The sequence below is a fragment of the Acinonyx jubatus genome, chromosome B4 (genome assembly GCF_027475565.1).
Source record: "Acinonyx jubatus isolate Ajub_Pintada_27869175 chromosome B4, VMU_Ajub_asm_v1.0, whole genome shotgun sequence".
Lineage (NCBI taxonomy): Eukaryota > Metazoa > Chordata > Mammalia > Carnivora > Felidae > Acinonyx > Acinonyx jubatus.
In genome coordinates this window covers 136,997,362-137,571,321 of record NC_069387.1, presented here as the reverse complement: position 1 = coordinate 137,571,321, position 573,960 = coordinate 136,997,362, and the positions used below count along the sequence as shown (strand labels likewise).

General features: G+C 53.0%; 3 long non-coding RNA genes across 3 annotated transcripts; all 3 read right to left on the bottom strand.

Annotated features, from left to right (window-relative positions):
• Positions 1-20,162: 20,162 nt before the first annotated feature.
• LOC128310996 (uncharacterized) lies at positions 20,163-23,141 on the bottom strand. The gene is made up of 3 exons (XR_008288917.1): positions 21,835-23,141; positions 20,512-21,491; positions 20,163-20,356 (listed from the first exon to the last, which is right to left on the bottom strand). It is a non-coding gene; the product is annotated as an uncharacterized LOC128310996 (long non-coding RNA).
• Positions 23,142-26,018: 2,877 nt separating this feature from the next.
• On the bottom strand, positions 26,019-37,322 carry LOC128310997 (uncharacterized). Its single transcript, XR_008288918.1, has 3 exons — positions 37,207-37,322; positions 26,890-27,080; positions 26,019-26,381 (listed from the first exon to the last, which is right to left on the bottom strand). It is a non-coding gene; the product is annotated as an uncharacterized LOC128310997 (long non-coding RNA).
• Positions 37,323-359,684: 322,362 nt separating this feature from the next.
• On the bottom strand, positions 359,685-366,714 carry LOC113602865 (uncharacterized). Its single transcript, XR_003424394.2, has 3 exons — positions 366,503-366,714; positions 360,166-360,316; positions 359,685-359,942 (listed from the first exon to the last, which is right to left on the bottom strand). It is a non-coding gene; the product is annotated as an uncharacterized LOC113602865 (long non-coding RNA).
• Positions 366,715-573,960: the final 207,246 nt, after the last annotated feature.

The window sequence follows — 573,960 nt, the reverse complement described above, 5'->3', positions numbered from 1 at the left end:
ACAGGATACCTGACATTATGAGAGAAAGGATAAAAACGATATGATCGTCTCAACAGATGCAGAGAAAGTGTTTGACAAAGTACAACATCCATTCATGACGAAAGCCCTCCACAAGGCAGGTGTAGAGGGAATCACCTCCACGTCAGAAGAGCCGTGTGTGGAAAACCCGTGGCTAATGGAACAAGTTGTGTCTTAGGAGACGGCCCGGATTCTGGGGTCAGCTACAAGCGGGAGTGGGTGGGTCCCGAACCGACCCTGTGATTTTGGGCAGGTTGCTTAGTTGGAAGTGCGAGTGATCTCGTCTGCACAAAGGAGACAGTAATGCCTGTCCACAGCCTTAGCACAAAAAGTCAACATGAAATCCCGGTGCTCCCGGACACTGGTAGGAACTCACAGACCAATGATCTCTGTTACCATCGCCTCCAGGACACGGTTGCACTGAATCCTTGCAATCCAGGGAGGCAGCTCTTGCCCCGGAGAGGAGGCTGTGGCCCCCTGACGCGAGGTCATGTGCTCGGGGCCAAGCCTCGGGAGCACCAGCGCGGGGACCCGCCCCCCTCCATTTGGCCCCTAGAATCAGACGCTTACGCTCACTTTTGTTGGTCAGATACTGGCCTCAGCAACCCAGTGTCCACACTGCCTTTGAGCAAGCCCCAGGAGGGTAACATAGGAACGCGGGTGTGGAATAAGCTGGAAGGGACGTTTGTTCGTCGAACGAGGCTTGAACCTTGTCGGAAAGAAACTCAATTTGTCAGGGCAGAGAGTGATAACCTTGCTTGTCCCTGAGAACGGATAACTTCTTCGTTCTGATGTCCTTTCAAAGGGTTTGTGTCTTGTCATGTGAGGGTGCTCCCCAGATGAAGGCTAAGACTGTTGATCCTGGGTTTGGGGTGACTGGAAGCCTGCTCTTGGCACTCCCGGTGGGTTTAGGTGGCCCCAGTGTCTGTGTCCCCTCTGTCTGTCCTGCTGGAGGCTGGGCTCTGGGGGGCACAGGACCTTGCCCTTGGGTATTCCCAGCCCCTGGCTTGGCAAATGGAGAGCACTGCATAATTTTTTTTAAAAAATTTTTTAGGTGTATTCATTTTTGGATTTTTTTTGAAAAAAATTTAATGTTTATTTATTTTTGAAAGAGAGAGACACAGAGTGTGAGCGGGGGAGGTCAGAGAGAGAGGGAGACACAGAATCTGAAGCAGGCTCCAGGCTCTGAGCTGTCAGCACAGAGCCTGACATGGGGCTCGAACTCACGGACTGCGAGATCGTGACCTGAGCCGAAGTTGGACACTTACCCAACTGAGCCTCCAGGCGCCCCAAGTTTATTCATTTTTGAGAGACAGAGAGAGACAGAGCATGAACGGGGGAGGGGCAGAGAGAGAGGGAGACACAGAATCTGAAGCAGGCTCCAGGCTCAGAGCCATCAGCACAGAGCCCGACGCGGGGCTCGAACCCACAATCCGTGAGATCATGACTTGAGCCGAAGTCGGGCGCTTACCAGACTGAGCCACCTGGGTGCCCCTGAATAATTTTTATCTGGGAACTTGGACGTTTTATGAGTGAAGTGTGACAGGGCAGCAGAGCAGAGCGAGGCAGTGAAGAAAAACAAGGTGGCGGTGTGCACACGCATGCCGAGGCCTCTGGGCGCTGCAGGCGGGTGCCGGGCAGCGGGCTGGGTACCTGCCATGCGTATGCAGGCTTCTGGGGAGCCTGCGTTCCCCGGGTCCCCGAGGCAGCTGTGATGGGGGCAACATGAAGAGCGGCGGTGGACCAGCCAGGGCCCCCGGGAAGGTGAAGGGGTCTGCGTGGGGGCAGCCCCGGGCCCCCTGGGGAAGGCCAGCTCGCCGGCGCGTCCCAGGAGCCTGCCTGCACGGATGTGGGCCCCTGCCTGAGCGCCTGCCTGGGAATTACTGTTCTGCCAGTCATTTGTTGCAAAAGAAAAGCATTCGCATGCATGCTGCGATAAAGCAGTATTTGGATCCTTCGAATAATTTAGAATCTCCCATTTTGGAAACAGCTGTGACACGGCAGAGCAAATATCCACAATCTTAACAAATAGACAGCAAGCTTAACAATCGTCGCACTGGATGGCAAAAATACTATTTTCATGTGAAGCTTCAGATAATCCAATTAGGAGTGAGAAAGGCCATTTTAAAATTAATTTTTTTCCTCGGAATTGAAGATAAAGCTGTGGAACGCATCTGAGTTACACGCGAGTCATGAGACCCCTCTGAGTTCCTTGTTGTAATGCCACAAATCAAACATGAGTGAGAGAGAGGGAAAAGTAGAATGCCATGACATAATTTTGTGTCTGAAATTAACAGACGCAAATTTGTGAGCAAGGGACACCACACTGGGCATTCAGAATTACACAACACGGATTTGTACGGAAAGCTGAATCGTTTGAGGAAAATTGCCCTTCGACAACTGTTGGCTATAGATGCCACATTTGTATTTCAGCCTAACGTACCAGAAATGTATCCCGGGGCACCTGGGGTGGGGGTGCTCAGTCGGTTGAGCGTCCGACTTCGGCTCAGGTCACGATCTCGCGGCTCGTGGGTTCGAGCCCCGCGTCGGGCTCTGTGCCAACGGCTCGGATCCTGGAGCCTGCTTCGGATTCTGTGTCTCCCTGTCTCTCAGCCCCTCCTCTGCTCATGCTGTCTCTCTCTCTCTCTCTCTCTCTCCCTCTCTCAAAAATAAGTAAACATTAAAAAAAAAAAAAAAAGGAAATGTATCCCAGTGTTATCCCGGGATACGAGTGTTATAAACACTCGAAGAAGCCCCAGGAACTGTTGGGTTAGCAGAGACCCTTCCCCAAAGTAAAAAGGATCAAAAGTTACTTGTAATGTTGCGTTTGCCATCACACTGGTGGAAAATGATGAAGGGCCAGATGTTAGTGACCCGATAAATACATTTGTAGTCCGAAAACTTATTTTATGACCGGTCAAGACATTGTATCAGTAAAATATTATCATTTATCATGTTACGATAAATGGCGACTCGGAAAATATTATCACTTTGCAATTTGTGCGTTTCTGCTGTCCCTTGTGTTACTTGCCCCCATTACGCCTTGGAGGTAATAAAACATCTCAAAGGAAAAAAGCTTTATATTTTAGCATCATTATCGACACCTGTTTTGTGAGCAAGGGTCACCGCGTTGGGCATTTTCCCCTGGCCTGGAAGGTTACGTAGCTGGCCTTGATCATAAGCTCACCCTAGAGGTAAGAGTCCTGGAGGCTGAGGATACAAACAGACAAATGAGAAGAGAGCAGGGTGCGATCTGGAGGCACCCCTGCCTCCTGTTCCGGGTGCTTTGCTCACAAGCACCGTCATCCTGGGGCCCCAGGCCCGGGGACCCACCCAGCCTGAACGTCCTTTGTCCCTGGTCCAGGATGCTCCCTCGTTTGGGGCCTGGATGGGGGGAGCGGGTGCAGGTGTGCTGGACAGAACGGCTGTGCTAGTGGGGGTTCCGTGAGGTTCCGTAGTGAGCTGCCTCCGTGTGACATGGGTAAAGTGCGCCCACACTCCTGCCCCCACAACTGCTTGGCAAGCATCTCACCCCATCCCAGTGTCTGACCCAGGCTCCACCCTGCTCCCCTCGCTGGTTCTGCTCACAGAGCTCGCTCACCCTCCTGGTCTCCCCAGACCCCCCGAGCACTCCTGGTGGGGGTTGGGGGCTGAGGTGTCCTTTCCCCATTCTGCAGGGAAGGACACCTCAAGACTTCAGAGGGGCTCGAAGACAGGCCCAGGACCTCGGGGTGCTTTGGCTGGGTTCTGCCCCTCCAGCCTCAGAGAGGGGCCTCATTCACGCGGATCCCACCCGCCAGAGCAGGTGGGGGTGTGGTCCCCGTGGACCTGCCCAGCCAGTGAGATTGATGGGGGAGGTGGGGGGCACAGACACCCGGATCAGGGGGCCCGGCTCCCAGCTGGCTTGGCTGCCCTCCGGCTGTATGGTCTGGGCAAGCCACTGCCCGCCCTGGGCCTCAGTTTCCTGCCCAGGAAAGGGGGCATTTTCATCCTCAGTCGGCTGGTCTTGAGAGATGTGCTGAGATCCAGTGTGAATTGAAATACGAGTGGGCTTGGGGGATGTGAACGCCGTTCTCATATGAGAGGGATTCTCTCAAGGCCTTCTCACCCCAGTGAGCTGGGATTCCAGAGGCTCCAGCCTATCTTAGCAAAGAAAGAAAAAGCAGAGTGAGGAGAAGGCCCATCTAAGAATTTGTTCAGCTTACAGGACGGCAAAAAAAATCTGCGTGTGTGTCTGAACTGCTGATGAATATTGTCTATTTCCACCCCTTATGTAAGTCTCACGGATGGGGTACAATCTGCTGAGTGTATCAAGACCCATTTTTAATTCATGGTGGGCTGGAGACATCAAACTTCCTTTTTTGAGAAAGAAGTCTACGAGGAGATTTTGGAAGCCGACCAGTTTAATAAACACAGGCTCTAAGTAAATAGCCTAAAGAATTTATGAACATCGCTTTCTGCATTTATGTATAGCTTGCTGTGTGGGGTCCAGAAAAAGAACAAATCGCGTCTTCGCAGGGCTTGTAGTCTGTGTTGCAAACCCCGAGTGGCCCCAAGTGGCTCAGCCGGGTGTGGCCTTGTGGGGAGCGGTGTTGGGGTCATCTGGACTGTGGTGGCACCAAACTGTCTCTGTAGGCTGAGCCCCCAGGGGGAGGAGAGAAGGCACCGTGTCTCCAGGACGGGGTCTTTCAAACGCGTCCCGGGCGCGTTCACAGAGCCGAGCGTGGGGCTCTGGACGAGTGGGAGCTGTGGACACCTGCTCGGGGCTTTGCAGTTCTCTGGGGTCCCACACCCCCCCGGGGCCCACAGCCTCGCCCGACGCGGGCGGCCCCCACCGTCGGCCCTCCCCACGCCTTCCTGGCCCCTGGGTTTGGGGAACAGCAGCTCCCTGTTCTGGGGGACAGGAGATGGCCCCAGGCACTGTTAATCTGTCCCTTTCTTTGCTGGACCCAGGTAGGGACCAGGCAAGAGCGCAGGTGGATCCTGACCCCGGGCCCCCGGGCCCCTCCCGGGCCCCCCGCGGTCATTCCTGGTCTGGCTGGTCTCCCAGTTTGGGCTGGGAGTCGAGAAGAGCTGGCTCCGGGAGGTGACATAAGGACCGGCCTTAGGAGGACGGCGGAGCGCCCCCAGCTAGAGGGGGAGCGGGCATCCCCCAGGCCTGGCCAGTGCTGAGGCCTGGACTCCCCCTTGGGCAGCAGGCGCGGCCAGGGCGCCAGGATGGCAATGGGTTTCTTTTTTAAAACGTTTTTAAGAATTGTGGTAAAATATACATAACATAAAATGTGTCGTTTCTGCCGTTTTTAAGTAGATGGGCACATTCAGGTTGTCTGCCCCCGGGACTCTCTCATCTTCCTTGACGGAAACCGTGTCCCCGTTGAACACCAACCGCCCGTCCCTCCCCAGCAGCGGTGCCGAGGGCCTGAGCCGCCCTGGCCGGGCGGGGGGCGGGGGGCTGGTGCTGGAGGAGTGCACAGGTCTCGGCTCCCCTGCCCCCGTCCCCGGGCGGCCAGCACCATGGATGGTGCCCAGGAACCAAAAAGCAAAATGAATAACAAGCTGTGTTCATTTCAAGCCCCATTACAGGCACATTAAAAACAAATCCACAGTGGCCTTGTCACTTGGAGAGGAGCAAGCTGGGCCCACAAGTCAGGCTCATCATGGGGCTTCCAGTGTCCAATAAACACTGGGGCTGCCGCTCAGCCCCCCTCTGCTTCCTGTGCCCTGGGCACCCACTGCCAGCGCCCCCCGACACACCCAGGGGGCCCTGCGGGAGGAGCACTCACTGGAGACGGGGCCAGGGCCGGCCGTGCGGCCCTACGGAGGCAGGACGCCCAGCCCGGTCCCAAGGGAAAGTCCATGCAGACCCTCAGACAAAGGCCCTGCCTCCCACACCCCCCACCAGCCCCCTACAGCTTTCTAGGTTCCAGAAAGGGCCCTGGGTCACGGTGGGGGCAGCCCTGTGGGAGCCGGGTGCCGGAGTGGGGGTAACCTGATGTCCTGGTTCCACGGCCTGGGCTCCTCCCAGACCTCCTGGCCCCTGCCCTGCCTGGCTCACTGGTGTCGGGGGAGAGGAACCAGGTGCCCTCCAGCCTCCACGCCTCGTCACGTCCCCCTCTGTTGGGTGGGTGTGCTGGTCTCCCTCAAAGGAAACAGTGGTCCTAAGGCCTTGGTGTGGACGAGGCACCACCTCACATCCCCACTCCTGTGACGGCCACTCACGGCCACAGGCTGGGGAGAAAAGGAGCCAGGTGCGGAGGCCTCCTGGATGCTCACGGAGCCCGTGGCCAGGCTGGACCTGAGAGGTCAGACGGGTGAGCCGTGTCAGACATTCCCTTGACCTTGACCCTGAGCTGAGTCCTGGCCCTCACCAAGCCCTCCGTCTCCTGCCGGGAGCACGGGGCAAACCACGGGGAGAAGGACCTCCTGTCAGGGTCCGGGGTGAGCTGTTCTCAGCCGCCTTGGGGCAACAGCTGTTAAGTGAGCGGGGGCACCCCGGCATACAGCCTCAGGGGTCCCGCTGAAATGAAACCCAGTGGGGTGTCAGGTGGGGAGGGGGATCCCCAAGGGATTCCTTGGGCAGAAGATGTGATGCTAATGGTCCTGCCCTCTCTCCATCCGGCACCCCTCCCTCCAGGGGGAATGGGGGTGCAGAGAGAGCTGGGGTACCCTGAGGGTAGCCTGGAGCCCACCAATCCTGGGCTGTGAGCATTCCCTGCTCTGCCTGGGCCCCAGGAGAAGGCCTGTGGGTCCTCTGGGTGCTCAGGTCCCAGAGTCCAGGGCCCGGAGCCAAGCAGGAGCCTGCCAGTGTCGGCTGGGCTGAACCAAGGTGAGCTGCCCATCACCATGCGTCCTTCTCTGCTCCCTGGACCGGTTCCAGCACCTGCGAGGAAGCACGCAGTGCCGTGTACCGGCCCCCCGGTGAGGCGTCCGTGCTGACCTGGGGGTTGGAGGGTGCCTCAGGGCGGGGGTGCAGGGCGGGTATGGTGGCTGGGCCAAACGATGGAGCCAAGCCACCCAAGCGGCCCAGCCCCCTCCCCCCGGGTGGATTCCCAGAGGCGCTGAAACGGCTCATTGCACATTCCAGCACCCACGTCCCCGGCAGCGTGATTCACAACAGCCAGACGTGGAAACAGCCCGAGTGCCCGTCAGCGGGTTGCTGGATAAGCAAGACGCGGTCCACTTGCGCGGGGGAATACGATTCAGCCTTGGCTGGGGCGGGACTTCAGACACCCGCTGCAGTGCGGACGGCCCTCGAGGACATTGTGCTCGGTGAAGTAGGCCAGTCACAAAGGGACAAAGGGCCGTATGATCCACTCGTGTGAGGCCGTCAGAGGAGTCAGGTTCACGGAGACGGATTAGATGGGGGCGCTGGGGGCTGGGGAGGGGGTGGGGGGTCGGCGTTTGATGGGGACGGAGTCTCCGTTGGAGGACATGAAAACGTCCTGGAGGCAGACTGGGGTGACGACCGCACAGCGGTGTGAACGTGCTTGATGTGACTGGGCCGGGTGGGCAAAGAATGGTCACGACGGTGAGTGTTATGCGATGTGCTATTTTATCACAATTTACAAAAGGAGACCCAAGTGACCCAAACTCATTGTGGGACCGTCTAGTGTGAAATGAATGAGTGAGGGGTGAATGAATGAATGAATGAATGGGGAAAAGCACAGGGGAAGTTTGGGGGCCTGTGAACTGGCTTCACTGACCCGGGCTCAAGCATGTCCTGTGAGAGGCGGGACCCAGATGACTGCCGATGCAGGGGTGTTTCCAGACCCCTCCAGACTCTGTAGCCGCAAGCAGGGTGGGGCTCCTGCACCACAGAGGCTCACGTGGGATCCAGGGTGCTCCCCGCAGGGACACCTGCCTGGGCAGGGGCTTAGCTCGGGTCGCTGGCGGGTCCCCTCTCGCCCTGGGATGTTCTGTGATGCTGTAGAACTCCCTCGTCTGTTGGGGAAACCAGAGGGGCTCAGGAAAGACAGCCACGTCCAGGAGCCTGGCGTCATCACCCCGGTCAGTGCTGGGCCCCCGTGGAGCCCGGAGGGGAGGGACACAGGGGGGCCAGGCGTCCAGCATCTTCTACAAGCTGCTGCCTTCCACCCTCGGGCATTTGTCCGTCCTCCACAAAGTCCCTCTGCAGGCACGCGGATGCCGTCCGGGGAGGAGGGAGGAGGGGGGCGGGGGCGGCCCTGGCAGCCAGTGCCAGCGGCACCAAGATCAAGGCCAGGATGCATTCCGTTAAACCAAAGGGAGAAAAAAAGTCAATTTTCCAATACTTCTTCTTGAAGTGGTCTCTTGAAGCTGATTCAAAAATAATATTGTCTGACATTCAGCGGGGACAGCTCACAGGTTCCCAAGCACGGCTGTGCGATCGCTTTCAGGCCTCGGGACAACCTTGCTGCCGGCAGCCTCCCTCGACACGCAGAGGAAGGAAGGCGAGGAGGGTTCGGGGGCTCAATGGGGCGCAGGACTCGGGGGGCGGAGCTTGAGCCCCGGGGAGCTTCTGTGTCCCTGCCCACGTGGCCGGCCCACAGCCGCCAGCGCGGCGCCAGCCTCCCGCCTGCCTTCGTCCCTGTGCTGGGGACGGACGGGCCCTGTGCCCCCCCAGGGTCCTGTCATGCACACACACAGCGCACTATATGCACACACCCAGGCACACACACGTACACCCACGCACACACACATACACATACACACGCAGAGAAATATTTATTTTAAGCGATGGCTGGTGAGATATGGAGGCTGGGAGGTTCAAAATCTGCAGGCTGTGTGGGCACAGCGGGGGTGGTCCCAAGGAAGAGCTCAGGTTGGCCTTCACCTGATGAGAGGGAGCCCACCCGTATTAGGGAGGCCAATTTGCTGTATGCAAATCCACTGATTTAAATGTTAACTGCGTCCAAACAAACACCTTCCAGAAAGACCCCAAATTAGATTTGACCAAACATCCGGGCACCGTGGCCCAGCCAGGCTGACACATAAGGTGGACCGTGACTCCGTCACCTGACCTGGGCGCCTCTCGCCCTGCCCCCTCCAGGCGCCAGCCCTGTCGGGATTTTGATCCACCGAGAGGCCCTGGCACAAGGTCACGGCGGCAAAGAGGCTTCCCTGGTTCAACTCCCGTTGGCTCTGGGGGTGCCCGCTGGCGTGTCAGGGGCCCTCACACCCGCACCCTGGTGGGCCTGGCGGGGTGCAGGCGTGTGCACCCCACACTTGCCAACATGGGCTGGAAGCCGGGTGCCCCCAGCAGGGAGCGCCCGGTCATGAGCTGTGCGCGGTTTTGAGCCCTGCTCTCAACAGACCCGCCCGCGTGGCTCCACCGTCTCCTCCGCAGACCATGGCCCCTGTTCCCGCTGCCCTCCCTGAATCACCCTCGCTGGCCATCGAGGCCTGACGTGGGGAGGCCCGACATGGGGAGGCCCACGGGGCCTTCTCAAGGCCGCTCTGATCGGCCCTGAGCCAGGGGCACCTGGTCACCGCTGTGCCCTCCGCGCTTCGAGGCTGCAGGCCAGGGCCAGGCTGTGCAGCCTTCCTGGCCCGCCATCAGGGCACCGGGCTGCGTCGTCCTGTCTCGTCCTGTGTCGCTGACACAAGGTGGGCGCGGATCCTCTTGTCCTGCCTAATTGACTGGTGGTCGAAACCCACTCGGATCATCAATAACCTCTGATTAGAGCTGGATCCAGACTCCCGACAGAGGGCGGGCCCGCTTCCAGCCCTGGGCCCTCTCCTTTCCCGCCGCCCGGGTGAGCAGGACCGTGCCCGCCGCGGGAACTCAGTGGCTGGCCGAACGCTGGCCGCCCCTGCTGCGCACGATGGGGGAGGGGCACGGGACTGCTCCCAGGACCACCTCCCTGGTCCACCCGCGGTCCCGGCCACCTGCTCTGCTTCCCCTTCCAAGGGCAGCGTGCCCACCACGTGCCCCCGCATGTGTTGCAGGGGAAGCTGTCTGCTCGGCCATGTGGACCAGGAGCTCAGACAATATGGAATCTGCCAGAAGAGGGGCTCCGCAGGGCTTGGCGGAGGGAGCAGGAGGTGATGCTATTGGAGGCCGGACCGGTCTCTGGCTTCCGGCCGTCCCGGTCTCCGGCCCCGTGTGCTCCTGCCAATGAGTCAGTGACGTGCAACCTGCAGGATGCTGGCCGCCGCTGGCTGTGGGCACAGGGCAGGGACGTGCCAGCCAAGAGGACAAATCCCAGTCAGCCGGGCGGGCATCAGTTCTGCTCCAAGCAGGCAGACCCTGTGGAGACACACGTGCGTGATTCCCATGCCAGGTGTCGCGTTAGCAGACCCGCAGGGCAAGGTGTGGCCTGCTGGGCAGCCTGTGGGGTTTGCGCTTGGCCGCTGGCTGAGCTGGGGTGACCAGTGGGCACAGGTGGCGGGAGGCTCCGCATCCCCAGCCGGGCTCTGGGGCAGTGGCCGGGGCACAGAAAAGGGGAGCAAGTCCTGGTGTTAGGCCTGGTCTGTGCAGGGAGGGCGGAGACATGGGAGCCCGGGAGGAGCGAGAGAGCCCAGGGCTGTGCGCCCCGCGGGCAGGGCGCCGTTTGATGGGGAGGCCCCTCTCAGCACCACTTAGCTGGTGCTCTGGGCTCCACACCGCCTCGTGGGGAGGAGGGTCCCTGCTGTGCTCCTGGGCTTTGGTCCCCCGAGTCCCAACGTAACACATCCCAGAGAAACTGGGAGCCTTGTGCGTCGCTGACGGAACGACAGCCGAGCAACGGCCACGGCAAACGGCACGGCGGCTCCTCGGAGAACCACCTCAGGATCCAGACGTGGCACCCCCGGGCACATGCTCAAGAGCCGAGCACAAGGACTCAGGGATATTTGCACACCCACGTTCACAGCAGAACCAGCCACAACAGCCGAGAGGTGGAAGCAGCCAGGTGTCCCGTCGATGCGTGAAGGGGTGAGCAAAGTGAGGTCCACCCAGACAGCGGGAGACGATTGGCCCTCAAAAGGGAGAAAACTGTGCCACGGGTCACACCACGGGTGAACCCTCAGGACAGCCGCCAGGGGGAGTCGGCCAGACACAGAAGGACCAGTACCGCGCAAGTGCGCTTACGTGGGCAGTGCAGAGCCCTCGGACTCCCGCGGACAGAGAGCGGATGGTGGTCGTGGGGCTGGGGGACCATGGCTCCTGCGGACGGGGTCTCAGGTCAGGAGGACGCCCAGGTCCTGGGCTCAGATGGTGGTGAGGGTCGCACGACAAAATGTAAGTTTTATATCTTACCACGATGAAAACCAAAAAGCAAGAACAACGCCTATGAAACGCACCCAGGATGCCAGCCCCGAGTTCGGCCGTGGTTGACGTGGACACTTCCTCTGGCCAGTCCTTTCAGCAGCGCTGGCTTCTGTGTGGAGCCACCCTGGAGGGGTAGCAATTAGGGAAATAAATGCATCCTTTATTTTTAAGTAGTTTTCTTAAGAAGAACACAGTCCCCTCCTCTTTCACGGGAGCCCAGGGTTGACGGCCTGGGGAGCCTTGCCTTCTCCTCCTTTGTGACACATGCTCCTGTGTTTCTGAAGTTCCCCACCCCACCCCACCCCCGCCGGAAGTGGTCAGTCGAGACCAGAACACAATTTATGTCATTGCCCAAGTGCGGTCTGAGCCCAAAAGGGGAAGGGAGAGCTCGATCAGTCAGTCACGAGCAGAGAGCGGATGGGCCAGAGAGGCCTCGGGAACACAGCTGAGGAGGCCAGAGGATGCTGCTGAATTACGGGTCCCCGGACAGAGCCCACTGGCATGTCTGAGGGTCTCCGTGTCGGGCCCAGAAATGGCGCGTGGAGATAAATAACACGTCTTTAATGATGCTAGAAAACCAATGCTAACCCGCTGTCAGATGGGCCATCAGTTGTGACCAGATGCTGGTTGCGATCCACAAATACTTCATTGTTCCATCTGCTTCCACGGAGAGCAGCCGCTCTGATGGATACCGGGAAGGTGCGTTTGCCTCCGGATTTTGTCATTTGCTTCACGTTGAGTTGCTTAGTTGACTTCACGGGGCATTGCCGGGCAGCAGGCTGGGGATGGCTGTGCTTCTCGGGCGGGGCACGGCTGGAGGGGCGCAGAGCAAGGGCACTCCGGGCCGCTCCTTGGGCCCAGCTGCCTCTTCCCGGTGACCCACGGGCCCTGGCGCCTGGGACGCCCTGTTGCTCTGCACCTGCTTGGAGAGGCTCCTCTGCCTTGTGCCACTTGCTGTCTTCCTTCTAGGACAGCGGGACAGACCAGGATGGACCAGGACAAAGTCCCTCCCTCCCTGTCTCCCTCCCTCCCTCCTTCCTCCCCTCCCTCCCTCCCTCCCTTCTTCCTTCCCTCCCTCCTTCCTTCCTTCCTTCCTTCCTTCCTTCCTTCCTTCCTCCTTCCCTCCCTCCCTCCTTCCTCCCCTCCATCCCTCCCTCCCTTCTTCCTTCCCTCCCTCCTTCCTTCCTTCCTTCCTTCCTTCCTTCCTTCCTTCCCTCCTCCCTCCCTCCTTCCTTCCTTCCTCCCTCCCTCCCTCCCTCCTTCCTCCCCTCCTTCCTTCCTTCCTTCCTTCCTTCCTTCCTTCCTTCCAGCAGCTGTAATTGGCTGCTGAACAAGCTAATTTTCTCTTGTTTTATCTGCAGAGGAAACCAGTTCATTCATTCATTCACTCATTCACTCATTCATGCTCAACTGTTCACAGTTCATTCATCCATCTGTCCAATAAGTCACAGAGCCCACACGCTGCTGTGGACCCTGTGAGCCACAGACTGCCGATGCAGCATGGAACTTTGGAAGACCCCTGCTCACACTTGCCACAAGTTACATCATGTTTGTCTAATTGTCTCACTAAAACAGCCGGCTCCTGTTGTGTGCAAGTCAGGGACTATGGACATGTGGAGGGGGAGGCAGCCCAAGGCGGACGCCCACAGAATAACCCGGAAGGAGCTCGCAGGGGATGGGACTGTGTTCCGTGAAGCAGGGAAGTCCTCAGGGATTTCCTCTGAGTCCCAGAAACTGGGAGCCCAGGGTCCAGGGAAGGCCAGCGTCCTCCCCAGGTTGTGGGTAATGGCCAGTGGAGCTGGGACTGAGACCCAGCTCTTCAGGGGCTCCCTCCTTCCAATGGGGGCAGGGTCAGGGCTGCAGGGGTCTGGAAGGAGGTGTCCCAGGTGGAGACCACATGACCACAATCCAGGTGGAGGCATGGCCCAGAATTAGGGGGCCCGGGAGGGGTGCTGCGGGAGGGGCAGGTGGCTGGCGGGAGGTCAGGGCAGTCCTACAGTCCTCCTCTGCTGTGACCACACCCCCTACCAGGCACACTGACCTTCTGGAGCCCTTGGGGCCCTGGGCAGCAAAGCTTTTGGGGCTGAGCATTTAGCTGCTCCCTGCATGAGCACAGGCCAGTCTGTAGCACACAATTTCATTTACACTGTTATCTCTGGAAAATTCTTGGGGTCAGCGGGGCACCGTGGGGCAGGGGCAGGCGGGCATGCTCCAGTGTCCCTGTGACGCACCTTCCTGACCCCATTTCACAAAGATGTGATTCACAAGCCCAGGCCCCTCCACACCCCCTGCTCAGGGGACCCCCACCCGCCACCAGGACCAGAGCCGGGAGCTCCTCCCTCTACCCCCTGGGCAGACCCACTGCACAGGTCCCTTCTGCCTGAGAGGGAAGTGAGTCGGGAGCTGGGCATAGACTTGGTGCGGAGGGCCTGTGCTGGGGATGCCACAGGACGGCTGGACGGCCCACCCCCACCCCCATGGCCTGCCCATCAAATCCAGCTTCCGCTTCTGCCCCTGGAGGGCAGGGTCTGGTTTCCGTGCCCAGAAGCAGCACTGGGGCTCACGGCCAGTTTGCCAAAGTCCCTCTGGGGGTCTGGGGAGGAAAGTGCTTGTGCGGACGGGTGGAGGCAGGACGCAGGGTGGAGACCGAGGTCCTGCTCATCTGTCCCCACTGCCCTGGGTGTCTCCTCTCCCGTCCGGAGCTCTGGGATCTTGGTGCAATACATTCATGTTTTATTTAAGTGGGGAGGCGCTGATTGACATCTCTGCGTCTCCGACTCCACGGAGGTCTTTGCACCTTCGGGTCCTCTCCTTCCCCGCCTGCTCTTCTCCAATCTCAGGGCTGCTGCTCCTTGTGCAGAATTTATTAGCTGCCTCGGGGACGATAACGAAATCGGTTTATTACACCGTCTTATCTAAGACAAACCTGACCTTGGCACGGGGTGGGGGCAAGGGGAGGGGGACCGGTCACCGCCTCCCGGCCACTGCTAACTCACCCCGGGAGAGGTGTCTTTGTTGTCTGGGACACCTATTCCCTTCCCAGGGGGACATGACTGGGGGCCATCACAAGACCCTGAGCCTGGAAAGTCCCTCACCGCACATCAGAATGGAGGTTCAGGCTCTGTGTGGCTGGTTAGGTGACAAAAGCCGGGGTCCAAATCCCCGTGCTTTCAGCTCCCTTGGTAAAGGGTCCGGGGGAATCTCGGAGGACTGGGGTCCACAGCTTACCAGACAGCACGCCAGGGGCGTATCAGACCCCCAGGGGCCACCAGCAGCCAGTGGCTGGGTCTGCCCGCCCTGGCTTGCCCTCTTGGTGCCCGCTGGCTTCAAGGGGCAGTTTCCGGGTCAGCTGAAAAACACACGGACCAGCGTGCAGCCTGGGGCTGGGCTCCTGAGCTGGCCTGGAGGTCCCGGAGGTGCTGCCTGTTTGCGGGCATTCTGTCCCCAGCCTGGTCCCTGGGGAGACACCTGAGCGGACATTCTCAGCAGGGGGGCAGCGAGGGGCAGCTGCGGACGCGCACCACTCGGAGCCGCTTCTGGAAGGGCTTTCTGTGTGTCCCCAGGGAGGGAGGTCTGCTTCCAGTGTCCTGTGGCAGCTTTGTCGGGATCTGCCTCAGCCTGGAGCTGGGCTGCGCTCGGCCAGTGCCCAGCACGGGGGCCAGAGCCTGGCCTTCTACTCAGGGTGAACCCCCAGGGCGGCCCTTCCCTGCCCCCCACCCCCCGGGGGTGACCCGGGTCTGCCAGATCTGTGTCTGAGCCCCAGGACTCTCGCCCTCAGATCTGTTTCCCGCAGCTCTTGTCTCACCGCCACCAGCCCCCCTCCACCTGTGGCACTGCCCACTCTGCCTCAGTGTCCCCTCTTCGGAGCCCTGCCAGCCATGGCGCCTCGGGCAGAGTCCAGGGTCCCCACCTCACCCGACACAGGAAGTGGTGCTTGAGAGGAGACCCCGGCGGAGATGTCCCCACTCGGTGGCTCTGATGTCTGCCTGCCCAGTGGGCACAGAGTAGCCAACAGAGACAAAAGCTGCAGCCTCAGGGGTGCAGCCGGAGGGGGGGAAACCATAACTGACCAAATCCAAATGCAGGATGTCGGGTGGCATGAATACGCATGCAGAAAAGTGCATGTGGTGAAGAGCCGAAGGAGGAGGCTGGGGGGGGGGGGGTCCTCCTGCTGTGTGGGGGGTAGTGGGGAGGGGTTCTCGGTGGATCGTCGGAGCGACTAGTTTTGTCTTAATGCTTTGTTCACCCAATGCTGGTGGGAAGGGAATGTCAGGATCTTGATTGTCTGGGTGGAGAGAGTGACCTGAGCCTGAGGACAGCCCCAGGCCAGAGGGGACGCAGTGCCCGTGTGACAGGGCCATTAAGAGCACAGACCAGCCCAGAGGAAGTTTGGGCCGAGCTGGCCTGGCAGCCACAGGCCAAAGAGAGAATTCAAGGGAAGACAGTTTCCCTAGAGGTGGGCAGGGGAATGGAGAGGCATCCCTCCCTGCCTGAGGAGGAGGGGGGAGGAGGAGGGAGGAAGAGGAGGAGGGAGGAGGAGGAAGGAGGAGGAAGAAGAAGGAGGGAGGAGGGAGGAGGAGGAGGAGGGAGGAGGAGGAAGGAGGAGGAGGAAGAAAGAGGGAGGAAGAGGAAGAATGAGGGAGGAGGGAGGAGGAGGGGGGAGGAGGAAGGAGGAGGAGGGAGGAGGAGGAAGAGGGAGGAGGAGGGGGAGGAGGAAGGAGGAGGAAGAGGGAGGAGGGGGGAGGAGGAGGGAAGAGGAGGGAGGAGGAGGAGGAGGTGTGGAGGAGCGTGTGGGGTCCCTGCAGAGGACCTGGATCGGCAGCCCCGTGGACCCGGAGGGCCAAGGACGGTCCTTCAGATCTGCCCCATAGAAGGCCTTCGTGAGGTGCGTGTTTAATGGTGTCTCGGGAAAACACACCCAGGAACAAAATGAGCAAGCGGTGGAGGGTCTGTCCGGGAGGGAAGGCTGAGGGCGTGGAGGAAAACGAGCCGTGCAGAGACCCGGCAGATAAATGAGAAGTGACAAGGCTGCGGTGAATCTGGCTTCGCTGGAATTAGCGGCATAAGGAGGGAGCTCGGGAGCATCGCAGCAACACACAGGGAAGATGCAGACGGGATAATGAGGCGGTCGGTGATGCCCGCGGAGGACACACGGTGAATCGTCGCCCCTGTAATAGAAGCCAAGGCGGGTGGGCGGGGCGCTTGAAGGCGGCACCAGGGAGGGCAAAACCTCCCAGCACTGAATGAGCTGAAGATGTTATCCGAAAATCTGACACAGAAATAGCTGCAGATGAATCTTGATTAGGTTATTGGACTTCAGAGATAACAAAATAATTCTCTGGACGTGGAGGCAGAAACGGAAAACCACAGTCACTCATGAGACACATGCATCAGGCCGCCCGGCTTCCTGGAATCCCAGCACGCGGTGCATGAAGCCCGGAGCTCAGGCACAGAATTCACGGTGGCAGATGTCGGGGGGATCCGTGTCCCGCCCGAGCCCAAGCAGGAAGACCGTGTCTGCAGCGTTTTCAGGGGACTCACTGTGACCTGAGAGTTTTATCATTTAAATATGGAATTTTGTATTTATTTTTTTGTTGTTGAGATATAAAAATGAGAGCCAGACATTCTCAAGCAGGAAAGAACATACAGAACAGGTCAGCAGGGAGGGCTTCTTGAGAAAAACACAGGATCTGGGCAAATTAAAATACAAAAAACAAAGGCGCCCAATTCAGCACAGTATCAATTCAGAAGAATAAATATCGGTTACATGACGTAAAATGAACAAACCTTTCAGAATTCCTGAAAAAAGGGGAGAGTTTTAGTTGAGGCCAAGGCAGGACAGCCGCCTGGATGCACAATCTTCAGAAAGAAGAGTGTTCTCCGGGAAGGGAACGTTTGGTGTAGATTATACACAGTTTTTACGTAAAAAGTTGTAGATTATTAGACAGGAAGTTTCACACCTTATTTTAAGTGTCTAGGATATGCAGGGCTGTGTGGCTTTAATCTCATAAGAACTAAGGTAGTAGTTCCTTTTACATATCCTGTGACCAGAATGCTTCCTTGCGGTTACTTTCTTTGACAAGGCAGATGCGCATGTGTGCCAGGGGCAGAAATGGTGACCATGCCTGATGGCTTGGAGCCTGGAGCTGCTTTGGACTCTGTGTCCCCCTCTCTCTCTGCCCCTCCCCTGCTTGTGCTGTCTCTCTCTCTCTCTCTCTCTCTCTCAAAAATAAATAAAACCTTAAAAAATTAAAAAAAAAGAAAGAAATAGTGCCTATGCTTTGAGGTTTCACTGAGTCGTTTTGACCTTGGTAAAAGTTAAAGTGTAGCTTCCCTGAGAGCCCAGGAGCAGGGCCCACAAACATTAAAAGTTGAAAATTTCCTTTATCCATTATATTCGGGGAAAGGTGCATCCAGCAGAAATTTTATATCCAGCTAAATTGCCTCTCAGTGTCCAATCAACCTACAGACCTTCCCCAGCACAGGAGCCTGAGGTCACAGCCCTGGAACAAGCCACACAGACAAAACACCTGCTAGGCAATCAAGACAAATAACTTGGTTATGGAGGTGCGGGGGGCAGGGGCAGGCAGTGAACATGGAGCCTTTTAAAAACTAAGACACCATGAAAGACACTACATGAACCATTGTCTTAGAACAAGCTTGACCTCTGTAAACTTTGACAGCGTTAAGAATGACAGACAGGATTGAAAACACACCAGGGAAGCTGGAGGTGAGGACAGGGCGGCAAGGACCATCTCCCCTTCCCCTGTGAGCGGCCATGGGTCCAACATAAAATGGGAGTGTGCTGAGGGAAAAGTAATGATGTCAACCTGAGGGTTTAATGCAATTATGTTCCTTCTTCTTGGAGGTAACGGAGAATAATAATGCCAGTGGTGGAGGGACAGCTAAGTACAGAATTCTTCCCGTGTCTCTTCCCTCCCTTTTTGTCCTTTTAACGGGGGTTAAATTAGATCGAAATCTCACTGCAAATACGACCATCACCATTATCTCACTTTGTACGGTTGTTTCTATCCTTCATCTGCCTGTCTACTCACCTCTGTGTCTGCCCGTCTCTGTATCTTTCTGTCTCTCTAGTGAAAGCCATCTGGAATCCTTTTCCCATCCTGCTGTCGTTTCTGGGCGGTGGGATTGGGGGTCATTGGTTGTTTTCTTCTTTGTGCTTTTGGAATTGCTTTTTTTCTTCACGAGAAAGGAGCATTACGTTTGCAAAACCGGGGTCGTCACTCTAAGTAGAAACAGAAGACCTGGACTTGCTCCCCCACAGCGCGTCTGGGGCAGGGGGGCTGGTGGCCGGTGTGGGGCCCACTGGACACGTGGTACGTGCCTGATGAGTCGCCGTGCTCCATGTCCAGGATGCTGGGACTCGGGGTGAAAGGCAACCTCTGTCTTCATCTCGGAGCGTTGCAGGGATGAGGGGGACCGCGTCCCAGCCAGGTCCTCTGCCCCCCATGCACCTGTGCACACCTGGGGGGGGGAGGCGGGCCAGAGGACCTCCAGCTGAGCGTGAGAGAGGGGCAGAGTGCCGGGGCGTCCCCGTCCCCACTGTGGCACCTTGCACACCCCTTTATGCGGTGTTTACCCCCCAGCCACTGCCGCCCTGGACCGTCATCGCCCTGAGGCTGGGAGCCGCCCCTGCCCCTCCGCGTGGGACAGCCTTGCGCGGAGCGGGCGTTCGGCGTGCGGCCCGGCAGGAACCGATGGATTAAATTTGGCTGCGCTCACCAGGTGCAGGGCCCCCACTTCTCATCTCCAAAACGCAATCCTCCCGAGTCCAGGGCTCCTGCGGAAACCTCAGCCCCTCGCAATTAAATTGCTTTCATATCCCTTTATGAACTGACGCGTGTTTGAATGACCTGAATTTCCATGTGCTCTGAAGGCGGCTCTTGTGGGGGGCCACCTTCCCCCCCCCCCGGGGGCCACCTTCTCCCCCACCCCCACCCCGCCTCTTCCGGGTTAAAGGAAACATCAGGACAAGCAGAAGGGTATTTACTACTTGGAAGAGCTCGGTTTGCTCCTGGAAAAAGGCGGGGGGGGGACAGGAGCTCCTAGAGCTTTTGCTCCCAATAAAACCGCTGAAGCAAGGTCAAACATTCCCACGAGGAGATAAAATGTTAATAAATGACGGCCATTGTCCCACATCTCTGAATTTATGCAGTGCATCTATATGGCACCGCTCTCTCCTTGGTTAAATCCAGCGAGTAATTTCTGACTGTATTCATTGCCGGAGGATATATTTCTTTGGAGTTAAATATCACTAGCAGTGCATTTTGATACGAGGAATGCAGGCTGCAATTTATAACCGACAAGGCCGTCAGTGGATCCGGGCTGCGCAGGGAAGCAGGGCACACCAAGTGTTCACAGGCCCCAGTGTTTATTTTAGAATTCATTGGTGAGGAAACATCATTTCAAATTCCACTGTCAAGTTCTCATCCGGGATTGCTCATTCCTTCAGCAGACGCCCAGGGGCGGGCAGATGTCCGGCACCGGGGTCTCTGACGCCCTGTCACCCGCCTCCGCTCTCCCGCGGGCTCACTGGGCCCCAGGGGCGGCGGCACAGCGTCCCGGCCAGGGTGAGGCAGGACGCCCGAAACCCCCACAGAGCGGACAGGTGAGGAAAGACGCGACGCCGGGCTGGGGGTGCCCGCACCTTCCTGCTGGGGGCTCGGGGGGCCCTGGGCCTGCCTGGAGAGGCAGGGGCTGAGGACCAGGGCTCCAGGAGGGGCGTGGGGACCTAGACCCACAGGCTTTGCTCCTCTGCAACCAGCCTTCCCCTCCTCCCCTCCCTTCTCCCTCCTCCCCTCCTCCCCCTGCCTCCCTCCTCCCCTCCCTTCTCCCTCCTCCCCTCCTCCTCCCCTCCCTCCCTACTCCTCCCTTCCTTTCCCTCCCTCCTCCCACTCTCCTCCCCCCTCCCCCCTCCCCCCTCCTCTTCCTCTCCAGGCCTCCTCCTGGACTGGGGGAGGGGGACACAGCAACCCCTGTTGTCTGGTCACAGTCCTTGGGAACCCAGTAACACACTGGGTGGCCTTCTTCTGTCCTGCGTCCCTCTGCTGAGCATCTGTGCCCGTGAGTGCTACGCTCTGTAGAAGCCTGTGAGATACAAGCCTGCCCTGTTAGGAGGCAGGAGCATGCAGGCCAGCAGGGAATCCAGCAGGCCGGGCAATCAGGCTGGCCTGCTGGCATGTGGAGGCTTTAGAACCACACTGCCACCTGCCTGCTGTGTGACCCCGGGCAGGTGTCCCAACCTTTCTGAGCTCCTCAGATCGCACGCAGCATGGGGATGATATTCCCAAGCTCAGAGGTTTGCTGTGGGAGTCAGGCTGATGGTCTGGGGCAGAACAGGCAACCAGTCCGCACCCTCTCTGTGCATCACTCCACCGATCGAGGGAGGCACAGATGTGGTGATGGTGGGAAGCCGCCCGGGGCTCCAGTGACCTCCGCCCGGGGCTCCGGCGACCTCCGGCAGCGGTCCAGCCTGGGTCCGTCCCCTGACTGTGGGGGACACTCCCAGCTGCTGCCGCCCTCACGGGGTTTGTCCAGCCAGAAAGTTCATGAGACGCACCTGTTGCCCGAACCAGTGCTGGGCACGTATTTAACAGTCAGGGCGTGATATCGCGTTATTTAATTTTCCCTGTCATTGCGAGCAGTGGGTCGCCACCCCAGGCACACCGGACTGGGCGGTCAACAACTGACCGTCAGTCCCTCTCAGGTGGCGCTCGCCCGGCCGAGGGAGGGGCTGTGGGCTGCCCGCCGTCCCGGCCCTCAGATACCATATGGCTCCAAGCACGCCCCAATGTGTACTCTTTGAAAATAGCACAATTCTTAAGCCTCCTGACAAATTTTATGGGTTTTTCTCTTGTGCTAATTTATGGAAAACTAGCTCTTAACCATTTATCCACAAAAGGGCTGCTTGAGCCTTGGCTGTAAAAAATCCATCCGCAGGACCGTCTCTGTTTCTTGGGAAATGACTGTCCGTTAGTTGCAGATGGCCCGGGAAGAGGGTTTTTCTCTACGGAAATGCACCTGGGAGCCCCCATCTCTCTTCTGGTGCCATCTTGGAACACGTGGGCAAAGACCACACTGTGCACGGGTCAGAGGGTTCCCGACTCTGGCTCACCTAGGGCAGGCAATGGCTGCGGTCTGTCTGTCTGTGACATCTCCCCACTGGCCTCCATCAAAGGGCCCCCACCAGGCACCGGGAGACACGGGGAGAACATGCGGGCGGCTGCACGGAGGACGAAGAGGGAGGGGCTCAGGGAGCGAGCTGGCCCCGCCATGGGCTCAGCCTCTCCCTTCCATGCAGCTCTGTTCAGTGTCTCTAGGGGACCCATGGCTAACAGGACAGGTCCCGCTCCTTGCCAAGGGGACGGCCTGGCTGGGGTAAGAGCACAGGGAATTGGGATTCCTGGGAGTCTGCGACAGGATCGGACAGCTCCCACTGTGTTCTGGGCCCTTCTGTGTTTTCTTGGGACAGAAGGCCGATTGGATTGTGCTGCCTAATTTCCTCATCTTACAGGAGGGCGCCCGGAGCCCAGAGCGACCAACTGGCCGGTGGAGGCAGGGCCTACCTGTGTCCTACGCTGGCCCTTCTTCCTTCTTCTGGAGCCAAACTGGCTGAGCTATCTGTGCACGGGGAGAAAGAGCCGGGGAAGCTCTGCCTCTCCAGGCCTCTGCTTCCCCCCCTGCAGCCGGGATGCAGCTAGGATGACAGGGGTGAGGTCCCAGACACGGGCCCCACTCGGGGCTCCCAGATGCAGCTGAGGACATCAGCCCTTCCCCCCGTGCCAGCCCCAGGTGGGTGCCGACCAGCTGGCAGGTTTCTGTAGACAGACAGCGGGGCTGACCTAGGGGGCTCCTCCCCTTGCCACTCGTCCTTCACACCCCTCAAACGCTGCACCCCCATGCTTCCTTCTGACCCACGACACGGCATCCTGGACAGACCACTCAGGAGGGAAGAAAAACTCAGAAGCCCCCCAAGGACAATTCTGCCCACTCCGGTCTCCTCCAGGTCCTTTCTGGACCCTGACATCTGTCCCTTCTCCCTGCCACCTGCAGCCAGCTCCTTGTTCCGGCTTTTCCAGGCCAGGCGCGTGGCCTCCCCAAAGAGGGCTGTCGGGCCAGCACGTGCCCAGGACCCTCTCTGGTCCTCCAGGCGAGGAGGACGTGGCAGGGCCCAGAGGCGCTGAGAGCGTGGGGCATGAGCCTGCCTGATGAGGGTGCGGGCGCGGCGGGGCAAGGTCACAGGGACAGAGCACCTGGGTCTCTGCCTCGCTCCCTGGCCGGCCCCCCCGACCCCCCGTCCCTCTGCCACACCGGCTGCTGGACAGCTGGTCAGGGATGTCCTGCTCCCACGTCCTGGGTGGGCAGGTCAGGCCAGGGGTCCCTGGGCACACATGGCCCCTTTCTTCCTCTCCCTCTGACACCTGCCTCCCCTCCCCCGCTGCGGAGCCACACGCACTGGGACTGTCAGAGCCGTGGGCCAGGAGAGACGCCGGCCGAGAGCCAGCACCTTCCCCGTGAGGCAGCTGTGCCTCGTGAGAAGGCCCCACAGTCCCAGACACGTACCCGTCTGCCGCCTGAGGCCACCTTCCTCGCCGTCCAGCCCCCGCGTCGCAGAATTTAGGCTCACCTGCTCTGTCCTCTGCGCCCGCCCCGCCCACGCCCGGCCCGTGTGCCCTGCCTTGGGGTCCCGGGAGCCTCAAGAAACAGCCTTCCGGACCTTTCTCGTTAGGGGCTTAAAAAATGCACAGTGGTGATTATGAAGCCACCTGGCGTCACTCGGGGCGCTTAACGTACGTGTGCTTTTTGCTGTTCCTGCTTCAGATCCTTGTTCTGAAAAACATAAGCACACAGTTACCACCGGGGAATCTGGGCCCGGGCCCTGCACTGCCCTCCCCCCGCCCCAGGCGCTGGGCGAGGGGTGGTCTGCAGCTCAGCCCATATACAGGCACGGCCCCACCGGGTCCCAGGTCCTATGCGTCATTCTCTGCCGACCTCTGACTTAATACTACACCTGGGCCGTGAGCCCCCCACCCGATGGCGCTCCTCCCCCTCTGCTGACCCCTCTTCTGAGCTCAGCAGGGCCCCACGGGTGGCGGCGGGGGTATGCGCTCGGCTGCGGGTCTGGGGGCATCCAGGCGTGGAGGGGTGATGGCAGGGGCTCCGCTGGTTCTCAGGTGAGTCTGCTCCAAGACTCCGGGACCTGTCGCCTCCAGAAGTCCCTCCCTGAATCCAGGGGGGACAAAGGAATGGCCTGTGGGCTCGGGGCAGGGGGGCGGCAGGGGATTGGAGGAGGCCAGCCCTGCTGGTGCTGTAACCACCCACCTCCCGGGATGCCCTCCCCGCCTTGTCCAGCCTGCTACGCTCCTGCCCCCCTCTCCGAAGCCCGAGCTAAGTCCCACCTCTGCTCTGACCCCCTGCTTGCTGGCTGGCGGCCCTCCCCCCATCTCTGGAGCAGACAGAGAAAGTGGTTCACGTCAGGGCCCCCCAGTCCCTAACTCTGGGGCCTCACGGGGTGATGGGCCGAACGCTCAGCTGGCAGGGCGGGGATCCCCGTAACCTGCCATGCACGGAGTGTCGCCGCGGACGAGCACCGAGCGAGTGCTCCCAGGCCGAGCGGTGGGGTCTGGCTCCAGGCCTCCCGGACCTCGAGGGCGGAGGAACCTCTGGGGGCCCGTGGGGCTCTCGTCGTATCGGGCGAGGACGCCTTGCCGCACTCACGCTCGGCACTGATGACCACCAGCAGCTCCTCGAAGGAAGGGCCCCGTCTTGCACATTAAAAATAGCCCACGGTGTCTTTCTCTGAGGCTGGCACCTAGGAGTGGCGCCGGACCGTGTGTGACTCCGTCCCAGTTGCACCCGAAGGCACGGGCACTGCAAACACCTGCTCAGCGGGCCGCCCTTGTCCAGGATGCCCCGGGCGCACCTGCAGCCGTGCCCGGGCCTCCCCGTCGCCCCTTCCTCAGACCGGAGAGGCCGGCAGGGTCCCAATGGCGCGTCCCAAGGCCGCAGGCCGCGGCGGGGGGAGGTGCCGGGCGGACACCTGTGACCCTGATGAGGAAATCACTGGCTGGGCGCGGGTCTCAAGGAGCGCGATCAGAACACCGTCCGGGGAAGGCGCTCTTTCTTGGCTTAAGCTACCAGAGGAATGCAGAGCGTGTGAGGCTGCGAACCAGCCGCTTCCCCGTGGTCCCCAGGCTGCCGAACGGGCGGCGTGTTCCGGAAAGGTGTTGGAGAATCTGGCGAGGCTGGTGTCGGCTGCAACCCGCTCTAGACGGGGAGGAAGTGGCTCCAAGTGGGTCGATCCGGAGAGGAGGGATGTGGGCTCTCCTGGCCGCCAGCCCACCCGTCTGTCCGCGCTCCCGGAGCAATCTGGGCCTGGCCGCCAGCTCTGGGGCACTTCACTTCCACTTGAAGAGGGATTCGTGCCTCCGAGAGCATCTCGTGCACACGCTATAGGAAAGAGAGAAGAGTTAAAAGAAAAGAATCCTAATCCGGTCACTCGAACTAAAACTATTATTACCTTTTACTTTTCTTTTTTTTCAGTATTTTTTTTTCCTGTGTGATTCCTTCCGGACCTTTCCTTCGTGCCTGAAAACATAGCAGGAAGAGCCGACCGGGCCGTGGGCCAGGCCTATCCCGAGCGCCGCAAAGACCGCGTGCCCCCCGCTGCCACCGCAGGGCAGACACGGAGGGCGGAGGGGCTGCCCCACGGAGGGAGGGCTGAGCGGGACCAGAGCGCGGGCTGCGGAGACGGACCCTCCTCGCCCAGCACTGCTGTCCCATGATGGAAACACAAGCACCTGTCGGTCCGGTGCCACGGCTCATGCAGCCTCTGTCTTGTTTCCTCCGGACCAGACGTGGGCTCCACTCCTCTTGAACGTGTTTACAACACGCACAAACCACCACGTAGCTACCCGTCCCTCCGTGGGGGGCACTCAGGGCCTTGGCAAACGCTCACGGTCACGGACACAGAGTCTCTGCCGTGAGGCCTCGGGGCTTACTTGCTCCCGCCATGTCAGGTGACTTGCCAGAGGAATTCTTTCAGCAGGTGGTGACGTGTGCCTGTGGGCTGGACAGAGGGGGCCGGCCCACCGTGGCGGGGTCCGCGGGGTGGTGAGATGGGCAGGCGTCTCCCCCCCACCCCGCCCTGCACACCGATGTCAGATCGCGGTATCGTCCCTGTCAGGGCGGCTGCTAAGTCATGGAGCCAGGATTGGTCCCAGGTCCAGCTTCCACCTGACAGGGGTGACCCCCCCCTCACGCACACACTCACAGAGTCATTCACCCGTGCCCGCCCAGGGCCACCTTTGTCCTGGGCTGAGCTCTGCACGGAGTGAGCAGCTCTACGTCAGCGTGCAACGTGAGCAAAAGTCCCCGCATGCATGAGCTTACACTCATGAGGGTGGGGTGTGTCTGCAGTAGGTGGGGTGTGTGGTATGGGGTGTGCACGTGTGCTGTATGTAGTGGGGTGTGTGAGTGAGTGTGTGTGTGTGTGTGTGTGTGTCTGTGTCTAACCACAGACAAGCTGGTAGGTAAGTGTATACACAGGACCAGCCCTCAGTGTGGGGCCTACAGAGGAAGCACAGAAGTGGGCCCCTGTGGGGGCCGGAGGGGAACGCAGCGGGGGACTGTGCTGGGCGCCCAGGAAGACCCCTCCCAGTAGGTGCCATTGGAGCTGAAGACCTTTCGTTCTAGGGAATGTGCAAATGGTGTAGACACTTTGGAGGCCGCTGGCTGCACATCCCAGGTGTGGGCAGGTGCACGGGGATGACGGGGACAGGCCACCCGGGGCTCTGCTGACTCTGGCCTGAGCTGAGCAGGTTGCAGAGGGCCCTGTGTGGGCCCCAGTGAGGCCTGGGCACTTCCGGGGAGCCCCTCCATGCAGGGGTGCAGACGCTCCTGCCGACACCTGCGGTGATCGCCAGAGCCAGGCCTGTCCTTGGCGACGCGTCCCCCAGGCTGCTGCTCCAACAGGGTCCCCGGTGAACCCACGCGGGGCGGGCTGTCCGCTGCTGCGTCAGTCGGGCTGCAGAGGGAGGCCTGGAGGGCAGACCTACTTGTGCTGTGCGCTGAGGGCGTCCTGGCTGGAGCAGGGCCTCGCTGGGTCCTTGTCCTGGGAGAGGAGGGGAGGGAGGGGACAGACACCCCTTGAGGCACAACCTGTTCCCCGCAGGTTCCTCCCTGAGAGTCAGCGTGAGCTTCCGCGACACAGTGTTGGCCTCTGTGATGGCGGGTCCCCGAGGGGAGAGTGCCCCACCCCCAGACGTGCGTGCCCAGCGTGCTGAGTGACCAGCCGGGGGCTCTGGGGCAAGTATGTCCTCAACCCCCAACCACACTGTCGCCTCCACACAAAGGCCACGTGCAGGCCTGCCACGTGAGCCTCCACGGTGCCCCATTAGGGCCACTGTCTTTTCCCAGTGGGGACCCCGGTCAGGTGCTTCTTTGGCTCTTCCTGGCTGTCCCCTCAGCCGCTCCCGTGGAGCTCAGGCCTGGTGCTGCCCGGGCCCCCAGTCCGGCTCCCCACCAACCAGATGGGGGCTCTCACGGCACCACCAGGCCGTCCCCCCACCGTCGTCTTGTCTCATTGAGACCGCCACGCCCCAGACCTGCAGCTCGCTTACCGTGTCCTGAGTTCCCGCTGTCCCAGCCGTGAATCTCAGTGGTTCTCTTGACACGTCCCTCTCTCGCCTGCTCCCCAGGATCCAGGGGACATCCACAGCCTGCTGATTTCCCAAATGGACCTAAAATCCTCCAATTCTCTTCATCCTCTCGTTGACCGCTCCAGTCAAGATGCTGCGTCTGTCTGGCACCCCTGTGGATGAAAACTGAACATGTTTTGTTGTTGATCGATTTCCTTCCTTTCCTTCTCCCTTCTGGCAGCCTGTTGGGCCACTGGAAGGAAGACCACAGACTGGGAAGCTAGCTGACATCATTTCTCACAGTTCTGGGGCTGAGGTCCCAGGGCCCCCCTCCACTTTCCAGCCTCTCTGACCTTCCTTCACTTCTGAAGCACTGTGCTCTGGTCTGCCCCAGGGCCTTGGCACAAGCTGCTTCCTCTGAAACCTCCTACTATGCATCTCCTGTCCAATGTGCAGACCTTGAGGTAACTTAATGCTCCCTCCCAAGGGACCCTCTTTGATGTCTCCTCAATTCCCTCTAATCTAAATGCAGTCAACTCAAATCAATTCACTTGACTCAAAAACATGCAGTTAGGGTAACACGAATTCAAGCCTTTCTCAAGCAGACTCGCTTCCATGGAGCTCCATCCCAACCATCTCAACTTGGGACAAAACGTGTGGCTCAGCACCAGCTAGATGGAATTGGAAGGACAATGACCCACATTTCAGAAGTTCGTGGACAAGAGCTCTGAAAGATCCACAAGATAGCGAGGAGTTTCTGGAAAGGAACAGAATTCATTCCTGGACTCGGTCCCACTTGGTCTTATGCGTTGTTGAACTCCATCTGCTCATGTTTTGTTGAGGAAATTTGTGTCTATACTCATGGACGCTGGTCCGTACCTTTCTTTTTCTTACAACGTCCTGCTGACCTCACGGAATGGGTTAGGAAGTATTTCCTCGGCTTCCTGTTTCCGGCAGGAATGTGAAGAATTGGTATAGCTTCTTTCCTAAAAGTCTGATAGAATTTACCAGTGAAACATCTGAACCTGGTGGGTTTTTTTTTGGGGGGGGGGTAACATTAATCAACTACTGATTCAATGTTCTTAAGGGATACAAGCCATTCAGGTGATCTATTTCTCCTAATACATGTTTTGGTAGTTTGTGTCTTTCAAGGAATTGGCCCACTGAATTTAAGTTATCAGATTTGTGGGCATAAAGCTGTTCATGGGAATTCCTTTGTTTTCCTTTTAATGCCCATGAGATCAAGTATGATGGACCTGCTTTCATTTCTGATACTGGTAATTTACATCTTCTCCCTTATTTTCTTGGTTAGACTAGCTAGAGGTTTTCAATTCTATTGATTTTTTTTTTAAAAGAAACTATTTTTGGTTTTATTGATTTTCTCTGTTGGTTTCTACTTCTCAACTTAATTGATCTGCTCTACTACTTTTTTCCTGTTTAATTTTCAATTGGCTCTTCCTTCTCTAGTTTCCTAAGGTTGAAAGTAGATTATTGATTTTAGATATTTCTTCTTTTCTAATACATACATTAAATACTATAAATTTTCCTCTAAACACTGTATTCACTGCATCCCACAAATTTAGATGTTATATTTGTATTAAATAAGCTTTTAAAATCTTAGAGAAGTTTTACATTTACAGGAAAGTCACAAAGATACAAAGAGTTCCCATATATCCCATACCCCATTTCCTTTCTTTTTAACATACATAAATGTCACCCATTTATTAGTATTAACGAACCAATGTTGATACATTATTGTTACCAAAAATCCACACTTTATTCAGATTATCTTAGTTGTTAACCAATGTCCTTTTTCTGTTCTAGGATCCCACATTAGAGTCATCATTATGTCCCCTTAAGCATCTCTAGGCTGTGATGGTTTTTCAGACATTCCTTGTTTTTGATGCTGTTGGCAGCTTTGGAGAATACTGGTCAGGCCTTTTACACAATGTCCTTTAATTTGTCGCATTATCATTTTCACTTAAATTGCTTTAACTTTTCTTGAGTCTTCTTCTTTAAACCACGTGTTATTTAGAAGTGTGCTATTGAATCTGAAAATAATTTGGGATTTTCCAGCTACTTTTCTGCTTTTTATTTTCATTTTATTGTGGTCTGGAAACATACTCTGTCTGATTTGTTACAGTGGGTTTAATGGTCCAAAATGTGGTCTCACTAGGTGAATGTCCTGTGAAAACTTGAGGGGAATGTGTATCGGGCTATCATTGGATGAAATATTCTAGAAGTATCAATTAAATCAAGTTGTTCATTGGTGCTGCTCAGTTCAACTATGTCCTCACCAATATGCTGGGTCTGTTAGTAGCAGAAGAATGCTGAAGTCTCCAAAAATCACAGTGGATTTGTCTATTTCTCCTTGTGGTTCTAACAGTTTTTGCCTTGTTTATTTTGACGTTCTATTGGTAGGTGCATGCATGTTTAGGATTGTTATGTATTTGTGGAGAATTGGCTCTTTATCATTATGTAATTCTGTACTTTATCCGTGATGATTTCCTTTGTTCTGAAGTTGTCTCTGTCTGAAATTACATAGTTATTCCAGCTTTTTATTAAAGTTAGTTTGAGATATCTTTCTTTATCCCTTTAATTTTAACCCCTTTGTGTCTTTATATTTAAAATGGGTTTCTAGCAGACTACTTGCAGACTTCTCTTTGAATCGGTGTATTTAGACCATTCCCATTAAAAGTGATTACCGATATAGTTGGATTACCATGTATCTACCACATTTGTAATTATTTTCTCCTTGTTGCATTTCTTCTTATTTTTTCTCCCTCTTTTTATCCTCCTTTTTGTGGTTTTAACTAGGCATTTTATGTGATTGAATTCTATCTCATTTCTTAGCAAAGCAATTATATTCTTTCCAGTGGTTGTCTTGGAGCTTTTAATATAAAGTTAAATATTTGAAGTCCATCTATGTACTACTTTTCATGCAGTCTGCTTATAATCCCACTTTCTCCTTCCCATCACTACAGCATGGCTGTCACTTACTTTAACTCTCCGTATGCTATTGTCATCCAATATATTGTTATGATTTCAAGCCACTCTCTTTTAGATCTACTAAGAAAAAGAAGACTTTTACTTTCACTTAATTCTTCTCTGATACTCTTCCTTTTTTTGGCAGATCCAAGTTTATGACCTATATCATTTACCTTCTCCTTGAAAAACATTTTTTTAAACCTTTCCTGCGGAGCAGGCCTGCTGGTGATGAATTCCCTCAGTTTTGTTTGCCCGAGAAAGTAAATGAAATACCATAAGAATAATAACAACCACCATAATAATCACAGATTTATATTTTTATAGCACTTTATAGCTTGCAGAAGTCTTTCACTGACCTCCTTTCCCCCACTGAGCTAATTGTTTTATCCTTGGTACCCCCACCTCCTATACTTCCTGTTTTGCATCTGTCCACACTCCATAATTGCTGACTTATGTTGCTGTCTCTTCCACCAGACAGTGAGTCGTTAAAGGCAGTGGCTGTGTCTGCTTAATTGTTTCATCTTCATAAACCTGACAGTTTCTCAGTATACACATTTTTTAATTAATAGACTTAATTTTTAGAACAGTCTTAGATTTACAGAAAAATGGAACAGGTAGCACACAGAGTTCCCATATGGCTCCATCCCAATACACTTTCCTCTGTTATTAACATCTTGCATGAGTGTGGAACATTTGTTACAACTAATGAACCAATATTGATATATTATTATTAACCAAAGCCCATAGTTTACATTTCGGTGCACTCTTCGGGGTGAAAAGTTCTCGGAGTTTTAGCAAACGCGTAATGTCGTGCACCCACCATTCCACTTTTCATCAGAATGCTTTCTCCACCCCGCAAATCCCGTGTGCCTCGCCGAGACAACACTCCCTCTACCCCTGCAACGTTAGGCAACTACTAAACTTTTACTGCCTCCATAGCTTTGCCTTTCCCAGAATGCCGTGCAACTGAAGCCGTGTGTATGGAGAGCTTCTTTTACTTAGCAATGCACACTTTTAGTTCTCCCCTGTCTCTTCGTGGCATGATTGCTCATTTGTTTCTAACTGCCGAATAGTATTCCAACGTACGGCTGTATTACAGTTTGTTTCTCCCTTCGCCTATCGAAGAAAGCCTTAGTTGCTTCCATTGTTTGGCAATTGGAAATTGTGAATATGCTACTGTATACTACTACTGTGTACTGTGAGTTTTGTTGTTGTTGTTGTTATGGACACAGGTTTTTGACTCTGTTGGGTATCACTAACATCTAGTGTCAATGTTCTGGATTGTGGCCATTCTAATAGGCGTCTGGTGGTACCTTGTGCTAGCTTGTAATTTTCTGACATGCAATGTGGAAAACACTGTTAAATGCTTTTCTGCCATCTGTACCCCTTCTTTGGTGACAATTCTGTTCAGATCTTTTGCCTATATTTAAAAATCGGGTTGTTTATTTTCTTGTCGTTTTAATAAGTTTGAGAACTTGAGCGTTAACAACTTCTTTGTGTATTTTAGATACAAGTTATGTTGGCTCTTCTGGGTCTTTGCTTTCCCCTACAAAATTAGAATCAGTTTGTCCATATCTGCAAAATAACATGCTAGAATTTTTATTGGGATTGCCTTGATTTTATAGATCAACTTGAAAGGAATTGACATCTTAACAATATTGGGTCCTCCTGTCTCTGAAGATGAAATATGTCTCCATTTATTGATCTTTGATTCTTCTTTTCATCATTATTGTTGGTATCCTCATGTAAATCCTGTACAGATTTTGTTAGGTTTGTACATAAGTACTTAATTTTTTGTTATTAATGGAAATGATATTGTGTTTTTAATTTCAAATTTTTAAATTTTTTAAAAAGCTTACTTATTTTGAGAGAGAGAGAGAGAGAGAGAGAGAGAGAGAGAGAGAGAGAATCTGAAGTAGGTTCCCTGCTGTCAGCACAGAGCCCTATGTAGGGTTAGAACTCACAAACTGGGAAATCATGACCCGAGCTGAAATCCAGAGGCAGACACTTAACCAATTAAGCCACCCAGGAGTCCCTTTAATTTCAAGTTCTTATTGCTCATAGGTAGGAAAGCAATTGACTTTTGTACACTGACATTGTATCCTGCAACCTTGTTTTATGACTTGTTAGTTCCAAGAAGTGGTGTGTGTGTGTGTGTGTGTGTGTGTATCTATTTAGGATTTTCTGCATAGACAAATATATTATCTGTAAACAAGTACAATTTTACTTCTTCTTTCCCTAACAGCTTTCTTTTTCTTGTCTTATTGCATTAGCTAGGACTTCCAGGATAATGTTGAATAGAAGTGGTGAACAGATTAGATCTGATAACTAGTGGTGGGTAGAATTGTTCACAAGTCCTTTTATTATCTTTTTAATACCCATGGAACTAGTAGTGATCATGTTTTGATTTCTGATATCAGTAATTCATGTCTACACTTATGTCTTTCTTAGCCATCCTAGAAGTTTATCACATTCATTGATCTTTTCAAAGAACCAGCTTTTAGTGTCATTGATCTCTATTGATTTCCTATTTTCACTTCTGCTCTAATTTTTATTATTTATCCCCTCCTTATTTAATTTGATTTCTTTTTTTCTTAAGAGATTTTCCACCTTTCTTCTTTTCTAATAGGTGCACTCAGTGCTATAAATTTCCCCTCTAAGAATTGTTCTTGATAATCCCACAAATTTTGATAGATTGGGCTTTCATTTTCATTTAGTTAAATGTATTTTAAAAGTTCTCTTGAGACTTTTTTGGACCCATGTATTATTTAGCAGTGTGTCAGTTACTCCAAATAGCTTGAGATTTCCCAACTAGCCTTCTATTATTGATTTTTCATTTAATTCCATTGTAGTATGCAAGAATACTTTCTATGATTTATATTCTTTTAAATTTATTAAGGTGTGTTTTATGGCCGAGAATGTCTGTTTTGGTTAATGTCCCCTGTGAGCTTGAGAAGAATATGTATTCTGCTGTTGTTGAATGAAGTATTCTATAAATGTCAATTATATCCAGTTGATGGATAGTGCTGTTCCGTTCAACTATGTCCTTAATGATCTTGTGTCTGCTGGATCCGTCAGTTACTGATGGGGGGTGTTGACATCTTCAACCCCTATAGTAGATTTGTCTGTTTCTCCTTGTGGTTCCCTCAGTTTTTTTTTCCCCACATAGTTTGACACTTTTATTATGTGCGAGCATGCACATTAAAGATTCCCATATATTTGTGGATAACTGATCCCTTTATCATGATGTAATGCTTCCCTTTATTCCTGATAATTTCCCCTATTCTGAAATCTGCTTTGTCTGAAACTAATAAAACTGCTAAGCTTTCTTTTGATCAGTAGTGCATGGTTTATTTTTCTCCATCCCTTGACTCAATATATCTGTATCTTTGTCTTGAAAATGGGTTTCTTATATATAATACACAGTTGGGTCCAGTTTCTTTCTTATCCCCTCTAATGGGAACCGCCTTTCATTTGCTGTATTCGGACTATTCACCTTTAAAGTAATTATAGGTATAGCTGGCTTACTATTAACCATATTTGTAAGTGTCTTCTATTCATTGCACTTGCCAGTTATTTCCATTAAAAAATATTCTTCTTCTGCCTTCTCCAGTTTTTTTTTAATGTTTTCTTTATTTTTGAGAGAGATAGCATGAGTAGGGAAGGGGCAAAGAGAGAGAGGGGGGCAGAGGACCTAAAGTGGACTCCACGCCGACAGCAATGAGCCTGATGTCAAGCTCAAACTCATGAACTGTGAGATTACAACCCAAGCTAAAGTGGGACACTCAACCAGCTGAGCCACCCAGACTCCCCTGCCTTCTCTGGTTTTAACTGAGCATCTTATTGTCACATTTTCTGTCCTCTATTAGCATTTCAATTTTAGATGTAGTGGTTTCTCTAGACTTTGCAAGATGCAAAGTCCACCTTCAAACAACACTATGTAATCAGGTCGCAGGTGGTGTAATTACAGAATATTATTCTGGATCTCTTCCTCCCATTCCTTATAACATTGCAGCCATTCTGTTCATATATTCATATGTTATGGGGCATCTGGGTGGCTCAGTCAGTTAAGCTTCCCACTCTTGATTTTGGCTCAGGTCGTGATCGCATGACTGGTGAGGTCAAGCCCCATGCTTGGGATTCTTTCTTTCGCTCTCTCTGTACCCCTCTCCTGCTCACACATTCTCTCTCTCTCTCTCTCTCTCTCAAAATAAGTAAAAAAAAAAACTTAAAAAAATCCACGTTATAACTACCTGATACGTTATTGTTATTGTTACTTTGAACAGTTATCTATTACACAAATTAAGAATAAGGAAAATAAAAGATTTTATTTAACCTTTGTTCTTTCTCTGATACTCTTCATTTCCTTCTGTAGATCTGAAATTTTGATCTATTTAATTTTCCTTCTCTCTTAAGAATGTCTTTTATCATTTCTTGAAGGGCAGATCTTCTGTTGGAAAATTCCTGTTTTTTGGTGTTGTTGTTGTTGTTGTTGTTTGCTTGTTTGTTTTTTGTCTGAAAAAGTATTTCTCCTTCACTTTTAAAGAATAACTATGCTGAACACAGACATCTAGATTGGTGCATTTTGCTTCCAATACTTTAAATATTTGACTGCAATCTCTTATTTTCCTGGTTTCTGGTGAGGAGTCTAATGTAATTCTTATTCTAGTTTCTTGAAGGATAATTTAGGTTTTTGCTCTGGTTTCTTTCAAGGTTTTCTCTTTGTCTTTGGTTTCCTGCAGTTTGAACATAGTAAGTCTATTTGTAGATTTTTGGTACTTATGCTTGTTGTCCTTTGAGCCTCCCAGAGCTGTAGTTGGGTTTCTGTGATTAATTTTGGGAAATCTTAGTCATAATTACCTCAAATACTGCAAATTCTCTAACCTTTCTATCTCTTATCTCTCTGGTATACCATTACATACATGCAATCCTTCTGTAATGATTCTGCAGTTCTTGGATATTCTGTTCCATGCTTTTCATACTGTTTTTTCCTCTTTTTATCTCTTTTTGCAAGTTTTTAGTGAATGCATCAAGATCGCCAATTCTTTCTTCGGCCATGTCTGGTCTCCTTTCATAGCCTATCAAAGGCATCTCTTTGTTTCTGTTCACTTTGATTTCTGTAATTTCCCCTTGATCCTTTCTTAGAGTTTTCATCCCTGTCATTAAACTACCCATCTGTTCTAGAACGTTGTCTTCTTTCCCGTTGAGCCCTCAGCATACCCATCGTGGATGTATCACATTCCCAGGCGGACAGCTCCAGCATGTGTAGCACGTCTGGGTCTGCTTTGTCTTTTCAGACCGCGGTTCTGTTGCCTGTTGGCATGCCTTCTAGTAGTTTTCTTGGAAGCTGGAAATGATACATCTGGTAACAGGGACTGAGGAAATCCAGCTTTTCGTGTGAGTGTTACGTGGCTCTGCCTGGAGTTGGGCTGCGTTCAGTGGCTGCCCCCGCGCCTGGGGTCCGGTTCCCTTGTTGGTTTGCTGTTTCCCTTCCGGACGTCTTTGGGTTCCCTACACCCTCCTTCTTAAATAGAGTCTGCATTTTTCAGCTCTTTCATTTGTAACCTTCTGCCATCACACCAGAGCCTGGTTGGCGCTGAGGTGTTGGGGAGGGCAAGGGTTTCAGGGCCTTATGACTACATTTAATTTTTTTTAGCTGGCCTGAGTTCTGGAGCTGTGACTTTCAGAAGTGGCTTTGACCTTTTTATCCCCCCTCACTGAGACAAGAGGGCTGGAGGCCGGGAAGGCAGTGGGAACACAGCTTCCTTGGAGGGTGGGCTTTCTTACTGAGAACAGAAGCCTCGGGGATATCTGATTATTCCCCTGCCCCCTGTCCTTCCCTGATGTATCATTTCCCTCCCAGTCTCGGCCTCCGATCTTCATCCTGAGACCCAGCTGGGAGAAAGGCTACAAAAGCCTGGGCCCCCCAGGGAGATGTTTCATCTCTGAAATCAGCCCCCAGAAGGCCACCTGCTGCCATGTGGGTCCCACCAGCTCCTGGCCCGCAGCCCCCGCTCCCCTGGTCTGATCCCAGCTGTGATTCTCTGCACCTCCCGTCGTCTCCCCAGTCGTCAGGGTGGCCGTTTGCCTCGGGACCTTGATTCTCCACTAGACCCAAGTTGTTGATGTTCAGTTTGCTCATTTTATTTTCATACGGTGAGGACTGGAGTGATGACCTTCAAGCTCTTTCTGTGCTGGAGAAGGTGAAGCTGGGAGTCTCAGCGTATTCTGATACCTGGTGCCACGCCAGCCTGGCAGGTGCTTCCCCTGTGGGAGGAGAGGGATCCTCACCACTGGCCCCAGTTCCTTGCTGGTGACGTGCCTTGCGCCACCCTTCCTTTCTGTCCTGACCGAGCGGTGGTCTTGCACAGGCTGGTTACCGCGTGGCCTTGCCGTAAAACCTTCTGTAGGCATAACTCCACCTCTGTGCGTCCCCAGCTGAGCCAAGCGCCAGCCCTAATCCAAAGGCCGTGGGATCTGTCCTGGCTGTGTCTGTGTGTGACCCGAGGTGTGTGACATGAAGTGCGAGAGTCAGGATGGTCACCAAGGTCAAGCAGCTGGTTCGGTGGGCAGGCTGCGCTTGGGTGTGAGTGGAGGACGCGGAGTGGCTGAGAGTTGTGACTTTGATCTGAATGTCGACTGTGCCATCAGGGGGACCTCACGCAGGCTCCTGTCCCCAGCTTCTCGTGGCTCCTGCTTGGTGCCCACACGTCCTGGGCAGTACAGTCCCCAAGCTACAGGGCCTGAGGGCATCCGCCCAGCTCCCTGCCCCCACCCCAGCCCCCTCCCAACAGCGTCCTGCCCTGTGGCCTGCGAGATCTGTGAAAGAAAAGACCAGCTGGTGCCGTTCACCCTGCTCCACACCTCCGAGCTTCCCCTAAACTAAAACCGAGGCGCCGGCCCCTAGTGGACGAGGCCTGGGCCGCTGTGGTACTTCCTCCTGGGCCCCCGGGCGCTCACCTGCTGGGTGGCCCTGTTCCGGCCGTGTGGTCTTCCTGCTTCTCAGCCTGTGCAAGCTCTTCCTGGGTGCTCCTAGGCCTACCCTCTCCCCGGGCCGGCGGCTCCTCGCACGACCCCCTTCAGCACCGCCTCCCCCCACCCCCCCATGGCCTGGCCCTGTCCTGGCCAGCCCGCACTCTCTCGCCACCCCCCCCCCCCCCACATGCTCTTCCCCCTGCCAGGCCTCATGCAAGCGGAGAGCACGCTCCCACTCGTCAGTCGTCTCGGGAGGGCCCATGGATCAGGAAGCCCAGCTCAGGGCCCTTGGGAGCCACACCTGCTCGCTGTGTAGGCATTTGCTCCTTTTCTTACTGTCCCTAGTTTCCTGCAGGAAATCAAGGTCTGCTTTGCTCCCGTCTGTGTGCTGAGCACGTGGCCTTCAAAGCGCCTTCATCTGTGGAGGAAAGAATGAAGCTGGAAGAAGCCGGTGTCACGGGGGGGGGGCCAGAGTCACGGAGGGGGAGGGGCCAGAGTCACGGGGAGGGGGGCCGACGCCACCAGCGGGTGGTGTCAGGAGTGTCCGGAGTCACGGGGAGGGGGGTGGTGTCACGGGGAGGGGGCGGTGTCACAGGGGGGGGGCGGCGTCATGCGGGGCCGGTGTCACGTGGGGGGGCGGCATCACAGGGGGGGTGGCACGGAGGAAGGACAGGACCACAGGGGCCCGGGCGCGAGTCCTGGAGTGGCCCCCCCCACTCCCTGCAGGTGAAGTTTCCACGCGTCCCGGGGGGCCCAGCGGCAGCTGTCTGAAGACCCCCCACTCGTGGGAGGCAGGAGACAAAAGGCGAGGTTCCGGGTGGGGGCAGGAGAGGAGGGGAGAACGTTAAGCCAGTAAAAACCCCTTTTACATGTGCGGCTGTGAAACTTTTATATAGAGATTTCTCAACACAAGACATGAATAGTAACCGTGCTTTCTTTTCAGTAACTGCCAAAGCCTCAGCCCCCGTGACGCCCTCTGCAAGCTGGGCGATCCCCGGGCGCCCGGCCCCGGGCAGGAGGCCCCCGGGGAAGGAGGTCGGTGTCCAGGCCGGCCTGGGACTCCGGCAGCTGCTTCAGAGGGCGCCATCCGGGGTCTGCCCACCCGTCTCTCCCCGGCCAGGGGCGAGGCCGCCTCCCGGCCGCAGAACCTGGTCCACAGCAACCTCCAGCGGCCTGTTCCAGAACCTCTCCCCTCCCAGGACCGACCTCGGGGTGGATCCCAGATGATCTCATGCTCCATTTGGGGCTCGATTCTGCCACCCTTTGGCCGTGGGACGTTGGCGATCCCCCCCTACCCCATGCTGGGCCTCAGCTATCCAAGGGGACAGAGGCCCGGTCAGTCAGCCCCTGTGACTCTGGCTGCGCTGATGGAGCGTGAGCCCAGCCGGGAGGGACGCAGGCCCTGGCTGAGCAGGACCCTGGGGTCCCGGGGTCCAGGTGGGGGGCCGGGGAGGTGGGTGGAGGCCAGAACCAGGGGAAAAGATGCACCCCTCCTTCTCTTCCTCCTCCCCCAGCTCACCCTTCCCTCTCATCCCACGAATAAGACGACTTCCTTAGCGGTTCTGGGAGGTCGGGCTCACTGTTAAAAGCGAGCAAGCTGTAGTGTCTGCTTCCACTCCTGCACCCGCTGGCATTTTGAGCCCTCGATGTCACAGGCTGGCTGTACCCCAGCAGCCCATCACACAGGTAATGATGTATGCGGGGATACTCAGGTGCGGGCTCTTGAGCCCTGACTGCGGGCCTCAGGGCGGGCACACCTGTCCCTCCCCTGCATGGATCCCTCCATCCCCACCACCGCTCCCTGAGGGCATGGTCTTCAACCACAGCTGACGAAGCAGGGCGCCAGGGACGGGACAGATGTGTGCAGGGTTCACGGGCCTCCTGACTCCAGGCCCCGGGCTGCTTCTCCTTGACGGCCTGCGGATCAGTGTGTGCATGTGTGTGCAAGTATACATAAGTGCTTGTGTATGAGAGTGCCCGTGTGCATATTTTTGAGTGTGTGTGAAGGTACACGTGTGAGCACACACGCAGTATACATGTATGTGTGCGCACCCACGTTAGAGCAGACGTGTGCACGTGCACACATGTGTTTGTGCATACGTGCGTTTGTGAGGCTGTGTGTGTTTGTATATGTGTGCACACATGTGGACTCGTGTGTGCAGGTGTGTGCGTGTGACCGTATGTGTACATTTGTGCGTTCATGTGGGTGTATACATACACACGAGTGCATGGGTGTGTGTGTGTCTACGTGTTGGCATGTGTGTGCCCGTGTGCATGTTGGAGTGTTTACATATGTATGTGAGTGTGTGCACGTGTGTGCATGTTGGAGTGTGTAAATACAGATGGGAGTGTGTGCCCATGTGCATGTTGGAGTGTGTAAATACAGATGGGAGTGTGTGCCCATGTGCATGTTGGAGTGTGTACATATGTGTGCGCACACGTGTGTGCATGTTGGAGTGTGTACACATATGTGTGTGCATGTTTGAGTGTGTAAATATAGATGGGAGTGTGTGCACGTGTGTTCATGTTGGAGAGTGTACACATGTGTGTGTGAGTGCAAGCCCACATCTCGCTGCACATCTCAGTGGAGAAATGGAGGTAGTTTCCTCACATGCAGGCCTCCCTCACTGAGGACCTGCCCCCCTAACACGACCCTGTCCGTGTCCTCAGGCGCCTCCCCCACCCCTGCACGGCGTCCTCCAGCGCCAGGGAACTGTGACCTCCCTCCCCAGGGCAGGCCCTCCTTCCTAGGTCCTCCAAGCGGGCCCTTCACGCACCTGCATCATCTCTCTGCTGATGAAAGTCTCTTGAAATTGCAAGTCAGGTGGCGTTTCTCCGAGGTCTCCCTGGAGGGGCCCCGCCCGAGTCCACAGCACGGGGGTCTGCGCTCGTCAACACAGAGGGGCAGGCTTGGCCGCCGTCATCCTCCCCATCTTAATTAGGCTGTAAGTCTGGTGGTGACAGGGGCCTGTCTCTTGATCCTCAGAGTCCCCAGCCCCGCCCCAGCCATGGAAAAGGCTCTCCGGAGACAAGGAATGGTCAGCTCAGCTGAAGAACCAGAGCTGAAGGCACATCCTCTCTCCCTTGCTTCACTGTATTTCTATTCCACGCAGCCCCCAATTGCAGCAGGGTTGTCTGTGCAGGCCCCTGGGGAGCAGCAGCACTGGGTGCGTGGAGACTCATCAGCTCCATGGCTGGTCTTTCCAGAACACACGGCCCTCTCAGCAGACAGGACCCTGAGCGGGACCGGTCCATTAGGAAGACACTGAGGGCTACAGAGCAGGAGCCTTGAATGATCTGCACCTTCCTATCAGTCTTCCCTACCTCACGCAGCAGACCTGGGCCTGCACGGAGCCCCAGCCCAGCCCCAGCCGTTACCTGGTGAGTTTGCAAATGGCGGCCGGTCCCCATGTGCTCTGACCAATTGGGTTATCTTTGGGGAAAACCTGAGCTCTGCTCCGGCTCAAGAAGCTACTCCGTGCCCAGGTTTCCTCAGCATCTTCAAGATGCCGACTGTGTGAGGCTGCTCCTGGCCCCTGAACGTGGGCATGGGCCCCCTGCCCTCCGGACTTGGTCTCACTTGCTGGCGTCCAGTGTAAAGGACCCCCAGCTCCTTCCACAAGCAGATGCACACCTCACGCAGCCGCCTACTGCTCACACTCAGTTTGGGAACTTACGTTTGCATTCAGTGTCAGGTGAAAAGCACTTTTGTTTTCTTACACAGAACTTTTCACGGCGATTTTAAATGATGAATAATGGCCCATCAAGTGGATCTTCCATAGTTTCCTTACTTGCTGCTCTCCCCGCTGCCCCCACAAAAACACCATTGATGTGCTCTTGCCTGTTGGCTCATGTTCTGCAAAGAACCTCGTGGACCCTCCACTGGACAGGACGGTTCGGGAGGGCCCAAGTGAAGTCAGGGAGGCCAGTGGGAGGCTGCTGCAACGCCCATGGTCTTGGGCAGAGCATGCCTACATGCCTTCACTGTACGTTACGTTGAAGACCTTTTTCCCCCTGCTGAGAATCCGAACAACTCAAAATCTAGTTCTTGGTCTCACTCAGCTTCGTACAGTGAACACTTCACACAGAGTCTGGTCCCAGGAAGTATCCAGTGAACTTGGACTGAACACACTGAGCGAGTGGTGAGCCTTCAGGAGAAGCAGAGGCCGTGAACCTCATGCAGGTCAGAGAAGGCTCATCGAGGACCTGATTGGACTCTGGGATGCCTGGCACGGGGGAGAGGAGCATCTCAGAGAGCAAAGTTAGCACCAAGGGGCAAAGCTAGAGGATGTCGATTGAGGTTCCAATAAGGAAGACTTTCAGTGAAGAGGGGTTTCCATTGGGAATGGCTGATCAAAAGGGGGAGTTACCTCATCACTTTCTGGTTCCTACCAGTGCTTAGTTTTCTTCACAGTCTGGATACCTTTAACATATTACACAAGTGCTTGTTTATTTTTACCTGTCTTTCCTCGTAGAAGGAAAGAATTTTTTTCACTACTAGAGCCCCAATTACTCTAACTGTGTAGCATACATTGTAGACCCTCAAATAGCATGTTCTGAATGAACAGAGGATAAGTGGGTAGATGGATGCATGTATGGGTGGACCACTGTATGGGTGGATGGGTGGATGGATGGATGGATAAGTAAGTGGGTGGATGGATGGAGGGATGGATGGAGGGATGGATGGATGGATGGACGGATGGACAGATGATAGATGGATGGATGATAAATGGATGGATGGATGGATGGATGGACGGATGGACAGATGATAGATGGATGGATGATAAATGGATGGATGGACAGACAGATGGAAGAATAAGTGGATGGATGGATGAACGAGTGGGGGGGTGGGTGGATGGATGAGTGGATGGATATGGTTGGACTAGACAATCTCCAAAGTGCCATCCAATTATGGAATTTACCTGCTAAGATCTGCCTCCTTTACTGCATTATCTCCCCAGCTTTTTGACCTTGAATAACTTGAAGTGGCTCCCTGGGTGTGCTTTGTCTGCATCTTCTCCACATCCACCTCCTAGTTGAATGCCTGCTCCTTTCTACTTGTTGTCACCTTGGACTGGAAGTCTGTCCTCTCCTACCACAGTGCAGTTGAGCAAAAAGGTAACTGAGCCCAGTGTTTGCCAAGTTCCTATCACGTGGTAACAGGTGGCCCGAAAAACAACATTACTTTTATGAATGCGTTTGGGAAAACAGAGCCTTAGGTCCTTCCCTTGGAGATTCAAAATGCTCAGTCCCGTTTCTAAGGCTCTAAAATGCCCTGTCCACCAGGTTAACCTGTGTAATGAAAGGTTCTCCAAATTAGTTCACCGCGAAGCCCTTCCATTGTGAGGAATGAACGACATCACTGAGTGAGTAGCACTGTGGACCTGGGCTTGCGCAGAACTAGGCTAGAATCTGGGGTCCGTGTTCCACCAGCGACAGCGTCACCTCCTCGTGTCTTTCCTTATGAAACAGGATCTCAGCAGGGGACATAAAAAGTAAGAGAAAACATGAGATCATTTTGCTCGGCACCTGGTGTGTATAAACTCAAAAATGCCATATGTTTATTAGTTATCATTCTTATTATTTATTTTTATCGAGGTGCAATTCACATTGAACGTTATATTAGTTTCAGGTGCACGATGTGATGATTCCATATTTGCACACACCACGAAGTGAGCACCACAATAAATGTGACGAACACCTGTGATCATACGTACTTCCAAGTTTTATCACGTGCTGAGAACTCTTAAGGTCTGTCCTCTTAGCACCTTTCAAATACGCAACCCAGTGTTGTTGATGATCGCCCCCCCCGCCGCACATCACGTCTCTGTGAGTTTGTTATTTTATAGCTGGAAGTTGGTCCCTTGGCAACCCCTCACGCATTTTACCCACCCCCGTCCCAGCTCCAGTAACGCCAGTCTGCTCTGTGTGTGCAAGCTGGGGTCATACAGGGTCATCCTTCCCTGTGTGACTTACTTCACGTAGCACGATGACCTCAAGGTCCATCCGTGTTGTAAGTGGTAAGATCTCATTCTGTTTCACGCTGACCAACATCCCACTGTATATATACACCACCTCTTTATCCATCCATCCATCCATGGACACGGAGGCAGAGTTATCGTTTTCGTTGTGCTAAAACACACACCACTGGACACGTACAAGCAGTGACACGAAAGACATTCGCAGTGTGACACAGCTGTCACCATCATCTGCTTCCACACTTCATCACCCCAGATGGACACCCATACGAACGTGTTAGCAATCATTCTCTGCTCCTCCAGCCTCTGGTGGACATGAGCCCACTTTCTGTGTCTGTGGGTTTGCCCACCGTGAACACCGCGCGTCCGTGGAATCATATGATATGTGGTCTTTGGTGACTGGTCCTTTCGCTGAGCGCCACGTTTTCAAGGTTAAGCCCGTGGCAGCCCGTGTGGGTGCTGTGGCGTTCGGCGCCCGAGGAACACACAGGCTGCTTTCCCATTCGTCATCTGATGGCCTTCTGGGTGGATGTTGAGAAGAGGGCGCCAGGAACACGCACGTGCGTGTTCTTGTTTGGTTATCACTGTAACAAGGATCATGAGAGTTCACGGGCCTAGGGAAGAGTGCTTGGGTTCTCACGGGCCCCTCGCTCTGTCCTCTGCAGCTGGAGATCCGCGAAATCTGGCACTGTGTCCACGACTTCCCACACACACTGTGGACGAGGACCCCGACCCCAGAGCTGCAGCCCGGGGTTGCCGCTGGGATGGACCCGCCCGCACCGCCTGTCCCCCGCGCTGTCACTTCTGTTCGTATTTGTTTTTGCCTCGCGCTGTGACAGACTGGGGTTCAAAGCCGCCCGATGGGGGACTTCCCAGAGACTGGGAGAGGCTCTCCGTCATCAGCCCGTGGCAGGTGGGACCAGCTCATTTCCTGCCCGGCTCTGATACCGTTGCCCTGCTCACGGCGTCTCCTGCTCGTCAGAGGGGAACAATGAGGCTGAGGGTCACCCCCTTCCCTCGGATCTGGTCCACGTCGTCAGAGTCCGTGAGGGCCTCGTTTTCGCGACCCACACACACGTCCCGGTAGAATGCCCATGCGGCACGACCGCCCCGGCTGGTGTGGAGCACAGGAGGGGCACTGCCAGATGCACGCCCGCCCGCAGTTACGGCGTAAACAGGGAACCACCGAGACGCAGAAAAGCAAGACCCGGGTTTGTCCTTCACTCTGCCGGAAGGCACAAGCCTCCAACCCATCTCGGAAAAGGCTACGCACCAGCCGTCTCAGCGAGCAAGGCGGACGGCCGGTGCTCTGGGGAGCCGGGAGGAGAGCCACGCTGACACGCGGCCTCAGGCACACGGGGCTGATTCCTCCCGGACAGAGGTCCCGAGGGGTAATGAGGCCGTTGGCTCGGGGATCTGGAGGGCCCCCCAAATGTCCCTTCCTTCCTTGTTCCACCGCCCCGGAGGGACTCTGGGGCGAGCCTCCATCCGGTTGGAGCCTTGTCACTCTGTCTGTTCCTCTGTCCTCTGTCCGTGGCGGGCCTCACTAATTGGTCTCTGCACTCAGTGCCTCTGAGCCCAGACTTTTCCCCGCCACGCTTTGCGAGGCGGTGCGCCAAGCAGGCCCCTTCATTGAACAGGTGGTGAGCGGTCGTGCGTGTCTCCTTGGCTTGGAGTGTATTCTCTGTAGAGGTGTTTGTGAGATCGGAGGACCACACATTCTTTCACAAGAGCACCTGGGCCCCTGCCGTGGGGAAGGCACTGGGCTTGGCACCCTGGGAACCTGACCACAACCAGACATCGTCCTGATGGTGGAGGAGTGAGTGGTCGGGAGGGAGGGCATCCGCTGTGCTCGGCATATAATGGGGGATGTGAGAACAGGAAGGCAAGACTCATAAGCTCTGCCGAGAGGAAAAAGGATGCCTCTGCAACGAGGCCGTGTCAACTGGGTTTTGAGGGATGAATAGGAGTTCATCAGGTAGACGCTGTAACATCTTCAGAGGCTCTGGCCCAGAGCGGGATAGGGAGTTCGGGGTTCCACAGGTGCTGCAGGGTGGCTGGAGGGCAGGTGTGTCTAAGGGAGCGAGTAAGAGAGAGGAGATGTGAGAGGCAGGCAGAGTGCTGAAAACCGAGGTTTTGTGGGTGATGGCAAATCACTTTAAGTTTCTAAACAGGAAGTGACACAGTCCTATTTATGTGTAGAAGTGTTAAATTCAGTAGAGGCCTTGGGGCTCTTCCAGGGCCATGCGTTCATATGGAATCTCAGAGACCGCAGAGAGAGGGTGTGACGCAGAATCAGACTCCTCCCGGGCCTCCAAGGCCAGGCTCAGGGCCTCGGCTGTGCTCAGATCCCACACCTGGTCACAGGCTCGCCCTGCAGACGCTTCGGCCTCCAGAGATGGTCGGGAAGGTGCCACCTGCGGGGGGACTCCCCGCCAGTGCATTTGGTGGGTGGCCCGCTAAGGCCCCTCTGTCCCCACACGTGGTCCCTTATAGTTCTGGTGCCTCTACGTGTCAGCGTTCCTTCAGGGGCAGAGAAAACAACAGGAGCCCTACAGACAGACAAGTGGACGCACAGCCTCACAACTCTCCTTCCCTCTGCCGCCCTCCCTCCCCACCCCTGCTCCCAGGGAGGCGGGCCTTCTCCGGGCTGGAGACTGAGGCAGGGAGCAGGTGTGAGCTCTCATTTCACAGCTTTGCGACCAGAGACAGAAGTCCCCAGGGATCTCCGGCAGGCCGGTCATCGGGCCCCAGAGGCCGGGAAGTGGGTGCTAAACGGACCTGAGGGGACAATTGTCAGAGGGCGGGCGGAGTGCGGGAGTCTCTTGTCGTGTGTGCTAAAGGTGAGCACCTCGAGGGGATGTGAGGGAACCACAGGGCTCTGGGCTTTTACAGCGAGTTCACAGGCTTCCCCAACACGGCCTCCTTACGCTTGCCTTCCCCTAGTGTGGGGGTGGGGGAGGGAGAGAACAGAAAGACCTTTCCTTTATTTTGTTTTATTTTATTTTACTTTTTCTCCAATTTGTAAAATCACGCCCTCTGAGAGCACAGTGCCTCCGGGCTCGAGTACAAAATTTGAAAACATTCAATTAAAAACCTGGGAGCAGCCTTTGGGGGGCTGGGGTTAGCGCGGCCCAGCAGAGGCCGTCCGGGGCGTGCAGAGACCAGAGCAGGAGGAGCTGGCGGGCCTGCCTGGCCGGGTTCCAGGCCCTGGGCCCCATCTGCAGGTGCGGTGGGCAGGGCCGCGAGGCTCAGGCTGGCGAGACGGCCGCGATGGGTCGGCGTTAATTGGAGGCTGGGGACGGCCGGGCCTGCACAGTCACGTCTCACGAGCAGACAGGCAGGTTTGCCGTGAGTGGGGGTGATGGTTCCAGGCGTGTCCCCCGTCCAGCGGGGCCTCCGTGCAGCCTCCTGGCTTTGGTGTCTCAGTTCCTTACCAGAGACGTCTCTCTCAAAACTGAGGGTCCCCCTTCATTCTGGGCCGGTCCTTGTCATGGGTCCCCTGTGTCCCCCCAGGTTCATCTTATCTTTAACCTGACCTTATTTGGAAATGGGATTTGTTAAGAGGAGGTCACTGGGAGGGCCCAAATCCCCTACCACTGGGATCCTCATAAAAAGTGGAAATTTGGGCACGAAGACACATACAGGGAGAAGTTTTTAGGTGAGCAGCGCCCCCCCCCCCACCTCGCCCCACAGAATTCAGGGAGTGCCATGAGGGTCACCAGCCTCTATGGCAGCTTTTCCAAGCACATCGCGAGCCCTGGAACTCAGTACTTGAGGGCCGTGTGGTGGGTCACCGTTCGTGAGAGCAGGTGCTTAGCTGGGGACACGGGGGAGAGAAACGTGTCCTTTCAGCCTCGGCAGGTACACGTCGGTGGGTCCAGGTGTGCAGTCTGAGGCGCTAGAATAAATCTTCCTGCAGGAAGGTGGCTGTGACATCACAGTTATCACTTTGTCTGGGGTGGGGGGGAGAGTGCATTTGGGTAAAAATCCGCAACATGACCCCTTCTCGGTCGCCCACAGAATTACAACCTACAGCTGCTGTTTCTCTGTCCTGCCCAGCCTGCAAATCAGGCCTGCTTGTCCCCCGCTCGCTGGGCTGCAGGGCCCAGACAGCAGAGGTTCAGACCCCGATTCAGACCCACAGTCACCCCGCCCGACCTGGAGCTGGTGGTGGATGGCAGGGCTCCCCTCTGATGGGCTCCTCCCTGCTCCCCGTCCCCCTGCCCCCCCGTGCGTGAGCATTCTGATGAGTCCCCGCCCACTCCCTCCCACCCCCCCCCCCCCCCGTGCACGTGGGTCGAGCAGGTGCAGAGAACAGCTGTCACCACAAGCCCCTTCCACCGTCGGGGACCCTCACGCCATTGTCTCTATTGTCCCAACGTCTGAAGGTGGCTCTCCTGTGCCCCTGCTTGGGGACCATCTATCTCCTGGGTGCCGTTCTCGTTAAGGTTCTGCCCTCTTTCTCCATTTCTTGCAACAGAGGAAGAGTATTTCAGTCCTACCTGCGACGAGAGTACGGTCACTTTCCTGCCCCAGCTTTAAGAGGAGTTGAGTGGGTGTTGGTTCCTGGAACTTTCCCGTAGGATCACAAGTGCAGAGCCTCCCCGGGTGGGGTTGGGGCAGCCGAGCTGTGCCCCTCCCCGCTGGCCTTCAAGGTCTAGGGCTATTCTCCTAACGCAGGTCCATGGCTGGTCCACACTGAGGGTGCAGACGGGGCCGTCTGGGGTGAGTCTTTGCCAGAACCACAGCGGGACAGGCTCACCTGCTCCTCCGACCTCTGACACCGAGCTCCCGGAATGTGGCTGCGGACACGGTGTGGGTGACGAGCAGAGCTGGGGCCTGGAGAGCCGGCGTCCCGCGCAGACCCCAGCCAGCGCCACGTGCCTTCCCTGCACCCTGGCGACGCCACGGGTCGTGCGGCCCCTTGTGACTTTGGTTTCTAAATGCCAGTCTATTTGTCACAAGTCCTGACCGAGGAAATGCACAAGCGCGCTGGACTTTGGGGGTTGATAACCTGGCTGCACCACTTTCTCTCGGTGAATTCGAAACCAACGTGGAATCGCTGAGGGACGCTTTGCAGCCCCCGCCCCCCTCCCCCGGTGTGGGGAGAGCCCTGCCACGGGGGGCAGAGCGCTCGCCTGGAAAGACGGAGAAACCCCTGCCCGCCGCAGACTCTGGATGGCATGGAGGGCTCGCCCCGCACAGCACAGGTCGTGGCCTCACCCCTTGGAGGGCACAGCCCCACGGGGGCCGCGGATGCTGCGTGCAGACTCCCCCACCCGCCATCCCTGGGGGAGGACTGCGAGGCAGGCTTCCTCGTGGAAACAAGGGTCCGCACAACATGGACGTGACCCCCCCCACCGCCCCGAACCCGCCCTCTCGACTGTTCCTGAAGCTCTGAGAAGCTCCTTCTACCCCAAGACCCCTGGAGTCTAGGAAGAGGACGAGGTCAACGGCTGCCTCGGGCCCTTTCTCTTTCTCTCTCCCTTCGCCCTCCCCTTTCTCCCAGCCCCTCCCACCAGAGCCTGCTCAGGATGGGAGAGGACGGAGGCGCTTGGTGCGGTCAGTGGGGTGGGCCCGGGGTTGAGGGGCTCTGGAGCATCAGCGGCTGTGTGCAGGGGCTCTGTGAGGTGGGGCAGGCGGGCCGGCGGCCCTCGGGTGTCTGCAGGGGCTCTGTGTGGACTCTACTCCCGTCCAGCAAGCGTGCGGGAAAAGCAGCAGTGCGTGTTCTGAGAGGCGCCCCTGATGTGCTGACGTCAGAGCGTTTTCAGCAGAAAGTCTGGGCTGGGCGTGACGAAGCGACGGGCTGGCTACTCGCTCTCGGAGCAAAACTTAACTGAGAGTAACAGGGCCGCCAGGACGGTGACAACGGTGACTGTGTCACATTCCGGGCACGAGGCTCCTTCAGTTCCTTTGCCCTGAAGACCAGGCTACCACACGTGCAGAAGCACCAGGGGACGCTGCCTGGCCCGGCCGTGCAGGGCGGCCTTGGGACACGGCTCCGTGCTGTCCTTTTGTTTATCTGTGAGAGAGAGACAGAGCGTCAGTAGAGGAGGGGCAGAGAGAGAGGGAGACACAGAATCTCAAGCGGGCTCCAGGCTCCGAGCGGTCAGCACAGAGCCCAACGAGGGGCCTGAACCCACGAACCGCGAAATCGTGACCTGAGCCGAAGTCGCACACTCTCCCGACTGAGCCGCCCTGGGGCCCCTCCACGCCGTCCTCACAGACGGGATCCCCCAGCTGGGATCCCTGAGACCCGGAAGGTGGTCGGGGCTCCTCCCCGAGTCCCATCCAGCACTTGCCCCTTTGCCTGTCTGTGAATCATTTATAACTGAGCAGTGGGGGGCCTGGTCACAAACACACCCGCCGCGTTTGGCTCTGCCCAGGGCTGCAGATGCCCCCTCCCGAGGTGCCTCAACAAACAATTATCGCGGTCTTTACGGATACTGCGCGCGGAACTGCTTGTCAGACTTGGGACTATCACCTCTCTCGCGTGCGAACAGGTCGTTACAGTTTGTGCGGCAGTCGGATTCTGCTCTGGTTTTGTGGCATCACGGAGATGTGACGAGCTTAGCAACGATTGCGGGAAACACGTGCCGTTGAGTCTTTGGAAAGAAGGACTGCATTTGGGGGACGGAAACGGGATGAAAGGCACGTCACAGGTTTGTGCTTGGCGTCGGCTGAGGACTGGGGGCTGTGTGGCGGAACCCGCCAGACCCAGGGCACCGGGAGCTTCCCCTCCTCACCCCGGGGGAACGTTCACCCCCTCCTGGCGGAACGTCTCTGTTCCCCAGGGAGCCCGGCCTGGGAGTCGGGGGGCTGAGGAGAGTGCACGCTTACACAAATCGCACCTCCTCTACTTGCTGAATGTGTGAGCTTGTGCCTCAGTTTCTTGGAATAGGGGCCTGAAACGTGACCCTGGGGTTACTGCAAACGTTTGCCGACAGAGCAGACATGGAATACGAGACGTCCCAGCTGTTAAGATGGGGATCCCCTTGTCCGGCTGAGCCGCAGACCCCGCCAGCAGCTGGGCCACCTTGGCACCTGTGTCCTCATCTGGAACAGGCCCCGTGAATCCCAGGCCTGCCGCCCTGGAGGGGTCATCGGGGTCCCAGCAACATGATGTGTCCAAACGACTCTAAGGTCTAATGGAGGGAGGAAAAAAAAATCCCCATCCCTCCCAAAAAGATGAATGATTTACTCATCGGGAATGACTTCGTATTCAGAAGACCGAAAGCCTGAATCTTGGCTCCACAACTTTCTCGTCGGCCTGAGGCTACGAGGTGTTTGTGCACGTCCCAGAGCAGCCAAGGATGGGTAAATTCCCATGGTTCGGTGCACCAGCGTGTGGCGTTTGCTAAACCTCCTACCTTCCCTGGGGCCGAGGGCTTTGGGCCTCTCAGGAGATACCTGCGTGGGCGCCCTGGTGCCTGTGGAGCCGGCTCCCCAACCGACTTGTGACAGGTGCATTCCTGTTGAATCTGAACCTCACGGTACCACGTGGCCGTGCGTGGGTTTGGCCGCGGTGAAAGGGGTTTTGCACCATGTGCAGGAGTGACTGCATCATCCTGCATTATCCCCCTGGCTGGAAGCGGAAGCAAAAAGGCGCTGAGTGTGGCTCCCCCGCGAGATGCCAGCAGGCTGCTTGCTTTCTCTCTGGTCACTTTACGCGGAAACGGACGTAAGGCCGCAGCGCGGCATCGAAGGAGAACTTGGTCCTCCTTTGGGAGGAGGAGCATGGCAGACTTTGCCCTCGAAGGCAGCAGAAAGATCCTTTCTGGGAGTGGAGTTTCCTTCAGCCGGGCTGTCCTGGCAAACAAGGAGAGACCCCTGTGTTCTCTGACCCACAGCCATGCAGACAGACCCCACGCTTACCTCCAGGCCCCTGTTGTGTGGGCGCGTGTCTATGTGCGCGCGTACGTATGTGTGCATGTGCGTGCACGTGTGCACAAATGTGTGTGTGCACGTGCGTGTAATACACACGTGTGCACGTGGCCAGACTGCTGGTTCCTTTGCACCTACAGTCACTGATGCGACCTGAGCCACTGACACCAGGGCCGCTGAAAGAAGTGATTCCCGTCCCCCGCAGGCAACTTCTAGTCGTGTTCAGATTCAAGCTTCGACTTTTCGTCCATCCTGTTGACCGTCGGCTTTTGCAAGCCGGCCCCCGGCTGCGGCTCGCTGAGGTCGCCGGGGGTCCTCACCCGGTCATCCTGTGACACCCGTCCACTCCCCTTCCTGCGCGTCGGACTGTCGTGCTTCACGAGTCACCCTCTGCACCAGCCGTTGGCTCGCTGTCCGTTTAATTCTCTGCTCGTGCAAGAAAACATTCATCAAGCAAAACCTCCGACAGTATTACTAAGGATCTTTATATGGTAGGTTTGGGCTCAACTTGGACATCTATGCTTTTGGATACGATTTGCTTAATTGGGTCAGATTCACCCAATTGCCCACTTTCCTCATTTCCACATAGAAAATATTTGTTGGTTGGGTGGTTGATTTTATTTGCCCTAAAATTACTTGTCCCAGAGTGAGAACATTCTAGGATTTAATGAAGAATCAAGCGTTCCTTTATTTTCCTGCATTTTATGACAAGACTCAAACATACTTCAGCGCTCGGCAGGTCTGAAGGTCTGTTGCTGTTGAGGGCATTTACCCGGCCCGCTCACCGCACGCCAGTTGGCAGGCTGCCTGCATTTCTGGCGCCCCTGGTGGGTCCCAGATCCGAGATCCCTCTGCGCTGTGTGTGTGAACCCCTGGCTGCCACTTGTCCTCAGCTCCCCAAGTCTCCCTTCTGTTTGAGTCTTGCTCCCGTTTTGAGAGAAGAGCATGACAGATTCTGGTTTCTGTCTGAAAGGCCACATCGGGGCGTCCTTGGGGGAAGGGTACCTTGGCGCTGGGGCCCCGAGCCCTTCCGCGCAGAGGTTCAGCATGGGACTTCCCTTCCTCCCTGAGGGCTCACCTTCTCCAGGATTCCCTCTCCCCACCGCCGCTGCCCCCTCAGGCTCGCGCCTCTGCAGGCGCTCGAGGGGGACGTTACCTGCTGTCCAGTACGGAAGCGCTCCCCTCTGACGGAGATGGGACTGCCTTGCCGCTCAAAAAGCCCCATTCCCGAGATCTTTTCCAAGGGATAAGAGGCAGTGGTACCGTCCTTGTTCTCCGTGTCGAACGTGCAGCTCAGCACCGGCCGTCGTTTTCTGTGTGAACAGAGGTGAGTGGGTCCGGGCCCCCGCAGCGGTCGCGGGGGGGGGGGGCACAGCACACGCAGGACGTGCTGTCTGGTTCCCGCGAGGACACAGTGTGACAGCAGGAAGTCAGGAGGCTGTCCTGGGAAAGGGTGGCCGACCGGGACGTGAGAGCCAGGCGCAGGTGCAACCCATGCCCACGAAGACAAGTAAATGTGGAATGAACCCGAGAAAGAGAAAGGAGCCCAGACGCAGGAAAGGTCAAAGGGGAAAGGTCAAATGGTGGCGGTATGGGGAGAGGCCAGGGCCTGACGAGTGGCCCACACCTCTTGTCTGCCATCTCTGTGGCTCAGTCTATGTCTGTGGTTCTCTTGAGTCACACGGCTGTGCCCCGGGTCCCCAGCGTCTGGAGAGCACGAGGCCACCGCGTGTCCTGGGGACGTGTCCGAGCTCTGGCTGAGCTGCCCTGACAAGAAGGCAGGGGTGTCCCGCTGGCCTGAAGCAGGCCTGCCCCAGATGGTGCAGGAGGGCCCCAGACGGCGCGGGAGGGTTACTCCGGCTTGTCAACACCGGCCCTGAGGCCCTGGGGTTATGGCCTTGGCGAGAGAAGCAGAACTGAGGACAACAGTCCCATCCTGGTGGCCGTTGAGTGCACCACGCAGGATGTCACCTGTTCCCTGCAATCAGGTGTGCTATGTGTCCGTCCCTGCTCGGGAAATCCATGTCTGTGTGGGACGCACAGAAAGCAGAGGCAGGATGGACATAGCCGTGTCCCAGCCGCCCCCATCCATCGGTCCCACGGTCCATTGTACTGAGCGCCACTCAGGACGACCATCGTGCAGCTGGGTTTGCAGGGCATGTCCATCCACACTTTCCTCGCCGAACCCTCACCAAAGCCACTTCAGCCTGAGGCCCTGAGCGCCTCCATCCTGGAGGGGGGAACCTGAGGTCTGGGACGTGTAAGTGACCAGGGGCGGGGGGTGAGGGGATAGCACTGGGCCCAGGTCTCGCCGTGCCCGTCCACGCACCGGGTGACTGAGGACAGCACCCCATCAGGACCTCCAGCCTCTCCGGACAGGGCTCCTGCACGGGTGTGGCCAGTGACAGACTGGGGAGCAGCACCATGGTCTGGAAGCTCCCCTTGGGCGGCTGACGGGCACAGCACGTGGGGCTGGGTGTCTGGGCTTCTCCAGGTCAGGGCGGCGGGGGGCGGCTCCCAGAGACCCGGGTGCTCGCTGGGCAGAGATTCTGATGGAAACCTTGGGGTCCCTAGGTCACTTCCTCTGCATTTGATCCCTCAGCTGTCATTATGGCAAGCCCGGGGCCAAAGAAGGTCAGATTGTACCTCTTGATGGGACCAGGAGCCAGTCAGCAGGGGAGGACCTGAGGGTAGCCAGCATTGGAACCTACCTGCTGCACCTGAGGAGGAAGGGGAGGAGGGGAGAGAGTGGGAAGGAGAAGGAGGAGGGGGAGGAGGGGGAAAGGGAGAAAGGGGAGTGGAGTGGAGAGGGAAGAGGGGGAGTGGAGGGGAGGGGGAAGAGGGGGAGTGGAGGGGAGGGGGAGGAGGAGGAAAGGAAGGAAGGGGAGGGGAAGGAAAGGGAGGAGGGGTAGTGGAGGGGAGGGGAGGAGGGCAAAGGGAGGAGGAAGAGGAGAGGGAAAGGGAGGAGGGGTAGTGGAGGGGATGGGAGGAGGGCAAAGGAAGGAGGGGGAAGAGAGGGAAAGGGAGGAGGGGTAGTGGGGGGAAGGGGAGGAGGGGAAGCGGAAGGGAGGGAGGAGGGCAAAGGAAGGAGGGGGAGGAGAGGGAAAGGGAGGAGGGGTAGTGGAGGGGAGGGGAGGAGGGCAAAGGGAGAGGAAGAGGAGAAGGAAAGGAGGAGGGGAAGTGGAAGGGAGGGAGGAGGGCAAAGAAGGAGGGGAGGAGAGGAAAGGGAGGAGGGGAAGTGGGGGAAAGGGGAGGAGGGGAAGTGGAAGGGAGGGGAGGAGGGCAAAGGAAGGAGGGGGAGAGGGAAAGGGAGGAGAGGGAGTCAGGGGAAGGGGAGGAGGGATAGTGGAGGGGAGGGGAGGAGGGGAAAGGGAGGAGGGGGAGGAGAGGGAGGCAGGCACACAGTAGGGTCCATTCCTGTCGAGCAGATGACACTGGAGAACACCCCCCGCTTCCCGGAGCCAGCCTTCCCGAAAGGGAGCAGGTGCAGAGGGATGCTTCTTGGAATTGAACATAGAATTAGCAACATGTTACTCCTGCTTAATGACAAAGGCAGGCAACTCGACCGAGCGATAATTAGCGCTGACTGTTGTGCGCTTGGTAATAGTATCTTAGCCTTGGAAGGATAAGTGAGATGCGGGAGTTGCCCACGTGCATTAAACATGCTTTGGTGGGTCTGGATCCCGTCTTGGAATTTGGTGACAAAAACATCTCAACGTGTTGGTGGCCAGTAAGTACGCGGGGCTCTTTTCTTGCCACGGTGCTCGTGGCGCACGAGCTGGCAGCGGCTCCCCCGCGGCAGATGGTCTACGGTCGCCCCTGAACATTCGCCCAATGCGTTCGCCCTGATGGAGCACTTTGGATTGTCACGAATGCACTTCCCCCAATCATTTTGAGCTGCCATTTGGCTCCTGAATACTTTGCACAACCCCAAATGGTTGTTTTTCAAGAAACATGCAAATGGGTATGTTGTCTCTCAGTCGGAGTCTTCCCGGTACTTTGGGGGGAAGATGTCCCAGAGGCAGGCTCCCCTGGAGAGGGTCCCGCTCTGACAGCAAACCAAGCAACAGACCGGGGCGCTGCTGGGGCACCCCTCCGCTCCCTCCGTCGGGTTCTGATCTCAGCTCCTCCCCTACTGCCTTTGACCTTGACAGGCTTCCTCCTTTCCGAGCCTCTGTGTCTTAATCTTTTCAATAGGATAATGCCATCTGCCTTGCAGGGTGGTTGGAGAGATCAGACGAGATTACAGATCCGAAACGTCTGGTGCCCTCGGTATTCGGAACAGCAAAAATCGCTGATACGGGGGCCAAGCCGTCCATCTGAGTGTCACTAAGAGGCAGCGGCCCACGGGAGCAGACCCTGGCCGTTTGCCCGCTTTCTCGCCCGCAGCGTGGCTCACTTCCGTGGGAAGACGCAAGATGTGATGGAGAGCAGAGTGTGGGTGTGAGCTGTGTGTGTAATTCCCGCGTGCGACGTGAGGACGGCACCACGGGGGTGTCTCCGGTCCCGCGAGCACGCCGGTTCTGCGTGTGGAAGGTAAGCCCTCCAAAGAAGGTTAACTGTCTTTCATCTAGAAACGCCTTTCCTGCGTCGAGTGCCGTTCGCGAAGTGCCTGTGATGACCCCACGTGCCAGGGCACCGCGAGGACGGGAGCCCGTCACACACGCGCCCTGAGGCCGGAGCACAGAGCGGCACCTCCGTTGTCACCGACAGACCTTCCTTCTGCACACACCCAATGCGTGCCGACAGCCAGAGCTGTCCCTTCTCACTCAACACACAGGAGTTCGTGTGTGTGCACAAGCGTTCACTTTGCTACTTCGTGGGTTCGCGAGCACTGTTTGGGAGTCAAGTGGGAGACCAGAACAGCCTGTACAAAAGGATCTGGAGCATCGTTCTTAAATTCCACCTGTGGTCCATTTGCACTCAGTGATCAGACCAGAGAAAGGGTGGGGGGGGGGCGGGGGTGACTGAGAACCCCGAGTCACCGGGCCCAGGTAGGGCCTGCCTTGCAGGACCCCCTTGTCAGCCGTGTGGGGATGGAGACAGGAGCGGCCCTGTGCACAGATCTTCAGATCTGAACCCCACGGGGTTGCATGAAGACCGTGCTCCCTCTCACCTGGATACCATTCAACGCCCCGCTTTAAAAAGCAAGGCTATCAGGGTTTCTTTGCTTCCTACTTCCACGCAACAAACACCATGTAACGTTTCACTGTCGGACAGCGTAGCAGAGTCAGCTTCTGTTGCACAAAACACCCCAGACCTCAAAGTCAAAAGAACAGTCATCTATGCAGCTCATTGTCTTGTGGGTTGGGCTCAGCCAGGCCGTTCTCTTGGCCCTGGCTGGTTGATCCCGGGGTCTGTTGTGGGCTGACCGGGCGGCCGCCCCCGGGTACCTCCCCTCCCCGTAGGTTAGCGGGAGCTTCCGCTCCTGGCAGTGAGGGTCGAAGGTTTCCCAAAGTAAGAACTGGAGCATGTGTGGCTCGTGAGACTGGCTCAAGATGTGCGCGATTTGCACGTCTGTCCCGCTCTGTTCATTGGCCAGAGCACGTCCTAAGGCCCACTTGCCTCTCAGGGCCAAAGGCCGGAAGGAGCCGCAGCCTTTGGGCGTCTTACCACACACGGAGGCAGAAAGCGAGTTATACAAGCAGAACAGAACCTCACTTAAAAAACAACAACAGCAACAAAAAAAACCCCAAACTAATTTTTCCCCTCAGAGATGTCTTAGCACACATGTTAATGAAATACCAAAAACTAAAGCTAAATCAAGCATAATTTGACATTGAAGAAAGTGTCTGATGGGGCTCTACCCCCCCATCTCAGTTTTCTCCCACATTCCGTAACATTATCGGATTTTATTCGTTTCGTGCGCTATGGATTCAAACATAGCTTCTACACCAATTTAATCCAATCTCTATATTTAAATCTGAAAGTGCCTGCCAGCTGAATTGCATGTTTTTACAGAATTAAGCTTAAAACCAGGGAGTGGCAGCGACGGCAGGGTGGGGGAGAAGGTTTCCATGGAAACAGCACACAACATCTCCGATGCGAGTCGGATTTGTGCAACATTGGGTTTGGAACGTGTGGGCGTTAATGGGAGAACCCTAACCAAGCACACGCAGCCCCAAGCCGGTTACTCACATGTTTAATGCAACAATACGTTCAAGGATCCCCACGTTCTATAAGAAGAGAGAAGCGGGGTGCTAAGTGCTGTTGGTAATTATCTCCTCCAGGTCAGTTCTGAAGAAGGAACAGGAGGGTCTGAAATGCAGTAATTTTGCGTGAGAAGTGGGGGCGCTGCAGAGGCCAGGAGGAGGAGGGGCCAGGAAGAGGAGGAGGGGCTAGGGGAGGAGGAGGGGCCAGCGGGAGGAGGGGCCATGAGGAGGAGGAGGGGCCAGGAAGAAGAGGAGGACCACGAGGAGGAGAGGCCAGGAGGAGGAGGAGGGGTGAAGAGGAGGGGCCATGAGGAGGAGGAGGGGCCATAAGTAGGAAAGGCCAGGAGGAGGAGGGGCCATAAGTAGGAGGGGCCATGAGGAGGAGGAGGGGCCGTGAGGAGGAGGAGGGGCCATAAGTAGGAAGGGCCAGGAGGAGGAGGGGCCATAAGTAGGAGGGGCCATGAGGAGGAGGAGGGGCCATAAGTAGGAGGGGCCAGGAGGAGGAGGAGGGGCCATGAGGAGGAGGGGCCACGAGGAGTAGGACGGGCCATGAGGAGTAGGAGGGGCCAGGAGGAGGAGGAGGGGCCAGGAGGAGGAGGAGGGGCCAGGAGGAGGTGGGGCTCCCCATTTCCACTTCTCTCCAGAGAGAGAACCATCTGTGAGTGCCCAGCTGGGATGCTGGTGGTCAGCGGTGCCGGGACTTCCCACTCAGCCGCTCCCCACGAGTGTTCAGCGACACCTGCGTTGATCCTCACTGGCCACAGGACCCTATTCTTCCCTGGAAAATAGTTTGCAAAGTTCACAGCCCCACGGTGTGCATTTGCCCCACCGTGCTAATGACTTACCCAAGTCTTGCTGTGCCCTCCAGAGGCCGGCGCCCGTGCTCCTGGGGGCTTCCCTACTCCTGAGTCCGTCCACTCGAGAACTTTCTGCCCGAGCGTCCCTGGGGGCCTCTGCACGGGAAGGCCCTTGCTCCGGGGTCCCCTCTGACCCCCCTGCCGTCTCGGACCCGACCTCCACAGCGGCCCCTTCTGCTGAGAGTGCTCTAGCTTTACCTTTGACCCTGGTGGGTCCCCCGAAAGGAAACAACGGGGACTTGCTGAGGGCGCCGGAGGGCCCTCCCTCAGTGACGAGGGCAGCAGCATCTCCAGCCGGCTCCCCAAGGTCCTTACGCGGCGCGTGTTTAGGGCCACGCTGTAGGGGTGATTGCGGACGCGGCTGGGCGCTCAGCGTCCTCCCCAGGCCCTGGCGCAGAGCCGGGAAGGACTCTTGAGTTTGGGTGAAACCCGCCTCTTCTCCCTGCGTGGACGTCGTGGACTCTGCAGCCGGCAGCGCCTGGGCTCCCCAGGCAGTGACACGCACGGATTCCCAGGGGCGGCCCATGGCAGAGCCACGCCAGGGAGGCCCCGTCCCCCGGGTGGAGAAGGAGCTGGAAGGCCTGTGTGCCGCGACAGAGCGCAGCGTCAGCGCCTGGGGTCCCCAGTCCGCTGCCCTGGGGCCGCCAGGTGGAGGAGCCCGGCCTTTGTTGACCCAGGCCGGGGACAAGGCGCCGGGGCCCCCACGGTCACGGGAAGACACCGCGGGGCCCTCAGGCTCCCAAGGGAAACCACCGCAGGTGTGCGGCCGGGGAGAAAAAGAGCAGAGCCACGCGGCGAAGTCTGGGGGGACGCTTCCTCGCAAAGGCAACTTGTCTGGTGTGAGAGTTTCCTCGAGCAAAGCGACCGACCGGCGCGGCTGAGGTCCAAGCGCGTCGCCTTTCGGGGCAGAGGGGCCCAGACCTTTGGGCCCTGATTCCGGAGGTCGTGGCCCCGGGCCGGCCGCCCGCAGAGCCCCAGAGGCTTGTCCCCGACCGCGAAGGTGGTGGACGCCCTTCCGGGGACACCCACCTCCCCACCTGCTCCGTGCGTGCGTCTGCCCCGAGCGCGCGCGGGAACACGGGCGGGGACAACGGCCTGCGGCTGCGGACCAGCCTCTGCCTCTGAATTCCCGGGACCAGGTCGGAGCCTCACGGGCGCGTGCACCCCACGGGCCTGCTGCCGCCCCCGCCGCAGGAGCAGCAAGTCCGCGGTTCCGAACCGCCAGCCCAGCTGCACTGCGGGGACGGCGGCCGCTCGCGGGGCGCCCAGGCCGAGGGACGCACAGATTTCCGAAGCCGGTGCCCGACAGGAGTTCAAGTGCGGTGACTTCGGGGCGGTGTCTTCAGGTCACCGGCCAAGAGCGTGAGCTTTTCCAAAGGGAGAGAAGTCGCAGACGTTGAAATACACGCCTGCCCAGGACCACGTCCCAGGAAAGGGGCCACGCCTCCGGTTAGATGTGTAGACAGACTTCCAGTGGTGGTCCACTGTGTGCAGTCAGGAGAGTGTGAGGACCCTTGGCAATAGAAGGGACCCTCCCTCCCCCCCGCCCTTTCTCCCCCCTTCCTCCCTCCCCCGTCCTCCCTCCCCCTTTACCCCTTCCTTCTCCCATCCCCTCCTCCCTGCCTTCCTTCCTCTTTAGCCCCTCCCTTCTCTTTCCTTCCCTCCCCACTTCCCCCACCACCTCTACCTCCTTCTCCCCTTCCTTTCCCCTCTCTTCCTCCCCCCCTCCCCCCCTCCCTCCTCCTCCCTTTACCCTTTGCCCTGCCATCCCCTCCCCTCTGCCTTCCTCCCTCCTTCCCTCCCCCTTCTTTTCTCTCTCCCTCCCTTCCCCCTCCCCCATTGCCTCCACCTCCTTCTCCCCTTCCCTTACCCTGCCATCCCCTCCTCCTGCTTTCTTCCCCCCACCGCCCCTTCTCTCTCCCTCCCTTCCCCTCTTTCCTCCCCTACTTCCTCCCTCAACTGCCTCCTTACCCCTCCCCCTTTCCCTTCTCCCTCTCTCTTCCTCCCTCCCCCCCTTTCCCCTCCCCTGTCCCTTCCCCCTCCCCTCCCTCTTCCCTCCATCCTTCTCCTTTCCCCCTCCTATCCCTCCCCCTCCAGTTCTCCCTTTGCCCCCTCTCCCTCCCTTCGTCCTCCCTCCCCCTCCCCTGTTCTCAGTCCACATCCTCATGACAAGCACCAGGTACATCCTGCTTGCTAACCACCTGCTGAGGTGCAGGGAGCACAGGGGGAAGGAGACAGTCCCGTTGCTGTCCCCACACTGTCCACATTCTCCTGGGAGCAAATTCTCCGTCACTCCCCACATCTAGCCCCTGTATTTGAGCCTCCCCACACCCTTCCCTTCAGACTGTGCACGCGGGTCTCCCTGAAACATCTGTGCAACACGTCCCACGGGCCTTCACTCATTCATTCAACAAACATCTAGTGAGCGACGTGTGGTGGAAGACGAGGCCTGAGTGTTGGGGGGTCACGAAATCACGCATGGCATTCTGGGTCCTGGTCAGCACATGTTCCGGGAGCACTCTTCCACACGCGGGGACACAGCTGCAGGGTGGGGGTGGGGGGCGGAGGGGACTGGCCTCAGCCACCATGTGGCTCACATTCCTGGAGGGGGTCACCTATTATCGTCACAAGAACCAAGATTCCAGGCACATTCTTGAAGGGACCCTGCTCTGGCCTGTGTGGCCCTCCCCCAATGTGGAAGCCCCCGGATGGCGTGGTCTCAGGCCCTGGGCCTTTGGGAGGTCATGAGGTCAGACCACTGGGTCCCACCAACTTCGGCCCAAAAAACTGAAAGAACTTCTAATTTGCAGAAGGGGGAGGCCTGCGAGAGGCGGGCTTTGAGGAGAAGTCAAGAGCACAGAGTCACAGGCAGGGCTGCAGATGTAGGGTGTCGGGGTGTAACTTCGGGGGGATGGGAGGGAAGGAGGGGGCAGGGAAGACGCCTGCAGATGAATCTGGGGTCCGGGATGGGGATGGCTGCAGGGAGACTGTCCTGAAACTCAAGCCCAGTGAGGACGCGAGGCTGGAGGTCAAGCTGGCGGGGAGCAGGGTGAGGAGGTAGGAGACAAGGAGACAGCAGGGTGGAGGCTGGGAGGAAGGACATTTTCAGAAGGAGCTGGACGGACCCCGCTGTCTGCTGGGAGCTCTGGGAACAAGGTGGCCGTGGGACCCCGTGCTGATGGGACCTCGTGTTGATGGGACCCCGTGCTGGAGGGACCCCATGCTGGTGGGGACCCCGTGCTGGAGGGACCCCATGCTGTTGGGGACCCTGTGCTGGAGGGACCCTATGCTAGTGGGGACCCTGTGCAGGCGGGACCCATGCCGATGGGACCCCGTGCTGGAGGGACTCCATGCTGGTGGGGACCCCATGCTGGAGGGACCCCATGCTGTTGGGGACCCCGTGCTGGAGTGACCCCATGCTGGTGGAGACCCTGTGCAGGCGGGACCCCATGCTGGTGGGGACCCCATGCTGGAGGGACCCCATGCTGGTGGGGACCCTGTGCAGGCAGGACCCATGCTGATGGGACCCCGTGCTGGAGGGATCCCATGCTGGTGGGGACCCCGTGCAGGTGGGATCCCATGCTGATGGGACCCCGTGCTGGAGGGACCCCATGCTGTTGGGGACCCCGTGCTGGAGGGACCCCATGCTGGTGGGGACCCCGTGCTGGAGGGACCCCATGCTGGTGGGGACCCCGTGCTGGAGGGACCCCATGCTGGTGGGGACCCCGTGCTGGAGGGACCCCATGCTGGTGGGGACCCTGTGCAGGCGGGACCCCATGCTGGTGGGGACCCTATGCTGGAGGGACCCCATGCTGGTGGGGACCCTGTGTAGGCGGGACCCCGTGATGATGGGACCTTGTGCTGATGGGATCCCGTGCTGGAGGGACCCCGTGCTGGTGGGACCCCGTGCTGGCAGGGACCACTTGCTTGTGGGAGAGCCTCCCGCCCTCACCCCAGTCCAGGGAGGTGGCAGGGACTGCGCCCGATGCATCCTGCCTCTTTTTATTCTTATTCTTTTTAATTTTTTAATATATTTTCTAATTTTTATTTTTGAGAGAGAGAGAGAGAGGAGTGAGGGCAAGCAGGGAGGGACAGAGAGAGAGGAGGACAGAGGGTCTGAAGCGGGCTGTGCACTGAAAACACAGAGCCCCGTGTGGGGCTGGAACCCACAAATGGCGAGATCACGACCTGAATTGCATTGGGACGCCCAACTGACTGGGCCTCCAGGCGCCCCGTGCCCCGCGTCCCGCCTCTTTCCAATGTGGGGTGACGTCAGGCAGGGAACGCACGGCAGAAGCACCTGTCAGCTCCAGAGGTGAACGCATTTGGCAGGGGTGTGGAACTGCCCCCTGTGGTGTGGTGGGCGGGCCCTCACTCTGGCGCCCCAGAGAACGGCAAGCAGCCACGGGTGGCAGGATGGGGAGGCCACCTGTGGGCAGAGGCGCTGGCCACGCTGCGCAAGGCGCTTGCTGCTGTTACCCTGTGGCTCTGAACTTGCACCGAGGTCTCTCCCGGGAGCAGTTAAATGCTTGCTCTGGAAACAGTGAACAAACACATTTCCTCAGCCAGCGTCCAAGGTGGGCGCTTTGCGTGGTCGGTTGGCTCAGCGCGCGCACGGCCCCCGGCCCAACGCAAGTCCTAAATGCGCAGCTGCCTGCACAGCCCGGCCCCAGTTCGGCGGCCCGACGCGTCTCATCTGTTGCCGGCTCCGAGAGGGACAGCGGCTCGAGGAACCTGCACCTCTTTGCGCCTCGGGAGCCAGGCTGAGGGAGAGCAAAGGAAGAGGCTGTTGAATTGGGGATCTTTGCTGTAGGCATTTTCTCCCTTTGAAAATTATTCTAAGAGCAGGACTGTGCAAAGTGACTCCAAAATGTAACTCCAGACTCTCAGACTGCAAACTGAAATCCATTTGCTTAAGTCAGAAGCAAGCTTTTGAGTCTCGCTTGTTTAGATGGTTTTATTCTATTTGATGCACGTTGCGAAAAGAAGCACATTTCCCGGAAGGGTTGGTGTTGCTGAAAGTCTTGGAGAAGCCAGCTGCCTCCTGCCCCGCAGGGAGCCTCTGTCCTGCGTCCCTCCCCTCACCCTCCGCCAAAGTCACAGTGAGCCTCCTTGCTGGGGTGTCGGCCTCTGAGGATGTGGCCCTGACCTGCAGGGGGGTGACAGCTGCTGGGTCGGGGTCACCGGTGTGTCCCCGCACGTGCCCCAGCCAGCCTGGTGGCTGGGATGTGTCAGCTGCCTCATGTGACTCAGGAGCAGACGGGCGTCGGTCACCCCAAGACCGCTCGCTCGCTGAGAGCCCCGTGCCAGCTTCACCCCGGTTCTGACCACCCACCTCCTCGCTGAGTAGAGAGAAGGGTTGGGAGGACATACTTGTTCCGTCTTCTTCAGGATTATTGTGACTTCGTTACCTGTTCAGGAAGGGCTTGTAGAAATCCCAGGGGCGCCTGGGTGGCTCAGTCGTTTGGCTTAGGTCATGATCTCAGGGTCATGAGTTCGAGTCCCGAATCTGAGTGTGGAGCCTGCTTGAGACTTTCTCTCCCTCTCTCTTTCTGTCTCTGCCCCTCCTCTGAGCTTGCTCTCTCTCTTCCTCTAAAATAAAGTAAAACAAATACCCCCCCAGCCCTCCTACCTGCCTGGCCCTCCAGTGTGAGCCCCCCACCTGCCCCGCACAGCATCTCCCTGCTTGTGGTCCTGGGGGACAGATGTCACCCCTGGGCTTGCTGAGGGCTCCAGTGGGCAGAGCCCACGAGGCCGTGATGACTACAGCAGGTGAACTCTTATTTTCAGTGTCTCTCTCTTTTTGTAAGTATTTATCTTGAGATAATTTCACTCAAAAATACCGAAAAGACAGCGTAGAAACCCCTCTTGTCCCTTTTTATGAAGATTCACCGTTTGCAATATTTTGCTGGACGTGCTGTGTGCTCTTTTCATTCCTTACTCCCGTTACTGCTGCTGTGTGAGTGCCTTGAGGGCGCCACTCGGGCCAGGACTCTTACTCCTCCTTCCCTGAGTGTGTTTGCCAAGACTGGGGACATTCTCTTAAATAATCACGGGACTTTGTCAGCAGTTAAGTAATCTCACCTAATGATGTCTCAGCAATGTCTTTCAGGGCCTTGTTTTCTGGATCAGAACCCAACCCGGGGTCCAGTAGCTGTCACACTTCCTCACCCTCCTTGGGTCCGGAACAGTGCTCAGCTCTTACGTTTCATGTCACGGACACGCCTTCCTAAAAGGCCCCAGGGCTCCACGGAGGAGCGCAGACTCCGGTGTGAGCCAGAAGCTCGCGGTGCACTCACAGACCCCACACGGCAGGCGGGAAGGTGGCCGTGCCAGCCGTGTGGGCCCCCACGGCCAGATCTGGGCACCAAATAGGTACAAGTGATGGGTTAAAGCCCAGTAAACAAACAAGTGTCTGCGAGTGCACACTTCCAGTGAATACATAATACGTACAAACAAGCCTGTGCGTAAGCTTATAAAGGGGTGGGTGCGGGGGGTGGGAAGCGTGGAATGCCCGCTGATGGGCCTCAGAGGAACCAGGGACTTGGGAAGCAATCATCCGCAAGAAGAGAAGCAGGGGGTTCTGCTGTGCGTCCTCAGTGGTTTGCTCTGGGAAATGTGGCCAGGATGGTCAGGGGACAGGACATTTGCTCATCTCGGGGCCACCCTAGAGATTACTTGCTAATTTCAAAATGGAAACTAGGAGCCATGTGAGTGGGTAACCAAGTTAACCGGGAATAAACGCCACCGATTTGGGGCCAACTAGACGCATACCTCTGGGGTGGTTCCCTAAAAGGGCTAAATAAGCATCATTTATGCCGTAATTCAGTGAAAAACACGTGTAAGCCAAGTATAATCACTAGGAACTATCAAGGAACGCAAAACGGAGGGACATCTTAGGAAGTAAGTGATGGGCACCCCTCCAAAGTACGCGTGAAAGCGTCGCTGAGTCCCGGGATTCACAAACCGGTGTTTTCCACCCAGACCACCTAAGACGGCGGTGCCTTGTGTCCCTCCGAAGGCAGCCCAGACTCCTTATCCAAGGACGTTTCTACAAGTGGCTTCGCCCAATTCCGCATCTCTCTAAGGACAACGTCTCAGCACTCAAATTAAGAATGAGCCAGCCTCACAAGACCGCCGTCCCCAATTCCGCTGTACCCTGCAGGCGGCAAGAGCTGGCGGGGGGGTTCCCGTTTAGTGGGTGTAGGTGGAGAGTCCTGAGGGATGTATCAGCCAGGATCAGTCACGTCTGTTGTTTGTCTTAATGCATCACCGTAGAATAACCGCTGTCTTGCACACGCACACGCACCCATGCATGCACACAGATGCCTGTTCTGCAGAATGTCACAGGGGCTTTGCTCCACAGCGTCTCTCGGGGCCCCAGGTGGATGGAAGCCCCATCTTTCTGAGGCCGGACCACGTAGAGTGTAGCCTTCCTGGCCAGCAGGGTGGGAGGGGAATTTAGGGAACGGTGTCTTTGAGGTAAGTGCACCTGTTACCTCCACGTGCAGCCCGTCAGTCAAGGGCAGACCCTTTGTGCACTGCACTGCCCGGGGGCTGGCCCTCCTGGGTCCGCACAGGGAAACAGACGTGGACATTGTTGGGTGCTGTCACGCCTGCCCCAGGGTTGGGGGAAGGAGGTGAGGAAGTTACTCGTGGCCACGGGGCTTCGGGATCTTGTCTTCGGAAAGACCCTCAGCATCAGTCCACAGTTCAGCAGCTCTGGGCTCCGTGTGGAAAACGAAGTGCGCTGAGAAGAATTAGCTGTGCATGCTGGGATGACCCCCAAGCGAGGAGGAATGCTGCCTTCCCTCAAGACAGGGACTTTGAACGCCAGCGGTCACTTACACGTGTCTGCCCTGGCTGCCGGCCTCACCAAATACACTCATTGCATGCTTCCAGTGCATTTTCTTGGTTTTGCGAATATCTTCCTCACCGCCCGAGGCTGCTGGGGCTCATGGCAGGGGCATGAAACGGCCAGCGGGCCTTGAACTGCATCCCTCATGGTGGGCGGCTCCGTAGCCATCCAGGAGGAAGCCGTAACTGATATTTTGTTGTGTTTGCACACGGCTCTTGTCGAGTTTAGAAAAGGAAACATGCTGCAGGCAAAGGTTTTTTTTCCCCCCATATTTTAAAAAGAAAAAAAATGCATCTTCTTCTAATTCCCCTGAAATGTTGTTCCTGGCTTCTGAGACGCCCGCGGGTCTTTATCTTACGCGGGGCAGACATGGCCCCACCGGGCGTCTGGGGACGGGTCTTGTTGACTTAGAATTGTTCACTCGTTTCCTCCATCACGTTTGCGTTTGGTGGGTTTTCCAGCAGCAGCAGCAACAACAACAAAACACAAGGATGCGGGAAGCGTGACGCGGCCCCAAACCATCGTGTCTGCTCCGCTGGCCCGCTGGGCAGGTTAGAGTCACCGTCAGAGTGCAGCCAGGTTAGCGGGTGGACGACACGACGTTCCCCAGCTCCAGCCCTGGTTAGTGAACGTGCTCCCCCCGGGGTAACTGGGAGGATGTCCAGTCCCCACCACGGCCCCGAGGCTTTGGTGGAGGACAGAAGTTCAGCACCACAGGGATCCCCGGGCCCGGGGTTGCCCAGCACTGGGTGCATGGCGGGGTCTGGAGACGGTAGGGAGCCCCGAAGGCTGGCGTTTTCCTCTTCGCCAAAGTGCCGCTGTGGATGTCGCTCAGGAGCAGAGAACACCCAACAGTAAGAACCTGGCTCCCTCTCCCTCCCGGGGGGCTGCCTCAGGGGCCTCTTGTCCCCAGCTCCCCCCCATCTCCCCTATTTCCATGTCCGGTCTCATCAGTGAGCATCTTCCGGGCGTGTGGGAGCTGTTTCGTCATGAGATCGTGCCTCACTCAACACTGGCAGGCGGCAGACCTCCCTCCACCATCGTTGGGGTGTAGACCGACCTGGTCGTGTTCTCCAGAGGAGGGAGGCGTCCCCTCCCTGCGCCCCACGGCCACGGGAGGGAGGTAGAGCCATGTGCCCTTCGGAGGGGGGAGGTTTGGGGGACACACGATGTTTGCAGGCAAACAAGAGTGCCTGTGCAAAGTTACCGAGTGCAGGCCGTGCTCCTGGGTCGGAAACCACCGCATCTCAAACAAAATTGCATTTCCCTCCTTGTCCACAGCAGATGGTATGAGCTGTTGTCTCCACCGGGAGTCTGACCACCAGCCACATAGGAGGATAACCCGTGCGGGAGAAGAGGCGGGCCTGGGTTCAGAGGCCATCCCCCCTCCGGCTAGAGATAGTGGGGTGACGCGCTGACCAGGTTGGGATTCATTCTGCCGGCAAGGGGGCACCTTGGACTTCGCCGACCAGGCTGGACTTTGCTCGTGTTTACATTTCAGGGGGTAGATTCGGTGAGCACCAGCGTGCCCCTGGACAGCGTCCCGGTGAGGGAGGCGGGGCTGGCCCGGGGTTCTGTTGCCTCAGTGACTAAGTACTCAGTACCTGCAGTGCCACGGTCCTTGCCTGTTCTCTGACACCCGCTCGAGGACAACTTGTGGAGAAGGGCAGTCTGAAGGATGCACAGAGGAGGCACCTAATATGGCCTGGGGGCGGGTTCCAGCTACTGACGTGGGACAGGTGACCTGAGGACCAAATACAGGCCGTCCGGGCAGAGAGGGCAGGGAGGCAGTGACAGCAAGGACAGCCCCACGGAGGCCCAAGACACGGTCAGGGCCCCGTGTTGAAGGAATTGCTGGTGTGTGGGGAGGGCAGGTGCGGACCCTGCACATCCGGGGGCTTCGCCATTTCTCGGGACAGAGGGGGCTGGAGGGTGAGCTGAGCCCATCGGCCCAACTGCAGCCCGTTCGCCTCCCACCTGGCGGACGTCACCTGGGGGACGGGGGACCACAACACGCGTGGAGGAGGAGGCATCTGGATGCTCACAGCCAGGACATGGCATCAGCCTCCCAGAACACCGGAGGCCACGACTGAGCGACATCAAAAAGGAGAGAGGGCCCACGTTATGTGTGACCAGAGCCAAGGCCACTGGACGCAGCCCGGGACGCAGGTGCCCTTCTCCCCGCCCCCGGAGCGCTGGGTGAGATCTACAGGTTCCGGCGTTGCCGCCCCTCCTGAGCCTCGGTGAAAAGAAGACACCCGTCGTAGCTGTGGACTTACCATGCGAGGCAACGATACCTCTCCCTGGGATACGCCGGAGAAGTGAGCACGTACGTTCACACGGAACTGGTCCACGAGCTCACAGCCACACGGCCAGGTGACGCGGTGCTAGCCCAGGCTGACGGTGCCCTTCGTCGCGGATGCCCGCGGGAGTTTCCGTGTCTCGGCAACCCCCCACAGCCCCTTGCTCACATGGCACACGTTTCCGGAAAGGGGCGGGTTTCAGCAAAGGGCCGTAGCATGCGGGGGGCGCGCTCATGGAATTCTGCCGCCTGGCTTGTGGTGTTACCTCGGCAGTGGTCCGAGACGGCAGATGCCATGGTGTGGCCTCCAAAGCCACACACAACTCGTCCACGCCATTGCGCCCCCACCCCCCGCCCTCTGGTGCCCGTGGTTCGCCACCGGCTTCCGCCCCGGGCACCGCGGAGACACGGGGTCCCATCCCCCTCTTTCCAGTCGAAGCTGAAAAGTTAAAACCAGCATTTCCGTCATTTGGTTCCCTCGCCGGGAATTCAAAAAGCAGAGGCATCTTTCTTCCTCTCCCGGGTCAGGCAAGCAAAGCCGCGTGACGCAAACGTTGGAGACAGCGTCCCGTCCAGCCTCATGGGTGTGGTGGGGACATAGGGGTCTCGGTGGTGGCCTCTCAGGGAGCCGTGTTGGAGCATCCTCACTGTGTCACACAGCAACCCCCCCCCCCCCACCAGCTTCTGCTCCTCCATCCCAGCCAGCAGACCCTGGATTCAATCCCTCTGTGCCTGGATCCACTGGAAGGCGCCTGTGTGTGTCACTCAGCACAGCACCTGGACACAGACACAGGTCTGCATTCTGACCGAGAACCCCAGAGCCTCCCTGGAGGGCCGCCTGGGGGCTCAGTCGGTTAAGTGTCTGACTCTTGATTTCAGCTCAGGTCGTGATCTCACGGTCCGTGAGTTCGAGCCCCGTGTCGGGCTCTGCGCTGACAGCTCGGAGCCTGGAGCTGCTTCGGATTCTGTGTCTCCCTCTCTCTCTGCCCCTTGCCTGCTCAGGCTCTGTCTCTATATCTCAAGAAGTGAGTAAATATTAAAAATACATATATTAAAAAAAAAGAAATCTTAGTTGAATTCGATAACTGACCATTTAGGTCGCTTGTTTTGTCTTGTTTTGTTTCTCCCTAGCTTTCTATTCACCAATAAAGAGTGAGCCCGTGGGGCACCTGGGTGGCTCAGTTGGTTGAGTGTTCGACTCTTGATTTCAGCTCAGGTCGTGATCTCACAGTTCGTGAGTTCAAGCCCCGCGTCGGGCTCTACACTGACAGCCCGGGGCCTGCTTGGGATTCTCTCTCTCCCTCCCTCTCTCTCTCTCTGTCTGCCCTTCCCCCCAAAATAAATAAACAAACCATAAAGAAAAGAGCCTCCCTGGAAAGCAGTATTTGCCCTTAAGGAAAAGTGTCCACCCGTGGCAGAGGGCTGACCCCCTCCCCACGGCCCGAAGCACCGAGCTGACACCAGTGGGCCCGGGTCATACGGACCTGGCTAACCATCAGGTATTCTGGGGCCTGCAGACGTACAGGAAGTGGGGGGAGTGTGCCCCATGAACCATTCAGTTAGGACACATCGGACGAGGTTTGGGTGGCTCTTCAGCCTCGCCTGTCAAGCTGCCCACGGGTGAGGCCCACCCCCCGAGCTCAGAGCAGCACGGGCAGACGCTGCTGTCCTGCACTCAGCCGGGAACTGGCCGTCTGCGGGGGTGGGGGTGCGGGGAGGCCTCCATTACGGACGGTTATTCTGGAAACCAGGGGGCTCGTCCCCTCGGAGCGCACGCTCCACCGGCAGTGAAACGCCAGCGTGCCACCAGGAGGCCTGCAGGGCCCCTGCCTGGCAGAGAAGAGTGTTCTGTGATGGGTCCTGACAGTCTTTGTTCTAGAAAATGACTCGAAGGCCTTGTTTCTCAGTCAGGGAGCTCTCCTCCTTGAGGTCCTCTGCCCACGGCCGCTCAGCGGCTTTGAAGCCTCCCTTCCCCTCCCGCGCAGGGGGCACACGGCACCAGGTGTGTCCACGTTATCGCCCGCCTGGAATCACACAGGCTCAAATGAACACAGTTCGGAGGCACGGCGCCTTCACCCCACAGGCCCTTGGCTTGATTACAGATGTGCTGGGCACACATCTCTGGGAACTGTGAACCCATGAAGATCGCCCGAGGGCTGACGGAATATTCTGGGTGAAAGGACTGAGTGGGTTTGGCCAGCAATGGCATGTAGGAGTGTGGGTGAATAATCAATCCGCGATCAGGGCGCGAGGACGTGGCAGGGGCAGCTCCCTCCGGGGGTGGGTGGTAGGTGGGGGTGCGGGTTGTGTATTTCCTGCGAATGTCAGCAGGTGCACAGGGCCTGTTGGTGGCCCGGCGGGGCCCCCCGTCCCCAGTGCCCGTGCCAGCCCCCCGGATGACGGGGACGCGGCGAGTGCCTCAGGGCCACGGGTGCACACAGGCTGGGTCTCCCTCCCTGCTGCCCAGGGAGCCTCGTTCTTGACGGAGGAGCTGTCTTCCCGCAGAGAGTCCGCTAAGCCTCCAGACACATCAGGGCTCCAAACACGTAATAGCATCCGAATCAGGGAGCAGGCCAGTGACCTCGCAGGGCGATGGCCCACACCAGGACGCGGAGAGGCCGTGGCCCCCGGCCACACGCTGCCTGTAGGAGTGCCACTTTACCCCTCGGTTGATGGCCAGCTGGAGTCCAGGGTGCAGGGCCCTGCCTTTCCAACCAGGCGCTGACAAACAAAAAGGCCCCCCGGGGACCCCTCTGGGGAACGGGTTTTATATTCTAGGAGCAGAACAGTAGAGAAGGGAAGAAGAAGAAAGCACTTAGCAGCCCTCGGAGAGGCTGTCCATGGAAACGACGAGTCACGGCCGCAGGCGCTCAGCAGCCGCCCACGCTTGCCCTGCCCGCGGGGGGAGCTGCCCATCTCAGAGACCAGCTTCCTGGCACAGCAGCCTCTCCGCCCACACACCCCTCCGCTGTCCATTGCTCTCTGCCTCACTGCCAAGGCTAGGGGTGCCCAGACCCGCTGGGCCTGAGGCCCGTGGGACGCTTATTCAATACAGATTCACAGGTTCTGTTACCAGGAGGGCTTACGTCCTCCCAAAATTCATGTCCTAATCCCCAGGACCTCAAAACATGACCTCACTGCTGATTTAATTAGTTAAGACGGGTCATACTGGACTAGGGTGGGCTCCTGACCCAGTTAGACTTGTATTTTTGTAAAAAGGAAGAATGTGGACAGAGAGATGCCTGGAAAGAAGGTCATGGGAAGAGGCACAGGTCACAGGTACAAGCCCGCCAGGGAGACAGGCCTGTGGCAAATGCTCCCTCCCAGTCCTCAAAGGACCCAACTCTGCCGGTATCTTGATCTTGGATTGCAGCCCCCAGAACCGTGAGAGGGTTCACTTTCGTTATTTCAGCCCCCGCGACCGCGGCACTTTGTGGGCAGCCACAGGACACTGACACAGGCCCCTTCCCAGAACCAGAAGCACCACGAAGGCTCGTCTATTCGCCAAGCCCTGGAGTGATTCTTATGGGCTTCTGGGCACAGTCCCAGGGACAGGGTGCGGAGCTCGGGGAGCCGATGGGCGGCCCGGGGATGTTGTCAACATGCAGCTCCTGGTTCGGCAGGTCTGGAGCCTGAGACGTCGCACGACTACGTGCTTTCACACGGTGCTGCCTCCGCGGGTCCACAGGCCTCACCGTGGATAGCAAGGCACCAGTGCAGCGGGATTCTCGCACAGAGAGTCGCGACCCCGAGGCTTTTCCTTCCGGAAGGCAACTTTCTTCCTGCCGGCCCTGAACGCCTCGTGGCGTAGTTTTTTTTTTATAAATTTTTTACTTCTTTGTCTCCGTATAGGGTAACACACAAACATGCAGTCTGATTAAGTGATCTCACGTTACAAGGTCATGAGGGACAATGCTGTCACGTACGTGTGTGGCCAGGTTGCCTTGGGTTTTTTTTTTTTTTCTTTCTTTCCTTAGGGAGGGGACCCTACCACACCAGTGTTTGTTAGAGACTGCTTCAACAGATATGTGGTCCCCCCGGATGCGCGGTCCCCCCAGTTGTGCGGTCTCCAAGGATGCACGGTCCCCCAGATGCGCAGTCCCCCCAGTTGCGTGGTCCCCCCGGATGCGCAGTCCCCCCGGATGCCTGGTCCCCCCGGATGCGCAGTCCCCCCAGATGCGTGGTCTGCCCAGAGTCGTGATGCATCCAGATGTGTGGTTCTTCATTTTGGAGCTGAGGGAGTCCTGCTGGGTTGTATGCCCACCGCAACCCCTCCACTTTGCAGACCCCAGAAGTGAGGCATAGAAAAGCCTGGGGCTTTCCAGAATCACACCTCCAGCTAGTGGGGGGGCTCAGATCTGGAAATCTTCTCTCCATTTCTGGTTTTCTTGTCTTTAGGTGTACCTGGGGTGCCTGCCTCTGGGCTAAAGGAAACCTGGAGTGAAAAAGGGAACTACAACTCTCTCCAGAAGATTCATGATCCAATTAGGAAGACTCATGAACTGCCTAAGGTGAAATGACAGAGGCAATTAAGCACGACACGAAAGCCAGTTATCGTGAAGGTCGTTCATTGGGTCAGCCTTCCCCGGTCTGGCCGTGGGCCTCCTTGACTCCCCATGGAGGGACCTACCGTGTAGCAGCCGGACCGTCGTCCGGGATGGTGGCCCAGGAGGGCGTCTGGCACCAGATGGACACCGGGTCATGAGGAGGTTACACAGTGAGGGGGGAGGGGGCAGTTTGTCGGGGGAACGTTTCAGGTGACCCACACCAGCATGTGAGTGAGGCTTCGGGCTCCTGGACCCTGTGTGTTTAGAAGGAAAGGTCGTGTTGGCCTTGCACCCGTGCCTCACGGCGCCCGGGAGTGAGGCTGCCTGCATTTCACGCTCACGCCCCTCCTCTGGCCGGGCGGCCACTGCTTCTGCCTTTCTCTGGGGGCCTCACCTCCCCACACCCCACCCTGTCCGCAGCCCTAGAACAAAGAAAGGAATGAGCTACCCCAGGGAGGAAGGAGGTCTCATTTTGCACACGTCCCTGCCGCACGCTCCCAAGCGTCCGTGACGGGTCACGTGAGCTCCCTCTGCGGTGACGGCAGAGTCCTGCTCTCCCCAAGAGGTCCCCGTTCTGCCACCGCAGAGGCCCCTGGAAGGGAGGAGGTTGACTGAGAGGCACACCCCTCGGGTTCCGAACTGGGAGAAAGATCTTCAGGGCGGTGCTGCTTCCCTGGTGGGAGGCGGAGTGAGGACCATGCCCCCTCCAGCCGGGGATGCGGGTGCCTAGGATGCTGGAGAAGTCGAGGGGACAGACCCGCCCTCCTGGGGGCCCACAGGAGCACTGCTCTGTCCAAACCTGGACTTTAGCCCAGTGAGACCATGTCAGGTCTCTGAGGGCAGACTTGGGGTTTCCACCTGCCTGGTTTTTCCCGAGGCACCCCTGGTTTTGCAGGGAGGGAAGGGCTCGCACAGGGCTGGGGGTTTCGCTGCCTGCAGGAGCTGGTCCATCGCCTCTGCCGGTCTCAGCACCATCCAGGCTCCTTCTGGACAGACACAGCAGTGTAGACGTCAAGGCCGTGGCTCTGCAGCGAGCCTCCGTGGTCTCTCCTCATCTGTGAAATGGGAAGAGAGCGCTCCTTTCCTCCTCGTGAAGCTTGTGACGGTAAGAGCAGACCCAACACAGAGAAGGTGGTCGTAAACGTCAGCTATTAAGGAGTGTCTCTTTCCTTCGTTCTGAGTTTGTCCTTTTTTTTTTTTTTTTTTACAGCAGGCTCCACACCCAGCATGGGGCCCAACGTGGGGCTCGAGCTCATGACCCTGAGATCATGACCTGAGCCGACACCGAGAGTCGGACGCTTAACCGACTGAGCCACCCAGGCGCCCTAAGCTTCTGAATCTTGACTCCGCCTCAGGTCGTCTCACAGTTTGTGGGATCGAGCACAGAGCCTGCTTGGGAGTCTCTCTCTCTGCCCCTCCCCCACTCTCAAGACACATAAATAAACATTTGGAAAAAAGCAAACCAAACCCCAACGTGACTACCACCAAGATGAAGACACTGAGCATCACTGTACGACCCTCCTGGTTTGTGTCCCTCTGGACACCTGTCACAGAAACACCACAGGGGGGCGGTTTTCATTAAACTTTGTTCCCTTTGGGGTTATTCCCGAAGGACATGTTGTAAAGTCCTTAGCTGGGGGCTTATTTACGTGCTGTTTGTGTCTATGTTGTCCCATTACTTCTCTTTTTTTTAAAATTTTTTTAATGTTTATTTATTTTTGAGACAGAGAGAGACAGAGCATGAATGGGGGAGGGTCAGAGAGAAGGAGACACAGAATCCAAAGTAGCTCCAGGTTTCGAGCTGTCAGCACAGAGCCCAACGCGGGGCTCAAACTCACGGACCGCGAGATCATGACCTGAGCCGAAGTCGGCCGCTTAACCGACTGAGCCACCCAGGCGCCCCCCATTACTTCTCTCTTCACCCAGTTCCAGTTTTGAGACTCATTCACAGCTTTGCTCTTTCTTCCTTTCCACCAGGGTGACCACCACCTTTTGGGGGCTGCGCACCGTGTGGTGATGCAGGGTCAGTCCCCAGCCTGCCCACACCCAGCCCCGTGTCCGCAGACAAGCACGTGTCTCGGGGCTATGCCAAGGGCGGACCACGTCCAGGATCTCAGGGAACACGCATCTGCAGCATAGCTTCCGGTGAAGGGACGTTCTGTTTCCCGCTGTGACTTTGTTAAGTTACGGCGTGCTCATTTTCCCCGTCCTCACGAGTACTTGGTCTTGTCTCCTTCTTAATTTTTATCGGTCTGGTGGGTAAACCCAACCTTGATAGAGTTTTAATCTGCATCCCCTCTTTGATAGTGAGTTGGACCATCATTTAAAGTATTTGTTAGCTATTAAGGTGTCCGGTTTTATGAAACATGCTTTTATGTACTGTCTCCATGTTTCGTTGGTCGGCACGACTTTGCTTACGGATTTACGGGACATCACTATTCTGGACACACGTCTTCCCTACATTAGACGGATTAGAAACGTATTCTCACATTTTGTGGCCTTTCTCTTACTTTTTAAATGGTGTTATTTCATAAACAAAAGTTTCTGCTTCTAAGATGCTTTATGGTTAGTGCTTTCCTGTCTGGTGTGGGCAATCCACTGATTCTTATAACACTTTCTTCCCAAATATGTATAGCTGTGACTGTTACTTTTAATTTTTTAAACAATCTGTGATGGATGCCTTCTACGTTGTGAAGTAGGGATGCATTTTCTTTTCTTTGCTTTCCCCTCTTTCTCCTTCATTGTTATCCACGTGTAGAAATACTGTCTGGTCCCACATCCTGAATCGTTCTTCCCTCCGCGCTGGCTGCAGTCTCTCCCTGCACCACAGCCTTCTGTGGCCTCTGCTCTGTTCCAAAGTCTTGTACCCGGGCAGCGTGCCGCACGGACCATGAGTGTGGACCCACAAGTCTGGACATTGGTATCAGGAGCGTCTCGGTTGCCCCTGGTTGTCTGCTCGTTCATGAATGTTAGAATTTCCACAGAAATCGGCCCCAAGATTTCTACTGAATCTCTGACTCAGTGTGGGGAAATTTGACATCTTGAAGTAGTGAAGCTTCTTCACTATAAACGTGGAATACCTTCTGGTATGTCTGTTTTTTGTTGTTGTTGTTGTTGTTGTTTCTGAACATATGCTATTTTTCTCATTTGAGATTTTGCACATATTTGTTGATTTCTTCCCGTGTATCTTACACTGGGGTCCCAGTATGTGCCTTATGTTTATCTGCCCAACTTCCTTCATCAGGGCTCCCTGTGAGTGTGTTTTCCTGTTTCCATCATGTTTCTAGTTTAAAACATGTAATGAGATCATTTGTCATACATTTTTAGCAATGTTCATATTCAACACATTTTTAATTTTCTCCATTTACATTTATTGGGATAACTGATGTGCAGAGACCCATTACTACCAGCTTGTTTTGTGTTTCCTAGTTACCACATTTTCTGTTTCTTACTTTCTCTTTTTTCTTATTTTCTCTTAGTTTTCCTCCTTCTGTGATTTCCCATTTACACTGCTGGAATTACACTTAAAATTCTGCCTTGTCTAATAATCATTGTAAGTGTTTAAGGTAATTAATAACTGGATGCTCTCTGAATAATGAAAGCATTCGATAGCCCCAACTGTAGCCCCGTCTAAGCGATGTTTTTTTCCAGGTTTTGAGGAGGCCGTGTATTAATATTTTTAATCTCATAAATGATACACTCTTATTAAATCTCACAAATCTCATGTTGTTATTTGTTCCCGTTCCTCTCTGTTACACCAGGGTGATCGGCATTTCTGTTTGCGTCTCGTGTTTTTATTCTGGGATCACTTCCCTTCTTTATAAAGCACATCTTTGGGGAGTTCTCCTGGTGAGGATTGGTTGACGTTTTTCGTCTCAAAGCTTTTCATTTCCCCCTTGTACTTTTCCTGGTCACGGAATTATAGGCTAACCATGATTTTTTTTTTCCTTAGCACTTTGAAGATATTATTACCCAAGTTTTCTGGCTTCTACTGTTGCTATTTAGGGGTCTGCTGTTTACAAGAATGCAGGGTAATTTGCCAAATTAGGCTGAGTGACTAATAGGCACTCAATAAATGTCTGCTGATGCGGCGTGTACATTAGGGGAGTCACCAGACAAGACGAGAGCGGCTCCCGTGCTGAGGACGCCAATGGGATGTGCTGTTCACCGCTCACTCGCCCCCCTCCTGTTCCCTCGCCCCTCTGTTCAGCTGCAGGTGGCTGGTCAGGGGTCCCGTCTGGGCTGTGGCCACGCTGGACTTCTGGTCTAAGGTAAGAAGAGTCCTCGTCTATCCCCAGGGGATGTCACCTCGATAAGGTGGGTGTCGGCTGTCTGCTCCCTCAAGATTTGAACTCTGACCTCAGGCTACAGGTATCAAAGATAATCCCATTCAGGAAGAGACACAACCGTGCTGTCTGTACTGACTTTTTCATCGTCTTCAGTGCAGGCTGTATTAATGTGGAGCTTACAGAAAACGGGTGGATACTAAAGAGCGATCCTGGGGTAATAATTGCCTTAATTTATTTTTCGGGAACCAGAATTAGAGACAGATTTGCCCCTCATCTCTCTCTGGAGGCAGAGTCTCCTCAAACCACCTATGTTTAATGTTGATTAAAAGCCATCATGGCTCCCAGGTCCTTGGAGGTTCCTTACGCACCTGAAGTCCTGTGACTTTGATTTATATCTCCTCGGAGTTCACTTGGATGCTGGAGACACCTTGCTTTTAAAGTTGGTTTCTGCATAGTGCTTTGTTCACGTAATTTCGACAAAACCCTTTGGGGCAGCCAGGGAGGGGTTGGCGTGGGGTCACATGCCCAGATGGCACCGGGCCAGCCCGAGGTGTCCAGGAGCCCACCCTAGGGGAGGACCCGTAAGCAGGCCACTGACGAAGGTCCACTGTGACTTGCAAATTTCAGAGAGCTATGGGAGCACAGAAAGAGTCGCAGGTAGGACTCACCTGGATGGGCTCCTTCAAGGAAGTAGTGTCACAATTAAGTCACGAGGACGGACAAGAGCGAGCCGTATGAGAGCAGAGGGAGGGGGAGCCCAGGTAGAAGAACTGTCCCGAGAAACTCGCAGGGGTGACAAGATGAACAGTGAAGAGAAAATTCATCCTCCAAACCCAGACGTGTTGAAGATGGAAAGAGACGCCGTGAATCGTGACTGGACCGTGAGTGGGAGTCATGTGGCCTGGGCGCGCTGGGTGTTTGGCCATGGTATGTGGAGGGCGCGCAAGCTGTCCGGTCCCGGCGTCTCACCGATGGCCTTCCACACGGCCCGGCCGGGTCTCCACACCAACTGGGTAACCGCTGCCGTGCTCTGGGGCCACGGCTCCCCTTGCCTCTGCCAGCGAGCTCTGTTGGGGCCAGCAGAAGGGCTCCTCAGACCTGCTCTGGGACAACACATGCCGGGCAAAGGCAACTTCGCGTGTTTTCACTGCCCTTCCTACTCTTGTCCCCCTCCTGTTGCCGGTTCCTTGACGCATGGCACTAATTCTCATGAGGTTTTAACAGGCACGCTTGAGCGTGTCCATTGCCTACAATTTCTTTGAACGAGAAACTCATCTAATCCCTGGAGTAGCAGTGGCCATGTGGCTGGAAGCACAGGTGGTCAGAATGGAGCAGGGGACCTGGCGGAGAGCAAGCGGGAACCAACCCTCTTGGAATTCCCCACACGGTCTGTAGGGGGCAGCTCTCTGGTCTTCTAAAGAGGCTTCTGCTTCACTTTCCAATTTATTTTCACTCTGTGGCAAGGAGAGTGAAGACCAGGCCATCAGAGGGACTTAGCGGGAATGCCAGGTGGGATGGAATGATAAAACCACTCCTGTATCTCAATCTCTTGAAGCTTTAAAATTGCTTTTTCTACTTACGCCCAAGGGATTTCAGGCAACTAACCTCCCTGTAATGTGGGCCAGAACCCGGTCCAAGTACCTCAACCTTCAAAGCGTCTTTTTATTACATTTTACCGATACAAAGGATGTACGGTACACGATTTGCACATAGTAAGAAACAACACCATGTCCTTAATTACACATTCCACACAGGCGATTGATTCTCAAGGAAGCCTTTCATTGATTTTTGCTGAAGTCTTGAATATGCAGCCAGCCTATAGCTGCAATTGATGAATGAGGGCAGCTCCAACAGGGACGTTGGCTGACGGTCCGCTCACACTCGTGAGTAACACATAAGGTAAAGGCGGATCAACAGCCCGCATGCTGTTGGCTCACTCTTGGCCGACGGCTCCAGCGCCTCCGTTCTGAGTGGGGTAACGGTTTCCAAGCCCTCAATGACTCCGTCTCCGTCCTTGGGTGCCGTACAGCGTGCCCCAGTGATTGCCACATCACCACACCCCTGCACGTTCAGTCAGTGTCTCGATCGCTTCGCCTCCAGACAACCAGCCACGCATCGAGCGCTGCCCTGTTGCCCTGGTGCCACCAAGCTCCAAACATGACCTCGCTGAACGTGGGGTGTGGCAGAGCAGCACCCTGAACGCCCCTGAATGGCGTTTCCACTGCGCAGGACGAGAGGCCTACATAAAATAACAGGTGTAGTAAAGCAGTTGGAAAGTGCTGAGCTTTAAGTATGATCGTTCTTATTTTTATTTATTTAATTGTAAAGGTACATAGTATAATTTTTTAATAACGTCTACGGTATTAGTTTCCTGGGGCTGCCACAAATAAAAGACTACAAACTCAGGGCTTACGACAACAGAATTTTGTTCTCCTGCAGCCTGGAGCCCGACGTCTGAAATCAAGGTGTGGGCAAGGCTGCCCACCGTCCCCCCTCTCCCGCCCCCGTCCCCCGGGCTCCTGGGGAGGTTCCTTCCTGCCTTTGCCGGCTCCCGGCAGCTCAGGCTGTTTGTGTCTTGTGGCCGCGTCATCCGGTCTCTGCCTGTCTCCCCGCAGCCTCCATCCTTGCGCGTGTGGGTCTCCCGTCTCCCTCTGTCCATCTCTCGTAAAGACACCTGTCGATGGACATAGGCCTCCATGCAGGATGCGCTCATCTCCGGAGACCTAATGACAAGACTCCGTTTCCGCCCTGGTGCACCCACACCCACAGCTTCGGGGGAGACGTGTCTATTGGGGAAAGGGGTCCACAGCTGACCCCGCTTCACCGACATTTAAACAACCACCTCACAATATTCCTGAAGAACTAACAGTCTTCCCTCAGCAGCTGGGAAGCAGCCGCACCCCTGGGAAGGTTCCCCATTTCATCACGCTTGTGGTGGGGGTCTGGAAGCAGACCCCACGCGTTCATTTCTCCCATCACATGGTAGCTACAGCACCAGGTGTAAGGTGTGGACATCCTTGCTTCTCCGGGCCCATCAGACCCACACCGAGAGGCACAGCCCCAGCCCTGCTCGGGGTCGGCCCAGTGGGGTCAGGGTGGGAGCGTGTGGCAGGCTCTGTCCTGCAGGGACGGGCCAGGGAGGACAGGGGCTGTGGCAACTGCTCAGTGCAGGGCCCAATGGGCGCTCTGTGCTCCCAGCCTGGGAAGGGAGGCACATTCCGCCTGCAAACCTGCAAAGCCTCTGTCCCCGGGTGCGTCACTGCCCTGTGATCCCGAGGCCACGTCCCCTAGATGTCCCAGCTGCCAGGCAGCGGCCGAACTGGGTGACGTGGGAGCCGCAAGGCAGCCCCACTTCCCAGATGCACATTGTGATGATGATAATGGGCTCCATCGCGAGACCATTGGTGGTAAGAAGTTGTGGGGAAATCAGGGAAATTGTCCAACCTGGTGACATGTTTCCTCAAGAGGGAGAGCAGTGACCTCGGCGCTTCTGTTGTGTCTGAGCGAGGAAAGCTGGCGGAGAGCCGGAGGGAAGTTGGGGGCCCATGTGGTGCCCCCAAGGCCTCCTGATGGTGAGTGGAGGCGAGGGGCTGAGGAGTCCCACAAGTACAGGGTCAGGGAAATGGGGACCCGCAGGGACAGCAGAGCGAGCGGGGCGGGTTGGGCAGCGCTGGTCCCGGGAGGGCACCTGCTCTCTGGTCAAGACGGCGAGGCTGCAGGGAGGATGTTCAAGGACCAGGCTGAGCGAAAATCGTCCCAGCTGGGACGGCCCTGGAAGGCGTTTTCGATGGGAGGGAGGAGCAGAGATGTGCATGGGGGTCCCGCGGGGAGGAGGCAGTCCAGCTGGCTCTTCGGTCCATGTCTGGGGCCCACGGGTCCCCTGCCCCCGACACACACAGCGGGGACCCTGCCCTGACCTCTCCCCCTCATCCAAGCTGTGTCCTCCTTTTGGGGTCTGAGGGTGCAGCCTGGACGACCAGTATCTGGGCCCCTGGGCCTCCCGTCTACACCCACTAGACCTACTTATATGCCCCACGTTCCCTGTTTCACAGAATCTCCACATTTTGAGGGACTCCCTCCCACCTCTCTTCCTGGGAAAGCTCTCAGCCCCAATTCTTAATGGAGAGGATGCTGTGGGCACAGGGGAACCCAGGACAGTGAGGGTCCTTCCCCAAACACTTCCAGGGAGGGGGGCAGGGCATCGCAGCCACAAAGAACACTGCTCTCCTCGGGGCTGCTTTCTCCCTAGGTGACCCTGCACCCCGGCGACCTTTCCGAGCCCACCCTTCTCTCCAAGTCAGACCAGATGCCTTGTGTTCTGCCGTCATTTTGGGGTGCGATCAGCGCTCATCAATCACGCTGTTTCCTGAACCCCGCATTTGCAGCTAACTGGCAGGAGTGAGCGCCTGTGACAGCAGCAGGCAGGTCAGGCCACTGAGACTCACCGATGGCGAGGAGACACTCTCTGAAGGACCCGCGGAGCTGGTGGGCGGCCGGCAGGTGCAGCGGTTGCTCTGGAATCCCCAGAGTTGCATGCAGATGGCTTCTCTGGGCTTCTAGAAGGCTCACACCCCAGAGGCTTGGTGACCCAAGGCAAGAGAAAGGGACATGAGTGCCCTTCTCCTCAGGAAGCGTGAGCGGTGGTCCCGGTGTAACTTTTGCTCAACACGAGATGGAAGCACAGAGTGACAAATCGGAATATCCAAGTCCTGGGAGGAAAGAATATGGCCGAGATAGTCACCTGTTGCACAGGGGCAGGGAGCATCCAGCCCCAAGGTGTTCTCCCTTGGCTGAGAGAGACCCAGGAGGATGCACGCATGTGCCAAGGGGTCGGAGACCCAATGTGAGGGCCCCGGCCTGCAGGGCTGAGGCGGTGCGTCCCCGCTCTGAGCTCCAGGTTTGCTATTCCCGAGGCGAACTGTGAGTCTGCGTGGGAAGAACAAAGGAAAGGACTCCTGCCTGTTTTCCACCCTAGAAAGACTCAGGCTGAGTAAGATGTGCAGCGTGGAGAGGCCAGTGGCTTTCCTGGAGCTGGACAGTCGTCCGGGGCAGTGACACCCACGAGCCACTCTGCAGGGCTGGGACGGCGTAGCACCCAGGTGCCAGAGTGGTTTCCCCGCGAGTGAATCAGTCAACACTTCTGGCTCCGTGGGCTTACAAGTGAACCATTCCTTCTGTGTTCCCTGTAGGACTTAGCTATTGTCACATCAGCACTGCCTAGCAAACCCCGCCCCCAAACCCAGAGGCTTGAAGCAGTGGTGTTCAGTCAGGAGTGTTTGCCCCCAGCAAGACTACGAGGAAATGTCCAGAGACATTTTTATTGTCGTGACTCGGGCTGGGCACTATTGGCATTTGCCGGGTGAGGCCAGGAATGGTGTTAAGCATCTTGCAATGCACGGGGCAGCCACCCCCTACCAAGACTTGTCCTGTAGAAAGGCAGAGATGGAGAAACACTGTCTTTTTTTTTTAAGTTTATTTATTTATTTGGCGCGAGAGAGAGGCAGAGAGAGGGAGAGACAGAATCCCAAGCAGGCTCCACACTGTCAATGCAGAGCCTGACACGGGCCTTGAAGCCACGAACTGTCAGAACATAACCTGAGCTGAGATCAAGAGTCAGATGCTCAACCCACTGAGCCACACAGACGCTCCAGAAACACCATCTTAAAGAAACCGTGTCTGATGTTTCTCAGGTTGTCCGTGTTGGCCACGAGGTTGTGCTAGTCTGGGCCTCTTTGGGCTGATGCTGGACCTAAACTTGGGTCGTCTTGTGGCCGGGCAGATGGCTGGGTGTTCCAGGATGCCTCAGTGGGGCCACAGGGCTCCGCTCCATGCATCTGTCACCCCAGCCGGTGGCCAGGCTCTTGGTGCTGACAGGACTCTGAGAGAAAATGGGAAGAGAGCACATCCTTCCCAGCCCCACTTTACCTTTGCTGACACCCACTGGATGTGTGAGTCACATGGGTGATTTCAGAGTCGGGGTGGGAGGAGCTGAGAAGTTTATAAGCCGGGCCCATGGTGCAGGGGCCACGTGAGCCACCAACCCCACCCGGTCTCCGCACCAGGCAAGAAGGATAATGGGATCACCCGTTCCTAAGATCGTTGCTGGAGGATAAAGACGTTAACACCCACCATTTCCCAGCAAGCACGGTTGACTTTCCAGCTCCATGGTGGGAGCTCCAGCCACGGTCTCCCACCTCCAAATTCTCTATCCTTTCCACCGAGGGAAAAAAAAAAATTGTTCAGACAAAAATGCATTGTGCTGCTACCTGGTGTTGATCTGGAAAACCCAAGAGGCTGAACTTGGAGCCCAGAGCTGCCCACACCGGGTCTCATCCCACACCCAAGATGTGGGCTGCCCAGCTGGGTTCTGGTGGGGTCTCAGGTCTGGAGATACTGATACAGCAATTTCTCGATATGAGTATACATTTCCTGTCTGCTGCTGGTTTTGGATTGAGAATCGCTGAACCATGATCTCTTGTCTCTCAGCTTTTGAGGGGCTGAACTGCCCCTACTTTGAAGCGCTAAGGGTGTTCCTCCCTAATTCCCATGTACCTGCTTACAATTGACCAAACAGGGGCACCTGGGTGGCTCAGTCGGTTGAGGGTCCGACTTTGGCTCAGGTCATGATCTCACAGTTCATGGGTTTGAGCCCCGAGTCAGACTCCGTGCCATCAGCTCAGAGCCTGGAGCCTGCTTCGGATTCTGTGTCTCCCTCTTTCTCTCTGCCCCTCCCCTGCTCATGCTCCGTCTCTCTCTGTCTCTCAAAAATAAAAATGTTAAAAAAATTAAAAAAAATAATTGACAAAACAAAGTGAGGTTACTTCTCAGTGTGATTCCTTGGCATCTTGTGTTTGTCTGATTGGCTACTGTGTGTGTGTGTGTGTGTGTGTGTGTGTGTGTGTGTGAGGAATTGACAGCTTTTTGCTAGATTACCTTCCTGGAAGTCATTAATTAATATACATCCCTTAAAGATCTGCTGTGAGCATCTGGAGAATGAGGCCCCAAACAGAGCCGGAGAGGGCCTGCACCTGTCCTCCCTGAGCCCACGGCTCATGCGTGCCGTGGGGGAGCCTGGTACCCGTGAACCCCACTCTGGCTTACAAAGGCAGCCCCATTAGCTCTGTGGGAACTTGGAATGAACTCAGGACGGTGTTCTCCCAAGACCCCTCTCCTTCCATGACGCAGAGCCGTCTTGTGAAAGTGAAGTCAGCAAGAGGGACGTCCGAAGAGGCCACCTGAGCCAGTTTGCTGAGGGCTTTAGAGGCTGGGCCACTGCGTGTGGGCCACTCACGTCATGGGAAACGGCGGGGGAGGGATTTGAGCCACAGGCAGGACTGACTCTGCTCCTGGACGCCTCACATGGAAGTCTTCTGGGGTCACGGCGATCCATCAGGACTGTGCCTGACCTACGGGCCAGGGGACGCAAGTCCGGAGCTCTGAGCGTTTGCTTCTGCCAACGTGGCCACCGCTGTGAGCTGACAGCACAGTCACGCCTCTGCAAGGCCAGTCCCGGTCCTGGTCACCCGTCTCCTCCGAGAATCCACAGGATCTGACCCAGCGCCGAGGCTGAGGGCTGTCCTCGGTGGGCAGGGCTTCCTGGTCTGATTTCGGGCTGCCTCCTCACATCCTCCTTAAAGAGGCAAAATACAAATGAATGGACGGTAAAAGTGAAGTGGGACTAAGGTCTGCACTTCACAGGGTAACAGCTTTAATTCAAGGTCTGTTTCAAGAGCTGCTCCGTGTGTTTTCCATGATTTATCTTTTGATGTTCTGAAAGAAATCACCCACAACAGCGTTAGCGCTTTATAAAAGCCACGGATACAAAAATGCAATCTTTATTATAATACATAACAATTTTATTTCCCACCGCATGAGAAAGATTCCAGGAGGAAATTGCTATTGTCTAGTTATCTTTACATTCCGATAAATTGCACATTAGTCTGTCAGGACAACGTGTCCCGTCTTGGAGTATCTAACTCATTCCTCCAGGAGCAAGCCAGCCAGATGTACTTGGGGGCACTTGCAATTGCTCTGTGTCATGTGGGTGCAGGACAGCTTCCCAGGAGATTTCCACCAGTTGCCTCTTACCGGGCCGGCCCCGGGACCAGGAAGCTGGCAGCCAAGGCTGGGATGCTGGGATGGGACAGAAACCCCGAGAGAACTCCTCAGCTCTCCCTCCTTCCCCCACTGCTAGCTCAGGCTTCTCGCCATGAGGGACCATGGAGACCAAGGTCAGGGTGCTTGGGGAGCTCCCTAGACAAACCCGGGTGGGAGGAGCCATCTGGACGCCCTGGAGAGCCTGTGCTTCACCATGGCTTGCAGAAGACTGAGAGACGACTTGGGAGGGGAGGAGGGGGTCAACTGACTGAGCGCATTGTAACAGCAACACCATCTACCACCCACCACACGCTGGACACAGTCCAAGTCTACACTGTCCAAGTCACCGAGTCCCGACACCAACACCAGGCTGGCACGACTGTTGTCCTGGTTTACTGAAGGGGAACAGGGGCAGCCACGGAATGGCCCAGCACGGTCCCCAGCTGCTAGGAGCAGATCAGGGGCTGGAGACCACGTGGTCTGGCTCCCTACGGTTCCCTACCATAGAGGGGACAGTGGGAACTGGGTAACTTAGCAAAGAGCCCAGCCTCCAATCTCGGGAATGCTCTCCATCGCCATCGACGGGATCACACCAACACAGATCTCCAAATTGAAAATGTAGGAAACATTCTGGGATCTTCTTCCTCACCGAGCCCCTCCCTTCCCAACCCAAGTAATTACCAGGCTCTGCTGGAAGTACCTAAAGTCCACCTCACATCCCCTGCATCCCCCTTGCCCCATCTCGGCCGCATCCTTGGTGGGATTTGCATTACGATGAAATGGGGTGACGGGGGCAGTGGGGGCCTTCCATCTCTTGTGAGGACAGCACAGACTAGTGCACCAGCAGAGCCTGGCACGGGGCAAGGCCTCACTCAGCATCCGGGGTCATGATGGGCGACGCCACGTGCTGACTGTGTCCTTTCCTGTCGTCCTGTCCCGTGGTTAGCCTGCAGTCCCAGCCTTTCTTGGGATCAAGGATCACGTGGCTGAGTTGTGGCCAACGGAATGGAGGCAGAGGCATCCATGCTGTTTTTAGCCCTGACCCTGAGAACACTCTAGGACCCTCTGCTACCTTCTTAGCTCCCCTTTGGCCAGCCAGATGAAGAGAATCGAGCAGACAGCCTCCAGGCCCTGGGATGGAAAGGAGCCTGGACCCTGAATGGCTCCATGGAGCAGACTTCTCTCCACCACACCCTTGCCAACCCGCAGGGGCTGCAGCACAAAGACATGGCATGGGTCAGCCTCACCAGCACACGTGATGCTGTTGCCACCATGCTGTTTATATTTTAAGTGTAAAGATGTATTTAATTAGAAAAAGTAATACATTGACATTAAATACACTTTTGGGAAAATGTTGGGTTTTGTATTAGGTGCCCTGGGATCATATACTCCTCTATACACACCAAAATTAATTCCAGTTATGTTAGAATTAGTGATTAATATGAAAGTTTACAATACCGCCTTTGCCGAGATCCAGATGATGGAATACATGTGTGTCTGTGCCCACTCTCTGTTCTGTTCCATTGGTCTGTTGGCCTCTACTTGAGATTGTGTCACATGATCTTGATATTGTAGCTTTACGTTACACTTTGCAACAAGGTGGTATAAATCCTTCAAATTTGTTCTTTTCCAAAATTAACACAGGCTAAACTTACTGCATCTTTACACTTTTACATTTATTATGGTTTTAATCTGTCAATTTCTATAAACAAATCCTGAGATTTTGGTTAACTTATAGATCAATTAGAAGAAGTTTTCATCTCAATCATATTTGCTAATTCTGCTAGATAAGTGATCATTACAGACTTGAAGTCAGTTTTCATCAGATAAATGCTCTGTATGATTTGTTTATATTCATGTTCATTGTGGCTTGTTTTATGCTCTGCATAAGCTTATCTTGGTGACTGTACCGTGTGCACTTGAAAAGCAAGTTCTGCAGTTATATGTTCTATATATATAGAACATATATATTTTTTCTATATATAGAAAGAAAGAGATCTTTCTCCCTTTAATCCCATCTATCTTTGCTTCATTTGTTTTGAAATTCTGTCATTAGATGAAGCACCTTAGGTTTTGGTTTGTGTTTTTTTAAGGTCTAGATGAATTTTTCCTGTTTTCGCTATGAAATGAGCTCCTTCATCTCTCTGAAGTCTGCAGTGTCTGATATTAATGTAGCCACACACATGTCTCATGCTTATTCCTGGCATGTCACCCCTTCCTCCACCCTTTATTTTCACCCTGTGTCTTTCTATCTAGAATGTTCTTCTGTGAACAGTGTAGAGCTGAGGCTTCGGGTTTTTTCCAGTCCGACAACTGTGGTCCAAGATCTCAGTGTTTTATCCATTTACATTTAGTGTAATGATGGGTGTGGGTGGGTTCAGAGACCATCAGGCTATCTGTTCTCTACATTTTTTCATTTCTTCTGGCTCTTTATTTCCTGTTTTATTTTGGTGTAGTTGAGTGCGTTTTAGCATTCCATTCTAGTTCCCCAATATACCTCTTTCTGTTTCTTTTTAGAACTTGTCTGGTGATTGCAATACTCATCCTTCATTTATGATGGATTATCTTGAATTAAAAATATGCAGGACCCTTCCATTCACCCTTCCTGCTTATTGTGTTCTTATTGTTATATATTTTCTTGCCTATATGGTCTAAACACCAAAATAGGTTATTATGTTTGCTTTAAATGTTCACTTCTGTAAATAATTTATGAGAAAAAAATCTTTCATATTTATCCTTAAATGTAGATATCACCCTTTTCTTTCCCTTTTTGTCTGGCATTGACTGTGTCCAACTTCTACCTGCTTTTGGTCGCACTCTCCAGTCTTAAACAGTTGTGTTTATAATTATCTAGTTATTTGCCTTCACAATTGATCCAGAGTTTATAATTTTGTAGATGCAAAGATTAGTCTAGTATAGGCTATTTCACCATTACCAAGAGCCAGAAGTCATACACTCTATTCCAGTATGAATTACATTAACATATCTATATATTTTTATGGGGGTCTTTTAATTGCTGTGCATATTTACATTTCTGCTCCTGACAGGCACCTGAGCTTGCTTGAATGATTTAGCCACAGATCTTTTTACACCAGCTTCATGGAGATGTAATTCACATAGCAAAAAAAACAACAACAACAACAACCCTGTTTTATAGTGTACAATTCAGTGGATTTTAGTATATTCAGAGTCATGTAACCATCCCCATTAGAACATGTTCATGGGGGCGCCTGGGTGGCTCAGTCAGTTAAGCAACTGGCTTCGGCTCAGGTCATGATCTTGTGGTTCATGGGTTTGAGCCCCACGTCGGGCTCTGTGCTGACAGCTCAGAACCTGGAGCCTGCTTCAGATTCTGTGTCTCCCTCTTTTTCTGGTCCTCCCCTGCTCGTTCTCTGTCTCTCTGTGTCTCTCAAAAATAAATAAACGTTAAAAAAATTAAAAAAAAAGAACATGTTAATGACCTCAGAAAGAAACCTTGTACACTAACTATCACTCTGCCTCCAGACCCCTGGCAACAATTGTCTGCGTGTGTGTGTGTGTGTGTGTCTGTCTAGGTTTGCACATTCTGGACATTTCACTAACTGGAATCAAATGATATGTGGTCTTTTGGGACTGACTTCTTGCACTTAGTACAATGTGTTCAAGATTCATCCATGTTGTAACAGGTATCAGTATTCTGTTCATTTTTATGACCAAGGGACAGTCCATGGTTTGCATATGCCATAACTGGTCCAGGTGACATTAGCAAACCCAGGCATGTGGTCACCTACTATAGCGATGTCCCCCAGTCCTGATTTTACCCTCATGAAAGCTGCCACTTTGGTTCCAGCCATCTGAATCCCAAGTCTCTCCCTAACTCGAATCACAGGGACGGTGGGGATAAAGAAGTGTCCTGGTCAGGACCCTCCTCCCCAACAGGAAGTGACAATGGACAAATGATAGCATCACTTAAATCTGAAAGGTGTTCTATTATTTACAAGACTTTTCTTTATTATGGAGACATTTGTTTATTGAAATTATTTTAGGGGACTTGAATGTGTAAAGAAAAACCTAGAAATACACCAAGGAACATCCCATTTAGTTATTTTAATATAATCAAAATTTTCTGTTAATGGATATATAGCTCCCTGAAAGGTGAGAGCAGTAAGGAAGCATATGAAGCTGGACAAGGTATATTTATTCTACAGAATATTCTTGGCTCTCTTCCATCAGAAACCCAAAGCGAAGGTCATATCGATGTGCTTGGGCACTGCGTGGTAAGTGTCCTTTATCAAAGTACATGTCACAAAACTGAGACAATTTGGTGCTGATCAACACAATCCAGAAAGGAAAAGATATTGATGTGTAGAACTGTCAATATTTTCTCCCTGAAAAGGAAGAAGAATTGAACTGATTACAAATACACCCTCACACTTTCAAAGAAGCCACGGGAAGATGAGTCCACAGAGCCATTGGTCGTGAGGGAGAAGGAAGGGTGGCGGGGGAGGGGGAGCCCCATGCTTTCCCTTTTCTGCATGGAAAAGGAAGAGGCCTGCTTACGGACGTCTTTATCGCTGGGAGCTCTTGACCTGTCAGTGCTTCCCCAGGACCGAGTTCTGAGCGTAGCACTTGGCCAGGAACAAACAGAAACACATCCCAACAGCCCAAGAGAGAACAGGGCGGGCTGAACATGCAGCTTCCTCTCCCTGGCGGTCATCAGCACAGAGCTCCCCCACTATTTGAAAGTTGAACATTCTTATGAAAACTTCCGTAAACAGAAATAGCATCAAGCAAAGAAGCCATTATCATTATTTACATGCAAAAACTCTGAATGTTTCCAGACCGAACAAATCACCTCCCTTAGACTTTCTGATACTCTTAGGATGCGTCTTGCTCATGGATGCGCAAAATAACTCACGATGATCACAGACACGGTTCAGAGCTGTGGTGGCTGGACGCTGAGATGCTGAGTGTGGTCCCGGAGAAGGAGCTGGGCGAGGCCTCTGGCCGATGGTGAACCCAACCAATGCTGGACTGGAACATTCCAAAAGCAAGATATACCTGTACCCAGCTGCGGTTGATGGGGTCCCAGGACCCAGTGCTAGTGGGGAGGAGGTGATGCTAGCCACCAAGCCTTCTGCACTCCGAGGGACAGAGTTCCAGGCTTATAAGAACACTTCATCTCCGGCCTGGGGGCACAAGGATGCAGCCTGGGGAGACAGGTGTACCTCCTTTTTATCATCTGCTGGTACAACAGACAGATGGGTCCCCGTTCTCCCTGATTCTGCCTGCAGCGGGATTCTCTTTGTTCTTACTGTTGGGGTTTTTAGGGGGGGTGAGAGAAGGGGAAGGAGGCATCAGCCAAAATTAATTTATGAGTGTATCTGTAACACTAAAGATGTATAAAGGCACCTCCCAAAATTTTATTCTAAGAATGTCTTCCTTTTCGTTTTAATGTATTTTTGTGTGTGGTGCAAAGTGATGGCTCAGCTTTATTTCCTTCTATTGGGATGATAAACCATCGTTTTCCCACTGAGTTAAAAGTCCTATTGGGGCGCCTGGGTGGCTCAGTCAGTTGAGCGTCTGACTTCGGCTCAGGTCATGATTTCACGGTCCGTAAGTTCGAGCCTCGCGTCGGGCTCTGTGCTGACAGCTCAGAGCCTGGAGCCTGTTTCTGTGTCTCCCTCTCTCTGACCCTCCCCTGTTCATGCTTTGTCTCTCCCTGTCTCAAAAATAGATAAAACGTTAAAAAAATTTTAAAAATAAAAAAGTCCTACTTGGCTTGATACTAAATTCCTCGATTTATTACGTTCTATTTCTGAAAGGCTCATCTCTCCCTGTGTCTAGTTTTTAAGCCACTTCGGGTTGTTGATGATGACAACGGCTGTATTATTTTTCGTCAGACGTCCCCTTAGCTAATTGAGGACGCTTACTGTGCCGTGTGACTTTGCGATCATGGCATTCTAATTTCAGAAAGAGGGACTTGAAGCATGTATCTGTTCACGCATTTTAGTTTTCACTCCACAAACGTTTACGGAGCTCTCCGCAAATGGCAGGCGCTGTTTCAGACAGTGGGGATCAGGTAGGGACGGGACAGGCAATCCTTGCCCTCGTGGCTCTTCCCTCTCAGCAGAGGACACAGGTGTGCAAGCAAAATTCTCAGAACACTCCCAGCGATGAGCAGTTCGGTGGAAATAAGGCAGTGCGTGTGTGTGTGTGGGGGGGGGGCGGGTGCGTGGGGATGACTTTGCCCTTCAGGTGAGGCCGATGGGTCAAAACAGCAAAAAGGAGAAGCCTTCTGGGGGGCGGCCCAGCCAGCTCTGCACACTCAGGCCCAGCAAGGCAAGGGGGGTGTGAGAGTAGTTCGCCATCACTGGGTGGTTAGAACAACAAAACGTCCTGGAGGCTGCAAGTCCAGAATCCTGGCGTCGGCAGGCTGGGCTCCCTCGGAACCTTCTAGGGGCAGAGTACCTCTCCCGGCTTCTGCTGTGGCTGGCAGCCCGGGGCCTCCTCATCACGGACACGGGGCTCCCATGCGGCACACCCCTCACGCCTCTCCTGGGCGCCCGCCTCTGCGACTCCAGTGCTCCCTCTTATGAGGAGACGTACTGGATTAGGGCCCAGCCTAATGACTTCCTTTTAATTTGATTTCCTCTGTAAAGACCCTGTTTCCAGAAAGGTCACATTTAGCAGTATTTGGAATCAAGACTTCAACGTATTTTTTGCGGGGGGGAGACAAAATCCAGTCCTCGACGGGAGGGTTTTGCAGGCTGCACAGAATTCAGCTGCATCTCAAATTTAGACTCTTGGCCCGTTTAAAACCACAGAAAGTGGCCCATCGTTATACCTGAAGGTCAACACACCCCAGAGTGCCTTCTACCCCGCGGGGATGCAGCGTCCCGGGTCTGAAGAGGCCCGTGCCTGCGGACTCTGGTGGCTCCTGGCTGTGCCCGCCCCGAGTATCCCTGGGGCCCGTTTTCCACTCACATCTATGTGTTTACTCAAATTATTCTCCCTTTCTACCTTTGGATTTATCTTGTTATTTCTCTAATTTTTTGGAGTAGGACATTTCCGTCGTTAAGTTTTACACTTTCCTCTTGTCGAGCTGTCATGGGGAGGCACGCGATTCCTTTCGAGTGCCTCTTGGACAGCACCCCACAAGCTTTGCAGAGAAGCATTTTCATGACTCATGACGTCCTAGTTTCAAATACCCGCTCTGTTCCATTCGCATATCTCCTTTTATCCACAAATCATTTAGAACTGCATTTTCATCGAATTGCAGCCAGAGAACTTGATTTGTAGGATATTGATTTTCTAGTAGTTCCGAGACTTCCTTGTGACTTGGAAAGGGGTCAGGTTTTGTAATTGTTCCGTGTGTTCTCGGGAAGAGGGTGTGTTACTCACAGTGCTGGGTAGAGTCGGACTTATGCTTGTTTGAGCAGACGTGCTCATTACTCTCTTGGAATCTTCTGAGTCACAGGATGGCAAACTCTTTCTGCAAAGGGCCAGACAGTGAACGTTTCCAGCTTTGAGGGCCGTATAGCCTCTGCTACAAGTGCATGGTGTGTGTCCCTCTTTCCTTGTAGCTTGAGAGCAGTCATAGGCAGCAACATGTAAATGAGCATGGCTGTGTGCCAATAAAACTTTATTTATAAAGGCAGATGGGGGGCCGACTCCTCTTCTGTGTCCTTGTGTCTTTTCAGATCTGCTTGATGTCTTGCTTAGTACGTCTGTTCAAATCTGCTGTGAGGGGGTATGTGTTTGTGTTTCAGAATTTTCCATGACTCTGGGCACATCTGTGGTCTCTGTGTCAAGGAGGTAATATTACTAAGCTACTAAGCTCATGGGATTCAGGATTGTTCTCTCAGCCTCATGCATCGGCGGTTCAATTGTAAAGTAGCCCTCTTTGTTCACCATGATGATTTTTGCCTCAGGGTCCATTTCATACGATATTAATATGCTTACTGTAGCTTATTCTGAGCTTTATTTCCAATTTTTGGCCTGGTGTGTGTTATTTCTCTCCCCACACCTCAGCCTCTCAAGTGCTTGTGAACTGCACTCAGTAGATGCCTGTTTGGGGGTGTTTCTTTTTTTAATTTAGGAATTTCTATTGTATTTAATTTTTTTAATTTTTAATGTTTATTTATTAGTTTTGAGAGAGAGAGAGCATGAACAGGAGAGGGGCAGAGAGAGGGAGACACAGGATCTGAAGCAGGCTCCAGGCTCTAAGCCATCAGCACAGAGCCCAATGCGGGGCTCGAACTCACAAACCACGAGATCATGACCTGCGCCGAAGTCAGATGCTTAACCAACTGAGCCACCCAGGTGCCCCAGGAATTTCTATGTTAGCTCGTGAGCTCGGTGCTTGCACGGATTTAAATTTTTGAATGATTGGGTTTCCTTTCTTCCTTTCTAGTCTATGCCATGAGTTGGCCATGGTTTTTGTTTGTTTTATTTTCTCTATTCCTTATGTTGGTTTTATTGAATTGTCTTTACTTCCGCCCTTTTTGTTGATGATTTAAAAGTTATACATTCTATTAAAGAATTTTTTGGGGTGGTGATCCTTAATGTTTCATCATTTTTAGGCGTAGTCAAGCCTGAGGTTAAGTAGCATTTCTTCCTTCCCGCAGAAGCACGGGGATGTTGGACGTCCTCAGCTTGGGCCCCTCCATCTTTCACCTTATCTCTGCTTTTTTAAGTTTACGTATTTATTTTGAGAGAGAGAGTGAGACAGTGTGCACGCGCACAAGTGGGGGAGGGGCAGAGAGGGAGGGAGAGAGAGAGAGGATCCCAAGCAGGCTCACCACGGTCAGTGCAGAGTCCCACTCGGGGCTCAAACCCACAAACCGTGAGAACATGACCTGAGCTGAAGACAAGAGCTGGACGCTTAACCGCCTGAGCCCCCCAGGCGCCCCCCCTCACTGCGTTTGCTTTGAAAGGTCTCTGAGCCTGACCCAGCCGCACTCCAGTGTCTGCACTAATCCTGGTTTCTCCGGGAGGGTCGGGTTCCTCTTCAGGAACCCGTCCTTCAGAGGCGGTCCTGGCCTGGGTCACACAGGTGAGGGGAAGCATGGGGGAGGGGCCGAGCACGGGCGGGTGGGACACTCAGAAGCCCTCTGGACCCTCCGCACCGGCCCCTCGGGTCTGGTCCTGCACACACTGACGTCACCGTGTTCTCGTCTTGTGGCCATTTGCCATGGAAACATGATCTACGTTTTCATCTTTTTCTTTTAATAGATTATATTCAGAAGTATAATCTCAGTCCCTTTCTTTGAGCAAATGTCCTCTCTCCCTTTGCTTTGCAGATGTGTGTCCCTAGGCGGAGGCCCCAGTTCACCGCTACTTAAGGATGACCTCTAAGAAGACGCTGTTTGCTCTCAAGGCTGATTCTTACTCGAGTTCTGGGGACAACATCTGGTGGCCGGCGTGCATCACTCACTTAGTGACCCTTTCTGCACTGAAAGGCCCCAAATCCAACCCCTGGTCCTCAGCCCCCATCCGGCCTGCCCTTCCTGCAGTGACATCGCCTGAAGAATTCAGGAAATGGCCTCTCCAACACCTTGCACGTTGGGCACGGGGTCTCCGCCAGTGAGCTCTAACTGCCCGCTATATTGGGGTCAGCCCTGATCCTCTGGCCCCCATGAGTTGGAAGCAGAGCCAAGGGTCCTGTGGCACCAGCCATCCACATTCTGATGAGGTGGGCGGAGAACATTCACAGGCCCCTCTTGTGTCTGGGATGACGGGACGACCCCCCGGAAGGACGGACACGCAGCTCATCTCTGACCCAGTGGCGTCTCCGTCTTCAGATGGTTTCTCCTCTCAGGCCACCGTTGACTTGTCTGCGCAAAGGGATTGATCAAGCCAGACTTTAGGGTATTTGTCGGAGTGAAGTCTTCCCTCTCCAATAGACGTGGGTACCCAGAGGTCCACAAGTGGCCCATCCACTTTCCTGCCCTCCCCCGGGAGGGAGTGTGGCCCGGCTGAGATCTGCATGGAGCTGGCATGACCTTGGGCATTGGCCCCTGGCCCCAGCCCTGAGGACACAGCACACAGGCCGCCCTTCTTCTGAAAGCTGTGGAAAGGCAGCCACCTCCCCAGGTCTCCTCTCGAGCCCTGATGAGCTGACACTGATGGGCAGGTTCCTGGAGCTCTGGCAACATTTTGCTGAAATTCTCTCTTGCCTTTGAATTTGCTGGAAGGTGCCCCTGGGCCGTGCACCCCCAGGAGCCAGCGGGAGGGGCGGATGCCTGTTTGCTTTCGGGCCAGGTAACCCGCACATCCCGGCCGTAAGGAGATGTGAAGGAAAGCCGCGGTCTGACATTTTCCATTTGAACCTCAGAGCAGAGACGGCGCACCGGGAACTTTGATGTCCGGGATGAAACACAGTGTAGACATGCATATTAAGAAGGTGTGTGATGTGTAAGAGGAGACCCATTTTCCTGGATGTGCTCAGTCTCCTGGGTCACTGGGGGGGGGGGGGGTTCTGTGCAGCTCCAAGCTTCCCCCGTGAGCCCTCGGCCCCGCACCTGTCGCCATGCCTCTCCCTGCGGGGTGTGATGGGACTTGCTCTGTCCAGCGAGGCTGGACCCCCGCACCCTGGCCGTCACCACCCACCCACGTGTCCAAGTCTCCCTTTGCGCCACGGCCTGCCCTGTCCTCCCCTGCCCTTGGCGGTGGCCTCCCCTGTGAGCAGACCTGCCCCCGCCTGCTGTGGCCGTGGGGACTCCTTCGGGCAGTGGGATTTCGGCAGCGGCGACCCCCAGGTCTTGGAGGGTGCCCCCCCACTCTCTCTCCCCGGCCTCCTCCATGGGAAGCTGTCCCGGAGGACAGGGGAGCCAATCCACCCCCGGAAAGCCCAGCTGAGACCCACTGACTCTGGGTTTGCGGGAAGCGGTCGGCGTGTGTTGTTCTGGGGGCGCTGGGCTTCGGGGGGCTCCGTTACCAGACTTAAACGGACTGCCCACGTGGTGGGCGACAGAATCCGCAGGGCATTTTTGCGGGTCCACGGCCCGTCCTTTCCACTTGCCCGCCTCGGGTCCGGAATGCGGATGTTTTCAGTGTGAGGTTCGTGCACCCCGGGGCGGGGAGGGCTGATGTGCAGCGGGGAGGTCTGCTGTGTTCCCTGTCGGTCGTCTGTGCCCTGCTCCCTGTTAGAGCTGACAGGTGTTCGTGTTCAGGCCGGGAGGTGAGGCCGCAGGAGGGCCAGACCAGGAGGGGCTCGTAGCTCGAGAATGAAGGTCAGGGTGGCTCTGGAGCTTTGGAGCTCACGGGGAGCACTGTCTGAGAGCACGTGGCACAGCTGGGAAAACCACTGTGGACACCTCTGCGGGCGTGGACTGAAGCGGAGCCTGCGCGCCCAGGGACCCGGCGGCTTCGCCTCCTGCGGATACTCCTTCCAGAAGCGCCCTCAGACCTCCCCCGTGAAACACGCACCTGCATATTCTGCACGACCACAGGAGCCTGCAAAGCCCTCACCTTCTCATCCTCCGAGGAGCAGGTAAATGCACGAAGTGCGTCAAACAGCGGGAGGCGGGACGATGGCACATCTGAGATACTGGTCACCCAGCAAATTCAAGGACACAGGCGACCCCCTGACATGCGGCCTTGGAGGAGGTGAGCCAGACTGATGAAACACGCCCGGGGAAAGCTCAAACACAGGACGTGCAGGGCGTTAACGATCAGGACGGCGATGCCCGGGTGACGGTAACACCCAGCAAGTGCCCAGCAAGCTGCCGTGCCTGCTGGTGGGCGCGGGTGGCTTTTGCTGCGGCTCCTGCTTATAGGACTTGCGTCTAGGGAGCACACCCCTGCAAGGCTGTAGAGAGAGGGAGGAAGAGAGAGAATCCCAAGTAGGGTCTGCACTCCCAGCGCAGAGCCCAACTCGGGGCTCGAACCCATGAACCGTGAGATCACCGACCTGAGCTGAAATCGAGAGTCAGATGCTCAACCGACCGAGCCCCCAGGCACCCCACGAAGCAGTCATTTCAAAGCATCTCCTGAGGCGTTCACCACCCAGAGTGACAGGGCGGATTGATTTAGAGCAAACTATAACTGTCAGAGGATGGGGAGTCCGCGACCTTGAGAGGCTGGTGCCAGCCTCCCGGGGAGTCTGTGATCGGGCTCTCGGGGCCCCGGCATCAGCCTGTGGTCAAGGCAGGCCCTGAGCAGCCACAGCGATCGGGGTTCCCCAATCATAAAATGTCTCTTTCCTGTAGCTGCTTAATCTAAGGGGTCACTGAACTTGGACCCGGCAGGGAGGCATCTTTATGGCTGAGTTACACGGTGCAGCTGTGCGTGGGGACGGTGCCGCGGCTTGGCGATGAGTCAAGGTGTCCGTGCCGGAGAAGAGACGTCTAACGTGAGCGGGCCGCAGGCATCTATCACAGCCCACGAGTCAGAAAGGGCCACGGCGGCCAGGCCCATAAATTAGCCATAAAGACCAAAGCGAGCTCTCAACTTTTAATTTAATCTCGTATTTATCTGGCTTTATGGCAGAACACGGTGCTTCCTCACGAATATGGTTATTCCTGCCATAACATTTCAAGCTGCAGGGATGAAAAGTGGGCGGCTGGGGTGGGGTTACCAAGGAGGGTGTCGTGGCATCGGGGCTGTGGCACAGCGGCCCCAAGGAGGCCCCAGGCCAGCAGGCGGCCTCGGGGCGGGCGCTCTGGGGACACGTTACCTCGCAGACCCGGGGTGGCACTGGAGGGCGAGATAGCCCAGCACGCTCCGTGTGTGGGCATGTCGGGCATCATCTTGTTTGGTTTGTTTTCGGTAAGAGAATTAATTCTGGGGGCAAAGACAATGATGTCGGTCTTGCCGTCCTGTTGTTGGTTTGCAATGAAGACAGAGTGAATAAAAAATCACCTTCCAAAATCCAGGAAAACATCCCTTCAACATGATTTGCCAAAAATGAATGCCCAGGGTCCCTGCTGTCCCCTGCTGGGTGTTCCCTGCCCTGAGACACTTCGGAAGGCCTTTAGGACACAAGGCAAGTTTCTCCTCCCCTCGGTGATTTGCTGACACTTTAGCTGGCATCAGTGTCTTTCTGCTTTGCAATCCAAGCGATTGATTGACAAAGTCTCAGTGACCCCTCTTCTCGGCACCTGGCCCCGTGTTGACGTCTGCGAAACTTCATTCACGATATGACAACGCCCACATCCCACGGACTGCCCCGCTTCCTGGTTTCCCTCTTGTGGGCTTACTGTGACCCCGAGCCCACAAATGTTCATTCTGGAAACCCTTCTTTCTCATGTAGCTGCCTTGTCCCTTCACGCGACCCTGCACATCCCTCCTCCGGTTTTCTTGGCTCTGCCCCTTCCCCCTGCCCACGCCCGAGGCCAGTTGCTGCCTTTGTCACCAGGAGCACTGCCAGCACTTGCTATGTGGCCCCTCTGCCCCAGGTTGTCCCCAGTGAAGACAGGGAGGTCTGACCTCATGGGTTCTCCATGTGAGATGCTGTGGCTCGCCCTGGCCTCGGGGGCACTGAGCATCCTGGGCGCAAAATCAGGGTCCTGCCACCTTCTGTGCTTCCCTCCCCAGCCTGTGGTCCACCCACGAATGCCTGCTGTTCCCACACTTTGCTGATAACCCCCCGATTGCCCTATAAGTCCAGATCTCCATCCTTTCCCACATGCTTCCTGTGTCATGAAATACCCCCTCACAGGACTCGTGGAACTCCTCCGTATCTGTGCAGATCTGACTAGGACAGCCCCTGGCCCACTGGGTGGAGGCGACCCCTCCTTCCTCTCCTAGTTGTGTGTAATTTCTGCTCGATAGCCTCCCGGGCTGGCCTCTGAGCGCCTTCCTGGGGAGGAGGAATGTGCTTGTCTAGCTCTGTCTTCCTAACACTGAGCCCAGCTCCACTCAGCAGCCAATAAGTGGATGAATGAAGGTAAAATTTTGTTTTCCCTCTCTGTTTGTCCATTGTCCCTCCACCAACTGGACGGTGAGCGTCTTGGGAAACCATTGTGCGTTTCCTCGAACATGCTGGACTCATCGGGTGGGTGAGGACACGTACGTGGCCCACTGACCTCCCCGCGTGGGCGAGGACGGGCGTATAACATGCTGACCTCATCGTGCGGACGAGAGCGCCCACGGCTTCTACTTCTGCCACTGTAGCCGCACCTTTGGTGACCTCTTAGGCTCATGCACACACCCGGGGATGGGGCTCCCACTCAGGACTCTGTGTTCCCAGCCTCTAGGATCATGACTGGCCCACCGTGTACCTGGAATGAATGAGAAATGAATAAACGCATAGATGAGTAGGTAAATAAGTTAAGGGGGTTTACGGGGAGGCTGGGGTTCTCAGAGGAGGGTGTGAATTTACAAGAGGGAAGCAAATGGAACTAGACTTGAGCAGCTACAGGAAGAAGTGCTTTCATCAAATGTCGACAGAATTGATGGGGAAGTGAAGTTAATGGGAAGACAGGACGTCATCAGTGAGGCAACCGAATCGAGTGCTCTGGGTGGTTCAGACGTGAGGTGCCAATTACGGAGTCATTAAAAAACAAAGCCAGAGAGAAAAACACAGATTAAGAACGTAGAATGTGCTGTCACACACAGTTGTTGATTGTGTTGCTTCTCCCTGAAGCCGGAAAGACTCCCGTGAACTGACAAGGAGCCTGATTCCCAGCGCAGGAGGGTTCCTAACCGTCCCCAGACGGAAGCCCGTTGAGGCGAAGGGTCGTGTCTTTGCAGAATGGTTGTGACGCGGTGTACTCAAGACTGGCATCAGGCCTCCAGACGCCTGGCTTCTGAGTGAGCCGCTGTGTCAGTGGTCCCCACGCGTGGTCAGCAGAGCCAAGGAAGGGGTCATTTGGGAGAGACCTGGAGCATCGGACTCTCAGTTCAGGTTCTGAGTCAGGGAATCTGTGTGTGGGTCAGAATTCAGCTGTCTCTGTTCTCACCCTCCTGCCTCCCTGTCTGTCTGTCTATTGTCACTGTCATCATCTACCTGTCTATATACATAGTTTATCCATCTATCAATCGATTATGTATCATATCTATCTCTCTCTATTATCTATATCTCTCTATTGTATCTATCTATCATCTATTATGTGTCTGTCTCTATTATCTAACTTTCTATTATTTCTATCTATCTATCTATCTATCTATCATCAGTATCTATTATTGGTATCTATCTATTATCTGTATCTCTCTATTATCTCTCTTTATTATCTGTATATCACTATTATCTATTTCTCTATTATCTGTATATCTCTATTAACTCTCTATTATCATATCTATTTATCTATTATCTTTATCTCTCTATCTCTCCATCTATTATCTATCCATCATTGGTATCTGTCTATTACCTGTATCTCTATATTTACCTATCTATATATTATCTGTATGTCTCTATTATCTATGTGTCCATCTTTCCATTGGTCTTTTCTTTTTAAGAGAACAACGGTTTTTATTTTTTGTAAAACGACATAGGTTTATTATAAGGCAGTCAAGTGACTCAGAGCTGACAGAGAAAAAAGCATAGATTCCACAATTCTCAGAACCAGAAATAACCACAGATAATATTTGGAGAAAGCTATTCTAGACTTATCTCTATGGATATATACAGATTGAAGGATCCGTCGACAGACTGGCGGATAAGTGCGTAAGTCAGAGAGAATGGGGTCATGAAATGAAATGGGCCTCAACCCACCTGGTTTTTAATAAAAGAGGTTTTCTTGGAGAAGCAATATTGAGTAGGGCTAGGAGTACAGACATGGGGTCACACAGCTCGTGCTCTCGTCCTGGTGGAGTATAGACGTGGGCTCAGATGGCTCGTGCTCTTATCCTGGCATTGTCGCTGACCAGCCATACAGCCCTGTTCTTCTAGGAACAGCCCTCCCAGGCTCAGTAGCCCGCTCTGTAAAATGGGGACAATAAGAGCGGTATGTTCTTGATAGTTGTGGGAGGTAAGAGAATTAATATGAACATGTGTAGACACCCTCAGTGGTGAGCATATGGCAAACAGCGTATTTATCAGATATGAGTTAATGTATGAGAAGTTCAGTTAATGAAATTAAAGAATTTTGAACAAAGATTTATTCACAGGAGTTTTTAGTTAAAAAAAATGTGTGCACATTTTAGTATAAGAGGGCCACAAAATGCATTAAGATATTGAACTTACTGTGTACTTTTTGACAGCATTAAATGAGATATAATCGACACACCATAAAATCACTCATTTAAAGTATACAATTAGACAGTTTTACTATGTCCACAAAGTAGTGAAGAGGGGCGCCTGGGTGGCTCAGTCGATTGAGCGTCCGACTTCGGCTCAGGTAAGGATCTCGCAGTTCGTGGGTTCGAACCCTGCATCGGGCTCTGTGCTGACAGCTGGAGCCTGCTTCGCATTCTGTGTCTCACTCTCTCTCTCTGCCCCTCCCCCACTCACACTTTGTCTCTCTGTCTCTCAAAAATAAATAAATGTAAAAAAAAAAAGTAGTGAAGATGTCACCACAATCTAACTTTAGAACATTCTTAGCACCTCAAATACGAGTCCCGTCCCTATGAACTCTCCATTCATTCTCCGTTTCTTCCAACCCCCAAATCCTGATAACCGCAAACACATTTTCCATCTCTACAGATTTGCCTGTCCTGGAGATTTCGTGTCAATGAAATCGTAAACATTTGCGGTCTTTTGCGACCGGCTTCTTTTCACTTTGCGTCGTATTTCAAGTTTAATCAGAGTGTAGCATATATCATCACTTCGTTACTTTAAAAAAATTTTTTTTGAATATTTTATTTATTTTTGAGAGACAGAAAGAGACAGAAAGTGAGCGGGAGAAAGGCAGAGAGGGAGGCACAGAGTCCGAAGCAGGATCCAGGCTCTGAGCTGTCAGCACAGACCTGACGTGGGGCTCGAACCCACGAACCTCGAGATCGTGACCTGAGCCGAAGTTGGACGCTCGACCCACTGAGCCCCCCGGGTGCCCCTCTTTGCCATTTTTTAAATAGGATGATTTATCTCTTTATTACTGGGTTGTCAGGGTTCTTTATATATTCTGGATACAAGTTCTTTATCAGATATGTGATGTGCAAATATTTCCTTCAATTTTGAGGATCTTTTTGTGCTCTTGGTGGTAGTGTTAGAAACATAAAACTTTTTAGTTTTGATAAAGTACAACTTATCTACTATTTGTTTCATTGCTTGTGCCTTTGGTGACGTATCTAAGAAATCATTGCCTGAGCAAAGGTCTCAAAAATCTGTCCCTATTTTTCTTCTAACTTTGTTATAGTTTTAGCTCTTACATTCAGATCTTTGATCCATTTTCAGCTAATATTTGGATATAGTGTGAATGTGAGCTTTGACTTCATTCTTTTGCATGTGGCCATCTCGACTGAACCAGCAAAAGACAAATTTTCCCCGTTGAGTAGTCTGACACCCTTGTTGAAAAACAACCATTGTGTGTTTTTAAGTGTTTGTTTGAAATTTATAGGGTAGTAATTGGCTCTCTCCCATCAAAGTGAAGAATTAGCACAATTATACTTCACCCATATTTCTATTATGCAATTATTTTTATTTTGTTTGTATTGCGAGCCATGCCTCCTGGTTGGGATCCAACCACAGCCTCCACAGTGCTTTGACTCTGGTCTCTCCCTTTCTGCTTATTTACATTAATGTTTTTGCAGGCTGCCTTTTTCTTCCCAAAGAATGGTTGATGGCGTTGTCCTTTCTGGATTTTTGCATGTGGAAGTGTCTGTCTCTGATCTCTATCCTGGAAGGGCAGTTTGCCGTCTTTCCTTCCGAACTTTACAGACCTTGTTCTACTGTTTAGAAACGTGTTCGTCTCGGTCGTTGCTGTGCGGAAACCCGAGTCCAGCCCGGATCTCCCCACCTACCTGAAGCAGCCTCAGACCACATCTGAGATATGCACGTCTCTTCGGGGTATGTGTGCTGTTGACCTTTCCCTGTTATCTCCTCTTGGGCTGTGTTGCTCTGTGGATTCAAGTATTCCATTACTTTGGGCAAGTGTCTTTTGTTATATATTTATGTGTTTTCTTTTCTGTGTTATTCTTCAAAAAAACCGATCATGTATTGCCTTCCCCTGGTCTTTGGTCTGTGTGATCGAACCACTGTCTGATGGCAGTCAGTTCCCTAAAATGTTACAGCTTCTAGCACAGCCGTTATTTCCAGAAGGCGTTTGATCCTGGTTTTCCATTGTTTTCTCTTGTCTCATAATATCGCTTCTGAATAGTTTGTCCCACGGTTGTTTTTAGAGACAGATGGGGTCATCCCTGGTGTCTGTGGGACACGAGTGACTTCTGAGGAGTTTCAGTCTCCACAAGGAGCCGCGCCCTTCACCTGCCTTTGGTGTATGTCTCTTCATTCTCTTATTTTTATCCCCAGAACTCCAGTGGCAGACGAAGCCCTGTGCTCTGAGGGACGAGGGAGGCGTCCTGGAGCTCAGCCCGCCTGAGAGGCAGGTAGCTGACTTGTCCCATCAGCAAAATGGCGCCTGTGCACCAGCAAGTTCCCATTGCAGAGTCTCCAGCTCACCGATAATGGTTAAGTTTAGTTATAGACATCTCTTTTTGGGGGGTGCCTGGGTGGCTCAGTAGGTTTAGGATCCAACTTTGGCTCAGGTCATGATCTCACGGTTCGTGGGTTCGAGCCCCACTTCGGGCTGTGTGCTGACAGCTCGGAGCCTGGAGCCTGCTTCAGATTCTGTGTCTCCCTCTCTCTCTGCCCCCCTCCACTCTCTCTCATGCGCACAGGCACTCTCTCTCTCTCTCTCAAAAATAAATAAACATTAAACAATTTTTTTGAAAAAAATCTCTTTTTTCTCAAAATCATGTTTTTAAAATTCTAGTTTTTGTACTGAAACAGTACAAGTCCGTCTTTGCTGACAAGGTCTGACCATTGGAAGGGAGCAGATACCAGGGACAAATCACCCATGTCCAGGGAAGGACCACACAGCAACAGGACAGGGCATCCTTCATGGGATGGGACATCTCTCTCCCCCAACCCAGTCCAGCTGCGTTGCCCAGGATTTTAGTTCTCTGGGCTTGAGTTAACACGGAATGCGGTTTAATTTTGACCCTGTTTCTTTTTCAGGTTGAGGGTCACCTGCTGCATTGACTCCTGTCCCCAGAGACCCACACAGGAGACCAGACCGCCCCCCACCCCACTCATCCTCCTCCGTCCCAGCCTGCTGACTCCTCTAACTCTCCTGCCCTTGGCCAGTCCCTCTGCCACCGTCCACCCAACCTCCTACCCATCACCCAGGCAGCTGCATAGTACTCACCTTGTCCAGGTTCTCAGGAAATCCCGAGAGCCTCTGGCCCTTGTCCTGGTGTGTCCCCTCTGCAGTCCATGCATGCCTTCAGGACTCTATGACTTTTCATTGTTTCTGTGGCAGCACGTCTGTAGCCAAGCTGTGGACCATGTGGGAAAATCAATGTCTGCTCTTTCTGGGCATGTTATTCCTGGCTTCCTCGCGATCAGGGCTAGCCCTGGGGCAGGGTCCCACCCAACGGATGACCAGTGCAGGTGACCTGTGCCACTGCATGGCCTGACCCACAATTCCCCCAGCCCCACCCTGTGCCCTTTCTTGGTCTTCTGTCCCCCAGCAAAGGCAGGGCAACCTTGAAGGCCGCATGATCAAAAGGCAGAGTGGAGTCTGCCTGGATCCCGTGGGGTGACTTGGAAGACAGGTGAATTGTTATCCTGGGCACCAGTCCATGTGTTGTCAACTGAGAAAGAAGGAGATAGTTGTCCTGTATTTTTTAAGGCATCAAAATGTGGGGACCTACTTCTTGTGTCTTCCCAGCACCTCCTAATTGTTACAGAAATGGGTGTGTTGAAGAGGGGGGTTTCCCTAGCCTCAAACATTAAATGGCATTGGCTTAGCCTCAGGACAGCCAGGAGAGAGAAGCAGGCACGGTGCGTTGGGAAGGTGAGGCGACCCGAACCTGCGTGGGGGGCGGCCACATGCCAGCACGTGTCCCTTTCAGGAAGGGTTCCTAAGAAAGGGGTAAATTCGGGCAATAATTATTTAGTCTGCAGATGGAAATTAGAAAGAATAGGGGGAATCCAGAAGTCGGGTTGGAAAGGTGCTCCTGGATCCCAAACAGTAGGAAATAAGATTGAAAGGCACTGAGCTTCGAAATCCCATTATGACTTCTCAATTAAATGGAGGAATTTAACCAGGCAGCAAGGAACAGATTAAGGATACTGTCTGTTTACCAGACCCTCCTTTTCCCTCCAACAGCCTCAAGGAAGCTGCCATTAAATTGGCAGAAAAAGGCTTGGGGACAGAGAAACTAAGAAATAATGGAGATTTATACACTGTTACAAAAACAAAAACAAAAACAAAAACAAAAACAAAAACAAAACACCTTTTGGTGTGGCTCCAGGCACAGAGAAATGATATTTCTCAATCCCACTAAGCGTACTCAGTGTCATTGGTGGAAAAGCTACATGTCTGAGCTACAAAAGGCTCTTACTGCATGAAAATTAAAATAACACTGGAGCCCTGAACTTGGACCACCAGAAAGGGACCAGAAAGACTTCACAGTCCCCCCAGGGAGATGCACTTCCTATGCCCACGCTGGACGTGGCCGTCGATGGTGGTGCTTATAGGCGCCATTTGGGGGTGTGATGGAGGATGTGGGGAACAATGGACAGAGGAGATCCCCAAGGGGCAGACCTAGAATCCAACTATGTAGCTTCCCACTGGGGACAGGGGACCTCAGTCCTTCAGTCCCGGCAGCGCGTCATTGCTCTGGACAAAGACGACAGAGCACGAACCCCCCTTCTCTGCTCCATCATTTTAGATTGGGTGTGTGTGTCAGAGGGGAAGTAAGGCAGGTCCCCTCTCTTTTTACTTTCTATACCATGGAAGCAAGAAGCGCTACCTCTGGGGGTGCCTGGGGGGCTCAGTGGGTTCAGCGTCTGACTCAGTTTCGGCTCAGGTCACCATCTCATAATCCGTGAGTTCTAGCCCCACATTGGTCTCTGCACTGACAGCACAGAGCTTCCTTAGGACTTTCTCTCTCTCTCTCTCTCTCTCTCACCCACTCACTCTCTCAAAATTAATAAATAAACATTAAAAAAAAAGGCCATGTCTAGACAGAGCATCCTTGAACTGGGGACTTGGAGTTATACAAAGTAACTAACTGGGACTGTAGGGGTCTCCCTTGTAGGGAGGGGTCATGGATTCTGAATGTGGTGACAGTGACAAACAGGTGTTTGGTGACAGAATTCAAACCCCAGCAGTGATGTCCACCAACATCCACTTGCTTCCTTCCCGGATATGCAGTGGCCCGAGGTCTCCAAGTCCCTGTGCGTTAGGAGGGACATGACTGGGGTTATACATGGTTTTTCCAGTTCTGGCCACAAACCTTCCCACGTGAGCTCACCACGCTTGGTCCCTTTGCTCACTAACGGTGTTTTCGGGACAAACTTGGAAGCTTGTGTGTCCCTGACTTGTCTTGAAATGCTTATCAATGAGCTTTTATTCTTAGCATTTCTTTTCTTTTTTTTTTTTAAGAAAAAGAGAGGCTCTTCAACCACTAAAACTATTGCTTTAGAAGTTGATTTTATGCTGAAGCAGAGAGTCTAATATTTGACTTTTTTTCCCCCACAGTAAGCTTTTGAAGTATATATCAGAGATATCATTCTTTTTTAGAACAGTGCTTCATTAAGGTATGATGGACATATGAAAGCCATACATATTTAATTATGTAACTTCATGAGGTGGCAGATAAGTATACACCCATTAACTCATTAGCACAATCGAGGCCATGACGTTATCTGTCCCCTCCAAACGTTCTCTTGCCCCTTAATTTTTTAAAAAAATGTTTGTGTCGATCGAAGAGTAGGAAGTTTAAGTTACTCAAGATGAATCAGTTCTGGAGTTCTACTTGAACATAAGGCCTACGGTTCACGATACTGCATTGCATACTTAAAATTTTGCTAAGAGGGTCAATCTTACGTTACGTGCTCTTATTACAAAAGAGATATATCAATCTTGATAGCCAACATCACAAGCAAGAACGCGATGAGTTTTGAAATTAAGGAACGGGGAAAAAACTTACGGAAGGTATCTCGGGCACCTAAGTCTAAGAGCTTGAACACAAACCATGCGTCGGGAACTACACCTGGCAAGAACCATGTGCTTGAGGCAGAAGTGTAGAACGAGAGAGTGAACCACGCGTGTGGGGCCAGAGGGGCCAGGAGGGGCCAGAGGGGCTGGGACGAGCTGAGGCAGAGAGGCCTCCTTTTTTTAATGATTATTTATTTTTATTTTTTATTTGCATCCAAGTTAGTCAGCATCTAGTGCTGTAATGATTTCAGGAGTAGACTCCAGAGGTTCATCCCCTACGTATAACACCCAGTGCTCAGAGATGCCTCCTTCTGTGTCTGGAGTAAAGCCTGACACAGAGGAACTACTGTTTAAGGTGTGGAGGCAGCTGACACAGGTAAGTGAGGGCCAGAGGGTTCAGGCAGAGAGGGCCTTGTCTCCTTCCGAGCCAGCTGGAACAGGTCACACTGAAGCATTGTTGTCATGATGTGATGTGGGAAGAGAGAGGAGCATGCTGTCCTGGTTGAGGGGAGGCTGGCAGGCGCACCTGTAGACCACGGGGGCTGCTGTCGCCATTGGCTCAAGCAGGAGGAAGAGGCTGTTCAGTATAGGTTAGCAACTTGACTTATTACCCATGGAATGCCAGCCTCCAAAGACTACCAAGAATTGGAGTCTGATATCCCCCTCCACCCCTAATTGTGACAGCAGATGGTCCCTCCCCAGTCCTGAGTTGAGACACCACCATCGGGGAGGTGGAAGGGGAGGAGGAGGAGGAGGGCATGGGTCCCAACCCTGAGTAGGATTTGTTTCCAACTGGTAGTAATAAAGAGTCCCCCTGGGAGACAGCGTACTTTAAAGGGGCAAAGCAAAGCTAAGATTTCCATCTCAGTGTGGGGCAAGGTTGGGGGGGGGCTCAACAGACAAATTCCGCGATTTGCGTAACAAGGGAGGGACACCAGCTGAGTTGTGGTCTACGAAAACCCTCACCTCCTCTGTGCCGACCCCGGAGCCTGGCGGAGACGTGGGGCCACTTATGTGCTCACTTAATACGTGACAGACACACGAATAAACAGATCCTCACTCATCATTCATCTTCTTTCTCCTATTTAGCCTTTACTGACAAATGAGAACCTCAAATTATTCCCTTGGTAAACACAGCCCATTCATCCGAAGAAGTGTCTACGGCATTACAACTGTGTTGCTTCTCTGTGTGTGAGAACACAGCCGCGAAAAGAGCGGAGGGCACACCTGACCTGGTAGGAGTCATTGAAATTTAATTGGAAAACTTGTCATGTCACCCGAACATGATGTAAACTGATTTGAAGAAAATCCAGATTTCACTTGACGGGCGCTTTTAACTTGCTACATTGCACCAAGGTAGAGCGGTGTCCTGGAAACAGAGCGTGGGCACCGGAGAGGAGCAAAGGAGACTTTGATTGGACACGGCTTCAAAGTGCGCTCTGCGGAGAGGGTGTCCCGTGCCCTTCTCTTCTCTCTGTCCTCACATTTAAACACTGAATGTTTGGGTGGCCCCTCTCAACTCAGCTGTGCCTTGACATGCGGGAAGTTGGCATTTCAAAGTTAGCTGGTCAAAAGCATCCAACGCGAGGTGCGTCTGACAGTGCTTTTTGATTCTGTACAGTTTTGGTGAGTTGGATGGAAAAGAAAGGAAAGAACACCCAGGGAATTGGATCTAACCAAGCTGTGCCTTGCAGAACCAACGTTCTGGTTAATTCATCACTGTCCTGTATGTCCTAGCGTGCCTGGGTTCCAACCACAGGCAACACGACCAGGGGATTTTACACTCAACATTTTAACTCTGGCAGTAAAACGACTTCGTTATTGGATGCCTCAGTATTTCACATGAGCTGTCTAAAAGAATGTAGTCTTCCATCTTGATCCTTCTTTGTTTATCATTCCTACTGGATGTTAATATCTTTATCGGACTTCACTGAAACTTTGAAGTGGTCACACTAGTCACATTGTCACACGGTAACATCAGCAAATATAATGACACCAAACCCTAGTGCTCTGGTCCCACACTACCCTGTCCTCCCGTGGAGGAAACTGAAAAACCTGGCTGCACTGCCTGGAGTGGCCATTCAAGGATTCGGAAGAATACGTAGCAGTGGGAAGACTGGGGAGAAGGAGATCAGAATTCTAAGACCACCTACGGGCAGTGAGAGCCCCCACCACATGCTGGATTCCTGCAACCTGAACTGAGTATAGCCCAGAACCCAGAACCAACACACGCAGAGAGGTCCAGACACTCCCCAGTCTTAGCTTGAGAAATAAGCAAGAAATCAGCAAGTAAGGCTCAGAGACGGTGGGAGGAGTGGCTCATTTACTGTTCTTGTCTCTGGTCCTTCAGGTCCAGTCCCCAGCAATCCCATAGTGACAGGATGGCACTGCAGTGGGAGCCCACAGGAGGGAGCTTTCCTGTTCCACCAAAGAGGGCGTGGTCTCAAGACGGAGGGACAAAAGTCCTCTCCTTTTCTTTTTCCACACTCTCCTGACCGGCTCACTTTGCAGGTATATTTGCAGGGATGTTTGGCAGAGTTGGGTGACTGGCCAGAGGAGCAAGACAGGAATTGGAGAACCCCAAGGAGGAGGTGGAGAGGGAGGAACTTGGGATGTGACCTCTCAAAGCTGTGTATGAACTCTTGGGCACATCCCTGAGATGTGTGTGTGTGTGTGTGTGTGTGTGTGTGTGTGTGTGTGTATGATTGTAAAGAATGTATAGAGATGTTAGGAACTGAACTAGAGCATAGACTCCTCCCCAAATGCCACACTTACCACTGGGCATCACACACACAGGCTAGATGAAATAGCTCTGCACATTTTTTGAAACTGGTATGATCCTCAACGTCCAAGCCACTAAACGCTTGTTGGAAGCTGAAACTAGAGACTCGAACTCAGCTGGGCCAAGCGTTTTTGCTAGAACACAAGCACATTCTTTATAGGATTTAAACAAGACCCAGGGGATCATAATGAAATATGTACAACTTCCAGGACACAATCCAAATTCCTTGGGAGTAAACCACAGAGGGAGACAGCCGTGCGGACTGGATATTGGAAATATCTAACAGGGACAATAGAGCAGCTATTATAAATATGCTCCAACAAATAAAGGTAAGCATCATGAAACAAATTGAAAGTTAGACAAATATAGACAATTTCAGCAAAGACATAGGAGACATAAAGAAGAATCTAGTAATAATTTTACAAATGAGAAATAGAATAACCCAGATCAAATACTCACTCAATTTTCTCAGTAGCACACTGGAGATGACCAAGAAAAGAGTTGATAGAAATTATTCAGTGTGAAAAAGAGAAAAAAAAAAGATTTAAAACAGGAAATCTATAACCAACAGCATCATAACGAAACTGTAGAAATGTAAAGACAAGAACAAACTATCGAGGGCATCCAGAGAAAATGCGTGCATTACTTGCAGGGTAACAACAATTTGTCTCACTGAAGATTTCTTGTAAAATAAGGAGGCCAGAGGGAAGTGAAACATTTGTGAAGTGCCGGCAGAAAAGACCTGCCAATCCAAAATTTTAACCACAGTGAGAATATTCTTCAAGCATAAGGTCAGGTAGAGCCATTCTCAGATGAAGGAAGACTGAAAATTCATTTTCAATACACCTGCTCTAAAGGAATTTATCTAGGAATTTCTTCAGACAGAAGGGAAATAATACCAGAAGGAAACTTGAAGGATCAGGAATGAAGAGACAACAACAGAAAAGGTAAATAATTGGGAAGATATAATACAATAAGCTATTTTTCTATTGAGTTCTTTGAAGTATATTTGATTGTTGAAAACAAAATGGTACCATCCACTGTCTGGTAAGATCTTCTATGTATGCGGATACAATAATAAGATGATTACAGTGCCAAGGCATGAAATGAAGGGACCTGTGTACTATTAGGTGCCAACATCCCATGTTGAGTGGCTATTTCCATATCAGATAAGCTAGACGTTACAACAAAGAAAATAATGAGGAATACAGAGGAACATCACATGAGGATAAAGTATCAACTCACTAAAAAGATACAGTATCATAAAGGCATATGCACCTAACAACTGTCCTTAAAAATGCAAGAAGCAAAAACTGATGGGATAGAAAGGAGAAACAGACAAACCACACTGACAGTGAGAGACTTCAGCTCCTATCTCAGTGGATGGGGTTAGTGAGAAGAAAGTGAGTGAGGGTATGGGAGAATGGAAAAGCATCACCACTGGACTGCATTTCACTGACATTTCTGGAATACTTCACCACCAGTAGCAGAATGCACATTCTTTACAAGGGCACATGGTGCAAAATAAGCCATACTTTGGGGGCATAAAAGAATCTGAGTTTAAAATGATTGAAACTTCACGAAGTGTGTCCTGTAACCAAATTGGAATTCAAATAGAAATGAATAACAGAAAAATATCAAGAAATGTGCAACATTTGAAAGTTAAACCATGTACTTCTGAATGGGTCACAAAGAAAGATTCAAGGGAAATTCAAAAATACTGTAAGTCGAATGTAAATGAAAATGCAACATATCAAAAGTGGTTGGAAACAGCAAAAGCAGTGCTTGGGGGGAAATTTGTAGCATTAAAAACTTATATTTTAAAAGAAGAAAAGTCTACAGGTGCCTGAGTTGCTCAGTCAATTAAGCAGCCAAGTCGACTCAGGTCATGATCTTGCAGTTTGTGAGTTCGAGTCCTGACTCGGGCTCTGTGCTGATGGCTCAGAGCCTGGATCCTGCTTCAGATTCCATGTCTCCCTCTCTCTCTGCCCCTTCCCAGCTCGCACTCTGTTTCTGTCTCTCTCCAAAATAAATAAATGTTAAAAAAAAAAAGAAAAGAAGAAAAGTGTAAAACCAATGTTCTAGATTTTCATACTAATTAACTAGAAAAAGAGATACAAAATAAATGCAAAGTAAATAGAAGGAAGGAAATATAACAATGATCAGAAATTTACAACATTGAGAACACTAACATAACAGATAAAATGCATGAAGATATGTTTTTAATTTGTAAAGAGCAATAAAATTGATAAACCTACAGTGGGGCACCTGGGTAGCTTAGTTGGTTAGATGTCTGACTCTTGATTTTGGCTCTGGTCAAGATCTCTAGGTTTGTGAGTTTGGGCCCAACAGTAGGCTCTGTGCTGACAGTGTGGAGCCTGCTTGGGATTCTCTCTCTCTCTCTCTCTCTCTCTCTCTCTCTCTCTTCTCTCTTTTTCTCTCTATGCCTCTCTTTCTCTCTCTCAAAAACAAATAAATAAACTTGAAAAAAATTAATGCCATTGAAAACACTAAAGTAATACATAAAATCCATGAAGATATATTTTTTTTTAATTTGTAAAGAACAATAAAACTGATAAACTTACACTAGGGCACCTGGGTGGCTCAGTCCATTAAGCATCCACCCGAATCTTGATTTTGGCTCAGGTCATGATCTCACAGTTCATGAGATGAAGCCCATGACAGACTCCATGCTGAATGTGGAGCCTGCTTGGAATTCTCGCTCTCCCTGTCTCTCTGCTCCACTTCTACTTTCTCTCTCTGTCTCTCTCTTAAAATTAACATGAAAAAAATTTTTTTAAATTGAGTAACGTAAAGCAACAAAAGAAAAGAAAATAAGGAAGAAGATGCAAATTAGCAGCATCAGGAATGAAGGGGAAACCACAACAGACCCCACAGATGTGAACAGGCTAACAAGGGGACACTGGTAACAACTTCACATTCGACAACTTAGGGTAAATATATCGCTTCCTTAAAAACCACAAACCACCAGAACACCCTCAATATAAATAGATAAACAAATGCATGTTGCAAGTACTAAAGCAATTAAATTCCCACTTAAATTCCTTTAGAAGTTAATTCTCCACATGAAATAGTTTTCGTGGGGAATTCCCCAAGACATTTAAAGCAGAATCTCTCCTAGAGACCAGAAAAGAAAGCACTGAACTCCTACGCACTCCGCATTTCCACATCCCCCAAACTGGACAAAACAGTGTAAGGAAACAAACCACAACAACACGACAGACAAATCCTTCAGGAACTCTACATTTTCAACAGAATGCTAATAAGTAAACCCAGAAAAACAGAAAAAGAATAATACACGTCAAAGTCAAGTGGGGTTTACCCGGGAATGCAAAGGTGTTTAGTATTTGGAGATCAATGGATGTAGTCCACTATATTATCAGTCTAAGGAAGAAAATCATTAGATTACATCACTTGGAACGAAAGAGCATTTGACAGAATTTAATGTAGAAGCTATCAGCAAGGGAACATACACACGTACACACAGGCACGTGCACACTTGCACACATGCACACACATGCATGCACACATATATGCACATTTGCATGTACACATGCACACACACACACACACACACCCTGCAGTTTCTGTGGGGCCGACAGAGAGCTTGTTTTTTGCCCCACTCCATCCACAACTCCCATCAGGGGAACCAAGTGGTCCCCTGTCTCCCCTGCGGGGATGGTGTCAGCGGGGCTGAGCTGAGAGCCCCAGCCTGCCTCAGTGAGTGCATGAGCTGTGCAGGAAGCACTCCAGGCCCTCCCCCCACCCCGTGAGGGCCAGGCCCAACCCCAGTAGAACAGTGTGAGTCTGCTCTCCACTTCCCCCTCTCTGGTGCCCACTTGGTGCCCATGGCAATGGCATAATGGTGGGTAGGACGGTGGCCGGTGAGGCAGCAGGGGCCAGTGCCCACGTCCGCTGGGTTGGGTCGGGGGCTTGTAGACGAGGAACATGTACGAGTTCCCACCCTCCTGCCAGCTCCCCACGGGGTCTTCCTGCAGAGCTGCATTCTGGATGCTAGTCCTTTGTCAGGGGTGTGGTTTGCAAACACGTTCCCCTCGGGCTTTGCCTCGTCTTGTATCTTCATAACATGCTTGGCCACAGAGCAGCAGTTTCTGAATTTGGGGATGCTTGGGGGGCTCGGTCGGTAAAGCGTCCAAGCCTTGATTCCGGCTGAGCTCATGATCTCACGGTCCGTGGGCTCGAGCCCCGTGTCCAGCTTTGAGCTGACAGTGCAGAGCCCGCTTGGGATTCTCTCTCTCTCTGCCCCTCCCCCACTCTCTCTAAATGAATAAACATGAAAAAGATTTTTTAAATTTCTAAATTTAACGAGGTCCAATTAATCCTTTTTCCTATCACAGCCTGTGATTTGGAGCCAATCCTTTGAGTAGCCCAAGGTCCCGGAGACGTTCTCTTATGTGGTTTTCGACATATTTTATGGTTTCAGGTTCTGCTTTTTGAGCCGGCCGAGGGAGGTGGGCATTTTGCAGTCCCCTTGACATGGGGGCTCAGGTCTAAGGCCACGGTGCCCCAAGTCCTGAGAGATGCCTGTCACTTGTGCTTCTGTGGGCCATGCTCAGAGGTCAGGACTGCACCGAGGTCCCATTAGAGGGAGTCCTGAGGCAGGTGCTGAATGGAGAAGTCAGTGAGCAGAGATCTCAGACACAGGTGTCCCTCAGCCTGAAAGCAGGACCTGGGGAGTGAGCCGGCAGCGGGGGGTGGGGGACCCCCGTGGGCTAGGGTGGGCACCCCCAGGGCTCCTGTGCTGGCCTCCTGGTGCATGATGGGGGACTGAAACAGCGCTGGCAGGGACACAGGCATCTGGCAGGTGGTTGGGACGCAGAAGGAGACACTGAGACACTGAGCCTTGGAGGGAAGAGCAGGCTTTACGGCCTTTCTGTCTCCAAGCCCACATCTCCCCTCCTTCCGCCTCCTCCCAAGGTCCAAGGTGGCCGCCCCCAGCACCACAGCCGTGCCACCTCCCCAGGAAGGACGTGCACAGACACACCCGCGGATGCTTCAAGCCAATGTTTCCTAAAGGGGATCCGGTCCGTGGTTGGGGCACACGCCAGGTTTACCTGGGGATAGAACTTAGCAGGCACTTTGATGTGGTTCTTAGCCACAGGCTGTCATCGTCATCAGATTCCGGGGAGAAGGGGGCCATTGCCGGGGGTGGGGGGAGGGGGTGTCCGAGCTAAATAAAGCACGTGAAGGTAAGTGGCAGAGACGACACGTCACAGAGCAGAGGACGGCATGTTTCCAACACGAAGGCTCCTTCCCGTCAGTTCCGGGGAAACTTGGAAGCCCGGCCTCTGAAGCCTCCAGGATGGCTCTCCTCCCGAGAGGACTGTTTGATGTCCAAATACGCGAGTCAGTTCCCCTGCCTTTGCGATGGCAGCTCTGATCCCTCCGTTTTAAGTCAACCTTATAATCAGTGATGCTGCACATCTCCCAAATAATTAGGGAGAGGTCCGGGAATCACCGGTTAGGAGACGGGACCGGGGTTCCATGAGGCTCTTAATTTGCGAAGTTATAAATAATGTCGAATGCCCAGGAGTTTCAATTAAGGGATGTTTACTTGTATAAAATGAGAAACGTGAGGCAGGGAGCCCGGCTCCTTGTTAGCAGGGACTTGAAAAGGGAGGACGGAGCGGGGGCCCCAGCCGTGAGCCGCCAGGCGCAGGAGGTGCGAGTCTTTCCCTCTCCGGAAATCTTCAAAGCCGAGGAGGAGGGTTTTAAATATTTCTGAGCCAAAAACTGGGACAGACGCTCCAGTAGCTAAATTGATCTTCCATTGCTGCCTCACCTTCGTCTGGAATTCGGAAGCACCTGTATCTTGTTCTCTCGGCCCCAAACCCGGATGCTGTGGCCAGAGACGGGTCAGCCGGCTTCAGGTTGGGTCCGGCTGTTCTCGGCCTTGTCGGCTTCTGTGTCCCCTCTTTCCCAGCCAAGCGTGTCGTCCTTCCCGGGATCCCGCACCTCCCCGCCTTGGGCCCGGTGGGCAGCCGGCCGGACCGTCTGTTGGAAACTCAGCATTGGCCCTGCCGGGCTCCGCACTGTTGGGGCCCTTCCTGGGCTGCGGGACGCTGCCACCCTCGTGCCACGGTGGGTCCAAGGGGGCTGACAAACTGTGGTCCCCGGCCACCCCAACCGTAAGAAGGAGATCCGACCCAGTGGGTGCCGACTTTTGTTTTTGGAGGCAGTGTGTACCAGCAAATGGGGCTCTGGTCCATGTGCTGAGCAGCTCACAGGACCCCTGTTTCGAGTGGGGTCCAGAGTAAGAGAAGCCTCGGGGCCCGGGCTGCCGTGCACAGTCCTCCGCCACTCGGACAATAGGAGCCTGGAGACGGACGGTGCCCGTTGCTTCTGGGCCCGGATGGTGGATCCCAGCACAGGACCTCGGATTTCAGAGCGGTCCACACCCACTACTGTTCTCTGTTCTTCTCTGACCCGGCTTGGGGCGCTGTGAACCCTGGGGCGACTGATGGTTTGACTCTGTGTCACTGGCCTGTTGCCTCTGCAGCAACTCAGCACCAATTCAGTGGCTTAGGAAACAACAGTTTTATCCCCTCTGTTCTGGAAGTCAGGTGTCCAGGGCAGGCTCCCTGGGGCACAAAGCACGGCGTGGTACTGGATCCTTCCGGAGGCTCCGGGGGAGAATCATTTCCTTGCGTTTTCCACAGTCCGGGTCATCTGTGGTCCTTGGCTCGTGGCCCCACACCTCTCAGAGGTCTCTGCCCCCATAGTCGGGTCACTTCTCTCTTTTTTTTTATTTTAGAGAGACACAGAACACAGAGGGGGAGGGGGAGCGAGGCAGATACAGAATTGAAGCAGGCTCCAGGCTGTGAGCTGTCAGCACAGAGCCTGACGTGGAGCTTGAACCCATGAGCCGTGAGATCATGACCTGAGTTGAAGTGGGACACTTAACCGACTGAGCCACCCAGGCGCCCCAAGATGTGCCCACGGGACATGCCCTAAAAGAGCTGGGCCCTGTCGTGAGTTCTGTGGCTTGGGGGGGGTGTCCCCAAGGGGAGGGCAAGACGTCGTCATGGGGCCCAGCTTAGGCGCCATGCATGTGAGGGCTCTGCTGAGGGTCTTGGAAAATCCACAGAGGGCTTTGTAGGAGGGAAGGCCTCAGTGGGATTTAAATTCCAGAAACACCTCAGGGACTTAGGCCAACAAGCTGAGAGGCAGGGAGACCCTTGGGAGGCTGGCCCTGGCCCTGCGGGTCCTGGAGGGTGGGATTGGGGTAGGATGGAGAGGAGGGTGGGCGGGGGTGACGCTCCCTCCTGGATCCCCCCGCTCTCTGTTTGGTCGGCTGCCTCTATCTCTATCTCTCCACAAGCTCATCACACACAAGAGGGCTGTCCCCTGCCCCGTGGGGCTCTTTCCTTCACTAAGGCAGCGCGGGCTCGCGGGGGACAGCCATGATGATGCATCAGAGACTCGGAGGTGCTTGTGCAGAAGGAGTGAAGACGTGGACACCACAGTCAGCGGCTCGCTGGCCACCAGGTGGGAAACCCAGCAGGTGAGATGCTGGGAGGGGGGCACTGGGGTGACATAAGCGCATCAGCTCGAGTCCACGGGCTAGACTGGCAGTGCCTCCAATGCCCATTGGCTTCCTCCCCCCCACAGGCAACCCAGCCTGTCCTGCCCTGTCCTGCCCTGTCCAGCCCTGCCCTGTCTTGTCCTGTCCTGCCCTGTCCTATCCTGTCCTGTTCTGCCCTGCCCTGTCTTGTCCTGCCCTATCCTGTCCTATCTTGTCCTGTCCTGCTCTGTCCTACCCTGTTCTGCCCTGTTCTGCCCTGTCCTGCCCTGTCCTGCCTGCTGAGCCCAGAGTGATCCTTTGAACCATGTGTAGGAGAAACTGTGAGTTACCCAGAGCTTCCAGTTTGAGGACGGTGGCATTTGAAATCTTAGAGGAGCTAAGGCCCAGATGATACATGATAATTTTTTTTTCACGTTTTATTTATTATTGAGAGACAGAGAGAGACAGAGCATGAGCAGGGGAGGGGCAGAGAGAGGAGGAGACACAGAATCCGAAGCAGCTCCAGACTCTGAGCCGTCAGCACAGAGCCCAACACAGGGCTCGAACTCACAGACCGCGAGATCATGACCTGAGCCGCAGTCAGACGCTCAACCGACTAAGCCACCCAGGCGCCCCGCGATGATACCTTATAAACTAGCTACTCTGAGCTGTTTATTTCACAGAGAGGGAGACTGAGGCTCAAAGGAGGAAATGTCTCCTCCCAAATCACACATTCCGTGTGCACGTGTCCTGACTTTGCTGCTTAGTAGATTCCCATAGGAGCTTAAAAACACCCGGGTGCCTAGCGCTCGCCCCAGGCCGGGCGGGTCTGGAGCTCCAGGGCAGCACCGAGGCATCGATACTTTTTAAAGCTTCCCGATGACGGTGCCCGAGGACGAGCCGGGGCACTGACCCGTTCCAGCTCAGCGCTGGGTCCTGCACCTGTGGCTGCCGGAGTGCCCGGAGCCATCGTGGCTGCAGAGTGAGGCACCAGCTGGCTTCCCGTCCAGCAACCTCAGGCGCCTGTTGTGCACGCGGACCATTCTTCCCCCCAAAGGACACATCGAGGCCGCGCACACCTCTTACCAAACGGCTTTGTTTTGTGTCCCCTGTTTCTGGGTGGCAAGAAGCCCCAGGCTACAAGTGGGCATGACGCTGGGACGTCTGCGGCTCTCGGAGGCTGTCAGAACCAGTCTTGTCAAAGCCCTCGTGTCGACAGCCTGAATCTGGCTCCCCTCACCACCCGCTGCTCACGGCAGCCCCAGGGAGGAGGGACTGCCAGGGAGGGGCCCTCCCTCCCCCCCCCGGCCTGAGCCTGGAATGTCCCCGGCTTCCCTCGATGCCAGGCCAGTCTTCCCTGACCTCTGACTCACACTGGGTGCCTAGGGTGCTGCCCCTGCCCGTTGTCCTTGGCTAATCCCCAGTCTGTCCCCAAGACCTGCTGGGCTGTTCCCATGGGGGCTTCCGTGTGTTGTGATCAATGTTCTCTGTCCACATGGGGCTCGGAAAACGACAAAGTGTGACCGTGCGTCAGAGCTCAGGGTCTGGCGGCTCTGGCACCAGACGAAAGGGGTCTCTCCTCACCACAGTCCTGTGGCACGTGCATCGGCTTAACCTGGATGCCCCATGGCACCGTCAGTGCGGCCGACATCGGAGCGGGGTGGCGGGGTGGGGGCGGGGGGGCTCTTGCTTGCTGTGTGACCCTAGGCAGCGAACTAAAGCCTCCCAGGACCTCAGGTTCCACAGCTATGGGGTGGGGGGCAGGGTAAGAAGAAACCTCCTATACCACCCCGAGTGTTCATGTGCTGATTGTGCAAAGCCTGCATCACAATGTTTGGAAGACAGTGGCTGCTCTGTGTGTGTGCTGAGTAAGAAATAAATAAATCCAGTCTGCACGTGAGCCTTTGCAAGAACTCTCCCACCCACGAGGCCAGATTCTCCTTACCACCCTGGCCGTTACCCCCACGGCAGCGTGCCGCCCTCCTCGGTGGGGGAGGGGGTGATTCCTTTCCCATCTCTGCCCCACGGGGTCCCCGGTGCAGCAGACTGTTCAGGTGTGGACCGATGGCTTGGCCGGGGACCTCCATGTCCATTGCACAGGGACTGTGAGCTGTTGACACTCACCTGGTCTGATCTGGAAGCCGGAACCCCCAGGTCAGAAGCCTTAATCCATCACTGAGGCTGGGAAAATCACTCCCTAACTCCTGTGCTCCTGTTTTGTCACATGTATCATGAAGGAGGGGGACGACGTTGGTCCCGAGTATTGGGGATCCCCAGGGTCCCGGAATTAGTGTGGCCTCCCTGCTGGGATCGGACCAGCACATTGTTTTCAGATCCTGCCACGAATTCGATGCGTGACATTAGGCAAGTCTGCAAACTCCCCAAGACGCAGAAGCCTCATCCGGAAGACGACAAATAACTCTCTGGGTGCCACATGGCTATGGGGCGGATTCCACACCTGGACAAATCCCCGGTACACTGTGGAACCTACGTTAGAAGGTGGGGACGTCCATCGGCAGAAGGTCCGACCAACACAGAGCAGGTGCTGTAGCGAGACCGAATTCTAGAATCCTTCAAGGAGACCTTGGGATTTCGCCGGCTCGTGCCCAGAGGACCGCAGCCTGCTGTCTCCGGTACAACAGCTTCGGTTGCAGGTCTGATAAATGATGTTTCCTTCAGTGCTCGGCCATGGACTAGCCCGTCCCCCAGGAGAATCCTAGCACACTGTTTCCCTCCTGCTACCCAGCACCACAGTCTCATTGAGGAGATCCACCTCTGAAATCTTGAGTAAGAAGGTTATCCCAGGAAGAACGCTTTAGAAATTCGGCAGCTCTAGAGAATCTGAGGCTCAAAATAAATTAGAAAAAAATGATTCCCTTTTAGGGATGCAAAGACATTTGTCGGGATAATGGATCCCGAGGAGGATGGGGGCAGAGGTCTGCTCCAAGCCAGTCGGGACGTGGACAACGAGGGCTCCTGGCCTTGATGGGGGCCCCGCGACAGCCCCAGGCGCCTGACGGGGCCTCCTGCAGGGATGCCGCTGACGTGGGGAGGGCTCTGTGTGGGAGGAAAGCGGGGGTTTGGACGAAGACAATTCCTGTCCTGAGGCGTCTCTGACGGGCTGTCATGTGGGAGAGAGCAAGCGGGTTCTGTGTGGCCGTGGAGATTGGAACTACAGGGTAACGGATGCAGATTCCGAAAGGAAAAATTATCCGAGCTGCCCATCCGTGGCGAGGATGCCGTTATCTGACATTTGTTGAGCAAGTGCATCGTGCCAGGCACCAGGCTGAGGATTCTGCGTGCCTCGTGCAATCTGTTCTCTAGAACACCTCGTAATGAGGGAGGGTAACTAATACCATCATTATGAGCACCGAGGAAACAGGCGCGGAACTTCCGCAGCTCGTGTGACGTCTCAGAGGAGAATCCAGGATCTGAGCTCTGGCCGACTGACGCCGGGTCATGTTCCTGGGGACCTTCCCAGTCACTGTGCCTCGGGGCGGGGGAGGGAGGACTTCTGGCTGGAGCACGATGAAATCCCACTTGTCCCCTGCCCTGCATGGTCCGGTGGTCTGCGTGGCCTCTCAGATTTGATGCTCTAGAAGGACATGACACGTTCAGGGGCTCAGAATTAGCGATGAGGGTATCAGCAGACAGTTTTATTGCAGACACACGAGTGGGGTGTGCAAACAGCGGATTGTGCAGAAGGAGAAGAAATGACCAGGTAAGGAGGTGTGCAGAATGGTGGGGCCGGGCCAGATCGGCTCAGCTCTGGGAAGCAGGGAACATGGAAGGGCGGAAGGTTCTGGAGACTCCACCCCATCTTGCTTTTGTTCCCTGTGGGCTCATCTGTTCCACAAGCATTTACCGAGTCCCTGCTGCCTGGAGGGCACTAAGCAAGAGAAGAAATGTGGAGGCTGGTGTGGAGTCTGACGCCCGAGCGCTCCTGTTACACTGGCCGGTTGTGAAACACACGGAAAGCCAGGCTGCCCCAGGTCAGACGTGGCGCACTGAGGGTGCGCGGTAGAGAGGCGTGGCTGTGTGGGTGCAGAGAAGGCCATCGTGGAGGGGTGCTCACCGACACCTGCAAGATTCATGGGGACAGTGAGGGGGTGGAAGAGGGTAAGGCTGAGGGGGCTCATTTCCGGGGAAGGGAACAGTGTGTGAGACCTCCAGGGGAGTGTGACCCCAGAGGACCTGGGGGGAGGTCGGGGCTGGGGCGTCCCTGTGGGATGTCCCAAGGGAATGTCCAGTCGGGTCACGGATCTGAAGCTCAGAGGAGGGTCCTGGGGAAGAAGGGATCTTCTCACTGGCCGGTGGCTCCTCCTGTCCTCAGGCGCCCTCCCTGCAGGTGCTTCTGTTCAGGGGCATTTTCCACGGAGCTGCCCGTGTCACTTGGCCATGACTGCTCTTTTCACATCTCCTGGGCCTTTCAAAGTCCTGACACCCGCTTTCCCGGTCTTCTAAATCTTATAACTTTGCCTTCAGAGTTTGAAAGTTGTGCGTTTACCATTTACTTGTTTTTCTTCCTTACTCTGGTCTGGTCTCCCGTGCTCTCTTCTGGGGTTTGGGGGTCCCCCTTGAAGTCAGTGTTCAGGGGTCCTCGGGGCCAGTGCAGGACATGGAGGGGGCTCCACTGGCAGAGAAAGGAAGGAAAGGGGTACAGCTTCCCCCAGATATGATCCCCATGGCCACCTCATGGTCCCTTACCGACCCCTGCATCCTGGCCCACAGGTCGTGGGGCGGTGTGACCCTCCTGCAAACCCTCGCAGATTGTCTCTGGCCCTGCTTTCCCAAGGGCTGGTCCATAAGGAGGCAGCCACCTGTTGGAGGGGTGGCCCTGCTCTCATGGCTTAATTCTCTCTTAAAAAAAATTTTTTTTTAATCTTTATTTCTTTTTGAGAGAGTGAGAGACAGAGCATGAGTGGGGGAGGGGCAGAGAGAGAGGGAGACACAGAGTCCGAAGCAGGTTCCAGGCTCCGAGCTGTCAGCACAGAGCCCGACACGGAGCTTAAACTCAAGGACCGTGAGATCAAGACCTGAGCCAAAGTCGGACGCTTAACCCACTGAGCCACCCAGCCGCCCCTCGTGGCTCAATTCTCTTTTAATGCCTCTTCACTGCAGGTGTGTCCCGTCCTCGGTTTTAGGAGCTGCCAGGCCACACGTGGAGGACTCACACAGTAGTCGCCACGGACTCCCATTGTCTCCGAGCAATCGGGCTCTGCCTTGCGAAGAAGCCGACACATGGAGGCTACAAGGTGCTCTCCGCACGACACGGCCCCTCCCCTGCAAGACCTCTCTCCAGGAGGCCACTCGTGCCTGCTGGGGACCCCGTCTGCCCCTCTGAGCATCGGACAACAATGACGAGGCCTCTCCAGGAAGCACGGGCCCAGACACCTGCAGCTTGCACAACGTGCGGGGCTCTTGCGACCCAGGCTCATGTAGGGACCCCAGGGGGATAACTTCTTGGGCACAAAACACAGAATAAAAGACCCAAGACACTTCCTCAGGGCTCTTTGTGGCTGCTCAAGGGGCAGCGATCATTTCTGGCTGAGCCTGTGGATTAATGTCTGTGGGAAGCATGTCCAGGACGCCTCCCGAATGCAGAACCCTCGCTTTGGGAAGTACCTGGCACGGCTCTCTCTCTCTGTTGTTCTTTGCCTGTATTATTAGAGATGGAAAAATCCACAACCCTGGCCAACACTAAGAGCAGGTCTGGAGGCTTTGTCGTCTCTTTCTATCCTGACCTGGGAGCCCCCTGCCATCCTCCGTCCAACACGCTCACCCATGAGTGTGACCTGCCTCTTGTTGTGCCCTCCAGCTGACCCTCGCCCCTTAATTCTTGCTGCACAGAGTGAGGAGCCCACGGTTCGCCTCCCTGGGGGATGTGGCCCCAGAGGACTCTGACTGGGTCGTACCTCCTCCGACAATTTCCAGCAGCCTCAGGGGCTTGCCTGCAGGCTTGACGGATGAGGTAACCAAGACCTAAGGTGCCCCCTCCCAGCTTTACTAAGCCATCGTCCGGCTCCGGGCCAGCTCCCAGAATCCTCGCCCCGAGCTCTGCATGAACGGGAGGCCCCTCATCCTGCCGGTTTCACCAAATCATGTGGGCCATGCGTCCTTTGACTGAATGATAATCCAGATGGTGGCACGAAGTCTCTTTGGCCCCCAGAATCTCCCCGAGCTGACAGCCCAGACCACAGCCCCCGCGGAGGGGACTGGTGGGTCAGGTGAGCCAGGCGTGCAGACAGAAGTCTGAGCTGCAGGCCTGCCCCCACCCCAACGCTGACCAGGGCTGGGGTGTCATCTGGGCAGGGCCCGGCTCGGCACGTCACATCCCCCTGGCTCGGACCGGCACGCGCTTCTGGAAAAGACATCCCCGGCCGCCATCCCTCACGCTGAGGATGTGGGAACCCTGATGTGCCCTATTTATTATTTATTCAACTTTGACACTACATTAAGCAGCCTCCTGAGGGAAGTGCGATTGGATTCACATGAATTAAAGCACACACAGGGCTGAAACACAACAGGAACAATTTAATTTAAAGCGATAGAGTGACGTCGCATTGTAAGCAGAGGCCGGTTTCCAAACAAAACAAAAAATACATCTTCTGTGGAAAGTGAGACTCCGCAAAACCCCAGCCCCTCGGACCCAGAGGCCCTCTGCAGACACGTAGCACGTTTGGGTTTTCAGATGGGTCCTGCCCACGAAAGTACCCACGGTTCCGACATCGAATGTAAACAGCTGAGCCTGGCGTTCAAGGCTCTGAAAATCCGGGCTCCCAGTTACCCCCGCAGCGGGACTTACCACCCACCCTCCGGCTTGGGTCTGAACCTGAAGACAGGCCTCTCTTCCCCGATGGCCTCCTCCCTCCTTCCCGCATCGCTTAGCACTGAGACGGGAGCAGTGGACCTCTCAGCGGACCTCACAAGTTCTGGGGAGCGCCCCGTCTTTAGCTGCTGCTCCGGAAGCTATCTCCGGCTTCTGCACATTTGTAAACTTGCCCTGTGGCACTATTGATTTTTGTCTGCTTCGGTTGCTTGTTTGGTTTTTAACATAAGGAGTCTGGGACTCATGTACAGGGAATGTGATTTACAGCCCAGATGATCACAGATGCTTCCGGCCCATATCGGTATTGAAGGTCAGGCCTCAGGGCCTCTCACAGCCTCCCCCACCCCTGCCAGCTGCAGGTGTCACATTCAGACACTGAGCGTGGCCCCCAGGCACACATGCCCACCACGTAGTTTTGTCCTGTTGTTCGATCCTGACCCCCCTGACCCCTCAGCTTCCATGCTCTGAGTGCCTGAGATTTATAACCCAGGGCCACATTTTGACCAGTCCTACCTTTTCTTTTGGCACTTAACAGAAGGGCGGGGTCTGTGTTCAGAGATTAACATTTGGAGAATCTAGGCTTAGAAATCGTATCAATCGAAGGGGCCTTGCTGCTTGCAGGGTGGGCTGGCAGCAGAGGGTTTTGAAGGCTGGAGGAGAGGAAGTGTAGCCATACGACGCTCGTGCCCTAGGCTGGCTGGGCTGAAGTTCTGATAAGAACCTGCTCATGTTCTGGTGGAATGGAGATCAGGTCAGGGCTGCTCAAAGCACCGATCCACAGCCCAGAAGAGCAGGAAGCTCTGGCCTCAGAAGGAAGTGGGGCTAGGGCTGTGGCAGACACCAGGTCAAGGACTGGGGGCTCAGACTGAATGAGCCAAACGTTTAGCCCCCACTGCTAGCGTTTGTGGGGGATAAAATCAATGTAGAGGTATTAATCACAGCCTAATGGAGATTGATATTTGGATAAGACGTTTATATATTAAATAATAAAAGTTATTAGAGAAGCTCAGAAAGCAGAGAGAGCATTATCTCCACACTGTGAAGACAGAGGATCTGTCCCAAACAGTCCCTAAAGCCCAGAAAGATGTTCTAATCGACTCCCTCATTCGGTATTGATTTAGTTTGGAGTAATTAGAATGAGTGAAATTAATTGAAGGTTGTAGTGGTCAGGGAAGAACCTTTGTAGGCTGAAAAGGAAGAAAACCATTAACAAAGAAGAGAATTCTAGAATTCCCAACAAGCACACAGGAGACACGGCAAGGCCAATGCCCGGCTGACTCTGCCAGTGAAGTCATAGCAAAGACACCTTGAGATCCAGGGGGTCAGTTCTGGGCCCATGGAGCAACAGAAGAGTATTTCCAGATGCAGGTCACGGGAGCCCTTTCCCAGTCCCAGAAAGGGCCACATGGAAACCACAGGGGCTGGGGACTGACTGTCCCCAGGATCTTGTGTGGCCAAAGAACTGAATCTATGCAGCACTCGGTGGGGCCACAGCGTGTGGCTCTGCCCTCAGGAAGGCATGGCAGGAAGCCCCATCCATGCCCACCAGAACCAGTAGGTGAAGAGAGACCATCTCATGCCAGTTTCGCAGGGGAGGTGAGAGGTGAGGGAGTGATACCTAGAGACAGCCGCTCACAAACCTGCATCATTGCACCTTCCAGGGACTCACCAGATGCTCGGACAGGACTCAGGTTAGCCGCGGTGAAGCTTTGTCTTGTGTGGCCCATCTGGACATGTGCAGAGCCAGCAGGGTGCCAGGCTGGGCTATCCCTCTACAAGGCTAGGCAGGGAGGGAGCTGGAGGGAGCTGGAGGGAGCTGGAGGGAGCCAGATGGAGCAGGGTGCCTGTTCAGCATGAAGACAACACTGGCTAGTTCCTACCAGCACCCTGCAGAAGCAGTAGGGCGTCCTCCAGGATTTGAGGGTAACTTTGGGCTGCTGTAGCCATCTTGACTGGTCACCCAAGTTGACACTGCTTCTAGACCTTGACACGAACCACTGAGTCAGACTCCTGTGCTCCTGCACCATGTACTTTGGCTGAGAAGCAACATGTATCAGGCCTGATCTGATACTGGTTTCCATCATACTTGTCTTCCAGATGAGCTTCCGTCTATAAAGGAGAAAACCAGGATGCACACTCTTCATTCCATACCCACCCCTACCTACCCAAGTGGAGGCATATGTGAGCTTGGTGTGCCTGGCTTAGTGGTAAAGAAAGGAATGGAGAGAAAGAGGGAGGAGGAAGGGATGGATGGAGGGAAGGAGGGATGGAGGGATGGATGGTGGGTAGATGGAGGGGTGGATGAGGGGATGGGGGATGGATGGATGGTTGGAAGGTTGGATGGAAGGATGGATGGTTGGATGGATGGATGGTGGGTGGATGGATGGATGGATGAGTGTGTGGATGGATGGATGGATGGATGGATGGATGGATATGTGGATGGATGGATGGATGGATGGATGGATATGTGGATGGATGGATGGATGGATGGTTGGATGAGTGTGTGGATGGATGGATGGATGGTTGCGTGGATGGATGGTTGGATGGATGGATGGTGGGTGGATGGATGGATGGATGGATGGTGTGTGGATGGATGGAGGGATTGAAGGATGGATGAATGGATGGTTGGATGGAAGGATAGATGGGAAGATGGTGGATGGAAGGATGGATGGATGGATGGTTGGATGGTCGGATGGAAGGAGGGATGAATGGATGGTTGGATGGGTGGATGGAGGGATGGATGGAGGGGTGGGGATGGAGAGATGAAGGGATGTGGGATGGAGGGAGGGATGGAAGGAAGGAAGGAGGGATGGAGGGAGGGATGGGTCGTTGGATGGAGGGATAGAGCAAGGGATGGGTGAAAGGGGGGTTGGAGAGGGAGGGATGGATAAGTTTCATTAGTTCTCTCACTCAGAGAACTAATATCCCCTCATTCAGGCCAACCTCTGTGTGCATTTTAGTCCAGAATGAAATGTAGGGTGAGGGAGCAGAGAAACGGATACTCCACTGCCTGCAGGGAAACGCTTTATTCCTGACAGGGGGTTTCCCAGATCCCCTGGAAGATGTAGATTTGGGGCATTGTTTTACCCACGATGGTAATGCCAAGGAACAACGTCTGGGTAAGCAGTGGACGTCACACAAGGGCACTGACTGACTGACTGAGCTAACAAGGCCCTTCACAAGCCGGCCGGTTCTCTCCGGCTGTGCTCCTCCCCACACCCCTGCAGGCTGCTCCGTGCACTGACCGCCACTTCTCAGAGGCGTCAGGCTTTGGGACAGCGCTAGAAGCGACGAGGCAGCAGGCAGGTAGAGGGACAGTGGGCAGCCGGCCCGCTCTGTAAGTTGCCTCCAAAATGCACTCCAGCTCATCTCCTCAGTGACCCAGCAGGGGGAAGGAAGCACTTTCTGCTGAGGCTCTTGGAAGACAGCCGTGCCCTGAGCACCGGGAGGGCGTCCAGCTGCAGGGGCCCAGCGAGGGAAGGCAGTCATGGGGACCGGTGCTGCCCAGGCTGCCAGACTGCACCTCCCTCTGCACCCCCTTCCTTCTTTCCTTCCTTCCTTCCTTCCTTCCTTCCTTCCTTCCTTCCTTCCTTCCTTCCTCCTTTCCTCCATCTCTCCTTCTCTCCTCCCTTCCTTCCTTCTTTCCTTCCTTCCTTCCTTCCTTCCTTCCTTCCTTCCTTCCTCCTTTCCTCCATCCCTCCTTCTCTCCTCCCCCCCCCTTCCTTCCTTCCTTCTTTCCTGCCTGATCCCTCATCCACCTCCTGTCCGTCTCCTCTCCTTGAGGGGCTGCTCTCTTCAGCAGCCCTGGGATGAATCCTTGGCATTGTAAACATGGTTGTAAACAACACAAGTCATTTGACCTGTATGCGTGCATGCCTGGGGGTAGCAATGTGGACGTTCAGCATGCAGACTCAGGAGCGGGCGTGTGTATGCACACACACACACACGGTGTTGCATGCCATTCCTGCACACTGATCAATGAAAACACAATATGGGGCTACCTTGGGCCACAGTCTGCAGAGCATAAAATGTCTGTTTTCCCGCCTGGCAGGAGGGAGACACCTTCTCAGTCTTCCACCTTCTCTCTGGTCTCTGCCCTCGTTTTAGTCCACTTTTTGCATTCTTCAAACTTGCGGGGAGACCTGGGGGACCACCTTCCATCCGGGCTCTGCCCGGAACGAGTGTTTGACCCAGAGTTCCCCAACTTCTAAAGGTCTCTGGAGCCAGCTGACGTCGTGATCCTGGGATTCCAGGACAGGATGCCCTCTGCCTCCCCCAAACGCATATTTCCTGGACTTTGCTTTGCCATGGTTTCCAGAAATGTGATTTCCGTGAATAAAGCATCCCCCGTGAATGCCTGTGATGGACCCACGAGGCACAGGAGAGGGGGGGTTGGGGGGAGAAACCAGCCAAGAGAGGTGATCCTGTTAGCGCTCAGAAAATCATATGTGTTTAATAAGAGAATGCCTGAACCCACCCACTTTCTCCTCTACGTCTGCAGATTGATCTGGGCTTATCCATCGTCCCTCTGGCTTAGGCGGCTTCTCCTGGGCTGGAACACCTTCCCTCTAGACCTCTGACTCAACTGGGAGGCACACTTTCCTGTCCCTCCTCACTGACCTCCCATACGTGCCCCTGATAGCACAGCCCTGAGACAGCTAGACTCACTCTCTGCCTGCCCAAAATCGCCGAGTCCTTCCTGGGCTCTGGGGGGCGGGGCAGGTTGTGTGGAGAAGAGTGGTTGGTTCCCCCAAAGTCGCGGCTCCTGGACACGTGCTTCCAAACTGGGTTCTCCCTGGTGGGCAGGAGGAGGAGGGGGAGAGCACCCCTCTCTTAGGTGTTTCTGGACGTCTCAGAGAAGACGTGTACCTCCTCAGGAAACAGCGGGGTCTGCAAGGCCACCATCCGTGCGGCTCACTGAAATGGAAGTTTGCCCCTCAAGAGTCCACCCCAGCAACCTGATGTGCTGGGACGTGCGCACGGGGAGTGGAGTTTCAGCTCCACGAGAACTTCCGAGGGTGCACAAGGGTCAGGCGTATGAGTGGGCCAGGGAATGCGGGGGTGCACGCAGCTCAGGGAGCATTGGCGAAACCAGACTTCACCCACCATCTAACCAGAGAACAAAGGAGGGCCTGGGACACGGGGAGAATGGGCCCCTTGTAGATGTCAACTGCTTTGGCCAGGAAGCCATCATGAACTACTTAGCCAGTGCTCCATAGGTCCAGACTTTGTCCAGAACCATTTTACCTGAAAACGTGCATGAATGGGAAGGAAGTGACAAAGCTGTACTTGGGGTGAGATTGTTGGAAACCACTGGTTTTAGGGGCGCCTGGAGGGCCCAGCTGGTTAAGCGTCTGACTCTTGATTTCGGCTCAGGTCATGATCTCGTGGTTTGTGGGTTTAAGTCCCCGCATCGGGCTCTGCGCTGACAGCACGGAGCCTGCTTTGGGTTCTGTCTCCCCGTCTCTCTACCCCTCCCGCACTTGCTCACCGACTCTCTCACTCAAAATAAACATTAAAAAAAAAAAAAAAGAAAACCACTGTTTTCAGCATTTCCTGGCATACTCAGAGGCTGCACACACAACGGGTCTCCACAGAAACCATCTATGTGCTTAACAGATTCCCCCCACCCCCAATACAGTAGAATACCGCTCTGAGACTCAGCTGCAGTGCTTACCTTCATAAATAAAAGTTCCAGAAAGAACTTTAGAACCACCAGGGAGATGGGCATATCCAGACAATTCCATAAAGCTGTGAACGGTATTTAAATGCCACGATTGTGGGGCCCAGCCCACCTTCCATCCCACCCTCCATCCCGACATCCCTGTAACCACGCTGGAGTCTGCAAAACAGCGGTCCGTGCCCTCATGGGTGGAAACCCATGGGTCCCGATGACCTACCGCCCAGAGCCACAAGGCTCCAGACCGACACCTGCCTGGGTGCGTGTCCCTGCACGGACGCACTTACAGCTGGTGTTCAGACGTGTGACTCTCAGAGCCTTCTCCAGCTGGGAATTTCAAATGTCTTGTGTTGTGAGAAAAACCTGTGAGGTTGAACATGTGGATTGTGGAGGGTGAGAACGAGGGATGAATACTGATACATTCTGGTTTATTGTTTTGACAGTTCTGAATTCCCAGAGCGCGCTGAAAGCCAGATCTCGTGAAAGTGTTTATCTGTTCAGTTAACCGGAAGGGAACACAAAGGTCAGGGATGTGTTTGTGTCATGTGAGGTTTGAGACTTAGCTCTGGCCCGGGGGCTACGGAAAGTTGCCCTGAACCTGTCCGCACATGGCTGACATTAGCCACCGGGTGTGACTGGGGGACACGGGCTGGACCCCAGGCAGCACAGAGGGTCCCGATGGGGGGGACACGGGCTGGACTCCAGGCAGCACAGAGGGTCCCGATGGGGGGACACTGGCTGGACTCCAGGCAGCACAGAGGGTCCCAATGTGGGGGACACGGGCTGGACTCTAGGCAGCACAGAGGGTCCCAAAGGGGGCTCTTCTGTAGCATTCAGTGCAGACGAGGTCTTCTCTTCCTTTGAGTGGGCATGAAAGTGCCTGTTCTCAGGAAGCTCAAGCCAGATCCTCAATGCCAAGTGTTTAGCCAGCCCTGTTGGGTGATATGTCAGGTGGCGTAGAGCAAAGCGAGGGTTTTACAAGGTGGCTGTGTGTGTGTGGACGGGCACGGTGGGCTGTAAAGTGTGGATCGGGGGGGGGGGCACAGGAGGGGAGAGAGTGAGACCACGTGCATGCGCAGGAGGGAGTGCGGGATAAATATGGTCAGGAGTTGGTAGATCTGTGTCATGTGACAAGAAGCACCCCCCGCCCCCCCCCCACCAAAACATTCACAATGACTCAGATCCAGAAATGTCTGGGAGGTTACAGGTGGGGAAACTCAGGGAAGGAGAAACTCAGTACGTCAACCAAATTATTAGGCTTCCTGGCGTCTCGGCAGTGGGTAACTGAGGACGGCCAGTCGTAGCTGTCTAACTTGGCTGTGCCTGGCTCGTGAATCTGGTGCTGTCTGGCTGGGCACCTGTGCCTCACTCAGAAAGTTTCCCTAAGAGCCGACACGGCCCCCTGACGACACGGGATCACAGCGTTGAAGACCCTTAACACCGCAAGTCGCCATGAATACCTTCTTGTCTCTGAGGATCAGAGCAACGCGGATTACAGGGAACAGAGCAGCTGGGCACATGCCCATCACTTACTCCTCCCTTGCTCAATTCAAAGTGTTGATGCAGGTCTCGGGGCGCCTGGGTGTCTCAGTCGGTTAAGCATCTGACTTCAGCTCAGGTCGTGATCTCACGGTTCATGAGTTTGAGCCCCACGTCGGGCTCTGTGCTGACAGCTCAGAGCCCGGGGCCCGCTTCTGATTCTGTGTCTCCTTCTCTCTCTCTCTCTCTCTCTCTGCCCCTCCCCCACTCATGCTCTGTCTCTGCCTCTCTCTCAAAAATGAATAAACATTAAAAAAGTTTTAAAAAAAGGTTGATGCAGGTCTCAACTGAAATTATGATAAGAAGGGACCACATCCTTGTAGATGACATCACTGTCATCCATTCATTAAGCCACTTATTAAACACTTGGTCTCAGTGTTGGAAACACATTAATGAGGCATCCAGGTAACGCCCCAATGTTGTGGCACTAATATCCCAATGGGGGACACAGACGAATTATGCAAGATGTCAGATGGCGGCACATGATATGGCAGAAATAGAGCGTGGCCAGTGGTGTGGGGGATGCCAGGGTGGAGATAGTGTTGTTGCTTTAAGCAGGAACATCCCCTACGGACGAGGCAGGACTGGACAGAGTCCTGAATGGTCCCCTACAGACGAGACGGGACCGGGCAGAGTCCTGGACGGTCCCCTGCGGAAGGGGTGGGACCAGGCAGAGTCCTGGAAGGTCCTCTATGGACGGGGTGGGACCGGGCAGAGTCCTGGATGGTCCCCTGTACGTCCATTTGGGGCACACGGTGGGCTATTGGCCTCTGGCTACGTATGGTTAAACACGCGGATGGTTGTTTTAAAGTAACATTTTAAGTGAGCAGAGTTTATACGAAAGCCGGAAGCCCTCAGGGCACAGTCCATGCTGTGCTGACCCTGTGCTTTCTCAAAGGGATTTTGTATCCCGGGACCTGGGCACCAGACTTGTGAGGGTGGCCTGGGAGGAACCCCCCTGGATCCTGGGGGTACAACAGGGGGTCCCACTGAGAACACGGAGCTGTATTCCAAGGAACACGTGCATCAACACTGGCGTCTTCTGGTATCGCTCCAGGGACGCGGTCGAGGCAGACACGCGTCTTCTCTGGTGCCCCCAATGCCCACCCACGAGCTCTGCAGGCTTCCAAAGACACACACCCTCAATTTAAGACAAGAATTAGGGAAACGGAATAAAACACAGCAAGAATGAGATAGCAGGGGGAAAACAAACAAGCAAGAGTTATATTCCCAAAGACTTCATATTTCGGAAGAATATAAAATAGGTATGTTTAATATAAAGAAATAAGTTTTGGGGTAAAGGCATTAAAAATAAGAGACTGAAACACATCAGGCACATTTGAAAAACAGAACTTGCAAAATTAAACACCTCATCAATTAGGTTAATTCTCAGTGGATGGGTTGAATTGAAGGTTTGAAATTCCTGAACAGAAGGCAGTTGGAGAGGAGGGTAAATCTCAGTAGATTGCTTGAAATTCAACACAGAGAGACTCAGGTATAAGAAATATGAAGGAGATTAGGAGGGATGGGGGGATCCTGTGTGCAACCCTCTCTGCATCTAAACATGATTTCTAAAAAAGGAAGGAGGGAAGGGAGGGAGGAAGGAGGAAGGAAAGAGGGAGGGAAGAAGGAAGGAAAGAGGGAAGGAATGAAGGAAAGAAGGAAAAAGGGAAAGAAAAAGTAAGAAGGAAAGAGGGAAGGAAGAAAGGAAAGAAAAAAAAGAAACAAGGAAGGAAGGAAGGAGGAAGGAAGGAGGGATGGATGGAAACAAGTAGAAAGAGACAATGTTGAAGATAATGGTGAAGAACTTTCCAGAATAAATTAAAACCCCAAATCATCCCAGACTAACAGCCTAAGAAATCCTAGTCCAGACAAATACATCAAATTAACAGCAAGCTCCATCGTGGCGAACCCTACAATTCAAAGGAAACGGAGACTATGGAAGCATCCAGATTGCCCACAAGGAAGCGCGGGAAGGCAGCTGAAGCGCCCACAGCGACGGCGGGACCCACGGCAAGTGGGATTCCATCTTCAAAGAGCCGCCCGGCATTTTCACCCGTGAAGCCCATTCGACAATGAAGGTGAAACACGTTTTCAGACAATTCAACCCGAGAGAGTGTTTAGCCCGGTGGAGGACTCGTGCGTTCATTCAGGGAGAAGGAAGGGGGTGCCCAGGGCTGCCGAGCAAGCTACCGAACCCCAACAAATCCCGATGGTAGGAAATAGTAGGGTGTCTGACTCCTGGAGCTGGAAGAGATCTGCAGCCTTTTTCACTCCGAGTCAAAACGTGTTCCTAAGGCACCTGCTAGTGACCAAGGCGCAGTGCCCCCGGGGGGACGTGACACTCCCGAAAGCGGGTGACAGGGCGCATGCCTTGTGCCGGCACGGAACGCTTCAGAGGGAGGGCGCCCCCCGTCCCTCTGAAGAAGCAAAGCGCCGTGCGGGTGACGATGCTGTGAGCAGACGGCGGGCTGCGGCCGCACAGACACTCACCGACATCCGCTCTCCGGGATCTCCGCACCCTGCGTGAGGGTGAGCCCGCGGGAGCGTTCCAGGAGCCTGAACCGGGTTGGGCTGGCTACAGAGCTGCTCGAATCCACACCCCTTTGAGCTGCTTCCCCGGTAAATCACTTGGAGGCGGCACCACGACCGGCGAGATCACCCCGGCTCCTCTGCCTGGTACCTGGGGCTCTTCAGGCGACGCTCTGGTGTTCCCAGCCGCAACCCTCGGCTCTTGGATCCTCCGTCAGTGGTCATCTCTGCACTGCCCAGGTCTCTAGGAAGCTGTCATCCTCAGCAAAACTGCCCACCCTCACCCGGCCCCCGCCCCCCGGCTGCTGCTAAGATGTCTGTTCCCCCAAAATCCACGTGTTGAAGCCCTAAACCCCGGTGTGGCTACATTAGGAGGTAGGGTCTCCTAGGAGGTAATTTAAAGTCAGACGAGGTCACAAGGGTGGGGCCCGAGGCTAAGGGATTAGTGTCCTTGTAAGAAGTGACCCCGGAGAGCTCGCTCTCTGTCTCCGGGTGCACGTACCACGGAAAGGTCACGTGGGATCACGGTGGGAGAGTGGCCGTCTGCAATCCAAGGGGCACGTCACCCGAAACCAGTCCTGCCGGCAGCCTGGTCTGGGTCTTCCAGCATCCAGGGCAGGGGTCTGCGACCCCGCCCATGGTATTTGTCATGGCGGCCGAGGAGACGAGAATGGCCTTGAACTCCTGCCCGGGAGAACCTCCACACCAGTTACCCTGCACCTCACTCGGCTTGTTACTCGTCTGTCCCCGTGTCCCTCAAGTGACTCGAAGGCCAGCCTCATGTCTTACTGACTTTGTATCTTCTGCACAAGACAGAATTCCAAGAACAGTGCTAAGAAAGCGTTTACCGGGACAAGAGGATCCACGGGGAGGACAGCAGTCAGGCTACGTTTGCGGAACTGAGATCGGGGCTGTCGGTGGAAAGACGGAACCGGGCACGTCTCTCGCTACATCACAGGGCTTCCCACATGTTAAAAATGAGGTCTCTGTGTTGGTATTCTTCGTGCTTCTTGGCTTCTTTGTCATCCGAGATTAATATTTATCCGAATAATTATTTTCGAATAAGATAAAAAGCAACATTTCAAGCAGGAGCCTTCTGACTCATGCAGGAAATTCTGCATGTTTTTGAAACCATTCATCAAACCCGCTCTGGCTTCACGCAAGTGGGAATAAAGTTCCCGAGCTGGAATCGTCTGCCTGCTCATTCATCCGTGTGCTTGCCAAGCTCCGCGTATCTGTCAGGCACTGCCTGTCGGACGACCCAGGGGGTCTCAGGGTCGCTGGGCACCCAGTGGACCCGAGGATCCTTGGGACGTCTTGTAGGATGACATCTGAGTATGTACCTGTCACCAGGAAAGCCAGGCTTCTGTGACTTCAGCCTAGAAAACTCTCCCTAATGTGTGCCTTTGGGAACTTTCTACTCCCACCCAGCACCTCGGAGGACAAGCCTGTCTTCCCTGTTGGCCAACATTCAAAGCAGTGACCCTTTGTGTGCTGTGTAATGGCCCTAAGTATGTTTGTTCGTTAGGTCTGGGCCGACTGAACGTTTGGCTGGTTTGAAGGAATGTGCCCTTTGCCGGCCTGGCATCTAACCCACATCGGATCTTCTTGTAAATATCATTAAGTGCGTGTCTCTGTGTGGACTTCTCAGCGGATTGAACATAATTGCACAGTTAACAACATACTTTTCACCTTGCAGAGGAGTACAGGAGTGCACCTTCTAAGGTTCTTAAGGATTTTTTTTTCAGGCACAAAAACTTACGTGGAAGAATGTTCTATATTAGGAGAACAGCCAAGAAAACCCCATCTCTGAGGAGGTGCTTGAAACCCAAGTTCGGTAATGATTTTCGAGTTCAAAGTCGGGTGGCTCTATTGTTGCTAAGGATGTGCTCCAGCCCCAGGCTCTGCAGGTGGCTGTCGTGGCCCCGCTAAAATGGAAGCACCTGTTTCCTTATTAAAGTGTCATCCGTCAGCCCCTCTCCTCTTGGGGTGAGTCAATTAGTGGGGGTGGCAATGATTAAGACCACAATGGATCCAATTACCATCACGCCTGCTCCCAAGGGGGGAGGGGCGCGCGGAGGTGACTGGGAGGTGCCGGGGGGGGGGGGGGGACATCTGCCTCCTCATCCCTGATGGATATTTTTCCATTTCAGGGGACACCTTTAAGGAAACACTTGGCCATGACAAGCTGTCCCAGGAGAGCACGAACACACATCATTTATCATAATTTGTCTCTTTTCAAATAGGCTCCGGTCTGGGATGGAAACAGCAGAATCCAAACGGTTCCCCCCACGGCGGGCTGGGATCCTCATCGAAGAACCCGGATTTTGGCCCAGAAACTGTCACCTCCTGCCGTCGTGCGCCTGAGCGTTTCATCAAAGAGTTTCTCTTTGCAGAAAGACGCGGAGTGAAGGCCGCCTCCGTGCGTGTCCTCGCCTGATGGAGAGACATCACCTCCCTGGGGTGTCTCCTTATAAGAGCCCCGACCCTGTGCACGGGGGCTCTGCTCTCATGACCTAGTCGCCTCTCGATGCCATCACGTCAGGGGCACAGCGCCCCCGGACGAGCATCATCCCTGTTCCGTGCGTTTTGCCAGTCCTGGTTTCGTGGCCCCTCTCCCGAACGCCTCCCTTCCTGGTACCGTTGGTCACACGGCCTTCCTGGTCATTCTTCCAGGATGTCACCTCCATTACCGGTGCCCATAGAGATCTGAGCCTCATTTCTTACTTGAACCAGACCCGAAAACTAAAGCCGTTGAGCGCCCGCTGCTTATTTCCAGGGCTTTTTGAGGTACAGGTGAGAAAGCGTCTGGGTCCCCGGCCTCAGACCCCGCTGGCCCTGGCGGCCGGCGCCTGTGCGCGGGCTGGAGCGTGCAGGTGCGGCCAGCCCGTCGCCGTGGTTCTGCGATGACAACGGCCCCTGCCCTGCCCCTCTGCCCCCATCCACCTCTGTTCCTGTGCTCCCCAGTGCGGGGTGTGCCCACCCTCGGTCAGCTCTGTCCTCCACCCCGGACACCTCCGTCGGTGAGGCTGGCTTTGCTGAGATGGATTTCTGCTCATGTGAAATTTAGAAAGTCTTAGCAGGGAGGGAGCGCTGACCTTTCAAACACGCATGAGCCGGCTGAGCGATGTTAAATCAGGGCGAGTGCTTTCTGGAGCAGTGACACCCGTTTCCATCACCATTTGCCCCGGGGCTGAGCGGGCGTCCACACTGCCTGAGGCACCAGCACTGCGCTCCGGGGCACTTTCCTCCTTTGGCTGTCCAAGGTGGCTCTGTTTTAGGCTGTTTTCTGTCCCCTGGGTGACATCTGTTTGGACAGTGGCCCCAACTGACATGGCGCCCTTAGAGGAGAACCCCGTCAATCTACACGAAGCTGCTTTAGTTTTCCAGACAAAGGAAGAGACACGAAAGGCATTGTTCTGCCCCAGAGTCTCCTGAATGGAGCCCGGCAGGAACGTCCACTCTGAGTAATGCGGGTGGACACCTACCTGTCATTCGTGCTGTTGATGCGACACCCCCTCAGCAGCCCGCACGGAGGTGGTTGTCCTGCCCGGGGCTCAGCCGGACCCAGGCTTGCTTTCCCGCCTGTGGGGTCGGCGGGGAGCTCTGCGAACACCAAGGGAGTGGCCCCACCTGCTCCCTACGCGTCTGGACGGGGGCGCCGGGACATCCAGGAGCAGGTAGCTGGCCCTCAACAACCCCGTCTGCCCTCGTCCGTGGCCCCCACCTTGTGCAGATCAGAACCTGTTGATGCTTTGGGCTGGCAGCGACGTCGGTGACACAGCCTGCTCTCACCTGCCGAGGCTGGGACGTGCGGGGTCTTGCCTGGTCCCTGCCTGCGTAGCTGCGAGGAACCACAGAGGAGGCCGTGAGCTCCTTCATCACCCCTTCCAGGCCCTCTGTCTCAATCAGCTCCCAGGGCTGGGAAGGACCACGGACAGCATCCTTATCCTCCCATCCCTGCTCAAGTATCCAGGGACCGCCCTGTGTCCCTGGGAGACACCTCGGATGTGGCTGGGGCCTTCACGCCTCCTCCCCACCCTCAAGGTGACATTCCCCCCTCCCCCGAGACCCTGATGCTGAGAAGCGGGACAAGCTGGCTGACTTGCCTTCAGTCCATGGGTGATCGAAATAAAAGGTTCCTGCATTATTCTGGCTAAACTGGTCAGCAGACTCTGCTGCTTTTCACTAAAAATCTGTTCTCCCTGCACCCCCACCCCTGCAGCTGTGCTCCTTTGCTGGGCGGCCACCTGCCCCTCCCGGGCTGTATGGCGCCTGGAACCTGTCCCTCCAGGTGTGCACGATGCAGAATGGGGTCTGGCATCCGTGGAGCCCAGGGGGACACCCGTGTCTCCTCCCACATCTGAGGTGGAGATCGTGGCTGATTCGGGATTCACGGGACGGAGCTAGATGTTCGGGCCCCGCTGTGAAAGCAGGAAGCGAGGCCTGGCTAGCTTTAGGACGACAGGAAACACTCCCCGGTTCCCTGTGAACGTCTCCCTCCGGCCGCCATCCAGGCCGCGTCCTGGAACCCAGCCCGACAGGTGCACGGCCCAGAGAAGAAACCCACCCGCAGGGGTCAGGACCCCCCCAGCCGGGAGCCCGTCTCCTCTCACCCGGCGCAGGTGCGTGGCTCGTTGGCAGAGGCGGGGGCCTCCCGGGCCCCCTTCCCAGCCTGTCTGGAGACCAGCGCCCCACGGTGACGGATTGGGCTTCGGAGAGGCCTTCCTGACACCGCCCGGGGACGGGTCACGTGGGGCGCACACCGCACAGCTCAGGACGAGGCTCCAGACAGAAGGAGGGACATCGCCCTCACACCCTGCAGACACACGTGTGCACGCGTGCACACACACACGTTCATGCATGCTTGCACACTCACACCCACTCCTGCAGGCACACTCTCCTGTGCACATGTGCACACACTCACACACACTCACTCACATGCGCACAGACCCACGTGCTTGCACGCTCACACCCACTTTTGTCTGCACACACGCACACGCTCACATGCCCGCACATTCACTGACACTTGCACACCCACACTCACCCACCCACCTGGGAGCCTCTCCTCTGGGCCGCGGTCACACTGGACTGTGTTTCCTGCATCCCTCTGGGGAGATGTGATGTCCCGACTCTGGCAGGGCTCGTGGTGACCCCACATGAGCCCGTGGTGTCCGCTGTGGCTGTGCCTGCTGCCCTTTGACCTTGGACGCGTCAGGGAAGCTCCTGACGTTGGCCTGATGTTGCTCCGAGGAGGGCGATTCCGTGAGGATCTCTCAGTCTCTGTCCAGCTGGTGTCCCACGACCCTCCCCCCACACCAGAGGGCGGAGCTTGTGTCCTGGGACCCCACCGGCTGCCTCTACCCGTGTGGCTTGAGGGCGAAGGCCCCAGGAAGTCCCCTTGTCAGGGCCCGGGACTGCGTGTGGGAGGGGAAGCCCAGCAACCATCACATCCGGCCGTGCGGCCAACCCCCGAGGGCCCGGTTGTCCCATCGCCTGCTTCTCCCCCACCCACCCTTCCGGGCCACGGCTCCCTGACTAAATCTTCACGGCCGCCTCTGCCCTGGGAGGGGCCCGGGCTCAGCTCTGTCCTTGGAGACCTCCTTGCTGTGGCAGGTTCCCGGCCCAGCCTATTTCCTTCCCTGATCCATCAAGGGGAAACAGCAGCTCGTCTATCCCCGGCCGGGCGGTGGGTGAGTCCGCAGAAGGACCAGGAGCGGGGGCCCAGGACGGGGACAGGATGGGGACAGGAGCCCCTCAGACTGCAGGCTCCCGAGCCCATGTTGAGGTGGAGGGACTGCCACTCAGTATGGAGTCCTCATTGACTTTCAGAGAACAGCCCTTCCGTTGTTCTGGGCCAAGGGGTTATTATTATTTTTTTTAAGTTTGATATGTATATTTTTTTTTGTGCTGACTTATTATTTAGTTTTTTTTTTCTCTCAGGATCATAAAGTGAAAGTATTTAAATTCGTCTTTCAGGAGATAAAAGAAGCCGACATCTTTCATCCACTTTATGCATTTTTACTAATTTTTTTTATAACATTTTGTACTGGCACCCTGAAGGGTGCAATTTCATGAGTCAGGAGAATAAGTAACAGATAAAAATACATGTAGTTCTCGGCAAAGGTGCGAGCTTTTTCTTAGGGGCAAAAAAAAAAAAATGCACAGAAGAGGCAGGGCAGCCTCCGGACGGTACGGAGCTCGGAGTGGGCGTGGCCCGCGGACAGCGCGTGGGGTCTGGGCCCTTCCGGAAGCAGCACCGCGTCCCGGCAGGAACGCACCCCCCGTCCTGCCATCGAGAGCCCCCCAGACACTCGGGAGCTGGAGGGCTTGGCTCTTGAAGACGCTGAGGATGAGGGTGTTGGCTTCGCCGAGGGATGCGTCTCTTGTTCTCACCACACTCAGCCCGCGGCAGGTGCACACATGTAGCGTCACACGCCAGATGCTGTCCTGAGCCTCTGCGAACATTGTCCACTCCACCTTCTTGAGCGTTGGCTCAGTTACTGGCCAAGTGCAAACAAGGACCCCTCCCTAAGAGCGTCACTGGGGACTCGGGAGGACACCACCTGGGGACACCTAAAGTGGTGAAAGTGCCTCCAACAGCAGCCGGGGTCACCAGGCTGACCCCACCCCCGAGAGGCCCCTGGCCAGCTCTGCCCGCTCACAGGACTGGGCTCTGATGGTCCAGCAGACCAGGCGGTTCTTGTTCATGAGAAACAGGTGGATCCCAGGTGATGCTGCACCGTGGGCCCTACTGACGGCCCAGGGAACTGCGGAAATGCACATTCTGGGGGCGTCTGGGTGGCTCCGTCGGTTGGGCGTTCGACTTCGGCTCAGGTCATGATCTCACGGTCCGTGAGTTCGAGCCCCACGTCGGGCTCTGTGCTGACAGCTCAGAGCCTGGAGCCTGCTTTGCATTCTGTGTCTCCCTCTCTGTCTGCCTCTCCCCCACTTGTGTTCTATCTCTGTCTCTGTCTCTCTCTCTCAAAAATAAATATCTTTTTAAAAAAATAACGAAAAACAAAACATTACAATTGTCGAAGAGAACCCAGGAGAATGTCTACGACGGGGGTGAGGGTGGCCCCAAAGAGAGAAAAAGCACACGGGGAAAAGAAGCAGGAATCTGCACAACCAGGCATGAAGACTCTCTGCCCCACAGGCTATATCCCACAAGCTAAAGGCAAAAGACAAGCCAAACCAGATGGACGGTGTCTCCAGAAAAAACAAAGAGCGACCACACATCAGCAAAAGGCAGACGAAGGACCCAATGTAAAGAAAATGGAATTCAGGGAGCACCTGAGTGGCTCAGTCAGTTAAGCATCTGACTTCGGCTCAGGTTGTGATCTCTAGGTTCTTGAGTTCCAGCCCCGCATCAGGCTCTGTGCTGACGGCTCAGAGCCTGGAGTCTGCTTCTGATTCTGTGTCTCCCTCTCTCTCTGCCCCTCCCCCACTTGTTCTCCTCTCTCCCTCTCTCTGTCTCTCTCTGTCTCTCTCTCTCTCTCTCAAAAATAAATTAACATTAAAAAAAGAAGAAATGCATGTCCTTTGTCCACTTCATCTGCATCAGGGCACTCAGAGTCTAAGCCAGAGTGGCCTCGCGGGGCCTTCTGGGCCCTTCCACTGGCCACGCTCCTTTAGATGCGCCTGCCGAGGACTAAGAGAGGAGCTGTGGGGTCTGGACTGGTGCAGGGACACTCCCTGAGTCCACCTAAGGGCTGGGGCCTGGGGCATCAGACTCTCCTCCGTGTTCCTGGGTTTGAGGTCATCACTCCTGCCCTGGGGTCCAGACTGGGCCCTCCCACAATCTCATGACGGGCGCCTCCCCAGCACAGCCTCAGCGCAGGTCCTCTGGCATCAGCATGAGACCCCTGTCCCCGAGGTCCCCCGCAGGGAATGGTGGAGGCTTGCGCTCACCCGCGGGACTCGGGGGACCTGCCAGGGCCCGAGACCGGGGGCTGAGGGAGGGCGCTGGCGGGTGGCAGGAGGGGGTTCCCGGGCTGCGTGGGGGCGACCGTGTGGGCGCCAGGCAAGGCGGAGCTCAGCGGAGGTTCACGGTCCCCACGGGCTCCGCGTCAGTGACAGTGCCGTGATGCCGTTCTGAGTGCGGCTGGAAATAGAAGCAACCGAATAAGGTAAAAGCAGACTCCGCGTTCCTGTGACGGCGACACATCGCTCGCAGGAGTAAAGCTCCGCTGCCTTTTAGCGACGCTGTGCGCGCAGAGCCTGCCCCCCCCCCCCGACCTGTGTCCACGGCTGGCAGAGGCCCTGGGGGAGGGGCAGTCGGCACCTCCCGTGCGCAGGGTGCACACCATCCCCCCCATCGCTAGGGGCCAGGCCTGCAGACACGGGGCGGCCGTGGGCAGGCGGGGGACGGTGGTCCTCAGAGGTCCCCGTGCTGACGAGGAGGCTGGATCTGAGACCACCCGGCCCCAGGGGCAGCCGGGTGAGGCCCAGTCCTCCGGGGCCGCTGAGGGAGTCACAGGACCAGGGGGCTTGCACGGCCAGGCTGGCTGGCGGAGGCGACTCTCAGCCCTGGGACTCACCACCCAGCTCATCCAGGTTGTGGGGACCAAGGCCGCATGGGGGTCACCCCCACCCCATGCTAGAGGCACGAGGTGGGCCTGACTCTGCCGAGCCACGGGGACCAGCCTGGTGGGAGGGCTCCCTGCTCTCATCCACCCGGGGGCATCCGAGGAGAAGGGCAGGTGGTGCTGGGGAGGCATTTCCTAACTGACCCATCCCGGGCCCTTGGGGAGGCGTCTGTGACCCTGACATTGCACGAAGATGTGCGTGCATAACCACCCTTCCAGAACCAGTGTCCATGGCCTGCCAGCTCCTCGTGGCCTGTGGCCCCAGGAAGGGAAGGACCCTGTGGCTTCCCTCCTGCCGGGACCCAAGCACCTGTCTCAGAGGCGACCTGTGTTCCCACCATGTTGTGTGTGTGGGAGAACGCACATCCCTAGGCGGGGGGATGTGGGGAGGTGGCTGTCGGGACCCCCTGTCGGGGAGGCTCCTGTTCGGGAGCCCCCGTGACCCCATACACCTGTAGCTCTTCCTGGCCCCGGTGGAGGATGGGCTTTCTGGAAGGGGCCCAGCGGCAGACCCCCATGCCGTGGTGGGCACGTGGGCGGTTTCCCGGGGGGCTGTGTGCCCCAGCATGGCCGGCCTCCCGTTAGGGCCCCACCGGGATCGGTGCCAGGACTCCAAAGAGCTCCAGCTGCCTTTGAAGGTGCTAGAGGCCGGGCAGAGAGTCCTCAGTGGGGAGGGGGGGCGGTATTTCCTGTGCGACTGAGGCTGAGACGGGCACGGGGTGCCAGCAGAAGCCTCGTGGACTCGGGAACAGGCTCGAGAGCAAGAGTGCTCATCCGGGGCCGGGCCCCTGTCTTGAGTGTAATGCGTCCCCTCTGAAAACAAACCAGCTGGGACCCAGCAGAGTGTCGGGGCAGGTGGAAACGTGTGACGTCAGAGGTCCAGACTGTGGGCTTCGCAGGTGGGCGCTGACATGGGAGGGTGCCGACCCCCCAGGACCTGGCCCCCCTCCCACCCGCCAGGCCTCCCGTGGGTGCTCCCTGCACCCAGAGGGCAGAAGGCCCCTGCTCCCAGCTCGGGCGAGCCTACCTAGTCCTCATGGGGATGAACACTCCAGGCAGGCGACCTGACTTTCCCAAGGTCACAGGAGCTGCAGACCTGGGGTGGGGCCCACAGCTCAATGCCACCCTCTTACCCCCCAGTGCAGCCCACATCTGGCCTCCTGAGGGGTAGCCGTCTCCTGGGGCTCGTGGCCGACCCAGCATGGGATTTCCGGGGACTCCGTCAGCATCCCTGCCCTCCCTCCCCAGATCGGGGCCCTGGTCCCGGGAAAGACCCCCCCCCCCGACCCCACAATCAGGAGGTAGAGTGCACATGTGTGCGTGACGTGTTTGGGGACTGTGCAGACATCAGACGAAGCACCGGCCTCGGCCTGACGTCTTCTGTGCTCTGGTCACTCGGCACCACGGCTTTCCTGGCCTCGACTGACTGTGAGAACTGCGGGAGCTCAAGCCCAGCCCCTGCGGGCCTCTCGGACCAGGACTACAGCCACCTGCTCCCCTCCCTCTCTGTCCGGCCTCTGGAGCCTCTGAACTACTCCACCCACTGTCTTGCTTTCCCACCAGCCCAGATCCCCGAGGATGCCGGTTCTGGCCCGTCCCACGTCCTGACCCTCAGCTTTTTGTCCCCTTTCCCAGCACCAACCCTTTGGATGAATGACGGACCCCGTGTCCGTGGCTTCACCTTTGCTATTCTCGGAGGCGCTGGCATTCACTCAGGCTCCGGGGCAACGTCTTCTCTCCTGGCCAGACCTGGAGTCCTTTAGGGGTGAGCCCCCCCATCAGCTGAGTGGTGGGGAGCAGGAGGCCAGGAACCACAGATAACAGGGAGGGGAGGGGAGCGTGGGCCCTGCAGGGACCGTGGGACAGCAGAGGACAGATGGCCCATCCTTCTGGGAAGAGAGCAGGACCCGTGACTCCAGACAGACCCTGACGCAGGGGAGCTCACCGCACCCAGTGCTCATGCCCAGCCCTGCCTGGCCTCCACTCCTCTCCTGGGAGACCACCGTACCATCAGCCTCCTTGGGACCCTTCGCACCTGCTTCCGTGGGCATGTAGCTCACACAACACGCCATCACATGCACCCTCTTCATTTCAGCAAGCGCTGGCTGGTGTGCACATCGCTCCGATCCTCGCTCCGTCAAGCAGCATGTATTGGAGAGATTTTCTTTTTGATAAACATGGTGCGTTTTTTTTTTTTTTTAATTAATGACGTAGCATTTCACTGGACTGAGTTACGGTTCCCCCCTTCAGCCCCTCTCCCCAGGGTCATTTACTTTTCCCCATTCCTTGCTGTTGTCAATGGCGCCACGGGAACCTGATCATCTATCATCTGACAGGCGTGTAGGGCTGTTCGTGGGATCAGTTCCCAGACGCAGAATTGCTGAGTCCAAGGGTAGGCACCCCAGCGATCCGAGGTATCGCCCAAGTGTCACGGCGGCTGCGAAGGTTTCCCTTCTCTGTGATGCATGAGCCCGCTCACTGCCAGCGTCACACCCGTGCTCTGAGACGCCAGCGGGTGCCTCCTGGGTCTCGGTTTTGATTTGTTTGTATTTTTCTACCTGACTCGTTCAACGCAGTGTCTTATCGTGGTTCTAGTTTGCGTAACCTTTATTCGCGGGTCGGGAAGCTCTTCATTTGCTCAACTGATATCTGTTTCCTTTTTTGGTGACATCTTTATCCATGTGTTTTAAGTATCTTTCTATCCACTCGTTAGTATTTTTCTCAGTGATTTGACAATTATCGTTAAATGTGATGAAAGTCATCCCTTTATAACAAGTGTTACAGAGACAGATCACACGTATCCAAGTTTTATAGTCTTACTTTGGTCTGTTGGCTTTCTTTATATTACACTCTTTGCCATGTTATTTAAGGTACCCAAGATTTGGGGTGCCTGGGTGGCTGGGTCAGTTAAGTGTCTGATTCTGGATCTCGGCTCAGGTCATGATCTCACCGTTCACGAGTTCAAGCCCTGAGTCAGGTTCTGTGCAGAGCCTGCTTGGGAATCTCTCTATCTCTCTGCCCCTCCCAGTTCTCTCTCTCTCTTTCTCAAAGTAGATAAGTTAACTAAAAACAAAACAAAACAAAAACAAAATAAAATAAAATAAAATACTTGTATTAGAGCAGATTACCTAGAAACAGTGATGTGGAAGGTCCTGGGTGAGACACATCCCGAGGGAACTGTAAGTGACTCGGGGTCAGGGCAGGGGAGGCAGAGTCTCGGGGAGCCTGGGAAACAGCGACACCACATTCTTCCCGCCCCTCCCTCCCTGAGAAGAGGATGTGCTGTCACCCCAGCCCCACTGTGCCACTGGCTCAGGCCGGGGCCAGGCACCCCTGGGTCCCCAGAGGAAGGGACCCTCTGGGAGGACACTGTGTGCGCCCCAGCGGGAGCACCCCAGCGAGCCCGTGGCGTCCACAATGGTACCTCTGCTTTTTCCCCTTATGTTTTGTAACCTTTCCTCAACCAATCCACCGAGAATTTACGTGGTGAGTCTTAAGGTGAGAACCCCACATTCTTATTAGTTTTAAACAACTAGCCACGCTGTCGTGTCAGCATTGTTACTGCAGGGCCCGTCTTTTTTTCTCCAGTGTTTTGAAAGGCTACTTTTATTGGGTGTCAATTTCCTGTATGTGCTTGGGGCCACTTTTGTGTTGTGCATTTGATTTGATGGAGGGATCTACTTATTCTCCAATGCCACCCTGTTCGAGTGAGTGTGGCTTTATGTTAAGATGCCTGGTCCGTTGTGCGACTTCTGGCTCTGTGCTCTTTCTTGCTAATTGGTGGATAGTTCCGCTTGAGACACACACACACCCTCACACACACGTGTGCTGGCAGTGTAAATACCCAGTTGTAACGGAAACAGTGTATACATCAGTAAGGTTCCCTTCAGCTCACACATACGCCACTTAGGGAAGCACGGAAACCTCTATGTGTCTAGCCTGCCTCTCTAAGTCCATTCTATGACTTTCTATTTGTTCTGAGATTTGGGGTAGGTTCCTCAGTACTGTTTAATTCTTCTCTTTACATGATTTAGGAGTGGTGTCTCCTTTGGTGGGTCCTTTTGTTTCATAATTTTATGTTCCTAATATAAATAGAATATTTTCTTCAATTGTATCTGTCTATACTTTTGAAATATGAATTTTTGACATGCCAAAATGATACGTTTCAGCACACCCACATATGCATCTGAAAGACGTTGGAAAATCATGAGAGAAAATCACAGAAGGAGAGAATAGAGACAGGGAATTATGGAGAGATAGAAATAGAAGATGGGCTGGTGAAAGTTTCAGCATAGACGTTGACAGAGAAAGAGAGACCAAAATTCCTGGCGGCAAAGGTAACTTTAAGAGCCTAGGAAGTCACCACGGGAACTTCGGGAGCAGGGCGGACGTCCCCTCGGGGATTGGCTGCTTGTGGCTTTTGTCCACGCTGTGTGTCGTCCTCCTCACCAGCTCCCCCCTACTTGTGCGTGGGACCAGCCCCTGAAGGTGGGGACGCGCCCCGTGTGTGGTGAGCTGCTGACCGCCTCTGGTCTTCATCTTTAAGAAGACTGGTCTTGGAAGCTAACTCCACACTTCACCTGTTCACGCTGGGAAGTGAAGGATTGGAATAGAATATTCAGTAAAGGAAGATTTTGAATTGGAAATAAGAGGACCCACGTAAAAGCTGCTGCAGAACATTTCCGTGCCCCAGAGGCGGCTTCAGAGCCCATGAGGATTCCAGGGAACCCCACGACGGAGCTAAGGACGAGTCTAGCATTTCTGCGGCCCATGGGGAAAGAAAAGAACAGGGATCCTGGTCTCCGAAAGAAACCACTGGAAGAGAATTGCTGGCACATAATTGTCCGAGATCCAGAAACATTTTACGGGAAAGGGAAGGATGACATAAACGAAAGACAGACAACACAGGTAGCAAAGCGCCCTGTTCCTCGATTCGTGTCTCCGTCTTACCTGAGGATGCGACACCTTGGTTTGGCGCGGGAAGAAATCCCAATATGCGTCCCGTGAAAACAATTTAAGGAGCAAATTCAGAGGACACAGAACTAGCGTTTGAGGGTTTTCGTGAACCGCGAGGCACCATCAGGAAGCACATCTGTGGCTACGCGGCGGGCTTGCACCCGAGGCCTGAGCGCTGCTCCGTGACCGGCGGCTCCCAAGTGTGTGCAGGGCAGAAAGACGGTCATTAATCTCGTAGTGATTTCAGGAGGCGCCACGTGCTGCCCGACTCAGGATCACCCAGCCTCGCAGCCAGTTTGCAAAATAAGAATGTCTTCACAGCAATGAAACAACTTTCTGGACGAGCTGATACGCATCTTTCCTACACCGATGCTTTGAAAATCCTATTTTCCTCCTATTGTTGTCGTGTCCTCAAGTAGCCCAACTATTTTAAACATAATTTCCCTTTATATAAAGAATGCGTCACTGTTGTGGCGGCGCGGCAGGGTGAGCGGCTCCCGACGACGAGCCTGCGCTGCCCTCCACCCCCCATCCTCCTGAGTTCTCCCGGGGAAAACTCGTCCCCCCCTCCCCCTGTAGCTCTGTCTTCATTTGTCTCTGAGTTTCTGGGCTGTATCGTGACACGGCTCTGTCTCGGTTTTTAAACTCGACACGTGGTCCACGGCGCGCACAAAGCCAATGCAGCCAGGGCAGAGGTGACGACTGTGCATCTCCGAACGCCCTCCCCGCACCACTTGGGAACCGCCACCCTGCTCCCCGCCAGGGTCACAGCCGTACCATGGTGTTGGGGAGATCGGCGTTCGGTGCCTGCTTTACAATGATCACGGGGCTGCTGCAGGCAGGTCCCATGCTCGCGCGCCTTGCCTGTTTGGGCAACTTCTGTTTTCCTTGGAGGCAGTGGTGTCTCCTTTGTGGGTCCGCCTACCAGCACGAACCCTCACCAGACCCCTAGATGGCTGGAAAGCCCAGTGTCATGATGTCATGGCAGATACACCAGCTCGTCCCTAAGGTTCATTCCTGGCCCCTCCACCTGTGCCCCTTTCCCGGGTCGGCTCAGTGTCACGTGAGGCTTTTCTGGCTTGCTCTCATGCTGGTTTCCTACTTCTCCTGTGGATTACTCCCTGGTTCCTTAGAGGTTGTGCACAGAATATAAGTAGTTGCTTGTTCACCCAACAGATATTTATTGAAGATATACTATGAAACAAGCAGTGTGCTAGGGACTAGAATATCTGCAAAATATTTTAAAATTATAGGTTAAGAATATTCATAACAAAACCAGCCCCTGGCACTCACCTCCCTTCCTAGGACACTAGTAGGAGAGAGTTTTCGTGTTTCCTGTTCCTTCCCCTGATCCCAGCTCCACCCCCAGCAAGGTGCCAGTTAACCCGATTTTGTTTTCCCCTTCCTCCTGATTATCTTTATCGCTGCCAAATCAGCATACATCTCGAAGTGATGGAATCTTTACTTTTTCCTGACTGTGCCCCTCCCACAAATAGCACGGTCTTTCCCCAGCTTCTGTGATTTGCTTTTGTGAAGGTCTGAGGCTCGCCCAGGGTCCTCGCCCACTCGTCCAGGGCCCTTGATCGACGGCCCAGGATCTCCAATTCACAAAGCATCCCTTCATCCTCCTGTTGACTTTTATGCTGTTTCGAGTTTTACACTATTCACTATTACAATTAATGCTGCCGGGAACATTCTCCGTTTCCTGCTGTGTTCCTATAAGTTTCTGTTTTCTGATTATTCACTTTTTTCTTTAGGGGTATATAATTAGCATGGTTTTTCAGGGTCACGGGCTATGAACATGTTTTATTATTTATTTTACAAAATAAAGCTTAATTATTTTTCACTCCTGACATGTTTGAAACAAGGAGAATTTAAGCAACCTCTTGTTACATGTATTTATCTACAAAGGTCAAGTTTTTAAAAATTTTTGCTTATTTTGAGAGAGAGAGAGGGGGAGAGCACATGAGTGGAAGTAGGGAAGAGAGAGGGATAGAGAGAGAATCCCAAGCAGGCTCCACACTCAGCACGGAGCCCAACTTGAGGCTCGATCTCATGACCTCGCGGTCGATCATGACCTGAGCCAAAATCAAGAGTCGGACACTCAACCCACTGAGCCACCCAGGCGCCCCTATAAATGTCAGATCTTTAAAACTTGTGTCATTTTCTTAGCTTGAAATATATATTTAACTTAAATCCTCATCTCCCTGGTTACTACTCAGGGGTATCATTGACCCCATGCTGCTGTTCTACGAAATGCTTATTCATACGTTCTGCCTGTTGGGATTGTTTTCCAACTCTCGAGTGTTGGAAAGACTTTTTTGTTCCCTAGTTTGCATTTCACCAGTCACAGGAATCGGAAACACGTTTTGCAGCCTGAGCTTGCCTCATCTTTGTGGGCTTGGACGAAAAGTTGCTCTCTTTTATGGTTGGTGGTGTCAGTGTTAGTTTTTAGTAAGTGAGGCACAGCACCATCAGTTGTCAGTGCAAGTTTGCAGTTACTCACCTAAGGACACTCCAGGTAGCCTCTGGTATTTTTTCCTAAATGTTTAAAGTGTGTCCTTTCCGGTTGAGTGTCCAGGGCACCTGTGCACTCAGATCGAAGCAGAGATCTGGTGTTTTACGGTTTCCTGTGATCACTGGTTGGCCCGTTGCCCCTCACTAAGGGCGGTTCTGTCCCACAAAGTCCACTCTGTTACATGTCAAGCGGCCACAGGCTCTGGGAGCCAACAGTGCGTGTCCTTATCGTGTGAAACAGCTCGACGTTAAATTCCAAGCCTCTCTTCTTTCTTCGAGGAATTTCTTTTCATTGTGGTGAATATTGCTGTTGAAAAGCCTGGTGCAGGTAGATTTCTTTCCCCCTTTAGAAGACTTAATCTCTTCCCGTGCATTTTCAAAAATTGTTGAAAATGCAATGACTTTTATTACAGTACATTTTTGATGCTAACTCAACACCAGCTTTTCCAATTTCTTTTCCTGATATGAGGTGCCCTTTTAAAATGTAGATTAAAGACTCCTTTAATGTCTAAAATAACATTTTGAATCATTTCCCTTTATGTTTCCAAAGATGCTATTTTGATTCTCTTTTTTGGAGACCCCACTTATCTGTACATTGGGATGTTTTTTCTGCCTCCCACACCTATGAGTTTTCTGTTTCTGAACTCTCTGGTTTTCATGTTTGGTTCTCTTCCTGCCCCGAACTATTTTTGGCGATCCTCATTTATTTATTTAACGAACGCTTATTGAATTGTACTCTGTGTCGCGGTTGGGGGCGGCGGGGGGGTGCTCTATCACCGAAGGTAGATCAGCAAACGGCCCTGCCAATACGGCTGCTTTTATGGTGATTAATCTTAACAAGGGAGGCAGACAATGGGCGACAAATGCGTTATGCAAATTCAGGTCGATTAATTCCATTGGGGCAAATGAGGGAGGGTGGACGCGGATGGAGAGCCATGGGAATCTCTTTAGAAGGGTGCTCAGGCAAAGCTTCTCTGAGATGCGAACAGGTAGCAAAAGCAGGAGAATTGAGGGGGCACTTGGGTGTTGGGAGGAGCGTTTGCGGGGCCTCCCAGGGCAGGAGTGGGCTGCCTACGGGGCCGGCTGGGCCACCAGCATGACTGGAGGTGGTGACGGCGAAGAGACAATACCGGGCATCGGAGTATCTATTTTCTGCAAGGCCAAAATGCGGATATGCTATTCGAGGTGTTCAAAATTCATCACAAAAATGGAAACGAAATCATGTCTTTTAAATACCAAGAGTGATAAAACATATTGAGAAAACATCATCTGAGATACACATTTAAAAATTTTAGAAGTGAGGCACACATTTTTTTTTTTTTTTATAAATTAGGAGAAAACTGAATAGGAGGAAGGTATCTGAGGGAAGTACTGTGCCTGATAAAATTAGTCATAAACGTGAAAACGTATCTGGCTCTTTAAAATGCAATCATAGACAACAGTATTTGTCGTTGATTTCACGGTTGGATCTTGAGTTCATTATACACATGCGTTTGGTGCAAATATTTCCATCTGTGGAAAACCTCTTTCTGACTCAGGATACTCGTGAAGAGAATATTTACTTTCAAAGACCCCATTCCTCACTTGATAATTTTGAGATTATTTTGACAAACTTTTATTTTTTTTCAAGGATTGCCTTCCTTTTATGGATGGCACGGCATTTCTACTTTGTGTTTATCTGTGTTTCTGTCGTGTGCAGATGAATATTCTCCACCATAACTGCATCAATTTCAATCCAGCCATGTCTACACCGCATTTCTCCCAGAAGCCGTTGAATGGCGGTAGGGGACGCTGGGCACACAGGAGCCGTGCTGTGCCCCTGGCGACATAGACAGGCTCACCCAACCTGGGCCCGCGGGCCGAGCGTTAGTTTCCCCTGGCTGCCGATGTTGGCTGATTAAATCATCGATCTGGATCTCAAGATATAAATTATTCAACTGTGATGGTACTTTTGTCATCGTTAAGATGGAAACACTGGTGTCCCAGCCCATCCAGAATAAACTGCTGTATTTTCAGACTGAATGTGGAGCCCGGACCCCCCAGAGAGATTGGCAAGGATGGGATGGCTCGGGGCCCCTAGCTGTGGGACTTTGGTTGGGCTCTCTAGGTTTCCAGCGGGAGGAAACACGACATCCGTGCAACATGTAGGGAAGGGGCACACAGGTGCGTGCAGGGGGGATGCAGAAGGGGAGCAGGGGGCGAGTGCACTGAGAAGTGATGTGTGCTCAGGGTCGAGTGCGTGTGGGTGGCCTCTGGATGTGAATGAGACGTGCAAGTAAACGCGGAGGGGAGCGATGGGTGGTTCTGCGGGTCTGGCCTCAGCAGTTGGGTAAATCTTGGTGGGAGCTCCCAGAGCGAGGGCGGAAGGCGAGGGAGGACGAAGACACAGGGTTTGGATCCGAGCGTGTGGAATCCATGAGGCCTGTTAGCCCAAGAGGGGAGATGGGCGGGGGAGGTGAGCTACCAGAGGAGGCAGGGGTGCATCACATAAGCTCAGGCCCCGTCTCATGATGGAGTGAGAGGTCCCCGGAGACAGAAGGCAGAGACGAGCCGAGGTGGGGCCCGGAGAAGGAGAAGGTCAAAGCCGTAATGGGCACCAGGAAAGGCGAGCAGCAGGTGCAGCCGGAGGGCCGGAAGGCAGTGCTGTCCTGCAGGCAGGAGCGGGAGGCATTTCGGGGATGGCCGGATGAAGGCAGTCAGGTTCTGGGGGGTCCAGGCCGGCCAAACGCCAAACTGCCCATTGGGTGTGGTAACAGAGATTCTGTGGCTGTTGTGGGTTAAGATGCGATGTAGCAAAGAGTCCAGGAGACACTCAGGGGAGAAGAGTGGGGCGGAGCTGTGGACTCGTGGCTGGAGGGGGGACGGGGAGGGCAGCGCGGGCCGCTGCCTCCCATCCCGTCACCTCCCCTGCGTCGTCCCTCCTCGTCGGTCAGGCTTCTCTCCCGGTTTTAAGAACACCCCAGTTTCCCAGGATATTTGACGATCCTAGTCTCCGATATCTCTCCCAACACCTCCTTTTTGTGCTTAAACAACACTTCATCCCAAGCTGGTTTCATCTGGTTCTTAGTGCGGCCGAGCTCCCGCGATCTTGGATTTCCAGAATGCTCAGCACTGGCTCGGAGCTCAATGGCCATCCCATTGGTCAAAGTTCTATCTTCCAGATTGGAAGTTGTGACCTTTGATGCTTAGAACGTGCTGCCCCATCGTCGTCTTACACGCCCACATGGCAGTAAAATTCACGCAGAAAAGAGCGGAGGAAATTTCAGACCTTGGGAAGGCAAAGGACGGAGAATAAAACTGAGAGATTTTTCAACAGCGACACTGAGTGCAGGAAATACGTTTAGGAGATGGATTCTTACTTTTCTCAGCCGCCTCCACATTTTTATTTCTAGTGTCACCTGCATCCATGTTGCTTTTCCTCTGAAAGAGCTGTGCTTCTCAAGCGTTGTTCCCACTCCCGTTTTCAGGGAAGGGCCCATGTCAGCTCAGGAAACTCAGAGGATGGGGCGGTGAGTGAACCCCAGGGACGGGCACCCGGACTCGTGGTCTGTGGGTCAAGAGAGCCCAGCTGGCGCCCCAGGGAGGAGCGGCCACGGCTCCCAGCTCCCTGGCCTCTCCACTCGGCTTTCCCTGCCATCACAGGAAGGAGCTTCAGAGCCCCCGAGGGCCCCCCACCAGACCCCCGAGCTTCCAGATGCAGCGTGACTGGCAGTCCTCTGTCTGTCCCAAGTCGTGTTGCAAGAGCTGGTTCCAGGCCAGCCGACCCCCAGCCAGGCCTGGCCACTCACCGGTCACCTCTGAATGTTCCCCAGCCCTGAGGGTCCCCGCTGTGTCTCCCCAGGGGTGGCGCTGCCATTGTACTGACAGAGAGGCTGGTAGGACCCTTGCTGGCTGATGGGTGTCCCGGGCGGTGGGCGGAGTGCTGACTCCCACCTGGTCCCTCTCTGCACCTGCCGCTTTGGAGCTGGGTGGCCCTCTGCAGTCACCCACGCTCTGTGGTCACTGGCGTCCTCTTCTAGATGCTCCCCCTTCCTCTGGCTTCCACGGCGTTTGGCTGCCCTGTGTCCATCTTGATTTGGGGACGGGGTGCTTCCTCCTGGTATGTTTTGGCTAATCCTTCTCCTTACTATTTTGAGAAAAGAGTTCTAGAAAAATTAGTATAAAATAGACTCTTTTGAAACCAGAAGTAAAAGGCGGCTTCTGACTTGAGAATGGAAACCTAGTCTGGGGTTCACCAGGGTCAGGTGAATCGGGGAGAGTGGGTGACAGGGAGCTGAACGGCGTGATGTTAGGGGCAGCTGAGCACTGAGCAGGCACTGGGTCCGTGGTGGGATCGCGGGCGGCCGGCTCCTTCCCCAAGCAGCTCTGTGGTCGTGGGTAAATTCTCCATGTCTTTACCTAGAAAGGAAGTTTGGAGGTGAAAAATGTGAAATTCGTTATTTCCTAGTGTGAAATTATGTTAATGCCCACCAGGTATACAAGCAGAGGGGGGGATAGGAAGAAGCCTTTGGTTTCTAGAACACATCTGTCCGGGGCATCTTTTTTTTTTTTTAAACTCTTTTTAATGTTTATTTATTTATTTTGGAAGAGAGAGAGAGAGAATCCCAAGCAGGCTCTGCGCTCAGCACAGAGCCTGACACAGGCCTCAATCTCAAGGACCCTGAGATCACAGCCTGAGCCGAAATCAAGAGTCGGACACTTAACCCACAGAGCCACCCAGGCGCCCCTGTCTGGGACATCTTTAGATTCCAATAAGCACAACTGAAGCAAGTCAGGAAGAAGGAGCTGGAAGGTGGGGTGCCTAAGAGCTCAGACCCGGGGACTGGCCACCCAGGCTCTCTCTGCTTCTGCTCCAGCAGTGGATCCAGAGAAAATTCTCAACCCCCGGCCTCACTCTCCTCCTCCGTGAAGGGGGTGGTGGCCATTCCTGTGTGGCGGGCGGGCCTTGTGGGATGGGCCGCATGTCCTAAGCACCCGATAATTGCCACTCTTGCCTTGAATCATCATGTAACTTTGCCGTTGTGTTTTATGTCCCTTTGGGGACCAGTTAGGAAAGTGCGTCATTTCTCAACTATAAAATTTTACAATGTACCAACTGTACAAATATTGATTCTCTGTAATAAAGGGCCAGGCCTTCGCTCGCATGTAAATGAGGGAGCAGGTTAACGTCTCCCACCCCAGCGTGGCCCCCCAAAGGGGCTGCTCTGGGCCACACACAGATCAATGGCTCCCACAGGTGGTGGCCTTCCCCAAGAGCGAGGGGGAGAACTCTGTCAGCACATCTGGTAAATCCCAGAACAGCCAGGTGAGGCCACGGAGGCCAAGGTCCTTGGCACCTAGAGATGCTCAGAAATATCTAGAAATAACGGCCGCTAAAGAAAAGTCTGTCAGCTGAGGGGTAGAATTCACTCATTCGTCCCTTTGTTCCTTCTCTTGTTCAATGAAATTGAGTGTCTGTCTCCTGTGTGCCGGGCTGTGTCGTAGGCCCTGGGAATAAATGGTGAAACGTATGGACGTGGTCCCTGCCTTCGTGGCTCTGAGCTCTGGCATTCTTCCCTTCCATTCGCGTGTGTACTCATTTCACAAATATTTGTGGATCTCTTACTCGCTGGTGGGCAGTGTTAGGGGCATGGCAATAAATAGAACAAGCTGCAGTCATCACCAAATGTGCACCGCTGATTTGGGGGTCTGAGACGCAGTAAAGAAGTAAAGACAGGCATGATCTAGCAGCTGGTGGCTGACGCTGAAAAGGAGAACAGAGGAGGACAAGCGCCCGGATGTTCTGGGCAACAGAAGCCACACGTCTGGGGCAAGTGAGTGAGGGGTGTGGGAGACTCAACCAGAGTCAGTCAACGAACTTTTGCTGAGCACCTAGTATGCACCGGGGCCTTTGATAGCGACGTTGGGAGCTCCTGGTCCGGGGTCTCAAAGACCAAGTTAAAAGAAGCAAGCACATGCTGACGCGGGGTGTCCCTATCGTACGCGGCCTGTGATGCCGCCTTCTATACGCCAGGCACCTTTGGGTATCTTGGATACATTGCGTCAAGTCATCTTCCCCCAAGTTTGAGGAGAGTCATTAAACACAGGACCACTTCACAGAGGAGGTCACCGAGGCTCAGTCGGGGGGTTAAGCGGCCCAGGATGGGGCGTGATTCGAACTCATGAGTACGTGGATCTGAAACGTTCCCCACCAGGTTCCCTCTGGGTGCGACTGGGAGGCTCCCTGGACCTCGGGGAGGCTGCCTGCAGGCGGGGGGTGGCGAGGGCCTGGTGGTCCGGTTTGATCGGTAGGTGGGTTGTTGTGTGCTGAGCGAGGGGGACCCAGCCTCCCCCGCAGAAGGTGTTTACACCTGCTTTCCAACACGGGGGAATCTCTGAGGCAGAGTCGTTCACTCCGGAACCATTTTCAATCTTCCGCCGGGGCAGCTGTGCGTGCGTGGGCCCTTCTCGGCGGCTGGGGCAGAGGTTCAGGTAGGAAGGAGCTGTGTGTGTCCGGGCTGCTGCCGGGCACCCCCGGGGTCACGGGGGGACAAGCAGCAAGTGCCTGTGCGGCCGAAGCCGAGAACCAGAACGTGCCGAGCCGTTTGGCCATCCAGGTGGCAATGAGAGGAGCCAAAACCAAAAGTGTTCTGGGGTTTGGAGGCAAACACCTCTGGGTTCCGGCCTCAGTGAAACCGCCACAGATGTGTTGTGATGTTTCCATTACAAGTTGGTGGAGTTAGTTTTTAAAGAGGTCGGCGTGATTATTAGAGACGTTACTACGTGTGTGCGCACCTGTAAGTAAAGCATCGTAGTCGTGACAGCCGTGCGCTAAAGTGCCTGTGTGTGTGTATGTGTGTGTGTACCTGTGCACACACATGTATGTAAGTGCGTTTGTCATTGGTGTATATATTATTAAGAGCATATAATTGTTTTCAATTATTTCTACACAGCCGAACCCACACAATTCTCATTAATCCGTGTGCAGGAAGCTGTGGTCCGAGTCTCTTGGCTTCGTGAAGTGTCACCCAGTTGTCAGTTACTGGAAGGGACACTTTATATTTTTTTAAATTTTTTAATGTTTATTTTTGAGAGAGAAAGAAAGAGCGCAAGTGGGGGAGGGGCAGAGAGAGGGAGGGAGACACAGAACCCGAAGCGGGCTCCAGGCTCCGAGCTGTCAGCACAGAGCCCGATGCGGGGCCTGAACTTATGAGATCATGACCTGAGCTGAAGTCAGATGCTTAACCGGCTGAGCCACCCAGGTGCCCCTCCACACTTAAAAAAAAAAAAAAAAACTTATTAAAATTTTATTTATTTATTTTTGCTTTAATTGTTTTTTAACGTTTGTTTTTGAGAGACAGAGCACGAGTTGGGGAGGGGCAGAGAGAGAGGGAGACACAGAACCTGAAGCAGGCTCCAAGCTCTGAGCTGTCAGCCCAGAGCCCGATGCGGGGCTCGAACCCACCAACCGTGAGATCATGACCTGAGCCGAAGTCGGACGCTCAACTGACTAAGCCACTCAGGTGCCCCTGGAAGGAACACTTTAGAAAGCCCCTTCCTTCCTTCCTCCCCATCTTCTCTTGTGTCTCACCCTCCCCTCCTCACCTCTGCCTCCCTTCCTTCTCCTCCTTTCTCTCCTTCCTTCCCTTCTTCCTTCTGTAAGCAAACTTCCCCAACTAACAGAGTGAGCCAAGCAAAGTACTCGGGACGCTCAAATGGACCTCAGAGGTCCTGCTCCCCATGGACAGGGGACAGTGATGGGTTCCCAGTACGTGGTGTTGATTCACAAACTCCTGAGTTGTGTTGGCGCTAAATGTACATGTCGCCAGTTGTCGTTAATGAGCCTAGAGTGTGTAGGGAGCGAGTACGAGGCGGTGGCCGCTGAGCCAGGCTGGCAGCTTTCAGGGACCCAGCAAGCGGGGGACCACGATGGAAAGGGCACCAGAGCAGGGGCTCGGAACACGGGAGCTTCGTGTAGATGAGCAAGACAGACGTGTTATAACTGAGGGCAGGAAACGGTCAAGCTGCTCCTTGGCCTTGGAGAAGCTTCCAGACAACGTACACGTGGTGGAACCTGCATTCACCAATCCCTACCCTTGTAGGAAACGTCACCAGCCGTCAGGCAGCTCGCTCCAAGGGTCTCAGTCCCACCGGGGACAGCAAGGTCTGGCTTCTCTGGCCAAAGAGGGACGAGCTCACATCCCAACACTGAAAGCAGACTAGCGTGGAAATGGAGAATTCTAGCCGAGCTGGCCTCCGTTTCCTGCTTCCTCACCAGGCCCGCGAAAGAGCCCTCTGGAAATGCATTTCCAATCTATGTACTCAGCCCTCCCTGGCTGCCAGTTGGAGTTTCACACCTCCCAGCATCCAGCTAACGAGGCTGACCTTTGATTTTATGTCCCCCTTGTTGAGAATCAGGTCAAGGGAGAACCTCGAGGATGAACTCAGAGCTATTTGCGTTGTTAGTATGTAATTCTCCTTGGCAATTATTCCCTATCTTTGGTCGTAAATTATGGAATCCTCCTTATCTGAGAGCATTTATTAAGCACCTATGCAGTTCCCAGAAGTGTGCTGAGAGCCACGGATGGGGGAGAAATAGGTTGGAGGTCCCTGACAGATCTGCTCCTCTGAAGCAGAAGGCAGGGCTAAGCAGATCCCGGGGGAGGCCCCGTTAAGAGCTCTAGGATCTTGGCGGGAACACGGCTGCATTCACAGAAGCCACAGCGCCTGTGTGCCCTTCGGTCCACGCAGCCCAGCCCAGCCAGGATGTCAGGCCCGGCCACCCGACCCCGAGCCACCCCAAGCGGCCTGTGTGCCAGGCCCTGGGCCCTGCGGCGAGGGACGGGCTGGTGTCCTCTGGGTGCCCAGGGCACCCGGAACAGCCACAGGGTGTGGAGGAAGGCAGGACTCCCAAGCCGCTCGCGGGGTCGGCAAAGGTCGCACAGGAGAGGTCATGGGCGTGGGAGGCCACAGGCAGCCGCCTGCTTCACATTTTTTTGCACACAGTTGGGCAAAGTAGTTGTGCGGCAGAGAGCCTTTTTGGGAGTTTGAAAATAGCACTTATTGTTTCCTAAATACAAAATCGCATGCATCCATTATGAGTAAATCGGGAAACACGGAAATGCACCCAAAGCAGTGTGACAGGAAGAGATACTCGTCATCACAAAATATCTCCCGCAGAAGCTGCATCCTGTCCCAGAAAGGGGTCTTTGTCTGCTGAGACCTTGCCAGGTTGGGGCGGGGGTAGCTGCCGCGGGGGCTGTGGGTGCAGGGGCACAGCGGGAGGGAGGGGGTTGGCGTAGGAAGGGAGAGGTGAAGAGCTGAACAGGGACAGAGCATGAACCGGCAGGGAGGGGAGCCCAGTGTGCCCCCTTCTGCGCCCTCCGTGGCCCCCAGCGTCCCTGAGCAGCTAGTGGGTTGACGTGCTGGGTGATAGTGGGCTTGTAGAAGCAGGGTGGGAAGGGCCCACGCAGGTCACACTCCGGACTCTCGGGAGAATGAGCCCCAGGGTTGACGGACGTCGTGAGAAGCCCTGAGCTTCTCAGAGCTCGTGGACTCGGGCTCTGGGGTAGGAGCTGGGAGGGTGCAGCCAGTGCCATGGACAACAGCAGAAAACAAAAACCCAACCACAGCTAATTGGTTTACTTTGCTTATAGTTAAATTATCCATATATAACTTGGTGTATTTATATTGGTGTATTTACTCAAAATATCATGAGATGCCAGCTTACACCATGCACTCCTCCAGGCAGAGGAAACCAAGAGCGAAAAAGAGAAAGGAGGCCACCACGGCATCCACAGAGCTTTGACACTGGATGAAATGATGCCAACAAAGTGCCAGTAAATCTGTGAAACCCACAACAGCAAATCCAACAACAACACAAGGCAAATGGGATGGGATTGGAATGGTTCTCACCTCCTACCCGCCTCCAGACTCAGGGCGAAACGGACTGAGTTTCTTGGCTTCCCTAAGCAGGGAGGATGGACGAACCAGCTGGGAACGTGCGTGGCGACTCCGTGCAGGAGGGGGGCGCAGGGGGGATCCTCTGGGTCTGATCTCCCCAGTTGGGGCAGCCATGCTAACTAACCAGGATTTCCCCAGAGCTGCTGTGTCAGAAATCCAACGACCCACACAAGGACGTGATGGTTAAATTTACACATCAACTTGACTGAAGCATGGGGCGCCCGGATACTTGGTCAAACGTTATTCTGGATGTTTCTGTGAGGTGTTTTGGATGACATTAACATTGTAATCAGTGGACTATAAAACGGGCCACCCTCTTTAATGTGGGTGGGCCTCGTCTAATCAGTAGAAAGTCTGAGCAGCACAAAAAGGCTCCGCCTCCCCCAAGGAAGAGGGAAGTCTTCTGACCTGACTGCCTTTGACTTGGACATTGACTTCTTTCCTAACTTAGGAGGGGGCTGCCCCATCCGCTCCCCTGGGCCCTCACCTTACCAACTGACTCTGCAGGTCGTGGGGTCTCTGACCTCCACAATCATGTGACTCAATTCCTTAGGAAATCCCTTCATAATATACGCATCTTCCTACTGATTCTGTTTCTCTGCAGAACCCTGACGCACACATGCCAGAGTCCAGAATCATCCCCACGGATACCGAAACGACGATGGACACGCCCCCTCAATTGGTGCCAAATGGGTAGAATCTGGTCGGGATGCAAACCGTATGGTCAGGCTCCTAGACACTGATAGTTGCCCATACAGACTGTAATCGATCAACTTCACAAGACTGTTATCCTGCAGTCCACACAGCTGGAGTTATTGGATTTTACACACGATTCATTTTTACCACATGCGGTATGTCAGAGGGGGTAGGTACCACAGAGACAAACAAAGTGGGATGGTCTTGGACCGCCTCAGTGATAAAGCGACATTTTCTTTCAGGCTTCCCATCATCCATACGTGCAAACTTCATTTGCATAGTTTACAGCACACTGAAGATCTAATTTTCGCTTTTATAACATAATTTAGTTATCATTCACATATCGTAAAAATCACTCTCCTGGTGTCTACAGTTCAGTGGGTTTTAGTACATTCGCGGGGCTGTGTCCCATCACCATTATGCAATTAGAGAACATTTTCATCATCCTGGATGGAACGCTGTGCCCGTTGGCCGTTTCCCGCCTCCTCTCAGCTCCTGGAAACCACTAATCGGCTTTCTGTCCCTGTGGATTTGCCATGTTCTGGACATTTCACGTCCGTAGTCGCACAACGTGATCTTCGTGACTGGCTTCCTTCTGTTAGAGTAGCGTGCTCGGGGTTCACCCATGTGGAAGCACGTGTCAGTACTTTGCTCCTTGTGGTTGAAAACTAGGGCATCATCTATATACTCCTCATCGTGAAATCCAGTTGATGGACATTTGGTTGTTTCCACTTCCTGGCTGATGGAATAATGTGGCTGCGAACATTCGTGCACAGCTGGTTAGGTGGACTTGTTTTCATTTTCAGGGGGCATTTTCCAAGGAGTGGAATTGCTGAGTCACATGTAGCCGTGTTTAATATGTTGGGCACTAGCCAAAGTCTGTCCGGGGTGACATTACCACTTTGAAGCCCCCTCAGCCACGTACAAGGATCCTGATTTCCCCACATGCCCACCAGCACTTGGTGTGGTCTGTCTGTTTTCAATTTGGCCAACCGGGCAGGGGGGAAGTACTCTGGATCTGCCTGTCTGTCCTGACTAGCAGCGTGGAGCATCCTTCTCTGTGTTATCCACTGTTTGTGCAGCTTCCGGGCAGAAGTGTCTACTCAAGTCCCTCGTCCACTTGTAGGCTGATCCATTTGTATTTTTATTGTTCGGTTGTAAGAGTTGTTCACATGTTCTGAATGCAAACATTCCCCCTCCCATTTATTAAGTTGATGACATTCTTTTAATGTTTGTTTACTTTTGAGAGAGAGAGGGAGCACGAGCAGGGGAGGCACAAAAACAGACGGAGACACAGAATCCAAAGCAGGCTCCAGGCTCTGAGCCATCAGCACAAAGCCTGACGCGGGGCTTGAACTCATGAACTGTGAGTTCATGACCTGAGCTGAAGTCAAACCGACTGAGCCACCCAGGTGCCCCAATGACATTCTTTTGAACCACAAAAGTTTGGGTTTTTGATGAAACCCCCTCTGGTGTGATATTGAAGACAGAATTGCTTACACCAAGATCACAAAGGTTTACTCCTGTTTTCTCCTACGAGTGTTACAGTTCTAGCTCGGCAAACATTTACCATCTTGTGAGAGTTCTACCCCAGGGTCTGTGCTGAGTTAATTGCATACACGGCGTGAAGGGAGGAGCCCAACATCATCACTTGCGGGTGCGTGTTTTGTCTTACTGCTCTCTTTATCCAAAGGACCATTCCCTCCCTAGCCAATGGTCTTGGCACCTTCGTCAAAAATCAGTTGACCATAATTGCCAAGGTTTGTGTCTGGATTCTTAGTTCCGCTGCATCGACGTGAATCTCTATCTTCATACTGGTGCCGCACTGCACCGATTCCTGTGGCTTGGTGGTAAATTTCGAATTTGAGAAATGTAACGCCAGCAACTTTCTTCTTCTTTTTCAGGCTTGTTTTGGGTATTCCAGATTCCTTGTGTGTCTGTGAGAAGCAAGGGAGATGATTCATTTCCAGAAATACCAAAGAAAAGCTGTGCTGTCTGGTTAACAGTAGGTTTACAACCTGTTGGAAATATGCACAACCCCACCCCCCTCCAAGACGGAGTCCCAAACCCTTAGACACTTCCTTCCTGGTTCTCCTTCCCCTGTTTCATGGGCTTATTTTCACAGGCTTTGCAAGGAGCATGCGCCCAGAACAAAGGGGGACTGAAATTCTCTGCGTCGCCTCAGGAATGTACATTTGTTCCAACCAGACTGCTTTGTGCCTTCCGTGGGCAGAGGCGACCTCCGAGTAAGGCTGTAACCTCTGAGGTACTCAGCCAATGAGGAACGGGGTGGGGGGCACTTCACGCTAGGAGATAAATGGTTGTAACTGCCCCAAGGTCGCCTGTCCCTCAGACCTACTCTTGCAAGAACGTTGATTAAAGCCTGGCTTCACTGTGCCCTGAGTCTCCATGTCCCTCCTCTGAGTGGGTCTGCGGACTTATTTGTCACAATATCCAAATGAATTTTAAGGATTGGCGTGTAAGTTTCTACAAAAAAAAAAAAAGGGCATTTGGGATTTTGATAGAGTTTATGTTAAATCTCTAGATCCATTCGGGGAATGATGCCATCTTAACAATAATAGGCATCCCGATCCGTGAATACGGACTATTTTCTCACTTAGGGCTTTCTTAATTTCTTTCAACAGTGTTTTGTGACTTTCCATGCACAAGCATTGAATTTCTTTGTTAAATACATTGCAAATATTTTATTGTGTCTCATGCTATTGCAAATGGATTTGCTTTTAAAATTCGGCTTTTTGGATTGTTTGTTGTCAGTATATGGAAAACAATTTATTTTTATATGTTGGTCAGGTACCTGCAACTTTGCTGAACGTGTTCATTAGGTTTTGTTGTTGTTGTTGTTACTTAAGTTTTTTGGTTAGCAATCTCTACACTCAACGTGGGGTTCAAACTCACGACCCCGAGATCAAGAGTCCCATGCTCCACGGACTGAGCCAGCCAGGTGCCTCTTTTCATTCGTTTTAATAGTTGTTGAGTGTGTGTTTGTGTGTATGAGTTTCTTAGGATTTTCTACAGGCATGATCGTGTTACCTGAGGATAGATAGTTTTACTTTTTCTATTCCGTGGATGCTTTCTGTCGCTTTCTCTTGCCCAGCTGCCCTGATTAGGACCTCCAGGAAAATGTGGGAGAGGGGTCGAAAGAGCAGACATCCGCGTCTCGCTCCTGACGTTACAGTGAAAGCACCGTTCTGCCCTTAAATATGATGCTAGCTGTGAGACTTCTGTTTACGTCTTTTATCAGAATGAGAGAGTTTCTTGTTATTCCTGGTTTCTCACGTGCAATTTGTCGTGGAAGTGTGCTGGAATTTGTCAAATGCCTTTTCTTCGTGTACTGAAATGCCATGCGTTTTTGTCCTTTATTCTATTGATGCGACGTATTACACTGATTGATTTGGCGATGTGTAACTAACGTTGGAATCCCAAGTGGTCGTGGCATATAATCCTTTTTATATGTCACCAGATTAAGTTTGCGGGGGTTTTATGGAGGGCATTTGCTCCTATATTCATAAGGAATATTGATCTGTAGCTTTCTTTTCTTATGATGTCTGCATCTGTTTTATTTATGATAGCTGATTTAAAGTCTCTGCCTAGTAAACCCAATGTCTGGGTTCCCCAGGGAGAGTTTCTGTCAACTGCTACAAGCCCCCTTCCCCCTGCCCCACGGATCGACCATATGCTTCTGTTTCTTTGTGCGTCTCATATATTTTTTGGTGAAATCTGTTCGTTAAAAAAAAAAATACAATGGAACAACTCTGGAAGGCAGATCGTCCCTCGCAAACCTATAGATTTGTGTTCCTTGCTGTGTGTGGCCACTGATTAGTTCAGCGGTCACCTAGCGACTGGACACGGATTTCCTTAAGCACCTTCCCCCGACGTGGCTCCCAGCCTTTGCGGATGGGGCTCTGTGTATCTTCAGGGTCCAGTTCTTGGCAGGCACGTGACAAGGCGGCCTTAGCCTTTGCCTCCCACTCACGCAGAGCCTCAAGGTCAGCCATGGTGAGAGATGCGTCCTCCTCGGGTCTTTTCTGGGCATGCGCGCAGCCCCGTGTGCGTGAGTGGTCTTCTGGAGTCCTGGGGGATATTTCGTTTTCTGGGCCACTACTTTGGACATCTCATTCCCCCCAATTTCCCTCGTAAGCTTTTTAGCCAGTTTCTGTTTCCTCCGACTGGTGTCACTGCCTCAAGCAGCTCAAAGTTAAGCATTTGGTACTGATTGTTTTTGACGAACACGCTGGGTCTATAGCTTGTTTGCGCAGAATGAGTTCTGAGTCAGGTCAAATAAAGACAAGCCCTTTGAGTCGGTAGTTTCCAGACGGGTCAGCTAGCAATAGTCCTACGGCTCTGGAGCCTTGTGGGGAGCCCCAAACGCATCTTGTCCCTGAATGGCTGCCAGGCTGGTTTTCACACCCACCACGGATCTGTGGCCACTGACCTTTACCATGTGTGGTGGGGGGTTCTATGTGTCAGCTTGAACGGCCAATGGGGTGCCTACGCATATGGCCAAACACTGTTCTGCTGTAGCTGTGAGGGTGTTTCTCGGTGAGACAAACATCTGAATTGGTAGATTTAGTCAAGGACATTCCTCTCCCTCCTGGGGTGGGCCCTGTCTAATCAGTCAAAGACCTGACTGAATGGAACAAAAAGACTGAGTTGGGAGAATTCCTCCTGCTTCACAGGTTCAGCTGGACGCTCATCTTTTCCTGCTTTTGGTCTGGAACTGAAACATCGGCCAGTCTCGGGTCAGAGGGCCACTGGCCTTCAGACTGCAATGTGCATCGTGAGCTCTCCCTGTTCTCAGGACGCTGGACTTGGGCCAGGGCACCAGCACCGGCCCTCCTGGGCCTCCAGCTTGTAGACGGCAAACCCTGGGACGTCTCCGCCTCCAAAATCATGAAAGCCAGTTTCTTACAGTAAACATATTTCTGTATATTTTATATCCAGGGAAACCTATAATAGGAAGGATGCATGTGCGTGCCCCGCAGGTCTCGTTGGAGCTGTTTCTCTGGAGGACACTGACTAATACGACACGATAGCCGTGCTGTGGGGTCCAAGGCTGCCACGGAGGCAGGGAGGGGGAGGCCGGTGCGTACAAGTCGAAAGGCCGCAAAGTTCACCCGTCATGACGGAGACTCGGCCATTTTTGCTGAGCGCCTCCTTCGTGAGTTACTGCAAGGCTTTGTTTAACATACAGTCTGGAAAGGTTGATTTCGACTACTTTTCCCTGTGTTCTCATTGCTTTGGTGGAGGAGTGGATTTTCAGAGGTCGGTCCCCCGTCACCCCAGAAGTGCCTCCCTGCTAGCTCTCCCCAGAGGGGGTGGACCGTGCGAGTTTCGCCGTGGCTGAAGGAACGCAGAACCCAAATCGGGATCTGTGGGAGCAGATCTTGGGAGGGATTTGGATCATCCAGGAAGGAGGTGGCTTAGCCCCAGTCTGGTTAGAGTGTGGGAAAAGTGAAAGACCGATCGATGAACGGCTCTGTCTCCTGGGCAGGAGGAAAAGGCAGCAGATGTCTGTAGCTTTGAATGCCGCCTCTGGGAACAACTCCCTGCCATTGGGAAGCAAAGCTGTGTGGTCGCTGGGTGCAGAGCACACCTGCAGGGACACGGGCCATTCAGGGGGGACGAGCTTATACAGGTGGATATGTAGGGATATGAGGGCAGGGCAGGTCACTGGTCAGATCTGGGATCCGCTCCAGGAGGTGACGCCGTGGGGACGCCAGCACTCTCCGGAGCCGGTCTGGAGAGGCAGAGGGTCTTAGGATTGGGTGAGATTCTGCGTTAACAGCGATGAACCAGGGGTGCCTGGGGGTCTCAGTCGGTTAAGCGTCCGACTTCGGCTCAGGTCATGATCTCGCGGTTCGTGGGTTTGAGCCCCGCGTCGGGCTCTGTGCTGACAGCTCGGAGCCTGGAGCCCGCTTCGGATCCTGTGTCTCCTTCCCTCTCTGCCTTTCCCCTACTCATGCTCTGTCTCTCTTCCTCAAAAATAAACATTAAAAAATAATTTAAAAAACTAAAAGAAAACACAACAGCGATGAGCCAGATACCAAGAAGCCCCTTGGCGAGCAAGGACGCTGGAGGGGGAGGCAGGGCAGAGCATCACAGGCACGGGGTGTCCGCGTCCCCGCTGATGTGATGTGAAAGCCGGATGCCTTGTGAATCTCACCAAGTAGGTCAGATTCCAAACGGACGAATGGGATTTGCCACTTCGACAGACACTACAGGCATGAGTGGCGCTCCTGACGGCTATTCCTGTACTCAGGGGTGAGACCAATCTGTTCTTCCACAGGCTTTCCAGAGGGCCCGCTCTGTGCTCTTGAGGCTGGCAGTGGAGCGTAAGCCAGGCTGGAACGTCCCCAGCTCTCATGGACCGCGGGGACAGACAGACAGAAAAGCACAGAGAAGGGGGCAAACAGCACAGCGACAAGCCCTACGGAGGGTGATGGGTGGCACTTTGTGCCGTGACCGGCGAGCAGGGGCCTGGGGCAGTGCCGGGGGGCCGGGGGGCTGGGGGGGGGGGGCTGGAGCCGGAAGCAACCAGAGCAAGAGCCAGGGACGTGAGGGTGAGTGCCCTCGGAGCCGCGGGGCCGGTGTGGACGGAGGCGCGGGGCGGGGGAGGGGGATGTGCGCCAGAGACCAGGACAGCGGGGGGCGCCTGAGGCCAGGCCTCCTGGGTGGAATCTTGGGTAGAATGACGGCTCTTACTCTGAGTGGGGACAAGAGGAAGGGTTTGCCGAGCCCGTGGCCAGCAAGAGGGGCGGGGAGGTGGCATCCTGTGAGGGACCCTCACGCACGGCAGGTCTGGCTCTGCCCTGAGCTCCAGCCACGGGGGCGTGAGCAGCGGCCCCTCCCTGCCCTGCACTGTGTGCGTGTGGCTTCCCGGTCCCCCGTCCCCGGTACAGGGGACACTTAAGTGTGTGCTGTGTCCTTGAACAGTGCAGAAGGCATGTGGAAGGGAAAGAGGGACACCTCAAGGGGGACCGCAGGTGACGCATGCCTCTCACCTGGAGGGGCTGCAGGCCACCCCTGGGGCACGCCGGTCACTGAGGACTCAGGGTGGCTGACCAAGGTCAGGTTCCAGCTACTCCCCTCGTTCTCTGGGAACAGGCTCCAGTGAGAGCCCCTGGGACCATCCGCCCTGGTCTGAGCCTTGGGAGGGCAGGGTTGTGGTGCCCTGCGTCCTGGGCGTCCCCGGGCCATCTCCGTCCTGTCCCCAGTGCTGGGCAGGGGGACGCTGGTCCTGGCTGGTCTGCTCAGCCTCGGGTCAGGTCGGCTGAGCATCCGTCCCTCCGCGGACTGTCTGATTCTTACCAAAACTCAGGGTCTGTCTGGTTGACTGGGCCTGAATGGGGACTCTGCAGGAATAAGCCGGTCACCGCCGCTTAGCCAGATGGCGGGGCCGGCTCAGGCCGGCAGAGGCGCTGGGAGCTGCCCACAGCACTTGACGCAGGACTGTGGGTGCAGAGAGAAGGGGAGGCCGGTTATCAGGCCCCTGAGGCAGCTGAGAAGCCGACCTCAGCATCTCAGGGGCCAGTGGTGGCTTTGGAGGGACCTTATGGTCCACGGTGGCCCTTCCTTGGGGCCCAGGGCCCCACCTTCTTGCTCTGTCCCTTCAGCTACCTGACAGCGGGAGGTGGGGGCTGGACCCTGTGACTCACACCGCACCTGTTCCTCAGGATGCTGCTGACGACGAGGAAGCGCCTGGCCTCCTCCCAGCTTCCTGCCTAGCGGGGTGGCCAGACGTGACCAGGGGTCACAGGAGGGTGACAGATGTCTCCACAGCTTCCAAGCCAAGCTGAGCCCTCGGCGAAGGGCAAGGGACCTACAGGGACCCGGCAAGGTGGCCCTGGCCTGAGGGACCTGAGTGTGACGCTGGCCACCTCGGCGACCCCAGGGCTGCTTGCCGTTCCAAGTGCCAGGACGGCGTGCTTCTGGCCCCGTGGAGCTGTGTGTGGGGGGCGAGGGGGGCAATGGGGACCCTCGCCGGCGGAGGGAGCCGCCAGGACAAAGCACAGAGGCGGTGGCCGGTGAGGACGACAGACCGCAGGAGGGTCGTCGGGGCGGGCGTGAAGGAAGACGCACCTGTCGGGACTTGGAGGCTGGGCACCCAGGCTGGGCACAATCTCGCTCGGTCGCCCTGGGCCGCACGCGAGGTGGCTGCCGCCAGAAGGAGGTGCCCGCACGTATTGATTGCTGGATCGATGTCAAGGCGGAGGGGGGCCTCCGGTGACCCGCCCCGTCCTCGCCTGGCCCCGTCATCCAGCGTCTCCGTCAATGACTTGGATGGAGGCATCACAGGGCTCTGCTTGTCAAATTTGCAGATCAAAGCTCAGAGGACGGCTAACGTGCTGGAAGAAATGCCCTGGGCACAAAAAGCTTCTTGACAGGCTGGAACAATGGACTGTGGACAAGATGGAATTTAGCAAGGTTAAGTGCGAAGTCCTGCTCGCCAGTTAGAAAAAAAAACCAAAAACCACAACCACGAGTGTGCGAGCCGACGCGGGAGACACGGGAGGGAAGGGCCAGGCAGATGGGCAGGTTCTGCAGGGGCCCAGCCGCGACCCCAGCCCCACGGCAGGGCCGGGCCCGGGCCCGGGGAGGGAAGGGGGGCGTCCCCCGTCTGCACAGCCCCCGCCCGGCCCGGGGGTCACACCGCCCTGCAGGGGACGCTGACTAGAGGAAGGCGTGCAGGGCAGAGTGACCAGGGCCGGGTCGGATGGGAGTGGTCAGCCCGTTGAGGAAGGGCTCCCCGGAGCCCCCAGCGTCCCCCAGGGCCCAGCCAGAGAGGTGCCGGGAGACGTGACAGGGAGAAGGATTCTTGGCTGGGTTTGAGGACAGACGTTCTGACAAGAGCTGTTAACCATGGCGTGAGATGCCTCCTGGGGCCGCGAGCCGAGAAGGCAGAGGCAGGCAGGCCATCTGTCGGGCGCCCCAGAGGGCTTCCTCTTGGCAGATGGAGCCACTGGGAGTGCCCGTCAAGCCCCCATTTCACAGATGGGACAGCAGAGGTGGGCGGGGCTGGGGGGGCCGCCGGCTTCTCGGACGACTTTGCCCTCAGCCTCTGGGATTCTTTCCTTGGAGCTGAAGTGAAGTTTACTCAGGACACGTAAAAGGGGAATGAATGTGCATCGGGTGTGACAGGTGGGTCCCCGCCCCTCTCTGAGTCAGGATCCAAATGACAGACAGACATGGGGTCAGGATGACAGCACCAGCCCCGTCCCCAAATCAGGTTTAGAGAATGAGGTCTGTTCGGAGGTCGTGGGCTGGGTTACTACTTTTCCCCAAGGGAGGGGACAGCCTGAACGTGGGCGTCTTTCCAGGGACCTGCCCTGCTGAGGTCGGCCTGGGGGTGGGGGGGTGAGGGAAGATCACCTGTGGTCCTGGGGGGCCAGCGGGGAGAGCGGACCCTGGGTATCCCTGCCATGTTTTGGCAAGTCTTGCATTGTGAGAAGTGGGGTGCGCAGGGAGGAGGCTGGGAGGGCTCTCTCCAATGTCTCTGGAAGGCGCAAGTTCGGTCTGGCACCGAAGGGCAGATCAAGCTCCCCCACTGGCCCCAGGCAGGCATGTCCTCACGGGCTCCCACGGTCTGCACCATCTTGGGGGGACCAGGAAACACCAGGATGGGAGGAGGAGGAGAAGGGGGAGGGGGGAGGAGGCGGGGAGGGGGAGGGAGAGTCAGTTATGCCAGATCAGACCCAACCTGAGAAGGAGTCTGGTCTTCAAGGCGACGTCCAGGTCAGCTGAGCGAGGAAGGAGACGGGGAGGGACGGTCACCCAAGGGGCACGTTCAGCAGCTGGAGGGAAGAGAGGGCAGAGTGAGGATGGCAGGCCTCTGTCCCCACACCCCTGGAGTGGCCCTGAGTCCTGGGGAAGGCCCGGGGGGCCGGCGGCAGGGCTGGGGGCTGGGCGGGCTCTGCCCTGAGTCCCGACCGTGTGGCTGGGGCTGAGGGGACCCTCGGTGTCGCCAGAGCAGCGTCCGTGGTTGCGGGAGCCTGGGACGTGGCTGCAGCTCTGGGGACCTCTGTCCAGCTGGCACAGCCACTCGTGGTTCCACCGAGTGGAATCAGAACCCGGAAAGAGAGAACCGGGGTGGGGGGGGTGGTTTCATTTCTTTGGGCTTTATTTACAAGGGAAAGAAAATTTCAATTTGGGTTTTAATTTTTCTCTGGGAACATAGTAATTGGAGGGACTCTCACTGCTCGGAAGAGGGAATTAGTCACCTTGTTATCATTAGAGCTCGTTGAAATGTCCCCAAAGACTAACTGGGGACAGGCGGGCGTTGCACTTAGGTTCAGCAATGTCCCCTGTGGCCCATCTTGGAGACTGTTCCGAATGTAAAACTGAGCCGGCATGTGTGGACCCACACATGCGTGGACCTGCACACACACACACACACACACACACACACACCTGCATGGTGGATTTTTGCTGGGCATCCCATGAGGCTGCTCTGGGGGCCTGGCCCTCGGCTGTCTGCGCTGCAGGGAGGGGCAGGGTGGCCCTTCACAGGCACTGGTGGCCTTCAGGTCGGGGACCAGGACAGCTGGCCTCGGGGAGCTCTGCTGTCTGAAGTCACCGGGTTTTGTTAACAAAGATTCAGCCCAGTTCGACTCCTCCTTGCACAGGATTAAAACCCAGAGGGAAAGGGACCCTCCACGGAGACTCTGCAGCAACTCCTGGGGTGTGGGGGGCTGGGACAGGCTCCTGGAGGAGACGTGGCCTGCAGCTGGGAAAGTGGGGGGTCTTGGGAGCGTCCCTGGGAGGGGGGCTGGGCAGGAGTTCAGTGCTCAGATCCCAGCTGCACCCTCACCAGCTGCGGGGGCCTGGGAAGCTCCCTGCCATCTGCTCCCCAGTGCTCCCATTTGGGGAGCGGGGATGGTGGTGGGGCCGCCCCGGGGACCAGGCAACAGCAGAGCAGACCTGTCAAGGGCCCGGGGCTCCCCTGGCACGCAGAGCAGGGGTCAGAGTGTCAGCCATCCTCCGGGAGCTCACTCCGTAAGCAAATTAGGCAACCCCAATTACGGGAGTCAGCAGACAGAGTTTACCTTAGCGTGGAAGGGTTTTCTCTCCTTTCTAAAAAGGTGGTAACAGTGGATTTAAAAACACCCAGAAAACACAGAACTTCACACCCCACCCTAAACACATTCCTGGAAGTAATCATTGTTAACAGCTAGATGTGCATTTGGTTTTTCTATTCACATATTAACACACACACCTTTTTTTTTTTTTTTGAAGGGAAGCAGCATCAAAACAAGCCTGTTGAGCTCTCCGCCTCCCCCCCCACCTGCAGATGCAGACGCGCCCGCAGGTCCCAGACCCGCCGGCTTCTGGCCACTGTCCCTCTTTCTCTCCCCGACAGGTTCCGTTAAGACCAGCGGGTGGGCACGCTCCCCTGCGAGCCCCTGGTTCCGCGGGACGGATTCCCCACCGTGCGGGTCTCCACCGCTCGCGTATTTGTGCGCCGTGAAAGTGCTCGCCGACGGCATTTTCCAGGTGATGTGTCCACCAACGTGTAAGAGTGCTCCTTCCCCGCCTTCCTTTCGATGTCATCGGTGTTCTGCGGTTCTGCCCCTGCATATATTAAAACCAACTTTTATTTTAGTTTGCATCGATTTGCTGGTTTGGGGCTGAATTAGGGAGTTGTTTCCCCCCATTACTTAAAAGGCAGGAAGGGAGGTGGTGGCTGTGGTCCCGGCGGGGGGCCCACACTCGCAGCCCCATCACCCCGGGGGCGCCTGGCTCTAGCAGGCACTTTGTGCTGCGTTAATATAAAGGGGAAATCTGCCCCCGCTCACCGCACTGAGCTCATATCATCAAGGAGCAGGGCACAGGAGCCCCTGGGATTCTGCCCCTTCTGGGCAGAAACGGTCGGGGTTTGAACTCCAGGCTCCTGGGAGTCCAGTGTCTCTATTCACCTCATGTGTCTCTGGCTCCCGCTCTCCAGGAGTCCACGCAAATGAGACCTGTTCCAGACCCTTCCTGATGCTCCCAGAACACGCTGACTGCGCCCTGCTCCCGACTTCACACGCACCCGTGAAAGTCACCCTGGATCCTCGGTTTCCCTCACAGACTCCCAGGACGGTGCTCGGCTCAGGTCACTGCCTGTTTGGCCTTATTTTGAAGTAATCCCAGGGCCAGCAAGGGCCGCAGTCGAGTTGGAGGACCAATGCGGACTCATCCGGAAGACTTCAGAGGCCCTGGGTCCGGGGTCTGGGACATGCCTGGTTCGTGGCCGATGGAGGCCGTGACACTTGGAATAAAGAAGCAGAACGGGGGGGGGGCAGGGTAGGTGTGGGGAGCTTGGGCCCCGCCCCCACCCCTGCATGAAGCTGGCCCAGCTGAGGCCACACCTACAGGGACACAGTTCTGATGGGCAGGCAGGGGGGCTTCAGCAGATGCATGAAGCAGGGCCAGAAGCCCCCTTGCAGCTCTGGACAGGGAGCCCGCTCCTCTAGGCCAGTCCGGCCCCCTCTGGCCGCCGTCTCCCGGCAGAACACCCTGCCTTCCTGTCACGGCAGGGGGACACAGCCGGGGCTCTCCACCCCCCTCTCCGGCATAGATGAGAGCGAGCAAACATAACCGGCCACCCTGGGGCCGCGGGAGGGTCCGGGAGGTGCAGGCGGGACGGCGGGTCATGAGCTGTGCCCTCCTCCAAGTCCCGGCCGTATTCTCGGGGCCGACTTTGTCCTCCGTGAAATGTTCTCATCACACACCACCCACACTCGCTGTTGCTGGACGGATTCCAGATCCCCGGCCGGATCCTGGGAGCACGCAGAGCAGGCCTCAGCAGAGCGGGGAGCGCCCACAAGCCCGTGTGACACTGAGTGCCACCTGCTACCTGTCACCTCTCGCCAGCTGCCGCTGGCCCTGTCCCTCGTCGGCCCAGCTGCTGACTGTCCCCGGATGCAGAAAGCCTGCCTGCCCCTCCAGGGGCTGAGAAAAGGAATCGACGCTCACCAAATCTCAAATCCCCACCTGGCAGAGGCTGTTGGGCGGGAAGCGTTTGCCTCCCGGAGAAAGACAGGTGTCCCTTTTGACGGAAGCCCTCCCCGTCGGTCCTGCCGGTGGGGTCCCTGAACTCGCAGCCCTTGCCGGTCACCTCACCCACAGGGATGCTGCCTATGCTCCTGCAGGACCTCCGCGGTCTGTCCCCGGCATATTCCAGTCCCGCGGGCCCTGTGAGTGAGAGGTTCTGTTCCCCAAACTCAGCCTCTCTTCCTCTCCAACGTCTTTCTCCCACGGTCAGCGCCCCATGTGGGGTAGTGCACAGAGACACAGAGCAGAAACCAGAAGGTACCTCTGGTCATCGTGAACTCTGCTTTCTAACGAGCCTTGGAAGCCAGGCCTGGGTTCCCGTCCTCACTGTGGTGACGGTTCTGTTTCCAGTAGAGAAGTCTGCTCTGGGAGGCGTCAGGACCTTCTGGGGGTCTGGTCAGAGTTCCCCTGAGCCTCCAACGAGCCCCATGGGGTGAGCTCCCCGGAAGTGTGGGGACCGACCCCCCTCATGGCCGCTCAGGCTCCTCAGGGTGGCCACTCGTCCGTCCATTCATTCGCTCGTCATGCCGGTGAAGCCACCGCGTCAGCCCTTGGGAGACGCCAGCTTCCTCAGCAGATTTCCTTCAGATTAAATTCACATCATACCCAGGGGGAAGTCACGGTCTGTGAAAACGACCAGGACTGCCGTGTCCCCGATGTGAATTTCAACTCTGTGATTGACTGTCTCCGACTGTCTCTAAGGGTCTTTTTAGACGGACTTTGCTCGACTCAAGGCCACTTGACACAAGCATGTGGCTATTACGTCTCTTGAGTCTCATTTCACTGTGACTGTCCCTCCTCCCTTTTGGGGGTGTGGGCTGGGGTGCTTGTTGAGCTCACGGGACCTGAAGACTCTTTCAATTTGGCCAACCACTTCCTTTTTGTGTTATTTCAAGCGATCTGGAGGATGGATTCCATTTCGGTTCACCACCCGGAGCCCCCAAAACTCTGGTTGTCAGGATGATGAGTGCGCGGCATGCTGTGGGCCCGGCCCATCCGTCCTAACTGTCCCCATCACCTGCTGGAGGACGGCAGCAGCATCTGCTGGTGACTGTCCCCTACACCCACCAGTTCACTGGGGATTGCAAAACAGTGACTGTGTAATTCTGTCATTCTTTCTGAATTTATAGCCTGGCAGAGTTCTAGAAAGACTTTTTTTTTTAATCAGCCCCTTAGTTACCCTGGAAAGGAAAAGAAGGTCAATTTTGATTCCTCCTCCCCTTTTCTCATCAATTTTCAGAGGGATGACTGGGTATCTTAGCAACCTCCATGGTTTTATTTTGTTTTTGAGAACGCTTATGAAATTATGAAAGACTTTCAATCAATGCCTGTCACATTCTCTTTGATGCAAAACCAGTCTCCCTCATGCCCGCGTCCATTTCACTCCGCCACGGGGGTCAGGGCAGCATCTTCCGTTCCTGGTAGAACCACATTCCCCAGGATAGTTTGCAAGGTTCTTGCCTGAAAACCACTTAGCTATCTTTCAGCCCCGATTCCTTCCAGAGGCAAATAGTGTCTGCAGAACATAATCCAAGTCTATCGGTCCACCATGACCTTAGCCGTCCGTGCTTCTGGACAATTTTACTGGACGAAGCCAGGAAATGCAGGTAAGATGTATCCTTCAAGAGAAAAAAAAATATTGGTTTATACCGTTTCCAATTTGGATTCAAGATGGCTGGGTTTCCTGTAACTTCCTTTGTGTTACACTGGCTCCTGTTTTTGGTGGTTCCAGAAATCTTGACTCCAAGATACCCTCAAAGTGACAATATTGCTTCTAACAACATGACTCCTGACTGCCGTTCATTTATACTTAGGATACGCTCCTCCGGGGTGGGGGTGGGGGGGTACCATCAAAATACCGAATTTAAAGTCAATTATAATGATTATTTTTCTCCTGTGTGTGGCGTCAACTTGGAATACAGTTTATTGCAGGTTGTTTCAAATTACCGTAGTTTTATTTTCTCTTGAATTTAATCTTTAAGAATTATTTAAATATTTAATAGTTTTGGGCGCCTGGGTGACTCAGTCAGTTGAGTGTCTGACTCTTGATTGTGGCTCAGGTCATGATCCCAGGGTCTTGGGATCGAGACACACGTCAGCCTCCGAGCTGAGTGTGGAGCCTGCTTAAGATTCTCAATCTCTCTCTCTCAAAAAACATAATAATAATGGCTTCAAAATCAAATTTTTTTTTAATAAAAAGGCATTTTTGGCAATGTTTCTCTTTTCTTCCTCCTGAACCCTTTCTCCTCTGCAAGTAACCACTTTAAGTCATATTTGATTTATTGTTTCATTTTTTCTTCCATTTTTTTTCCATTTCTACAGAAAAAAATAACATTTTTAAAGCATTGTTCTGTTTTTTTTTTTATGTTTTTATTTAATGTAATAATATATCTTGGGAAGAACTCCTTATTTGTGTAGGGAATTATTTCTTAATTTCTGTACCCCTGCATTGCCCTCGGTTGTGTTCATGCATCAGAATTGACTCAATAAGTCCCCACGATGAGCATTTGGGATCCCCCTGGCCTTTCACTGGTATTGATATTATCTCACCGAATGATTACAGGATAATTGTAAGAGAATGGGACGGCCTACTGGACGCCATAAATTAGCATTCTGCTTGCCCTGTGGTGTCTCCGCTGGAGATCAGAAAGAAAGAGTCCCATTGGGAGGCCACTGCTTTAGTCCAAGCAAGATGGCGGGTTGGAGCAGGCTGGTGGTGGTAGCCATGGAGCATCACTTCCAGATTGGGGTGACGTTTGAGAGGAAGTCTTTGTCAGTGGAACGACTCAGTAGACAGAGAGAAACACCCTCATCTGGTTCTTGCCACTAAAGCCCCTCCCAGGCATTCACACCTGGTCATCGCAGACCCTTGCCCTGGCTTCCGGTCACAGGTCAGGACACGGTATCCATTTCTCCACCTTCCTGCACCCGGGCCCTGCATCTTCCTGTTTGCTGGCTGAGCAGAGGAGGCCCTGGCTGACTAAGGCAGAGACGTCCTTTGCCTACGTTAAACACGACTTCTACGTGAAACAGAATGCTGACCATCTCGGTCTGAGGGAGTTGCGTTCGGATTCACCTCTTGGTAGAACAGATCCCCAAGGACAGTGGGTGGAAACTTGCCTTAAATCCCCTGATAGACAAAGTTCACCCAGAATGGAGGGAGGCTGTGTCCAAGGACCACCGCTGTGTCTGTCATGGTGGACGTGGCTGGCCAGCCACCAGGATTTGCGGTCCTTCCCATGGTGCAGAGCTTTCTGGGAAGTGGCCCGCCAGGGAGTCCTGTCCCCACCCATCCTTGTGGTTGGTGAAGGCCAGGTGACTAGGTCTCACCTACTTACGGGCCCTTGTGGCTGACAGTTCAGAAGCCTCTCTTTCTTCACCTGTTTCCTTTCAAGCTGATTGAAAACAGGGGTGACCAGGGCTCCAGGGTCATATGGGCCACAGACCCGAGAAGCCTGGACCCTGAGAAGCATCCACTGCATCATGATGCCACTGATGCTTTGGGCTTTGTGTATTTATTTTTAATTTATTTATTTGTTTTGAGAGACAGGCAGAGCATGAGCAGGGGAGGGAGAGAGAGAGAGAATCCCGAGCAGCCTCCACACTCTCGGCGCAGAGCCCGACTCGGGGCTTGAACTCACGGACTGTGAGATCATGACCTGAGCCGAAAACCAAGAGTCAGATGTTTAACCGACTGAGCCACCCAGGCACCCCTGGGATTTATTTCTTAAACCAGCATATGTCACCCTTCCTCATGTATAAAGTGCTTATTAGCACTGAGATCCAATGTGAATCTCCTGACATTTTTTTTAAAGTTTTTTTAAATGTTTATGTATTTTTGCAGGAGAGGGACAGAGACCGAGCACGATTGGGGGAGGGGCAGAGAGAGAGGAAGACACAGAATCCGAAGCGGGTTCCAGGCTCTGAGCTGTCAGCACAGAGCCCAATGCAGGGCTCAAACTCACGAACCATGAGATCATGACCTGAGCTAAAGTCAGATGCTTAACTGACTGAGCCACCCAAGCGCCCCTCTCCTGACGTTCTAAAAACCACTTTTTACATGTGGACAAATCCCAGCACTCCGCCTGGCCTGCTGCAGCTCACCGGCCTGTCGAGTGGGCTCTGTCCCCCACCGGACTCTAGGGCAGGGCCGGGTGTCTCCAGCTGCTGGTGCAGAACACGCACACGGGGGCTACAGAGGAAACAAAACAAACCTACGTAAATGTGAGGTATGGCACATTAGAACAAAATAATTTTTATAGATTTGTTTAAATACGCTGATAGGAGTAAAAATTAATGTAAGAAAAGTAGATTAAAGCGGAATCCAAGAGAGAAGCACGGTGCAAACAGATCTCCTAAATGCCTGGCATGATCAGCTACGATCCCAACAAGGAAGCTTCCAGCTCAGGACCGCCCGCAGACCCGGTGGGGTCTCAATGCAGACAGTGCCCGCAGACAGAAAGCCAGGTGGTGAGGCAGCCGGGTGGGATGAAGCGGATTCGGGTCTCGTAGGGTCGCTTCGCTTCACACCGCGGAGGTGACGATGGGGTCTCCAGGCTGCAGGCCCAGGAGAGCACAAGCCTGTGCTGGCCGTGAACCCCAAAGCTGCTTCCCCTGCCTTGTCCCCTCCCCTTCCAGCTGTGCCCCCTGTGAGTCGGCCCCAGCCGTGGTGCTGGGCCATCTTGCTCAGGTTCCTTTCCTGTTCTTCCAACTGGGCCAGAGCACAGAGCAGGCATGGGACAGGGACCCTGGGAGGAAGGAGCCATGGTCTGTCTGGGAGAAGGCTGCAACCAGAGAGAGGGAAGGGTTCCTCTGGGTCTTGGCAGTAAAGCCACAGCCCCATCCTGGGTCTCCATAAACACCGGTGCACAAACAGAACACACACCGCTTTGGGCGCCGAGAATAACAGAGCGTTGGCAGGGTCCTCACTTGGCAACCCCGAGAGGTAGGTGCTGTTGGCATCACCCTCTCGCAGAACAACTGGAAGAGCCTCGGCGTGCCCGGCCCGGGGACAGATCTGGCTGGCACGCAGCGTGGGTAACCCCCAGCCCAGCTCCGCCGGTCAGGAAAGGACAGTGAGTCACTTCGGGTGACGTTCCAGCCAGAGAACTTAGCTGCCCGCTGCTCCAGACCTGTGACGCGTGAGACAACAAACCAAAACCAACCAGAGCCCTTAGGTGATCCGATTTATGGTTTAATTACGTGCCTTTGGAGATGACTTAGGGGCTTCTGTGACTGTCTTCGGCCTCGGGGATTCTGCGCGGAACCCGAGTCCCCTGTACGGAGAGACACGCGCCCAATGTGCCCAGCCTGCCTTCCAGAAGGGCAGGTGCCCGGCACCTACAGAAGGCAGCTCTCCAGCTCTGCACCTGCACCGTCCCTGGACAGAGCCCAGCCGAGCCCGGGGCCAGGGCCACGTCGCCTAGCCCTTGGCATCAGACGGCCTCAGCTGCGTTGGCCGCTCAGAGCGCTGTGATTGAGCCAGACTCGGGACACAGGACTGGTCCTGAGACTGTGGGACAATGAGACACACCCCCGGCTCCCCCCATCTAGGAGAACTCAAGTCCAGAAAGCTGGACACGTGGAGCACGCGCTGGGCTCCCATGTTTGTGGATTTGCATGTGAGGTGCCCTGTGTAAATGAGCCCCTTGGCCTGCACACACCCCTACAGCCGCCCCACTTGCCTGCTCCTGCGTGTGTCCCCAGACTTACCACCCGCCCGTTCGCCTTCCCCGTCCTCCCCCACCGAGTGTGCTCCCTTCTCCAGGAAACACACGCTCCGCTGGGCTCTCAGACCCTCTTCCCTGCGTCAGCCCCAGGCCTGCTCCCAGGCAGAGCCCAGCTCTGCCTCACCTGCCCCGGGGGAGCCTCTCCCAGCCCCTCGCGTCTGTTTTGGAGAGGCTGTTTCCAGGCCCCTGGGCCCCTGCATAGGAGGGGAGCTGAGAAGCCGCTGGACGTCCGCGGTCAGGGTTCGAGCTTCCCGCGGCCCCCTGGAATGAGAACGAACGGCAGGGGCCATCTGTCAGTCACGTTTGCTGGAAAACACTGAGGTCTGAGAGGTCACACAGCTGGACTGTAGGTCACCTGGAATCCGTGCACCTGTCAGATATCTGGTCCTGCCGGGAGGGAGGACAGATGGAGGGCTGTGATCCGGGCCCAGAGATGCCACCCGCAATGGTGCCCGAACAGCTCTGGAGGCCCGGAGGCGGGGGCGGGGGGCGGCCAGGACGCTGCTGACCCCGGGTCGATGATGCTCAGACATCTGAGTCTCCGAAATAATCTCCGCTCTTAGAAGTGAGTGAGGAGGGAGAACTTTTGTTCACCGGGGTCACGCCTGCCGGGTTTTGGTGCCGAGGAATGTCCTCAAGGCAACGTTTGCTTACTCATGAACGACTTTTAACCGAAACAAAACATTTTCTGAAACAAAGCAAAAGTCAGTGGGCAGAGCGGCGCTGTTAGGTTTCTGCAAATCTCGGCAGCGTTGGCCTTTGTGACGGCAGATGGGGCCTGGGGGCGGCATCTTGCTCACACCGCTGCAGTATGCTGTCTGGGACGTCCACGACAGAGTTCGGCCTCGTGCGGGTGTGTGCTCAGAAACAGAAGTCTTTTAACAGATGTTCCAGATAACCAGGAAGATGCTTTTTTCCCGGTATCCCTTTCGCACGTGCACGGTTTTACAGCGTCACACGACGGGGACGTGGCGGGTATTGGCTCACGGAGTCACGCGGATTTCCCAGATACTGACGCATTGCCTTATCCAAGTAAAAAGTCGTCGTCGTCATCGCCACCCCTTAGCTCGTCAGGGAAGCCTTTCAATATCGGGAAACTCTCGAGGATCAAGGGCAGAGACCAGCTCCCCGAAAGGCTCCGTTTGGCTCTGACGTCTCCAGCCTCATCGCGGCTCCCGGCGCGGTGTTTTCCCTGACGCGATGGCTCCCTTTTCATTCTGAAGAGATGTCCGCCCAACCCCCGAGTCTGGATAACCACGGCTCGTGTTCAGACGTTCTTTCCGTGAGAGCTGCTGCCCTGGGGAGGCGGCCGGTTCTGCCTGTGACCGTCACCACACTTTTCCCTGGGACGACTCCCGCGTGGCGTTTTGTGTCTAACTCTCGCTTCATCAGGGAAAAAAAAAAAAAAGTTAAAAAGATGTGTTTTCCAGGGTCAAGAGTTAATAAAATTAGTATTACTTTCTTGCTTCATCAAGGACATTCTTACGTAAAACCAGTGTTTTCTTGTGGATCCATCTGTCCCTCTGTCCGCCCATCCACCTGGCTTCCTGACTGCCCCCTGCAGGCGTGTGCTGGAGAAGCAAACAGTGGCAGCAAAGCGTCTGGGGACGTGGCCCGACCCACAGCAAGAGGCCATCGGTGTCGCTGCTCGTGGGATGTGGACAGCAAACCTCAACCCAACGCAATGGTCAAGTAACTGCTTAGAAAGGTTATGAAAGTTGTGAGCTCATGAACATCCTGGAATTTTCTCTGGGGTCCCCCAGGCCCCGTGGAACATGCTTTGAAAACCCCTACCTTGCATGATGCCAGAAGGGACAGATGCATAAGTCACATGACCAGCACGATTTTGGAATCCTAACATGGGGGGCTGATGCTGGGCCAGTGAGAGCCACCCATCCCTCCCTCCCTCCCTCCTTCCTCCTCCCTCCCTCCTCCCTCCCTCCTTCCTCCTCCCTCCTCCCTCCCTCCTTCCTCCCTCCTTCCTCCCCTTCCTCCCTCCCTCCTTCCTCCTCCCTCTCTCCTTCCTCCCTCCTTCCTCCTCCCTCCTCCCTCTCTTCTTCCTCCCTCCTCCCTCCCTTCTTCCTCCCTCCTCCCTCCCTCCCTCCCTCCTCCCTCCTCCCTCCCTCCCTCCTTCCTCCCCTTCCTCCCTCCCTCCCTTCCTCCTCCCTCCTCCCTTCCTCCTTCCTCCCTCCCTCATTGACTTCCTTATTCCCTCTCTGCCTCCTCCTCCCTCCTTCCTCCCTCTCCCTCCCTCCTTCTTCCCCTTCCTCCCTCCCTTCCTCCTCCCTCCTCCCTCCCTCCTTCCTCCCTCCCTCATTGACTCCCTTATTCCCTCTCTCCCTCCTCCTTCCTTCCCTTCCTTCCTCCCTCATGGTTTGTCTCTTCACTCGGAAAGCCCAGGCCCCCACCTCTCCCAGCCTCTCCAGACTCAGAGCACATCCCTCCCAGCTGAGACACTCACCACATCGCTGTATCCACACGCCTCTACACTGCAGGGGGTCCAGTCCCTCTCCCCATGTCACACTCAGGCTCCTCTTTCCTGACACCCCCACCCACCCGGTTCTAAATTCCGCATCCATCTCGAGCCCTCTGTCACACTCATGGGGACACGGAGGAGAAACCCAGAGAAGGTCTGGCAAAGTGAAACCTTTGAGGTGGGCGGTCTCGTGGGGAGAAAGCCCCATGTGCCAGCGTTAGCAGGTCTAAAATGAACTACACGATAGATACCCCCGGGGGGGCTGGGTGCTGAGCAAAGTTGCGCCCCCACCCCTCATCTTGTCCCCTCCCCCTCGTAGGGAAACAGCAGGGTCCCCGTGTTTCATGCCAGACAAGAACTTTGAAGGTCTTCGCGGCTGCTACCCTTACCTCTCCCCACAACCCAAATCTGGTGCAAGTTCTGGAAACCCCTCCTGCGAGGTTCTGAAACCTGTCTCACCTATCCATGCCGGCTGCCACGGCCCTAGTCTGAGTCGGGATGCACATGGCAAGCACCTTGATCCCTTCTGGAAGATACTGGAGGCTGGGCCCCACCTCTGGATGCTGACCCGCTGGCCTGGGTGATGCCTGGGCAGTGGAGCGTGCCCCTGAAATCCCCCGATGCTTCTGATGTGGAGGACCACGAGGGAGCCCTCTGGGTGCGTCAGGGGTGGGGCACGGGGACCTAAGTCCTCACTGTCCCTGACTGGAGCGTGGGGTCAGCCCCCAAGCCCGCTCTCTGGCTTCTGTTTTCTCCCTTCGCGCCCCGCACCTACCCCCTGCCCGGACCCGACTCCCCCTGGGACACCCTGTTTTCTTCAACTGACGAGTAATTTACACAAAACAAATGCACAAACCCTTCAGGCACCGCTTGTGGATTCTCACATGTGTCCACACCGGGTAATCACCACACACCTCCGAATGAACGTCCGGAACCTTCCCAGCACCCAACAGGCTCCCCTTGCCTCCGCACAGCCCTCACCGCCGCACTACGGGCACCGCGTAGGAACTGGATCACAGAGGAACCGCGTAGGAACTGGATCACAGCTCGCCCCCCCCCCCCCCGCCCCCCTGCTGCGTGTGGCTACCTTTGCTCAGTGCCCGGACTGTGCCCTCTGTCCACACAGCTGCTGCGTTGAGAGCCCGACCCTCGTCACCGCCGTGCAGGCCCATCCCTCCTCGTGCCCCGCTCCCCACCACAGGCCAGCACGGGCAGCATTTCGGGGGCCGCAGATCAGACGTGCAGCTAACACCCAGGACGTTCTTGAACACACAGGCCTGAAGGAAGAAACGGGAAGCAGAACGCAGTACGGAACAGGGTCCCGCTCACGTGACCCGAAGTGCCTATTTTGGAACAACTGCACTGTCACAATTCTTACTGGTGAAAAGACACTCAGTGCGCGGATGGTTTCGTCTGGAGACACCGTGCCCACAAAATCCCTGGTTGCCGAATGCCCCCGGACATTTGCATGTGTTTCCCGCCTTCAGAAGCAGCCCAAGCACCTTGCTGTGAGGACACGAGTCCTGCCCGCTGGCCTGAGTCTGGCTGACCGGCAGGACCCGAGGCGCCAGGCGCTGTTCCCGCGCTCGCCCCTTTTTGTCCTCTCCTCCTGCCAGCCTGGGCGTGGAATCCGGAAGCAGGTAGAAGCCTCTGTGTGCGGACACAGAGGAGGTCGGCTGGCCCGAGGGTCTCCTGCAGCTCTTGGAGACGGAGACTGGGGCTCAGGCGCGAGGGGGTCTGCAAGGCAGGCCCAGCCGTGGCCACTTCACGGCCACTTCCCAGAGCTGGGACCCTGCCAGCCACTCCATGTGCAGATGCCGAGTTTCCAGCTCAGGGTGCAGGTGACCTTGAGTGCACAGGAGGTCCTGGCTGGTCTGTGGCTGCTGGCCTGGCCTCCTGCAGCCCCAGAGAGGGCTTTCGTGTGGCCTGCGTGGAACCTCCGGTCCAGCTTTGCCCTTTCTCGTTTGAGTCAAATGCAATGAACTCTGGGTCCTCCTCTAAGGTTGACTCTGACCCGGCTCACAGGATCCGGGCTCCCTCCCGATCAGCCTTGGCTCACTCAGCCCCAACATGGGGCAGGGTTTTCAGCAACACGCGAGCTGGTGAAATTGACTCTTGGGTCAGGGCCAGGCCGGGACCTTGGGGCGGGGTGCCCTGCAAAGCCCCCTCTGCCACTGGCTGGTGGCACGTGCAGTCCCCCACCCTGCCCTCCAGAACCTCTGTCCTTTGTCCTCGATGTGCAGATGCTATTGGTTTTGGGGGCTGTTGCACGAGCGGGGGTAACGCGTGTCAAACGTGACAGAATGGCACGCCTGGTCCGTGGCAGACCGTGGCTAGACTGTGTCTATCTTCCAACAGTGAAGGGTCGTTATTTAGAGACGAGCCTTAAAGTGCACTCAGTGCCTCGTGGGGAAGACGCTCGCGCCCGATCCCAGTGCTGACTGCCATCATCCGTTTCAGCGTGGCGCGAGCCCCACACGGAGGAGGTGGCTTGTGTTGTGTTTTTCCCACCTGCATTTTTTTCATGCATTCTCTTTGAACAATTGAGATCCATTTGGTTTCGGGCCAAATAATAACTTAGCTGAAACAGAACGTGCTTCTAAACATCTCTTGATGTCCAGTGACAGAACTTGAACTCAATTAAGCCGGTTCGAGGACACCTCTCCACGTGCGTTTCCTAATGGAAAGCGGAGTCAATGAAAAAGCAATCAGTATAAATATGTAAAATGGACACACTCATACGCATCAGGTCATTGCTGGAAATTAAAACACAAGCGCACAGGCCCCCCGTTTCCCGGTGATGCACCGTGGGGCCGCGCAGGCTTGCGTCGGGCACTAATTAAAGCTGCACAGTAATGGGATCGATAGAGTTTGGTCACCTCGCTGAGTCTGGAAGGGGGAGGGTACTGCCCTCATGACAATGGTTAATTTTCTTTTTGGAGGTCAAAGGTATAGAGACCAAGGCCTTTTATTGATAAATTGTCAGACACCTAGGTGTGCATTAATTTCCGCTGGCCACTTCTGCATATGCAGCCATGGTAGAATTAAAAGCATTTTTTATCATCCATGAGCCTCGGAAGAGAAGAGGCGTCCAGCGGCCTTATTAAGGAGGCGAGCATCTTCCCGGCTGCCCTGTTCTCTCAGCACGGACACCAGAACCCCACTGGGGAAATACAGGACCCGGGGCTTCCTCCGGCCACAGACACGGGTGCCGGCTGTCGCTGGAGCCCTCGGCAGAGTGGACCCGCCACTTACCGTCGGCCGGCACTTTGTGAACCCGACGTTCACCCTCCACACCTCCCCGCCCATCACAGGCAGCAGTGAGAGCTGCTTCCTGTAGGTAAGTCCTCCGAGCCGTGGCCACTCTCTTCCTGGGGTCACTTGGAGCATTATCCAAGGGCAAGAGGCCTGAATATTCCTCCTCGGAACTTCACGGCTTCAGGAAACGGTGGCATCCGGTTTTGAGGTGGACAGGATGGTCGCCGCGTCTTTGGGCAACGCACCTGTTCCGATCCATTGGCCGCGTGGGCTCGGCCACCATCTGATAGTAGGATGCGGTATTAATCAGAGCGCTGGGTGGGAATCAGCGACAATTAAGGGCGGTCAGTACCCGGTGCGTTCACGGAGGTGTGGAAGGTGAGCCCCAGGCTAGCAGCAGGACACGTCTCACCGCCGTGGCCACGGGCCAGCGAGGAGCGCTCCCTCACCTCGGAGGCGGTGGCTGTGGCTGTTGGGCCGGCAGGCTTCTCTCTCCTGTCCCATCTCCTGCCCCGGATGGGGCTTCTGGGAAACACCCCTTTCACTTCCCTGGGACAGATCAGTCCCGCAAGCCCTCCTTGCTGACCTCGGGTAAGCTGGCGGAGGGCCGGGGGCCAGGCACCCAGAGATCCCACTGGAGAGACACGGGCGCACGCAGCCCACGACGACGCGGTGTCTGTGTAGAGGCTCGGCATTGATGATCATGCTCAGAAGGGACAAGGGGATAAAGGGTAGAGAGGAAAGGCCTCCAGGAGGTGCAGGAGGTGGCTTCACGGAGGGGTTGAGGCCTCCGCACACGGTCCCGGCTGCGTCTGTGATCGCGGAAGCTCCTCCTGCACACGGTGAGTTCCACTCGACTGCCAGAGTGCAAAACAGCCGCCTCTGTGTGTGTGCGTGTGTGTGTGTGTGTGTGTGCACGTGCATGCCCCCTCCCAGGTGTGTGGGGCAGAGCGCAGCCCCAGGAGTCACCGTCCAGTAGGGACGTGCTGCAGTGTAGGCTCCGGGCTGCTGTGCCCTCACAGCTCCGGCCAGAGCAGGTGGGGCTCTGGGAGGAAGAAGGGAAAGAAGCTGCCCCGGGGAAGGGACGGAGCACAGGGTCAGTGGGTCCCCAGAAACACAGCGTCCCACAGCCTGGAGCCCAGGAGCCCCAGGTCAAAGTGGGGGCAGGGTTGGCTCTGGAGGGTCCGCCCCTGGCCTCTCTCCCAGCTTCTCGTGTGGCTTGTAGACCCAGCCCTCCACCACTGGCCTCTGTGTTCACGTGGCACGTCCCCTCCTGACCAGGACACCAGTCATGGGGTCAAAGCCACACTTGTGACCTCATCCTAACTTGACTCCTTCTGCAAAGACCCTATTTCCAAATGAAGTCACATTCCTAGGCCCTTGACCACGCTGCCCCTGGCGGGACCTGGGAACAGGAGCTTGGCTCTTGGAAGGGAAGGAGAGTGCCCAGCTTTGTGGTCCAGATGCCTGGCTTGTGACCTGGTTCTGTCCCCAGATTTGGATGACCCCCAGAGGTCCCCCGATCTGAGAACTGGGCTCACTGTGCCCATCCTGTGATGCTCCCATGGGCACACGTGCACACACACACCGCGGACTGGGTCATTATTAGGGCCCGTCATCTCTGTTCCCATCCCCCGTCTATGGGTTGAGTCGTGTCCCTCAACAGGAGATGTTCAAGTCCTAACCCTGGCTTCCTGTGACTGTGACCTGATTCGGATATAAGGTCTTTGAGGTTGTGACCAGGTTGAGGTGGGGCCACCCTGGCATAGGGTGGCCCTGAACCCAATGACTGGGGTCCTGGGGAAGGAGTACAGGAGTCACAGAGGTGGACACGCTGGGAGGGGAACCATGGTATGAAGTCACAGAGAAGATGCGTGAAGACAGGAACAGAGACAGGAGGGGCAGACCCACAAGTCAAGGGCCACTCGGGGCCACCAGAGGCTGGAAGAGGTGAGGACAGATTCCCTTAGAGCCCCTGAGAGAGCGCTACCCCGCTGACTCCTTGACTTTGGACCCCAGCCTTCAGAGCCTTGAGAAAATAAATTTATGGTGTTTTCAGTCACCCAGTTGGCCACACCTTGTATGGTGATGGCAGGACCCTTATGGCCTGACTTGCTCAATCCGGGCGGATGTCACATGGGGAGCTGGGCTCAGAGACATCAGCATTTATGCTCGTGGCATCCAGGCCTCTGTGCACACACCGGGGACGCACTCTTCACAGAGGGAGGCTTCCCTGAGCACCGTCTGCATCAACTCAGGCGTCTGCGAGAGATGTTGTCCCAAGCGGAGCCCCCTCCCCCAACTGGAACATTGACACTGGGAATGTCGTCTTCTAGCCACAGAAAGGGACTCAGTGGGCGCAGTGGGACCCGATGCTCCCTGAGGCCCCCGTGCAAGCCTCCGCGGAAAGAGGCCGTGCAAATATTCCAGGCCAGCACCCCAGCCTTGCCCAAGGTCACATGCAAGCCCGCGGATGGGAACCTGGCGTTTTTGCTGATGGGCCGTGTGACCTTCGGGAGGGACATTTGAGCCGTGTCTCCCCCGCTGCTCCCCGCTAGTCCCCGTGAAATGCTCTTCCTCCCGCCCTGTCCTGCCCCATGGGAATGTTACCGGGACAAATGAGGTTGTCTCTGTCTGAGCACCTTGAACACCAGAAACACACAGGGGTCCAAGCTAATATACATACTACTGGACTAGAAAGTTCTTTCTAACCTTAGCCAATCACCGTAGTCCGTTCTACAGTATGTCACGAAGACAAGCTCTCAACTCCTGCCCTTAAAGCAGGAATTCTGTGGCTTGTTCTCCTTCTCCACTGGGTTGGGAATCAGAGCAGGGGAAGTCCAGCCGCCGGCAGAGCAGGCGATAGGGGTGTTCACGTAGATGGCGAGCCGCCAGGACAGTGCTCTGACCTCCCTACCCCATCCTCCAGGCCAGCTCAGTCCGTCCTCAGGGAACCTTCCGGGCACTCCACAGCCACTCCGCCCCGAGGTGCCGTGAGGGGTACGTTCTCCTGCCCTGGGACCTCACGCTTCCTTCCACCGTGTTTGGGTAGATAGCTCGCTTTTTGCCAGAGGAATATTTGTGTGTCAGGAATATTTTTATGGTGCAGGATTCATTGGCCACAGGGCCACCATGCCGCAGCTGCTCACGTGCTGGGGTCCGTAGCGGGGATCCCGGGGACCCAGAGGCAGATAAAACACAGCCTTTGCCTCTGAAGCACTGAGTTTGACTGGGGACGTAGATGATTAGGCAGAATCAGGTACTGGAAGTGAGATAAAAATGCGGGATTGGGAAGACATGGAGTGAGGACACAGGGGCAAACGGCTTTCGGCTCGAGGGGGAAGATGCCACCATGACCACTGGGGTCCCTGGGACACGTGTCCTAAAAGGAAGTGTACATGGGAACGCGGGGCCCATCGGAGAAAGGCGGGCTGGTGGGGGTCCAACCACAGGGCACAGGAGCCTCCTGCCTGCAGGACCTTGTCCTCAGCTGTGCGGTGTGCGGGGCAGCGGCTTCTCCGGGCCTCTGTCCAGCATCACCCAGCGAGCATCCAACCGTCGGCGGCCGTGTGGGCACTTGACTCGAGGGTGAGTGAGAGCTCCACGTGGGGAGGGGCGGCGGTTTCATCCCTGGTGAGTTGTGTTAGGTGTTTCAACCACGCAGGATTAGCCCCTGGGGGTCTAGGGACCCCCACACTCACTCCCGGGGTCTAGGGAGGACAGAGCAAGCATGCGGTGGCCGTGCCCACCTCTGCCTGCGGTGGGCATACCTAGCAGCCTCTGCACCCTTTCCTCGGACTCTTCAGTCCCCTTGATGTCCTCCACTTGGAGCTCCGGAGAGGTGGCTGGAGTTGACTTGTCATGTGACCATCCTGACCATCCTGCCCGGGGAGCATCAGAGGGGCCTCTGATGCCACGTCTCATCCTCGATCTCTGGACCCAGGCTGAGCCCACGAGCTTCTGTGGAGACCTGGAAACTGAATGGACGTGCGGGTGTTTGCTCCACGCTCTTGCTTACGCACCTTCCTTCCTTCCCCTCGTCTCCTCCCCACCTACTCACATCCTATCTTATCTCCCCAGATCCCCATGCTTAGCTCCAGATGCCATCCAGACTCCCAGTGGGTCCCCGACTCCTTGCTCTTGCTGCCCAGAGGGGACTCGTTCTCCAGTGTCTCGCTCATCCTGCAGGTTCCTCTAGGCTCCACGCTGACCTTTACTGGTTGCGACCTATCCCGGTCATTCCTCCACCACCAGCAACTGAGTGGCTGCCCTTCACACCTGTCATCCTGCTGCTTAAAGCCATCCTTCAAAATATGCACCTTTACTCCCGTTTTACAGGTGAAGATACTGAGGATTAGGAAGGAGGATAGGGATTTGCAAGGGTCACTTGGAGTTGGAGTTTGAAACCATCTTGGTCAGAAACAAAGCCCATACTCCTATTCCTGTGCCATGACACTCTTATTATGTTCATTCATTCATTCATTCATTCAACAAATAATTATGAACAATGTGAGAAGAAATTCAAGCCTGGCCCTTGCACTCATAAAGTTAACAAAATAATGAGCCTTGATTGTAACTGATTGTTTATTTACCTATTTCCCCACCTCCCATTAGATGGCTTTTCCAAGGCAGGGATCAATACATTCATACTCCCAAATACACTAGCCAGATACAAAAGAGTTCTAAGTAAATATTGGATGGATAGATGGATGGATGATGGATGGATGGATGGATGGATGATGGATGGATAGATGAGTAAATGGACAGTTGGATGGATGGATGGATGGATGGATGTGTAGAAGGGTGGGTAGATGGATGAGTGAATGAATCTAGAAGCTGGAAGAGACCCTCATGGGCCTTTACTCCAATCTTTGGGGGGATGTATTTGTTCTGCTGGCTCACTTATCCCCTTTTGAGCACTTCTAGGGACAAGGACCTAACTATGCCACAAGGAAAGCTATTCCATGGTAGAGAAATACCAGCTATTGGAAAGTTATTTTTTAAGAGCTGGATATTGGACAGAAAGTGCAGGAGACGAACAAATGTGCATCTGGTTGATATGTGACTTGTATTTATCCCTAGCTTCTGGTTCTCGTTTGTAAGCTCAGCAAGAAGGGCTCCTTGGTTCCACACGAGACCCCCTATCTGCCCAGCTCCCCCGCAATTCTCCCTGTTGATACAGGAGTTCAGAGTTGCCGGACGCCTCCATTTTCTGCCCCATGATAGCTCAACGGTTCACGAGAGGAATTATGTTCAAGCTCAGGTTGAAGCTTGTTCATAAGATATCACCTGTCCAGGCCCACGACCTGGTGTGCACACAGGGGCTCACCCTGTCCAGCGTCCAGCCTCTGCCAAGACTCCCTTCCTTTTCTAAAGCCCTCCTACTCTCCTCCTTCCCAGGGACGCACCTGTGGCCCACATCCTTCTTCGTGGCGTCCACAACGAGGAGCCCGGGAAAGAGTTGCCCGATTTAGCAAATGAAAGCACAGGGTGCCCTACATGTCTCTAAGTCTAGTCTACACTAAAAATGCATTCACTTTTACCTGAAATCTGAAGTTAACTGGGCGTCCTGCACTCACCTGGTAGCCCCAGACCGCGGGATGTAGACACGGACTGGACCCTCGTATCAGAGTGCAAAGCACAGGGCACAATGGCAAAGGCATGTGGGCTGCACGTTTGCTGTGGGTGAGGGGCTGGGTTGCAACTCTGTCCGCGGGAAGAGTGCACACTGCCCACTGTGACTCCTGTTCTTTCCAGGTGGCACCCTCGGGGTGTTTCCCCAGCTCACTTGTGTCACGGAAGGAAGAGCCAGCTCCCAAGTCCCCTTCCTCTGCACAGAACACACCCAGGGCACCTACATGCAGAGCAAACGCCCTGCTCATCCTCAAGGGGAGTGAAGGCTAGTCCCAGGCTAGCGACCCTGGCGGAGTGAGGGTCTAATCCCAGGCCTCACAGTTTTAAGATACGCACCTGCCCGCACCTGAAGTAGGCCGGCCCGCCCTAGGAATCCTGCCAGGTGCCCTCGGCCCGGCTCCCCCCACCCTGCGTGTCCCTGATGCGGTCCAACGTGCCTCCTGCTCTGGGATTGCTAGAGCAAGCCTGGCCCGTGTCGTCTGGCCCATGGCAGGGGTGCCCGCTGCCACGGGACCCAGCTCAGATTCCCTAGCATTTTGGACTCGGCCTCCTCTCCAACCTGTCTCAGCTCCAGGTTGATGTCCTGCCCCAGACATCGCTCTCTGGCCAAGTTGCTTTGGGGAACAGGGTAACATATTGTCACCAATCTGACCAGGGAGGCAGCCAGACATCTCTGACAAATCTGGGCCGCCAGGGTGATCTGATTAGGCAAGACGGACGGCTGGGCCGTGCCCGCACACAGGCCCTCCGGCTGCCGCCCCGCCCCGCCCTCTGCTGACCACCTCCACCCTCCGCTGCATCACGGACGGGCACTGCTGTCCCCAGGCCAGTGCCAGAGATCGGGAAGAGTAGCAGACACTGGTGGGGACGCTGGACCTTCAGCCATGACAGCTGGCCCTGAGCCCCCTCCCCTTCCTCATCAGAGCCCAACGAAGGTGTTAGCTTTGCAGAGAACCCAGCAAGCACCTGAGCGAGCCCGGAAACCGGGGTTCCGGGAGGGGGCCCTGCCCGGCCCCAGGGAGGGTGGCCTGCCAGTGTGGATGGAAGAGGGTCCCAGAAGCGGTTGCCCTGGACACCATGCAGGCTCCACTGCTTGACGGCCCTGTGGCTTTAGAAAAGCACCTCCTCTGAGCCTCGGCGTCTTCAGCTGTGAAGTGGGCACAATAACACGTCCCCTCCAAGACCTTATTTGGCGAGATCCTAAGTGGAATGTTTGGGGGACACAGGGAGTGCTCCAGCGTGTTGTTGGAATGAGTGAGGCTGGCACGGAGCCCCGCGTTTGCCATAAACGTTTGATTTTGGGGTGACGTGCTATAAATATGTTTTTAAATGTTTACTTATTTTTGAGGGACACAGAGAGACAGAGTGTGAGCGGGGGAGGGGCAGAGAGAGAGGGAGACACAGAATCCAAAGCAGGCTCCGGGCTCCGAGCTGTCAGCCCGACGCGGGGCTCGAACCCATGAACCGCGAGATCGTGACCTGAGCTGAAGTCGGCCGCCCAACCGACTGAGCTCCCCAGGCGCCCCTGGGGTGACATTTTAAATGTCAGATTGCCACACGTCTTTCCCGTTCACATCTGTGACCCTCCCTGCGAGGCACCCTGAAGATGCAGATGGGAGGGGCGGTGCCACCAGGGCAGGGCAGGAGCAGAGGGGGCGATGTCCGCAGAGCACCTAACGACAAGAATAAAACCAAGGAAATGTCGGGAGGCTTTTACCGTCACTTGTCGCCGGTGATTCCGGGCAGTCTCAGCGGCAAAACTCCTCCACCCCCCAGAACAAACTTTTGTTGGCCAAGGTTCTAAATGACGCTCCGTTTGCCGTGGAGTTTGAAGTGCCCGTGTGGGCACACACACGCACACGTGTGCACACAGCCCTATCAACCTATCAACCATGCATTCGCATCATTCAGTCTTTACTAAGCGCCGTGTTCCACGTGGACAGAGATTTTTCAAAATGCCGCTTACAGATTTGGCCCCTGCACAGGTGCACGGTCCCACAGGTTCGTGCGGGGCCGACGGTCAGGATGGTGGGGACAAGTCTGGGTCCCGGCACCCCCGCCACTGTGCCGGCTGATGTCCGAGCAGCGGATCTGAGATAAGAAACACAGCATAGCCGGTGTGATTCTTTGTTCTTTGTGGCCCCGGGTTTCCTTTTGCCTTTAAAACAAGGCGGGGGGTGGGAGGGGGCCGCTTGGGTGGCTCAGTCGGTTGAGCAGCTGACTCTTGATTTTGGCTCAGGTCACGATCTCCCAGTTCGTGGGTTCAAGCCCTGCGTCAGGCTCTGTGCTGACGGCACAGAGCATGCTTGGGATTCTCTCTCTCCCTCTCTCTCTGACCCCCCCGGTCACGTGCTCTCTCTGTCTCTCTCTCTCTCTCAAAATAAATAAACATGTAAAAACATAAAAAGTAAAATTTAAAGTAGAGAAGTAGGCTTCAAATGGCACGGGAGTGGTGCTTTCCGTCTTGGTGCCTGCCAATTTTATTTCCCACGTGAACTCTTCCATTTGAGTTTGGATCTTTGAAGATGGAAATTCACGCTCTTAAACTTGTGAAATGTTTTAGAACTAAAGAGTGGATGGAGGTGATCCCATGGTCATGACTGAAATTAGCTTTGCAATTGGGCGGGGGAGCAGTTAAGGTGATGCACTCGGGTGTCAGTCACCAGGCCTGTGGGGGAGTGAGCCTCCGCCAGGGGTCGGGCTGGACAGGGTGAGGGCCCACCTGCAAGAATGCACCAGCCATGTGGGTCATTCGATTGGCATCTGGCATCCCTAGTTCTCACTCGACCCTCAAAAGTGTGTTCTCCCACAACCGATGGGACACCGTGAAATTCGTGGTGCAGCTGGGACTTGAACCAGGGACCCCACCTGAGGTCACCTGCCTCCAGGCCTGTGCACGCAGGCGGTCCAGACACAGGCTGAGCCCCCGGGTGCTCTAAGGGCTTTGTCTCCAGGGAGGTGCCCGGGGCCTGGGGACAGAACACCTGTGTGCTGCATGGGGGCCACGGTGGGGACCTGCGGGGCTCCTGACACCACCCACGACACTAGCCTGACTTTTTGAGGGAAGCTCGGCTTTACGCTGGGGTTGCCAAATGAAATACAGGTTGAACAGTTAAATTCGAATTTCAGGTAAACCACGAAGACTGTTTAGGATAATTTTAGCGCACGCGATATCTGGGACCCCATTTGGGGCTGAGTTATGAATTATTCCAAAATCTGTATGTGGAAGCCCTCACCCCTATGTGATTGCAGGTGGATGTGGGGTTTGATGAGGCTGCGAGGGCCGGCCCTGACCCCCCAGGACGGGAGTCCTTGTCAGAGGAGACACTGGAACTGTGTCCCTCTCTCTGCACTTGCACAGATATGGGGTCACGCGAGGGCAGTGCGATGGTGGCCGGCACAAGCCGAGAGAATTAACCCCACCTTGCTCACACTTTGGGTTTGGGCCTCCGGCCTCAGAGCCATGTGGCCGCGTATGTGTGCTGTCCAACCACCAGGTCTGTGATGCTGTTTTGGGGTCCCCAGCGGTCTGAGACCACTGGCCAGTGTCAGTGTTGGGGACCTAAAAGAACGTGTGTGTCCCCGAGGAGCCAGCCAGGTCCTTCCTGTCTGAGAACCTGTGTGCTCATTTCCAGGCAAAGCACGTCCCCCTAACGAGAATGTCCCACCGTCCAGCAGCAAGAGGACCAGGTGGGCGGGCACAGGGGCTGAATGTGACCCTTCCAAGACATGCACGTCCTAGCCCAACAACCTCTAGATGTGACCTTCTTTGGGGACAAAATGGGGCTTTGCTGGTAGCATTAAGGGTCTTGCGAGGAGAGCATCCTGGATTAGGGTGGTCCTAAATGAGGATGACAAGTGTCCTTATAGGAAGAGGAGAGGAAGGTCAGACACATGGGGGAAAGACCACGGAAGCCCGGGGGCCACCATGAGCTTCAAGAGACAAGAGGGACCATCCCCTGGAGCCTCATGGGGGGCGCAGCCCCACCTGCACTGTGACTGTGGCCTCTGGCTCCAGGATGGTGGGCAATAGGTGTCTGTTGTGTTAGACCCCCAGGCTTGTGGTCACTTGTTACAGACGTCACGGTAAACTCAGACAGATGGCAGCTGTAGACCTGTGGGCATTTGCACGCTGTCTCTACAAGAATGGGAGAGGCCGTCCTTGCCACAGATTCAGGGGTGGAGAGCAGGAAGGAAAAGAGACGAGGAGAGAGTCGGGATTTCCGAGCAGTCCTACAGCCAGGTGCAAGCAAAGGGCAATCGCGTTGTGCCCCCACTCAGCCGGAAGCCGTCGTGCCCTGAATGAGCCCTGAATGAGCACTTTCTCGCATTTTCAGAAAATATTCAAATGTGTGCAGAAAGAATCACATTTTCAATGAGCTGGAGGTTGAGGCTCCTGTTCCAGATGATTAATCAGACTGTATTTGCCTCCCAGAGCTGGCGTGTGTGTGGTTTTGGAAGTGGCTTCGTGTTTTATGTGCCATCTGCTACATTTTTAAGGGTGGACAGATCAGGCTGGCAGGTGAACAGGGGGGTGAGGGGTCCGGAGGAGGCAGACAAGGGAACAGTGCTCGATGCTCGATTCTAGGGGACGGTCAGGTGTGAGGCGAGCCCTGACCCTCCTCCGGTGTGGGGACCTCCCTCCCGGCAGCTCCCCAGCCCTTCCCGGGAGCCGGGCACGCATCCCAGGCGGGGGCGGCCTGCTCAGATCTGGACCAATAATCAGCCTCCACACCCACGTCAAATCACTTCAGATAGATGTTAGGATGATTGTGGATTTTCACACTCCTTCCTTCTGTGAGTAGAAAATACAGCCGCGGTATTAACCAGAAGAATTGTGAGCCTTGGCCTGGATGGTTTGTTTTTCCATGGAGCAAACCCTAAGGACGCCTGGGCGCACTTGACTGGTGCCTCAGTGTCTCCCGCCCAGACACGCGGAGCCGTGCCCCAGGCCCCACGTCCCTCCCGCATCCTGCCGTCCCCTCGCGACCGCCTGGGGTCACTGCAGTAGCACCTGCTCGCACCTGCCACCACGGGAGAGCCCTGTGTGTAGCTCAGTCCTGCCCGCCATTTGCACACACGACCGTCACGTGGGGCATTCCCAGGGTCAGATGAGGCGGCATTTGTGAGGGAGTTTCATCAAAATAACGAGGGTACCAAGGGCGTCCAGTGGGGGAGCCTGGCCGCGGGTGTGGACGCAGGACCGGCTGGTGGATGGGCCGTGGTGGTGTCAGGAACCGGGGGGGACACAGGCACTGTAAGGCACCCGTCAGGTCATTACGGTGAAATTTTCTTATCCGGTTCTGCAGTTGACTCTCGGCGAGACCTCAGAGAAAGTTAATTAACCTCTTTGTTCCTCGATCTTCTCTCCGGTGACGGGGGTAATGCCCTCATTTGCAAATGCCCTCTGTCTCTTCAGAAATTCGTGAGGCTCCATGGCCCGGCGGCTCTCTAAGTCACTGGACGGCACCGAGAGTTCCATGAGACTGTGATCGGGGCCCAGAGACCTGCAAATGTCAGGGAGACTCCCGCACCGGCTGCATCTGTGGATCGGGCGCAGGACCGGGCTCAGCCGGGGTTTCCTGCCTCCTCCAGCCCCGCTCGCCCCGCCTGTGCCCCTGCCGTCGGGCCAGATGAGCGCCCCCTGCAGCCTCGTCGTGCTGCGTCCACTCTGGAGACACGATGCTCATGACTCTCTCTGCTGCTTGCCAAAGCCAGACGGGCATTCCTGGAGGTGGCCACCGCTCACCTGTCTGCGAGGCCCAGCGTCCGTCTGGCCCGCCTTTCGGGGCCCCATCATATACATCAAGTCTGGGGCAGCGCTGGCCCGATGCCGTGGGCAGCTCACGTCCACCTGTCAGAGTCTCCCTACCCCGGCAGAGAGGGGGTAGTGACAGTCCCCACCCCACGGGCCACTCGAACGTGAGTGCTGGTGATGCAGGGGGCTTACTCACCTGCTGCGCACGCCTGAGCTCTCACCCCTTGTCAGCAAATCCACCCGTGACTCCTCCTCAACCCTAGGCTGGCCCCAAACCCCCGTGGGTGTTCTGCTCGGTCTAACTTCAAACCTTCCTCAACCGCATTCTTCCGAAAAACTCAGACATGGGATCCGGGTCTGTAAACCGACTAAGGTCTGGAAACGGGGGAGGGGCCGTCATTTTCCAGGTGTGGAGGCTGACGTCAGTCCACAGCTGATGACGCTTGATTTTTATCCTTTAAATTACCGTAGATGTGATGTGGCACCTGGCCAGCTCCCCGGGCGTCCGTCCCCTGGTCCAGGAGCACAGGGACCCGTCAGCCAGCACGGGACGGGGTCCCTGTGGTCCACACTGATTGCGGGCTGGCCCCGGTGCCCAGGACGGTGGTTACGCCCACTTCACCTCCGAGGGCTCAATGCCCCCCTGCTTGTGCTGCTCTGGATCCCGTGATCTCCGTCTGCATTGCCGCGTCTCTGGCACCCCGGCCATAAGGACAGGCACCATAAGGACAGGCACCATAAGGACAGGCACTCTTAGAACGGCTGACCCCTCCCCTCCCTCCCCCCTCCCCCAGCCTTAGCAAGAGAGCTCTGGCCTGGCCGCTCCTTACCATCGCCCATCACTCTTCCCGGCTTCCAGGAGCCTCCTGGAGACACTGCAGAGGCCGGCCCCAGACGCCCGGAGCCCTGAATTCCAGGTCCTGGGTGTGCATCCACGGCAGCACACGCTCCCCTACCCGGCCTCCCTTTCTGCCTCCCCTGCTCCAGCGCCCACCTGCCTCCTCCACGCCCCCCTCTGAGTCCACGGTGCCTGTTAGCTGGGCTCTGCCCGCCTTGGCGGCCGCACCAGGCAAGGTCAAGGCCCCTGGGCGGGGCTGGCAGGGGAGCACGGGCAGGGACACGGGTGTCATCTCATGAGCCGTTGCCTCAGGTGAGGTCACTGCACGTTCTCCAGGCGAAGGGAGGGGTCCCCTCTACTAACCCTGGGGGTTCAGGTACTCCTGGGCTTTGAGGTTCTCGGGCCCACCCGGGAACACCCCCACCCCGGGTCTGAGGACCCCACGCCCTCCTGGCAGGGCCCTCCTCTCAAGTCCCCTCCACGGCTCTGCCCCACTTACAGCCGGACCCCAGCTCTGATCTTGAGCCCTGCCCACGCCGTGGCTGATGTTGCCGGGACCCCTCAAAGACGTCGTAGGTGAACAGCTTTCCTGGTGTGCTTTGGGTTGGTAGATGGCTTTTGTAAGTACCTTTTCTTTCTTCTGGGCTTCCGGTGCAATGCAGGTAATGCAGCCAGGGGGCTGTGGCCTTTGGGGGCACTGATGACTACCCGCGGGTGGGGTAAAAAGCCCCTGGTACCCGATGCTACCGCAGCCAAAGCCTATCAGCTTCTCTCCCATCACGGGCAACAGATTGGTGAGCCGCCCGGCTCCCAGACCCTGCCTGCGATGCTGCTTCCCCGAGCCGCCCGGCGCTAAGGGCTTTAGCCTGGCAACCCCAGAATGGGAGCCTGTGGACTGCAGCTTGAAGAGGGCTCCAGCCCCGGGCAGCGGGAGGGAGGCCTGGGGTGAGGCGAGAACGAGGCAGAGCCAGCTGGGCTGACCGGGCTTTGCTCCTCTCACGTCTCCGCTTGCAGGGAGGGCGGCCGTCTGGGCTGGATCCCGGGGACGCCCTGCTTCAGCTGGACACCTGCCCGGCTCGCCTCCCCCTGCGGCTGTGCCCAGATCCTCTCGCTCGCCCTCCGTGGGGCGCGGGACTCTCCCGTCCGCGGCAGAGGCCCCCGCAGGCCTTGCTGAGAACCAGCACCTGCCACCCCGCTTACTGACAAGCAGGCGGTGTAGACACACTTGGAGTGGAGGGTCTGGGAGCACGGCCGAGTATCGGGAGAGAAACTGAAAAGCTCCTGGCAAGGTGCACGGACATGGGCTGGGCGAGCGGGGGCCAGGAGCTCCAGGGACTCGGCGGGAACAAGGAGCTGGAGCTGCCCCGTGTCGACGACTAAGGGCGGGCGAGGACCAGGTGTGTCTCAGGGGGTCCAGCTTTGCCTCGAGGGCGCCCGTGCCCCTCGCTTCCGGGCAGGTGTTCCTGGGCCCCCACATGGCCCCTGCAGGGCCGCGTCTCCCGACTGGCAGAGCCCAGGCAGAGCCAAGATGCAGGGGCAGATGTGACGCACGGTGTGGCCGGCTTGTGCTCGCGGGAGTTTGGCCGAGTCCACACGCAGCCCGTGGCCCCAGTGGTGGCTGGGACAGAGAACAGGGAGGCCTTCAGGGTGTGGGCTGGTGCCCCACAGGGGTTCAAACCCCCCACCCCCGTCCCGGGATGAAGGTTGTGCATCGTGGCTCCCACGGCGAATGCCCTTGGCGTTTCTGTCACAGTCTCTGCGGAACCTCCATCCCGAGGCCTGGCAATGGTTCCTCCTTGCTCCCGAGTCTGGCTGGCTGTGTGTGCGGGGGTCCGTCACCAGGGCTGGACTCGGCCAATGCCAGCTGGGTGACCCGTGTCCCCGGGGGGCGCTGGTGGTCTCAGAGGCGGCTGTGCTGATCTTCCATGGACATCCTCCCTGGGAGGGGGCAAGCCGGGGCAGGCAGACCCTCCCCCCAGCTTGTGCTCATCCCCCCGCCAGCCTGCCTGCCCTGCCCACACGGCACTTCAGGGTTTCCAGAGAGGGAAGGAGGGCTTGCGGGGAGTGTGGAGGCTGGCACAGAAGTGGCAATCGTCACTCCTGTCCTCTGGGCCCTTCCAGGTAAGCCCCACAGCCAGCCCAGACTCAGAGGGTGGGACACTGACCACCCCCCCCCCATGTGAGGAGCTACAAAATCACAATATCACAACGAGGCAGGGATCTGGGAAGGGGTCTTACCCCACTTACCCTCAACGAGAGCACGGTAAGTCTCCGCAGGTATGTGCGTGTGCTTGTATGAGTGTGCGTGTATGTAAGTGCACACGAGTCTGCATGCAGGCTGAGTGCGTGTCGTGCACACGTGTGTCTGAGTGCACACGTGCATGCACGTGTGTGTCTGTGTCTGCATGCAGCGAGTGTGTGCGTGTGCATGTGTGCGTGTGTTCCTGTCTGGGTGTGTTTCTCTCTCCCAGCTCCGCCCTCACGCTAACACTGGCCTCAGATAATGATCTGGAAGCTTCTCCTCCTGGGTCTGAGGAGCCTCTGGATGCTGCAGTTGGGGTAATTGACTCCCAGGAGACACCCGATCAAAGGCCCCTCAAGTCTTAGCGATCTAACTACACACGGGGTCACCCGGCCCCTGCACGGCTGGCGTGTGTGGGCTGGTCCGCTGGCAGTTGCCCCCCCCCCAGGCCGAGAGAGAGACGTTGAGAGGAGGCACGCAGACCCACCCACCCCGAGGAGTAAATGTGCGGTTGTGCACCCGTTTTCCGTAGTCAGTTTCATTCTCCCCAGTAATCCGTGACGTGCACACTAAAGCCTCAGAGACGGGCATTTCTGCCCCTCAGAATGGGGATTCAAGGCTAAGCCGTCCCTGGAAAGGACACCTGAAGCGTGCCGTCCGGCGCCTTCCGTGGGGACGAAGCCAGGCCAGTCACTGGGGGACAAACACACCAGGCATCGTGTGCCTGTGGGACCCAGGGTGGGGACTCAGGAGGGACGAGCTGGAGGGAACTCACGGGGCAAGGCTGCCAGGCGGGAGGTCTGCATTTACGGGGCACGGCGTGGAGCACCCCGTCTCCGCCGCAGCCTGTCACCCCGCAGGGAGGCTCTGGGCCAGGCCTCCGGCGGTCGGTCTGGCCTCCGAGGGGCACCCTTGTCCCCCACCCACAGATTCCCCCTTCGACACCAGGGCGGGTCGTTCCCCCAAACAGAAGGGAGGGAAACGTCAGGGCAGAATTTCCTCGGCCCACGGGCATCGTCCACCTTCGTAAACCCCCTGGTGCCCGCACTGTGCCTCGGCCTCGGCCAGAGTCCGTGATCAGGGGCATCTGATTTCAGACAAGCCAATCATTCTGGCTCCTCAAGCTTATAGCAGATACGGTCCCATCGTGTTCTCCTGAGCATGGAAACATTTCCAGACTCCGTAACCGCTAAAGTCCTGACAAGTCGGGCTCTCGGGGACTCCGCGGACACCTTAGTGTTTTCTGTCCTGCTTTGTAATTCAGGAAGCCTCCTAGAGGCTGAGTGCCATCGGACGGACCCTTTGCCTTAGAGAAACGAAGTTCCCAGCAAAGAATCATTGCATTTCAACCGAGCGGGGTGATACAGTGGGCTCGTGTTTTATTTCACTTTTTAATAAGCTTTTTTTTTACAGGTTTGTTTGGTTTTGAGAGAGAGAGCACAAGCAGGGGAGGGGCAGAGAGAGAGGGTGGGGACAGAAGACTGAAAGCAGGATCCGCACGGACAGCAGCGAGCCCGATGTGGGGCTTGAACTCATGAACCACGGATCTAAGCCAAGGCCGGACGCTTGACCGACAGAGCCACCCAGGTGTCCCTGCGTCACTTTGCAAAGAAAGGGTTCCTGTGTGTGCACGTGCCTGTGTGTGTCGGGCAGCGGGGGGACTGCATGGCAAGGAGGTCTCGGCAGAGGCAGGGGCCTGGTGCCAGAAGGGCCCCCGCCCCGGCTGTGGGCTGGCGGGGGTGGGGGGGGCCCTTCCCTCCCCCTCCCCCGCCACCGCCCTGATGACTACTGTTGGCAGAAGCAGGTCTAAGTTTCCAGGCAAAAGATGAACACTCCACATTCCCCGAATCTGAACTGAGAACAAATGTGAGGGGAGCAAAGAGCCCCCCCGCCCCCCGGCCCAGAAGGTGGTTGTGCACCTGCGGGATTTTGTAAACAACCGAGAGCGATTTTTCTTTCTTTCCTGCTTCCACCCAGCGGGCATGCACTGAGCAGTCGTCTCTCTGTGCAGACTCGTTCTCAGCCTTCAGGACGCGAGAGGAGCGAGATAAAGCCTCTGCGTTGGGAAAGCTCGGGGAGAAGGCGCGGGGGTGGGGAGGGGGTGGGTACCGAACAGTCAGAGCTGTGACAGCACTTCTGCGGGGAGGACCGTCCGAAGCCAGCGCCTGGAGCCCGTGGGTGTGTGTTTCTGGAAGGGGCTGGGTGTGGGGCTGAGGGTGGCAGGTGGGCCAGTGACTGCCAGGATTTGCGATGTGTATTCAGCACTCGCCGTGGGCCAGCCAGCAGGCTGTTCGCTTTGCACAGAGCCCCTCCTTCAAACCCACGGCGGAGGGGGGGGACTGTGAGCAGCCCACTTTCGCTGCAGCAGGAACTGGGTCCGCTCTGAGCTCACACGACCCCTAAGCGGAGAGCTGGGGCTCCGACTCGGGCCCCTGACCCCACCCTTCCGCGAGGCCACCTGCCCTATGGAGAGTGAGGCGCTCCTGTGGGGCATCACTGGGGGCGCGTCCCTCCTCTGTGTCTGCATGGGATCCCCAGCTGGGACGTGCACAGGACTTTTGGGGAGGGTGAGGGGGGCGGCTGGAAGGTCTCCGTGCCGGAGCGTAGACCCCACAGGTCTCACAGGTCCCGCGGGAGGCTGGGCTGCTGGGACACCGCCTGCATCTGAGCAGCGGGGTGTGGGTGTGGAGGAAGTGTCTCCCAAGGGTGGGGCTGGGAGTCCTGGGGGCCGCCACCCTGGTCGTCCGGTCTCCTGGACCTGAGACTCCAAGAGCCGTCCTCCCGGGCTCAGCCCCAGCCAAGCTCAAGGTCCGCCCTGCCTGCCTCGTGGGCTTGCTCCCCGCGGCCATGCCACGGGCCAGAGGCTGCCCCTGGTCTGGTCTGCTTCCCTCCGCCACCTGACATTTTCTGTGCCCTGGGGGTCCCCTCCACACAGGGCACTGGATTGGTTTGGAAAGCACTTCCTGGGGCTCCGTCCCAGGGCAGGTGCGCGGGGAGCACGTGGCCCCACGTTCTGTGGCTGCCCGTCTGCAGAGACCCCTCCACTGGCCCGGCCCCCGGCCGCCTGGTCCTCTCCACTGCAGTCTCTGCCCGGCAGTTTCTCCGGCACTTTCTTCAGAGGAAAGAACGTAGCTTCTTTTTCACCTATGTTGGGGGTTTTTCTCTACCGGACTTTTCGCCAACAGTCAGGCTCTACCTCCTTTCTTTTTCCCAGAAATCCCTAAGTGTGCTGTCTGCTCCGGGTTTTCATTTGTTGGTTATCCGATTATGCCACAGATTTTCCTGTCTATCTCTCTGGCTACATCTTCCTGGTGCAGGTGGACGGGGCTGGAGGGGGAGCGTCTGGCCTCTCGGCCTGGACTCAGTCGGTCCTTGTGCCGATCTGTGGCTGCGCCCTGGCTCCTGGCCCTTCCCTGCCTTCGTCCCTTTCTCTCCACCAGGGGGGAGTTTCTCAGCCAGGTGGTGACGGCCCCAGCTCCCTTCCAAAGCCCTGAGATGTCCCCCAGCCCCACGTGGCCATGTGCCTCCCACACCCGATACTGTGGCTCCACACTGACATGTCAGCTCAACAGGCCCAGACCAGTCACCGGCCCTCAGCACTTACCCTGCCCCCAGCCTCTCGAGAATCATACCACCATCCCCGGGGGTCCAGGAGGCACCCCCACACCTCTCTTCTCCCTAGGCAGCCACGGGCCATCGTGGACTTCATCACGTTGACCTAAGTGCTGCTGAAACACCATTTCCTCTCTTCCCTGTCTGTGGCCCGGGCACCGGGCCTCTAGCATGGACCTAAGTCACAGCCCCCTCGGGTGCCCCCCCCAGACAAATGGGATCCTGGCCAGGCCCACACTGTGCTGTGGCACCTGTGGCCTCACCTCTGTCCCCACTGCCTCCGTGGAGCCCACCACTCTCCCATCCACTAATGCTAGTATTTCCAGATGGGAGCCACTCCTGTTTTCTAGAGATTTCCTTCTTCCTCTTTCCCTGTTGCCTCTCCATCCTGGGCTCGCAGCAGGTGCCTTTGGGCCCCGGGAGCCCCTCCTGTGCCCGGCTTCCTTCTGATGCCCCCAGGGAAACTGAGGCCCACGGCCAAGCTGGCTGCTCACATCCACAAGCGGCCCTGCTTGTGCTTCCCGTGTCCCCACCTGGTCGCCCTGCAGGCTACACGGGAGTGAGGCCCTTTGCACAGACCCTGGGCCCCTCCACACCTCGTCCACTGCCTTCTCCCTTGGGGCCAGCCCCTTTCCTCCCTCTCCGTCCATCCGTCCATCCATCCCTCTAATTCCAAGCTTCCTTCCGAGCACAGCCCTCAAGGATGTCTCACCATCCACGAGGCATAAGTGACACGGACGTCTCCAGGGTGGGGACTGCAGGGCAAGAAATCCTAGCGGTGTGGAACGATGGCCCTAATGTCGGGAGGGTGCGCTGGTCTTCATCCGGGCTCCCCTGTAGACCGCACTGGAGGGCGGGGCTGGGCCTGACCCTCCACGCACCGCAGCCCCACCACGCGGCTCGAATCCTCAACATTGCTGCGTCTTCCTGTTTCTAAGAAGCTCTGTGCAGCCATCAGGAGGAGTGCATCACTTTCAGAAGAAGCCCAGTCTTGGAGGCTGATGATCTGAGCTCAAATTCTGGCCCGACGCCAAGCAGGGGAGCTGGGCTGAGTTCATCTTGGCTTCTAGTTCCTCCCCAGTGAAAGTGGGGTGTCAGTATGTGTCCCCGTGTAGCGGCAGAGTGGGGGATGAAATTCAGAGTCGTCTGACCCGAGGCTCCGTATCCATTAGGCTCGCAGCGTGTGAAGGGTCACAGAGCAGCCCCGCTGGCCCCAGGCACCTGCTCAGCCCCGCAGGTGTCAGGTTAAAGGCGAGCAAGAGAGTGTTGTCACCTTCTCCGGGGTCGCCTCCTGCCAGAATGAGAGACACCGTTGGTGCAGGTGCTTCCTACCTTCGCGCCCATGACCAGATTCCAAGCTCTGGGTTGGATCCGTGGCGTGCTTTCTTCCGGGGCAGCTTCTGAAAATAATGCCACCATTAAGCCAGAGTAGATTTTCTTCATTCATTAATCTCTGGGCCATAACGAATCAGCCACGACCTGCCTTTCCCTGGATATGAAGTCATTTTCAGTATTTATTTTAAGAAACAGCGCTGCGTTGGGAAGGGCCAGTGATTCAGGTTGGACCGGGAGCCGGACGGCCTCATCCAGGACGCTGAACAATCACTCTTGTGACATCATGGTGAGACCTCGTGTTTGCTCACCGCAGCGAGGAGAGGAGTCGGTGCGTCTTGGGCTCTGGCCGCCTTCCCACAGTCTGGGCCCGTCTCCTGTGCCAAGAAGCTTCCTTACACGTTCGCCCAAGCACAGAGGCGGCCTCTGGGATGGCAGACGGGCTCGTTCTGCTGAAACCGGCGGCTGCCCCTGCGCGAAGTGCCCCCCACAGGTGCCGCCCCTCTGCCCTCTCGTGGGGTCAGGCTCCTGGGGCCATTCTCCCTCGCACACGCATACACATGTGCCTAGCGTCAGCTGGAAAACGGTGTCGGGGGCGGTCCAGGTATGACATGTGGGTCAGGAACGGACTCCCGGAGGCAGAGGGTGCCATCCCAGCCCACTGCCTGCTCTCTTACAGGCAAAGAAACAAAACGAGCCGATAGAAATAAAGAGTGAAAGTGGAGGCCCCTGGATCACGCCAACGAGGGGCAGCAGGGCCCCGCAGGCCCCTCTACCCTCCTCAGAGGGTCCCCTGGAACAGCCCAGGGCAGGTGGAAGCTAACGACAGGGGCAGGCTTCTGGAGCCCCGAGTCGGCTGGAGGACCACACTCGGAGATGGGAGTCTTTGCAGTCCCATCTGTCCTACTGCGCAGCCGCTGTGGGTCCCGCTGCCGTGGTGACCTTGACGCGGGGCGTCCTCTCACCTGAGGTTGCAGGGAGCAGAGGGGGCCACGCTCCCCGCCCCCCCACACTCAGAGCCCCTGCCTGTTGCTGTTTGGCCCTGTAGCGCCTTCTCCGCAGCCCCTGGAATACTCACAAGGTCACGCCTTTCCCATTTCTGAAATCGTTTCATGCTCTCTCTCAGCGTAATGAACTTGGGCTACCTGTAAATTTACCCCCTTCTTCACTTCCGTACGACTCTCGCTTGCTCCTGGCTTCCCCACCCTTCCCCTAAATGATTTTTCCTGCCGTGGTATCGCCCAGATTTTTTTTTTTTTTTCCGTTTTGTACTTGTGTGATGAGTCAGCGCTCCTCATTTAGGGCCGTGCATATTAAAACCTTTCTGCAGCTCAGACTGGATGCTTCTCTTTCATTCCTAAACACTCCGCTCTCGGTCTCTCCGGCGAGGGCTGGCCATTGCCTAGTTATTTGCTCACTTTCCAATATTTGTTAAGGACCCACTCTGTGCCAAGCTTGGGAAGAAGCTGGCCGGCCTCGGTGGAGCCAGGGCCCTGACTGGCGACCTGATTCCGTCACGAACAACATTCATGAGCAGGGCACAGAGTGCACCACCAGGGTTCACACAGACCAAGATTTGCCTCCGCGGACGTGCCCGCGGGCTGTTTGATCGGGAGAAGTAGCTTCACACACACGCACTCACGTCCCCAGCTGTAAACAGAACATGCCACTGCCCAGACAAACGAACTGAGAAACAGTGGCTACCGCAGGTGAAGCCCTGGGACCTCCGCATGGTGGTTACTTGTAAGGGTTTTTATTTCCAACCTGTCTCCGGTGCGGAAGCCTGTCGGAGAAACAGCAGCGACATAGTCCCCACGCTCCCAGGGCCCAGCATCTCATGGGAGAGAAAGGGCCGTGACTTTGATTCCTCCCGGCAACAGTCCCCCGAGGCCTGGCGGCGGGAGACATGTGTTCGGAGGGGGCGGGTGGGAGTTCCTGGGGGGCCGTGAGCGAGAGCAAAGGCTGCCGCTCCCAGGTGCACAAGCACCATCAATGAGGTTCGAACACAAACTGCTGGAGGGAGCTGTAGACCCCAAGGTGATTTAGGAGGAAGCTGATACCGATGCTTATGCTGTGCCTTGAGGTGGCCACGGGCTGTGTGTCCCAAACCTCAGGTTGAAGCCCTAACCCCCAATGGGGTGGTTTTGGTGGTTTGTTTCTGCTTTTTTGTTTTTTTTGCAGGTTTGGGGTCTGGACGTTAAACCCTCGAGGGGCCCCCGGGACCCATCAGGGCCTGGGACGGCTGGGGACACACTCCTCGGATGCCAGACTCCTCCTGCGAGGGCGAGTTAGGTGAGTGACGTGGGGCAGAGACACAGGGAGGCAGAGAACCAGAGAAAGGGAGAGAGACTGAGGTGCAGACACTCTGGGGGGGGCAGTGAGGAAGAAGTGCAGGGTCCCAGACGCTCCCAGCAAGAGAGGGGCCCTCGGGGGACCCTCGGGAGGTGCAGATGAGGTGATGAGAATGTGCCCCCACGATGGGAGGACTGAGGGAAGGCGGCTGACTGCAGACCAGATCTGCAGCCTTGGGCTTCCAGAACTGTGGAAAACAAGCGTCGGCTGGTTGAGCCACCTGTGTGCCGTCATGTGTCGAAGCAGCCTAGCAGACGTGGCTACAAAGGAAACAGGGTGACGTGCGGGAGGAAAGGACACTCAAAGTGGAGGCCACCCTGTGAGCAGAAGCCGGAGTCTAGAAAGCTCCAGGCGTGTCTAGACGTAGGGACTGGTCAGGGAGCTGCTGGTACACAGACAGGCGGGAGCCCACAGGCAGGACATTCACGGCCAGGTGGGGACCCAGCAAGGGCAGGTGAGCAGGCGGTGAGATGTTTCTAGAGGCCATTGAAGAAGAGGGAGGAGGCCAGGCAGGAGTCGGGTGCAGGGGTCCAAGCTACGTGAACAATATGCAGCCTGGAGTCTGGACTGAGTGGGGTGGGGTAGGGGGAAAACAAGCCGGGGATAGAACCAGGGGTCCCTCCAGAGACTCAGCGGGCATCACAAGGCAGGCACTGAACTGTCCTTGATCACCCCCAGGCAGGAACCCTAGGGAACCCCGCACACACACAGTTACTGAGACAAGTCTACAATGCGTGGTCACCACATAACACCCAGCCTTCAAGTTGATTTTGCCAGAAAACCCTTAGGCAGGATCCCATGTACATTTTCAGAAAAGTGTGTGGGTTGGGGCACCTGGGTGGCTCAGCTGGTTAAGCCTCTGACTTCACCTCAGGTCACGATCTCACGGTTCGCGGGTTCGAGCCCCTCGTCGGGCTCTGTGCTGACAGCTCGGAGCCTGGAGCCTGCTTCCGATTCTGTGTCTCCTTCCCTCTCTGCCCCTCCCCCATTTGCTAGCTGTCTGTCTCGCTCTCAAAAATAAACATTTAAAAAAAAAAAACAAGGAAAGAAAAGTGGGTGGGACCACGTCTGCGGCCACGTGGGTCCCGAGGACTCTAGGAGCTTCGGGACAGGTCCTGTGGTCCCATCCCCGCTCCGCAAGGGGAACCACTGGCCGGTCTGGTGGCCGGCAGCCCATCTCACACCCTCCAGCCTCCCCGGGTTGTGTGCACGGATGACCTTGGAGTGTTCACAACTGTGCTACTCGGAGACAAAGACACGGGTCAGAGACTTAGCTGCGATGTCCAGGGTCTCACTGGAGCCACGTGGTGGAGCAGGACGGCCTTGGGGTCCAACCTCTTAACCGCTGGCCGAGTCTGGAGAGGCACGGGAGACTCGGGGCGGCCCTTTCCCAGCAGGCGGTGGACACATTCCCTCAGCCAACTGCCTCCCTGAACGCCAGACTCTGGGCCCTCCATTTGCCCTTTAGGGTCCCATGAAATGGCCTGAGAGGCCCCCGATCCCACAGCACAGCGATCCTGGCCCCCTCCACCCTCCTGAGCCACGTGGTTTCCTGCACTCACCTGTCCTGAGTCTGCTCCGGGGCATCTGTGGTTCAACGTGATCCCCGCGGCCACGCACCAGGCTGTAGCGTGGGGGGCCAGGGTGCAGGTTTACTCCAAGACCTCGGGGGCTGTGAACCCAAAGGCAGCTGTCAGGCCCCCGGCCCCGGGGACCCCAGGGCTCTCCACTACTCCGTCCACCACCTGGGGTCACTTAGGGTCCCAGTGCAGGGACTTGCGTGTAGGGACTGTGCTGACTTGAACCCTCTTGTCACAGGTCCTGTGGCCGGGGGACGGCTCACCCAGTTCTCCCCGCACCCCAGCAAGGGAGGCGCTAACATCCCCTCTGGCAGGTGGGGAAACTGATCCACATCCGTGCCTGCGGCATCGACCCTGTGGCCCCAGGTCGTGTGTGCCCTGCCTCTGCGCTCACCGCCAGGCTGTCCTGTCCCCTTGCTGTCTCTTCTTGTTGCTTCAGGCGCCCGCGCTGATACCCGGCTGAGGCTCCGAGATCGGTTCTCACCATTCGGCTCCCGCATGTGCTGCGCGGCCTTTGCAGCCTGACCTTTCACAGGTGCTCTCTGCGCCCTCGCCCACGTCCCCGGCGCGCCCCTGCTCACGACCCTGACGCGCCCCTGCGCCCTTGCTCACGTCGTGGACGCGCCCCTGCGCCCTTGCTCACGTCCCCGGGCGCACCCCTGCTCACGACCCTGACGCGCCCCTGCGCCCTTGCTCACGTCGTGGACGCGCCTCGTGCCCTCGCCCACATCCCCGGCGCGCCCCTGCTCACGACCCTGACGCGCCCCTGCGCCCTTGCTCACGTCGTGGACGCGCCCCTGCGCCCTTGCTCACGTCCCCGGGCGCGCCCCTGCTCACGACCCTGACGGGCCCCTGTGCCCTTGCTCACGTCGTGGACGTGCCCCGTGCCCTCACCCATGTCCCTGGGCGCGCCCCTGCTCATGACCCTGACGCGCCTCTGCACCTTTGCTCATGTCGTGGACGCACCCCTGCTCCTTCGCTCACGTCGTGGACGCGCCCTGTGCCCTCGCCCACGTCCCCGGGCACGCATCTGGATGGCAAACCAGCTGCCGTATGCACCTGCTCTCCCGCTTCTGGATGCTGGCACAGTCTCCCTCCATGGTCTGTCCAACCTTCCCGGCAAGGAGGGCTTCCTGCGTACCGATCGCTGGGGACGCCGGGGGCGGTGCTGGCCGTCTCTCCTGTGCACGCGGACCCTCAGCACACACCTGTGGGTGGGGTCCCAGAGCAGAACGCCGCTGGACCAGGGACTTGCTTCCAGGTCGACGACATGTAGCCACCCCGCCGGTGTGCACACTCGCCTGGCTCCTAGCCCCACCCGAGGGTGATCACAGCACACGCTACCTCCCCTGGGCCCCGGGCGCCCTGCAGGGGGCGGGGGTAGCTCGCCGCTCACATTCACCTCACTCGGGACGGTGCGGTGGCTGAGGAAGGTTCCACATCCTCACCCCCACGCCTCCCTGAGCCCTGGACGCCGCGGGTGATGACGTCCAGGGCCCTGTCATCGACTCATCCACAGGAAGGTGACGAGAAACCGCCAGGCGCTCTTCTAAGCCCACATGTGCAGAGTCCGTGGCCGTGAGGGTCTCGAGCTGCGGGAGGAAGTGCTCGTCACCTGGCGTCCTCATTGGCCCCAGGGCCTGACCTTGGGCAGGGCTTCTGCAGAGGCTAACACCAGAAATAAGGCCGAAGCAAAGAGAAACAGCAGAAGCCAAATGAAACGCAAACTCCAGGACCCGCTCCCGGTCCTGGGGTGCGTATGGAACCCCCAGCTGAGGGGCTCTGGTTCGCAAAGACTGCACAGCATTTCCTTCCAGGGCAACAGCCCGTCGGACGCCTCAGCCCGCTGGGCTCCGAATGTGCACGGGCTCCCTGACGGTGACCTTGGAGCAGGTCTCCCTGCACCCCCCACTCCCCCACCCCCTTCCACCACCCCTCCATCCTTCCTGCCTGCGGCCGCAGCAGCTTTGGCTGGCAGTCTCGGGGACCCGGGCTTTGTCCAGACTTCTGGCCAGCAGCCTCCCCGGCTGCCCCACTCAGACACAGCACCTGACCTTCCCGTACCGACCTCCTTGTCCACAAGGTCCAGCCCGGGCCTCTCCTCCTCCAGAAGCCGACCTGCTTCTCAGGATGAGCCCTGCAGCAGCCCACTCTTGTCCCCATCATAGCAGAGACCACCCCACCTCGTCTGCCCAGCCAGGGCATGGGGGCTCCGGGGACGGGTGTCTGCCCCTCAGCCCGGGCAGTGAGGGCATGGGATTTCGAGTGAGGAGGAAACAGTGTGGCTGCTGCCAGGCGTGGTCCAGCCGGCAAGGCAGCCTTTCCAGCTGGGAGCTCCAAGCTGGGCACCTCCTGGGCTGAGAGGGAGGGCCCCCCCCCCCACCTCTCCCTGCTTCCTGCCTTCCCCGAACATCTCATGAGTTACCTGCACAGGTGCACAGAGACAGAGACAAAGGGAAACAGAGAGACAGAGATGGAGACAGGCAGAAATAGAAACAAAGACAGACAGAGAGGATGCCAGCCTCGGGCACACATGCTGCCTTTCCCCTGGGAGCTAGGCTGCCCCACTGCCCACCCGGGCTCAGAGCACAAAGACAGGGAGAGAGAGAATCCCGAGCAGGCTCCACACTGTCAGCGTAGAGCCTGACGTGGGGCTCGAACTCACGAACCGTGAGATCACCACCTGGGCCAAGATCGAGAGTCAGGCATTCGACCAACTGAGCCACACAGGCACCCCTCTGCTGCACACTTTCTAAGTGTGCCCTCTTCCTCGAGCCTGGGGACCCCGCATCTGAGGCAGCAGCCCCTGGGAACACACAGAGGCCCAGGACGTCCTGACCGTGCCCTCCTTCCTGACATTCAGGTCTCATGCAGGACAGAATCTTACCTTTCCCCGTGCAAGTCAACTTCTCAAACAGGGAAAATGAAAATGTTACTTTTTCTAGGCAAAACTCACAGTTTTATACATTTTCTCTGTAGGTAGAAATAGACCTTTTTTTTTCTCTCTCTCTCTCTCTTTTAGAAAAATCGAAGGTGGCTTTCAAATGTCAAACTTTCAGACTGAGGACAAACTGCCTTTTAAATATCACGTTTTCGAAAATGTATACGTTTTTTATTTTACCTCTTGTCATCTTTTCCGAACACATCCCAAGTCACAACAGCGAGACGCATCAAAGAAATGTGTATTTTCCGCAGGAGCACATGCCTTGTGCTCACAGGAAGGTGCCTGGGATTAACAAAGGGACGTGTTCTAATTGGCGGTGATGCTGGAACGGGGCCTCACTCCCGGGTGAGGGGCCCGGAACTTCCTTGGTTCCGGGCGGGAGCTTGCACACAAGTGAGCGCCCCGGGTGGCTGGGCGTGACTTCGTGCAGGCCTGGCTGAACCCCGGGCCTCAGCGGGGGTCCTCCGGGTCTGAGCCTTCCTCCCCCAGCTTCCAGAGCGCGGCCTTGCAGAAGAGATTTCGTTTCTGCCCCCATCCGTGTCTTTATGTGCAAGTGATGACAGCCTGAGGACATCGCCTCCTGCTGGACCGCCCGGGGTCAAGCCCCTAAGGCTTAAAGGAGACTCCAGGTGGGGCCCACCCCCATCCAGGATGATCTCATCTCAAGGTCCTTAGCTAAGTCCGTCTGCAAAGACCCTATTTGCAAATAAGGTCACAGTCACCAGCACTGGGAGTTAGAACTTGAACATATGTGGGTGAGGGGCACACGCAAGCCACCGGGAGGAGGGAGACTGAGCCCCACGTCAGGACAGGGATGTTCCCCCCACAGCAGACAGCACTGAGCCTCGGTTTTGTGCCTTAAGCGATGGGAGTAATTGTTAGTGATCATAGTGAATCTTGCCTCGGTTTCCCACCGGGGGGATGGGGAGGGGCGTCCCAGTGCCTGTGCAGACTGGTGTCTTGGCTGATATTGTCATCTCAGAGCCGCCCGCACACTCAGTGGTGACTCATCGTATCGTGAAACCGCAGGGGCTGCAGACATCTGATTCACACCCCACAGACCGCTGCAGCCGGCCCGTGCGGTACAGACCCTTAGATGCACTCCCAGGGAAGGTCTTGCACTGGCCATGAGGCTGCAGAGGGGCACCTTGCTCTGAGGACGCCCCGGGCCTGTGGGCAGGTGAGGTGCTGTGGCAGAGAGGCTTCTGGGAGGCGGCTGACCGCCGGGGAGGCCGGGGTCTGGGGCCCAGCCCCAGAGGGAGGTGCAGAGAAGCTCGGGTGGGGTGGGTCACCCCCGGAGCTCACGGGCTCGGAATCCACACCCTAGGCCCCAGATCACGAGTTTCACGGAGTTTTCTACATCTTGTTATCGTGGGAAGCGATGGATTCGGCCATTCTGCAAAAACGGGAGTTAGAGGTTGGGAATGTTCCGGATCCTTCACTTGAAGCAGCACCACTCCCGTCCCTGCCCGGCTGTGGATCCTCATATTCCTGAAAAGTGGCCACGGAGAGCGCCTTCACCCCACAGCAGGGAGGGGCAGGCTCTGAGGTCAGCCCTCCGCCTCCCACCCTCCTCCAGGCCTGCCCTCGACGGATGCAAACATGGGGGCTGGGAGCGAGTGGGGGCAGTCCAGCCTAGGGGCCCGGAGAAGGCAAGCGTCTCCTACTCAGCGTCCCAGACCTCCTTGCCGAGTGCCGGGCGCTCACTGTAGCGGGGACGCGGGCGGCTGGACGGGACTCACCCTCTCGAACGGGGGAGCTGGTTGGTGCCAGGGCCTGGTGCAAACACAGATTTAATAACGAGGGCCTTTGATCTCACGTCCACTATGTGCCTGGTGCTGAACTAGCCACTTGGGAGGTTTTATCTGTGCATCTCAGAACACCTGCCCGTGAAGCTCACACGAGACCCATTTTGCAGGTCAGGAAACGGTCAGGGCTTTGGTGCGTTTATCAGACTCTCTACTCTGAGACCCCCTCAGCCTGAGACTCCCAGACAATTAAGACGGGAGGGGTCTGCCTGGTCTGATTCACCCAGTTACTTTCCTCTCACGGGCATCCGGCCCAGAAGACGACTCAGAGGTTCTGAGAGGACCCGTGCCCCCCCGGCCCCCAGCCTCGTGGGGGAACAGAAGCCTTCCCACCCCCTGCTCTGTGCGCTGCACAGATGGATAAACTGTGACGTTCCAGGAGCGTCAAAAGGCTCGGTGTCACATGGACACAGGATGGGGGATTGTCACCACCGGCAACGTTAATTACAACAAAGGGGAAACGGCAGCTCACTGTCACGGCAGTGACGCACGCGGTGATTACTGTCTCTGGAGCCTGCACCGCCCGCTGCCGGTTTCTTTGTTACATATTAGGGGGAAAGACACCGCGGCCGGCTGCACTAACCATGGGCTCCATCTGAGGGCCGCCGACGTGTCCACTGCTCGGCCAGAGACTCAAGGTCACTGTGCGGAAAGGCAGGGAGTCGTAGGGTCCTGACCTCAGACTCTTCGCTGATGCCACGGAAATGCGAAGGGGGCTTGATGCAGTTTATTTGCTTATGTGCTTATTTCTTTGTTTTCCTTGGGGAGGGAGGTAATTCTGGGAAAGAAGGGTTTAGAAGCCAGAATACCCTGAGTCCTGGCGGGTTACAACCTCATGCGAGGTGTGCCCAGCGGAGCCCCCACGTCTGTCGGCCTGCCTGCTTCCCGCGTGCACTGAGCCACCGCTGTCCTCGTCCTCAGGGTGACATTGGGGCGGCTCGGGCCCCACCATCTCCCGCTTTCCTTCCCAGCGCTGGCTTCTCCCCGGGAACCTGCCTGCACGAGGCCCGGTTCTTCCCGGCACGAGTCCTTCCAGAATGTGGGCCATGACCCCGGCCGGGAGGGCCTCACATGTTTTGTGGATCAAAGACAAGGGAATGACACCCACCATGATGTGCTTCTGTTTCTCCCGCGGAAGACGGGGTGCAGGAGGCCGAGCCCCAGCGGGCGCCGCCGCCTGTCTGCACCCCCCACCTCCGCCATCAGATCCGTCTTGGAAGCATGAGGAGAAATGCCCCCTCAGACGAGAGTGGGGGACGCCTGGCAAAGCCCCCCGGGTTCTGGTCTGGGGTGACTGCGGGGCTCTGCCCCGGGGCCCGGAGTCCAGGCCTGGCCTGCACGTCGCCTCACAGAGGTGCCACAGGGAGCGGGAAGAGTCACCCTCTGTCCCAGTGGGGCCCAGCCCGCCTGCCAGCTCAGCGCTGCCCCCCCGAATGGTCCGCGTTTGACCAGCAAGGGAGCCGGCAGAACCGCTGAGACTCCAGCAAAGGCCCTGTGCTGTCTCCGCCTCTGAGTTCTGGGGTGTGAGCCCCGCAGCCATTGCTAACTGGTGACGAGCCCTGGGGGCCCACGTCTGGGGCGGACACCACGCTGAGTGAGAGGGCGGCCTGAGCCCCTTCCACCTGGGATCCAGGCACCACCTGACGGCTGTCAGGCGAGACAGGGTCGCAGTCGGGCTCGGAGGCGGTCGCATCTGAGTGTCAGGGAGCAGGACCCGACTTCCTCGCGATTTCATCTATTTACAAATGTGCCCCCAGCTTCCGTGGATCTTTGGCTGAGGACTTAGGGCCCCAGCGGACCCACCACCCTGGCTCATCCATCTTCCTAAGGCCCCCTCGCAGCAGGAAGTGAGCCGCACCTCTTCCCGTGAAAGCGTCGTCACCTGCTGTCGCCGCGGACTGAGGGGCATCCATGGCCTTGCAGTTGCAACGTCGCGGGTTGTGCCTCTAGCGCTCGCCAAGGGGAGAAGCGTCCCGTGGCGTCTTCGACTACGAGCTGCTGTTGGGAAAGTCTCGCCAGCCAAACAGCCGCGGCCTGTGTCTGTCTGGCACTCCTCAAATCTCGGGGGCCCTCGTGTACAAGACGGTCCTTGGTTCTCACGGCGCGTCCCTGAGGCAGGACGAGGACGGGGACGAGGGAACCCAGGCGCTGGCCGGGGACAGCGGCATCACGACGCGCCGAGCAGGCTGCTGGTCTCCGGAATAAGATGCCGACCGGTCCTGGCTGAGTTCGCTCCTCCGTCGGTAGAACCAGGCACATCAGAGCCTCTCAAGCCTACTTGATAAGTATGTTTCGCCACAACAGTACCTTGTTCCACGTGGTGGCCTCAACCCCTCACAGGCTGACTGGGGCCGAACAGGTGACCTGGTCACCTGGGTGTAGAATCCAAGTTCCCCCTCGTTTGTGTCGGCTCCGTTTAAAGATGGCCTCCCCGCAGACATGTCCCCCTTCCTGCCCCACAGGCTCCTCGTGACTCCCCTGGCCGTGTAGACTTTCCCACTGTGGCTGCGACTTTCCACCTCTGCTCCCGCGTCCTGGCCGCATGGATATCTCCCCTTCACATCCCCCAGCTCCCAGGCCGGGGACGCTGGGCCGGCCTCTGAGGGGAGGCTCATGCTCATGGGGGTCCCTACTTCCCACACCCGGGGACCCCCACCCCTGCATCTCCCCCGCCTCTCTGGTGCTTCCCTGTGCCGAGCCAGAAGGCTGGTCTGAGTCCCCTGCCAGTTCCTGGTTGCTGAGCTGGGTTGGGCTGAGCCTGGGGTTCAACGCTTGGGGGGCTCGTTGGGTCTCAGATCTTGAGGTCACAGGACCTCTTTTCTTTGCACTTCCCCAAATGAGATGGATCTTCCCACCCCAGGATGGGCTCTCACCTTGTCACCTCGCCAAGGCCTGCGCTCACCCGGAGTATGAAAGAAGACGTGTGCGAAGGCAGGTATGCCCGGAGCCAGCTTGCGGGTCTGCGTGCCAAGAGGACCGGTGCTCCTGCAGCGAGTGGAGGCGACCCTGTCAGAGCTTCACCCCGTCTTGTGGTCTTGTCCGGATTCCCACTGGGATGCGGCGGCTGGGGGAAGAGCTTGGGAGTCTGCCTTCCTAACAAGTACCCTGGTGCTGCCGATGCTGGGGGTCTCGAAGCACCCACAGCAGCTGGCCTGGAAGCCTGCAGTCAGGGTGACAGCCGTGTGACTGGGGCATCCTGCGTCCCCGCCCGTGTCCCCGCAATGATGACTGGGACGCCCTTCTCCTGGGGCTGTGGGTAGCGTGGGAAGTTGTACACGTACCTGTGCGGTTCTCAAAGGGTCACGGTGTCAGGCAGATCACGCCGCATCCTCACACAGGCAAGAGGCGCAGGAACTTTAGCAATAAAAATAAATGAGCTGCCAAGCCACAAAAAGACACGAAGAGACGTAAGTACACGTCGCTAAGCGAAGGCAGCCAGTTTGAAAAGGGTGTGCACTCACCGTATGATTCCAACTCTGTGGCATTCTGCAAAAGGCAGATCTGAGACAGTAAGATCAGCGGTTGCCCAGGGTTTAGAAGGAGGGAGGGGTGAACAGGCAGAGCCCAGAGGACTTTGAGGGCAGTGAAAGGCTTTCTGGAGGCTGCCTTAAAGGCAGATTCGTGCCACTCTGTACATGTCAAACCCGCAGAACGCACCACGCAGAGTGAACCCTGGTACGAACTCCAGACTTCAGCGAGCAAAAGTGTATCAATGTTGGCTCATGGGTCTCGAAGAACGCACCCCACGGATGCAAGACGTTAATAAGAGGGCAGCTGTGTCGTGGGGATAGTGGGAGCTCCGTGCTTCCCCCGGATTCTTCTGTAACCCTAAATCTGCTCCGCACTGCCCAGGAGTTTTGCCCTGCAGGGCTGGACCTGCCCGAGGTCTGGGCCCCGGGGGATGCATCTCACAGACTGCCTGCCCACCTTAGTGCTCCGCAGGTAGCAGACCATCTTGATCTCTGTCCAGCAGTCAATGCCCCACCCACGGCCTTGCCCTGCCCTCTGCTCCCAAGCCTCTGCCTAAACCGAAGTGCGATTTGACACTTTCTCGTGGAACGGAGACCACTTGTCTACAGAAGCAGTTGTTAAAAATGCTTTCATCCTTGTCGTCGCTGGAAAATTAGAGGTCAGAGGACCGTATAATTTATCGGTGAAACTAAGACACACTGGAGAGCAAACGGCAGGGGAACGCTACAGATAATCATATTTATATGATTTAAAAAGATCCGGACGTTTATGTGTCTGTGTGTATATGTATGAAGAACTGTGCGTACATGTTAATAAGTATGTGTACAAACATATCTATATACACAGACACAAATCAATTGGTTTTATTACACTGATAGGGCTATGAAATAAAATTGTATTCAAAAGTCATTTTCAGAAATAAAATTTATTCTGAAAACAGCCTATCTTTGTGATCATTAGAGCACAATTTAAAAATTTCCTTCATGTTCATTATCTCAATTTTAAACTAAAACCACAGTTTAATAATACTAGTGTGCGCCCATGTGCTTTGACCTATTTCTTATCCATATCTGTGTCCAACTTACATTGCTAGTATTTTTCTGAAGAGTTTATTTTCAATGTGTCTTTTCTTGTCGTAGTTTCGAAACAGTGTCCATAATTTTTTTTCAAAGTTCAATTTTGGGAGGAATGCATTACAGTGATGAAAAATTCAGACGACCCTTCTCTTTATACCATAATGTTCTTTATTGACAAAATATTGTCTCTATGGTTACTGAAGTACCTGGTAAGCTCAGAGCAATTTCTGCTAAATGTGGATATTCTCATGCCTAACCTTTCATTGAGATGCCTGAATATATCATCCTGTGTATTTTCATTTATACGCTGTACCTGATTCTTTAGGCTAAATGGAAATAATACGTAAAACATGATGTCTTGAATGGTTAGGAAGGACTAAGGAAAACTTGGCAGATAAATGTAAAAGACTATTGTCTTTTTTCCTTCTTTGAGATCCATACGGTGGTTTAAAGCAAATGCAGAGTATTGCGCTCTGAGATTTGTAACATATGTAGACAGGAATAATACATATGATAACTATCACATGAAAGGCCAGGGGACAGTAGATGGACCTACAGGTTCACAAGACTCATATCATATATGAAGTGATGCAGTTATAACACTAAATGTACCATTAAAAAGTTAAAGGCATATGTAATCATGTCTAGATCAACCACAATAGATACACTGCAATATGCATTTGTATTATCTGTATCTGTATCATCTGTATCACCTATATCTATATCCTTTTAACTTAAGATACAAAAGGCAGAACTGGAATCAGATGGAGAAAACAGCAAATTGACAGAGTAATCAAGCTATTTCCGTGATCTCATTAACATAAATTGGATAAACACTCAATAACATGCAGGGATTTACAAATTAACATAAAAATACAAGACTCGACTATATGCTGTCTATGGAGTGGTCTTTAAATATAATAATGAAGAGGGGCGCCTGGGTGGCTCAGTTGGTAAAGCGGCCGACTTCAGCTCAGGTCATGATCTTGCAGTCTGTGAGTTCGAGCCCCGCGTCGGGCTCTGTGCTGACAGCTCAGAGCCTGGAGCCTGTTTCAGATTCTGTGTCTCCCTCTCTCTCTGACCCTCCCCTGTTCATGCTTTGTCTCTCTCTGTCTCAAAAATAAATAAATGTTTTAAAAATAAATAAATAAATTAAATAAATATAATAATGAAGAGAGGAAAATGGATGGAAATGGAGGGGGAAATCTCTACCGTGCAAACAGCATAAGAAGGCTAGAATAGCTATATTAATGTCAAATAAAGTCCACCTCAAGATGAGGCATATTCATAGAGATAAAGATGGGCATTTCATAACGAAAAGGGGCAAATTTGTGGAGAAAACATACAACCGTACATGTGGACATGCTGCTAAGCAAAGCTTGAAACCACAAATTATAAAAACCTCACAAAATCAAAGGGAAAAATAGATGAGTCTGCATTCATAGTTGCAGATTTTACTCCCTCTTTCTCTCAGCAATTAATAGACCACACAGGCTGAAACGATCAATACTGTCAGGGAGGATCTGAACACCATCAATCACCTGCAAATTGATACTTGCAAAGTACTACACAAGATGACTTCTTTCCGATATGTACACGGGGTAGTCACCAAGATAGAGGCCATGCCAGGCCCTTAAACAAGTATCAGTAAAATTAAAATGATTTTAATAATACAGAATGTGTTCTCCAACTAGAATGGTGTTAAGTTAGAACTCCACGGCAGTATGATATCCAGACAAAATCCATACATGTAGAAATTAGATATTACACTCCCAGATAATCATGGGTCAGAAAGGAAGCACCAAGGAAAGAGAAAGTGTTTTTTTTTTTTTTTACCAGAACGTTAATGAAAATATAATGTATTAAAGATCTGCAGGATGTAGTTAAAGCAGTGCTTTTAGGGAAACTTGTAGCATTAAATGTTTGTACCAAAAAATAATAACGATATAAACTCAATGATATAAAGTTCCATCTTTAGAAGCTAAAAATAGAAGGAAAGTTAACTCAAAGTTAGTAAGGATGAGGAAATAATAAATATAAGAACTGAAATCAATAATATAGTGAAAAGAAAAACAAAGATGTTAACGAATCCAAAAGTGATTTTTTTGAAGAACAAGAAATTGATAAGTTTCTAGTATGATTCATGCAGAGAGAGAGAGAGAGAGAGAGAGAGAGAGAGAGAAACAAGTATGGGCAACATGAATAAAAGAAAGGACATAACACTAGATTCTGTAGACATTAAGAGGAAATAAAAAAATTTTAGGAAAATTTTGCCACTTTATTTAACAAGTTAGGTAAATGTATTGAAATAAAAAGTATCATAATTGACTCAAGATGAAATAAAATTGGAGAGCCCCAAATCTGTAACGGAAGGGGAGAGGAACCCTTTCCATGAATTGAAGACTCCACCCATGTGACACATCATCACTGCTCCCTGAATCGGTTATTAGATTCCATGCCATCCCCAAAACCAGTCTACAAGGCATTTTTGTAGAATTTGCCTACTTGGCTTGAAACTTTATAAAGAGATGGACAGCATCTAGAATATTTAAATAAATCTTTACAAAAGAACAAAGTTAGAAAACATACACACCTGACTTCAAAACTTACCCTAAAGCTAGAGCAATTAAGACAATACTGAAGAATACAAGGCCTGATTACTGAAATAGCACACGGGGTCCCCAAACACGGTCCCTTAATTTTTGAACACTGCCACTGAAGTCGTACAATATAAAAAGGAAAATCATTTCAGCAAATGGTGCTGGAAACACAAGAAATCTTTAGGAAAAAAAACAAACGTCAACTTCTATCCCACAATGTATACAAACATTGAAAACCATGAAGGTTCTAGAAGAAAACACAAAAGAATAACTTCCTGAGCTGGAGATAATGCAGTTTTTTTTTGATATACAGAAAGCAATAAATGTAAAAGTACAAAAGGTGATCAATTTTGACTTCATCAAATTTATACCAGCACGAAGAGAATGGACAGGCAAGCCATACATTGGCAGATAGATAGATAGATAGATATATTCTGACAAAGACTTTTATCAAGACTCTCTTTTATCAAGACTTTATCAAGTCTTTTATCAAGACTCTATAGTTTTATCCTAAAACTCAGTGAAGAAAAGATAAGCTAATTAAAACTGAGCAGAAGATTCTAAGAAAGATGCACAAACGGTCAGTCAGCACATGAGAAAGTGCCCATCATCATTAGACCTCAGGGAATGCAAATTTCAAGCAAAATAAAGTGAATCACTCTCTCACAAATAATAAAACCGCTGAAATTAAAACCATTCACAGCGGAAAATATCGGTGAGGCGGCAAATGAGTCAGAACCTTCGTACATTTTTGGTGACATTTTTAAATGCCGTCAACTACTTTGGAAACTATGGGGCAATTTCTTCTCAAACAAACATATGCCCATGAAATGTCCTAAGTCTACAAAAATACTTACTTGACACTGTCCCTAACAGCTTTACTCATAATAGTCCCCAACTGGAAACAGCCCATGCGTCCGTCAATAGGGTGACTGAGAACAAACCACGGTAGGTTCCTTACATGAACCAACCGTTTCCCGTTCGGCAATGAAAAGGAAAACCAATACTAATGATCCACAACCACATGAATGAATCCCCAAATCATTAGGCTGAATGAAAGAAGCCTTTCCCCTTAAAAAGTCTGTTCCATGTGATTCCACATCTTTGAGGTCCTAGAACACATCGGACTCCTCTATGGTGAAATAAATCAAAGCAGTGGTTGCCTGTTGGGATGGAGGTGGATGGAAGAAGACCGGAAGAGATGGAAATGTTCCGTGTCTTTTTGGGCTCAGCCAGCATATTTACCAAATTTCATCAGATACTACCCTAAAAATTGGGTGCATGACAGAATGCAACTTCTAACCAGAAGGAATTATAAATATACATAAGTATATAGTTGGGTTAGTAATCTGCCTGTCGAAATATTCAAGGACGAAATGCACTGATGTCTACAACCTACATTACAAATAAGTCCGGGACGTCTGGGTGGCTCTGTCGGTTGAGCGTCCAACTTTGGCTCAGGTCATGATCTCATGGCTCATGGGTTCAAGCCCTGTGTCGGGCTCTGTGCTGACAGCTCAGAGCCTGGAGCCTGCTTCTGATTCTGTGTCTCCTTCCCTCTCTACCCCTCCCCTGCTTTCATTTTCTCTCTCTCTCTCTCTCAAAAATAACAAACATCAAACAATAAATAAATTAAAAATAAATGAATAAATCCAAAAAATAAGATGGATCGATGAGTAACTACGTGGATAATTTGTGAAAAGCACGCATCTCAAATTGTTAACGGAACAATAGAGACAGAACATGCACGGGCATTCTCTCCAAAATTCTCTCAACTTTTCTGGAGGTTTGAAACTTTCCGTAATACAATGTTGAGGAAACACGAGTTTCATCCAAACTTCTTCCCACATGTTGACGCATTCCAAGATGCAATTGTAGAATTCCCAAATTAAATCTTATCATCTCTCAGTGTTCAATACCATCCATTTCCTGTTTGCTTTAGGGCAGAAAAAGATCTCCAGAATCACAAATTGCTAAGCACTTTCAGGCTCAAGTTATTTTTGGAACTTTGTACGTAGAATTCTTTGACTCGAGATTTCGAAAATCAAAGATTTTTGAACACAGTGTAACTAGAATGTGGAGGATTTCTTTACATGGCATTTAATACCCTTGGGAGGCACTAAGCTTCATCGAAATGGCACTTTTTTAAGGGTCAAATATGTTTAAGACCCAATCGAGTAGAAGCTGCAAGGAAGTGCTGATGAAATTTTCATACCCACAGTCAGCTTCCTTACAAACCTGTTGCCATTTACTTGAGTTGTGTATGCACGTCAGTATTTGCAAATCCTTGGTTGGTGTGGTATCACAATTTGGATGTGGTCAGGAACTAGAGATGCGCCACAATCATTTCCAAGCTCCAAAGGTTCTTGGTGTAGTCAAGTGTTCTATTGCAACTCTATGCCCCGTCACACTTCGTTAAAAATTTCTGTACAAAACCAAATGGTTTTCTCTTCAATGTTAAATTTGTAACAGAATTCCCAGTGAGTCAAGAAGACCTTGGCACCAAGAACTTGCCAAAGCTTTCCTTTAATGTTATTAATTGTATTCAAAAGACCTCATTTTTTAAAATGTTTATTTATTTTTAACAGAGAGAGAGAGAGAGAGAGAGAGAGAAAGAGAGAGAGCATGAGTGGGGGTGGGGCAGAGAGAGAGGGAGACACAGAATCTGAAGCAGGCTCCAGGCCCTGAGCACAGAGCCCCACATGAGGCCCGAACTCACAGACCGCGAGATCATGACCTGAGCCGAAGTCGGATGCTCAATCGACTGAGCCTCCCAGGCACCCCAATAAGACCTCACTTTTAAAAATGAGTGAACTGAATTACTGCTTTCAGGATCTGATGACGTTGGCATAAAGCTTGCGTTATTTAACCGTTTGCAGTGTTCTTTTCTGATAGTTTGCCTGGCATGCTACAAGTTGTTGCTGTACTTTTCAGAAGCGCACGATCGACAACGAGTGAAATTCACTTTGAAAGAGCCAGTTTTCGTGGTTGAGGACACACAGCTTAAAATAACAACCAGCGTCTGAAGAAGACTCAGATGGTCCTTCAGGACATCTGTGCCTTCTGGTTTGCACACGGACAGCGGTATCGAAATCCTGGCGAAGATGGGTGTTCACGCAGAGGCATACACCTTGTTGAGAAGCAGAAAGTCAGGTCTTGATTCCCATTCAACAAACAAGTGGTTTATTTTTGAATGCCTTCTTAGTGAAGGTTGTTGCAAAATAAATGTCTTCCGCCAATCCAGTAAATGAAAGATTCATACCATACGGCAAAAGACAAGCTGGGGCAAGAGAATTCAGACCGCAGTCTACACGCTCTGTGGGGCGGGCTCTCCTGCCTTCACCGCCCCCCCCACACACACACACACTTTTCATGCCCCCCCCCCTCATGGGTCAGGAAGGTCCTGTGCAGAATTCTTCACAGTTAATCACAATCTCAGCTACAGTGCTGGACAAGAGCACAGTGGAAGCCGAATGTGCAGGTGGAAGGGGACTGAATCCCCCTGGCTTATTTTAGTGCAGCTATTAATAATAGGTCGCTTAACAAAGAAACATCTGGCACAAAAGTGCTAAGCGGGGCAGGGGTCTGAGACATTCCGGCAAACTGGGACACGTGGTCATCCTACTAAAGGATGTTCCAGATGGTCCCACGGAATACAGACAGACCCGGGGTCAGATGGGTATGCCTGTGGCCCTGTCCCAGGTGAGTCCCCGCACGGCCGGGCTGTGCCAGCCTTGTTCAGACAGAGAGCTCCTGTCTCCCTTGACAACGAAGGTGAGTCTAGACGTATTCGTGCAAGCGACTGATCTATTTTCCAGGTATATGTAATTAACTATCTCTCATGTATAAGGAAGACATAAAACCTCATTTATTTCAGAACAATCTCCATGGAGTTCATAGATAGAGGGAATTATCCTGCCTTTAGTTTCTGAGATGTTGGAATATTAGAGATTCAGATTCTGCTTGTCTGCGAATAACTCCCCAGATCCCTCGGGTGGCGAGGGTGGGTGTGCTCAGCACAGGCCTGGTCTGCCTGCTACCTCGGAGGGCCTCACAGAAGAGGTTTGGGGTATTTTTGAGCCAAGTGTCTGGTAATCAAATGCCAACAAATACTAGCAGATTGTGTCATTGTTTTTCTTTCTCTGTTATCATTTTTGTACCGTGACATTGAGGCTGTAGTCGAAGCTGAGACTTCAACCTAAGATGTAATGATACACGGTAGATAATTTAGCAATGGGTTTTCCGGCTTACAAAGGAGGGATGACACTTTATGTAAATCTTGTCGGTAAAACCCATGCTAATGTCAGAAATATTAAAATGGGGGGGGCACCCGTGGGGCCCAGTCGGTTAAGCACCCGACTCTTGATTTCAGCTCAGGTAGTGATCTCACGGTTCGTGAGTTTGAACCCCACATCCGGCTCTGCAGTGATGGCACGGAGCCTGTCTGGGACTCTCTCTCTCTCCCTCTCTCTCTGCCCCTCTTCTGCTCTCTCTGGCTCTCAAAATAAAAAAACTGAAAGAAAATTAAAAAAAAAGAAAAAAGAAATACTAAAATGGGGACGAAAACACACTGAATCTTAGGACGCAAGATATTTCAACTTGGAAGTTTTGCTTTGCAGGACATGCAGCCCTCAGGCACTAGTCTGACACTTGTCGATCAACACATACTAGCCGTGCACACACCAGGCAGCAACTGTCAGGCTGAACCCTAGGAAACTGATATCTTGGCGTAACAAGAACACTAGGACATGGGCAGTTCCGTAGGCTTCAGCTTCATATAATAACAAGAAAAAATGGCTTCTGATTTGGGGTCGGTTATCTTGTGCCTCACGTAACGTGACTTTTGCTAACTCGTCACAAAAAGAGACACGAGTTAGACGTCATTATCCCACTTCCACGGAGGCGAACACGTAGACACAGGAGCGCACTGGGTTCTAACTGGTGTGGAGAACAAAGGCAAGAAAGAACGTTAGAAAACATTAAACTTCCTTACAACCCACAGCCCGTTGACAGGTTCTTGGGACAGGCCAGGTGACCTGCGGAGCTCAGCTGCCTCCAGGTTAGTGCTTTGCTAGAGGCAAAAGGCAACCTTAGCTTGACATTAGCCCGACCCCCAGGATCCTATAAGTCTCTAACGTGTGAAAATTCCTTTGGAAACTTCCTGTATCTCTACCCCTGCAAGATAATAGGTTAGCAACCATCTCTCAAGCACACAGCCCCTGATATCCACTTGAAGGTCTCATGACTAAAGGTTCACTAGACAGTAGTCAATGACCCCTCAAGGTCCTGGAAACCTTGCTTCCAAATGCCCTACAGACTCACGTCTATGCTATCCCTAACCCCTCCCCACTTGAAGGTAGATAATCAGCCACTCCTCACAACCCAGTGTAGCTCTCTCTGCCCACAGGGAGGTCCTGTCCCCGTGCTTTATTAAAATCACCTTTTTCTGCACCAAAGATGTGTCAGGAATTCCTTCTTGACCGTTTGCTCCCGGACTTCAACAGTTCACCTCGCTAACCACGGTCACGGCCGCAAAGGGGTCCTCCTGCAGGCGGGTGGAGGACCCGCCCCTCCATTCCTGCTGTCCCCAGCCTCTCTGCTCCGGCTCTGGGCTGAAAAAGGACCTCCCCATCTGTCAAAGCGCCACCACCCCACCAGGGGCTCTGGTCACAGCCACCGCTGCTCAGAATCCCTTACTCACGCCGCTGTCCAGAGTGAAGATGTCACGAGAACAGAATCCCTGGCTCCAGAAAGATTTATTCTTGTGACGCCAAATGATCAAATGCCAGCCCTGCCGGCGGCCCGGCCCTGGATGCTGAGCGGACATAGCGATTCAGCAGAAGAGGGAAAGAGCTTCTCACCCCCAAGGGGCACCAGTTAGAAACCCCTGCCTGTGATCTGCACCTCAGGGTGGGCAAACATCCCACTTCCTGCAAGGACTCCTCAGGGACTGATGACTGTTGAGCCTTTGCAGGGAGGGGGGTATCGCACCTCCAGAAGGGCCACGTGTACCCTTTTTCTTTGAAGACTCTTACACCTTCCCTTCAAGTTTGGAGGAAGCATAGTAGAAAGTGTCCATGCGGTGTAGGCTCAACATAAAAAGATTAGAGTTCATTAAAGGAACATTCCAAGATGCATCACTCAGTTTAAAAGGGGGAACACAAATAAACAGTGTTTGCCTCCGTGCCTAGACTCTGCGTCTCCAGAGATTAATGCTAACTCGAATTTTGTGCAAGCAAATCCCCCCTGCCTGCCTTAGTGGTTTGACCGCCTATGAAGGTATTCTTAAAAAAACAGAGTTCAGTTTTGCCAGGTTTTGGATCTCCAAGGAAGGAGCCATGCTGTAGGAATGAGCCTGGCCAGTGCGGTGATCCAGGATGCGGACGGGTTGTGGGGCCTGGCCCGAACCCCGCCTCCTCCCCGTGTCCCCTGCCCCAGCTGAAACAAGCCCTCCAACACCATCCTGATGAAAAGCTTCCTCTTCCTCTTCGCAGCCAAGAGTTTCCTTGTTATCATGACTGATACTCATTTGATAAAATGATATACGTCTACCGGATTTCCTGATGCCGCGTTTTCATATTGTACCAAACTCGCGCTCTAGAAATATCACCCCCCCGTTTTGTCACAACGGATCACGTGTTGTAGGAGTCAATGGATTCACTTTACTCATATTTTGCTGAGGATGGTCGCATTTGATTCGTCATGCGGATTGGCCCGTGATTTTATTTCTTGCACTACCTGTGTGAGGGCTTAGTACCAGTGTCCCAACAAGCTCACAAAGGGAGTGTCAAGGGTTTCCTTTTATTCCATTACCCGGAAGGGGTTGACAAGGAGATGTTGTTCTACCCACAAAGGCTGAAGTGCTTGTCTAAAACTGATTGGACCTTGAGGAATCTGCATAGAGACATTTAAAATTACTGTTTCAAGTTCTATAATGGTTTCTTCTCGACTTGATGGGTAATTCACATTTTTTTTTCCAAAACGTACTTAATCACTTTTATTTAAAAATAATTAATAATATCCTCTTTTTTTAACCTTGGAATCTCTGGCAGCAATGCATTTAGTATTTTCCATTCCTCTCACTCTCTGGGCTTCAGCCTGAATATTTTCTACTGAGTTATATCCCAGTTCACTAATCTTTTCTTTGATGAGAAGAATTGGCTGTTAAACTCACTGACTGAGTCCCTAATTTTAATTATTAATACTTTAATTCAAAAATTTCCATTTCATTAGTTTCCTATTGCTGCTATAATGAATTACAACAAACCCAATGGCTTAAAACCACACAGGTTTATCATCACACAGGTTTTCGTTGTACCAGACATTGTCAAGGATTTCAGAGATCCGGATGTGGGCATCTCTGGGGAGGGCATCCGTGTCCCCTACCATAGTCTGCCATCTGGCCTCCAAGGGTTCACGTCTGTCCCACATGAAAACATATTCACCCCCTCTCCATGTTCCCCAAATTCTCAACCCACTGCACCATTAACACAACGTCCAAAGTATCGTTCAAATCTCATCAGTTTCAAAGTCCTAATCTAAGACTTAGGGTGAGCATCTGTACATCATCCACCCTGGGGCAAAATTCTACTCCACCCGGAAACTGGTAAAATCCAAGAAACAAGCCAGCCGCTCTTAAAATTCAATTGTCGACAAGCATAGGATAACAGTTATAGATATTTCCCTTCAAAAAAAGATGAAAATGGAAGGAAAGCAGGAGTCCTTGGTCCCATGCAATTTTCAAATCCTGCCAGACAAGATCCCCTTGCTTTCAAGGCTGAGGGGATGTTCTGTGATCCCCAGCTCCGCCATCAATGCCACCCTTCCTGTCCCATGAAGGGTAGCACACGCAGCTGAATCATTTTAGGAACTTATTCCTCGCCTGTATATTTTTTGGGTCCAACTGTCTTCTCTCTTCTCAAACGCTCTTTGTCCCTTTTGGTGTGAATGCCAGGCAGTGTTTCTGCTGGTACCATGTTCTCAAGAACCTTGTGGGTCTTCTGTGTACATCACGGAGATCCACTCCACTAGACCTCGGCCCCACCACACATCTTCTTTCCCAGATGATCCCATCTCTGTCTCCAGCTCCCGCTGAGCTGATGCTGGAAAACCCATGAGCCCCTCATTTCTTCAAAGAGCCCCTGTGGACTCAGTAATCTGATGTGATCCTTCCAAGGTGCGAGCGAAGAGGTTTATAAAGCCACACCCTTGGCTTTCCCTCCAGAATGCCCTTTCCTGACCGCGACTCTGATTCCAGCATCATTTACAACCCGGGGAGTCTGAAATCAGCAAGTCCTGCCCTTGGTCCCTCATAGTTCTGTCCTCCAACTGTTTTTATTGTTACACTTACTAGACACAGCAAGAAGAAAACAAGCTTCCATTGACTGAGATTCCCGGACATTGTTTCTGCTCGTAAACTCTGGAAAATCCTTGGCCATCTTCTCTTTGGAATGTCACCTCTGTCCCATTTTCTTTTCTCCAGCTTTCTGAGTCTCCAATCCAGGCCTCTTAACTAATCTCTTTCTCATGCGTCTGTCTGAGTCACATTCTGGTGACTTCTTGATATTTAAGATATTTATTTGCTGGGGTCCCCAGGTGGCTCAGTCGGTTAAGCCCCAACTTCAGCTCAGGTCATGATCTTGCGGTTTGTGGGTTCGAGCCCCGCGTCGGGCTCTGTGCTGACAGTTCGGAGCCTGGAGCCTGCTTTGGATTCTGTGTCTCCCTCTCTCTCTGCCCCTCCCCCACTTGTGCTCTGTTCTCTCTGTCTCTCAAAAAAAATAAATGTAAAAAAATTAAAACAAAGATATGTATTTGTTTACTTTTACTGTCTCCTTATTTCTTTGAATGCGACTAACATTTGAATTACCATTTAATTTGAGTTCTGTATTTTATAAATTTTGGCTCCCCATGTTGTGCCTCGTTTATTCTGTGGTTGCTGTTTTTGCTGACTTTAGTTAGTGGTAGGACAAGATACTTGTAAAGTATCTTTTGACTCCTTTTCACTCCTCTAATTGTGAAATTATATTTTGATCTTTATCCAAGAGAATTCTCTTAGCATTGGACTCAAAGAGTGTTATTCCAGTGGGGATTTGTTCTTGTTTCTGGTGAGGAAACTTTGTTACTACAAACTCAGCGTCCCTTTAAACTAAATTCTGAATGTGATATTTTGCAGATCACCCAACTGATATGATGTCACACCCCAAATTTTGCTATGAAGGCTTGTGTTGTGAATCCTCGAGTTAAAGTTTTGTTTTTTGTTTTTTTTTTTCTTTTCCCTCCTGCTTTATAAAACACCAGGGCTCAGTCAGGTATTAATTCCCTCTGAGATTTTTCTTTTAGGACATGCACTAAAAATGCCCCCTGGTTTTACTCAGAGGATCTCTGATATAAACCCTGTGATGGTGAATTTTTGGTTACCTTGATTGGGCTAAGGGATGCCCAGATCACTAGTAAAACATTAGTTCTGGGTGAGCCTTCAGAAGATGTTAGTAATTGAATCAGTAGTCTGGAGCAGACATCATCCTTATTTATTTCTTATTTGAAAGGTTTATTTATTTTTGAGAGAGACAGAGAGAGACAGAATGCAAGTCGAGGAGGGGCAGAGAGAGAGAGGGAGACACAGAATCCAAGCAGGCTCCAGGCGCCGAGCTGTCAGAACAGACACGGGGCTCGAACCCACAAACTGCGAGATCATGATCTGGCTGAAGTGGGACGCCCAACCAGCTGAACCACCCAGGCGCCCCCTAGACATCACCCTAACTAATGCATGTGGTCCTCATCCTACCTGCTGAGGACGTAAATGGGGCGAAAAAGGGGGAAAAAGCAAACTCGCTCTCTCTACTTGACTTGGGAGTCCACGGACATCCAGGCTCCTGGTCCTTGGGTTTTCAGACTCGAACCCTGACTCTGACTTATGTGACTGGCCCCAGTTCTCAAGCCTTGGGCTCAGGATGAATCTGGGTCCACCAGCTTGCCGATGACACAGCATGAGACTTCTCTGTACCCACAGCCAGTGGAAGCCAGTTCGTATCATAAATCTGCTCTCTTAAACCAAATCATCACGTTGTACACGTTAAACTTACACAGTGAAATATGTCAGCTATTTTCCAATAAAACTGGAGGAAATATCTCCTCTTATGAAAAGCTTTATGTATCCTATTGGCTCTGTTTCTCTGAAGAAATCTTGCTAATGCCTCCCCACCCCCTAGCCTAGCGACTTTTTCTTGCATTGCCCACCGTAGAAGTCCTTGATAAGGGTCAGCTGTAGTCTTCAGGAAAGCAAGCACTGCATCTAATACTTGCTTCCTCTTCCAGATATGTTTCCCTTGTCTTTTCAGACTTAGAATTCCCTTACCACGCTGTCATATATTTGCTTAATTAAAAAAAAAAAAAAAAAGACAGAGAAAGAGAGAAATCCATGTTACCAGCATTTATCGCTGTGGTTTACCAGGAGGGACATCTCTATAACACTTCTGGAAATGATGTTTTGCTTGTTTTTTTTTTTTAATGTTTACTTATTTATTTTGAGAGGGTGGGAGCAAGAAGGGGAGGGGCAGAGAGAGGGGAGGAGAGAAAATCTCAAGCAGGCTCCGCTCTGATTAGCGCAGAGCCGGACGTGGCACTCGAACCCACTACTTTGAGATCGTGACCTGAGCCAAAATCAAGACTCGGTCACTCAACGGACAGAGCCACCCAGGAGCCCCGATGGTGCCTTGTTGAATTCTTGCTCGTCACCCCACCTCATTTCCCTTATCTGCCCACCCCTCCTCTGCTCCCCAATTTCACAATGCAGAAACTTCCAGTAGAGCGATGATCGTGTATGCCAGTGAGATGGTGTCAGCACAGGCCCAGCACCCTTTTAGTGGAGTCTTAGCAAAGGTGCGAATAACCAGAGTCGTGTTAAATAACAGCCGGTGACATTTGCGTATTTACTTACTAGAGCCATATTTGAACCCACGCCAAGTAATCTTATTGGCTTTGGGTTATTTCCTTTATCCTCTTCATGTTCATCATGTTCATCACAGGCCGCTGTGTTTTCTCTGTGGCTGATACACAAAGCGGAGGCTCCTCTGGACGGAGGCAGGAGGGGCCCCAGAAAGCACGCACCCTGGGAACAGCATTTTCAGGCAACAAGGCCGGGATCCAACCTCCTCTCCTGGGTTGGGTAGACTTGGGGCCCCGGGCTGCCCTCTGCCAGGTTTCTTCTATCCAACTGTGTCATTGGAACACAACAAAAGTGTGTCTCACAACAAAAGTGTTGTGAGAGAAAAATACTTGCATTCAATTGTACTATATCCTGCTCAGTTGGCAACTGCAAACAAAGTCAAGAAAAATCAAGTCTCAGATATGCAAAGGCTCTATCTTTGCATAGAGCACCTGTGTAACGCATCCAGAAAAACCACCTCCTGGCACGTCTAGTTGGTTGTGAGATGGGTTAGCAAAACTAGACAAGACAGAAGAACTACGGTAAAAGGGGCAACAGTGAGTCCTGGCCCAATTCAAACACACAATTCATGCCACTGAAGAGACGGCTCTGAGTGATGTGTCACTGATAATTCTTAAAATAGGATCCATATAGAGAAGATGTTTAAAAATCAATGAGCTTTGTCTACTTCCAGAAGTCAGCAATAAAACCTGGAAGTTGGGAAATTGAATTTGGGAAGAAATTAAGAGTGAAGATTTCTGGATCTCGGAAAGGTGGAGGGGCCATGCAGAAACTTAGCGGACCCTGACAACTAAAGACTTTGGTAAGACTTAGAAATCCTGTAAAAGGTGACAAAATTGAAGAATTAGCATTGCAGAGATGCCCCCAAAATCACTATTCACAAAGGGAAAGAAGAGATAACAAAGATAAAACTGAGACAACAAACAATAAGGAAACAAAAGAGGTTAAAAGCCCAAAAAGCAATGTGATGAAAATCTGACTGGAAAGTTTAAAGGGTTTAAATTCACTGCTAAAGACTTAAAGTGGAGCGGGTTCCCGGGAGACCCGGTCGGTTAGGCGACTGACTTGGGCTCGGGTCATGATCTTTCGGTCCATGAATTTGAGCCCCGAGTCAGGCTCTGTGCTGACAGCTCAGAGCCTGGAGCCTGCTTTGGATTCTGTGTCTCCCTCTCTCTGCCCCTCCCTTGCTCATGCTCTGCCTCTCTCTCTCTCTCTCTCTCTCTCTCAAAAATAAATGAAAACATTTACAAATTAAAAAAAAAAAAGACTCTTAAAGTGGAAAAAAAACCCAAAGTCTGTCTGTATGTCATCTAATCAGACACTTGACTGAAGCCAAGAGGTTTGGAAAGTTGAAACAAGATGGGGCGGGCAGATATGTTCCAAGCAGATCTCAACAAAGCACAGAGGCAATAATGACCCAGGATAAAGCATGAGTCAAGGTAAAAATAAAAATTAAACAGGACAAAGTAAGCAATGTTTTATTGATTAGGTGTTCATTCTGATACAAGAAGATGACAGTTATGAACCTTTATGTGCCAAATAACACGGAATCAAAGCAGAGAAGAAAAGAATCAGACTGAAATGTGAGAAGCATGTGTCAGATACCCAAAAGCAGCCGAACATTCTTTTGTTCTTTGACAGGTCAAGTAGGCAAAGAAGTTAATAGCGATGTAGGAGTACTAATCATTATAAATAATACCATGTATGCAATAGTTATGAAATGCAACACGTAGCTACCTGTGAATAATCTCTCTTTACAACATCATGTGATATAGAGTTATATTATTCTTTTTTCTTCTTTTTATTTATATTCAAGTTGGTTAACACACAGTGCAGTCTTGGCTTCAGAAGTAGAACCCAATGAGTCATCTCTTACATGCAACACTCAGTGCTCATCCCGGAAAGTGCCCTCCTCAATGCCCATCACCCACATCTAACTCGACCCCACCCACCTCCCCTCTCCAGCAACCCTCGGTTTGTTCTCTGTATTCAAGAGTCTCTTACGGTTTGCCTCCCTCTCTGTTTTTGTCTTATTAAATTATTATTCAGTATTATTAAAATTACATTACCCTAACCTCAAAGTAAACCTCTCTGATGTATAGAAAGCAGAGATTGCATGTGGTATAATTGTGTGATCATCAGTATTATCACAAAAAGCAACATTTATACATAAAACATTTATTAAACAGATATTTATGGAGGGCCTTCTAGGTTCAAGGCTATGTTCGAAACACTAAGGATAAAACAACGGCAAAGCAGGTAAAGAAAGCCTTATCCAGATGTTTGCATTTAAAATTTTTTTTAATGTTTATTTATTTTTGACAGAGATAGAGACAGAGCATGAGCAGGGGAGGGGCAGAGAGAGAGGGAGGCACAGAATCCGAAGCAGGCTCCAGGCTCTGAGCCGTCAGCACAGAGCCCAACGCTGGGCTCGAACTCATGTAGTGTGAGATCATGACCTGAGGCAAAGTCGGACACTCAACCGACTGAGCCACCCAGGTGCCCCTGGATGTTTGCATTTTAGTAGAGGCAGATGCAGAGTAAGCAAATACATATGATGCAGGATGATAAGAACTGTGGGGGGAAATTAGCCGGAAAGTAGAGGGGGAGCTGGCAGAGGGATGGTCCCCGTTGGTAAGGTAGGCGGTCAGGGGAGATCCTGTTACAAAATTGACATTTGGGCCAGGGCCTGAAGGAGGTGAGGGAGCATGCCATATGCACCTCTCTGAGGACCTGTGTCCCCCGCAGAGGGACCAGAACATGCCAAGACCCAGGGGACTCGAGGAAAGGCCAGGAGGTCAGTGGGGCTGGACACAGTTGGAGGCATCGTGTCAGTAGATGAAGTCCAAGAAGCAGTGACAGATGGGTTGGAAGGAAAAGCTCTTCTCTTGGTGACGTGGGAGCCACTGGAGGGTTGGGAGCCACGGGGTCTTGTTGGCTGCCGTGTGGAGAACAGCACGGAACAGAGACAGTTGTGAGCAGAGAGCCTGCTAGGAGGTCACTGAACTGTAAGCAATCGTGGCACCTGGGTGGCTCAGTCGGCCAACCATCCAACTCTTGGTTTTGGCTCAGGTCATGACCTCACAGTTGGGGAGTTCAAGCCTCCCCATCTGGCTCTGTGCTGACAGTACGGAGCCGGCTTGGGGTTCTCGTTCTCCCTCTCTCTGCCTCTCCTCCCTCCCTCTCTAAATAAATAAACAAACATCAAAAAAAAAAAAAAAAAAGAAATCATGGCGGTTTGGTTGAGCATGAATGGGGCGGTAAGAAGCAGTCGCCTTCTCAAGGGACACCCCCCATCACCAGTTCCTGTGTCTCACACAGCCCCTAAAGAGAGTTTCCCTCCTCCACACTCCCCTGCTGTGTGCCCTCTGGGGTCGCTGCCTATTGTCACAATCTCCAGAATCTTCCATTTCTTCCTTGGATATTCTGTCTCTCTTCTGGCTTGAGCTCTGGCCCCTCCCTTAGAGCAGTGACTGTCTCCCTGTCACTTTGGAACTACTCACCCCACATGCCTGGACCTCCAGCCTGGGAGTCGGGCCAGTGTCCTTGTACACGTTTGTTGCACCAAAACTCATTTTACCTTCTTCCTTGTCCGAAACCCTCTCTTCCTTAAACCGTATGTCATCCCATCAGCTGCCCATCCCGTGTGGCCATCACCTGTGGTTCAGGTCTCTCCAGTGTTTATTAAGGACTCTGGAACCTGCCCCTCTACCTTGGTGGTTGCTGTGATGTCATTGCCCAGGGACATCCCTCTTGCTGTCACCACTGCTCAGTCCCCAGATTCCTCTGGGTCTCTTCCTGTGCCCCGTCCTCTCCCACGCCGCGCCCGATGCACTCAACAGCCCCACAACCCCTGGATTGCCCCCTCCACAGCCTCCTTACTCTAGTGCCTTCTTCAGGAGCCTTTGTTGTCAAAGTGAAGATCACAGCACTTTGATGTTGACTTAACTGCACCACCAGCCAGTGTCTTGAGATCCGCCAGCCCCTCCCCGTGTCCTGGCTTCACCCTTTGCTCAAATTAGATCCTATGATTCATCATCCCAAACCCTCTTCACCATCTCACCTCTCATTTCCTCTGGCACCGGGTCCCTTCCCTCCTCCACCCTGCACCCCCACCCAGGCGCCGAATGTCGTTACCATCAAACACTCAGCCACGGTGCCAGGACTTTCATTAAATTCTCTCTCGAAGGGGCAGGCGAAAGTGCCCCACGATCCCCACACGCTTATAAAATGTTTGCTTCTCCTCCCTGCAAAAGCACCACCCCACGCCCTCGCCCACCTCCGCAGCTCCTCACAGGACCTTCCCTGTCTTCATTCCCCAATCCACCTGCTCCCTGCTCCTGTGCTCGCCCCTGCCACCCCCTTCTATATCCTGGCTGGTGCCCACTGTGACCCTTTCACCATCTCCCCGGACTTAGAGTCAGGGCTGTGCCCTCCTGTGACCTGTGAAGTCACTGGCTTTTCCCCACACAGGAGCCCTGGCATCAAACTTCTGAGCCCCTGTTTCCCTCCAGCCTCTGACCCCTCCAGCACACGGTCATGTGTGTCACCGATGTCACCACCTTCACTTCCTCTCTCCAAGCTCTTCTGGACTCCCTCCACTCTGACTTCTGCCTGCTACCCTCCTGACTCCCTTCTTTCTAACGATCGACGCTGACTTCCCCGTCAGCACACACAAGTCACTGGTATTTCCGTATCCGTAATCCATTTGGTCAACTACCCTCCCCTCGGGGCTTCTGGACACCACACGGTCCCGGCAGTCACCTCCACCCAGTGATGACTCCCTGGGTCCCAACATTGGCCACTGGGCTCCAATATTAGTAAATCTAACTGCCTTTTCAACACTGGACGTCCAATGTCATCTCAGATTCATTTTGTCCACAACTGAACTCTTGGGTCCCTGTGCCTTTGTGAGTCTCCTCTACCCCTACACATGGCGTGGCGGCCCGGCGGGGCCCCTGATTCCTCCCGCTCTCCCCCCTTCTCCACCTCCCTCACCACCACAGCCAGTACGGGCAGCACCCCTTCCTCCTAAAATATCTCATCAGCTCCCTTCAGTCCATCCCACCTGCCACCAGCCGGCCCGGGTGATCTTCTTCTCCCTGCTAGACAGATACCACAGCCTCCAGGAAGCGTCTCGTCCTCCACTCTCAGAGGCTGACCCCAGGTAAAGCAAAACCAGCCGAGCGTGGCCCATTCCCTAGCAGGACACATCGAGATGATGCCCGAGGCTACCCGTTCCGTGTCCTTGCTGTGGCTTGTGATGGCAAGAGAAAGCCTGACTGTCCGGCAAGGTTAACTCAAGAAGACACAGGCTTGCAGTGAATTGGGCCAATCCAGACTGGCCTAAAGTCAAATTGGATCATGAGCAGGAAGTGAGAAAAGCTTCGCTAGAATTAAATGCTATTTAGATCATGTTTCTAGTGCCAGGAAAAGATCTGGCTTCAACATGGAGCAGAGAGCAATTTTTACCAAATAAATGATGGGGATGTCATCCCCTGAGACATTTAAAAATCTCCTTGGCATCTGGTTTTAATTAGGCTATCTGTTCACCATCATCCCCAAGATGGTATTTCTCAAGATTCCAGGATATAATTTCTGTTCCTCGTCCAACAACATTTGCTAAATGCTCGTCCTGTGGTACGCACCACGCGAGGTGCTCGGCACAACAAACATGAGTCAGGTGTGGGCTGACAAGCATATACTTTTAGTAATTTGTGCCCAGGTATTCCACTCCAGAGGGGAAAAAAAAAAAGCAAACTGAGTGTTAATGGAGTGTCTTCAGCATCTTCAGGGGCTCCCGCCTGGCACCCTCCGGGCACCTCAACACCAGAGCACGTCCTCCAAGGACAGCCGTCTGCTCCCTGACCGGCTGTCGGCGTCTGTCCTTCCCACACCAGGCTGGGGGTAGGTGGCAGGGCCTGGTAGGCAGAGACTCAGGCAGGATGAGCAGGCATCAGGCAGCCGCCCCGAGTCACAGAATCTCTGGTCGGGAGCCCGGTAGGTATCACAGCGGGAAGGAAACGGAACCCTTGCCGGGGTCTCTCTGAAACTGCTGCTGGGGTTTTCAAAGAGGCTTCCACCCTGGGCATCATTCCCGCGAGATGACTGCAGGGGGAGAAGACGAAAGGGTATCTGTGGGCGAGGGGAGGACACAGCTTTGTGTCTGAACAATCTGAGGCACAGCGTCCTCACCCGTGGATCCTGGGGCTCAGCCACGAGAAGGAAGGGTCTGAAATGTGGAGCCCTCGAAACAAGTCTGTTCTACTCAGCCTGCCATTTCCCGAGTACCCGACTATGGATTCCCTGTGGTTGCCCTTCTTTTGGCCCCGTTCCTGCGACCCCCACCGATGCGCTCATGAGGCAGCCGGGACATTCACTTGTGTGTTTGGAAGCCAAGTGGGGAAGGCTGCGGGGGAACAGAGGTCTAGGGGGTGCTCCTGTCGGAGATGGGGAGGACCCGTCACCCGATCAGCTCCAACAGTGCATCCCTGGTGGGACTCTGGGGAGGGCAGGTCCGACTCGGGCACTCGCGTGGGGAGGGTGCTGTCTTCGGCTTAGATTCACCCCAAGTAGGCAGGTGGCCCGCTGGGACGGTACCAGCCCGGCCAGGAGGACAGAGCGCGGGAAGGAGACGAGACAGGTGTCGAGCCAGGGATGCGGGGGCAACTTGCGTGAGCTACATTTATTGAACCATGCACGGACCACACAACGGGACTCCACATCTGCCTTGACCGGCCCTCACGACAGCTCTGTGAAGTTAATTCAGAGAACAGGGGTTCAGAGCCCAGCAGTGTCCCCAGTTCACACAGAGAGAGAAGGCAGGGCCTTGCCGACCGGGCCTCTCTCCTGTGATACGCTGCCTTCAGGTGATGGCCAAGGTTGGAGAGGCTAGTGTCAAGGGTTGGGGCAAAGCTGCGGGAACAGGTAGGACCACACTGGCCACGGGTCTGAGGAAAGATGGCCTGAGCCAGCTGTCACCCGGGTCTGGGGTGGTGGACAGAGAAAAAAGGCCAACAGAGGCAGGAGGGCTGGGAAAAGTCAGAAGCGGGAGCCATGGCAATTCCTGGGTGTTTTCCAGGGTCGGGCTGGGATGGGCAGGGGTCAGACGTCACGTCATCAGATGGGAGGTCTTGGGACAGACTTGGGGAGGCAGAGGCAGGAGCCCCAGCAGAAGGCTTGCCCACCTCAGTGGCACGGAAGCAGAGGCCAGTGCTTTGGAAAGAAGGGAACCAGTTCGAGCAGGGATGGAACTTCTGAACTGCAGGAGTTAAATAGTCACCCTCAGCCGATGGTAAACCAACTGATAACAGGGAGCACCATGGCGGATGTCTCGGGTCCCTCGGCTTGGGGCCCAGCTCGCAGGTAAGCCACTGCAGTGGCGGCAGCCATGGTCTGTGGGAACCACTCGCAGGCCACTGGGCGCCCGGGATAATGGGTGTGCGGCCACAGGCCCTCACGGTGGGTGCAGGAGCCCCTCCCAGCACGTACACTGCCCCCTCGCGACTTCACGTGACCATCAGCCAGGCAGAGGGCACCTCTGTGCTGCAGGATGTCACAACCATAGCTGCTGACCCCACGTGGGCATCCTGTGGGTCAGACACGCTCTGAGGATGCGGCTCACCACAGGGCCGGGGCACATCTTGAATTCTGTCAAAACATGAGCCCTGGTACATCTCTAATTAAAAAAAAAAGATTTTTTTTAATTATTATTTTGTTTTTGAGAGAGAGATGGAGAGAGTGTGAGCCAGGGAGGGGCAGAGTGAGAGAGAGAGAATCCAAAGTAGACTCCACACAGTCAGTGCACAGAGCCTGACACCGGTCTCGAACTCATGAAACCGTCAGATCATGACCTGAGCCAAAGTCAGACGTTTAACCGACTAAGCCACCTTTACATTTTAATTAAAAAATCCATACATAATGTCATATTTATTGACTCTGCATCATGGTACACAATGCCCAAAATGTTTTCAGAGAATTGAGCTCATTGGTTCTCAAAAGAGAACCCTGACCCTGACCCTGAACCCTGACCCTGACCCTGAACCTGACTCTGTGGTCAGGATTTTCCGTTTCTGCTCTGACACATCAAAAGCTTGGAAGTTATTACACCTGTCCCTACAAGAAGAAAATACTCAGCAAACTGAAAATCAGTGAGGTCTGGGGGGCCCACCTGAGAAGTGGGGTTGTAGGCCAAGCCAACACCCTCACGTCTGGAGAGATGGGTGAATCCAGGTAGAAAGTGACGATCTGTTTGTCTGGGGCAGAAGTTGCTGGAGCCATGAACTGGGAAGAAACTGAATGGTCAGTGTGACAAGTTTCTGGACGTTGAATGTGTACTGGTGTGGGAATGAGAAACGCCTAGGGGTCCCCATCATAAGCCCCCCCATGTTCATGAGCACCACATCCAGGAAGCCCACCAGGTTCTCAGGGTGAAGATCCAAACAGGGTTCTTGCCTGACTCTGGCAGGGGGAAGAGAGACCCTGTGAGATGTGCCCAAGGCTTCTCTACCACAGGTCACGATCCACAGCAGTGGGCTACCTCTGAAGGAGCTTCAAGAAGGAGACTCTCTCTGAGAGGAAGGACTGAGGAAACCCAGGGCAGGAGCCCGGACAGGAGACCAGAAGCCTCTGGCACGTGTATACCATGAACATTCCATACTGCCCGATCCTACCCAGATCAACATAAACACTCCTGTGGAATGCCCTTTCATCTCAGTTTCTTTTTTACTCCATACAGCACAGCCAGCTTTTGACAAAATACTACATACAATTCTTTGGCTTTTGGTAAAACAAAAACAAAACAAAACAAAAACAAAACGCTATCTGAAGAGACAAACCAAGCATCAGCATCACAATCAGATATGGCACAGAGTTTGGAATTCTAAGACAGAGAATTTGAAATCCTTGTTAATAATAGGTATGGACTCTGACGGAAAAAGTGGACAACACCCTAGAACACACAGGTCATGTCAGCAGAGGTGAAAACTCTGAGAAAGAATCAAAAGGAAATCCCAGAAATCCAAAACATTACAACAGGAATGAGGAACACCTTTGATGGGTTCATCAATTGACCAGACACAGCCGAGAAAAGAATCAGAGCTTGAAGACAGATCAACAAATCTTCTCTAACCGAAATGCAAAGAGAAAAGGCAGTGAAAAACACAGCACATCCAATAACTGTAGAACGATTTCAAAAGGTGTAACACATGTGTGTGATTGGATACCAAAAGGAAAAGAAAGATGTAAAAGAACAGAAAAAATATATATATTATAGCTAGCTAGCTACAGATAGATTTTATGGGTATGTGTATATTTATGTAACATGTATATGCATAATAATGGCTAAGAACTTTCCAGTATCAATGACAGACACCAAAACACAGATTCAGGACACTCAAGGAACAGCAAGCATGATTTAAAAAAAAATCCACCTAGGGGTGCCTGGGTGGTTCAGTTGATTAAGCTTCCCACTCTTGATTTCGGCTCGGGTCATAATTTCATAGTTTGTGAGTTTGAGCTCCACACTATCAGTGTGGAACCTGCTTGGGTTTCTCTGTCTCCTGTCTCCCTATCTCTCTGTCCCTCCCCCATATTCTCTCTCTCTCTCTTTCTCAAAAATAAATAAACAAATAAATATTAAAAAATACATATAGGCTTATCATATTCATATTATATTGAAGCATCAGCAAACGCGAGGAAGAGAAAACTTGAAAGAAGCCAGGGGAAAATATAACACCTTACCTGTATAAGGAACAAGGGTAAGAATTCAGCAGACCTCTCATCAGAAACCATGCAAGCAGAAAGACAATGTAATGAAAAATCCACAATTCCATACTCCATGAAATTATACTTTAAAAGTGAAGAAGAAATAAGGACTTTTTAAGACAACCAAAGCTGAGGGAATTCACCAAAAGATCTGACCCCTAAGAAATGGTAAAAAGTTCTTCAAGGAGAAAGAAAAGAATATAGAACGGGAACTCAGACCTTATAAAGAAAGGAAGGAATAAGTTTATTCCTTGGAGAAGGAATAAATGAAGAGAATGCAAAATCTCTTATTTGTCTTAGTCTTAATGGAGCAAAAAGATTAATTAATTATTGCTCAATATAATGACAATAATCACGGTGATTACAGTTATGACAAGAAGAGTGGGGAGGAATTGAGAATATTCAGTTGCACAGCACCTGCACTATGTCTGTGGAGATGCAGTGTTATTTGAGGGTAGTCTTAGATTTGTTAAAAATGTTAAAATAGTGGGGCACCTGGGGGACTCAGTCGGTTAAGCATCTGACTTTGGCTCAGGTCATGATCTCGCGGTTCGTGGGTTTGAGCCCCGCATCGGGCTCTGTGCTGACGGCTCGGAGCCTGGAGCCTGCTTCGGATTCTGTGTCTCCCCCTCTCTCTGCCCCTTCTCCCACTTGTGCTCTGTCTCTCTCTGTCTCTCAAAAATAAATAAATGCAAAAAATTTTAAACAATGTTAAAAATAGAAGACAGCCTCCAATTTTTTAAATGAGTATAAGACAGGAAGAAAAGAATAAAATGGAATCTTAAAATATACTCAATTAAAACCAGAAGAAAGTGAAGGGGGTGGTGGGTGGGAAGAAGAGAAAATTTAAGAAGAAACAACGAATAAGTACAATGAACAGAAAACACTTTACAAAAGTAATAGATATTCATGTAATTGTATTTTTAAAATCACTTTAAATGTGAATGGTCTAAATTCACTAATTAAAATGCAGAGATTATCAGAGCGGTTAAAAAACAAGACGAAGCCTATGTCACCTACAAGAGACCCATCTTACAAATAAAGAGTCAGACAGGCTAAATGTAATTAAAAGAAGTCTGGAGTGGCTCTATTGGTTTCAGAAAAAGCAGACTTCTATTCAAGGAAAATGATCAAGAATGAAGAGGGGTATTACACATGACAAAGGGGTCAATTCTCCGAGAAGACATAATCTTAAAAGTGCACGTATGTAACAACAGCATGTCAAAATACATAAGGGAAAAAGTGAAAGGACAAGTGGACCAATCCTCTCTTGCCCTGGAGATGTCGACACCCCTCCGTCGGTAATGGATGGAGCAAGAAGGCAGAAAACCATTAACGGTCTCGGTGACCTGAACAGCACTATCGCTCAGCTCGATCTAATTGGCATCTGTAGACCACTTCATCCGCTAAGAGCAGAACACACACTCTTCTCACATTCACACTGACCGCGCACTGAGACCGACCACGTTCTGGGCCATGAAGACGCGTCAACAAATTTATAAGACTAGGTGTCATGCAAAAAGCTGTTCCCAGACAACAATGGAATGAAATAGAAGGTACCAGAAGGACAGCCTGGAGAGGGTGAGATGAAAATGGAATGTCCCCTCCCTGGTCTTTCTCCCCCAGCCCGTAACCCCATCTGCTTTGGTAAAAGCACCAGACCCATCCCTTCGAGGAACATTCTGCCACATGCTGGCTGGGCTTCAAGACTGTCAAGTTCCCGGAAAACAGAGAAAGTCTGAGGGATTCAAAGCCATGAGGAACCTGAGGAGACATGAAAACCGGTGAGGTGTGCAACCCTGGAGCTGGCTCTCCAAAGAAAAGGCACCTTAGGTAAACACTGAGGACACTAAATAAATACAGACTCCAGACAGGAATAACGTGTGAATACACACCACACCAATGTATGATTAGTAAGAGGGGAAACCAGGCACGGTGCCTACAGGAATTTTCTACACTGTTTTCACGAGGCTTTTTACCATTTGAAACTGTTCTAAAATTAATAGAATTATTTTTAAAATGAGGTAGGAATGATTCCAGGAAATAAAAACCAAAAAAGGAGAAACAAGTAAAGTTCAAAGTGTATCCTCTGAAAAGAAAATCATTCACGTATCAGCGTTCTTAACCACACATGCGCAGAAGTGATGTGCATTCCTGTCGCCCTATTTCTCGTCGTCTTTTTGCACTGTATACGTGCATCAAAGTACCTGCTGTACGCCTTAAATACATACAATTCTTGTTTGTCTGTTATACCTCAATAAAGCTGTAGAAACAGGGAAACTGAAAATAAACAATTTTAGAGGCTAATACTGAAGTTGATTGGCTTAGGCTTTGATAAGACTTTGGATAAAATTATCCTTTAAGTTGATTTTCAAATAATGTTGTTATTCACAAAAAGGTCACTGAAAAGACCCTGTTGATCATGGAGGATAGAAAAAAAACTAGAAAATAAGTGGCATTTGCTAAGCATTTATAACAAACAAAAACAACTTTATATTCTGATATGGAGTAAACATAGCTTTGCTGCTCAGATAACTACACAAATATTTTGAAACCCTATTCTGGATCATTTATTCCCCCAAACAAGTTATATTAGTCTCTTTTATTTTTATACTAAAAAATCTTTTACGTTAGAATATACTAAGATGGCTAAAATTATTTATAATAGTTACAATGTTATGATATTTATAAAATTGTCATCTTCAGCTCCAGCAGCGTAAATGGTAAAATACTCCTCACAGAACCACGAGGATACATCTTGTGATTTGCGCAGTCTAAATATTGTAAGGCTGGAAATGAGCTTGAACTTTGACCTGAGGGTTATAAGGTCTAGAGCAAGAAGGTATGTCATTGAAGCAAAGAAATAAATTCATGGGAAGTGATACAAAACTCCTGACCGCTGTGTCCATTTCACAGATGTACAAACTGCCGAAGCCAGGCCGGCTGCGCACTGGGTCTTCCGCCCTGTGCCGAGTTCTAGCGTCTACCTGAGGAAGGAAGGGGACAGGCACGCTCGGCCACTTGGGGTAAGTGTCGTTGGAGGATCTGATGCAGAAACCGGTGACCTTACTCAGGGCAGCGTGTAACTCGTAACGGTTCCCAGCACCCAGTTCCAGTGTGTGTGTCAGGCGGGGGGAGGTGCCCACTCCTCCAAGCCGTCCTTGGACATCAGTGGGTGTCCTCTGACTGCACTCGGTGTGACACCATCCGCCGGGAGACAGCGTCCGGCCCCAAGGGCTAAGGACCCCGTCCTACAAGACTGCCCGCACCTCCTCCCACAGACCCCAGGCACAAGTCTGGGCCGTCACCTGCGCTTCTGAGCCACGGTTACAAGTCAGGGGTTCCCATGACCCCTCCTCGGGTTCCAGCGCGGCTCACAGAGCTCAAAGGAACATTCCTCTGGTCACATCAGGGCTTGCAGGCAAGGCCACACGCAGCAGCGGCCACAGGAGGAGCCACGGAAGGAGGAGCCACGGGAGGAGGAGTCACGGGAGGAGGAGTCATGGGAAGAAAGGCACGGGAGGAGGAGTCATGGGAGGAGCAGTCACAGGAGGAGGAGTCACGGGAGGAGGAGCCTCAGGAGGAGGTGCCACGGGAGGAGGAGCCATGGGAGGAGGTGCCACGGGAGGAGGAGCCACGGGAGGAGGAGCCACGGAAGGAGGAGCCTCAGGAGGAGGTGCCACGGGAGGAGGAGTCATGGGAGGAGCAGTCACAAGAGGGGGAGCCATGGGAGGACTAGTCACAGGAGGAGGAGCCACGGGAGGAGGTGCAGAGGGCAGCGTGGGGTTGGGGGTGAGGGGATTGCTCTCCTGCACCTGCACCCGCTCACCAGCCCGGCTCCTCCTCCGGGGTTTTGACGGCTTCCTGCCTTGGGCCCAGTGGCATCGCTGGCCCTTGGGGACTGACCCTCCCCTCCGGCCCCTCTCCTTCAGGTCCTGGGAAGGGGGGGGGCAGAGAGGGAAAATTCCAGCCCTCTGACCCCCAGGTGGGTTCTTCTGGTGACCAGCCCCCCTCCTCAGGTGTGGGCTCCCCCACCCACCCCCCAAGCCACCTGATTCACACGACAAAAGACACCTTTGCCTTCTCAGCTCTCAGGAAATTCCCGGGGAGCTCCCGGTGCCAGAACTGCTCTGCAGACCAGCACACGTTTCTTGTTATTAATCCCAGTGTCACAGCTACTGCACAGCTTTGGGGCTGAGACAGTGGACCCCGTGGACCCCGAGTGCCCTCGCCAGCTGGGCTCCTTCACGCCTCCCAGGCCCTTTGTGTCCCCTGCAGACGAGTGGAGGTCAGCACCTCCCTGCCGGCTCCTGGGGAGAGTGTGAGGGAACAGATTTTGCAGCAGCTGGGGGGCAGCAGAAGTGAGTCCCTGGTGAGCTGTGGGGACCCTGAGGCCAGATGCCAGCCGCACTCAAGGTGAAGATAGGCACACGTGGGCTTGCCGGCTCAAGGAATGCTCTTGGTTTTTCCCTCCAGACCTTGCCCTCGCTGCCGCCATGGTCGTGGAGATCACGGTGGGCGGTGCTAACAAGCCCTCTCTGTTCGGGCTGGGGGCCACTTTCTGCTTAGCATACTTTTTAAACACTCAGTCAGGGGTTGAAGAACCTGGGGGTCGGCAAATGCTTTACGAGCCCACATGTCACCGGGGCTGCTGAAGAGGCCTCTGCCTTTTGTTTCCATGTCATGCTTGTGGAAAAGGAGAGAAAGACAATTCTTCCCGGGTCACGGAGTGCTCGAGAAGACCCCACCTCCCAGCTGGCCTCGGTCTGGTCTCCAGCGAAATGCCCGCAGACAAGCAGGTGGCCCAGAGGAGCCCAGGATCCGGTCTTGGTCAGAGGCAAGGGCCGGTTTGGGGGACGGTGAGGGGCCATCACAGTCGCAGGGAGCCCCCAGCCTTCTCTCCGCCTTTCCAAGTCATCACCGGCAAAGGATAACAGGCAGAAAAGATGGTGGTGCCCAGAGAAAGTGTGCTGCATGAGCATCTGGCCCTGGCGGCCCTGGAGGAGGGTGCAGGAGGGTGGAAATGACCCATGGGGGGCGGGCCTGTCCCAGACAAGGCGGGACAAGAGGGGAGGGGAGGGAAGAAGCTCTGCTAAGGTTCGGGTGCTGTCGTCCTGGCCGGCTCCCCTCCTGAACACTTTCCCCGTAAGGCACAGAGAAGGCGAAAGCCTGGAAAAGCCGTGGGAACGTTCTAGGGCTGCAAAACGAACAGCAGAGCCTGCTGAGTGTGAACGGAGCCTGCTTGACCCCACGTGTCTCTCCGGGGTCAGGACACTTGCAAGATGGCCCTCCTCAGCCCACAAGGGACAGGGCAGGTGGTGGAGAGGCTACGTTCAAGGTCAGGCCCCCCCCAGGCCCCAGTTCTCTGTGGTCCGGGCAAGCCACTCAGTCTTCCTGAAACCCCACTTTCCAGCCTATAAGCCTGGGAATCAAATGAAATCATGCTCACCAGCAGGAGAGCCAAGCACAAGCTTGACCTGAAGGCTCCGGTCCGCGGTGACCGCTGGGCCTTGTCGCTGGGGGAGCAGCGGTCAAGGACAGTGTGCACCAGGTTCTCTCACACGCGGCACTCAGGGCAAGGCCTGGCGGGGCGTGAGGGGCACAGGCTGGGGTGCCAACCCGTGAGGCTGCTGGAGACACTCTGCACGTGCACCTGCCGGGACACAGGGCTTCTCCGGGAAGCGGAGGGGCGGCAGTGGCTTGTGGGGGGGGGGGGGGTTCCACCCTCCACCCGGGGTTCTTCCTTTATCCTGCCTGTCTCCTTTCCAGTTCCCCCCGCATCCTTGTCCTCTGGACACTTTGAGTCTTCGAACCAGGGCCGGCCTCGCAGGGACAGAAGGACCCCCCTCGGCCGCTGGGTCACAACTCTTAATCCTTTTTCAACAAAGGACGCGCATGTTCATTTGGCACTGGGACCCGTGGATCACAGAGTGTGTCTGCGGAAAACCTGCGGGCTCGGGGCCGGGCGGCCTTCTGGGCCCCACAGGCCAGCCTGGTTGGAGAGAGGCAGAGACCGGAAGGGAGTGTACATGGACGTAGACGTGGACAGACCCAACACCTGCTCTCCATCAGCTGCAGCCACGGCCCAGGGAGGAGAAAGTGGGCATCTCGCTACCTTCATAGTGCAGTGTGAGCCCCGCCCTGTGGGCTCCCAGGCTGGGGGCTACACTGTCCCCTCCCCAAGTAGCATTTCTGGTGAGGATGAGCCAGAGCTGTGGCTGTGGGATCAGAGCAGGGGGGCGGTCGCTAATGCAGGTCTGAGTACACGGAATGGCAGAATCGACCCGATGGCCGCTCCAGAACCCCAGTCAGACCTCAGGCTTCGGTCCCCAGGAGGACCCTTCGCTGGGAGCGAGGACAGGAGCACTCTGTAGTGGCCTGGCCGAGCCCCAAGCTGCCAGCCGCCCGGTGTGTGAGGCAGGGCGGGCAGTGCTCTCCCCAGAGGGGCCTGTTGTGAAAATCTTCCAAGATGAGAAGTTATTTAAAAGTGTGCTTAAAGCCATAAAGTATTAAAGAAATGTGAGGTATTATTAGCTCTGGCATTTAATACAACATCATTAAGGCTGTTAACAGTTTATTTTTAATTTTATAAGCTAAGCTAATGCTTGTCTAATTTTGAAATGTTTCCCAAACCGCTGTAATGAGTATATAAAAGGCTAAAATGATGGAATTTGTAAGCCTTGGCGCTCCTTGGGGGATAGGGGCTGCATAAATCCTGGGAACAGCTTCCTCCCACCAGCCCGTGCTCCAAGAGCCCTGCCTCGTGCGTGAGCACCTGCGAGCTGGGAAAGGATTTTTCTCTTTTCCAAGAGATACGTCCAGGGAATGGCACACCTTGAGAGAAGGACGAACGAGTTGCTACCGAGCCGCTGTGCGGGGCTCCCGAATTCCCGCGGCTCCAGAAACAAGGGTTGGCTCCCGGTCTCTGAGCTCGATTACTCCAGGTTTGCACACAGTTCCGTCACAAGATTTGTGAATCTGAGACAGGCTGGGTGAAGGGGCTCATGGGAGGGAAGGTGTGCTGTGGAGCCAGGGGCATGAGAGGAGAAAGCCGGAGGCACGGGCGTCGGGTATGGAAACAGACCAGGAGCCAGCAGATCCCCAGGGGCATGCCATCCGGGGCAGGGCACAGTCACATCTGCGTTGAACATGCCGGCCACGTGGGCAGCGCCCTGCTCTGTGCTCAGTGCAACCCCGTAATCTCCAAAGGGGAGATTACGTCCAGAGAGCTAGGTTTCTGCAGCCTCAACTCCTTGAAATTTCTCTTTTGAGCATTTTTGGACGAAAACATCTCTTGAAATACGCCGGGTGCACGCGGTCATCCCCGAGCATGTCGGCTCCTTCTTGGACGAGCCAGGCTTCTGTGGGGCTCCGGGAGGCACCGCCGTGGGTGAGCTTTGGAGTGGCCAGCTCGTGCATGAACAAGAGGTTGACTTGTTCGAGCAGAATAAGTGGCAAAGCCGGGCCCCGGCCCCTGTCACCCTGTCCCCTGTCCCCTGAAAGTGCCCCCCCGTGAAGGGTGATGGTCGACGCAGTGCGTCCTTTGCAAGTTCTAAAACAGCCAGCTTCCCCGAGAAGCCCCCCCCAGGGGAGGCAGGGTCCGATGGGGATGATCATAATGTCCCGGACTGCAGAGGTCTCTCCCGGTCCCCAGTGAAACAGAGAGGCGTGCTGGGTCCTCCTCCCCGACTGTCGTGGGCACTCCCAACACGGGTGCTGAATGCAGGGCTGTTGGGGGAGTCGGGCCCCAGAGACGGGGGCTTGAACTTCACGGGTGGGTTCCTGTCACAGCCACGGTCAGTATCACAGAGGAAGCACGGGGCCACCTGCCCACCCAGCCATTCGTGCAGCACTTGGGACACGCGGTGACAGGCACACCAGAGTCTTGCGTCGGGGACAGGGGACCCTCCACAAGTGCGGTTCATCCCTCTGCCAGCTAGTGGCCAGTCCCCGCTCGTCACATCTTTGTTACAGAGAAAAAAAACAGAAACTCCTCGAGATTTGCCCAGGAATGAAACGAGCTAATCCACGTCAACCTCTTAGCCTGGAGTCTGGCACCGAGTACTAAATAAATATTAACTAATATTAATGTGCTTCCTGCTAGGCTTACGTAGGAGACAAGTGTTAAATAAACAGGGGCGTAAAGACACCCACAACCGTCACTGGCAAGGGCGCGATGAAAGATGCAAAGAACCCCCCCCCCCGCTTGCCTCCCGCCGTCCTCCCCACTCTCCACGGTCCTCCCCTCCACACCACCTGCAGTCAGGACCTCCCCTCTCCACACACCCCTGGTCCTCCCCATGGAGTGCTCCCTTGCATTCCCTTCTTTGGTCATGTCTCCCGTAATTATTCTATTAACCTGCTTTTGCCGTCACCTCGCATCAGGCAGAGTCCATCCTTCTCCACACGGCAGAGGGACCTCCACCAGACTTGCCCCGGAAACCATCAGTGCCCAGGTGGGCCGCTGGAGCCTGGAGAGATAAGGGCTGTAGTGATCACATACCCTCCCTCCTGCGAAGCCAGTGGGGACTGCTGGCTCTCGGGGTCTCAGTGTCACTTGGGGACGGAGACCCAGCCCTTGGGCGTTTCCCCCAAGTCCGCAGTGCTGGCACTCACTGGGAAGTCAGCCCGAGGCCACTGCAGGGGCACCAGAACAATGTGGCCTTGGCAGGGCTGTGGCTGGACTGCCCCCCGGGGCACCTGCAAGAGCCCCGGCAGGAAAGTGGAGGCGGGGGTGGGGGTGCTGGAACACAGGACACCCCTGAGCACCCACGGGGGGGTCTCCAGCGTGTCCTGAGACCGCAGGGCAGGGTGCTGGGTCTCCCGCAGCAGGTGCATGCTCAGCCCCAGTGTCCTGCTTGTTAGTCTCATGCAGCTCCTCCGGGTCCCGGCCTACAGGCAGGGGTCGGGGGCTCAGTGGGAGGGACGCCTGCACGCACTAGGGGCTCAGTGAGTGTTGGTGGAGGCAGGAGGTCTGGAGACCCCTCAGGACTGCCTTGCCACAGGTGCTGGGGCTCACGGAGGCTCCTTGCTTGTCCCCAGGAACCAGCACGGACTGTCTCACTGGCCCGGGCCCCGGTCTGGAAGGTGCAGGGCAGCCTCCAGCCCTCATCCCAGCAGAGGGCACAGGAGGTCTGGCGTCCAAGCAGCAGAACAGCCCTGGCGGGTGTTGAAAGACGCCAAGACGTCAGGAGTTTAGAAGTGACACGGGCGAAATGGCTTCATTCCCAGGCAGGCCTGACCCTGGGAGGGGCCACCAGCAGCCCCCCTAAGCATCAGCCTCACCCTGGCTAGGTGGTCACCCCCCACCCCCCGCCCGACACCTGCTACCTCACAGCCCATAGTCCTGTCTCAGTGGAGAATCTCGCTCCTTAGAAGATGAGAAGAACTTGCTGGAGAGACTCGGGTCTCATTAACAGACATGACTCTCCTCACCGGCCCGCCTGCCCCTGATCGCGTGCCCGCGTTTGAAATGGCTGCGCAAAGCTCCCTTCTTTTGTCCACCAGCAGCCGACTCTTCCCAAGCTTCTTCCTCCTGAGCAAGAAAGTACGGAGGGGTCTCCGCTGGTTCTGCTGAGTGACGTCCCGGGAGGCTCCCTGTGATCAAGTGTCCAGAGCTCAGCGCACTCTAACAAGCTCTTAATGAGCACCTACTGTGTGCCAACCTCAGGGCCAGGGCCTGGGTATACAGAGCTGGGTAATTAGGGGAAGGACGTTCCTTAAGAGATTCGCCGTCTCCTGGGAAGCAGACGCGGAGACCAGAGGGGGAAGTCTCCGAGGACGGTTGTGTGAGTTCCCGGAGCGGCTGAAACAAAGGCCAGAAAAGAGGAGGCTTGAAACCACCGGCCTCTGTTGTCTCCCATCCCTGGGGGCCAGAGGTCAGACAGCAAAGTGCGGGCAGGCTTGGTTCCTCCGGGGCTGTGATCGGCCGCGGTTGGTGGCCACAATCCGGGGTGTCCCTTGGCTTGTGGACACGTCACCCGGTGCCTGCCTCGCCGACACGCGGCCCCCTTTTCCTGCATCTCTCTCTCCTGGAAGGATGTTGTTGTTGGATTTAGGGCCTGCCCTGACCCAGGATGACCTTAGTTACATCGGCAAAGACCTTGTTCCAAACAAAGTCACATTCTGAGGTTCTGGATGGACAAACATTTTTGGGGAGGGGGCTGAAATTCCACCCCCTTCAGCCGTGGGATAAACAGGGGTGAGTCCTGGGTACAGAGGAGCTCGAGTGGGGGTAGGTCACCTGGGCCCTGGGAGCGGGGAGGAAGGGGAGAGCCTGTGCTCACCCCGTCGCCTTAGCTTTTGGGGCTCGGCCCCCAGGTCTGCCTTGTTTCAGGGCTGGATTGTCGGGAGGATCCTAAGTCCCTCACTTCTTCAAGGATGAAGGCGTGTCCGTTAGGCGCACCGAACCCCCGCCCCACATCCCCTTAATGGCAAATTCTCCGCTCCGGCCTCGTGGCCCCACCGCTTGGGACGAGCCCGCGAAGGCAATGAATGGAGGTGAGGACACAGTGGGCCTCTGGCTCTCCATTTGTGGGAAGGCCTTTTAACGGAGCCTAGGGGGTGCCAGAGGGATGGCCTGTGGGGCTCCGGGTGGCCGGACAGGTGCATCGGGCCCCGGAAGGACGCGTGCAGAAATGCCGATTACCGAAACTGCCTGTTGAATGCCGACACCAACACCAGCTGGACACTGGCTGTGCAGATGGAGAGGCTCGGGGTGGGAACCCACGGTGGAGGGTGGGAAGCCCGCCTTCTTCCCCTCTGCTTTCACTGAGGCAGGAGCAGAGCTGCCCCTGGGGAGGGAGGAGGCGTCCCGGGGAGCAGAACACAGGTACGTTTGGGGATCCGCCAACGTGGCCACTAAGCAGGGCCCCTCGCCCACTCTCCCAGGGTGGGGGGGCTTTCCCTTCTCTCCCGCCTCAAGGAGTGGGTCAAGGGGCCCCTTCTGCACACAGCACTTGTTTCACAGATTTCGAGCTGTTGATTTAAGTCCAGAGGGTGGGCCCCGCGTGGCTGGCACACAGCAGGCGCTCAGCAAACGCGTGTGGAATGAAGGCACACAGTTCAGGGGCCTTTTTCCCCCCATCAGTAAACTGCCTTTGAAGGACAAATGTGAAGTCTTAGGGATGTGTGGGCAGGGCTGCAGGGCTCCCTCGTGTGGCCGAGGAGTAAGGGGACACCAGCAGGCGGGACACCAGTGGCTGGGGGCGGGTGGCAGTCAGGGCCCTGGGCTCCTGCGAAGAGGGCACCCTCCTCCCTGATGCCCTCAGGGGTAAGTCCAGCCAGGACCACCCCTTGCCTGCGTCCTCGGCTGCCCTGGCAGGTCCTGAGGGGTCCTGGGGCAGGACCTGGCCCGGCCAGGTCTTTGGAGGCTTGAGAAGGGCTGGAGGTAAGCAGGGCCAGCAGTGCTGGGCCAGCGATCAGGGGTCCTGGGGGGACCCCTGCGTGACAGTGACACCCCTGTGCTCTGCGGGAGCCCTTGTGCCACACCACCTGCTCCCCCCGACGGCCGGGGGACACGTGCTCCCCACACCTCCTCCGGGCTGGCAGGCTGAGTCGGCCCTCGTTTTCCGTTTGTCTTTGGTCTTTTTTTCATATTAGAGAAAACTTGTCACATCTCTCACACGTTGTCACTGAAGCCTCATTACTCTGAAATGTCACTTCACTTCGGAACATCATTATGCACAAACATATGCTTCAAATGACAGGGATTGCAGAAAATTTGAAAAGATGTGAGTTTTTTCCCCAAAGCTGCATTTTCGTGGGGACCAAGTCAACATTTTGACATCCAGGAGAGACGCGGATGCGGACGGGCGTCTTGGAGGTCTCCTCGGGGACGTCATCTGGGTATTTCGGGCCCGGCGAGCTGTTCCTGCACCGACGGAAGGGGTCCGGTCACCCACGGGGAGCAGGGCTGGAGGCGGCCAGGGGCACGTGCCCTGGGTTCCCGAGGATGCTGCCCGCTGGGCCTGAGGTCCAGCCACACTCCGGCGGGGTGGCCCCCTCATACCACGAGGGGTTCTCTGCAAGGAGAAAACGCAGCTCGGTGTGCAGCCTGGGATGATTTGTTTTCTAGGCTGGGAGTTATGTGCTCAAGTCAGGGGCGCCTCTGAGGGCGGGAGGAGGACCCAGAGCGGGAAGTCTTTGGTCACATTGGTTTCGGAAACAGCCACTATAGTTATTTGATCGCTGACTCATTCCACGGACAACTGTTGAGCACCTAGTGTGTGCGGTGTGCTACAAGCTTGACTCGGAAATAAATAACGGGTGCCCGTGGTCTGTGGCTGCCCGTGGCATGAGGGCTATGTGTCCCAGAAGCACTGGGGACGTTGGAGAGGTCACATGGCTGGAGCCCCAGGTGGCGATGTCCACACCCCACCTGCGGCCAGGAACTGGGGAATCAGATCACTCAGTACTGAGCAGGCAGCACAGAGGGTCCCACGATCCCACGTCAGCACGGACCGGAGAAAGGGTGGCATGGTGGGGAGATCGCGGCACTCGGGACCACTCAGAGGGTCACATTTCAACCCGCAGGTCCCCTGGTTCGAGCCACTGCTCTGTAGTTATCAGACGGGAATGAGGATCTGTTCTGAAAGGCTGCTGTTACCGGGGATGAGCCCCAGGGCTCTGAGTAGGGGTTCCGCGGGCCGGGGGCAAGGGGAGCTTTGTGCTCCGCGGAGTCTGCTGGGGTCTCACTCTCCACTTGAGCGCCCAGTGCCTGAGAGCCCAGGACCGTGCCGTCTTGTCTACTGTTGACAACTTCCTGCCCAGCAGAGTGCCCTGGACGTGAGAAGCTGTACTGAACATTGTTGAATAAATAAACGGAGATTAAAAGTCACAAAAATGAATGAGCATACGTGCAAAGAAATAGTGAGCGAGCCCGGAGGGGCGGGTGGGTGGGATTCTGGCAGGAAAGGTGTCAGAACAGTGCTGCTGGGCCATGCGCTGCCCCCCCCCCCGCCCCCCGGACCACCCTCTGAGGGAGCCGAGAGCCTCGTCAGGGCCAGGCTCCCACGGCTGTCTGGGGACAAGGCCCAGTTCAGCAACCCCATGCGGCCCAGCTTTGAAACGATCTTTTCCTTTGCTAATTTTCTGAGCCATTATTACAACATAAGCTGAATTACAAACTTGCACTCGTTGAGAGAGAGTTTCTTTTCACATATAGAATTTATAGAGTCAATTAACTGCTATTTCACTTGTGATCTTAATCATCCCAACGAGCAGTGAAATGTAGGTCAGTGTCTGTACGTGTCTAAACCGTGAAGTCCGCCTCTCTGTCCCTGTCCCTGCAGCCAGCGCCATGGGCCCCGGCTTCCCTCCGGTTTGGGCAGAAGGAAGATAAATCAGGACACCCCTTTATATGCCCAATAGTTGCTATTAAGTGCTTTCTATAGAGAGTTTATGTATTTCCATTTGGCTGCTTTAAAACTAATTTTTTTAAAAATTAAGGCTTGTTTGTAGGACATTCCAGATAAGAGCCATATGTTTTCTTTTTTTTTATGTTTATTTATTTTTGAGAGAGAGGGAGCACACACTAGAAGAGAAGGTGCAGAGAGAGGGGGAGACAGAGGATCCGAAGCAGGCTCCAGGCTCCGAGCTGCCAGCACAGAGCCCGATGCGGGACTTGAACCCACGAACTGTGAGATCATGACCTAAGCCGAAGTCAGACGCTCAACCGACGGAGCCCCTCAGGCGCCCAAAGAGGCATCTGTTTTCTTACTTCGGGTCGCTGACTCTGTTTGACAGATGGTGAGGGATAAAGACAAAAACCCTTTGAAGACTTTGTTCATCAATTCAGAGCACGATCCCGGCTGGGGAGTCCGGGCAGGGGGGGACGGACAGTGTCACGTGTGTTCCATGATGCGGGAGGGATGTGCTGGAGTCTGGGAGGCTGCACGTGTGCGGGAGTCTCAGGGAGGACGAGTGGAGCTCCTCCTGCCTCCTCAGCCCGCCCGCTTTCTCATTTCAACCTTAGCATAAACTTTGAGGCAGTTTCTGCCTTTATCCACATTTTGCAACTGAGGAAACCAAAGCACAGATCCACTCAGAACCCGCCCGCACCACCTCGCTGTGCAGTGGTGCAGTCCGGATCAGGACCCGGACCCTGCAGATGGCTGTATCCTGCTTTGCGGGGTCACCAAATAACTTGACCAAATCCTTGAGACGTTACCATTCATGGCTTCTGTGTGCTTTTTAGCCATCGCTCTTCCTGCCACACACAATGCAAGCTTGCGGTGTCCAGTGAGACGGGGTCACAAAGATCGCGCGTCCCCAGAGTAGCGTCCGTCAGGTGCACGGCAGTGTGGACGGGGCCGTAGCCTCCAACAGCAGCTCAGGGGCCCTCGGCGGCCAAACCACATGGTGGACTGACCAGTACGCTCCCTTCTACTTGTTCCAAAGAAGTATGTTTTCCACTGAGTGAGACTAATTCGGTCACTGGAAGCTTCTTCCTTTCTGGGTTCTGGCCCCTTCGTACCATAACCTCAAAACTATGTCTTAGGACTTGGCGGATGTAGCAGGGTAAGTGGACCTCCTCAGACACTGCCCCATGACCCCCCTGATGCTCACCTGCCTTCTGTCGAGGCAGCACACCTCAGGACAGTCTACCCTGAGCTTGGCGAAGCACTCCCAGCCATGCCAAACTACCTCCAGATCATGGGTCACCTGTAAGTCTAGACCCCTGGTGCTTAAGGGGGAACACCCAGAAAATAACCAAATCCCATCTAAGACCACCTGACTGGGTCTGCTCTCACATTGCCAGAGGAAGGACTTGTTCCCTGCAAATGAGTCTGTGAGGAGGACTTTATTGGAACAGATGTTTCTATGTCATCTGACAAAAGCTGCCAGCAGCCTCCTGGCATAATTCTTCACAAACACAAGCATCCCTCTTACATGAAAGCATAGAAAAACAGCTTGTAACTTTGCTTTACTTTGTGAAAGTTCCTGGGTAAAGTGAGTACAGGATTAGCATCTGTAAACCCGGGCATCCAGTGGACAAGTTCTGAATTTCAAAGGTGCCCGGGGTTCCAGGCAGGGGATGTGAAAGTCTTGGGAATTGCCAACACTGATGGGAAGCCAAATTTGATGCCAAAGGCCTTGTTTAAAGTACCATCCGTGCATACATCAGAGCCAGACTGTATCACGATGCCATCTCGCAAAATGCAAAGACCGTGGATTGTAATCCCAGCCCTCCTACTTAAAAGCCTTATCATAATCTCAGCTTGTTACTTAACCTCCCTGAGGTCTAATTTCCTCATTTTTGAGGGGGTCACAATACTTGTACCGAAGAATTGCATCTGCCTTATGAGACAAAGTAAGTGGCTTCAGTCACTCAATGCCACACTCCAAATAAAATCACGTTGGTGAAAGCATTCCATACGCCCTGAAACACGGCACAGCTTTCAGGCGCTTCCATCCTTCCTTGGACAGTTGTCTACCACCATGTATTAGGCAAATAACAAGTGACAGGCACCGTGCTGAAGGTCCAAAGATAGCGGTCCCTAGCGCACATCTTCAATATAGGGGCAGGAAGGGCGATGCAGGTTACCAGTCGATTACGAGGCCAAACCATCCTAAAAGATGTGCGTGCTAAGGCCATGGGGTGGGGGTAGGGGGGCAGATGGTGGATTAAGGAATCCAGGCGGGCTTTTCCAGAGTCCAGAGCTGAATCTAGAAACACCTTCAGAGGGCACCAGCCATAAAATAATCAGCAGCAGGTGAATCCATGTCTCCAGCTAAGCAAGGAAATGGCCTCAGAGAGAGGATCTTCTCTGAAAGGTTTTGTCCATCTAGAGGTGCAGAGAGAATCTGAGCTCCTTGCAGAGAAATGTTTTGTATTGGGCAGTTCGTCCTGCATTGTGTGCATAACACACAAGCCCAGAAGTTATGTGTTTTTCACTCAGGGGCTGGCACAGGAAGTGTGGGTGGGATGGGGAGGGGAGGGCTGATCTACGCTGGCCTTGACGCTCTTGGATTTGCCCACGTGCTGGATTCTTAAGCGGCAGCTGAGCTGCTAAGAAGTCAAACACAGCGTTTGGAACTCTTAAGTGCCCAGGAGACAAAATCTACTCTTCAGGCCCTTTAAAGATAAACGTCCTAGAATGTGATCCAAACTTTCATTTAGAATTTCTGGAGGGGCTACAGAGAGTCAGAGGAAGCCAAAACCAGGCCAGAATTTGCAAACACTGAAACCCAGCTTCGAATAAATGAGTTCGTAGCTTGGAACTAGCCCCAGCATAAAAGTCTGCCAGAAGAAACAGTAAATGCATTTTTGAGGGAAAGGAGTACCATCAAATCATCTGTATGAGTTTTACATACCATGGCCAACAGGCAACCAAAAGTGTGTCAGGCACAGAAGCCTGGAAAACAAAGCTAAGAAAACAAAGAAAAGAGACAAAACAAATGTTAGAAACAGATCCACAAATATCCATGTGGAGAAGCCATTTTATATAAACTCTACATTCACTAAGATGTAAGAACATGGATGAATGATGGGGAATTTTACAAGAGAACCTAAATCTATTAAAAACTGAATTAACTTGGGGCTCCTGGGTGGCTCAGTCGGTTGAGCGTCTGACTTCGGCTCAGGTCATGATCCTGCACTTCATGGGTTCGAGCCCCGCATCGGGAATCTGTGCTGACAGCTCGGAGCCTGGAGCCTGCTTCGGATTCTGTGTCTCCCTCTCTCTCTGCCCTTCCCCCACTCTGTATCTCTGTCTCCTAAAAATAGGTGAACATTAAAAAAATTTTAATCAATTAACTTAAAATGACAAATTTATGGTGTGTAAATTATACCGCAGTTATAAAGGGGGGGGGTGATAACACAAAGCAGTAGCCATGACATTATTAGTAGAGATCATAAAAATGCATCTAGATGATGAAAAAGCCATCAACTGCACCAATATTGCGTGAGTAGATATATGAGGTTCAGAGGGAATTTTCATTAATAGTGTATTGTATGAGTTCAAAGAATCTGAAAGCAGTTTCGCTGGAAGTCCAGGCAATATGCTTCAGAGAACCATCTTATAACACTCGTGTCCCCTGAGTTGGGACAGAGACAGTGATGTCGAAGGAAGCATGAAGAATTTCAGTAAGATTATGTCACGAAATGAGAAATTGAAAATGTTTAAAACAGTGTCTCTAAGTTACCAGATGTTTTATGTGTGGTCATACATAGATCTAAATAACCAAAGTAACAAATATTACATGTAAAAAAAGAGGATGAATAAATGAGAAGATAGTTCAGTAGAAAATATCTCGTCTAGAGCATCAAGGAGACAAGGATGGGAAGTATTACAAGAGGGCCTGGGAGACATCTGAAGACATGATGAAAATGTCCAAGATGTACGTAGTTGAGGAATCAAAGGAAGAAGAGAAAAAAATGGAACTCACATCATATTTGTCTAACTTTTCCCCAAACCAACCCCCCCCCCAATCAAATGCGTGTGAATGCACACACACGTAAAGAGATGTATATGAGTCAAACTTATTAAACCAAAAGCAGTGAGAAAAATCTAAAAAATCAGCAGAGAAAATAAAATGAATCGCTTTCAAACACCAATAATAAGAAAGAGGGCTTAACTGAAATATCGGAATCCCAAAGCCAAGGGCACATCATCCACACAGGGCTGGAAGGAAAGAGCCATCAGCCCAGAATTCTGTATGCTGAAAGAATATTTTCCCAAGGTAAAGGTAAAACAAAGACATAATTAGACTATTACTGAATTATACACTAGTAGAACCTTACCTAAAGAATACCACAGAAGTTGTTTAGGTAGAAAAAAAAAATGACTCCCAGGGTAGGCATAGAAATGCAGAAGTGGAATATATATAAATTGTATCTATAATTGCAGCCATAATTATATACTGTGATATTGTAAAAATTTTTTTCTTACAATAATATAAAATAAAATATATAAAATTAAATTAAATTAAAATATAAGGCAACAATGCTATAGAAGTAAGGAAAGAGAGTAACGTATTGTACAGTTTTTAAGTTCAAGAAATGATAAAATGCTCTAGAAATTGGCCCAGAAGAATGTGGGTAACAAGCCACGGGGCAACTGATAATCACATAGTAACCCGAAACATACACAATGAGATAAGAGAAGGGGAAAAAGAATGATAAAAATTTTGGAATAAACCAAAAGAAATAAAAAAAAAAAAAAGGGATAGAAACACAGATCAGATGTGATATGCAGAAATATTAAGGCAGAAAATTCCAATAAAAAATCAGTGTTTATGTCACATATGAATAGACTAAGTACACTAATTAATAGATAAAAATTCTCATACTAAAGTAAAACATATAGTATATATTCTTACAAAAAATTAAAGATACAGAAAAGTTGATATTAAAAGGTGGATAGAGATATACCATGCAAATAATAGCTAGTAACCACAATAATATGCTAATCACAATAATGACAAGGTGATGTAGCCGTCAAGTATCAGATGCAGTAAACTTTGAGGCACACAAGATTGCTAGTTAAAAAAAAAGAAAAAGAAACATTTTATAGCCACTAAAGGGTCACTCTTCTGGGGAGATAAAAATTCTAAAAATATTGTCACCTATGAACGAAGCCTCCAAGTACCCATGAGCATGACCACTACAGCAAAGACCATAAATTGACAAAGAAACCGTCATTATGGGAGATCCTTACAAATCTCACTTTGCAACTAAAAGCAAAAACAGACAAAATGGTCAGTTGCTGAACCCAAGACTTAATATAATCAATAGATTTAATGGGACTGATATAGACACAATATATGCATCCAACGAAAGTAGGTTTTGCATTTTTATGTGCATATGGAACATTTACTAAGATTCCCCCTATGTTGAACCACAAAGCAAGTCTCAAGAAATGATTTTATGATTGAAATCAGGCCCACCACATTCTCTGACCACGACAGATCTGACTTAGAACAACACAAGAATGATAAGAAGGAAATAATTTCCAAATATCAAAAAAAAGAAGCAACACATTTTTTAATAAATCATGGATCAAAAAAATTCACAAAAGAAAATTAGGAAATACGTTGTCATGTATGATTATATAACCGTAGTGAAAAGATACGATAGCTGTGCTTGTGGGGAGATTTAGGGACTTAATTTGGATATTCAAAAATGTTAAAGGGTCAAAACCAATCTAAATATCATTTTCAAGTAGTTAGGTTAAAGAAGAACAAATTAAATTTAAAATGATAGTTTTACAAAGTACAAAATAAAAAGAAAATCAGAAATTAAAGAAAATGAAACAAACTATTGCATCAAAAACACAATTGACTAAATCTGACTCAAGCGGAAATAGAAAAATCTGAAAAGTTCTGGATTTGTTAAAGTGTTTGGTAAACAAATGTATAATTAAAATTAATCCATACCAAAGAAATTGCTCCAAGCCTATATGCCTTCAGATTCTACTAAACATTTACAGAATAACAAATTATACGAGATTCTTATATACCTAGTGCTCTTCCGGAAAGAGAGGAAACATTTCTCAATTGTCTCGATGAGGTCAGAACCATTTGGGTAACGAACCCTCACATGCACTTTACAGATAAAGGTTGTATGGGGACTGTCGTCACTGAATTACACCCCACTCCACCACCAAAAATATCTACATCTTCTTAATCCCTGGCTCTGTGCGTATGGTACCTCATATGGTAAAAGGGACTGTGCAGATGTGATTAAGTTAAGCCTCTGAGCTATGGAGGTTTTCCCAGATTGTCTGAGCAGGCTTAAGGTAGTCACGAGGGCCCTCGCAAGAGGAAGACAGGAAGATCGGTCAGTAATAGGAGCTGTGATGACCCACACAAGAAGTTGGAGTGATGAAGGGAAGGGACTACAAATCAAAGAAGGCAGGTGGCCTCTAGAAGCTGAAAAGCCGAGGAGACGGATTCTGCTCTGAAGCATCCAGAAAGATGTCAGCTGCTGACAGCTTGAGTTTAGACTTTTGCCCTCCAGGGGCACCTGGATGGCTCAGTCCGTTAAGTGTCCGACTTCAGCTCAGGTCACGATCTCACGGTTCATGGGTTGGAGCCCCACATCGGGCTCTGTGCTGACGGCTCGGAGCCTGGAGCCGGCTTCGGATTCTGTGTCTCCCTCTCTCTCTGCCCCTCCCTTGCTTGTGGTCTGTGTGTCTGTCTCTCTCTCTCAAAAATAAACAAACGTTGGGGCGCCTTGGTGGTACAGTCGGTTAAGCGTCTGACTTCAGCTCAGGTCATGATCTAGTGGTTCGTGAGTTCGAGTCAAGCGTCAGGCTCCTTGCTGTCAGCACAGAGTCTGCTTCAGATCCTCTGTCCCCACCTCTCTCTGCCCTTCCCTTGTTCATGCTCTGTCTGTCTCTCTCTCTCTCAAAAATTAAAAAAAAAAATTTAAGAAAACAAAAAGACTTCTGCCCTCCAGTACTATAAGTTAATAAGTTTGTGTTTTTTAATCATCATGTTTGTGGAAATTTGTTACAGCAGCAACAGGAAACTCACACAGAGACCGATGTCTCTAATGCACATGGAGGCAAAATTCCCCAAAGTGAGTGTTAGGGACTCAAGTCCTTGACATGTGACAACAGGCGGGACATTGCGGTCCAGTTCCGTACACAACAGGGATGCTGGGTATACAGAAATTCAGAGGCAACATTTGCACGTCGGTCATTATAGGCCCCATAATAACCAAACAAGAGAAACTGGACAATCATCCCAATAGACAGATAAAAGGCATTTGATAAAATCCAACATTTAGTCATGGTTTAAAAAGTAATGATTTCAGCAGACATAGTATACAAGGGAACTTGCTTCATCTAATAAAAGCCATTAAAAAAAAAACCCAACGAGCGTCACAACGACCAAGCACTGGGGATATTTTACCTGGTGTTGGGAACAAGAGAAGCTGCCTCTCTTCTGTTGTAAACCACGGAAAGTTCTAGCCACTGCAACAAAGCAAGAAAAAGAAATCACAGTTGCGAGACCGAGTGAGATATGCTCAGATGATACGATGTTGTATGTAATGAATTCTAAGGTTTCTATGGACAAACCAGAAAAATTAATAAGTGAATTTAATAAGGCCAGTGGATCTAAGGCCCGTGTACAAAATAAAAACAGAATTTAAAAAGACGCCATTAACCATGACTTGATAACTCTAAACTCCTAAAAGGTCTCTACACAGAAAATGACAAAATAGCCTATGTAGAAATTAAGCAAAAATAGCGGATTGACATACATAATAGTTACATACTTTGCAAGTGGATCTCCCGGTGTCATGTAATCTTAAAATCTCGGCCAATATGTATTTGGGAACAGTGATTCAAAAAATCATTTTAAGCCGATTCTAAAACCTGTGTGGAAATGGAACAGACCAAGAATAGCTAAGACAGTCTTAGAAGAGAAGGCAGAGGCAAGAATTAACGCGCCAGAAATCAAGATTTATTGGAAAGCTCCCTTGATTAAGTGGGTGTTGGAATGCAAGGGCAGACAAGGAGACCAGAGGAAGGGTGGAGAGCCCAGAAACAGATGCCCACTTTTCAAACAAATAGTTTATCATGGCGGTGGTCCAGAGCGGTGGGGAGACATCTGTTCAATGAATGATGCTGTGTCCACTTGATTGGCATATGGAAAAAATATATTCTTCTTACCATCGCATAGAAAACTGATTTCCAGAACTGTTGTAAATCTGAACATGAAAAAGGGGCAAGTTAGGAGACTATCTTAGGGATCATGAGATGGCAGGGGTCTCTCAGGCAGGACATGACACGCACGAACGGTGCCAAGGAGGCGTGATAGATTTCCACACTAAAATTAGGAACTTGTGTTGGTCAAGATACCACAAGGAGCAAACGGGCAAACCCCTCAATGAGAGCAGATATTCACAGTGTCTTTGACCAAGGACTCCAAAACCAACACAGAAAACACAGAAACACTCAATAGAAATACTGGTGACAGATCTGAACAGGCAGGTCACAGAAGAAGTCCTAAAGACCAGGACATACGTGACACAGCATCCACACTCATTAGGAATCCAGAAAAGGCCATTAAAGATCACAACACGGTACCATTTCGTAGCCTGTGAGAGAATGAAACTTCCAAGGCCAGACATCACCAAGTGTTGGCAAGGATAGGGAAGAGTCGGAACACAAGTATGGAGGCACAGGTGTTGGATCTCATGGCTTGTTAGGGAAGCTACGGACGGTATCTGCTGTAGATAAACACGCCGAATGTGGGATCCTGCCATCACACTCGATAACGCCTCCAAGATACCCTACGGAGCCGCATACACTCATGCACCAAAGGCACAGCCTCAGACAAAATGGTGCCACCCTGGAGACAGCCTCAACGTCCATTAATGGTCGAATGTTTAAATAAGTTGTGGAATGATTATACAGTGGAACACTCTGCGGTAATAATAATGAGTGAATGACTCGTCTCTAAAACCACATGGGGGAATCCCTCAAACATAACATGGACTGAAAAAAACAGACACAAAGGAAAATAGACCGTATGATTCAATTTCTATAGAATGCAAAACAGGCACCAGCTAACCTGGGGGGCGGCGGTCAGAAGGTGGCCGACTTTGTAAAGAGGAGAGTGTGGTCATGGCTGCACAGGGGCAGCGGATGTCTGGGGGCCTGGTGATGTGAGAGTCTGGATCGGGGTGGGGGGCTTCGTGGCTGTGTCTGCTTGGCAAAAATTTGTTGAACTCTGTGCATTGGATGTTTATGATCTGTGTTCTTTCCTCTGTGTGTGTGTGTGTGTGTGTGTGTGTGTGTGTGTTACGTCACAATTAAATACTAGTTGTGAATTAAAAAAAAAGAAACATTGTAAGGCGGACACTTTGGAAGCATCCAGGCTGTCCCGTCCAGCTGGCTCCTGGATCTCATGGCTCTGGAGTCAGGAGAGAGGGTCAAGTTAGGGAGAGAATGTTGGGGGTTTTCGGCATATCTGGGTAGCTGAGGCCATGGGTGAATAAGTGAAACCCAAACCGTGCCTAGAATAAACCCAGACAGAGACACCCAGTTCCAGACTCTGTGTTAGCATCAGCCATGGTTGTTCACCAGAGACACAGAACAAGGAGGAGAGAGAGAGAGAGAGAGTGTGTGTTTGTGTGTGTGTGTGCACATTATGAAGTTGAATAGAAATAAAATAAAAATAGATTTAATAGAAATGGCCTAAAAAGAAATGAAAATGAGTCATTGCAAGAAAGTAGCTCGCAGGCTGCGGGGCCGGGAGGCCTAAAACCCCGGGATGGCCGGGCAGGCCGGGCTCAGGCAGACACCGAGGCAGCTGTTTTGAGGTGTAACTTCTCCTTTCTTGGGGAAACCCCAGTTAAGCCCTTCAGCTGATCGGACGGCCCACAGACGTTACCAAGGGTAACCTGCTTCACTGAAAGTCAGCCGGTGGCCGGAGTTGGACACAACAACTGCTCAGTGCCACCTACGTCAGCACCTGGGCGAGTAGCCCTGAACTAAAGGCTGGCCAGGCTGACAGCTACAACTATCGCGGACCTTCCGGTCATCAGCCGAAGGTCACCTTCCCAGAGAGACTTTCTCTGAACGGCCACTGTCTGTCCTCGCCTCGCGGGTCACTGTCTATTGCCCCCCTGTTTCTTTTCTTTTTTTTTTTAATTTTTTTTTAATTTTTTTTTCAACGTTTTTATTTATTTTTGGGACAGAGAGAGACAGAGCATGAACAGGGGAGGGGCTGAGAGAGAGGGAGACACAGAATCGGAAACAGGCTCCAGGCTCCGAGCCATCAGCCCAGAGCCTGACGCGGGGCTCGAACTCACGGACCGCGAGATCGTGACCTGGCTGAAGTCGGATGCTTAACCGACTGCGCCACCCAGGCGCCCCCCTGTTTATTTTCTTTAAGGCACTTACGGCCACATAAAATCAGGTTTGTTGTGCAGACGTGGCCTCCCATTTACTATTGTATCTGTGCCGTGAGGACAGTGGGTGTGACCGCGGAAGGTCCCCCCCTAACCAGGCAAGCCCGTGACCCCAGTTTTACAGAGGACCCTGGGGCACGCTTCCTTCCGTCCAGCCCCACGCATCTTGCAACACTGGACCTCGCCTGTGCCCAGTGCTCTGGGTGGGGTCTCAGACATAAGGGAGACAGCAGCATTTGGGGCGCCTCCGTGCGTGACAGACTTCTCCAAGCCCTCCAGCCAGCTGACCTCAGGGGGCCACGTCCCCGTCCGTCGGGTTTCCTGACTCCACCGCCCTGTGCCATGAAGCGACCGTGCAAATCAGAGACCTGGAGGAAAAGCCCAGCCAACCGCGGCTCGTGGCTTTAGCGCAAACTTGGAAATTAAATAAAAGGCATCCTCCACAGTGTGCTTGGCCAATCATGACTGCTTTAAAGAATTAGCTGTGAATCAGTCTCTGCTCTGAGTTTTTCTCCCCATCAGTCATTTTGTGAAATGAAATTAGGCAAACAATGAAGGGAAGAGGCGCTGATCACAACTGTCTGACATCTGCCTCCAACACTGCATTAGGAAGCCCCGGGGAGGGGCAGGTGCTCACAGGCGCGGTGAGCAGAGGCGAGCGGCTTGCTTACGTCGAGCACTTTAGCGCCGGCTCCCGAGGGCAGTGGGTGCTCTCCAGAGCCGGTGGGGCGGATGGGGCTTCGTTCTGGGGAGGCAGCGCCTTGGTAGAGGCTCCAGCCTGAGGTCTCCCTGGAGGGAAGGGGACAGCACCATCCCGTGCAGGTATGGCTGCCTGGGAGCACCCGCCCCCCTCCACACGCGACTCAGAAATCGGCACCCCAGCACCCCGCCCACTGTCTCCCGCGCCCCCTTAGCTGACTAGCTGGCTACCAACTGACTGTACGAACAGCACAAGACAGCTCAGTGCCACGATGGGACCGGCTGCTGCTTTGGGAGGTCTGTGCCCCATGAGAGCAGACCGCCCTCGGCACCTGGGGGTCATTACTCACACCCCGAGGGCAGCTTGGAGCCCGGGCAGAAGGACCCTGGATGGACTTCGGCACCAGGTAGAGTAGGTGACCTCTCTCTCCCTCCTGGGAGGGCCTCCCAGTGCTGTTTAGGGGAGCACCTGCTGGGAGGCGGGGCAGAGGGCGAGACTACAGGTGCTGCTGGGGCCGGATGGCTGTTGGCCAAGCCGGGTGGGGTGTGCCCAAGGGAGGGGCTTCTGGAGCCCAGGAAGGCCCGGGGATGCTCCGCCCACTGAAGGACGCTGAGCCGTCAGAGACACCCCCAGGGGCAATGGCGAAGGTCCCCCCACCCCCTGACCACCGACCCCCAACCCCCGACCCCCGGCACATCTCCCAGAGCCACTGTGGTGGGAGGGAGGCTCCAGTTCAAGCTGAGGGGACTCCACTGAGGCAGAGCTGTGCACACAGAGGTGTTCCCTGAGGGGGGTGGGGGGGGCAGGGGTGGGGGTAAGCAGGAATTCCAGAAGGGTGGGGGGGACCACGGGGGGATTACTGATGGAGGTTTGAAGATGGGTGCTGGTGGGGACCAGGTACACCGTGCGGTCAGACAGCACAGTGTTTCAGTGAGCAAACCCTCCTCACCGGGCTGGGCTCTCCCGTAGGGGTGCGGCTGGGCTCTCCTGTAGGGGTGTAGGCAGGGCTGTCCTGTAGGGGTACAGGCTGGGCTCTCCTGTAGGGGTGCAGCTGGGCTCTCCTGTAGGGGTGCAGCTGGGCTCTCCTGCAGGGGTGCAGCTGGGCTCTCCTGCAGGGGTGCAGCTGGGCTCTCCTGTAGGGGTGCAGCTGGGCTCTCCTGTAGGGGTGCAGCTGGGCTCTCCTGCAGGGGTGCAGCTGGGCTCTCCTGTAGGGGTGCAGGCAGATACCAGCGGAGGCTGCAGTCTGGTCGGGGCATCTCCGTGAGTGAGTCCTCCACACCCTTGGTGGACTGGGGAGGTAGGTCACAGTGCTAGACCTCATTCCTGGGGCCTCAAGTGAGGCCTGGAGCACTGACGAGGCAGGTCTCAGGGGACAGAGCCCACAGGCCTGACCACTGACGGCGAGAGGGTCAGTGGGGACCACTGCGGTCGCCCGGTCCTTGGGGACACAGGAGAGGAAGGCCGCGCAGGGGGCCGGGGCTGCAGGAGAATTCTACCCCAAAGCACGGTGTCGGGCAACTTCTTCGAATGAACACGGCTCTGCTTACAGCCGTTGAGATGGGAGAATGGTGCAGGTGGGCACGTGGGCATCTGCCCTGGGCCCGATCCGCAAGGGACACCTTACCGCCACCAGCTGGGGAGATGCACTGTCCCAGGGAACTCGCGGCATCACAGAGCCCAGAGACAAGGCTGATGTTTACCCGAGCCTGCGCTCCTGGCGAGCACTGAGGGTTAACCCAACTTTGATCAAGCCTTCCCTCTCTCCCCAATCTCTGTCTCTCTCTCTCTCGGCCGCTGAACAGCCTGGGCTGCCCTCCTGATAAAATCCTCTGCCCTGTGCGTTCTGACCCTGGAACACTCCTAACCTGCTTGCCACCCCAGGCCCACTCCTCTTTGTAAAACTCTGGAGAGGCCTGCAGACCGCGTGGTCAGAGCAGTCTCCCCGTAGCGAAGGCGGCCCGCCCCTCATAAGAATTCCTCCCCCACCACACCGTCAGTACCCTCTGAATAAAGTATCTCCTTACGGAAGTCTGGATTCCTTTTCTATTGGGCATCAGTCACGTGTGGCTGGACGGGAACTAGGTTTTATTTTATTATAATTAATTGAAATCTAAATAGACACACATGGCTAGAGGCTCCCGAGGGAAGAATGCAAATTTAGAGGGGAAACTGAGGCGGGGAGTGAGGGGGGGAGGGCAGAGCATCCTGACCCAGGCCTCCCAGCTGAGCACTGACCAGATGGCGACAGTCCAGGCCCGTCCTGGTGTCCTGGGAAGTCCCTGTGCCTCCGTTAGCTGGGCTGCCTCTAGGGCACAAGACCACCCACTTGGAGGGGAGGAGAGAACTGGATGGCACAAAGCCCCTTTCACACTTGAGCACCTCCCGCAGCCCCAGGATGCAGGGTCCCTCTCAGTGGCCGGCGAGGGCTCAGCCCATCACACTCCTCCCAGGCCCGGGGGCTCAGGGAGGCTCCACTGCCCCCTCCATCCTGTGACTGAACCCCACCTCTCAGCTCTCTTCCTTTGTGCCACAGAGAAATGCGGATTTTTTCCCCCTAAAGCTTTTGGAGAATGATTTGAGACCAGAATAATCTGTGCCTCACACACATCAGCACTGGCTCCTTCCTCTGCGGGCTCAGAAGACCCATCCTTTGTCTGGCTCTGCACCACCCGGGGCGGGGGGACGGGGGCAGGTAGCAGTATTTGCTGGGAGGCACCGGCCGTAAATTAACCTGGATTCTGGAGGGGAGGCTCAGGGGGCCCGCGGGAGACGCTGATGGAAGGTTTTGCTGTCCCACTGCCCAGATGAGAAGTTTTCACTGCGGGGGACAAACATTGTCCTGGGGTCAGAGGCTCGGATTCCTGTCCTGGGTTCAGGTGACCTTCAGGGGGCCCTGTGCAAAGGCCTCAACATCTTTGAGTTCCGTTTTCTACCTTGTGTGAGTGGCACACGATAGATCTCCTTCACCTGCCTTGAGGGCGCAGACAGGCTACAAGAAGCCATCTGCTTTGAACGTCACGGAAGTCTTGGGTGCCTGTCCCCGAAGCAAAGCCGGGCACTTCTCCTTCAGGAGGTCTGTGGAGAGGAAAGGGTTGCTTCTGAGGGGGTTCGGGGAGCTGGACGACGGGGCTCAGAGAGCAGAATGGGGTTCCGGGAATCAGATGACGGGCTCAGGGAGCAGGGCGGGGCATGGCAGACAGCTGACCGAGAACACAGCCCCAGAGGCACCTGGGTGGCTCAGTGGGTTAAGCGTCCAGCTTTGGCTCAGGTCACGATCTTGCGGCTTGTGGGTTCGAGTCCCGCGTCGGGCTCTGTGCTGAGAGCTCAGAGCCTGGAGCCTGCTTTGGATTCTGTGTCTCCATCTCTCTGCCCCTCCCCGCCAAAAATAAATACACATTAAAAAAATTAAAAAAAAGAGAGGCACCCAGTGGCTCAGTTGGTTGAGTGTCCGGCTTCGGCTCAGGTCATGATCTCACGGTTCGTGGGTTCCAGCCCCACGTCGGGCTCTGTGCTGACAGCTCGGAGCCTGGAGCCTGCTTCAGATTCTGTGTCTCCCTCTTTCTCTCTGCCCCTCTCCCGCTCTCTCTCTCTCTCAAAAATATATAAATGTGAAGAAGAAGAAGAAGAAGAAGAAGAAGAAGAAGAAGAAGAAGAACGTGGCCCCCTAGTTAAGCCCTGGAGACCAGGGTGCACCCCAGAGTTCACCCCACCTTGAGGCCAAGGTCCTGGCATTTCATAACCGGTGTGGGTCAGGCTTTGGCAGAGGTCTGTATGATGCTACAGAGGATGGAAAGGTGAGGCTACACCTATTGTCCTATGTGAGAGGAAGTTGTCCAGAGGAAGGGCTTCTGGGAGTTGTCAGCAGCAGGCAGGTGGCCCCCAGCAGTGTGACTGTTACTTTCCATCATTTTGGCTGGTGTTGTTACCAGAGTTATAGCAAGCTTTTCACACATAAGAAGTGACTCTTACTCAGCTCCTACAGTGGAGCCTATCACTTGGTTGGAAGCCAGCACGAATGATTGGATGGATAATTGTATTCAAGGTTGGGATGCACACGTAGACTAGCGTATGTGGGCATTTTAAACCTCCTTGCACTGATTCCCACAATAGCGATTACAGAGATCCTGTCACTCTTGCAAGGTTGAAGGGCTGGTGAAGACCCACCAGTGTGGTGCATGGAGAAGGGCCCGGTAACGTTCAGTCACTTCCCCCAAAGCAATGGACCGAAGGCGTTGATTGTTCTAATCAGTACAGCACATCACGCCTATTAGGGTTCCCGGAATTAGCAAAATACGAGTGCAATATGTGTGCTATACTTATATTAGAAAATGATTTGCTGTTTTTCTGGATCTCAAATGTACCTGGGCATCCTGTATTATACCTAGAAACCTGGCTCCTGGAGACACGTACGAGACCGTCAGCAAACGTGCACCAACCTGGACCCCACACGTCGCCTTTCTGTACTATTTACTGATTTAAACCATCAACAGCAATGGTGGCTTTTATGAAACCAACACTGAGTGTGGAGATGAGCCTAGCAGACACACAGATTGTGTTCGTCCTGGAACCACCCCATACGGGCCCCCTGTCCAACGTGAGACTCTCTACGTTTTCATGAATTCTCTCCTGGGTGAGAAGCCGTTTAAGAGCGGCAGAGGCTGGCGGCTCAACGGGACCCTGGCTTGACCTCAAAGGATGTTCCGGACGGTCGGGGGCCTCACCGCTGCCACCTCCGGTCCTTCCTGCCCAGAGCCCTGGCCGTGCCAGCGACAGACGGAAAGCCCATGTGACTGAGGCCTGTTGAAGACTCAGTTTCTGTCAATGTTCAGCGAGACCCTTTTCAAATGCGCTCTACCAGCGAGATCACCGAGATGGCTTCTCATGAAAGCCCTTTTCCCAGTTTGGCTCCATCCGTTAAACAAACTTGCTCCGTCTGGCCACAAACTCAGAAAATGGACGCTGTATTATCTATTGTGCCTGGTCAGGATATATAGGATATTTGATCGAGGAAATGTCCACCTCCTCGGAAATTCAATTCCATTAAATGCAGCAAATATCCACTGAGTGCCTATAACTGCCTGTCATTTTGATGCGGAGCACCTCTTCAGGATTATTTTTCAAACAAGAGCATTCATTAGTCAGGATACAAGATTTCCAGCAGAAACTTTGGTCAAGGCACTGGACATTTTCTAAACCCCTATTTCCATGTCCATCTTCCATCAGAGACAGTGTGGGGGACACTGGTCTGGGTGACAGAGGCTGCCATCCCATGACCGATGGTCTAGTGGGAGAGGTGACCATCAGATGAGACCTAAGGAGACCTCGGTAGGGCACTGCGTGGTGGGAGGAGAAGGCAGGAGAGGTTCATTCAAAGGGGGACGTGGAGTCCAGCATGAAGGTGGTCTGGAGCCCCTGGGTGACAGAGGTTTGCTTTGTATTGCCTCCCTGGCACGTGGTGCTGGGCTGAGCATAAGGTGGCTGGTGGGTATCCATGTGCCAATTGGCCACAAGACCTGAATGATAGGTAGGGAATCAAGAACGACAGAAGCAGAGAGGGTTCTATCTTAGCCATGACTACACGACTAAAATCTCGCAGAGGTGTAGGTTTGGGGAGTGCGGATAATAAAAGCAGCAGGTGTCAGTGAGGGGTGTGTGTGTGTGTGTGTGTGTGTGTGTGTGTGTGTGCTGGGGCTGTTGTCACTTGGCACCGCACACCGGAGACTTAACCAGCAGAAACGTGTTCTCTGCCCTGCCCGTTCCAGAAGCTGGAAGTGTGAGATCCAGGTGTCATCAGGGCTGATCCTTCCGAAGCTCAGAGCAGGGAGAGGTGTGTTCCCAGCCTCTGTCCTGGCTTCTGGTGCTTTGCTGGTAGCCACGGGCGTTCCTTCACCACTACTATGTCTCTCCAATCCCTGCCTGCATTTTTACACAGTGTCATCCCTGTGCCCGTGTCTCTCTGTCCAAATTTCCCCATTACCAGTCCTTTCAGATTGGGGCCCAACCTACTCCTGTGTGATTACAACTAATCACACTTATGACACCCCTGTTTCCAATTAAATTGAGGAACTCGGAGGCAGGACTTGAACATGTGAACCTGGAGGGACACAGTTCCACTGCGGAGGCTGTGTGTGCAGTGTATGCTTCCCACTTCGTTATGGTTGGCTTTCCTTCTGTCCCTCCACAGGCAGCCACTGTCACAAAGAGGACCGTGGTTTACAGTGGGGGGTGAGGGATGTGGGAAAAAGAAGTCGAGTGCTCACTCTGTGTCCTGCTCTCAGGACTTCACGGCACCAATTCATTTGTCAGCTGCACGACCCTGCAGGGTGGGTGTCCGCACTCTCCTGACTCTACAGCTGATGGAACTGGGGTGCAGGCAAGGGAGGTGGTTCATGCAGGATCCCAGAGAGTAAACATGTCTGGAGTCTCCCCTGATGGTGTGGGGGAGGGAGGAGCCCAGCTCAACAGGTGGTTCACCAGTCAAGTTGAGGGCATGGTCACCACACAGCCACAGACTGCAGGGTGGTGCATGGTGACCCGGGGGTCTCATGTGGGTCAGATCTCAGCGGTCTGTACAGTGAGACTGAGTGGGGGCTTCTCCTCTGCATTGTCCTTTTCAGGACCACAGGTCAAGGTGACAACAGCTGTGGGCACTCCAGCAGGTGGGGTGACGAGGACTTCAGTCCACACCAGGGAAAACCGGGGTGGAAGACGTCATGCCACAGGTTCCTGCTGGAGGAGAGAACATCCCCCAACCAATGAGGAATCATTATCTGCATCTCCCATGCCACCTACAGCACCCACAGCACCTGTCCCTCTATCTGGGGGACGAGGTGAAGGGGCAAAGACACAAGAGACAAATCCAGGAAACAGCCTCAAAAAGAGATTTGAATTTTGATTCAGCATCAACTCTACAGAGTTAACTGAGTTAACCAAGAGACACCTCATTACACCCAGAGAAATGGATGTCTCCTGCCCGAGCTCCTCCCGTTCCCCTTGACCTCTGTCTGCTAGAAAAGGGGCACGAGAGCCAATGAGGCCAGATGTAGGGAATAAAAAGGCTCATGGCCTGTCCAGTCATCTGACTTGCAGAGAGCATGTTTGGACACCCTTCCAGCAGATCTACTGTTGGGATTCAAACAGGGAGCAGGAGTGACCACAGATGAGACAGAAAGCGCACAGAGTCTAATGGCTGGGAGACCTCACAGGCCTTCTATGCCAGGGTGCTCACACCTACCCTGTAGCAAACGGAGCTCTAGCCACATATGAGATAATGGTATCTTGAACTCTTACGTGAGTGAGTTGACGGTCAGTTGCAGAGGGCCATTGAAAGAAAAGAAGTGAGGGTAAGTTGGTCAGGTGTCCGTGGGGGCAGGCTTTCGTGGCCGGTGTCTGGAAGGCTTGGAGGGGGCAATGTTGAGGCAAAGAGATTAGACCCTGGGGATGGAGATTGAGACCAAAAGGACCTTTCCCGGGGCTTTGTTATGTGTTCCAATGCGCAGACTGCTGTTAAGCCTCCCCCGGAATTCTCCATCACTGACAACAACACACACCAGAAGGCATTTCTCAGGTGACCTCAGCACGGCTTCCTTTCATCGCATAAAATAAATTTTTGATGATGCACTGACACTTAAAAAGAAGTGAGATTCTAAGCCAGAGAAGGTGGACTACGGCCTTTGTCTTTGGGAAGTTTATGGTAAGTAATTTCCTTTGGGTCACATTGGGTGTTTCCACACGATCCGTGAGCAAGGATGTGACTGTGCCCCGTCCATTAATCCAGAACTCCCACATCTGAGTTATCATTCAAAACTTGGGGGTAATAGTTGACATCATTGATCCAGCTGTCTGGGAAATTACATTATGACAGCGCTTTCTCTAATAATCTGTCAGAAAAAAAAAAAAATCATTTGGTTCATCTCGCAGTTAGTTCTTTCTCTCCGAAGCCCGACATCGCCTGTAACCCTGCCATTGATCAATATAAAGCTAGATTCGTAAGTGCATTTTTAATGACTTTTCGCCATGGTTGGGAACAATTGGCTGGAACAAACATGGGCTGTTCTTGCCTGCACTGGCCATCGGTTTCCATCTCAGGCTCCTGGAGGTTTTCCTTCAGTTGCTTTGTATCCGGCAATTGTTGGAGTTCGTGGAGATGAGCTCCAATTGAGGTGTAGATAAATCGAAAGTTGAAAACACAAATCATTGAAGTTGTCTTGGAACTTAATTGTCTCTTTGCCTTCTGACATTTCCCCTTCTCCATCAGGCTACGGAGATATTACTCAGAGTTCCAGCCGACCCTGCATGTCTACAAATGAGTAATTGTAGAGATTCAAGGAGCGTGAGAAGAAAAGGCTATTGGGGCAAGAGAGCCAAGGGGAGTCCAGGCAGTCAGAGGCCTCCCTGGTGGCTCAGAACATGCAGGGTGGGTCCCACAGGCACAGGGCACGGGCCATGACTGCTGATTCTGGTTCTGAGCTCTTCCTCCTGCACACATGGCCTTCTGCCCATGGGACTGCCAGAACTATCCCCGTGTCCCTAGGAGTGAATTCTGTACCAAGAACAGTGGACGGGGGTTGGGCCACCCTTGACCTCGAGGAGAATAGCAAAGGTGTTTCATTTTTGTGTTGCCCCCCAAGACCTAAACAAGAGTGGAGCATTGTAGGCAGTGGGGGAGGAGGGTCTCACAGAGTACCAGTGAGGATGAGCTTCCCCAAGGTCGTGTTAAGGAAGAGACAGAAACTCGTATGTAATGTTACGCCTGCTCTGGTCACTGAGCGTCACCAAGACCCTGACTCCAAACGTGATGCGTCTGCTCTGTCCTGATGTCTGCATTCTTCTTTTCCACACCCACTTTCCATGTCCAGGTGGTTCAGTCACTCCTGAACCTGCGTGGCTTTCCACCGCACGGACTATACCACGACTCGTGTACCCACTCTGCTGTGGGTGGACTTCGGGGTTGTCAGCCCTTCAGGGACATTGTGAATGTCTTGCTTGCTATGCTATGTTCTTGCTCGTGGCTGCATGCACTTTTTTCGGTGTATCCTCATAGAAATGTGAGTGGTGGCTCGCCACGTGTATGTGTGTTTTTGGTGAATTGTCCTAAAGGGTTCAAATACGCTTGTGGCAATTTCTGCTCCCGCCAGTACCACATGAAGATTCGGTCTGTTCCACATCCCTGCGCACACCCAGTACTGTCTGTCACACCCACAACATTGGGTCCAAGCATTTCTTATTGTGACAAGTATTAACTTTTTCTCTAAACCATAGACTATCCATGCATTGAGGAAAAATGTAAAAACAGAGAAAGTTAAAAAAAAGTCTAACGACCAAAATCTCTCTATTTTCCTCAACTTCATTGTCTATAGACACTTAATCTTCATTTAAAATCGGGAGTATTGAAATCATCTGGTATACAATTCTGTAGCCTTTCCTTTTTTTCACAGAACATTGTATGACGAGTGTACCCCCCACCCATCAGAGAGTCACTGAGGTTGTGACTTTTGTAGCATGACACCGTTTCTTGGGAATTCACATACCCAGACCCTAACAACGCTTACAATCAAAGATTAAAAAAAAAAAAAAGAAATCAAACATATACCAAGGAGCTTTGCTCCCAGGACAAAGTACAATATTCGAAGAAGCAAAACCAAATTCAGCGGCCAACAACTTAGGAGCACAATGTCTATGATCCAATAAGAAATTATGAGCCATGCAAATAAGTAAGAGAAATGAGCCCAAACTTTAGAGAAGCAACATAAGCTAATGGAAACAGAACAAGAATAGGGCAGAAAACAGAATCGATAGTGTAAGCATAGTAAAAAACAAAAACAAAAACAAAAACAAAAACAAAACTATCATAATTATGTTTCAGGTATAGAAAAAAAACCAGAGGAAACTCTAGATAGATTTTTGAAACACCAGCTGTAAACTACATAAAGGATCGAAGACAACGGTGGGACCATTTCGTAACCCCGGGTGCCGACAGATTCTTAATGAAGACTTCAAAAAAGCACACATCCCCAGGTAAAAAGTGAGGCACTGAGAGTAGAACAAAATTAGGCTGTCTTTCAAGGCTGACACCAGGGACGAAGACTGTGAACCAATGCGATACTGAGAGAGGGTCTTTCTGACACTGAAATGGACAGTAGGGTAACACTTTGCATACAAGGTGCTTTGGCAGACACACACAAAAATCGCAGACATCCTGGTAGGGTGCAGTGGGTCCTTCCCAGATGGTGGCACCGAATGGGTAATAGGTAAAGAGATACTGAAATCCCCAGGAGGGCAGAATGGAGTCAGGAGATGATTCTAGACAAGAATGAGGGTGTGGGGGATGGGGCCACCTGTGGAGATGCAGACTTGGGGACACACCCCCTGGCAATTCTCCAGGGAAGCATGGTGCACGGATGTTGAGCGAGGCACCAATTCTCTTCCTCATCCCTGCTCTTCCCTCATTTCTGTGTGTCCCTCGGGAACTGCCCCTTTGTGAGGACAGAACTGTGGGTGCTCTCTGACGGCGGAAGCCGTGTGGCCGTGTGGGCCTGGAGGCACAGACAATCAGTGCCCGCTGACAGCCAGGGTGGCAGGCGGCCAGTGGCACTGTGTGTGCTGGTTCGCTTCTCCCCGCCTACCTCGAGGCCACCCTCCCCTGCAGGGGTGAGGACACTGAGGGCAGAGCAGTTCAGGAAATGCCCACACCCCACAGTGAGGAAAAGGGCTGGTCTGAATGGAGACCAGGGTTTCCTCCAGAAGTTGTATTCTTTTGTTTTTATTTTTATTATAGAAATTGCAAACGTATGCAAAACTAGAACAATACAGCGACCCCGCCGGGGTGGGGGGATCCCCCAGGTCTCACGCCACCCTCACCCTTACACAGCGTCATAGGATTTTTAGAGCAAATTCCAAGAGGAATATCCTTTCCTCTTTATTTATTTATGTTTTTTAGTATGAAATTTATTGTCAAATTGGTTTCCACACAACACCCAGTGCTCGTCCCAAAAGACGCCCTCTTCAATACCCATCACCCACCCTCCCCTCCCTCCCACCCCCCATCAACCCTCAGTTTGTTCTCAGCTTTTAAGAGTCTCTTATGCTTTGGCTGTCTTCCACTCTAACCTCTTTTTTTTCCCCTTCCCCTCCCCCATGGGTTTTTGTTAAGTTTCTCAGGATCCACATAAGAGTGAAAACATATGGTATCTGTCTTTCTCTGTATGGCTTATCTCACTTAGCATAACACTCTCCAGTTCCATCCATGTTGCTGCAAAGGGCCATATTTCATTCTTTCTCATTGCCACGTAGTACTCCATTGTGTATATAAACCATAATTTCTTTATCCATTCATCAGTTGATGGACATTTAGGCTCTTTCCATAATTTGGCTATTGTTGAGAGTGCTGCTATAAACATTGGGGTACAAGTGCCCCTATGCATCAGCACTCCTGTGTCCTTTGGGTAAATTCCTAGCAGTGCTATTGCTGGGTCATAGGGTAGGTCTATTTTTAATTTTTGAGAAACCCCCACACTGTTTCCCAGAGTGGCTGCACCAGTTTGCATTCCCACCAACAGTGCAAGAGGGTTCCCGTTTCTCCACATCCTCGCCAGCATCTATAGTCTCCTGATTTGTTCACTTGAGCCACTCTGACTAGCTTGAGGTGGCATCTGAGTGTGGTTTTGATTTGTATTTCCCTGATGAGGAGTGAAATTGAGCATCTTTTCATGTATCTGTTGGCCATCTAGGTGTCTTCTTTGGAGAAGTGTCTATTCATGTTTTCTGCCCATTTCTTCAGTGGATTGTTTGTTTTTCGGGTGTGGAATTTGGTGAGCTCTTTATAGATTTTGGATACTAGCCCTTTGTCCCAATCAAAATTGCACCAGCAGTCTTCTCAAAGCTAGAACAAGCAATCCTAAAATTTGTATGAAACCACAAAAGACCCCGAATAGCCAAAGTAATTTTGAAGAAGAAAACCAAAGCAGGAGGCATCACAATCCCAGACTTTAGCCTCTACTACAAAGCTGTAATCATCAAGACAGCATGGTATTGGCACAAAAACAGACACATAAACCAATGGAATAGAATAGAAACCCCAGAACTAGACCCACAAATGTATGGCCAACTAATCTTTGACAAAGCAGGAAAGAACATCCAATGGAAAAAATACAGTCTCTTTGGCAAATGGTGCTGGGAGAACTGGACAGCAGCATTCAAAGGATGAAACTAGACCACTTTCTTACACCATTCACAAAAATAAACTCAAAATGGATAAAGGACCTGAATGTGAGACAGGAAACCATCAAAACCCTACAGGAGAAAGCAGGAAAAAACCTCTCTGACCTCAGCTGCAGCAATTTCTCACTCGACACATCTCCAAAGGCAAAGGAATTAAAAGCAAAAGTGAACTATTGGGACCTCATCAAGATAAAAAGCTTCTGCTCAGCAAAGGAAACAATCAACAAAACTAAAAGGCAACCGACAGAATGGGGAAAGATATTTGCAAATGACATACCATTCTCTCTTTAGATGTTATGGTTTGTAACTCAGAAATACAGGTTTTCCCTTTTTGAAAACATGGCAGTATGAGGAACCCACTCCACAACCTTTCACAATCCATGTTTCCTGTCGTTACCTGTACCGTAGATGATCACTGGCAACCTTGTGTATGTTTGTGTGCGTGCGTGCGTGTGTATCTGTATCTAGGGGCACATGCTGCAGTTCCATTCTCTGTCTACGAAGGCTCTCGCAGTCTTATCCTGGGTTCTCTTCATATCTCTCTCTCCGTGGATGTGAGTCGTTGAAGAAATCTAGATGTTTGTCCTATGGTTTCCTGCGGTCTGACTTCCACTAACGGCATCCCCGTGATGGCGTTAAGGATATTCAGCTGTCTCCTGTGTTTTCTGTAAATGGATAGGTCTACAGGCTTGATCAGATTTAGGGTTTGCAAGAATATTGCACAGATGATGTTCTACATGTCTAGTGTGACTTACACAATGTCCATTGTTTCTCTTTAGGTGAGGTCTGTCACTATTGGTGATCACTGCCTGCACCCATTCATCCAATAGGGTCTAAAGTTGTGATATCAAATTTCACAATTTATTGTGTTCTCATCACCTGGAGTTGTTTTATGAAAAGACACTTCACCTTATCACCTATTTGCTTCCCTTGAGGCAAATTCAAACAAGCCAAGCCAAGCAAATGCCTGTGTTGTCCCAGTACATTCCAGTCTTCAGGTTGGATATGGCCACCCCCAGTATCCTCCAATGCTGATCGATGAGTTGTTTTTTCAGTATTATTATTATTACAAACTCACAAATTCCAATCTATTCAATGTCTGCCAATGCATGACAGTTAATATTTCTATTATCTCAAATTTATTTTTCTGAGTATGTCTCACGCAACCTTGGTTGACTTGGATGGCTTTTCTGCTGTAAGGTGCGAAGAGATATTCTAAGCTTTCTTCAAATATTTTCTGCCCCAGACATGGAAATCAGCAAGTGGATGCTAGTTCCTTTCATGGGCAGTGGTATTATTTAGACAGAGTCAGTCATAACCACTGCATAGCCCATCCCATAATAGAAAATACCACTGTGTACATTTAAAAAGTAAAAAAGATTGGGGCACCTGGCTGGCTCAGGGGGAAGAGTGTGTGACTCTAGATCTTGGGGTTGTGAGTTTGAGCCCCACGCTGGGTGTAGAAATTACCAAACAAACAAAACAAAACAAAAACAAAAAACCTTTTTAAAAAGTACAAAAAAATAATTCTGTACATTTTATAAGTATAATTAGGTGTCATAGTTAACCTAAAACATCAAGGTGAATGTCCGTGAAAGGGAAAGGAGTAGGGGCAGAGAGAAATGGATTATTAAAAAGAAGAAAAGAAAGGGGCCCCTGGGCGGGGGGGGGGGGGGGGTCAGTTGGTCAAGCATCCGACTCTTGATTTCAGCTCAGGTCATGATCTCATGGTTTGAGGGATCGAGCCCCTTGTGGGGCTGTATCCTGACAGTTCGGAAACCTGCTTGGGATTCTCTCTTTCCCTCTCTCTCTCTCTCTGCCCCTGACCGACTCATGCTCTTCTCTCTCTCTCTCTCTGCCTCTCTTTCTCTCTCTCTAAATAAATAGACGTTTGCAAAAATGAAAAGAAAAGAAAGGGACACCTGGGTGACTCGGTTAAGCATCTGACTCTTGATTTAGTTTCAGGTCACGATCCCCGGGCTCGTGGCTTCAAGCCCCATGTAGGGCTCTATCCTGACAGTGAGGGGCCTGCTTAGGATTCTCTCTCTCCTTCTCTCTGCCCCTCTGGCATTCATGCACTCACTCTCTCTCTCTCTCTCTCTCTCTCTCTCTCTCAAAATAACAAACAACAGAAAACAAACATTTTTTTAAAAAAAGAAAAAAAGAAAAAGGAAGAAGGAAAGAAACAGGTTCATGTTTTATGGACTGAAATGTTAATTAATTTAACTTCTGTCATCTGAAGGTCCATAAGTTAATAAATGAAATTTTAAAAGGAAAGAAATATAGGCAGATCCTTACGGAAAGTAGATCAGTGGTTGGCAGGAGGAGATGGCAAGTGGCCGCTAATGGGTGTGGGGTTTCTTTATGGGATAATAAAAGTGCTCTGGAATTAGATTGGGGTGATGCACATATACTTGTAAATATACTAAAAACCACTGAATTGTACATTTTATAAGGGTAAATTTTATGGCCTGTAAATTATATCTCAATTTCATAAAAGGAAAGAAATACTCTGTTCTATTACCCTTCTAGATACACACCATAGAAAAGTTTACATGTGGAGTTGGTGCTTGGTGGCAGTCAGGGATTTGTGGGCGGCCTGGGCGTCTGTCCCTGGAGCTCAATTAATACTGTGGGACACATCACGTGAAACTCCACACAGCAGCCAGAACCTGTGATTCTGAGCTACAGAGCAACAAGGAAAAAACTTAAATACGTGGTGTTTTGTGCAAAATGCAAGAAACCAAATGAGATTTACAGCACACTATTTTACATAACTTTTTAATATGTGTTTATGTAGGCACACACTGCCTATGTTTCAAAGTTTCGCATCTGTCTAATTGCACAGTCACACACATCAGTGCATGTGCCAAGGCAAGAGGCAGGGGCAGCAGGTGAGATGCAGCCGAGGAAGAGAAACCACTGAATGGAATGGAGAGTGGGGGTCCTGCCTGAACCCAGCGTGGTCAGGGGCTGGCTGTGAGCCATGCGCATGGGGACCCTCTCTGCATCTGAGGCCTGAAAGAAAAACAAAATGAGCAACAGTCTCAGCTCTATCCAAATGTGTTCTGAAGTCATGACAAAGCGCCTTCAAAATGTTCTCTCTCCTGCTGCCCTTGACATTCCTGTCCCAGTAGGCTGCTACCTCCAAAATCCCCTTCTTCCTCATCCTTACTTTCCAACTCCAAAAACACCTTGAATCATTTAGTTCTTGTCTTTCTTCTTTCTGGAGAGCAAGTTTTACCCCCGTGGCCAATCACCCGCTCTTGGTTCTGGTGTTCAAAGAAGTTCTACTCCCAAGTGTCTGGGAAGCAGGCAGCCAAGGCTGCCCTCCACTGTGGGGGCAGGGGCCCCAGAGGAGGGCACAGGTGCAGCAGCTCTACCTGGAGCAGGTACCATCCTCCGTGCTCCAATCCCTGGCTCCTAGAGCTCCTTAGTGCTCCCAGGATCTGGTAACCCAGCCTCTGCTTTGCTGTTCCCCCAGCTCCAGGAGTGGGTTCTTGTTTTTTTTAATTTGAGTTATTTATGGCTTGCTATAGGGTCTTCTTCTTGTGCTTTCAGCCACTACTACCCATGTAACCAATTCCTTGTATTAAATCCCTTCTGCTGAAAGCCCTGTGCCGGTTGTATTTCCCTGGTAGATCCTGGCTGGTTGGTACCAGAAGTAGTTCCACTCTGGGAAGCAGATCCTGAAAGCTGGGACTCTGTGATTGGTTTGGTCATCAGCATCGGGCAGTCGGATATGAGTAAATTCATGGTACGCTATCAGTGTGAAGGGATCTCCTGCTGCTGATGATGACACAGAACTTGGTGGGCCCAGGGCTGCAGGTACCGAGTAGCTAGCTGCTCCATGCCGCCATTGTCATGGTCAAGATGGCACAAGGATCCTGGGGTAAGAATTCTCTGTCGTCACCCTGGAGGGTTCTAGAAAAAAATGATGAACACGGGGCCATGTCTCAGTGCAAGTCGTGGAGAAAAGCTACAGGACTCTAGAGCAGCCCCCAAATAATTTATTTTTTTTTTCTTGTGGCTGAAGTAAGGAGCTTGTTGAAAATCAGATGCAAAACAGAACCCTGCAGCCTGCAGTGTCATAATGTGATTGCATTCATACACCTACTAACCATCTCGTATGTGTGCTGGAGGATGGCCTGGGAGGAAATGCGATTTCGAGACTCCCAGTGGGTGCATCTGGATAGACTGGGATCAGGCTGTGAATCCCGAGCCCCTGAGTCTCTCCAAGGGCCCCTTGCCAGTGAAGTCGCTGAGGAGTTCGCTCACCTGGGAGAGGGGCTGTCCTCCCCAAGCCCACCCTCTCTGCCTCTTCTCCCACAACTAGAGTCAGCTCTCTCTACCCTTGGGGGAGGGGTGGGAAGCAATTGTCATGTCTGACCTGAAGGAGCTACTTTACAGCATGAAAGAATCATGAGAACTTGCTAATTTTCACCAGCAGAAATGTGAGGAAAATGTGTGGAAATGAATTTGAAGGGTGTCAGACCAAAGAGGATGGGAGATAAATTGGGATCAGGCCACTCTTACCCATTGCTCTGTACTCACCAAAGATTCTGGGCTCAATGTGTTAGTTCCAGAAGCTGTAAGTTTCTAATAATTTTCTTGATTGATTGATTGATTGATTGATTGAAATTTGGACCACGGATGACACACATTGACCAGAGATGCCAAACCTTCCCTGGAAGAATGCAGAAAAAGGAATAAAAAGCTGAGCTCACTGGGGTGCTGGATGGCCGGTTTGTCATATATGTGCCACATTCCCCCTGGGTCCTCCCTGAGAGCCTAGAAGACGCTCCCCGAGAAATGCATTTGCTGGAAGACAGTGGCGTTCTTGAAAACTCTTGGTCAGCTTGGGATGCCAGCTGGGGGTACCACTGTGGACTGGGGATGATGGACTCCTGAGAAGGACAGACCAGAAGGCAAACATCCGAGTGAGAGATACACCACCACCGCAGCCAGAAGGGACAAATGCAGATGGCTTTTCCCACAGGCGTCTTTGGTGGTAACTGCTGATCTCCATGTCTCCAGGGTGCTCACCTGGAAAGCTCACCGAATGTCACTCAACACGTGAGATGACTCTCCATCCTGGTGGGCAGACACTTGACTTTAGAGGCACCGTGTAGAGTCATGCTTTCTCTCTCTACTTCCACAGTGGACCCTATTCATAGACTCAGAGCTCCTAGGCTGAAGGGGAGGCCCAGTCCCCAGGCAGAGGGTCCTGAAACTGCTTCTCAGGGGTGCACTGTGGATACTCCTCCAGTCCCTCTCCAGAGGCCCTGCAGCCATTGGCTGGACAGAGGACATGAGCTGTGTGTTCTCTGTGCCCTTGACCCTGCCTCTCAAGTGACATTCATTTCCTGGAAGCCCAACGTGACTGTAGTCCCCCAGGTGTGGTGCTCAGGAGATGAAGGGCCTGGCTGGTCCAGGCAAGGTCCTCACAGTCTTTTCCCAGTTCTTTGGTGCCCAGTCAGAGTAGACGTTCATGGCAACCCGCAGGACCCTGCGCGGCTCCCTGGACCGGCTTGTGGGAGCCGTTCTGGGGTAAGAAGTAAGCAAAAGGCTGGGATTTCTCCTCGTGGTCCAAGGGTGAGGGGAGCGGTCAACAGGTCCTGCAGAATTGCCGAGAACAGTCACGGTCACTCTCAGAGGCCCGTATGTGCAGGGCTGGGGCTCTGCATGGAAGGGGTTGATCTGTCCTGTGCGCAAGGCGGAGGGGTCTGGGAGAAGGACACGTTATCTCAGAACTGAACCGAAGAGGAACCCAACCAACCTGAGCTTCTCTTCTGGACACCGAATCTTTGCTGACATAAACCAGCACATGCCGTGTCACCACCTCCAGCTTGGGATGCCTGGAGTGGCTTCTGGTTCCCCAGCGTCCCCACCGCAGGCTCTAATGCAGGGAAGGGAATTGTCAACTGCAAACACAGTGATAAAATAATTTTCAGACTAGCCATGTTCGTTTCTACATCAAGATCCTGTTTGGGGTGTAAGATCCCTTCTACTGAGCAGGAAAGTCATGGACCTGATTTTCACTGGGGGATCATCCCTCCCCGGCTAACAATTAAAGGAGAGGGAGAGACAAAAAAAAAAAATAAATTGTGATTTAATCCCTTGAGGGAGTCGTGCCTCCAACGAATTGTTTACCCCAGCATTGATTGTGATTAAAATTAGTCGTCTGATTATTTTCTTCCGGCCTGTTTTTTTTTTTTCCCTGCAACTGGAAATAACACTGTATTCCCAGTAGTTAACAAAGTTTGCGGTGCATCATGGGTGCTCTATAACTATCGGTTGAAATAAGCAAAAGCTTAATTAATTTCATAGGAGAGACAGTAAATGCTCCAGAAGGGAAGGGTTGTCCCAGGTCACAGAGGTGGGACTAGCAGAGTCGGAACTCAGACCTGCGTCTACACACTCCTCACTCAGTGCTTCTCTGGCAGATCAAACTGAATCGTCTTCTCAAAATCAAAAATGATACATAGGTTCTTTCTGGAAGCTTCTACACGGGACCCCTGCAGCCGCACAGTGAAGGTGTGTGATCCCCACTCCCTGGCTGAGCTCACCGAGTCACAGAAAAGTCTGGCTTCTCCCTCGTTGCCGGGTAGTGGTCAGGGGCCAGGAAAGAAGCATGTGGCCCCATCCAAAATGTAAACTGCCCGGGAGGGAGGAAGTGTGATTTATTCACCGATGCACCGATGCACCGATGCAGGGTTCTCACTGTGAGGCCCCGAACCAGCAGCCTCGGCATCAGTAAGTGCTCGGTAAGCGCGTGATGGGTGATTGAAGGAACCTCGATTACTCCAGACCCTTCGCGGGGATATGGAAGCCTACATCTTGTGGCTGCCACTCAAGTTCACAGCTCCATTAGCGTTCCAAACCTAAAAAAATCAGAGAACAAACAATCCCCCTTTTTAAAAGCCAGGTATTATTTTTTTTAAGCAAAAGTGATTATATAGCTTTTTTAATAAGGTTAACCAATTTCCTTATCCTTGGCATGGCTTTCTTCCATTGGCAAAGGAAGGCAAGCAGGTTTCCCATAAACGGCACTTACTGGCTTGACAATAAGATTTGATTTATAAAAATTCAATTTACACAGAACTTTCAAGAGAGACATTTGTTGTGGAAAGTGGGGTTTTTGACGTTTGGTCCTGAGATCGATAAGTCTGGGACGTTTGTGAGTTAAGGGCAAACGCCTGTGTCCCCTCCCCTCGGCGGTGGGGATATAGGTGGGCGCTGTGCTCTGAGGCGGCCGGATGGCAGGCATAATTCCCCGCTACACACAGGCAGGTCAGCAGAAGGGCCATAAATCCACACGGTGCCAGGCAGCTTCAGGAAGTCTATAAAGTGTGTATTTACAGAATTGTGCCAAATTGTTACGGGGGTTTAAAAAAAAAATCAATCCTCAGATCTATCTACCCTCATAGAGAGTCTGTCATACAGGAAATGGTCAATAAACGTTGTACGGAATATTGATAATGGTCATTATTAGCACTGTCATCTACACCGGCGTCTTTCCAACTGGAATATGCAAAACAGATGGGGCCTATGATAAAAGACGTGGCTCTACCCACTTTGGGGGGGGGGGTTGTAGCTGAGCCTGGTGCTTTAGGTATTTAATTTCAGATTTATCTCTCTGTTCTCCGACTAGACATCGTATAGATTTTCTGAAGTTCTGGGGAATGCCTGAAGACACATAGTTGGTCCTTTCCTGCTCTGCACAATTGTGAAATAAAATGTTACCCAGAAAATACACGAGTAAGTGAAAACCTGTGTAATCACAAGGGTGAAATACTGACGCGTTTTCTGCGGAGAGCAGACGAGACCAGCAAATCATCCCTCTAAAGGAGTGAACGTGCAGAGGAGAGGCTGGGTCCCGGCTCCCCCCCCACCGGGGGCCTGGGGCGGGGGAGAGGCGCTGGGTGGAGGGCTGTGTGAGAGGGAGGCTCCTCTGGGGGGGGTCCCCCGAGGATGGCAGAGTGGACGGCAGGGAGGGCACGGCGCGGGGGGCTCCCGTGGGGCCTGGGGCTGCAGCATGGACACTGTCTTCACATCCGGCTGCCCAGGAAATAGCCCTATGCACCTGCCAAGGGTCTGCATGGGTGCCTCACGCAGCCACCAGGGGCAGAGCTGGCTGCTGACCAGCGGGGAAGGGCTGTTCCCGAGCAGGAAGGGGCCTGCCCCCAGGGTGTGGGTGTGGGCCGGGAAGGCCTGGCCCGGGGCTCTCCTGTTCCCTTGTAGTTGAGCATTGCTGCACGACAAAATCACACAGGCTTAGCACCTCAGAACCCCGCGTATTTAGCATCTCACGGTTCCTGGCCGGGACTCAGGCCATGGCGTAGCTGGGTCTCAGTGGGGCTGTGGCCAAGTGTCAGTTGCAGCTGGCATCTCACCTGTCACTCCGATGTCAAGCTCACAGAGCTGTTGGCCCCCTGGAGGCCGTCCTGCCCAGGGCTCCGGTCTCTCACTGTCCTCCAGAGGCTGCCCACAGTCCCGGCAGGGCAGAGACTCACCCACACTCCAGGGGAACATTCCGCCGGGAGGTGAGCATCGCGGGGGCCACGGGGGAGCCCGCCCCACCCAGCCAGCAGACCCGTAACACTCTGGCACCGACGGGAAGGTCTGAGGCGGAACGTCCACGCCGACGGGGGCACCAGAGGGGACGGCGAGGAGGGCAGAGTGTGGCCGCTGGGGAGCGCGGCCCCAGTGTCACCTCCAGGCAGAGTTTTGTCCTCGCTGGGGTCAGAAGGCATAGGACCACTGGGAAGCGTCTTGTGTGGCGAGACAGGAATGACCCCCTCTGCGTGCACTCACCGGCACACGTGTTCATCTGTTCATTCAGCGGACACTCCCTGTGCACCTGCCACCTGCTCTGTGGCAGGTGCCTCAGGGGACCATGGGCTCCCTCACGAGCTGTCATCCGCAGGCGGGGGATGGGAGGCAGGGAACAAGTGCGTTAACAAGGCAAATGTATAATTTAATGTCAGGCGGGAATTAGCTCTCTGAAAAAGGTATTCAGAAAAGCAGCGATGATTCCGGAAGCTGAAGAACCCTGAGAAACCAACTGACTACCAAAAATGTTCGCCAAAAATAATGTGTCTGCAAGCGGAGAGAGAAGACCGTGTGTTTACAAAGACCGTGTGTTGAGGGGCGCCTGGGTGGCTCAGTCGGTTGAGCGTCCGACTTCGGCCCAGGGCATGATCTCACAGTCTGTGAGTTCGAGCCCCGCGTCGGGCTCTGTGCTGACAGCTCAGAGCCTGGAGCCTGCTTTCTGGTTCTGTCTCCTTCTCTCTCTGCCCCTCCCCCACTCATGCTCTTTTCTCTCTCTGTCTCTCAATAATAAATGGACGTTAAGAAAAAAAAATTTTTAAAGAAAGACCGCGTGTTTAGAAAGACTCACGCGCACAGTGGCCTGCTTACGGGTTCCTATCGAGAAGGACTCGGAGAAGGGCAGGTGGGGGCGGGGGGAGACACTGCATGGATCGTGGAAAAGGACGCGGTGTCTAAGACAAACCCACAGTATCAGGACAGCAAATGGCACGACAGTGACGAGCCAACTCAGATGTTCTCAAGAGCCCAGTGGGAGACGGATGCAGGTTTCAGAAGAATCCAGAATCCTGCCAGATGCACCCTGGGCTGGGAGGCCCACAGAGAGCCTCCCCCCACCCCCTGACAGGTGGGAACGCCTCAGCTCTGCAGAGGAGCCCCTGGAAAAGCAGCCCCTGCATATGGGGTGACCGCTGAGCACGGACTGCGTTTCAGGCACCGGGACCGAGCTGCGAGCAGGACACACAGGGGCCCTCAGGCTGCTGCGACCAGGGGACAGGTCTGCAGGATAAATTCAGCCGCTGCTATGCACTATGAAAACCATGCAAAGCCGTGTGTGGCTGAGCTTGGGGAGTGCAAGCCTCCCTTTGGCTAGGATGCTCTGGAAAGTTCTCGGGCCTAACCAGCAAGGAGGCAGCCCCATAATGTGGGGGAAGAGACTTCCCGGCAGAGAGAACTCAGGGGTCATGGCCTCCAGGATGGGCCGGTCCCGAGGTCTTTGGGGAGTGGTGAGGAGTCCCAAGTAATGGGGGCAGCAGGTCGGGAACCCCGAGGGAGGGAGGCCGAGGCTGAGCTCCCCGCCAGGCCCACTGTGGGGCCAGAACCCAGTGACGAGTGTGGGTTCCTTTCTGGCTGCTGGGAAAGAGCCATGGACGGCCTAATGGGAAATAAGCAACCCTCAGAGACAGAAATAGCTCTTCCTGGAGCTCCAGGACATCCAAATCTGCATATCAAAAGCACTCATTAGATATCAGGCACACTCCATGCACCGAGGATATCAGGTAGGTGTGCGAACTTCGCCCGTGGTTGGATTTCAGCCTGAGAAATGACGGCCTCCAAGGAGGAAGGACAGAAAAAGCAGCCTCGCGGCACTGTAGAGCTCCTCCAGCGAGAGGGAGACAGGGCCACTCAGGTGTCCCGGCCCGCGGCCCGCGTGCCAAAGCCTCCCCCATCCCCCGCGACGAGGGACAGGAGAGAGGCAGTGTCCCCCGTATTCTCCACAAAGTGCACCCACCACAGGTGAGCGGGAGTCCCGGGCTCAGCCTCAAGGCCACTGGGAGCCACAACCCGCTGACAGCAGATGTGTCCCCCGGAGGCCACAGCCCTATAACGGGGTATTTACGGCCCTGCCAGAGCGTCATCTGAGCCCAAACCACCGGCAGCTACAGACAAGGACGGTGGTCACGTCAGCAGCCACGGGCATCGGACTCAGGCCAAGATGTTGGGAGCCGCACTGACACGTGGCCAAGGATGTCAGAAGGACGAACTTCCCCCCGAGGAACCCACACCAGCCTGGCCTTGTCCCCCCTCCGCGGTCCGGAAGTGGAGGTGAGGACGCAGGGGACAGACCTTCCGGAACTCTCCATGCTCGTGGCCCACGGTGACCACAGATTTATTTAGCAGGTGACCCACAAACTCTTCGCTTCCTTCTTTCGGCTTCGGTCAGTCTGGCCTGAGCCACCACTGCTGGAACACAGGGTCCCGGGGGCAGGGGCACCAGGGCCCAGCGCACTCTGTGTGTGGAGAAGAACCTTCTGGGCACAGACCCGCAGGAGGATGCTCGTTTCTGTTCCAGGGTCTCGAGGTCTTACTGTCCCTGAAATCCCAGGAAGGAGAGGCCTTGCCTCGATCTGACAATAACCCGGCTGCAGGAGCTGGTGAGGACGTGGCCGGGCTACGCGGAGGACACAGCAGCGCTCAGTGTTTGTGGTCACCAGGTTCTCCTTGTTCCTCCGCAGGGGAGGGGACAATCCCTGAACATTGTATGGACCTCACGGGTAATAAGCCGATTTGATTTTGTCCCCCTTTTCCCTCAGGGGTAAAAGTGGAAGGGGCCACCCACCCACCCGGGGACCTGGGGACCCGGGGACACTCCTCCACGCAGGGAAGCCCCCACAGGGGATGCTGCTCCTGCTCTGTAGCTGTGATGGCCAAGGACAGACCATCGGGCTGGGCCACACCGCCCGCCCCATCTTCCGTGTCCGAGGAAGCCTCAGTATACATAGTAGCTCTCCCCGCCCCCCCGGGGCCTCCCTCCCTCCCTTCCTGCTTCCTTCCTTCCCTCCCTCCCTCTTCCCCCTTCCTCCCTTCCTTCCTCCCTTCCTTCCTCCCTCCCTTCCTTCCTCCCTCCCTTCCTTCCTCCCTCCCTTCCTTCCTTCCTTCCTCCCTTCCTCCCTCCCTTCCCCTTCCTCCCTCCCTTCCTCCTTTCCTTCCTTCCTTCCTTCCTTCCTTCCTTCCTTCCTTCCTTCCATCCTTCCTTCCTTTCTTCCATTCCTCCTTCCCTCCCTCCCTTTTTTTCTTTCCTTCTTCCTTCCTTCTTTCTTTTTCTCAATCCCATAGAATAAAAGGAATAATGTTGATTAGTTCCTCTAACTTTCAATAATGAATCAGAAAAGATAAATATGAAAGGCCTCAAATTAATTCTAAGGAGCTTAATTATTTTTTTTTTCCCTGGGACGCATTCTTTCTGAAATGAGTTTTCCTATCTGCCCTGCATTATAGCAGCCCCCTGGCATGGCAAAAGTTTATTTTGGGCTTGGGGAATGAATTTGCAATTAAAAAACTTGCTGTCATAATCATGCACATTTGCATAATATGGGCTCTTCATTAGAGCACAGAGAATAAAAACAGTCTGATAATCAAATCAATTCATCTGCTATTTGTTTAGAGTTTGCAGGACCCGTAGAGTCCAGGCTGATGGACAGGACGCACAGGCGTGGCGTTGGGGTCACCAAGCCCGGAGTCGGGCTGTGGTCGGTGGATCCGTTCAGAGGCAGAAATCGTGCCTCCCTGACAATGCAGAGAAGTAGTCTGGTGACTGTCCCCAGGCCCAAAGGTAGTCGTGCTGGCTCTGACATCCCCGGTGTCCCCATGGAAGGGGCATATGTTCTGGAACATAAAACAGCTCTCCCAAAGTCAAAATTCCTAAGACAGAATTTCTGAGCAACCCGCTCCAGGACCATTGGGAGCAAAACTATTCGGAAATGCAGATGTCCCCTCCTCCTTAAACTCACATGTGTGCCCCTGGCCACCCACCCACACACACACACTCCCTTCAGCTCATAATCGCTCCTGATTCGTTTCCATTTACTGCCAAATTAAAATTCAGGCCCGATGCGGGGCCGGATTCAGAGCCAAGTGCACAAGTCCAAAACTATACATTGATTTTCAGATAGAGAACTATATAATTAGAAACAACTTGGAGTTGGAATATGATTGTTCCAAATCCAGTTTCCTGGAAGGGTGGCCCCTTCCACTCACCCCTGAGGGAAAAGGGGGACAAAATCATATTTATAAGAAGGCAATGTGTGGTCTAAGAGGGTAGAAAGCCTTCCTGGAGGGATCCCACCGTGTGAGGGGCATTGCTGGGCCCTGGGGCAAAGGACATCCGCTCTGGAGGAAGCACCCGAGGGCTGAGCCCCGAGCTCCCATTCTGCCACGGGCATCCTTCTCAGAGGGAGGCCGTCTTGATTGTGTCGGGGCAGGTGGGTGGGCACAAAGGCCCCTGGGAGTGGATTCAATGACCCTACAAAGTATTTCTGAGCACTGGCTGGAGGTCAAGCCCCGTTCCAGCTGGTGACCTCCTCCCAACCTCCTTCTCTGCCCCCCTCTCCTGCTGCAGGTGCCTTTCAGCAGACCCCACCGTCCAGCTTGTAAGATCCCGCCCCTGCCCTTCGCACCCTGTGTCTGGCTGTGGGGCCATCGAATTACGACGTGGACGCTGCTCTCGGAAACGGCCTCCACGAGAGCTGGCGGCAGGGAGGTGGGGTGCCCAGGTGTCTGGTGACAGGATACACCTTGCGGTATTTCAGAACAAGCCCAGGAGAGGTTGTACATGGACTTCCCGTGTCCTCGCCGAGATGAGCGTCTTGACTTCTGTGTCCTGGCTGGACCAGTCACTGTCGTGGACGCTTCCACCGTCACTCACTCACTGATCAGACACGGGCAGAGTGTCTCCTACGTGCCAGGTGCTCTCCCAGATCCCGGCGGGACAGCTCTAAGTGGGAGCTACTGGTCAGCATTCATTCTCTTACGTTCCGTGTTGTGCATAAGCGCTGTACTGCAGAACCCTCAGCATACGCTAAAGTCCATGTTTCACGTGCTCAGCTTGGTGACCCGTGATGCTACCTGTCTCGTCCCCGATACCAGCAATCTTTGCTCCCTCTTTTCCTCATCAGCCTGGCTAGGCATTTACCAATTTGACTGATGCTCTCAAAGGACTAGCTTTGGTTGCACTGACTTTCTGCATTCTTTTCCTATTTTCTGTTCCATTGAGTTCTATGTGACATTCATTATTTCCTTTCTTCTGCCTACTTTGGTTTTGCTTTGCTTTTTTTTCTTTCTAGTTTCTTAAGGTGGGAGCCGAGGTCATTGGTTGGAGAACTTTCTTCTCTTCTAATGTGGGTGTTTAATGATATAAATGTTCCTCCAAGTCTTTTTTTTTAACTGTATTTATTTTGAGAGGGGGAGGGGTAGAGAGAGAAAGAGGAATTGAGAGAGAGAGAGGGGGGGGAAGAGAGAGAGATCCCCAGCAGGCTCTCCACTGTCAGCTCAGAGCCTGGCATGGGACTTGAACTCACAAACCATGAGATCGTGACCTGAGCCAAAGTGGACCCTTAACTGAATGAACCTCCCTGGTGTCTCTCCAACTCCAAGTTTTGCTTCAGTGACAGCCCACAAGTTTTGACACTTTGTGCTTTATTTTCATACAATTAAAAATATTAAATCTCTCCTTTGATTTCTTATTTGAAACATGCATTATTTAAGGGTATGTTATTTAGCATACAGATATTCAGAGATTTTCCAGAGATCTTACTCATTCTTTCTATGGATGGAGTTCTACTTTGGACAGAGAACAGACCAGGTATGACTTGAATCCTTTTACATTTATGGGAACTTGTCTTACAGCCAAAATACATTCTACCAGTTTGAAATTTTCCACGTACACTTGAAAAGAGGGAATTCTGACGTCGTCTGGTGTAGTGCTCCGTAAACATCAATCAGATCAAGTTGGTTGATGGTATTGTTCACATCTTCAATGTCCTTGCAGATACTGTCTTCTTGTTTTATCAATTCCGAGAGAAACGATTTAAAATTTCTGACCCTTAGGGGCGCCTGGGTGGCTCGGTCGGTTAAGGGTCTGACTTCAGCTCAGGTCATGATCTCCCTGGGTTTGTGAGTTCGAGCCCCCTGTCGGGCTCTGTGCTGACAGCTGGGAGCCTGGAGCTTGCTTCGGATTCTGTGTCTCCCTCTCTCTCTGCCCCTCCCCCGCTCACACTCTGTCTCTCTCTGTCTCTCAAAAATAAATAAACATTAACTTTTTTTTTAATTTCTGACTCTTATTGCGGATTTATCTATTTCTCCTTTCATTTCTATCAGTTTATGCTTTATGATTTTTGAAGCCGTGTTAGTAGACACATAAACATTTAGGGTTGTGTCCTCTTTGATGACTTGACATCTTTATCATTATGAAGTGATTGTCTCATCCCTTATTATCTTTGTTCTGAAATCTACTTTGTCTGATATTCATAGATATTCTCCAACTTTCTTCTGATGAGTGTCAATATGGTCTATCTTTAGTCATCCTTTTCCATTTTAGCCTGTTTGCATTTTTAAATGTAGAGCAGATTTCTTGTAGGCAGCACAAACTTGTATCTTGCTTTTTATTCTATGCCATCTCTGCCTTTTTAATTGAGGTGTTCAGATCACTTGCATTTGATGAGTTTATGGTGTTGTTGGGATTTAACTTACAACTTTGCTATTTGTTTTCTATTTGTATTATTTGTTGATTCCTTTTTTTCTGTTTTACTACCTTCTTTTGGATTAATTGATTATTTTGTGTGACTCCATATATCTCTTTTGTGGGCTTCTTCCCTTTAATTCACTGTTGTGTTATTTTAGTAGTTACTTTAGTATGATCTTTGTCTTGTCACGGTCTACTCTCAACAAGTCCCCTCGAGTAAAAGAACCTCACAGCATTATACTTGTATCTTGCTCCTTCCAGATTTTGCACCTTGTTGTCCTATATTTTACTTCTCCAAATGTTATAAAACTCATAACACAGTGTTGCTATTTTTGCTTCAAATAGTCAACTTCTTAAAAAAGAGATTTAAACAATGAGAAAAGCATGACTTTAATAGTTTCTCATGTGATTTCCATTTCTGGCGTTTTTTTTTTTTATTCCTTTGTGTAGATACAGATTTCCATGTGTGTCACTTTCCACGTGTCTGAAGGACTTCCTTTAACATTTCTTATAGCATGGATTTCAGTTTTTCACGTGTAAGTTTTTGGGAAAGTATTTAAACTTGTTAAAAATAGACAGGTTTTTTTTTTCTTTCATTCAATACTTTAAAGATGTTGCTTAACTGTCTACCGACTTGCATTGTTTCTGAGTTAAAGTCAACAGCCAGCCTTATCTTTGCCCTGGCTATGCACTGCGTCTCTTTAATCTGGCTACCGTGCTTTAAACTTTTATTTTGAAATAATTATAGATTCCCAAGGAGTTGTAAAAATACTTCGGAGAGGTCACAGATACACAGAATCCCCCAGTGGGTACATCCTACATAATTATGGTACAATCTCAAAACCAGGAAACTGGGATCAGTAAAACGTGTATAGTTTCCTGTCACTTTATCATCTCTTTGCGTTATTGAGCCGCCAAGAAACAGAACTGTTTCATAACCACGCTTGATTGTCACACACTCCCTCCTTTCTCACGTGATCCCTAGTCCCTCTGACAGTCACTAGTCTGCATTTTGTCATGTACATTTTTTGCCACTTCTAGAATGTCATGTAAGTGGGATCATATAGTGATGTTACCTTTTGAGACCAGATTTTCTCATGCATTGCAACGCCCTGGAGATTGGCATTCGCAGAAGACTTGCATGTTTCAGCGTTTGCTTGTTTGTTTGCTTGTTTGTTTTTAATTATTGAGTAGTGCTCCCTGGTATTCCTACGCTTGCTCACCATCTGTGTGTCCCCCTCGATGAAACGTCTCTTCATGTCTTTGCCCAGTTTCCAACTGAAAATGTTAATTCTGTATTTTGGAAGTTCCTTATAAATTCTGGATACCAGTCTTTTGTCAGTTACGTGGTTTGCAAATATTTCCCTCCAATCTGTGGCTTGTATTTCCGTTCTCTTCACACGGCCTTTTGCAGACAGAAGTTTTTAATTTGGATGAAAAACCCAGTTTAGCATTGTTTTCCGTTTGGAGCCATGTGTTTGGCATCATTTCTGAGAAGCCTTTACCATGCCCTAGATCTCAAATATTTTCTTCTATATAATTTTTTAAAGTCTTATGGTTCTGCATTTTACATTTCAATCTATGATCCATTTTGGTTGATTTCTCTGCAAGCTGTGAGGTTTAGGCCGAGGTGGCTTTTCCTTTTCCCCTTTTCTTTGCACGCTGCCCAGCGCTCTGACACCAGCTCGCTTCTGTCACATATCCGTTGCTTATACTTGGATGGAGTTATTTCTACGTCCTCCCTTCTGCTTCTGTAATCTGGATATCTGTCATTCTGCCAATGCTGTGTAGTATCGATTACTGTAGATAACAAACCTTGAAACCACACGCAGTGATTTGCCCACTCTATTTTCCTTTCCCACAATTGTTTCATTTTCTAATTCCTTTGTCTTTCCAGATACGTTTTTGAATGAACTTGTGTATATCTACAAAAATAGCTTTCTGGGATTTTGACAGGAATTCGATTAGACTAATGCATCAAATTAGGAGAGAACTGACATCTTTACAATGTTAAATCTTCAATCCATGCCCGTGGTATGTCTCTCTATTTAAATTTAGATCTTCATCTCTATAGATATCAACATACATGTCCTACGCATGTTTTGTTAGATTTGCACCTAAACACCTCATTTGTGAACAATTATAAACGGCATGGTATTTGGTATTTTCTGTTCTCGCATGTGCATCGTTAGTATACAGAAATGCAGTTGAGTTTTTGTCTTCTAAGATTTTATTCAAATTCAAGTTAGTTAACATATAGTGTAATAATGATTTCAGGAGTACAATTTAGTGATCCCTCACTTACATATACCACCCAGTGCTCATCCCAACAAGTGCCCTCTTTAACTCCCATCACCCATTTAGCCCATCCCCCCACCTACCTCCCCTCCGGCAACCCTCAGTTTGTTCTCCACAGTTAAGAGTCTCTTATGGTTTGTCTCCCTCTCTGTTTCCTCCCCTTCCCCTATGTTCATCTGTTTTGTTTCTTAAATTCTGCATTTGAGTGAAATCATGTGGTTTTTGTCTTTCTCTGATTGACTTTTTTGCTTAGCATAATACACTCTAGTCCCATCCAGGTTGTTCCAAATGGCAAGATTTCCTTCTTTTTTACGACTGAGTAACACTCTAATATATATAATAATATATATTATTATATATGTGATATATATCACATATATAATGTATCACATATATATCACATATATGATATGTCACATATATATAATGTATCACATATATATCACATATATGATATGTCACATATATATAATATATCATATATATAATACATATATATGTGTGTGCATATATATATATCACATCTTCTTTACAAATTCAAAAGATATAAAAGTACTAATTTGAAGTGGCACAAACATCCCAATGTTTATAGCAACACTATCAACAAAAGCCAAACTATGTAAGGAGCCCAGATGTCCATCAACTGATGAGTGGATAAAGAAATGCAATTGATGGGGCGCCTGGGTGGCTCAGCTGGTTGAACGTCTGACTTCAGCTCAGGTCACGATCTCCCCACTCATGAGTTCGAGCCCCCATGTCAGGCTCTGTGCTGATAGCTCAGAGCCTGAAGCCTGCTTCAGCTCCTGTGTCTCCTTCTTTCTCTGCCCCTCCGACTCCCCTGCTCAGGCTCTGTCTGTCTCTCTCAAAAATAAACATTAAAACATTTAAAAAAAGAAATACAATTGATTTTTATATGTCGACCTGTATTCCGTGACATTGATAGACTCTGTCATTAGAAGTGGACTGTGAGTGTGTGTGCGCGTGTGTGTGTTCCTATGGAGTTTCTAGATAGACATCACGTTTCTGTAAATAGCAGTCATTATGTTTATTTCTTTCCAACTTGTGTAGTCTGTATTTTCTTTTATCGCCGTATTTTGCACTTCCAGCCCTATGTTGAGTGGGAGAGACCAGGGAAAATGTCGTGGGCTTACTTCCAATCTTAGGAGAAAAGCATTCAGTCTTTCACCATTAAGCATGACCTTACCTGGAGGACATTCCGTAGACGTTCTTTATTGGGTTGAGGAAGTTCTCCTCTGCTCCTGATTTCCTGAATTTAAAAAAAAAATGTTTTTTAATGTTTATTTATTTTTGAGAGAGAGGCAGAGTGCGAGCAGGGGAGGGACAGAGAGAGAGAGGGAGACACAGAATCCGAAGCAGGCTTCAGGCTCCGAGCTGTCAGCACAGAGCCCGACGTGGGGCTCGAACCCACGAAATGGGAGATCGTGACCTGAGCTGAAGTCGGATGCTCAACCGACTGAGCCACCCAGGTGCCCCTGAGATTTTTTTTTTTTATCTTAAATGGATGTTGAACTTTGGCAAATGCATCAATGGATACAATGGTGACTTTTTGTTTAGCCTATTAATGTGGCATATCGTATTTATTGATGTTCAAATATTTTTGTTCGAATGTTTTTGCTCAAATGTGGTGTTCAAATAGTTTTGATCCCTGGCATAAACCTCGGATGACCATAGTACATAATACTTCTGTAATCATTGCATTTTGGTAAGAATTATTGACAGTGTTTTGTTAACAATTTTTCTATGTATATCCATATCAGAATATTAGTCTGTGATTTTTATTTTTTTATTAAAAAAAATTTTAACTGTATCTGCCTTTGGCATCCATAATACTGGCCTCAGAAAATGAGCTGGGATGTGTTCCATCCACTTCAATTTTCTGGAAGGGATTGTCTACAACTGGTATGAATTCTTTAAATGGTTGGTAGAATTCTCCAATGAAAATGTCTTGTCCTAGAAGATATCATTTTTGGTCTCTCTTACTGTGATTTGTTCAGCTTATGGATGCTGAAAATTTATGTGTTTTGACAAATCTGGGAAATGTCCAGCCCTTTCAAATTTGAATACTTCTAAGCATCATTATTTTTCTTCCCTCCTCCCAGGATTCTTGTGGCACAAATGCTAAATGCTTTGTTATGATCCTCATGCCCATGAAATTCTGTGGACTTTTTCATTTCATGTTTTTAGTTTCTTTTGTGTGTTTTATTTGTTTGTTTGTTTGTTTTTTGTTATTTTCTCTGTCATTGAAATTGTGCAATTTCCACTGTTCTGTGTTCAGCTCATTGGGCGTTCCTTCTGTTTTCTTCATCCCACTGTTGGGCTTATGCTTATCTTTATTTTTCTTAATGTTTATTTATTTTTGAGACAGAGAAAGACAGAGCATGAATGGGGGAGGGTCAGGGAAAGGGAGACACAGAATCCGAAGCAGGCTCCAGGCTCCAGGCTCCGAGCTGTCAGCACAGAGCCCGATGTGGGGCTCGAACTCATGGACTGTGAGATCATGACCTGAGCCGAAGTCAGATGCCTAACCGACTGAGCCCCTCAGGCACCCCTCCACTGTTGAGCTCATGGAGAATTTTTTATTTTACTTTCTTTTCAGTGCTATAATTTCCGATTTTTTGTTTTAGAACTTTCAGCTCTGAACTTTTCTATTTCTTTGCTGAGAGTTGATTTTTTTTTCATTTGTCTTAAATGATTGAAATTGCTCATTGAAGCATTTCTGATGATGGCTTTTTAAATATCCTTTTTTTTTAGATAATTGTAACATCTGTGTCCTCTTAAGGTTGGCAGCTGTCGATTGTCTTTTCTCATTCAAGTTGAAATCTTAATGGTTCTTGGTATGATGAGTGATTTTCGATTGAAAACTGGACATTCTGGATATGATTGTATGAGATCCTCAGTCTTACTGAATCTGTATTTGGTAGGCCTTCTCTGAAGCCTCCCTGGTGGGGGAAGGTGGGCCCCACCTCTCTACTGGGTGGAAATCCAGATCTCCAACTGGCCTCCACTGACTCTTGGAGGACAGGAGCCCCTCGTCCTGAACGGATGGGGGTTCAGGCTCTCCCTTAGGCCTCTGTGGACACCACCTTGGCTGCAAAGGGGATATGGTGCTTTCTTACTGCCCCCACCTGGCCGGCTTTGACATGTGGGGCGGGGAGGGGGCTTCCTGTCCACTGTGTGGTGGTAAAAGTCCTGACCCCCCCAGGCCTTTTCTGATGCCACCCCACTGGGGAGGGGGAGAGGTTTCTCATTACTCTGTTGGTGGTGGGGATCCCCACTGACACTGGGGGTGGGGAGGCAGGGTTTTCCTACTCAGCTCTTGGACAAGACCCCAGTGGGCTGGAGGAGCTGGAGCGTCTCACTACCACCTGCTGACAGAAGGAGTCTGGGGTCTCCCTGCATCTTCCATGGCACCGGTGGGTCTGGGTCACTGGGTTTCCTCTGGTGTTTAGCTGGAGTAGAGCCCTTCTTGCCTAAAGCTTTCTGTCTTGCTAGGCCACTCCTTCCTGGTTCTTTGGTTCAAGGGAGTGGGAATTTGTTGGGGCTTTTTATCTGTGCTTGTTGGCACTTCTGGGTCGTGGCTTCTCCGGTAGTCAGTCTGGGCTAACGACGCAAAATGAATGAATAAATAAATACCAGTGACTCGTTACTGTTCCCTTGTGTCAGTCCCAATGTTCCTAGCCAGTCTGTCCTGTCAGCATTCAGAATTGTATTATGATGGTTTTATGTATAGCAGGCAAGGATTGTAGGTGTTCTTAGTGGAAGGAATAGGGAAGATTATGTCTCCTCTGTGTTTCTGGAAGGAAAGTCCCCACTTGTCTAGCTACTGTTACAAAGTAGCTTAGTCCTTGCCTGGAAGCAACTGACTCTGATATTCTTTGACGTGATTGCCTCTGTGTTTATTGTACTCGGGGTTCTTTGAGCTTCATGGATCTGTAGGTTTATTGTTCTCATCGAACTTGAATTTCTTTCCAGGTGCTATTTCTTTAAATATTGCCTCTATCCTTCCTCTGTCCTCCCCCGGCGCGCTCAGGGACTCGGACACACATAAATTAGGTCTCCTGAATCCGCTCACGGCCTGCTGATACACTGCTTGGTGTCAGACCATTTCTGGAGCTGTTTCCTCAGGTTTGCTAAGCAGCTTTTTTGCTCTGCCTGATCTGCCGCTAATCCTTCATGGAATACGTTTCACATCAGACGCTGGAGTTTCCAATCTCATGTGGGATCGGTTTGGTGTTCCATGTCTCTGTTGAACACAAGCCATCTTCCCTCCAGGCCCTCGGATGCACAGACTGGAATTCCGTTACTATCCTCATTTACTTGGTCACTAATGTTCTTGTCGTGGCCGGCGTTAGGTCTGTTTCTTCTCATTACCCAGTCAAGACTGTTCTCAGTGCCGTGCTGAATGCCCCGTAAGTGATGGGGTTTTCTGTTCTGGTGGGCAGAGCGGGAGCCCCATCCCCGCGTGCATGTCTGGGGCTGTTGTTGACGCCACTTCCACTTTCGCCCCTGGTGTTGGGCAGTTTCCTGGCAGGCAGGTGCGGATCAGGACTCGGTACTGGGTCTGGGGGAGGACATTCTAGTCCCCCGGGTGTCTCTCTGACACTGTGCCTGGCAGATTCTGGCTGCCTTGGCCTTCCTGGGAGGTCGGCCCCATCTGCCGGACCCCGGAGCCAGTAGGATTTGCTGCAATCTGGAAACCCCCCTGGGTGGGCAGCCGCTGGTCCTCCGCGCTTGTTTTCCACCTCTCCAGAATCAGTGTCCATGCTGCCGGATGCCCAGTGTCCTGAAAACTGTGGTTTCGTGTTCTGACCAGCTGCCAGTTGCCTCACATGGGAAGGTTAATCGGGTCTCCATCACGTGCACATCAGAAATTTCTCACCCCCGTTGTGTTTACACCGACACTCTGAGTCCTTCCCTGAGTGTGCCCGAACCCGAGTGATCCGGGGGTCTGGAGAAGCAGCACTCCTTCACTCACAGGCCCAGAGAAACGCACCTTGGAGACTCCGTTTGAAAAGGATACACCATGTGGTGGTGGCACAGGGTCTCATCAAGCTCATCAAGGGACAGAGTGCTGGCTTGGCGCTTGCCTATGCAGCTTTCAACTTTCTGCCTAATAACGGAGACAGGATCCTGTTGGGGTCACACAGAGAGTTTCAGGATAGAAGATTCTGGGGGGAGGATTTTGTCACCCTAGGGACAAGAACACTGGCATCTAAACAAATCTCTCTCTTTTTGGGGGGGTGGTGGAGGAGATTGCTGACTGACTGGTTTTGCAGACTGTAATTAACATCCAGCATTATACTGGTGTCAGGTGTAAACCTAGTGACTCAGCTGCTCTGTCCGTCACTCCGTCCATCACTCAGGGCTCACCACTGTAAGTGCGTTCCCAATCCCCAAACAATCGTCCCCTGCTGGCTGACTGAGGCCTGGTGTCCCCTGTCCTCTGCAGCTCTGGCCCCTCCGAGCCACTTTCTACGCTGCTGGGAAAGCAGGCGCCCTCTGATGCTCCCTGCTCTGAAAAATATGGTGGCACCCGTTGTCCCCAGGCATGATTCTGGTCTTATTTTTGGCCTTTAACTCATTTGTCCATCTTCTTTCCCAATTTAATCTCCCAATGCTTTCCCCAAGCCCCGTGGGAGCTCTTTATTCTTGGCCTCGGGCACACATGGGCACCTTGTCCCCAGCCCTCCTTACCAGTAGGACGGTCTCCCTGTCCTCTGACGCCACTGTGTGCCCTGCAGGTACCACGGCATGGATTCCAATGCCCTGCCAGCCCGCTTACACCTGGGAACCACCAGCCACACCACCACAGGGAGGTAAGCACGGACCTGTGTCTACCTCTAGGTGATGGGCACACTGGTGGGTGAGCCAGGGTGCAGTGGCCAGTGGGGGGGGGGGGCTCCAGGTGAGTTGGGAGGTCACCCCCCTGACCTGTCCCCAGCATGCCTCACCTGCTGCTGATGGATGGCCAGCAGCCTTATAGGTGGGTCAACCTTTCCTCTGGCAGGGGGAGCCTTGAGCCTCAGGCCACAACCAGGGGTCCACTGGTCAACCCAGAGCCATTTTAGAGTGGGCTTTTGGGGAGAAGAAGGTAGTAGACTGTGCACTGTGTGAGCAAATTAATGGGGAGGGCCCCCCCCAGAACAGAGGTGGCCAAATGAGCTCCTGGGCACATCCAGATAGAAGAGGGAAGTGTTCTGTAGTTAATGTTTGCCCAGAGTTGACCAGAGGCCAGCATCCTCATCATGCCTGACCACAATCTTCAGCATTACTGAAGCGGTTTTGACAACAGTAATAATTTCATCTGGAAGTTCACTCCACCGCTTATGAACCACTTTCTTAGACATCATTTCCTTCTTTTTCATCCTCTGGGAGATACCCAGCCCTCATTTCCTTTTAATTGTAAATTTGATTTATTATATACATGCTGTGCGTACTTCACAAAAGGTGCGTAAGAGCGCACTATGTTTCCAAACACGCCCTTTCTAAAATTTCTTTCCTTGATTGGCGTCCCCCGGTTCTCCCCTCCCCTCCCCCCTGCAACTCCGGCAAATCCATACTGCCCACTTCACACACACACACACACACACACACACACACACACACACACACCTGTGCACGCATACCCGTCGTGTCTGCCGCACGTCCGAGCGCACAGCGCACGTGCACATAAGTGCGTCTATGCACACACACACCCATACCTAAATGTGCAGGCTTTCTATTGTGTCATTGCTTTGCAACAATAAATTGTATCACCCACACCTTTGAGCGTCTTGCTTTGGGAGCTCAGTAATGCCTCGTCAGCATCACCCAGCAGAGCTCAAATTTACTCTCCTGAATGACTGTCGCCCCATGTGAATTTCCACACAGCTACTTAGTTTCAAGTTTATGTTTCAATCCATCAACGGTTGTCCAATATGAACTTGTAGAAGCTGCACAGTCTTTTTTATTAAAAAAAAAAAGTCCCACTTCGGTTTTGTGGGGTTGGTTTTTTTTTTTTTTTTTTTTGTGCTTTCTAAGGATAAAACTTCAAAGAGCCCTGGTGTAAAAAATACAGAATTCATAAAGTTCATGATGAGCCCAGGAATCAAGCAGAGTTTGCAAAGTAACCGCTCGATGAATGGGGAAGAGGTTCCAGATCTCTTTGAAATGCAAGTTTTAAAAATCCAGACCACAGGGCGTCTGGTAAAATTAGTGCCGTGGCTACTGTTTCTATTTTTTCTTCCTCTTCTCTCTCCCTTTCTGGACTCCAAACCGCTTTAAGAAGCTGTAAATTACACTTGCCCTTAATGATATCTATTTAGCTTCTGCTACGTCTGTAACCCCTGCTGTAGGCTCGGGTGCAGGAGACTTGCTCGAGCCTGCTCCCAGATGCATCGTCTTTGTGTTTCTGAGCCAAGTGGGGACTCGGGACACATTCTCCAGCTGAGCTCGGAAGGATTTCGACTGCGAATCGGGGGCCAAGAGGCTCAGGGGGTTAATCAGTGAACGGGGGCCCCTGGGGAGTCGGCCTTAAAGGAACCGATGCAAATACCTGCCCTCAAGAGGCACGCTCTCTCCTGAGACCCTGCACACTCCCCAGCACATGCGTGGGCTGCTGTTATCTGGCAGGAATCTTCACTGGGCTGGGGACGGCATTCATGGCGCTGCCTGGGCAGACACACGCTGTGCTTAGAAAGACGGGGAAAGAGTCCACTGCTGCCGTTGAAAGAGGATGGGGTCTTGTGCTGGGCCGATGGCCCTGGAGCATTTCCCGGCGTGCTGAGAATAAGGCCCCGGCTAACCTTGAACTGGCGCAGAAGGCTCAGAACGTGATTCGCACATGCATGTGATTCCCGTTCTCTCTGCTCAGTCGCTTGGGCTTCTCTCTGTTGCTGGAAACCGCCAGCACCCTTCTGTCCCTGCTCCTTGCAGCGCACGTCTGAGTGTCCACCTTTCGTGGCCACACGATAGAAGCCCTGGGGACCATCAGCCCCTCTGCAGGGAATTCTTTCCCTCAGGAGCCACCAGACATCAGCACAGTGTCTGATGGACACCAGGCCTGCTTTTCAAGGGTGATTGTGTAGGAGCGGTGTGGCAGGGCTGTGGCGGGGGGGGGGGGGGGTGGCATGCACCCAATGCCGTCAACACCAGTGCCCCCCTCCCAGCCCCGGCCAGTTAACCGGTCGGTAATCGCCTGACCTTGCCCCTCTGTGCCCAGCTACCACCCCCAACTCTCCGCCCCCTCCCCTACACCCACCTCCCATGTGGCCTCCTGGCTCTGGACCAGCACAACAGGCCTCCAAGTGCTGCCTGCCTCCGACGCAGGCCTCCCTGCCGCCTGCCATGTCCGGTCAACAGGAGAGACTTTTATTCCCACCCCAGCCCGCCAGCAAGCTCTCCTAAAACACTGACATCCTATTCTACGGTATCATAGACTAGGAGCTGTGTCTCCGAACACACAGGGTCCCCTCCGGGCCCGGCTGCTGGGAGACTGGGCTGGGAGATTCCCCGCCAAGCTCCAAAGACCTGCGTGGGCACACACAGTGCTCAGGCAGTGACGGTCTCTATGCTCAGCATCTCTAACTCCCTGACCTCAAGGAGCTCAGGTTCCAGGAGGGGGTGAGTCTAGGGTACGAAGGGCTCTGATAGGAGGCAGAAGGCCATTGCCACGCAGAAGGACAGTTGAGGTGCCGGGGAGTACGCAAATGCAGAGAGCTGAGGTTGACTATTAAGCCTGGCATTTCAGAGTCCTCGGGGTCCAAGAGCCTGTGCGCGCGGAGATCAGGTTCCCGAGTGGAACGAGTTGGGGCAGGTCGGCCTGTCCTGGGGTCCAGACTTTCCGAGACGCTGCCCGGGGCGTTCTTGCACATGCAGTGTGGCCACTGAGTTCCTCAGGTGGCCGTTCGGCACGGCCCTGGGAACCCATATTTCTCAGAGCACTCTGTCTGTTCACACCAGTGGCCCGTGGGGCTGACGTTCATAGATCCGCCGAGGGGTCCAGACTTGCCTGTGGGAGAGGGCCTGGGGGTGGAAGACGACGCCCCGTTACACTCCCAGCTCTGAACTCACCTGCCACGCAGCTTTCCACGGCTCAGTGCCTGTGTCCTGGGTACGGGTGGGTCACCGGTACCCAGGGACACCCCTGGTCTAGGACCATCTCAGGGTCCCGGCGAGAGCCCCATGAGCAGAGGACTTGCAAGGTGCCTGGAGGGGCGACCACCCATGAGAAGCATCCATTCTCCTGCCCGTCCGTTGTGACCTCCCGCACGGGCACTCCACCTGCTGCGGGCTGGGCCCAGGACGCCCCAGGTCAGATATCAGGATGTTCCCCGCCAGGAGCCAGGATGTCCCACGTGAGATGCCAGGATGTCTCTGGAAAGACTCCCTGCTGTAGAGACTGGCTATACCGCCCTGGTCCCCGCACAGACAGGACCCGCTGTTCTCTGACCTTGACATTGCCTCCACCAAGGGGGGGAGAGCATCCGCGTGGGCCCACGGCCTGCGGTCTGACTCCTGGGGCGCCGTGGGGGTGGCTTCTTCACGCCTCAGTGTCCCCGCACCCGAGCAGCACACGATAGGACACTGGACGGTGGGTGACGATCCCTACCTGAATTAGTGTTTCTAGATCTCAGCGTCTGCCTGTCGATTTTACTCGCTCTGATGTGTGGGCATTTTGCTGTATTTGCCCAGTGATCGCTTTCTTTTGTAGGTGGCTTATGTGGTTTCACCAGCAGATTTGAATTCTGGTGGACCTTTAGAGAGCCGTGCGGGAGAACACCGCATTAGATGTTGTCACGTGAAACCACGCGTGTCCCGGCCCGGTGTGGCTGCCCCAACCTTCCCTCCCCAGGGAAAGCCTCCGGCAGGGACGCTGGGCCTGTCCAGGCTCCCTGTGCCGTGGGCAGCAGGGGCCTCAGCTCCGAGACCCCAGCAGAGGCAGGGAAAGCAGGGGTGAGTAAGGACAGGCCTGGAAGGAGGAAGGAGACCCTGAGTCCCTGGGGAAGAGGCAAGAGTGATGGTGATAATCATAGTCCTGGGACAGCAGTCCCAGTCATGCTGGGTGTTGTGGGAAGCATAGAGTGACCCTCGGTGCCTGGTCACTGGGAGTGAGCCACATGCTGGCTGTGTATCTCGCCCTCCACGTGTCCATGTGTAACCCTCTTACCAGCCCCACGGAGCAGGAAGCATCGCTATCCCTGTTTCATAGACACAGACACTGAGGCTCACGGCATTGCCCAAGCTCACGCCCTCACCCCTGCTGTCCTGCCTCCAGCTGGGGAGGGGAGCGTCTGAGTGGGGGTACAGTGGAGTGGGGGTGGGGGGGCACACAGACCCTGAGGGAAGACAGGCCCAAACCAGGCGGGGGCAATTCAGAGAAGGCTTTGCAGGGCAGGCTAGGGATTCAGGGATTAATTCAAGCCGGTGATGGGACACCAGTGAACAGTTCTTAGCCTAGTGGAACAGAATCCTGGCCTCTGATGGGTGATTGCTAGAGGGTTTGGAGCCCTTCAGGCATGTGCTCGGGGAGGAGAGCCCACTGCTCGGGGAGGAGAGCCCGCTGCTCGGGGAGGAGAGTCCCTGCTGGGGGAGGAGAGTCCCCTGCTCGGGGAGGAGAGTCCCCTGCTCGGGGAGGAGAGCCCGCTGCTCGGGGAGGAGAGCCCGCTGCTCGGGGAGGAGAGCCCGCTGCTCGGGGAGGAGAGTCCCTGCTCGGGGAGGAGAGTCCCTGCTGGGGGAGGAGAGTCCCCTGCTCGGGGAGGAGAGCCCGCTGCTCGGGGAGGAGAGCCCGCTGCTCGGGGAGGAGAGTCCCTGCTCGGGGAGGAGAGTCCCTGCTGGGGGAGGAGAGTCCCCTGCTCGGGGAGGAGAGCCCGCTGCTCGGGGAGGAGAGCCTGCTGCTCGGGGAGGAGAGCCCGCTGCTCGGGAAGGAGAAAACCAGGCAGATTTCCAACCTCAGTGAGCTTCCCCCTGGAGGGGTGTCTTGTGCCCCGGCTGGAACAGCATGGTTAGAACACAGCTCCTGAGTCAGGTGGGTGGCGCCCATCTGGCTGCACCACTCTGAACGCCATTGCCCTGTTCCTGGGGGTCATGCAGCATGCGCCTGGGGGAACAGGTGCACGGGGGCGCCTTGCACTCGGGATGGAGTGCCGAGCTCCAGGCCATTGGTGAGGACAGTCTGCAGCCCGACACCATCACCGCCTCCGTACGGGAGTGGGTGGACCCTGGGCCTCACATCCGTTTCCAACGTTTCCAGCAAAATCTGGGGCACAAACTCTGTGCCGGCAGGAGCAGGCAGGCAGCACCCCGGGGCGGCGTGGGCTGCATTTCCTGTGCCCGTGGCCGGCTCCGTGCTCGCCATCTGCACAGCTCCGTGCTGCTCTGGGCTCCTGCTGCTGGCTCGGATCCCCCCTCGCCCCGCACACACCATGCTCGCTCACAGCACTCCTTCACGACTCGTCCGCTCCCGCCCACGGCCGTGAAGCTGGGGCTGGGGACCTGAGGAGGGTCAGCCAGCCGTGAGCAGGGCTCCACCCCCGCAGCCTCCAGCCCAGGCCCCACCGAGAGAGCCTCACGGAGGAAGGGCAAGGGCAATGCGCACGCGGGCCGTGACCTCCTGGAGCACACACCACCGGCGCCTTTCTGGACCAGCCCTACGTGCAGGACCCGACAGCCAGGCTCGGGGGGCCGTGCCCGGAGCCTAATCTGGAGTCCCCAGGCGGCCGGGGCCCAGACGGGGCTTTGTGCTGGGCTACTCGAGCGGAAATTGCGCTCAGCCGGTGCGATCCTGTGAGGGAGCGAGAAGTTGATGAAGAGCGGTTCTTTCCTGCTCTCCCTGTCCGCCTTTGGGGCGCGGCGTTTACGCGTAGAAATCCGGGCCTTCTTAGCAGGGCAGCGCAGAGAAACCGGGTCGTGTCTCCCTGAGAAGCCGTGCACAAATCATCGCGTCCAGGCACGGGCCCTGACTGGGCTCCTTGAGGCTGAACCCCACGTCCTTAACCCTTCCTCAGCCCGGTCCCCGTGGTTTCAGAGGCTCTTTGAGGATCAGAGAAACAAAGAGCTGCTGAAAGAACAAAGAAACTCCCGGGAAGGAATTGCACTCAATGTCGTTGTCAGCTGCGGGAGGCACGGGGTTGGGGAACAGCTGCGGAGGCGCCACAGCGGAGGGCGTGCGAGGTCGCCGACACCCGTGGCCGAGCTAGGTGGCCGCGTCCTTCAAAGGCACAGAGCTGCCTCCTGCCCCGTCATCACCGTGCGTATCTTGGCCTCGGCCTCTGGGCTCAGGCCCCCGGTCAGAGCGAGGGTCTGGGTGTCAGCCGGCCATCCACTCCCCACCCGGCGGCGTCTTCTGTGGGTGGGGGCTGAGCCCAGAGGGATGCACCCTCGCATCGCCTCGGACGCCCGTCAGAACGTGGGATGGCAGCAGTGGCTTCCTTTTGAGCCTTGATCGTGTCCCAACTGCTGTGTCTGTGGTCGCCCTGTGCTGGGGATCAAAACGCCCCAAACCTTAGCGCCTTAGACACACCATTTCTTGCGCTCACAGGCTATGTGAGTTCTGGACGGTGCCCGCCCGGGGCCTTCCGGGTGGCTGCGGTCGGATGTTGGCCGGGCTGTGGTCCTCTGAAGGGCTGACGGAGACAGAGGGACCCACGTGGGGACAACTTTGTCGCAGCTGCTGTCTGGAGCCTCAGTTCCTCTCTGCGGGGAACTTTCCACGGGGTAGCCTGAGGGTCTCCGTGTAGATGGGCTAGACCCCTCCGGGCTGGCAGTTTGAGGGATACAGGTAGGAGCTGAAATGACCTTCGTGACCTGGTCATTTTCTGTGACTTCTGTGGGTCCAACACCCTGATTCAGTAGGATTCTGACTGCAGTCCAGGTTGGGGGGTTTTACCTCACCCCACCAAGCCACCGGGGGTGTCCTTCGATTGCACTCGGTGTGACGCCATCCACCAGAAGACAGAGTCCGGCCCCACGGGCTAAGGACCCTGTCCTACGAGACCGGCTGCACCCCCCCCCCCCCCAGCCCAGACCCCAGGCACAAGTCTGGGCCGTCACCTGTGCTTCTGAGCCACGGTTACAAGTCAGGGGTTCCCACGACCCCTCCTCGGGTTCCAGCGCGGCTCACAGAGCTCAGAGGAACGTTCCTCTGGCCACATCAGGGCTTGCAGGCAAGGCCGCACGCAGCAGCGGCCACAGGAGGAGCCACGGAAGGAGGAGCCACGGGAGGAGGAGTCATGGGAGGAGGAGTCATGGGAAGAAAGGCACGGGAGGAGGAGTCATGGGAGGAGCAGTCACGGGAGGAGGAGCCACGGGAGGAGGAGCCACGGAAGGAGGAGCCACGGAAGGAGGAGCCTCAGGAGGAGGTGCCACGGGAGGAGGAGCCATGGGAGGAGGTGCCACGGGAGGAGGAGCCATGGGAGGAGGAGCCATGGGAGGAGCAGTCACAGGAGGGGGAGCCATGGGAGGAGGAGTCATGGGAGGAGCAGTCACAGGAGGGGGAGCCATGGGAGGACTAGTCACAGGAGGAGGAGCCACGGGAGGAGGTGCAGAGGGCAGCGTGGGGTTGGGGGTGAGGGGGTTGCTCTCCTGCACCTGCACCCGCTCACCAGCCCGGCTCCTCCTCCGGGGTTTTGACGGCTTCCTGCCTTGGGCCCAGTGGCATCGCTGGCCCTTGGGGACTGACCCTCCCCTCCGGCCCCTCTCCTTCAGGTCCTGGGAAGGGGGGCGCAGAGAGGGAAAATTCCAGCCCTCTGACCCCCAGGTGGGTTCTTCTGGTGACCAGCCCCCGTCCTCAGGTGTGGGCTCCACCCCCCGCCACCCCAAGCCACCTCATTCACACGACAAAAGACACCTTTGCCTTCTCAGCTCTCAGGAAATTCCCGGGGAGCTCCCGGTGCCAGAACTGCTCTGCAGACCAGCACACGTTTCTTGTCACAGGTCACAGTATGGCGACCACATGGCCACCGGAGGCATGATCTTCGGGGGTCCCCTTGGGGGCATTGCTCTCACGGGCAGCCCTGGAACTCTCCAGCACCCCCTAACAGGTGCCTGGCTTGCAGCCACATGTCTGTCTCCTCCCCTTCCGGCCCTGGCCAGGGAGTGGGGGGGGGCTTGTAGGAATGACAATATGGGGCATTCTGGGAAAGCATACCATACACGTCACTATTGTAACTCAGTCTGGGGACACCGTTGAGGAAATGACCTTGTCACACAAGTTCCCTTAATAATGGCCTCAAAGAGGGATTTCTCCCATGCCGTGGCACAGACACGCTCTTGCCGGCTCATTCCTTCAGACACTCAATCACACGACGATTTTGCTCCGGTCTGGCTGCAGGGCGGCTCCCGGCCAAGCCTACATCCAGGTTAGCAGCTGTGGGAGAGTGCGGACGTGGCCGCGTGGGAGCTGAGCTCGGACCCGGCTTCGTCCTGCCTCTGTCCTTCTGTGCTCCATTCCCAGCAGCACCAGGCTGTGCAGCATCCTCTGGAGCCGTGGGGAGGGCTGCCGAGGTCAGAGCAGGCACCGTGGCCATGGCAGCCAACCATCCCCGGTGACCTCGGGGCCCTTGTTTACCTGCCGGGCAGGGTCCGCTGTTCCAGGCTGGAGCTGGGGTGCTGGGAGATGAAGTGAGGTTGCACGTAAAGCGCGTGGCACGGGGCCTGCCACATGTTCGGCCTCAGTAAACGTGAGCTGCTGGTGTCAGCTGGGGGACAGACCCTTCCTCAAAGCCCCAGCCCCCGTGCATCCAGTCCGTGCCCCTCTGCACACAGATGAGCCCTCGACCCTGTGTGTGTTGTCACCCCCTCTGACACCACGTTCACACCCGCGATGGCGGCTTGGCGGCCTTGCCCTGCGTGAGCTCAGCGTGCGGCCCTGCGCCTTTGCCGGGGGGGGAATCCTTTGAGCCCATGGGATGCAACCCCTTGCCGGCCGCTGAAGCCCCACCTCCTGCAGGGAGCCCGTCCCTCTCCACCCTGCCCTCTCCCCATCAAGGGGCAGAAGACAGGAGTCAGAGAAAGCCCCGCAGAGACAGATGCCCTTAAGGGAGACCCCGGGCAGCAGTCGATGCTGTGCAGGAACCCAGCCGGGGCCGTGTGCCGGGGACGCTGTGCGGCACCTTCAGCCTCATGTTCGGAGACGCCTCCTGACTCGGGCACTCTGGGCCGAGATGTGCGTGAAGGGAAAACCCACGTGGGGAGCGTCTGGGGGAGGAGTGCCTGGAGGGCAGACAGCTGCATCGGGTCCCACACCTGACACGGACAGGAGGACAGAGACGGACGCGGGTTCAGGCGGACCACCACTCGGAAACTGAGCCATCCCGCCCCCAGGAGACAGCCTGGGCTCCGGATGCTTCTCCACCACGTCCTCCGTGGGGCGCCGCACCCCAGTCTGCTCCTGGGGCCTGGGGGCCTGCACAGGGGAGTCGGGTTCCCTCTGCGATGCCGTCCACGTGAAGCGTGAGGGCTCACATCCCGCCGCGACCCGACCGTGCGAGCTCCGTGCGCCCCTACACAGCACCAGCCGGTCGTTTTCTCCGTGAGCGTTTCCTTGCATGAAGGTTCTAGAACCTATTTATCCACTCTCCTCTGGAGGGATCTGCTGGGCTACCCAGTTCCTCTTGTATCAGACTGATGGGAACCGCGGTGACCGATCTAGTATGGGGTCCCCAGTCCCGCGTCCAAAGGTTGTGGGATTACAGCATCTCCAATTTGCCAGCTCTTGACAAGTTTACTCCCACACAGTGGTGCAGTCACACAGCTGCCAGGAGTCGGTGCGTCCCATTGCTTCAAATCTTCCCCGACCCGCGGGGGCGTGTAAACTTTTAGTTTTCCGGATGGGTTCTGCCTTAGGCCCCCGGAGCAGCACGGCCCGGGCAGCTTGTAGATAACAGAGATTTCTTTCTCGTGGTGCTGGAGGCCGGGAGTCCAGGAGCAGGGCGGCAGGCTGGTCGGGTTCATGGTGAGACCCCCCTTCCATTTGCAGGTTGCCACCTCCAGGCTGTCCTCGCGTGGCAGGAGGGGCCGGGGGGCCTGTCAGGACAAGAACCCCACCGTGAGGGCAGCGCTCTCATGACCTCAGGACCTCCCAGGGGCCCCAGGTCCGGACACCGTCACGCTGAGCACTGGGGTTCCAGCAGGAGAGTCTGGGGGGCACCCAGGTAACTCACAGGTGATGCTCAGCCTTTCCCTGATTGCTAGAGACTTGGATCCTTTTTTCGTGCGTTTATGCAAAATCCTGGGCTCCTTTACCATGAAATGCTTTTCCATATCTTTTGCCCGATTTTCTACTGCCGTTCTTTGTTCTCGATCGGTGGGGGTTCTCTGTGCAGCCGAGATTCTGATCTTTTGTCAGTCACCCACGCGGCCAATACTTGCTTCCAGACTGTGGCCCGTGGTGGCTTAACTTTGTTTTTATGGCGTCTTTTTAAAGAGAAGGTTTTGATGCTTACTTCCATGGAATTCATTCGTATTTTCCTTCACGAACTGTGCGGTTCAAGACACATGTAAAAAGGCGTTATTTGGGGCACTTGGGTGGCTCAGGAGGCTGAGCGTCTGACTTCAGCTCAGGTCGTGATCTCACGGTTCATGAGTACGAGCCCACGTCAGGCTCTGCGCTGACAGCTAGGAGCGTGGAACCTGCTTCGGATTCTCTGTCCCTCCCCCGATCACTCTCTTTCTCTCTCTCTCTCTCTCAAAAAAAAAAAAAAAAAAAAAATTAATTAAATAAACATTTAAAACATGTGTTATTCACCATAAAAATCATAATGACGTTTTCCCACACTTGTTTCTGGTATCTAGACTTCCTCTGTGGTTTGCCAAAAGCACGTGGTCTGTGGTTGTACTCAGGCGGCCTTTGTAGCCAATTGTTCTATGAGATGCGGCAAAACATCTCGGACGACGTGAGCGCTTTGCTCCCCCACGGAAGGTGGGAATCAGCTGGAAACAGCTGGCGGGGGACCCTGGAAGGGCTTTCGAGGGGCTCCCTGCCTCTTCGTGGGTGGTCTGGGGAAGGGACGTGGGCTCCACGTGGAGCCCGCCTCTGCGCACACACGCCCCTGGCTGCACCTGTGTCTCACCTGGGTGCCACCACCAGGATTTAGGTTTTTTTCCCATCGTTTGTGTGTCTTTGGCTAAATGTATTCCTGTGTCTTGTCAGTTTTATTGGTTTTGTCGTTGCCGTTTCTGTTGTTGTGTTCAGCCCACAAAAAACGCGTTGATTTTCTTCATGGCTCTCATGCCTTGTAACCGCGAGTTCATTCTCATAACTTGTCTGTGGATTCCTTTGGTTATCTATGTATCTCACAACATTGTCTGTGAATAGTGAGAATTTGGTTCCTTCCTCTTTTCATTCCTGTAACATTGGCTTCCCCTTGTGTTACCACCTCCTTTCCAGCACTTCCTCCTTGACCGTCAGCTGGAGCCCCACCTGCAGACTGGTATCAGCCAGCGTCTCAGGGGTCGTCCATGCAGATTTCTGGATTTTTTTCAGGCAGTGACCCCCTCCTTACCCTGGCCTGCCCTCCGTGTTCCAGGCACCTTGGCCCCAGTGGGGCCATCTCCTCATTGCTTCTGGCTTCGGGGTGGGATCCCCTGCCCGGCACCAGGGTCTAGAAATTTCCTCCAGGCAGAAATCCTGGGTGAGCACGGAGTTCTCCTGATTTGTTTCCCTTTTTCAATTGCCCAGCAGTCCTGCGCCCCCCTGTTGTCTGAAAACGGTTGATGTATAACTTTTTCAGTTTTCTTGTTGTAAATGGTGGGTCCACAAGTTCTACAGCAATCGGTCCTTTGGAAAAGCTCTAGACCATTTATAGTTGGTGTGATCAGAAGCGTGGCCGGACGGCAGTCCCGAATGCGGCTCCTGACTCGTACTGACCCCGCGGGCTCTCTGTGCCTGCTTCCCTCTCCACGGATCATGCAAGTTTGCAGCCCGTCCGTCCTCCCCTATTGGCTGTTGGCTAAATGCCTGCATTTTTCGTGTTTCTCTAGGGATTACAACAGGAATTCTTAATCTCTCAGAGGCTGCCTGGTATTACAGTGTGAACTCCAGTGTAAAAGCTTTAGTACACACGCTGGAAATAGAAAGAACCGTAAACGCGCCTGTTCACCCCCTCCTACTCTTGTCTCACGGCCGTACGTTCTCCTGCACGCGATACCACACTCGTGTCACCTCACTTCAGGTGGTCAACATCCCATCTTTTACATTTGCCCGTCGATTTCCTGGATTCTTCTGGATTTTCTGGATTCTTCTCTCCTTCTTGTTGGGCTCCCGTCTGGCAAAGCTTCCCTTCAGGTTGGTATTTCTGTGGTTTTTCTGGCACCGTGGACCGCGGTGTCTCCGTCCTCGTCTCGGGTTTCCGCCTTACACCCTCATGGGACACAGGGTTTCCTTCTAAAGACGGAGTGTGTGCCTCCTGTTGGGTTGTGCTGCCCCTGGTGAGCAGTCAGTGACTGTCCCCAGATGTGCTTGCTCTGTGGGACTTGGCAGCCTCCCCTCCCCACCCCCCACCCCCGGTCTCGGCCACTGTTATTGTTTGTCTCTGGGTCTGAAGTTTGCAGTGACTGGACTCTGATTGTATCAATACCTTGCACTTCCTTGAACTCCGAGTATCTGTGGAGTGGTTTTCCTTTTTATCAAATTGGGGAAAAACAGTCCAGCAAGAATTTATTCCAATATTTTACAGTCTCCTCCTTCCCTACTCAGGCATCACGTAGATTGGGTAGGTGTCCCTATGCCACACGTCACTGACCCTTTGCTCCATTTTTTCTTCAATATTTTTCCTCTCTGCTTCGTGTGGGATAATTTATATTGGCCTATCTTCAACTTCACTGGTAGTTTCTTCCTCAGTCTCCATCTGAGTTAAGCCTCTGTAATTTAAAAAAAAAAAATGTTCAGGGGTCCCTGGGTGGCTCAGTCGGTTAAGCGTCCGACTTCAGCTCAGATTGTGATCTCACGGTCTGTGAGTTCGAGCCCCACGTTGGGCTCTGTGCTGACAGCTCAGAGCCTGATGCCTGCTTAGGATTCTGTGTCTCCCTCTGTCGCTCTGCTTGTGCTCTGTCTCTCTCTTTCTCTCAAAAATAATTTTTTTAATAAATAAGAAAAAATAAAAATTTTTCAGATTTGTATTTTTCAGTCTAGAATATTATTTCATCCTTTTTAGAATTTCTGTTATTGTTCTGAAAGACTCAATCCCTTTATGCACTGCATCTATCTCTTATCTATCTATCTATCATCATTTTTATCTATCATCTATTATCTATCTACTATATCTATCTATCTATCTATCTATCTATCTATCTATCATCTATCTATCTTTCATCTATCTATATTTCCCTGCCAGGCCACATTGACATCCCAGACTGAACTGCCATGTCCTCATTCCTTGAAAGTCTTTGATTTATGGGACCCTCTCCACACTCAGAGCAGGCATACAGGTATGAAACCTGCTGGGCTCCCTGTGGACCCGTGTAGGACTTACCTCTCTCTGGAAATCACTCACGAAGATTTTACCCACTGCTCTCCATTCTTCTCATCAGGAAATGTAGTAATTTTCTGTGTAGGCTTTTCCTGCTATTACCTGGGAGGTAAGGTCTTTTAGGAGCTCGTAGATGCTGACCAAATGCAGAAATTCCTGTCATGCCTGTTTGACTCCTGATTTAGTCCCTGTCACGGCTGTGACATAGACAAGCCTCCTTTTTCTTTTTGAGTCTGTATGATACATTACACATTGGGGGAGATATTCATTTTTGTCTACATTTAAAAATGTATCAAAATAAAGTTGTTGGTTTTTAAAACTGTTCTGTTACTATTGGTTTTTCCTCTACTGGATCTTTACTTTTCTCTTCTTTTAAGTGTCTGCTTCTTAAAATTGACCTTTCTTCATTTCTAGAATATGTGTTCAGGGCTTAACTCTCCCTCTGGGCATGACCTCAGGTCCGTCCTGCAAGATTTGGCAGGTTGTATCTTAATAGCCAAAATATTCTCTAATTCCTACTTCGAGGTTTTTTTTTGACCTGAGATTATTTAGATGCACATTATTCAAATTCTTATAATGTAGGGCTTTTCTAGTTTTTGCAGGTTTTTTTAAATTTAATAGACGAATTCCTTTGTGTTCAGATAACTTGCTTGGATTTTAATCGTTGGACATTTGAGAAGGGGGCAACCACGTCCCAGCATGTGAAAAAGAGGCAGACTATATTGTTGAACGCAGTGTTACTGTTTGGTTTCTATTCGGTCTGGAATGCTATCATGGTATTTTTTTTTTTTTTTTTTTTTTTACTTTTTGGCATATGCATGGGTTTAAATGTGTCCCTCATAAATATTATTCCCCTAGACATTTGTAATAGGATTTCAACCTCTCTGTTTTAAACCTGTGAGTTTAGCCCGTTTGCATTTATTCTATTGAAAATGTTGGATTCATTTCCCCCGTATTTTGTGCTTTTTTTTTGATCCTGACACTCTCAGTTGCTACTTTGACAATTTCGTCCAATACGAGTTTTTTGAAATCCATTACGTCCTCCACTGTGTTTGAAATTAAAGGCTTTCACTGATGTACGCCTGTGACCAAGTCTAAAATTTTTTAATTCCGCTACCCTCATATCAAATAACACAGAAACTTTACAGCGGCTTAATTCCAGCTAACTCCCTTCCCAAGTGTTGTGTTAATTTTTTTGTGCTTTAATCCTACCACGTGTTTTGTTTTTTGTTTTTTAATATAATTTATTGTCAAGTTGGCTAACAAACAGTGTATACAGTGTGATTTTGGCTTCAGGAGTAGATTCCCATAATTCATTGCTTACATACAACACCCAGTGCTCATCCCAGCAGGTGCCCTCCTCAATGCCCATCACCCATTTCCCTCTGGCCCCCCCGTGCCCCTCCAATCAGCCCTCAATTTGTTCTCTGTATTTAAGAGTCTCTTATGGTTTGACTCCCTGTCAGTTTGTAACTATGTTTTTCCCTTCCCCTCTCCCATGGACTTCTGTTAAGTTTCTCAGTGAGTGACATATGAGTGACAACATATGACATCTGTCTTTCTCTGACGGACTTAATAATTAGTCATTGAAATTTTTGTTTACGTGACCAATATTTGTTTGGCAGGCATCCACATATACATCAATTTATGTCCCAATCGCTTCTCTCTGCATTAATTTCTCATATTTTTGTGTTAAAAACTATCTGCCACCTGCCCTATTTTCTATTTTTGGAAATCCAGTGACACTACATTTAATCTTGCCATTTCAACTTCTGTTATTTGATTTACTCTTTTGTATATTCCAGAACTTTCTCTTTAGGTGTTCCATATGAAATTTCTGTGAGTATCTTTCCACAATTCTCTCTTATCTGTGTCAAATCGGATATTTAATACATATTAATGAGTTTTAATTCTGTAACTATATTTACTGTTTCTAAAATTTCTCTCTCTTTTTGTTTGTTTTTCTAAATCTCTCCAGTGTTTTGTTTTGTTTTGTTTTTGTTTTTGCTTTTGTTTTAATGTTATCCTGTCCCTTGGGATGCCTGGGTGGCTCAGTCAGTTGAACACCAGGCTATTGATTTTGGCTCAGGTCATGATCTCACGGTTTGTGGGTTTGAGCCTGCTTGGGGTTCTCTCCCTGCCCCTCCCTGGCTCTCTCTATGTCTCAAAATAAACAAGCAAACTTAAAAAAAAAATCTTCCAAAAAATAATATTATCCTATTCCTTTCTGGTGTTTCAAATTACATCCTTTAAATTTTAGCATATCTTACACGTGCGCATTTATAACTTGTTTCTGACAATTTTATTATTTTATAGTTTCAGTGGCTGAACGCCTACTTGTGTGGGCTCTTCTCCATGGTCGTGGCCGGCACTTTCCAAAGTGCTCTCGGATTGGAGATTGTGACCTCATGTTTGGTAAAGCTTATCTGGTGTAGATCACATGGACAAATTGAGAGAAAGAGGGTTTTCATGGAAAAAATTTAGGTTGTTTCTATAAGTTCTCATAGGTACTTCCAACAAAGATCTACCTTTTATTGTTTCACTTAGAGTTTCCTAAACCAGCTAATAAATGTGACTACAGGTTACTACTAGATGTATAATATCTATATTATTATGTAGATATTATAAATGATCGTTTGATTTTTTTTTTCCCAAGTCCTGCTTAGATTGGTCACATCTCCCTCTTTGCTGGCAGGTGGATTTAAACAAATTTTTTTTAATGTTTATTTATTTTTGAAGGAGAGAGAGAGCGAGAGAGAGAGAGCACTCAAGGGGGAAGGGCAGAGAGAGAGAGACACACAGAATCTGAAGCAGGTTCCAGGCTCTAAGCTGTCAGCACAAAGCCTGACGCAGGACTTGAACTCACAAACTGTGAGATCGTGACCTGAGCAGAAGTCAGACGCTTAACCGACTGAGCCACCCAGGCACCCAGTTATTTCTAGTAGGTTTCTACTAAGTGTGCAATTCTTTGGGTTTCTAGGATTTATTCAGGAGTCACTTTTATATCCCCCCACCCCCTTGAATGGACCCCAAGTCTGTCTTTTTGGCTTAAAACAAAGTATTTTAGTCTGTAAGTTAGAAAATGTCCCCAGAGAAACACTGGTGTAAGCTTACGTGTTAGCAAACCTTGCTGTTCCCCAGGGAGCTCCCTTTATTTCACGCAAACTCGGCTATGCGTCTAAAGGATTTCAGTTGTGTTTTATCCCGTGTACTATGATTGTTACATAAGGAGATAAATATTCGTATTGTCTGGTCTATTCATCTGAGAATCACCGAAAACTGTAAGTGGATGAACTAAAGTACTTAGCCCTTTTTTTCTAAGCGACAAAGCTGACACGGTTAAGAGGCTAGCCCTAATTCTCTCTGTAAGAAACTTAGGGAAGCCGGATTTACCTTGATGGTGAGTTTCCACCTCCTTCACGTCATTGCGGTTTTTAAAACAGATCTCAGGGACCCTCATCACTTATCACTGTGCCCCTCGTGGCAAGGCACTTAACAGCTCTTTGAGGACTTTGTTTCTTCGTGTGTGCACATTCGATTTTCTTCCTCGCGCGTTGTGAAAACGTGAAAACATGGGACTGAATCTTGACGAGTGGTGTCTGAGCCACGGTGCCCAGCCCAGCTCCAGGCACATTATAGTTGCTTGATAACTACTGACAGAGTTGGCATAATTCCAAGGACCTTCAAACTCTAAACTGCAGCTAAAAGAATCTAGATAATTTTCCCAAAGAGAAAAAGAACCATCAGAGAGCTGAAGATCAGCCAGGCCAGTTCAATCCCAGAGGCATCAGTGAAGGGAGGTTTTGAAGGTTGGGGTCAGTGGGGTGGCACCAAGGGGGCATAAAGACTCCCCATATCTCCTTGGGAAACACAGAGGAGAAACATCCCCAATGCTAACAGGTTGGCCGGTCTTTGTCAAAGCAGACACCCTGCTTTGTTCTGGGGCAGCCTCTGGGGGGCAAGGGTCAGTGGGGCTTGAGCTGAGGGAGGTTCCTTTGATGGACCCAGCTCTAAGCCCTCTCTTCCTTGCCCTCAATAGCAAGCGACAGGAATGGACAGACATGGGGGTACCCAGTAGTTGACAGGATCCCTAGGGTGGGGAAGGGGTGAGGAGGGAGAGGTTTGTTGTGGGAAATGCTACGGCCGACAGGGATTTTTCTTCTAAGAGGAAAAGGGAAGAAGGAAGGAGCAGGTGATGTGCTTAATTCCCTTGACTTGTGTCATTTACCTATTACTATTTACATTTATTATTAACACGCTGATGCATTTCCATTTTAAAAGGATTCTAGAAATGCACCGTGAAAAATTAAAATGTCTCCTTCAACTCGTGCCTTACCTCCTATTTGCACTCAAGTATCCGACCAGATACCATCAAAGTGCTCCATTTGGTGTGGGGGAGCACCCCACATCCCTCCCCTGCCCCTGTGTGTGTGTGTGTGTGTGTGTGTGTGCACGCACACACGCATGCGTGCGCACATCCTAATTCACCTTGGGGCGCCCGGGGGGCTCAGTCGGTTGAGCATCCGACTTCGGCTTAGGTCATGATCTCACGCGCTGTGAGTTCCAGCCCTGCATCGGGCTCTGTGCTGACAGCTCAGAGCCTGGAGCCTGCTTTGGATTCTGTGTCTCCCTCTGTCTCTGCCCCTCCCCTGCTCGCTCTGTCTCTCTCTCTCTCCCTCTCTCTCTCTCTCCTTCTCTCTCTCTCTCTCTCTCTCAAAAATAAATAAAAACATTTAAAAAATTAAAAAATAAAAGAATAAAATTTAATGGGATCACCTTATACCCTTTCAATGACTTTTTTCACTTAGCAATGTATCTTACGGATTTTGCAAGCCGGCCCTGTGTTCTACCTCCAAAATTTTTAGCTACTATTTATAGGAGTCCATTGATTGGGTTCGCAATGATTAACTTACCTGTTTCCCTCTTGATGATGATTTAATTTGTTCTCGTGAGTTTGCTCTTACAGACAATGCTGCAAGAACTTCTCTGTACATGCACACACGTGGGTCAAGCGTGCAGGCTGCTACTTCCTTTACAAAGATTCCTAAAATGTAAGTCTTGGATCAAAGAGTCTCTGCGCATCATTCTTCCAATTGACTGATAAATTGCCCTTTGAAAAAGCTTTAGCAACGCGTCCTTCCGGCAAAATGCAAAGACAGCACATCCTCCCCCAGACTTCCCGTTACGATTTTTATACTTCCTTCCTCATCGAAAACACCTTTAGTCTCTGTTTCAAAATCTTCTCATGTGTTTATTGGCCATTTTATGTCACGTTCAGTCAACCCACAGTTCGGATCCTTTGGTTATTTTCGACTGGGTTGTCTTTTTTGTGTCGGTTTGCGTGGACCCTTTGCAGAATCTGAATATTCGTCGTTTGCTTTTGGCACTGTCCTTCTGGCAGCTGTCATTATCTTTGTGACTTTTGTCATTTACCGCAGGGAATCTGTCAACCTCTTTCCACGGGGACTCTAATCCTCCCATATCACAATGCTTTCCCCGCCACACGTCATTAGCGATATTTTTCGGGCTTACGTTTTTAATCAAACTGAAACCTATTTACGTTTACTGTAAGCGATGCTGCGTCTATACTTTCTTTTAGCAAGTGGGTCGTCAACGATCCCAGCATCATTTAGTAGTTAGACGTTCTGTTTCACAGAAACATCACTGCTATTACGTTAATGCAATTTTATGTGCAAACTCCCTGATGCGTCAGTTTGCTCCCCGAATGCCTGTCCCGCTGCCTCACGTGTTTGTACACTCTGATGTCATACTGCTTTCGTGATCCTACTTCGGGCCGCGTCAGCCGGGCAAACCCCCAACCACGTTCATGTCTGCTGTGTATCTTTCCAAAACGGTGCCGGCTGTTCCCATACACGTCCTGTCCATTCGAACCAGAGCACGAACTCCTCAGGCTCTATCACAAAACCTATTGGCGTTTGCCTGGGATGTTGATGGAAGGTGTGGATTCTTCAGGACAAAGGACGTGTGAGGACACGGAGGCCTGTCCTGGGTGGCAGACACTTATTCGTGTCCCAAACCACGTCCCCTTTCCTCCTGCACACGTCGGGGATGGCGTTTCTCACCGTCCCTCGCATTTGGGTGTCAGCCTGTCAGTAAGTTGCAGACAAGGGAAAGTAGGCAGGTGTTCGGTGAGCCACCTCCAGCTGAGCCACAGAAGCCACGTGCCCTGTGCCCACCACCCCCCCACACCCACAATCTCCACCTGCATGAGGACCCCCAATTTTTACTTTTCCAATAGGTTAGTATGGTCTGGAGTTCTTTTTATGTTATTATTTCGGCTGTGAATAAAATCCTTTCTCTTCTATTACATTTTCTATTTGGTTGTTGCTGGTTCTGGAAAAACTATTGATTTTTGTCGGTTGATATATTCGGTCTCAGGTAGCTGAGCTCTCATGACCGTTTTGAGACATTTATCAGTTTATGCTTGTGCATTTTTGTAGGAAAGAACATTCTCATATACATAATGCCATATTTCTCATGCTACTTTTTTTTCCATCTTTACATTGTTAGAACCCTTCGCGCAGTGTTAAACAGTGATGTATCGTGGACGTCCTTGCTGAGCTGATGTTTAGAAAGTATCACTCATGTCCACTGTTAAGTATGATGCTTGCTTCAGTTTTCCGGTAAATACTTTTTATCAAGATAAGAGTGTTTCATTACTGTCTCTGTTTTCTAAGTGGTTTTTGTCAGGAATGAGCATCGGCCTCCATCAAATGCTTCTTCAGCGTCTAGTGAGGTCATTAAAGCTTCTCCTTTATTCTCTGGCTGTAATAACCCCGATGATAGGTTTTTCTAACCATTCTTATATTCCTGTGATTAACTCTGTGTGGTTGCCAGGCATTATTTTTAATACCTTGTTGATCTTGATATTAAATATCATTTAGGATTTATTCATCTGTTTACGGTAGGCTTGGGTATAGATTTTTCTTGTTGCGCCTGCTTGTCAAGTGGTATCTTAATTACACCAGCTATTTTAATGAAAAGAAGATCTCTGCCTCTTTCTCTATTCTCTGGAAGTTTACAGAAACTTGTTAGATAGTAAACGTGGTGGGCATTTACTACGGCAAAGGTATATTTCCTCCTTTTAGCCACCCTCATAATAGATTCCGTTGATATACGTACATGTATGATATAGCTGTAGGTTTTATTCCCTAAATATTTATTTTTTATCAAAGTTACACATGTAGAGCTTTAAAAGCTAGAAAATTTGAGGGGTGCCTGGGTGGCTCGGTTGGTGGGGCATCGGTCTTCGGCTCAAGTCATGATCTCGCAGCAGAGCTTAGAGCCTGCTCCCTCCCTTTCTGCCCCTTCTCTGCTCATGCTCTGTCTCTCTCTCTCAAAAGTAAACCTTAAAAAAGTTTTTTTTTTTTAATTTTTTTTCAACGTTTATTTATTTTTGGGACAGAGAGAGACAGAGCATGAACGGGGGAGGGGCAGAGAGAGAGGGAGACACAGAATCCGAAACAGGCTCCAGGCTCCGAGCCATCAGCCCAGAGCCTGACGCGGGGCTCGAACTCACGGACCACGAGATCGTGACCTGGATGAAGTCGGACGCTTAACCGACTACACCACCCAGGCGCCCCCCAAATTTTTTTTTTAAAAAGCTGGAAAGTTCTACAGGTCTCTTATACAAACGAAGCCGTTCCTGGGACAATGCTGTTTCTATCTGCTCCCAGAAGCAATCACCGAATCTGTTTTAGCTGTTTCTTTTTGAGACTTACTCTATTTAAGTAGTGCATTTTTCCTACAATTTTGGATTCTTTATCATTAGATATTAACTACTCTCTTCCTACCAAAGAAGTTGGGGACTTGATTTTCTTTCGATCACCCTGAAACCCACATACAACAGTGTCCCTCCAATCAAACTCGTTACTACGGGCAGATAGTAGTTTCTGTCCCGGATAGGTTTACATTCAATGTTTATGTAATTCTGTACGTAAACATTTTTATATGTGAACCAAGTACAGTAATGTAGTGTTTTATAATACTTTTCATTGTTTAAGTTAATAAGTATCTCTTTCTTCTTGCCTAAAATAATGGGTGACAAATTCACCACCAGATCTGCGTAACCCCGTCCACACATTTGAGTTAGGGAAGAATTTCTTTATGAAATTAAGACATATACACACACACACGTGTGCACACGTGCACACACACAGATGCTTATGTCATAATGTAACTATTTCATAAATTACCACCCATAGACACATCCATGTACCTACACGTGAGGGTGGAAACAGTTCCAGCATCCCATGAAATCTCTCGTCCCTCCGTCCCAGGATGTACCCCCTCCCCAAGCTTAGCTATTGTCTTGAATTCTGATGCCACAGGTTGCCTTTGCCCTGTTTCTAACACACATGTGCCCACGTGTGCATGTGTCTGGGTTCTTACCCTGAACGTAATGGCTTGAGGATCATTTGTATTGTTTCGTGCAACGGCAGCTGGTTGCTCTATAATTGCCCCAATGTCGGATAGTTTAAGTTTTTTGTATTGTGTACTCCTCTCCTCTACCTGTGGAAATTCTTGTTTGTGAAGTGGCTGAGGGCTGCATTTTGCTCTTTTATTGATACGATTTCTATGAATTCGAGTGATGGATTTCAAATGACCACAATTTACTGATCTAACACTTCTCTCTGTCAATGATCTCTGTATCTTTAATAAAATTTCTTCCTATTCCGGGGCGCCTGGGTGGCTCCGTTGCTTAGGCGTCTGACTCCTGATTTCTGCTCAGGTCATGATCTCCCGGTTGGCGAGTTTGAGCTCCCCGTTGGGCTCTGCGTTGACAGCACGGGGGCCTGCTTGGGATTCTCTCTCCCTCTCTCTCTTTCTCTGCCCCTCCCCTCAAAACAAACAAATAAATAAATAAACTTAAAAATAAAATAAACCTCTGCCTATTCCAAGGTCAGGAGATTAGATAATAAACACTTTCCTCCCACCTGATGACTTACCTTTTCAATCCTTTGAAAAAGAGAAGTTCTAACACTTCATCTATTTCTTCCATTACAGTTAGTGCTTCTGTGTCGAGACTGAGAAATCTTTCCAACACCAAGCTCATTCAAAAATTCCTTATGATACATTTCATAAGTTTTAGCGATTTAGCGTTCGTATCTAAGTTTACTTTTTTCATATCTAAACTCAAAATATGTCTGGGATTGGTTTTTGTATAATTATGTGAGGTAAGAGATTGAAATATTTTTTCCCCTATGGGTATCCAAGGACCCAGAAGCTGTCATTGAAAAGGTACTGTACCCACCTGTCACTACGATGCCATTGTTGTCACAAATCTGGCCATCCGCAGTGTATGCAGGGTCCATGTGACAAGCACGAATGAAGACTCCCAAAGCATAGTGTAAATAATTAAATGTAAGTCAAGCCAAAATATTATTACATAGAATTCATTCTAACCCCTCCATTGACAAATGTATACTTTCTCTCCTCAAATTTCCCTTTAATAAAAGTTATTTCCACTAAAGCATTAATTTGACTTTTATCTCATAACGTCCATTATGTGTATTATTTTCGTTAGCACGCAGCTAAAAATATTTTCTTCTTAATTCTTTTGACTAAAAAGTTACGCACAAGTGTCTTATTTGATTTCCACACGTGTGATGATTTCCTAGTTACCTTTTTGTTATTAATGTATCATGTCAACACTTTGATGATATTTCCATTAGCTTTTGGCTTCCATTTTTCTCGTGATGAATTGGCTGTCAGTTGAGTGTTGTTTCTTTGAAGGAGATCTGGTTGGTTGATTGATTTAGATTTAAGCCAGTCTTGGATTTTCAGAAGTCTTTTATATTGTGATTAATTGTGATTTTCTTTTTATTTATTCTGCCTCCATTTCATGTTGAGTATGATTTGATATTTACAGTCACGTTTGGAAAATCCTTACCCTCATTTTTTTCCCATGCAATATGGTAATATGTATTGGTCCCATACAATATTCTTTTTCCCCTTTTCCCGGGACTTCCCTTACACATATGTTGAACATTTACACTGCATCCCACATGCCTCTTATTGATCTTCTGTTTTTTTGAAGTACCTTTGTCACTAAGCACATTTCAGAATATTTTCTTCTGACCTGCCTTCCAGTGTTGTAATTGTCTCTTCAGCTACGACTGATTTTGAATTAAACCCTTCCATTAAATTGTTCATCCTTTGGCTTATTTTTTAATTCTTGATTTTTCTCTTATTAGGTGCCCATTTTCTACATACATATTAGTTTTGTCTTTTATTTCCTTGGGCACACCACACATATTTATTCAAAAGATGATGTGATAATTCAGTATCTGAACCCTCTGTGGGCATGTCCCTGCTTCATTTCTTTGGTTTGGAGTCGTGTTGTCGTCTCCTGTGCCTGTTTATTTGTAGTAAATGCTGGCCATGGGATTTGGAAAATTGTAGAGACTATTTGATGCTCCGGATAACTTTGCCTTCTTCTTCTAGGATGGGATGATATTGGTCTCTGGCCAGTGGCCAGGCTAGAGACACCAGTAATCTCACAACACATAGTCGAGGCAAGTGCAAACGTGGACTCCTTTATTTTTAGGGCCCTCTCTTCCCAGATGACTCTCCCACCCGTGGTGTATCCTTCTTGGCCACTAGCCCAAATTTGGGGGAGTTTCCAGACCCCTTTCTTTGGCAGACTCCTCAGGAGACTGACGCTGAGGCACAGGTTGTGTGGAGTTTTGTTGGACCGTGTTCTTGGGAACAGTACTTCCAGCACCGGAGAAGCAGACCGGGGCAGAGTGGAGGCTGAACTGGAATGGCGGCTATATAAAGCCTCGGCTGGTCCCATGGGGGGACCCACAACTGCAGGTGTCCTCAGCTCAGACGAGGGGCCGAGTCTTTACTCTGCATCAACCAGGCAGTGAGTCCACACTACTCCAAGGAGCCCCTGAAGCCCTGGGCACAGCGGCTCCCCCGGCCGAGAGCAATTCACCTGGGTGCTGCCACCAGCGAATGCTCAGGAAGCTGGGGAGCCTTGGTCTACATCATCTGGTCCATCGTAACCAGAAGCCAACCTCATGCTGTTTTCCTTAGCGGTTGACAGGCTTTGTCTCTAAGGTGCCAGAGAATAAATATTTTGGGCTGTGCAGCCCATATGGTCTCTGTCACAACCACTCAACTGTGCTGCTGCTGTGTGAAGCAGCCGCTCTGTGTAACAAATGGGCGTGGCTGCCTTCCAGTGAAACTTTATCTACAAAAGCAGACGCTGGGCCAGGTTTGGCAAAGGGGCTAGCCTTTGCGGACCCCTGGCCTTGGTCCCAGAGGGGGGCTTAGCGGCTAGTCACAATATCCATTTCGCCCTCATCCTGAGTGGGCTCTGGATGTTCATGTCTACGTTTTGCCCCCTCCTCACATTCCAGGGTCGGCTAAAACCCCCGTCCGTCTCTCAGCATCTCACCCACTTTTTCCAAATTTGACAATACTCTCTGGAGCTGTGCTCTCTAATACGGTGGCCAGGAGTTGCATGTAGGTATCCAAATTTAAATTAACTGAAATCAAACAAAGTCTAAGGGCACTTGGGTGGCTCAGTGGATTAAGCGTCCAACTCTTGATTTCGGCTGGGGTCATGATCTCACAGTTCGTGGGTTCGAGCCCTGTGGAGGGTTCCTTGTAACAGTCCCAGGAGCCTGCTTGGGATTCTCTCTCTCTCTCTCTCTCTCTCTCTCTCTCTCTCTCCCTCTCCCTCTGCCTCTCCCCTGCTGGCACATGCTCACACTCTCTGTCTCAAAATAAATAAATAAAATAAATAAATAAAAACACAAAATTAAACGAAGTCTGGAATTAGGTTTTTCAGCCACAGAAGTGTTGGGTAGCTCCAGGCTACCATGTTGGACAGAGGGAATGCGGAACACGTTCGTCATCACAGAAGGTTCTGCTGTGGCCGTTGGCCGTTGCTCATCTAGAGAAGAGGTTGGCCTCACCTGCCAGGGTCCCCTCGGTGCGTTTTCTCCACATCGTGGTCTCATAACTCTTCTGTCACTTGATATCTCTTCAATGTGGTCAATGTGATTTTATTTTATTTTTTAAGTTGACTGATTTATCTTGAGAGAGAGAGGGAGAGAAGGGGGGGGACTGAGAGAGGGAGAGAGAGAATCCCAAGCTGATCCCACGCTCAAAGCAGAGCCAGACACGGGGCTCAATCTCACGAGCCCTGAGCTGAAATCAAGAGTCAGATGCATAACTGACTGAGCCACCCAGGTGCCCCAGTCTTAGTGATTTTAAAATGTTTTGCCCTGCCTTTCCGGTTGTTTCTGATGGGATGTTGGTCTACATCATCCGGCCCCTCATAACCAGAAGCAAAGTCACGCTGCTCTGTAGGGTTCTTTTCATGCTTGGTGTGGCCTTCTCCGTGTCGCCTAGTGCAGCGTGAGTATTTTCGTTTCTAGTTCTATCTGGGATTACCCTGTGTCTTTAGTTTCCTGGGGGGATTTCTGAAACTAATCTGCATTTCTCATCCTCAAGGCCTGTTCTGTGTTGTCCAGGGTTTCGCACCTGTTCGTCTTAGGACACTGTTGGCTCCACACTCTGGGCCCTGGGGCAGGTGTGTGTGTGTGTGTGTGTGTGTGTGTGTGTGTCTGGTGTTTGTCCCGTGTGTGTGTGTGCACATGAGTGCACTCAGAGTGTCCACACCACGTTTAACAGAAAATTCAAGCTCCGTGTGCACTAACAGCACAGGCTCAAGTTTGGTTTTACCGACATGTCATGTGTCCATTGACAGCTCAGGGACCTGAGGTGACCTCTGAGAGGAGGGTGCGGGGCACCGGGCATGAACCACAGGCCCCTTTTCACAAAGGACGTACATGGTACATTGTGCAGGAAGCCGGTCTCCACACGGGGCTGCAGCTGGTTCCACCCCGGACCCCCATAAGTGTGTCAGTGCTCCGCCCTGGGCCCCCATGAGTGTGTCAGTGCTCCACCCTGGGCCCCAGTGAGTGTGTCAGTGCTCCGCCCTGGGCCCCCGTGAGTGTGTCAGTGCTCCACCCTGGGCCCCGGTGAGTGTGTCAGTGCTCCTCCCTGGGCCCCCGTGAGTGTGTCAGTGCTCCGCCCTGGGCCCCGATGAGTGTGTCGGTGCTCCGCCCTGGGCCCCGATGAGTGTGTCGGTGCTCCGCCCTGGGCCCCGATGAGTGTGTCGGTGCTCCGCCCTGGGCCCCGATGAGTGTGTCGGTGCTCCGCCCTGGGCCCCGATGAGTGTGTCGGTGCTCCACCCTGGGCCCTGATGAGTGTGTCGGTGCTCCGCCCTGGGCCCCCATGAGTGTGTCGGTGCTCCGCCCTGGGCCCCGATGAGTGTGTCAGTGCCGTGTGGTAGGCCAGGAACCTCCATTGGTCTTAATTTCTGGCTGGGAAGTGTGTCTGTATTTCAGGCATGTGACGGACTCTCCTTTCCTTTTTCAACCCCATCTGTGCTTTTTACATTTAATGTGCGTTTAATCCCAACCTCTGTGTCTGAAGCAGCATCCGAGGACCCTGAGGCCCTGTTCCGTCTTCTGTCTTGGGTGGAAATCCCAGGGGTTTGGGTTTCAAACATTATCACATCCCATTCCCCCGCTGACCCTAACATGAGTGTCTGCTCCCTATTTTCTGGGGAAGGAGAAACACTTAGAGTAGCGATTAGCTGTGTGACTTTGGAAAGCTCTGTGACACGGGGTCCGGGTCCAAAGCCCGTCATCTTCCCGACGTGTGGTTCTGGAACCAGGCAGCACCTGTGTGCCTCTACGCCTTGGGGCCGGGAGAGCAGACGCTCCGCCCCGGTGACGTCAGAGGCTAGCAGGTGCACGGCTCTGAGTCCAGAAAGAATGTCTCTGAGCAGAAGCTTTTATCCTGTTTGGCACAGGAAGTGAAGTCAGCAAACATTAGGGGAACAAAGGCTCAGTTTCCATCAAGAGCAGGCTGGGCGCTGGAGGCAAGGTGACGTGGGGCCTTCAAAGCAGATTCCAGTTCTCCTCTGCCTCTTCTGAAGAGGGCTGGTCGCTCTGCCGGGCGCCCTCCTGCCACTGACTCTGGGCCACGGACAGAGGAGGAACGCGGCCCGCGGGTGGTGAGGAGACACAGCGGTTGGCAGCGATGAGCCCCGTTCCTGGACGGCAGGGAGGGTGCCCTGAGGGCGGCGTGGGGTCCGTGCTGAGCCTCTGATGGAGAGTCGGCGATGGGGTGGATGAGCGCGGATGTAGGGCTGTGTGAAGGATGAGGACGAAACTGAGACCAACCTGATGTTGCAACATCCCACGGCGGGGGGGGGGGGGGGGCGGAGGGGGGGTTAAACCCGCCAGTTGGGGAGCCCAGGCTCTAACTGGTGTCCTTACACTTTCCGTTCGGTCAGGTCTTAACCAGAAATCTATGACAAAATATTATGTCCCATTTTCCAACTGATCCTGAAACCTGGATCTTTCTAAGTCTGTCCTCAGCACGGTCTTTCAAAGATCCAGACTGTAGCTGGCCAGGCCGCGGGGGGCACGTGGTTGTCCCAACCCCACCGCCCACCGCAACAGCATCACAGGGTCGCTGGCTGACGGCCGAGTCCCTCAGTCTGACACCAGGCCGACCGAGCAGGGGCCGGAGGGGCCCTCAGCGCGGAGAAGAGGCATTTGTTCACGTGCCAGGCCTGCGGCAGGGCACGGGGGACGGTGTTCCACAAGGTGAAATACATCTCTGGAAACCCACTTTCTCAACGTTTCTGGCTCCGTCCTCGGTCCCCCGTGTGGGACCCAAGAGTATCGACTGTGCTGCGGGGCCTGTGATTCTGTGTGTTCTCACCTGGGAGAAGGAAAGGTGGAGAGGTGGTTTCTGGGAAGCTTTGAAAAGCCATTATCTAGAATCAGAAACACGAGCTGGTTTGTTTTGTTCTTTTATTTCCTTCTGACAGCTGAGCAGTCAGAGCTCTGCCGGCCGGCTGTCTTCCGGGTGGGCAGGAGGGAGCCCGCGGACTCGGGGCCGTCTGCGATAACTGTCCCGGCTGAGCAGGTGGCAATGACATGCAAATCACTCCCTGCGACCCAGAATAACAGACGACGGGAGAGCGTTTGTTGGAGAGCCACATTTCCCGGGAAGGTTGAAGAAACCATCCGGCTGCTTCGGTCCCCTGAGCGGCCCTCCCCACGGCTGACCTTGTCTGGGGTCAGGGCGGCAGGGGTTGACTCCCACACCCGGATGCCGGCTGCGTTTGGCTCGCTCGTGGGAGCACAGCGGCTGTCAGCTCGGGGAGGTCACTCTGTGATGGAGACACGTGTCCCTCGTAGAAGCTCCACATGCAGAGCCAGCCCCTAACCGGCGACAGAGGGCCGCACTCTGAAGCTGCTGGAAGTTGCGAAGGGACGTGATGGGCCCTCCGTGCTGGGGCCTGGCCTGGGGCACATCCTGGGCAGGATGACAGCTGAGTCTCAGTCTGACACAGAAAGCCTCACGAAGAAAGGAGTCACACCGTGGAGAATCGTGACCTCGAGTCTCGGCCTGGGGCAGGTCTGGGTTCCACCAGAGCTCTTTTGTTTGTTTGTTTTTTAAACAGTTTTTTAAAATGTTTATTTATATTTGAGAGAGAGACAGAGGGGAGGGGCAGAGAGAGAGGGAGGTGCAGAATCCGAAGCAGGTTCTAGGCTCTGAGCCGTCAGCGCAGAGCCCGACGCGGGGCTCGAACTCACAAACTGCCAGATCGTGACCTGAGCCAAAGTCGGCCGCTCAACCAACTGAGCCCCCCAGGCGCCCCTCGACCGGAGCTTTGTGCCTCAGTGGCTGTGCCGACGAAAGCAGAACACGGTCCTCAAGGCAGGCAGCCTCTTCCGAGTCGGCTAATACACCCTGACTCGGGGACCCCACCGGGACAAAATGTGCTCGGGAGGTGCTGACAGTGGTGAGCGTAGCCCCGTGCCTGGTGTGGGCGGGGCGCGAGGCCTTCCCGGTTCAGAGTGGCACCTGCTCCCTGCCGTTCCTGGCTGGGTGGGGCAGCCAGAGCCGTCAGCGCATCGTGGACACGGGCATCCATACGTGACTCCTGGTCCTCCCCAGGCCCAGTGGTCTTCCGTGCATGATTCTGACGCTGACCTGTGCGGACAAGACAATGGAAGAGAAGGTGGCCTCTGGGCCTCCCCTCTGCTCCCCTGCCTTGCCTGACGGTGGGGCTATTCTCCTGGCTCTTGGCTTTTCGGCCGCCCACCCCCCACCCCCGCCCCCCACTGCGATGTGCAGGGTGCAGAGCGGAGGCCAGGCCCCGGACCCCGCCTGACCTGCCGTCCAGGGTTCCGCACCGTCTGCCTTCACCTCTGAGTCTCTGATTCAAGGAAACCTCTGCTGGGCTCAGTCCTCCAGGGACACCTGGGGACACGTGGTGGGACCTCAGTAAACATTTGCTGACTTTAACTCAGCTGAGGGCAAACCCAAGAGAAAAGTGTGCTCGAGATGTGTTTGTTTGTGACCCACCTTCTCCGTGGCAGGTTGAACCAGACATTAGAGAGTGCTTTCTGAAATTGCAGGGGCGCCCATGGCAGAAAACCCGTCGAGGGGACAGAGTGTGACTGCGATGCGGACAAGCCACACCAAGTGGGGCACCCGAGGCGGAGAGCCGACGGACGGGCTTCAGTCCCCCTGCTGGGGCTCCTGGGGGGGTGGTGGCAGGGAGTGCAGATGTAAGCGCTGTGCAGACGGGGACCAAGAGGGGACCCTGGAGAGCCTCCGGGGCCCTGAGCCAGCTGCAGGTCTGGAGAGATCTGGCGCCCACGCAAAGACAGGCGAACAGCGGAAAAACGAAAAGCGGAAACATGTGGCCCAGCGTGAACGAATACCGTGCCTCTGGAGCAGGAGAACCACTCTTATCCGGGCTGATTTTCCTTCTGCTAGAGCCCATCTCGTGAAGAAGCCACGGCCCTGAACCCCTTCCGAATCAGCCTCAAGAATAAAATTGTACGTATTGTCTCCTTCCTGTGAAAGCATGATAATGATGTCTCCCTTTTGCCCCAGCCCCTCCCTCTCTCCACCTGCCGGGGCTGCTGCTCAGGTAGGGGGCTTTGTACCCGCTGACTCAATAAAGGCTGTTTCCATGCGGCGCACTGCTTTTCTCTCTTTCTCAGACCCTCGTGCCTGTCAGGCTCCCTCCATGCGGTCGGGGAACTTGCCCGATTCCTTTGCTGGTGTTTGAGGGATGGACCCTCCGCAGAACTCAGACTCAGCTTGCATCCCGAGCCCAGGAAGGCCGCCGTGACCTCGCACAGAAGCCAGCACCCCCTCAACGTGCGGCACCCACCCCCCAACTCCACTTTCCTCTGGCATCGGCTCCTGTCTACACCCAACTGAACTCCCTCTGACCCACGCGAATGCTTCTGTCTCCCCCTTCCAGTGGGAGCACCAGGAGAGAAGGCCTGCCCGTCCTGTCCCGCTGTGTCCCCCTCCCGCGGGAGGCCCGGGGCATCGCGGCTGGACCGGCACTGACCTGAAAAGGGCCACACACTTGACCCCCCAGGGAACGGAAGGGGAGGCGGTTTGGATCAAACAGGGCAAGTGTTACTGCGGTCAGATGATCATCTGAGAGGGATTTGTGGTTAAGACATGGGGAAAAATGCCAGTTCACAGATATGTCAGTCCAGGTTTAGTAAGAGCAGAAGGGGAAAGATGCCGAGAACGGAGAATGTTCTGCAGGACGCAGAGCAAACACGGAGGAAGAGCTTAGACCCACGTGGATACCGCGGAGCTGACTGCGTGGTCCTCACCCGCCCCGGGCCCTCCCTGCCCTCCCCATCCTCCCTGCCTTCCCCTCGCCCTCCCTTCCCCCTCCCTGCCCTCCCTCACCTTCCCCTCGCCCTCCCTGCCCTCCCCTCCCCCTCCCTGCCCTCCCCTCCCCCTCTCTGCCCGTCACCCGCAGCGGCTGGGCCTCCATGCTCTGCCCCCCTCCTCCCCAAACACGTGCCTGTCTCAGGGCCTTTGCACATGCTGCCTGCCCTCCCCAGGAACGCTAGTCCCTAAGATACCCTCAGGGCTCGCTCCCCTGTTCACTTACATCCTGGATAAAGGGTCACCTTCGCAGAAAGGCGCATGGGCTCCTCGCCCCCACCCTGCATCCGCTCTGCGTTTCTTTCATCACCTGATACAGAGAATGATTCTTTTCTCACTTTGGAATCAGTATCTCTCCCTCACGTCACAGTTGGTGCAAGAATTTCCAAGGTACAGATTTCAGGAAGAAATTCCATCCCACTGCTTCCCCACCCGGTGGGTCCTGTCCTCAGCCAGGACAGGAAGGAATAGTCGCCCTCGACCGGAGAGGGTGGAGCCCCAACGGGCTCTTCGGCTTGAAAATCGCTGTCTGTGGCCTCAGGTGTGTGTGTGGGTGGATTTCCTGGCGAGGAGCCTCCATTAAGCCTCTCCTTCTGTCCTGGGATAAAGCAGGACAGGGAACGTCCCTCGTTCGCGCTCGCTCATTCACCCCTTCGTATACGGAGCAAGTGATCTGCGGGTGCTCCTCTGGCACCCGGGACCCTGTGGTGAGTCGGGACACTACACGGACCAGGTTCCGGGCAGCTCCTGGCAGAGCCGACTTTCGGGGGCGCCCGCAGATGGTAAAGAAGAGACTTTGGGTCTCGGGAGTGCTAGGAAGTGAGCCGGTGACAAGTGTGAGCAGAGCGGGTCACATTAGCCTGCAGGTGGGGAGGGGTGGGAGACCGGGAGGGAGCTTGGGGGTGGCCGGGGCCGAGGTCAAAGCACCCAGACAGAAGGACCCCCTAGGAAGAGCGAGGGTCCCGGGAAAGGACACCCCACCAGGGTGGCTCGAGTTCTGTCTAAGGCGGCGGCTGCTGGCTTGGGCCTGTGCGCACAGAGAGGCAGAGCCCAGGCCTTGAAACTCCCAGAACCCAAACACCATGAGAAGTTCAGGGACAGAAAGGAGGTATTCGATGGAGAATCAAACGCCTGGGGGCCAGCGCTGAGCAAGACGGGCAGGGAGGCGGCCTGCACGGGGGGTCAGTCCTGGGCAGGCTGCGGACCTGCTCGAGCCCGCCCGTGTCTGTCCTGCCCGGTCCACCTGTCCGCTCTGCAGCAGGGGCATCTGAGTGCGGGGCTGGGACGTTCCGGGGCAGGCTGCCGTAACATGCCCGACACCGTCACAGCGATGGCTGAGGGGCAACGCCAGTTCACGAGCGGAAAGGATCCACCCCTCCACTCGCTCGTGAGCAGAGAGTTACCCGAGCAGATGAAAACAGAAGCTTCCAGAAGGTCTCCCTCCCCATCGCTTGAGAGTTGGCTTCCAGCCCTACGGTGCCAGGCCCTGCCATTAACCTCCAGCGCTTTTCAATTAGCAGCTGTGAGGGGTCCTTGGCAGGTGTCGGGGATTTGGAGGGACGGGCCCCAGGGCATCGCCCCAGGACGCCTTAAAAGGGTCTAAGTGTTCTGTTGGAGGGACGCCCAGGAAACATCGATCAGCTGCAGGTGGGGCGCCTACGTGCGGGGAGGCTTCCGGCCCCAGACCCCATCTCTGCCTCAGGAAGAAGGATTGTCAGTGGGGCCCGTTCAGGGGCCGCCACACACATGACTCTCTCCAGCTTCTTCTGCGCTTGGCTCCCCGTGGCAGGTGGGGTGTGTGGGACCAGCGACATCACAACTCCCGGCCCAAGTGAAGGGATTTGTGTCCCCCCGCCCCAGCAAGGACAATCCTGTTGAATGAACATGCTTGTGTCCGTGTGGCCACTAAGAAACCAGACCAGTGCTCCCCACCTGTGAGCTGCGTGGCCCTGAGCCCCAGCCCTGAATGTCACAGCTTCCAGAATTTTCTGCACGTCCTGGATGTGCCACAAAAGAGTCCCGGGACCTTTGACAACTTGCTCAGCCTCCCTGGGACTCACTTTCCTCTTCAGACCCTGCAGATAACGGAAGCCATTTCAGGAGGACATTTGAGAGCATGTGGGGAGGAGAGCTCTGCCCCCATGTAAGGCTTTGTCCCCGTGTCCCCAGACCACCCCCCCTCCCCGGGCGTGCATTCGCGAAGAGGCAGGTGAGAGTTGCAGCTCGCAGCAAATACAAAGGTCACGGGCGGATGCTCGCAGTGAGTTTCCCCTGAGAGGTTTCAAGGCACTGATCCTGGTGTGTCCCCACTGTCCCCGGGACCTCTGCGGCCCCTGGCCCCTCACCTCAGGGCAGATCTGAGCTCTTGCCCCAGTGGGCTTTCCTCCACAAAGAGGAGGCTCCTGTGGGCCACCTTGCGATGCTGGCCCCTCCCTCAGGACGCCGGGGCTGGGAAGGCCCTGGAGCAGATGCGAGGCCCCAGAGCTGCAGGGAGGGGCTCCCCTGGGGGTCCTGTCGGCGGGAACTGACTAGGCCTGTGCTGACTCTGGGGGGTCTGCAAAGGCCGGGTGCCCCGCATCTTCCCCTGCTCTGAACAGACTTTCAGATATTCCCTTCATTAAAAGACTACCCCCTGCCCTACCCCCCTCTCCCGTGCAAGGAGACGAAATCCTTGGAGAACCCGCGGACCGCAGGGCTGGGGCGGGGCGGGTGTGCCAGAGAGGGAGGACGAGCTCGCACCCCACCGGGTGGGGCCGAAGCTGGAGCAGGCTCCCCAACAGAGTACGAAACTCGAAACCTAAAATCAGGCCTGAGTCCCTGATGACGTAAGACAGACTCATGAGTAAATGAGCCAAGAGACAAGTCTCCGACGCAGAGGATTCCAAACACGTCCGCAGATACCGGGCCCTGGAGTTGCTGGGGCCGAACCCCCTCCCTCCGCGTGGGCTGCGCACACGGGCTCCCGCCTGGAGGGCAGGGTGGACGGGGGTGGGGGTGGGGGAGCCTCAGCCAGGTGACCGAGGCGGACACCTCGGGGATCAGTCAGGCCGACCGACGGCAGGCGCCCTGATGGGGCGGGACGAGGAGGGCCCTTGACCTGTGGGCTTCGTCCCGAACCCGGGACCCCAGTCCAACCCCGAGCAAAACGTCAGACGGATCCTGAGTCAGGTTCTGCAGGGTTCCCGACTGGTACGCCTCAAGCCGGTCAACATCATGGAAACCAAGGGAAGTTGGGAAACTGTCCCAGCCCAGATGCTAAGCAGACGACACTACATGTTATGTGGGACCTTGGAACAGGAGAAAAAGGCATGAGATTAAAAAAGCAAAAACAAGGGGTGCCTGAGTGGCTCAGTCGGTTGAGCGTCCGACTTCGGCTCAGGTCATGATCTCCTGGTTCATGGGTTCAAGCCCCGTGTCGGGCTCTGTGCTGACAGCTCGGAGCCTGGAGCCTGCTTCCGCTTCTGTGTCTCCTTCCCTCTCTGCCCCTCCCCTGCTTGTGCTCTGCCTCTCTCAAAAGTAAATAAACATTTAAAAAAAATTTTAAAAAGCAAAAACAAGAACAAAAAACAAGTAAAAAGCTCTAGAGAGACCCTGAATGGACAGCACACTTGGGACCAGTGACCCAGCAGGGAGGTGGGTCTGGTGCACAGGGGATGGTTTCATGCCATCTCTGCTGTTTTTCTGCAAATCCATAACTGTTTTAAAAACAATAGTTCCTTTAAAGGCAGTCCCCTGTGTCTGGACGGGCCCTTTCATCCAGAGCACTCAGCGCCCCTCGAATCTCTCCAGGATCTCTCCGCAGTGAAAACCTGACGATCTGTACTGTCCCTCCCTGAACACACAGCCACCGAGGGTCCCGTTGCTGCCCCTGATGACGGGGACCGATTGCCGCGGCGGCACATTCTCCGGTGTCTCCTCCAGTCCCTCCCTTCTCTCATCGTCCTTGAGGGGAATAGCCGCCTCAGAGATAATGGCCTTGGAATGAACACGTCTTATTACCCTGAAGGCTCAGCCCCCAGCGGAGGGCCGCGGCCAGCTCAGTGGACCCCATGGGCGCTCTTTCCTCCCAGGCAGGGAAAAGCTAAAATTAACACAGCCAGACAGCCTCCTCTGCTCCGAGCCAACCCTTCGGCACACACACGGCCCGGGCTTCAGACCTCTCCCGCTGGCCCCAAAGCTTGGGTCAACCTGGATGTGGGCAAGCTGTTTCCAGGCCGGGAAACCCACCTGCATTACCTAGGAGACTTTGGAAGGCCCCAGATTCTGCATTGAATCTGCTTGCTCAGCAGTTCTGGGTACAAAGGGAGCACGGAGCTTTGCTGTGTGTGCGTGTGAGTGGAGGGAAGCAGGAGCCAGAGAGAGGGGCGTCATCTCAGACCTCGTCCTCAGGAAGGTCAGGCTCACCGCCACCGAAAGAACCTGGTGGCTGCAGGAGGGCGGGTGGGTCAGCAGCCACAGTCGAGGCTGTTTTCTCTCCTCCGGGGGAGCCGCTCAGGAGCGCCTGGCCACCAAGAAAGGGTGTGCAAAGCCTCCAGAGGGCCTGCCAGATGGACAGACAGCCTCCCAGCCCCTCTCGGGCTGGCACACGGGAGTGCCAGTCTAATAAGAGCCCCAAAGGCTGCCAGCAAGATGAGAGAGAGGGCAGAAGCTGGCCGTGCCCCGCCCCGGCTGCAGATGCTCTGCCCAGAGCAGACCCGAGCACAGAGCCAAGAGGAGCCCTCTGCGCCCAGTCACATTTAAAATTTTGGTTATCACACTGGACGGAGCACACTAATAATGATCGACTTTCATTCCCTGGGAGTAACAAAGAAATTCAAGGACCTGCCTGTTCTTCTCATCCAGGGCAGGAGAATAAAGCAGAGGGAATTGAAAGGGTCAGCGGGGGGAGAAAGCGATCCCACTGAATCATGACATCCTTGTTTCTGCACACGGTGGCCGGCTGGCTGACTATATATAACACCCGGGTGCACACAGTGTAGGTCCGAGCGGGCACGGGGGGCCGTGCTCATCGTCGTAACGACCTCGGCATCGGAGTATACGCACCGTGTGCCATATTGGAATGCAACGCAATGTGTTTGGTATACGGCCTTTGTGTCATTAATTGTCCTTCTGCAACGAACACTTTCCACCCGGTCAGGGTTCTGCTTTGTGGGCAGGCAGCTGTGTTTTTAACCAAAGCCCAGCTGGTGGACCTCTGAGCCATTTCCCCCTCTGTCACAAGCAGGTGCCGCCGCGAAGATGAGGCCCCCACGGCTCTCGGTCGGCCGGCCCAGGTGCTGCCAGCTCCTGAAATGGGTGCCCTGTCCTCGACCAGCGTGGCCCCTGGCCTGGACGTGTCCGGGAGGGGCTCCGCCCGGCAGTCCCCATCCTGGTGTCCGCCTGGCCCTGAGGGCAGCGGTCCGCAAGCCCCGGGCTCCCCAGCGCCTTTGGGTTTCTGAATGAGGCAGGCACGTTCTCAGGGGAAATAAAACCCCGAAATGGTGCCTCTTCCCTCCTGGACTTCTAATTGACATTGTTCCCAAGGAAATTACAGCACTTCATTTTCTCATGTCCCAAGGAAGTGCTTCCCCAGAGAGCACCGGGAATGTCTTCACAGCCCCTGGCGGGACATCCGATGAACACGGCAGCGGGAACGACGCTCCCTGGGCAATTACACACGACAGTGACCCTCTTTATTAGGTCCCCATGCAGCACATCAGAATCGGTGTCACAGACCGAGCCTTGCCCAAATCCTCACAGAATGAACACTCGAGTCGGATTCAGCAAACTCCTACAAAAGCTGCCCCATAGATGGAGTGCATATTGTGCACCAGACATCATTCCAGGCCCCAGAGCAACTATCGTGAACACAGTCAGGACACGATCAGACGGTGGATTGGCTCTCGAAAGAGCGTCACAAATCAGGAGAAGCCCCGTGACCGGTGAGGGGGTGCGTGTGACAGCAGAGGGTGGCGTGGACACGATGTGTGACAAACACTGGGGTCCGGGGCTCTCTCCACAGTGGAATGACCTTCAGGCTGGGAGCAGCGGGAGGCACAGAAGTTGGTGGGTCCGTGAAGGGCGTGGGAGGGGTGAATCCCAGGCACTGGGGAGGCTCCGGGCAAACAAGGGCTCACGGGTGCAGGCACAGAAAGAAGGTCTGGGGGCAGGGCGGCGTGTGGCGAGGTGGAGGCTGCGAGGCAGACATTGTGGGGTGCGTTGTGCCCCCCAAAATACTGAATCCTGAACCCCAGTCCCTACGAATGGACTTCATTTGGAAACAGGGTCTTTGCAGAGGATCAAGGTAAGATGAGCCCATCAGATTGAGCCCTAATCCAATGACTGGTGTCCTTGTAAAAAGGGGATGCTGGGACACAGACATGCACAAGGGAAGACAGCGTGAAGATGTGGGGAGAAAGTGGATATCTACAAACCTAAGAATGCCTGAGGCTGCCAACAGCCAAGAACGGTTTCTTCCCCCTGGCCTCGGAAGAAACAGCCCTGCTGAAACCTGGGTCCCAGACCTGTAGACCCCAGAGCTGGGAGACAATAAAGATCTGTGGTCCTTTGATACAGTAGCCCCGGGTCCTGGCCAGTGTCGCCAGTGGGTGGGATGCTGTGGGGCCACGGAGAAGCGTTGAGCAGGGAGGGGAGCGGGTCAGACCCAAGTTGAAAAAGATGCACGGTGGGGGCCCCCCACCAGCCTGCAGGGCTCGGTCCCCCAGCTGGAGATGCTCACGAAGTTGCTTTCGAGGACAAGAGCATGCTGGTCTCCGTGAAATGAGCTGCATGCCCAAGTGGAGTAAAAATGTTCTCAGCCCTGAGAAGAAACAGGAAAATGCCACTCGTAAGTCACCAAGAGAAACGGGTGCTGAGGTGTTGCGGGGTTGGCTTAGCAAGCCGGGGCTTTTAATTTTTTTTTAAAAATTCTTTTTGAAGTGCATTTAGTTTTGAGAGGTAGAGAGACAGAGCTTGAATGGAGGAGAGGCAGAGGGAGAGGGAGACACAGAATCCGAAGCAGGCTCCAGGCTCCGAGCCGTCAGCACAGAGCCCGACGGGGGGCTCGAACCCACGAACCGTGAGATCATGACCTGAGTCGAAGTCAGACGCTCAACCGACTGAGCCACCCCAGCGGCCCAACACAGGGGCTTTTAAATCAACCCAAACAGATACACTGGATGGATTCTACTTCAAGAAACAACACCAGTTTCTTCAAAAGGTACCAGTTACAATACAGACGTATTGCCATCTTCAGTCACTGGTAAAGGACTGCTCTCCACCTCAATCAACTGGAAAGCAGACTTCAGCAGAAAGAGGCCGAGCACGTGGGCCTGGGCCAGTTTCCAGCCAGGAGCTGTGAGTTGGGGCCCAAGTGCAGCCGGGCCTGACAGAGGTAAGGAGGTGGGGCTGGATTGCAGATGTGAGTCCCGAGGCCAATGGCTGGGCTACAGACGCCAGCATGAGAGTCTGAGGGGGTGATGGGGTGGCGGCTGGGGGCCAAGAAGTGTCTGGAGACTTGCCCCCCCCCATGTTGGGGTAGCCTGGGGTCCAGGCCTGCCTGGTGCAGACACCCACTGAGCATCTTAGTCATTCGAAGGAGAACCCAGAAGAGCCCAAGACCTGCAGTGTCTGTAGGCCTGAGAGTAAGGGAAACAGTCTGAGACAAGAACCACGCACCAGGACTGACGACCCAGCCAAGGTCCACTCACTATAATGAAGTAAAAGAGCCTGACAAAATAAAACAGATCTGCCTTCCTTCTAGGGGGAAAAATAGCACACACCGAAAAAAATCTCACCCCCCCTTGTAAGGAAGGGGACATAATCGACTTTCCCTGAAATGTGTCACCACAGTGTCCAGAGAATAATAAAAATATTACCAGCCACAAGAAGGGATGGGAATGGGTGCCCCATGGGTGACGGAGGAAGCCATCAAGAGACAGAGATGTTGAGTGGGATGGCAAGCGAGGCTGTTTAACTAGCAGTTTTCAACACGTACAGTGATTTACAGAGAAGGAGGGCTGTAGTGAGTGAACAAACAGTGATCTGAACAGAGAAAGAACTATGGTAGCAAAGAACCATACAGAAGTACCATATCTGAATTTTGAAAATTCACCAAAAGGAATCAAGAGAGATTGTGTATTTCAGAAGGACACGTGGACGTGGGGACAAAACAACGTAAATTATATTATTTGGAGAAAAAAACAAACAAGCCAACCAACAAATAAATAAATACAAGTCTGAACAGAAGTAATGAACAGAGCCTGAACGGCCTCTGAGATAACGCACATGATCTAGCAAGTGCCTGAAGACCCACGGGGAGGGGAGGGTGGGAGTGGACTGCAAACGAGTGTCTGAAAAAATAATCGTCAAGTTTTTCCTGAATTTGATGGGAATAAAATCTAAGAAGATTCCCCCGCAGGATGAATTCAGACAGAGCCATGTTTATGCATAATCACAGACAACCAGATGAAAGTCAGATATGAAGAGAAAGTCTTCAAAGCAATAGTGAGAAAAGGTATGTTAGCCGCGTACGGAAGACCCATCGGAAACTCTGGAGCCGAGAAGAAAGGCACCCCAGTGCCTTCAAAGTGCTGACGGAAAGGAAACTCACACCAGAATTACATAACCAGCATAATGGACTTCAAAATGAGTGTGAAAGACAGAAAGAAGATTTTTGATAAGAGCAAGGTGAGAGGATTAGCCACCAATGAGCCACAACATATGAAACGCTAATGGGCGTCCTTTTCAGATTTGCAGGAGGAATTGAGAAACGTCAGGGGAGCCACTGTTCACAGAAGTGATCTTGTAATAACATCGTGGGGTAGGATTTATGGTGCACGGAGCTGCAACGTACATGAGGGCGACAGCAACACAGAGGCAGGGGCGGGGCCCTCAAACAGCATGACGTTGCTGTGGGCCTCTTACATCTTTTAGGTGTGATTGTTCAATATCACCTCTCAGAGACTGAGAGAAGTTAAGGATGTATCCTGAAATCCCTGAGCACTTAAACCACACACAGACGCACATGCGTAACACTAGCATATCAGCTAAGGAAATAAAATGAAATTCTGAATTGTGTTGTGTCAAAGGCAGGACAGGGTGGTGGCGGGGGGAGGAACAAAAACCAGAGAGAGCAAAGAACAAAAAAAGTACAGTAAACCCAACCAAATCAATAATTACATGAAATGTAAATGGTAAATAACACTCCAATTAAAAGACAAAGACTATCAGAATGTATCAAAAAGCAGACTCGGGGCACCTGGGGTGGCTCAGTCAGTTAAGCGTCCGACTTTTGATTTTGGCTCACTTCATGATCTCACAGTTTGTGAGTTTGAGCCCCATGTTGGGCTCTGCGCCGACAGTGTGGAGTCTGCTTGGGATTCTCTCTCTCCCTCTCTCTCAAAATAAATGTTAAAAACAAAACAAAAGAAAAAGCAAGATGCAACTCACTATGGGCTATTTACAAGAGAAAACTTCTAAACATAAAGACAGATCAACTGAAAGCAAAAATTGGGAGGTAGGATATAAAGCCAACAGCAGACATTAGGTTTCTAGTGTGGCTAGAATCTATCCGATAACATCCAGTCCAAGACGAGGGTTTTGCAACTAGAGATGAAACGGGAAATCTTATCAGGACGCAATAGCCAGGGTACCACAAGGATGCATCATATCTGAGCCCAGTTACTAACAGAGCTGCAAAGTCCAGGAAGCAAAAACTGACAAAAACCAACAGACAAATCCACACTTATATTGGATAGAACAAATAGCAAAAAATAAAATAAAATAAAATAAAATAAAATAAAATAAAATAAATAAAACCAATTTATTTATTTTTATTTTTTTTAACGTTTATTCAGTTTTGAGAGACAGAGAGAGACAGAGCATGAGCAGGGAAGGGGCAGAGAGGGAGCGAGACACAGAATCCGAAGCAGCTCCAGGCTCCGAGCTGTCAGCACAGAGCCCGACACAGGGCTCGAACTCACGAACTGCCAGATCAGGACCTGAGCTGAAGTCGGACACTTAACTTACTGAGCCACCCAGGCACCCCAATAAAACAATTTAAAATTTAAAAAAAAAACAGGATATAAAAACCTAACAAAGATTTGAAGAGTAGAGTCAAGCTAACTGACCTAGTAGGCGTTTCTAGAAACTGCACCAGACAACTGCATGATGCACATTCTTGACGCTCTCCGTGAGATGGTCCCAAACATAGGTCATTTGTTGGCTGGAAACCGCCTCTGTGAATTTCTTACGATGAAAATCTTACGTGGCATGCTATCCGATTTCAAGAAAACTAAATTACAATTAATAACGGTAAGAAATTTTTAAAACTCTCCACGTATTTGGAAATGAAACAATACACGTCTTTTCTTCCCGCTGTCGTTTAAAGAGTTGTGCAAACATCTGCACGATCAGTTTTAAAACACAGCGCATGGTGTTTCCACCAGACTTATATATGGCGAATCCTCACTCCCACCACCGGCCCGAGGAGAACATTGACCTGCTTTCTGTCACTGTCACTGTGCCTTTTCTCTGGGTGTTTCATGTAAAGGGAGTTGTGCAATATGAAGTCTTTGACACCTGTCTTCTTTCACTTAGAATAATGTCTGTGAGCCTCGGCTCTCTTGTAGTGTCTTCCTTTAATCCCCGACTGATATCCCATTGCCTGGAAAGACCACATTTTGTTCAGCCATATGCCAGCTGATGGGCATTGAAATTGTTCCCACGTAGAGGCCGCTGTCATCATCCATGCACAGACCTTTGTTTCCAATCATCTCGGGTCAGTCTGGGGGGAGTGGCATCGTGGGGTTATATCTTGAACTTTTTAAGACAGACCACCTGTTTTCCACAGGGACTGTGTCCTGCTGCATTCCCAGTGTTCACGGTGGGAGCCAGTTTCTCGATATCCTCAACCACCTCGGGCACGGCTGGCCTCGTGGGTGTGAAATGGCATGGCTCCGTGGTTTCCTCTGCAATCCCCACAGGACTACTGGGACCCGGCATGTTTCTTGTGTCTTTTGTTATGTGGATCTATATCTTCCTGGGTGAAATGTCGATTCAAGCTTTTTGTTTAATCGGATTAATTTTCCTGCTTATTGAGTTGCAGGGTTTCCTTACATATTCTAGACGCAGATCCTCTGTCAGAGATATGATTTGCAGATATTTTTAACGGTAAGCAAGCAATTACTTTATTTTCTTAAGAATGCCTTTCAGAAAGGGCTGAAGTTTGTAATTTGATAAAGTCAGTTGACCACATTTTTTTTGTCAGGAATCACGCTTTTCTATAATGTCTAAGAACTTTCGCTCAGCCCAAGGTTACGAGGATTTTCATCTATGCTTGATTCTAGAAGATTTTTAGCTTTCACTTTTATAGTGAAGCCTGTGGTGCATTTTGAGTTAAATTTTGTGTATAGTATGAGATAAACACATACGTTGCTTTTATTTTATATACGTAGATATTCGATTGTTGCCACGCTATTTGTTAAAAAGACTCTTCTTTCCTCCATTGAATTCTTTTGACATTTTTGTCAAAACCAGAAACAGTCTCATAAATACGGAGAGCAAACTGGTGGTTGCTGAGGGGAGGGAGTGGGGGAAGGGCAAAGTAGGAGGAAGAGACCAAGAGGCACCGACTTCCAGTTATAAAATAAATAAGTCACTGGGGCACCTAGGTGGACCAGTTGGTTAAGCATCCAAGTCTTGAATTCATCTCAGGTCATGATCCCAGGGTTGTGGGATCGAGCCCCATGCTGGGCTCCATGCTGAGTCTGGAGCCTGCTTGAGATTTTCTCCCTCTCTCTGCCCCTCTCCTGATTATGCAGTCTCTGCCTCTGTCTCTCTCTCTCTCTCCCTCTCTCTCTCTCTCTCAAAAACAAAAAAATAAATAAACATTCAAAAATAAATAAGAGAAAATAAATAAGTCATGGGGATGAGAAAAACACCACAGGGAGTATAGTCACTAATACTGCAACAGCCTCATCAGGCGACACATGGAGGCTACATTTCTTGCAGTGAGCATTTTGTGATGCGTAGACTTCATGGAAGTCGCTATTCTTTACACCGGAGACTAATATAACATTGTACGTCAACTACACGTCGATTGCAATTTTTTTTCAAAAGAAGCGAATTGCCTAATAAGTGCCCCACGTTACGTGATTCCCATCATCTGAATGCTTTTCCTTGAACCGAGACCTCATTGTCTGGATGGCTGTGACTCTACACGAAATCTTAAAATACAGTCGTGTGGGTATCTTCCCACTTGGTTCTTCTTTTCCTGCTTCCTTATTCTTTTTCTATATACATTTTAGGACCATTTCCACGCATAAACCTACTTGGATTTGAGAGGGCTCGTGTAGAATTTACAGATGGATTTGAGGAAAACTCCCACCTTGCCAATACTGGATCTTTGGATCTAAGGACATGGAGAGTACCGTCTCAGATTATTTAGATCTTTTATTTCTCTGAGCAAAATGTTTTATGCATGTTGTTGTACAAGTCTTGCGCCTTTGGGTTATATTTATTTCAAGGTGTTTATTCTTTTTGACACTATTGCGAATGAAATTGTTCAGTTAATTTCATTTTGGGGGTTGCTTACTGTTACTTAATAAGTTTAAAAAATTACAATTGATTTTTCTTTTATTAATTTTTTTAAGTTTATTTATTTTGAGAGTGTGCAAGTGAGCATGGGGGAGGGTAAGGGGCAGAGATAGAGAAAGAGAAAGAATGTCAAGCAGGCTCCACGCTGTCAGCGCAGAGCCCGACACGGGCCTCAGACTCACGAGCCGTGAGATCATGACCTGAGCCGAAATCAAGAGTTGGGTGCTTCACAGACTGAGCCGCTCAGGTGCCCCATAAATACAGTTGAGTTTTCTATGTTGATCTTGTGTCCTGTGACCTTCTAAATAAAACACGAGGGAAGAAGAAATTGTAAGAGAAATCAGGAAAGATTTTTCAAATTTATAGTAAAAATATAATAAATCAAAAGTTTGTGAAATGCCTCTAAGGCAATGTTTTGTGGGGAAATCTGCAGTTTTAAATGTTTATACTAAAGACAAAAAAAAAACATTTAAATTTGATGTTTAAATTTCACCTGAAGAAACTAGAAAGAAAATTAGATTCAAAGTAAATAGAATGAAGTAAATAACAAACATAAAGCAGAAGTAATTTAATACAAAAAAATTTCTAAAGTTCCATTTGGGTTTTTAATAAGATTAAAAAAAACTTTGGGTTTTTAATAAGATTAATAAAACTTAAAGAACACCTTGCAGGAACTGACCAAGAAATAAAGAAAATATAAATTATTAATATAAAGATGGAAAGACTCGGTATTAATACATAGCCTATGGACATTAAAGAAAAAAACAATTTATGACCAAACCTTATGCCAATAACAAATTAAACAGAGAAATCTTGTGGAAAGTACAATTAACAAAATTAGCAGACATTACCAAAAGAAAAAAACAAAAAAACAAAACAAAACAAAAAAAACAAACAGAAAAACATGGCAACATCCTTCACAAACACAGATAAGATAGTAATTCTTACTAAGCTACTACTGAATTGAACTTAGCGGAACTTGAATATAAACTACACAATAAGCAAGTGGGACTTCACAGGAATGAAGTCAGTGTAACATCCAGGTATCAATCAAATAACATGAACCAATAAAGGAGAAAACCTCATGATCATCTCAACAGGTGCAGGAAAAAATATTTGGTCCATTCAACATCTCTTCATCTGGAAAACTTGTGTCACACTAATAATTGAAAGGAAATCACCAGAACTGCTCGAGAGTGTCTGTAAAAAGCACCTATAGCTTCCATTACTTAACAGCAAAACACGAAGGCTTCCTTCCTAGAATTTTGGGAGAAGTCAAGGATGTCTGCTCTTCTTTGTACACAGAGGGGGCAGGAGAGTCTATCCAGTGCAATCAGGCACAGACAAGGAATCAATAAAGATAAGGAATAAATGGGGCTCCTGGGTGGCTCAGTCGGTTAAGCGTCCGACTTCGGCTCAGGTCATGATCTCGCGGTTCGTGGGCTCTAGCCCCGCGTCGGGCTCTGTGCTGACGGCTCGGAGCCCGGAGCCTGCTTGGGATTCTGTGTCTCCCTCTCTCTGGCCCTCACCCGCTCACGCTCTGTCTCTCAAAACTGAATAAACATTTTTTAAAAAGATAAGGAGTAAATAAATAAAGGCTCAAAAGGAAGATCAAACTTACTTCATTTTCAGATAGGATTGTCCGCTCCGGGTGCGGGTGGGGGTGGGGACAGGGAGGGGGAAACAAGGAATCTGTCAAAACAAGAAAACAAGGAATCTGTCAAAACAAAAACCAAATGGCTTCTAAAACTGATAAGCGATGTTGGCAAGGATGGAGAATAGAAGTTCAATATGCAAAATTCAACTGTATATCTTTAGAGTGACAGCAAGAAAATAGAAAATAAATACATACATACATATATTTATAATCATAGAAAAGCATATTTGTAAATAAATAGGACGAAATATCTGCAAACTCACCACCCCGAAAACTATAAAACATCTTTGGGATTAATTTAGGAAGATGTAACGAATGGAGAGGCGTGTATGTTCTGCATGAACTGGAAATCTCATTTTTCATATGGTGTCAGCTCTCCCAACTGAAGGAAAAGATTCAACACCATCCCAATCAAAATTTGCAAGTTCTTTGTAGAAATTAAGAGAGGCTATGTCTATAGCATTTCTAGATCTTGGAGAGGCAATGATTTCTTAGAGGAGAAAGAGAGATAAATAAAGTTTCAAATTTATTAAAGATTTCATCAAGATAAAAACTCTACTTGTTAAAAAATACCACAAAAAATGTAAAGCGAGGCCACAGACAGGGAGAACATATCTGTAATACATACATCTAGGAAAGAAAATATAGTTTGTATACATTATATATGTAAAATTAATATATAAAAATGTTTATAGATTTTAATTCTCTCTCTACAGATAAATGGTGCAGGCCACCTAAAGCCAAATGAGAACCACTTTGGACTCATAATAATGGTTAAAATTTAAAATACCAACAACCTCAAACATTTGTAAAGGTTTGGGACAACTGGATCCCTCCTATATTTCTTGTGGAAATGCAAAATGGAACGACTACCTTGTAAAAATGGTTTGCTACTTCCTTAAATAGTTATGCATATCTCTACCCTATTACTCTCCAGTGCCACTGAGGGAGGTAATGAAAACACATGTCCACAAAATGACTTTTATAAGAACGTTCCTGGCAGCCTTGAGCGTCACAGTCCCCAACTGGAGACCACACAAAGATGAACATGTTGAAATGTATCTGTGCAGCAGATAGCTACTCCACAAAACAATCCACCACGCTACTAATACATGTGATGACCAAATAGATCTAGAAAGCATGCTGAGGGAAAGAAGCCACGCGCAAAAGCATACATATCACAAGACGCTATTCATGTGAATTTCTAGAAGCAAAAAGAATAATCCATGGTGATAGAAATCAGAACAGTGACAACCTCGTTAGGATGTGTGCCAGAAAAGACTGGATGTGGCTAAGAGGCAAAGCTCTGCCTGGGTGGAAATGATTCAGAACCTGGTAGGGGTGCAGGCCCATGGGCACCTGCCTTTGTCAAAGCTCAGGGAACCGTATACTCAATACTCAATAACCGTGTACCTGAATAAAATTAGAAACAAAAATCTATGGTGTACGATGGGAGAATATGTTTTATTATAGATCTCCAGAATGTAGCAGAGATTCTACCAAGTAATAAAAAAGAGAGACTCCCAGAGGGAAAAAAAAAATAGGCGAACAACTTGAACAGGCACTTCTCAAAAGTAGACCTCTAAATGGGTAAAACAGGGAGAAAAGATGTTCTCCATCATTAGTCATTGGGAAAGTACAAAATAAACAAGGCAAGCACTCTACTTTCACCAAAATGGCTCAGATGGGAATGGAAAAAGTGACAGTACAAATACCAGGATGATGGGGATGGCCTGGGACTCTGCTTTTTTTGAAGACTGGGTATCTGTGAGTCACAAGACTTAACACGCTCCTAACAGTGGGCCCCAAAAACTGCCCCCAGTTATTTATTTTGAGAGAGAGAGAGAGAAAGTGAGAAAGAGGGCAAGCAGAGGTGGGGAAGAGAGAGGGAGACAGAGAATCCCAAGCAGGGTCTGCACCATCAGCGCAGAATCTGAGATAGGGATCGATCTCATGAACCATGAGATCATGACCTGAGCTGAAATCAAGAGCCGGATACTTAGCTGACTGAGCCACCCAGGCGCCCCTATATATACACTCTAAAAGGCATGTGCAATCATGTTTCTAGAAGCTCCACATGGGATAATCCAAAGCTGGAAGGAGTTGAGGTACCATCAGCCATGTAGCAGACACATGAACCACACAGTGTCTTCACAGCATGCCCACTGCACCTGTGAGCTCTGATTCTGGCAGTGACACAGATGGATCTCCCAGACCTCACGCTGCTCATGGAAGCCAGACTCTGAAAAGCCTCTTAAGTTCAAGATCGCATTACGTGGAATTTGAAATGCACACAGCCACGTCTAGCAAAACAGAGGGTGCGTGTTGTCTGTCGTTTCAGGGAAGGGTGGAGTTTAGAGATTGGAGGAGGGACCTCCCCGAGTGTAGCGTTGCTGATTTGGTGGGGTTGCTTTAAACCAATTCTTTGGCTACTGCTTTAAGCTTGTGAATGGGGAACAAGAAAGGCCAGCCTTCCCACCCTTTCTTGAAACTGGAGAGTGGTAAGATTTTATTCTCCGTGGTTGTCGACTGGGAGGGCAATTAGGAGGCACCAGAGGTGCTGGCAATGGTCCACTATCTTGACCTAGACTGTGGTGACATGTGTGTTTACTTGTGAAAGTTCCCAGGCATTGCATTTGTGCAATTTACTGCATTTAAGTTTACAAAAAACAAAACAAACCCCCCAAAAAAAAACCCAAGAACAAAAAACTTTATAAATGAAAAAGGTAATTTTATTTATTTTTTTAATGTTTTTATTTTTGAGAGAGAGACACAGAGTGTGAGTGGGGGAGGGGCAGAGAGAGGGGGAGACACAGAATCCGAAGCAGGCTTCAGGCTCCAAGGTGTCAGCACAGAGCCCGACATGGGACTTGAACTCACGGACTGCAAGATCGTGACCTGAGCCGAAGTCGGACACTTAACCGACTGAAGCACCCCGGAGCCCCGAGAAAAGTAATCTTAAATAAAAGGTTGATGTGTGTTCAAGAGCAAATTAGAAACAGCTTTTTTTTTTTAAGGAAGCAATAGGGACTAAGAATTTAGAGTAGGAACTGAGAAGACACATCTGAGGAAATAACCCAAACGCAGCCCAGAGAGGTAAGTATGGAGCCAGTTTAACACAAGACCGGGGGGATAGCGTTCCGATCAGGCCACAACAGCAGGGGGATTGATCCTCACCATTTCAGCGAAAACTTCTGTTCCTAGGAGGTCATGCAGTCGTGCAAACTACCAACATCATCTTCGTTTTATGGGTGAGATTTCAGAGGGACGAGGGGGTTTGTAGCACGTCCAAGGTCACCCAGCTAGGAACTTACGGAAGTAGGACTTAAACCCAGGTGGTCGTCAGAGATCATGTTTCAACCATCATTCGAAATTGTCTCAATGACAGAATGAGGAAGTCTAATGTTTCCCCCACACACACAAGGAAAGAGAAGGAGAACAGAGAGGAAGGCATACTTGCCGAGCTAAATTCCCATAATGTGAGAAGAAATGAGTCTCTCCAGTATAAGAAGCTCTCATATCCCAGCGCCTGGGTGGCTCAGTCGGTTGAGTGTCCGACTCTGGCTCAGGTCATGATCTCACGGTTTGTGGGTTCAGGCCCTGCATCAGGCTCTGTGCTGACGGCTCGGAGCCTGGAGCCTGCTCCGGACTCTGTGTCTCCCTGTCTCTGCCCCTCCCCACTCACCTTCTGTCTCTCTCTGTCTCTCGAAAAGGAATACAAATTAAAAACTAAAAAATAAATAAAAAAGAAGCACTCATATCCAGGCCGGATAAAGCCAACTCCACACTTAGGGATGCTTTTAGCAAAAGTTTCATCCACTGTGTCCAAGACGGCCTCTGAAAACCAGCCAGGTAGAGAAGGACGAGGGGGGCCCCATCATCATTCTGCCCGCACCTCCCCTGCATGCTGTCTACCTGCCTTCCCAGTCCTGACACCCGCGGCTATGAACTTGCCAGCTGCCTTCTGTTGGGCTCCCCAGTGGAGAGGTCGGCGGGGCCTGCATCCAGCACCTCTCCTCTGGAAGCCCGTGCCTCGAAGGCCACCCCTCGGGGAGCTCCAGAGCTCGCAGGACCTGGTAACACTCCCCTTCTCTTGCCTTTGTGGTTCCCAAGACCTCCTGCTGCCAAGTGTGGGCTGCCCCCTGACCTGCATTTCCTGCCTTAATTCCACCTGCACTTCCATTACTGCTGTTAACCCTTGACCTTGAACAACACAGTTTGAACCGGGCAGGTCCACTTGTGCTCAGATTATTGTCGATAAATACCATACAGGGCTATACGCGCATTCCGTCTGCTTTATGATTCTCTTAATAATGTTTTCTCTTCTCTAGCCTACCTTAGGGTAAGCATACCATATGTAATAAATATAGCACACAAGATGGGTGCTAATAGTTTAGGCCATCAGGGAGGCTTCTGGTCAACAGTGGGCTCTTCGTAGTTTAGTTTCTAGGGAGTCTAAATTATACGCAGACTTTGGGTTGTGCAGGGGCCAGTGCCCCTAACCCCACACAAGGTTCAAGGTCAACTATTCCACTTCGTTAATCTCTCCGTTTGCTCCATCCACAAATTCTGTTTTCTACCTATCGATCCCGATCGATACTTGTTGCTACCACGAGGCACCAGGAACTTGAACCTTCAGATGGGACTTAGAGACTGGGTTTCTTACGTCGTGGGTCAACGCACGGGGCCCCCCTTGCTGGCCCAGAGTTTTGAACAGTAACTCCTGTACCTGTGGTAGCTCGGGAGTGCTGACACATGGTTGTGAGTCATGAAGCCACTGTTTCCCCTGAGCACCATGGCCACAGGAACGGTGACGGACATTGTGGTAATTGCAGGGTACGTGTGGCTCTGATCACATCCCTGGAGAGACTTTGAGAGCAAGTTAAATTAAGGGTCTTGCGCGTGAAGGATGCTGGGATAACCAGAAGGCTTGTAGGGCAGCCAGAAATGAGTCTCTTCTCTTGAGTGGCCCCAGGGCAGCTGTGACTGAGGAGCAAATGCATGATATAATTGAGCGGTTTGCAGGGATTCAAAGTGGACATTCCGTACAACTCACAAATTTCCTAACTTCCATGCTGGGATTAAGGACGGAATGGAGGGGCACCTGGGTCGGGGGGCTCAGTCGGTTAAGCGTCCGACTCTTGGTTTTCAGCTCAGGTCACGATCTCATGGTTTGTGGGATCGAGCCCCACGTCGGGCTCTGTGCTGACAGTGCGGAGTCTGCTTGGGATTCTCTCTCTCCCTCTCTCTCTGCCCCTCATCCACTCACACATGCATGTGCTCTCTTCCTCAAAATCAACAAATAAACATTAAAAAAAACACAAAGAACTGACTGGAAATGAGTGGGACCTACGGAGATGTTTGGGAACACACAAGGAGCTGGGGACTTCGAACCTCCAAAGGCCCATGGGGGTCTCTCGCTGGCAGAGGCTGCTGGGCTCCTGTTTCTGATGAGTTAACATCCTGCTGTATAAACACTTTTCCGCGACCTCATAAGGGGATGCCAGTTTTCTCAGGACTCCCTCCCAAGCCCCTCATGTACTTAAATCTCAGCTTAGCCCAGAGGGACGGTTGCAAGGTCTGCTTTGGGAGAAGGCGGGCAGCGTATGCGCAAAGCAGCCATAAGATCTCACCCGTTTGGATCAGTAGATACCTAAGAACCCTTAGGGATGGATTCTGGCAGGCTAGACCGGAAACAAGGCAATTTAAGCTTGGATCGGGGCAAACGCGTTAGTAAGGATGCACTGGGCCGGGATGTAAAAGTCTCCACTCGAGCGGCTGGGAGCTCTAAGCATGTGCTGTGCCTGGACGCTCATTGGACACCCCACTGGTTGAAGATGAGTTACACAAATCCTTCCTGAGTGAGGTGACGCGCTCCCGCCAGTTTGCCCGGGACCTGCTGGGTTTTCAAACCAAAACGTCCTCTCTCCCGGGCAGACTGGCCACCTTGGTGGAAGACTGGAGCGGTCCTCTCCTATACAACGCCGAGTTCAGCAGCCCCTAAGCCTCGCACAGGGCACTTCTTTCCCTGGGACATTAAGAACCCCTTGACCCTGTGGTGGCTGCCCTCTGAAGGCCAGTGTCATGGTGGCAGGCTGTGTCACTGGGCTCCAGTGAAATATAACGGCAGTGAAATAGGCAAGTTTTCTCACTCGTCCCTTATTCAATGTTCTGGGAATAATGTCTTATTCTGGTGCAAGAAACGTGATTCGTGTCTCCGTAGTGATTCACAACCTCACACCCTGTGCTTAGACTGTTGCCAGTTTACAGAACCGAGGCCCTCTCTCTGGGAAAGCCCAGTACCTCTGGCGAAGGGCCTCACGACGCGTACTCGGAATGCTCGGAATGTGCCCTGGTCCTTCTCCAGAGGGAGATGTGGCCATTTACCAGGACAGCTGTCAGGAAAGGGAAGTACTATATGCTATTCAGAGTTCAAGCTAACCCCTGGAGACCCAGCACACCAGCGTGGCCAACAGGGAGTCAGACGATCCACGGAGTTTGGCTTAAAGTGGTCTCACCCCGGGTCCGATGGGTCGGTCGGGCCACCCCGTGATTATCTGTGCGGGTTTTGAATGTGGCCTCGGAAGAGACATTTGTAGCAAGCAGCATAAATCCCGCATGGTTTTCCTCTGTCTGGCAGGATGGCCAAGTGCAGGTCCTGAACTATTCTCTCTCACAACCGGGATGGCTATGGCAGTGCCACGTGCCTGGCGGATCTCGGAGGTCTGGCCCATCAGCAGACGGGGCGAGGGCAGTGGTGGGGCTTTGTCTCGACAGCTGTTTCCTTCTGTTCTACGGCCGGAAGCCAGAGGCATGCCGAAGAACTAAGGATGAGTTTCAACCCAAACACTGGCGGCTGCTGATCGCAGCTACTGTTCCGGGTGTAGCTGATGAGGTTTGGGGGTGATGGTGGGGTTCACGAGGTTCGGAGCCGATGGCCAAGAAAGAATTCTTGAGGATGTCTTTGGTGCAAAAAGGTGATTTTACTAAAGCACGGGGACAGGACCCCTGGGCAGGAAGAGCTGCGCTGGGCTGGCGTTGTGCATGGTGACTGGTTGTGGACTTTGAAGTTGAGGGGGGCAGTAGAGGCTAAAGGGAAGCCTCCAGAAGGACTTTCATGTGCTAAAGAGGACTCAGAAGATACCTGAGGCCTGAGTATTGTCAAGCTAAGGCTGTTGCCCTCTAGCAAAGCATTGACATTAGGAAGGTAGGGGATACCCGGAGAAACGCTCTACTCTGGATTTGCCTCCAGCATTTGCCCGTGGGCTGCAGGTTATAAGGACACATAATTTTATCTACATTTCCTTCTTGGCTTTGTTCCCCACATCACTATGGAGGGGAGGGTGATGTTGGGGCTCCAGGAAACAGTCTATAGGTTTCTGGAGATGAGGCTAATGATGAGATAGCTTTTCTCTTGTAGTTTACTGAGACATTTGCAAACTCATCAGTTTAACCATTTGTTTTCTGTCCTCTCCGTTGTCCTGGGGCAGCGGGAAGGCCTGAGGACCGTCCCAGGTACCCCACCTGGGATGGGGGGGCAGTGAGCTAGTTTGTGCTTTGAGCCCAGCTCGCCTGCTGCTCCCGAATCACAGTAGGTTAACCCGGGCTGCAGAACCGGATCCCCAGCTGTGCTCTTCGCTGTGTCAAGAGAAATTTCAGTTTGGAGCCTTGTGGTCTCTGGTCCTGGGAAGTGCTCCTCAATTTCTTTGGTGAGTTCCGTCCCCCACCCCATGTGAAAGCCTCTCCCGAAATTTAAAGCCAGGGTGTGTGACGTCCTGGACTGACGTACTCCTTTTTGCTCATGCTCTCTCCTGTCGTCGTTTCTTTGTCTGTAGGTCCCCTGTGGGTCCAGCCTCTGGAGAGTCCCTGTATTGTCATTCTGAGGTGCCTTTGAGCAGAAGCCAGACTGGATGGGCGTGTTCCCTCTGCCATCGAGAGGAAGACATTTCTCCATTCTGGCGACATCTGCAACACCTTGCTGAGTCTTCTGTCGTCATGAAGACCTCACCAGACGCGTTCATACACGAGCGAAGACTTGTTTTTTCTCCTCTTGAGCGGGAAAGGTGCCACTCTGCCCCGTCATCTGTGACTCAAACTTTCCTGGAGTCCGAGAACAGTCCCCAGGCCAGTGGACAGTTAGCTTTGCCCAAAGATGACGATGTCTCATGGTTGCAGGCAGTAAATGACTGAGCGTGTCACGTGACCGCGGGCAGCGGTGGGGGCGGGGGGGGGGGGCCTGCTCACAGCTGCCGCTGTGCCCCCATCAGCCCTCTCGTCCTTGGACCGTGAAGCCATCCTCATTAGCGCTAAATGCGACGTTGCCACCAGCAAGGTCACTGGGAGAGACTCACACTCCTCTGTCGCCTGCACGACACCAAAAATAATGAAAAGACCATCTCCCAAATCAGGTTCTGGTGAGGCCCGTGGTGCCCTGATGGTGACATTAGAACAGACTAAATTGTTCTCATTAAAACGCAGCCATTGCCGTGGACGAGAAGGAGCCCCAGAGAGCGGGCTTCAGATCTACGCCTTGTTTCCCTGAATTATGGAGAATTAACCAGCTTCCATCCCTGCTTCCGGAAGGTGCTGGCGGTCTCTGGATTGGAGGGAAGGGGCCCACGTGACCACGGAGCCCGGAGGGGGTGGCGTGTGTCTGATTTTGCTATCAAGAACAACAACCGCAAAAATGATATTCGATCATTAAAAGCAGAGAAGAAGAGATATTTATATACGAAACGAGTGCTTTTGATTTGATCCCTGGAGTAAAATGTCATAAATAGCTGTTAATTTGGGTCTGTTTACTCAAAATTTAATGCCTGCAGAAAATCTATTTGAATCATCACGAATGTAATAATGTCTGCCAGGAAGAAGGCTGGGAGTGATAGCAGCAATTTGGGCTGAAGCTTGAGGATACTGGGGCTGGCATCTGCCGAAGTGGAGCCTAATTAATGTCTGTGCGCTCCCCGCCAAGCGGGCCAAACCCGCAGAGCATCAATCACAGGCACCGGCCGGCTCCGCGGGCCTCACCGCAGCAAGAAAACTCGCTTTTTTTCCAGTGCTAAATATTAGTGCTATTAATATGTGGCCCTCGACTGTTTTCTTAACTCTTTTGATGAAAGGGGCTAATTATCACGATGATTATTTCATCATACGATTTGGTGGCTCTGCCTGGTGAGACAAAAGACGCTTCCCAGGACAAGAGGAAGGATGGCCAATAAAAGTTGTTACATGTAAACACCACACAACCCTCGCTAACAAATGGCCGCATCCCCGGTAATGATGTCCCCAGAGAACGGCGCTGGCGGTGGAGCGGGGACCTTTGGTCCCGGCTCCGTAGCCGAGCAAAGACAGGAGCGGGGGCCATTTGTTTTTCCAGACCATCCAAGGGCGAGTGCCCCCCACCCCATGAGGCTCCTGCTTTTGTCACATTGTTTTTTTCCTGGAGTATTTCAGATATCACAGTATTGGGGTCAAAAGACCAGAGGAAATGCCCTTAATTTCGCGTCCCTTTCAGCCACCCTGGGCTCTAAGAGTTCATTTCAAAAGCTGTGGAGTGACCGTGAGGGGGCTGCCTGCCTCCCGGGCCCTCCTGTGCCCTGCAGGCCTGGGGGGAGCCAGCTCCAGAGAGACCAAAGTCTTTAACCAGGATTGAACACGCTCGACACCATTTCCAAGCCCGTTTTCTTTCAGAAGAGCTAAGCTATGGACTCAGTCCCCCTAAAACCCCCATCTGAGCCCACGGGATTGGGCCGTGGCTCCAGGGTGTGGTCCGTCCCCGTCTAGGGCAGCCCCAGCTGGCGTCCTCACGGGCAGCAGGCTGGTTCAGGTGGACAGGGACGCAGCCCTTTCTTTCCACCCAGAACCGGGAGGAACGGTGTCTTGTCCTCTGCGGGCTGTGGGCCAGAGGTTCCCACCCAGCCTCTTTCTGGGTGAGCGCCTCGGCCTCTAGGGCCTTCCTCTCTCCTGGCGTCCCTGGGGGGTTCTGTGCTGTGCCCAGGGCAAGCGGCTGCTGTGGCCTGCCGTCTGTCCAGACACGGATCTCGCTCCCATCCCCTCGCCCAGACGAGTCCAGCCCCTCCCCAGGCTCACACTGGCTGCCACTCAGGGCTCGCGTTTCCTTCTGTTTCCTTTCTATTGCTGCTGTGGACACAGAATCTCCTCTGTGGGACTGGGCCGTCCTTCCGACCCCTGACGACCTCCGCTTTCTCCCTCTTAGCCCGGTTCCTTCAGAGCCACGATGCATCTGCCCCTGCGTGCCCTGTGTTGGAATAACTCCAGTAATCTCAGGGATGCCAAGACTTTCTCGTCAGTCTGGGCCGCTCAGGAGTCAAAGGCCTGGCCGGCCCATCTACCCCCTGGGCTGCCGAGCAGGTGCTGGTCTGAGGCCGAGAGTCCTTCAGGGGCAAATACAAAGCAAGGCGAAATGCCAGCCGAGCACAGCTAACTGTCATGTAAATACGAACAGAGGACCTGTAAGATAATTACGGTGGAGTCGCTACGGTGATTCTGACTCCTGGGTTGTTGGGGCAACTCCCCACAAACACACCCCCAGCTCAGGTGCTCTGGACACGGGAGGCTCGCTACGGGAGGCTCCTGGAGCAGAGACTAAGCACCAGGAGCCATGGGTGGGGAGGGACTCCGCTTCTGTCATAGGGCTTCACACGGCACCTGCCACTTGGCAGGAACACAGCAAGTGGTGACTGGGTGGGTGGACGGACCGGTACAATCACAAAATCAAAGTACAAAGCAGTGTCTCTGCTGCCCCAGACCCTGTGGTCTTGGCCAAGTTCAGCCACTCCGTTTCCCCCGGAGACCCTCCTGAGGACGTGGTGAGCCCCTCCTAAAGCCCTGGTTTACTGTCGAAGATAATTCACTCACAGACACGAGAGCATCCGTAACGCGGGTCAGACTGTCGAGCTGTTTCTCGAGGCTGGAAATACACGTATAACAACACTTGCATTTGGAAGCTGTCTTTAATGCGGCGCTAAAATCACACCGGCAGCAGCCTTCCGTCGCCTTGAAGCTCAGCCTGTCGTTTCTGCAAAAACACATAAACGAATTAAGGGGGAAGAAAGTGAGAAGCTCAGCAGTCACGCCCTGCTGAGGCTGGCTGGCACGAGCGTGGGGGAACCAGCGGCAACGTCCGGTGATGCTGGGGCAGCCACTTAAGATGGGTCCCGGAGGGAGGCTTTCCGCAAAGAAAGGGGACATGGCCGCGAAGCCGGGCTTGTGGCTCCGGGAGGGTGGACAAGCCAGCGGAGCCCCGCCAGCCCCACTTCGTCCTCTTCCGGTGCTTTCTCCTCTCTGCTGCCCCCCCCCCCCCGAGACGCTCCCTTTCCACGGAAGGCCAGGCACCAGTTCACCTCTCTGTTATGGACGAGGGGACTCGGACTCAGCCCATGGATGGCGTGGGGACTCCTGATGCAATAAAGACAGTTAATTAGGAAGGGCACCAATGGATTTCATCAGATGTGCTCATTTCTCTCTGAACGACAGGTCAGGCTGCGCTCGGCTGGACGGCAAAGCCCCAAAGTCCCACCCTGGGGCGGCCCAGGGACCGTGTTCTTGAGACGGAGGCATGAGGGCGTGGGGACCCCTGTGAGCTCAGCTCTGAACTTTGCCCTGGTCACCCAAGTGTCTGAGGCTCTCTGTACCTCAGCTCCCTCGCTGGGGCTGCCGAAGCGCAGACAGCATCGACAGGATGCAGCCGCTGGGGGCGTTCGCGGGGCAAGTGCAGGTCAAGCGTCCTCAGTGCTGTCAGGGGCTGGTGTCCATCCGTTCTCCGGGCCGTGATTGTGTTACTGCAGTCCCCCCGGGACACTGTAGGATGCACGCGTGTGTGATATAATCAATAGCAAATCCAGGAAACATGTGGCCTTGAACCCCCACCCCAAGGGACACCCCCACCCACACAGGCCTCTGAAAATCTTGGAGACACCCCTCAGGGAGCCTCCTGTTGATTCAGTTTTTTGAATGCATTTTTTTTTAATGTTTATTTATTTTTGACAGAGAGAGAGAGAGAGAGAGTGAGACCAGGGGAGGGGCAGAGAGAGGGAGACACAGAATCCGAAGCAGGCTCCAGGTTCCGAGCTGTCAGCACAGAGCCCGACACGGGGCTCGAACCCACAAACCATGAGATCATGACCTGAGCCGAAGTCGGACGCTTAACCGACTGAGCCACCCAGGCGCCCCTTGAACCTATTTGAACAGAGGGCCCCGGCAGTGTCCGGGCTGGGAGTGCTCGTCTAACTGGCCACCCTTCGCACCAGGACAGGCCCCAGGACACTAGAGACGCCGTCAGAGTCAGGGTGAAGCGTCTGGGCTCTAGGGAGTGAACGGCTGAGCGAGAACCAGCTCTCGAGCCCTGCATCGCGGGCACCCTCCACCCCAGGCTTGCTCCAGCATCCGTGGAGTCCTTGGTGCCATTGCTGCTGAGCCAGTGCATGGATGGGCGAAGGCAGTGACGCCCGGCAGGCTGTCCGGGGCGGGTGGGCAGAGCCATTGCAGGGACAGGCTGGGTGGAGGGCGGAGCAGAGCTGGGAGGTGACAGGGAAAACCCTCTTGTGACCCGTCCTCCCAAATAGCACAGGGCTGGTTCCACATGAAACCTCAGACCAAGCACAGGGACGGAGGGGGCCGGAAGGAGCAGGTGCATCCACAGCCAAGTGAGGGAGGGGAGGGACCTGGGCCCTGCACTTCCTGGACCCCTGTGCAGCCAGCAGCACAGGGTGCAGAAAACTCCCCTCTAGTGCCTGGGGCTCCCAATGCCCATCCTACCCACGCCCGGGGGTTGGGGGAGGGGCCGCGAGGGGCCCCTGTCAGGGGAAAAGGACAGGGAGATAGAGCATGGTTATACACGAAGTGATTCTCTGCGGGCTTCATCAGTAAGCATCTGTTAATAAACACCAACCGCGAGAGCAGCCTGGGGGACATTCTGTCCACCGTGTGTGACAGGCAGGGGGCTCCCAGTCCACACAGGGACTCAGCCATGGGTGAGTTTTCTAAGAAAGGCTGTTCACAGCTCACATGTGATGGAGGAGGGAGCCATCTTTTGGCCTAGAGAAATCAAGGTGGGCTTCTCGGATGAGGAGACATCTGGAGAGGATCTTAAGGTTCTGGGTTGCACTCTGTGAACTGAAGAAGGTTGTCAGGAAGGCTAGGACACCCGAGCAGGGCTGTTTCCTTCACCCCGTCCTCGTCCCTTCCCTGTCTACCGCCCTACACATGCATCTAATTTCCCATGAACCCAAAAAGAGAGATAGCCACAATTAATATCTTTATGCAAATGTGTTTTGTGCCTCAGGGCATACCCTTGCTGTGATTTATGAACAATGATTAAAAATAACTCACTTAATGTAATCTAACATGAACAAATACGAGGAGACGAGATTAAATTAAATTTCTTCCCCCCGGAAAAAGAACTCTGAAGGTCACCAGCCTCTTGGAAACACAGGTGCGTTCCTTCATTGGCGTTCAAGGTTTCAGGCCCCCAGATGGAAGCCTAAAGATAGAAGAGGCTGCATTTAATGTATTGTCCCCAAGTTAAGTCTGCTTCCGGTTTATCGTGAGCCCCTGTAAGGTTTCTTTCTGCCCTCAGAGTCAAGGTTTGGAGCTGGGAGGTGCTGGCATGTTTATTCAACACTGGGGTCTCCCCCTCCCCCCCGCCCCAGGCCCATGTGCTTCCTTTCCAGGAAGGGCCCGGGGAAGAGATCAGCAGCATCCAGAACTTTTCCTACAATCCCTACTTTAGTTCAAATTACTAGTTTCCAGGTGCAAACCCCGCGGACAGCTTCCCAGAAACACAGCTTCACGAGGTCGCAGACCCAGGACCTGGAGCCAGGTTTCCACCCGCACAGGCTGCCCGCGCATCCTCGTTGCCGAGTCAGTATGATCACGCCGCGTGGGGAGGGTGGGAAAGGGCACAGTCGCAGGAGAACAGCAGAGGACAGCGTTTCGCATAGGAAGTAATTTTTAAACCCAAGACGGAGAGCAGATATGAAACATAAATCATATGACGTGGCCGTTTAAACATTTATCTGCCGTCCGGAACTATCACACGGGCATCTTGCTGTGCCCACACCGGAAGAGGTCACACGTCCCCGCTGGGATGGGACACACGCACGCTGACTCAGGCAGCACGCCCAGACGTTCCCTCTGACATTCCACCCATCACCTGCTTGACAAGGGGGCCAGCACGGTCGGGAAGGTACGGAGGGGCCTCCCCCTGGGGCGTCTGTGCCCTCAGCATCCTTCCTGGGGACGTCCTGATATTCTGGGTCGATTTCTTGAACTCAACTCGTGACGGCACCAGTGGGCCTTTGTCTCCAAGAACACGTGCAAAGACACCGAGAGTCAGGCGGGTGACACATAATGTGGGATCATTTGCACCACAGGACACAGCAAAAGCCTCGCAAACCTCAGAGACCCCAGTGACTACCATTTCTTTGCGATGACAACCATCCATCCCTCTGTCCAGACGGGCAGGCCGCCAGCCTCCACCGGGTCACTCAGACGCCGCTTTGCACACACTCAGCGCGAGGGGCCGGGGGCCGTCCGTCCTTCTGTCCTGCTGTCCGCCTGGCAGGCCCGAGGAGGAGAGAGCTGTTTATTTCTTTTCTCTATGCAGACAACATGCCAACTTTGTCTCATCTAATACCTCTGGCGATTCTGAGGAAGTCTTACCTGCATAATAAGAATGTCTCATTGACGATATTCATTCGCTCGTCCGTCCGTTCAGCACTCCCCGAGCGCCGACTTCTTTCCAGGCGTCCTTCCAGGTAGGGGCAATGTGGCATCAGCCACAGAGAAAATGGTGCCGTCCTCAAGTTCACATGCTAACGGAATACCGCCTCTCAAGTACAGTCTGATACTCGTTGTCGGTCGTATAAAAGAATGCCGTATTTCGTCAATTCTAGGATGAACCATTGCTCGTAGCGCCTTGGAAATCCGGACGTACTTAGTCATGCCTGTTGGCCACTTGGTGGTCTTCTCACAGTGGTCAGTGCCTGGGCATGTGCGCCTGAAGCTTGCAGAATGGGACCAGTGGCTTGGAAAATCCAAACCCCCAAGTGGATCATCCCCTTCCAGAGTGCTACACGAGTGCTGGGGATCACAGAGGGGCGTGCTGTGCGGACAGTCAGAAATACAGGAAATTCTTAATCGACAAGGTCCAGAGAATCAGACTGTAAATATGAAGCAGTCTTAAGAATACGGAGGTTGGTCAGGGGAATAACGGCCCCCCACACTGCCCGCGTCCTGACCTCTGGAACCAACGAGCATGGAAGGCTACGAGGCAAGGAGGAATGAAGGACGCTAACCGTCTGACCCAGAAATAGGGAGAGTGTTTGGCTGCTTCTGAAGGTGGTGGGAGGGGCCGGGAGCCAAGGGATGTGGAGCCTCCAGAGGCTGGAAGGGGCCGGGCCGTGGTTTCAGCCCGGGGACGTCCACGTCAGCTGTCTGACCCACAGAACCAAAGGGTAAGAATCTTGTGCTGCTTCAAGCCACTCAAGTCGTGAAAATTTGTTACAAATCGATTGGAAACCAATACAAATGCATTAGCAAATTGACTTCACTTCCATGCTCCTGATGGCCACACGAAAGTGGTGTGGTTTGACAGTCCACAAGGTGCATGCCAGTGCCACGTGGTAGGAGGGCGTGGCACACAAGCAGAACCACTGGCGGTAGCTGAGGGTGATCAGCGGCACTCGGTGACACCTTACGTCTGATGAGTAAGTAACGACCAAGTGACGTAGTTATCCACGCACCCATTCTTAGATGTGGAAACTGAGGCTCTGTGGATACTCGTGCCGATAAGTACAGGCCGTGATCTCATTCCTCAGCTCACTCCCAAGTCCTTGTCTATCTGGGGCACCCTCCTGGCCTGAGGTTGTGTCCAGGTCTCAGGAGGAAAATGCTGACCTTGGAGCTCAGATCTGGGGACTTGGGATCCAAGCCACGTGATCCAAAGGGCGTGGGTCCCATCCTCACCTTCTGGTCCCGGAGAAGGAGAGTTGTGCTGGCCCAGCTTTGTGCCCCAAGGCCGGCCTGGAGTCCTGGCCTTCCGGCACAGGATGCTGCGGCCAGTTCTGCGTCTGAGAGGTCAGACGGATGGGTCTCTCTCCCGGTGGCCCGCACCAATGAACGTCTTCCGTGTTCATGGCCGCGGGCTGGCTCTCTGCAGCAGCGTTTTCTAGAAGACTCAGGCGCTAAGCGCGGGTTTGCTCTTGCAATTTTGCAGCGATGACCCTCTGAAAATAACTCTCACAAAAATGTCACTTAGGGATCTTTACGGCCGGAGCTGTCCATCCGTCTCCCCAACAGGCCAGCTCCTGGCAATCCTCGAAAAAGACTTTTCAGAAAACCTGTGCAAATAAATCACTAATTCCTCTTCTTCCACAAGCTAGACGAACACAACTTTATAAACGTGAAAGGCTAAAGAAGGAGGAGGTGCCTCCCCCGGGCGTCTGCGGGCCTCCTCGCCCCCGGCCGGACTCCGCTCACGCTGTCGACGAGGCTCACGTGCATCCCGCAGTTGTCTCGCGCCGTGGTCCCTCCACCCCACGGGTCACCACAAGCACCGTTTATGGGCCTTCCGCTGTGAGAGCAAGAGAGGGATGAGGTTTGCGGAACTCACCCTGAGCCCCTGGGAGGTGAGCTGCACTGACCATCCTTTACGGGAAATGAGGCGCCGCGGAAATTTGTCACCGCGTACCTCGAGGGCCCCGACGTAGCCGCTGGGAGCCAGAGGCCAGGAACATGCCCTCCCTCCGCCCAGGGGCTGCTGGTCTTCCACCGGGCCTCACCTGCCGAGCTCCTGTTCCCTTGGCCTCTCCTGAAGACCTTTGTCTCAGACCCCAGCAGGTGCCCCACAGTCTAATCCCCTGGGCAGAGACTGTATGAGTTCTCTGCAAAGAAGTGGCTCAAGACGGGTGAAAATACCAGGAGACCTGCAGCCTGCCCCCACCCCGGGCTGCGCGACTCCAGGCAAACCACTGACCTGCCGAACCCTCCGGGTCCCCATCTGTAACGCGTGACAGCCACTCCCCCTCATACGGCCTACAGGGAGGAGTATTGGGGTTTGAGATGGGAAGGTGCAAGTGACAGCTTTTGCGAGTGATGGCTCTGCGGGCGGAGGGCGAGCATCCGCCTGGTGGGGGGTTTGCCAGAGACAGCAGAGGCCTCGGGATGGGAGGCAGCTCACCCAGCACAAGTCCTGCAGAGCCTGCCTGCTCTTCCGGGGCTCCCAGCAGCGCGTGGACCACTCCCTGGGGTACCCTCTCCCCCTGACCTGTGACCCGTGCCGTCCCCTGGATCCCCGGGAGGCCTAGTGCCAACACCCAGCGGGCAGAGCAGAAAGGGGATGCCTGTCCCGGAGCGTTTGTAGCGGGCCTTTGGGGTCCGTCGGGACAGAGAATGGTGTCAGCACCGCATTTTTTGCAAGAACCTGTTTCGCAAACACGTGCTCCCTCCCGCAGGGGCCCTCCCCGAGGAGGGTCCCCGGTCCGAACATGGAAGAAGGAGGAAGGCTGGGGGTCGGGAGGCCGGGTTCTCCCTGGCCTGAGGCATGATGCCAGGCGAAGTTCACACCTGCCCTCATCTGCAGAGGGGACTAAAGGGGCTGCGTGTGCGGACCCGTGGAGCCTCCCGCGAAGGGCAGGGGAGCGGGTGCCGGTGAGGACACCCCAGAGAAGGAGAAAGACAGAGCCCCCTTGTCGTGCCTCAGCCCTGCCCAGCTGCTTCCCGGGAGAAGTGGTCACGAGGCTGTCTCTCACCAGGGAGCGGAGGGCGTGTAGAGGGTTTTCGGTCACTAATTTGCTCAGACGGGACCCAGGAACCACGTCTTCAACAACCTAGCACCTGGTCCGAGCTCGTGGTCAAGGAGAAAGGCCAGATCTTGGAGGAGGGGCCTGGAGGAGAAAGGCGCAGGTGCACAGGGAAGGTCACGTGTGATGTCACCAAACAGCCGGTCACCTGCGGGATGGCCCTTCCCCTTCAGAAGGACACCTGGCCAGAGGAGACTGTGCTCTGGCCCCAAAGACGCCGGTGTGTTCATTGTCCTGGGGGGAGGGGCAGGGTTTGGGGCTTTCTGCTGTGGGGTGATAGCACACCCTCCTGGACCACTTCGGTCACATCTCGGGGCTTCCGGGTCAGTCCTCGTATTGACCAGTCCTAGCAGAAATCCCGTCACATTGCGTAGCCAGAATCTCTGACCCTCCATATCCGACCGGCTTCCTGCTCCCCCTGCCCGCGGGTGACCTGCCTTCAGCAAGACTCCTGTCGGGTCACCTTAGTCGAGAACTACCCCGCGGTCTCAGCAACCTCCGGGCTCCCCGACCCCGCGCCTTGGCTGTAAATCTCCACTTTCTGGTGGTTTTAGGAATCGGATCTGGTTCCACACTGGGGCCACTTTCCCTCTGTTGAAATAGTTGCCGAATAAAACTGGTTTTTACTGTTTTGACTACCAACTACTGTCCGGCTCTGGTTTTCTCTAACAGGGACAAGGTCGCCGTCTCGGCTGTGGCGAGGGCAGAAGAGGAAACCCACAGGGGACACAGACGTTGGGAGGGACCCCGGTGCCACAGGTGGCCAGGGTGATACTGTGAGTCAGCAGCAGGTGTTACAGGATGAAATTGAGAATCACGCCCAAGGCTAGTGAGCCAGGACGCGGATACCCAGCAGAGCTCAGCCAGTTAAGCGTCCGACTTCGGCTCAGGTCGTGATCTTGTGGTTCGTGGAGTCGAGCCCTGCATCGGGCCCTGTGCTGACGGCTCGGAGCCTGGAACCTGCTTCGGATCCTGTGTCTCCTTCTCTGTCTGCCCCTCCCCTGCTCCTGCTCTGTCTCTCTATCTCTCTCTCAAAAATAAATAAACATTAAAAAAAAATTTTTAAAAGCGTCTCTTGTGGTTTGTTTCTCTCTCGTCTCTGTTTCCTCCCCTTCCCATGTGTTCATCTGTTTTTTTTTTAATTCCACAAATGAGTGAAATCATATGATATTTGTCTTTCTCTGAGTGACTTACTTCGCTTAGCATCATACCCTCTAGTTCCTTCCACGTTGTTGCAAATGGCAAGATTTTGTTTTTTGATGGCCGAGTAATATTCCATTACTCATACAGCCCCCCCCCACGCCCCCCACATCTTCTTTAGAAACAATTTGACAAAAAGTGTTAAGTGTTGTTAGGACTGAGCCTGAATGTATGTCAAGTACTCACCATCACCCTGCACTGCCTTGGACAGACAGGGAGCAGACGTGGCCCAGGACCGGGAGCCTGCAGGGGCCAAGGACCCTCGGGACAGTGGAGGCACAGAGCCACTGGCCAGCACTGGGGACGGACAAACAGCCAGCCCCACCCAGCCGGGGTCAGAGTGTCTGCCCAGGGGAGGTCGGCCGGGGCAGGAGAGGGGCCCAAGGACGGGAGGCTGGGTTTCATCGGGAAGAGGAGGAAAGACAGAAAACGGGAAGCAAAGAAAGTCCAGCTGGGCCAGAGCAAGAACAACTCAGAGTCTATGGCAGAGAACAAAAGCTTACCACCGAGGTCCTGGCAGAACAGAGGGTGGTGAGGAAGACATCGGGGAAACTCGGGGAGGCAGAAAGCCCTTGGGGACGTCCCCAAGCGGATCTCCGGGACGCGCGTCCCCGACAGCGCCCCCCAGAGACTCATGGCTTCTCCATCAGTCGGTCCCTCGCTACCTTCATGAGCTCAGGCCATTGCTTCTCTGAGGCTCTTGGCACTTGTGCGGAGGGCTTCTTCTGCTCCTTCGTTCATTTGTTGCGGGACAAATAATCTCTCAGGCATTGGAATCATATGCTCCACGGTAGCAGCTGGGGAGAGGAGACTCATTTTTCAAACGCCCCGGTGAGGGAGCCCTGGCCCCCAGACGGTGCCCTGCTGCTCCCCCCACCCCCACCCTGCATCATTGGCGGTTCCGTGCAGAGGACCATTTGGAGCCAAGAATATGCAGAGCTGTGACTTCATAATCTGAGATTTATGTAGCATAAGTCCCAGCCAGTACATGGCAATAAAGGGGACAGGAGCGTCCAGCGCTCCCACCCTGCCGCGTGAGGAGGGACGGGGGCGGGAGCTGCGGTGGGGGGCCGTCTCCCGTGCCCGGGCGCTACACGGCTGGCCTCTGCAAAGCCCCTCGAAAGAGGGTCACGCCTGCAGCAGTGAATTCCCAGAGGGCGCCGGAGATGCCTGGCTGTCCACTGGCTCAAGGGGCGGGTTTAGAATGTCAGGAAGGGGCGTCGAGTCCCGCCCAGCCGTGAAGTCCAAGCACGATGCTGAGCTGCCGGCACCTGCACGGGCTCTAGCAGAAGGGTGTTTGAGGAGCCAAGAGGCACTTGTTGCAACGATGACTCCTCACTCGATGTTGCTTAAGGAAAAAGATGTCAACTCATCAGATATGTTTTAAAAATTTTTTTAATGTTTATTTTTGAGACACAGAGGGACAGAGCATGAGCGGAGAAGGGGAGACAGAGAGAGAGAGAGAGAGAGAGAGAGAGACCGAAGAAGGCTCTGGGCTCTGAGCTGTCAGCACAGGGCCCCACACGGGGCTCAGGCTCACGAGCTGTGACATCATGACCTGAGCTGAAGTGGGATGCCCAACAGACTGAGCCACCCAGGTGCCCCTTAAAGCAGCATCTTAACGGTCCCTTCTCGTTATTCGTGGTAGTTATATATATATATATATATATATATATATATATATATATATATTTTAATGTCTATTTATTTTTGCGACAGAGAAAGACAGAGCATGAGGGGGGGAGGGACAGAGAGAGGGAGACACAGAATCTGAAGCGGGTTCCAGGCTCTGAGCTGTCAGCACAGAGCCCAACGTGTGGCTTGAACTCATGAACCGTGAGATCATGACCTGAGCCGAACTCAGATGCCCAACAGACTGAGCCGCCCAGGTGCCCCTCATCAGATACGTTCTATAAAAAATAAACCATAAGGGGGTGCCTGGGTGGCTCAGTTGGTGAAGCATCAGACTCCTGATTTCAGCTCAGGTCATGATCTCACGTTCGTGAGTTCGAGCCCCACGTCGGGCTCTGCGCTGACCATGCTCGTGCCCTCTCTCTGTCTCTCTCAAAACAATAAACAATAAAGAAACAAACTGTAAACTCAGGAATACAGACACCACTGTGATTTCAAGTATCTTAAGGTCTGCGGCAAAGAATTCCAACATCCTTACTTATTTAATAATTCATTTTATCCAATGTTATTGGATAATAATTCATTTGTCCAATGTTATTTAAAACGTTTCTCCTTTCTTCAGTGTCCTATTTCAGACAAAAGTCTATGGAATAAAATACTTTCATACCCACCACTTTATTCTCTCAAAGCGTAATATATTTCTGTACTTGGTTTAGATGATTCTCTTTTAAAAATAAAATGTTAATAAGAGAATTGAAGCATCCCATTTGCTCTTTTGTCTTCCCTAATCCCAGCCCTCCCCCCCCCCCATCACCAGACACACACACTATCATGAAGCTGGTGTTGTGACACATGTATTTGCCAAGGAACTACAGATGTCATTGTTTTGAATTATAACAATTATAAAAGAATTATGTACAATCTATAGCATATTGGACGCATACATTGAAACCCCTCTTTGTGGTCAATATTATGTTTTTGAGACTTACACGTTGGCAAACAAGTTTTGATACTTCAAATTTTCCCTTGCGATGAATAATTTTGTGTCTCATTTACGATACCTTTCCCCATCCGGAAGTCGTAAAGACATTAATGCTGAGTTCTGAAAGCTTTAAGGTTGTGCTTTTCTCGTTTGGATATTTAATCAACCTGGAATTTATGTTTATGTGTGACGTGAGGTAGGGATCCATTGTAGTTTTACTCCAGACGGAGAATATTGTCTCAACACCATTTGTTGAAGGCTCATCCTTTGCTTGTGTTGAGAACCGGCTCCATTCTACGCCAACACACAGGGCCCTGTTTTGGAGCACCCTACTTGGCCCATTTCTACCTTTGCCTGTCCCTGCATCAGTATTATTCTATCTTAATCACCACAGGTTCACAATAAGTGTTGGTGACTGGTGAATATGCGAAGGTCACAGCACAATGCACAGAGTCTATAATACCTCAAACGTGCTAAGTAAGGTAACGGCAAACTTTCAGGTCCCTTTCCAGCTATCTAAACAATAATTCAGCAGTGAGGACAAAATGAAGTCTTACAACTGTTGTTTGAAACCTTCACAGATGATTCAGATAATCCCCGAGGAGGAGGAGGACGCCAGCTGTATGTATCTGCACTACTCCCGTTCTCTCTCTCCTTCTCTCTTCCCTTCTGGTGCTCCCTGACTTCTTCATTTATCACTTCCTGTCTGTTTGAAGACTTTCCTCTGCCCAGTCTTTAAAAGCAGGTCTTCTAGTGATGATCCCTTTCTGTGTGACGTCACCTGGGAACGTCCCGGGCCCTCCTGGAGGACATCTTCGCCAAGACAGAATCCTCGAGATCCTCTCCTGTTCACGTTCCTCTGGCCCCCGTGGCTTCCAGTGGGGCACCTGTTGTTGCTGGAGTAGGTGCCCACCTGTGGGTGACGTGCCATTTACCTCTGGCTACTCTTAAGACCTTTTCTTTGTCACTGGTTTCCGGAAGCTTCACTGTGATATGTCCAGGCACGGATGTTCTGGGGATTATTTGATTTGCGCTTGGCTCATCCTTCCCAATCTGCAGGCTTATGTCTTTCACCACCTTTGGGGCTATTTCAGCCCGAATTCTGACCACACTTCCCTCTCCTGGGACCTTGGCTTATGGGTGCTGGAGATTCGCTTATTGTTCATAGTCCCAGGGGCTCTGCCCATTTCTTTCTGTCTTTGTCCTCTGTGTTGAGAACGGGGCAATCCCTTTGCTCTGTCCTCAATTCCCAGACTCTGGTCCCTTATTTCCACCCCAGAAACCCCAGAAAGTTTATCTAAAGTTTCTGTTACTGTGCTTTTCAATTCTATGGTTTCCACCCGATACTTTTTTTTTTCTTACAACTTCTATTTCTCCACTGAGATTCTCTTTTTTTTCCTTTTGTTTCAAAAGAATCTGTGACTGATCCTTGATGCATTTTTATGACAACTGCCTTAAAATCTGGTCTGATAATTCCAGCATCAGATTCATCTTGGCACCAACATTAGTTAGTTATATTTTCTCACTCGCATTGTGGTTTTCGGTTACGCTGCGGACACTTCATCTGTCATGTCTGGAGACTCTGGACTCTACTTAAATATTTTATTTTAGCAAGTTACCACTTTGCTCACATTAGCCTACAGGCCCTGGCTATGGTTACACTAACAGCTCAGTTTCCAGAGTACTTGTGGTATTATTTTGGGCTCCTTGGCTTTTCTGGTGCTGTTAGGGTCCCCTTTGGTCCCTCTCGGATCCACCTGAGGGGACGAAGGGATTTCTACAGACCAGGCCCCCATGTGCCTCTGGATGGGGGAGGAAGTCTCAGGACTCCCTGGCCAGGCATCACTGGGGTGGGGTCCCCCAAACTCCTCACTGCCTTTGAGATGAATAGGGCCCCCAGGTTGTGCCATTTGCTTTGGGGGGGTCCCTCTTGCCCCTGCCCCAGCTGTCCCTGTATCGCTACTTAGAAGGGGCATCTCAGGCTTGGTGGGGAAGGACAATGTCCGCCCTAGCCACTTATTTTTGGCGAAGCTCCCAACTGCTCCCCCCGTTGCTGGTGGTTCTGGGTTTTCGGGGGGACTGATGTTCAATCCAGGGGAGGAACCAGCCAGCTGGGCCTCTTCTGCTTCTGTCTGCCTGGGGGACAGAAAGCACTAGGGTTTCCGGCTTTCTCCATCTTGGGAAACTGCAGACCCCGCCCCGTTGTCCAGACCAGAAACCAGGGAGTGGTCTTGGAATGGTGGGTTTGTGCAGCCCGCACACATGTGCTGTGTTGGGGGGTGTGTTCGTGTGTCCCAGCTCTTCACAGCCGCAGCTGTGACCCAGGTCCAAGCAAACTCCCCATTGACCACATCTCCAGGACAGCGTCCCCTTGGGTCACTGCTTCCTTGCTCTTCTGCAGCTGCCCGAGTGAGTGATGTGAAGGGACCCCGGGTCACAGCGCTCCTTCAAGCACACTGCGGGGTCCCGTCATACCTAGGCTAAAAGCCTCAGCAGCCCCTAGGCCCAGGCTGGACCCTCCCTCGATGTCATTATCCAACCCCCTTCTCCCATCACCCATGATGTGGGCCCCCCTCCTGTCACCTGTGATGCAGTGACTCCCCTTCCCCCATCACCCGTGATGTGGGGACCCCCCTTTCCCCTCTCACCCCCATTGTGGCCGTACTTCCGGGCACAGACCCCACAGACTGCCAGGGCAGGGTGTCACTGTGTGCTCTCTCTGTGTGGGTTGTTTTTCTCATCTCCTGTGGCTATACCCTGACTGGGTCCCAACCCACTGCCACTTTCTCAAGAGAGGTTTCGTCCTGGAGACTCAAGACTTCCCACCCTCAGGACCATCTTCTGGGACCTTGCCTCATTTTGCTTTTCCCAAATCACAGCAAGCGCTCAACAGCAGCTTATTTGGTTACTGATTTAATGTGCTGGGTGCCCGCCTCCTGTTGCAAGGACCCCCGTGTTGGCCCTGGCCACCGCTGCAGCCCCAGAACCCACGGACCGCCTCCCACAGAGTAGGAGCCCTGTGAGCACTGGGTGCAGAGTGAGCACAGCCGGGCGGGCAGCGGGGAGCCATGCAAGGTCTCAGAGCAGAGTCCTGGGGCTCCTGGCCCCTCCCCCACCCTGGAACAGTCTCTCTCGCGATCAGAGAGAGTGAGCAACACAGGTGAGCAGAGCCAAGGCCGGGATGGAGGAGGGGCTGCCTCAGCTGTGTCCAGACCAGACCCTATCCCAGCACCCTGGTTTCTGGAGACCCCACAAAGCTAGGCCTCTGTCTCCAGCTGTGTTTCCAGCCCAGATCGGAAGGGACAGGAGCTCCATCACCTCACGTGCCCCGGAGCTGGTGGTGACGGAGCTCAGCCCGGGAACCGTCCCCACTCTGCCGGCCCACGGACACCTGAGCAGACCAGGGTCCTTACGTTTATTATGGAGGGAGGTAGGGGAGAGGCGGGAGAGGAGAGCAGGCAGGGAGGGAAGCCAGCCTGGCAGGGAGAGGGAAGGGAAGAATCCAATACCCAGAAAGAGGCAGAGGCAGGATGGGAGACATAAAATTGAGAAATAATTCTCAAATTGGATGCGGGCTCTGGCATGGATTTATAGCATATTATGAGATTCTAATGCAAACCAGGGCTCTGGATTTCTTTTATTATTATTATTTATGCGGAAAACTGGCTGAGAGATCAGTGCAGAGATTCATGAACTTGAACTACGCTAGAGCTAGTAGTGATTTTTTTTTTTTTTTTTACCTCTGCCTGTCTGGTTTTCAGTGTGTGTAGCTCTCAATGGGAAAATAATCTTCCCTTTGATTTCAAACGTTCTCTGAGTCTTTCAGAATCTTTGGGGCTACACTGGGAAGTTGGTAAGTTATTCACTCAAGAGCCTGGGCTGGTAGATATGGATTTATAGACACAATGTCTGTAGAAAAAGAGTCTCTGGACCCAGAAGGACCATGAAGCAATTTCGCTGCAAAACATGGTCTTTTTTATTAGCCTCATCCATTCATTCATAAGCTACAGTATCGCAAGCGTGCAAAGACTCAGCCATCCATCCCTTCATTCATTCCGGGGGCAGGTATTGAATATCTGTTGTCTGGAGGGGCCTGTGGGGCGCTGTGCAGGATGGAGGGGAGGGAAGCTTGCCTGCTGTTTGTGGAAACCAGAAACAGAATTCGCGGCAACTTGCGGACGTCGTGGGACTCCCCAGAAGGGAGGCGTTGGCTGGTTGTGGGAATCCGCGCACATGTAGTGACGGGCTCGGGGCCCAGAACCTTCCGGAGAATCCCACTGCTCAGGTCTGACTCGCTCACGGACCGGGGAAAATACGTGTTGCGTCCTTGGGAGAAAAAAACCATTTTATTCACTTAGGTAATCGCTTTAGACATAAGCAATGATGTCAACTTTTTTTTTTAACTTCTGTGGAATCTCAAACATACCTCAATGCAAGGAGGTATCGTTTCTCACATATGCTTCGTCTATAATGTTTTCTTTTTTAATCTATTTTTTTTTGCAGGTGACAGATACCATTGTCATTTCGCTCCTAAACGTTTCCAGGGTGGATCGCTGAAAAATGGGCATGTCCGTTTATAACCAAATGCCATGATCACATCTGGCAACCGACAATGATCTGTGATGTTGATCCAACACCCAGTCCGAGGTCAAATACCCCATTATGAGCGCTGATGAATGTGGTTGGAGAGTCGGTGGGCTTGAACCAGAATCCCAACAAGGCCAAGGCACCAGTTTCTTGGTTGAATCTCTTAAGCCCCTTTCTTGCTCATAAGATGCTCACTCCCTTTAATTTGATGTGTTGGCTTGTTCTAGAAATCAGAGCCGTCCTCCTGCAGGATGCCAACCACACAGGACACGCATGCTTGATCCTTGTGGCGCCATTAAGTTGATCTTCTGTTCCTTATTTTTTTTTTTATTTTTTTTTTTTAGAAATGGAAGGCAGAGGATTGGCTAGTCTCAGATAGAACGTTTCTGGCAGGAGTATTTCAGAGCTGGAACCGTGTGACCCCCACTGCATCACATCAGGAGACACACCTTGTGACCGTCCCCCCTTAGAGATGCTAAGATCCACCAGCGCTTCTGGGTGCTGGCTTCTTGATCTCCCCAATGCCAGCTTCCCCGGCCACCATTCAGCTACCGGATTCGTCCACAGATGGGCATTGACAATTAATTCCACAGAGGCTGCAAAACAGAGATTTCTAAAATTCTCTGCTTCCTTCTGTATTTACCAACTTAGATTGTTTAATGAATAAACTCAAGGAACACGCACTCAGTGGCATCTGTGTATGTAAATTTATTTTCATGTGCAGTGGAAGGGGGGCTGATCGTGTCCAGCCCCGCACTTCTGTAGAAGAGGGTGGGTGCGGAGTTATTTCAACCCTGTCCGTGTTTACTTAGAGTTGACTCTGCACAGGGCTCTTTGGAGAGGAGAGCTGAGACGCCTTCAAGGAGCATACTCCCAGGGAAAGAGAGATGATGTATACAGTCCCTTATGCTCTACATTTAGTGAGAGAGTCCTGTGTGAGAAGCAGCAGTGACAAAAGAGCAGATAGGATCAAATTTGCCTCCGTGGAACCAGACAATCCAACAAAAGACGGGACACGGATGTTTGCATTTGAAGGATGAGCTGAGCTTCAAGACGGATGTGGACAGAGCGCCCAGCTGGCATGGAAGGGCCAAACAACCCAGAGGTAGTTCCGTGGCACCGCAGAGCAGTGGTCGGGCGTGGATGGAACAGGGCGGAGGAACGGTGTAATTGTTCCTCCAAATCAGGACCTGCTTGAGACTCAAAGCAGTAACTCTGGGACCATCTCGGGCGAGACAGGAGATACAGTTTCCCTGAAGTCGTGGCTCGATGTAGGGAATGATGGAAAATGAAACCAGAGAATTTTGCAGGGATCAGGGCAGGACCCCGCTGTGAAGAAAACGAATCTGCAGGGTGTTGGTTTTTTCATCGGCATGATTTGGCAGAATAATGAACGCTCCCCGCTGGAGACACCCATGTCCCTGCTCCCCAGAAACTGGGAATACATTAGGTTACGTGGCCACGGGGAGCTAAGATGGCACATGGGCAATGAGTGAGTTGCTGATGGGCTGGCTCTGAGATGAATCATCCAGAGCAGCCCAGTGTAATCACAAAGGCCCTAAAGTGGACGTTGGGGGCAAAGGAGGAGAGTCAGAGAAGGGGGTTTGTCTGTGGCAGTGAGGTCTGGGTGCTGCCCGATCAGCAGGACTGGACCCTTCACTGTTGGCTTTGCAGATGGCAGAAGAAGTCCTGAGCCCACAAATGCACGTGGCCTCTAGACACTTGGGAGGCAAGGAGACAGACTCTCCTTCAAGCTCCAGAAACAAGCGCCTCCCTGCCAGCACCTGATTTTACCAGCAACACCCAAATCAAACCTCTGACCTCCAGAACTGTAAGATAATAAGTTTGCTGATTGGTCACACCAGCCACAGGATACGACACCATTGGCTATGATAGGAATAGGGTGACTTTTTTTGGCTTGTCTTTAATTTTAGAGAGAGACAGCACAAGCAGGGGGAGGGCCAGAGGGGGCGAGAGAGAATCCCAAGCAGGTTCCACGTCCATGTTCATTGCAGAGCCCGACGTGGGGCTCAGTCCCACAACCCTGGGATCTTGACCTGAGCCAAAATCAAGAGTCAGACGCTCAACCGACTGAGCCACCTGGGTGCCCCTGGAGCATGGTGACCCTTAGATTTCATTTTGGGAACCTAGGTGGATCATGGGACTATTCATTAATAAAGAATAAGGAGAATCACATTCAAGGACAGAGGTGATACAATCCCTTCCAGGGGACTCCAGTGTCCCTCACAGTGACAACCTCAAGTACAGGTGAAGACCAGCCGGCTCGACCCACAGAGACTCTTCCAAAACACAAGCCTTTTAGCATCTCTCCATTATGGGAGTGAGGAAACACCTCAAAACACGCCCAGCGCAGACTAACAGTAAAAACCCTGACACTGTAACACAATGTCGGGTCCCTTTGCCCCCCTCCCAGGCCTAGGGGTGCCAATCCGTCATTCCCCACCTCCTGATTTGAATAACCACCAAGTCCATCAAACTCTTGGCCTCTTGCAATAACTCTAGGGGATACTGATGCTTTGTTTATCCAAGCAAGATAAGCTCCTTTTGAAAAAAAGCGTTGTGTTAAACTACGGGTTTGTAGAGAAGAACGCTCCCTTTGGCCTCAAGATTGTCCGTCGCATCACCTAATCTGGGGTAATTTTGGAAAGCACTTCCCCTGCCAGTGATTTGTTCCACAAGTGGGTTCCTGGTATGGTCACTTGGTGTAGTTTAACCTTGAGTGGGTGAGGAGGGCCTGTTCTGGGGGTCACAGAGCTCTTTCCTGGGAAGCCAGCCAAGTGACCCCAGCACCCCATCTCTCCTGGTGGAGGAAGCCATCATACAGCCAGCTCAGGGGAGTTGCGTCTCAGTACCAAGCAGAGCACCAACGGGTTGAGGCAGGAAAGATTTGTTTCTTACCAACATTCCACATCAGCTGTGGGTTCACTGCTCTGTGCATCTTCCTTGATCTGGGGCTCGAGGAGAAGGAGGAGCCCGTATGGGCCACCAGTGAGCCCAGGGCAGGTGGGGAACCATGGCACAACCACACAGTGGCCTTTCCAGCTTCTGCTGGGAGGTGGAGTGAGGGTGTCCTGCCCACATTCCATGGGCCAAGTGAGGCTGGACCAGCCTGGTGTCCCACTGAGGTGTGCGGATGGGGAGAAAATGACGCCCCACTTGGGTTTATGAGAACCGCTGGAGGTGATGGAAGAGACCAGAAGGAACCGCGATGAGTTCCGAATTCTCCTGAACGCTGTCGCCACTGGATTGGAAAATGTAACCAGCCACTTCATTTCAAGTAAGGAGTGCGGAACGGGATTTCTGCCTTGGGATTATAAATATCCTCTCTGATTCTTACTCAATCCCTTAGAGACAGGGACTGCTAAGGAATTTTTGTGACACCGAATCTAGGATAGGCTCCCGTGGATGTGACCTGAAGTTCGTGCCATCCGTAGTCTTTCAAACAGTCAGATCATGATGTCCGACACGGGGATTCGAAAATCCTCAGGTGCAATTTCTTTGTCGGCTTTTTTATTGAATTAGAATATAAGTGAAGTAACGTTTGCATATCTTCTTAGCTCACTACTCTTTTATAAAGGGAAATATGCAAAGCCAGATTTAAAAACAGGATACCGCTGGCACCCCAGAGCCTTTCCTGTGACCCTCTCCCCACCCCCAGCACCCACCACTGGACTTTGTGTTAATGGGACGAGCCCATCTCCCGCCTCGTAGCGATAAGATCCGTCCGTGTTGCTGTGGTCAGCAGCATGGTGGCCCCTCGGTTGCTGCTTGTTTCGTTGCATGAACAGATCGAAACCCATTTATACATTCTATTGCTCACACACATTTGCCTTGTTTCCACTGCTTTTACAGCTGTGGCCGTTGGGAGCACGTCTGCCCTTCTTTGTGTCCCCATTTCGGCTGGGCGGCAGAATCGGTTCCGGGTGTGCCTGGGTGTGCGCCTGTGGGTGCCTCGCTCTCTTCTTTTAGTTCTGTGACTGGCCAATTTTGAGGCTCCCTGAGGCGGCCGGCCAGGTCATCTGGCATTAACTCCCCAGTAAGCTGAACTCTGAGCGCTCTGCGATGGCCCTTGGGGTGTGCAGTCCGCCGCGTTAGATGTTGGTTTAGCCAGTCGCGCTCTCTCCCATTGGTATCCGCGTGGGACCCTTCCTCCTCCGGCCGTTTAACTATCCACCTGCTTCCACTCCTCTTTTCAGTGTGATCGTGCCGTTTTTGTTGGAGTGGGGTTTTTTTTAATCCACTCTGCTAATCTTTGTCTCCTATTTGGAACATGCAGTTAATTTTCATTTAATGTACTCAATTGAATCACACGGAATTGCCACTATTTGATGATTTTAACCAACAAAAAGACAATCTCGTATGATTCAGCAACGCAATTACCACGGATTTGGTTTAAATCTCTAATCTTACCATTAGCTTTCTATTTGTCTCATATTTCCCCCTTTTCCTTCTCTTCTTGAATTATTTATATTAATCTAGGATGTTTTATTTCCCCATTTTCTTTGCTATTAGCTTGTTATACAACCTTTTCTTATCTCAGTGACTGAAATGGAGATTGTAATAGGCATCTCTGATACATCACAAACGGCCTGAAATTAGTAGTCCTACTACCTCCTGGACAAGGCCTCACAGCGTCACCAGGCTGCCTCCTTTCTTTCGCCTCAACTCTTTACTAAATCTTCAATCCCTCCCTGCAGTCGGATTATAATTCATGCCACGTACCGTGTGACTTTGTCGCTCCTCCCACTCGAGGGGAGGAGTATATGTCCCAGAGCCACAATACTCAGCTGGGCCATGTGACATATTGGGGAAGGTACGGGGGTCAGAGTGGACCACACAACACAACACCTTGCCAGGCAGCAGGTGCTTTCCACTCTTCCCATCACGCCTCATCCACTTCCCACTCGTGGGACACGTCGTCACTATCCCAGGGAGTCCGAGGGGAATGGCCACAGTGGAGAAGACACAGAGGAACCCAGTGCGCCCCATCCGTTGGAAACCCCACCTAATTAATCTTCACCTTAGATACCTCATTTTTCATTTCTAGCATTTCCATTTGGACCTTTACATAGCTTCTTTCTATCTGACAGAATTCCCAGGTGGTTCCCGCCTCTCTGCGAGGTCCTGGGCAGCTGGCATTAAAGGCTCCTGGCTGAGAATTCCACCATTTACATCATCTCCGCCAGCTTCTACTGGCACGTTTCTACTCATGACCAAGGGTCTGCTTTCCTTCTTCCTTGCGCATCATGTAATTCTTTATTTTATCCTGGACATTGTTTTTTCAAAAAAGGCAGAGACCAAAGTTAATAATGTTTAAACGACACCTCCCTCCAGAAGAAAGCGTGTTCCCTCTCCTGCCGGATCATCGGTGTGTGGGGTTGGTGCGGGGTGAACGGATCTTCTCAGCATCGAGCTGTGTCTGAGCATTAACCCGGTTCCGTCCACCACTGGATTGGAGTATCTTGAGGGTGGTATTGGCACCACCTGTGACCTGAGCACTGGGCGGAATCCAGAGATCTCTTTGTGCTTTAGAGACCACACATGGGCGTTCCAAACCACACACATCTCTTTTCCTGCATTTCAGCCAGTCTGCCAGCGTTTGGGATTCTGGGGCTTCTCTGGTCTCTACGTCCACACCCCCAACTCTTTGCACTTCAGAAGGTGTCTCTACAACCTTCTTCCTCATCCCAGATTCCAGTCGGCTGCTACGGTCACTTAGCAAAGGTCTAAAGAGCCTTGGAGGAAATCCCTCCTGGCCTCCTGGTCTGCTGCTGACCTTCACGGCCATTTGCACAGTGCTCAACACTAGACAGAGTCCAGGTCACACACTCAGCTCCCATTGAAGCAGCTGGACTCCCAGATTACCTGTGAACTGTGAGAAGCCCCACCATCCTTTAAAAGTCTGCAGACACTGCACTGTCCCCAGTGTGAGCGACCCAGAGCTTACACAACCTGGAAACATAAAAATATCAGATGGTGGAGAGAATAAGCAAAGAGGCCACTTAGCCCATGAGAACGTGTTTGACCTTAACATCCAATTCCCTCCAGGGACCAGCTAATCATTTCCTGAGTGAGTCTAGCACTGTGACTCACTCCTGGTTTTCCCTCTATTTTCCTCCTCTGACCTCTTCTGCTCCAAGCAGGAACCTCCCCCCTTCGTTGCACAGGGTTCAAGGAGGTCAGACTGAATTAGCACCTGACAGCTGATTCTGAGTCGCCCATTTGTCTATAGTGTGAACTTGTCTCTTCTCTCCCCAGAGCTGTCACCGGACGCTGTGCTGTGCTCTGATTCGCTTCACCCTGTGCCCAACGGAATGGATACAATGAAAGAGAACCTTTCTTCTGCAGGAAAAACACCGGAGAAGGTAAACCCACCAGTGCGCATGGCGGTGGGCTGCTGAGGGGAGGACAGCAGGGCGTTTTCTGCTCTGTTCCGAGGAGACGAGGGCACGACGTACCCCACCTGCCGTTTCCGAAGGTTCAGCCCCACCGGGCCAGGCTCCTCCGAGGCTCCCTTCCCTGACGGACACCTCCAGTGGCATCTGAGGCCACTCTCCCCTCCTGGGCAGCGTGATCCCACCCACCTCTCCAGGCATATGTGCCATGGCTCCCCCGACACTTATTCTCTTAGATCCACCCCTGCAAGGACTCCGGTCAAAGAACAGTAAACAGGCAGGATGTGGGGAGAGGGATCTGAGACCCCATGCTCTAAAGAAGGCGTTTAGGGCACGGGAGCTCTAGATAGTATCGTGTAGCCCAAATTCCTGAAATTCATGCTCCTCCAAACTCCACGTCGATGTTTGTTTTCAAGCAGAAAGATTGGAAGTTCACTGGGCAGTGAACTGTGTGAGATGAGGCTAAATATGATAGAGCCCTGCCCGCCCCCCCAAGGCAGTGTGCCCAGCGCAGGCAGACCCCCAGTCAGTGCCCATCACTTTGATTGTCTTGGGTCTGACTGTGGCGTCTGGGTGGGGAGGGGGCTTCGCAGGTGGGGGAGAACATGGAAGAAGGAATTCTCTGGCATGGGCCCAAGAGTCAGGGAGAGGGAGGTTGGAGGAAGGTCTTGAGGCCCCTCCCCGGACCCGGTCAATCCTGCATGGGGTGCTGACCATGGTGCTGACCCTGGTCCAGAGCCCTTGTCCTCAGAGGAAGGGATGGCATGGGAAGCAACAGCTCTCCCCTCGGGAGTGGTGGTCACCCACCATGCCCCACACCCTCGTGTGCCCACAGCGCTGCCCACCCACCCCTCCAGGGCTTCTGCCGCCCTCCCCGCATGCTGGCCCTGCCCCGGCCAGCACAGCATCTGTCCCACCTGCTGGCGGTCTCCCACCCCCCGTGGCATGTGGCAGTCTGGCTGGTGGCCGAAACCTGCAACTTGGTGCCACTGAGGCCCCTTAGCAACCCCTCATTGTGCACTACTCAACGGAGCAAGCAGGGTTCTCCAGGGAAGGCCTCGGCCCCTGCCCACCCAGCGCTCCCATGGCCAGGTGTGCATGATCTCGGGTGCCCCCTGGCCCTTTCTCCCCATGGGCCCTGGATTCCTCGTCCGTGACTGCTGGCCTGAAACTCTGCCCACCCAGCAGGCTCCAGTTCAGATGTCCTCTGCTTTAGAAAACGTTCTCCGACACCTGCAGGCAGATTTTAAAAGCGAGTAATCATAGCAGACATTAAACAATATTGATGCTGAGCCCCGACCGCCCAGGTGCACGCTGAGTGGCCCCTGACACTCGGTGCAAACCTTTGTCACTGCAGTGAGGGCTGCGGGCCGAGTACCACGTTCTCCATCCTTCTGCACATCCTTACCCCTCCTCCGTTGGAAGGACACAGTCCTGGCACACAGTAGGCACTCAATAAGTGTTTAAATGCAAAACTGAGTTGATAAATAGCCTGTTCCCGTACACACTTTACTTCAGGCTACAGTCTCTGACTGTGCTGGGCTGTGTCCTCAGGGCCCTGAGTGACCGTCCTGTCCATGTGAGCCCCTCAGTGTCCGTCGGCCAGGCTTCCCATCAGTCTGTCCAGCTGCACGTGGCCTGGACTCCTCGCCCTTCCCGCCAGACGCTCCCACACCCTCCGTGGGCAGTGCGCAGGCTGTGTGCATATTTGACTCTCCTGCTCCCCAAAAACCTTCCCTTCGTGGATGGGAACTCACTGGGCAGATGGTGTCATGTGGCCCACACCTGTCATGGTCACCGAGGCACTGATTGGAACGAGACCAGGGCAGGCTTCGCCTCCTGTGGTGCCCAGTGGGGATTCTTACCCATTTCTGGATCTCCCTCGTGTGCGGCGGCTCCCAGCAGGCTCGCGCTGAGAGAGGGGCAGGGACCGTGGACAGACCCCTGCAGACGCGCCCTCTGTCTCTGAGAGGGCGAGGGGCGGGGGCGGGCTGGGCTCTGTCAGCAGGAAAGGGTGTCTTTCTAGCTCTGCGCTGGCTAGAACTTGTGGTCGGCCTGTGTTTGGATAATGAGTTCCCTCGACTCTGCACTGGGGTGTCCCTGCTCATGCAGAGGGCGGCTGTGACCCCTCCTGCATCTGCACAGACCCTGAAATGGCAGCTACTGTGGCTCTGTGGGGCTGGAGAGCTCCTTCTCAGCCCTGAGGGGGGGCCTGGCCTCTGGCAGGAAGGGACAGGAGGAGGGGGTGGGGCTGGGGAGGTGGGGAGGCCAGCCTGACTGTCGAGGTTCCAGGGGTGACCTGGCCCCGGCCTGGCGGGCAGGGGAGTGGGGTCAGGAGGCCTCGGGGTGTCCCGTGCTGAGTTCCACTCCACTTACCCCCCACCCAGTGCGCACTGTACAGACCTCTGTGCGGGCAGACCAGGCTGGGCCCCTGGAGGTCTCTGCAGCCCGGCCTCCTGCCCCCACATCCGGGTTCGGGGGACAGAAGTGACCCGGCTCCTATGCGCACTGCAGAGGCTGGAGAGACAGGAAACTCTTGGCTTGAGAGGCCGCCCCGCCCTGGGTCAGCACATCGGCTCCTCTGGGCCCACCTGCGGGCCCTGGAAAAGCCTGTCGCCAGCCCCCGTCTTGGGATGGTTCCACTGTGGGAAGACCGAGCAGTCCCTGTCGGGCAAGTGGAGGCGGGAAGACAAGACACGATATTGGGGGTGCCCGACCCCGTGACCCAGTGGGACTGCAGGGTCCACGTCCCTCGACTGCCAGCACCCATGGTCCCCCGTCCCAGCCCTCGCTCATGTCACCCGTGCCGGTCGTCAAATACCTGGCCGCAGACGGCCTGGTTTCCAATACTGTGGAATTTCAGACGCAAAAAAGAAAGGAATTCTCATAGCCAGTGGTTCTGGTGACAGGGGCCAGAGCGACATCCCTCAGACGCCCTTGTGTCAGGATGGGCGGCTCTGGAGCACGACTCTGTGACCTCAAAAGCTGGAGGAGGAATCCGAGCCGGCTGCCATGTCTCCTGTTCCACTGAGCGCCTCCGCGGGGCCGCCGCGTGGTGACAGCGTGCTGCTGTCCTGCTCCCGGGGGCTCTTCTGGCCTCGTGGCTACTGAGGCCACACCAAGCTGGACAAACCCCTTCCCACAATCCCCCATTCAGCAGACGAGGAAACTGAGGTTCTGACAAAACCCCCGAGGACTCAGGAGGTGGAGTGAAGACAGGCACAGTCTCCTGAGTCCCCCGAACTCCTCCCGTCTCCTCAGAAAATACACAACCACGTAGCTGCGTTTGGCTCAGTCCCTCTGTTTACATGTAACAGAGCAGATGGACGGATGGAGAGAGGTCGGGAGCAGGGGGAGAGAGAAGACGAGGACGGGGAGGAGGACAGAGAGACAGAGATAGAGAGAGAGGCAGAGACCCAGTGGCAGAGACAGAGAGAGACAGAGATAGAGAGACAGAGACAAAGAGATAAAGAGAGGCAGAAACAGAGACAGAGAGACAGAGATGGAGAGAGAGGCAGAGACCCAGTGGCAGAGACAGAGAGAGACAGAGATAGAGAGACAGAGACAAAGAGACAGAGAGAGAGAGACAGAGAGATAGAGACCCATGGAGACAGGTGTCTCTGAGAACGACCCTCGGCCCACCTCGCGCCCAGCCGGGGACGCAGGGCAGGAAGAGCAGGTGAGTTTAGCAGAGCGCGGGCCTCGTTCCACAACCAGCACCAGGCAAATTAAGCCATAATCGTAACTGCTTTTGTCTCCTGATGATGTTTTGTCTTCTATGACAATTTCTGCAGAAATAATTGATTTTATGGCTTGATTTCATTCCTTGCCCATCACGTTGAAGACATGAGCACATAATGAGCTGTTGTCTAACAGTCATCGAGATTAAGCGGCAGCAGAGTATCTGGATTAATCAACCCGATTATCTGGAGCCGGGCGGACAAACCCCAGCCTGCAGCCTGTCTGTCCCCCAGCACGTGTCCGAGAGTGCACGGCCATCCCCAGGTGGTGCGCGTGGCAAGTTAATATCCACGTGGCGTCCCGGGGAAAGTGCCCTTTACACCCAGACCCCACTTGGGGCCGTCGCTCTGCCGGCTCCAGGAGGGAGCCCCGGAGAAGCCCCCCTTCCTCCCGCTCCATCCCCTCTCCCAGCTCAGCACCTGCCCACATGCACTGCCCGGCCTCCGTTTCCCACCCCGCTGCCTGGCCCGCAGGTGCACCAGGCAGCCCTGCCTGTCCTCACTGGTCCTGCACCCGCACGGCCTGTCCTCACCCCAGAGTCTGGCTGCTGTCCACTTATTCACCACGATTCAGGTCAAGAGCCACTTAACCCTAGAGGGCTCCTCTGTCCCCCAAATCTGGGGCCAGCGTTCCTTACTCAAACTGTGATAGGTTTGTGGTCTTTTGATGTCTCCTCAGCTCACTTTGCTCCTGTAAAGATGCTGTCAGTGCCTTCTGCACCCGGTGCACAGCGCGGGCATGCACTCCGAGCCACAGGCCCCCTCCTGCCCGGCGGGCTGGTCTCTGGGCCCCAAACTTACGAGGCCAGCTGCAGGTTCACGCAGACGTGGGGTCCCTAGCACTTGCATTTCCTGGGACTAACACAGCAGATGCTGGAGAAGTCACAATCCATGCGTGGATGACAAAGATACACTCAAGGGCATGCAGTATTTTTCTCTCTCAAGCTTGTGTGTTCCGTGTGTCTGTTTCCTGGGGCCGCCGCAAGAAATCTGCACAGACTGGGGGGGGGGGCGGGCGGCCTTGAAACAACCAACATCTGACATCAAGATGGCAAGGGCCCGACTCACTGTCCCAGCTCCCATGGCTCCCGCGATCCCCGGCTTGTGGCCACATCACCCCGGGCTGTGCAGCCAGGGCCTCACGGTCGCCCCCTCTGTGTGCCTGAGTATTTCCCTGCTCTTTTACAAGCATTTGTCACTGAATTCGGGGCCACCCTAACCCATGGTGATCTTATCGAGGGACTTAATTGAATCACACCTGCAAAGATCCCTTTTCCGAATAGGGTCCCATTCGTGGGTACGTAGGGCCCAGGACTTAGACGTTCCCTTTTGAGGGCACATGATTCAACCCACCGTGTTCCTTATAGTCAGGGACAAGGACAAAACTCTCCTCTGAATTTCCACAGCTTCCAGAGCCTAGTTCGCGACACTGCCACGTGCTAAGTGCAAATAGACGTTAGAGGCGCTGTGTCAGGAAAAGTTGGTCTCAACATGGGGTGTGGAGATGCCGGGCTATTTGGGTGATTTGCATATGGAAAACATCCGAGATGATTCATGCCAATCAACGCTCCACTCAGAAGGGGCAGCAGGGATCAGGCCAAGTCCCTGCCCTCAGGGAGCACACAGCCTTCCTGGTGACAGACACACACGTGAATCCCTATAAATCAAGGCCGACCAGGACTCACGTGGGTCACTGAGAGAGCTGTCACCTGACAGCTGGGAGGAGAAGGGACAACACTCCAGGTCTGCGGCTGGAGGCCGCTCTGGGGAACTTCAGGGTAGAGGGGTGATTCGTGAGATGGAAGGAGCAGGGTTTGCAAAGGAAGGGTCGGCTAAGGGCTCCCAAGGTCGGTGACCCCTAGGGGATGCCTGGCTGACATGACAGGGGGATGACGGACAAGGGCAGGGTCACTGCAGCTTGACGGGTGCTGACTTTGGCCTCCAGCCCTGCAGATCCCGACCTGGTTCTTCTCTGCATCACCTCTGCTAATTGTCCAAGAACATTCCAGGCCAGCGCTCCTGAGATGGGTGGAGGCTGAACTTGAGTCTGTCACCTTGGCCACGCCAGTGGGAAGCAGGAGGGGCCGGGAAGGCAGTGGGGGGCTGTGGACAGAGCGCCTTCCCAGTCCCCTACTCTCCCACCCCCATGCCGGCCCGCTGAGGCCCCCCCAGCCTCCCATAGAACACATCTCGACCCCCAGGAGGAACCCCGGGCTCTGCCATGCTCCCACTGTGGTCAGATTCCCCCTGGGTAAGCTGTGTCTTCCTATGCAAAATGCAAACAGTAGTAGAACCTATCGTGTCAGGCTGTTTGGAAAATTAAATTAAATGTTACGTGCACATGCACACACACACACACACACACACACACACACGGGTGGTCAGAGTTCGCAAATAAAAATACAAACCCCGTGACACTAAACCTTTATCAGCAAAAGTGTGGCCCCGTGTTGCATGGTGTTCATTGCAAAATATTTGTTCATCTGAGACGTGCATTTAACAGGCACCCCATGTTTTTTCTGGCACCTTCACACGTGCGCACATGCATGCACGCACGCACACACGCACACGCACCCTTTACAACAGCACCAGGGACTCCCTTCCTGAACCTCAGGAGGCCGTGATTTCCTTCTCTTCGTCACCTGGAGTCTGGTAATAGGTATTCAGATGTGCTGCTCTGTTCTCTCGTCCTCCCCAATAGATGTCGACTCCAGGACCCGTCTGATATTTTCGAACCACAAATCAGACCCTGACAAACCCTTTCCGGAGCCCTCTGCTGGACCTCAGTGCGGGTCACCGGCCCTGCCCCCTTCCCGCTGGCTCTTCTCTCCTCCTTCGTTATGTTCCTGCCGAGCGGGCTGTCTTTCACATCATCCGTTTGTTCATTCATTCATTCACTCACTCAGTCAACAAATCTTTCTTGAGGCAACTACCACGGGCCGGAGTGCAGGCACTGGGGGTGCAGAGGGGATGGGGACAAAGGGACAGGCTCACGGAGCTGCTCAACTACCCGCCCAGCCAGGGCTGCATCCACAGAGGGGACAACTTCACGAGGAACATCTGTGCCGTGAAGCTGATGGGCGCTATTTTACCGAATCTCCACAACATGCTCTCAGGCTTATTTTCACCCTATTTATCAGGGCAGCAATTAGACTTAGGCCTGGGGGAGAAATGATACACCTATAGCACGGTTAGGCCGTGGCTCAGCCGGGACTGGTGGGCCCTGGGACTGCACAGAGGACACGGGCCAGGTGGGGGGGCCTCTGCTGCTGGAAGGGACAGGTTCTGGGGGGACTGGTCGGGTTTGGGAGCCAGACGTGGGCTGTGGGGGTGTGCCCTACAGGGACTTAGTGCCCATCACGCAGCTGGGTGTTTGGGGAGCTCCCCCTGTGCATCGCGCTGGCTTCTGGAAGCCCTGAGCAACTGGTGAGAATTTGGGGATAAGGCGGTATCTTTAACACCGTAGACTTAACACACAGAGGCCACTGCAGCCCATCCCAGCAGACGGCCGGCAGGTGCAAGGGACAGATCTGGAATCAAGGGGAAATTCATCATTGGACTCCTATGGATTAACCGCATTGATCCCAATGGAACTATGACCAAAGGGCCATCTGCATGGGGGAGAAAACTCCAAGTTTCTCAGGCGAAGTGTGAGTCATGTTCAACATCTGTACTCAAGGAGTAGACCTCGGGACTCACCCCTGTGGTCATGAGGCTGGTGTAGACCAGTGTTGGGCTCCTCCCCATGGACGACTCACCAGGGACACACCGAGTCATGTTCAGATTCTCACTCCGGCGACTCCCCGGGTGCTACGGGTTTCCGTAGCAAAGTCTCCCAGAATCCACCCACATTTCTACCCAGCCTGCATCAAGCGACCCCACGCACCCCTCCACTCCCGTCCCTGAGGACACGCACAGCTCCCCTCACATCTTTCTGTGCACTTCCCTCTTGGAAGCTGATGAGCTGTGGGAGTCACAGCCCCCCAGACTCTCTCTACGCAAACTCACTCTCCAACCAACTGCATGAGACAGCGGGACGGTGTCTATAAATTCAGGTGATTTTTGCAACTGTCTCTATGATTATTTTTTGCACCTTTATACAAATGGTTGGTATGAAAAAGATGGTTCTGAGAGTGAGGCGTCCTAGCTAATAAGCCGTGTGTAGAAAACAAAGCAAAGGGAAAAGTCGAAGGCGGGCACGAGTGTGGCCCCTGGCAGAGACGAATGAAGTGGGAACAAGGGCCATCTGTCCTCTGGGTCCCTTGGTGGGACCTTCAGCGAGAGGCACCTGTGTTCAGTGGGCACCATCTAGGTGCTGGTGACGATGATGGTGTATTGCTGAGCATGCGATGTCTCCCGTGTAACCCTCACAGTAGTGTAGAGAATGTCAATGGCACCATTTCACAGACAGGGAAACTGAGGCACAGAAAGGTTACATACCTCTCTGCAGGGCACACGTCCACTGATTATCTTTGTGTGTCCATATCCAACAATCGCTGTGCGTCCCACCAGGCCCAGGCACGCCGAGGGTCAACACAGAGAACATGGCAGGGTCCAGGGGAATAAATGACATCCCTTGAAGGAGTTGTTACACGGCCAGGACCCCAGGACCTCCCGGCTGAGGGCCAAGAAGGCACAACACGGGAGCACCTCTCAACACAGCGGCCTGGTGGGTGGGGGCGTGCTGACGGGAGCAGGTGGGGACAGCACCCCTGTGCCACGAGGACACTGGTTCTCTCCGCTCAGGCTGGTTGCTGGGGAACACAGAGTGGGTGCTGACGTTGAAAGACGGGTGGGACTCGGGCTCCTGGGCCCTGGACCTGAGGCTGGAAGGGCAGTGGGCAGTCGGTGCCTGCAAAATGAGGGTGACAGGAGGTTCTGGTGGGCGTGTGGGAGGGAAGAAACATCCAGAACCCACGGTGTTTGCCAAGTGTCGTGAAGCGGCTGCTGGCCTGTGTTCCCGTGATACTGCCGTCCAGACACTTCATGTAAGCAAGACCCATTGCCATAGAAACATCAGAAGTACGGCCTGCACAGAGCGGTGTGCTCCGGGAGACGGCTGGCAAAGCAGAACACCGCCCGGGGTGGCCTGGGCACAGCCTTTGGGGGACGTGGCCCCTCTGCGGGCATCACCCCACTCTTTACCCTGTCTGCTGTTTCTGTCCCAAGCAGAGGAAACCAACGTGGACAAGCGCCTCCAGGGGACGAGACGCCCTCGCCCATGGTCTCCGCCGGCCCTTCAGGGCGGCCATGACCCGTGTCACGGGCAGCCACCCCCTCCACGTTGTCTGTGCCACAGCTACACCGAGCTCCTGCCCACCTGGCCACCCGTTACCTGCTCCTGTGAGTCCCTCACCCAGGCGGCCCCAGGGCCTTAGGGGTTCCCACCCTCACTCCACCCCATTTCCTGGGGCATGTCCACAGGGACCACTTGGGGCTCTCTCCTGGTGTGCCGGGGCTCCCGGTGGAGGTCTTCCCTCCACACAGCCGCCGGGCAGCCACACAGCGACACTGGCTCCTCTCGCACACCCAGGGGCCGGCTCCAGGCTCTCCGGGACTACGAGACCCACACAATACCACATGGGCCCGCACCCCCTAACTTCTGCCCGGGCCCCCCCCACCCCCACAACCCTGCGTTCTGGGCAGGCGAGGCACACGGCCTACTCCCCTGTCTGTGGCACTGGGCGTCCTGAGCCTTGAGGAAGCTGGACAGGTGCCCTCTTAGCGGCTGCTCACCACGGATCTGCAGCCACGTGGGGCCCAGTGACGAGTGCTGGGAAGTCCTGTCTCCTCTCTGTTCTGGTTCCTGTTCCCAACCAGGCCGGGCTCTGCAGGAAAAGGCAGCCTTGCAAACAGGGGCTCGGGCTGGCCTAGCATCTTCCAAAACAGCCAGGCTCAGACCCTGACTTGTGTCTGTTCGGGAGAGTGGCCGCTGTGTGCAGAGGGGGGCCCTGCTCTGGGACTCACTCCTGAAGGCGGTGGCACAAGCCGGGAGCAAGCCCACTTCCTCCCGCCCCGCCCCCGCCCTGGGACACCAGGGTACGGCTGGGAGCCCTCGGGCAGAACTCCAGTTCTGTCCCCTCCTGGATTCACGCAGAGACTTCCCGGATGCCCGGTTGGCTGGTTGGAGCCCAGTGACCACGTGTGACCTGTGAGCTGTGAAGAGAGTGACGTCCCTTGGGGGGAGAGGCAGTGACCTGTGGGATGGAGATCCCCAAGGGAGCCTCTGGATCCCTGAGCCACCACGTGGAGGGGACTCACCCCAGTGAGGAGTCTGGAGGGTGGGTTTTGCTTGTCATTGCAGCACAGCCACCCCCGGCCTGACCAACAGGGGCCCCAGAGGAGAGAAGCCTGGGCTCTCCACCAACCCGAGGGTGCTCATGGCTGTCCCCAGGGGCCTGTCTGAGATCCCGGCAAGTGGCTGGAGCCCGGGAGAGGAGCCAGGATGCAGCTCTTAGTGTCCAAAGTCCCATCCGGGCCGGTAGAGAGGAGGCGAGCCTCCGGCCCGTGGCTGCAGTGAGGCATCTGTGGTCTGTTGTCAGCGGCATCCGTGGCTACGAGGGAGAGCAAAGGACATCTGTCCCTCAGGGGAGGCCCGGAGCCTGACTCTCCTTCCCCCCTATCCTGACACCAGGCCCCAGGGCGGCCTAACGCTCTGAGACGGAGAAAGCTGCACATTTGCAGGGGTGTGGCCCGATGATTCACCCTGTCAGTCACTGATGACCTCCTCAAACATGTCTGGGGACAAAGTTGAACTCCACTCCATCCCTGCCCTCCAGGAGGCCCGTCCCCGTGGGCAGCAACATGGAGACAGACTGTTCCACGCAGGGCGGTCCCCCGGCCCCCGCCCGTGCTCCCCGCACACCAGCCAGTGCACGTCCCCGCGGTGGAGAGCACATCCGGAAAGAGGTGAGCTCTGCCCAGCTCAGGAGGTGCAGCCCTCCGACAAGGCCAGGAGGGCTCGCACTCGGAGGTCGCTTCCAGGCCGACCCAGTCACCACCAGGGACAGAGGCAGGAATGAACCAAGGAGGGAACGAATGAATGAATGACCCCTCCCGTCAACAAGCCCAGGCTGGGAGCCCTGTGAGCCACCCAAACGGGACCGCAGCTCCCTGAGAGTCACTCTGGAAAAAACCCACGACCTAATCCTTCAGGGGCTTTATTTCAAAAGACACACAAAAAGCACGTTTAATGTAATGTTATGCTAACGCAGCGGCAATGTTCAAAGGCAGCACCTGTGAGAGAGCAATCATTTCTGCACAGTAACACCCCTCCCCGCAGCCCTACTGAGTAACCCGGCAGTCTCAGCCCGCCCCCTCCCTGCAGCCCTAGAAGACCCTCCCCCGACGCCCACACCCCTCCCTGGGAGCCTGTGTGCTGGGCCTGAGCACCCCTGTCTGCCAAATGCCTCCCTTCCTTTCGGGTCCCTCTTCCCCTACTTCCTCCCCACCCTCCTCCCCCATCCTCCCCCCTCCCATCCGCCCTCCCCCTGCTTCCCTCCACCCTCCTCCTCTCCATCCTCCTCCCTCCCATCCTCGCTCCCCCATCCTCTCCCCTCCCATCCCCCCTACTTCCTCCCCATCCTTCCCTCATCCTCCCTCCTCCCACCCTCTGTCCACCTCCCCTCCCTCCCATCCCCCTTCCCTTGCTTCCCCACACCTTCTTCCCCCATATTCCCCCCTCCCATCTGCCCTCCTCCTGCTTTCCTCCACCCTCCTCCTCTCCCATCCTCCCCCTTCCCTTCTCCCTGCTTCCTCCCACCCTCCTCCTTGCCATCCTCACCCTCCCACCTTCCCTCCACCTCCCCTCCCTCCCATCCCCCTTCCCCTACTTCCTCCCCATCTTCCCCCTATCCCCCCCACTTACCCCCACCCTCCTTCTCCCCTATCCTCCCCCTCCCACATCCTCCCCCTACTTCCCCCATCCTCCCTCCGCCTCCCCATTCTGCTTCCACCTCCCCATCCTCCCTCCTCCCCCTACTTTCTCACCATCCTCCTTTCCATCCTCCTTCTTCCCCTTTCTCTTTTCCCCCCTCCCTCACCCTCCCCCCTCCTCACCATCCTCCTCCCCTTCCCATTCTCCCCTCCTCCTTCTCCCTCCTCCCCACCCCCCACCTCTTCTCCTCCCCCTCCCCCTCCCCCCTACTTCTTCTCCCTCCTCTCCCCTCCTCCCCCTCCTTCCTCCTCCAGAGCAGGAGATGTCCATGAACTGCCTCACTTTGTCACAACAGCAACTTCTGTCCTTCTGCTCACCAGTGCCCTATGGAGGAATTAGCTATTGCACCAACTGCTCCCAGAAGGGACCTGGCCAGGGCAGGTGCCTGGGAAATGTCCCTGCCACTCAGCGGTGGTGGTGGTGGGGAGTCAAATGTGCGTTGTATGCGGCAGGCCGAGCAGAGTGGGGTCTGGCAGGGAACCAGGCACAGAATCTCCTGTTCTCAAGACCCAAAGTTGTGGAGGTTTGCTCACATCCATGCAAAGAGGTTATCAGCAGATGTCTCTCTTTGGGGACTAGAAGAGATTCCATCCAAAAAACGAGGCATCCTCCTGAAGGCTCCAATGGTGTGCCACTGTCTCAGCCCCTATGGGCTGCTTCCTGACTCCAAGAGCGGGTTTGGGTCTGATTGATCTTTGTACAAGTAGCCGGCCTAAGTGGATGGCCATTAAATGTTTTAGCGGGTGAATTAGTTCATTGACAGGCTGTGGCTGCTACACCCATGACGTTGATGCCCGAAGATAATCGACTTTGCCTACAACGCCTGCCCCGCATTGAATTCCTACCAAGAAAAATTAAACTCTAGAAGCTCTTTGCTTCAGTCTGGGTTTAATTGGTCAGTAACCTATTAGTCAAGATGGTAGAACCAATATTCTGTGGTTCAGAAGAAAGTTCTGACCTGGAGAGAAACGTGCCCTCGCCGGAGCAGACGCTGGTCATCCAGGGTCACGTAGCCGAGAAGAGGCTGGTGTTTTCTCATTGGTACAACTTTTACCCCATCTAGTGATAATATTACCTGGAGGGGACCATTATTTTATGTGTCCTGGTACATATTGGAAACATTCCTCAGTACTTTAATATTTAAGACATGTTTTCTGACACCCCAGTGCTCCTACATTATGAATTGTATAAAATTTATTGGAACCCGTGTCTTGTCAAAATTCCTTAAAAGCATCAATGTTTATAACACGGCTTTGCTTGAATGTGATCGAGATGGGAGGACCCAAGGGGAGGGCGTGTTGGCGATGAGGTCTGTCCGTAATAAAGATTGACACTCACCGTGGGCTGGGTGTGCGTAGACCTCCCCAAGGCGAATCAGCATGCCTGCCTTTTAATTAACCTTGAAAGAACTATTCTCCAGCATGGAAACCTTTTCGGGGGAACCACAATGAAATGGAGGCACCAATTACCATAATAACACTTAAACTCCGTCGTGTATTTAACGTTTGTCTAGCGCAGGTGCCTAGAAGGGCTGGAACGTGCCAGTTGTGACCGGAAGATCAAGCGACAGCCTTAGCGGTAACTCAGGTGGGGAGGCCACCTCAGCCCATGGCCTCGCTTGCCCCTCAGGGGCTTGAAGCGAATCCTGCGGTGGGAAGGAAGGAAGGAAGGACGCTTTCCATGACTGCTGTCCCTGGTCTTCTCCCCGCTTCTGAGAGGCTGCCGTGCTCAGTGCTGAGTGTGGGGGCCAGGCCTGAGCCCTTGGGTCACGCCAGCTTCTGAAAGTCGCGTGTGCTTGAGGCCGCAGAGGTGGCCCAGTGTGTCCTGGAAGACGACTGTGCCTCCCGCCTCTCCCGGGTGGCTGGGCTCTGAAGGCTGGGCCTGGTGCGTGCTGACTGTATCAGTCAGAACATATCATGGCTGTGTAACAAGTAAGTCCCAAATCTCAGCTCCACCCAGAAGCCCCACTCTGGCTGCCACTGGGGGCTGCTGTGCTCCATACAGTGACTGTCCCTCGGGCTCACGTTCTGCCCCGGGGACCCCCACGCCTCCCTCTGCATCCAGTCTGCAAATGGGGCTTTGTGGGGGCAGGTCTGGGAGGGGCAGGCCCCTTTCTGCTGGAGGACAGAGCGTGGGGTGTGCGCACCCGGGGGGAATGAAGGGCACTCTGCGGACCTAAGCGTCCCCTCTGCCGCTGTGGTGGTGCCTGGGTCGGTCTCCACAAGCAGGTCCCGGCCAGGGCAGGAATGGTCCTGCTCACGGCTCTGCCACCCCCCCTCCCATGCCCCAGCCAAGGAGGCCACCCAACACGGGATTCGTGAAGCTTTGAGCGTGTGCATTCATCAACGGCAGTGCAACCATCAGGGACAGAAGTGAGGCTGGGCCGTCGCCACGTCCCTGCCTATGACACTGTGCCAGCACCCTGCAGATGGCAGGAGAGACTCAGCCACCACGGGTGACCTCACAAGGTCATCCTTCTGGTTACTGGTCAATTTGGGAATAGAGCTGTTCTTTCCACGGCTGAGCTGAGGGCTGTGGGAGAAAATAACTCTGTCCCCAGAGGGAGGGACAAGGAAAAGATCCAACATCCCGGGGGCCTTCAGGGAGGCGGTGACAAACTGCTTCTCCTTCCCACACCTGGACTCAGAGGGACCCCTGCCTCTCAGCGCCCCCACACCTGGTACAAGGCCAGCGACCACGTCCGTCCAGGCGCCCCCAGACACGCGTCTCCTCCTGGGGCACCTCAGTCTGTTCTGTGCACTAATTACAACCTGTCATCTGGAACAAATACCTCATGTGACAAGCGAGATAATTAATATGCTTGCAGAAAACTTTCTTTTTTTCTTAATTAAGGCACACGATTCCTTTTAAAGGCTAGAAAATGTGTCTATTGTCTCTAGTCAGAGCACGTACACAGGAAAGTCTGCGTAACCCTGCTGTTTCCATATATTGTGGTTTCTGTTCTGCTTTTTTAATGTAAAAATAGTTAGCAGTTCACATTTCTTGGAATAAAAATCAGCCAGCAAGTGTCCAACAAACAATAATAATAATGTCTGCTCTTGTTACAATGGCTGTTTAGGGGGCATCTAATACGCACGAGGCATTATCTCGAATGTCCAGTGGTTCTACACGGAATTAGAATCGTCCCGATTTTATACACGAGAGAAAACGGGGCGATCAGGGTTTTTAAGACAGCTGCGCCATTACAGGCTTGGAAATGGCAGAGCAGAGCTTTGAGCACAGAGGCTCCCGGCCCAGGGCCTGGCTGCCTCTCAGGCTGGGACGACCCAGGTGCTGTTCCCCCTGCTGCCAGCACCGGAAAGCCTGGGAAAAGCATCTACAGGAGGGAAGGGCCTGGTGTGGACCAGGGGTCCCTCTGTCCCCCAAGGCTCCTGGCCATCCCCCAAGGGCAGGGAGGGGTCCCTGCGTCCAATGTCCAGCCCAGAGGTAAACCAGCAAAAAGCCCCCCAGCGAATCACAGATGCTATGCCATGGGGAGGGCCCAGCTCAGACCCCACCCCTCGAGAAGCTGGTTCTCTCGCTCAAGGTCACTCCTAAGGACAAAGTTCCCTCTCTCAGCACTCAGTGCTGTCTCTGCCCCCTGGAGGCAGGCCTTTGTTCATCCTGGTGTATGCTCCTTCCTGTTCTTGAGGGATGTTGGACTGTGTGGCTCTGGCCATCGAGGGAAGAGGGAAACCCACTGGTTTCTTGTAAGGGGCTCCTTCGAGCTCACAGCTTCCACGGAGGGCAGAGCATGCAGGGCCCGAGTGGCCGCGGGCCGACGGGTATCCGAGAGGTTGGAAAAGGACACTCATTGGCCCGAACCCCTCGGGCAGGGTCGAGTTTTCCCGGAAGGGCTGAGCTCATCTGGAGGGCAGGGCAGGCGAGGAGGGCTCCCTGGAGAAGGTGGCCACACCGGGCACCAGGATGCCGTAGGAAAGCTGGCGCTGTGTGCAGTCTGTGCTGGTGGGGACTTAGGGATTGGGGAGGGGGGGAGGCTATGTCCACGTCCCACCACCTAGAGGAGTCTGAGGACGCGAGTGACTCCTGGATCAGCCTCCCTCTGGGCTGGGGCCCGGCTGAGCCGGTCCCAGGAGGCTGGCGCTGCTCATCGGGAGACATCACGGGAGGAAAATAGGGGGGAGCCTGGCCTGCTTTTGATTAACGGCCCATGTGGCTGAAGACAGGAGGGCGGTCACACGGACTCCCGCCAAAAGCAGAGCCAGGGGAAGATGCGACCTAGGGGCCAGGTCAGGGGTGCGCAGCCTCGTCATGGCCAAGCACAGCCTTTCCTGGTACAAGCACCCTGCAGGGCCGTGGGTCAGGCCCGGGAGCAGAGGCCAGGATGAAAGGTCGGAGGGAGGCCCTTGGAAGAGGGACGCGGGCCCCGCACCAAGGCCCAGGTCAGATTGGAAGGAGGAGACAAGAGACACCGATAGGAGAGCCCAGAATTGGGGGCCTGGGGCTGAGGGTGACCTCGGTCGGTGCGGGGTGCCCACATGCACCCCGATTCCGTCACACGGGCTCCAAGACAGGACAGGACTGTGTCCAGGTGTGGACAGCAGGGAGCGCTGGGCATGGCAGGGCCGGCGGGTCAGGAGCACGATGGCGGTACATGCTGGAGGCTTTGGCCTCAGAGAAGACCCTTCCTCTCCCTTAGCCTCCGGTTTAGACCCCCTACCACTTAGCCGCCCTCCCCAGCTGCGCCTGTGATGGCAGACATGGAGACGCTCACTAAGAAAAGAAGAAACCTACCCAGGTGACTGATTGTACCTCTTTGATCCCTGTTTGGGGGCTGGGCCCAGAATGCCCACCTGGACCCCAGCACATCCTCCTGGCTCAGGCCCCCCGGGATGGAGCAGGGCGGCCTACCCACTTCACATCGCCAGGTGGCCCTTCACACGGTGCTCACCTGACCCTCAGGCCTGCACGGGAGGGTAGGCACACACAGCAGTCTGCGTTCAGGAAACGCGGGTTCCCAACCCTCATCCCGCGCGCGGTTGTGGAAAACACTGAGCCCTCTGTCCATCCACCCTTCCGGGCGCTTGGCGCGTACCCAGTGCCTACCACGTGACGAACACCATTCCAGGCACCGGTGATACGGACGTGAGCAAACAGGGAAACTCTCTGTGACCTAAGGACACGTACTGACTGCAGTGATGGAAGCAAATGACAGGCAGACACATACGCACGGGCAGGGCAAGAGGCGGTGAGCGCCACGGTGAGCAGGGAAGGAAGAGAAGGGGCTTCAGGGTGGGGGTGGGGGGTGTTCTTCCCTTTAAAAGGACTTCAAGTTTTAGACCAGTTTTAGCTTCACAGCAGAATTGAGTGGAAAGTAAAGACATTTCCTCGGGGCGCCTGGGTAGCTCAGTAGGTTGAGCATCCGACTTCAGCTCAGGTCATGATCTCACAGCTCATGGGTTCAAGTCCCACATCAGGCTCTATGCTGACAGCTCAGAGCCTGGAGCCTGCTTCAGATTCTGTGCCTCCCTCTCTCTCTGCCCCTCCTGCTCAAGCTCTGTCTCTCTCTCTCTCTCTCTTTCTTTCTCAAAAATAAATAAACAAATAAATAAAACATTAAAAAACTGGAGAGTGTTATGCTACGTGAAATAAGTCATACAGAGAAAGACAGATACCATATGTTTTCACTCTTATGTGGATCCTGAGAAACTTACAGAAGACCATGGGGGAGGAGAAGGAGAAAACAAAGTTAGAGAGCGAGGGAGCCAAATCATAAGAGACTCAAAAACTGAGAATAAACTGAGGGTTGATGGGGGGCCGGAGGGAGGGGAGGGTGGGTGTTGGGCATTGAGGAGGGCATCTGTTGAGATGAGCACTGGGTGTTGTATTGAAACCAATTTGACAACACATTTCATATTAAAAAAATTTTAAAGAAAGTAGAGACATTTCCCATATACTCCCAGTACACACACATGTGCGTGTGCACACACCCTCCCTGTAGGCGCCGCCCGGGAGTGGGACATCTGTTACAATCAGTAACCCTGGGTGCACACTGAGCGAGTGTGGAGCCAGCCTCGCAAGCCTCAGGGAAATCCCACTTGGCACGATGTAGGAATCCCTTCGTACGCTTTTGGACTTGACTTGCTAATAGTTGGCTGAGGATCTTTGCATCTGTGTCTATGAGAGACACTGGGCTATAGTTTCTGTTTCTGAAGTGTCTTTGTCCGGTTCTGGTTTTCATCTAGCGCAGGCTGCCTGTGATATTCGGCAGAATTCACCAGTGAACCCGCCTGGGCCTGGAGCTTTTTGCTTTGGAAGGCTATTAATTATTGATTCAATTCTCTGGTCACTAGAGGCCTATTCAGATCCATCCATTTCTTCCTGTGTGAGTTTGGGCAGGTTGTGTCTCTCGAGGAACTGGTCCGTTTCATCCGAACTATCCAGTATTTGTGCAGAGCTCATTGTATTCCGTCCTTAGCCTTTTAACATTCACGGGACGTATTTTGATGTCCCCTCTTTCATTTCTTATATTTGTAATCATCTTTTTTCTCTTAGTCTGGCTAAAAGTGTATCAATTGATCTGCAAGAATCAGTGTTTTGGTATTTCTTTTTTTTCTTTTCTTTATTTATTTAGAGAGAAGTGGAGGAGGAGCAGAGAGAGAAGGAGAAAGAGAATCCCAAGCAGGCTCCAAACTGTCAGTGCAGAACCTGATGTGGGGCTCGAACCCATGAACCATGAGATCATGACCTGAGCCGGAGTCCGAGGCTTAACCGACTGAGCCACCGGCTCCTAATTGAAAATAGTTTTAAATTTCTCTTGAGAAATCTTCTTTGACTCAAGAGTCATTTAGAAGTGTGTTGTTTAATCTCTAAGTGCTTTTGGAATTTTCTCACTGTCCTTCTGATCTTAATTTCTCATTTCACTACATTGTTGTCTGAACGCAGACATTTGATTCTTATCTGTAAACAGTTGTGGAGGTGTCTTCCGTGGCCCGGAGTGGTTTATCTCAGCGGAGGCTCCGTAAGAGCCTGAGAAGGACATGTGTTCCGCTGCTGCTGAAGAGGTCTACACATGCGGACTACACCCAGTTGGTGGTGCCGTTGAGCTCACCTGCTGGACCCTCCCATTCCTGGCGCTGAAGCTTCCAGCTCTAATAGTGCACAGCTCTGTTCCTTCTTGCGGGTCTTGCCTCTCGTAGCATGACCCTCTGCTGTTAGGGGCGCACACGTCAAGGACTGTTACGACCTCTGGGGCGCTGACCTCTTTATCATCGTGCAACAAGGTGCTTCAGTTTCAACGGAGGTGGTTAGAGATGGCCTTCCAGGAAGTTGACCAAACAGGTGTGAGAGCGAGGGAGGACCCGCCTGCACACCTGTTGGTGGTGCTGACAGCATGGGTGAAGGCTGACGGTCGCCTGTGGCTGTTGCAGCCAAGGGACCCATTACAGGGCAGACTGGGTCCTGTCCCCACCGCCTGGAAGCCTGCTCCTGGCTTTGCAGTGACTCTAGAACAAGCCATCCGAGGCCCACGGGGTCCACCCTGAGTACCTCCAGCCCTTCTCTCCTGACCCCTGCCCTCCTTCCCTGAGCGCCAACTACCTGGCCAGCCCTCTCTCCCCTGACCTGTGGCTGAGGCTTACCTCGGGGTCTGGGACGCAATTCTCCCAGCTCGAGGCCTGATCAGCTCCTTGTCCCACGGGCCTCAGCTCCCCTCGTCCAAGCAGCCCCACCGAGTGACCTCATTGCACTTTCCATTGCACACCCTGATTGTGACCTTTGGTGGAGCACCACCATTGCAATGGGTCTGTTACTGGGTTGCAGTTTCCCAGAGAGTGGGCATGTGGTCTGTTTCTTCTCCTGCTGTAATGCTCGGGGCCAAGGACACAGCAGTCCCTCTGCTTTTGTGTTTGGGGTGAAAGGAGCAGGAACAGAGCCTTGAGCAGTGCAGGGTCACTCGCGGTGGGGGACGTCCTCAGAGAGTCGAACCTGCTTCCCCAGTGTCACCCAGCTCCAAGGAGTGGGGCTAGGAGGTGAACCCACAGCCCTGACCAGAGCCGGGCTGCCCCTGGGCCCCAGGGGAAGGGCTGCCTGAGTCCTGGGGGCAAGAGACAGAAGCCCCTTTGTTGCTGACTGTGGTCTCCTGAGCTGGGCCCCCGACACGACATGGGCCAGGCGAGTCCATCCGCCATCCTCCACACACACTCTCTGCTGTCCCCACCAGCGGGGCATCCCCAGGGTTCTGCAGGGAAGCTGTCACAGCGTTTCCGTGGCTTCCCGTACCCCGGCCCTGGTCCGTCTTTAAATAATTCAAACACGGAGTCCTTGCAGATCCCCGCAGGCTGGGCGTCCTTCCGGGAAGCAGTTGGAATAAGAAGAAAAGGGCTGCCTCTCAACCCTGAGTTCAAGAGATGGCCAAAGCTTTTAATTGAGTTTGATGGATTTAATATCCTGTGTCCTGGGAGCTGAGCTCGGTGTGATCCTGGCCATGCGCCTCCCCGCGAAGCCGACGGCGGAACAGAGCGTCACCGGCCGGAACAGTAATGAACAGTAATGTCTCAGAGCCCGGGCCGTTTGCAGGGACGAGTGATGGGCTCCGTCCACGGGGGTCCCTGCCCCTCGTTGTCACGGGAGATGGTGCGGGACCAGACCCCCCATTATGGGGACTGCTCTTCTGTGCAGACAGCCGATGTCCTGGGCCACTTTTTGCTTCCGTGCGGGCATTATTTTTCAAAAGGATGGGTCCCTCCTCCACGACATCCTCTGTCCCCACCGATGAAGAGTCTCCCACCAGGAGTATGCTTCCTCCAGGGAGTCTCTGGGGGTTTGATCTGTCCTTTGCAGCTCCGTGGTCTGAAAGAGGGTGCGTTAGATACGTCATGTCCCTCAGGAGCCAGAGGACATCCACAAGTAGGCCTCACGGGCCCCCTGCCATTTCGTCCTGGTGGTCCAGTCCGAGCCCAGACCCCAGTGTCAGGAATGAAGGACCCAGGCTGCTGAGGGAGGAGGGAAGGGGAGTGTGGCTAGGGCAGCAGGTGGGAGACAGGAGAGCGCTGCCCCAGAGCTGATGGAGGTGCGGGGGCCGTGCAGGATGGGACTGTCACTGGCAGGCTCTCTCCACCTGCTTGGTTCCTGTCCAAGACTGTGGCTTCTCCTTTTCTGGGAGAATATCCCTGGAGAAAGTGGCGGCCCAGGTGCAGCCTCAACATGTCCCTCTGGGGGCTTCGTCCCACCCCTGCAGATGGGGGCTCCCACGAAGAAGCTTTGATGCATGTGCTAAATCTGGCCTTAGCTGGAGGGACCCACGGAGGCGGCGGCTGCCAGTGGCAGCCTCCTAGGGAGCAGGGGGGAGGAGGCTGTCATGCCACCTCTCCCTCTGGGCATGGAGCCTCCCTCCTCAGCCTGGGTGTGCAGGAGTGGGGCGGGGAGAGTCACCGGGTCCTTCAGCCCTCCTCCTCCTCCTGGTTAAGTCTGAAATGCACCTTGCATCTTTCTTGCAGGGAAACCCAACCTCAGTGCTGGTTCTCTGCCATCTTGCAAACAGAGGGCTTTCGGCAGGCTCGTTTTTCAAAACAGAAAACAAGCAAGCTGGTCCCACTCTTTGTCCCCGGATGCACGGCACGGAGAATGGGCCTTCGAGCCACCAGTGTTCGAGCCCTCACACAGGTCCCCAGTGTCCTACCTGAACCCTCAGAGCAGGTGCATTCCAGAGCCAGAATCCGCTAGGAAGGGAACAGGGTGCATTTGCCCTGTGCGGGGTGAGGTCCTCGGCTGGGTCTGGGTGAGCTCTCCCCCAGCAGCACGTCCACCCCTGCAGCGACGTCCACAAAACACATGGGCCGATAAAGGCTATTTATTCACGGTATTGCACAGCGGCTTTTCCTGCCACAGGAATTTCTTTGTTTTCCATATGGAAAGCCAATCAGTCGTACGACACTCGTCAAATGCCGTGTTTCCTTCCGTGAGTGGCTCTGAGACGAGACCCCTGGCCCACGTGTTCACTCTGCACAAACACCATGCGGCTGGCTTGCTATAGGTTTTCTAGTAAATATTGATTATCGTACGATAAGTGCCCCTCTTTCTTCTTTTTATGTCTTAATATTGCCTAGATATTTTTAGTCATTTACTTTCGGTTCAGATTTTAGGACGAACTTGTCCTCTGACGTGAATAGTTTTGTTAAAGGGGCGCCAGGGTGGTTCAGTCAGTTAAGTGTCCGACTTTGGCTCAGGTCATGATCTCACAGTTCGTGGGTTCAAGCCCCACATCGGGCTCTGTGCTGACAGCTCGGAGCCTGGAACCTGTTTCAGACTCTGTGTCTCCCTCTCTCTCTGCCCCTCCCCCGCTCGTGCTCGGTCTCTCTCCGCCTATCAAAAATAAATAAATGTAAAAAAAAAATTTTTTTAATCTTTAAAAAAAATAGTTTTGTTACAAGAGTGATTGGACATCACTGAATCGATACCTTCTATTTGGGGACAACTGTCATCTTTAAGACATTGAGATCGACCACCTAAAATCACAGTGCACATCTAGAATTTATTTAAGTCCTCTCTTAAGTTCTTCAATGGAAGTTTATTATTTTCCTGAAAAAGAACACCTTGTTAATGTTGGTATGTTGGTTACTAAGTAACATAGTTTTTATTGCTTCATGATTGTGGCAATGTCTGATTGTATTAGCCAGAGTTCTACATGGAGACGAGTGCAGGAGATTTAGTATAGGAGCTGGCCCATGTGGCGGTTGTGGAAGCCCCTGGGATCCAGCCCCTGGGGTCCACCAGCTAGAGAACAGGACAGTCATGGTACGACCCAGTCGTGGTCTGAAGGAGGATGTTGATGTCCCCACTGCAGAGACAAAGAGAGAGTTCGCCCCCCCTCCACCTGTTGGTTGGCCAGCCCTCCGAGGCTTGGGTGATGGTAGCCGGCACTGGGGAAGGCGAACCTTCTCTACTCGATTCAGATGCTGATCTCTTGTGGAAACGCATTAAACACACACCCAGAAATAATGTTCACCAGCCATCTGGGCCTCCCTGAGCCTCATCAAGGGGACACACAAATTGACCATCACACCAATTGCTTAGTGAGGTTATGATGAGTGACTTATGCATAGTCTCACCATCTTGATGACTTTTCTTACCACTTCTCTGAGTCTGTTCTGTCCATTGTATCAGTGACCTGTTCTGTGTAAACACTTATGGACTCTGCACATGATGACCACTTGAGTTCCTCCTCTCCAGTTTGGAGAACTCATCTTCCTGGCCCTACCCATGCCCCCTCCCCAACCCTCAGGACAGTGTTGAAGGGAAAATTCTTATCCTACTCCTGTCTCCAAAGGGAACTAACTGGTGTATAGTTTTACCAGGGATGCGGTATTTGGATGATTAGATAAATACGTGTTTTTGGATTCAGTGTTTTCACTTTTATTCCCAATCTGCTAACACATTAGGGTGTTGGTGTTCTTATGTATTGGTTAATGAGCTGGTTTTAAATATTAGAGTGTTGCAATTGTATTAAATATCTTTTCTTTGTGAACTGTCTATGTATTTTTCTTTCCAATTTTTCTTCAAGTTTTATTTGTGTATTTGTGAGGTGTGGAGAGGGGCAAAGAGAAGGAGAGAGAATCCCAAGCAAGCTCTGAGATGCCAGCGCAGAGCCCGACATGGGACTTGATCCCACGATCCATGAGATCATGACTGAGCCAAAGTCAAGAGTCAGTCGCTTAACCGACTGAGCCACCCAGGCACCCCTACATTTCTTAATAACGATAAATTACTTTAATGGATTTTTTTCTAATGTTATAAAAACCAGTGCATTCTTGAAATAAACTTGGGGTAAATACTACCTAGCCTTATGTGCTATTTTTTTTATATCTGGTAAATTCAATTTACCATATTTTACTTAGGACTTTTGCATCTGTTTTCACAACAGTAATTAACCTATAATTTTATTCTTTGTGGAGTCTTTGTCCATTCTTTGTGTCAAGAGCATTTCAGTTTTATAAAAAGAAGTGGGAAGTTTTCCCATCTTTTCCTGTATTGGAAAGTGCCTGTTTCTTCCCTTAAGGTCTTGGGAAACTTGCTTCAAAATCCCCCTTCCTGGTGCCTTGATGGAACTTGGGATGATAGAGAAAAGTAATGGAAAGATTTCTGAGTAATGGTTCAATGTATGAAATGGATATAGATCTTTCTGGAATGTTTATCTCCTCTAGTAAATTTTGGTATTTTATAGTTTTCTATAAAATTTCCATTTCATCATAGATATTAAATTTACGGGCACAAAATTGGCTCTAAGTCAGTATTCCCTTATATTTTTAAACCCTGCTGTAGCTATGAGATATTTTATTTGTAACATTTCCATTTGTGATTACCTTCTATGTTTTACTAGCCAAAGTTTTGTTTATTTCTTCCATGTTTATAAGCAAACATCTTTTGGTTTTGTTTTTTTTTAATTTTTCATAAATATTTTATTAATTCCTGCTTTTAACTTTGTAATTTTGTCTTCCAGATTTTGTTTTGTTTTGTTTGGAGGGGTGTAAGTGACTAACGTTTATCCTGCCAACTTATTGAGTTAAATGTCCATGACATTTTTCACTTTCCTATTTTTAACAAAAAACTAAACCATGACTAATAAGCTAGTGTTTTATGACCTTTGGCTTCAGTTTTCCATTGTGCAGCATTAATATTAACACACCTGCTTTATATTTTAAAAATATATGCATTTACCTGAATATATTCATCCCTTTGAATATTTTCAGTCTGTTTCATTTTGTTTTAAATATGCCTCTTTAAATATTCTTTATACTACCAAAATGATTACTCTTAACTCTGCCTACTCAAAGTTTATGAGGATATTTTCCTATGCTTCTTGTAAAAGATTTATATTTTTAACTTTATTTTTTAATAAAAAGCTTTTTTTAAAGTTTATCCATTTATTTTGAGGGGGAAAGAGAGAGTAGGGGAGGAGAGAAAGAGAGAGAGAGAGAGAGAGAGAGAGAGAATCTCAAGCAGGCTCCACACTGTCAGCTCAGAGCCTGACACAGGGCTTCATCCCATGAACCATGAGATCATGACCTGAGCCAAGGTCAAGAGTCAGACGCCTAACTGACGGAGTCACCCAGGCGCCCCTCTATTTTTAACTCTAAGCTTTATATCTACAATCTAACTAGAATTGATTTTTGAATATGGTGTAAAGTAGTTCTTAAATTTTTTTTAATGTGGACATCCAATTGACTAAGAGCCAGTCCAAAACCATTAATTTTTTTGCACGTGTGTTTAGCCAATGTGTTGCTAAAAGTCGTACAAAATCATTCTATCCTTCTGTTGAAGAAAATCAGAGCCTCAGCTCACTCCTACTGTCTCTGCTGTTCTCCCTCTTTGGATGGGTTCTCAATACAGCCACATATATTTGAATATTTCAATTCTTGTGTTCTCAGTAAAGGATCCCATCATCTGCAAACAGAGATTATTCACTTCTTCATTTCTAATTTACAGGACTTTTATTTCTTTTTCTTGTCTGATTGCTATCACTAATCCTTCAGTACTATGCTGAATACAAATGGTGAGAGTGGACACCCTTTTCCAGATCTTTGAGAAAGATTTTCCCAACTCCCCAGTGATTATGATGCTAACATAAGCTCTTCATAAATGTTCTTATTATGTTGAGGAAACTTTCTTTGACACTTATTTTGCTGAGAGTCTTTATCAAGAATGAATGTTGAATTCTGTCAGATACGTTTTCTCCCTTAGTGAAAGAGTCATGTGGTTTTTATCCTTCATGCTGTTAACGTGGTGTATCACCCCAATTGATTTCTATATGTAAGCTAACCTGGCATCCCGGGGACAGATCCCACTTGGTCATGGTGTATAATCTTTGATATATTGTTGAATTTGTTTTGATCATACACATAGAAAAGCCTAAAGACTCCACAAAAGATGTTGAAATGAATAAACAAATTCAGGAAAGTTGTAAAATACAGACTCAACATATACAAATCAGTTGTATTTCTTTACACTAACAGTGATCTGTCTGAAATCAAGAAAACCATCCCATTTATGATAGCTTCAAAAAGAGTATAATACTTAGGAATAAATATGACCAAGAAGGGGACATTTCTATACACTGAAAACAGTAAGGCACTGATGAAAGAAATTATAGAATGCATAAATAAATAAAAAGATAATCCATATTCATGGACTGGAGGAATTAATATTGTTAGAATGTCCATACTCTCCAGAGTGGTCCATACTCTCCCTATCAAAATTCCAATGGCATTTGTTCACAGACATAGGAAAGACGATCTGAAAATTCATATGGAACCACAAAACACTCCAAATGGCCAAAGCAATCTTGAGAAGCAGCAGAGTTAAAGACACCACAATTTCTGGTTTCAAATTATATTCTCAAGCTAGGGTAGTCAAATCAGAATGGCATTGGCATAGTAACAGACACATAGACCCACGGAACACAGTAGATCCCAGAAGTAAGTCCAAGCATAAATAGTCAACTAATTTTTGACAGAGATTCCAAGATTGCCCAAAGGGAAAAGCACAGTCTCCTCAATAAATTGTGCTGGGAAAACTGGACAACCACGTGCAAAAGAACGAAATTTAGGCCTTTGTCTTATGCCATACACAAAAATCAACTCAAAGTGGTTTAAAGACTTAAACATAAAATCTGAAACCATACAATCACTAGAAGAAAGCATAGGCAAAAAGTTCCTTGGCACTGGTCTTGGCAATGAATTTTTGGGGTTTGGGGGGATTTTTTTGTGTCTTTGTATTTTGGCAATGAATTTTTTGGATATGGCAACGAAAATAAAAATAAAGTGAGATGACATCAAACTAAAAAGCTTGTGCACAGCAAAAGAAACCATCAGTATAATAAAAAGGTAACTAGGAATTGGAAGAAAATACTTGTAAACCACATAGCCAATAAGGGGTTAATATCCAAAATATATGAGAAACTCCTGAAACTCAATAGCAGAAATTAAACAACCTGGTTAAAAAAAAAATGGGCAAAGGACATGAATAGACATTTTCCCGGAGAAGACATACAGTTGGCCAACAGCTGTGGCGAAAGGTGCTCAACATCACTACTCATCAGAGAAATGCCAATAAAACCACATCTGTTAGAATGGCTGTTACCAAAAATATGAGAAAAAAAGGTGCTGGCGACGATGCGGAGAAAGGGGAACACTCGTGCACTGTTGGTGGGAAAGCACACTGGTGCAGCTGCTCTGGAACACAGAATGGAGGTTCCTCAAAAACTTAAAACCACAGCAACCATATCAATCAGTATCCCTCTTCTGGGTTTCTATCCTGAGGAGTTAAAAACACCACCTCAAAGAGGTTCATGTTGAGTGCAGCATCTTCCCAATAGCCAGAACATGGAGACAACCCAAGTATCCATCCATGGATGTTCAGAATGGCTAAAGAAGCAAATACGTGAATGGGGCGATGTTGGTCAAAGGGTACAAAGTTGTGGTTATGCAAGATGAATTCATCTAGGGCAGTAACGAATGGCATGAGGACTCTAGTTAACAGTGTTGTATTGATTGCTGGAAATTTGCTAAAAGAGTAGATTTTGGGTACGCTCATCACAAAAAGTAGTAACTCTGTGGGTAGATGATATATTAATCAGCTGGACTGTAGTAATTATTTCACTATGTGCATGCATATCAAATCATCAGGTACATCTTAAATATATACAATTATTACCAACAAATAGAATAAATAAAATATGACCTTCTCATTTTTCAAGTACGATACCTAAAAGTCAATTTAAAATTAGCTAAAAGATTTACCTCTTTCTTCCTTATCATTATTCTTGATCCCATGTCCTTCTTATTGGATTCCTGGTTTTCATTCATATTCCTTTTGTTTAGGTGTGTATTCAATTACTTCTCTTTTTTTTTTTTAATTTTTTTAATGAAATGTATTGTCAAATTGGTTTCCATACAACATCCAGTGCTCATCCCAACAGGTGCCCTACTCAATGCCCATCACCAACTTTCCCCTCCCTCCCGCCCCCCATCAACCCTCAGTTTATTCTCAGTTTTTAAGAGTCTTTTATGGTTTGACTCCCTCCCTAACTTTGTTTTTTCCTTCCCCTCCCCCACGGTCTTCTGTTAAGTGTCTCAGGATCCACGTAAGAGTGAAAACATATGGTATCTGTCTTTCTCTGTATAACTTATTTCACTTAGCATAACACTCTCCAGTTCCATCCACGTTGTGGCCAAAGACCGTATTTCATTCTTTCTCATTGCCAAATAGTATTCCATTGTGTATATAAACCAATGTTTATAGCTGCAATTACTTTTCTTTTTACACTTTTTTAATATTCATTTATTTTTGAGGGAGAGAGACAGAGCACGAGTGGGGGAGGGGCAGAGAGATGGGGAGACACAGAATCCGAAGCAGGCTCCAGGCTCCGAGCTGTCCGCACAGAGCCAGATGTGGGGCTTGAACTCACCAACAGTGAGATCATGACCTGAGCCGAAGTTGGACAATTAACCGACTGAGCCACCCAGGCGCCCCAAGTTTCTTTTCAAAAAGAGACCACAGAAAGTAAATTTAATTTTCTGAGTTTTCTCATGCACGAAAATCGTTTCATTTTGGTTTTCTACTCGAGTAATAGTTTTTCTGGGATAGAATTATAGAACTGAAATGCTTTTCTGATCTTTAAAGACATTTTCTCACTGGTTTTGGTGTCGCTGTTAAAATCTTGCCACCATGAAGATTCGTGTCCTATCCCAGGAGTCTGCCTTTGTGGGTGGGAGGCACTAACCATTTCTGGACAGGTTCCTAATTTGGGGAGTTCTGGCATTTATTCAGAATGTATCCAAGTGCTTACTTTTTTTTTCTTACTATTTTATCCCACAGTTGATTCTTTGGAATCTAAAAACTCATGGAGGCAGCTGGGGGCTCAGATGGTTAAGTGTCTGATTCTTGATCTCAGCTCAGGTCATGATCTCGCAGTTTGTGAGTTCGAGCCCTGCATCGGGCTCTGAGCTGACAGTGGGGAGCCTGATTGGGATTCTGTCTCTCCTTCTCTCTGCGTCTCCCCAGCTTGTGCTCTCTCTCAAAATAAATAAATAAACTTAATTTAAAAAAAACAAACAAAACTCATGGCTTTTCTCAGCACAAATTTTTCTTTTCATCTGTGAGCATTTCCTCTCCCATTAAAGCCAGCTTTCCCCCTTTCCAGCCTTTTCTTGTAAAACCTCCTAACCCAATCATCTGGATGAACAATTTGGTATTCGTCCATAGCCATTCTGCTACTTGGCCATCTTTTGAGGTTTTTGGTTTTTAATCAAATGTGCGAGCGCTCTGTGAATTTTTATTGATGTTTTTCTTCTTCTTTTTTCCTAGGGCGCAATCTGGGAATCTCCCCCGAATAGAATCCCAGGGTTGCCAGCTTCCGAAAGCCTTAGCTGGAGGGCACCTGCTTAAGCAGAGCTTTTCCAGCGTCCGTGGGGCCCTGCTCCGCTTCCCTCTGTGACTTCACAGAGTCACGGAGCCGCGGGGTTACTGTTCTCCTCCAGAGCAAGTCTGATAAACACTAACATCGTCTGAGCTGAACTACACCTGGACCCGGGTACTCTGAGGATTCCCGCTTTGTAGGAACCTTGGGCTGAGCCGGCATTCAGATTGCAAAGCCGATTCAGGGCGGACCCCACTGGGATGCCGCACAGACCTGCCAGCCCCCTGCTTTGCTCAGAAAGGAGTTTCAGATGACCTTCCCTGAGCCCATTCATCCAGGTCGCCCCGGAGGTGGTCCCCATGCTCCCTGCTCTGCTGGGATCAGGGCTCCGAGGGGGCAGGGGGTGCTCTGATCTCTGCGGGGGCGTTTTCCTGCTCCTTTTCATGGACGGTTGCCGTGGCTTCTCCATCAATCTGTCCACTACAAACAGAAACCCCACCACACTGCTGCTCTGGTGACATCTCTTCAGGAAGAGATGTCCCTGCTCTCGTGTCCTTATTCTCGTCTGCTCCCTCCCGTTGTCATTTTTATGGCCTTTCCTGGGGAAGGTCGAGTGATTGTGGTGCTTGGTGGACCGCTCTGGGCCAATGAAGTCACTCTGGGGGCCCTGCAAGTTCCTTGTTGGTGACGGTATCTGGCCTGAGCTCTCTGATCCGGCACCGGGGACCCTGTAGGACTGGACCGGCCTCCTCTTGCCCCGTTCGCCACAGCCCGCTGCCACCCAGCGGCACAGAGTATCTCCTGAATGTCTGCACACACCCCTCCCTCCGCTGCCAGTCCTTCCCCAGTCGAATCCTCCAGACCTGATTAGCCTGCGCCTCTCCTGGGCACAAGGTGAGCCCGAGAGCCGCCGGCCCAACCGCCTTACTGTGTTGCTGTTGTTGACTAGCGTCTTTCTGAAACCGCCCTCGGGGTGAAAACGATCCCTCCCAGCTCTGCTCCCGCCCCTCTGGGCCCAGATGTCCTGGCACCCCGGGGTTCCGGAAGGTCCCTTCCGTGAGGCTCAGTCCCCACCCTGAAGGCTGCAGCCCCATGGCCCAGGACTGGACTTCCCCATCACTGCTATTTCTCAGCTGTGCAAAGCTGCTTCCGTCGGCCGGCAGGAGAGCCATTTGTACAAAGATGATGGTGTGTTTCCCTCTTGACCCCAGGAAATGCCAGAGAAAGAACAGCAGCCCGTTACTGCCTCAGTGCAGTGTGCGTGGCCCCGAAGGCAACCCCACGGGTGTGTTTCCACTCCGAGGCTGATGGGCTGGGACCCCCACCCCCACCGCCACCGCCACCGCCACCGCGGAGTCCCGTCTGACCTCAGAACTGCTGACTGCGGACGTGCGAGGGTGAGGGCGACAGGTGCCGGGAGGCACACGGCCTCTGACGTGGGTCCATTGACCCACCCATCACGGGCGCATCAACGAGCTGTTTCCACGAGATTGTAAAGTGAGTGCCCTCCGTGAGCCACACAGACACAATCCTTGCGAAGAGCCTCACGACTCTCCCCACTTTTTTGGCGTGGAATCGGAGGCTCAGAGAGCGAGAGAACTGGTCAGAGGTCCGGCTGGACTCGAACCCAAGACCATGGATCCCACACTCCCCGCGTCTCTCCCACCCAGAGCTCCACCTCACTGAAGGCCACAGGATGTACGGAATTCTCAAGTTCCTTCTTGAATTTTTAAAAACACTATAAAAGTTTAATCTCAAAAGTATAAAAAAAAAATAAAAATACTGTCTGTCTCAGGACCAGGGATGTGTTTCCCTCCTGGGACTGGAGGGAGAATTATCCTCTTGTGCAAGAAAACATGTGTATCTCGTTAGATCACTGAAGCCCGCTAATAAAGCAAATTAAAGATTGAAAACCCAGACTATCTCCCGTGGCTCACAGACTCGCCTCTGAGTGTCTCTGCTTCTGCTCAGCAGTCCCTCCCCCAGGCTGCACTCCCTCACCGCCGTGCATCAGGGATTTAGGGAACGTGGTTGGGAAAGAGCCTGTGAACAGAGCTCCCAATGGGCACCCTTCCAGGAGACGCTCATCTTTCAGCCAAAGCTCGCTGTGTCATGTGTGTTTCTATGCAGAGGGGACAAGGAAGGGGGTGTGACCTTCCCACCACAGCTCTGTGTCCGCCTGGGACCTTCTGGTAGGCCCACGCTGATGCCGATGGCCGGGGACAGTCAGGAAGGAAGGGGGCAAACTGAAGGAGGCAGTGCCTGCCCCTCCCCCCCGATTGAAATCCTAACGCCCACCTCCTGAGAATGTGACTGGACTGGGTGGGACACAGGGTCTCCTGAGGGGTCACTGAGTAGGCCCTGAGCCAGTCTGACTGGTGTCCTTATAAGAAGAGGAGACCAGGACTCAGCCCCACCCAGGGGCGACCACATGAGGACACGGGGTGAGGTCAGCCATGTGCAGGCCCGGGAGAGCGGCCTCAGCAGGAACCAGCCCCACCCACACCTCCAAGGGTCCAGTGGCTGCCTCCCAATGGAGGAGAATCCAAGCCAACGAGGTATCGAAGGGACATGGAGGGGACACTCAGGCAGAGGCCTGGTAGAACTCTTTGGGGGTTGAACTGGCCACTCACACTCTGAGAACAAAGTGTCCATCATGACCTTGGCAGGAGTTGTAACGGTTTCCATTCACGTGATGAGGCCGTGATGGTCCCCAAAGTGCTCTGGGTCCCTTAGTTTCTGAGACACTGGCTCCCCCAGAGGACAGGGCCTTCACTAGGTGGGCCACCTCATCTTGTGTGATGGACAATGATCCTGCGTGAGTGCCAAAGTTCTCTGCCGGTTAGCGGGGGCACCGCTGGGCAAGTTGACCTTGGTGGAAGTCTTTGCAGTTTGCCCATTCTTTCTGGGGCGCTTACCCCGGAAGCAAGGGTTCCCCAGGCTGTGGGGGCAGCACCGGAGGGGGGCTAAGGTGGTCAAGAAGGCAGAATCCCGGCTCTGTTCATTGACAAGCCGAGTCTCCCGTGGAGACCATTTCCACCCTGGACAGTGCGTGGGGCAGACGGCCCTCTGCCACTGCTTGCTCTCACTGCTGGCTTTCGGGGCTTCCTTGGTGCCCTGTGTCCTGTGCTCAGCCTTAGAGCCTGGGGAGGTGTCCCAGGATCACTCCTGTCCCTCTGTAGCTCTGCTTAGCTCAGTGGGGCACCCATCTGTCCTTCAGCTTCAGGAGGCATACAGAACCTGGCTTCAGTTCCCCTTACCACACACCAGAAGCTTGATCTAGAATACGGACCCAACGTGAGCCTCGGTTTCCTCATTTGTAGCATGGTTGCCCTGGCACAGAGATACACTACTGAGGGTCATCAACAAGGACCCCCCACTCCGTGCAAAGGTGCCCAGCTGGCTCTCCTGGGAGAGGACGCAGACCCCAGCATCCCTCTCCTGGAGAGTGACCAGACCCCGGGGCCATGTGGGGACCACAGGGTGACCTGTCTCTTCAAGCCTGGGGCAATCCCAGTCTGGAGCTGGGGAAGAGGGTGGTCCTTGGGGTCACATAGTGCCCACCCCACAGCATCAGGTCTCTGGGCCCCAGACCTTCTCTTCAAACAGCTTGAGGCCGGGCTGCAGCTACAGGGAACTACAGTCCACCTGTGTCCCCTGCCCTGGGGTCCAGGGAAACCCCAGCACAATCATACCGGGCTTGTCCCACCCCTGCCCCAAGGGAGGTGTTTGCTCTGCCCTGGGATCTCCCCACTGGTCCCGAGGCCCCTTCACCATGCTGAGGGGGATAAGAGGGGTCCGGTGAGCACCCGGGGCAGGCCCTGTGCGGGGACACTCTTGGGGGGTCTGGCCCAGCCACATGGGGCGGGTGTGGGGAGCAGCCTGGGCCAGGGGCTTCCCAGAAAGCTCAGTGCTCTCAGAGGGGGCTGCCTGCCCAGGGCACTTCTGCCCGTGCTATGCCCAGGCCTGTGTCCTCGCTGGACACCGGGCACTTTGGAGAGGAAGGGACTGTGTCTTGTTGCCCTTGGCCCCCAGGGCATGGCCACAGAATCCTCTTGAGGGTTTACTGAACTTGGTTGGAGCCAACTGAAAGACACTGAGGCCCCAGCAGCAAACAGAAGCATCCGGGAACCCAGAATGCCTGAGGGAGAGTGGGAGTTTGAGGAGAAATGCCCAGCGTCCAGCAGACCCCGTGGCTGAGGCACCCCCTCCCTGGTGAGCCAAACTGAGCTTTGCTGGGGTCGCAGGGGTGAGGTCCTAGCGAGCCCAGTCCGAGCCAGGGGCAGCTGCGTGGGGAAAGGACGCCTCCTGACCACCTCCCTGTGCCTGGACAATCACCCCGTGTAGACCCTGGGGAATGTGGCCTCCCACACTCATTCTGTAGGATGAATGGACCTCACGGAACTTCCCAGAAGACGGCCAGAGGGGCAGGTTCAAATGACTCCAGTGAGCACGCTCTCCTTTTCTATTTCAGATGAGAACAGACATCCATAAAGCATGTGGAATAAGGATATCGAGAGAGCGCCCCTCTCTGTCCTTCCTGGGCAGAGAACGTCCCCTGGTTTGTGGGACCCACTGTGCCATGGACACACGTTGCCACGGAGCCCAAGTACACAGGGTCAGACAGGGACAAGGGCCCTGCCGCTCAGGTGAGTGGGGAGGGGCCGCTGTGGACTCCGGGAGCACCTGCAGGAGGGGTGGGGGTGCGCCCTGGGGGAGCCAGACCCTCCCCACCCTGTGACGACTTCCCAGCAGCCATCGCAGTGCGGAGACCCCCCTGGGACCCTCACCCCGATGGTGGCCACCACGTGGACGGTGCCCGGCTCCCTGGGGCCCTGGTTTCCAGGCCCTTCGCCCACTGTGCCTGCTGCTGCCCCGCCCCAGGGGGTCCACACAGGTGCTAACACCGTCTCCTCTCAGAAGGGGTCTAAGAAAAAGCCTTTCACAGCCAGGACCCCGTCCCCAGTCCCTCTTTCTCCTCCTCGCCGTCCAGCCAAGCTTCCCGCGACCGTCCCCACGTCCCCACCTTCTCTGAGGTGGTCACTCACACTGGCCACCCAAGCGTGCACGGACTATTTCCTTTCTGTCCAAAGCGAGTGTCTCAGCCCGGGACCATGCGGTCACTCCTCACCTTCTCCTGGAAGGTTCTTTCTACAGCTGTCTGTCCTCCTGGGGGCGGAGCCGGTGGTGTTCCTCGGGATCTGTCCAAGGGCCTGTCTCTTCCAGCTGCACGCACCTGGGGAAGCTTCCCTCCCCGTGGCCCCCAGCGACCCCCGAGCAAGAACTCCAGCAGTTCTGTGCGTACCTCGCTGCTCACTCAGCATCTCCACCCAGCGTCCCTTCCTGTCCGGGTCCCCGTCCCCACCTCCTGACTCCCCGCCTACCTGCCCTGCTTTCCATTCCTGCTGCCACTGACCGCACAGGCGTGGGATCCTCGCCAGTGTCCCTGACCAGCCTCCCGCCTGCTCCAGCCACTCGGAAACACCTCGCTCCCGTAGAGGCCTGCCCGGCCCGCCTCGGCTTGGACAACACGCATAGCGGCTGCACCTATGTGACCCCACATTTTCTGTGTCAGCTCCTGGTGCATAAAACGGCCACAGTGATGACCGAGGTGCGGGGTGCTGTGGGACAGGAAGAGTCGTTCACGAAAATGTTCGGGGTGCCTCCTGGCCCACAGGGAGGGCGCAGCCCCTGCTGCGCACAGTCCTCACGGGCCAGGAGCACATGCACAGCTGTCCTCAGTGTGGACAGCCCAGGCCGATGTCGCCTCCGCTGGGGCAGCACTGTGACCCCACCCATCCTGGAGTCACGGATCAGTCAGGAACACGTATCATTCGTGCATCTGTTCACTCGGGCTTCGTTCATTCAGCCCCTGTCTGCTTCACCTGTTGTGTGACAGGCACTGCCCTGCCCTTCACAGCACGCGTCCCACCCTCGGATTTGTCGAGACCTTGTGGGGGTGAGACACGCCCGGAGCCCAGCCTGGCCAGGAGCGGAGGACCCCCACTTCGGGCATCACCATTAAACGCACAAGTAAAGGAACCTTTCCCCGTGTGTCCCTGTGGGCGCCGCTGTCCCCAGCTCTGGTCCGCGTCAGGACGCGGGGGGGAGGGTACTCTCGCACCGGCTCCGACGCCACACCGAGAAATGGCGCTAAGGGCTGGCACGGCGACAAAGCCAGAAACACCGCTCAGCCTTTGCCAGGGAAGACGTCTGGAGGCGCGGCCCGGACCGCGTCTGTCTCCCTGTGACCCCTGTGTCCTGAGTCCTCTCTCAGAGCCCCGGGACCACCGCGGGCCCGCAGCTGTCTGTCATCTCTCCGTTCCTCCGGGTGTTTGTGGTACCCTGGGCAGCACCTGGCACAAAACGGGGGCCGGACGGGAGCGGTCAGCACCGCACCCCGTTCGCCACTCACTGCTTATGTCCAACAAACCACAGTGGTCACGTAGCCTGGACGCGATGGCCACGAGTTCCTGTCCCCAGAGGCACTAACGAGGCCCCTGGGACCTGCCCACACAGGCTGGCGTCAGGGGGAAGCATGGGGGCTGCCACCGGGTAGGAAACCAGGAAACTCGGTGGGTCCAGAGGCCCCTCACTGCGCCGCCCACAGTCGCGGTGTCCCCACTGCGGGCCCGGTTCTAACTCACAGACGGGGAGGCCCATTTATCTTTGCTGGGGAAGGGGTGCGTCTTCCGATGTCCGGGCCGTGCTCAGCCCCACGCAGGGACAGTCCAGAGCCAGAAACTCGCCCAGCTGGTGAAGAGATACAGTCCCTCCTCGGGAGGCACCCCACACGAACAAGCCAGGGGCGGATGGTCAGCAGGGCAAGGCTGGGCGGCGCCTGGAATCGGGAGAGGCTCACCAGGGTTTCAGGAAGAGCGGATGTGGTTTCCGAAGGAAGGAACCAGGTGGAAGCCCAGGGAACGTAAGTCGCCAGCCGAGACCTCTCTCACTAGAGGGCGTGGAAAGGCTTCCAGCCCGGTGGGTGGGCAACGGCTGCACTGGAGGTCGTTACCGCCTTACCTCTCGTGACCTGTCCCTCCATGACTGACTGGGTCGGAGCCCCCGGCACCTGCCGCCGGTCACTGAGACCGTGACGCCCGGCGAGCAGCATGGCTCCCACCATGAAACCACCACTCACAGAGCTCGGCACGGTGTAGGCTCCGTCCTGGGGATGGGGTGGGGGGCACAGCCCAGCCCCGACGAGCTTGTGTGCCCCGAGATAGCTCCCGCGGGGAACCGGGCCCCACCCGCCGCCTCCTCCCGTCGTTCCGTGTGATTTTGTGCACACCTTGTGGAACTGCCAAGTTCCTCCCGCAGTCGCTCCCGCCTGGAGGAAGATGCACTGACCTTCCCACCGCGGGAGCTGGCAGCTCTTAGAAGCCATCAGGGCTCGGCTGACTCTGAAAACGATTTCCCAGAGGATCAGATAAAGCAGGGCCGGGCTGTGGCGCAGAGATATCCCCAAGTCCCACTCAAAGTCAGCAAATCCCACAGACGGCAACTTGATCAAACGCCGAGCATCCACAATAAGGTCCTTGCCTCTCTGGATCCGCAGGGGCTCTTGCAGCTTCTCCGCAGGGGACGGCACCCTCCCTTCTCCCCCTCAGACTGCTCGTCCAAGTGCAGCTCCTTCCCGGGGACAGAAAACCCGACGCACGTTCGAGTCACGAGATCCCCAGGGCAGATTTCCCTGCTCGCCGTCCCTGCGCCTTGGGCTCGGGGGATGGGGTCCCCATGGTCTCTGGGGGGCATGGTTTTCCTGCATAATTGAGATGAGCGGGCCTTCCGTCCTTCTGTCCGTTCTTGCCAACAGTGGTGGGAAAACGTGCTTCATTTAGTATCTTTTTTTTTTTCTTTGAGGAAGGGGAAAATACTGCAAGGCAGAAGCAGTGACTGGGACCAGATCCCAGAAAGCTGTGTGTCCTAAGGGGACAATGGCATGAGCACCATGGCCGTGGGGAGCCACCCAAAGGTTTCAACTAAGGCCGGACAGTCAGCCGTGTGTCTCCAAGGACCGCCTCATTGCGGCGTGGACACAGCGTGGCCTGGCAGAGACAGTTACGGATCTGCCACTGAGTGCCAGCGTCCATCGGGCTCAAGCAAGGGACACATTGGCTGAGCTGCTGTGATACAGTCCCTTCGTGTCTGTCTTTCCTGACTGTACGTGAGTTTCACCTGTCATCCTAGGAGCTGTGCAGGGCAGGAGAAAGTATTCTCCCTTTGCAGAATTAAAAAATCATCACTGAAATCTTCAGGTAGCATTTGTATTCCGGGGAACGTGAAATCAAGTTTATATGCATCTTTCTCCTTTCGCTGTATTTAATCCTCACAAAACCCCGCTAGGCAGTCGGGTCACCTGTGTGTGATCGATGAGAGACAGAGGCTCAGAGAAGCCACACAGCATTCCTGATCCAAAGTGAGACTTGTCTCTCTCCGGAGCCCAGACATGTTTGCGCAAAAACCACAGAGCAGTCTGATCCCCACACTGCAGTGGCCAGAAGGGGCAAAAACAGACAATAATTGACTTTGAAGGATTTTCCTCGTGAAGCATCCTGAAGGGGCCTCGGCCACCCCCCTTCCTGAGCTGCTGACACTGCCCCCCCCTGCCCCGCCTGGCCCTGTGCTGATGCCCCTGTCCCGACCAGTCCACTGCTCAGCGGTCCTGAGGCGCTCGGGGTCACTGGGATGAACAAGGGAGCCGTCTATGGACTCGAGGCCATGATGATGGCTGCGGGACCCCAGGTGGAACCAGAGAGGTGACTGTCCCCACTGTGGGCCCCATGCACCTGCTCCTGTCCTGGGAGTTATCTCACCATCGGATTCATGGGGGGCTTTGCTGGAAGCCTCCATGGTGCCCCAAGCTCTCGAGACCCAGCGATGGATGAGCCCTGGGTCTGACCCTCTGGGGCCTTGGAGCCAACCAGGCAAGCTCAGCAGACCCCACAATGCCGACAGGGAGGATGCACGGACCGCGCGTTTCCGACTTGTCAGAAGACAGCTGTGTGCTGACCACACTCGTGAGTGTGCCGCCGACCGAGGGGCAGGAAGACGCTGTCACTGCCAGCACACGGGTGTTCGTTTGCGGCTGGGCAGGACCACCCCCCCCCCCACCAACCGCCAGAAGGGACGAATATATGAACACACTGGCTTCTGAAAGCCCTTGGAACATCCTTGGGACTGACTCATTCAGCTCTCACCGTGACCGAGGAGCTGGCGAGGCAGTGCGAAAGCCATCGCTCTATAATAACACTACAGACGCGAAGCTGCCTGGTCCTCATCAGGCACAGGCTCCTGAGAAACTCCTCACGCGCCCTCGTCCTCCCAGGGCTCCTGCCGTCCCCGCGTCCCCACGTCCCCACGCTTATCACTGTCCGCCCCAGGTCAGTGGGGCTGCAGGCTGGCAGCCGGATGATGAGTCCTGGGCCCTGCCTTCTCCTCCACACAGCGACAATGACAGAGGCTGTGTTTGAGGTCTGCACCTGTTGTAACAACAATAGCAGATCCAGAACAATGCTGCCTGAGAAAAGAGCGAGGAACCTTCGCTTTCTGTGAAGCACTGAGAGATTTCCCCCTTGAGGATAACTCTGGGATGAGGTTCCTCTGCTTGTCCCATTTTACATCGGGGGACAGTGAGACTGAGCGAGGCTGGGCTGGCCGGCAGCAGGCACACGGTCACAAGGCAGTTAAGTGGGGGGTTTGAACAGCCTTGACTGGATCCATGGCCTCTCCTGGTGTCCTAGGCCCGGCATGTGGTTTGGGGGAAGCTTTGCCGGCGTGGTGGACCGCGAGGGCTTTGCGTGTTCAACAAATGAGATCTGGACCCGACTTCAGAGGAGAAGACCCGGGAGACATTTAACTCGGGGTGTGATGGGCTCAGAGGTACCGTTAAGAACAGCCACGTCGGTTACAGCAACGGAGGTGGGCTAGGGAGGGAGAGCTGGGGGCAGGCAGCCAAGGGCAGTGCAGGTGACGAGGACGGGGGCCCACAGGGAGGCGGCGACGCTGTCCAAACACCTGCTCGGGAGGACTGCCTCCAGGACGACCACGTGCTCTGCACGGGGGATGTTCCAGGCCAGACACTGTCACACCTGGAGCCCATCCTTCCTCTGGGCTTCCACTGGGCTCGGGGCGCACACCTTAAATACTGCCCCCAAGTCCCCGGCACCACTGAAGAGAAGCTTCATTCTTTGCTTTTAAAAAAAAAAAAAACAAAACAGACTTTATATTTTAGTGCAGTTGTAGCTTTATAGCAAAATTGAGCCGAAAGTACAGAGACTTCCCACCTACCCCCTGCCCCCCCAACAGCCTCCCCCATTATCAGGTTCTCCCACCAGATGCTGCGTCTGTCATAACCGATGGCCCCACAGCCACACATCACGGCCACCCAGAGTCCGCAGTCCCACATGAGGGTTCACGCTGGGTGTTGTACGTCCCATGGGTTTGGACGAACAAACAGTGACACGTGTCCACCGCTGTTAATGTCACACAGAGAAGTCTCGCTGCCCTGAACATCCTCTGTGCTCCCCGTTCACCCCTCCCTCCTCCAAACCCATCGACTACTGGTTTTTTCACTGTCTCCACGGTCGTGCCTTTTCCGGAACGTGACGTGGAGCAGGAATCAGACGGCGTATGGCCTTTTCGCGGGCATCTTCCACTCACTGATGCGCATTTAAGGTTCCTCCTTGTCTTTGTGGGTTGACAGTTCATTTCTTTTTATTACTGATAATATTGCATTGTCTGGATGCACCATGCCCACTGAAGGACATTTTGGTTGCTTCCAGGTTTGAAGATCCTGAATGAAGCCACTGTTAACATTCATGTGCAGGTTTTTGTGTGGACGTGAGTTTTCAACTCCTTTGGCTAAATGCCAGAAATCGGAACTGATGGATCCTGTGGTAAGAGTATATCCAGTTTTGTAGGAAACTGTCCTTCCTGGCGGCTGCACCATTCTACGCCCCCACCAGTGGACCAGCGTTCTGGTCTTCTGCATCCCCCCAGCACTGCGCGTTGTCGGTGTTCAGATTTGGGCTGTTCCGGTAGGGGCCTACTGGTGTCTCGCTTCTGATGGCTACTTCGTATCATTTCATTTTTTAAATCATCACGTAGTACAAATAGCTTTGTTCTATGAACTTTAACACCTGTAGTGATAATGTAACCACCGTGACCGTGTGACCATCACGATACAGAACAGATCAGTCACCCACAACATGCCCTCGTAATGACTGATATAAACAAAACATTTTGAGAGGCTCATATAAGCGGACGCATCGCGTGTATGAGGTTTCAAGATCGACTTCCTTCTTTGGACATAACGTCTTTGACATATACCACGTTGTTACATATGTCTGTGGTTCACCCCCCTTTGCAGTGCGTAGGATCCCAGTGAGTAGGAGACAAGGGGACATCAGCTTGTCTGTCCACACACCTGCAGAGGAGATTGGGTTACTTGTCGCACAGATGGTTACTGATAAGTGTCAGTGGAAACCCCACACGTGTGCAGATAGACATTCCTGTTCTCTGGGAGGAGGACAATTGGGTCAAACAGTAGGTGGCTGGCTGTTTAATCATACAGGAAGCTGTCACACAGGGCAGCCGTGTCACTTTGCATGCCCATGGGATTGATGAGAGACCCAGTCACCCTACAGTCTATCCAGGACTTGTGATTGTCACTACCTTTCATTTCAACCTTTCCGATAGGTGTGTATGGGGTAGCTCGTTGTGGTTTTAGTTTGTACTTTATTAATGACTCATGATCTAGAACTTCTTCCCATCCATATGTTCTCTTTGGTCGACATGTCTGTGTAAGTCTTTTGCTTCTTTTTTTTTTTTTTAATTGGGCTATTTATTTTCTCACTGTTGAGTTTTGGAAGTTTATTAAAAATATATTCTGGATACAAGTATTTTGTTAACTATGTGGTTCGCAAGTAATAAATGTTTTATCCCCGTCCGTGGCTGGCTGTGTAAGTGTCCTGGGGCTGCTGTAAGAAAGGAACACGCAGTGGTTGAAACAGCAGAAATGTAACTTCACACAATGACCGTGTGTGTGAGGGTCTGTTTCTGGCCCCCGTAATGTTGCTAGTTTCATGTGTCTGTCCCTTGGCCAATACCACGTTGTCTTCATTACAGCACCGTTAGGGTACGTCTTAAAATGGGATGGTATAATTCTCAACTCTGCTTCTTCAACAGTATTTGTGTCTTTTCTAATTCCTTTGACATCCCATACACACTCTGGGAGCATCTTGTCTATAGCTACCAACATCCTGCTGTGATTTTAATCAGATGTATTTTGAATCCATCAGTCAATTTGGGAACGACTGACTTCTTCCCCATGTCAGTGCCATGAGGGTCGTTTACCCCTTTTTCATGTAGGTTTTTATTGAAAGCTCTCATCCATATGTTATACTTTCCAGCATTCGAATTCTGTACATGTCTTGAAAGATTTGTACTTACACATTTCACTTTCTTGAACTATTTCAAATGATACATATTTTTTTAATTTTGATTTTCAAATTATTTACTACTAATATGGAGAAATCTATTGAGGTGTGTGTGTGTGTGTGCACACGTGTACACATATGTGTGTATTGACTTTTTATCCTGCAAACTTGATAAATTCACTTCTTGGTTCCCGAAGTCTTTTTGCATATTATTTGAAATTATGTATACAGACAATCGTTTGTCTTTTCTCTTTTCCTTTCACCGTTTTCTCTTTTCCTTTCAATCTGTTTTTTTTTTATTTTTTTTCCTGCTTTATTATAAAGGCTAGGACTTTCATTGTCATACTGAATAGGACTGACAGAAGGGAATTCATAGCTTTGTCTCTAACTTTAGAGGGACATCAGTGTGTCTTTGACAATGCAGATGTCAGCTGTAACTTTTTGTAAATGCCCTTCATCAAGTTGAGGAATTTGACTTACAGAAATTTGTTTTGAATGGTTTGTTTCTCATTGTGAATGGATTCTGGGTTTTGTCAAATGCCTATTTTGTACCAATCAATACAGCCATGCAGTATTGCTTTTCATACAGTTCATATAGTAGATTACATTGATAGATTTTTAAATCTTGACCCAGGTTTGAATTCCTGAAATAAACCCCAGTTGATGGTCGTGTTTTAATCTTTTTCTATATTTCCAGAGTTGATCTGCTAATAGTTTGTTGGGAATATTTGCATATATGTTCATGAACGATACTGGTCCATCGTTGTCTATCAAGTTTAGGTATCAGGATGATGCTTGCCTCATAAAATGAAGTAGAAAGTATTACTGTCTCTTCAAGAGATTAAATAGAGTTAGCGTTATTTCTTTTTAAAAATTTGGTAGAAGTTACCAGCGAAATAATCTGGGCTTGGATATTTATGTCTTAGAAATCTTTAACTACAAATCTGATTTATTTAACAATGATAGGACTATTTAGGCCATCAATTTCATCTTGGTGGGTTTTGGTAGTTTGTGTTTCTCAAGGATTTTGTCTATTTCATATAACTTGTTGAATTTATGTGTGCAAAAGTTGGTTGTAATATGCCCTTCTTGTCCTTTTGGTTTCTGCAAGGGTCTAGTTTTTTATAAAAAAAAAAAAAAGCAAAAAACAAAAATCAAACTCTCTTTCATTTCTGAATTGGTAGTTTTAACTTCTCTCCTATTTTTTGTCAGTTTTGCTAGAGGCTCATCAATTTTATTAATATGTACAAAGAACCAGCTTTTGATTTTCTCTACTGTTTTTGTTTCCAATTTGATTAATTTCTGCTCATGTCTTTATAATTTCCTTGCTGTGGGTTTACTTTGCTCTTCATATTTAGTTTCTTAAGGTAAAGCTTAGATTGTTCATTTGAGACCTTCATTTTTTTCTAACATATACATTTAATGCTTTAAGTTTCCTAGGGCACCTGGGTGGCTCAGTCAGTTGAGCATCTGACTTCAGCTCAGATCATGATCTCACAGTTTGTGGGTTCCAGCCCTACATTGGCCTCTGTGCTGTCAGCTCGGAGCCTGGAGCCTGCTTCGGATTCTGTGTCTCCCTCTCTCTCTGACCCTCCCCTGGCTCTGACTCTCCCACTCTGGCTCCCACCTTCTCTCTGACCCTCTCACTCTGGCTCTCTCTCTCTCTCTCTCCCTCTCCCTCTCCATCTCCCTCTCTCTAAAATAAAATAAACATTAAAAAATTGTTAACTTTCCTTCTCAGTACTGCTTTAACTGCTTCTCATAAATGGGGATGATATTGATATGTTGTACTTTCACTGCTGTTCACTTACGAGTATTTTCTAATTTCCCTGGAGGCTTCCTCTTTGACCTAATGATTATTTAAAAGTGTGTAATTTCTAAGTATTTGGAGCTTCCCTTGTTATCTTTCTGTTACTGGTTTCCAGTTTAATTCCATCATGATCAGACAACATACGTGATATTATTTCAATAATCGTTCTTGGCGAGGGTTCCATGTGGATTTGAAAGCGTGTGTATTCTGTCTTGTTCAGTCCGGCACTCTTACATGTCAGGCAGATGCGGTGGATGGCTAGTGACAATTCACTTTTCTATGTTTGCTGAGTTTCCATCTGCTGGTTCTCTGTCTTACTGACGGAGGAGAGTTGACGTGTCCAACTATCATGTGGATTGATTTATTTCCCCTTTCAACTTTCTCACTTTTTGCTTCCAACATTTTGAAACTCTTCAGCTACATGCATACACATTTAGGATCACTATGTCTTCTTGGTGGATTAATGGTTTTGTTATTATATAATGTCCTACTTTATCCTGGGTAGATTTGTTTGCTTGGAGATCTATTCTGTCTGATATTAAATACGGAATCCACCTTCCTGAATAGCATCCACATAGATAACTCTTCCAAATGCTTAATCTACTTGAATCATTCTATCGGAAATGAGTTTCTTGTCAGCAGTATATAGGTAATTCTTGTGGTTTTAGCCACCTCCTGCCATTGAATAGTGTGTGTAGACCATTTTTGCTGACTGTAAGAATTGACATATTTGGATTTAATTTCTAATTCTAACATTTTGTTACTTGTTTTCTGTTTGTTTCCTCCAGTTTCCGTTTCTGTTTCTCCATTGCTGCCTTTTCTTAGGGGGTTTTATTTAAACATTTTTAGTATTATCCGCTATTTCTTACTACTTTTCTTAATATAGTTTAATTTTTCTTTTATTTTATTAAAAATTTTTTTAACATTTATTTATTTTTGAGACAGAGAGAGACAGAGCATGAACGGGGGAGGGTCAGAGAGAGGGAGACACAGAATCTGAAACAGGCTCCAGGCTCTGAGCTGTCAGCACAGAGCCCGACGCGGGGCTCGAACCCACAGACCGTGAGATCATGACCTGAGCCGAAGTCGGACGCTTCACCGACTGAGCCACCCAGGCGCCCCTAGATTAATTTTTCAAACTGGTTGCTCTAGGGATTGCTGTGTGCATACCTCATTTTTCCTGGTTTACTTCGAAATTGTTACTTAGATAATTGTTATCACTTCTCTCTCTTCGTGTGATTCTCATCTTCTACATTATAGTACATACATTAAAACCTCATCAGACAATGATACAGTCTTTTACTTTTCACTTAACACGCAGATTTGAACGACTTCAGAACATAAAATAGTCCATTACATTTACCCCGTATTTACCACGTCTGGTATTTTCCTCATTTCTGGTGTTCTAATCTCCCTTCTGCTATCCTTTCCCTTCTGTCTAAACATTGTTTGGAAAGAATTCTCCTATAGGAGTTCTGCTGGCAATACATTTTCTTAGTTTTCCTTCAGCTGAGCACATCTTTGTATTGTCTTTATTCCTGTAGGTATTTTCTCTGGAAATACATTTCCGGCAGACCGTTCTTTCCTTTTGGCCCTTGAACAGTGCTGTTGCAGCCTCCACTTTGCATCTAGGGTTTCAGATGAGAAAACCACACCTTTCAAATTGCTTATCTCCTATAGCCATTTCCGGCTGCTTTCAAATTTTTGTGCGTGTCTAGGCTGCATCACTTGATTGTGACATATCTGGACACGGATTTCTTTGAGTTTATTGTCTTTGGGGTTTGCCGAGCTTCTCGATTCTGTTGGTTTATGCACTTTTCTAAATTTAGAAAGTTTTAATCAATACTTTTTCTTTCAGCGGCACCCTTCCCCCTCTCCTTGATTGTGACTACACAAAGGGTAAGCTTTTTGTTATTGTCCCAGAGGTAGCCTGAGGCTCAGTCCATGTTTCAAATCCTTTTCTCTTTTGTTCAGATTGGATAATTTCTATTGATCTGTCTTTGAGTTCAGTGACTCTGTTCCCTGTCATCCCCACGCTGCTCCTAAGCCTCTCTGTGAGCCTTTTTTTTTTTTTAATTTTATGTACTTTTCGTCAGGACCGAAATTTCCATTTTGTAATTTTTGATGGATTTCCATCAGGCTTGTGATGATCCCATCACAAGGGATATTTTAATGGTAGCTGCTTTAAAGTCTCTGCCAGGCAATTCTAATATCTGCATCATCTCAGTATGGGTCTGCTGATTGTCTCCTCCCAGAGGAGTTGAGATTTTCCTGGTTCCTCCTGTGCTAAGCGATTTTAGATTACATCCCGGACACTTTGACTATTGCGTTCTGAGGCTTGGTCCTCTTTTACACCCAATGGAGAATGCCATGCTGTTGCTTGTGCGGACAGTTGACCTGCTTCTCTTCGGGCCACACTTCGCATTTTGCCTTCTGGGCTGGCTGCGGTGTGCGGTCAGTTCACTTTTCCGAGCCACAGTGATTCTGTTCATATCTACCCCACACGTGGTCGCTCCATGGCCGATCTAGGGTGTGGTCTGTGCTCTCGGTCCTCAGAATGTTTGGAATGCTCTAGTGGGCGACATCCATGTATGCGCAACTTGTGTGCAGGGAGGTGCTGAGCCCAAGAATTCACAAGCAATCCTATGGGGTCACTTTCCCAAGTTTCTGTGCCAGAACACTGAGACATTAATTACCTGCTCGGCTGCACACAGCTGCAACCACACACACCTCAAGCAGCACGGGAATACAGAAGGAGAAGCAGCACGCAGTGTTGGCCTCCCCCTCCGGGGACCCCAGGTCTGCAGCGTGGGAGTGGGGATGACCACCCTGCCCTGAAGCTGTGGCCCCTGTGGACGCTTGCTTCTGCCTGCTGGCCTTGCCTGCAAGTCACTGGTTTAAGAGACAGGGGATTGGGAATATGGAGAATTTAAAAATAGGAAAGAAAATGGGGGGATGTCTCAATTTCTTCTGTGTTAGGGGTTCTCCTTCCTGCTCATATTGGAAACTATATAACTATAACTAGAGTGTCTTCTGGAAGTCCCTGCACCTGCCCATTTCTGGGTTTCGAGTGCATTAACACTGAGCCAGAAAAGACCAGAGTGGGAGAGACGATGAACTTCATTCAATGGTGTCACGGAATTCTGGAGGTCCTTCCGGAAGCATCTGCTGAAGGTGAGTAGACCGTCTGGGGTCTTCAGATCCCTTCCCCACATATTCTGTGCCTTTTCCATAGCGTGGCCAGTGGGAGAGTCCAGGAGGAGTGTGCCTAATGTTCTGACCCAGATCCACAGCTGAGTCTGCTTGGTTTTGCATCAGAGACGTTTACAAGACTTTTCGTGAGCTTCTTCCATCTAGTCCTCGTGGTTTATGGTGCCTGCTGCAACCAGAGCTGAGCACCTGCATCTGGTGTCACCAGGCAGCTTGTCTTGATGAAATTATCTACATTTTTCCCTTTGTAGCATTAAACAATATACCCGTGTCGTGGTATTGATTTTGATTTGGAAACATTTCTGAACACTTTTAACAGAATTCTTGCTCTGTGTGTCCCACACCCAAGTGTCTGGTAATAAGCTGGGAAAAACAAAAAAAAAAATGGATTTACTTTTCTTTTAAGAAAATCGATAAATCACAAGAGATGAATTTCATTTGTAAAAAACCCGAAGAAGAGGGAGTCTCTGCCTTGTCATAACATGCAAGGATGGAATGAGAAATGGTGTCCGATGGTGACTGCAAGGACCCACGCGGGGCCCAAGGAGGTGGCAGCCCGAGCTCAGAGCCACGTTCTGGAAGACTGATGGCCGTGGCCTTGATGGAAAGCCTTGGTAGGAAGAGTTCACCTGCGGTCCTATGTCTTCCCAGCCTGGCCGGGCCACACCTTCTCCCCTCCAACCATCTCTGCAGCATCAACCGTGCTTGTTCTGCCTTTCTCAGGGGTTCCCCAGACAGGCACCCCTCAATTCCTTAAAGACACACCCACCCATTTGGGCCCAGTACACCTGCCCACTGCAGGGTACCTGCCTAGACCAGGTGGGCTCATATTCACCCTTTGTCGTCAAGATCCTAGAGGCCACTCTCCGCTGGCCGGTGCTTTGTCCACAGCGGGTCAGGCACATGCAGTTAATCTACAAACAACGTCAAGCCTCCTCCCGCTGCCCCTGTTCCGACCCCACATCATCGAGGCTGGGTTGTAGCAGGAAAGGACAAGAAGGAGTTTACAGGCTGGAGGGGGCAGGGATGGGCTCCCAGTGGCTGGACCATGGAAGGAGAGGTGGAGGAAACGGGGTGGGAAGGACAAGGTGGGAAAAGCAAACATACGTAGTGTGGGTTGTACATGTGCACACGTACATGAAGAGCACACACACGTGCAGGCAGACAGGTGGGCAGACCTGCAAAGTAAGAGGGTAACTCGTGCTCTGAAGAAATCATCCATCTGGGGGGCGCCTGAGGGGCTCCATCCATTAAATGTCCAACTTCGGTTCAGGTCACAGTCTCATGGTTCATGGGCTCGAGCCCCACGTCGGGCTCTGTGCTGACAGCTCGGAGCCTGGAGCCTGCTTCGGATTCTGTGTCTCCCTCTCTCTCTGCCCTTCCCCTCACTTGTGTTTTGTCTCTGTCTCTCTCTCAGAAATAAATAAATATTTTTTAAAAAGTTAAAAAAAAGAAATAATCGATCTGGGAGAGGGGCTAGGGAGAGTTCATCATGCATCACAGGGTGGTCACCAAGGTCACAGATGACACTTCTCACCCCCACCTGCTTGCACACACACACACACACACACACACACGCCAAGAAACAGCACGTGTTGGCGAGAGTGTGTATTGCTCGTGGGGCAATCTGTGGGGATTCCTGGAAATGATCAACACAGAGCTACCGTGTGACCCAGAAATTACACTACTATATGTATGTATATATATCTCCACCCCCGGGAACTGAAAACATATGCTCCCATAACGACTTAAACACAAACACTGATAGCAGCATTACTCATAATAGCCAAAAAGTGGGAGCGACCCGAATGCCCATGGACTGGCGAACAGAGGCAGAAAACGTGGTGTCTCTTTCCAGGGGCCACCATTCTGCTGTAGAAGGGCATGATGCCCTGACGCGGGCAGCAGCACGGGAGGCCCCGGGAGCAGCGAGCTGGGCGAAGCGACGGATGCAAAGGCTGCGTAATGAATGATCCCACGTGTGTGAAGTGTCCACAGGGATGGGACAGATTAATGGATGCCAGGAGCTGGCAGAGGGCAGGGTGGGGAGTGGCTGCGGATGACTATGGTTACTTTCTGGGCTGGTGGAAATGTTCTGGAAGGAGACCGTGCCGATGGCTGTAAAACCTTGCAAATGTACCAGAGTATCCCGAATTTCACACTTCAAAATGGTGAGTTCTGTGGTAGGTGAGTTACATATCAGTGTTTTTAAAGCCAAAAAAGGCAGAAGGGGTGGGAGTCTTCACTGAGAAAGAGGGCAGTTGTCTAAGGAAGGTCTCTCCCAGCAGAGGACTTGCACGTTCAAAGGCACTGGGGCAGGAATGGACCTGGTGCTTTGCAGAGGAGCACAGATGGAAAGAAGCATGCAGGGGAGGGTAGTGAGGAGACAGGGCCGGAGGGGCTGTGCAGGCCACCAAGGGGAACCAGGGAGGGGGGCTCACAGATGGGAGCCAGCTCTGAGCAACGTTCAGAGAGGAGGTCAGGGCGTGAGGGTTGTGCTGATCCCTAAAGTGGAATCCAGGGCCAGAGAAAGTGTTTCGGGGACACAGAGCAGGGGGAGAGGGTCAGCCGAGGGGATGACAGAGCCTCACAGGCCCGGAACCTGTGGAGGTCAGTCCTGGAGGCCGGAAGGCAGGAGGCATGGCAAGGTCATTGGCGTTTGGGGCGAAGCAAGGGACGAAGATTCACGGTAAGCTCACTCAGGGATGCTCAGTCCTGCTGATGGGTGTGTGGACGCCACAGGAGGGACCTCTTAGCCAGTGCACGTGGACCCACGAGCTCCATATTTACCTCCTTCGATGGGGACTGAAAAGTCTAACAACCGTGCTCCTTTGCGAGGGCAGGGCATTCCAGAAGCCGTGATGGGGTGGGCAGGCTCCCACGGAGGAACCCACCTCGCCGCGTGATCTGTCCCATGCGGCTCTTTTCAGCCTCTCACGAAAGACACAGGCTCTGTCCCTGCCGAGAGCGCAGCTGGTGGGGGGGCTGGGGGGGTGGTGAGGATCCGCGAAGCGGAAAGAGAGGCCCGTCCACACAGGGTATGAACTCGGTTGCCAGTAACCCGTGATGGCGGCAGCAATGCGGGCAGAAGCACTGATACCCGGCCCTGGTCTCCGCCCGTCTCTTTGTCTTCTCTAGTCTCCTTCCGGGGTGACCACGCAGACCCTCCGACCGTCTCCTCGAGGACTCGAGTCTTTGGGATCTGGCTGGTCCCTTGAATCGGAGGCTCCGGCTGTGACCTTGTGCGGCGTCCTGCCTGGGCTCCAGAGGTCAGCCGCACCTGCCCTGAGTGTCCTAGGATCTGGAGGACAGGTCTAGCCCTGCTGGGGACGAGACCCTGCCGGGCAGAGCTGCACCGCCAGCCGCATCCACCCTGAACCGTGCCACCTCCAGCCACCCGCAGCCGAGCACAGGTGCGTGCCTAAGGGAGCGTCGCCAAAATTGGCCACGACAGTGCACATCAAAGGGCCACGTGTGAGAAATCACGACGGCTGTTTTTAAGTCACCGTGTTTGGGGCTGGCTTGTTATCCAACCACCGCTAACTGGCGTACTGTTGACAAAGGAAGTCAACAGAGGACGACTGTAGACGCAGCAATGAGTTGGGCCCCATGAAAATTCGCCGGAAAGCCACTCTGTGCTGCACGCCCTACAGACCCACATTTTATGTTCTATAGATGTTTGCCGAAGGAGTGCAGGAAACACCCAGACGAGATACAGAAACCCCATTCTGTCACCTCAAATTATCTCATTCTAAAAGGTCTTTGGGTAAGTTAAGCCCCCAGCACCTGGTGGATAAACCAGTTATTAGCATATTTCTTACAGTAGGAATCAGGTACACCTGGGGCCAGGGAACTGTGCTCAACTTCCAGACTTGGGGACAAACCCTCAGGAAGTCGTGTCGCTGAGGACGGTGAGCCAGCCAGCCACCTATCAGACCAGAGACAGCTAGCTGTGTTTCTTTTTTGTTTGGTTCTTAACATACTTTAAGTTTATTTATTTATTTTGAGAGAGAGCAAGAGAGAGGGAGAGAGAGGGAGAATCCCAGGCAGGCTCCACACCAGCAGCACGGAGCCCGACAGGGGCTCAAACTCACGAACCGTGAGACCATGACCTGAGCCGAAACCAAGAGTCGGGCACCTAACCGACTGAGCCGTGCAGGCGCCCTGTTTCTTTCCTCCACTCATTCAATGCCCAAAGTTTGCAGCTGATCTGTGTGCTCCACACAGTGTCAGAAGAAATCGCCCCTGCTCCCAAACTACCCGCGGCGAGAAGGCAGATGTGTTAACAAAGGAACAAGGACTGTGCGAGAGTACGCACGGCGGCTGTGGGAGGCACCCGTTTCTGCCTCGTGAAATCCGAGGGGGCTTCCTGTACGAGGAGTCATCTAAGCCGAGTCCTGAAGGACAAACAAGGAAGCAGCCAGGTACAGCAGAGAGGGAGGCTAGGTGGGCTCTCATGGCTCTCAGCGAGCACCTGCTCTATGCCAAGCAGCATCCACAGCTACCATCCCGAATGCGCGCCACGCCAGAGTCTGGAAGGTAATCACCTCCATCCCCAGTAGTGAGAAAAGAACACCAAGGCTCAGAGACGGGGCCCCTCAGGGAGCCCCGGTGGCCGGGAGGCGGGCTGGGAGAGGATGGTGAGGATGAGCACACTAAGGATGTGGGGGCCAGCAGGCATGGAGGGGGTCCGGCCATGGAGAAGACAAGGGATTCAGAGCCCCCTGCCCGGAAGTGGGAGCGTGACGTGCACTGCGCTGGGACAGATGGGTCCGGCGGCCGCTGCAGGAAGACACGGGGGGCACGGATGGGCAGGCGCAGAGGTCAGTGCCGAGCCGGCAGGGCCGATCATGTGGCTCTGAACTCCAGTGTGGACAGAGGTGGTCCTGGCCCACCTGCCTGCTTGGTGCCCAGCCGGTGCCGGAAGGAGCGAGGTGCCCCACGACCCTGGCAGAGCCCCAGACAGGACGGGGCTGGGAGACCCACTGTATGGCCAACAAGCCCACCCAGCAGGACCCGGCGGGGGGTGGGGGGGTCTGCCCTGTCGTGCTCCTTGCTGCCGACCTGGCAGCTGATGGGGCACAAGGCAGCCTGGCAGCTGAGACGCGGCATAACGACTAACCACAGCCTCCTGGGGGGTGACGCGTGTGAGCCCCGGGGCCGCACAGCCAGAGCGCCAAGTCCCCACCCACGGAGGTGAGTTCTCCCTGTTCCCAGGGTGTCTTCTCTCATTTGGCTGCAAATGCATCACCCGGGAGCCGCTCCATTTCAACCTGACAGGTGCGGCCGGAGACAGTCCTAAATCTTACGTAAGAGTCATGATTGGTCAGCACGGCCTATTTTCAGACGCGTCTGACGGTAACTGACTGAAAAGGGAAGCACGCAGGCAGCAGGGGACTGATCTGAGCATGGGGATTTAAAGACACACGTGCCCTCGATGTAAGGCTGTGCGAGGCACTTGGTTCCAAGGGGATCTTTCCTCTTTGCTTCCCCTCCATCTGCCTGACGATGCTATCCCTCCCTTGATCAACAACCTCTGAGCTCCTGACTGCCCCCCGAAACCTTCCTCCTGGTAAGAAGGTCGCTGTGGGGGGCGGGGTGATGTCTGGTACATAAGATCGAGGCTAGAGATTTTCAAAGGTGGCAGTCCACAGACACACCCTTCCACCCGCCCCCGGAGACAGAGACCCGCCATGACCAATGGGACACACAGTAGGACTCATTCTCCAACTGACCCACCATGACCAATGGGATGCACAATAGGATAGGACTCATTCTCCAACTGACCCGCCATGAAAAACAGGATGCACAATAGGACTCATTCTCCAACTGACCCACCATGACCAACGGGACACACAGTAGGACTCATTCTCCCACTGACCCACCATGACCAATGGGATGCACAATAGGATAGGACTCATTCTCCAACTGACCCGCCATGACCAACAGGACACACAGTAGGACTCATTCTCCAACTGACCCATGATGACCAACAGGACGCACAGTAGGACTCATTCTCCAACTGACCTGCCATGAACAACGGGACACACAGTAGGACTCATTCTCCCACTGACCCACCATGACCAATGGGATGCACAATAGGATAGGACTCATTCTCCAACTGACCCACCATGACAACAGGACACACAGTAGGACTCATTCTCCAACTGACCTGCCATGAACAACGGGGCACACAGTAGGACTCATTCTCCAACTGACCCACCGTGACCAACAGGACACACAGTAGGACTCATTCTCCAACTGACCCACCATGACCAACAGGACGCACAGTAGGACTCATTCTCCAACTGACCTGCCATGAACAACGGGACACAGAGTAGGACTCATTCTCCAACTGACCCACCATGACCAACAGGACACACAGTAGGACTCATTCTCCAACTGACCTGCCATGAACAACGGGACACACAGTAGGACTCATTCTCCAACTGACCCGCCGTGACCAATGGGACGCACAGTGGGACTCATTGTCCAACGGACCCACTGTGACCAATGAGACACACAGTAGGACTCATTCTCCAACTCAACTCTGGTCAGGCATGTTCCACCCTTTCTGAGGTCATTCCAGAAGCTCCAGACTAACTTTCATGCTCACACCCCTGCTTGTATTGTTCTGATTTCATCTTGCCTTCAGAGATCACCTCTACTCTGGGGACATGCATGTCTCCAGCCCAGACCTCAGACCTCCTCCCCAACCCCAGGACTCTGTGACAGTGGGTCCACCCGGCTGCGATCTCCTCTGGGACAACATGTGGCCACCTCAGACTCACTCTGGACAGCACGGGGCTCTCAACACATTTTCCCCAAACTATTTCACCACAGCAGTAAAAGGCAAATCTATCCCATCCATCCAGCAGCTCCCATTGAAACCCTGGAATCGGGTGTAACTTCTTTCACACCCCAAGACCATTGGCAAGTACTGTGAAATCCCACTTCATGGTGGATCCAGAATCTTCCACCTGTAATTCAACCGCTACTGCCTCACTCAGGCTACCACATCTCCTACCTAAACCACGGCTAGACACTGTGACCTGGTTTCCTATGGTCCTTTCTGGGTAGACCAGCAGCCCTTCTAACAAGGAGAAATCATGTCATGTCACCCTCTGCACAAAACCCTACCTGGATCCTGCAACAGCAAAGGGTCTCCTTCAAGACACACACAGAAGCTTTCATTGGTTCACCCTGTGCTTGAGCTGGGAAATCAGACCCTTGAGCCCTCCCTTTTGTTTCCCCACATTTTCTGGCAACAGCATTAGGGAGCAACTGACCAATGTCATTATATCTGTTAGTTTTCCAAAAGTATTTGAAAGTGTATGTGGAGGCACCCAGTCCCTTGCTTCTTGTAAGTGGTGGGTTAGGAGCACCCAGTATAGCTATCTGGTGTATCTCTATCACTGGTCCACACCATGGGCCATCACAACTCTCTTTTCTGTGGGATATGGAGTCATTCTCATCTTTATATTTAATCACATTGCAGAGCCAGTTCCAGAAACCCCAGAATTAATTTAAAAAGGCTCATCCTTAAAATTCCATCCTTCTAGAATCACTCTTGGTAGCAAACCCTGTATGAGTCAGCATTCTCCAGAGAACCTGAAATAGAACCAGTAGGATAGAGAGAGAGATCTAGAGGGGGATTTATTATGAGGACTGGATTCAAGCAATCTTGGAGGCTGAGAAACCCCACGATCTGTCACCCACTCGTGGAAACAGGGAGGGCTGGTGGTACAGCTCGAAGGCCAGGAGATACATAGCTCAGGAGATGCTGAGGAAAAGAGGGCAAATCCTCCTTTCCTTCCCTTTTTTGTTCTGTTCAGGCCCCTGAAGGATTGGGTAAAACACCCTCCCAAGGTGGGGAGGGCATTCTGATTTGTGCCTCCACCAACCCACATGCTAATCTCTGTGACTCAGCCGCCACTGCCTCAGTCAGGCTACCACATCTCCTAACTGACCACATGTTGTCCCAGTGGCGATCACAGCCGGGTGGACCCACTGTCACAGAGTCCTGGGGTTGGGGAGGAGGTCTGGGCTGGAGACATGCATGTCCCCAGAGTAGAGGTGATCTCTGAAGGCAAGATGAAATCAGAACAATACAAGCAGGGGTGTGAGCATGAAAGTTAGTCTGGAGCTTCTGGAATGACCTCAGAAAGGGTGGAACATGCCTGACCAGAGTTGAGTTGGAGAATGAGTCCTACTGTGTGTCTCATTGGTCACAGTGGGTCCGTTGGACAATGAGTCCCACTGTGCGTCCCATTGGTCACGGCGGGTCAGTTGGAGAATGAGTCCTACTGTGTGTCCCGTTGTTCATGGTGGGTCAATTGGAGAGTGAGTCCTACTGTGCATCCTGTTGGTCATGGTGGGTCAGTTGGAGAATGAGTCCTATTGTGCATCCTGTTTTTCATGATGGGTCAGTTGGAGAATGAGTCCTATCCTATTGTGCATCCCGTTGGTCATGGTGGGTCAGTTGGAGAATGAGTGCTACTGTGTGTCCTGTTGGTCATGGTGGGTCAGTTGGAGAATGAGTCCTACTGTGTGTCCTGTTGGTCATGGTGGGTCAGTTGGAGAATGAGTCCTATTGTGCATCCTGTTTTTCATGATGGGTCAGTTGGAGAATGAGTCCTATCCTATTGTGCATCCCGTTGGTCATGGTGGGTCAGTTGGAGAATGAGTCCTACTGTGTGTCCCGTTGTTCATGGCAGGTCAGTTGGAGAATGAGTCCTACTGTGCGTCCTGTTGGTCATGGCGGGTCAGTTGGAGAATGAGTCCTATCCTATTGTGCATCCCATTGGTCATGGTGGGTCAGTGGGAGAATGAGTCCTACTGTGTGTCCTGTTGGTCATGGTGGGTCAGTGGGAGAATGAGTCCTATTGTGCATCCTGTTTTTCATGGCGGGTCAGTTGGAGAATGACTCCTATCCTATTGTGCATCCCATTGGTCATGGTGGGTCAGTGGGAGAATGAGTCCTACTGTGTGTCTCATTGGTCACAGTGGGTCAGTGGGAGAATGAGTCCTACTGTGCGTCCCATTGGTCATGGTGGGTTAGTTGGAGAATGAGTCCTACTGTGTGTCCTGTTGGTCATGGTGGGTCAGTTGGAGAATGAGTCCTACTGTGTGTCCTGTTGTTCATGGCAGGTCAGTGGGAGAATGAGTCCTACTGTGCGTCCTGTTGGTCATGGTGGGTCAATTGGAGAGTGAGTCCTACTGTGCATCCTGTTGGTCATGGCAGGTCAGTTGGAGAATGAGTCCTACTGTGTGTCTCATTGGTCACAGTGGGTCCGTTGGACAATGAGTCCCACTGTGCGTCCCGTTGGTCACGGCAGGTCAGTTGGAGAATGAGTCCTACTGTGCGTCCCGTTGGTCACAGTGGGTCAGTTGGAGAATGAGTCCCACTGTGCATCCCATTGGTCATGGCAGGTCAGTTGGAGAATGAGTCCTACCGTGCGTCCCGTTGGTCATGTTGGGTCAGGTGGAGAATGAGTCCTATTGTGCATCCTGTTTTTCATGGCGGGTCAGTGGGAGAATGAGTCCTACTGTGTGTCCCGTTGGTCACAGTGGGTCAGTTGGAGAATAAGTCCTACTGTGCGTCCCGTTGGTCATGTTGGGTCAGGTGGAGAATGAGTCCTACTGTGTGTCCCATTGGTCACGGCGGGTCAGTGGGACAATGAGTCCTACTGTGCGTCCCGTTGGTCACAGTGGGTCAGTTGGAGAATGAGTCCTAGTGTGCATCCCATTGGTCATGGTGGGTCAGGTGGAGAATGAGTCCTACTGTGTATCCCGTTGGTCACGGCGGGTCAGTTAGAGAATGAATCCTACTGTGCATCTCATTGGTCATGGCAGGTCAAATGGAGAACGAGTCCTACTGTGCGTCCCATTGGTCACGGCGGGTCAGTTGGAGAATGAGTCCTACTGTGTGTCCCGTTGGTCATGGCGGGTCAGTTGGAGAATGAGTTCTACTGTGCATCTCATTGGTCATGGTGTCCCAGTGTTCGGACATTGGTCATGTCCCAGGGTTGCTGGGAATGCCATCGGTACGCCTGGCCCACCCCTGCCTCCCTTGCTGGCCGAGGGTCCTGCTTCTCTCCCTTTGGTCCATTGCTGTGGAATCAAGTACCACACACTTTGTGGCTCAAGGCAGCACACACTTACCAGTCTAGGGTCTCCAAAGATCAGGAGTCCAGCGTGACCCAGCTGGGTGTTATGCTGAGCATCTCAAAATGCTGCAGTCAATGCATCTGCCAGGTCTGGGGTCTCAAGTAATGAATGGTCTGCTTCCAGCCCCTTGGGTGGTTGGAGGACTTATTTCTGCATTACAGCAGGACTCAGGGTCATGGCCTCTTGCTGACTGTAAGCTGGAGACCACGCTCAGCTGACAAAGGATACCTGCAGCTCCTGCCCACATGGCACGGCCACTAAGACCATCACACCAACAAACGGAGTGTCTAGAATGTGCCAGTAAATCAGAGTCATAGTTAACGTGCCAGAATCATGGGAGCAATGTCCCATCACCTTGTCTTGCCCCATTGCTGGTGGCGCCCACATACCCCACCCACACTCGGAGGGAAAGTGTCGTACAAGGGCATGGACAGCAGGAGGCGGGATCACAGGCCACCCTACAGTCTGTCTGCCACCCTTCTCATTTCCCTTCATCTCATGGACCCCATATGCCTTGGCCCATGTGTCGTCTGCCTTAGATAGAAGGGTAAACGGACCAGGTCCCCAATCAGATGGCCGGGGGCCAGTGTCACGTTCTCCATCCCCATGGGAGCTCTAAACAAAATAAAACCACGCTTTCTGCATCATGTTTTCCAAAATCATCAACCACAGTATGAAAGGTTCTCAAATAGCCCACTAATATCTCCCACGGCTTCACTGTTGAGGACATTTAATCCAGTTCAAGTCAGAGGTAACGTAAGTGTACTTGCTGTTAACGAATCTTGTTTAGACGCCGTTGAAAATGGAGTTTAGGATGACAGTCAATGAGATTTCCAGAATGGTCCTTGCCGTGCTTAAGCAATCTAAGCCCAAACTTAATTCCACGAGGTTTTGTTTTTCAGTCTCTGTTTGTCTACAACAAATCTTCGTACCTTCCACCCTGGGAGTCGTATCTCACTATTCAGCTGCATAACATTTCTGAACGATGTGATTTGTGCTGGGCAGGTAATGGCGTACGTGGAATTTAATGCATGATAACGCAGGCTCCTTGACAAAAGAAAGTGCCTAGCCAGTTGGGAATCTGTGTGAAACTGTGCTCGATCCAAAGGGCCAGGGGGCGAGGACCAGTCTTTAGGTAGTGGGCTTCTTACCATGCCATCACCTGCTAATTCTGGTGTCCCCATGTGGGCTTTAGTTTCATGTCTATCCACACCGTGCACCCATGTGTGCAAGTCACTTCACCTCACCAATCCTCATTTTTCCATCTACAAAGTGTGGATTAAATGATAACTTATTTCATAGACATTTTCCCCACAATTTGAAAATTGGAATTTTACTGATTTTTTTTCACGATCTACAGAAGTGTAAGTATTGTTGTATAAAGTCAAATCTATTTTTGACTTCTTCGATCAGCTTATTCCTATGAGGTCCTTATCTGCTCCGATATCAGTTGACCATTTGCACCCATATTTTATTTATGATTTTGTTTACTTTAAGCATGTTGCATATTTAATGCACCTATAAATTTGGTACACACGGTTAGGTGAGGATTATCCCTTCCAACCATGCAATCTCACCTGTGCTGTTTGTTGTTTAATCTACCTGCGTTAGGGAGTTGCCTTTGTAATAATGTTGCTTAACAAACAACCCCTCAATATCTCAGCAGCTTGAAACAGCACTTATTTATTTAACACTAACAGCTCATATCTTGGCAGCTTGGCTCCAGGCAGAGGTGAGGTTCAGGTATGCTCTAGGTATGTTGTCTAATTTCAGGACCTGGGCCAGAGGATCACATCACACATTCTCCGGGCTGTGATATCCTCATGGTGGGGGTGGAGCAGAGCACAAAGCCATCATGAGAGTTGGTAATGTCTCTTAAAACCTTTGTTAGGCACTGGCTCAATGTCATCTTGATCCATATTCCAGAAGCCAAGGAAGTCAGATGGCCAAGTCTAATATTAATGATGCAGGAGAGTGTATTTGTTCCGGGGCATGACAAAGAGGACAGTGCCTACTTTATGAACAACAGTACAATCACAAAGTAAAGCTGCCTTTCTTAGTCATATGTATGCATTTCCTTTCCTCCCTGGGCGAGACATCCCAAAGGATCAACCACTCAGGAGTTGGTGCCTCCCCAGACCCATCTGAGGTTCTAAGACCTTCACACAGACCTTCTTTTCATCAAGAACTTAAACAGCATCCACACTGGTGCCATACACGTGGCCTCTGAACTCACCACACTCAAGCATCCTTCAAGGCGGGTACAAACAAAAGTTCTATCTGCAAATAAAATAGTAGTGGTAGTAACTTGGAGACAAACCCCCAACAGAATAGAAGTATGTGCAATTTGCCAGCACAAAAATAATTAGTGGATATTTGACAGGAGAAAAAAAAATTTGGATTTAAGGTTTAATTACCTCTCCAAATTCTCTAAAATTTGCAACTCAATTCTGCTTTCTCCTCAGACCCAATGAGTTGAAATACTAGTGTATCAATTCACATCGCCTTGCTTAACTCTTCAGAAACAAAACCAATTATCACAGAAGCTTTGGACAACACGTAAAAATAGGGAATCTGTGTTGAATAAACAACTACCAGAGGCCAGAGTCAGACTCTGAATGTCTAGCTTAACCTGAGGGTCTCAGGTGTTCGCTTTGACACACAGGATACTCTCATCCACGCATTTCGTAACTCTTTCCCTCAACAGAGGGAATTTTTAAAAAGGTTTTAGAATCATCAAAATGATGTTTCATGTTCAATACCAATATGCACTTGGATAAAGATGCCCAATCAAAATAAATAAACGAGTACGTAAACATATAAATAAAATGGTAGAACCAAAAAAGAGGGAGCCTGAGCTGGAGATAAGAAAGTAGGAGTTCTCGTATCAAAATTGGTTCATCTATAAACTTTTATTAAGTGCCCACAGTGTAGACCAGACAAGACTGTATCAGGTGTTCAGCCGGGATAGTGAGGCTTAACTTCAAAGCAGGTGCTAGTGAATCATTCGTGAGCCCAAAGATGCCTGGAGGACCCCCAGGTAGCGACACCAGCAGTAACTTCTGTGCGGAGGGTGTACTTCCCATGATCTCCCTTTATCCCCACCCCCCCAAGAAGGTGAAAGGCTGTTATCTATCGTTTACTAGTAAGTAACTGAAGCTTTTAGAGTGTAACTAGCTTGCCCACCTTCATAAGTCTAATGGAAAGCAAGGCTGAAACAAGACTCTGGTTCCTAACTCTCCCTGCAAAGTATTTTCTTGACACCTTGTGTTCTTTCATTCTACCCTGGGTTAGTTTAAATCCACCTGATAGCTCTAACACGTGGGTCACCTGTGGGTCTGATTGTACTGTCTGTTTTTTCTCTAGTTTCTTTGTCCTGATATGCCTACTGGTTTTTAAGTTGGTCTTAGCCACGCAGGTGAAAATTTACAGATGTGGTACCATGTTAACTTCCCCTAGAAAGGTTTCACTTTATCCTGCCTCACTGGCCATGTGAGTGGAGGCAGAACATGTGGCCTGATCCGAGGTGAAGTTCAAGCTTTTTATCACCAAGGCCACCCCTGGGGCCTCCTGAGCTAGGTGATAGACCTTCAAGGTCAGCCGACAGCCCGGGCTGTCTGTCAGGGTCTTTCGCTCCGGGAGTGTCCTCAGCGCCTGGTTCTAAATGCCAACACGCTGCGACCTCCAGTCAGCCCTCAGTCCTTCTGAGGTCACGACTCCGAGGTTTCACATTGGGCAAAGGTCCTGGGGGAAATTCCTCCCAAGTGTTAGTTTGTCTAAACATCCTTTCTCTCTGGGACCTGAGCCCCTCAGATCTGTCTGTCCAACACTTTCCAACATTTTTCTTTTCAATTTCATCCATACTTTCAAGCTTTCTTGGTGGAAGGGACACGACTCTACCGCAGCTGGAGGTGGGTTTCTTCCCCCGCTCCCCGGGTCTGTGACAGTGAAATCAGAGAAGAGAAAGTGCTCTGGTCCAGAGAACTCTGTACAGAAGGGTGTTCAGTAGCAGCCAAAATAGGATGGAAACCATTTTTTGAAAAAAAACACTAGGGGCGCCTGGGTGGCTCAGTCGGTTGAGCGTCCGACTTCGGCTCAGGTCACGATCTCGCGGTTCGTGGGTTGGAGCCCCACGTCGGGCTCTGTGCTGACGGCTCAGAGCCTGGAGCCCGTTTCAGATTCTGTGTCTCCCTCTCTCTCTGCCCCTCCCCTGTTCATACTCTGTCTCTCTCTGTCTCAAAAATAAATAAACCTTAAAAAAATTTTTTTTAATAAAAAAAATAAAAAAAAACACTATCACAGTGACGATGACTTGTAGTAATTTTTAACGACACTATTTCAAAATCAAAACCTCGAATTAAATTTTACTACTGTGATTTACCTTCATGCAGACAAGAGGTATTGATTTTTCCAGCTTACGTGGTAGGTGTATCTCTCATTGTGATGTAATACACTGGCATTCTGATTTACACAGTTATTTGTAAGTTTGGTAGGGATCATAGTAATATTAATCATGATAATTACTACAACAGCAGTAAAACTAACATCTATTAGCCGATTAGCATGTCAAGTTTCCCTCTAAATACTTTATGCCAATTAGTTAATCTCCTCTTCACAGCAAACCTATGGGGTAGATACTGCCGTTACCCCCATTTTACATGTAAAGAAAACGAGGCCCAGAGAAGTTAAGAAGGATCCTTAAGGTCACACAGCTAGTAGTGTGCGCAAGGACCTGTGAGCAAGGACCTGGCCTGTGGCAATCTGGCTTCAGTTCCTCATTGATACCCCTGGCTCACTGCCTCCCACGGGTCATCAGACAGCCCCAAAAGATGACACGTCACAACACAATGAAGAGATTTGGATTTGGAAATATGCTCTTGGGCACTCTGGGAGGTCCCATGCAGGTGAGTCACAGGCTTTCCAGCCCAGGTGATATCTCCATAAGGTCCTATTTTTAGGACCTCATATACGAAATAACAGTGCACACTAAACACTCTCACACACAATCATGGTCTTAAACTCTAAAGTTAACTGATAACAAAAGTTACATAAGGTCCCTGTCCCTACAGAGTTTACCATCCATGCAAACGAAAGTCTTCTATCAAAACTTACACCCATAGCTTTAAGTGGCGATCATCTAAGGTTGATGACAAAAAGGACCAGACCAGAGGGTCCATCTTGGCCTGAGGTCAGAGATAGCTTTCTGGGAGGGGGGGGGACATTGCAGCTGAGTCCTGTTACAGGCCTGAAGAGTGGCAGGGTCCTTTACATGCAGGTGGCTGGCATGCCTAGGGGGTAGGGGTGGGGGGTGGGAGGAGCCACTCGGTCAGAGGAAGGGAAGGTCAGTCGGGAAGAAACCCAGAGCAAAGCAGAGGAGCGTTCAGTTGGGGCCAGATTACGAGTTTGAAATTTAACTGATAAGGAATTGAGAAGCCCTGAAGGGATTATAGTGCCCTCAGAGTTGTTCCATGGTAGTTTTTAAAGATCATTCTAGCTGTTTTGTGGAAACTACACCGGAGGAGAGCAGGAGTTGAGGCAATAAACAGCCCAGGTGAGTTGAAGCCCAGGTGAGTAGAAGCCCAGGTGAGTAGGAGCCCAGGTGAGTAGGAGCCCAGGTGAGTAGGAGCCCAAGTGAGTAGAAACCCAGGTCAGTAGGAGCCCAGGTGAGTAGGAGCCCAGGTGAATAGGAGCCCAGGTGAGTAGGAGCCCAGGTGAGTAGGAGCCCAGGTGAGTAGGAGCCCAGGTGAGTAGGAGCCCAAGTGAGTAGGAGCCTAGGTCAGTAGGAGCCCAGGTGAGTAGGAGCCCAGGTGAGTAGGAGCCCAGGTGAGTAGGAGCCCAGGTGAGTAGGAGCCCAAGTGAGTAGGAGCCTAGGTCAGTAGGAGCCCAGGTGAGTAGGAGCCCAGGTGAGTAAGAGCCCAGGTCAGTAGGAGCCCAGGTCAGTAGGAGCCCAGGTAAGTAAGAGCCCAGGTGAGTAGGAGCCCAGGAGAGTAGAAGCCCAGGTGAATAGGAGCCCAGGTGAGTAGGAGCCCAGGTGAGTAGGAGCCCAGGTGAGTAGGAGCCCAGGTCAGTAGGAGCCCAGGTGAGTAGGAGCCCAGGTCAGTAAGAGCCCAGGTGAGTAGGAGCCCAGGTGAGTAGGAGCCCAGGAGTGACCAGGTAGGAGCCCAGGTGAGTAGGAGCCCAGGTGAGTAGGAGCCCAGGTGAATAGGAGCCCAGGTGAGTAGGAGCCCAGGTGAGTAGGAGCCCAGGTGAGTAGGAGCCCAGTGAGTAGAGCCAGTGAGTAGGAGCCCAGGTGAGTAGGAGCCCAAGTGAGTAGAAGCCCAGGTGAGTAGGAGCCCAGGTGAATAGGAGCCCAGGTGAGTAGGAGCCCAGGTGAGTAGGAGCCCAGGTGAGTAGGAGCCCAAGTGAGTAGAAGCCCAGGTGAGTAGGAGCCCAGGTGAGTAGGAGCCCAGGTGAGTAGGAGCCCAGGTGAGTAGAAGCCCAGGTGAGTAGGAGCCCAGGTGAATAGGAGCCCAGGTGAGTAGGAGCCCAGGTCAGTAGGAGCCCAGGTCAGTAGGAGCCCAGGTGAGTAGGAGCCCAGGTGAGTAGGAGCCCAAGTGAGTAGAAACCCAGTTCAGTAGGAGCCCAGGTGAATAGGAGCCCAGGTGAGTAGGAGCCCAAGTGAGTAGAAGCCCAGGTGAGTAGGAGCCCAGGTGACAGTAGGAGCCCAGGTGAGTAGGAGCCCAGGTGAGTAGGAACCCAGGTGAGTAGGAGCCCAGGTGAGTAGGAGCCCCCAGGTGAGTAGGAGCCCGTAGGAGCCCGGTGAGTAGGAGCCCAGGTGAATAGGAGCCCAGATAAGTAGGAGCCCAGGTCAGTAGGAGCCCAAGTGAGTAGGAGCCCAGGTCAGTAGGAGCCCAGGAGAGTAGAAGCCCAGGTGAATAGGAGCCCAGATTAGAAGCAGCCTGGGTGAGTAGGAGCCCAGGTGAGGAACCATGGTGACTGAGACCAAGGCAGTGCCAGTGGTGGTAGAGACAAAAGAAGGTTCCAGAAAGAGTTACGAAGGAAGGACCGGCAGAGCTCAGTGACTGATTCTGGGACTTGAAGGAAGCCTGCTGTGAAAACACTCAAGTTTCTTGCATGAGCGACTGGGTAGGTGGGGGTCTTCTCTCAGGAAGGAAAGCACAGGGCTGCAAGGAGGTTCCTGAGCTACCTGACAGACTGAGGTGACAGGCTGAGCCAAAGCAGCTGCTTGGGAGATGTCCAAGTGCAGTTTCTCAGTAGGCAGCCGCAAACACCTGTTTGGAGCTCGCAGGGAGAGCTCGGGCTGACGGGGACACGCGGGAGTCAGTGGGACACAGATTGGGGTCTGAGTCATGGCGAAGACCGAGCACCTGAGAAAGTGCCCTCAGGAGGCGGACGCAGCGACGCACGCGGCCGGAGGCCTGGGGAATCCAGCACGTTCTCCAGTCTCTGCCCAGGGCTGTCGCTCCTAGCCAGCAACCTCCCCCCAAATATCTTCCTTGTAATTATTTTGTGACTTCTTGGGGCTTTCGGACTTGGATACATTACTTCGGCTGCTCTTTCCCGGCAGATCCCAGCTCCCAAACTGCCTCCCAAGCTGGGACTATTTCTCCGCCTCTGTGGACACCCCAAGCCCTGGGCCCTGTTCCCTTAGGAGACCTTCTAACCTCACCCCTTCCAACCCCGCCCAGGCCCACATGCACCAGCCTTCCTCACCTCTATCCCTCTGTTCTCTGTGCTCAGGGGCCCAGAGGGAACCTGTGTGCCCGCCCCTGTGTGTCCGTCCCCCTCCCACGGGGGCCAGGAGGCCACCCCCCACAGCGGTTCACCCGTCCCCCGGCTCATTTGTCCTCCAAGTCTGCCAAACGCACCGTGCGTACAGCCGTGATCCTCCTTATCTTCTGAAGATGATGCCATACGTTCGCCATAGGTTCGATCCCCGCCTCTGGGCCCACAGGGGGCCTCGCTGACACCCCTGTGTATGCACGTGGGGCCGGGGGGTACCACTGGCCAACGGGGCAAACAGTGAGGTTTGCATGGCCTGCTTCACAAAACAACTCCACATCCCTCCTCTTCTCTCAGGCTTTTCCGTGGCACCTTTGGAGCCCACACGCGGAGAACGGCATCGTCCCCGGTGACCGAGGGAGGGCAGGTCCCTGGGGGCCCCATAGAGAAGGTGCCCTGGCCCCTGCCCACCAGCCACCTGGGGTCTACAATGGGAGCGGCTTGTGTTTTCCTTGTGCGGTTGCTCAAGGTTTCTTTACCTGTCTGTTACCATGGTGCCGCCTCCCCACCTGACACACCTGTGCCCTCACCCACCAGAGCCCCGTCCAGCCCGAAGGCCGGAGCAGTGAGGACCCTCTCCTCAAGGAGACCGCCCAGCTCCCTCCCTCCAGTGTTTCGTGGCCTCTCCCTCACTCCTGTGTGTGCTCACGAGCCCGCTAAAATCACAGCTGCCCTTAGGCGGCAAAACTCCAAACAGCGAGGCTGTGTCGCCCTGCGTTCTGTGCCTCCAGATGTCCGGCTTGAGCCCACGGCTCGCCATAGAGCACCTGCGTGGGCTCAGGAAACGACAGGGAAAGGGACTCAGGCTGTTTGCTTTGTCCAACAACCCCTGCCCACCTCTTCACCACAGGAGCCTTCCTTTTGTGACTGGGCCTCCCCCATTCTTGGCCAGTCTGCCAGGACTGAATTAGAGTGTCACCTGCCCACCCGGTGCCTGATGGATGGGTGCTGGGGGCCTGTGCCAGGTCAGTCATCAGGGCGCCTTCCTCCCGGGGCACGCATAGTGAACACCCCCGAGACACAGGTTGACCTTCCTCCCCAATCCCGGAGAGAAGCAAAGTTACAGGTGATGAGGCAGAGTCCCAACAGCAGAGCTTAATCCCGGCTCCCATCCAGTCCTCTCCAGGAGCCTGAGGGAGCAACTCCCTCGCTTCACCTATGAGAGTGCTTTTCCAGGCATTCATCTTCAGAATTTCATGGAGGGGCACCCGGGCGGCTCAGATGAGCATCCGACTTCAGCTCAGGTCATAACGTCACGGTTCATGAGTTCGAGCCCCGCACCGGGCTCTGTGCTTCAGATTCTGTGCTCCCTCCGCCCATCCCTCCCCTGCCTCTGTCTCCTCTGTCTCAAAAATAAATTTAAAGAAATTTAAAAAAGAATTTCTATGGAAATATAAGTGCAGATAATTAGATGACAGATAGATATCTTCTATACTTTGCTTTTAAGCAGTCTCAACTCTTTCAAACAATGATTTGAGATTTCTCGTGTGTGCATGTACTAGCAAATGGTAAAATTAACACATAAAAAACCACAGCGCCTGCTTTAGGGGATCAGACCTATCCCACACATCCTCAGCAGTCATAACATAATTATTTGCAAAATGCACAATGTGCACAGTGTAAAATTCAACCATTTCTTAACACAAATATGTAATTTTTAGGGATTTCAAATCTCTTCAGGTCAAGCCTTACTGGGAACATTCCTCACTGGTTTTACTCACTCTCTGACCCGTGTTCCAAAAGGATGTAGGAGCCCGCTCATTTCTGCACAACTACCACAAACAGAGACGCCTTCCTTCCAGAATGTAACAGTGGATTTCCATCCAACAAAAGGGAGTCTTAGAGTCATGGCGATGCCATCCTGCCTCACCTTGAACGAAGGCACATTGTTTGAAGTTATTCAAATGCGTGAGGTATATTTGGGAACTTCGCACAAAGGACTCGTAAAAAGCATTTGATCACATTTTGGTAAAGTTAGCAAGCATTGGTTTATTCTAAGTAGTGCAATCCCAGCAATAATGAGTAGTTCCAATGGCTTCGTGTTTTCTGAAGGCCCATCTGACTGGTTAGAAACGTCTCCTTCTAACACACCAGCTTCCCAGTGCCGTCCACAGCTCATGCGGAGAAACACGATTCTGGAACATGTCAGCATTGTACTTCCTTAGTACAAGTCAGGTGTAGAGATTTACTCACGCAATATTCGGTTTAGGGAAGAAGAAGTGTTTTCTCCAAACAAATAAGAGAGAAACAATATATATGAAATATATCAATATTGGTGATTTTTTCTCAACATTTTAAAGAGCCTGGAAACAGAAAAGAGAAGATTATGAAACTGCCCACACACTTCACTGGTAATTCCTTTATCTTTATGGAAGCACAAACTCCATGAGTGTTGCGTCACAGACAATGAGGATTTCTCTAGGCAACTTTCTCCACTTGCCGTCACAGAGAATGCGTCCAAGTGGTTATGAGGATGACCCTCCAGCCAGGTGACTCAGCGCTTTCCAATGAAAGCATACAGTATATAGTGATTCCAGCTAGAAATTCTCAAGTGTGCTTATCATCTAATCAGTTTCTAGACTTTACTTTTCTTATTACCAAAAAAAAAAAAAAAAAAAAGCCATTTTAACCTAAAAAGCCTAATAAAATAACATCATAGAAATCAGAACCAGGAGGGACCTTAGTGAATGCTTAATCCAGAAAAAAATCCTGCTGCTTGGAAGGACTTTGAATGCCTTCAAATACTATGAAACAGTGCATACAGTCTGTGTTAGGTTCTCCGTGTCAGTGACCGAATTCCTTGAATACTTTTAGAGTCTGTTGAATCCCTTAAACAATTCAGTAGGCAATGAGCACTCGCTTGGTGATAGCTAACAAAAATCACTCCAAGTATTGAGTGCCCTGTTGGCCAGGCACTGTTGTAAGGGTTTTGTGTATACTGTGATGGTTCATTTTATGTGTCAACTTGCCTGGGCCATGGTGCCCATTGGTGTGGTCACACACCTGCCTAGATGCGGTTGTAATGGTGTTTTTCAGTTGTGATTTATATCTATAATCAGTAGACTTTCAGTGAAACTGATGACCTTCCATAATGTGGGTGGGCCTCATCTAATCAGCTGAAGGCTAGGAGGAAAGACGGAAGTACCCTGAAGAAAGAACTAACTGCCTCTAGGCTGAACACAGAACCCCACCTAGCATTCAGCCTGCTCTCCTGCCCTGCGAATCTGAGACTTTCCAGCCCTGCAATCACATAACCAATCGCTTAAAATAAATCCCTCTCAATCTCAATATGTGTATGCACATACGTACGGACACATATACATTCCCGTGCCTCTGTTTCTCTGGAGAACCTGAGGGATACACATATATTGGCTCATTTGCTCATAGTGGCCCCGCCAAGGTCTGCAGGCATTGGGAGCTCACAGTATAGACAGTGGGGACTAATAAAGGCACACGAAAGCAGGTCACACATGACAGTGCCCAGTGCCCCAAAGGTGAGAGAGCAGGTGCTTGGAGGAGAGGCCCTTCTGGCAGGTTGCTGTAGTCTCTTGGTAGTGAGGCAGCCCAGTGTGGACTCAGGGAGGCAGGAACCAGCCGGCAGCCGCAGCCCCCCAGCCAGGCTCTCTCTGAAGCACCTGCCAGGTGGGAGGCAGAAGGAAAAGCTTACACCAGGCCCTGCACGAGAGTCTACGAAGACACAGACTGGAAGGGCAGGGGCCCCGGAGCAGCACGGACCTGGGTCCTGCCCTAAGCTGCCACAGGGCAGTCAGCGGTGTGGGAGCGAGAAAACACGAGGCCTTGTGGGCCTGTTCCTTCCCCTGCAAAGAGGTGGTCAGTGCTGGGGGGGGACAATGAAGCCGACCTGCTGCTTCTCCTGGTCCCTCCGCTAACGTCCCCTCTAATCTTCTGTGTGGATAGAAGTGTTATTTCCCCCGAAGGTGCACGAACAGTGCTCAAGGAACTGAAAGGGAAAAGGCTGGACCCTTTGTCAGCTGGAAGCCATCGATCCCGCCTCCCGTCTGGGCGGAGAACACAGCAGGGTCCTGGCAGGGAGACTCCCGCCCCGCGGTGCCGTTGCAGGTCAGCTCAGAGACTCACCCTCAGTTGGGGAAACAAGGCCAACCTTGCCCCTGCCTCTGCCCGGGCCAGGGAGCAAGGCTTCAGCCCCCCAGAAGTGGCTCTGGGATCCAACGGGGCCTGGGGGGCTGGGGTGGGGTATGTGCATGTGTGTATATGTGAGCACGTGTGTGTGCACACGTATGCATTTATGTGCATGTGTGTTTCTGTGTGCACATGTGTGTATGGTGTGTGTGCATGTGTGTGCATGTGTGCATGTATGTGCATATGTGCATGTTTGTGTGTATGCATGTGTGCATGTGTGTGCATAGGTATGTGTATGTGTGTGTGCATGTGTATGCATATATGTGCATATGTGCATGTGTGTGCGTGTGTGCATGTGTGAGCACATGTGTGTGGACGTGTGTGCATGTGAGCATGTGTGCACATGCATGTACATGGGTTTCTGTGTGCATGTGTGTACGTGTTTGTGCATGTGTTCATGTATGTGCATATGTGCATGTTTGTGTGTATGCATGTGTGTATGTGTGAGCATAGGTATGTGTATGTGTGCACATGTATGCATATGTGCATATGTGCGTGTGTGCGCATGTGTGTGAGCACATGTGTGTGGACGTGTGTGCATGTGCGCATGTGTGTGGTGTGTGCACATGCATGTGCATGGGTTTCTGTGTGCATGTGTTTACGTGTTTGTGCATGTGCACACGTCTGTAGGTGTGTGCATGCAGTGTGTCCTGAGAGAAAGTTACTTCCTGAGGTTTATGGCTTCCCGGTGTAAATGCTGTGATGGAAACCCGTAAGTTCACATAAATCACAGTTAAGGAGAATGGGGGAAGCACAGGAAGTGCGTCTGGTTGGATACACAAGCAATGGCAACACGTAAAGTGCCAGACTACGAAACACAGCATGCGGGCAGGAAAGAGGGCAGGCGGGAGGGAGGGAGTAGGGCAAGCGGGCAGGAAGGAGGGAAGGCGGGACGCACTCTCTACCTGGGCATGGATGTGACTGAACCTTAGACAGCAGAGCAGGAAACAAAGAAAGACACTTGTGAGTTCCTGGAACGTTTTCCCCCTTCTCCACCACAGGTGCTGGGGGGACAGGGCCCACATGCACACATGTGCCCACACACAGACACGTTTACACACATTCACACACACACACACACACACGGCTCCCCTTGCAAAGTGTCCCCTTCCCCTGGGGGACAGGTCCTGGCCATTCTCCCAGGCTCCCCCCCAACCCAGGGCCGGCCACACACATGGCTCGGCCCTGCACAGAATGCAGGGATTCTCCTGGAGGCCTCCCGAGTCACAGGCTAGGTCTCTGCATAGGGGGATGCAGGTGCGGCTGGCCTGGTGTGGGGACAGTGGGCTGGGAGATCCAGAGCCCTGAGGCCAGTGGGCACTGACCCCACTGCATCCCAAGTGTCAGCTCAGGGCCTGGCCTGTAAGAACTGCTCAGGAAAAGCTTGCTCCTGAGCGGCTCGCAGGACAGGAGACGGCCCAGTGATGAATGGTGAGGGACAGCAAGGACAGGAGTCATGGGAGAAAGCCACAGAGGCTGGCATGCACAAGGAACCACCGGCAGATCATTCTGGAAGGGACCAAGCTGAGGGGTGGGGGGAGCAGGAGGTGGGGTGCCACGTGAAGCTGAGCTGGCCACGGTGGCGGGGAGGGGCGGGGCTCAGCCCCGGCCAATGTGGTTGGAACGCGTCACACTCCCGGAAAGCTGTTGTGGGGGACTGAGCTGGACTTGAGATGCCCAGACTTACAATTCAGGAAGAGCCAGAAAGCAGAGCAGCGATCCAGCAGAGAGGGGCTGGGGGGCAGGAGAGAAGGAGCTTCCAGAAGTGGGGACAGAGCCTGTCTCCCCGCCTGGCATTTTCCCAGCACACAGAAAGCCTCCCTGGCTGCTCGAGGTCCCCCCGGCCAGAAGCAGCGGCCTCACAGGGCGGCAGGGTGGCCGGGTGGCATCTCAGGCATCCGACCAGGACTCTGCAGTTTGGGACATCACTCCAGCCTCTGTGGGTCCTCACTGCGTCCTGAGCATGAGAAGCGGGAGCCCCAACTCTGGGACTCTGATGACAGCTGAGTAGGAGGGAGCTGGGGAGTCCAGCCTGCCCACTTCCTGCCCGCCCCCCCGCCCCCGAGCCCCATGCCCTGCTGGGACCCTCCCAAAGGGTGACAATCCCCCCAGGAGTGAAGGAACTCAGCAACTAGCAGGGATTCAGCACCAGGCACAGAGGAACAAAACCATGCAGATGGTCCATTCCTCCCAGTGGTCCCGCCCCCTAGGGATTTCTGTGAGCTCTGGATGACACCTGCTCACAGAAAGTCTCTTGATCTGCGCCACACAGCGTGGCCCTCACAGCGTCTCCCGCTGCACGTGGGTTGGAAATGCTGAGCCTCAGACACTCCCGGCCGGAGCCCCACATTCAGTGTTCGCACATGATTCCCGGGGGGTGGTTTGTGAACTGAACATCCTGGAGTTTGAGAGGCTGCCCTCGTTGCTCTTCACGGCACATAGGGAGCTTACACACACACACACACTCGACACCCTGTTACAGTCTGCCTGGCCTGTGGGTGGCAGGTGCTGCTGGCCCCAGGACAGACCCTGGCTTCTCCCCCATTCGGCCACCTGCTGGCCATGCCCACGCAGACCCGAGCTTCAGCTGTCAAATGGAGCGGAGCCCGTCACCCCCAGGATTGCTGTTAGGTGGTCCGAGCCCTCCCGGCGGCCCCGTGGGCACACAGAAGTGCTTCCTGAGTCTAAATGTCACTAATTCTCATTTTATCTTTCTTAGATAAGGCAGCTGGGACTCAGGGAGGGTCCAGTTCTAGACGGCCATTGACCCCCGTAGGTGGTGGAGTTGGGACTTGAACTGAAATCTGCCAGACCCCAACTTGTCAGCAGTTTCTGCTGGACTCTGCTGTTTCCCAAAGTGTCCAGAGCACGAGGCAGCCATGACACATCTCCGAGCCACCCCCACATCCTTCCTGTGTCCCCGTCCCAACAAGAGCAGGTCGGTGCCCAGGACATGGGAGACGGAAGGGGGGCAAAACACTCACAGCCTTGCTGTAGGGTCTGCGTCCTCCTCGGACCAGCTCCAAAGCCTGGGAGTCCCTCACTCAGAAAGAGGCCACAGCATCAGGAAATTAAAGGATTCGACGGGCACCCCAGGGGACCCATTTATTGCCTCAATTCCCCCCCACTCTGGCTGTCACCTGCCCGGGCACCACAGATGTCCTGTCCCCACCTAGGAATCCGAGGGCCGGAGAAAAACAAGCCTCCAGCAAAGCACAAGCACCCCCATGAGCGAGGGGTCACTCCTGCTTCTGGTCAAGGGTGGGTGACCCCCAGGGAGCCACCCCCAGCTGTCAGATTTCCAGGGCAGAGAGAGCGTTCTCTTTAAGAGCAACAGCCTGAGCGTCTCACAACAGAGCAGCTCCTGGGAGTGATGAGCAGACAATGAAGTGATAAGGAGGGTTCAATCTGATCTCACCTGGGAGGCTAACCATCCCCGATGCATCTCTGTCAGGCCTGCTGGTAACAAGATAGCATCGAAATCACAGAGAACAATATCGAGGGAGCGGGCAAGACTTTGTAGCCCAGGGGTTTACAAGACGGTGAAACCTCTGATTTACTGAAAAAGATCAGGAAAATAACTCACCGTGTTCAAGGCAGTCTTTCAAGGGGAAAAATAGACTATTTCTGAATGACAATTGTACTCCTCACCCAGTACATTTAAAAATACTTTTCACACTGTGATGTGGAACAATTGTGCCCGTGTTGTCGGTAAGCATGGGCTCAGAGGACAGGGTGATGGGCGCCTCTCGGCCCATCACCTGCTCTGGAGACCCCACACCGACACCACAGAGGTCTATGTAGCCTTTCCCGAAAGCCCACTCTGTGTGCACCTGCAGGGACACGGAAGAAAGACCCACACGAATTAACGCCGCCCTCCGGCCCCGAGGAGTTTGTGCAAGGTGTGCATTTGCATGTGACCTGGGCTCACGCAGAAACCTGTCTGTCCCAGAATCCCGGCTGAGGTCCAAGGTCATGTGCCCTCCGCCTCGTCCAGACGTGCAGAGAAGTGGCCAGAAACACTTCCCCATGGCTGTGATCCCCTTCCAGGCAACACAGCCGACGAGAGCGGCCAATACAAACTCAGCAGTGGAGATTCCTGGGGCGTCTGGAGGCTCAGTCGGTTGAGCGTCCGACTTCGGCTCAGGTCATGATCTCGTGGTTGGTGAGTTTGAGCCCCATGTCGGGCTCTGTGCTGACAGCTCAGAGCCTGGAGGCTGCTTAGGATTCTGTGTCTCCCTCTCTCTCTCTGCCCCTCCCCTGCTCACTCTCTGTCTCTCTCTCTGTCTCAAAAATAAATAAACATTAAAAAAAAAAGGTGGAGATTCCTTTAGAAGAAAGGTTGGTAGTATGTTTCTGCCATGCTAAACACTGGGAAAGGGGAGGGAGCGTGTGCCTGAGCCCAGTGACCTGCTCTGCAGAATAGTCTGGGGGACACAGTCGGATCCAGAACCACTGAGCTGTGGTCCTTCTCAGGGCCACATGGAAAAAGTCTCTTTTTTTAAGTTTATTTATTTATTTTGAGAGAGACAGACACAGTGCAAGTTGGGGAGGGACAGAGAGAGAGGGAGAGAGAATCCCAAGCAGGCTCATACTGTCATCTCAGAGCCCGACAGGGAGGGCTCAGACTCGCAAACCATGAGATCAAGACATGAGCTGAAACCAAGAGTTGGACACCTAACTGACTGAGCCACCCAGGCCCCGCTGAATGGAAAGAGACTCTAATGCGATGTCTGTACAAATGCCTGGGGAGTTCAGAGAGACAGACAGACACAGACACAGACACAGAAAGAACATTCCAGCTGGGGGTATGCAAAGAGGTGTCTTTGATGTTACCTCCTATTTCCCTCAGTTGCCTTGTCTCCAAAGAGGGATTAATATATATTATAATATATATATATATATATATATATATATATATATATATATATTATACGTATAAGCTCTCCAAAGACAGATTAATAATGTCCACCCTGAAGCACCGTGGCAAAGATGAGCCATCAAACATGGAAACACATAGCAAGGGGCCCGGAACCATCTGGAAACATGACCCTCACCTCCTGCATCCAGGGAAGCTCATTGTGGAGCCACGGTGACCTGAACTTCTGCCCAAAACCTCCTGGGTCCACTGGGCACACACTGCCTGGCTGGGGTCCACACACCCTCGCTGGGCAGCCTGCCCTCACCCCGGCCTGGAGCCCCGCCGGCCCCGCCCGCGCCCAGCCCACCTCCCTGGGAGTCCCCGTCTGCCTTCACCGAGCAGTCCAGCAAGTAATTCGAGTTTCCTCACCCAGGTTTTGCCCCTAAAGGCAGCCCAGATGTGTGCCACTCCTGCCAGGACCTAACTGTGCTCACCTTATAGGGATTTGCCCCCCAAGTCCTGACTCACCCAGAGCTAACTGCTGGAGCTCAGGGCCCGTCCTGACCCTGCAGGGACGACGACTCCCTCTCCTCCCTTTGAGTCCCCACGCCAGGATGGGGCCCAGAGAAGGAGGGCAAGGTTTAGCGCCCCCCTGCCGGAGCCCCTGCCTAGACGGGCACAAACCCAGCAAAATCACACTCCTTCTGGGAGGAGGCTGAGAACCTGTTTCCAACCAGTCACCCAGCGACTGGAGCCCCCGAGAAGGGGTGTTATCCTCAATGCTGTGCCGTTACCAACGGGCGCTCCTCTGCCCCTGCTCAGAAAAAAGCAGATTCCTCGTTCGCTCCTCCCGGGCGGGCATCACTCAGGGGCATTTAGGATGAGAACGTGCAGCTTTGGAAGTCTTTGAGCAGAAACAGAAGATTCCGTTTCCTCGGCTCCTTCAGGAAGAAGCTGGAGTGGGCGTCTTTCTGTCGACGCCTCACAAACGCACCTGCTGGCCCGCCCGTAGAGGCAGCGGCTTCGGGCCAGTGTGGTGGGACGGTCCCTCTCGGACGGAGCTGCTGAGAACCAGAGGCCTCGAGGGAGGGTCCAGGCAACCGAGGCCCCACCTGCCCATCTCCACCTAGACTCTCCCTGATCTGCCCCCCAGAAGATTTCCGTCAAATTTCAGTTTAACGATCACACATGCCCCTCTGTGGACAACCTCTCGGTGGCCAAAGTATCCGAACTGATTGGAACAGAGTCTCCGGCCACACGTCCCTGCAAATCACACTCATATCGAAGGGTACAAATCAGGATGGTCTAACAGGCCTGTCTGCCACCCAGCCCTCAGTGTCCAAATTTTGCAGCCAGACCTCAGGTCTCAGGAAAGACCGAACTGATGACAGACTTTCTCCTGCCCTTTGTGAGGGACGTGTTTCCCATCTCGACCTGGAAAAGACCTTTTATCCCTGGAGACTGAGCCTCCAGCCCATCTTCTGAGGGGCAGGCTGAGCTCCGCCCACCCCTCCGCCCTGCCCACGGGACCTCCCACACCCCGCGTCCACCTGGGCACCTACCAGGCCCTCTGACGCAAGCACGGGCTGATTCCAGAGAAGGTTGATGAGTTCCCATCAGAGGTAAGTTATTTTTTTTCTATTTTTAACTCCCCCCCCCACCCCATGTGCAGATCTGACTCCCTGCAAAGAGAGCAGGCTCACATCCTGTCACAAATAGTAAGAGTGGCTCTCACACGGCCGCAGAACGGAGGCATTATTGTCAGCGCAGCGCCCGAGCCAGACACAGGACGCGCAGTGGCTCCCCGAGCCCTCCCCGCCACCCCGAGGGCGTCCAGGAGAGGAGCTCGCAAGCACCTGCCAGGATAGCAGAGCTGGTCAGTGGCCGAGCCAGATTTCAAACCCAGATCCCGCTGCTTCCAAATTCCTGCCACTTCTCCGGAGTCGTTCACTTCCAAACGCCCCAGGTGGCTCCACCCCCGCACTCGGCGATTTTTACAAGGCATGGCCCTCTTGCCGGCTGGAGGGGGCACGTCGTTCCTATTCACCATTTTCTGGGGACTGCCCAGCACCGGGCTCACACAGACAGGAGTCCCCCAGGCATCCCACTGGCAGATCCCCCAATTTGCAGCTCCGCGTGCCCCACTCTGATTCCACCAGCCCCTGCACTGTCCCACCCCTCTCTTTCATGCCACCACTGCCCAGGGCCTCCCATCGGTCCCCGACCAGGAGCTGACCCTCTTTCCCCGGGACCCCACTCGGAGCCTCTCTTGGAGACAACACGCTCGCTTCCTGGCACTCTAATTCCTTATGTTTTCACCTGTCCCCTCCAAGATGGTGCCGGACAGCACATAGCAGGGGGAGGGGACGCATGAGTGGGGGTGTGGACTGGGGTGCCGAGGTCGTGTCGGGAAGCTTGCACACCCCGTGGCTGGTATTGGGAAGTGCCTGCAGCATTGAAACACGGGTCTGACGTGATACGGGTTATACTTCAGCAGCAAGAAAAGTCTTTGTAATGCAGAGTTTTCACCAGGGACAAGTTCTCAGACACCTGCTTGTGAAGCTCTGGGGAGAACTTCTTGTTGGTCCTTTTCAGGATCTGAAGGAGTGGCTTCCGGCCCGAGTTCATGCTGGGTTTACCAACAGCGGACAGACGTCCTGAGGAAGTGAGGCCGTAACCACCCCGAAGGATCGCACAGCGTGCCGATGCCCGCCATCCCACCTACAGACTCTCCACGGTCAGCTCGGTGCTATCCGCTGACCTAGCATGGCTGGCTGTGCACAGCAACAGCTGACTGTTAAGTGGAAATGGATATAAGGACTGGGTTTGGGCAGGTGTGTTCGGCACGGGCAGCACGAGCAGGTGCACAGAGCCATCCGGCACCAACGCCCGTTGTGGTGCCTCCTTGCAGTGAAGCCATGCCTGTGCCATCCCAGGGTTTCACTGACTACCAGCCAGCAGATGAGGAGTGAACTTGAGGACCGTTTACAAATGGGTCCTCACAAGATCCCGACACCCTCTGAAGGTGGATGCTGAAACACAGCAGCCCACTCGGGGGGCCCTGAAGGACAGAGGTGGGGGGACACTCCGGCAGTGGGCAGACTCCACGCAGCACATCTGGCTCACACAGTATCTGGAGTCAGAGGTGCCTGAGGTACAGACCTATGCTAATTCGTGAGCAGGTGCTAATGGTTGGGAAAGAACAAGACTGCCCACAGCAGAGAGGTATGTGGATGGACCTGTCAGGATGAAACAGACGGTGAAGATATTTGTGTCTCATGTGAATGCCCATCAGAAAATGCCACCACAGAGGAGGCTCCTGACACTCAGATGGCTGAGAGGACGTCCTCTGTGAATGTCAGTCAGGAGGTGAGCCTGGAACTAAGTGAGCTCGTGAATCATGGGAAAGAACATTCTATGCAGAGAAAACAGAACATGTAATGGTTTGAAAGAGAGGAATGTTCTCTCTCTCCCTCTGTCTTTGCCTCTCCCCTGCTCATGCATGCACGCACTCTCTCTCTCTCTCTCTCTCTTTCTCAAAATAAATAAATAAACTTTAAAAATTTTAAAAAAAGAGAGATGTCAAGACAGCCAGTGATTCAAAGTGCAGTGTGCTGGGCATGAATGGGAAGAGAAGGGAGGGAGGAGGCAGAGGGACAGAGACAATATCTCGTCTTCCTTTAAGCCCATAGTAAGGACTTTGACAGGAAGCCTTTGGAGAGCCCTGTGCCTTCGTTCTGCAGTGCTATCTCGCTGGTACCTACAGCTCCACTTCCTCTTGGCAAGGCCTTCTCCGGCCCCCCCACCTGGAAATTCAGCCCCTCTCTATCAACACTCCCTTTCTTTCCTCTTACTTTATGCCTTCACTATCAGCTCTTACTGTCTAGTGCTCTGTATACAATGTTCATCTTCATTTGTGGGAGGTCCAAACTATAGTAGAAGGTCCAAGAGGGCAGGGGTCTCTCTTCTGTCATACTCTTTCACCAGTGACTCACAGGGGGGCTGGCACATAGCGGTGGCTGGGTGAATGTCTGTGGGGTAAAATAAGGAAGCAGGAAGGAAGGAGGAAGTTTCAATAGTGCTATTGAGCAGGCATTGAGTATACGTGAGTCTAGATTTCAAAGAAGAATCTGGGGATTTGTGTGTGAGGAAATATTTTTTTTTTAATGCTGATCTTTTATCAAGTCCCCTCACTGAGCTCTTTTATTATGAAAATGTATTTCAGGTGTTCTACTGTTTTCTTTGATCTGGTACTTTTAACTAGATAAAAAAATCTTATCTGAAAAAAATCATGGTTTATTTCTTCTTTATTATGTATAACTTCTTTTCTTGTCTTATCGCATTGGACAAGATATTCAGAAAAAAAAATGCTGAATGACAGTATATCTCACTCCTCATTAAAGATTCTAAATTTTCATTATTTGGTGGGTTGCATACCATGATTTCTTATAGAAAACCAAGTTGAGTCATTGTATTTCTTATATCAGATGGTGACATAAGTTAGAAAGTGTATTGTGGTTATCATAGCCATTTTTGTTATTTCCTAACTCAAAGCAAACTGGCCAAGGAATAATTTGACATGACCACTTGCTGATTAATAAAGCTAGTTTACAAAATACCTAGGTTTCCTCAGTGATTGTGGACTTACATTTCCTACATGGAAGGAGCGCTCCTGCTTCGAGGTTTTAGAGCTCACATTTTCCTCCTAGAACTAAAAATTTGCAACTAAAAATGTTTTATATTTTAAAAACTCTAATCAATGCTAAATGTGAAAACTCTTGCTAATGGGGAACTGACAGCTTTCTAAGGCAGCTATTTTGTTGATGTATAACTCATGACACTTTTTCTTATCTCAAGTCAAAATACTCCTCTATGACTTCCATTCCTCTGGAGCTTTTGCGCACTCTAACAAATCCCTGCTCTTCGAAACTCCACCCGAGTGTTTTTTGTACCTCTTGGTTAACCTTCCCCAGTTTTTTGTGTCTTCATGGTTACTAGGCTTCTAATTAAACACGTGTTTATTGATGCTGGCTGGAAGAGGTAAAATTGACAACCCTAGCCTGTAATCAGACCATGTTCCATCCCATAGACAGTTTGATTTCCAATATCTCTGGAAAGCAAATTCCACAGATATCCAAGTGGGGGAAACACAGCAAAAGCCCAGGGGAAGACAACAGAAGAACTAAAGGAAGAGAAGCAGGAATTGGAGGAGTGTGAGGAAGATGGAGAGGAGAGAAAGGAAGGGAGGATCAGGCGGATCCTGAAGTGAGGTTGAAGCCACTAAGAACTAGAGCCTGAGGCTGGATTTGACATGCAGAAGATTTATTGCACAAATACCTGGGGAGGGCAAAGGGGAGATGGCAGCAGAAGGCGAGGAGAGCCTTCAGACCATGATGTAGTTCAAACATCTGTGAAGGAGAAAAGGAAGGAAGGAGGGCTGGACAGAAAGAGTCTCTGACTGCAGCATGCTTCTGAAAATATTTTGGCCAGTCTGATGGTGGGTCCTCCAGCCAACGTGCCCATCAAATGAGTCCCCTGCCTTACATGCATGGCCCTGAAGTAGCACTTCTGCAGTCTCAGCCACTGACTAGGACCAGCCTGTGAGAAAGCGTGGGGTCATGGATGGTGGTGCATCCAGAGGGGCATCATCTGGGCCCATGAGTCAATTGTGATGCCCACCCGCCCCCCAGCAGGACATCTGAGTGGCTCATTTTTCATGACTGCCACAATGGAGGAAAAGAGGAAGAGGAAGGAAAAAAAACCTTTGGCAAAAAGTGGAAAGAATTTAGAGAAGAAGGAGTCATAAATATATGTCTTCTTTTCAATTTATCTTATTTAAAAATGCAATCTTTATACCTTTATATAAAAGTCTGCCTTTTCACAAAAGGAACATGTTGGCCCATCGTTGGCCCCTCCTTGTTTTGCAATACTAACGCCAGAGAACGCAGGTGACATACGTAGGGTTTCCCATACAGCTGGCCCCCATAAGGATAAGACCAGGCCAAATGAATCATCAGAACAGCTCAGGTGGACTTATGACAATGAGCCATGGATCCCTGCTTCTTCACTGTGGAGAAAAGAATGGCATTTGCATTTTAGAGAAACTTTCCTCCTAAGACATTAGCATCACATTCAAGTGAGAATTTATTGATTCTTCCTCCAGCACTGGAAAAAACAAGATCTCTGTTATTAGACTTTTCCACTGGTTCCAAAAGCAGGAAGAACTTGGGGCGAAATGAAGTGAGTGCCACTGTGGTTTGTGGTTGTCACTGGAGAATGGGGACAGAAGAATAGCCCTCCTTATACCACAGAGGTCTGCGACAGAGAGGACCAAAGAGATCATCAAAGAAAAGAGCCAGGTCCTTATTTTTATGGAGATCTTCATGGGAGTTGAGGCAAGACGGTAGTCTACAATTGGCCATAGTTTCAAAGGGAAATGTATAATTAAAATTGAAAAAAAAATGGAGGCTCATTATGAGTTAGTGATATCAGTCTATTCACATTTTATTTTTTCAAAAATTTGAAACAAAATTTGCATGCAATGAAATGCACGGGTCTTGACTGCCCAGTTGGAGAAACATTGACATCTGCACACCTATTAACATTTAGACTGCTTTCATTCCCTCAGAATTTCTTCGTGCACCCCTCCCCTCACTCCCCATTGGAGGCAATCATTGTAATTTTCATCGTCATTGATTAGCTTTGCCCATTCTTGAATTTTGTAGGAATGTGCTCTTTGCGGCACCTGGCTTCTTCCATTCACCATAATGTTTTTGAGGTTCACCCGTGTGGTTCCATAGAGCAATGGTTTATGATTTTTGTGTCTAAGTAGTACACGATTGTGTTAATATTCCTCAAACTGTATGTTCATTCTCTAGATGGTGGCTACTTTGGGTTGTTTGCATTTTCGGGCTACTATGAATAAAGCTAGGGTAGCCCTCATTTGCAAGTTTTCTGAAGAAAGTTTCTATCCCTCTTGGAGCAGAAATCGCCGAATCAAAGGGTAGGTATACATTAAAATTTACAAGAAATTTACAATAGCTCTCCAAAATGATGGTTTCATTCTTCACTTCCACCAGCAACATACGGGCATCCTCATAAATCAACATCCTTGCCAACATTTGATGGCGTCCATCTTTAATATGGACATCCTATTAAATGTGAGGTGGTATTTCATGGTGATTTTTAATTTATATTTTCTTAATTATTGCTTTAACCCCTTTTCATGTCCTTGTGCACACATATTAGTATATCTTCTTTTGTGAAATATCTATGAGTCATTCATCATTTTGCACTACGTTTTCTTGATTTTTATATGATTTAAAGGATATCTTTGTATATTCTGTAAAATAAGCCATTTTGGGACTTTTGGGACAAAAGTTTGTACTGTATTGTCATATTGTACTGCCGATATTTTCTCCCCAATCTGTGGCTTACCTTTCCATTTTCTTAACCGAATCTTTTTTTTTTTTTAATGTTTATTTATTCTTGAGAGAGAGAGAGAGAGACAGAGAATGAGTGGGAAAGGGGCAGAGAGAGAGGGAGACACAGAATCCGAAGCAGGGTCCAGGCTCTGAGCTGTCAGCACAGAGCCTGACACGGGGCTTGAACTCAAAAATGGTCAGATCATGATCTGAGGCGAAGTTGGACATTTAACCCAATGAGATACCCAGATGCCCCCTCTTAACAGTATCTTTTGATGAGATAAAGCTTTCAATTTTGATGAAGCTCAAGTTACCAATTCATTTTCTTTTATGGTTATGGCTTTTTGTATCTTGCTAAGAAACCTTGCCTACTCTAATATCACAATTAGATTCTTTGTTTTTTGCTTTCTAAACCTTTATAATAGTTATAGATTTTATATGTAGGACTATAATCTCACTTGATTTGGGGAAAGAGTGTGAAATAGGAGTTGTGTTTTATTTATTTATTTTTTTCCTATATGGATATCCAATTGTTAGAATACTATTTGTTTAAAACAGGCATTTCTTTCTCCATTGAATTGCCTTGACATCTTTGTCAAAAAGCAATTGACTTTATACGAGAGAATCTGCCTGGACTTTCTATTATTTTCCACTGGACTATATACCTAAATATATGCCAACAACACCCAACCACTGTCCTATTTATTGTAGTTTATAGTAAGTATTGATATCAGTTATTAATCTTTCAACTTGGTTTCTTAAAAACACATTATTCTAGCTCCTTTACATGCTAAATTGCATAAATTTTAGAGTCATTTATTACTATTTGCAAAAGAGAGAGAGAGAGAGAAAGGGAGAGAGAGAAAGAGAGAGAGAGACACTGGAGTTTTAATGTAATTGCATTTAATCTATAGATCAGTTTAGAAAGAAGGTCATATCAATAATTTTGATTCCCCCAATCTATGGGTGTATCTCTGCATTTATGTAGCTCTTCCTTAACTTATAAGCCATATTTGTATTTTTCACATGAAAAGGTGATGTTTGTTTTTGTTAAAGTTAACCTCAAGTATTACATTTGCTTTCATACATTAAAGGATTTTTCAAAATCATTCCCAACTGATAACTGCTATTATATAGGGGGGAAAAAAAGGATTTTGTGTCAATGTGTTTCCTGTGACCATGCTAAGTGTTTTTAATAATCTGTTAGTTTTTATTTTCATTTTTGTGTTTTTTAGATTGCTTAAGAACTTTCCATGTAGACAATAATGCTGTTTGTGGGCATAGATGGCTTTATTCCTTTCTTTCAAATATTTACCCATTTATATTTTCTTGTGTCCTGACTCTAGCTAGGATTTGCAGTATAGTGTTAGGAGTGATAAAAGCACACACTTTCGCCTCATTCCTGACGTTGAGTAAAAGCATTCAGCGTTTCACCATTGAATGTCGTCGGCTCTGTCTTTCATAAATGCCCTTCACCTGTTAGTGTGGTGAATCACACTGATTGCTGTCTGAATATTAAACAAACATCACATTCTTAGGTTAAATTCCATTTAGCCATGGCATATCATACTTTTACGTATTACTGCATTCTATCAGCGAGTGTCACATTTAGGATTTCTGAGTCTATGTTGAGGAGGTATATTTGTCCATAATTTAATTTTTTTGTAATATCTTCATTAGGTGTTTGTATCAGGGTTACACCTCTGTCATGCGTTGACTTGAAACATATTCTCTCTTCCTCTTTTTTTGAACTGGTGGGGGATGGCGGATACCTCTTACTCTAATGTTAAAATCATCACTCAGACTATCCTGGTCTAGAGTTTCCACTGTAAAAAGGATTTAGTTATGAATTCGGTGTTACTAAAGATGTAGGGCTGTTCAGATTTTCTATTTCTTCTTTGTTTAGTAAGTTGTTTCCCCAAGAGATTTGTCCATTGTATCTAAGTTGTGAATACAGCCTAAGAGCGTTCATGACATTCTCTCATCGCACACTGAACATCTGTAGACCCTTGAGTGATGTCCTTGCTCTCATTCGATATTAATCCTTCACAGCGCCTCCCTGCTCCTACCCCGATGCGTGCGTGTGTCCCTGTGTGTCCCTTACTATCTGTCTTGTTGCTGAGGTTTTACCAACTTTGTTAACTTTTGCAAAGAACTTTTTCTTTTCACTTTGTTAATTTCGTAATTGCAGGTTTTCTATCTCATTTAATTCTGTTCTCTTCTCTCGTTTTTATTATACCTCTTTCTTTGGGATTAATTTTCTCTTGTTTTTGTAGCTTTTTAAGGTAGATCATTAACTTGAAAACTTTCTTCCCCTCTAATTATGCATTTAAATTTATAAATTTCTTTCTAAGCATGGTTTCAACCTCGGCTCATAAATTTTGTTATGTGGTACTTTCATTTTCATTCATTGAAAAATATTTTCTAATTTTCATTGTGATTTGTTCTTTGACTTGTGGGTTATTTTTTAAGTGTGTACTTTAATTGCCAAGTATTTGGGTATTTTACTGTTATGAATTGCTAATTTAACTGTAATGTCTTAATCAGGTTTTGGTACCATGGTTATGTCAGCATCATAAAATGTTTTATAAAGTATTTTCTTCTCCCTTTATTTAATTATATTATGACCAGAGAAAGTATTCTTTTTTCTTTTAATTTTTTTTAATGTTTATTTTTGAGAAAGACAGAGAGAGACACAGCATGAGCGGGGGAGGGGCAGAGAGAGAGGGAGACACAGAATCCGAAGCAGGCTCCAGGCTCTGAGCTGTCAGCACAGAGCCTGATGCGGGGCTCGATCTCACGAACCGTGAGATCATGACCTGAGCTGAAGTCGAACACCTAACCGACTGAGCTACCCAGGTGCACCTAGAATGTATTCTTTATTATTTCAATCCTACACAATTTACTGAGACTTATATTATGTCATAGCATGTGGTCATTCTGTTGTGGTGAACTTTTACAGAAGAAAGGAATATGTATCCTGCAATATTCAGCATATAATTGAATATAGTATTTTTAAATGTCAAATCACGCTTACTGATTTTTTTAATCTTCCATATCCTTAGTGGTTTTGTGTCTATTTGTTCAATCATATGGAAATATGCGTGTTAAAATTTCTACATATGATTGTGGCTCTATTTCTCCCTTTAGTTTTGCCACTTTCTGCCTCACGTATATAATTCATAAACGACATGATTCTATTTGTGATAAATATTAAGGAGTTGCCCGAACCTCATAGAAAAAATAAATGCATTCAGAAAGGTCACAAGGTACAGTTTCCACACATAAAAATTAACTTTATTTCTCCATCTTAGTAGTGACCTAGCTGAAAATGACATTAAGAAAACAATCACACTGAAAGCATCAAAAAGAATAAAATACTTGAACAAATTGAGCATAAAGTGCTAAACGTGTACACCAAAAAGCTGTAAAGCTGCTGAGAGAGATTAAAGATCTAACTAAGCGCAAAGATATTCCATGTTCATAGACTGGAAGGCTCAGTAATGTTAAGATGGTAATCCTCCCTCAGACTGGCTCACAGGCCCAATGCAATTCCAAATAAAACAATCTCAGGCTTTTCTCTGTATTACGCGACACGGATCCCAAACCATAGACACAAATGTACCTGCCCTGGGACAGCAAAGTGACCTCGTAAAAGAAGAAAGCTGAAGGACTTACACATCCCAGTTTCAAACTTTATTCAAAACCCACAGAAATCAAGAGCATGTGGTATTGGCATTAGGGCAGACGTAGACAACTGGAACAGAATTGAGAGTCCAGAAACGAATCTGAATATTTATGGCCAATTGATTCTCAAAATAGGAGCCAAGACATTTAAATCAGGAAAGGGCAGATTTTTTTTCAAGAAATAGGGCTGAAACAATGAGATATATGCAGAAGAGGAGGAGGAGGGAGGACCAGAGGGGAGGAGGCGGGAGGAGGAGGAGGGGACGGGGAGGAGGAGGAAGAGCGGGGAGGAGGAAGAAAGAGGAGAGAAAGTGGGGGGAGAAAACCTAGGCCTTCATGTCACTCCACATGCAGAAGTAACTCCAAATGTGTCACAGACTGGATCGTGATCATTATAACTTTAAAACTTCAGGAAGAAAACAGAAGACGATCTTTGTGATCTCTGATGAGGCGACATTTCTTAAATATGCCACCAAAGGCATGCTCCAGGAAAGCAGATTTGATAAATCGGGTCCTATCAAAACTGAAAACTTGTGCTCTCTGAAAGAGACCATTAAGCAAATCAAAAGACAAACCAGAGTCGGGGAAATATATGCAAATCACATACCTGCTGAAGAGCTTATAGCTGGAATTTGTAAAGAACCTTCACAACCCAAAAAAGAAAGAAGACAAACAACCCGTTTTTTTTTTTTTAATGGGCCCAAATCGGAATAGACTCTTCACCCATGAAGATAGGCACATAGTTTAATGCACGTGAAAAGATGTGCATCGTTATTAGGTATTAAAAATGCCAATTGATGACCGGAAAGTGTGGGAGCCCTTCACAGGGGCGGGCGGGCATGGCCACAATCCGTACGAGAGACACTGCCAGGGACCGGAGAGGAGGGAGACCCTGGGCGGTCACCCATAACTGCCAAGACTGTAAAAGGTACCGTCATTCTACAAAAAGTGGCAATCTCTCAAACAACAAAGCATACGCCTGCCAGCATCCCAGAGACCCCACATCTCAATGTTGACCCAGGCAAAATGAAAGCATAGGCCTACCCACAGCCTCCACCTCAAGGTTTGGCCGTGGCTTTGGGGACAGCTCAACGCCATCACCTGCTGGACGGGCAAGGAAAGTGCCATATCTCCCTGAGCAGTGGGTGCAGCCCAGTCAGAGTTCTCTCTTGCCTCTGGATGTTTCCGCCTGGAGCGTTTCTGTGGAAACACCTTCTAGGTAATACCGCGGAGACTACTCTGCCCTTCCCGCCGTCCAGCGCACTCTCCAGTGTCTCCAGAAGTTTAATTCGTGTCTGTTCCATATCTTCTCTGCTTCCATGTAACTTTTTCAGCATATGGATCACAGTCATAATAACTGTTTTAATGTCACATGCGCCATATGCTAAGGGCCATCACATTAATGTTCATCAGAGTCAACAAATGGACACCAAAAGCACATCAGTTCCTGGAGTGTAGGCGCTTGGTGCCACGTGTCTTCCTTCCTATCAGGCTCTCTGGGCCACAGCGGGGCCATCCGTGGCCGGGCCACAAGGGAAAAGATTCCCTTGGGTGCCTGGGTGGCTCAGTCGGTTGAGCGTCCGACTGCGGCTCAGGTCATGATCTTGCGGTCCGTGAGTTCGAGCCCCGCGTCGGGCTCTGTGCTGACGGCTCGGAGCCTGGAGCCTGCTTTGGACTCTGTGTCTCCCCCTCTCTCTGTCCCTCCCCCACTCATTCTCTCTCTCTCTCTCTCTCTCTCTCTCTCTCTGTCTCTCTCTCAAAATAAATAAACTTAAACCCGGGCTGGAGAGACAGCGCGGGGTGTGCAACCGACTGTCCAGTGGTGCTTCCCTGGGGGTGGCCCCAGACCGGCCGGGTCCCAGACTGGCAGCCGCAGCCCACAGGGAGAACAAAACAAGGATTGGGAGCGAGCATCTAGAAATGTTTGTAGCAAACTGACAGAGTAATTTCATGTCTGTCGAAATTAATAACAAAAGCGTGGAGTCTGTTCTGTATGCCTTTTGATTCCATTTTTTTAAGTGATTTCTCTTTGCCGTAATTTTTCAGTTTTCATGAACGGGAAAAGACTGTTTCTGCGTCGCAGACGATGGGAAAGGCACAAATGGTGGCATCTGGTGGGAGGTGGGGCTCCAGGGAGAGAGTGAGCCGGGGGCAGAGGGGGGATGAGGTGGGCAGGAGCCGGGCTGGGCAGGGCCGTCAGCATGGTGGACCCCATCCCACCTGCCTTTAGATGGTCCTAGTCCTTGTGTGGAGGATGCACCAGGAGGAGGGACGCTGAATCTGGGGCTGCTCTGCGGTCTGCACAGAGGTGGTGGGCACACAGGGAAGAGCCTATGTGGAGCCAAGGACCCGTCCTCCGCTGCATATCCTGTCCCCTGCCACTGGTCCTGCACAGCCCGGCCGGGACCCAGGGCCAGGGCGCTGGGATTTCTGTCCCTGGGGTGGAGGGGGCTGTAAGGAGGCCTCCAGTGGATGGTGTGCTTCACCCCCACCAGGCAGGAAGTCAGGAAAGGAGTTCCCTTTTGTGTCTCACGTTGGGTTGGGGGAAGTTTGTGTGCGTGTGTGTTGTTTGTGCTTTTGAATCCTGAGAATCAGTGATCTGGCGGTGGTGTCCCAGACAGCCCGACCCACCGTCCATCCCCCGATGGAGGAACACTGACCCAGGTGTGGGATCAGAGAGCCAGGTGCTCCCCCCAGGCCCCCACCCCTGGCCAGACCACAGGACGCTGTGCAGGCCGCCTCGGGAACCAGGCGCAGCACCAGAGGGCCTGCTTCTCAAGAGAGGCCCCCGCCCACCAAGCCGGAGTAGTCATCAGTTAGGATCTAGGACCTAATGGCAGCTTTCTGCAGGGGTGCAGGGTGGGGAGTCAACGGACTTCGCCGCTGTGCGTCCAAGGACACTGCCGAGCAGGCTGTGTGTGGGCGTGGTTTGGGACCCCAGTAAGAGTTTGCAGGGAACTCGGAGGAGACACAGGCGTCTGGAAGAACGTGGGGTTCGGGGACTTGTGTGTGGCTTGGTGTTCTTGGAGCGCAGGGAGAGAGGGCGGCAGGAGGCTGGGCTTCAACAGGTCATCAGAGGGCAAAGGGGGAAGGACTTTATTTGTCAGGTTAGGGACTGCAGCATCCGGACGTGGGGAGCCTTGTACTGGTTCATGCAAGAGTGAGGCTAAACACGGGTTCGGGTGTGCACGTGTGAGCACCTGAGTGTGTGCATGCATGTGTGATGTGTGTGCATGTCTGTGTGTGTGTGTGTGCGTGTGCGTGCCTGAGCCTGGATGATGCTGAACTAGAAGCTGGGGTCTTGCCCACTGGCTATTTCAGTGCCTCAGAGGAGTGAATGAATGACAGGCATTTGCAAACCGGTGGCCTCCCACAAAGGCAAGGCCAATGTCCTGTCCCTCGTCTACCCCCGTGCCCGGCCCGGAGTGCAGAGGCCAAAACTGTTTGTTGAACTGGAACAGCCGGGCTTTTCCTGGTGGTGCAAACCCCAGTGACGTCATTTCTGAGACTCAGAAAGTGCGGACGGGATGCCCTCTGCCCCCTCCCCAGTCTTCAGGGCAAAGCCGCAGGGAGGAGGGACTACCAAGGACACAGAGGGAGCAAATTGGACCCGGGGCAGTCGGCCCAGGAGCAAACGCAGGACAGACGTGGGAGGCAGAGGGCAAAGGCACGGTGGGACACCAGAGAGACCTGGAGGATGCTTGGAGCGGGGGAAAGTCTTTAAGATTCATGAGCAAAAGTTAATAAGAAACAGAAAAACATGTAGACAGTGAATTCCAAGAACCCAAAGTGAACAAAACTTTCAAATAGGGATGAAACCAAAAACAGACAAAATTAAAGTCGATTTTAAAACACAGAAGATAAAGCAAAAAAATCTAATGGCTCTCAGAAAAAAAAATACCATTTTTTCAATTTTTTTTAACGTTTACTTTTTGAGAGAGAGAGAACGTGAGCAGGGGAGGGGCAGAGGGTGGGGACACAGAATCCGAAGCAGCTCCAGGCTCTGAGCTGTCGTACAGAGCCCGACGTGGGGCTCGAACCCACAAACTGCAAGGTCATGACCCGAGCCGAAGTCAGACACTTAACAGACCGAACCACCCAGGCGCCCCTATTTTTAATTTTTTATGTTGATCTATTTTTGAGAGAGAGAGACAGACAGACAGACAGACAGAGCATGAGCAGGGGAGGGACAGAGAGGGAGGGAGACATAGAATCCGAAGCAGGTTCCAGGCTCCGAGCTGTCAGCATAAAGCCCGACGCGGGGCTTGAACTCAACAAACTGCGAGATCGTGACCTGAGCCGAAGTCAGACGCTTAACGGACCAAACCACCCAGGCGCCCCAGAAAAAAAAAAATTTTAAATTATTCCTGTCAATATGAATGAGTTAAGTTGGTACCACACCTGTCAATACCTCAAGCCGGGCAGTAGTGTAATAATTTTTAAATATGAAAGGGAAAATTATATCCCACATGTCATGTCAAGCTAATCTAAGATTTAGTGCTAGGACAAGACACGATTTTCCCAGGTATGTAGAGACACTGATGAATTCGGCCACACTGGAATTAGGAGCTCCTGTCACCACTGTAAGGGGGGAAGCAAGACTCAAGAGAGGAACAGATTTTGCAGCACCTGTAGCCAAAAAAATAAAAAAATAAGAATTTATATGCAATGTGTATTATTTTAAAAATAAAACCCCATACCCATCAGTGTGAAAGACACCCCAAAAGGAAGGGGGCAAAAGACAGGACCAGAAACCTCAGCATAGAGCACCAAAACGGCTCACACCCACCACAAAAATGCTCTCATTAGTAATCGGGAAAATGCAAGATAAAACCTTGCCAGCACATGCCCCCTAGATTGAGAAGTAGGTTTAAAACTGCAGACGTGGGTGCCTGCGTGGCTCAGTTGGGTAAGCGTCCGACTCTCGGTTTCAGCTGAGGCCATGGTCTCACCATATGGTGAGTTCGAGCCCCGCATCCGGCTCGGCGACGGGCTCTGTGCTGACAGTGCTGAGCTTGCTTGGGATTCTGTCTCCCTCTCTCTCTGCCCCTCCCCTGCTCACGGTGTCTCTGTCTCTCCGTAAATAAATAAATAGACTTAAATTAAAAAATAATAATAAATAGATAAACCTGCGCACATAGTGATGGATCCTTTCATAAAGTCTGGCGATATCAGAGTCAGCGCCACAGTGGGGCCTTAACAGTGCGCAGAGCCCGGGGGTGGGGGGGGCTGTAGGCGGGAGTTAGGGAAGCCCCTCCCTACCTACTCATCACCCTGTGCATCTGCTCTGTGCCCTTGACTGTGGATCTGTTGTGTAATTCCGGGGGAAAGGCAAAGTCAAGTAAGAAGTGGGAGAGAAAGAACAGGGGAGGAGAGAAGGCGGGAAGGCCACCAAAGGGTCCTGTCACCTGGTCCCTGGCGAGAAAGACAGGGGCTCTTTTCCTGAAGGAAACACGGTCCCTTCCAAGAGCGAATCCAGGATGCTGATTTTTTTTGCTTGTTTTAGTTGCAGTAAAATTGGAAAATGACATTATGTAAGTTTCAGTTGTACAACGTTATAAGTTGACGTGTGTATGTCCCACGGAAAGTCCAGTTGTCATTCGCCATCACAGCTGACGCCCAGATTTATCGATTGATAATGAGAATTAGAAATGGATAGAATGACCTACTTGAGCTGATGAATGGATTCATGAAAAGGTTGTTGCACGGGGAGTCTACGAAGTTTGCTGCAATGAGAAATTTCGTAAAAACACAAGGTAACACTTTCCATTATTAGACTAAATAGATTTTAAGGTGAAAAGCATCGTAATGACAAAGAGCGATGTGAGATTCTGACAAAACAGAATAATAGATCAAGAAGATACAGTGGCTGTGAATATATACACCCTTTAAAATATCACATCACAATCTATAAAGTAACAACTGACAGAATTACGAGGGAAGATAGAGACAACAAAATTTATGGTCCAAGATCTTACCAAAGCCCTCTTAGAAAGTGGTAGATCAGAGGGACAAAAAAAGAAAAAGGTAAAAAGTAAAAAACAGAAAAGCATGACTAGATATAGAATTTGAATGACAAGATTAATAAAAAGCAAAAATGTGAGTGTGTCTGTGCGTGTGTGTGTCTTCTGTGCGTTTCTGTGTGTAGCTGTGTGTGTGTGTGTGTGTGTCCTGTGTGTGTGTGCATGCGTGTGTGTGCGTGTGCATGTGCATGTGTGTGGAGGGGCTTTCACGGCCCCAGAGGCGGAACCAGGTCTGAAGCCACAATGCAGCAAAGACAATACCTCCAGGCATAATGTATTCTCTGGGCATAATGCAACCAGATTAGAAATCTGTTACAAAAGATGATTAAAAATAAATAAAATGCCATATGTCCCAAAACAAAAACATCATTCTGCTACAAAGATTTAGGATAGAGACTAAGCGTAAGAGAAATACAAAGCAAGGGGGCCACACAGCAGTGACAGCTGATATGTTTAAATAGATTCCAGAAAAGTTAGAAAGAATGAAGTGAGCTACGCATTGAATGCAAGAAGAAAACAAAAGGAGAGAGAGAGGTAACTCAAAAAAATAAGAAGAAAGGAAATACACAGATGAGTACAGAAATCAGTGAAATAAAGTTGACGAAACCGAAAGCCGTCTTTTTAAAAGATTAGGAAGATAGACAAACCGCAGGCAAATCTGATCAGTAAAATGAGGGGAAGATGCAATGTTACAAAACACAGAACCCAAAGAACAAATTCTGTTTGTTAGAATAAAGGCACACGTTTCAAAATAGAGGCAAAATGGATACATTTCTGGAAAAGCAGAATATTCCCAATTGGAGCAGGAAGTGGAAAATTAAAAAAAAATCTTTTTAATGTTTACTTATTTTTGAGAAAGAGAGACAGAGTGAGAGCAGGGGAGGGACGGAGGGAGAGGGAGACACAGAATCCGAACCAGGCTACAGGCTCCGAGCTGTCAGCACAGAGCCGAACGAGAGGCTTGAACCCATGAACGGCGGGACCATGACCCAAGCCAAAGTTGGACACTACACCCACTGAGCCACCCAGGCGCCCCGAGAAGTGGAAAATTTTAAATATAAAATTTGCAAGGGTAATTAAACCTCGCCAAGGGGGAAGGAAACAAAACAAAACAGAAACAGAATCAGGCCTAAAAAACCCACAGGAAAGTGACAGCAAAGGTTCAAGGAAGAGAGAATTCCTGTCTACACACACTGCAAGCTGTTCCAGATAACGAGAGAGAGAGAGCGAGAGACAGAGAGAGAGAGAGCAGTTCTTTTAATGTTAAATGTCTAGTGCGTTTTCAAAGCTGGCAAAAAAAAAAACAAAAACCACTTCAAAAACCAAAGTATAGGCTCATTTCACTTATGAATAGTCTCATTTACATATTTGCTAATTGACTTGAACATTGTGTTAAAAATAATATTATAAATGAAGTTTAGGGGCGCCTGGGTGGCTCAGTCAGTTGAGCGTCCGACTTCAGCTCAAGTCATGATCTCGCAGTTGATGAGTTCGAGCCCCAGGTCGGGCTCTGTGCTGACAGCTGGGAGCCTGGAGCCTGCTTCCGATTCTGTGTCTCCCTCTCTCTCTGCCCTTCCCCCGCTCATGCTCTGTCTCTCTCTGTGTCAAAAATAAATAAACATTAAAAAAAAAATTTTTAATGAAGTTTATCAAAGGAATGAAAACAAGTTTTAGCATCAGAAAATCCATGAATGTAACTTACCACCTCAAGGTTCCAAGCTAAATAAAAAAAAAATATATATATATATATATATATATATATATATATATATATTTGATGAGATTTTTGGGGGTGAAGGGGTTTCGTGGGGTTCAGAGTTGAGGGCCAAGAAGGAATTCTTGAAGACGTTTTTGCTGCAAAAGGCGATTTTATTAAAGCCCGGGGACAGGACCCATGGGCAGAAAGAGCTGTCCGGAGACCATGAGGAGAGGCTGGTTATATACTGTGGGGTCGGGGGAGGTAAAGTCCGGGGGAAGTTTCCAGGGACGTTTTCACCTGCTAAAGACTCCCAGGGCACCGGAGGCCTAGCTCTTGTCAAACCAGGATGGTTTTTCCCTCCAGCAAAGCATCAGGGCTGAGACAGCAGGGAATCCCGCAGAAACGTGTTACTCTGCTGCTCCAGTATCTGCCAAGGGGCTGCAGCCTAGAAGGAAATTGAGGTCTATCTGCCATTTCCCTCTGCCTTTGTTCCCACATCATATGGACTAGGTCAGTAGAAGCGGAAAAAAAATGTGCTTGGAAATACCCAACATATTTTTCAATGAAATCTCAGAAAGCTGGAAACAAAGAGAGACTTTCTCTACAGCACACACGGTATTCGGTGGACCAGTTTGAAACGTGCTTCCTGGAAGACAGGAGTGAGAGAAACACACCTGTTCCTGGCAATCCCTGGGCAGAGGGAACGGTTGAGAGAAAGATCTCCAAGGGGTGGAATGATCTATCAAGAAAAGTGAAAGCTCTTATTTGCAGCTGATATTGATGAGGGAGCGTGGGGTGGGCTGAGGGCAAAACACAGGCTGGGACTCCCCCCCCCCCCCTCAGGTGGCATCTGTGTGATATTCCTCGGACACTCCTGGCTGCCCAAGAACCAAGGACAGGGGTTAAGTGCTTGCCACGGAGATGTGGGAAACTAAGGCAAATGAGACATTAAAATGGTCTTACTGCCTGCAGCCCACTGACAAGTCCTTGAAACTGGCAAAGTGACCTCCCTCTAGGAGCTCAGCTGCCCCGATGACGACACTTGGCTGGGGGCGAAAAGGAATCTTGGCTTATCATTATCCAACCTCGAGGACCCTGTAAGTCAACTTCCTTTATCTCAACCTCCAAGATATGTGCTGGCAATCTTACTTATGTCCCTCCTGATACACATCTGAAGGGTCTCATGACTGAGGTTTAATTAAACGGTAATAAACAGTGTTTCCCTAGCAATAGCTAGTCCCTCGAGGTCCTGGAAACCTTGCTTCCAAAGTTTCTTAGAGAGACTTACTCTATTCCTGACTGCCTCCCAACCTGAGGGTGGATAATCAGTTACCCATCACGACCCCAGTGCACCTCTTTCTGCCCACAGGTCCTGTCCCTGTGCTTTAATAAAATCACCTTTTTGCACCAAAGACATCTTCAAGAATTTTTCCTTGGCCATCAGCTCCAGACCCCCCTATCACCCCAAAACTTCATCAATATGGCCACCTGGATAGAAAACTCATCAGAAACAGTAGTCAAAATATTGGAATCAACAACAGTCCCACGAAATTGACAGGTGCACTGTGTGTCTTCAGGCTGGTAATCTCTAACAGAAACGAACCGGAAAACAAACGATGTAACACAACGGCTAGAAAAACTACTGTGTTTCCAAGACTCAACCTAAGAAAGAATTTATGAAACCCTTATAAAGAAAGTTTTAAAGTTATTGAAAGGATCCAAAGGAAGATTAGAAAAAGGGAAAATATTCCAATTCCAATGATGGGATAGATCAACATTTGGAGAAATGGCAACTATAATTCTCCACAAAAGCCATTTTTTAATGAGCTTCCGATAAAATCTTGTGGTTTTTGTAAATGTCAACAATCTTCTTCTAACACTTATACAGAAACAAAAAAGGTCTGTGCAGAAAATAAATCAATTTGGGGAAGAGAAAGAAGGAAAAAGAACCCGACTAGCAAGATGTGAAACAATTTGACAAGATGATAGTTTTTTTTTTTTTTTTTAATGTGGCATTGGTATAGAAATATTAAGTGCATACAGGGAAGAAGTCTGAAAGTTGAACAACAGACCCATGTGTGTAAGACAGGTGACATCACATGTCAGTGAGAAAGGGCTCAGTTTCGTGACAGGTGATACTGAATGTGACTGCCCCCCCCCCTTGGGGGTAAAACAAAATTGTCACTCTTCCTCACATGCTGAGGACAATGATGTCTAGGTTGGTTAAAAAATCTAAATGCAAAAAAGTGTAATGCTAAGGCTAACAGAATAAATTGTGGGAGAAAACTTTATCTTGAATTGACTATGTGGGTCTTACACAATACTCAAAAAGTATGAAGTCTAGGGCAAAAATAAAGGATTTCAGCGTAACGATCTTAAAGACTTGGGTTCAGGGTAGAATGACACCATTAGAAAGAACAGATAGGTGCCTGGGTGGCTCCATCGGTTGAGCATCTGACTTCAGCTCGGGTCATGATCTCTCGGTTCGTAAGTTTGAGCCCTGCATCGGGCTCTGTGCTGACAGCTCGGAGCCTGTTTCGGATTCTGTGTCTCCCTCTCTCTGCCCCTCCCCCGTTCATGCTCTGTCTCTCTCTGTCTCAAAAGTAAATAAACATTTAAAAAAATTAAAAAAAAAAAAAAAGAAAGAACAGATAGGTGACAGATTGGGGGAAAAGTTTACCTCTTAAAAAAACCACAACAGGAGCTCCTGGGGGGCTCCGCCGGTTAAGTGTCCTGCTCTTGGTTTTAGCTCAGGTCATGATCTCACGGTTTGTGAGTTCAGGCCCCACATCAGGCTCCACACTGGCAGAGCAGAGCCTCTTTGGGATTCTCTCTCCCTCTCTCTCTGCCCTTCCCCTGCTCTCTCTCTCTCTGTCCCAAAATAAACAAATAAACCTAAAAAAAAAAAAAGTTTAAAAAAACAACAACAACAAGAAATTGACATCTAGAATAGGATTGAGGGGCGCCTGGATGGGGCTCAGTTGGGTAAACATCCAACTTCAGCTCAGGTCATGATCTCGTGAGTTCGAGCCCCGCGTCAGGCTCTGGGCTGACGGCTCAGAGCCTGGAGCCTGCTTCAGATTCTGTGTCTCCCTCTCTCTGCTCCTCCCCAGCTCGCCTCTCTGTCTCTCTTTCACTCAAAAATAAATAAATATTGGGGCGCCTGGTGGCGCAGTCAGTTAAGCGTCCGACTTCAGCCAGGTCACGATCTCGCGGTCCGTGAGTTCGAGCCCCGCGTCAGGCTCTGGGCTGATGGCTTGGAGCCTGGAGCCTGTTTCCGACTCTGTGTCTCCCTCTCTCTGCCCCTCCCCCGTTCATGCTCTGTCTCTCTCTGTCCCAAAAATAAATAAAAAACATTGAAAAAAAAATTTTAATAAATAAATAATAAAACAAAAAGTTAAAAATAGAATAGGATTGTTGAAAACCAGCAAGATAAAGACAACATTTTAAAACCGAGTGTGGTGTGCTGACAGGCACTTCATAGAAGGGGGGGCTCAGTGATACTGCATGACAAAGAGATGGTGACACCATTAGGGCTGGTAGGGACGCAGGTAACACAATGATGATGTGACATCCTGCACCCATCCCTTCAATTGGCAAAGCTTCCAAAGGGTATGGAGGTGTCGGTGAGCCCCGAGCACCGCTGGCCGGAACGCAGCCTGCCGCGCCAGCCTGGACAGCGACAGCTGTCCCCTCGTTTCACCCCAACGACGGCAGAGTGAAAACCCAGGGAAACCACAGAGGCTCATGCACGAGGAAGTTGCAGCACTTGGGGGCAGGCGCGGGGTGACCCGGGGGGACACCCCGGGTGTCTGTGACCAGGGGAAGGGAATGGGCAGGAGATACTGGCTGCTATGAATCAAAGGTGAGAGGTCCGTGCAGAAATGTGGGCACATCTTTAAGGCATAGTGTTGAGAGAAAAAAGATACGGAATGATGCGAGTTTGAGATAAACACGTAAGTCCTGAACATTAGATGTTCCCAGCTGCACAAATATTTGAGGACAGGTAAAAGTACGTTAGAAAAGAGTGACTCTATCGAGTGGGAGGGGTTGGGGGATCGGACTCAGGATCTGGGACAAAGGGCAAACAGAATCAGACGACAGAGGAGCCACAGGGGCTGATGGAGAGGGGACCGAGAAGCGGGGCGTGAGAACCAAAAACACAACAGATAACGGCGTGTAAGTAGAGGCACGTCCTTCGGGTAGACCTGAGCCCAAGACTTACATGCTCCCGGGCGGCACGCAACCTTAGGAAAGTCCTCACCTGTCTGAGCCTTGGCGTCCTCAAGCGTGTGACGAAAACGGGAACGAGAGTCCCATGCTCCAAATTCAAGGAAGACAAGGCGGCTGGCTCTTCCGTTGCTGCAGCAGGTAATGTCCAAATGTCCAAAGGTTGAAGCCAGTCCCCAAACCGAGGACAGTTTCCCTCAGCGGGCACACATCTGAGTGACGGCCACCAGTGGCAGCCTCATTCCGCTAACCAGGCATCCATGGCTGCGGTCACCCAGTCCCCAAATCCGCCCTCTTCCAGAGTCCGCCAATCTCCCAGTGCCGTGAGCACTCTGTTCAGGGCGACCCTCACTCGGCAGGAAGTACACTCAGCTGTCGGCTTCAGCGTTTCGTCTGAGTGGTGCCCCCCTTGCTCCAACAAGATAACGAAGCCTGTCTCCTGGGGGGAGCGCGAGCAGTGAACGACACCCTCCGGGAAGAGCTCCGCGCCAGGGGGCCTGGGCCGGGCGGGAAAGCCGGTGAGCAAAGCCCCGTCTGCCAGCTACAGACAGGAGAGGAGAAGCTGTGCGGAGACGGCCAGCCTGCCCTGGACCCTCCACGCACCCACACGCACCGACGTCCACTCTGTGGTCCACAGTCATCCACACACTTGCACACACACACTGCCAGCCGGTGTCATCCACACTGTCGTCGGCCAGACCCAGCCACGTCAGGTCCTCACGCTGTCCTGAAGATACTAACCTGAGATGGCTTCTCTGACATAGTGGCCACAGTGCAACCAATGAAGCACAAGAAGGAAGGCATGATGAAACGCGCTGTGACCACGTTTCGGAAAGGACGTCAGCCTGACACTGGGAAACAAGAACCGGGCAAAGGAGTAAGGAAGCGGTAGTGTTGACTGAATGTAACGGGGCCGTGTCCTCCAAATAAAGGGCAAGATTGTCACGCTCGGTGGTAGAAGGACGCTCGCGTGTCTGCCTCTTAGCAAAGGTGCGTGTTAAAGACGCAGACACGAGGAAGTTGACTACAAATGCTGGGAAAGATCCAGCACGCGAAGGCCGCTCCACAGAGAGCTGACACGGTTACCGTAGACAAAGTGGGGCATCGCCCGTGATGACGGAGATCAGCAGAAGGGAGGACGGGAGGGGCCGACGGCCGTGGACTGAGCCGCTCCAAGTGCCCAAGGGAAGACAGCACACCAGGAACCCTCAAGGCACTCAAAAGTGGGGAAATGATGGTGTTGGCGGCTACACGGAGCGGGGCCTCGCCTCCGAGCTCCCAGAATCCTGCGGGAGAAGGGAGGGTATCAGCAGCACCTGACAGTTGGGCTGAGAAATCAAGGTCTCAGGAAAGGGAGACTCCTGGTTTGCTACCTGATTCAACAGGGTGATGAGCTAGAAATCTATTACTGCTTTTGGACGCGCAATGTATAAAAATGTGATTTTGTGCCATCAACCTGAAACGGCTGGGGACAGACCTGAGAGCTCCCTGTGATTGAGGATAAGCTGGTATGAATGAGAAGCAGGGTGAGAAACAGGACACAAAAAATACTAACCCTTGTAAAGATAGACAAACTGGGGCTTCACCAAAATTAGAGACTTTCAAGGACCAAACTAAGAGCCTCTTTAATCAAAGAGTAACTTCAAAAGAGAACAGTGATAAAGCTGCAGACAAGGAGGAGGTATTTGCAGTGTGTTGCAACCTGTGTGGCCAATACATAAAAAGGAGTCTAACCAATTTCTTAATACAGTAAGACAGCCAAGGGGCGCCTGGGGGGCTCAGTCAGTTGAGCATCCGACTTCGGCTCAGGTCACGATCTCATGGTTCGTGAGTTCGAGCCCCGCGTCGGGCTCTGTGCTGACAGCGTGGAGCCTGCTTGGGATTCTCTCTCTCCCTCTCTCCGCCCCCTCCCCCACTCATGCTCAAAAAAGAACAAAAAAGACTATTACAGGTAATAAAAAGTGGGGAAAAGACCTGAACAGATACTACGCAAAATAGTACATCAAGATGGCCAACAAAAATGAAGAGATGCCTATTTTATTAGTCACCAAGTAATCAAGTAAAATTTTAAAAACCGCCTGAACCAGGTAGATCAGCAGACATTCCCAGACAGTGCTGTTGAAAGTAGAGATTGGTATAGAACTTCAGGAAGGTGTTCGACATTGGCGACCAGAAAAGGATGCATGCCCACGGCGCAACCCCGCCATCCTCCAGTGAGGCATGCACCCCACAGAAATGCGTGCACACACGGGTGCCAAGACACAGGCATCATGGGGGCAGCATTGTCTTAGTCAATTAAGACTTGGTGGCTGGCAACCATCACGTGTCCCTCAGCAATAGGACAGGTGACTATGCATGCTAGGTTCCCACGGAGACTCTGGCAGGGAAGGGAAGGAGCCATGGGCGCATCCAGCAACGTGGATGAGTGTTGCTGCCATAACATGTGTCTGAATGATGCCAGACTCCAAGGAGCACAGGCAGTGCATATAAACTTCGGGAGAAACGAAGTAACAGTAGCAGTAACTTGGGGAGGGGGACAGTGGGGAGGGCCAGGGGGAGTCATGGGCGGGCATGTTATCTTTGTGTGGGCAACACGAGCGTATACGGCACTTTAGATGGCACTGTTTACCATTAGTCTCCAATAATAAAAAGATAATTCTCTTAGGAGGAGCGCGAGAATGTTTACCAAGTTCAAGTGTATTGCGACAGAGAATCAAAGATGCTCCGAATTCGTTAGTTTAACTTAATAGATTTACACGCGTTATTTAAATGCTTGGGAGATTTGTTTGCTAGCTAGACAATTGAAACACAGCGGGAAAAAAAAAAAAGAAAAAAAAAGAAAGAAAATCAAATATATTCGATACATTCATTCCATATAAAATACTTCAGGGAATTTAATCGTCTAAGTTTATAATAAGATCAAACGTTAATCAAAGTTGAATCTGAAAGGATAAAAAAGTTATTTTTAGGGGCGCCTGGGTGGCTCAGTCGGTTGGGCGTCCGACTTCGGCTCAGGTCACAATCTCACGGTCTGTGAGTTTGAGCCCCTTGTCGGGCTCTGGGCTGATGGCCCGGAGCCTGGAGCCTGATTCCGATTCTGTGTCTCCCTCTCTCTCTGCCCCTCCCCCGTTCATGCTCTGTCTCTCTCTGTCTCAAAAATAAATAAACGTTAAAAAAAATTTTTTTTAAGTTATTTTTAAGTGGGATTTTGATAAATTGAATCATAATTTTAAAAGCCGAAGACCCAAGTGGTCCGTGAGTCACTTTCTCTGTGGGGGCGAGCAGTCTGCCAGGACACAGGACACCTCGTGTTGACTCCGTGTGATGTGGTCCAGGGTCCCTGTTGTCACACAAGACAGGAATGGCAATGTCCTCATTGTTATCATTCTAACTCCGCTTGTCCTCATCATGGTCCTTGTCACTCCCCATGTGGGGTCAGCACGGTCCACCCCACTATCCTCTCCAATGTGGTCCTCCAGTCAGGCCACCTGGGGTACCGCCCGGGCTCTCCACAGATGCCACTGAACCACCATGGTCCCTAGGAAGGAAGGCGGACTTGTCACCACAATCCTCGGGTCCCCAGGGCTCAGGGGTGGGGGGACAGAGCAGGGACACCCACTCCTGGGCCTCCCTCCCGCCCCGTCAGCCTGGGCTCCGTCCATGTCCTGCTGTTCCCACCTCGGATCTGTTCGTCTTCAACACCTGGGTCCTTGGGAAGAAGCGCCCCACCTGCTGTTCTCCAAGGGACGTGTCATCTTTGGGGGGGCACCCCCAAACATCAGGGACAACCACACTCACCTCACAGGGCTGTTCTCAGAACAACAAAGTTTTCTTAATATGTCAACCGTGGGGTGACCGTAGGATCGGTGATTCCAGCCTGGGGATAAACCTGAGAAATGAAAACAGATGTTCAGACAAACACTTGTTTGGAATGTTCACAGAAGCCAAGACGTGGGAACAGCCCAGGTGTCCATCAACGGATGCACAGATATACACCACGTGGTCTAACCACACAACGGCATAGCACTTAGCCATAAAAGGAGTGAAGGCCCAACTCACATACAACGTGATGAACATTAAAGCACCATGCGGAGTGAAAGAAGGCCACGCACAAAAGGCCACATATCGTGTGATTCCACGTATTTGAAACATCCAGAACAGACAAATCTGTGGACACAGAGAGTGGAGGGGCGGCCATCAGGGGCTGGGGGAGAGGAGAGGAGGGAGGGGGGGCTTAATGGACATGCATTCCTTTTCGGAGAAGTGAAAATATTCTGAAATTAATGTTGCTGATGGCCGCACAACGTTGTGAACGAATGTACTTAATGGCACTAAATTAAGCCAGTTCAAAATGGTCAGTGTCGTCAATTTTACATTACGTGCGTTTTATCACAAATTTTAAAAAGGAACACGGCTGAGCTCCGGAGGTGACATTTCCTTCCTCCTCCATCCCAGAGTCTCCCTTTAAACACGATTCTGTGACTTCTTCATTGCCGGCTCTTCCCTGGGGCTTGGGGTGGGCAGAATGGTGACCTCCCCCCCCCCAAGGATGTCCAATTCCCAATGCCCAAAACCCGTGAGTGTGACCTTACCTGGCCAAAGGGACTCTGCAGATGTGGTTAAGTTCTGAAGTCAGAGACAATCCCGGCTCGTCTGGCGGGTCCATGGTAATCAGCAGCATCCCTTAAAAGAGGATCTTCAGGTCAGAGAAGGTGTCACAGCAGAAGCACAATTGAGACGCTCTGAGATACACCAGCAGATGCCATGCTGCTGGCTTTGAAGACGCAGCAAAGTCCCCGTGCCAAGGCCTCGGAAGGAGCGCAGCCCTGCCTGCCCAGTGGGGACGTTGGTCCCTGGAGCTGTGATAAACCACTCGGTCGTGGGGATCTCTCACAACAGCAGTGCAGTCTCAACGGGATCTCCAAACACGGCCAGAGGCCCCACTGCCCAGTCTGAGCTTCCTACCACTGCCGCCTTCCGGCCCACCTCTCCTCTCCACTCCCGCCTCGAGGTTCGGGAACCTCGAGTGTAGACATAGCCACCGTCCCCTCCATCTTGGAAACCCTCTCCCAACTGAGGAGAGCTCCAGCGTTCTCTGTGGCTCCCCATAGGACGCTGGGGGAGCAGACTAGTAATTATGCGCCACCGTGCAGAGACATTATGGAATCTTCCAATTAAAGGTATTTTAATTACCACCGGTCCCGAGGCCCCGGCTGGGTCTCCCAGCCCGCAGATAAGGATGCCACCAGACTGCGCAAATGGGATTCTCTCCCAGGCCTACCTGAGTCACTATCTTTCCCTTTGGAATGCACTTTAATTATGCACTGCTGGTCACAACACCGCCAATCTGGGCAGGAAATTGTATAAACCCTTTAGTGACAATTACAAGGAAGGATTTTCCTGCAGGTCGTCAGGGGCATCTCGGAAACATTGCCTGGCTGTCGTGTCTGCCTTCGTTTTAATCCCTTTATCTCGTTCCTCAGGGCACCTTTCTTTCTTACTTTCAAAACCTCATCACGGAGGAAGAAAAACAATCAGAAGAGCCACGCAATGGTTATCTCAAAATAGTTGAGTCCCTATGACCCATCTCCAAGACCATCTAAACTTTACTGGGAAGGAAGCCGTCCAGCTGAGGTGTGGAGAAGTGGTTCCCGTGCAGGTGCTGACACCCAGGCGTCCTGGGGTCCCAAGTGGCACAGGCCACCCCTGGGAGGCAGGTGCCTGGTTGACTGCTCGTGTCTCTCAAGGATGAGACGCAGGTGACCACTTGCGCTTACCCTCCCCTGGGGGATGTGGAACCCTTAGAAGAAGTGACCCCGGCTTCCCAGTTCAGGGCAAGGCTAGGCTTCGGATCTGTGTTCCTGGGTGGGTAGGTTCTGAATATCTCAGAATACCTTGAACACTCCTGAAGTTTGGAGACGGAGAAAGAGCATCCCTTTCATAAGAAGACAGGGTGACCATGAAGTCTCTGCTAAGAGGGGCGCAAGGAAACATGGGAGGGGGCAGAGAAGCATCTGCCTGATCTCAGAGGGGACACCTGCCCACGGGTCCCTTGGTCCTGCCCTCTACCCCAACTCCCGGTGCGGGAGCAGGGCAGCCTCGGCGTCCAATCTGGAGCACACAGCTGGCAGCAGCAGGTCTGGGTAAAGACAGGTGAATAAATCCAAGATCCCAAGGGGTCCACAGAGGGCACGGGCCCCCACATCCCTCCAGAAAGGTAGGAGAGGGAGCTTCTCCGCACCTCCACCTTGTGGCCCCGCCTCCACCCTGAGCCCCGCCTCCACCCTCTGGCCCCACCTCCACCCTGAGCCCCGCCTCCACCCTCTGGCCCCGCCTCCACCCTGAACCCTGCTTCCACCCTCTGGCCCGACCTCCACCCTCTGACCCCACCTCTACCCTGAGCCCCGCCTCCACCCCCTGAGCCCCGCCTCCAGCCTCTGGCCCCACCTCCCCCCTGTGGCACCACCTCTACCCTGAGCCCCGCCTCCACCCTGTGGCCCCACCTCCACCCTCTGCCCCCACTTCTACCCTGAGCCCCACCTCCACCCCCTGGATCGCCTCTACCCTCTGGCCCTGCCTCCACCCTGAGCCCTGCCTCCACCCTCTGGCCCCGCCTCCACCCTCTGCCCCCACCTCTACCCTGAGCCCCGCCTCCACCACCTGGACTCGCCTCCACCCTCTGGCCCCGCCTCCACCCTGAGCCCTGCCTCCACCCTGTGGCACCACCTCCACCCTGAGCCCTGCCTCCACCCTCTGGCCCCGCCTCCACCCGGAGCCCCGCCTCCACCCTCTGACCCCGCCTCCACCCTCTGTCCCCACCTCTACCCTGAGCCCTGCCTCCACCCCCTGGACTCGCCTCCACCCTCTGGCCCCGCCTCCACCCTGAGCCCTGCCTCCACCCTGTGGCACCACCTCCACCCTGAGCCCTGCCTCCACCCTCTGGCCCCGCCTCCACCCTGAGCCCCGCCTCCACCCTCTGGCCCTGCCTCCACCCCGAGCCCCGCCTCCACCCTGTGGCACCACCTCCACCCTGTGGCACCACCTCCACCCTGAGCCCCTCCTCCAGCCTCTGGTCCCGCCTCCACCCTCTGGCCCCACCTCTACCCTCTGGCCCCACCTCTACCCTGAGCCCCGCCTCCATCCTCTGGCCCCTCCTCCACCCTGAGCCCCGCCTCCATCCTCTGGCCCCACCTCCACCCTGAGCCCCGCCTCCATCCTCTGGCCCCGCCTCCACCCTAAGCTCCGCCTCCACCCTCTGGCCCGGGAACTGGAAGCGCCCTGCACCTCTAGCCTATGGCACACAGCACCTGCCAGCGAAGAGCTGTAGCTTAGCAGCGAGTCTGCCTGACCCACACTGAACTCTGGGGACGGGCCCCTGGAGGCCCTTGCAGGAGCCCCTTTTGGCAGCCACGCCCAGCCCCTCGGAAAAAACTGTCATCTGTTGGTCCCTTCGAGCTCCACCACGGGGCTTTGCACGGGCCTGCCTGCGGGCTGCTGCAGGCGCCATGCCTGGGCGGGTCCACCTTACGGAGCTTTAGAGCCGGAAGCCCTGAAGGCCTCGTCACCCAGTCGCCTGATTTTGCAGAAGAGAAAATGAGCCAGAGGGACCCAGTGAGCCTCGGAGGTCACGGTCACTCAGGGCCAGCTTCCAGCCTGTCCCAGCTCCTCCTGCTGCCTTGTCTGCCAGCACGTTGGGCTGGACGGGACCCTGCGAGCACTCCGAGAAGCATTCTGCGCACGGTTTCATCCCCCCCCCCCCCCCCCGAGAACCCAGTTTTGTTCACATCAGGTACCAGGTTGTTCCAGCATTCCCCTCCCTCTCCCCTGCCAACACCGCGGGAAACCCCGAAGGGGCAGAGAACCAGGCTAGAGTTGGCTGGGAGTAGCCACGAGGTCTTGGACACATTATCTACGCCCATCCGTGCCCCTCCCTGCAGGGCTGAGTGCCTGCCTCCCAGAGCCCACGGGAGGGCTGACTCAGGCGGCAGAGGGTGCCCACCCTGGCCCCCGGGGGCCTGGCACCTGCTCAGCAAAGCTCCCTCTCCCCCCTGCTGATGTGGCCCTGCCCTCAAGCTGCTCAGCCCATCAGCATGTGGAGAGTGGGAATCCAGGAGGGAAGCGCCTTGTTTTTTCAGAGAAACAAACAAAATAATCAAACCCCAAAGCCCTCGCCCCTTTACGAAGTGTCTGGCAGAAAAGCCTAGGCTCAAGGATCAGCAAACACTTGCTCACAGCTAAAGGACCTTTCAGGGAGGAGGGATAGGGAGCTGGTGACCAGGTGGCCTTGGGGGACCACAAGCCTTCTCCGGGGTGAGCTGAGGCTGGAACAGGGGAGGTACAGCCTTGCCCTGCACGCCCAGGATCTCACAGGGTCTAAGAACTGAGGGGTGCGGTGCAGCGGTCGTCCCCTGCCCCTGTCCGCTGGGCAGTCACAAATGCTTTGAACCGAGGGATGGGGGATTGTGGGTGCCGAGGAAAGCTCCCAGGTTCAGTAGAAGGTTATTTAAGTTCAGTGGTTTATCAGCCGAGCCAGGCTGGGTCCTGCCCAGGAGGGGGGTGGAGACAGGAGAAGTCTCTGCACCTGTCACCCCCAGCTGAGCAGAGCCACAGCTCACACACAGCAGTAGACCCCGAGCCCAGCACAGAACCTGCTCTTACTGGAAAGAATGGCTCTAGGGGAGGGGCGGGCCTTTGGCGGGGGGGGGGGGGGGGGGGGGGGGCGGGTATGTCCTCTCCTTTGTCTAAAATGAAACTCACCCCATAAAGCCTCAAAGTTGCCTAAAGCAGAGCACGGCTGGCAAAAGGGTGAGGGAGCAGGGTGCTGGCACACTGGCAGGAGACTGGGAATGGTCCGCGTCAGGGCGTGCTCAAGGATGCTTGTCCCTCAGAAAGCACCTGGGTCCTCATGCGTCCCCGTGCCGGGCCACAGTGTGGGGTCTGACCGTCTCAGAGGCACATCTGGGGGCCGGTGCTGGTGGCAGACTCAGCATCCCCTAGGGGTCCCTTCTGGTCACCAGGGTAGCCCTGGCCCTCAGCTGCCCTAGCCCTACATGCTGTCGTGCTGGGTCGCAGCGAGGCCCCCGAACCTCACATGTCCCTTTGGAGTTTCTTCCTGATGTCTAGCCTGCCTGCCCCCCAACACTGTTTGGATTACAGCCTTATCGCGTCTGCCTGATGTCTGCTGATTCCCGTCCACGCGGACCTGCTCACAGACCTCACAAGGCATCCGTTGCCCCAAACAAGTGCAGGTCCCCGAGCTGGAATCCAGCCGCCCCCAGGCCAGACCCCCACTACCGCTGATGCACACCGCAATGTGCCTCCCTCCAGCTTCTCTCCGACCCAGCGGCTACTCAGAGCCTTTGAGGTGCTCAGACCTTCCTGTGTTCATATTCCAATGATGTCCTTAGTATCAGTGATGCGTACTGAGGGACCGCTTCCTACGTACATGTGCTGAATCTTCGGGGCATCTGTGATGCATGCAGATAGCTTCCCCGTCCCCTCCAGTGAAGAACCCGACTTGCAGAACAGGGCGACAGCGTGCACCCACGGTCCCGGGGTTAGCGGGAAGGCTGGGGCGTGAGCACGGCAGTCGGACTCCGGAGTCAGCCTCAGTTTAGAGAAAACATACAGAGCCAAAGGATAACCTCCAACCTAGGGCCACACAGGTGTGAATTAGCTTTAAGGAGGCACTTTGTCGGGCCTGTTTTTTACCACCGATTAGGGCTCAGACTCTGGAACCACTGGCCAGCCTGTATGCTTCTGCCCAGCAGGTTGGCAAATGTCTTCTGGCTGCCCGAGAGCATAACCCACAGGTTAGGCCTTCGTCACCCCCGGGGGCACAAACGACCCGATTTCAGTGCACCTTTCCTGAACTCAGCGGCTAAGCCTCTGTTCCTCAGACTGGCCTTTGAATCAGTTTCAGTCTTGGCTCCCTGTTCACCCAGGTAAGCCCACCTTGGACTAGAGCTCACTTTGTATTTGCATGAGCCGCATTTTTAGCTTTCAAGGTATGGACTCCACTCTCAGCCGCTGCTGCCCTTGCTCCCCTGTGGGCCCTGGCCTCTCTAAGCCGTACCTCAAAGTCACCTCTGCCCTCAGCTTTCTCAGACCAGCCTCCACCCTCTGACCTCCTCACTCAAGTGGCATTTTTCTCCAACTGCGTCCCGTCTGCGTGAGACCTGTGCCCACAGTGCAGGGACCACCCTGCTTTTCACACTCCCTCTTCAAGCAAAGGGTTTCCAGCTCCGTGGCCTTCACCTGCCCTCCCTCTGAAGTCCCCGCAACCCTGAGGGAAGAGAATATGGCTAAGTGCTTATTTTGGTCTATAATCCAACACAGGGCGGCAGAGCTCTCCCAGGTTGATTGCCGATTGAATGAATGAATGAATGAGGGAAGGTGTACATGAATGAATGCATGCATGAGTGAATGAATGGGTGAATGAATGAATGCACGTGTACATGAAGGAATGAATGTGTGCAAATGGATGAAGGAAGGTGTACTTGAATGAATGAATGTGTGCATGAGTGAATGAATGGGTGAATGAATGAATGCACGTGTACATGAATGAATGAATGCGTGCGAATGAGTGAATGAAGGAAGGAAGGTGTACATGAATGAATGAATGAATGAATGTGTGCATGAGTGAATGAATGGGTGAATGAATGAATGCACGTGTACATGAAGGAATGAATGTGTGCAAATGAATGAAGGAAGGTGTACTTGAATGAATGAATGAGTGTGTGCATGAGTGAATGAATGGGTGAATGAATGAATGCACGTGTACATGAATGAATGAATGCGTGCGAATGACTGAATGAAGGAAGGAAGGTGTGCATGAATGAATGAATGAATGTGTGCATGAGTGAATGAATGGGTGAATGAATGAATGAATGCACGTGTACATGAATGAATGAATGAATGCATGCGTGCATGAGTGAATGAATGAATGAATTCGTGGAAGCACCATTAATCAGAAAGTCTTCCTCGCCTTTTACTTGAGTATTTCTGCAAAGCTGCAACTTAGCCTGTCGGGTCACCAAGCGACCTTGGGCAGACCTCATCCTCACTTTGGGCCTCAGCTTTCCCACCTGTGAGCTGCAGGAGAGGACTGGGGGAGTCCAGATGCGTCTCCCAGCCCCCAGAGTCTCTGGTGGCATTCTATGTGCCAGAAATTGATCCGCAGACAAATCTTTGAACATCCAGACACTCAGTGACACTAAGTTTAGAAGGGAGAAATATTAATGATGTGAAATTCAAAAACAAAGCAAAAACTCCCCCGTCAGAACCAGAGTCACATTCGTCAGAAGTTGCAGAAGCCACAGCTGATGGGATGAAATCATCCTTTGGCTCATGTTTATTCATCGGGCGAGCCCAGCAGAGGAAGCCTCCTTTCTATCAGCCTTGACTGGAGAGGCCAGTGAGCGGAAGCTTTCAGGGCCGTCAGGGCGGAACGCTGTTCTTGCACCCCTCCTTCCCTGAAAGGGGCCTCAGCCAGCCTGGGCACCTGTTCCTGGCAGGGTCTGCCCAGCGAGCAGCGGACAGGTGGGCCGCATCCAGAACAACTGGCCGCCTGCCCCTGCAGATAATGGAAGAGGGGAGCTGGGAGCCTGGCGCCTCCCCTTGGGTGAGTAATTTGACAGTTTTGACAGAGAAGGGGTTTTTCCCTGCTTCTGGGCCCGGATGCTGGCTTTTCTAATACCCAGTGATGGCATCTATTCCTATTTCAATGCAGACTGATTTCCAGCTGCTGAGGACACCTGTGGTGCTTTTCTATCAAATTTGCATAGCAATGATTGGCGACTGCAGGGGACTGGATGCCAATTTCTAGCTGTGAGCTTATCAATGCAGGAGCCGGCTCAAAGTCAGGTTCTTCCGTCCTGGAAAAGCACCCCACCTCCACCCCCACACCCACTCGGACGCCTCCTTCAAACCGAGGAGGAAAGTCAATAAAAATCAGAAGGATCACTGCACTGGATACTTAGCATCACCGCGGCGATCAAAAATGTGTCAGAGTGTCTCCGGGAAGATGCACGTGGGCTCAGATTAAGGAATTTTCTCCCCGAGAAACAGGCAGCTTTCTTCTTCAAAGCTCTAGCGTTTCAAAGTCTCCCAGGGAAAAAGGACAAGTGAGTGTAAAGATGAAAATTGGGTTTTGGAGACGTGCTAATAAGTATCTTCCGGGAAGACGGAGAGATTCCTTGCGACTCGATGAGGCCTTCGCGCACAAAGGGCAGCTGGCCTGCTCTCTGGGGAAGCAGAGATCTCAGAGGTCAGGACGGTACATTGCTGGGCGCAAGCCCTCAGCGGGTCCCGGGCTGCAGGGGTGGGCGGTGGGGGGGGCGCGCGGGGAACCAAGGCACAGCTGGGCAAGAATGCACAGCGAGAGTGAGCCTGGCCAGCTGTCACCTGCTGTAAAAAGTTGCCAGGGTGTTAATTTGCCGGTGGGACAATTCAGCTGGAGCGAGGACACTTTCTGGATGTCAGCTGAGCCACAAGGCCCGAGGGAAATCGGTTCGCTCAGTTTGCGAAAAGAGAGCAGTCAAGTGCTGGGAGCGCAGCCAGCCCGGATCTCGCAGGTGAGCGCGCAGCGCTGAGTGCCGGGTTTCTACAGCAGCGGCTTTGACTCCGCGTGGCCCAGCTCACGGTGTCAGCCAAGGCACAGCCTGTAGTGGAGGAAGGGACGTTCTCAGAGGGAGCAGGCGGGGCCTAGGTCCTGGCCACCTTACTGCCAGCCAGCCAGCTGACCTGGGGACTCGGAAGGCCTTCTCCCCTCTGGTTTCTCCTCAGTTGCCACGGGTTACCAGCTCCCTGGCAGGAGGGCCGCCTAGATGAACTGGTAACTAGCGCTCCCCAGCTCCCCACCACTTTCATGAAACATAAGAAAATGAACCCAGATCAACCGCTCACCCACCCGGCCCCGCATCCAGGGACAAGGGCAGAGGCTGCAAGGGGAAGGAGCCCACAGGGTAGCCTCGGGGTCCAGGGCTCACGCGGACGGAGGCACCCAATGTCAGGGGCCCCTGGTGGTCCCAGAAGTAGAAAGAAGGGGGTGCCATCTGCCCCAGAGATACCCGGGTAGCAGAGCCAAGCATGGAAGAAATCCCACAGACCACAGAGAAGCCCCCTGACCCAGCTCTGGTACCTTCTCCCCAAGTTCAGTCACACATTTGATGTACTTCCCACCCAAATCCCATTAGAGCATTTGTACAGCTTGACAGATTCTCAGATTTCCGGGGGGAAAAATAAGTAGCTAAGAATAGCCAATGAATACTGGAAGAAGGGAGATTAACGGAAAAGAGATTCTCAAGTCAAGTCGGAGGCAGTTATTATTCAAAACAATTAAAGCGGTGTGGCAGAGGGGCCTTCCATAGAAAGAAAGAAAACTTCCAGAAACAGATATGAAGAGAAGGGGAATTTCAAGGGGGGAAGGTGAACAACGTGCGAAGTGGCCAAGAAAATCTGATGTGCAGCCAATTCCACACCAACAAAGCCAACCCCTCTGCCGTAACATACACCAAAATAAACATAGAGGCTTGGAAGGCTTAACAGGAAGAAGCAAACCGAAATAATGAAACTTATAATAGAACAAAATACAGGAGATGGTTTCTGTCATCCCACAGCCAGATCTCTAGGAGATAAAAAAGGATTAAATTCCCAGAAAAGATTTGTATACCGGAATGCATTAACAGACATAATCCGGAAAAGAAGCAGCACAAATTCACAACAATACATGAGAGTTAATGCCCTCAATATATAAAGTGCTCTTGCAACCAACAAGAAAATAAAACAACAACTCCAACTGCAGTATGAATAAGGAGGAATGCTCTGGTAGCTCGTACGAGGAAAAGTAAGGATTACCAAAAACTATATATGATATAAATACGAAATATAATACCAAAATATATGTATAGTAATTCTTACATATATACATGTGTATACACATATTATATGTCTATGTAATACACGTTTTGGTAATTCTTACCTACACCTATAAAGTCTTCAGTAGTAATCGAACACCTACTATATAGGTGATACATAACTTATCGCAATGAACTAAGTTTTACCTTTTTATTTTCTTAAGAAGGATCTGTTACCTTAAACGGGGTTCTGGAATGGTCCTGATAGCCGCCTGGGGAAGGGGAGCCAGCCCACCAACCCTGACCCTGACCACCCCAAAATGGGACTCACTGGCACTAAGTAAGTAATGCAGAGTATCAGAAAGTCAAGTTTCACTGGACGTCCTTTCTTTAGGACATCTGGTAACCCCACATGTAAAACAGCTACTCAGGTGAGGTCCCCACTCTATCTTCCTAAAAGGGGAGCGATGACTTGAGGGTCCCAAGAATAGAGGGGAACTGCATCTGGCCCATCTCCCATCCGAGTCCTAGGGTCCTACTCCCACCCCATCAGGCTCAGCCTGGGTGGAGACATTCCACGAGCCAGTGTAGACTCCCCTTCCACCTGCCCGGATCCCTGTTCCCAGAGGTGGAGACTCTTCCGGCTGAAAGCCCCCCACACTGGGGACCGGTGACTCTCCGCATCCTCGGCAGCAGGGTCCGCCTTGCCAACCAGCCGGAGGGTGATGGCGGTGGCAGCCATCACATCCTCACAATCTGCTTCCTGGGAGGTGGCCTCTGTAAGCCGAAGGCAAAGAGCCGCAGCTGTAGGCTGTTAGCATCCTAATCATGACATGGGGGGTCGGTGGGGGGCAGATGGACCGCTTGGTAAACACAGTCGGTGTGGGTGTCGTCCACAACCGGTGACCCTTTGGGATCAATGACACACGCACCCAGATGACACTGAGCAGACAGGCACACAGGAGGTGGGTGGTGATGATGGTGACCACAGGTACCCCCTCCTCCCTTAGGATCACTGGGGACACACTTTGTCTGAAGTGGGAGGGGTGATTAACTGATGAACATTTTGCATTTGAGGCCTTACCTTCCATGTGTCCCTTTGGCCAGAGGACAGCTTTACCTTGAGACGGACTGTGGGACATCTTAGCAAGGACTTCCTGGAACCAATGCTTTGCCAACTCATGCAGGAAGAGAAGGGGCTCCCTACTGTGGCCGGTGTTTTCCACAGACACCCGGGTCCTCCCAGCTCCCGAGTCCCTTCTGTGTGCGCGTGGCCCAGGGCCACCCTGGAAGCCACAACTCCCAGACTTCCTTGCCAGCAGGCTTGCAAGAGTCCACTGTTGAGGGATAGTCAGGTGAGATGGGAAAGCAGACAGAGACGCCATTATCTTCCTCAGGCGGAGCCAGGCAGATTCAAGGGAAACTTCTGTGAGTTCCAGCCTAGGCCCTAAAGGCAGCGGAGGCCACAGATGATGGCGGCTTCACCCCTGGAGCTGCTGGTAGCCGTGGGGTCTCCCCCTGAGCTTCAGACGCCCAGCCCTTCCGACGGCTTCAGAAGCATCTGACGTCCCGATTCAAACACCCTGCTTGAAACACCTCAGGCCTCTTCTGTTCTCTTTACTGAACCCTGACAGATTCAACTGCCAACACTCCTCCCAATTCCCAAAACACAAAAACAACCATGCCATGTACAGTGGGTTATAAACCAGGGTTCTTTAGCCAAGCACACCAGTGAGATGCCAGCTACATTCATGCAAACCAGACACCATCAAGGGTGCCTGAACCAGAAGGTAGCCCGTCATCTTTCAAAGAAGGAAATCCCCAGCCAGGGGACGTGGCCCCCAATGTGTTCACATGAGGATCAGTTCCTTGAAGAAGAATGCTCTATTATAACCGAAGGCAGACTCAGAAGGAATAACTGTACTGCCAGGTTCCCCGTGTCACAAGCCATGTGATGTGCTTAGCTGGACACAGCAAGGCCATCCTTTCTGGTTATGGCCACTTTGGGTAAATCCGCTCCATCCCAGAATCCCTGCTGCCGTGGAAGGGCTGGAAATACAGAGGCGCTAGGGTCACGCTCCGGGACAAAGGGATGAGTGCCATCTATTATACTGTGGAGGGACACACCTTGCTCCCTGGTCACACAGCCTTAAACTTGAACATCCCCACACTCATGCCAGAGGAAAGGACCTTCTTGACCAGTACATACACCATAATCCAGTTCAGAAGAAACACCAGACCCCAGAGGCATAGCTTCGCGCCACAGTGGAAGTTTACCAAGCAGCTGGGAGCTTGGGCATCTTCCGGGTCACCCCCAGGCTGCTTTGTGTAAATGGCCACTCTCCACTCCAAGAACATGAACTGCCAAAGATGGGTGGGAAGCATGAACCTGGTCAGCACCCAGAAAGCGTCGTCACCATTGGGCCTCATCATAGATCCTGGCACGGGCGTCCAGGCAGCGGGGCTCCCCCACTTTGGGCACCAAACTCCACACTGCAGGGACCCCAAACCACATGAGGAGCAAAGACGGGACCCAGACGTTGATGAAACACCGGTCTGATTGCCCAGTGCTGTGGCTGGGGGGGCGTGACGAGACTCTTAATGAGTTAAAGACCAGGTAGTTATACGGTGTAGAAAAGTGCAGACAAGGGGCACCCAGGTGGCTCAGTAAGTTGAGTGTCTGACTCTTGATTTCAGCTCAGGTCACGATCTCGTGGTTCATGGGTTTGAGCTCCATGTCGAGCTCTGCACTAACCATGCAGAGCCTGCTTGGGACTCTCTCTCTCTCTCTCTCTCTCTCTCTCTCTCTGTCTGCCTCTCCCTACTTGCACACACTCTCTCTCAAAATAGATAAATAAACATTAAAAAAGAAAAGAAAAGTGCAGACAAAACCCCCACCCTTTAAACAGGGCAGGACAAGGCTGCCTGGGTGGCTCAGTTGGTTAAGCATCCGACTTCGGCTCAGGTCATGATCTCACTGTCTGTGAGTTCGAGCCCCGCGTCGGGCTCTGTGCTGACGGCTCGGAGCCTGGAGCCTGCTTCAGACTCTGTGTCTCCCTGTCTCTCTGCCCCTCCCCCGTTCACGCTCTGTCTCTCTCTGTCTCAAAAATAAATAAACGTTTAAAAAAATGAAAATAAACAGGGCAGGACATTGCATCTGGGTGAGCCAAGACTCAGTGGCCTGTGCGTGGCCAGAGCAAAGGGTTCAAGACGATTAGAAAGTGAGGGGCAGTGTCTGGGGCTCTGTGTGGATGACCTGCCTCCACTATGATGAGTGATGGCCTCACCCAGCCCCCCACGGGACGATGGGATCCCGTGCCCATCAGGTGCACATCCACGCAGCCCTGGGACTGTGTGTGTGAGTGTCGGCCACCTATCCTCCTCGGAAAAGTCCTGATACTCTGATGGACAGAGGGCTCAGAATGTAAGATTTGGAGGATTGTATGCTCCCTGGAGCCTGTGAAGTGGGTTAGAATTGCTGGCAGGAGAGATGGGTTTGCGGCCATTCTGTGGACTTCACACCCTGCCGCTCCTGTGCCCTGTCATCAGCCCATCCAGCTGCCCGTGACAATCTGTGCTCCCCCACCCTGCATACAGACCAGGGGCCAGGAGACCAGGCATGGTGGAACCAGTCTTCTTGGCAAGAAGTTGCTTGTCATTCCTGCTGATGTGGTGGCTTTGTCTTCTCTCCAGATTACGAGTCTCCTGAGTGCGGGAACCAGGGCGGTCACCTGCACCGGAGGTTTGAAATTCATTTTGTGACACACCGGCACCCGTCAGCATCAGAGAATCTCGGTGACCTCCGCCTGGAGTTACTGTCTCCGACATTTCCGTTTCACGTGCCTGAAGACAGACGGTCAGATGGCCAACTCATTGAAGGCGTGAGCTTTCTCGACCTGCTTTCTTTCAGGTTTTAGGGTGGACACCTGCTAATCTCTCACTACTCCATAGCGAACCCGCCATTAGCCGACGCACAGACTCTTCTTGTACATTTCTGGCTTTTCTCGTGTAATTATCTCCATGCTTCGACCTTTCCTATCTGCGCATTTATTTTTGTCTTTACGTGGGCACTCTGCTGTGTTCCACCAGGGACGTGAACACCCACACTTACTACACTTACTTGGTGGCTCATGCCCCCACCTCGCGTTCCCGCCTCTGTTACTCATACACACTGGTTTCATCTCCACGGTCTCCACCTTCCTAGATTATTCCCTCCCTGGCACCAACAACAGAAAGATGAAAATCACAGTGGCCCCTGCTATGGCCACAGGGAGAAGAAGCTGCCAGTTGAGCTTCTCCGTCATCAGCTGGTCCTAATCTCCACCTCAGCTCATCTGACCTCCTGCCTGTCCCCGATGAGGACCCTGTAGCAGGTGGACTGTGAAAGGTCACGACCAGGTCAGCTGCTCTGGACACCCTCAAATGAGCTCCCAGGGCAGCCCCCTGTTGATGCATTTTGACCATCAGTTCCACGACTTGAGAGCTCAGTGGCACAAGGACATTGATTCATCTTTGCTGTGGTTCCCTCACCCAGGAGCTGGGGCTCACCCTAGAGCTGACAGTAGAGCCATTGGCCTCAGTGACTTCCATTATGACAGGAGAGCTCTTGGCCTCATTCTTGGTCCAAAGTGAACATTCAGGAAACAGTACAGGAGTGGCCTTGGATTTGGTAATCATGAATTCCTAGGCCAACACTGGCCGGCTTATTCTCAGCTTTCTGCTCATCACCCGAGGCAAGCGGACGTTGTCCCTTCTTCCATACAGTTGCATCCTTTGCCCTGAACGTCTCACAGAGTTCCCCGAGTGTGCTGGCCATGCATCACACGCACGCTCCATCATCCCTCCCAAAACTGGACACATTTTAGGATGTACGAATATTAGAAGGAAGCTCACTTCCCTCGTGACAGTGGGTCACTCTCAAGGTAGCAGACGCCCAGTTCTGTGTTTTTGCGTATTGGAGGTGAAGCGCTCCAAAGCCAAGGTCTTCGGGGAACCAAGTGGCTCAGCTGGTGCTTCTCCTCAGGTCCCTGATTGCCACAGCTGATTACAAAAGAAAAACAAACTCATCAACCTTCTGCAAACTTTCCTCTAATCAATCACATGTTTTATGGCTTCATTAGCTATGGGGCCAAACTCAACCAGGCAATCATATTTAATTCCTTGCATATTGATTTATAAAGAATAGTTTACGGCTGCCTGCTCATTAGCCGTGAGAGATAGGGCTCCTGCCGCAGGTTAATCCCTGCTTATAATTAAACCGAGTTAGGGCTTCCAAGATAACACAGGGCCCTCCATGCCCTGTGATGAAGGGGATGGCCGCTTCCTGTTGGTGACCTTGGCAGAGGTCTGCTTTTTCTTTCATCCTTCTCCTGGGCAGTCACGGGACTTCCCTCAGAGGTGGCCCAACTTAAGGATGCATGTTAGAATTTGACCCCTGCACCTTCAGCACCCTTGACTCCAGATTCAGCATTATCGTTGCCACCGTGTGTTAGATTGCTATCTGTGCCCATCACTTGGTCACCATCTCAGGCCACAGAACCATCACGGCCGCCCCCTCACCCTTCACATAGGCCATACTTGGCCTCCTTGACCTTTCCTTGGGTATAAACGAGCAGGGTAGGAAAATCCCCACGAGAAGGAAATTTAGAGGTGCAAAATTCTGGGACATTGACCATCAGAGGCGAGAAGTAGGGATTTTTATAACTTACATTTAAAAAAAAATTTAAACCATAGTAAATATCAAAAATCTTTTTTAAAAATGTCTTTTGGAGTTGTAAGAACCAGCATATTTTAAGTACAAAAAAAAAAAAAACATATGGATGCTGTTAATTTAGGAAGAAAGATTGATGCTGTAAAAACTAGTTTTCCCACCAAAAAAAAGGGGGGGGGGATGAAGAAACAAATAGATGGGATGTGGGGCTTGGGAACCTGGGGTCCCCACAAGAGGCAGGGCAGAGCACCTCAGCCTCGCTCCCAAGTTCTGGCTTCGAGCCAGGAGGGACCCCAGCTCGTAAAGCTCGACCCTGCTCTACACAGCCTCTTGCAGAGAGACCAGCGGACTCAGCACCAGAACCAGCAGCCTCCCTGACGTACCCAGGGCAGTGGGTTCTCTGTGCAAAATCCAGGAGAGACCCAGGCAGAGGAGGGCGAGTGGGGCACCAAGTGCCAGATGGACAGATGGTGTCCACATCTGTAATCGCTCAGTTATCACAAAGGGAATTGAAGCAGATGAGGGAAAAGTAAGCAGCCAGGCGAGCGAAGGGCGAGGGGGTCTGGGAGGTCAGGAGGAGTTGTCTCCCAAGATCAAAAAACCACAGCCACCTGTCACCATGAATCCAGAGACCTGGATGGCAGAGTGGCAAGAATAAGCCAGGCTGTGGGGGCGCGGGGGTCACATGGGGACAGCACGAGGAAGCGGGTGAAAGAGAGACCCTCTCCTCACTGCATCGAGCGCCACTTTGGAAGCAACACTCATGAAAAGCAAACAGACATTCCCGAGAGAAGGCGTGAGGCGCATTGCTGAGAAAAGACAATAAAATAACCGAGCAAAGAATTTAGGGTGATTAAAGAGGGAATAATAGGGAACGTGGGAAGGTCTGATAAGAGCGTGATTGGTGTCCCTAAACAGCACAACCAAACCAGAGGGAAGGACAGACGTAACTCAAGACGAGTTTCACAAAATAAGATGAGACTTGATTCCAAAGACCAAGGCCTCACCGTATTCGGGGGCGGGGGGGGTGGGGGAGGGGAAAAGGAGGACGCAGAACAATCCACACCAAGACGGGGCCTCGTGGAATCACCACCATTAGCTGATCCCAGAAGCGTCCTTTGCACATGCACAAAAACACATAGAGATACTCAGAAGGGGGGAAAAATTGCATATAGACCCGGCCCTCTCTGAAGAAGAGTTCAGCCCTAGGAGATAAGAGACCTTGCCTGTGCCATCGTCAGAGACTTTCTGTCTTCTCAACTAGCCCAGCATTCACATCTCACAACAAGAGGCAAATAGTTCTGAATATTCAAAGAGTCGAGGAATATAATTCTGATGAGAAAGGAGAGACACTGCAGCAAAAGGGCTGATGTGAGAACCCACTCTGTTTCACTACATATTTTTTTAAGTTTTTTTTTTATTTATTTGGGGTGGGAGGGAGAGAGAATCCCATGCAGGCTCTATGCTATCAGTGAGAAACTCAACACGGGGCTCAAACCCACGAGCTGTGAGATCATGACCTGAGCCAGAACCAAGAGTTGGGTTCTTAACTGACCAACTGAGCCACCCAGGCGCCCTGAGCATACCACTCTTGATTTTGACTCAGGTCATGATCCCAGGGTTGTGGGATTGAGCCCCATTTCAGGCTCCACGCTAAGTCTGGAGCCTGCTTAAGAGTCTCTTCTCTCCCTCTGCCCATCTCGCCCGCTCACATGCTCTTTCTCTGTCTCTCTAAAATAAAAAGAAAGAAAATGTACATTCCAGTGTTTCCATATCATGTTGGTGGACTCCAAACATAAGATTTGAGACTGATGATATAAGTAGAAATATATCATTAAAAACATAAAGTAAAAGATCAACCATAAAAAGACACCGAGTCCAGACAGTTTCAAGGACAAGTCCTGTCCACTCCTTAATGTGGATCATCCCAACACATTCTAACATGGGGCACGGAGCAAAAGGAAGCTTCCAGATGGTTTTCACGATAGTAGAAGCTTAGTGAAATTGAAGTATTACAAAGGAAACACAAAGAAGATACTAATCTCACTTAGGAATGTAACATCACTGTAAAATACGTCAGAAAACCCCCATGTGTTAGGGAACAGGGTCCAGGAACAAAATGAAAGAACCTCACACCATGACCTCAGGGGAGTTTCTTCCAGGAAATTCAGTGATGACTCACTATTTAGAAAATCAAATAGGGGTTGGGGTGCCTGGTGGCTCAGTTGGTTGGGTGTCCGACTTCGGATCAGGTCAAGGTCTCACCGTTTGTGAGTTTGAGCCCCGCGTTGGGCTCTGTGCTGACAGCTCAGAGCCTGGAGCCTGCTTCAGATGTGTCTCCTTCTCTCTCTGCCCTCTCCCGCTTGTTCTCTCTCTCACTTTCTCTCTCTCTGTCTCTCTGTCTCTCTCTCTCTCAAAAATAAATAAACATTTAAAGAAAAGAAAATCAAATAATATAACTCTTACTAGTAATGGGTCACAAGAGAAAAACTATAGGATTAATTCCATAGATGCTGAAAAGCCTTGTAAGTATATTTAATTCCATTTCCAGTAGGTAGAACTTTTCATCAACTAGTTACTGGGCAGTGTGTCACCATGATTTTGATCCAATCAAAAAATCATTAAATGAAAAAAAGGAAACAGAAAAACTTCTGTCTTAGGAGAGAAATGCAGTGACCGTGTGTGTGTGTGAGCATGTGTGCACATATGCACACGTGTGTGTGTGCATGTACGTGCATATAAACTACCTCTGTGATTATAAGCAAGAAACTGGTAGTAAGGCCTTTTTCCTATATTCTATTAAAACTTTCTTTTTAACATATATTTTTAAATTTTTATTTATTTATTTAGAAAGAGAAAGAGAGCTTGCAGTGGAAGGACGGGGTGGGGAGAGAGAGAATCTCAAGCAGGCTCCACGTTATCAGCACAAAGCCCAACAAGAGACTATCTCGCAAACCATGAGATCATGACCTGAGCTGAAATCAAGAGTCAGACGCTCAATGGACTGAGCCCCCCAGGCTCCCCATATAGTTTATTAAAACTTTCAAAATGTGTCCCTTACAGTGAGTGTATTTCTGTAAATAACAATTTTGCAAATCGTTATCATAGAGAGTGGCTCTCAGTCAGGGTGAATTTTGTGTCCCAGGTGACATCTGACAGTGTCTGGAGACGTCTTGGGTCATTGAACCTGGAAGGGACACTGCTGGCATTTGTGGGTGGAGCCAGGCTGCTGCTCAGCATCCCACACTGCCCAGGTTGGCCCCTAAAACAGAGATTGCCTGACCCCACTGTCCCTGTCCCTGAGGTTGAGATGCCCTGGTACGGGGCAGTCATTTCTCCCATGGAGGTAACTTCGAGGCAACCACAAACTACAAGACCTAAATCAGAAAATCTAAGACTCCTGTCGCTTATTAGCCATTTGACTTGCAAAGATCATACTGCCACACAAAGCCCCACTTTCCTCACCAATAGCCAGAAGGTGATTGAGTAAAGATGGGATACAGATGTGACCCTTGGAAGGACTGTGTAGACCCCCAATGTAGTTCAGCAGGTGGTGTTGGAGTGGAAGCAAGAGGAGACACTTAGAGTCCAGTCCCCAGAGCTCACAGCCTGGTTGGACAGGAGACAGGGGACAGAGTTTCAGTGTGTTCCTAAGTGATGAGACAGATACAAGGAGGGAGCATTTACAAGAAAGCTTGTCCAGGCTAAAAGAGGACAGATACAGCCAGGAGGCCTGAGCCCGGGAAGCTCCATCCCTGCACTGACCCTGAGAGCCTCCCAGTGGCTCCCCGTCCAGGCTCACTCTCCTCCAGGCAAGCACAGCACCCTCTTGGCTTTACTCATGATCCCTTGCTGAGGACACATCTAGGGAGGGTCTAGCAGGGTGAACTTTTCCCTTCACCTGATTTTTCTTCTCCTTCTATGAGAGAGAGAGAAACAGATCCCAGTCATGGGCACATATAATTCTCCAAGTTAACTCTTTTTCTTTGAGGGGGAGGGGACAGAGAGAGGGGCAGACAGAGTGGGGGAGAGAGAATCCAAGGAAGGCTCCACGCCGTCAATGCAGAGCCCGATGTGAGACTTGAACCCACGACCCGTGAGATCATGACCTGAGCCACAATCAAGAGCCAGACACTTAACTGACTGAGCCACCCAGGCAGTCCCCTTTCCAAGTTTAAGTTTCCAATGCATAAGTTTCTAAATAGCCCCCAAATAATGTGCCATATCCCTGGGGGGCAGGACCAGGAGGAATGACCTTAGGATGCAGAATCCTGTCCACAAAACATTGACCACTCACCACAGCGTGCAACATTTTCACACCAGTGTCATGGATATGGAGAGAGACTTCCCCCAACATAAAAAGTGGACAATGATCCTTCCCCTCAGGGTCCAGCGGTTACAGTTACGTATGAGTTGAAGCAAGGCCGCAAACGGCCAAGTCTCCTTTGCCTATTTTTTTCAAGTGTGGAAACTGCATCTGAGAGACTGAAGGGTCTTTTCTGGGGTGACAGAGCTCCTTTGGCGTCCGAAAGTGGACCTCGGCAGTTAATATTCAGATCTGAAACTCTCAGCTGAGAACAGCCCCTGAAAGTACCTGAAAATGTAATGTTCAAAGACACTTAACATTAATGTACGTTCAATAAAGCCAGTCGAGAATATAGAGCCCATCTAGACATCATCTTCATCAGACAGTGAAATTAAATTAGATTTCCCCGATAACCAGCTTTGGTAAGCCCATCTGCATTGCGGGCGTGAGATGGGAAGTGGAGTCATTCAGTAATGAATGTTTGCAGAACTTCTGGGCACGTGCTGGGCCCAGGTCAGTCTCCCAATTCAGTTCAGAATCATTAAGAGTTGGGCTTCACGTGGACCTGGAGATCATGCGGTCTAAACCCCAGACCCACGTCTATACCACGGCCATCCTCCAGGTTGGCTGTCCAGCCTCTGCCTGAACAGGCCCTTCCCCTGCCCTGGAGATATGAGCCCACAAAAGCCCAAACCACCCATTCCGGACAGGGTCTCTCTGAGACCAGACTTGAGTCAGGCACCTCTGAGCTCACTTCCCAGTGAGACCCTGACCTTTGATGCTTGTGTGTTCTTCCCTGCATTGTCCAATTTTAGAAAGAACCCTGCTAAGTCAGTTTATTCAGACCCCCCTACCTTTGCTATCTGATCAGGCTTCTTATCCCCAATATCCCCAGGCAAGGTCTGACCATCCGACCTGTCTTCAGCAAAACCTTGTAATGTTGGTTTAGCCCAAATCCCTCCCATTCCCCATTTTTTTCCTCTTGGCAATTTCCCATCCCGAGCCCTGTTCCTTTGCTACAAGTCCCTACTTTTCTTTGTCATTTTTGGAGTTGAGCCCAGTGTCTCCCTCCCACTGGCCCCTTTGAATGAAGTCAGCCTTGCCATCTTTAACAAGCATCATGAATAATCTTTACATTAGCATCCACATGAGGTTGACCCCAACAGGGAAAGGATCCCCTCGTGACTGTCCCTCATCTACTCAACACCCATCACCAGATCTCTGCACCTTCCTTGTAATATTTGTTTTACTGCTTTAATTATATGAGTAAAAATTATTTTTTTAAATGATTGAGGGTGAATCCCTAAGGGGGCAAGGAAGAAAAAGAGGATATGAAGAAGGAAGAAGTGAAAGTGACAAGATGAAGAAGGATAAGGAGGTGATGAAGAAGACAGAGGAGGAGGAGGAGGAGAGAGAGGTGATGAAGAAGTTGGAGGAGGAGGAGGAGAAGGAAGTGATGGAAAAGTTGGAGGAGGAGAAGGAAGTGATGAAGAAGTTGGAGGAGCAGGAGAAGGAAGTGATGGAGAAGATGGAGGAGGAGGAAGAGAAGGAAGTGATGGAAAAGTTGGAGGAGGAGAAGAAGGGAGTGATGGAGAAGGAGGAGGAGATGGAGGAGAAGGATGTGATGGAGAAGTTGGAGGAGGACGTGATGGGAGAAGGAGGAGGAAGAAGAAAACCATGAGAAAGAGAGGAAGCCCTCCCCAACCAGTACGTCTGTCAAACAGCATGCCGCCTGTAGCCCCCATCCTGGGGGGGGGGGCGGTGGCAGTGAAGGTCCTGCGCACTGGAGGATGTGCTGAGTGCCCGCTGGCATTGCAGAGGCGGAGGTGAGCCCTCGTGCCCCTCTGGAGAGCAGAGCTGTGCCTCCAGCCCAGACGCACATGTGCGGGTCGCGGGGCTGGGGGGGGACCAGCCTCGGAGCCTCCCGGGGCTCAGAGCAGATGTGCTGGGCCCCGCCGTGAGGGCTGAAGTTCACAAGGAAAGTGAGCTTATGTTGATCTTCTGACTTCAAGTAAATGTGCTTTATCTACACGTGTGGGGAGGGTATTTATTTAGTGTGTATTTAGCCTAGAAGCCCAGATGCCAAGTTCAAGCAGAGGGACTCCGGTGTAACAATCACTGACATCGTTCCTTCAAGCAGTCAGTTAGTGGCCACTGTCTAAAGAGTGGCTACATCCAAAAGGAGGAGAGAATAGTGTCTCTGGGCCACTGTTGCCTTTTAAAGGGACAGTGCCCTTTTATCCTCTGCACTGAGGGTTGGGTTATCGGCCCTGCATGGTGCTGGCCTGCCGCTCAGTCAGCCCAGGGGGGATGAGGACAGGACACGAAGCTCTGAGGGCTTTTTCCAGGTGCCTCCTCTCTCTGCCCCACGGCTGGCGGTGGGTGAACCTGCCTGGCCGCGAGGTGCCCCGGAGTTCCGAGGTTGGGGGAGCCCAGGATGAAGGGGAAGGTGGCTCTCAGGGTTCACAGGGAGGATCCACAGGCCGTGGAGAGCCGTAAATATTTACGTAGCCGTGAGTTCTCTTCGCCACTGTGCAGAGGACCCAGGAGCTGGAACACCCAGAATACGACCTCTGCATGCTCACAGGAAGTAACAAGGATTAATGCTACTTTTGCTAGAACCAGCATTCTAGACACGACCCCACACTTGGTGCCTGTGGTCGCCAAGTCCCTAACAAGCCCAGGGGAGCCACGCAGAATCCGCGAGGGGAGCGCTCACACTGGCCACCGGTGTGGGCAGAGGGCACCAGGCTCAGGACCGGAAGCCGGGTCTTTGGCATCCAGGCTGACAATCTCCCCACTGTGTCACCTGCCAGCATCCCGCAGCCAAAAAGCATCACCGTCGCCTCCCAGGCAGGCATCTACTCACACATGCGCGCACAGGTGCGTGTCTGTGGGTACAGAGCACGTAAATCGGTACTCAGAACAAGTGTCTCCCTGGCAGGAAACAGTCACGCACCTCGCTAACCCGAAGTACCGTCTTTGCGATACGCAAGGATGTTTGTTTTCCAGAAGGAGCCAGTGCAGCCCTTTGGGTATGACAAAAATATCGAGGATTCCAAAAGGACCATGGGCGGGGGGGGGGGGGGACGGGTAAAGGAGGGACGCAGGTTGACACAGGAAGCCCGGGGAGGAGGCTGAAGCCTGGCCGGACGCCCCGGGCCTGACGGGGAGGTAGGCAAAGACAGGTAGAGGCCGGACCCCAAGACACGATGAGGGCCCACGGTTGAGGCACAAGCAAGTGACAGGGGGATTTGCAACACCAACCACAGAGGGGCCTGGAATCTCGGGGTCTGGAAGCCCCTTCCGGACCAAAGCTAAGCAGGTTTGCACGCTTCCTAGTGTAACTGTCACGAAGGAGCTTCTGAAAATTTTCCAATGGGCCCCAGCCCCTAGTGAAGATTTTGTGGGCAGTACCCCTGTTGCGCATTTAGGCGTCACTGATCGCTTGATCAGCGCAAACATGATCAGGCCAGATGGATGGCCTCCCTCGTCTCCAAACCTTTGTGCAAACTGCTCCCTCGGCTGGGAGTGCCCTCACCCCCCGCGGTCAGGGTCAGTGCAAACGATAATGCAAACATTATTTTACCGATTCAAACCCCATTAATAAGGGTTTGTAATGGTCTTCAGGGACACTCCTCCAGTCACCACCAATCCTATTTTTTTTTCCCCATAATTTCTAAGGTTTCTCAACCACAGACTCCACCTAGCGCTCACATCGGGGAAGGCATCCACAGGGTTCCCTGGTCCCTCCTGGGGCCTCCCTGCCTCGCGGGGGGCGGGGGGGTGGGCTGGGATCCAGGTATGCAGGGAGAGGTAGCAAATTGGGATGTGGCCCCGCGCTCATTCCGCGGCCTTCTGATGGGTCCCAGACACCTCCACACCCTTTCACATCAACAACACAGTCCAGGTTCTCTGCACTTTCGCAAAGCCCGCTGTCCTAACCTTCCTCAGCCTCACGCGGCTCCCCGTGGCCTGCTGAATACAGATGACACTCCACTGCCCGGCACTTAAAGCTCTCTGCAGATTTCCGCTGCCTCTTCATTTATTCATGCATCCACACGGCCAGCCAAGAGATCCTTGGACCCTGACTTTACATGAGGCCCTGGGCAGGGAACCGGGGAGAAGGAGGCAGCTCTCAGGATGCTGACAGAGCTGGACACAGCCGAAGGCAGACTGTGGGCTCAACACCATGGGCCGTGCCCAGCAGAGAAACAGAGCGTATGTAAACCCGTGTGCGTGGAGACAGGAAGGGATTAATTCCCTTCCCCTTCCACAGGTGCAGGGTAGGCTCACGGAGGCCCTGAAGTTTGAGATGGACCCTCACAAAGGAGCAGGCGTTGACCCTGACCGCGGGGGGTGAGGGCACTCCCAGCCGAGGGAGCAGTTTGCACAAAGCTTTGGAGACGAGGGAGGCCGTCCATCTGGCCTGATCCCGAAGCCTGACTCCAGGGTCTGGCTGTGTGCGGGGCTCCCAGTCCTTCCCGCACACCTTCACGTGATTCGAGAAGATATCCACGCTCTGGGCACCAAATCTGGGCTCGACATTCACCACCAGCGGCATGACTCTGGCCAAGCCGCGATCCTTCGAGGAGGCTCCGCCCTGCCCTTGTAAGATGAGCAGACAGGGGAGTGAAATTAATGCAGATAGAAGACCTGTTTGGGGACAGGGCACGGAGCACACACTAGATGAACCAGAGGTGTGTGTGCAAACACAGCGTCCTCCCACCCAGGACAAGAAGGAAACTAAGGTATAGAAAATCCTCAGAAAGCTTAGGGAGGCCCATAGACACAGATCGGCAGTGCTGGTGTTAACACCGTCATCTTCCTCCTCCTCATCATCCCCAAATATCGGTTCATCCACAACGATAACATCTTACATTATCTTCGGTAGAACCAGAAGGAAATTATAGCAGGATTCCTGCGGACAGATCCATTCTCTCTCCAGAACACTGTGCTTAACTTAGAACTCATTATTCAAGTAGTGATGGGAGCATTCTTTAACTATAAGCCGGTAAATATATGTGATGTTCTCCATGGCTATTAATAGCCAGACTCTGTTTATTAAAGAAAAAAAAATGAGGCGGAAAAGAAAGAAAAGGGGAATCTAAACTAGCTGAGGGATGGTGCGCTCGGGCAAAGCTGGTTTGAATTCGGTGAGGCGCCCCCGACTCGGGCTCCCGGAGGGCGGGGAGGGCAGCTCCCCTGATCCCCGCTGCCACGCGGGACGGGCAGGCGCAGGCCCTCGGTGACTGTTAGCCGAGCAGACGCTGTCCAGCGCGGGGACAGGCTCGAAGACAACTTTTAGTGACTGTGTTAGGGAATTGTCACCTGGCCCTGCCCTGCCTCTGGCTGGCACAGAATCCTATGCCAACCGCGTGGACTCACAGGGACGTCTTGGGGACCCATGGGGGTGAGAGGGGCAAGGAGGGGCAGGGAGGGGCGGTCTCAAGGGCTGAGTTTTCTTTCCCAGACAACAGGCTGGCGTCACCTGTGCCGCTGCCCGGGAGGTGTCTCCAAAGCATGGCAGCTATGACCTGTCTCCTACAATGCCAGAACACTTCTGACAACGAACGCGAGTGGTTTTCCTCCACCAACCGGCTCTCCAGCTCTCCGACACCAGCTGGGCACCCTACAGTTCAGTTCAGGTCAGTTCCCACACCGGCTAACTCTCAGAGTCAGCCAGACCCCGCAGGGTACGGGCTCGGTCCCACAGACTGTCCTCACCCCGGATGCCAGCTGCAAGTTCCAGGTTCCCGCCTATACTTCTGACCAACCGGCTACAAAACTGGAGGTCCCCATGACCCCCTCCTCAGGTGTAATAAGTTGCTAGAACGTGTCACAGAACCCAGGGACCCGGTTAACTCACTATTACTGGCTCATTCTACAGGGTACAACTCAGGAACCAGCTTCCGTGTCCTCCCCAGGCTCACCGCCTTCCCGAAACCTGATGTGGCCACCGACCCACCAGCTCTCCAAACCCCATTGCTCAGGTGTTTATGGAGGCTTCACTACGTGGGCATGGCTGACTAAATCAGTGGCCATTTGTGATCGAATGGCCACTCAATATCCACTCGATCTCCAGCTCCTCTCCCCTCCCCAGAGACCGGAGGCTGGGGCGGAAAGTCTTCCCCCTCAAACCACCTGGTTGCTCCTCTGGCAACCAAGCTGCATCCTGCGGCTACCTGAGGACGCGCCTGGCGTCACCTCGTTAGCATAAGCTCAGGAGTGGCTGAAGGGGGCTCATCGTCAATACCAAGGACACCCCTTCTCACCCCATCACTCAGGAAATCCCAAGATTGTCAAGAGCTCTGTTCCAGGAACGGGGACGAAGACCAAATACACATTTCTCACCCCGTCTCAGTACCACAGACGCCTTCACCTCGGAGTGACCAGGAAGGACAGTGAGCCTGCCTAGGATCTCCACACCGCCTTCCTTTTGGACGGGTGCCTACCTTTGCCCAGTCCTCCTGTAAGCAAGTACAGGCAGAACCTCCACACCAGGGACTCTCACCTACATTTCCGGAACAGTCCAGTGTACAGACTTGGGGGGGGGGGGGCGGGACACTGGGGCAAAGTAGAAGGAGTCCTGGGCTGAGGGAAAACTGGGTTCCAGTTCCAGGGCCCTCAACCCTGCCGAACCTTGTTGCCTGTTTCTCAGTGTGCTCTGCGTGCACAAAAAAGTGACATTGCAGAACGTGAGCATAGGGGGCCCGCATCAACGTGTTGTACTCAACACCCCTCTTTGAGTCTCCCAAACCATAGAAGTAGGGGACAGAACTGGATGACTCAGGCAGCAAGTTCAACCCTGCTCGATGGAACGGAACTCTCGCCCTGCCAAGGCGGCCGTCAGCAATTGAGTGGTGCTGGGACAGCACTGGAAATGTCTTTATTGATCTGCCGGCCCACAGATGTGCCCAATGGCTGGACCACGGGATGCACCTCCAGGTAGCAGTGCTGGTCCCAGCTCACGACACAGCAGTCACGCTAATGGCTGGGCTCTGGCCAGTGACAAGATGAGCCATGGACCCCTCCGCAGCAGCCCAGGTGAGACCCTTTCACTAGACGCTTCATGGAAACGGGCCCAGGGAAGATGAGCGAGAGGCAGGTGGTGCTTTGGGCCTGGACCGGGGGTGGTCTGTCATGGGATTCTGTCCCGTTCTACTTCGAGTGCCAGGCTCAGGTCCTGAGGCCCCGGTCATTCAGAGAGCAGGGCTGGTGTCCCCTGGGTTAGCCACGATTTCCCTGGCAGAATGATGGTAGGAAGTTTGAAGAAGCCCAGGGCAAGGTCCGCTCAGGACTGGGTGCCCAGGTCAGCCAGGTAAACGAGGAAGCCAGGACGGAGTGATGGCTCCGACGGAGGGCAGCTCTCTTCCAGTGATGGCTTCCCCTTTGGAGCCTGTGCAGCACATGGTGGGGGGAGACCCTCTGCAGAGGGGTGTGGGCGGGGGGCCGGAACCGGGGGCATCCTGCAGAGAAGGGTTTGTGTCTCCAACCTCTCAGCACTCCTGGGAGCGGGAAGGTGGGAGGGTCCTATTGCCAAGGTGGAGCCAGCAAGGTCAGGGGCACACAGCAGCGGGGGTTGGAACCCCAGTGTGTTGACGGGGATGGCCCTGACATCTACTATAAATGACATGTGCTGTGTGCAGCCTCAGATGAGGCCAAGCAGAGGCTTCAGTAGGAAAGGGAGCTCAGAACTCACCAAATCACCCAGCCCATTACAATGGCTCCTCCTCGGCATTCGCCTCTCCCCCTCCTCGCCAGGGGCACCAGTCAGCCTCGCCCATGGCCTGGCTCGGGCTCAGTTTCAAGGCAATGAGAAGTTAACTCTCAGCTTTGTCTAATCTGCCCAAGCAATTGTGGAAGAGTGTCCCGTCTCAGATCATCAATTCAGCGAGGAATAAAAAAAAAAAAAAAAAAAAAAAAAAAAAATGAGAGAAACTCTTCGTTTCACGTTGAAGAGATTAGAGCTACAAACGATTTGCAGACTCAGCCTCCCATCAGCCTGTCCCCCGACTCCAGGACGATTAATCCTGGCCAATCAGTCGCGCCTTGCCTCCGCTCTGGTCAGTAGGACCACCGATCTGGTGAGGACACACCGGGCTTCCCGAGCCCCCGGCCTGTGGTCAGCATGGCCACCCCTCCTCCCTGCTCACACATGAGGCCTGGTTGACTCCAAGCTCCAGAGAAGTCGCAAGTCCGTCTTTTGCCGAGGTTCCCGATGTGGGCGTTGTGTGTGTGCACACTCAGGCTGGGCTGGTACATAACTGGTCCTCTTCGAATAGACTTGGTTTCTGTTAGATGGGTAATGATGATGGTGGTGGAGGTGATGGTGGGGGAGGTGAGGGTGGGGGTGGGCATGATGGGAACCAGCATTTACTGTCCTTATTACGTGACAGTGACTCTGCTCAGAGCTTTGCTTATGGTATCTTATTTAAGTACATCAATCTGAATCTCATTTTCAAGGGTTTCAGGGGTTTTCATTTAAGCTTTGCTGTGAAAACATTCTATTGAAAACGAGGAACACACTCTATGGCCATTTAAAAGCATCTTCGAACGGCAGGAATCGTCCAGGACCCATCACAGATTTGCCCCAACTACCTGCGTATTTTGGACAAATGAGTCAGAAGGTCACAGGTAGAATTTTCACTTACCAGGCGTGTGCGCGTGCACACGGGTCCTCCAGACGGAGCGCCCAGTCGCACACCTGCCCTCAGATCTGCGCACACGTGCCCCTCGCAGGTGTGTGGCTCGGAGTCAAGGTTCGTCTGAAAGCCCCGCCTTCACCCCCTTCTCTCTTCCTCTGCCGATTGGGAGGAAAGAATGGCAGGCACTGTTTGTTCCAGGAGAGACAATTTGAAGCAACACGGGCAGAACAAAGCCCCAGCCTAATACCTTTCCGGAGAGCAGATTGCTTTTTGTAGCTGCAGCAGCTGAGAGTCCAACATCTATCCCCCAGACAGCCCAGCACAGAGCACAGCTATTTTTAGACTGTATCACACCTAAGAGTCTGTGCAGAAAAGACACCGTGTGCCAAGCAGACGCGCTCTTCCTCCCTCCAACTACCACTTAGCCTGATGCGAGAGCAGCAGCCCGCCTGCATTTATTCCTAATGTATCTGATTCCAACAACAATATGCCATTCTCTTTGAATTCTTTTCAAGTGTCTGCGACACATTCATACCTCTTGATAGCTATTATTACAGTGCCCAAGTCAGTCCGATGCCAAACGACGGAAGGAAAACTGGAAAAAATAACCGTCGCATATACTTGTGCTCGATGGGCAGAGTATCACTGCATCTGGACGTCTGAGTACGTCCCGATGTTTGACTGCATTTTCATTGTTCACTAAGATGTTTGGCATCAGGCGGAAAATTCACACCCAAGACAACGGCAGCGCGGGTAAGTGCAAAACACTCTTCATGTTATGAAGAGGCACTGGCCCCGTTAAATGTTAGGACTGATGTACCGTCTTCCTGGGGATAGGATGTGCTTGCTGACTAGTGTCCATTCTCGTTAACTTCGTCACCTTCATCACCCTCATCGCTACTTTTATCGCCATCACCATCATCGCCGCCAACGTCACCATGTCATCACCGCCACCACCATCAGCATCACCCTCATAACCATCACCGCTGCCACCATCGTCCTCATGATCAACATCATCACTGCTGTTACAGCATCATCACTGCTGTCTATACCCATTGGGTAATCAGTTGCCGAAGGCCCAGTTCTATGATCCGGATGTTTCGTACACAATCTCTAGTCATCACAGCAACCTCATCTCGTAAGCACCAGATTCTTTTTGTTCTCAAATCAAGCTTAGCAGGGTTCAAGTGACGTTTCCAAGACTCAATAGCTATAAATTGTAGAATTTAATACAGATCCGTGAGACTCTCTAACCTTTTCCATCATACCAGCTCATTCCTTAATGTGCTAAATTGACTCAAAATCATGGATCACTACGATGACAGGGGACCTGAACCGCCAGCTTGCTGCCCTCTTGGATGGCTAAAGAAATTACTTTCTCACTGAGTTCTTCAGCTTTGTCTGGGTTTCTCCTCCACAATGTGGCCTCTGGTGAATGCCTCTGCAAAACCACACCTTCTGTGGGACCTCTCTTCTTAGCTGGTAACTCTATGGACAACCTTGGGCTGAGACTTCTCACCTACCTCGGTGGCACCTGGATCTTGTAGGTGCTCGGGAAATGTTTACTAGCATGAGCACAGTGTTGGCCTACTCTCAGCTAAAAAGATGCTTCATATGAGGGAGCCAAATACCTGCTTCTGTGTCAGGAATACCCACGTCTGGGGTCATCCCCCTCCACTAACTGGCTGGGCAGCCTCAGACAAGCCTCAGCGCTCTGACACTCTGGGAGTCTGTCTTGACCTTTCATTTCCTTCTTGTCTCCCATCCAATACCTTACCAGATCTACTGGGTTACTTTCACAGTATTTCTCAAACCCTCCCTCTTCTCTCTCCAAGCTCCCTCAACATCACCTTCCCAGACGTGGTGCCTTGCTTGTGTTACCCAGCTATGGAAATGGTTCTGCCCCATACCCGGTTTCAAGGAAAGCCAAAAAACACAGGAAGCGTCAGAACTACCCTTGGCCTTTCCTCCCTTCCCTCAAGCCCTGGACCCAAAAGTCAGCAGATCTCACCAGCTTCAGCTTCACCGTACAACCGACTGACCACTCTCACCCTTCCACGCCACCTCTACAGTCCTGGTGCCTTCTTGCCACTTGGACCATTGCAGTAGACTCCTGAATGTCCTCCTGTCCCGCACCCCCACCTGTCTGCCCTCTGTCATGCACCTGACATGTGAGTGTCAGGCAGAAAGCCTGCAGTAGATTCCAACATCCAAAATGGCCCCTATAGCCTCCAAGCCCCTCTGTGGTCTGTCCCCTTCCACCTTCATTGAGGCCACTCTCCCTTCCCTCAGCAAACTCCACGTACACAACTCCAACACCCAATGATTCTTTCCCCCTTAAGGGCTCCAGAGCTGCAGCCATGGGGCTTGGGAGCCCTTCTCACCCTGCCTCAGCTGTCCCTTCTGTCCACCCTCCACCCCTAGTCTCAGGTCGAAAGTCACTTTCCTTTGGAGGGCATGCCTACCGACCGAGCTGAAACCAGGTGTCTCTCTTGTCAGGGTCCACAGTATGCATTGTGACATATAAATGTGCGTTCACCTATTTGTTGGTTTTCTGCTTTCCCCAACTTCAACTGGAGGGTAGGTTCCTAGGGCACGGGCCTCGTCTTGTTCTCTGCTGTGTCCCTGGCACCCGTGGTGGTGCCCAGCACACAGTAGGACTTACTCCATATGTACTGGGTGGATGAATCAATGACATCAGATGCCAGCACTGCCCTGCCATCCCCCAGACCGCTCTGAGGCTCATGAAAGAGCTGTCTGCAGCATAAGGTCCACCGTGAGGTCCTAAGTCAGCAATGTGTCAAACGGCAGAGTGAGCCATCCATGTGAGGACAGATCCGCCTGGCTGGCAAGAAAAGGTTGGGGGGGACCTAAAATATGCCAGACACTATAAATCAGCATTTTAGTGCTTTCAACAGCATCTGAGATGGCATTTATTGTTACAGAGGGGACACTGAGGCTAAGGTGATCGTTTGCTCAAAAATGACATCCAGCGGAACAGGAATTGTAGCAAGTTTAGCCTGAGTCCATCCCACACTCTTCCCATGGCCCCACTCAGCCATAATGTCTCCTTTCTAAACTGTCCCTGTCAGCACTCAGACAAGAACAGGGCATAGCCCACTCCCGGCCACCCTACTCCCCGAAAGCTCCTTGCCTGACAGAGGGAGAAATCCCTGGGCAGCCCCTCTCAGACATCACTTGTGGTCTGGCAGCTGTCTGTCAAAGGCAGAGCCTGTGTGGCCTGCACGCTGGGCCTCTCTGTGCTGGTGGAGCTCGCAGGTTCTGTGTGAGAAGCTTCCAGCACCCTCCACCATGCCCCTCTCTGAGCCTGCTGCTGCCCTGCCTGGAGAGGGTGGTGCATGCACCACCATCACAGGCTCTGGATGCCACCGTGTTGGACAGTCTGCAGTCAGAGACCACTCTTCTGCGTAGCCATCTCCCTTGGAGAGACTGGAGAGACGGGGAGTCCCAGAGAGGACCCAGCAGGGTGGGTGATGGACGGAACCTGTCAGTCCTGCACCCCCTTGCTCCACAATTGGCTGCTCTGTGTGCAGAGCAGGACTGTGCCGGAAGAGGAGCCCCAGGGAGTTGTAGGGAGGCTTCTCACTCACCCAGAATTGCACATAGAGGATTCTGCATGCATACATCAAACCAGCTCTTTCTGGATGCTTTATATCAGGCACTTTGCTCAGCAACCTTGGGTGCAGAGTTGATCTCATCTTAACCACAATGCATTTAGGGAGCCAGAGAGCAAACGTTTACAAATATCCATCGGTGTCAGCATTACGTGCACACTGTCACGAGCAACCACGCCACAGCCCTGAATTCTAAGAGTGCAGGCTTAGTGCGGGAGCTGGACTGGAATCCAGCAATGCAGCCCAGATGGAAGAGATGACGGTGATGACGATGGTGACAGTGATGATGACAATGATGATGATGACAGATGATGACATGATGATGACGATGACAATGACAATGGTGATGACAATATGACAGTGATGGTGACAGATGATGACAAGGCTAATGATGATGACAGATGATGACATGATGATGATGGTGACGACAATGACAATGGTGATGACAATATGACAGTGATGGTGACAGATGATGGCAATGACAGTGCCTCTGGGCCCCACACCCGCACTGTGAGGCAGCTATGGTGTGCATTTCTGCCTCACAGGGTGGTTGTAGAGACTGCATGACTGCAAGATAATTCATGGAAGATGCTAGAAAGCACACTTAGCTCACAGCCAGGATGCAGAAAACATTACCAGGAGCAGCCACCGCCTGAAGAGGAAGATTCTGGGATGCAGACAGTTTTCCGATGCACCCAGAGCCTCTTGGCAAACAAGCGGCAGGGTGAGGATGTGAACTCTTGCTTTCTTTGACCCCCCTCAGGGTAAACCCCATCCACAAAGTTATGAAAGCATTTGCAAAGAGCGTACCTCATCAGAGTCTAAGGAATTTAAGATGCTGTAATGTGAGAATATAATGGCAGAGGGCAAGAAATAACAATCCATTTCCAAAATGTCAGTCCCTAGCATGGAAGGGGGTGCACGCACATTAGCTGAGGACACGGAGGGAGGCCCATGGTGGGAGGGAAACAGGGAGCACCTATCCAAGCTCTGGGCTCCAGGCCTGGCCGGCACCAGCTCGTTCTAGCATCTGATATCGACTTACTATTTATTGCTCTGAAGCAATCAGGGCTGCACCGAGAGATCTCAAGATGCTCCCAACTCAAGATATGTAGAGTTCCCTCGGGCTTACGCAGACTGGCCCCAAGACCCCCCCTGCCAGCCCAGGCAGCAGCTGCACTCAAAATGTGACCAAGGGGAAGCAGCCACATGCAGAGAGCAGCACCGCCCAGCCATGCCCTCCAACCTGACGCACGAGCCCGCCCCTCTGCCTGCACAGTGAAGGAGACATAACCTTTAATTACTCTCCATTCCAGCTGTTCAACCATTCACGGGCCACGACGGATGGGCTTTGTGTCACAGCTGCCTTCCACCCATATGTGAGGCCCAGGTTTACACTTGTCACTCCGGCTGAGGGTCATGGTCTCCACAGGCCTCCTCCGGGGCTCTTCCCTGATGCAGGCACCACAGCCATCCCTGTTAGCAGCAGGTGCATGCATATGAAGAGGGACGTCTCTGAAGGAGGACGGTGGTGGATGCACACACTCACCAGGGTTTTCCATTGAGCACTGACACCTTGCATTCCCAAGCCAATGCCCCCTGGCTAGAAGGAGGCACACCTTCTCTTTAAACCTCTCTGGGCTTTCCTGGACTCAAGCCATTCTTACATTTAGATAGATAGATAGATGATAGATAGATAGATAGATAGATAGATAGGATGGATGAATGGATGATAGATAGATAGATAGATAGATAGATAGAGTGGATGGATGGATGGATGGATGGATAGATGATAGATAGATAGATAGATAGATAGATAGATAGATAAATAGGATGGATGAATGGATGATAGATAGATAGATAGATAGATAGATAGATAGAGTGGATGGATGGATGGATGGATGGATGGATAGATGATAGATAGATAGATAGATAGATAGATAGATAGATAGGATGGATGAATGGATGATAGATAGATAGATAGATAGATAGATGATAGATAGGATAGATAGATAGATAGATAGATAGATAGATGATAGATAGGATAGATAGATAGATAGATAGATAGATAGATAGGATGGATGAATGGAAGATAGATAGATAGATAGATAGATAGATAGATAGATAGATAGAATGGGTGGATGGATGGATGGGTAGATGATAGATAGATAGATAGATAGATAGATAGATAGATAGATAGAATGGGTGGATGGATGGATGGGTAGATGATAGATAGATAGATAGATAGATAGATAGATAGATAGATAGAATGGGTGGATGGATGGATGGGTAGATGATAGATAGATAGATAGATAGATAGATAGATAGATAGATAGAATGGGTGGATGGATGGATGGGTAGATGATAGATAGATAGATAGATAGATAGATAGATAGATAGATAGAATGGGTGGATGGATGGATGGGTAGATGATAGATAGATAGATAGATAGATAGATAGATAGATAGATAGAATGGGTGGATGGATGGATGGGTAGATGATAGATAGATAGATAGATAGATAGATAGATAGATAGATAGATAGAATGGGTGGATGGATGGATGGGTAGATGATAGATAGATAGATAGATAGATAGATAGATAGATAGATAGAATGGGTGGATGGATGGATGGGTAGATGATAGATAGATAGATAGATAGATAGATAGATAGATAGAATGGATGAATGGATGATAGATAGATAGATAGATAGATAGATAGATAGAGTGGATGGATGGATGGATGATAGATAGATAGATAGATAGATAGATAGATAGATAGATAGAATGGATGGATGAATGGATGATAGATAGATAGATAGATAGATAGATAGATAGATAGAATGGGTGGATGGATGGATGGGTAGATGATAGATAGATAGATAGATAGATAGATAGATAGATAGATAGATAGAATGGGTGGATGGATGGATGGGTAGATGATAGATAGATAGATAGATAGATAGATAGATAGATAGATAGATAGGATGGAGAGAGAGAAAGAGAGAGAGATAGGCATAGACAAATAGGCATAGATAAATAAGACTGAGATGTATGTACAGGCATCCATCAGTAGGCAAGCCAGCCTGCTCTCAGTCTTGTCTCCTGGGCCCCTCCAGTCTCCTACCCTTCCTGATTCACCTCCACCGTCTTGGCACGTTTCTCCAAAGCTCACACCAGCTCCTGCCCCATCACTGCATGACCTCACCATCACAAGGTTCCCTGGCCTGCGAATTTCAAATCCTAGGTTCCTCTCAGGTATTTGACAGCCTGGCCTCTGGGTGGCCAGTTTGTGCAGGTGGTTCTCCTGCTGGCATGGGCTTCCCTGGGCTTCAGGGAGCCACTCCCCCACTCCCCAGCCACCCGTCTCACTCTCCTGCCCCTCTGCCTCTGCCACAGCCTCCCTGCTCCATGCTGGACATCTGTGGGCTCCTGCCTGAAATGACCAATATGTCTTTCCAATTTCCTATTCAAAGTTGTAGAAAGATGTAAAAACGTGAAAACCTGTATCACCACCAAAAAGCAAAAATGACAGTCTGGTGAGGCAAAGTCTCATACAAAAGCAATTACCAGGTGTTTGCAGACCGGGAAGCAACCTTGTCATAAGAAAGGCTGTTACCCAACAGGCATCGACTGCACCGTGTGCCGCAGAGAACTTGCCAGCATGGCCTAGTTTACTGCTCCCTGCCACTCAGTCGTCCCAGGGCTCTCGTCATCTCCACAGTCAGGTGAGGAAGCTGAAGCTCAGAGAGGTCTCATATGCTGCCCAGTATCACACAGCAAGCTCAGTGCAGAGAAGGGTGGCTCCTAGAGTCTGTCTGCCCGCCCCCCACAGATGCCTGCTGATAGGGGTTGTAACCCCCCCGCAAGTGTGTCTTCACCCCCAGATCTAATGCAATGCTGAGCCCCTCTGCTATGCTGTCAAGCCACTTTCGGGGCGGACAGAATGTGGATCTCCTTCCCTTCCACACGCGACCACATTTCCTTGCAGAGTGAGGTTGAGGCTTCCAGAAAGGAGGCCGGGACGGCTGGGAGAGCCCTAGGACTTTGGGAGCAAAAGGTGGGGTGGGCAGGGGCCCGGGGTGGGCTGGGCCTCTCCACCGGGCAATACAGGGCCCCTCACCTTGCCCTCTCCTTTACTTGCTTTCCTTTCCCTTTCTCTCCAGTCTTTCCCAAAGCAAACCTGTAATAAATGTGGTGTGTATCTTTTATCTGTAAATATTTTAGTATGCATCTCTAAAAGAAAGTTCTTTATCTAAAGCATATTGACAATAGACATCTGATATCCAATCATACGCTTACATTTTGCCAACTCTCTAAATTCCTAATTTTGTTAGTTTGGATCTGAATCCAAGTAAAATCCATACGTGGAAACTGATAGATATATCTCTGAAAACCCACGTGCATGCACACGTGTGTGTGGGGGAGCACGTGCAAAGCCCCCCTTCGCCGGAGTCTAGGTTCTGATGATAAACAGGTTTCACTGGCCCCATGGCTCCCATAAGTCAGGAGTTAGATTGTGAAGCACGATTGGGTCCCATTTTCATTGTCAGCCGGAGGATTCCCCCGCTGGGCCAGGATTCCATCAGGGACGCCCCACGCCTGCTGGGGTCTCGAGTGTTGACGTTGGCCGTCGTCGGTGCTCACGGTAGGTCCACTGACACACGGAGGGTCGAAGCTTCGGCATTCGAAGCCCAGCGTTGATTCTTGACTGAGCAGCTTCGATACAATATGCGTACAAAAAGAAGCTTCCTGTTCCCATTATCTCTTTACCCAGGAGTAAAGCTCTTACATGCAGAGCGGGATAGATGCTCATTTCTTTCCCTTTATCAGTTTTCTAAAATTATTTTTTTAATTTAAATTTGAGTTAGTTAACAGATAGTGTAGTAATTGTTTCAGGAGGCGAACCCAGTGACCCATCACCTTATATAACACCCAGTGCTCATCCCAACAAGTGCCCTCCTTTGTGCCCATCACCCATTTAGCCCATCCCCCCATCCCTCCACCCCATCAACCCTCAGTTTGTTCTCCGTGTTTAAGAGTCTCTTAGAGTTTGCTTCCCTCTCTGTTTTCATCTTATTTTTCCTTCCCTTCTCCTATGTTCATCTGTTGAGTTTCTCAAATTCCACGTGTGAGTGAAGTCATATGATATTTGTCTTTCTCTGGCCAACTTATTTCGCTTAGCACAATACACGTTGTTGCAAATGGCAAGATTTCATTCTTTTTCATTGCTGAGTAGTATTCCATTGCGTGTGTGTGTGTGTGTGTGTGTGTGTGTGTGTATCATATCTTCATACTCCAGCAGTGACCAGGTTTTTAGTACAAACTCAAGGCTCAAAACCTGTCCAGTGTTTGGTGTTCACTGTAGTCGTGAACTTAATGATGCTAAAATGCCCCATCTCTGGCTTGGACAACTTCTTCATTGCCTCTGAGTCCCTTGTGGGTTTTCTTTTGCGTTTCTTCTTCTCTCTTCAAGACTTTCTAAAATTGTGGCAAAACCAGCGTGACATAAAGTTGACTCCTACAGCCATTTTACACCATGTGGTTTGGGGCATTAAGGACATCACCCAGGTTTTGCAGCCCTGCCCCCCGCCCCACTACGTAGTCCCAGAGCCTGTCACCATTGCAAACAAAATGCATGCAAGAGAGCTCACAGCATATCTATCCTGCCATGCCGGCTGAGAAATGGCGACCGCTCGAAGGTCCACCCGTGGAATGTGGACCACGCACAGAATGGAACAGGGTTCAGCCGGAAGAAAGGATGGAGTTCTGGCACGTGCTACACCACGGGCGAGACTTCACAGCACGCTGTGTGGGAGAAGCCATCCACACAGCTGGTGGCCTGTCTGAGCGCCAAGGACGCCAGCCCAGTCGCTGGGGCCCCTCCTGGCTTTCTGGCACAAGGTATTCGGGGCTCTTCTCTTGCATTTCCTGCTGCACACCCAGAACTAACCATTCCACCTGGAAGCCCTGCTTGCTCGCAGTCTGGACATGGGGCACTCACTGCTGCTGAACTGTCGTTCGTTTCCACACCTTTCAAGGAAGATGTCTTTCCCTTTTGTTACATCCACCCAATATCCCCTTCCCACGACCAACATTGCAACCAGCTCACTTTACCCCTCAACACACACACATACATACAGCTGCCTCAGCAACTGAGTCAACACCACCAGCAATTTGATGTCTAAAAACAGCTTGAGACATCAAGTAGGGCATTCTATTTGTCCTTCTGACACGTGCCCCGGGAATGCACGGCCAAATCGCTTTCCCTAAAGTCACTTGAAGGAATAGCTCTCTGTGGGACTCGGTCGCCACTTGGTATACAATTAAGTTCTTGTGTTTCATTTTGCTTTTGGATCTAGAGATTGACCTTTACACACACACACACACACACACACACATTTTTTTTTAATGTTCATTTATTTGGAGGGAGGGGTGGGGCAGAGAGAGAGAGGGAGAGAGAGAATCCCAAGCCATCTCTGTGCTAATACAGAGCTCAGTCCCGTGAACCGTGAAATCATGACCTGAACTGAAATCAAGAGTTGGACACTCAGCCCACTGAGCCACCCAGGAGCCCCATAAAGATTGCCTTTTATATTTATTTTTGTTTTAAATTATGTAATATATGTGTGTGGTTTCAAAGTCAAATCTATATTCAAAGATGTTTGTCTTCTACTCTACCATGTTCCTTCCCTTGCACCATAGGTAACTTTGTGTATTTATATGTTTATTTGTTTTAGCTTGTGGTTTACATTCTATTATTTTTAACATACACATATACATATATAATACACGCATATATGTGCTTACATGTAACATATTTAGACAAATGTGCATGCACATGTCCTCTGCTTTATTGGAAATACAGCCAACGTCATACACTTTTCCCATCTTGCTCTCTTCTGTTGTGATGACATACCTGGCCTGACCCTACAGTGGGCAGAGATAAGCCTGTGCCATCCCAGGGTCTATGTTTCCTACCCATCCTCACTCGGGGTTGTTTCAGTCCAGTCCTGTTTCCAACAGTGTTCTAGTGAACTACCTGGGGCACAGAGACGATCCAGGTTTTGTGGGACCCAACATTTATGCAGTTGGGAAGTATCTCCTTAAAAAAAAAAGACAAAATATTTTACTTTTGAAAACTTAACTGCAAAGAGCACGTGCACACACGGGCAGGGGCATGGGCGTGGCTGCAGCTCTGGGAGGGAGGAGCCAGAACCTCACCCATCAACCCCACAGCAAATGCACTGGCTAGTGTCACCGTCTTTCCATATGTCTGTCACTGGATCCTTGGGGTAGATTCCCAGCAGTGGGAACGGTATATATACAACTCTGTGGGACACTGCTTTATGTCTCCCATCGGGGGTGCAAACATTCTCGGCCACAGTGCGCCACTGCCCCGTTCTTCTGTAGTGTCTCCATTTCTGTATGGTGTCGTGCTGTAGGGTCTTCCTCCTGGTGGATGAGCGACAGTATCTCAGTGTTGCTCTGATCTGCATCTCTCTTTACAGGTGAGACTGGGCGCCTTTTCACGGGGCTAAGCCCTGTTTCAATTGAATTATTCATTCATGTCTTTTGCCTGACGTAGGACATGATGAGAAGTGGAGCCCGCCAAGGAGACAAGAGCTATGTGATCGTACTTGTACGAGGTCCCTGGAGGGGCCAAATTCACAGACAGAAAGCAGCTGGCGGGCTCCAGGGACAGGCATGGGGGGACTGGGAGGTTGTGTTTCATGGGGACAGAGCTTCAATTCTGCAATATGGGAAGATTTCTGGAGACAGAAGTACAACAACGCGAATGTACTTAATGCCACCGTGCTATATACACTTGAAAAGTGTTAAGACGGCGAATTTTAGGCTGTACATCATTTATCAGAATTAAAAACAAAAAGATATCAGATAGACTGATTTTGGCCATTTTAGTGTTTTTGCCTTTCCGTATACATTTTATAATAATCCTGTCTATCTGCACAAAAAAATTCTTTCTTGAGACCAATGGGCATTGCATTCAACCTGTATATTAATTTGGGTAAAATTGACATCTTCTCTACATTCTTTTTTTTTTTAATTTCTGCTCCCAGCTTTATTACTTCCTCTTTCTGCTTTCCAGGGGTTCACCTCGCCCTTTCCAATTTAGGCTCTCGAGGTGGAAGCTTAGACCAGTTATCCGAGACTCTCTTCCTTTCTAGCAGGTACATTAGTATTGTCATTTCCCTCCCTTCACTTTTTGGGCTGTGCCCAGATTATATTCGCAATTGCATTCAGTTCAAAGTTGTTGTTGTTGTTGTTTTAATTTCCCTCAAGATTTCTTCTCTTGACCCATGGATTATTCAGGAGTGTGTTGCTTCCGTTCCAAGTGTCTGGAAAATATCCTGTGTCTGTTCTGTGTCGTTTCTAGTTTGGCTCCGTTGGGCTCAGGAACGCACCGCATTCCTTCCATTCTTCTTGCATCTGTGAGGATTAGCTTCATGGCCAAAGATGTGATGCCTTCTGTCCATCCTGATAGATTCCTGTGGGCACTTGAGCATGTGCTCTGCTGTTGCTAGATGGAGCACTCTGTAAGTGTCGGTTGGGTCCCGTTGGTTGATGGTATTGCTGGGTTTTTTTCTACCTTGCTGGTTTTCCGTGTATTGTTCCATCAATTTTCTTTTTTTTTATTTTTCTTTTTTTAAATTTTTTTTCAACATTTATTTATTTTTTTGGGACAGAGAGAGACAGAGCATGAACAGGGGAGGGGCAGAGAGAGAGGGAGACACAGAATCGGAAACAGGCTCCAGGCTCTGAGCCATCAGCCCAGAGCCCGACGCGGGGCTCGAACTCACGGACCGCGAGATCGTGACCTGGCTGAAGTCGGACGCTCAACCGACTGCGCCACTCAGGCGCCCCTGTTCCATCAATTTTCAAGACCGTGGTCCAGAGGTGTCCAGTCTCAACCGTGGGTTTTCCCGTTTCCCTTTGTAGTTCTACGGGGCGCTGTTTCCCCTACTTTGCACACGCAAATTGTTTGGCACACGCAAATTTAGGGGTTCTGTGTCTCCTTAGTGGATTGACCCTAATAACATTAGGTAATGTCCCCGTCCCTCTCTGGTAATTTTCTTTGCTTCAAAACCTACTTCATCTGATATTATTTCACCACTCCTGCTTCTCTGTGATTAATGTTTACATGGCACAGCTTTCTGCAGCCTTTTACTTTGGACATGCCTGTGTGGTCGTATTTGAGGTGAGTTTCTGGGCCATTCTTTTGAACCCACCCTACCACCATCTGTATCTTGACCGGTGTATTCATGTGACGACTGATATGTTAGGGCTTTTACGTCTGCCATTTTAATTCTGGTTTTCTATTTGTTCTCTCCAGGCTCTGAGCTGTTGGCACAGAGTCCCATGCGGGGCTCGAACCCACGAACCAGGAGGTCATGACTTGAGCCGAAGTCAGACACTTAACCGACTGAGCCACCCAGGCATAGTGTTTTTAAGTGTATCTGTTTATATAGCACTTTTGGTGGTCGCTCTCGTACTGTACTGTATATACGTAACTTACCACAATCTACTGGTGTCCACATTTGCTAACTGACTTCGAGTATGGAAACCTCACTTCTCTTTACAATCTTTTACCTCCACAATCTGTGATAAAATTGCCTTAAATATTTCTTCCGCATATATTTAGAGCCACATCAGACAGTGTTATAACGTTTGCTTCGGCCATCAAGTATAATTTGTAAGATTCAAGAAGGGAAGGAAAGCCGACTGCATTTGTCTATATTTTTAACTGTGTTCTTCCTTCCTTCTTGATGTTTTAAGGCTCCTTCTGCCATCCTTCCTTTTCTATATTGGGAACTTCCTTTACCCCTTCTTCTTTCAAGGCAGGTCTGCTGGTGACAGATTCTTTTAAGTTTTCCTTCACTTGAGAATGTCCAGACTTCCCTTCGTTCTTGAGGGATCTTTTCACTGAGTATGGAAAGGATTTGGGGATTTTCTTTGAGTACCTGAACCATATTGTGTTATTTTCTTCTGGCTTGCAAGCTTTGTGATGAGAAATTCACTGTCATTCAAATTTTTTTTTGCCCTTCAGGCAAGGTGTTATTCCTCTCTCTGACTGCTTTCAATTTTTTTCTTTTTCTTTTTTGCTTTTACCTTCCGGAAGTTTAATTAGGATGTACTGTGGCATGGGTTTCTTCAGGTTTATTCCCCATGAGTTTGTTTCGTCTTCCTGAGTCTGTAGATTTATGTACCTCGCCAGTCTGGGTAGTCGTCAGCCCCTCCCTCTTTCTCCTCTCCTTTGGGAACAAAGTGACACAAAGTTTAGACATTTGTCTTAATCCCACGGGCCCCCGAGGTTTTGCCTGGATCTCTTTTGCGGCTTTCTTTCTGCTCTGTCAGGGCTGTTCCCGCTCCATCTTCCAGTTCCCCGGCCTCCCTCCAGGTTGTTCTCCGTTGTGATGTTGGAATGGTCCCAGGCACCGGGCTTCCTGCCTCAGTGGTATCGTTCAGTTCTCAGTTCTGATTTGTCTTTCTTTGCGGGAATATTTCTGTGCCCGACTTTCGATTGCTCTGCTTCCTACTTCTGCTTCTAAGTGTGCTCAGGACCGCTCACAGAAGAGGTGTTGCCAGCTTCTCTGGAGTCTTTGTCAGACTGATACCTCGGTCTTCACGTTGGGCATGAACTCTTCCCAAGTCCTGGTCTGATGACTGGTGCTCTGTGGCCTATGACGGTGTCTCACGTAGGCCCGTGTTTGCTGCCGAGCAGGTGTGCCTGTGGTGCCCACACTGTTGTCTTTGTCACCCCGCTCTGGAAGGGAGGACGGGGCACCAGCCCAGCCAGAGCAGAGCGCATCTCCTCCCCGCCGGAGTGGGAATGGCCTTTGTTGGTGCGAGTGGAGCTCAGACCACAGATCTTTCTGCAGTAGAGCGATATTGTCTAAAAGTTCTCTCCTGCACCCCTGCCCCTTTCCTCCACCTGTGGTTAGAGTGAACAGGCGCTTGGGGTTGTTTCTGGGTTTTTTGCACCCAGTGACATTTCCAGCTTGCCTGTTGCCCACCCCCATGTCTAGGACATAGGAGGCAAAAAATAAACTAGCCAGGGAGCTTGCTGTCATGTTTCTCCCTGGTCCCAAAGCCAACCTGTCTACTCTTCTCCTCCTAGAGACTTCTCATGGTTTTTCTTCATGGAGAATGTCTAGGGTCTTCAGCTGTACTTGGTTGGAGGAAGAGGAACAATTAATCCATCTTGCCAGAAGCACAAGTCCTTGCTGATTTTATAAAATCCTGCTTTAGGGAGTTCTCTTTTTCTTTTTTGTAATAGTTCTTCCTTGAAATGGAGATGTTTTCAAGATTTTATCAAGCGCAAACAGAACTGGTTTTATATTTTCCTGTTCTTTTCCAGGTCCTGGGCCTCCGATTTGTCCGCCCTGTCTAATACTTTCAGTGCAGTTCTAAGGGGTCGGAGAGACGCGGGCACCGCCATTTTCCTCTCATCTATCTGTGTGTCCATTGAGGACTGTGCTAACTATTCGATACTTCAAATGCCGATTTATCAAGTGTTTTTAACCCAGGCAGGGTCGATTTCATAAAAAGCATCTCCTGGTTTTGGAATGGTCAGATGATACTTTTGTTTGGTTCTACTTACTTGATGGATTATATTCCCACAGTTTGTAACGTCGACCACTTCCTGCACACTTCTGTTCAATCCTGCTTCACCTTTTTGTTCATCTGCGGCCATAAGGAAGATGGTCAGAACTTTGGTTTTGTTTGTTTATTTGTTTTATTTTAGAGAGAGAGGGAGCATGAGCAGGGGAAGGTGGGGGGAGAGAGAGAGAATCTTAAGCAGTCTCCATACTCAGCATCAAGCCTGACCAAGGGCTCAATCCCATGACCCTGGGATCATGACCTGAGCCAGTATCGAGAATCGGGCGCCCAACCGACTGAGCCACCCAGGTGCCCCAGTACTTTGGGTTTTTAATAAAGTTGCTATCAGGTGATGGAGGGTTTACTGGCCTCATAGAAGGTATTTGGGAGTTCTCCATACTCCCCTGTGCTGTGGCCCTGGTTTAAGTAGCATTGCTATTAATTGCTCTCACTAAAACTCAGTCTGCTGTCCCTGGAGAGATGGTGTTTGGAGGGGGTTAGTGCCCTTTAACTACCCCCCTCTATTTCTACGGTGGTATCTGCCCTGTTTAGATTCTTTCTCTTTAAAGGGGTCCATTTTGGTACTTCGCATATTGTTAGGAAATTACTTCATCTGGGCATTTAACTTTCTTTGCATACGATTTACAAAGTAATCTTACCATTTAAAAGAATAAGTTCTTCTGGATTCCATGGCTATTTACCCTTTGTTATTTCTAATTTTGTCTCTGTGGGCTTCCTCCCTCTCACCCCTGCCCAACCCAGCACTTTTTATTTGATCCCCTCATAATTCAGCTAAGCACCAGATTTGGGCTGCACTCACTGGTTCTACTACATTTGTTTTAACTCTTTTGTACTTTTGTTACTTCTTTTTTCCACTTTCTTTGGCTTAACCTTGTTGCTCCTGTTTTAGCTTTTTCTGTTGGATATTTATTTATGTTTCTATTTTCATCTTTATTGATATTCCTTTTTATTTAAGGCTGGGGTCATTTTATTCCTGCTTGACCATATTCTGGAGATTCTTATATTTTTTGTTTTCATTATTTAAAAAAAAATTTTTTAATGTTTATTTATGTTTGAGGGAGAGACAGAGCACAAGCAGGGGAGGAGCAGAGAGAGACACACACACAGAATCCGAAGCAGGCTCCAGGCTCTGAGCTGTCAGCACAGAGCCCAACGCAGGGCTCGAACTCACAAGATCTTGACGTGAGCTGCAGTCAGACACTTAACCGACTGAGCCATCCAGGCGCCCCAATGTTCATTATTATTATTTTTATGAAATTCTGTACTTTTTTTCTATATTTTATTCTAATTTTATTCTATATTCTACATTCTTCTTCCAAGTGCTCTTTAATGGGATGTTGGTAGGGAGGACTTTTTGTTTGGTTAACGCTATAATTAACTTCTAGTTTGGTTACTTGTAAAAAGAGAATGATGGGTGTATTATTTCTATGCTTTGGAATTTAATGAGATTGTCTTTAAAGCAAAAGATGTGGTCAATGTGGGGGATGTTTCGTGTACTTTTAAGAAGACATACTGGCCATTACCAGAGTTCAGAGTTCAGTGTAGGTCTGTACAGTGTCTCGTTGGTCACGTCCCACAAGTCTTGTATCTCCTTACTAAGAACATCCTCTTGACATCCAATGGATGGAGTGACATTGTGGATTTTTCTGTTGCAAGTGAATTTCTGTCGATTTCCCCTTGTATCTTCTGTGATTTCCACTCTTTGAAAGTTGTTTCTGTGTTACCAGGTACATATTTGTTAATAAGTGTGATACCTTCCTCGTGAATTGTAGCCTCGGCATCACAAAAAAGCCTCCTTCTAAATGGCTTCCAAGGCTTTATGGTCTTGTTAGATAACGCGGCTGTTAGACCTGCGTTCTATTTGCATTATTCCCCCTGCGATATCTTTATTTGTACTTTCCTTTTAAATCTTCTCAAATCTCTTTATTTTAAGCAGGTCTCACATATAGAGCAAAGTACTGGATTACATGTTGTTAGCCGATCAAAAAATGGTTTCTTTTTTTTTTTGAAATAAAATAATGAGCTTAAGCCCATTCCTATGCAGTATTTGTCGATATAATCAATGTCTTCATTTTGCCATAGTCATATGACATACACACACATGTACGTGACTTTGATACATCAGATATGTGACATATATACAGACACATATACTCACCCACCGTGTACTATGGTCAATTTCCTCTTTTTATTTGTTTGTTTATTCTTTCTTGAGAATATCTTTAGGTCTCCAGAAAGGCTTGCATTTTTGTTCCAACGGATGCTTTTGCACTAATACGTGTGGATTTCCGTGCCATCTATTTTCTTAGATGCATCGACCAAGACCCCACTATCCTTCTATCCTTCTTACGCCAAAGCAACTCATTTGAAGTGATGAATTTTTTCTCCCTCAGTGCACACCTATACAGTAATCAGCCAGCTTCTTCTGCTTTTGACTATTCCACACCCCCAATCTTGCCAAGGTGCCCAGATTCTACGTCGTCAGAGCATATGGCCGACGCCCACCTCCTTTTCCTCCCCTTCGTCGGGGCTCAGTGGGACCCCTGCAGGTGCACCTGCTGAGTCACCACTACTGCCTCCCTCACACACAGCATCCCTGTTGTGTGACACTGTTTCTCAACTAGATGCTTCCAGAGGGTCCATGGCAGCCATATTTTCCAAACTTTTACATATATATACTTGTATGTGAGAGTCAGCCAACTGGCTGGTTGGCTTCTGTCTTTCCTCCAGTAGCTCCCATCTGGAGATACTTCTCCATTTTCCTCCAGTATAAACACTTGTTTTCAAAACGTCTGATGTCCGTCTGATTTTCTTTCCTTTGTGATTCCTGATTTTTCTGCACAAATATCCAAATAATTGTCTTTTAATCTAAAGATCAATAGTTTTGCCAGCATGTTTTGTGTTGACCATTCTGGGTAGACTCTTTCACAGGCAGAGTGTGTCCTTTGTTAACTCTCAACTTGAAGTTTTTTCTTAGTTTAAAAAGTGTTTTTTAAATATTGGGTTTAGGATTCCTTCTGCCTCAACATCTCCAGTTACACATCTGTTGACTCTTCATTTCCAGTCTTTCATATTTATTACTTTTACATTTTTGTCGGTGTCTTTCCTAATTCTCTTTTCAGTATGGTCCCTCCCTTACGTTTTTCTTATGACATTATCTGTGATAGATATGTACTCTGGTCTGCCTTCTAATTTCACCTTGTTTACTACAATAATTTTTTCTTCTGTTTTTAATTATTTACTGAGTTCTACGAGCCTCTGTTTTCCCTCCCTTCAATCATCTGACTTATGTACCATTTTAGTGCCATGGTATTCTGCTCTTTCCCTAATTTTGTTGTTTGTATTAAAAAATTCAGATTGTTTTGAAATGTTTATTTAAAGCTTTAAAGTTCTTTTGTGGCCATGTCTTTCTGTTAGGTCTTATTGTCTGTAAGGATATTATTATGCTAATTCTTCTCTCTCTCTCTTTTTTTTTCATCCTCCTAACTTTGCATGAATTCAAGACCATCTCTTGTTGCCGACAATGTTTAAGTGAGATAATTTTCCAGGATTAATGGAAGGGAAGAGTGCTCTTTCCACATCCTTTGTAGCTTCACAGCTGCAAGGCTGCCTCGTCCGATACTATCAGCTGGTGTTCCAAAAGATGGCTGTGCCTTTCTGGAGATCTGCCTTTTCTTCTTCCTTTCCCCCACTTTATCTGGACTCTCTCTTTTCTTTTCCCTAGAGACCTATTGTAGGGCATTCAGGCTGCTATCACAAGATACGGTACAGTGGGGGGCTTAACAAGAGGAATTTATTCCTCCCCGATCCAGAGGCTGGAAATCCAAGAACAGGATGCCAGCAGGGCTGGTGTCTGGTGAGGACCACTTCCATTCCTGTCTTCTCTCTGTGCCCTCACGTGGAACAGAGAGAGTGCTGGTCTCTTGAGCCCTAAATAAGGGTACCATTCCCCTCTTGGGGGTGGGTGGTGGAGGTCCTACACTCATGACCTCATCGAAACCAAATTACCTTCCAAGCGCCCATCTCCAAATGCTGTCACACTGGGGGTTGGGGCTTCAACATATGAACATGGAGGGGGACACAAACGTTGAGAGGCTAAAACCCTCCCCACACTTTTTGCGTAGCAGAGCCATCCTTAGACTTGGGCACAGGGGAGCCCGTGCCCTGGGCACACCCATGCTCCCTGGCTGCTGTGCCTTTCCCTGGAGCAAGCTGCCTGCAGGACAGAGAAGCATGCCGCCCAGAGTCACTGCTCCCCTTCCAGACCGCACTCAAGCTTACCCGGCATGGTGTCCAGACACGGCTCTGATTTGGATGCTGACTCCTGAGCCCTCTGCAAATTGAGTTTCGCCTAAGATCTGCAAAAGGACAGGGCAGCCGGCACCTACACCTATGATGGAGAAGAATCTGCTGACCCTTCGTCCACCTGTTCACACATCCATTCATAAGCCCCCTCTGAGTGCTTAACATGCGACAGCCTGAACCTGGCACCACAACGGGCAGGAGAGAGACAAAGGACGTTTTATGATATGAATGTAAATGTTAACCAAGCACATGACAGAACCGTCTCTGTACTCATCATGAAAAACCTCTAAGGTGGGGAAGGTGCTTTAAACAGCCTGCAAGCCGCGTGTTCCAGGATCCAACAGTAATACTGACAGCCCATCACCCTGAACACTGGTAACGCACCAGGCTCTGCTTAACATGCTTTGTGTCATTATCCAGTTGAATCCCGAACCCCATCCAGTGTGGTAGATGATGTTACCCTCGTTCCACATGTGGAAACCAGAGGACACACAGAGGTTCCATGAGCTGGGATTTGAACCTGATTGGTCTCTGAACTCAGAGTCCGAAGCACTTTGACTCCCTGAACTTGAGCTAGTGCTGCCTCTCGCATAGTTAATTCTCATAAATAATTCACTTATTTGCATTCCTTTCAGTGGAAATTGAATTGAGCACCTACTGTGTGAGAGGCACTGGGTCCTCACACTTCAGTTAGAGAAAAGGCCATTTAGCAAGTAAACACACGGTGTGGTAAATCCTTTATGCTAAAGGCCATCCAGCGGGAGCTGTGGGTAGGGGTGCCTCCATCCAGTGAGAGTCGGCTAAGCCATCAAGGTACTAGTCTTGAAGGACATCAGAGGCACGGGGTCAGGAAGGATTGCTTCATGGTATTTTATTTTCCCTTCCTGGTCTGGCGCCCTAGAGCCTTGAGCGAGTTGCGTAAAACGTCATTCCTTCAAGCTCTCTCGTGGCAAAAATTTGAAATTGGCCCCAGCAAATTTTTTTATTCGTATTCACGGATATGGGTTAGCTGTGTGTTAACCCGAACCTACTACTGGTGGGGAAATGCGTGCATTCGAGATGCTGTGCACCATTCCCTGTGCATTCGTATTAGTCAGTTTTCTCCAGAGAAACGGAACCAATAGGATGTATCTATATACAGAGAAACAGAAAGAGAGATTTATTTTTAAAAACTGGTTCGTGCGACTGTGGGGGCTGGCAAGTCTGAAGTCCGCAGCGCTGGCCAGCAGGCTGAAAGTTCTAGTAGGAGGTGATGCTGGGGTCTTGAGTCCAAAGGCCATCTGGAGACAGAATTCCCTTCAGAGGACCTCAGTTGTTGCTGGTTGTTTGTTTGTTTTTCCCCCTTAAGGCTTTCAACTGATTGGATGAGGTCCATGCACACACTATGGAGTGTAATCTCCTTTACTCCAAAGTCTGTATGTAAATCACATCTAAAAAATATCTCCACAACAACATCTAGACAAAACTACGGGGCTCCCCAGCCCAGCCAAGTCGACACACGAAATTAACCACCACGGCATAAAAAAGCGAACGCGATCTGTGACACGAGTGGCCCTCTGAGGCCTGGATGAATCCGAAATAGGAGCGACTCACCTATTTAACGGTTCCCAAAGTCGTCCTTCCCCCCACCGCAACGCAAGGTCATTTCTGTAGTGACAAAGCTGACATTTGAAGATGCCACGAATTTCATCTCTAACTGACTGTCCCTGCCTCACCCAGCATGGGCCGGGCTGGCTGCCGCCCAAGCTCTGTGGCGAGCGTGGGGGGCCTTTCAAGACAAGCAGAGGCACGGGGGCCGGCCATCCTCATCTCAAATGTCACAGTGATTTATAGACTATATTTCCTGGGAAAAGTGCAAAGATTTATTTCCAGGAGACAGGCTGTTTGTAAACACACGGCTCACGGTGTGGCTGTGTGGGTGGGTGAACCCTCAGGGGCTTATGCTTTCTGCCAGGAAGGATAACAGCAGGGCTGGAGGCAAGAGCAGCGGCTTGGCCCTGAAAACTTGGTGCTCTCTGCCCACCAAAGGACACGTGTAATAACGACTCCCTTTCTTTATCTCTTTGGCGGAGCTAGCGCCAACTTTAACACTAAACTAGCCACTTACTGCGCCAGCAAAATGAGTTTCTGTGGGGATAGCAGAGGAAGTGAACCTGGGGACAAGCAAGCTATGGTAAACCACAGGCAAGTCCAAAGAGACAAAAAGAGGGTCAGCTTTTACCAGGCTTTAGGAGGAACCTGAGGAGGGTGGTTTTGAACAAACGTTCACTGGAGAATAGGAGTTCAAAGTGTGGTGGTTTCGTACCAGCTGCAAGCCGTGGCTGGTGCATTGTTGCTGAGGCAGGAGGACCTTACTCCTTTTTCTTAAAAGCAGCAGATGAATTTCTGTGTGAAAGATGTCCTCCCTTGTCAAGATAATTCTTATCTTCCTTCTTCCTGCTGGTTGTGCAGCTAGAGGGAGTGGTACGCACGTGAGTGCGTGCTCAGGGCTTGTCCACCGCCATGAGGATGACTTCATTTATCTTCACACTAGAATTAGACTACTCACCCTACCCACCTGGATGAGAAGTAAAAGGATGAAAGCAGTGAGTGTTTTACCAAGGAGATATAAAAATTACAAACTTGTGGGGCACCTGGGTGGCTCAGTTGGTAAAGCATCCGACTTCAGCTCAGGTCATGATCTCATGGTTCGTGGGTTCGAGCCCCGTGTCGGGCTCTGTGCTGATGGCTCAGAGTCTGGAGCCTGTTTCAGATTCTGTGTCTCACTCTCTCTCTGTCCCTCCCCTGCTCGCACTCTGTCTCTCTCTCTCGCTCAAAAATAAATAAAACATTAAAAAAATTTTTTTTTTAATTACAAACTTGTAGGCACAAAATAATCTAGCTTAAAAATATATAAAGCAATTACTGACATGAAATAAGAAGCAATGAAAATCTACAGTCAGTCTGGGAAATGTTAACCCATCTCTTCTGGTTATCGATAGCTGGACTGGAAATTACCCCCACGAGGTTCCAGGACACAGTAGGGCTTATAGGCTACCAGAGGAGGATTTGGTGGAAGAGAGGACTCTACCTGAAAACCCAAGTGCCCACATGTTCTCAAATGTATCCTTCCCCTTATTTCCACAATAGAGATCAAACCAACACGGCCTCTTAAGTGAAACCTGCGTGACCACAGAAACGAACAAGCCACCCAGATGGAGCACAGCTCAGCACAACACGAATTTCAGAGATTTTGACCATCATGCACAGAATATAAAATAAAGCAAAGGTAAAGAGGAGAAAAGAGGGAGTCGGAGGCATGAGTGAGGCTCAAAAGATTCACCTGCAACAAATAGATTCAAAAAAGAATGAATGGGGCACCTGGATGGCTCAGTCAGTTAAGTGTCTGACTTTGGCTCAGGTCATGATCTCACAGTTCATGAATTCAAGCCCCATGTCAGGCTCTGTGCTGATAACTCGGAGCCTGGAGCCTGCTTCGGATTCTGTGTCTCCCTCTCTTTCTCTGCCCCTCCCCCGCTCATGCTCTGTCTCTCTCTCTCTCTCTCAAAAATAAATAAACGTTCAAAAAAATTCAAAAAGGAATGAAATGGAACTTCAGTAAATGGAGAATATAATGAGTGATCTCTCCAATTGGTCCTACTGACTTATCTGTAGATAGCTTGGATTGTGTGTCATCGCCCCATCTTGCACAGGAAGTTGTGTGAGGAGCTCAGGTGTCAGTAGGGCCATCTTGCCCACTGGGGATCTGGGGAGACTTCAAGTCCCATATCTCTGGCTGGCTCAGCATTCACGTGCATGATGGGAGGTCTGTGCCCCCAGCTATATGCTAAGGCTTCTGCTTCCCCACAGACCCACTCACAGCCAAGCTGGCCAGAATTTACATGACCCCAGATGCTCAGGAGCCCAGGAAGCGTGGCCCTAGGGAGCATGGAGCCTTCTGCCCCTCCAGCTCCAGCCTCCCATCTCTCTCCAGACAACAGGCAAGCCCCTTCCCCATAGCTCACACGTGGCCAACTGAGTATCTGCTCACACCCCAGCCATTTGGTTCCCACATTCTGCTTCTTGCAGGCTTTTCCAGAAATTTCTTCAGAGCAAAAACAGTCTCACCCCCATCTCACCCCCACTGAAAAGATTTAGGCGATGGTGCAGAAGAAAATGTCCCTACCTCACTCTATGGATGCCCAGCAAATCCATGTGCTTTGATGCTGAGGGTTTGTGTCTTTGATGTTGGCGTGTTTTCCTCCCTGTGGATGGAGGGCTCTTGAGGGCCAGCCCTGTGCCATACTCGCTGCCCACTCTGCAGGATGATGGATCCTGGGGCAGGTACATTAAACGTGGGGGCAGAAGGTCTGAGCTGCAGGGTCTCACCTCCTGAGAACTCCACTCTGGATGCCGCAAAATCTCGGTCTTGCCTTCCCCCTCTGCTCCCTGCCAGCATCGCCCTGCTACCGAGGAGCTGTGGTTAATGGTGAAGCTCTCCCCTGGTGCCATAAGGCTCCACGAGCAGCAGGTAATGTCTATGCAAAGCAGTTGCTTTTAAAATCTTTTATATGCCTATCATATTAAAAGCAATCCTTTGGAAATTACCAAGACATGATGTGCACCTGCCTGCAATTTTTATAGCTTCTTTTCTCCCCCTAGTGAAGAATGTAAAATGCCTGAAATAAACTTGGTGGCTCCTCTTTCAAAATGGGTCCTGAGGATTCCTTTTCTCTTGCCGTCTAGTCTCACGAGGGGGCCCCACTCCTTCGCTTCCGGGATGGCTTCCTTAGTCAAGGTCCTTCCTGCTGCGCCCTGGGCTCAGCACTCCCAGGTGTGTGTCTGCCTCCTGTCCTGCCACTTGCCCCCAACCTATTCAGTCTCTCCCTGGCATCGCAACCAGAAACATCTCTAAAACTAAATGCTACTGTGTCACTCCTTGGCTTACACTCCTGCAATGCCCTGGGTGTCCCCGGCCCCAGCCCCCGGCCACCTGCTATCTAAGCAAACAGGTAGCAACGACTCCCCCTTCTGGGAGGCCCGTGCCATCCGGTGGCACCATCAGCTCAACCCCCCTATCCCCCATCGCCAGCACCCCTGCTCTGCCGGAGCGCTCTGACTGGTGGCCGGCAGCCTCATTCCACACCTTCAAACGGTCCTCATCTCCGTGGGCAGGCGGGTCTCCGGCCTCCACGCTCCTCACTAAGCACACGTGCACGCTCACCCACCGTCAGCTCAGGCTGCACCTTGCACTTCAGAGAGAGAGCGGAGGTCTCACGCCAGCACCACCTGCACCTGCCCCACCTGCCCTGCCCCGTCCTCTCCATCACCTTGTGTTTGTGTTTTCCGAATGCTCGTATTTCCCCGTCGGCAGCGCTGGGCTCACGCCAGAGACAGGCTCGGTTCTCTGTCCCGCGACAAGGTCTGGGGCTCGGCTGTCTGAGCCGGTGCGGCAGCTCAGCGATGTCTCCGTTCCGACATCTGCATCTTCCAAGGCCCTGCTGGTGACCGGCTGCACGGGTCCCATTCCTGTCCAAGCAGCAAGAGGAAGGAAGGGCAAAGGCGCGTGGCGGGAGCTGACTGAGCCTCCACGACTGCCTACCTCTCTCCGGCAGCCGTCTTTGCTGCCTCGGTTGCCAAGGAAGAGGGGAGTGCGGACGTGGGGCACACGGCTGCCATTCTCCACCAGGAGACCCCAACGCGGACTCCCGACCCCACGTCCACCTGCTTCTCCTCCGGGTTTCCTACCTCCGTGCACCTGACCGCTGGGTCCCAAAGCCCCAGAGCCCCACCCCCCAACCACTCCCCCTCTGCCTCTGCCTCCTCTCACACCCAGCCCTCCGCCTTATGCCCCCCCAAAGGTGGAGGCAGCCACTGATGGGGGACAGGCTCAGGATCTCAGCGGGCCTTCCCTGCAGATGGTGGGTCGGTCGACGGACGGCGTGGAGCCCCGTGGGGCTGCAGGAAGCGAGTGAGGACTGGTGGGTTTGCTCGGGAGGCAGCAAGAAACATCAGGTCAGCCACACGTGCAAGACCTCAGGCCACCTTCTGGCCACCGCTGGGCGATGGGATGGCACAGGCAGAATCAGGAGACTCCGGATTCCAGCAGAAGGTGCCGGAGAAATCTACGTGTCACCCACAATGGGAAGGCACTCAGCAAATCCACCTCGATCCTACGAGGGCGTCCCGGGAGACACTTGTCCAGGGTCACCCTGGTCAGAGTGGCAACCCCCGCCCCGCCCTGTCCCAGAGACTGTCGAGACCCTAGCCAACAACATCGCCTTCTCGAGGGCGTGAAAGCCGGTGTCTCCACCAGACTGTGTCTCCACCACCTGCTGAAGGACGGGAGGCCCCAGACCCCGTCACCAAGGAGACTGCAAACAGGCCTGGAAGGGCCAACTGCTCAAACGAAGGTCCCTTTCCAGCTTGATGGATACAAAGTGCCAGGCCTGGGGGACAGAAAGTCCCTCTGGGCTTGGAGAGGGGACTCCGGGGAGAACGTGGCGTTTGTCGTGGGCCTTGCAGGCTTCCACCAGGTCAGCGGGGAGAGGACGCAGGCCGGACAAAAGGGGGTGGGCGGGAAGGCCTGGCGGGGCCGGTGGACGAGTCTGCCCGGGGCCCTGAGACACGGCTGGGAGGCGAACAGGGGAGACGGACGCCTCCGGGTCACCCGCTCGGTCCTGTCTTGAGTCGGCAAGGACCAGGCCTGGGGACTCCTGGGAAGGGGCGTGGCCTGGGCTTCACGGGACGAGCCTGTATCTGGAGGTGCCCTCCCAGAACCCGGGCTGTGTGCAGAAAGAAGCCCGCCTTCGGCGAGGACCCCTTCCACAGGCGGGTCGGGGTGTAGGGGTTACTCCTGACGCTTAACACACACACGCCCTGGTGTGTGCAGGCGTGACACCTACAGGTGAGTCTGCAGGTGTAAAAACACACAACACACATGGCTGGGCAACGCTCCACACGCTTGTACACACTCCAGCTTACACAGGCCCACGTGCACGCTCACACACGTGCAGGCTGATACTCACACTCACACACGCACGCTCACACAAGCATGCTCCCACACGCACACACACGTGCACGCTCGCACACGTGCAGGCTGATACGCACACTCACACACAAACGCTCACACATGCATGCTCCCACACGCACACACACGTGCACGCCCGCACACGTGCAGGCTGATATACACTGACACACGCACGCTCACACATGCATGCTCCCACACGCACACACACGGGCACGCCCGCACACAGCAGTGCCACAATTTCGCAAAGGCAGCTGGACACGCCTGCCTCCAAGCGGGTGTCATTCTGACGCGGCTGCCAAGATCCGACCTGACTCTCCCCAATTACGCTCCTCTCCTCTGAGAACATTTTATTAAAGACGAGATGTCAGGCCCGTCTCCGTTTTCCCAGGAACAACAAGCCCATCTTTATCACTTCCCGAGCTTCCCCGACAGAGAGGAATAGATTTCTCCCTCTCCCGACCCCCAGAGCCAACAGATCACCAGGGCCTCCACCCCCGCCCCCCAGAAGCAAGGATTTCATCTCTTTAATTTATGGGTCGTGTAGCCTGGCACCCGAACTTGCCTAAAAGTTGGGAAATGTGATGACTCACCATATTTGGCAGCTCATACATACATATATTTTCCAGAACATTCATGCTCATGCCCATTATAATTGGGAGCTGTATAATCAGTGCATTCAGCTGCCAAAAGTACACGATTCACATCAACCTCTGGGGCCAGAAAGAGAGGTCTGGCTGGCGTTCCTCCAGCACAGAAAAATGGTGCAATGGAAAGGGGCACCTCCCTGCCGGGCAGCGCCCCCTGGGACGTGCGGGGAGGCCAGTCAGAGCTGATGCAAAAACGCGGGGTCCCAAGGTCGGCCCTGGGCTCTGGGGTCTGCCCCATGGTCTTGCGTTGGCCACTTCCTGGAAGTGTTGCTCAGCCTGGCAGGTGCTCCTGGAGGACACACAGACGGGGACTGTACCCCCTCTCAGCCCACAAGCCCCTGGTGTAGGCAATGCGCACTCTGGTGCCACTCGGACAGGGGCGAGTGAGAACAGCCCAAGTGAGAACTCGCCGACGCAGAAGGGAAGTGTTGGTACACAGCAATGAAAACTCAGCAGCGGGCGGGCTTCAGGTGTGGCTTGAGCAAGGGGTTCTCAGCTCGGGTGCGCCTGGTGGGCTTTGCCCTTTACTACCAAGACGGCAGCCAGTATCCCCCCAACTGTAAGTGCAGGGTGAAAGCCAGGGTCCTGGGCTATGACTCTCTGAGTCCCTTTGGGGCACCTGGCTCTCGTGCCCTTCTCTCTGCGGCTACAGGAGTATGACACCAGGGCCGCAGACCTGATCACTTACGCCCCCTCCGTACAGGGACTGGTGCTTTCCCGGACCCTCAGAGGCCGGGGTGGGAGTGTGGGGGCTGCCCTGGGGAAGTGTGGTGGACTGCCCCCAAGTAGGCGCTGGAGGAAGAGGAGAAGCCGGCAAGTGTGGGGGGTGGGGGAGGTCAGGGAGGTGAGAGGAGAGCATTCCTCTGGCGAGGCGGCGGAGGTTACATTTCCCCCGCGCCGTGGGTCTGATTTCCCTTCCAGACTCAAAACCCTGTCTCTCCAGGTCTCATCCCAATCTCTTCTCGCCCATTTTTACTTCCTGCGTGGAGCAGGTGTGGAGTCGGGGCATCGGCGGGTGAGAAATCACTGGGCCTCCAAGGCCTATTTTTCACAGTAACAAGTCATTACCTTTGTGCCTGGAGCCGTTTCTCAGGGTCTTAATACATTCGTTTATCAATCAATATTTAATTGATGTCTATAAAGCATGTTGGAAATCGGAGGTGAGAGCAGCTCTCCGAGCTCTGCGGCTGGAGCCCCTGCTGGCCCAGGTGTGGGATCCGTGTCCTGGGGCGGCCCCCGTGGCCAGACGTGCTGGGTGCTCATGGCCCACCCACCTGCAGAGGGGAGCCAGGACCCCGTGGACCTGGCTCACACCTTCCGTGGTCCAGATGCACTGGGGGTTGTGGCAGAAATGCATGGAAAATTCTGTTATCCAGCCAGGTCCCCAGCCCCCATCTGCTCCCTGTTTATGACCAGCATCAGCAAGTTCACGTACAGCTCTGAGCCTTGGTTTTCCAACCTACAAAATGGGCCCGGGGAGAATACCTCTCTCAAAAGGGCTGGGGGGCGGGGGAGGGTGAGACGCATATGAAAAGGGCCCTGCAGCAAGCATTCTGCGTTTCCCAAGCCTCTCTTTCTTCTTAATGTTTGTCTATTTTGAGAGAGAGAGAGAGAGAGAGAGAGGGAGCATGTGAGTCGGGGAGGGACAGAGAGGGAGAAGCCCAAGCAGGCTCCGAGCTGTCAGCACAGAACCCGACGCGGGGCTCGAACTCACGAACCGTGAGATGGTGACGTGAGCCCAAGTCAGGAGTTCCACTGACTGAGCCCCCAGGCACCCCGGTCACCCGGGGCCTCTTGATCCAGCTCTGTGGTGGCACGGCTGTCCCATCACCGAAGAGCCACTTAGCGGAGGCCAGGGTCCACCATCGTGTGCCGTGACCCGGAAGGAGTCTGGCTTTGGATCCCAAAGCTGCTGCCTGGGGCAGCTGTGACTCCGGGAGGGTGGCTGTGGCGCTCAGGGCCATCTCCTGGGGGGCAGGGTGAAGCTCCGGGTCAGCCGACTCAGCCTGAGCACCGACAGAGAGAAGGAGGCTGGTGGGCGGTGTGTGGACAGCCTCCCTCCGGCCCAGCCCCGTGTCCCTGCTGTGCCAGAGAGGCTCTGGGCCCCGGTGGGCACGGCCGCCTCCCCACAGATGACGGGCACGTCCCGGCAGCCTGGACAGAGGCCAGTGGCGCTTCCCTGGCGGGAGAGCCCCCAGCACGGCCGGACTGAGGGTCCAGCACGCATGCCCGCTGCCCGCTCTCGTGATCGCAGCCTTCCTGGATGTCATTTGTCTCCGTGACTCGCTGTTCTGAGTGGGCTCTCCCGGGCGTCCGGAGTGGGCCCGGGCCCTTCAGAGAGCCGCGTCCACGGCTGTGCCGGTGACTGATTGGGGATGAGGCTTCTGTCCCTGCCGTCCTGGGAGCCAGAATGTTGATTGAATGGCCATCTCACTCTCTCCAACAAGCAAGTAACAGTGTAAACTGGGGTCTAATTTATCAAAAACAGGCGCTTGTATTCTGCGCGGGCTGTGTTCTCCGCTGAAATATGGCTCCTGCCCAGCTCTGGGCCCACGTGTGTACGATTTTATGATATTTCAGTTTTATGGAGGACATCTCACTGATGAATGTCTCTTAGTGAACGATCATTCTGAAATCTATTTTGCCTTCAAAGAGGCTTCTGCGGGAATGGACAGGGAGAGGCGGCCACCTTGTTATATATAAATCCACCGCCAGCCACACGGAGCCGGGGAGGGAAGGAGGCCGGCAGGAGACAAGAACGAAGCGTGTAAGCCTCAAGCCAAACCCGTCCCCTCTGTCACCGTCCAAGGCTGTTGGTAGAGGCGAAAGGGGCCGTGGTGCCCAGCAGCCCCGAGCGCCAGCCCCGCCCCTTGCCGCTGAGCGACCTCGGGCGACCTCCCTTTGGGGGGGACTCGTTAGTGCGGCTTGCTGTGGCCCCCGTCCTGTGTGCAGTCGTGCTTACGCCCACGGTCGTGCACGGTCCGGGTCGAAAGGCCACAAGGCCGTGCTCGTGCACGGTCCGGGGCGCAAGGCCAAGCTGCACCTGCAGGTATGCGGGGGACGGTGAGAGCCGTCCCTCCACCCTGGCGGGCTTTCTGCGTCCTGTGGGGTCCTCAGGACTCAGAGCCCCTGTTTTCTCGCTCCTGGGAAACCCGGAACTTCACTGTCTTATGCTTTGGCCCCAACAGAGTCTCTGGATTCAAGGAATCCGCTGGCCCTGGCATTGACTGTCCCCAGGCCCAGCCAAGGCAGCCCGTTCTCTGGACTCGGTGTCCGTGCCTGACCATGAGGCTGGTAGAGGGTCTCCGGTGCTGGCCGGGCCGGGGGTCCTGGCATCTATTGTGCAGGTGCGGCCCCTGACATCCCACCTCAGCCTCAGGGGGACAGCTGTCAGTCAGACCGACGGCTCGGACCCTCTCCTTCTCTGCAAGCGGGGGCGGGGCTCCATTTCTTACTTCTTTCCCCTCAGGCCTTGGCTCTCAAAGCGGGGTCCCCAGGCCGGCAACAGCCGCATCACCCCGGAGCTTGTTAGCCATGCGAACTCCCTTCTGCCTCCCCCAGGCCCTGCGGTGGGCCAGTCGTGTGTGTTTTAACAAGCTGTGTTTGTTTTCTATTGCTGCTGGGACAAACTAGGACACGGTGACGTACATGACAGCTTTGCAGGCAGAAGTCGGACCGGCTCACACGGGCTGCAATCCAAGTGCCGGCAGCGGCTGGGTCCTTTCTCAGGCTCCAGGGGAGAATGTAATCTGTCCTTTGCTTTTCCAGCTTCCGGATGCCGCCTGCACCCCTGGGCTTCTGGCCCTTCCTTTGTCTTCAAAGCCAGGAACGTGCATCTTTCCAAGCGTCTTCCACAGTCACGTGGCCCTCAGATCTGTGGAAGGGCCCCAGCGAGCAGGGTAGGCCGGTTGTCTCCCCATCTCAAAGCCCTAGTCACCTCTGCAAAGTCCCCTCTGCCACGAGAGTCCATATTCCCAGGCTCAGGGATTAGAATGCAGACTTACCTGGAAGGTGGTTGTTCTGTCGACCACATGTGCCCCTGACCCCGGGACTCCGAGGCAACCTGACCTTTGAGATGCGTGTGCTCTAGCAGACCCTTACGCCCTCCATCCAAGCGCATCAGAGAGGGACCCTGCTTTATTCACACAGGTATCCCTGACATCTTTCAGATGACAGAACTGTAGTAAATGAACGAGTTAATTTGGGAGTGAACGCGTGAACGGGAACCCACTCTGGCCCAGGCTTTCACTGCAGGGAGCTCACAAGAAAAGAGAGCTCAGATTTAGGACGAGGGGACCTGAGTGTGGCGGCCACATAAAGCACAGGGCACCGAATTGACTCTGAATTTCAGACAAACAGAAAGTGATGTTTTAGTAGAAGGACGTCTCTTGCAAGATTTGGGAAGAGTATTTGTTGCTTATCTGAAATTCAAAATCAGTTGGGCGTCCTATATTTTTCTTGGCCAAATATGGCACCCGACACGCGGGTCCTCATTGCCGCGAGACTGGTGGATCTCTCTCTCATGACTTCATTTCCTGCCTGATGTTTTGGGAAGCATCAACGCCTCTCGTCCAACCCCACGGGTCTGACCTCAGTGGTGGGTCTTGCTCCCTTTTCCTGTCCTCCCTCAGTCAATGTCCCCCACTCCCCCCTGGACTTTGGGGAGAGCCCTCCTTGAAGAAGGTGACCAGGTGCTGGGGATGGGCGCTGGTCTGCCCCGCCGGCCCCCCACTTGGGAGGACTCGAGGTCAACGCCACGATGATGGGGTTGCTCATATGGACAGGACCAGGCTGCCCGTCCCCGTGTCCTCTGGAAGGCACGGAGGCATCGCAACCTCTGTGAACAAAACAGAGCGATCGGTTGCTCTCCTGGTTTCCAGGAACTTGTAGCAAAAAAAAAAAAAAAAAAGTATTATTGACAATTGTTGATTTCATCTTTGGAGACAAAAACGGAAGAGAAGCTACATAAAAGAAAACCCACCGAAGCATGTGATCCACCCTTAAGAGGAAACATGGTGCATATGCCCATCAACTCACAGAGTCAGGAGCCCCCAGAACCCCCACCTTCTTTCCCTGCAGCCTTATTATCCTTTGATCTTCCTAATAATGTGTTACTTTCCCAGTAATCCTTTTTCATCATCCTCACGGCCTATTGATTAGAGCTCTTTTCCGGGGTTTTGAGATATTGGCTAAAATAAGGGACAGCATAATTCAGCGCTGGGATGTCTCAGAGGGCAGCTGGTGCCAGCCTCTGACCAGAAGGAAGGCACTGGTGGCCACACTCTTTGCTGCTCTGCCATTGCCCTCGTCCATTTTGGTTTTGGCCCCCTGAACAGCCCGCCGACAGGGGGCTGACCAGCATGACCCCCTGGATGGGGCTGGGGGTGGGCTGAAGGGAGGAGGCGGCCAGAAACGGGCAGGCGGCTACGTGCATGCCCCCTGGCCAAGGTCGGTGTGTGGTGACTTGGGAGTGGAGCCCTAAGACCAGGGACTTGTGCACAGAATCTCAGCATTTAAGGTAAAGGGAGTGATCTTTCACACAGCAATGAAGTGACAGGCACATGCAGAGCCCTGCAGGATGGTCTGGAAGGTTCTGGAAGGACAGATGGTCAGGTCCCATGGGGCGCAGGGCACAAGATTGGAGGCCACCGTGGGCCACGGGGACTGGTGTGCAGCCAGGTTGGGAAGGCCCAACTAGGCATCAAGGACACTTGCTGGGGAGCTGACTGACCCGTAAGCACAGGAGTATTGGTGACAGGCGTGTCCCAGGGCCGCCCCTCGGACACACACCTGCTGCTGAAGCGAGCACAGGGAAGGAGAGGTCTGAGTCTGGGCCCCGCCCGTCCCTCGCAGAGCGGCCAGACCTCCAGGGCAGAAACTACCAGCCCGCTCTTCCCATAAATGCACAAGTTAGTGATTTCGCAGTGAACCACGGAACGAAGACAGGGGTAAGGGGAAGGCCACTCGCGAAAGGAAGCCAGGCCTCGGCCCGTCACCCCAGGATCGAGGACTCACAGCCCAGTGTCAAGGTGAGATTCCGCTTTGCGTTTGATTCCTGAGGGGAGCAAATGGGTATATGTTTTAAAAATTTCCGTCTCAGAATGTTTGGTGAGACAGCAAACTCGCTCCGTCCAAGTGAGTGCAAGGACATGGTTTTTTCTGGAGGCTCCCTTGCCGCACGCGGGGACCCATCCATCACTTTCAGGAGCTCGACGCAACCGTTGCAAATACGATCAATCATCTTTTTATTGAATTAAGACAAATGGGTGGTTATTAATAGGCTAAGACTTAACGAGGGAAATGGATAACACGGAGCAGCGAGAGGAGAGGAGTCTGCACGCCGGGTCTGTGCTCTCCTTGGAAAGATCTGGAAGCATCTTCAGTACAGAAAGCCTTGGCCACCAGGTCCCCTTTGTTCACACTAAGAGGTAACAGGCATGAGCTTAGGAATAGAAGCCGCTGGTTTGAACGTTTCTCTGCTGCCTCCCACTGTGTGATCTTCAGTCAGTGACTTGACCTCTCTGAACCTTCGTCCCCTCTTTGCTGAGGGCGCATGGAGGACTCCGGGCCGGTATGATGCACGACACGAGGGGACCGGGTGCGGCAGGAACAGGGGCCGAGGGAGGCACAGTCTTAGCCTCTGACAGCTGGGCTCTGCAGGGAGACAGGCCTGGGTGTGCACGCGTCCCGCCCCAAGAGGCTGCGACAGCCGGGGGACAGGGTGCTGCGAAGGGGCTGAGAGGTGGCACAGCCAGGCCGGGTCACCCCGCCGGCCTCTCTCCAAGCCGGGTTTCCAGGAATCCCCCGGGACAGCGGCGTGGCACTCCACGCGTGCAGTCTTGGTTCACGATGCCTGGCATCTGTTTACGGCAGGGCTTCTGGGGAAACAGATTGTGTTTATGTCAGCGAGAAAAGACCCCGTTTCGGGGCAATCGCTGCAGCTTGTTAGGTCAGACCGACGCCCCCAGCCCCATATGCCCGGGCAGGGTCCCTCGGCACCCCTCGGGGCCGGCAGCCGAGCCTCACCAGCGGGTGGCCGAGCCGCAGGGAGCGCCAAGCAGGGGGCGCGTGATGGCCAGCCCGCATCCTCGGAATTCTCCAGAGAGCTGCAGCCAGGTCACTGGGGCACCTGCTCCCGCCGGGCCCTCCGCTGGGTGGTGGGCAGGCTGGACCGGGAGGGGCAGCAGAGGGGGTGGGGGAGGGGCTCAGGGAAGGAGACTCTGCCCTCGGGGCTCTCGGGCCAGCCCCAGGCCTCAGGAGGACGCTGGAGGGAGGGAGGAGCAAAGGGCCAGGAGGAGACCCAAGATGAAGAGCCTCTGGGCTGAAAATCTGCTCATCATCATCTCCGGGGTGTGCGAGGTGCGGGGCACAGCCAGGAGCAGAGCCCAGCCTCCTTCCAAGAACATGACCAACACAATGAGCCCCGTGTGACCCCATCGCGCCCCCCGACCCGCTAACCAGGAGCCCCTTTCCCTCAGACTCTGCACCACATCCCGCCCTGTTCCTGGTGACGCCCCGTGGCTGCCTTCTGACCTCTCCTCTCCTCGGCCACACCCCGCAGCGCAGGGTCCTCTGGGGTGGCTCCGTCCTTGTTCCCGGCTCCCGGCATAGCTCCTGAAACCCTGGGGATTCCCTGAGGACCCTGTTCCCTTGTTCATCAGGAGCCCGTCTGATGTCTGTGTCTGTGCTGGGTCTGTGCTAATGAGGGGACGCAGGTGGCCCCCCGGGGGGCTTCAGGGTGGGGCTGGTGTGCAGGAAGGCCAAGCACAGGAGCAGAGTGGGAATTTCAGCCCCGCCCACCAAACTGCAGGGAGGGGAGGGGGCTGCAGGCGGAGCTTTCTAGAAACTCTTCAACAAGGGGATTTGGTGGGTGGGCACGTGGAGGTGCTGGAGGGGGGAGGCGTGCCCAGGGAGGGCAGGGAAGCTCGGTGCACGCCCCTGTCTGGCCCTGGGCCTCATTTCCACGTGTCTCTTCCTGAATTGGAGCCTTTGTGATAAACTGGGAAATGTGCATAAAGTGTTTTCCTGAGTTCCTTGAGTTTTTCTAGCAAATTACAGAACTTGAAGAGAAGGTTACAGGAAGCCCCTATTTATAGCAGTTTGCTCAGAAGTACAGGTGGTCCCTGGGACTTGCAGCTGGTGTCCGAAGCGGGGGTGTCCTTGTGGGCCAAGGCTGTACCCTGCAGGGCCTGCTCTGACTCCAGGAGTTAGTCAGAGTGCACTTGCTGGACGGCCAGCTTGTGCGGAGAGCTGGGGGTCCGGCGGGGGTGGGGAAAGCCGCACGGCTGGGGCTCATCCTTTGCCCTCTTCCTGCTCCCCCTGCTCAGCCTGGACACTCCCATCCATTCACCTGGGTGCTCAGCTTAAACCCCATTGGCCCCCGTGCTCAGCACATGAGCTGGAAGGGGACCCTACTCTGAGGGGAGGTTACACCCTAACGCACAGAGGCAGCCATGATCTGCGGGTGTCGATTGCCCTGACCCCATGTGGTTGGCCCCGGTCTGGACCTCACGCCCAGCTCTCAGCCTGTGGGTGGACCTCCCACCCCCCCAAGGACACCCCAACTTTAACACACTCTGCAGCCAAGAGCCTCCCCTCAGCAGAGGCCCCTCTTCACCTTCCATCCCTTCTGGCTGCCACAGACTCTGTCCGGGTCATGCCATCCACATCGCACGCTGGTGTGAAGACGAGACCCCTCAGCATGGCCCGTAGGCCTCGGGCATCTCTCCAGATTCACTGCCATCCTTTCCTCTGTGCTTCCCGGCATTTATGATCCGAAGTGCCCATGCCCCATGGTTGTGTTCCTGCTCACGACACTGCTCTCCTGCCCAGTGATCTGCCTAGGAAGTGCTTGGACCATCTTATCCAGAGCAGGTGTCCGGTGTGCTGCCCATCCTGTGCCCTCCCTTCCTCCAGGGAAAACCAGCCTCTCCTCCTGGGCAGGGAACCTGCTTCTGTCCATTTGTAGCTCCAGCACAGAGCCCACCGTGCTGACAGCTGGTCGACCAAGGAAAGCCACTCAGCATCCTGCCGTGGGCTTTTGCTCTGAGCAAGAAGGACATTTCCTCTCTAGTGACACAGCTGCTGGTTTGAGGTCCATGTGAGGAAAACTAAAACACTCCAATGACTGAAATCAAAGAAGCATTGAATAAATGGAGAGGTAGCCCATGTTCATGGACAGGAAAATTCAATATCCTCAAGATCTCAGTTCTTCCCAACCTGATCTCTAGAGTCAATGCACGCTTGATAAGAACCCCAGAAAGTTCTTTGACCGATTTCAACAAACTGATTGTAACATTTACATGGAGAGATGGGAGACCCAGAATAGCCAACATAATACTAAGGGGGAAGAACAAAAAGGAGGCCTGACAAAACCCACCTTTGAGATTTATGACAATGTTACAGTAATCAAGATGGGGGCTGGGGGCAAAAGACCAAACAGTTCAATGGACCAGAATGGAGAGCTCGGAACTAGGGCCACGTAAATATAGTCACTGACCTTGACGATGGAGCAAAGACAGGCTCTTGGAAAATGTCACTGGAACCACCAGACATCACGTGCAGAACGATGAATCTAGACACGGACCTTGCGATCTTCACAAAAGTCAAGTCAAAATGGATCATAGACCTAAAATGCAAAACTTTATATAAAGCTCCTAGAAGATCACAGAGCAGGAAACCTAGACGACCTTGGGTTTGGTGATGACATTTTAGACACAACGCCATAGGCACGATCCATGAAGGAAATAACTGATGAGCCGGACAGCATTACAATGAGAAACAGAGACAGAGACCGGAGAGGGGCCGGCCCTCCAAATCCTATTACAGCAATCTGTTTCCTCTAAACTATTAACTCTTCTCCGCAAACTCAGGCTGGCAATGAGCAGGCCCCTATGTTTGCGTTCGTGGGGGCTGAGCCATATCCCATCTGTGTGACGGCCTGATTTATCAAGGCTTCCTCCATAAAAGAGGCTTATTTATGGCATTTCGTTCTGTCTTTGTTGAGCACAAGCCCAAACCCTCCGTCGCTGCCCATAACACACATAATGGGGCCCGCGGCCAGCCCAGCCGGCCCCCTGCCCGGCTCCCTTCAGAACCTCACAGCGGGACCCGGGGCGTCTATTCGTCCCGAGGTCGCGGGTTTAGGCAGGAGCTGCTGGCAGCCCGAGCAGGCTATTTAAAAGCCTGCTAACAAGGAGTCTTTGGCTGTACGAAGCAAACTAACAGAATGGTGCTCTCGTGGGCAACTTATTCATTTTAGTGCCACTCAGAGAGGTCTAAAAAGAGCTGATAAATACTTAAAATCAGAATAATCCTGAGAGCACTCTACCACACAACTGGTGTTTAATTAGCCTCCAATCCGTGCAAGGAAGGCAGGAGAAAGATACCATTAAACCATTTATATACCCAGATGGCTCCCCTCCCGGCTCACCTACCACCGAATCTCCTACCTTGTTTCTTAGTAGGAAATAAAACAAATCATTGTGTGGCGGCAATAAAGGAGGACTGGGGGACGCAGCGTGGGACCGACCGCGTCCAAGGACGGCCGATGGGATGTCCAAAAGACGCCTTTCCCCACCCCGTGAGCATGGCCGGGAGCCAGGGCAGCTGAGCTGGCCTTTGGGAGTCAGTCCCGCCCAGGGGGCTGGATGAGGGGTGGCTGGGGGACCCCTGGGGACACAGGGGGCTTGCAGGCAGAACGCTGGCCTCCCCCCAGAGGGCTCCTCACCAGGCCCGGGCATTCGTTCTCACCGCCTGTGTTGGGATTCAGCAGCACATAGAGCAGCGGCCGATCTCGACGCCTCGCTGCTCTTGGCCGGCTCGTCACCAGCCCGGGCGTGACGTGTGCAGTGCCAGGAAGGGGATCCAGATCGCGGGGCAGGGCTGGATCATCATCTGTGCAGACGTGACTGTCACACAGGCCACAGGAGCCGGCCACACACAGGGATCCGGCTGCAGAACCCGGCTGGGAACCGCGTCCCTCCGCGGCAGGGTGCAGGGGCTCCTGGAAGACTTTCTTGTCCCCGCCTGCTCACCCAGGGTGTTCTGTGAGTCGGGCACTGCCTTCGGGGTCAGGGGGATAGCAGACAGCAGGGACAGACACCCCGGCTCCACGGAGCTCATGCTCCAGAGGAGGATGACAGGGGACCAGGCTCAGAGGGAAAGCTACCTTGTACATCAGGAGGTGGCCCCGGCCGGCTACGACCACCGGGCAGCTTATCAAAGTCAGACGTTTATTTCCACAGCTCCGGAGGCTGGCAGTCCCTGTGTTCCGGATCCGGTGAGGGCCCTCTCCCCGGTCTCGACCACCGACCTCTTGCCGTGTCCTGTGGCACAGAAGGCAGCTCGAGGGACCTCTTTATAAGGACACTAGTCCCACATGAGCACTCCCCCTCATGACCTCTTCACCCAACAGAGGCCTGCCTCCCAACAGGCAGCAGGTGGATTTGGGGTGGGGGATGCCCCGTGTACCAAGGGCACTCGGTGGAAAGATGGGGTGGCCGGTGGCCGGGGAAGACGCCGGGACCAGGATCGGGAGGAGGCGTCAGGTGGCCCGTGTGGATGGTCGAGGGCGCCAGTCAGGGGCAGCAGGAGGCACGGGAGCAAAGGATCCGAGGAGGACAAGGGCAGGAAGCCCGAGGGACCCCGTGGCTGGCTGCAAAGCTGTGAGGGAAGAGTGGCAGGAGAGGGCAGGGCGGACGGGCTCCGGGTCCCCAGGAGCCCTGGTGTCCCGCGTCAGACTGTGCCTCCCCGCAGTCGAGACGGAGACTCAGGCACAGGGGAGTCTGTGCAAGAGAACACAGCCTTTGGAAACAGTGTTGGGGTCAGATGACGGGCCACCAAGCAGGGACGCCAGTTAGGAGACTAACGGTTCACAGGACAGCTGACGGTGGCTTGGCCCAGCCAGGGGCTGTGAGAAACGGTCGCATCTTGGGCACTTCCAGACAGGCTGCGTGAGAATGTCAGAGAAGAGGGGAGTTTGGTGAGTCTAGGTTGGGGCCTGAGCGGCCAGAAAGGGGCCACGCTGACTGGCTGTGCGTGACAGCTGGGCAGGTGCGGGCAGGTCCGACCTCGCGGTGAGGTGGGCGGTCAGACTGGCCCGTCCGGAGATCGAGGGGAGGTCAGGCGGGACACGTGGAGTCAGGAGGCCCCTGTGTGGAGACGGCTTTAAAGCCAAGTAGAGGCTCCCAGGGTGAAGTCCGGGATGCTTCAGCCTCAGGAGCCGCGAGAGGAGGGAGCAGCAACAGAAAGGAGGCACGGCCTGCAGACAGGGAACCAAGGGAGCCACAGCAGGAAAGTGCCTCAGGGAGAGGAGGGGTGTCAGGTGCCACCAGCAGACCTCAGAGGGAGAAGCCACAGAGTGGCCGCCGGGTAAGCAGCAAGGTGGTCAGTGGTGGCCAGGACCAGAAGAGGTTTGGTGGAACGGTTGGCCAGAAAGCCCAATCCATTCATTCATGTGCTCCTAACTTCCTTCCCTCCTTCCCTCCTTCCCTCCTTCCCTCCTTCCCTCCTTCCTTCCTTCCCTTCCTTCCTCCCTCTGTCCTTCCTTCCTTCCTTCCTCCTTCCCTCCTTCCTTCCTTCCCTCCTCCCTCCCTTCCTTCCTTCCTTCCTTCCTTCCTTCCCTCCTCCCTTCCTTCCTTCCCTTCCTTCTTCCCTCTGTCCTTCCTTCTTCCCTCCTCCCTTCCTTCCTTCCTCCTTCCTTCCTTCCCTCCTCCCTTCCTTCCTTCCCTCCTCCCTTCCTTCCTTCCTTCCCTTCCTTCCTCCCTCTGTCCTTCCTTCCTTCCTTCCTCCTTCCTTCCCTCCTTCCCTCCTTCCTTCCTTCCTATCCCCTCCCTCTGTCCCCCCTCCTCCCTCCCTCCCTCCCTGCCCCCACCCTATCTCCTCCCCCCGCTTCCTTCCTCCTTCCTTCCTTCCTCCCTCCCTCCCTCCCCTCCCTGGACAATTGTCACTGAGGGCTTACTACGTGCCAGACACGGTTCCGGGTACTTGGGACACATCAGTGAACAAAACAGGTGAACTCCCTCCCTCATGGGGCTTCCATGCTCACTAGTGTCGACCAGCGCTAACAGGCTGTGGTCAGTGAATCATCTCAGGCAGGCGGAGAGTATGAGGCTCACACCCCAGAGGCTGAGCTGCACTTCTGTTCCTGAGGCCCTTCCCGAGGCCTCGCCTGCCATCCACCCTCGGCTGGGGAAGAAAGTTCCTTAACAGCCCTTTAACTGGCTGGTGCACATGTTCCCTCTCTGATGAGGATGGTTCCCCCCTGCCCCCGCCACCCCCCCCCCAGGCTAGTTCAGTCCACCCCTGAGGCCCTGCAGGGGGAGGGGACCTTGGGAGCTGAGTCTCCACGAGCACTGGTTCCAGAGGCACGTCCTCCCCAGGGCCTCGGCGGCCATCTCCCAGACCCTTTATCCCTGTTCTCACGCCCCGGAGCGCGGGGCTGCCTGAAACGTCATAGGGAGCCGGAAAATCAACGGTCCTGGCAAGGAGGGGGCAGGGCGCCCACGCCGCTTACCTCACAGATGGAACGGGGGCGCCCAGACGGCACCCAGGGCCACACGGCCCGCACAAATGGAAGGCGCACCTGACCAGGAGCTGGAGAAGCGTGGGTGCAGGAGCGTGGCCAGAACAAGCACGCTGTCGGGGTGACGACACAAGCAGGCTGCGCCTCCAGACCCCCCGTCACCCGGTCATCTGCGTCCCCGTGCGGGAGACCGTGATTTCCGTGAAAAACCCAGGCCGGTCCCCAACCCTGCTCCTTCCTCACAGGAAAACCTGGAGAAAGTCTGGTTCCTGCAGTTGGTCATGGCACTGCCTACGAGGGGAATCGCATCCCTGGGGCTTCTCCGCTGGGGACAGCCGGTCCAGAGTCCTGGTGGAAAGGCCGCCTCCTGCACAGGCCCATCTGGACAGCAGAGTCCCTCCCTCACCCTCGGCATCGCCGCCGGCTGCGCACGGGCTTAACCCCCTCTTTGTAGTCCCCCCAAGATATTTGGACTCCATTCAGTCAGTTTCCAGGAGAAAACCGTGATGAGTAAACTCTGATTAGAGCGCACGTCACAGGGAGGCCGGGCCGGGCCACTGGGGCTCAGCCATCGCTCCCTCCCCAAGTCCCGCTGGAGGAGGGCCAGCATGGTGGGGACCCAGCGTGGGGACAGGACAGGGGGATCCCCAGCCCCCACCCCGTCCTCCCTGCTCCCCTCTACCTGGTCCTCGGGGCAGAAGCTTTGCAAAGGCTCAGGTGGACGTGAGCCTCCCAGGGCATGCACCCAGTGGGGCTTGTGGTCAGCGTCCAGGTCACCGTCACGAACACAAGTCCCACGTGCACACGGTGCCACACCTAGGCCCGTGGACACACAGGCAGGACGTGTCCACCTGAGACGGAGGCCGAGGCAGGCAAGCCACAGACACATTTGTAAACAAGTGTTGGGACTCCACAAGTGTCACTAGGAGAGCACTTGAACTTGGGGTTGGGGGAGGCCATCTCTGGGGGTGGAAAGTGCTCTGTGGGCGGTGCATGTGAGTGGGCACTGGGAGAAGGGACCCATGAGAGGGAAGAGGGCAGAGATCACCCCCCAAGAGGGCCAGGGAGGGCGCTGGGAGCTGGTGCTCCAGGAGGCTGAGGGGAGCACAGAGCCACATCCACAGGCCATGGGGTCAGCAGGCAATCAGCATATTGTCCTTCCCAATAGTGATGGCAGAGGGCACAGAGTTCATCACCAGAGTGACGGGTTCATTTGTTTGTGCAAAAGAGCACTCTGGCTGCCATGTGGAGACCAACTGGGGGAGAGCAAGAGAGACTGGGCCTTTGGGGGGCCCAGCACCTACCTGGGAGAGGGGAGGGGTCCATGGGGGGACCGAGCACCCACCTGGGAGAAGGGAGGGGTCCATGGGGGAAACGAGCACCCACCTGGGAGAGGGGAGGGGCCCATGGGGGGACCCAGCACCTACCTGGGAGAGGGGAGGGGTCCATGGGGGGACCGAGCACCCACCTGGGGGAGGGGAGGGTTCCATGGGGGAAACGAGCACCCACCTGGGAGAGGGGAGGGGTCCATGGGGGGACCGAGCACCCACCTGGGAGAGGGGAGGGGTCCATGGGGGACCCAACACCCACCTGGGGGAGGGGAGAGGGACGTGAGGGGAGCCCGGCACCCACCTAGATGGGGTGGGGGGACTTCATAACAGATGCAAACAATCATTTTGCCACAGAGGCTCTGTGCTGGGATTGCACGTTCTTTTCGCTCACCTGTACGTAACTGAGTATAAAACAGGTGCCTGTGTCTGTTTCACTTGAGGAGGAGCAGGAGGGAGGAGGAGATGTGGGAAGGGGGAGGGGGCACAACCAGAGGCCCCTGGGCCCAAGCTGCCCCAGGGGGAGGGAGAAGTCTGGATGTTGGAGGAAGTTTGACCCTTCACTCCACGGGCAGAGATTCATCTCCAGGTGGCTGCAGGGTTGACCAGAAGTCCCGAGGCAGATTCCTCCCCTGGCTGACCAGGGTGGTGTCCCTCATGACTAGAGAAAGAGAGAGAGAGAGAGAGAGAGAGAGACGGCCTGAGGAGGGTGGGAACGCCTGTCCCAGGACGAGGGAGGGGCAGGGCTTCCTCCTCATGCTCCCCCTGTCTCCAGGGCTCCCACAGTCCTTCTTCCCGGGGGGCCCCAGTGGGGTAGCTGTTCCCACCACCTGCTGGGCCCACGTGCCCAGCTCTGCCCCTCGTCTACCCCCACACACCCCCATTTCCATCCGACAGACTGTCCACAGCACGCTCACCTGTGAGCCTGCACACCTGCTCTCCTTCTGCCCCCGCGGGGAGGGGTGTCCCTCCCCCAGGTTGTTGCCCCCTTACTGGCTCCTTCTTATCCCACACAGTCCTTCCCGGAGAGGCCTGACCTGCCCCAGCTGAGCTCAGATGCCCCGGACGGAGGGGATGCAAAGCCCGCTGGCCCCGGGGTGGTAACGGCCCACAGGACAGGCCCAGTGCTCTATCAGCCCCGCGCAGGCCGTGCCGCTCGGTTCCCACCGCGTGGGCACGCTGCCGAGGCTGGTAGGTGCTCGCCTCTGGGTCACAAACCAGCGAGGTCAAGTGTCCAGACTTCCCAAGGCTTTTGCGTTTCCCTCTGTGAGAGAACGGTTCCCTGCCACCCAGGTATCCACACAGAGCGAGCAGGGAGGGCTCTGCCAGCCCCGAGCCTGTGTTTAGTCTCCACAATCCAACTAAAGCACGGTCGCCAATGCCGGGCTGTGAGGCCCGGTGATTCATTTCTCGAGGTGCATTGCCCTGCCCCGCGCCCCTCGGCCAGCTCGGGCTGATGCCGATTCCCCCAATGGAGGGTTCTGCTCGTAAAGGCCGATTGCATCGGCCTTGGGCCACACGGTAGAGATTTATTCCTCGGGCAAACGCTGTGTTTGCCTTTCATTTCCTGGCGGGTTTAATTTGGGGAGTGCAGCCTGGGTTGCTGAATGGGTCCACAGGGAAGTCGGAAGATGACCGGTTTGATCCAACCACCTCACTTGCATTTTGAAATCTGGATCCTCCCCGCCCTGGGCACCCAGGCACTCTGTCCCTCCCCGTCCCCACTTTTGTGAGTGCCCATGGCCCGAGTCCAGCATGGGCCCAGCTCGCCACCCCTCTCGGATCTTCTGCGGTTCTTAAGGCAAAAAAGCGTGGAAAAGTTGCTAAGTCAAAAGATATACCTTTAAAGTAATATTTACCTATTTCTCCGCAGTGCATTTTTACTTTGAAACATTCTAGAACCATGAGGAACAGAGAGTTAAACTCTCCTGCGACCCATACCCAGAAGTTCTGACCATTAACATTTTAGTATAGTCTCATTCATGATTTTCCTATATGTTTCTTTTTTCTATATTCTGCCTCAAACCAACTCCAGACCCAATTTGTTCCTGGGGCTCCCACACCCAGCAGGGCACCTGCTCCCGGGCGGTGGCCAGCAGACATCTGCCCCTCCCTGGCTGCTTAAAATGCTGGGTGTTCCGGCCGTGAAGGCCCAGACTCCACCATGGGCCCCATGAGGGCCCAGCGGCTGCTAGACCCTCCCCCTGTCTCCAGCCTCCTGCTCTCCTTCCTTCCATCAGCCACTGACCAAGGGCATTTGCACGTGCAGTTCCCCTGCCTCAGAAGGTCTACACTGCAAGCCCAGAGCTTTGTAACCCCTGCCAGATGTTCACCTCTAGGCCACCCTCCTGGAGCAGCCCTCCCTAACCTCCGACCTCCAGCCAGGCAGGGTCCCAGGGGCTGTCTCTCGGGGACACTCAGTGCCACGGGTCAGCATGCCGGCTTCAGACGCTCAGCTGCCAGCTCCAGGAGGACAAGGCCATGCCTGACTTACCCACCCCTGTCCCCAGGCCCTGGCAGGACACCTGGCACGGAGCAAAGGAGCTCAGAGACTGTCGAAAGGAAGCAGGAATTAGAGTGAAAACCAGATGGCATGTGCCGGACAATGAGAGGCAGGCGGAGAGGTCGGCGGAGCAGGAAGGAGGACACCGGCCGTCCTGGAGGGAGAAGCGGGGGGCAGTCGCTCCCCTTGGGACACATCGTGCACTCAGATGGGAAAAATGGGTCAGCAGTGACCTCCCCCTCCTGCCCCCCCCCCCCCCCGCCTCAGGCTCCCTGAACGCCCAGGACACTGTGGCTCAATGGCTGTGTTTAGATTTCCAGAAGCGCTCATTTAGGAGACTTCTATTGAACCCCCATATTGGCAAGGGGGTTTCTCTGGGCTCATTTCTCTGTACATGAAATCAGAGACTGTCCTTCCTGCGTGATGGCCAAGCGTCTGACCATCCGGGACACTGGAACCGTTGTGAACCCAATGTGTGTGGCCCCCACATTCCTATGCTGAGACTCTAACAGCCCATATGATGGTATATGGAGGGGGAGGGCCTTGGGGGGTGACGAGGTTGGATGAGTTTATGAGGGTGGGGCCCGTGGCCGGGGTAAGTGCCCTCGTGAGAATAGAAGGAAATGCTGGAGTGCTCGCCCTCTCTGGCTCCTCGAGAGGGTGGCCATCTGCACCCAGGAAGGCAGGGCTCACCAGGAACCAAGCCTGCCGGCACCCTGACCTTGGACTTCCAGCCCCCAGAACTGTGAGAGAGAAGTGTCTGTTGGGTTAGCCCCCAGGCTATGGTGTTCTGTGATAGCAGCCCGAGCTAAGACCATTGGTGGGTGTTTTGCTCAGCCAGTAACACCACCACCACCAACACAACAGCAATCCCCTCACCTAATGGGATATTCACAGGTAGGTCAAGGCTGGTGTTCTGGTGTTTGCTCAGCATCTCGGGGATGTCCGGACTCTTCCCTCCAGGCCTCAAGATGGCAGCCACTGTGCCAGCCACCTCACCCAGGCTCCAGCAGGAGCAGAGGAGAAAAGTGATGGGGCAAACAGACTTCCTGCAATTCCCCAGTGATGTCTGTTCTCTCCTTGACCGGACGTATCACAGGGTCACCCCGGGCTGCAAAGGGGATCGAGACGCACACCTATCCCCACAGGTTCACTCTTACCCCAAGAGCAAAGCTCTTTTAGTAAGAAAGGACAGGAAAATGGACACTGGGTAGGCAAATAACAGTTTCCCCCAAATTAGTGGCACATATTCAGGTAGATTCTAAATATAGTTCTTTGGTCAGAAGAAAAAAAACGGCATATATACACCTTTTCTCCTTGTTAGGGTTATATAGCACTGTTTCCAAGCACTACGTTGTAGAGCTCTTTAAAACTTTTTAATGAGAGGCTCCTTAAGAAAAGAAATTCTGTGTTTCCTTCCTAGGTCTTTGTATGAAATTGCATGATCAAGTGTCCCACACAGGATTTTTTTTTTTCAAGGTATGAATCATTTCTTGAAATGGGAAATGCCCTTAACTTGTCTGGGTTATAAAACCCAGGGGTTTTGTGCCTGCTTTCCTCCAGGGGGTCCAAATTCTAAATACTCAATGCTCAACCACATTTTGTTTTCTTTTTTTTTTTAATTTTTTTTTTTAACATTTATTTATTTTTGAGACAGAGACAGAGCATGAACAGGGAGGGGCAGAGAGAGAGGGAGACACAGAATCCGAAGCAGGCTCCAGGCTCCGAGCCGTCAGCCCAGAGCCCGACGCGGGGCTCGAACTCCCGGACCGCGAGATCGTGACCTGAGCCGAAGTCGGACGCTCAACCGACTGCGCCACCCAGGCGCCCCATATTTTGTTTTCTTATAAACAGAAGTACAGAGTTGAGGGCAGGGTAGTACAATTAGGGACTGTCCTTGTCCCTTGCAGCCACAAAATTCCCACAAGAGCAGACGGTCAAGACAAGGACGTAGACGTCTGAGACGGAAACCGCCTCGCTGCCGACACACAGCGCCTTGGATCGTCTGTTTATGGGACCAGATTCTCCAAGTGGCTCACCTGCTCACCTGAGGTGCAGGTAGACTGGAGTCGCGCTCGAGGACGGGGCGCCCCGGGGCGAGGAGGCAGGGAGACCTGGAAGAAGCAACCCCAGGGGCAAGACTGGAGGCTGAGGACACCAGCCTCGAGTGGGAGGGTTGGGAGAGGAGCCCAGGGAGAGGGGAGGAAGGCACACGGCCCCGTGAGAGCCGAGGGAGTTTCTGGGAGAGTGGCGGGTAAGGCTGGACCTCCAAGGGCCGGGAGCACCGCGGGGAGGAGCCGGGACCTCCCCGCACGCCCTAAGGGGAACCGTGGCCCCTTCTATCATGTCACTTGGCCCGTTAGCACAGCCCAGCGGGAACATGAGGGAGGCAGGGGACCACACTACTCCAGAGAGGGAGGGCTCCTCCTAGGAAGCTGGGAGGGGCCCGCAGAGCAGGTGCGAGGGGCCGGCTGGCGCGGAGAGCCCGTGTGGCCGCCGGACGGCCCCTCTGAAGTCACCACGGCCCTCCCTTCACCGGTTCTGTTGATCAGCGTTTCCTTCCCGGTCCTGTCACGTTCAGAAGCAGTCTCCAGCTAACACTGATAACAAAACTGCTCTAAATCCAGTTTCCGTGCTGGGAAAACGTCGCCCTCCCTGGAATGCAGGCTCTGCTGGGAAAAAACAACAACGACCCACAATTGACAGGCATAATCCAAGACACGAAAGGCATGGGAGACCAAAACTCCCGAGCAGCCATCCTCCTGGACACAGAGATCCGGAGGCAAAGAGACCCCGCCCCTCGTCCTCCTCGGTCTCTGGCCGCTGGCCCCCGGTGTCCCCACTCCTGCTGGGCGTCCTCTGGAGCCGTAACTGTTCAGAGCGAGGCTGACCCCAGCCTCCGGAGGCAGAGACTGCCCCCGGTCTTCATGGGGCGGCTCATCCACGCACAGCCCCGCGTGCTCTGTGCTGGGCTGGGGTCCCCGTGCCCCCGGCCCCGAAAGAGCTCAGACCTGCAAACAGAAAGGATCTGACAGGTGGTGAGCATGCAGAGGGTCGAGGAGGGCCTGTGGAGTCTAGAACGAGGGAACTCGACCCGGTCCGTATGCAGGACCGCACTTCCAGGGCCCTCGTGGCGAAGCCCGTCTTGAAAACCGAGCAGATACCTCCCCCCGCTCCACACTGGTCCACACACGGAAGCTCTGGTGACCCTGGAGGAGGGGGCTTCGCAAACCAAACAGAAACCGAACAGAGGCTGACCCCACTCATCCTCCAAGACTCAGCATGGGCACTGTCCCCCGGGAAGTCCCCTCGGGGACGCCAGGCTGGGCCATCCGTGGTCAGGGCGCTCATGGGCCCCTGCCCAGAGCCTGGGTCACCATGCACCCTTCCGCCAGGACAGTTTAGCTGCTAAGTGTTTACACCCCCATACAGAGCTGTGATTAACTGAGCCTGGAGCTCATGTGCACCCGCAAAACTGTCACCAGGCGCCTCCATCCCCCCCAAAAGGTTCCTCCCGCCTCCTTTATTTGATATGATGTGTGTGCGTGTGTGTGATAAGAACACCTGACACGAGATCCACCCTCTTAGCGAATGTTGAAGTTAACAGCACGGGTTGTCAGCTGCATGCACTAAGCTGCACAACAGGTTTCTAAAGGTTACTTGTCCTGCATAACCAAAACTTCGCCCACTTTGACCAACACCCCTCTGTGTTCCGCTCCCCACTCCCCCGCCGTGCAGCCACCGCTCTGTTCTCTGCTTCGAAGAGTCTATTTAATTCTTTTCAAGTTTACTTATTTATATTGAGAGACAGAGAGAGCACAAGCAGGGGAGGGGCAGGGAGAGAGGGAGAGACAGAATCCCAAGCGACCCTGCAACGTCAACCTGCAGCCTGATGTAGGGCTCAGTCCCACGAACCGTAAGATCATGACCTGAGCCGAGACCAAGAGGAAGACGCTTAACCGACTGAGCCCTGCAGGTGCCCCAAGTCTGACTGTTTTAGAGTCCCCGTGTAAGTGAGGGCAGGCAGTATTTGTTTTTCTGCATCAGGCATATTTCCCTTAGCATCGTGTCCTCTGTGTCCACCCATGTTGCAGAAACGGCGGGACTTCCTTCCTCTGTGAGGCTGAATAATACGTACCTTGTGTGTACGTCTCCCTTCATCCGTCAGCTGTCCACGGATGTTCAGGCTGCCCCCACGTCCCGCCCTCTGTGAGCAGGGCTTCAGGAAACACAGATGCAGGAGTCCCCCTGAGACACGGATCCCAACTATTAACTGAGTGATTACTATCTTCTGATTTTAGTGACGAGAGAAGCATGTGGGACCAGGTGTACGAAAGGAGTATGTTTCCGTGCTCCCCAGTACTGCCCCATTTGCCTCGGACTCGGGGTCTCCAGGAGGCAGAGTTCCCGCCTCCCTCTGCACCTGTGGGTGTCCGCGCCCTGGAGGGGCTCAGGCTGCACTCAGTGGTCGCAGGGATGAGTGGGGGAGGGACTGGGCTCCTGCCTCTGATGTGAGTGGCCAGCAGGTGACAGTCCCTGAGCAGAGGTGGCCTGAGTGTCCCCGCCGTTCTGCGTGATGGGCACCGGCGGGAGGAGCGGGAGGGAGAGGCCTGGCGGGGACGGGGTGGCGCTCTCGGCCTCCTGCTCAGATGTCTGTCTCTGTATCGGCCTCGGAGAAAATGACCCCTCGGCTTCGGGGCCATTTCCAGAAGGCGCTGCGGCCGGAATCTGTTAAAGGGAAGGTTAGGGTGCCCCCCGCCCTGGGACAGCCGCCCACGCGGGTTTGGAGCCCTTCACGCTCCCGTCAGCCAGTCAATCACAAAATCACCTCGGGAAAAAGGTGGGCAGCACATCCAAAAGGGACGGATGGACGTTCGGCTCCTGGGAAGAGGGCCCGCGTGCCTTTGGTCTGCCGTGACCGCACCTCACGCGCAGTCCTGCAGTGGGCCCGCTTCCAGAGAAGGGGAGCATGGCCCGTGGGCCCAGCCCTCTGCAGTGACCCCCCAGGGCAGCGCGGGCTGGCCTCCTCTGGTCTTCACTTGGACCAGGGTCCCATGGAGCCCCCGCAGCCCTGAGCGGAGGCGAGGGAGGGACACGGCGGCAGGACTGGGAGCCGGGGTCTCCCAGCTCAGGGGACAGAGCCGCTCAGCACCCAGAGCTCCGCCTGCCAAGGCCTGCGTTCCGGTGTGAGGCTCCCTGCTTCAGTCCCAGAGCTAACGGCTTCCAGGGCGATCGATAAAGGAACAGGGGTCTCCACCTTCCCTAGTTTTTCACAGAATCTGTAACATCTGTACCAAGATAACAGGGCTGCCTCGGTCTGCCCCTGCACCTGCTGTACCGCCATAGCCCACGCGCCTGGCCTCCAGCCCCTCCGTGGGGGGAGGGGGGAGGCGGGGCGTGGGGGACCAGGGATGCTCGGGCCCTCCGGCGGCAGCTCGGGAGGACCGAGCCCCCAGAACTGAGCTCCTCCACGTCCCAGGCTGGGACCCCCCCAGCCCGTCCCCTCGGGCCAGTTCGCGCTTAAGTGCCTGGCGGTTGGAGGCGAGCGCCCCCAGGCGGCCCCAGCGCTCCCACAGAGTGGCAGGGATGCGGAGGGTTAATGGAAAGTGGAAACGACAGATTTAAGGAGCAGATGGCTTGAACTGTTTGGATTCTGTCGTTCGCCGGCCTGATGTGACATGAAAACACCCCGAATATCAGGGTTTAATTAGCAAATTAATAACAAGTCGGCAGCCGGTGGGGTCGTGAGGAGGCACGCGGGAATGGCCCTGGTCCCGCAGGACCCCAGAGCCGCGCGACCTCGGGAGGTCACCTCACCTTGGAGGACACGGTCCCCCGCCCCGCGAGGGGACGGCAGCACCCAGGCGTGTCTGCGACAATCACGTGGAAGCGGCGAACCTCGATGGGCCTGGCGCAGGGGGGACACGGCTGATGTCACCATCGCCACCAGCGTCCTTAGTATCAGCTTCCAGTGACTCTAATGAGTCCAAACGGAGGACGTGCAGGGACCCTCGTGCCCCCGCGGCAGCCAGTTCCACGTGACCGCCGCGCAGCGGGCGGCCAGACGCCAGCACCTGATTTCTGGGTTGACGGAAAGTAGATGAATATTCTAGAGTTTGATGAAGGCTGAAAAGAAACAGGAGAAACATCCCGCGGGCTGAGTCTCCGTGGTGAGAAGCTGACGTCCCCGAGGACGGGCCCCCTGCCCCACACGGCACTTTGGAAGCGGGAGGTCAGACGGCTGGTCAGACTTGGCGGCCGGGAGGTTGGAAGTGTGCTGGATGGGGCAGGCACGGAGCGCGGGGCCTGGAGAACCACAGACGACACGTCCCCGGGGTGCCGGAACCCGGGCGCAGAGGGTGGCAGGTGCCACGCTCATGGGCTCCAGGCACCAGGCTCCCCGTCGTCCCTCGGAAACCGCTCACAAGCAGCATTTTACCCTGTGGGGCCACCGAATGGTCACCTTAGCCCTGGGAGGTGCCACATTAGTGTCCCAGGGCTGCCTTGATGAAGTCCCACAGACAGTGGGGACAGAGGAGGGGGCTTAAACCACATTTACTTCCTCACGGTTCCAGAGGCTGAAGGTTCCAGATCAGCGTGTGGACAGGGTTTGTCCGTTCTGAGCCTTTCTCCTGGGCTTGCAGACTGCCGTCCTCCCCGTGTCCTCACTTGGTCACTTCTCTGTGCGTGTCAGTGTCTTGACCTCCTCTTCTTATAAGGACCCAGTCATGTGGGACCAGGGACTCCCCTATACGACCTCTTTCTACCTCAATCTCCTTTTTAAAGACCCTGTGTCCACAGAGATCTGAGGTCCTGGGCATTAGGACTTCAACCCATGGATTTGGAGGGGATATAGTTCATCCCGTGACAGTTGGGTTATGAGCCCACAAAGGTACCAGTGAGGAAACAGAGCCTTCAAGGCCTTATGACCTACGGCCACATCAAGGTGGTTGACCTGCGTCGGCCTCCGTGTCCCTGGCTGCAAAAACCAGTCATCTCCCTAACATATGCTGTGCCCCCGTGACACGGCCGGGGCTGGGTGTCCCTGACCTCCTGGAGCCTGCAGTCTCGTGGGTTAACGATGCTTCCCCGGCAGGAGCAACTGAGTTCATGTATCCGGGGCCTCCGCATGGACCACCCCTGTCTTCCAGATGGACCCCTGGCTGCTCCTCCGCGTCCAGCTCCACCTCTAAGGGGCCGAGAGAGGCTGACGTCTGCTCTCCTGTGCGCCCAAGTTAGGGCCAGTCTTTTGCCGACTGTAAAACCCTTTGCACACCTGAGCTGTTGCATTTCTCTCCTTGGAGCCCGGAAGAACCCGTAGAACCCGCACAAAACACCGAAATAAATTAGGTTTCCATCTGCCCCTCGATGTCGGAGCAGGTGTAACGGACTTTCTGACTCTCACCCAGCTGTTTTAAGTGAAAGGAACGAGGGGTCCCTTTTGAACCCCTTCATTAATTTGGAAACACTGGAACAGTAATTGTTCAAGGTCATGTCGGGACCCTCAGGATAAAACATTCCCACATTTGATCGGTCTTAGCTGGCAGTGCTGAGTGCCACGTCTGGGACAGCCCTGCAGCTGGGGTTGGGATCTTCCCGGTGAGTCACCTGGAGGGTAGGTTGTGGGGTGGCCCGAGAAGTGCTAGGTCAGGGGGACAGAGGACCTCTGGCGCCCGTGGCCAGCGTCCCAGAGGGCGGCGGGCTCCCCTGCTGAGATCCAATGGGGTGACCGGTTTCAGCCTCCGGGACATTCCCAGTCCCAGCGCAGAAGTCTCACGGATCACAGTCCTGACATTTCAGTGCTGGCGGGAATCTCGCAAGGCCTGTCAGGTCTAAGCAGCTGTTAAGTAACAAAAATTCAACGGAGTACATTTGTAAGCTCTAACCGGCTTCATTAATTGACTCTGTAAGTTAAGGGAAGCTCCAAAGGGCTACAGAAAGGAAAGGTTTTTAAAGGCAGAGAGGGAGCAGAAAAGAAGACATGCATAGCAGAGAGTCCACTGTTTTAGGCAAGGCCACCCTCCTAGCGGCAGCGGAAGGGGTCTGTCCTAGCGCTGACCAGGAGACCCCCGTGCTGACCGGATGCACTTCTGAGCGGGCTGAAACTGCTGTCAGGTTAGGCGTTAAGTCTCCGTTTACCGACTTGGGGACCCAACCTAAGTGACGCCATCTTGGGCCCGTGGTTTTCTTCTTAATGCCGCACCTCCCGTGTGCCAGGCGAGGCTCCGGGACCACTTTGTGGGAATGGTGGGTCCCCCCCGCTTCGGGGCCCCCAAAGCGACATTTACAGTTCACCCAAGAGGAAAGAAATACAGGAGAACTCGGATGGCGGGTAACTTGTCCCACGAGGGCTCCACAAGACGAGCAAACATCTCTAATAAATTTTGCGTTGATAAACGAGCAATGTCTTGCGATACGAGTCGTACGTGATGCCGAACGTCATGTGATCACAACTGAGCCAATGCTTCTCGGAATTCTCTTTGATAGACGAGTGCTTTGGATTATAAGCGTGTTTCCGGGGCGAATTATGCTCACGAAACCGAGGTCTTACTGAAAAGAACACAGGGCTCGTAGCAGGGGTGGTGGGTCTGTTCCTGTCCCAACGGCCCAGGCCTCACCGAGCCCCTGCTGTTTTCTAGAAGCGAGAGCCCAGGGCACCTCCTACCACACAGGGGGCTCTCCCCTGGCCTCCCCTCTGCAGCCTAATTAGAATTTAAGCGACAACCCAGAGAAAAACTCAGGACAAAAGCAGGCTGTGATTGCCCGCAACAGCGCAATTTAAAGCAATTTTGCCAACGGAGCAGAAGTCAGGAGACCAGCAGAGGGCGAGTGGCTGAGAAACTTTAAAAAAAAAAAACAGCTCAGGCAGGTGCCTTGTGCCCTATCGACGTGACTTCTTTTCTGTTCAATATTCCCCGATGTTCAATATTCCCCGATGGCCCTTCTTCATTGGTGGAGGAGAGGAGACACTGGGCCCGGGCCCAGAGAACTCACCAAGCGTTTTCACTATTGATTTTGGGGGACCCGTTGACCAATGTGGCCATCTGGCAGCAGGATCATGGGGGCTGGAAGGACATTGCAGGTCTGGGGCTGATTCAGGTTGTCTTCCTGGAGGGGGGATGGGAAGGTGTGTCCAAACGCATTTTCTCTTTTGTGTAGATAAACCTCTCAATCGGGGAGGAAACCTTATCTTACAACCAGCACCTAATTCACGGTTAACATTTTAGAAATGTCTTACTGTGTTGTATTAAAAAATATGCTCAGTCTTTGTCCCCGGCTCCTGGCACAGAGCTCCTAAAACCCTGGGGATTCCCTGAAGACCCTGTTCCCTTGTTCATCAGGAGCCCCTCTGATGTCTGTGTCTGTGCTGGGTCTGTGCTAATGAGGGGACGCAGGTGGCCCCCGGGGGGCTTCAGGGTGGGGCTGGTGTGCAGGAAGGCCAAGCACAGGAGCAGAGTGGGAATTTCAGCCCCGCCCACCAAGCTGCAGGGAGGGGAGGGGGCTGCAGGCAGAGCTTTCTAGAGACTCTTCAACAAGGGGATTTGGTGGGTGGGCACGTGGAGGTGCTGGGGGGTGGGGGGGAGGCGTGCCCGGGGAGGGCAGGGAAGCTCGGTGCACGCCCCTGTCTGGCCCTGGGCCTCATTTCCACGTGTCTCTTCCTGAATTGGAGCCTTTGTGATAAACTGGTAAATGTGCTTAAAGTGTTTTCCTGAGTTCCTTGAGTCATTCTTGCAAATTACGGAACCGAGGAAGGCATCCGGGGAAGCCCAAGCGTGTGGCTGGTCACAAGTGTGGACAGGGGCTGGTGTTGGAGGTGGGGCCGTCCTGTGGGGGCCGCACAGGTCAGAGCGGACGCCCAGCTGGCACTGGAGTATTGGACGATCGGTTGGTGTCAGAAAAGACCACACACATAGTGATGATGTGATCCCAGCTGCTCGCCCAGCAGGCAGGGCCCCCATTTCCTGGGCAGGTCAGTACCCACCGGGCTCTGTATCCACGCGGAGCGTGGATATTAACACACGGGGGCCGAAGGATCCGAGAACCATGACCTTGGAAGGAGGGCGGCGTGGGGGAGGAAGGCGGGTGATGGCTTGGGGGTCTCGTGCTAGTTTGGGGCCACAGATCTGGAGTCAGCGTGGGGGACGTGCCTCAGTGGGAGCCGCGCCCAGTGAACCCAGCTGCCTGGAGACGGAGCAAGTCCCTGTTCCTGGAAAAGGCTGACCAAATTGGGGAAAGAAGAGAAGAGTCAGGGGCAGGTTGGTGACCCCAAGGAAGCAGCTCCCTTTTATGCAGGGACCTCAGGGACCTGGCCCAGCCGTCCTGCGAGGGGCCGCTATCCCGGCCTGCCCGGAGTAAACGATACCCTGACCCTGTGGCCCTTCCAGGTCCAAGCCCTGCACGGCCATCCGCCCCCCATGGCCAGGCACCGCGTCCTCGGAGAAGTCGCTGGCCCTTCAACCACCGGCATCTGAAGAGCGTCTTTGCAACGAATTTGCTTTGTTCACTTACGTGATCCCATTGCTTCTTCTTCAAGGAGTCACCAAGGTTTGGGACACATTGATGAGCCTGTGGGTAGTTCGGCCGTATTCACAAGGAGCTTGCCAGCAGCCCCCGCCACTCCTGGGGCCGATTTACCCCTTGTCGCTCTTCCAGCTCATACCTCCAGGCGGGCTGTGTGCTGCAGGGACCGACTAACACATCTCAGAACCCACCATGGCTGCTACAAAAAATAACTGTACCGAGAGGTGATAGGACACCGGTGGTCTGGGGGCCCAGAAGGGCACAAGGGCCTTCCTGCCCACCCCCCCTTCCCCCGGACCATGAGAAATCCCTCCACTTATAGCAGTCCCTCCCTCCTGGGGACAGCGGGTGGCACGGTGGCCCATGTGGCCCCTACAAACTCTCTTCGCAAAGATTCTGCACAAGGAGCACTTCGTTGGGGCTGTTCCCAACTGCCAGGCGGCCTTGTGTATGTACGAGGGCCCCTGATCGCGTCCTCAGGAGAGCGGGGTCCTCTCTGCTCGGAAACATCGATGGCGGTGTAACCCTTTCTTTCTGCTCCCGTCTCCAGCACCCTCACACCACCCAGTAAAGACACACACCTGTGCACCCTGACACCCCCCCCACACACGTGTGCAAACGCCACACACATTACAGGCAGCTACCTGCCCAACTAACACCGGGCAAAATTGCCCACTACGCCGCCACTGCCCGGAATCTGGAGGGCAGACGTGGTGTATGTGACACTTGTCTCCCGGCTGGATTCAGAACCCGAGCGCCCAGGACTTCGGCAGACCTCGGACGAGCTCGGCTCCGAGTCCAAAGTTTCATTTCCAAGCTCGGAATTAGAAAATTGAAGCCAGCCCAAAATGTCTCATCCCTGCAGGAAACAGGCAAGAGCATTCTAAATGCAAAAACAGAAGCTGAGAACACACACAACATAACACATTCTGGGATTAAATACAGAGAAGTAGGAAAAAGAGAGCAGGGAAGGAAGGTTCTCTCACGCGCTTGTATTTACGAGAGACGTCAGGGGCGGCCCCCTGCGGGCGGAGAGGAGGGTGGGCGGGTGGAGAGCTTCCCAGAGAGGGGTCAGGACGGAGGGGCTGTCGCAGGGAAGGCATATGGAGAAGCCTGGAAGCGGGGTTGCTTGACCCACTTTAAAGAAAAACGAAAACCCGCATGTAGCACACAGGGAAGAAAGACATTTCCATCCTCCACGATTGGGGGACGATTCCTTAATCAACTAGAAGTGCGACCCACGAGTCCCTGCACTCTGAAAATCACAGAGATGTTTCAGAAACATAAATTATTGCCCTGCGATTCTCGAACTTAAAAAATGTTAACAAGGGGCATCTGAGTGGCTCAGTCGGTTGAGCGTCCGACTTCGGCTCAGGTCATGATCTCATGGTTCGTGACTACGAGCCCCACGTTGGGCTCTGTGCTGACAGCTCAGAGCCTGGACCCTGCTTCTGATTCTGTCTTCCTCTCTCTCTGCCCCTCCCCTGCTGGTGCCCTGTCTCCCTTTGTCTCTCAAAAACAAATAAACATTAACAATATTTTTAAACGTTAATAAAAAATAAAAGAAAAAGGAAGGTCACGGGTGTAGCTGGAATCCAACCTCCTCACGTGGGTGAGGCTGCCGGGAGCTCGGGAGCGTAGCCCTAAGTGGGATGGTCATCCTGTGCGGCGGCTCCTTCTGATGACCTCCCGTCCGGGGCCCTTGTCGGCAGCGTGCGGGCCTCCCCTGGATCCCAAGGAGGTGGGCACCTTCTGGATTCGCTCCCAGACAAGAATGCCCGAGGGGACCAGCCATCCTTTGCGCTGCTTACCGACCAGGAATTGAGGGAATGCTCCTCCTCTCCCCTGCCCATCAGGAACCGGTCACACCTTGGCCAGAACCTTGCCTCCCAGATTTCCTGTGGGGACGGGACCAAAACGTGAGGCCATTCTGCCATAGCCCTACAGCACGTGCGGACGTCAGAGCGGAAGAGGGGAGAACACATTCTCGGTTCTTCAGAGATTTCATCAAACGGTTCACGTGATCAGGGTCTCCCACGCATATGGGGACCTCGATGACCTTCTAGCCGCACAGGCTGAAGACCTGGCAAGCAGCTCGTGTCGGCCACAGCGGGACACGCGGAAGAACGTATTGCAGCCCAGATAAACAATTATTTTCTCACGGGCTCTTCCTCCCATCCGATCCTGCTCGCTCGCTCGCTCGCTGCTGGTGACTGGGTGACCAGGCAGCCACCTGGGCTGGGGCGCGCCGTGACACCCATTGCTGCCTTTGGCTAGCGCTCTGAGCAGTCAGCGGCCCACAGGGAGTAGCAGGTGCAGGGCGCCCTGGTGGCGGGAGGTCGTCTGCCATCTTCTGGTGCCAGGAGTGCTCAGGCGGGGCACGGGGGGCACACGGCGGACGGCGGTCCGCGAAGGGGGATGTGCCTCTGCCTCTTTGAAGGAGCAAGTGGCCATGGGGCTTTGCAGAGCCTGGCAGTGACTTGTCATGCAAACCAGCCCCTGCAGAGGGGTGGTTGCCCATCACCGCCCTCCGTGGGCCAGCAGCCACCCTCCTGGAAGTTGGCACTGGGGGCCTTCTGTCCCTCTCGCCGGGCAGGACGGGCATTCGCCCATCAATGGCCCTCCCTCCCCCACGGACCCAAGGGAAATCCCGGTTTCAGTATTACGTTACCAGAGGAAGTGAGCCAGACCCAGCAAACGGTAGGAAAGGAAGACAGAGCTATTTCGTGACCAGTAGGAGGAAAACACGTGGGCGCAAATTCTAACGCCGGCTCTGTGCCGGGGCTTCTGGTGACTCCCGGCCACCTCCCTGGGAGGGCACATCTGTTTCTCAGAAGCCACACTGCACCATGAAGACGCCTGGGTTCGTCAAGCCTGCGCAACTCCTTGTGACCACTAAGCTGGCACACAACAGAACTTGAGTTTGAACTCCGATCATCTGGTTCTAAAAGCACCATTCTTTTTTAATTTTTTTTAATGTTTTGTTTATTTTTGAGACAGAGACAGAGACAGAGCATGAGCAGGGGAGGGGCAGAGAGAGAGGGAGACACAGAATCTGAAACAGGCTCCAGGCTCTAAGCTGTCAGCACAGAGCCTGACGCGGGGCCCAAACCCACGAACCGCGAGATCATGACCTGAGCCGGTTGGAAGCTTAACCGACTGAGCCACCCAGGCGCCCCATAAATGCACCATTCTTTAGACCACCCTTCACTCCCAGAGCGGAAACCGAGCTCTGGGTTCATCCAGGTCAGCAGAGAGGAGGGTCCGGACAGGGGCCGAGAAGAAGACGGAGCCCGGGGTGCGGCCCAGACATCCCACTGCGCTCACAGACACTACAAGGGAGGTGCGTCTGCTGCGAAAAGGAAGCTCTTTCAAGTGTTTTCTGCCACATCGAGAGGGACGGCCAAGTTCCCAGGACACATGCGGTCCAGCCTCTGGGGGTGGAAGAGGGCACCCAGAGACGGGCCCCCGCGTCACAGAGGGGAGAGCCGGGGTGGAGGCTGGGGGCACCAGTGTGCCCTCACTCTGCCTCTGGCTAGCAGGGCCCCCTCAGGGAAAGGTAGGCTTTCCCTGAGCCCGTTTCCTCGTCTGCACAGTGGGAGCGCGAACACGGCCCATGTGGAAACCAAATGTGCATGTAGAAGTTTCCGTGACCAGCAGGGTACCACACAAATCGTGTGTCCGGCCACTGGAGGTGGAGGGCGCCCTGAGGACCAGTGCAGCCGCCGGAGAAACACCTTGGGAGAAACGCGATGGGGTGACGGCTCCGGCCCCCCTGGCTCAGGCGACGAGGGCAAAACGAGCGGAGTCTGCCCGATGCCATGGTCACGAGTGCCAGCGGCCCCGGGGAAACGACAAGATTTGGGGAAATGCGCGAGCTCTGTGCAGCAGGGCGGGAGCTCCCGCAGGTGGTCAGCCCTGAGAGTAAGAAGTGCTCAGGGACCAGCACGGTCCCTCCAGGGGACAAGGCAAGGGAGAGACCACGAGCCACAATAAGGACACACGAGCACCATGCCACAGCCGAACCACCACCCCCTCCGTGGCAGGATGGGGGGTCGTGGTCACGTGGGCAGGCCGGCAGTGACCACATAGCTGCTGTTGCTAGAAGCTTCCCCCTCCCTCCCGTGGCTCTAGGGCCGGGATCACCAAAACAACCAAGTCAAGATTGCTAGAAAGGAGGGAAAACACAATAACACAAGAAGTGTTGGCTGTGGCCGTGGTCAACCAGGACATGGTGGGGGCCACCGGAGGAAGGAGGAGGGTGTCTGTGTTGGGAAAGCCCCCCAGCCTCACCTGGCAGGGTCTCGGACCTCAGCAGCCCCAGCAAGGCCACATGGCCTGGGCCACCCAGAGGTCGGGCTGGAAAGGCGGCCGGCTGATGGCACATCTGGGTGCGGCCGTAGGGCCACGCACAAGGAGGGGTGAGCCTCCGGATCCCCTGGCTTGCCTGGCGAGGACAGACCCTCTGGAGGAGGCCGGAAGAGCAGAGAAGGGTCCTGAGGGCAGCAGGGCCGACAGCCTTACCTGGCGGGTTCAGGCCAGGCGGGCCTTGTCCTGCTCTGTGCCCTTCTCCACTGGAGGACACAAGCCTGAACGGGGAGGTCCCGGCTGGCAATGCCATTCCAGGGCCCAAGCTGCACCGAGCCTCCCGCCTGGGCTTTCCGGAATCTTCTCTGCGACCCAGCTTCCTCGCCTCACTGCTGAGCCTCCAGCCTCTGTTGGTGGCCGCGTCGTCTCAGATGGCTGTTGTGTGTTCACCCTGGGATGAACAGCACCTTGCAGCCAGGGGAGTGGTTTCTTGATGTGACTTCTGGCAAGTTATTTATTTTTATGGCGAGCTTTTGATGGGAGGTGTCATCCCCAGAGGTGTTATTGACGGCTCTTGTGATTTTCCATGAACAATATCCACGATCTGCAAGGTGTCACCGGTTGGCCCAGGCCTGCTCGGCCCGGCCACAGCTGTCCACATGTCCAAACCAGCGGGACACCTGCTGCAGCCTCATCAGATGCCAGAACCCACACGGGCACCGAGGGGCACCGGGGACGGAGGGACACACGCGTGCGCACGGGAGCTGGCAGCCCTGGGGACGGGGTCGGGGGTGAAAGTGGGATGTGTGAACGGAGGCCCTGTGTGGAGAAGCAGAAGGGGATGTGGTCACTCTGACCAGGGCCTGGGGACGGCTCCACAGAGGACGGACGTCTGAGTTGATCGACAGGACAAATGAAAGAGCATTTGTCCCTCCCGTCCATCCCAGAGCCTCATGTGGTGGCGTCTGCTCTCTGCCCCGCGGGACATCGCTCCTCGCGTGTCTCCACCTGCAGCCCAGGACTCCGTCCTCCTCTTTTTGGCCTCTCTGGTGCATGAGGCGCGAGCCACCGCTGACTACTCAGGCCTCCTGGAAGCTTTTGCCTCCTCGGCGTGGGGGCCACTATTGTCCGTCGCCTCTCGTCCTGTGTCTTTCGTCTTCTGGGAATACCACCCTGATTTCCCTGCGGCGGACCCGCTCTCAATCCCGAGCTCTTGTGGTTCGTGGCCTGACCTCCCTCCCCAGCTGTGTGCGAAAGCCTGGCCGACCAGCCAACCTCTGCCCGCCTCCACCATGGCGGTTGACCCCGTGTGGACACCTGGCCCAGAAGGAGTCAATCCAAAGCAACCTTGGGGCCTGGCTAGAGGGGGAAGAAAGGGGCCTTGGGACAGGGCTGGTGGGTAATCCGGGGTCTCGGGGGAAGGTAGCAAGCACAGGCCATCACCTGGGGAAAGGTGGCCTGGGAATGAGTTTCACTTGAAGTTAAAAGCAAGAGGGGAGGGGCGCCTGGGTGGCTCAGTCGGTTGGGTGTCCAACACTTGGTTTCAGCTCAGGTCATGATCTTATGGTTCATGGGTCCGAGTCCCAGGTCAGGCTCTGTGCCAACAGCTCACAGCATGGATCCTGCTTCAGATTCTGTATCTCCCTCTCTCTGCCCTTCCTGCCCTCACTCTCTCTCTCTCAAAAATAAATAAATGTTAAAAAAACATTTAGTAAAAAAATAAAGTCAAAAACAAGAGATGAGAAGAAATAAATGGCGAATGGCATTTTTAACGCACTTTGTATTTTGGAATAAATTCAGATTTGCAGAAAAGCTGCAAAGATAATGCAAAGAGTTCTTGTACCCCCCTCGACCAGATTCCCCCATTGCTACGTCTTACACTCCCGTGATGTGTTTGTCACAACCGATATATCATCACGGGACGGGGCTATTTCCACGAACGTCCGCTTTCCGTACCAGGGTCCCGTCCAGGGCACCACCTTCCCTGAGCCCTCACATCTCTGCAGTCACCTCTGGTCCCTGACGGCCTCCGGTTTTCCTGGTGTTTCATGACCCTGACAGCATGACCTTCCAGGTGTCCTGTGCATTGTCTCCCAATTAGGATTCAGGTTTGTCTGATGTTTTTTTTTTTTTTTTCTCTCTGAGACTGGGGGTGTGGGCTTTTGGAAAGAAGCCCTCAGAGGAAGGTGCTGTTCTCGTCACCAGCCTTGGGGGTGCCCGACGTCCACGAGGCCTCACGGGCGACACGGACCTTCACCACTTCCCAAAGCAATGCTCGCCAGGCTCCTCCACTGCTGGGTTACTGTGCCCAGTTCCCAAGCGCCGTTCTTTGCAAAGCAGCTCTCTAAGTCAGGCTCGTCTTCAAGGGAACTGGGGAGAAAATCCAGCTTTCCCTCTCGGAGGAAGGAGCGTCTACGTGTATTATTGGGAATTGCCGATATTAACTGAGGACCCAGGTTCAGCCGAGCCAGAAATTCCACCCCAAGACCTTTGAGTTACGTGATCTAACGTTCGAAGTGCCGGCAACTCACCCGAGCATAACGTGCTGGCAGCTCACGTTTACCTGAGTTTAGTGCTTGGGCCACACCGCCTGCAGGAGCCAGATTACAGAAACGTCCACGCCTGGGCACCAACACGCACACACGCACACACGTGGCTGTGCATGCGGTAGCCAAACCCGTGTAAGAAAATGAAGCGCCCGCTGAGAGAGGAGAGGAGGAAAATGCTCTGTTCTGGGGTGTCGTGAACGTCCCGCAGCTGCCAGGGGAATGAGATCCAGCCGGCGACGTGCTGGGAAACGTTTAACTACTGGCACTCCCGAGAGGGTGCAAATACCGCACCATGACAGACTCCACGCTACCAACACGGCTTCCGTCGGCTCACAGAATTCCTGAAAATTTAGTGGGCTACCGCCAGCCAGTATGGGCCAGCTCCAGGGCACTTCCGGATATACCAGAAGACCTCAGGGCATCACGAAGGCATAGTGACTGCAAAAACCAAGCCTGGGAGCTCTCCATTCAATATGGTCCCATTTGCGTGGAAACCAACAGCATGGTGCTTCCGTGCACATGAGTGTGGCTTCCTTTATTGCTTGTACACCTGATCACGAGTCAACACAGCTCGGCCGCATTGCTCAGCAAGCTTTCCGGGCTCGGGCGTAAACCTTCATTTACCGTAAATTATGCTTGTCTTCCTTCCTGTGAGTCTGAAGGCTTCTTAAGGGCTAGCACAGGGTCGGGGTGAGTTGTGATCTTTCTTATAGAATTCCCCGAACACACGTATCCATCAACTACCCATTCACTGTGGACTCTGTGACGTCTCGTGTGTGGAAAACCAGCATCGTCACACCCAACGTCAACCCAGAGCCTGGTCCCACTCTGCACTCGGCTTGCTGGGGTCACACCCTGTCTCCACAGCCTCCCTGCCTCCTGTCTCCTGGAGGAAGCCCTGCGGGGACCGTCACCGACAGCCTGGCCCTTGGATAGCTGGTAGGAGACCTGCTCTGCCTGTCACCAGGGCACCAGCCAGTGACAATGCCCTGAGGCCCACAGCACTCTCTCTGGAAGTGACCTGGCCTCTCTCTTTGCTGGCTGCATCCTGAGAGGGTACTGGGTGGACAGGGACAGAGGAGGACCCATCAGAAACACTGCCTGTGAGGCTTGTTTGTCGGGCTCTGCTATGTGGTCACATCCTTCGTGGACATTAAGCTTAGGAAGCTGATTTCTAAGACAAGGACTTGGATTGGCCCACAAGGCAGAGCAGGGGAGCACTGATCCCCATAAACCAGGGAAGAACCACAACAGGGTCCCTCCCTTTCTCGCTGGTCAACAGACTGGAATATGGGGCTGATAGTATTTTCCGCATTTCACAGCTTAGGAAGGAAAGGCATGATGCAGAGCAAGGCTCAAAGAGCAGATTCCATGCTTAACACAGCGATTTTTATTTCCTTCTTAGCCCTGGCACCCAACACAGCGTTGGATGGAGAGTCACGGCTTCAAAATGCGGCAAGGTTTGAACCTGACTGGTTGGCTCCAGGCTGAGGTGCTTGTACAGCAATCAAGCGAATTCACGTGAACATCCACTCTCGTGTCTTGACCCACCCTTCCGCACAGTACTCTGCCACTCTTGTCTCCACACGAGGCACCGAGCTGGGGCAGCCTGTGTCGGATGGGCGTTTCCACGCTCTCTGAGCTTGGGCGTCCTAACCGCAGACAAGCCACGTGGCCCCGTGCTCGCCGCACCTCCCCAAGCACCGGCGGGGGTGGGTCTGCATGCGTGCACACACTCGCACCCGTCACAGAATGAACCTTCCTCTCTCTCCCAGCAAACGCCTCATCCATCAGAGGCACCCCAGAGGCCAGTTGCTGTTGCGCGCAAACATCCATCCTGGCTTCTGAGAACTGTTTTATCGTTATCCCATGTCATGATGATTTTGACAGCATAATTTGAAAGATAACTTATTGAATACTTAGTCATATTTGTCAAACAAACAATTGAAAACAGTCTGCTTCCTCCCAGCCACGGCACGCGCCCGCCCGCAGACTTCAGAATTCACGGCAGACAGCGCAGATTCACGGCTTGCTCCCCATAAATGCAACAATTGTGGGCGAAGATGGAAATGGAGCCTCAGGCGAAAGTCTGATGAAGAGATGCTTGTCTTCCAAATATGTTGCCCACCATCCCGGAGCCCCTTGTCCCCGGGCAAATGGAGTGTTTCTGGAAACATCTAGCCTTCACGTGCTCCCCAGCCTCGTTATTCGGTTCGGCCCCTGGACAGCTCATTGTTCCCACTCGATGGGAGACTCATTTATCCCTGTGTGTGCAGCTCTGTGCCTCCACCCCCGAAACGCCCCACCTCACCCGCCCTCCAGGTCAGGGACCCGGCCCAGCCCTGCAGCCTGGGGCACCCGCTTGTCAGTTCCCTCCTTGCACCAGGACGCCGGCCGGCCCCGACTCGGCTTGGCCTCATCTCTGTCCACACTTGTGCCCACCCGCAAAGCCAGCGAGAGCCTGAGCTCACAGCCCTCAGCGTGCTTTCTGCCCGGCTTTCCACCCCTCTCCCTCTCTCAGCCTGGCCCTCCTCCTGCAGCCCGTTCTCAGCACTGACGCCGGGGCTGGTCTTTCCGCAGGGCAGGTCGAATCAGGCCTCCCCTCTGCTCAGAGTCCCATAAGGAGACACCTGTCTGGCCCACAGGCCCCTGCAGCCTGGTCCCTCTCTGCCGCCCTACCTGCTCCCTTCCTTTCTGGCCCCTCACCTGCTCTCATCCAGCACGTCTCCTGAAAGCTCTTCAGATGTGCTCGACTCACCCCCAACTCGGGGTCTTTGTGGCTGTGGCTCTCCCCCCGTCCCTTCTCCCAAGTGTGCGCTCAGCACCAACCCCTCGAGGGGTCTTCTGTGACCCCGCTCTCTGCAAATGCCATCCCCACACCCCAGAAGGCCCCACCCCCGCATGCCAGATCTCTCTCCACAGGATCCGTCCTGCAATAAAACAATAATCGACCTATTCCTCACATCCATGACTTACCCTCCACCATCGCCTGAAGACAGGATGCCTTTTCTTGTTCACCTGTGGGCACCCCCGGCTGAGGCGCTGCAGGGGCACTTGGAGGGACGGTGGTGGGAGAGGACGGGAGACGCCTGAGGCTGGCAAAGCACTGATGCCCGGGGGTTGAGGTCCAGCCTGAGACTCCAGGGGACCCTCCGTTCACCGGCACTGGAGGGAAATTGGGGTCATGTTCACGCTGTCGGTCACTTTGGGTGCAGCATAGAAACTCGACCCGACCCACTGGGTGGTCAGGGGAGTAACAGAGGGAAACAGAACAGGGGCGGAGCAGAGGAAGGGGCCATTGGAACAGAGGCGAGGGGATGACTGACCCACGGCTAAGCCACTCATCAAATGCCAACAGCGGCCTCTACCTGCTCATCTGCCCTCCTCTCTTGTCCCCGGCTCGGTGCCCTCCACGTCACCCCTGCCCTTGGCCCCCCGCACTCTGGCACCTCATGAAAGTGGTCTGCT